Raw genomic sequence first — 486,120 nt, forward strand, 5'->3', positions numbered from 1 at the left:
CACTCAGCCCCCTGGGCATCGTGACTGCAGGTGGGTTGAGCCATCCAGGTTCTGGGAGGGTGCGAGGTCCCAGAAGTCGTCATGCCAGGCAAGGACAGCAGAGGACAGTGGGCCAGACAGTTGGGGTGACGACACCCACCCTGACGGACTCAGGCAGGTGCTGATGAAGCAAGGGATTCTGGCACCTTCGTTGAGATCCTCAGCAGTGACCTAACCCGGTCCTTCTGGCAACCTCCACCTGGTCAGCCCCAGCAGCAGGGGATGGCAGCCCTGGCCTGGAGGCAGGACACTGTTCTTGTCCAGCTGGGCCTTTCGCAAGGGCCTCTCTGCCAAGGGACCTACTCCCTTTGGCCTGGGCCTTCGCTGGGGAAGGTGAAAAATTTTACCATCGCAAACACTCACCCAGCAGCTCTCAGGCTTTCAGGTGTTGGCTAGCAGCCCCTAGCTGGGGTGGGCCCTTTGATGGAAACAGAAGAACACATCTGAATCAGTAATGCTCCAGCTGTCAACCCGACCCTGGAGACAGCACTTCCTGGTCATGTGCCCCAGAGCCTGTGGCATGGGAATGACAGAGACTTGGGAGGGACGTGGTGGCATGGCCACTCCTGACTTCAGGGCCTATGGGAGCCAGGTGACACACGTGGTGAGGTGTTGACTTATTTCTGCTGCTCCTAAGGATACCTCGAGGCCACTGGCACAGTCCCCAGTCACCCCAGCCTCGCTCCTGGGCAGCAGGTCACTGCTGTGGATGGAGATGGGGTATGCAGGACAGGAGTTGCTCCTCCTGGGGGGGGGGGGGGTCTGACCAGGTGGAAGACCCAAATGTGGAGGAACCAGGGCCTTGGGACAGAGGAACTTGCCATCTTAGAGCCCATTGTGGTCAGGACAGTTCTGGCTGGTGGGCATTCACCAAGGATTAGAGCCAGCCAGCATTCAAAAGAGAGAAGAGGGACTCCAGGGCCAGGGAGTATTACTGGGAAAAGAGGTTACCAAGGTGGGACATCACATTGTGTAGGAACTGATGAAGGAGAAAAGAGCCAAGGCCTCCACAGATCTGTGCTGTCTCCAGGTCTGGAGCATTGCTGCCGAGTGTCTCCTGTTGCCACTACAGGGCCCACCTGGCTAGGGCCTGTTCCATCTGCTGGGGTTTCCCCACAGCTGCACAAGGTCAGCGGTTTGCCTCAGGGCCTGCCCATCCTCCAAAACACCACACCCCCGAGTTGGATGTGCTCACGGCTGGCAGCTTGAGATGCTCTGAAGAGCACGTGTCCAAAGGGCACTGAGGGGCATCGCAGGGAGTGCCAAGGAGGCCGTGGACAGAGGAGCTGGGGCCTGCGGGAAAGTGACATGGGGCTTAGGACTCTTCCTGGAGCAAGGTAAGTACAGACAGAAAGGGCCCCTGCTTTAGGCCAATGGAATCAGGCCTACCACGTGCCCACTGCTGTCCTAGGAGCCTTTGGCCCACAGGCTTGTTTCATCCTCATTGTCCTCTGGAGGGACATCATCTGCTGTTCTGGGTGCTGGGTGGGCCCCGAATAAGGCCCCCGCACAGTGCCCCCCTCGCCTCTGCTAGGTGTAGGATGCACCAGCAGAGAAGCAACCACCTTACGAACTGGCGTGTGGGTGCTCAGTCTGCCCTGCACCGTGTTCTGTGTGTCAATGTCAGAGCAAGCTCTCCGTGGTTGGAGGCAGTCCCTGTGTTGCTTATCTTTCACCATTTCCTGAGTTTCTGGCATCACCACCTTATCTTCGACTCTGGTCATTTTAATTTGCAAACTCTCTTTTTGGTCATTGCTTATGATTTAGAGAGAGGGAGGGGAAGGCAGTGTTTGCTCATTTTTTCTTACTGGACGTGTTACATTTCAGTCAAGGCATCTCCAAACTAGCTGTCCGCTATCTTGAATTTAGAGTCCAAGGTCTTCAAAATTTAAATAGGTGAAACAAGTAGAATATACTGGAAATTTGGCAGTCCCAGACATGTGAAGGGACTGAAACTGTGTAGTCACTTTGGAAGGGTTGATCCTTCCAAGTCTTGGGCAAGCATATCCTGGGTACAGGTATTATAAGATAACCATTGGTCGCTGGTGGAAAAAATCTTGTCAACAGAAGAAAAGCTAAGACCCTCAGAGGCAGGCAAATGCTGTCCTTGAAGTCCGGTAAAATGGAAGTAGAGTGTGTTAGGAGGATTGGAAACACTGAGAAAGGAAAGTGAGGATCCCAGGTACCCACACGAGTTCACAGCCAGCCTCAGGTACTGTCTCAGAGGTGGTCAATTCCAGAAAACCAGATTCCCCCCGAATCAGGCGCCCCCTAAATCCCCTGCGTCCTCAGCCCTCTTCTCTTCTTGAACCATTGGGGCATGGGCCCCACTGCTATGTCCTCCCTGTAGGCTGTGCCCATCAGGTGTTCAGGCACAGGTCTCTTGGTCCCTCAGCCACCTTTGCCTGCTGGGGCTCCGGGGCTCAGCCCAGCACCAGTCTCTGCCCTGCTCGAGATCACGTCCCAGCTCCATAACACTGTGGGGACTTTGGATTCTCGGCAGCCCTCCGCTCCAGACTGGGGTCTCAACTGCTTGCACCTCTAGGTCCGTGTTCCTGCAGGTCTGGGTGGGTTGTCAGGGCCAAAGCTGTGGGGTGCCTGACAATGCAGATCCCTGGGCCATCCCGGCCGGAGGCAGGATCTGTGGGCATGGGTGGAGGCCTGGCATTCCATCATGTTCCAGAGGATTGTTACACACTGTGGTCTGTGGACTGCTTCCAGGACCCCTCTCAAACTTGTAGAAGAAAAACCTGGTACAACCATGACAGACTTTCCACACCACGCTCAGGAAAAAAAAAAAAAAAAACCAGAAACCCAGGCAGTTTATCCCCTGAGCTAAGCTGAAATGAACATGGCCATCCTGACGTGTCCGGGTTCCCGTAATAATACAATCCTGAGTTATTTCCTGCAAACCAATACTCCCTGCCGTAAAGCAGTTCAACCCCTAAATTTGCTGAGCTGCTGTACCAGAATAAGTCATCACTCTTAGGACTAGAATAAGTGAGAGGTGGCTGCTTTTCCATCAGAGACTGACCAGTAGGAACTGGACCACCTTGTACACTCTGTATTGTTTTTCTTTTTTTTTTTTTTTTTAAGATTTTTATTTATTTACTTGATAGAGATCACAAGTAGGCAGAGAGGCAGGCAGAGAGAGAGGGGGAAGCAGGCTCCCCACCGAGCAGAGAGCCCGACGTGGGGCTCGATCCCAGGACCCTGAGATCATGACCCGAGCCAAAGGCAGAGGCTTAAACCACTAAGCCACCCAGGCGCCCCTGTATTGTTTTTCTTAAGAATTTGTTAGGGTTTGTGTTTGTCAAGCTTCCTTGCCTTCTCTCTGGACCAGTCCTGCGTGTCCCCAGCTGCCTGCCCCATCCCTAGTTCTGGGAAGGCGACCCCGTTTGGAGTTGACCTTGACCCTGCCGCTTCTCTCAGGGCACCCACCCCCACATCCTTTCGATCCTGCCTGCACAGCCCCCGGAGCTCGCCTGGTCCAGGCAGCACCACCTCTCCCCGGATTTCTGCAACAGCCCTCGCCCCTCCTGCTCCCACCCCTTTTCCCAGCAGGAATTCCCTAGTCAGGGCGGCCAGGGAGCCGGACAACAGTGTGAGTTAGACCAGGGCTCTCCTCTGCTCAGAACATTTCACTGGCTCCCATGTCACTTGGACAAGAGCCCAGTGTTAGATTCTAAGGATCCTGGGATCCTCCCCTGCCCCCCAGGTCCATCACCCTGGGCCTCGCTCCCTCCCCTGCCCCACCAGGCTATACCACACCAGCCCCCAGCAAGGCAGGGCCCTCCCTTCCGCTCTTCCCTCCTCCTGGAAAGGTCTCCCCGGAGGGCCTCAGTCTCTCCCTTATCCCTAGGGCTTTTCCCGGCTAGCACCTTCCTGGTTTCGGTCTGAGCGTCCACTTCTAGTCCTCTCCTTCCCATGAGCACATGGGCGTGAGCCCCACACAGACTCATGGATATTGTCTGTCTGTCTGTCATTCTCAGTCAAGGGCCATGAAGGCAGGACACAGGCCTGTTCTGTGCTCGTTGGTCATTGCTACGTCCCCAGTATGGAGAAAAGGGCCCAGGCAGGGTGGTTGGTCACAGCCTGAGGGGACCGGGAGCAGCTGCGTGGTGAAGCGCAGTCTCTCTGGATTTGGTTTTTGTCTTGTTCAGCACATCCTGGAATCGTTGGAAATGCAGTCTGCTCTAGAGGAGCAAAACTAGGAGGGTTTGCTTACACGACAGTGCCTAAATTCAGTTTCTAAACGGCCTTGACAGCACTCTGCCAACACCCCCGGATGGACGTCCGCAAAGAGAAGTGCCTAGTCCTGAGTGCAGCTTCAGAAAAGAAAACACATGCCTACCCACCTCCGGCTGTTCTAGGCAACAAGTTCAGTGCGAGGCCAAGGTCCGAGGTGGCCAAGTGTAGTCGTGTGGGGTCGTAGCCCGGGGTTCACATGCACTTGCCAGCGTCATGCCATGTAGGGCCCCCAGCAAAAACGGTACTGAGAGCGAGAGAACAGCACAGCCCAGAAACCCCAAGGCAGAGGAGGCTGGTGCTCTCCGGTAAATTCAGGGTACACACGGGTTTGGCAAGAGTGGCTCGTGGGTCAAGCCACACAGCAACCCTGAGTCACTCCTGATACCCTCTCCACACACCCCTCTGGAGGCTGAGCCTGAGGCCCACCTCCCCTCCAGCTTTTCCAGGAGCTGGGGTAGGGGTGGCCTCAGGACCTTAGTTACAGGGAGATTTCTGGGTGTTCCTCAGAGTGGCCGCTGCCTCTCAGAAGGGAGCTCTGAGGACTAAGCTGTCCTGTGGGGGGACAAGGCAGGGAGAGGCTGGGCCCCAAGGCCCTTGGGTACTCGGCCCAGTGCTTGTTCCTCCACGCCACAGCAAGCCTGGCCCAGGGCCCCCGCTGATCTCGCCTGTCACAGCTTCTCCCAATTCACCGGAGGTGCCTGGCCCTGTGGATGGCGAAACCCCACAGCCTGGGGCAGGTCTTAGAGGGAACAACTGTTACAGAAGCTGGGACCGGGGCCCTGGGGGACGGAGATGTGGGTGAGGAGTGACCTGGAACATGGGGCTGGAAGCAGCCATGGGAGGACCAGCCGGCCCCCCCAACCCTGTCTTGGGCCACAAACCCTGGGGCTCATGTGACAGGACGTGAATATTTGGTGACGGATGGGTGGATGGAAGTAGTGACACTGGTGTTCCCAGGACATCCACAGAAACCCAAGCCCCAGAACCCAGATCCCCTCCCTAGAAGTCTCTCGGACTCTTGCCCATCTTTCCTCTGCTCAGAGTAGCACTAGCTGTTCTGTGCAGAGCTGGTGCCTCTCAGCTCTAGGTGTGACGGAGCCCCCTGCTCCTTGGAGGTGGCATTCCTCAGCTGTCCCAGCTGCAGGGACAGCTGAACAGAAGACAGTGGTGGAGGCAAGTGGAGGCCTTCTCCTCCTCCTCCCACGGCTCCTGGCTCAGGGCTATAAATACTCAGGATGCAAATGGTAAATGCTCGAGACACTTACCATAAATTATAGGTGGATGATTGTGAATCTTCAGGCCCCTTGGGTAATATTTCAGTTCTTTAAAAAAAAACAAAAACCAACTAACTAACCTGATGGGGTGGGCGGGCCCCTTTCACAATCTGGCTTTTGTCTGGGAGGGGCTGGGTCCGGGAAGGAGGACTGAGGGGCAGGGGGTAAGGGGGCACTACCACCCCTCGCAAGGAGTCGATCACAGAGGAAATGACCTGGCCCAGGTCAAGATGACTCAGAACCAGATGAGAATGAGGGCACCCTTGTCTCTCCTGCTAGGTTGGAATATTATCCCAAGAACATTACTACTTTACTATATTTTTTAACGAGTAATTTAAGAGACCGGGATATTCAAAGTGTGTGGGATGGGAAGCTGGTCTGTTCCACGCCACACCCCTGCGATGGAGGTAGGGCCCAGGCCGCATTCCAGCAGGAAGTCCTGTCTAAAGGGACCTGGGGGCGGGGGGGGGGGGGGGGGAGTCCCACGGAGGAGCTCGCAGTTGTCTGAACAGCTCCCACATCTGCAGAGGGAGGAGAAGCACGGCCCCCCAGCCAGTCTGATGGAAATCAGCAGAGTCACCATGTCCAGTTTCCTCCCCACGACACCGCACAGGGCTAGCCAGGGCTGAGGCAAATGGGAAGCGGGTCCATCCTCCAAGCAAACCCTTCTCACCACCCTGCCCACGCATTCGCTCATCCCGTTCGGTAATTAAGCTGGCTGGTCCACTCCGGGGAGGAGAAACAGCGCGTCCTAGTTGCCCTCCATGCCATCTAAACCGTTCCCTTCCCCTTTTCCAGAAAGTCCTGAGCAAACACCAGGCACCCAGACGACTTCTAATTTAATATTATCATAATAAAAACCGTAGTGGTACAGAACCATGAGCCGCATTTTAAATTCCTCAGGCCACTAATGAGCACTGAACTCCTGCTGGAGCCCGTGTCAGGACAAACACACGGAATCGATGGCTGGAGCAGCGGAAACAGGGAGCCTGGCCCTCGCCCGCTGCGCCGCACACCCCGTGGCCGCCCCGCCCGGCGCCTTCCGGCCTTCGGCCTCCCGAGGAGGGCACCTGCGCAGGAGGCGGGGTTGACACGGGCACACCTAAAAGCCAGTGCTAATGAGGAGAAGCTCCTGGAAGGAGACACATTTCATTTTCTTTCCGTCTTTTGACACCATTCTAACTTGTCTAAAGGAAGGTTCTTCATTGAAGCCCGCAATGGGGTTTGCTCCCTCTCTTTTTTCCCAAGTGACCCTCGGCACACAGGGTCTTTCTATTGCAGATTATACCTTCTTTTTCTTCTGAGTCTCTAGAAAGAATAAGTGATTACAATTTTGTTATCTTCTAAAAAAAAAAAGGTGAAGTTGACTGGGTTGGAGCCATTTGCACAGCAATTTGACAGTTGGGGTGACAGCATAACTACTGAGCAATTTCTGCACAATTCAAAAAAAATTTTTTTGGGGGCCAAGGAATCAGTCTAACAAACACATCCCATTCTTGCTGAAAATAATTTCTTTTCCTAACTCTTCTAGGAATAAAACAATTTTAATGTATTTGTCAGGAATCGACACTTCATTTAATAAGATTAAGAAGTGACGATTTAAAGAGCAGTTGAGAAGAGCCCCACGTCCATCACAGGCTCGTGGTTCTAACGAAAGTCGGAAGTGAAACAGGAAGAAGCACTGAGAATATGGGAAAACAAGTGTGTGCGTGTGAGCACGCCTGTCATACTATCACCCTGCTTCAGATCGGCGGTGCTGGATCTGACGAGCTGGCCGCCAGCCCCGTGGGCATATGGACAGTGGACGCAGGCCCCACCTGCGGTGCCCAGTGTCACCCCAGCCGGCCCTCCCAGCAGCAATCAGGAGGCAAAGGCTATCCCCCAAAGCCCCAGTGCAGTGGATTCTTACTCTCCCCAAAATCATGGCCTAAAGGAAAGGGCAGGGGGTCTGGTCATGTTCTGTTTCCCGACCTGGATGGTGGTTGCAAGGGTGGTGTTTCACAGTAACTGAGAAGCATCACAATAATGGGCCAGAGGCCACCAGCACCCAGCTATCGGTCCCCACGGAGGGCCAGGCTTCACCTGACCTCTCCTCAGACCACGCAGTCTGTACCTGCATAGGGCAAGGGCCCTCATGTGCCCCGGCCCTGCGTGACTCGGCTGTGACTCCTTCCTCACACTTCACAGGGGAACAGCCGGGTTGAGGACCCCGCAGGCATCCGGGACCCCTCCCGGCTGTGGGCCGGCCTGTCTTACCTGCACTCCCATTTAGCTCTGTTGGTCTTTTCAACTGTGGGGGCCATTTTGGTCTAGCTGGCAGCAGGGAGGAGTCCACAGCACCAGCCAGGGTTCTGGAGAGCTGTGTCTGTCTGGGGCCCCACAGTTTGACTGGGGTCTGCAGAAAGAGCCCTCCACCTCCCCTGCTTCCCAAATTAAAAGGCCCATCACGGAAGGCAGAGCCCACTGGCCTGGTAACAGGGTAGGCCAGAGCAGCCTCTCGGAGCTTCCTTGGCGAGCTTCCTCCATGCAAGCGAGGCCTCCCGCCAGGCCCAGGAGACGCAAGTGGGGGGACCTGATGGCCACAGCTGTGGGGTGGGAAGGAGGCCATGTCCCTGTCCTCCCTGCTGCTGCACCACCTCATCCTCCCCTTCCTTTCCTTATCTGACAAACTCCCATCCCCTGAGACAGCCCTCAGGGCAAGTATGTGCAAGGAGAGCGGAGGAAAGAGATCCGCAGGGGAGAGGAAGAGGCAGCCAGCTGCTGGCCGGGAGGCACCCACGTGTGGGTCGGGTGCAGAAGCTTCTCGGCCTGTGCCTCTTCGATGTGACACGGGGCTGCCAGACCTGGCCTGGTGGCGTGTGCGGTGGGCCCGTGGGACCAACGGTCTGGAGGTAGAGGACTCGAACTTTCCAGGTCCTCAACCAGCCCACTTACCTCTTCCCAGGTCAGCGGTGCCAGCCAAGCCCAGGGACTCATCTCTGGACAGGTGACCTCAAGGTTTAAAAAGAAACCCTTGAATGGAGACTTTCCAGGCGTCTGAACTCTGCACTCGCTGGCTTCTCGGCTCCTTCTGTTCCCTGCCGGGTAATGACCGTGCTGTGTAAGGAAGTGCTGAGTAGACAGGAATTCTTCCTCCTAATTGGTGACCACGTCCTGGATGCTGACAACGGCAGTGGCCAAGTCATACAGTGCGGCCACCCATGGCGAGCGAGCGGCACTGCCATCTGTCATGGGAGCCTCTCGTCTCCTGTGAGATGCCTGGCACCCCTCAGGGGTTCCAGTTGCTCCACACAGTGGGGAAGGGGTGAGATGAGTGAGCTGAGCTGATGGGCGGTGCTGTGGCTCCTCTCCCCGCACCTCCCTCCCCCACTATCTCCTTCTGCTCCTGTTCAAACAGAAGGCCCACCTTCCGGCTTAATCCTGTGGTTTGATGCCCCGCTGCTGTTGCCATAGTGAGAGATCACTCAAGACCAAGCTACACTGGGGAGAGCATTTACTTAGAAGGGTTCTGTGTCCACCTGCAACCAGTGAGCGTAAGACCCCAAAAGGAACCCCCTGTAAGCCCACCCTCCTCCAAGTGGAGGTCACAGGGTGTGCAGAGGACCTGGGCCTGCATCTGGGGGGCCAGGGGACCGCGGTGCTCAGCCTGGCCGGGCTCCGGAGGTGAGTGAACCCCAGACAGCAGGCTAAGCACGTTACAAAGGGTAGTTAGCGCCGGGCTGGAAAGCACTAAGGAAGGAGCGGGAGCGCAGCCCCGTCAGGCTGCGGCAGCCATCCGCTCAATGAGGAGGAGGAGAAAAGCTGCTTAGAACTACTTTTTCTTCTCAACCTTGGCCGAATAGTCAGGTCTGCGGATGAGACACAGCGAAGACCGAACTGCCATGACCACCCCGCAAAGCCCCAGGAGCGTGCTGCTGACACTCGCTGGCACAGGGGACTACCGTCCCCACGGGCCCAGCTAACCGGTGGTGATTCAGGGGTGGGCTGAGCCCTACCGGAAGCTGCTGTGGACTTACAGATACGTTTACAGACTCAGGAACAGGAAATTAGCAGGTGGCAAAAATAACCATTTCCTTGTCAGCCTCCCAAGCTTAAGGGCTGGGTATGTTTCAGGAATGACAGGTTAATAACTCAGGAATTCGAGTGATTATTAACTCCAGTATCCTCGGATTGATTTGCTCATTGTGTATTTTTTTGAACTTCCTCAGAGGATTTTCCTTGTCAGCCCCGGTGCCATGACGAGCTGCATCTGTGCCTCATTCAGGAGCTGTACACAGCTTTTCTCTGCTCCACCCCAGGCCTAACCGTTCAAAACTAAGGAAGGAAAATTACAGCGTCAAAAGGGAATACAACAAATGATTTGCTGTTTGAGCATTTCAAAAAGATCTGGAACACCTATGATTCAGCAAATGGACAATAACTAAAAGAAAGAAAAAATCATTTAGTTGCCAGGGCAATGTGTTCCAGAAAAGCAAACACTCTATGGAAACCCACTTCCGAAAGGGTGCCTGGAGGTAATAAAGGCCTGATGGGTTCTCCCGAGCTTGGTGCCGTCGCAGCATTCCGACACCGGCCCGTCCACCGCGGCCTCTTTGCCCGGGTTAGATTAGAGAGGTAGGGTGTTAATGGTGGACTTGATGAAGATTGAAGACCCATTTTCTCCCCCTGGAGACCAGCCTGATTTGAACAAATTGAGAGGAGAACAACGTGGCCCCTTTCTGTCCTTGGGAGAAAGCCTGTCCTGTGTCCATTTTGCCAGCGCCGTCTGCTCCTCCCAGGAGGGGAGAGGGGCTGGAGACGGAGATCCCTCCCGGGAGGATGCCAGTCCTGGCCCCTGCCCTCAGGGCCCACCGCATGCCTCCATGTCCGCGCCCCCTTTACTGGTGCTGTCGGTTGGGCGAGCGAGAGGCAGAGCCGGGGCTGGAAGGCAGGGAGCTGCCTCCTGGGGCCTGCAGGGCGTGGGGGTCGAGCTGCGGACCCGCCAGGCTGGGCTCCCCAGGCCCTGACTCCTCGCTGCTTTCCTCCTTCTGGCTGCTCTGCTGCTCCGGACACTCAAAGTGGACGCAGTGGAACACCTGGCAGGAGAGAGCAAAGGCCTCGTGAGCACGGCAGGTGTTGCACCCAGGAGGCGGCCACGGGGCAGGCGACCAGGTGGGACACTGCTCTCGGTCGGTTGGGACAGAAGTAAAGGGCTGATGGGCTATAGTCACAGGCAGTATGGCATGGCTTCCCGTACAGTGTCCTCGCTGCTGGGGTCCCCTGGGGGCTCAGTCAGTGAAGCATCTGACTTCGGCTCAGGTCACAATCCCAGAGTCCTGGGATCAAGCCACGCTCTGCCTGCCACTTTGCCTACTTGTGTGCTCTCTCTCTCTGTCAAGTAAATAAATAAAATCTTTCTTTTAAATGTTCTCACTGGATGATTCCATTCCGGGCTACTCTCGTCCCCCAAGCTCTTCCTTTTGAATGAGTGGATGAACCCTGCTTTTGGCAGTTGGGTTGACAGCCAACAGGGTGGCTGCGGGGCAGCGGCACAGCTCTGCTGAACCCCTGTGCCGCGCTCCCTGTGGGTGAGCGGCTCGGTACATGACTGATGGGTCAATAAAGCTGATATTAAAAAATAAGCAGCCAGTAGGGCGTCACCCCAGGGGAGGACCAGGCTTGTCTCCAAGGGTCCAGGTGGATCCCTCCCTCTCTGCCCCAGTGAGCCCTCGGGAAGGGAACTGTGCACCCTGACGTGGGCCGGGCGGGTCGGGGACGCACTGCTGGCGCGGGACAGCCAGCCGCCCTCAGGAGCGGAGAAGCACGGCCACAGCCGGGGAGTCTCTGGGCCGGCGCCTGGGCTCCTTGCTCAGGGCTGGGCCGGCGCCAGTGTGGATGGGGCACAGCTCAGCCGCGAGGGGAGGCACCATGTGAGTGTGTGTGGGTGTGAGCCTGAAATGCCTGGCGGTGTGCAGGTCTCCACTGGTGTCAAGGGACAGCCAGACGCTCGCCAGAGCTGGGCCTTTAAGGAAGTGGGCCTGCCCTCCCGGGCGGAAATTCCTTTCTCCACCAACACCCAGACCCTTCTGGGGTTGCAGCTCCCCAGGGCCTGCCCCGACCCTCCTCGGCAGTGGTGGTCTTTGGTGTGGCACTGGCCAAGCCACTTTCTGAGGAGCATGGTGGCAGTTTTAGGGGAATCCACTTCCAGATCCTCAGTGCCCGCACATGCTCAGACTGTCTGAGAACGTGACTGAATTCCCAACCGCCCTGCTACCCTCACTGGAGGGAAGCTGGGCCCTGAGCCGCCTCAGCATCGGGCCTGCGAGGGCGCAGCTCTGCCCAGGGAGATATTCTGAATTCAGAAGTGAGGTATACTCATGACTCATGTGATTTTTAAAACATAATTGAGAATTATTCCAGAATTAAAACATCTTCAAGATACGCTGGCTAAAACCCATGAGTGAAGGTTTTGCATGATGACTTTCGGATTTGGTGTGCCTTATTCAGTAAGTGGGTTAAAATCTATTTTAGTGAATCATGTCATCAAATATTTATTCCTAATAATTGGTTCCTCATCTTCCATCTTACAAAAATGTGTATTTTTTACCTCATATTTATAAAAATAATTGTATTTCAACATCATATTTTCTTTTCAACCTTAAATATTCAGTAGGTTACTTATACTTTTCTTCCCAAGTTCTTCCAGGGGAGAAGCAAACAAAATGTTTGAAGGCCACTGCTGCTGCCCCTGGGAGACTCTAAGCTCTCAAGGGAGTGCTTTTTAAAGTGAATAGGCATGGCTTGAAGGAAAAGAGGGGCATTTTGGGGTTAGAAGTGTTCTAGGCAAGGGGAATAACTCAGATGACTTTAGGAGGAAAGGGCCAGTGGTGTCCGAGGGAAAGATCCAACTCCATGGGGCTGGCGAGGTCTCTGCTGAAGAATATCCCAGAATCTGCTCATCACGTGAACACAGACTGGACACTTCCCATGGGGCTGGGCCTGTACGTCAGCTCCAATAACAAAGACTCTGGCCTCAAAAGTGCACATGCCGCTGACAGGTTGTGAGATGTGTGATTCACGCGGGCAGGGCCACCCGCAGGTGGAGGGCGGTGTGGTCAGCTCCAGGCCAACCGTACTGTCCTCAAGGATGGGGGAGAGCTTTGCGCAGGAGGTCACAGAGGCCAAGAGGAGGCGCTATAGTCCATGAGAAACACATATCAACCTTGACTTAGAGGTGAAGTTCAGCAAAGTGGGACAACTCTGGGATGAGCTGACTTAAGAGGCTGGAGCCCAGGCAGCTGGGGGGCAGTGAGGCTGGGGTGCAGGAAGGGCCGTACAGGCTCACGGGGGAAAGTGAGGGCTGTGAGGATGGGCCTGGCAGTGGTGGATCCCAGCAAGAGGCAGGGGCAGTGATCGGGAGGCTGGAAGCCTCAGCTGGAAGGGGGTTTAGGGGTGAGTTGCATTTCCCGAGGAGCCTGATGCTGCCAGAGAGTCTTAAAGGAACTGGTGTGCTGGGCTGCTGATGGGACAGTGGCGGGGGGACCGTCGGGGCAGAAACCCAGCGGCTGGACTACAGCCTCCTGGACGGACAGCTGATAGGGTGCTGGCTCTCTGACAGCTGATAGGGCACTACCTGTCCCAGGCTTTCTCCCTTTTGTCTCCAGGCTTCCGCTAAACAAGTGAGACGGGGAAAGTGGTAGCGCTCTCAGTGAACTTGGTGTGTAGTGGTATCTGCACTGGCTGGTGGGACCCTGGAGCCTGCGTGGACAGGCCATGTGGCCCAGGGGCATGGCACCTTCTGGCCTGTGAGGGTGGGACACACCGACTAAGGGTGCCCAGCACTTCCAGGAAAACAGCCATCCCCCTGCCTGGCTCCCTTTATTCTGCAGGCCTGCTGGCAGGACAGGAGCTGCTCAGCTTTGGATCTGCCAGCGTGTGGTGAGTCTGCTCCTGGATAAGGGCCTGTCTGTAGCGCTAAAGGCCCTGGTAGCCTGGGAGTGGGCAGAACGCAAAACAGGATTGGTGGGCACCTGCCCCTCTCCCTGCAGGAAGCGGCGCAGCTGGAGGAGGGGTTGGGGTGGGGGCCACAAAGAATTTCCCTCCTTCGTCCCAGGGGCTCTGTGGCCTCCATGGCTTGAGCATGTGCACCATGCCCCCCCCACACACATGTGCACACACACACAACCTTCTACTGTAGAATCAGGCTCACAGAGGAGAAGACACAGGTGATGGCAGCTGTGAGGTTGTAGTTAAAATACAAATTCTGTGCTCACCTTCCTGCATCACTATTCCCCCCCATTCCTACTTCAATTCATTTTTCTACCGCTGTTTCAAATGTCACATTTCAAACTCTAATATGAAGACTAACGGAGGCCATGCATCCTCGGGTATGTCCTGTGCATTTTGGCAGAGCCGGTTCTCTTAGAAGCAGCGGATTTCTCTCCTTGAAGCTTAGGCCGGCCCTGTTCTTGCCACGGTGCTTCCTGGCGTCCTCGAGGTGCCAAGTCACCCCCATCCTCCTTCCTTTTCCTTTCTTCCCCTCCTCTCTGTTGGAGCACCAGCTCCCGTTTGGGTCCGTCTGCAGGTGCTAACCCGGCAAGAGCCCGACAGGAGGGCCTTTTGTGATTCTGAACTGTCCAGGCCATCAGCTGTGACCTGTGCCATGAAGGCAAACCTGAACATCTTCTACGTGGCAGCTATTAACCTCTTCTTCTCCAATTTAACATTCTTTAAGCTTTTCAAGTGACAAGAGCATCCTTTGGCAGGTTAGTGATGGTCTGTTTGGCCTTAGGAGCACTCCTCTTTCTAAGTGTGGGTGGGGTGCTGAGGGCACACTGGGCCCCCCTCCAGAACACACCTCCGCTGCCTGGAATCCCACCCACACGTTCTCTCAAGCCTCTCCCTGGAGCTTCTCCTACGTAAGCCAACTGACATCCTGTTCTCTCTCAGTCCAGTCCGGTCACACCCTGTCCCCAGAGCCCGCGTCTCACCTACTGGAAGGGAACTGTGTGCACGCTGCACTTACTGCACCTTCCCCTTTTCTGACCCTGAGTCCTTAACCCTGCACCATCACGCCCTCTGACCTGTAGCCCATGCTCTTGGCCCAAAGCTCTCCGGAGGCTTTTCCGCAGGCCTGATGCTGACCCATGCACTGACTGACGACCTTTCCTCCACATGGAAGGGGTTTTCCCTCCCTGTGTGCCTGCGAGCTTTTCAGTGCCCTGAATTTCCAGGCAAGATCTTGCCTCACAGGCCCTGTGAGGCTTCAGGCCTCCCGCCCCACTCCTGTCTCTGTCCTTCCATCTCAGCAACCCTGGGGCTCAAGGACCAAGGCATGGTTGTCCTTTCTCCCACACAGGCCTTGCACGGGAATAAACACATCCGTGTTTCAACTCTAGATTGAAAAATAAACTTAGAAAGCCTCTCTCTGGGGCCACACACTATCGGCTGGCCATTTGGAGTATGCCTCTCATCTTAGAAAGTGTCCCATCAGTGTCCCTAGCCTGAGGGGCAGGGCCTCTGCTCCACATGGTGCTGGGAGAGCCCATGGGCACCTAAGAAATGCTCGCTGGCCTGCCTCCTGCTGCCCTCCTGCTGCTGCCATTCCCACTTCCAGCCCTCACATCTCTCTTCTCTAACTTGGGTGATGTGAACTGCACAACCATCTTTAGCCCATTTAACTAACCGGTTTTTTAAAGTAATAGTGCAAATGGCTGTTATCCCCCACATGCCTAGCAACAGTGACAGCAATCTCCATGGGCCATTTTCATGTTCTGCCATGGCTATTCCTTCTCCAGAGATCCTAGCCACTGCTCTCCTGCCACCAGTGGTTGGCCCTTCCAACCAAGTTAGGGCAGACAGGAGGGACAGGGCTACCTCCATGCTAAGCTTCAGTCTGGGACCCAAGGGTGTCTCTGAGGGACCAATGAACTTCAGTGTGGGTTCCCTAAGCAGCTCCGGAGAGCCAAGCAGGCTCTGCCAGATTCAAAGGCAACATACAGGAAACAGTTAATTTTAGTAAGTCACAAACTATGTGCTGATGGTTCTAAGAGAAAAAGGGTGTGTTACAAATGGGAAGACAGGTCGGGGCTGGAGTCAACTAAGAGGTCAAATGTGTAGTGGGAGTTACAATGAGCAGGCAGAGGGCAGGCAGAAGTGGGGATCAGAAGGGTGCCTCTGGGTACCAGGCATAGAGGGCAGAGCGGGTCCTACATGTATGGTAGGAATGGCTGAAGGAAGCAGGTGACTGGGGTGTGGAGGTCAGGAGGTCTGAGCACATTCATGCATTCACTCCACAACATGTACAAGGCGCCTCCTGCATGCCCACCACGTGACTCCTGGTTCCTCAGAGGGGCACTATCCGGTAGGGACAGCAGAGACATTATGGATGAGCAAGGGTCTCTGGGCCTACAGGGAGCCCTGAGGGCACAGAGGAGTGCCCAGCCAGCTGGGGGTTGGTAGTGGGGGTAGGGAATGGATGCTTCCTGGGGGAGGAGATGCCTGAGCTGAGTAGGGAAGCTTGAGGCGGCCAAGGAGGAAAGGCCAGAGGAGGGAGCCCTAGACGCAGCAGGAGAGCGGAGGCCCTTGGAGCTCTCCAGCAGAGGGTGATGAGGGAGAGCAGGAGGGTATGGGTGGGGGGCAGTGGAGGGCATGGCTTGGGGCAGCACTCTGAGGAGCTGGCCAGACCTGGGCAGGGGGCTAGAGGCTCCAGACAGAGGCGGCTCTTTAAAAATGACTCAATTAAAACTATTACAAAAGGAATACAAATAATAAAAACTGCTTAAAAGGGGGGAAAGTGTCTAAAGGAAGAAGATAGGGTTTTAAATCCTAAAACCCCCTGAGGTAGACTTCAGTGATTTGGGATAAACAGGAAAGAGTCATTTTTAAAGGGAAGAATGACCCAAATTAAGAAGAAACATGGTGAGACAGACACAGGAGAGAAAAGGGTCAGAGTGATTGGAAAGATTCTCTGGAAGGAGAGACGGCAGCTGGCCATGCTACAGAAGGGGGCAGCAGCGGGGTCTCGGGGGGCAGGGGGGAGCTCCAGGCTCAGCCAGCCTCCGAGGGCCTGTCCTTGCCGTCAGATCCTCTCCCTGTTTTTATTTTTTAAACTTTAAGCGCCCCAGGGACCACAAACACTGACCAGGTGCTGAGCAGGGGAGATGGGGCACAGGGCGCCCCTGCTGGTAGGAGTTTACTTCTCCGCAGAGGAGGCAAGGGCAGTGCACCCAAGGTCCCAGGAGTGAGTGGTGGGATTCAACCTCAAGGGCCGAGCTGCTCCTAAGCCTGCTCCCCTTTCTGGAGAACAGTGTGCTGGCCCTGAACCCAACACAGCACAAGGCCAATGGCCAGCCAGGCCCCAGGCCCGGGTGCCTCACCACCATCACCTTGCACAGGCCTGGGAACCTGGGCACCCAGAGAGGGGCCCGACTCTTCTTGGGAGCAGGGGTGGAGAGTGAGCCTGTTGTGGGGAAACTGGCTCCTTCCCTGATGCGGCCTCGCACCCTCTGCTGAAGTGCCCAAGGCAAGAGAGGCTGCAGGGCCTCTGCTCTGTTTGCGGGGAGACCGGGGGAGACCGGGGGAGACTGGGGGAGACTGGGGGTCCAGGCTGCCCTCCGGAGTGGACACCCTGCAGGCCGTGCCCTCAAGCTCCTCTGCCTCCCTCTAGAGGGAACAGCCAGGTCCTGGGTTTCTCTTTGCTCAGAAGCTCCTGTCATTCCATTGCTTTCCCACGAACCTTCCCAAGACTGCAATATCCATCGGAAAGGATGTGACCAAAAGCGAATGAGGCATACAGGGCAGAGTCACACTACTGATTTATGCAAAACCATTACCGCGGCCACCACATCATTTTCCCGGCCCCTTTTCGGCAATCATGTATCCCATTAGCCTGTTTGATTGCCGCTGCTCACAAAGGGGCACCTTCGCCGAACCAGCTTCAACGGCTGCTGGATCTATCCCCTGAGAGGAGCTGGCTAATTTGGAAGGTAGTCGTGTGTACGAGTCCGACCCAGCCTGAGTCACTATCCGGGCGTCCTTTTTTGTAGCTGCTGTTTATTATCACTTTGCCTTTCCTCTCTGGGAGCCATAATTCTCGACACGTTTGAGAGAGTCTGGGGCGTTCCTGTCTCCGGGAGCCACCTGGAAAGGATGCGCACAGACGCACGGGCCTCTGCTTGGGGCTCGGGCTAGTGGCTCAGCCAGCTGCAGGCCATGCCTTCTTTCATTACTGGGCCTCCCCAAGCACGGTGTGCACCACAGAGCTTCAAGGCTCTCAGATGCACAGAAGCCCCGTCTCGTTTTCCCAGGCTGTGCCAAGTCTGCCGTGAACTGTAGCAAAAATGGGGAAAATTTAATAAATGTTGATCCATGGCTCTACCTTGCTTTTCTGGTTTCTCCTGAGTATTTTTCCCCGACTGCTTTCATGCCAGCCGATACAAATGGCATTCCTGACCCAAGCTTTCGACTTAGATTTCCAAGGTGACATATCTTGGTAAAATAGATAACCGTCTCTCAGGGATATCTGCCCGCAAGTCAAGCACAAAGACGAGGCTTCTGGGCGATACCACTCTGGAGCCCGCCGCTTCCTGGTGTCTGTGGCGGCGGCACCTGCACCCATGCCACGGTCAGCAAGTGCTCATGGATCCCGATGCCGGTGACAATGAACATCTTTCTTACACCCATCACAGGAACACCGCATAGGCGTCTCTCTTGCAGGGACGTTTCACTTTTTGTTCCTTTGAAATTGAAGTCCAAGTTTCTCCAACAAAACACCCCTTTTTATAAGCAAAAGCCCTATGTTCATCTGAATAGCCCAAAACCTGGTTTTCGGTTAAGAAAACTTTTGTTAACGGGAGATATTTCCAGATTGTGAACAATACTTTTTCAGTATTGCTTAGGGGTGATACGATGCCCAAACTGTTTTGCACAACTATCTAATCCTAACAGGTACAGGAATATGATTCCTGGTGACATTGCTTAGGTATGGCAAGTTCTTAAAACTTTTCAATTCTACTTTCCCATATTCGCATAGGCCAGGGCTCCCACAGATCCCTGGAACTTAAATGCTTGGAAGGTTCTAGAAAAAGAGCCTTTCTAATACATTATCACTCCAGGTAGCCCTGCAATCTCTGGTTACCATATTTTTCTGTGTGCACACTCCAGAGCTCCAGGGAGTACAGTTAACTCTCCCATCATCATTACTCTGGCCCTGGAGTGTTAGAGGTATCTTTTTTATTTTGGGGGGGAAAAAAAAAAGACTAAGAAACAAAAAAGGGGAAATGTTCCAGTTCCCAGGTAGAACCTGGTAGGTGTGGCCTTGCCAAGGCCCTCTTCCCACTGGATGGGGCATCAAGAAGCCTGCCTGTGCCCCCTCAGGTTGGAAGGCCAGCACATGGAGCCCCAGATGCCCATGTCCTAGACTTGCCCATAGCTATGGGCCGGCCGTTCTTCAAGGTCATGGGGATTACAGCCTGGTGCAATCTTCTACTCTCCCGCATTCCTCAGATGCAAGTTGTCATAGGGGGTTCCCGATAGCTTATTTCTCTCAGAACCCTACACTAATGCTCTGGCCCTTGGTCTGATTTACAGAGGGGCTACGCTGTGGGGAATAGGGCTGGGTACAGGGACCCGAAGATACCAGGACACCATCTCCATCCTCAAGAAGTGCCGTGTAGTGAGGGACCCGGGCAATGGCTCCGCAAACTCACAGGTGGCAGCCAGGCTAACCTGTCCGTGCCAACGCCCTACTGTTCCTGTGCTTGTCTTGTGTCTGGCCCACATCCAATCCTGCCCTCTGCCTTGCATACACCCCACAGGGCATCTGGTGCCGTTGGAAGCCTGGTTTGCACTAGTAATTTCTCCTCCTGAGCACGTTTGATTTCGAAACCTCCCTTCCCCGTCACTGCTATGTGACATCCCCTGGAAGGCCAGGGTCCCCCTCCCTGGCAGAAGGGGCAGCCTGAGGTCAGGAGCTCTCTGAGGGAGAGGCTCACTGGTCCATTTGCTCTGTCATCTCTTGAGTCTCTGCATCAGGGATGTTTGCTTCAGGCCTCGTGCTGACTGCGCAGGAATTCAGGCCTGGAGAGCCAGCCTATGGCTGCGTTGGGGGCCCCCTGCCTTTGGGGGCTTAGAGCACAGCCTCTAGAGGATGCTACAAGGGGAAGACCTCAGGGCAGCCAGGGAGGGTGCGATCAGACTTGGTGGGGGTGTCTGGAAAATAATTACCACCAGGCCAGGAAGGAGTTTTTTTGTTTGTTTGTTTAAAACAACAACAACAAAAAGAGTCCCTTTCCTTGTTTTTGTGTTTTTTTCTTCACTTGAGCCACATGTTGCTATGGGAACAAGGATGGCACTGGGACCCACAGACACTCACTGGCCTGACAGATGCCTGTGAATAAATTCTGCCTCACTCTGGGCTCCGCGCTGAGTGGTCCTGGAGGGCAGCTCAAGCAGCCACTTGCAGACTCTCGGTCCTGCTGCTGCAGGCTTGTGCAGACCCTCCGGTGGCCACCCTCGCACCGCACGTCCCCTGCATGAGAGCAGAGGAGCCTGCCACCGCACCCCATCTCGTCCATGTCTCTCCAGTCCCAAGGGCCAGGCTCCTGTGGTCCATTTTATAGATGAGGAAGCCTCCTCCTCAGGCCCGGGCCCTGCATTGGTCTGCATCCGCTGGGCTGTTGGGCTCTAGTTTGGACGGCTTGCTCTTCACCTGGCTGACGGCCACCAGCTCTAAGCCGGGCCCTGCCTTCGTTTTTCTCCCAGATCTGGAGAGGGCTGGTGCCTTCAGTGTGCCCACAGGAGTCATGTGCTTACCACATCTGACTGTGCTGGGCAGAGCTGGACTCATTTCTAGGGCTCTACTATTACGGAGTGTGTCCTTTTGGGAGACAGTGCAGTCTGGATTTTCAGAGACCAACTGCCAGGATTCAAATCCTGACTGGCACTCACCAGCAGGGTGACCTTGGGCAAAATACTTAACATTGCTCAGCTCTAGCTTCCTCATCAAATTTTCCTTTTTGCTTAGGACATTTTTACTGGGGAAACCACGCCCTAAAGAATGCATAAAATGTAAATGAACAGCTTGCTGAATAATTGCAGGGTGACCGCCATGTAGACTCCACGGGGGGCAACAACCCAGGAACACTGCCGGGGTCCCTCTGTCCCTCCACGAGGACGGCCCTTCCGGACCCCAGCCTCCCCACCCCAAGGAAACCACAGTTCTGGTTTTAATAATAATTATTCCTTCGCCTTTTTTTTTTTTTTTAAAGAAAAGTTTCACAACCCGTGTCCACATCCTTGTATATGACAGCTTACTTTCGCCTGTTTTTGACGTTATATGAATATAATCCTACTCTCTGTACTCTTCTGTGCCTGGCTTCTTTGCTTTGACATGCTGTGATTGGATGACAGCGTGGATGACGGCCCAGCGATGCTTGGCTTTTCCATTCTCCCCGGACGGATGACTAGGAGGTGTCCTGCTTGGGTCTCGTAGGAACAGTGCTGCTAGGAGCGTCTTTACTCTTGTACCCGGAGCACGTGTGAGAGCTTCTTTAGAGAATACCCACGGGCGTCAGATGCTTCGTCTTAGGGTAGGCGCGCACATGTCCAACCTTAGATCTTACCAGACTCCTCTCTCCGGCAATGACCACAGTTTATACTCCCGCAGTGCTAGAGGCGAAGGGCTGTCCGTCATCCTTAAAAAGTGGGTGAGAGTAGATTCTCCTTCACATCTGCCGAGTGGACAGTTTAATTAGCTTCAGTACTGAGCACAGTAACTGCTCAATAAATAGAGCAATTGTTACTACGAGGGTCTTCAAATGGGACCTGCGGAGGCATGTGGCATATTTGCCCTTCCACTTACAAAAGTGTCTGCTTTCAGCAGCTCTTCAGGGTGGCTGCAGGATGTCTACCTCTGGAGTGACACAGGCTCTTGATGGGGAGAAGCAGGAGCACTAAGTCCTTGCCCTTGGTGGCTGAGGATGCACGAGGGAGGGATGGACGGACAGACCGAATGGTTCCTTCGCTCCCTCAGCTGACAGGCTCTCCATGCAAACGCGCACAGGGCCCACGCAAGGTGCCTGGACACACAGTTAATACGACACAGCCTCTGTCCTTAGCTACACACACCTGGTAAGTAGAAAGGAACCCTGAGAGCGACCGACAGGCAGCCCAGCCATTCCCTCCGCAGCTTCGCCTACTGACTTGGCAGAGGCTCTCACGTTCCACTGTCCCCGGTTCTTGAGAACGGGACCACAGTCCTAATTGCAGATAGCTCGTTTTTCCCATAATCCTTTTGTTCCCCCCAGGGGCTGTCTGTGTCCCTGAGCTCTGTGTACTGAAAATTCATTCCAGAACTTGCTCTCAAACCCATGCATCCAGGAAAGCCATTAAAAAAACAAACAAACAAACAAAAAAACCCAAAACAGGTGTAACTTCTGTTCCTTTAATCCATGGATTGCTTTTCAGAGGTCCCTCCCTGGACGGATCCTGTTTGGACCCATCTGATCTCCGGGGATGGCGGTGTGAGGCTCTGCTACGATCATTACTGGAATGAAAACAAAGGGGCCTGTTCGGGGTGCGCATCCCAGCCAGCACAGCTTGGCTGCAGTCACCAGAGTGGCAGCTTCGGGTTGGCCAAGACGCGTGGGGTGCTGTCCATGGGCCCCGGTTCTACCCTTTGTCAGACAAGAGAGGCTTGGACAGAGGAGCACCGTCTGCCTCCAGGGCACTCAGAGCTGCGGTGGGCCACCGCACTGGCACGAGCACGCCATCGCCGGCCAGGCACCGGGACCAGCGCAACGTGCCCGAGGAAGCAGCCAAGGAGGACCTTGCTGGCTGCCGGCCCCGGGGACAGTCCGACAATTGGAAGCAACCAAGGGGAGCAGGACGAGAGGGCGGCTGAGCTGAAAGACACGTGTCTGCCATCTAGTGCTAAGCGTGACAGGGGGACAAAGGAGACGCTGCGAGCACACAGAAGACATGCAAGAGAGGGGTCCGAGGGTAAAGGAGAGGAGCCCGAGCCGTGTGAGAGGCGTGCCCGGCACGGGGGAGACTGCAGAGCGGAGGATGACAAAGCACACGCTGTGGGGAATGAAAGGAAAATGAGCTCGGGAGCGAAGATAAACGGCAAGGGTGATGCCAAGTACACAAGGGCAGGAGGTCACTGAAGGAAGTGGAGGAGGCTGTGAGGTAAGCATTAGGGAAATTTATTGACAGGAGTTGTAGCTAAAAAATTAAATGAATTCCTCGCTGCGGCGCTCACAAAGGAAGATGAGAGACAGATGCCGGCAGCAGCAGACAGACACTTCCCAGAGGACAGGGATGAAATGCTGCAGGAAATCAGAAGTATGCCAAAACAGGTGATCAAGAAATCTGAAGCTCTATGGTGGCTGACGCTGCTGTCACCCAAGAGCCCCATGGCAGGGAGGCCTGGAGACCAGCACGTGGCTGACCGCAGGTGGGCCTTGCACACAGGAAGGCCTGGCCGCAGGGGCAGGACACACACGTCTACACTGGGCAAGGAATCCCAGGCTGGTTTAGCCTGGGGGGAGGGGGGTTCTGCTAGTCCAGCAGCAGGAGGGATGTGGATGTCGGGGTGGTTTCCAGCCCCACAGCAGCCGGAAGCCCCCGTCCCAGGGACACACTGCGTTGGCACTTCCCACGCTCTGCCAAAAGGGCCCAACCACCACCCCCTGGAATGCTCCTCAAGTCACAGGCACCTCTGAGCGACGCTCCCCCTGTCATCCCCTGCCTGACTTCCTCTCTGGAAGGGGCAGCAGCTGCATAAAATAATCTTCTGTGGGGCGGTGGGGCAAAGGTATTCACCCACATTTCTCTTTCCATTATCCACACATGCTAAAAACCAGTCCCAGCTGCACTTCTTGAAATTTCCAAAAGCCTCTGGTAACACTCAGTCTCTAAAGGTCTTGGCTCTGACTAAAGGGAGGCCATGGACATTACCTGGCAAACAAGCAGTGACAGGCTAAGGAACCCCTGCCTCTCCCTCTACCACCCTCACCTGTGAGAAAGCAGCACCCTGACTCTAATATTCTGATTGACAGCGGGGTTCTGGCTTCTATGGGACTAGGGATGGGGCTTGTCCAGACCCCCGGCCATTTCCATTTCCTGACTGTGCCCACAGCCTCCTTTCCCTGGCTGTCTGGGCCATCTGAGCTCTCCCCTGGGGCTGCCTTCCCCAGAAGTCCTGCTGGACCAACCTCAGTCACTCCTCTTCCCTTAGTGCAGCCTGGTCTCTCTCACGTCTGAATGTCACCACACTGATGTATACACATTCCCACTGTTCTCTAAGACAGATGATGCTGTCTTAAAATAATGCCCCAGAAAGTGGCACATTGGAGAAAAGAATGCTGTCTTTGAGAGTCCGCTGCATTCTTGATTCCCAGGGAGACTCAGCACTTTTGTGCCTTCTTATGTGCTCTGAGAAAGACAGTATGTGGGTCCTGCCTTTTGATCCCGCTCATTATTTATTTTATGACTTAAGAGGTTTCCCCAGTTGGCAATACCACACTGAGGATCGTGAGCCAAATGCAACAGAGCACCGATTAATTAGCAGCCTACTAGTCAACCCATTCAAACGGGCTGGTCAGTGGGGTTGGATCTCCCCACACAGACAGTTCAGGAAGCTCATCTGGTGAGAGGCGATCTTGTACTCTAACTTCAGGGTCTGTAATGGGAAACTGTTCTTTATAAGGTCACTGATGGAATAGGGTTGGGGTTAAACTCTGGGAGACACTCATCAGACTCACCCCACTCACTCCTTCGCCTTCTCTGACCTAGAATTCCTTCTGCTGGAATACCTAACTGCAGAATCCCACAGAGGAATTAAAGACAGAACTGCTTGGGTTTTTTGGATGTATTACATAAGAAATAAGTGACTGCAAATGAAAAATATTCAAATTTACGTTGATTCAGTACTATGGAAAGATCAATTGTTTTCTGATTTGGTACATAATAAACACGTAACTTAATGTAAGTTTAAGTGGTAAGAAAAATTGGGATTTCTAGGCAAAAATTTAAAAATATGCTGAGTAACGTATGGAATTGCTGAATCACTATATTGTGCCCCTAAAACTAACATAAAACTTTATGTTAACTAGATGGGAATTAAAACTTTTAAAAAAGAAAAAAATATTTTAAAATATGATGATACTTGGTTTGGGGCTCAAATATATATTAAAATACAGATTCAAATATACTTTTATTGTCTCATCAAAGAAAAGGGTGCTTTTTATGACCTAATGTTTAGAGTTCTTTAATTTTGTGCTTTAAGAAAAAATCTCAATTTGTTTACTTTTTTAATTTTCAGATTTGTGAAATGAAGAGGTAAGAGAGAAAGTTTCAGGCTTCTGTTTATCAGCTCTTCTCCGTAAGAAACACATTGTAGGCATCTATCATTTTTGTTCTAAACGAATAAAAAGGCAAAATAAATATAAATTGTCACAATATTTTCACTTTTTAAAATGCGTTCTTAAGTACCAGAAACACCTTGACGTGCTCTGGAGAATTTTGATTTGACAAACACAATGCACCAACCGGGCCAGCTATGTAATATGCAGGGCTCAGCACAAAATGAAAATGTAGAGCCTCTTATTCAAAAAGCAGGAAGAAAAGCTTTTTCTTTCCTCCCACAGTTTCTCTCCCGACCTGACACAGGCTTTTCCTTTGTTACTTCCTGTTGCAATCCCTCGGCCAGGGGAACTCCTGAAGCCAGGGCAGACCCTTCACAGGCGCCCGGGGCCCTATCCTGTGATGCAGGTGAAATTCATACTAGATGTGGACCCTCCCTGCAAATGTGCTAGGCCCCCACGGGGAGTGGAGGGTGGGTGCCTGAGAACCTGTCCTGGGACGGCCAGAGGGGCCTGTGTTCGAACTGAGGCTCCTAGCCCCAGGTGAATGAGCCATGGTCCCATGCAGCTGCCCTTACAAGAACACAGTGATAGGTCAAATTGTGAAGCACTCGAGATGGTACTGGTGAGCATTAAACCCGAAGCACAGAGCCCTTTTCTGGGTGTGGAGCTCCACGCAACTAGTCTGGTCACACGCCCAGGAAGCTAGCCCCGGACAGATCTGAGAAAGAGCAGCTTAAGGGGAAGCTGCAGAGCGGTTACCATTTTGTTGCCTTTCATTTCCCATTTCAGTCTTACGGTTCCTTATGATTCCAGTCTTTAACCAGCAGTCCTTCAGAGGTTCACACTAAACACGCACGAGCATAAAAAGCAAGGGCATGATCAGCAGATGAAGTCAACAGTGTGGCCATACACTAGACACCACCATCCAGCCACCAGTGCTCACTCAACACCCACTCAAAGGTAAGCAGTTCCTTACTGTGTTGACTGACACTGGCCTCACCTTAAACGGTGTGTGTGAATGCCCAGGTGCCTCCGTGAGCACACTGGGAAGCCACACTGTGGAGGGGAGAGCGGTCCAGGTGCGCCTGGTTCAATCCTGGTTTACACTGGCTGTCCCGGTATCATTAGTCATGGCAGCCTCCCTCACACTCAGGTGTCCTGGTTTCTCTATTCACCAAGGGCATGGTCTTCTCCTTTCTTTTTTCTCCAGTTATTTTATTTATTTATTTTTTTTAAGATTTATTTATTTATTTATTTATTTGACAGAGAGAGATTACAAGTAGGCAGAGAGGCAGGCAGAGAGAGAGGAGGAAGCAGGCTCCCTGCCGAGCAGAGAGCCTGATGCGGGCCTTGATCCCAGGACCCTGAGATCATGACCTGAGCAGAAGGCAGCGGCTTAACCCACTGAGCCACCCAGGTGCCCTCCAGTTATTTTTTATATTTTAAAAAGATTTTATTTATTTACCTATTAGAGAGAGAGCACGTGCAAGTGTAAGCAGGGAGACGGGCTGAGGGAGAGGGAGAGAGAGAATCTCAAGCAGGCTCTACGCCCAGTGTAGAGCCTGACATGGGGCTAAATCCTGACATCCTGACCAGAGCCGAAATCAAGAGTCCGACGCTTCCTCAACTGAGCCACCCAGGCAGCCCCTGTCCTCTGTTTTCTGGTCCAGAGGAACCCAGTGCATTTCTCTGGGGCATTTACATTCCAGAGAAAACAGCATGGCAATGTTTGTGGCTCAGGCCTTTAACCTGACTGCTGTCCTGATTGTGGGTGCTCAAAACGGGAGAAAAAACCACCCACTCTTCCCTCATGAAATCCCAAAGTGAAGGAACACCTACAAACAGCGTGGTCCCCTGGAACAATCTGGGCCTGAGTGCCAGGGGAAGAACAGGCCCATTCATAAGCATTTCTGTGCAGCCTGGCATAGGACAGAATAGACAGAAAACCAGCAACTGTCTGCCATGGTAGCCTCTGTGGGCCTGAGGTTCCTTAAACACCATCTTCAGAGGGCCAAGGGACCTCTGGAATAGCTGTCGTCTGGGAAAACGGATGACTCTGCGGACAGGGCATGTGACCTCTCAAGGTCTCTGTGGTGGCCGATTCCACAAGGAGGCTGGTGGGAGTAAGCAAAGCCACAGGAGTTGGCTTTCATTTCCCAGTGAAGAGCCATCTAAAAATGATAATGATATCCCCACTGTGCAAGAGCAGGACTTTCTTGTGTACCAGGCTCTCTGAACAACAGCCCATTAGCGGGGAGAACAAACAGTTCTTCTTAGCTCGGGATGTAGCATTTACCTTTATGTCAGGAAACAGCACAGCGTCGCTCATAACGGAGACCCTTACCTCATTTGCTGTGTTGTGTGTTCCCACGATTCGGATGAAGGAGGCGGGCTGTCTCTCAAAAGTTACAGACTGCCAGGACCTGTGAGAGGAAGCACAACCGTGTGCCTGGTTAGACGGTACTGTTAACCCAGCCAACACTGCCCATGGGGGGGTTAGATGCTGAGGGCTCCTGCCCTCCATCCTCAGGAGGCCTGCGACATAGGACAGTTGGGGGAATGGAACGGGGTGCCACCTGATGTGTGTCTGAGAGAGGCAGTCAGTACCTAGCATCCCCACTCAGAGCATTCCTACCTTCTGTGAAGGCAACTGGGATTCTAACAAAGCTCGCCATCAACAGGCACAGAGTATAGTCCAAGTCCACACTGAGACACGAGTGTGGCCAAAGAGAAGAGTGATCAAGGTCGGTGGGGTTCATCCAATACATTTCCTCATCTGTGAAATGCGCCCACCTCAGGGGTGAGGGGGCATGCCTCTAAGAGGTGTGGGGGCTTCTGGGAGGAGTTTTGAGCCAGGGCAGGAAAGGGGAGGGAGAAGTAGGGGTCACTCAGTGTCATGTGAAACCCAAGGCTCTTCTGTCCGAACACTGCCCCATGCAGATGATGGCACCTGGGGAAGAAGAGCCTGTTTCTCCACAGGCCTCCCCCACCTCCTCTTTCCTGCTTCCAAACGTACCCCCCCACCACCCCTCACCCCCGACCCAGGGCTTACTGTCAGCACCAGCCAGACTCTGGGTGGGCTCAAAACCCAGCTCATTAAAAGCCCAGCAAGCAGGCCCTCCAGAGCCCCGGAGAGGAGGAGCTCTGCTCTTGGTTTAATGCTCACAGCTCATCAGAATGCGCTGGAGGAGAGCACGGCACCCACGACTGTAAACTCCAATAATATTTTCTGTAATAAATGTGAGGAGTTCACAGTTGTTGCCATCCCTCCTCCGCTCACACAGTGGAAATGCCAGCTGCTGGGAAGCTGTTTCCTGTAATTGTCTAATTACCAAGTACCGCTACCAAAGAAAATATATGTATTTGTGGTTTGTTTTTTCCCCCTTTGGTTTCAGGTGTTCCATCTTCTCTCTCACGATGAGCCTCCCACTGAGATTGATTCACTGCTGCCTGGACACCCAGGCCCCTTAAGGTCATTAAAAAGTCATTACCGTCCTGTGTGCAAAGTCTGTGCCTCTGAAAGCAGTTTTCTGGAAACAGCACAAGAAAAATCACTCTCTCTGTAAAAATGCTATTATTCATACATGAAGGTGATGCCATCTGACCAGCCCCAGAGCCTGCACTCTTGGCCAGTTTTCTCGGTGGGGGATTGTCTTGCTCCCGGGCCCACACAGCTCCCTTGGGGCATCTGCAGGGTGGGATGCAGCCTGTGGGTGGGGCCAGGCCTACAAGGTGCTTCAGCCCTGGGCCTGCGCTCCCACAGGCCTGTCACTTCTGAGCCAAGCTGTGTGGCTGACAGATGGGCATCCTTCCTCTGGCAGGTCAAAGGAAGTGAGGGGTCCCCGCTGCGTAGGGCAGCAGACACCCATCCCAACTCCTATGGGAAGTGACGGCACACACCAGGGCTGGGCCACAGCCTGGTCTCAGACCAGTCCTCCAGGAAAGGGAGGCAGAGCCAGGACAAGTGACAGCAGCTACTGACGACAACTATCATGTTCAAGTCAGCTTCACAAAAAGGACTGGGGTGCAGAGGGGCTGGGCGCAGAAGAGGTAAAGACTGTGTTCTTAAGATTTCTAGCTGCATGCCTGTCCAGGAAATTTTCAACTGCTTCTGGATGTGGAGGTAGAACTCGGCACTTGGAAGCTCGTGATCCTCAACAACATGCTCCTGGCTCTGAGAGCACAGGCAGATCCAAATTACGCCCCCTGAGGTCCAGCCCCTGATGCCCCCACACCACGGCAGGGAACCCAAGGCAATGAAGGAAGAGAGGTCTGGCCAGGAGTGGCCTTAGGCAGAGCCAGGCTCCGGCTGTGGGGTTGGGGATCGAGCACCTCAGCCCCTCGCCTGGGCCCGGGGAAGGGGGCTGGCAGGGCAGCAGCCTGAGCAGGAGGGAGCGTTTGTGGAGTAATAGGATCAGAAGGCCTCAATTTAATACCGATCCTCCATTACACGGCATTAATATCTAATCACATTAGAGTTCATTTTCACTAACACAGCCTGAGAGTTGAAAGATGATTTCATTTTCAGCAAAACCGGATACCAACCCTAAAACAAAATATCAGTAGGAAGGGATGGTGGTTAGGATGAGGTAATGGGCGTCTCTCCCTCCCCAAATATCAGATCCCATTTGCCCTCAACTTCTTCCAAACAATTTTAAGTGCTGCTCAGCGGGGAAGTGGTAAGGCGGCACTGGAAGTCCACGTTGGGGCCACATACGCAATCACTGTGTGACTCGAAGATCTCGGGGCGCCAGGAAACCACTGCCACTGTTCAGTCCCTGCGAGGCTCCACTGGTATTTTTATTGAGTTTTCCTGAGAACTGTATCCCTCCTTGCCAAGTACCCTGAGTCTCTTCCTTGGTAGGTAACAGGCCCAGGAAGATGAAGGAGCCTCAAGGGTATGCACCTACCTGGCTCACAGCCAAGACTGGACGATGGGAGGAAGGAACAGGAGCAACGAGCAGCAACAATGCATGTGGCCTCTGCTTTGAGCACTTGGGACAAAAGAGAAAGCCCCATCCTGGACTGAAGTCCCAAGGCTGGCCCCGAAGGCTGGGCTCACCTCTCCTGAGCTCCAGTCTCTTCTGTTCAATGCTGGTCACCAAAGAGCAGCTCGAGGGAGGTCTCATGTGTGGGAGATTCTATATACGTATCTATCCACAGATGTGTTCAGAGAGGGTTATCTATAGGCATGTTTGCCAAGATATTGATCAAGACTTTAGCTTGGGATGAAAGAATTCTAGAGCTGTCTACTAGACTTTCGTATCTTTCTGTGTGGTCTGCATTTGGTAGAATGTACATGTAAGCATTTTTAAAAAGCACCTCTCTTGCCTACTGTTCAAGGTTTTAATATAGATCATGAACTCGAGGTGGTTTGGCACATTGGTTGACACCACAGGCTCTGGGTTAGAATCTCCACTTTGCCCCTTTCCCAGCTCTGTGACCTTAGGCAAGCTGTTTAACCTCTCTGGGCTTCAGTCTCCTCATCTGTACAATGAAGATAATAAAAATATCTAACTTTCTTTTGGTGACAATTAGATACATGAACAAATATAGAAAAAACATCCAAAAACAAGGTGCTAAGTGCTAAAGAAACACTGATGGTATTGTTATTACAAGTACCATTCAGCCAAATGAATCTGGAGAAGACACACTGCTTCCCGGGCCTCATCTGTGAGGCAAGTTTGCTAGTATGTGACTTACCGACTACAGCAGGGGTTCCCAGAGGTGCCCAAGACACTCCCATCAGCACCCATCTCTTAGAAACAGACAAGGGAGCTGGGCTTTGGAGGAATTAAGCAAGCATTTATTCAACATACTCCTGAGCCTGGCACGCTGGTGTTATGGGGAATCCATGTAGGACATAGGGCTTGCCCTTCAAGACTCACAGTCCCTCTGGGGAGAACAGCTATCCTTCCACGATCTGAGTACAGAACAGTGTCAACAGTACCTTGGTTGTGTTCCAAAGCTTCCCTGTGACTGGTTGGTTGAAGCTTGGAAGCAATTTTTCTGGAGAAAAAAAGTTATAAATTTTGATTGGGTTGACACTCATAAAACTCAATTTAACCCATAATGAGGCTGAAACACTACACACACACACACACACACACACACACACACACACACCATATATATATATATATACATATATATATATATATATATATATATATATAGTTTAAAAAAAAAGGAAACGATGTCGTTGCCAAAGTGGTAATTAAACAAGGCAGGAAAACAAGAGCTTACTTAGGAACAGTCTCTCTAAAGGGGCTGCTGCAGGAATGAGGATTAAGTACTGCCATGTGCAGAAAACCGGGGGCTTGTGCCTGGAATAGGGTAGGTGGTCTGTTAAGGAGTGAAAAAGTGGGCAGGGAGCCTTCCTCACAGTTTCTTCCATCTGCACACCACTGTGGGGCTTACAAAGTGCTTCCCAATCATGATCTATCAGGCTAGGTTCCCAGCAATCTGTCAGGTAGCTGGGCAGCCTGTTGGAATCCCATTTCTGAGGCGAGATACTGAGGCAGAAAGAGAAACTATCTGCCCACATTCCAGTGCCGCCCAGTGTCAAGATTTCGTGACTGTTGGTGTTCTTTGCACCTAAGAGCACAGGGGGGACTTTCCAATGGAGAGGTTGGGGCACCCAGCCTGGGTCCCAGGGTTTTACACCACCTCACTTCCATGCTGGCCTCATGAAACCGGGCAGGAGTGGCGCACGCGAGCGGATCACAAGCCGAACCCCTGGCACGCCAGCCCCTGCAGCCTCAGGTCCCTGTGTGCAAGGGGGTTGAAGTGGTTGTGGGGATTCAATGAGCAAACCATGCTTGCCGTGGGGTAACCTGCACACCGGCTACGGTTCTGTCTTTACAGTCACACGTAGGCCAAAGTGGAGAAGAGGCTCAGCAGGTGTTCCCTCTCTCCACACCGGCAGCTTAGAGAGATGGAAAACACAGAAGGTTGTATTAAAAAAGCAAATTAGGGGACGACATGTACAATGTGGAACCACACAACACACACACACACACACACACACACACACACACAGCCACACATTACTCATGAAAACACGCATGCTCACAAAATGTGTTTCAATATTCTGGAAGATGTGCTGAACTCATGACAGTGGTTGTCTCTGAGGAGAGGGTGAGGAATGGGTTTGCTGATGGAGAACAAAGGAGGCTTCAACATTAACTGGAATGTTTTATTTCTTTGATTAAAATAAAAAAGACGAAGTGTACGTGGAAAATATTAACTACAGTCAATTCTGGGGATGAGTATGTGAGTGAATGTTAGAACACATCTTATTCTTTCCTGCATTTTAAACAGTTCTTGACATAAATTAAAAAAGAGGGAGAAGAAAGGCATTAAAATGGTGTCTGTGTTTATGTGAGAAAGAAAGAATTTGGCAGGGGTGGAATTAACCAAAACCTCCCATGTGGAAGTTAGGGGCCCCCCGATGGACACGTGGATTTGCCAGGTGGCTCCGCCAGCTCAGGACCAATGCATCTCTGCAGAAGTGAGCAGAGGACAGGGGACCTGCTGGCTGGGGGAGGGGTGCAGCCACCCCTCTGCAGGGCTTATGTAGAGTGGCTCTGGTGACAAGGGGTCCCGAAGGAAGGCAGGCAGCGGGGCTCAGCTGAGATTGGCTTTCCATCCTAAGCCTCATCCTGCCTTCTCTGGGGATCCTGTAGATCCTATACCAATAGTGCCTTAAGCTTTTTGGTTCTGGAAAATCATGGGACTCGGCTGCTGATGCTATACAGAGAATGCCAGTGTCAGAATTCTTCTGGAGTAAACCTGGTTAACACTGGGGAGATGGCCAAAGCCAGACTGGCAGTTACATGGGGCAAACTGAACACATGGGTTAAATCTTTGCTCCCTCCACTAAAAGGAAATCTAATATATGCTTCATATCAAATATATGTGTTCTAATACACACACAGACACACACCCCAAGCAGATTCACACTACGTGACCCTCGAAAGGCTCATAGTCTTCAGTCACCAGTCACCTTTGAAGGTCGGGGTGTACAGGGGCTGAACTATGAGGACTGGTTGAAAACAGGTGAAAAGAGTAGATGGACCCCCTACATATCCCCTCTCTTTCTTCCAACACATTGGGAATAAGCCCTCTTCTGTCTCAACAGGAGACAGGGATTTCACTTGGGAATACTTGAACAGAGAGGGTCTACTCTGGGGGAACCAGGCACAGCAGAGGGTGGGAGCATGTTGGAGCTGAGAGCATAGAATTACAAAGAAGTGAGTATCACGGATGGTGAGATTTCCAGTTCCTAGCCCTCCTTTGGCTTTCAGACACTGTGATCCAGGCTTAAACCCCATGCAGAAGACTGGAGGATCCCTCTGAAGACTCTTGACCAGCCCACCAGGAAAGACCTAGAGATACTGATCCACCTTCTTGCTCTTTGTCCCTCCAGTCTGGGTTCCATAAATATTTATCCAGTGCTTACTATGGAGTGGGCCCTGTTTTAGGCTCTGCCCTCAAGAAGCTTACATTCTAGTGGGAGAGAGGAACAAAAAATATAGGGCTAAGTAGACAAATATGGCAGTGTAAGTAGATTAAGACAGGTACACTGCTTCCAGAGACCACATTTCAGGAGGTTCTCCCTCAACTGAGCTAAAATCGACATCGACGGAGGAAATGGCCATGCTGATCTAGAAGAATGTTCCAGGAGAAGAAACCGAAGGCAGCTAGTGTGCTGGGTCTTAATAAATAGGCAGAGGTCTCCCAGTTAAATGCCCAAATCCCAGTCTGAAACCCTGAAGGAAATCCATAAACCCACCCTCCTACACAAAGCTTCCTACCAGCTCTTTCTCAGTGCCTAACATTTGAAGGTGAACAGCCAGTCAAGGGGCACCAAGGACCCAGACATAAAAAATAGAGACCAAAAGCAAATAGAAAAGAAAAATAATTCAGAGGGTGGAGTTATAATTCAGCAGAAAGAATAAAACCTCAGGAAAAAAAAAAAAAAACCCTTATACTACTGTCAAAAAGATGAAAGAATTATTACACCCTTGAAATAAGAATAAAATGATATGAAAAAGGGATACTCAGAATAAGAAATTGCTCTTGTCAATTAAAACTATGAATTGAAATCAGTAATTCAACACAGCAGAAGCAGAAGTTGAGGAAATTTTGTAGAACATCAAACAAGATGGCAAAGGTAGAAAATACAAGAAAAAGGATAAGAAAATGAGAGGCCTGAACTAAGACATCCACTACCCAATTAGTCGATGTCCCAGGAAAAAAGAGCAGAGAAGATATGAGCTATAAAACTGTCAAAGTAAAAAGACACTTTCTCAGATATGAAGGACATAAGTTCCTAAATTATAGAGGCCACTGAGTGGCCACTATGGTAAGTAAGAAAACAAAACATATTATTGAGAAACTTTAGAAGATCTAAATGTTTCTGGATGGGGCAAAAGCAAGTCAACATAAAGACGAGGGAACCAAAACTGCTTGAGATTTTTCAAGAGTAATCCTGGGAGTTAGGAGATAATAGAGCCCTCCTTTCTAAATGCTGAGGGAAAAGTTGGTCGCAGCCAGACAACTATTCCCAGCCCAGTCGGTATTGGATAGAATAAAGAAACTTCAATTTAGGCACAGATCTGAAGAAATTTACCTTCAGTGCCTTCACTAGAAACTTCCAGAAAATATGCTCCACCAATAACAAAGAAATAAACTACTGCAAAGAAAGTTACAGGACCCAGAAAAGGGAGCATCTGACAGGAAGAGATGTGAGGGGCATTTCCAGGAGGGTGGGCAGGGAGAGTGGAGGACGGGAGCCAAGTGAAGCCCAGGACAACCAACCCTGCTCTGGAGAGAAGGCAAGGCTCCTAGGGGAAAAACAAAGGATTTACCAGAGGTCTTAGAGCCGCCTGAGGGGATTTCTGTGGGTCTGACAAAAATAGGTGATATGTGTCTAGGAAATTAATGAAAGATATATATGGAAAAGTAAGTAATGTTTAACTCCAGGGAAAAAAAATGATACTAAAAGGAATGGTGATCTTAGCAAACTACAGGCTTAGCTCTGAACAATAGTTACACAGTTATGCTAATGCTAATAATAAATGATAAAAACTGTGCTTGAACTGGAGGGTGGGGAGAGACGTACTCTCACTGGAGGGGGGAGCTAAATCCTTATCTTTCAAAGCTAAATCCTTATCTTTCAAAGGAGGGAGGAGATAATTTTCCCTAACAGAACTAAAAGACAACGTAATAAGCTATTATTTAGAAATCTGAAGGCATTGGCCAAAAGAAAGGTCTATAAGGCAGGAACGTTTGCCTTAAAACCTAAAAGTCTGATCATGTGTTATGTTGGACAGCGGGGAGACACAGACTTTCACACGCGGCTGGAAGAAGTGTAAACTGACTAGCCAACTACCAATAATTTAAGTGTACACACCCGGAGCCTAGAGCTAGCAATTCCTCTCACATCAGGGGAGCTCCTGACACGCTCACTGCAGGGACAAGCACCCTGTGAAGACCAAGAGAAGCCGGACAACCTAAGGGACTGGTTAAGTAAATTATGATCCATCTCGAGCCCTATGAGCAAGGACTATGCAGCTGGAGAGAGCTAGGGAGAGGGACAGAGAAGTTCTAGAGATCTCCCGGTATAGAGAAATCAGTGTTAAGAAAATGGGGAGAATCCACATACTCATTTCACGTATAAACTAATCTCCGGAGGAAGAGATGATGGGTGAGAGTCATTTGCCTGTCCTTAGTTTTTAAATTTTTTTTTGACAGACAGAGATCACAAGTAGACAGTGAAAGAGAGAGGAGGAAGCAGTCTCCCTGGTGAGCAGAGAGCCCGATGTGGGGCTCGATCCCAGGACGCTGGGATCAAGACCTGAGCCGAAGGCAGAGGCTTTAACCCACTGAGCCACCCAGGTGCCCTAGTTTTAAATTTTTAAACCATGTTAAACGTATTTCCTCCAAACATTCTAACTTGCAAATACTCCAAAATTGTTAAAGAGAAGGAAGGGAAGCAGTTGCCTCTGGGGAGTGGGCCTTGGGGGAGGGAAGAAAGAAGTAGGGAGTCCTGCTTTTTGTTAATGACCCCTGTGGTTCTACTTGGCTTTTTTTTTTCTTTTTTTTAAAGATTTTATTTATTTATTAAATAAATAAAAGAGATCACAAGTAGGCAGAGAGGCAGGCAGAGAGAGAGAGGAGGAAGCAGGCTCCCTGCTGAGCAGAGACCCCCGATGCGGGTCTTGATCCCAGGACCCTGAGATCATGACCTGAGCCGAAGGCAGAGGCTTAACCCACTGAGCCACCCAGGTGCCCCTGTACTTGGCTTTTAAAACAATGTTAATGTATAACTTTGATGACAACTGAAAAATTCAGAATGTGAAAATTAAAAGCAGAGCCGAGGAGGAGATAGGCCTCTGGTGACGAGGCATGGAAAGGCTATGTTGGGGGAGCAGATTTATTACAGCCTTGGGGAGCAGGGCTGGGAGGCAGGCGACAGGAGCCTTTGGAAAAGATTCTTGCAGAGGATGGGAACATTAAAGGCCGTCCCCTATCAACCGCACTCCTGTGGTGCCAGCGGCACCCTCTCACAGCTGAGTGGCGCGGAGACATGACAGGTACTGGAGGCCTGGAGTGAGCCTCCAGACTGGCCTGAAGATCCCTTTGACAATACTTTATGAGCGTGACCCCACAACAGCCCACCCACTGTCCCTCCAAGAGCGCTGTTCTGTCTGCCTCTCAGCTGTGCTGGGCCAAGGATCCCACCGTCACCTGTTTCATCTTAACACTTAGCCCCTGGTGGGCTGTGTGGGCCGGGGCATTGCCCAGGGCACTGGGTCAGGCGGGAATTCCAGAGTTGTAGTAGGCCCTAAATGGGGCTCTAAATGTCCTTCCCCAGCTGCTCCCAACCTGGCACACCCTGGGCCCACCTCCCTTGTCCCAGGGACAGAGTGTCCTATACAGCAGAGAGGCGGGGTCAGCCCAGATCCTAAGTCCTTCCCAAGAGCTCCCTGGTCCCCAGATCTCTGACCCCGTGCTGAAGGAAAGGCCCAGTGAGGGGGCAGGTCGAATCTGGCACACTGGGAGGAAGTTCTTTTGTCTTGCAGGACACTTAACTGGATTTTGTAGCTGTCTCGCTGCCCCAATTTACGGGAAATTCTGGGCTCGCTCCATTTATCCTCTCTCTCCAACAACTATTTACGGACAGCCCTCTGCATGCCAGGCTGAGGAAAAACACTGCCAAGTTAGTGGGACCTGACTGTGGGTCCTACTGAGGTGGCTGGAAAACAGACTGTGAGGAGCCCCTGGGAGTAGTGACCATTTAGTCACATGCTGCTCAGCCAAACGCTTCCTGAGATCAAAGGTCACACAGGGGAGGCTCAGAAGATATATTTTTGCTAGTTTACTGAGTAATTTTAAAAATTTGAGTTAGATCCCACTTAAAAAATTAGGAGATTTCACATGAAAAGAAAAACAGGTTTGTACAAATAGGTTTCTCTTAAAAACTTGAAGATCTGGGATCCTTGGGTCCTTTTCTATAAAGACAACACTGTCTACAGCTGAGGTGAATGAGACAGACCCAGGCCATCAAGCTCCTGGTGGTCTGCATCTCCCTGGAGCCTACCCTGGCCTGCTTTGCTTGCTCACACCACCCTCCTGACTCAAGAAGGCGGCCAGGTTTCTTTCCCAGCCTTAGGCAGTGCTAAATGGAACAAAGGAACTCGTGCACAGGAATCATACCACCTCAAAATTCTTTGGGAACCTAGAATAGGTCACACAAATATAGAAAATATAGAATTATGGGATATTTCTATAAAATATATATTAATATATAAATAACATATAATATACATTAACATATATAAAAATATAGAAAATACAGAAAAAATAGAATAGGATACACCAATTATGTTTCTTTAACAACAAACAACAAAAATCTCGGGTGCCTGGCTGGCTCAAATTGGTGGAGCTTGCAACTCCTAATCTTGGGGTTTGAGTTGGAGCCCCAAGCTTGGGTACAGAGATTACTTAGAAATAAAATCTCAAAAAAAAAAGTAATTTGCTTGCCCTCCCCTTGGCTACAGTTGGTAGAAGGTTATTCTGCGGAGCTTCTAAACATTTCCATTCCCAGGCCACACCCCAGGCCAATTAAACTCAGAATCTCTGGGGGGTGGGTCTTGCATGAGTCCCATTTAAACTCTACAAGGGATTTCAGTGTACAGCGGGGGTGGAGGGGGTGGGGGGCAAGCCCTTCCCCTGGCTCGGGGTGGTGGGGTGAGGTGGGGGTGCTGGGACAGAGGTCGTGTGTCATCTACAGTCCTAATTACATTTCAGGTCAACAGTCCCCCAGGTTCCTCCTGCCTCAGATTTCTGGACCTATGTGGGCATGTTCTGCTTTCCCGGCAGGTGCTGGTGCACGCACTTGCATTTGCTGCTTTAACATGAGCTGGTCTTGGTTCTACCTTCCTGCTCATAGCATAATTTTCCCCTTTAGAGGAGTTTCCTCTCAAAGGAAAGGTCAGGACCCTCCCACCAGCTCCTCATAAGAGCTGAGCTGAAAGCTTCCAACCCTGTGGCAGCCACAGGAAAGTTCGTTCCTGGGGACATTCTAGAGCGTTCAGATGAGTCTGTGCGGGAGCAGAGGGGAGAGGGCAGCTTTAATACCCTGAATCCTCACTCAGCTCCCCATCCCCAAGTCCCCCGCTCCCACTCTGGTGCCATCCACCCCCTGCCACCTAGCACTCCTTGATTCCCCTAAGGGGATGCAGTAATTGATGATTAGCATTCCAAAGCTTGGCTTACATCCTGCTAGCCCGTCATATTTAATTACATTTTAACTATATTCGTCTTCGATAATAGCACGAACATAATTTAGATAATTATCTCTCTCTCTCTCATTCTCTGACTCTGTCTGTCTCACTTAGAGCTCCTTGCAACAAAAATCGCTTTCTCGGCTCAAACACATAAACAGACTCTGGGGCCAAGTGCTTTTCTCTCTTGCAGCAGCTGTGCTAGAAACCCAATGAATTTGAGTATTATGCAGAAAAAAAAAAGAGAAAATTCATGTTTCTTCCTGCCTCTGTATTTATGTTTGTACACAACTGGTGGTGGGTGTTGGGGTATGTGTGTGTGTGTGCACGCACACACACATGCATCTGGGCAAGAGCTTTTGTGTGGTATAGCAACAGGGGAGGCCTGGTCAATCAAATTAGTGTCTACAGAGCACCCTCTTGGTCTGGCATTTCTTTCTTCCGAGGTTTAATGGTTTCCCTCGCAAATTTAAACTCGGCTGAAACAGTTCTAAATGTCTGGGAAGTCTTTGGAAGAGATGTGTTCTTTCTAATAGGGTTTCCGTCACACTTGGATCTTATAATTAACGACCTTTTACCCTTGCCCATTATCTGGCTCCTCCAAGAGCCCAACAGGTAGGAGAGGGAAATGTAGGCTCCTCCAGGGGAAAGTGTGTCTCAAGCCTACTGCAGCAGTGTCTGGGGTCCCTACACCCTACACCAGCTGGGTCACTTGCCATCTAAATCCTTGCCCCCAAAACTCTCCTCCCCTCCCCACTGGTAGCACAACAGATTCTTCAGGACCTTTGTTAGCTTTTCTTCATGAACCAGATATAGCTGAGCATTTTACGTAAGGAAGATTTTATGTTACAAAGTTCACACCACTAAGATTTCTGCACACAAGGAAATAAGAGATGGGTTCAGAAATAGCTACTATCCGAGATAATCCTGCTCAAAGTTGAGAGATCCAGAGCCTGCAAGAACTTCAACAAACCAATTCCCAAGACAGCATGGAGATGGGAAGTCCTTACTCACAAGCACTCCAGGTTCTGTCTATGTCCTTGGAATTCTCAAAGGCTCTGATAAATATAAGATTTTGTATAAGAAATTCACCTTGTTTGATATCGAAGGATTAGCCATTAGCTGAAGGTCAGTTATTCATCTTCTTCGGATAAATTCAGTATTCGTATGGCTCTAGGTCCACATCAGAGACAAAAATCCGTTTTTCCCCTTTGAAAAATAAATACCACCAAGTAGTCCCTGCACTGGTGAGGGACAGGCAGAAAGAGGCTGAAAAGAGGAGTGATTGTGTAGTTAACACATATAAGGACTCTTGCAGCCACCTGTTCGGGAGACCAAAATTCCTAGCTCACTCTGGAAGTAAAGACGCAGACCAGACTTCAAGAACCCGGCAGAGCAGTCTAGACCAACACTTCGCTATCACGGTGCTGAGTCCACCCAGTGACCCTTCCGATGTGACTGGGCCCATTACTGGTCCACGTGCAGAAGGGCTCTCAGCAACATGCTGATTCTGGCAACTGAGTAGTAACTCTTGGCCCTCTAGAGAAACCAGAAACATCGACGTGGTGACTCGGAGAGGCTGCGGGGTCCTGTGCTGGGCGGTGTTACAGAGGAGGATGGGAGTGGTCCTCCCGCAGAGGTGAGGAGGAGGGACGCGCTCTCCATCTGTGGCTTGGGCTCTGGGCCATTCACCTCTCTCGGTTACGGCAGCTGAGGAGAACGATCTGCCTGGGGCTGAGGTTTCCTGTGCTGTGAAGGTCCTGTCCAGAACAGACAGGACTACTTTAGGCCAAGCCTGCGGTGGGTGTAAAGGGACACACTTCTCCCTCACAGCCCTGTACAGGCTCCAAATACCCCGACAGGCTCCATATTGTTCAGTCTACTTGATTGCTTGGTGCCCAGCTCAGGTGCTGGGGGACTCTGCTGAAATGTGCCTGGAGCACAGTCACCCCCTGGTCTAGGCCTCCACTGGATGGCTGGAAGGGCGGGCAGCTCAGCCACGCCGGCAGCCAGCTCTAGAGGCTGGTGGGGGCCAGGACCATTTAGTTTGCTCCTCCCTAGAGGATTCCCTGTCCTCGGCAAGTACAATGTGCCACAGAATTATTGATTTAGGGACACGAGTGGCTCCTTTCAGCCTATAAGGAGAGCAGGCCTGCTCTGAAAAGGCCGTTGCCTCTGAGGAGAACGCTGCTCCTCCTTGGCGCTGCGTGACTCTCCGATGCCTGTCGCCTGTCTCTCCCCCTGGAGCACACTCCCTCTGAGACACGAGCTGGAAATGCGAGGACCGCGCCTGGGCAGGAGCCAATTTTCAAATGCTAAGAATTTGGCAATTTCATTTCCTAGTGTCTTAAATACTGAAAGGATTTAGAACACAATGAGGACAAAATGGCCCTGAATTCCAGGTTTTAAAAAAGGGCTTTTATGGAAATTCACACCAAATGCCCGTGCAGAATATAACCCCCGCCCCTACCTCAGAAACCCACCACAGTACACGCACCTAAGCAAGCCCGTGGCCCTCCGGAAGGGCTGCCAGACGTTCTCTGAATCAAATCTGACCAATTTCATAACTAAAAATTACACTAAGCTCCTGCGGGTATTCCAGATCTGATGACATGCCAAATTCGTTCAGCAACTAACACGGGGGAGATATTCGGTGAAAACTTAAAAATAGACTCTCCCTTTCCAGCCATTAAGGGCCTGATATTCGCAGCTGAACAGGTAAGAAATTGGGGGCACTGGGGAGAGCTTTAAGAATCTCCAGAGTAAGAAAAAATGTTTCTTTGTGATGAAAACGACTGTTCTTCGCATGGAGCTGCCCAAGATTAGCCTCGAGCCACTGAACACACAGGAATCTCTGATAGGAGTTCTACAATAAAAAGGTGACAAGTGTCTCTGGCAGGCCCCATAAAGGCCCCTTCTTGAATTTGCATAAATTGCCGCATTCAACACAATTAAAGCTGATGTAAGGCAGCGTGGTGCGCGTAACAATCTTTCTTCTGGGACATTTTCTGTTAATAGAAAACTATTAAAAACTTCAAAAAACCCAATTTCTCTGTCTTTTCAAACACTTTCTTGATAAAAAGTCACCACCTGCAACTTGGGGTCAATGAATTTCTGGGTGCATGCTCTGTTCCAGGCAGGCCCTTGGCTTTCCTGGTTCTAAGTCACTGTCTGACGGCATCACCGGGCTCGTGTCCACGTGCTGGCCAGCAAGAACTCCCCTGGGTGACCCTGCTCTGCTTGTCTCAGTGCCTGCAGCCCGGCCGCCAGCAGGCCACTCCCTCTGAGCTCACAAAGCATGGTGGTCAACCCAACAGGACAGCAGACACCAGGGCATGTGTTAAGTACATAAATTAGGTTAGATCATTTAGATAATATGTGACACAAAATTCAGATGCCACGATGGGTAGGGGGATTTAGCTGGGCAAACAGAGCACTTGGAGGTCTGGCAGGCCAGGAGGTCTGGTCAGATCATTTTAATTCGCTGCAGGAGTCAAGTCCGGATCAAAATGATGGGAGCAAAACGCATGGGAGGCATCTCGTTCCCTGTGATGAATCCAGATTCCCCTTAGGCCAGCAGCCTCGGAAACTCCCTCCCCGTGTTTTGTAAACCTAGGCTTCGCCTGTACACAGGTGTATGTGTGCATGTGTGCACCGGTACCCAAGATGTGAAGCAGTGCATTTCTTAACACCTGCTTTGAATTTTATTCATGCCCCAAGGCTAAGACATCAAACAATGACTTCTTTACTACTTCGTAGTAAACAAGAAGCCATGAGACATGCACAAAAATATGGCTTCCTTTCAGGTTGTGTTTCAATCTACCCCTAGTTACTCGCTGTGCTAGTCCCCTGCCCCGAGGGCTTTGCAGAGTTGAAGAAAGATGCCAAGAAGTCAGACTGCATTCAACAAGGTTAAAAGTTATCCTTGGCACATGGAAATCTCCTACAGTAAAATACTGTAAGACTGTTGCTAAAGCTAAATCAGCTTATATTTCTGTATTATTTCTTGGGGAGGAAGGTTGCTGGGTGAAGGGGATGGGTGAGAAAACTGACCAGTAACTCTTTCTGATTCCATTGTCAGCCTTTAAGATCAGATAGATCAGCTATTAATCTCAGAAAGTCAGCAGTGAATGTGTGCAATAAATTTGTCATCATTTTATGAATAAGCTCTCGGTCATGAGGGCTTACTGTCTGGCAATTCACCTTTTCCATGATATTTTCTATCAGCTGTATTTTGGAGCAGCTGAGAAAGAATATTATTTGTGTTCCTGGAGATCGGAACATAAAACACCCTGGGCGTGATGGAGATGTACAGGCGGGCTTCATGTCTGCCCCCGGGCTCACTAAGCAAACAGTTTACCAATGCTCGAGTGAACACCGCCAGGGGACAGGAATCACTCTTCCGGGTCCAGGAGAACACTCATCTCAACAGCCGTTAATGAAGGCCTTGTTAGCACGAGATGACGTTGCACGTGCCCACTGGCTTTCTGTCAACAACTGTCAAATAGAGCTGTTGGTAATCACAGCTGGCAAGTTGTTTAGTCAATATTTTTGAAAAGTTCAACCAAGTGTATGAAAGCACAAAGTAGATTTTCCTAAAGTTGTGAGATGCTTTACACATCTCCCTATGCCGTGATGGTTCTGCCCCATTTGGAATCACACTGTTGTCCTCTTGGGCAGTCCTGAAGGGCTGTGGGCTGGAAGGTGCAGAAATGGATGAAATTTCAGCTGTTCTGACATTCAGCTGTTTTTTTCCATCAAGTCAGCGCAACTCTAGACTCGGGACTTGGTACCGAGGAGACATTACGCTGGAGATGAACACGACAACAACAAAATCCTAACACTACGGCCACTAGGAATGATTCTAGCCCTAGCCTACAAAATGCCCCAGGGAGGAGGGCTCTCAACATCGGTTTTAAAGCTCTGGGGAGGATATCAGTATTTCTGCCTTCCCTCCTTATGAAGGATCGTTGCTCTATTCTCTGACTAAAGATGCAAGTGTCCTTTTGGAGCCATCTCTCCTGGATATGACAACACATCATGAAAGGGAACCACATGAAATTAAGAATGGAACTCCGACTGCCCTATGACCCAGCAATTGCACTACTGGGTATTTATCCTAAAGATACAAACGTAGTGATCCAAAGGCGCACGTGCATCCGAATGTTTATAGCAGCAATGTCCACAACAGCCAAACTATGGAAAGAACCTAGATGTCCATCAACAGATGAATGGATCAAGAAGATGTGGTATATATACACAATGGAATACTATGCAGCCATCAAAAGAAATGAAATCTTGCCATTTGCGACAACATGGATGGAACTAGAGCATATCATGCTTAGCGAAATAAGTCAAGCAGAGAAAGACAACTATCATATGATCTCCCTGATATGAGGAAGTGGTGATGCAACATGGGGGCTTAAGTGGGTACGAGAAGAATCAATGAAAGAAGATGGGATTGGGAGGGAGACAAACCATAAGTGACTCTTAATCTCATAAAACAAACTGAGGGTTGCTGGGGGAAAGGGGGTTGGGAGAAGGGGGGTGGGGTTATGGACATTGGGGAGGGTATGTGCTTTGGTAAGTGCTGTGAAGTGTGTAAACCTGGTAATTCACAGACCTGTACCCCTGGGGATAAAAATATATGTTTACAAAAAATAAAAAATTAAAAAAAAAAAAAAGAATGGAACTCCGACACCATGCGGTTTGAGGACTCAGAGCACATGACTGGACAATGGCTGAACCTCAGGGATATCTATCTTTATTTTTACGATTTTTATTTTCTTCATCTTTTATAATCTTTCTGGGAATGATCGTGACTTCCAGCTTTAAGTCAAAATGTCCTATTAGCAAGTAGATGGGGGGACCAGCACTCCGGTAGAACACTTCTGAGAGTTCTAGTCTTGGCCTTCTTTTTATGGCGACTGACTCCAGTTAGATGCCCTATAATGCATTCCACAGAAATGCAGCATTTGGGAAACAAAGATTTTCTCTGAATACCTTGGATGTTGACACTCCCAAGTTTGGGTTCCTGCATGTGTGGTAGCAGGCTCATGCCTCATCTTCCTCAACTTCTCGCCCCAGCACAGGGATGCTTAGCAGCTGGTGATAGCATCTGAAGAATTTGCTGTGGCAGTGAAATTCTCCCTGGTTCTCAGGACAGAACCAATATACAATAACCTGTATGATAGCCGTCACTAACAGCTTCAGTGTAGAACATGACATCTACCTTCTGGAGAGAACATGGAATGCTCTAGTGCAGGGCTTCCCACAGGGAGGGAGAAGGTATGGTCCATGAGTGATTCTGATGCACTGTTGCAAGGGGTCTCAGATTCAACAGCAGCCCCTGGAGGGTGTGTGGAACCAGAACGCCAGTCCCCACCCCTCGAGTTTCTGATTCAGTAGGTCTGGGATGGGGCCTGAGAATTTGCGTTTCTTAATGAGTTCCCTGGTGATGCTGATGGACTGGCACTCCCATTTTTGGAGCCACTGTTCTATTTTGCAATAAAGAGGACAAGGCTGTGTTACACCAAGTAGAAGGCAGCAAGCTGGAAAAAATCATAGGCAGTTCTAGAATAAGAGGACCAGGAAGACCTAAGAGGACAATTTTAGTGGTAGTGAGGATGGGTGTCTGATATGGAGGGGATGCTGTGGGCAGAAAAGTTTCAAATCCAGCTTTCCAAGCGCTCCACAGGTATCCTGGTCAGGTGAAGAGGTCTTCTGGACAAGGATCATTGTTCAGGGACAGGAGTTGTGTTGGAATAGGAAGTCCACCAGCCAGAAGTCACAATATCGAGGTTTAGGCCCAGGTTCTGCCACTCACTAGCTTTATGGCTTTGGGTAAATCATCGGATCTCTGGAGTCTTTGCTGTCATGCCTAGAAGATGCCTATCCTGCAGGTAGTGCCGGGAGAGTACTCTGTAAATTGTCACTATAAAGGTCAGAAGTCCCTCTTATGCCAGACTCCCTGTGCCCCTGAGGGATTTACTACTGGCCTTGGGACACACCTGACTCTCCCTTCCCTGCAGCCCCTCCCAGAGCCCAGCTCCATCCTACCCCCAGCCAGGGGGGATGCAGGAAATTACTCAGCAGTAAGGTGAGCCCTGCTCTTGATCCTCTTCTCAAGTACTTGGGTCCTGGGAACTGGCTCTCACCTCATTCCCTATCATTCAACAAGCACGTCAGACCCCGATTCCACCATTTATTCTGTACTTTAGTCCAGCCTATTCCCCAGGGTCAGCAAACTTCTACTCTAAATGGACAGACCCTAAGTATTTTAGGCCACAGAGCTCTTGTCATATATTCTTCTTTATTATTTTTTTAAACAATCCTTTAAAAATGTAAAAACCATTCTCAGTTTACAGGCTGTATAAAAACAGGCTATAAGGCCAAATAAGGCCCTGACCCTGACCCTGCTGAATTCCCTTCATTCCCTAAAGTCCTAAGGTCCTTCTGTAACCCTTCCAGCCCAACAGTCTACTTCTGAATCCCAACATCCAAGGCTGCGACACACCCAAAGTGCTTCTAGGCTATGCTATTTCTAGAACAAGCCCCTGGACCTGCCAGACTTCCCCTAGGGTTACTTATCCTGACTTTTACCCCTTTCTATTGCAGAGATGTTGCCAAATTTTCTCTTCTACCCCAGGAGGAGGTTGAACCCATGACCAGGTTCTGACTTTCCTGATCTGGAATGTCTACCACTGACTGCCTGGGTTTTAACCTGTAGACTGAGTGTGCATGGGGCACAGACAAAAACTTAGAAAGAGAACCACATGAAGTCATGACAGGGCCACCGCACAAAGGAAACACTGGTTGTCTTAATTTTCTTTAGTCTCCAATCCCAATGATAAACAGATTGTATATTTCTTGGGCAGAGAGATTGAATGACTAGTTATATATGATATTTAATTTCTATACATATGAAATTTAATTTCTAGCGATGCATGACATTTTATCTGATAGGGGAGAAAGAATCCAAACTCCAAACAATATATGGAGCATGTGACTTTCTAACCCTCTCTATCTAACCCTCTCTCCCATATGGGTTTTGTGAGTGCCCGCCCAGAGTGTGCGCCAGGCTCCTTAATACTAACAGCTCCTGATGACTGACCAGCTCTTTGTGGAGGGTTTAGTTTAGTTTAGCGCAAGCAATGCACACTCCAGTGCCGCTCAGTCTGTTCCTTTGGAAGGAGCGTGAGGAATTTATCACGTACTTCTTTAAACTAAATAGTCTCTCCTTACTAAATTAGGCACCCAAGTCCAGCTTCTCAGTATTCATCTTTCTGATTAATTCTCTGACTTGAAGAAATGGCTCCAGTTTTGTCCTTCCGTCTAGGAGAGTGTCCTGCATCTCCCACGCAGCCTGACTGTGGAACAACACAGCTGACAAGGCAGGCCAGGTGGTTGTGAAAAGGGTGTGTGTTCTTACAGTTAAACGAACTCAGCAGTCACTAGAAGATGAAAGAGCAGATAATGTCGGCCGGCTTTGCCGTATGAGCTACCAATGGACATTGGTTCCACTTCTCCACAGACACGGTGACCTAAAATATACACGCAAAGAATTTCAAACACTGCGGAAGCCATTTGGCCACTCCTGTCACCTCAGAGGGGTGACAATCAGACCCTCTTTGGAAATTTATCTTAATTATGGTTAATTGCTGGTATTTAATATGGTAGTATGGTGTATCAGATTGGTGATTCCTGAGCTGACCTGGCTGTGGTGAAAACACTCAACGTGGAATGTGTTTAACATCGTGGTAAAGGAAAAGCAGTCCACTTCTTCAGCTGCAGGGTTTGCCTGGCTGGGCTGCTGAAGGCAAAGGTGGGGGTGAGCGAGCGTGAGCCCAGAGTGGGTGGTGGGTGGTGCATGTGGTGAGGACAGTGCCCTCGCGTGAGCACATGCCGTCAGGGCAGGCCCCACGGGCCTCAGCGCTGCAGTTCTGGGTTACCTTTACTAGCCCCACTGAAGAGCAAGCTGTGTTCTCAGGGTGCCAAGCTGAGGAGAAAGATCCTTTGAATGGGAGTTTACTCTTGGCTTTCTTTGAATAAGCTTCTTTGGCAGTGAGAAAAGCTTCTTACCTCCCCAAAGTAGCTTGACTTGAAATATACTGCTTCTGAGAAAGGGGTGTAACCCTATCAGCGTTTTCACTGGGATTTGAAGCTATCCTTTCTGCACAGTTTGACAATATACACTTGTACTGGCCAACAAGGGATCTTTTACTCGACTCCCATAAAGTTTTACAGTGTATGATTCATTTCAGAAATGAGACCTGATAATGCAGATTTATCACAACGAGAAGCCTGCCCTTAAAATGTGATTTAATGATGCCTATACTTATTCACTGACATCTTTATAAAACTGTTAGCGTGGAAATATATTTGTCTTTTCGAAAATAAGTCTTCCTTTTACAAGTATCGTGCAATACGAGAGCCATACATTAAAAATGCAGCAGCAAGAGCAGCAGTGGTCTAATTTGCGAAGGCAACACTGTACTGAGCGCCACCTTCTCTCGATTCTGACTACACTAGCAGATATGGAGAGCATCTCCTTCCTTCCAGCAACCTCCACTCATGCATGCGAGTCCCTAGCTCAGGGCTGCTACTGTAACTAGAGGGCAGAGAGAGGCTCTCCAAGGTCACCCAGATGCAATAATGCTGTAAATAAACAAGCTACTGATTATGATTTAATGCTGCTTTTCTTCCTACCTTAACTTGGTTTATGAGCAGATCTTGATGATTTAACCTTTCAGCCAATTAGAACAGAAGGTTTGATTGACAGCAAATGAATAAATAACATTTTAGTGCAGGAGATAGAATCATCCTCCCCTATTAATCAGTCCCTCTGCTCGTATGCAGGTAACACGATATTTATCACGCCACGCTGTTACAGTCCCTTGGGGTGTCATTTCATGGCCTACCAGTAAAAACTTCACATTTACAGCAACTGCCCCTCTATTACTGTCGATAACATCTAATTGATATGTCAAACCTCCAAGGAGTGCAGTAAATTGAAACACTGCCTCCCCCAAAGAAAATAAACTGGCAAACAGGTAAATCAGCACCTGCCTTCTTATAATCACCCAGACACTTCCTGTTCAAAATCCACCCCCCACGAACCCACTGCTACCCTCTTCACTTCAGGCTTAGACAGCCAATACCCCACTGCAGCACAGACACACAGGCTAAGAGCCCACCACCAGATTTCTGCCCACTGAATGTCAGGGAACCCTGAGCACCGCCCACGACAAGCTACTGCATTCAAATCATTTTGCCAGTGGAAGCCCAGCTAGCCTGTGGGCACCACAAGCATTATGTGGTGTGCAGTTTGGAAGAGAGCAGTTACCAGCCCAATAACGATACTGCTGATTTCCCCTAAAGACTAGGCAAGGCTGTCGGAGATGTGATCTCATTTACCTACAGCATGGGGAGGAGCTGGAATAATTATTCCTTGTTCAGAAGAAATGAAACCCAGAGAAGTAAGAGACTGGTCTAACTGTTTATCATGAATTGGACACATTTGACACCAAAATAGAAGATTTATCTTAGGGCACCTGGGTGGGTCAGTTCGTTAAGTGTCTGCCTTTGGGTCAAGTAATGATCCCAGGGTCCTGGGATCAAGTCCCTGTTGGGCTTGCTGCTCTGCAAGGAGTCTGCTTCTCCCTCTGCCCCTCCTCCCACTCGTTCTCTCAATCTCTCTCTTTCAAACAAATAGATCTAAAAAAAAGATTTATCCTAAGAAACCGGGCTTGTTGTAGCCACTCAAATATAGCACTTAATTAATAAAAGTGCTTAAAAACACACTGATGAAGACAGAAAGGACTAACATGGCGTTGATAATTCAATCATTTTATTTACTTAACAAAAAAACCTTGATTTTAATAATGGACAAAATGAGATTCAGAATATGATCCCATGAAGGCACCATGAACTGTAAAGGTTCTAGCTGAGGAATATATAAAACTCATATCTGTCTCTCAAAAATAGGAACACCCACATATTTCAAAAGTAAATTATCACTCAGAGAAAGACAATTATCATGTAATCTCACTCATATGTGGAATTTAAGAAACAAAACAGAAGATTATAGGGGAAGAGAGGAAAAAATAAAATGAGATGAAATCAGAGAGTGAGACAAACCATAGGGACTCTTTTTTTTTTTTTTTTTAAGATTTTATTTGTTCATTTGAGAGAGAGAGCACAAGCAGGGGTAGAGGCAGAGGGAGAAGCAGACACCTCCCCTGAGCTGGGAGCCTCATGCGGGGCTCAATCCCTAGACCTGGGGATCATGACTGGAGCCAAAGACAGACATTCAATCATCTTAGGCACTCAGGCACCCCAGGGACTCTTTATCATAGGAAACAAACTGAGGGTTGTTGGAGGGGAGAGGGTGGGGGATGGGGTAACAGGGTGATGAGCATTAAGGAGGCACATGATGTAATGAGCACTGGGTATTATATACGGCTGATGAATCACTGACCTGTACCTCTGAAACCAATTTACATTACATGTTAATTAATTTAGTTTAAATTAAAATAACAAAAGTAAATTAGACATACATATAAAATATTGAATTATTACTAGATGTGTGACACACAGGTAAACAGGGGTGTGGCCACATATGCTGTTTCTGGCTTCCCATTTTAGCTCTTCCCACTGCTTTCTTTACGGATTCTGTATCTTCAAAAAAAATTTTTTTAAATAGATCTGATGTGAGGCAAACCAGCAGAAATGAAGTTATGATCCTGAGTTGGGGGAAAATTTGTAGATTATCACAATAAATAATTTAAAAAGAATTCTATTAAAAAGAATTCTAACAGCTGATCCTACTGAACTACTGTGCCAAATAGCCAGCCTTCTAAATACAGGAAGCTGTCCCTGAACAGGAATTTGGAATTTAGATATTTAGTTAGCTTTCTTCATACCCAGTTCCTCACCCACCTGCAGGTCTGCCCTGACCCTGTCCGCTGCTCCTGCCCAATGTGGTCATTAGTCAAACCTTTTATTTCCTTTGTTTTTGTTCTGTTCCTTTCTTTTCTTTTTTTAATGGGCTCTCCCCGCAACTACACCACCCCCAATCTTCCCCAAACGTTCCCAATTTCTCATCTTGCTTTGGAATCCCTGTCTTGGTCTTACTTCTTCCTATGGTCTTTCGGAGTGGCTGGGAATTCTTCATAATTCTGAAGTATGGATAATTCAGTAGTAGGATTTATTTGAGTCTTATGGCCTGAACAACCTCTTTTTCTATGTTGTCATTCCTCTTCTTGGATTTTTATGTCTGCCTGGCTCAGCTGGCAAGCCCCTGGCCTTCTGAGCAATATTCCTAATGTTAGATACAGTCTTGAGCATACTTCTGGATAAGGGCCATCTCATAATGATGAGGAAGAAAAGGATTGTCAAAATCCAGTGTCACTGCTTAGGGGAAGATGATCCTTGGGGCAAAACCAATGTTGGATGAAAAATACTCAAAAACCTTGCACAAACACTTCTAGAGATTACCAGCCAAAAAACACACAATGTACAAAGAGCAGAAATGGAGAGGCTCTGTCTACTGGAAGGGCTGAACATGGGTAAAGACGTGCCATGAGAGAAAGGTAAAAATGTAAGAAAAAAAGCTTGGGTAAGAACAAGATCTGCAGGAGAAAGAATGATCCATTATGAGTCAAACACTGGTATGCAGCTAATCCAAATAAAGAGTTTTCTTCCCATTTCTAATTTTCATGATTTATATGTTTAATCAGAGTTATCCAAATATCACCCATTATAAACTCCGCTTAATGTGGGTCTTGTTTCAAGAATGTTTGTCAGGTAGCACTCACACTGCTTATAAGACTTGGCCATTCAGAATGGAAGCATAATTTCAAGGTAATAATGAAGTGTAATGCAGCAATTCCATAATCTAATTTGGGTAAACCTATAAATGTGACTCAGAAAGGCATGTGTAGCTGAAGGTAAGTAACTTCAGATGGAATTCTTGCTGGTAGACGGTGAATGCATGTCTCAAGGAGCTCCCTGTGAGATGGGGACACAGTTACCATGGACAGGAAGAGATGAAAGAGTATGCTTTCCCCGTGGGTGCTCCCAGGGCAGCCTCTGCCTCTGTCTCTGCAAGCTTCATCCGAAGTCCACTTACCCACCTCTGTGCCTCTGGAGCCTCAAAGCCATCCATCCCTTCATTGCCTACAACACCGTGGACAAACAGCATAAATGGGTGAAGGAAGTTGTCTCCTCTTGCCCAATGATGTGCCCTAGAGGCTTTGAGATCCAATTGAATCAAGCCACTAGCAGTCAAATTCAGAGGTCATGGGAAGAGGCAGGATGCTCCAGGGTACATGAGGAAGCTAGTCCAGCAAAACTGGTAAAGGTCAAGGACCTCCCTAGATGGTGAGATCTAGGAGAACAGAGACATTCTCTGGCTCTGAAGTTGCTAATGTCCTTCTGGGAAACCCCTCCTTTAGTAACTCAAAAATTTCATATGTGCCAGGCATTACATGGGTATTGGGAATGTAGATATGAACAATGAAAGCAGACAGGGTCCTCACTTTCCTGGAAATTAAAATCTATTGCCATGACAGAAATTAGTAAGCAAATTACAAATAACATAAAATCATAAATCGTGACAGGTGTTTTCAAGGAGAAGAACACAGTACTATGGGAGAGAGGAGGCCAACTCCATTTTGGCTGGAAATGGTCATTTAACCAGCTTATGTCAATGGTCATTTGTGTAACCAGGCAAAGAGCAGAGATTAAGGACTACCTATGAAAATGCAAAGAAGTGTCAGAAGTAATCCTGGACTTTAAGGAAGTTATGACCTAACCGAAGAGATTTAGTGATATCTTCCTTTTGCATAGAGTTTTATCACTTAGAGATTACTTCCATGTACACTGAATCATTTGAGGCAGGTATGACACACACATCCAAAGAGACTAACGATACTTGTTCTCAATGAGTGAGCACAGTCCCTTTGCTAGGAAGGAACATAAGGCTCCAGGCCAGAGGCAGACTGGCTTCTTAGTCCCCAGGCATCCCAAATCCTAGAGCACACCAGCTTGCTTTGCCCAGAGATACTAACCTATCCCTGTCCCTGCCTGTTCTCTAACCTGCCATAACCTTCTCCACCCACGGGAATGTTAATTAGTCTCATTCAGGTTCCTAGAAATAGGTCACCTCAGGTTTTAGAGAGGGATGGGAGTGTGAAACCCTCTCTTTTGGAAAACCAGTAAGACATGGAACCCTACCAAGGCAAATGAATTGCATAACTCAAAGTGTAGTGATTTAGGGAAGCCACTGTCTCCCGGGTGAACGAGGCCATTGCAATGGGGGAAGGTGAGTGTTTGACCTCCTACAGACACCGGGGACAGAAAGTCAAAATGGAAGCTACCCTCCAAGAAGACGACAGGCACCCTAGAGACCCAACACCTGCCCCTCCTGCAACCACGAGTTTTGTGAGGAGAAAATAGACCATGTCCGCAACACCAGAGTCATCTTCTGTACCATGTGCCTAGAGAAGTCCCACACTGGTCCCGTACCTGTGCAAGCCGGTGAATGTGTACAGTGATTGGACAGACGCCCATGAGGGAGTCAATCAGTGACAAGGCAGAGGACTGACCCGCTGGGCAGTCCCACCAGCTATGGAGCCCACCGGCCCCCTTCCAGCCCTCTGTATGGAGTGGGTATGGGTGTGGTTGGGGTGTGTGTGGCCACGCAGGTGTGCTTGGGGGCATGGCATAGACTTGAGGTGGGGTTGCCGGGACCCCAAGGGCCCACACCACTTCACTTGGCTCTGAAAGCTTTGACCTGCTGGCCGCTTCGCCCTGGTGTCCTGTCATCCCGAGCAAGCGCTCTCCGGGACTCTCCAGGCTCCTCCTCATGGGACTCATCAGCACTCTGCCCACTAGAACTGGACTGCCTGCTCCCTCCTTTCCTGCCTTCAAAGGCGTGTGGCCTGAGATAAGAGCCACAGTCCCATGGGCCCCTTCGCTGGGCCCTAGCAGAAGAGCCCCTTTGCATATTAAGTCATGCTTTTGTAGAGGAGGAAGGGGCTGGGTGGGGGACAGCTGTCAGGCATGAGCCCTTAAATGAAACAGCAGGAAAACAGACAAAACACAGCAAGGGAGCAACAGACAGGCACTTGGAAGCTTCCACAGATTTGGGGAGGAGGAGCCCTTGCGATCGCTGCACCCCTGTGAAAGGAAAGTCCATAAATGGGGACCCAATGGCACAAGGCAGCCAGCAAGATGGGCAGAGTTCATAGCAGACGTGGGGGTGTGGGTGAGCCATGACCAGGATGAGCCTGGCTTGGCAGCTCCAACGGGCCCAAGAACCGCACATACAATAAGCGAGTCCGAGAGAAGAAAGGCTAAGATCTAGGGGTGATGCCAAGATTTCTGACCTTGGGAAAACAAGTATTAAAACTCTCAAAGCTGAGATGTGGGCCAAGAACACGTAAATCTCATGGTGCTTATTCAGGTGTGAGGCCACGTGTGTACACGTGCACGCATACACACACCAGTCACAGAGTTCCCTCCCCCGACATAAGGGGCTTCTGAAGCCATTTGTGGTACCACAGGGATCCAATTAACCACCGTCTCTCACAAACATTAAAACACTAGTTAGACATGAAAAACACTGCTGTGGCCCATCAAAGGCAAGCTACAGCTGACAGAACAGCCCTGAATAAAACAAAGACCTAAAGACGGCAGGGCTGCTCTGGAAGCAATCGACTCTATAACCACAATTTGACCCAGGATTTTACGGCTGAGATGAGCAGAGGTTTGGGCAGTGTGAGGCTGACTACTTAACAAGTGTGTCCTGGAGTGGCTTTTTTGTCCAGCGTGTACCTCAAGTGTCCCCTGTGCCAAGTCACTTAACAGGGAAACCAAACGCTCTACTGTAAGGAGATGCGGAACATGGCCCTGAGAGGGTGGTCAGGGAGTCCCTTTCTTCACGTTCTCAAAAAAGGCTGGCATTCTGATTTCTCTCCAAAGGAGACCTCTTTGGGGGTCTGTACTTTGAAGTCCTGGCTAGAGGCATAAGTGTCGTCGCTTACTGTTGTTTTAAGGGCACGTATCTATCACATAGTTCCCAGCTTCTGTTCTTCCACTCCTGGCTTCAAATTCCTCAGATTTCTAATCCAGAGGTTCTCCAAGGACTTAACAATGAGCCTCTCGAAAATGGGTGGAGAACAACGGGCCCTGTGGTATGCTCCAGAGCCCTAGACACACACGTCAGCGGCTGTCCTCGTCCCTGCCGCTGCTGGGGCAGCAGGAACGGAAGGGGATGGACGTCACGAGGTAGATGAGAGAGCGGGGCTGGCTGGCCACAGTGGCGGCCGGACTTAGCTGGCTGAGGAACCAGTTCAAGAGTGCTTCAGAAGAGACCAGAAAGTCCTCTGCCCAAGGTCACAAGTCCCTGTCTTGGGAGCAAACAGGGAACAGGGGACCACTTTCCTCCGTACCTGCAGCTCCTCCTGCTGACAGAGGAGAGCGTCCTCAGAGTGTCCTGCTCTGCGAGGGAGGGTGTGACACAGAGGGCTGGCAGGCTTTCCATGCCGAGAACCCAGGCAGGCACCTTGAGACTGATTAGTGGACAGACTTGAGAAAGTGATTCTGTTGCAATATGGCACTTCTGGAACCAGATGTATGTGGTACTTTGCTCAGAAGGAGCCCTTCTTCCTTGACTGTTGGGCCCATGGCTGTCCAGCTTGCTGCCCCAGGGCACTAGAGCACAGAGTTAGAGTTCCTCTTGCCCTCCCTAAAGCCCCCGGCTGCTCCCCCACCTTAGCTTCTCACCTGGAAAACGGCTATCACTCTAGGGTAGACTCTTGTTAACCCTCGTCTCTAACTGCTGCTTTTCTGGTCTCCAGTCTCTCTTACTGCTAATTCATGGTCTGTCTGTCCTAGGTACATTCTACCCAAAAGGCACACGCTTAGCAGCCCTCTCTTCTGCCTGAGAAGAGAATAAGGTTAAACTCCCCGGCATGGCGTCCAGGGTCTTCCACAATCTGGTCCCAGTTTGTCCCTCCAGCCTTCTTTCCAGCTCGTTCCTGTGGACATGTGATACTTCAGGGGCAGCCCAGGGCACACTATTGGACGAATCCTCCTCACTCCTGAAGCAAGAATGGGCAGTCCCGGGCCTCCCAGCCCACAACTCGGTTAGGCCAAACCAGGTCTAGTTATCTGAATGTGCCAAGCTGTGTCACATCTCGTGTATTTGCACATGCTGCTCCTTTTGCCTCGTGTGCCTCCCAGTGCCCTTGTCCACCCCAGACAATGCCCTGGCTGGCATCCGGTTACCTTTCAGGATTCAGTGTCAGTGGTATTTCCTCCAGGAGAACTTTCTCGACTGTTCTTACCGCACTTACTGATTTCTGTATCTGTCTCTGGACCAAAATGAGCACCGTACACTTAGGAACTTAAAGAAAAAAAAAAGTGGCACAGAGTAGATGCTCACTAAATGTGTATTAAAGGTATGAACAGAACATGTGAATACCAACCTCTGGGGTTCATAGAATTAGAGTCTCTTTTCCATAAGACAGCTTTGCATACATTTAAAGATCATCATCAGGGGCACCTGGCTGGCTGGCTCAGTTGGTAGAGGATGCGACTCTTGATCTGGGGATCATGAGTTCAAGGCCCATGTTGGGCACAGAGTTTACTTAAAAAAAAATTTAAATAAAGATCATTATCATCACCTCACAACTCTCTTGGTCTCGTCTTACCTGGGTCTTGTTTTATCCCTGGTTCCTTCAATGGACCACCCTCCACACCACCTTCCTGGGCTCTCATCACCCAGTCATTTGCAATGTCCTTCTTTAAGCACAAACACATGTGTCCTGCCCAACACAGAGCACAACAGGAAGGTCGCATGGGCATATGGACATGGGGCAGCCAGTGTAGACTAGGACTGCCCAAAGTTTAGAGCAGCCTCCTCCTAACTATTGGCTAGTATTGAGTTTGTGGCCAACTAAAACCACAGCTTTTTTTCCACATAAACATCTCTCAAGCTTGTCTGCCCCCCTATTGTACTTGTACAATTGATTTTCTGAACCTAAATGGAGGGCATCACATTTATTCCCATTAAATCCCATCCTGTTGGTTTGGTCCCACATTAGAGGCTGGAGAGGTCATTTTGAATGTCATGTCTGCCCTCTGTCTTCTGTCAAGGCATTGATTAAAACAGTGAAATGTATAAATGCCCAGGACTGAGGACAGAGTCAGAACGTATGTACCAAGAGCTCTTTCTCTCCTCTCCCCTGTCCCCACATGGGCTCCCAGTCCAGTCCATCAGCAGTCTGTTTTACACAGCAAACTCCCCACCAATCCCCCTGTCACCACTCTAGTCCAAGACCCTGTCTCTCTGGGTTATATCAACAGCTTCCTTATTTATCTCTCAGTTCCATATTTATCTCCCTCCAATTCATTTCCCACACAGCCACCAGAGTGATCTTTAAAAAGCAGAAATCAGCTCATAGCACTCTCTTGCCTAAGACCCTACATAACTCCCCTCTGCTCTTAGAATGAAACCTATACTCCTTATCAAGACCTGAGGGTCATATACAATCTGAGAGGCACTGGCCTCTCCATCCCACCTTGCACTGTCTGACTCCTTCCCCAGGCTTCAGCAACACACACACCAAGTTCATTTCTCCTTGATGGTCTTAAAGTTCCCTGATACTCTCTTTCCCCAAGCCTTTGTAAGGCTGTCTTACTATATCACTAAGCTCAAATGTCACTTTGTCAGAGTGGCCTTTATCTGAGCTCAAGTAGCTGCTTTTTGCCTACAAGAGTCCCATTACTATCTATTTATCCTCCTGTTTGACTTTCTTCATAGCATTTATCAGTAGTTGAAAGTTCCTTATTTATCTGGTATTGCCCATTTCCTCCTTGCGAAGATGTAACCTTGATGAAAGTAGGTATCTTGTCTGCCTTGTTCAGTGCCTGTCACTCAGTGGATGCTCAGTTTATTTGTTAAGTGGATGAATAATAGTCAGAATTATGAAATCAGGAGAAATGAAATATATTTGTTATATGTATTAATAAAAATCATGCTTGGCTCCATTCTTACCACTGTTATTATCAACTTTGGTTTGTTATCAATATTTTATGATGCCGTCAAAGAATCAAATAGAATTACCAGCACGGAGTTAGGCCAGACAATAATTGGTAATAAAAATGCATTATGTGGGATAACACAGACATGCTACTTTAAAACCATGCACTCTGAGAGACCTCTAAGATGCTGGTGCAGAATTATCATGTCACATGTAGTTCTGTGGTTACTGGATTAGATTGTTTTTATATCAAAAGGGCCATTTTTGAGGGCTATTGTTCAATCAGGTCAAATTCATGTAAATGCCTCTAATCCCTGCATTTATATATACTTATTCTAGTGTAATATTAGGGGCAAGGATCATTCTGATTTCAAAATCTGAGTCTTACTGACTTAGAATCCTATTCACAATGGTGGTATAAGACTCATACTGTTGACCCAGTCGTCAGCACGTCAAGTGGGCTATCAATGGGGCTGGAAGGGCTTACCAGGAGCCCAGCAGCTCACCCACCCCAGTGCCATTAAGCCAACCCTCCTGAAGGCTCCACCGGCTCCCAGGGGTAAGCTATGGCCCAGCCACATGCGAGGAAAATAGGACCATTCTTTTTATTACATCAGCAAGACCCTCCTCTCACCCCAAAGGCCCAGAACGAGATATCTGGATTCATACTCGTAAATTAAAAATGTATTAGGAGCGCCTGGGTGGTTCAGTCTGTTAAGCGTCCGACTCCTGATTTCGGCTCAGCTCAGGCTTGTTCCTCTAGCACTCTCCTCAGCCTGGACAGACGAGACTGCCTTCGCCTCTGGTGTTGAACTGGTGCTGATGGCTCTAAGACTGTTTTCTGAATGATTCTAGCTGAAGCTATTTATATACCACTAATCACTGGAAGGTATAAAAGGGGCTCCTCTCAACAAATATTTGAGCATGAGGGGATATGCGCTCCACATGGAGCAGGCCTCTTGCCTAAGCTGAATCCCTTTAAGCAGGAAAGGAGGGTAAAAACTAGAGAAGAATGGCCCAGACAAGTTTTTACCACATCCCCTAAGAAACCCAAGATAAATAAAGATTCTTAAACAGAAAGAGATAAACGATACAAGAGAGATGTAATGTAGCATAGAGCTCTTCCCAGAAGGTCCCCCTCCCCCCTCTGTCATTGGGCTTTGAGCTGCAGTTCATTTAAGGAGGCCTTTTTCAATGAGTCTCTCTGGATCACGGATTACTATCACAGAAAGAGGTCAGGCTTCCTCCTAACGCCCAGCCTAAATCCTGCCTACTCCAGCAGACTCTTCCCAGGGCATGGCTGGCTCACTCCAGGGAAGCATGAATCCACCCACTGAGGAGCCTGGCCAAAGGGGTTCTTAATTCAAAATCTAGGCAGGGTGGTCAGGAGACCTCTTCTCTCCAGACCTGTAGGAGGGCTCAAGTTTTTGGTCTTCAAGACAGCAAGAATTTGGTTTGGATTAGTTGAAATCTCATTTTCCACTCTTCCCTAGTGATAACCTGTATCTAATTCACTGTAAGTCTGAAAAATCCACAACACTGTTCCGTTCAAGAAAATTGCCCCCAAAATATAACCACTCATTCATTCATTCATAGGTTCATTCATTCATTTGCTCATGAATCATTTCTAGGCTTCTCCCACATGTCAGCCTCTGTGCTGAGTTTTGATGATTCAAAAATAGATAAGACACCGTCCCTGACCCTTGAGAGGTAATCGAACAGACCTGTAAATATATCATAGATGGTCTTTGGGGCAGAGAATTAATAGCTATAACCAAAGCCTCAACACCAGGAGTGGGGTATTCCGAGAAAAGCATGGAACCCCCTTAACCCCATTCTGTGACATCTGCTACAGGGCTATGCAGAGACCAAGGGCTCAATTAAGTGTCCTACAGTTTAAACACTGCTACTGCGCCATTCATGTGGCTTCACTGTGTCTGCCCTGTGCCTGCCAAAGCCTTTCAATTCTTACCTTTTGGCAGACAGAGCCTAACACGAAGCAACGGCCTAAATGACAGAAGAGCGCGCTTGGAGGGCAGATGACCTTTGTATTCACTTAAACAACTCAACCTTTCTCAACCAGAACAGTCACCAGCCTCCGCCTGCTTGCTGCTTGCGAACCTGAATTCGCCTGCCACATTTGCATGCATAATGTGCCGAAAAGCCTTCTTTATAATGTTTACTTCTATGTTTCTTCCCAATGAAATCACTGAAGGGCAAATTTGATTTTCAAATCAGTTTTAAAACATCTGCCTTTGAAAAAAAGTGAGAGTGAAGAGATAAGGCTTTTAGATTACAGGCAAGGGCTAATTATTTTAACTGATACCCCTGTGTCTGGGCTAAAAATACAAATGTTAAAATATTTTTAATGCATAGCCACCGTCTAATGGATGTTAATATTTCATTAGGGAAAGGCTTCCAGTCAGGAGGTGTGTACTCAGTGATTGCTGAAGGAAAAGCCTAACTTCCTGACCCTTCTTTCAACACGAACTCATCGAACCTTGTGCTTGAGCACTTCTGTTTGTTGTCTTGCATGAGTACGTTTCTTTCAAATATAACTTAACTATATATCTTATGACTTTCAAGATCTTCAGGAAGCTCAAGGTATTTAGTATACTTCAGGGTTCTTATGTATTTTTTTTTTCACTTCCGAACAAGAATATCTGAGCTTGCAAGCTTGATCTCTAGATAAGGAGCTCTTTACTGTTTGGGGCCAGGTAAGCGACAATTAATGATGCTTTCCAGGGGCCGGTATGTGACAATGACAGCTTCCAGGGGGCTGGGGAGATGAGAGAGAAGCAGCTGTGGGTTTGGTTCTACCTCCTATGGAAGAGTTTATTAAAGTGCCCACATGTATCTTATAGGTGTAACATGTATCTTATAGGTGTAACATGTATCTTATAGGTGTAACATATATGTCTGTCAGTGTCTGTGTCTGTGTCTGTGTCTGTCCAGCCGACACACAATCTTAGGACTTTAGAACTGTGGTATGCCAACTTCAGAAGGAGCCTTAGAGAGAAATCTATTGTATCTTATCTTTTACATAATAAGTACTTCACATTTTTGTTGGTAAGATAACAATACACTGGACTATTTTAATAACTAGAGCTCTCAGAGCCTATAAATAAGCCCTGTTTTAGGGATGGTGTTTTATAGATGTAGACACAGAGGTGCAGGCAGAGTAAGGACTTGGCCAAGGCTACTGGGTCCATCAGTGGCAGAGCTCGGGCTGAGAGTCAGACCTCCTCATTTCTACCAGCTCTTTTTATTTTGCATTTTCTTTCGTTCATGTGCAGTTAATGCTGCCATATTACCCACTTTTCTTTCTGGTGGTGAGGTCAGGGTGAATACTTCAAGAATAAAACCGCTAGTGTAAAGGCTGAGATTAAAGTAATTTTACATTAAACACAATTCCAACATAGATTTTCACTTTTATCCGTCTGCACGTTACTTCATCCCCTAGCCTGTACCTTCCTTGGGGGCCGGGCTCCGACCTCTCCCCCACCCCAGGGCCTGGGATGCAGCTGAAGAACAGGAAGCTGCTCCCCCAAAGGCTGCCTGCACTTTGTGCTCTTGGTCATCCTCTGGGGCAGCCAAAATGCAAGTATCAGCGCACTCCCTCAGGCCCCTGACTTTTGTGGTCAGGCAGATTCCTGCCTGGCATAGTTCCCACCTCCCAGTAGGCACTTCAGAAAAATGGGCTGCATGAGTGGATAAAGGTCTGCACGGGCTTCCTGTTCAAAACAAGCGAGTCCTGAAAGAGGGCAGGCAGGCCTGAAGGGTGAGAAGAATATTCCCTAATGTTTAGCCAAGGGCTGGCTACTCTTCCCCAGCCCTAATCTTTTGGGAAAAAACCTTCAGGCCTGATGCACAAATGCAGCTGCAAAGGCAGAGATGATTCTGAAATCTGAGCCTGGCGAGGAGGACTTGGCTTCCGTGTGAACTTCATTTGGTTCTCAGCACTCCTGGCTGAAGCCTAACAGTTGAGGTCACCGATCTCAAGGTTTAAGATTTTGCCCAGCAAATGGTGCCAGACCTAAGGTACGCGCCAGATGGAAAGGTCCCTGGAGAACAACTGGAGAGCAGGTAAAAAAATAACATGATAACCAAGATGTCTGTAACCAACACTTGCTATTTGTATGGAAATGTCTGCTTTCTCCAAAGGTTTTCATATGTGAGTATTCCTTTGACCCTCAGATCTCCCCCTTTTGTGCCATGGCTCTCTCTGGCAGTCCAGTGAGGCCTCTGAACCCCTTCCCAGAACGTTTTTGAATGCATAAAACCAAACATGCAGGGAAACCAATGGTACAGAAATACACAGACCCTTTGGGCAAGATGACATGGAAAGGCCCCTGGCTGGAGACAAAAAGGACTGTCTCCTCACTAGCCATAATTGTGTGACACAGCACAAGACTTCAGAACCTGGATGGAGGCTGAGACTCTAGATCTCCTTCTATCAGGATCCTCATTTCTCAAGAAAACCTAAGTTAGATGTTCTTACTGAAAGGAGAGGAATGTCTCATTTAAGAAATAATGATGACAGCAGGTTTTATATTGCTGCCCTATGTCCTTTCCCCCAGACCCCCTCTGGGATTTGCTTTTCCTCCTTAGCCCTCCTTTCTACACAGAATGGGTACCAGGGATTGGCAACACTGGTACAAATTTTAGGTCCTCTTTGAAAATACAACTCTGATTTGTCCATAGCTCCTCCCCTTTACTTTACAGTGTAGTAAAATTAACAAGTCATCTGACCTAGACATTTTTTAGAAGATTTTATTTGCTTATGAGAGAGAGAGAGAGCAAGAACATGAGCAGGGGGAAGGGCAGAGGGAGCAGGACAAGCAGACTCCCCCTGAGCAGGGAACCCGACGTGGGACTTGATCCCAGGACCCTGCGTGACCTGAGCCAAAGGCAGACACTTATCTGACTGAGTCACCCAGGTGTCCCTGACCTGTACATTTCTAAAGGAGAACACTGGTTTGTAACATCGTTTCGAACAACTTAGAAAGCCACCCTCAACGGGAAATCTAAATATCCATCATCCTAAAGGCAGCTAAGCAGTAACATTCAAGTCAAATGTAGGGCAAACCCGCTTCTGCTCTGAAGGAAAGACCTTCACTTCCATCACGTCTGCCAACATACGATGTCCCATCTGTAGTGCCGGGTCCCCATGCAGACTTCCTACGTAAGAGGATCACTAGAACTATAAATCCTAGTTTAATTAAATCAATCTTAGTCAACCCCCAAAACAACATGCTAGGCTAGAAATAAAATCCCAGTAAACAACTGGAAAATGGGCACCAAATAATATTAGGACTCCAGAGATTTTGGCAGAAAATGGGTTTTTCTATTGGTTCTTGATTAAAACTCTGCTTCCACCTGGGTCAGGGCATTTCATGGGCACACTCAATTCAGTTCCACATGGACAGTGTCAGTGGGAGGCCCTGTGGGAGGAAGCAAACAAAAGCAACAGTTCCCCAGACCCCAGAGCCACTGCGGTGAGTGTATCTGGATTCAGATCAGAGAAACAAAGAGCTACGCGAGTATGGTCCTGCGAAATGGATCAGAAGCACTTTCTCTGAACAACACAGTAAACACCAGGGGCTGCAGGAGGCCTGGTCTCTGCCCAAGCACACACTTCTCCCAACACCTCACTGATCAGCAGTCTAACTCTGTAAAAGTACGACTTGCTTGCTTTTTAGTGCTAATAAATTGTCTTCATAAGCCGCACGCTAGCTCTTCTGTGATTTGGATGAATTTTCAAGCAGAGAAGTAGACAGTCGTCTGACTTCAGGATGGGGCCGAGGGCACACTTGGAAAGAGTCAGCTGATAGGAGAGTCTCTTTTGACATGCATGTTGTTTTTGAGCCAGACGCCCGGCAAGGGGTCTATCTTCTTTCTTCTTCAACACCCCTCACGGTGCTCTGCGTACTGAGGATCAATCTTTCATTCTGATGAGAAAATGCAACCTTCTGTGCCAAAAGCCAATCATCTTTTAAATGGGAGGTCAGCTCAGGCAACTTCTGAATCTTAGTAGCCACGGTTTACCAACATCCTGGTGTTAGCAGGTCAGACGCACTGAAGTGCCAGGCAAGAAATCGAAGGCCAGCTCTGTGACAGATAAATGGCAGTGCCCAATGATCATGGAGGTACCAAGGAACCCATCAACATGATTCATAAGACTTCCCCGATAGCACAAAGTCAACAGCTGCTGGTCTTGCTTAAGCCATCTGATGGGGATAAGTGGTTACCAAGAGGCCTTGGTAGATGGACGAATGAATGCATTACATAAGCAGTACCTCAGAAGGGGAGAAGCCTGTCTAATGAAAATGCAATCTTAATTTATTATAGGAACACACTGAATTTTATGGTGTTCTAAGCATCTAGGGAAAGTCAGGAGATGACTTTCAATAGAGGTGGGGAGGACTTCATTGCAAAGCTCGAGTCCATGGCTCTTCTGAAAGTATTTCCCAGAGATTAAAACAAAAAATCATGGCTAGAATGCCATCCAATCTTGACAGCGTGTGACTCGAGAGAAAAGTACATGGCATAATAGCCCTTTTCCTCTCTCAGGGAGGAGCACCGAGTCATCTAGGGTGAATTCACTTTATACCTAAGATGTAATCTCTTATAGGAAATTTAAAACAATAACTTGAGACCTGGCAGTTTTATCATCCAAGCTATTGGGCTAAGCTTCAAGCTACTAATCCCCCGAGGAAAAGCATAGCCAGGAGACAGCTAAAATAAGCTTAAGAATGTATATAGTCATTTTATTACAAATGGCTACTTCAGAATCATTCTGTGTTTGATTTTGACTCGTTCAAGGCAAGATTAGCCAATACACATTTCGGACACACTTGGAAAACAACCTGTCAATCTACCTGTGAGAAGAGAGATGCCTCTGAAAATTTATCATATTGGTGAGGGGAGAAAAGGAAATCACCCACATTTTGGCTATTGCTAAAAGCCAAGCAGAACCTCCTGTTATCCAGGATAAGTGGTAAATTACTGCTTATTATAGGGTATTACACCGTTTACAGAAACTGCAAGTGCTCATTACAAACGACACATCACACTTATCGTCAGAGAGTGTGGCCAAAGCATGGGCACAGGCGTGCGACAAAACATGTGCCGCTTGCCAAGCCTCCCTGTGGCTGAGGTTATTGTTGCCAATACAAAGGTGACAAAGAAGTGGACTGGCTGAACGTACAGGCTGTCCTCCTGCCGCTTCCGGGAAGATGTGCTCAGAGGCTCACTTGAACTTCCCTCCGACAGGTTGAAGGAAGAAGGGGTGACCTTTATTTATCCACTGAGGCCAAGCCCACTCTCTTCCATGGAGAAGGTAGGTCCAGATTTGGCATGCAGCTTTGCTCCCACAAATGTTAGCCCTCCTGATTCACTCAGAGAAGATTTGGTCTAGCTGAGTGGGTCAGAGTCCACAAATGCTTCTGTTTACATTTGGATCAAGGCCTTTTGGGGACTATGATCCTGAGCTGATTGAAAAAGCTTAATTAACGAGCCCATGGGAGGAAGAAAGTGCCCACCCAGCGCCGTGCCTGACCTAGAGCAGTGGCTCAAAGTATGTCCACTAAGCGAATGCACGGATAAACAGCAAATGTGGAGTGAACACAGGCCCACGCCCCACCGACTGGGGGCTTTAGCAGGGCAGTGATTCAGCACTAGGGAAAGATAATCTTCGTTAAGGAAGTGACAAAAGGAGAAAATACTGTATCTGAGAGTATCAGTTGTTCCATCCACAAATATGAATGGTTTGGAAGACTGTGTGCCCTATATTCCCCCTTCTCATCTCCTCAGAAATTTAAAAGTTAATTAATATTAATGTACGAATATGATATTAATGCACTGTGAAGGTATAAATTGAAGAAAGACTAGAAATCCAAAAACAAATGTATCTGTAACTGTAGATGACAGCACATCCCATGTCTTCCTAAACACTTGATTACTACTTCATGTTACTGGGGGGTTCTCTGTCCCCGCAGGGCATGATAACCCCATCTCCGTGCATTGGAGGCCTTCCCTTGAAACAGGCCGAGGCTATGATAGGAGGGTTGCGACGGTGCTGTGAGAACACCAACTTTAAAATCGTATCCTCTTGTTAGTTTGAGCCTGTGATCCAGCATTACATTACAGTAGGTCTGGATTTTTATTTGAGTTAAGAAAAATGAGTCGAGAAGATTCGGAAATGCCAAACAAACAAACGAGCTTCCACGAGCCCCTCCTTCCCCCACCCCTAGCAGACCCCAGGGAAAAGACTATACATTTCAAAGCTCCAGCAGTCAGAATTTCTATTAAGCCTATATATCCACTGCCAAGTCCTATAGAGAATTCAGCGACTCCCTGGAGAATTAGGAAGGAAAAAAAGAACAACATAAACAAGTTATTTTCCTCTAATAGCAGTGGCACTAAAGCCAGCTGCCCTTCTTTGCTGGAGCATCACCCCCACGGAAAACACTTACACTAAAGGTTCTGAGAAGCACAGATAAGGAAGGAAGGGATATCATCTGGTTTTTTTTTATCGGAGGAAAATCACTACTTCTCTGATACAAGTTTAATGTGCAACAGCCTGGAGAGAGAAGGACCGACAAGATGATGACTTCCCTCACCCCTTCCAGGTCAAGCCCGCGAAGCTACGATACTAGGAGTGCAAACGCTCTGTTTCGCTTTACTACAAGCGCTGGGTACTGCTGTATAAATTCGGATAAAGAGGTGGAAAGTGTATGAGCAGGAAGCACTCAGTAACTCTCTCCAAAGCAGCTGGTAAATGTGTGCAATTCCAGATGATCACCACCCTGAAACTATACTTTAAAACTTTGTAAGAAATGTTTATTACTGATACTCAGTACGTAATTTACAGCACCGTGGTGAAATTCTCTTCCATTTCATTTCAAGGGCTTGTGAAAAGAAAACGTCAACTGTGGGGGAAATATGCTTTATGGATCTTGGCTTAAAACCGAGGAAAAACACACATGCGAGTCTCTTTTGGGAGAAGAAAATAGTCTAATAAATGGCCTAATGAACAGTGTAATGATTTTTTTTTTAAGTAGGCAATAGGAAGGAAAAGGGAAGAAAAACAGAAGCTAAAAGACTCCAAACCTAGATAACGAAGCCCTAGGTGATTTGATATGGAGACTATGCTTTAAAATCAGTTTTTAAAACATGAATTATGATATAGCTAATTGGCTGGATAAATTAATATTCAGTGGAAGAAGCTACAGTGAGAGCAAAATAGAAGATCATATGAAAATGTAAGTGGATTTATAATCTATAGTCTTCATCATGCCTTCTGAAAGGTGAATCGACTTCTGACTTGTACCTTTATGTGATTTTTAAGTCTAAGTTCATAGCTTCCTTTGGTCAGGAAGTCTCCAGTGTTTGCAGTCACAATGCAGGCCAGCAGTAAGTGACCAGGATCCTATGCATCTTTTCAGAAACACGTCCCTAATTTCATACTATATTCTGATCATGTCTACACTCTCATAGTCTTTACAGGACTGCTTCTTACTATGGTCTTATAGGCCATACAACATTCTGGAAACAAGGGATTCAGAATCAGGGTATCTGGATTGGAATCTGGATCTTTCCATTAGACGAGAACTTGAGGAGGCATCTGTACCCGCTACCTGTCTCAGAGTCTCATCCATAAAATGAGAGGCTTACACTATAACTTCCAAGGTACTTTCAGCTAAACCATTTTATGACTACAGGATCCTCTTTTGTATTTTATACTTTGTGTGTGTGTGTGTGTGTGTGTGTGTGTGTGTGTTGGTGGTGTCTGAATTTTCAGAAGTTGCAGACAACCTGTAAGTTTCTTTGGAGAACTATCTTTCTGTCTCCTAGTATTCTCTCTCACAATGCAGCCTTTACCTACTCAGGTCACTCAACAAATATAAGACTAAATCACAGAGGGCTGGGCTATGCATTTTATTAAAGACCTAGTAACTAGAGGCTACTCTGAGAAAATCTGGCCTCTACTTCTAAGGGGTATATCCCAGGGCACATTGAAAAATGGCCAGCTTTTTAAGAAGCAAACTTCCTCCCAGCCTAGTCCCTTATTTCCTCCCTCCTCTGAGACAGACCCAAGGAAAAGGGAATGCTGTCAGGCTGCATGGAAACAAAATATAGTGGGACATTCAGCAAATGGAGCAGTTGCCGGTATTTGGGAAGAGAAGGATCAAGAACTCACAGAGCATTTCTGGCTGGGTCTTGAAGGGAACAGGGATGGGTTAGAGATCTGAAGACCATCCTGTGGAAGTAAAGATAATTAGCTGATCTAAAGCATGGACTCATTTGACAACAGCAATTGGGCCAGACTGAAAGCGAAGAATGATACTGGTAAGGAGAGAGTTAAAGAAATAAAGGTAAGAAAGTTAGGTGAAAGTCAGTTAAGTATGGTAGTTATATATTTGAAATCTGAACGTGAAGTCTAACAGTAGGGCAGGCTATTTGAAAATGAGACGTTTGGCAAAAGCTGGTCGTGTAGACAAAGAAGGCAACTCGGGGAAAGATATGAGATTTTTCTCAGTCGGTCACTGAGGCACCTGTTCAGGGAAGCAAGGCCAGACCAATCCCATCTGGCAACACTATTCCAGATACCAAAACAGCAAAGATGCAGACAGAGTACAGATTGAGGGAAATCACTATAATAGTCTAACGGAGAGGCATGAAGGTCTCAGTTAAGATGGAGGCAACGGGAACAGAATAAAGGAACAAAGAGTATAAAAGACATGATTCCTGACTGATTGTGAAGGGACAGGGAAAAGGCAAGAGTCAAAGGGGTAAGATATGCCCAGGAGGAGGGGCTAAACACCAACACAAGCAGGACCTTCAAAGGAGAGGAGCTGCTTTATGGGGAAAGAGGACAATGAGCTTAGTTTTGGACAAGGTGAGTCTGTGAAACCATTGCAGAAGGGCCAACATTTAATGAAAAATATGAATGAAAGAGATAGCTGAAGCCAAGAGAATAAATCAGATAGTCAAAGACGAGTGCCCTTTTAGCTCTAAAAATTGGTTCTATGAAATCCTGGATCCCTGAATTCACAGGAACACTTTGTTTCTCTTTTTCCTTTTTTTTTTTAAATTTTTAAAATTAACATATAATGTATTACTTGCTTCAGGGGTACAGGTCTGTGAATCATCAGTCTTACACAATTCACAGCACTCACCATAGCACACACCTCCCCAATGTCCGTCACCCAGCCACCCTATCCCTCCCTCCCCATCCCCCAGCAACCCTCAGTTTTTTCCCCCGAGATTAAGAGACTCTTATGGTTTGTCTCCCTGTCTGGTCCCATCTTGTTTCATTTTTCCTTTTCCTTTTTTTAAAAAAGATTTTAATTAATTAATTAATTGACTGATTTAGATCATGAGTCGGGGGGCAGAGGGAGAAGGGAAGAAGAAGGAGAGTGAGTCCCAAAAAGATTCCATGCCAAGCTCACAGCCTGATGTGGATCTCAATCCCAGGACGCCAAGATCGTGACATGAGCCGAAATCAAGAATCAGATGCCTAACCGACTGAGCCACCCAGGGGCCCCTTTTTCTTTTTTTAACCCAGGAAAAAAAAATCTGAGACCCTTAGCACTCTGGGATAGAGGTGAGTCAGCATTAATCATGGTGAGATTACCAAGATGGCTCTCCTTACTTGCACCCAGAGACAAACTGATGCAGGCCACTTTAAGAAGATATGATCAAAACTATGTTGACTTTCCTTCCTGCTCCTGCTCTACTTTCCTTGTTTTGCAGATGGGCATGCTGACTATTCATTTTTATAAATGGATTTCTCTGATGACGGTCATTCCGGTGTCTATGTGTTGACTTGCCTGCCTTCATTTAGGGTTATGTGATTCTGACCTTAGGGGCCCATTAAGGGGCTGCCTGCATTGCTTTCTTGGCAATGCTTCTCCCAGGGAAGGGGTTAATCAAGGCTTGGTCATGGTAAGAGGTGCCTCTGAGGCATCACTCTGGACAGTGCTGGGACAGGACCCTCTGCAGCGGTCATGGTAAGAGGTGCCTCTGAGGCATCACTCTGGACAGTGCTGGGACAGGACCCTCTGCAGCCATCCGGAAACCAGAGGAGGAATCCAGAGCTTCAAGACTCCAGAGTTAGGTCTGTTCTGCTGGACAAACTCTACCCATCCTGCTGCGAGAGGTGCCTGCACTACCTGGGTAAGTGGTTTAGAGTTCCTCTCCTGAGAAGGAGGCCAGTTTTGTTCTATTTTGTTTTTTAACGTTTTACTCTAAAAATCCAGAGAAGCAACTGAAACATATTAATCTGACAAACTGGGGATTTTAAATCAAATCGATTACTGAAGTGAAAGGGGCACAGCTGGCAAACAGGTTTCAAGTACTTGGCCCCTCCATAAAGAAAAACTTCACTCTTTTGAAGAGTGGTTAAAAATAAAGGTAATGGACTTCCAGCCAGTAAGCAATCTCGAGTGATAAACTGTTACCAGGGGATCCAAGTCATTAACTTGAAGGGGCAAGGGTAGATGTGGAGCCCAGAGAAGATGGGGCCTCTGGCGATGACTGAAATTGTGGAGGAAGGCTGTGAATGAATCAGCGATGACAGATCAATAATGGATTAATATAGAGAAGTTGGGGAGACACATTTCTGGGCTATAAGGACTACATTATCAGGGTCAACGAGCAACTTTTATGCTCTCCCACAAACTCTTTCTTGCTCCACAGGATAGGCTCTGAACGGGGATGGACAGACTTCCTGAGTAAGCCCTGTGAAGATGACAGCTCTGGACAGCAGCAGGACTCATGGAACCGACATGTATCATGACTGGGGACAGAGTGGTAGCAGCGGCCCATCCATTCACTCAGACAATAGTACAAGAGCTAAGTCCTTGCTAGGGTACTATGGGTAAGAATAAAATGGCCAAATCCCTGCTCTGATGGAGCTTACCTTCTAACAGGGGAGAACAGCAGTAATCCAATACTATGCTAAGAAGTGGGCCATTGCAAAACGCACTATTAGCTGTGAAGGACAATATCTCAGTTCTGTGAGAGGGAATAACAAAGCACTCTCATTGAGACAAGTGATCAGGGCAGACTTCCCTGAGAATGTGGTCCTTCAGCTGAGGATCGTGGAAGTTAACCAGTCAAAGCACAGGGCGCGGGCTCCAGACAGAGGCCATGGCAGGTGCAAAGGCCCTTTGGGAAGGCAGAGCATGATGCAAGGTGGGTCATGAGAGGAACCAGGCTGACGTGAACACAGACAGCACAGAAAACGTCTGCAGAGGCAGGAGGGGGCCAGACTGTGCAGGCACTCTAGGCCATGTGAAGATTTGGGTCTTTATTGAGAGAGCAATAGGAAGCCAGCTGAGGGTTCAAGCAGGTATAAGGTCAGAAATGTCCTTAAAATGTGCCACTCTGGCTAGTTAGTAAACTTCAGGGAGGGTGCAGAGAGAACACAGTGGGGGCAATTAACAGAGCGGAGGAAACAAAAGGGATGATGATAGTCGGACTGGTGTGATCTTGATTGATTTTTATCATTTGGAATGTAATATTAGTATGAAAGTTATTCCATAATGAAAGAAAAATCTTTCTGACCATGCACATTTTAAGTGTGTTCACCCAGCTCACTGAGAAAGTTTTATTGTAAGTCTATTCATTTCTTTAATAACAGGCATGGAAAAAAATTATCTTCACAGAATAGGGAAAAGAGCTCTCAGCTTCTCCCTTCTGATCATTTGCTATCTGAGGGGGCTACATGTCCTTCCTGCTCCTTCACCTGTCAAATGTTGTGGGTGGGGAGAGTTGTCCCCACTGGTGGTCCACAAAACCTGTTGATAGCTCTAAATTTAGAACTTGATTCACCTACTTAGGATGAAAATATACTTCCCACAACATACGGGTAAAGTATTGCATAAAATTTTTCTATAGAACAAAAGATAAATGCCTTCTCTGGATGGGTAAGTATGAGTCACTGACTCCTTATTGATGTTTTCTACTCCAAAATATTCATCTATTTCTGGTACTTCATAACTGCATATTTGATTAACACGTGTCTCCAAGTCTTTTTTAACAGACAGAAGCCTTCTACAGGGCAGGCTCTGATATATCAGCCTCATTAGCCTGGGATCTGCTTAGTATCAGACCTGTCCTCCGTGTGTATATGCGTTTTATCTGAATTCTGTTAATTTTTCTTTTCTTACTTTTTTTTTTTTTGCCATTCCTCCTACAGGTACATGTTTCTTTATCATTCAAGTTCTAAAACTCGTGACAAAATTAACACCAATGGTTTTGCCCTTTAAGAAAAAAACACAGGAAAAGAACATGACTGGCTTTTTTCATTACTGTCAAAAGCTGTGTAGAAAAATGGAATTAAGTCTGAAAAGAGGAAAATAAAATCTCCAGAGAGCATTTTTACAGTGACAATAACACAACCAGAGCCCATTAATTGGCTCCCTCTTTCAGAAGGAGCAAGCAAGCACACTCCTCCAGCCTTGCAGGGACAGGCGTCTGGCGTGTAAGGGTAACTGGCTGTTAGCACAGCAGAGACTTGCAAGAAATAGTAATATTTCAATACAGGACCTCTGCCAGAGCCAAGAGCTGCAGTACCATCCTGGAGACTAAAACTTGACACTTTGTATGAACCTCTTCTGTCATTGACCTCAAAGGTGGAGACATTTCCTTCTCTAAAACCCACTTTTGTTCTATTGCATCACATTAACAGGGCAAGCCATCCATGCACAAACCCTAGGTCACCTGGTTAGCAGCGACCTCCCGGAACCAGCCCAAGATTTTTGTTTTGTTAAGCATCAGGCTAAGAAGAAAAGCTGGCAGTCTCAACTTTAGCACTGACAATGGCCCAGAAGATGCACAAAATTGCAGGCAAGTAAATGGTCCAGGTTCAAACATCTCATTTTTCAATCTCGCTATACTTGGGAAGAGTTTTCTGAGGCTGTAACTCTCCACCTTTAATTCATCCCGTTGTCCTCAACCACTGCAGCACTTAGAAAAAGAAACATGACTCCCTTTCTGAGATTCCTGGTGAATAAATAGCATCAGCTATAGAAACCGACCCCAGAACAGAAGGCTGCCCTTCCCCAGGACTAAACGGCAGTATATTCAGCAAGGGGGATACAGATATTCTGTGATAATAATATCAACACTGAAGACCTGGGAGGAGGCGAGCTGACCCCACAGAGGCCTTTCCAGGTGACACAGAAGCTGCCAAATGCTTTCAAAATGCTTCTCAGGGAAGGCACAGGGGAGAAACTTTCTCAAGTTAAGATGCTGTGGAAACGGCCTGACCCACAGGGGTGCTCCAAGGTCAAGAAGGCTGGGCCCCTCTGAGAGGGCAAACCCTGGGTGAAAATGTACTTTTGAAGTCTTGGGGAAAGGCAAAAGGAGGAAGCACTCTCACAGAATGGGGCCTTAAGAGGCCCAAGGGGAGAAGCAGCATAAGGAAAATATGGCTCAGGTGTCCTTTTCAGGGAAGCACAACTTGTGCTTAGAGTAAGTGGCTTCAAGGTTCTGAAAAGCTACTAGGATATTGCTATGGACAGCACTTACTTAATTTCTTTAATTTATTGCTGGCAGTGAATAAACCATGCCACTCTGCCAACATATGCTGCTCAAATAACAGCAAGGACAAACATCTAGAAAAACATTTATGACTGCAGCAAGAAAAAACAACTTTTCCAAATAAAGTCATCTTTTTGATTATAAAAGAAATATATGTAAATTGGTCAAAAGTACAGAAAACTAGAAATAATTTACATAATCCCAGTCCACAGAGGCAGCCATTAACAACATTTTGGCCTATTTCCGTCAGGCTTTCTTCTTCCATATTTTTTTTCCTACTTGTGATAATATTTCTACACTTCTGCATTCTGCTTTAAAAAAATCTTATTATATATATTTTTTCTTCAGTTATTAAAAACTCTTGACAACATTTTTAATGAACAATGAGGCTGGAGAAGAAAACTTATTTAGGAGGGAATCCAGATAGTATATCTGGCAGGTAGATAGCTTGTAAAAAAATTTGGCTAAAAACTAGAAATCCTAGGTAGTTCTAGATTATGGCTATAGAATTCTTCAGTGGAAAAAGAAAATTTTCAGTAGTATCAATGATCAATTCTTTATAGCTAGTAATTTATATTTGCCAAAATGTTTGCCAAGGGCATAGTCTTGGACAGATGATGGCTGAGATGAGTAGCACTTCTATGAACAAAATTATCAGTCAATGAGACCATGACAGCATGAGAACTGGTTAAAAAATGAACCTGAATGAAGTCAGTATGTTAAGGAATATCTGCTAACAGGAAACACGACAGCTATGCACAAGGAAGGAAAGAAAAAGGACTGTAGTCATTGGGAAGCATCAACAGCCCATGTAGTAGAGCTTTTAGGGATTCGGGTTGAAGATGGATGACACACACTGACCTTTCTCCCTTCCTGGAAATGAATGAGGTGACATCAAAGAAAACAAATGGAATGCACTCATAAAGGATTGCAAACTGGAGGGAAAGATATAAGCAAATCAAGATTCTTCTGAATTTCCAGAAAACAGCAGGTGGATGCAATATTATTTATACATCTGAGGGGAGCAAGGTAGGTTTCCATATTGAAGCAAAGTGAGCAGATAAATCAAAATGGTCCACATCCAGCCATATCACTGTGATATTTAACACTTCCAATAATGAGAAGATCCTAAGGCTTCTACAGGAGAAAATATATCACTACAAATAATAAGAATCAGATCCTATGAGATTTCTCATCAGTAACATTAGATGCTATTTGGCAATAAATCCAAGCTTTCAAAATTCTGAAGGAACTGACTTCTGTATCCAGTAAAACTAGGATTCGAGCATGCAAGAATTCTGAAAATTTGCCTTTCACATACCCTTTTTTCTGAAAACAATTCTGAATACATTTACTCTGTGCAATGCCTATGAGAGATCTTGAGTGAGACCCAACAAAGTCCTATTTGGCTTTGGATTCACCCAGGAGAGAGAACAGAGAACACTATGCCACTGGAGTAGCAGCAGGCATTTCTGCTTAGTGGGAGTCCCTGCAGTGGTCTATACCACTGAACAGGAGCTATTCCCGCTGGCATGCAACATGACAGCTCAGGTGAGAGTGGGCCGGTGTGGAGCCGCTCTAGTTCAGAAGCCTCATATTCCAGATTGAAACTATTATCTCTTGTAATAGCTCCATAAACAAAGATCCCAGAATTTTCACAAGGGACGTGCCTAGTCACAAAAGTCATCACACTCAGGAAACCCAAAGCTATGGTTTCCAACCAGATATTTACAGTCCTCCCAAGCCAGATGCAATTTACTAATCAGGGGCAATTTTCCTCATAAGCAATGTTGCCTAATAGCTGACACTCCACTTCCATCAGGTTTTTAGGGGAACAGATTGGAAGAGGTAACTGGGCCCAAGGTCAGTATCTCACTGCAAAGGAAACAGGGTTTTGTTAACCATTTACCCACATTCTACAAGAGGAAAAATAAATCCAAGAGTGAAACCAAACTAGATAGGAAAGAAAGAGAAATTTGAGTTACGTGGTAGGCTTAGAAAGCAGTCTGTTTAAAATTAACCAAAGAACAATCAGTATGTCTCAGAAACTTCTGTAAATAGGAAAAAGGCAATTAGAAGCTCCAAGAAAACAAAAAGCTAGCTAATATGAAGCTATTTATTTATCATATGGGAAAGAATTCTGAGTACTTGTAAGAAAATCAAATCCATTTGATCTGAACACAATACAATTCTTCTAAGAGGGACATAAGTTTAGTGACACAGAATAATACATCCAATAAATTATAGATCTGTAGTAAACAGTGTTTACATAATCATAATATCATAATGAGTTTTTAGTAGTTTTCCCTTTTTGAGACCAATTTACAGTTAACACATGGAAGGTTTAACTGTAAATCACAGAACAGAAAATAAGTGTCATAAATCTTTACAAGGCCAGTGTGGTGGGACAGTTAACAGAAGATGGGGGGAGATAAAGGGAAAGGTAGGGTGGTAATTTCTTCATACATAGTAGGGAGTCAAGGAATACTATCTACAAATGACGGCTCAAAATATAGAGGTATATTGTTTAATTTTAAAAGGTGAGTAGTTGGTGGAACTAAAAGGAAAAAGGTTACAAAAAATGAGAAATAGTTCAGTGAGCTAAATTTCTCATTTTTTATAGCAAGGAGTTAGTAAAGCTGATAAATTAATAAACACAGACATAAAAATATTATTTATAGTTGAGATGTGATAAAAACAAAAAAAATAGTCAAAAGCAGTTTCTTCTGAGGAATGGAGCACAAGATGGGGAGATAAAATTGTACTTTTCACATTTATCTTTCTGTATTGCTTAAATTACTTTTCCATGCATGTTTTACATTTATAATAAAAAGCTGATGTTGGTGTCTTATTGTATCAACACAGATTTAAAGTTCAATGATTTAGAAGACAGTAGAGAAAAGGAATCAAAGATTGGAAGGTGAAGTCTTTTGGAAGAAGGCTAAAGGGCATAGTATTAGCTGATGTGAAAAAAGAAGGGTAAAAAGTAAAATTTTATAAAATTTTATAAAATCAGTTAATACATTTGCAATAATGTGGATAAACATCGAGGACATTATGCTAAGTGAAAAAGTCACACAGAGAAAGACAAATAAGTGTATGGTCTTACTTAAATGTGTAATCTTAAAAAATGAACTTATGGAAACAAGAGAACAGATTGGTGGTTGCTAGTGGGTTGAGAGGAGGGTGGGTGAAGGGCGGATCAAAAGGCACCAACTTCCAGTTACAAGATCAGTGAGATCTGGGGATGGAATGTACAGCAATGGTGACTACAGTGAACATAGCTTTGTACGCTTGAAAGCTGCTAAGAGAGCAGATCTTAAAAGTTCTCATTGCAAGAAAAAAAACGTGAGGTTACTGAACTTGTGGCAGTCACTTTGCTCTACGTATCATTATACTGTATACCCTAAACTCGCACAATGTTATGTATCAATTATATCTGAGTAAGCCGGGGGACAAAAAAAAACCAAATCAAATACACGCTTATACAAAAACATGCTTATCTGTGATAGAAAATGGGCCTTTATCCTGAGAGTAAAACAAGTGAGCTCCATCCGTAGCAGAAAGGACTTAGGATAGCAATACAGGAAAATATCCTGCTCCAGGAGCAGAGTCTTACAAGGAGACACTGGGGAATCTCATTCCCTAGTTATTTTTCAGAGGACAGCAAAAATCTGTCCTTTGATTTCTTGACTAGGTAGAACGCTATCAAGAAGCACGGCTGTGATCTATAAAGATCCTATAGCATTTCATTTATAACATGATTCACATATTTCAAAAAAAGGAGGTTATAACTTTTGAAGCTAACAGAATCCTCTCTTGAGGACTGCTCTGGAGTATATTAGTAAAAAGGAAAGGCTTTCCTCTTTTATCATCTGCATGTCTTCTATTATATTTCTTAACATCTAACCCAAACATGAAAGGCACAATAGATTCAGGTTATGCCTCTAAACATAAAGTCATGACCTTCTGTTTCATTGATTCTTAGGGGGTTAAAAGGCATTTACCTTCTTGCTACTACTCTTGTTTTTACATCATTTATCTGTTAATCTATTAAAACACGTATTGCTGTAGCATGGAAGTGCTAACATGGAAGGTTAAAAAGATATAAATTATTTAGGGCGCCTGGGTGGCTCAGTGGGTTAAGCCGCTGCCTTCGGCTCAGGTCATGATCTCAGGGTCCTGGGATCGAGTCCTGCATCGGGCTCTCTGCTCAGCAGGGAGCCTGCTTCCGTCTCTCTCTCTCTGCCTGCCTCTCCGACTACTTGTGATTTCTCTCTGTCAAATAAATAAATAAAATCTTTAAAAAAAAAAAAAAGATATAAATTATTTAAATCCAACAACTAATGGAAACAAAATACCAAAAAAAGGGGGAAAAAAGACATTGATGACTTAATACAAAGCTACTGGTAGGAGGGGTTCCTGGGTGGCTCAGTCGGTTAAGTATCTGCCTTTGGCTCAGGTTAGGATCTGAGGGTCCTGGGATTGAGCCCTGTGTCAGGCCCCCTGCTTAGTGCGGAGTCCGCTCCTCCCTCTGCCTCTGCTCCTCCCCCTGCTTGAGCTCTCTCTCAAATAAATAGTTAAATCTTTAAAAAATAAAAAATAAAAAAAAATAATAAAAAAAAAAGCTACTGGGAGGGGTCTAATGAGTGAATGCATTTTTTTTTTAAAAGATTTTATTTATTTATTTGACAGAGAGAGATCACAAGTAGGCAGAGAGTCAGGCAGAGAGAGAGGGGGAAGCAGGCTCCCTGTTGAGCAGAGAGCCCAATGTGGGGTTTGATCCCAGGACCCTGGGATCATGACCTGAGCCTAAAGCAGAGACTTTAATCCACTGAGCCACCCAGGCGCCCCGAGTGAATGCATTTTTGAATCAAGAAAAAAACTATTTAAATAACTACAAAACCATTATGATATATACCTGAGTCAGCAGTCAGTCAACCAGTTATTGTCAAAACCCATACTGTAACACACCTTCACAGGGGAACATAAAGAGATGAAGCATCTAATTTATAACACATAAAACAACAGACAAGATGGGTGATGGTAACCAGTGAGATGTGGAAAAGATGGGGAAGCAGAGGGTCTGGCCCATGAGCTATATACTCAGGGAGCAATAGCTCTGAAAAGATAAATGGTCAGTTGTTCATGGGCCTGGAAGTCCTTCCTGTCGTATAAAAAGGGTTCCAGGCACTTGGAAACAAGTAAGTCTTTTTCATTTCCTTGTTTCTGTCATCTAGCTGGGCTTAGCCCTCTTTAGTAAGGCTTTGTGGTACAAAAGAAAGAGCCCTCCACTTTCTCTTTTATAAAATGAGAACAATATCCCACATGGTGTTTTATGTTCAGGACAAAGTGAGACAAAACACAGAAAAGTCATAGAATACTAGTTACTCAATAATTGTTAGTTTTCTTATCTGATGGCAGAGATGGCTATAAGATTGTGCTCTGCTGAGAAGTGGCTGCCCAGCAGGAACTATGGTTTCCAGCCCTACCAGCACCTAGTGTGGTAAATGACTACTTCTCCTCAATCGCACGCAAGTGGAAGGGATGGCCACTATGTCCAGGCCAAGGCTGTGCAGAAAGACCAGATATAGCTTCTCTCTGGTCTTTCCCCATTTGGCAGCTAGATGCAGGTGATGCTGATGATCCCCCAGATGATGGCAGTGCCACAAGAAGGAAGATGCCTGGGTTCCTCAGTCATCTGTGGAGAAGAGCCACCTGACAACCAGGACTGCCCATACTGCCTGCTACGTGACTGAGAAATAAACTATTGCATTAAGACTCCGGAATGTTGAAGCCACTTTCCATTATAGCAGCAAGTGTTACCTTAATCAATGGAAGCATTAAATGTGCTCTATGATAATTACGATCATTACGATGGTAAGGGTGTCAAACGTTGCATCAAATAAGCCATCATTAATGCTGTTATGAAATCTTGGCCAAGAAAGTACATGAAAGGATGTTCAACGTCATTCATCATGAGGAAAATGCAAACTGAAACCACCACTTCATTCCCACTAGGATGGCTGTGAACAAGGAGCTAGACAGTAGTAAGTATTGGCGAGAATGGGAAGAAATCAGAACCCTCCTCCATTGCTGGTGGGAATGCAAAATGCTGCAGCTGCTGTGGAGAAGTTTGGCAATTCCCCAAAAACTTAAACACAGAGTTACCATAAGACCCAGCAATTTTACGCCCAGGAATATACTCAAGAGGACTGAAAACATATGTTCATAAAAAGACTCACACAGGAAGGTTCACAGCAGAAATACTCATTTTAGCCAAAACGTGCAAACAATTCCAGTGTTCATCTGCTGATGAATGGAGAAACAAAATGTGACATGTATATTTCCATAGGATAGAATATTATCCAGCCATAAAAAGGAATTAAGTTTATAAAAAATAAAAAAATTAAAAAAAAAAAAAAAAAAGGAATTAAGTGCTGACACCTGCTGCAACATGAATGAAGACAGAAGTCTATGTCAAATGAAGAAAAGCCAGAAGAAAAGATCACATCTTATGATTCTGTGTATAGGAAATATCCAGAATATGCAAATCCACAAAGACAGAAGGGAGATATCTGGGGTTGAGGGGCTGTGGGAACTGGAAGGAAATGTAAAGACTGTTAATGGGTAGGAGGTTTCCTTTTGGGGGGGGTGATGAAAATGTTTGAAACATTAGATAGTAGGGATGGCTGCCCAACTCTGTGAATACACTAAAAATTCTAGACTGTACCTTTAAAAGGGTGAATTGTGTGGTACATGAATCATATTTCAATAGTAAAAAAGAGAAATCTTCACGCACCCAGGTGGCTAGTTGGATAAGCGTCTGCCTTCAGCTCAGGTCATGCAGGGTCTTGGGGTTGAGTCCTGCATCAGGCTCCCTGCTCAGTGGGAAGTCTGCTTCTCCCTCTCTCACGGTCTCTCTGCCACCCTCTGCCCTGCTTGTGCTCTCTCTCTCTCTCAAATAAATAAAATCTTAAAAAAAAAAAAAAAAAAAAAAAGGAAAGAAAGAAATCTCAGGTATTTTGCTTTACCTTGCCTCCCAGAGAATCTGGTTCTACCCCAAAAGGCACTGAGCTCTTTTTAGATAATGACTGGGAAAAGGTATGATTCTAGGATGCTGGGAATGTGCTAATTTTTATCTGAGTGAGTTATACAGGTATATAAACATGTTCAGACTCATTCCAGTCATGATCTCAGGCCAGTCAGGACCCACAGGATCCTTCCTCCTAGCTTCCCCCACAACAGTGTAAACGCAAACGGAGGCCCAAAGCCATATGCAGGAAATGACTAGAGATCTACAATACCAAACTTTGTTTCTGAGATGAGATAAATATTTAAAAGTAATGCTGGGAAATGATATGAAGATAGGGAATGGAGTCCCAGAATAAGTACTAAAGTGTGTATTGTACTGGCAAAATTCTGTAAGGAAGAAAAAAGTTCTAAAGGGGTAGTGTGTGGTATCAGGGGTGGGCACCCAAGAGAGGATTACATATTGAAATCCTTTTCCCTGTTAATGTACATGTCATTTCCAAGAGTCAAGTTCAAACCACCAAATAAGAAAAGCTTGTTTGATCACATAAAAAAATAACTTCTCGTCAAAGTACTTAATAGTCAAAACTGAAGAAAATGATGTTTTCAACCTGTAACTAAGAATAATTTGGTGATTCCATGAGTCTTCATGAGAACCTTCTGTACCCATAGGGAAGAAGGTCTTTTAAATTGTAATAAATTCTGTGAGAAGACATAACTTACTTGCAGGAGACTTTCGTTCTGTCGGCCACCATGGTCCACTGTTGCTGGTTGGTGGAGACCTCAACATAGTAGCTGTAGCTTCGATCATCACAGTCCCAAAGTAGTAACCTGAACAAAGGAAAATACATAAGAATGCTGTGAATCTTCTAACTGCCTGTGTCCTGCCAGCATAAGGAAATCCACACCTACTTTACTTCTCCTTCCTGCCTCCTTTGTCCCCTTACCCCTACTCCACCTCCAGGCCTGGAGAAAGGACATGAATCTCCAGCAAAAGTCTGGTGACAGGAGGCGGAGTCAGTCTGCAGTGAGAGCAAGGTCTCTTTAGGAATTTATCTCAGGCAGCCTTTGCTCCCTGACTGGCTATGCCCTTCGGATTGGCTTATCTATGAGAAGATGTCCCCAAATCCTCCTTCCTGATTCATCTCCACTTGGGTAGGCTGACCAAAGGTAACAACATCCTTGAGACTAGCGTTCATGGGGGAATCTGTGCTTTCTAACTGATAATAACTAGTACGCCCCAATGACCTCAATTATCATGTTTTAGATTCCCTCTCATTCTTAGCGGAATTTTGCACAGCTGTGGTACAATGATCTGATTTGGAGACACAAGCAAACATATATTTGTTAGTAAAACTTTCTTATTATTTAGAGATTATTTGGGTTCTATTCCTCATATCTCCTTTTTAGCTCAGATAAGAACCTGAGCATTGACTCTGTGATTCCATTTACATAAAGCTCAAAAGAGACAAAATTCATCGCTGGTGACAGGAAATCAGAACAGTGGTTACCTCTGGAAGAGGTAATGCTTGTGAAAGGGAATGCGGGAACCTTCTAGGATGCTGGAAGTGTGTTGATTCTGGCCGAGTGGTAGTTCATGGGTACACACACAATAAATACCCAGTTAAGTTATACATGAAAGATTTGTGCCCTGTATGTGTGGTTACTCCTCAATTAAAAAAAATAAGAGAAAAGAATCTAAGTATTGTAATACTTAGATTAGACAACAGTCTAGCATTTTGCTTTTGATGGTGCCACAGTGGCAAGAGATGAGACACCATTGTTTTCTGTGATTTTAACCTCAAAAAAAAAAAAAAAAGAAAAAAGAAAAAAGAATTATGATTTCAGCCTCAAAAGTCCTTCCCATACAAGATACCTATCTATTGTTTTACATTTGGTCATGCATATTTTCTTCCTCCAATGGCCAGAACAGAGAGTGAGCTCCCTGAAGACAGTGCTTATGTCTTACTGATCCTTCTATACCCAGGGACTCAGCATGGTGTCTCACTGAGCCTATGCTCAATGAATATTTATTTGTAACAACAGTGATAATGATGATTATTAATATCATACTGGCCAACATTTCTTTAATGCTTATACTGTGTACCAGGCCCTATGTTAAGTGCTCTATATAATTTATCTTATTAAATGGTTTCAAAATCCCCATAGCAAGCATTAGTATTTTCATCAAATTACAGATGGTGAAAGTAAGGTTTATCGCTGTTAAGTAACATGTCTATGCTCAAACAGTTAGTGTTGGCAGATAACAGGGTTCAAACCTGGTGTCCTGGCCAAAGCCCATTTTTATCATCCCTCTGTCAAGTGCTTCCTTTACTCCCACTTTATGAATCCTGGTCCCGATTTACAACCTACAACCTATCACTCTACAAAAGTAGTTCATATTATTTGTCCTTGATCTTGCAATGATAATCAATAAAAACTTTTTGCACAAGCTCGATTTAGTGCTGTCTATAACGCTATTATTGGGGATTAGAAACGACACTGTGTTCCCTTTACCTTTTATTTGTTTCCAAGTCTAATTTTGTTTGCTATTAATGACTAAACCCATACTACCTAATATTTTGGAATTCATCTTTTAAGTAAAGCGGAAACAGATTCCACCTTAATTCACTTGAGTATTCCCCTCAATTTGCCTGAGTATTTAATCTCTCCAAGTACTCTGAATGAATCAGACAGGATTCCACTCTATTGTTTTTGCGTCTAATAATTCTGCTCTCAGATTGTACCAGCTTGGCTAATAAGAAAGTGAGTCATTTCCCTCATTAGTCATTTCCTTGAATATTATTCTAGTTTCTTAGCACTTTAATGCAGTTTAGCCTGTTAATTTATGTTTACGTTGAGTAACCTTTAAAAATATAATTTTTTAAAATATTTTATTTATTTATTTGACAGACAGAGATCATAAGTAGGCAGAGAGGCAGGCAGAGGGAGAGGAGGAAGCAGGCTCCCCACTAAGCAGAGAGCCTGACGCAGGACTCAATCCCAGCACCCTAGGATCATGACCTGAGCCGAAGGCAAAGGCTTAACCCACTGAGCCAGCCAGGTGCCCCTCAAAGTATAATTTTTGTTTCTATGTTTGTCTGGCTCTTATAAAAATTATAGAAAGACTGTTGATCTTCTCATTAAAAAAAAATTCTACTTTAAACATGGATTCTGTTGAGAGTGTATGTTCCATACATGTTCTGGACTGAAATAGCTTATAACTCTGCCAGAGTAGATTAAAAACAAGAAAAAAAACTTCAGATTAATTACTCATTCTCTTTACTTAATAACTCTGATAACAAACAGGCTTTTTGGGAGACAGTGTTGAGGCTATTTCCTGAATGGGATTTTAGATTATTTGTGGAGACCCAGGTTCATCATAATCCCTATCCTTCTGAATAATCATGAATTAGTGTTTCTACTAGTGTATCCACTGAAAATAATCAGGCTCTTTTGGGATTGAATCTAACCAGATCTCAAAATATTCATGGAAAAAGACTGCCCTGAGGAGATGGGCTATGAAGAAGATAAAAAGAAAGACCAATTATAAGTATCACAAATGCTCTAGTAGAAATTCCTGGTGTGACAGGATATTAAAAGAATTTTTAAAGTAGTGTATATTTTGTCCCTTAGTAGTTTTTCCTATAAAGTCCTCTAACTTGTTTCGAGTTTTATTTTAAAAGGAAGATCACCTGTAATTCTAGGAATTTTGTAAACACATACACATGGTCCAAATTATTTGTAACTTGCTTCTTTCACTTAGTGGTTGATTACAAATACCTTTCTTTTGTAGTTATCAAATTTTCTTTTTCATTGTATGTACTGGCTTCACAGAATTCCACCTTATGGATGTCCCACAATTTATTTAATCAGTTTCTTATTACTGGACGGTTAGGTAGTTGGTAATATTACGTTGCTAGGAAAACTCTGTGATGAATATTCTTAAACTAAACCTACAATTCCTGCCCATGAAAGTTTCTGTAAGTGAAACGCCTGGGGCAGAATAGGTGAGGCCTTGATATGTATCACAAAAAGACTAGCACTTCCCTCCTTCCCCCAAACAAAAGTCAGTACTCGCTTTTACTCATATTACCAGCAGTGTATGACAAATGTCTGTTTCTCTGCATCATTGCCGATATTTTGTATTATGTTTAAAAATACTGCCGATTTGATAGATGAAATCTATGTCATTAACTTGCAGCTTTTTACTTACCACTGAACTTGAACACTTTACCCATTTTCTACTTATATTTATCCTTTTGTTAATAACTTACAAGATACCCTCTATATTTGAAGGATATTAATCTACTGCCTATCATAGTTTGCATGCTGAAGATATTAATTTTTATTAGCTCAGTCTATCGATCTTTACTTCAATAATTTCTCCTGGCCTAAATTCTTTTTTCTGAACAGCAGCCAAATGCACACACTGTTGAGACATCTCCTTTCTATTCCTCTACTAAGTGTCCCTGGGGGCTGGAAATGTGGGGTCATGGTGACTCCAGGGTGGAAAAGGGACACTGATGGACCCCACATTATCAAAATACCTACACACTGTAGTTTTTAAGAGAGATTCTAATTCATGTGCCTGGATGAATATCTGCTTGGAATTTAGGCTTAGCCAGGAATGAAACTGGGGGGGGGGAGCAAGTACAGTCTAAGGACACTAAAGGAAAATTGGCTCACTCTTCCCCCCCCTCCCCCAACGGAGAGGAATTCTGTTCTAAGGCACAACTGAAAAACCCACCAACTCCCTCCCTTCTTCCCTTGGCAGCAGTCTGCTCCCATGCCTGTGCACCTGCAACAACAGAGGTACTTCTGATTTGTAATCTGCAGAGGAATGTTTGCTCAGGGAGCTCGCCCAGGACAGACACACTCCCTCTGACCTTATCGGAGAGGTGCTCCTTAAACATATCCCCCTATATCTCACACACCTCCACCTGGACATCAGAAGCCATTTCCAGAGGGGCTAGATAAAGGAAGCCACTGTCCAGGATCTACTGATGCAGATCAGGTCTGTACTTAGCTGTTGCCACAATTCCCTCTCCCTAATGAGCACCGCCTGAAACGCCTGGTGATATTAAACCTTGTCTCCTCCATCTTCTTTCAGTCTCATTGCGGAGTTTCCCCTAAAAGCAGTGAAGTGCTGGGCTTTTTTTAATTGATTAGCAGATGTGATTTTGCTTACATCTTCCATAAATGCTCTGGCTGGCTGCATACCATTGATTACCGGGGTTCAGTTTACAGCAACTAATTGCTCTCCTTGCTGGTGTTTTGATACAAAATTCAATAGTGAATATGTTTTCAAAACTCTTGTCTTTGCGGCTTGAGTCAGAAGTGACTTGAGGCAAACCCAGTGGACTGAGTTTTCCCTTCTTTAAAATAATTGCTCTCTCATCAGTCTGTGAAGAAAGTTTCCAAATTGTAGCATTCTAATTGGGAAGTCTGCATTATGCATGCGATGACAAACTATGTTGTGCTGAATGGCATTTTTTTCATCCCTTTCTTAAGGGATTAATTCTGTGCCAGATTGGAAACAGTGCTGAGGTTTAAACAGTTGAGATCAACAGCTTCTCCGCTGAATTGGTGTCTTTTAGGTCAGCAGCAAGGATCTGTTCTGCCTGTTTCTAACTGTCCGTCCTGGGAGATGCCACTGGAAGGCCCGTGACTACGTTGGCTGCCGCTGCCATGTTCCTCACTTGCGCAAAAAACAGCAACGAAGAGGGGACAACTGCCGGGATATTAGTAACACACTAATTTGTTATCAAATCCATTTCTAATCTCTCAACCAAAACCAAAGATACTCTGACCTCAAAGGTTTGGAGTCTATTCTTTGTTCAAGATCTCCAGAAATTAAGTTCTTTAGAAATAATCTTCTTCCATTCAACAAATATTTACCGAGTATTGACTAAGTGACATTAGGCAAGTTACTTCACTTACTTGTACTTCAGCTTCATTCCTTGTGAAATTAAAGATCTAGGTTTGATGGTTTCTAAGGGCTTCTCCAGTTCTAACATTTTATAATTTCCTGCGACAGCAGTAGAGGTGTTGGGGGGGGGCGGCTAGAGATTTTTTCTTTGCATTTCTGTCCATTATACAGTGACTCTTCGCTGGGAGAACTGTTTCTTGCCTAACCCTGAGGTGGACATGGGTGGTTCCTGAGCTTGGTTTGTGGACCCGAGTGTATTCTGGGAAAATACATGACCCCTGATGCACCAACTGGATTTCGTTTCTCAAGAATTGAGAATTATGTGAGATTCGGGCTTATTTGGCCCTGTTCACTTAAAATGACGTGATGAAAACGTGGGCCTCCTGGGGTGACCCTCTTTCATCAGAGGCACAAAGAAGCAAAGAAAGTCATCTGCAATGAGAAGCAAAGAAAACAGATGATGTGGCCCACGGAGGGGTTATCTTGGTTCCTGGGAGGATTCTACTAGCTGATTTGGCTCCATGTAAGTCTCACCAGAGTTTCTGCCCTAGTATTCAATGAGAAATATCCCCATCATCTTAATAAACCTGCCATTTATCGCTTAAGCCATCTTTATGTGGTTTCTGCAGCTTGGAACCAAAAAGCCTAAGATAAGATCCTAGCACAGTGCCCAAGATGGAAAGGTCGCTCAATAAAGAGCAGAGGTCCAGATGAGACTGAGGGTGACAATGATGATGTGAGGGCTCCAGGACCAGAGAGACAGGAGGTGAGGAATAGGGATGGTGAGGAGGTTTGTTTGGATGGAGATCTTCATTCAGGTATGAAAGAAGATTCTTGGGGGTGTCTGAATCACTCAGTAGATTAAGCCTCCAACTCTTGATTTTTGCTTGGGTCATGATGGAGCCCCACATCGGGCTCCCCACTGTGCAGGGAGTCTGGGATTCTCTCTCTCAAATAAATAAATAAAATCTCTCTCTCTCTCTCTTTTAAATGAAGATTCTCAATGAAAGCTGAGAGTGGCAGGGTAGCACTGTGGGGTGGAAAGGCAACCGGACTTTGGAGTAGGTTCTGCAGGTCCACTGAGCTGCAGGGAGGGAGCCCAGCAGACAGGACATTCCAGGTAGTTGAGAACTCTCTTGAGCAGTGGCCTGGGGGAGCCAGAGAGAGGAAAGCAGGGCCACCAGGGACAAGGAAGATGCAGGGCAGGGTCAGGGAAGAAAAGGACCAGAGTATCAGCCAGTTCTAGGTTGCTGAGGGGTTAACTGGGGCCAAGTAGGGGGCTGACTAACTTTCAGAATCAAGAGTGACTAGAAGTCATGAAGCAAGAGATGAGATGTGGCAGACATGGAGGTGAGGGAGAAGAGGAAGGAACTGCGGTCACAGAGGGATTCTTCAGTGCTTTGGCACCTCATTCACAAGAGCCCAGTTCCCACTCTTCTGGATGAGGAGCAGGAAGAACATTACGTGAGGCTCCATTCTCATCTCTGCTACTGAGAGGCAGGTGGGGGGCGGGAGCCTGTAACAGCTGCCAGAAGGAATGATACAGCTTTGGAGGAACAACTTCCCAGGGCAGAAACTGGGATTTTCCCACAGATGAGAGGGGCCCTCACTGTCAACTGTCACAGGGTTCAGAGGTGCAGGCAGCTTCCTCCTCAGGTGGAGAGGAAGGTTAGGCTTAACTGAGCTGCTGGAGGACCACAAGCCTAAAATGAGAATCTCAGCAGGAGACCGGAGCCAAGTAACAGCGTTGTGATCGAAAGTGTGTGAGACAGAGCAGGTGTCTGCCCTGCAGATTCCAGACACAGGAACCCCCAAGGAGCGGCCGCCATGGGGGCCCTGCCTCTAAGTGGGCCACAACCTTTCAGGGCAGAGGGGACACCCGCCTTCTTCTGACAGCAGGAGGAGGGTGACACAGGCTGCTCGCCAGATGGGAGTGGGAGCTGGGGAGCTACGTTAGTCACAGGACATCACAGAGCCTACACACTGTCTGATCCTGTATAATCTCTCATGTCTTGGACACAGAGGGCGATTCCTCTAAGAGAGGGAGAAATAATGGCATTGGCTGACAATATTCTCTTGCAGCTGGCGAGAGAAAAGACAGGTGCGAGCGCTCGGTCGTCTGGCACATGTAGTTTCTGTGTTTAGTCACTGAAGCCCCGGGATGAAGAAAAAGTGAGGAGATGGGGCAAAGCATACACTTGGGCTTCACGGTGTAGGCTGGCTCACTGAAAAAGGAGGGAGGAAGAGGAGGCTTTCTCTCCTATCAAACCTTACATTCCATACAGTATAATCCAGGTAAATTCTAGGAAGGTAGAGAGATGCCAATAGAGAATATGCCTGCAGGATTGGGCAATAAGGACAGCTGGATGGGACAAGGCTTTCTGAAATTTTGATAGTACACAACTACAGACTTTTAATAGCTTATTGAGACCATCACGTCACGCCCTGGAAAGATTAAGTTTTTAATTTCAAGTTTTAGGTGATAACGTCAAGGGTAACACCATGCCGCCGAACAGCGTAACTGCCCGGGCGCTAGTCAGTGAACACTGGGTGTGGAACGAACAGTGAACAACTCATCATAATCCCACCTCACATTCACACAGACCTCGCTGGTTTCAAAATGTTTTTGCATACATTATCACATTTGGGGGAAAAAAAAGACAATTTATAATCAGCACATTTCCTGCTTTCAATGCAAATCTATTTTTCTAAGTTCCTTGGTTAATTTTCTTACGGGGGCTAACCACCACCCAAGCAATCTTCCACAGATTACACAATCATTTGGCAAACCCTTTATTAATAAATAAGTTTAGGCCTATGCTTATGATCTAGATTTCACACTATACAGTACAATTTGATGAAAATTCTTTCATTTTATGCTTTCAATGTGGACATATGAGAAAATTTTGTCCGGGCCAAACAGTGCTTGCAAAGAAAAGCAGTTTTCTTCTACTTTTCAAGGTGACTCTTTCCAAATACTGTCCCTACCTTAAGCAAGACGCCGCCTCAAAACTATTGGGAACCATTTCAAATGGTCTTGTTAGATTTTAAAAGGTGAAGTTTCATTATGTTACAGGCCTTTTCGGCTGTGACATGCTAAGCGGGCGTGCAGCTTTCACAGATCTTTCTCTGTGTTTAAATTTGGCATTGTCAATGTCCCTCTCGGCAGTGAAGCTGTCTTCCTTGATCTCAGCAGCTTCCTCATCAGGACGTGCGCGCAGGACGCACACACCACCAGTGACATCAGCCCAATTTGGCTCACCAGAAGGATCGCAGATGGACATGCAAGAGGTGGAAACAGAGAGGCCCTGCCTAGACCACGGGGCTTGGCATCCTAGGTGTCAGACCAGCTCACTCTCTGCCGCATTTGCTAGGAAGGCTCGTCAGGGCTATTGGGATTTCAAAAGGCCAGAACTGGTTAATGGCTGAGGGCAATACCCACTTGGGTGAGGGTTTCTGCTCCCTGTCCCCAGTTCTGTGAAATTATTTGCAGGGTGAGAGGAAGGCACAGGCATGTTTAAGAACTCAGAGCTCCCTGACCTATCAGCTATGTGTTAGGGATCTTACGCCCTGGATTTGTACTCACATTTATGATCGCTGTAAGATAAAATGACCCCAGTGTGAGCCTTCACCCAATAGGTAAGGAAGTAAAGTGCCACCTGGCTCCAGGTTTCTTGTGTAACACCATCCAAACGCTCCTCTTTCAGCTTCCAGGACCAAGCCTGCTCAAGAGGAACCCCCCGGACCATGCTTCTTGAGTACAGGGGCCATGCATGGCTAATACCTTAGTATTCCTCAGAGGCCCCAGCATGCCACACTACTGAACTCCGTATCTCCTTCGGAGTTACGGAGGAGGAGATACGGGGAATGAGGTAGGAGAGGATGATGGAAAGAGGAGAGGGAACTAGAGATAAATCACCCTCTCACAAAACCCAGATAGGTCCACCCTGGTACAGTATCTTTTAATGCTCTCTTACATTACCTTTCCATCTGAAACACCCCCCAGCCAGCCCTCCACCCCCACACTATTTTGGAGAGTCTCACTTAAGGAGGTAAGTTATGAAATATGTCGACACCGACTGCTATTTCATCTCCTGACCTTATTCTCCTGCCCCTCCTCTGACCACAAGCTAATACATGTCCACATGCGCCGCCTACAAAGCACCAAGAAGCAGAGCCAGAGAGAAATTTAATAAGCTCCACAGCTCCTTTCTATTCCCTTAGGTCAAGTTTTCATAGGAATCTGGCACTGTGGGAGAACTCACAATTTAACTACAGGTAGAGCTTTGTATTCTCTCAACCTGGTGATAAAGGGATAGAATGGACAGGCAAAACAATGGTGGGGAGGCTCAACTCTGAATATTACAGGTGAGAGAACATTCCAGCAGGGCTGAGCTACAAGGTAAAAAATCTTCCTATTCAGGTATATAATCTCTTTATTTTTGCTCTCACCAAATCTTTCCTCTGGTCTCTCTTAACACAGCCAGTACTATTTTCCCATCTCTCTCTTTCTTACCAGCCTAGACCTTCTCACCCAAATCTGATATGAGTTTCAACCTTTGCTCCAGCTTTGAATCATCTTCTTTTCCCCATAGGGCACAATCTATAAAGTCTATAAAGTCCTGAGCTCTTGCTGAAAATGATTTGAAAGCACTTACCCATCCAATCAGGGCCCTCATCCTCCTTCAACTGTACCACCTGTGCCTGCCATTGCTTGTTCCTTTTTCATGTCCTCTCTCTGCAAAGTTCCTGGCCCCCACCCTGCCCCCAGACGTGGTCCCAAATCTCCTAGACATTCTGCTAGGTCCTGCACAATGGATGCCCGTCTGCCCTCTTTCCCATTCTTGCCTGGTCTGCATTTCCTCCCTTTCAGTCCCTTTGCTAATGAACTTCCTCTATGCAATTGTTCTGTGAAGGCTTTCACCTGAAAACAACTACGTTCCAAAACAGGAAAATAAAACTGTAATAAGTTACAAGCTACAGAATTAAAACACTTAAAGTAGACTATTCCATTTGAAGTCTGAGGTGCCTGACAAATCATAATCCTCCGTGCCGTACAAGACTTGCCACTAAAATAAAGACCACATTAGTGAGACTAATAATAGTAACGCCTTAACCAATACATGAAAGTGAGAATTCTAACTATGATAAGTTCTTATAAACAAAAGATAATTAATCAATTTAATATGTAACTATGTGATAAGTCTTTTGAAGCATGGCAAGAAGCACGAAAAAGAAAGCAAGATTTTATGTAATTTTTTGTAACAGCTGGAGGGGAAAATGGCTAATTATGTTTTTCAGTGGAATTCTTTTGATCACTGGCCACTCGGTACAGTTTTCTTGATCCAGGTCTTCAAAGCTGGGATCATAAGTTTTAATTCAAACATTTTCAGCTGAACGTTAACAACTTGAACTTTTCTAGCTGCTAAACAGCTGTAATCAGATCAAACTCATGTAGGTTACAGGACCAAAGGCTAAACACTTTTGCCTTTTTTTGGGGGGGGGGGGTCCTGGAATCGCCTATCCTGTCTCGCCTAGAGCGGGAGGCCCCGGCAAAGGCTCTGAAGGCAGAGGGAGCATGGTTTTCCCCCCTGCTGCAGAAGATATAAGAATGCAGTTTTCTGTCTCATAAATACTCTCCACAATTACAGAGCAGCTTCCCCCTCCCTCCCACACTTGTTTGGTTGAAGGATCATCAGACAGGAAAAACACTCTCTCTTTAGAATGTATTCTGTAAGAGCTGCCTTTTTAGAAAAACCCTCCCAGGTGCTGACATGAATATTCACCACAGTGTACTGAGCATAGGGCCCGTCTCCACACCATGTACACTAATCCTTCAGAATATATCACGGGCAAGTTATGAGTGTAAACCCTGTACAGAAGCCGGGCTTTCTGGTGATGGATACTGGATGGCTGAAAGGAGAAAATCCGAGTGAAGGAGGCAGAGATGAATAAATCCCTCCTATCTATCCAAGGCCCAGCTGCAGCTAGACCTTGCCATTTTGACTCAAGCTCAGCATGAGGCTGTATTAGAATCCTGCACTCTGTGAGTTAAACGGTTTCTTTTTTGTTCATCCGGCTTATCCTTTCTCATCAAGAAGAACAAACATCTATCTCCCTTCTGCCCCATAACCCTATCTGCTGATGCCCTTTGTTACTTCCTACGTATTTTGGCTCATAGTGGGTGCATGGACATCTGGAGAATACAGTCCTGGTACCACGCAGGCATCCAAAGTGTGTATGCACGTGTATGGGTGTGTGAACACACACACACACACACACACACAACCCACACCACTCTATATCACTACCCTGACTTACATTCAGAAAGGTACAGACAGAAAAGATTAAGAACTCTCACAAGCCAAGGAAGGAATCACACCCAAGGTAGTGAGATCTGAAGATTTCCCAGGATCCTCCCACTCTGGCACCAGATCCTAAAAGTCAACATTGATATTCATGCCAGAGGCAGAAGGGGACCTGGCTGAGGCAGCCTGTCTGAGTCACACATGAGACTGCCGTAGCCAGGGCTGTACACATAACCAGTGTTCAGGTGTCAGAGGCTGGGAGACGTGCCCGTGGTAACCTCCAATTGCTGGTGCTAGAATTACTCCAGCTTTCGGCAGTTCTCCCCCTGATTAGCTAGGGCAATCGGGTGCTTGGGGGCTCCTGGTAGCTCAAAGGAAGAAGGAGCGTGTGAGCAGGGAAGAAGAAAACAGTGTGTCTTCAGGGACATTCTGGGTCAAATGATCTCCTCAGCCTAGTGGAGCACTAAAAGCTCCACTGACCCTCCCACAGCCTCTGATGGACATGAGGACATTGCTGGGCAATATGGCATATCTAGTAGTGGCAGCAGACAGGAGACATGAGTCTCAACTCTGCCTCTGTCTCAGAACCCTGTACTCTCAGATTTAAAATCTGTTTTGTGGGGTGCAGACAGGGGAAGAAAGGGAGATGAAGTTTAACGTAGGTGATTTGTGGTTCCTCTTATTTTAATGTTTTATTTTTTAAATTACAAAGTAATACATGACAAATCCTTTGGTACTTCTTATAAAGTCTCCACTCTAAAAAGGCATTATACTAAATGTTAAAAATGTAAACCAATATTTTCAATAATGTTCTTCAGTAGCAGAACCCCTTCACAAACATCTTAGAAGAACCTCAATCTCCCTAAGAGAGAAAAGTAGAAGTGCTCTACTAAGGTCAGGGATGAGGCTGAAGTCTCCTCTGCCAGGCTTCCTCCCAGCCTCTCCTTGGTCAGCCCCGAAGGCTCTCCTCCTACAAACACAGCAGGAAAAACCACCAGGTCATGGTGTGCATCTTGTCCCCAAATTAAACACTAATATTAATATTCTTACCTTTTAATAGTAGGCTTATAAGTATTATTACTAACATACTGTGACACTGTAAAAGGCAAATGGACTTCCCTAAATCTTTGCTTTCACCTATGGACCAGAGCTATTAGGAAAGGAGCTGGATAGATTAAGCATTAGTAAACTGTGCCTATTTTTGTAAATAAAGTTTTATCAGAACACATCCAGGCCCACTCAGCAGAGTTGAGCAATTATAACAGAAACTATGGGTTACAAAGTCTAAAATATCCACTCCCCAGCCCTTTTCAGAAAAAGCTTGCTGGTACCAGGAATAGACAGAAAACTAAAGCTGTTCCTTATTGAGCAGTACAGAGTTATGGCACCAAGGCAAGAAATAAAGGTATAGTTTAAACTAAGGCTGAGCTTAGCCTAGAAATGTCTAAAATCTTTCTTCTGTTGAAAGCACTTCCAAAGATTTTCATGTAGCAAATTCCATGTGGAATTTGGATTCTGCAATAGTCCTAATCCTATTTTTGTTACCATGACAACTGTCCTGACAATTTTGGCTTTCTTTTCACCCCAAATTTCTGGTATTTCTCCTAAGGGTAAAAGAACAAGAAGGGAATGAGACTGGGGAGAAAAAAAAAAAAAAAGCTCCAATTAAAAATAAAGCCCTGAAAACCATTCTCAAACCTTCTCTCCTCCCTGAACTGATGAAATGCCCAGGAGCCACATTCTCAAATTAAGGATGTGTGCACACAGGACAGTCAACAGAGGACAGTCACTGATAACCACCCTCCAGATGGCATAGGAATAGCACAATAGGATAAAGATGTTACAGGGACGTTTAAAGTCAATAAACGATACACACACACACACACACACGTTATATAGTCACTGATAAGGTAGTTAATATGACAGCAGTAAAATAATGTATCATTTATAGAGGAAGAAGACAGGATGGGCTAAACCACACTAATCAGGCAGAGAGTGTTGAGTTGTTTATTGGTCCTCAGGAGAAGACAGATTTGTATGGATCTATCTCCTCGTTACCTCTCCAGCTCTTTCTACTGTGAGTATAAAAAGCATCTTAAAAGATAGCTGACCAGGGCTGTCTATGACTACAGAACAATGAAAACCTTAAAGTGCTTGGCCTGTTAACAGAACTACTCATTTGGAATCTTTAAGGAAACCAATTTTTTTTTAATTAAATTAATTTATTTATTTTCAGAAAAACAGTATTCATTATTTTTTCACCACACCCAGTGCTAATGAAACCAATTTTAAATGGATGACTCTATTTAACATGTTCTTCCCAAATAGTCACAACTAATCTCTATGACTTTTCTACTTTTTCTTTGAGTCTAAAATATACAGGTGAAATCTCCCTATAGTGAACACAATCATGACAAAGCCATTTACTTGTTCTACCAAGAAGCCTGTTATCAAGATATTATTTATCTGGTTTACCACCAATTCTCAAACAATTCCCTATAGAAAATGCCTTATGTCTTTCTAATAGGGCTATAATAAGCTTCCTAATAAAGATACTGTTCGATTATAGATGTTATTTATTTATTTATTTATTTATTTAAAGTAAAAAGATATTGGCATGGAGTCCAATGCGGGGCTTGAACTCACAACCCCAAGACCTGAGATGATATCAAAAGTTGGATGCTTAACTGACGGAGTCACCCAGGTGTCCTATTTTATTATTATTTTTTAACCTCCAGGAAGAAAGGGATGCATTAGGCATGAGAGGACAATTAAATGGTATATACCTAAGGGACTTAGGAATAAAATCTATTACACTGGACCACAACTACAGTGTCCCACAAAGTTCTTGAGTTATGTATATGTTGGGAGAGTCCCAGCAAGTCAGAAGCAAAAGGACTTAATTGCTAGTAGAATTTTTGGCTCAAACCTCTTATGCAAAAGGTGTAAGACATGGAGCACTCCCTATTCCCAAGTTGGTTATGCCTCAACAGTTTCAATCAAAGCAAGCTTGGTGACCTGCCCTGTGTCTTCTTCAATACTCAAGACTTGTTCTTGGTTCTTACCACTGCAACTTAAGGAAGGATCAACCCAAATAGTACCACGGAAACAGTAGGAAGGAGATCACTGGCTCCTGCTGTCAGGCACTGGGCTGTGCCTGAATTGAGGTTGTAACCTTAACCCTGGCTGTGCTAAAAGATAAAAGAAGAAGTGGGGCACCTGGGTGGCTCAGAAGGCTAAGCCTCTGCCTTCAGCTCCGGCCATGATCTCAGGGTCCTGGAATCGAGCCCCACATCGGGCTCTCTGCTCAGCGGGGAGCCTGCTTTCTCCTCTCTCTCTGCCTGCCTGCTTGTGATCTTTCTCTGTCAAATAAATAAATAAAATCTTGGGGCGCCTGGGTAGCTCAGTGGGTTAAAGCCTCTGCCTTCGGCTCAGGTCATGATCTCAGGGTCCTGGGATGGAGCCCCACATTGGGCTCTCTGCTTAGTGGGGAGCCTGCTTCCTCCTCTCTCTCTGCCTGCCTCTCTGCCTACTTGTGATCTGTCTGTCAAAAAAAAAAAAAAAAAAAAATCTTTAAAAATAAATAAATAAATAAGTAAATAAAATCTTAAAAAAAAAAAAAGCAAGATAAAAGAGGAAGTAAGAGTGCCCAAAGGGGGGCATCTGGGTGGCTCAGTCAGTTAAGCACCCACCTTTGGTTCAGAGCATGATCTTGGGGTTCTGGGATCAAGTCCTGCATGTGGTGGAGGGGGTGGTGGTTCCCCACTCAGTCTGCTTCTTCCTCTCCTGTGTTCTCTTGCTCTCTCTCAAATAAATAAAATTTTTTTTTAAAAAGAAAAGAAACCCTCATATTTATTTAAAAAAAAGAGCGAGAGAGAAAACAAACACAGATGATCAGTAATTCTGCTTGTTTTGGATCAGAACTACCCAGTGAGCAGACACAGACTTTTATTTACAGAACATTTTTGAAGCTGAGAATAATATAAAATATAATTATTATATTTACTGTTTTGGATACATCTAGAAGCTATAAGCTTAAAGGGCATCTTTAAAAAATAAATGAAAAAAAAAAAAACACCCTGCTGAATTGTATACTTTAAATGGTGAATTGTATGATATATGACTTATATCTCAATAAGGCTGTTTAAAAACAAAACAAAACAAAACAGAGACCACATGAAATATGGGGATTTATACACCTTCCAAGGTAGATATGAAATGTCAAGCAGGAGGTAGGGTTGTATGGCAGAACTGCCCACTGGATGGGCCAACCCCTTACCGTGACCCTCAACTTCTCCAACCTTGCTAGGGCTGAGCGTATGACCCAGTTCCACCTCCTGACTCAGTGGAAGTCAACTAGGTGGACTTCCAAATAAAGCTTGGGCTTTTCTAGTAAAAAGGTACAGAAGTGGCTGGCAGGACTCTTTTTATTCTTTGCCCTCTCCCTCTTCCTGCCTAAATGCAGACGAGGCAGTTAAAGCCTTCGCAGAGGTCATTTTACTCTGAGGCAAAAATACACATGAAAAAGACCAAGAAAGACCGAAGGGCTTGCTGATTTGCGGAACTAATGCCAGCCATATCCACCTGCCGACATTTTGTTGTGTGAGACCCAAACAAACAAGTGAAAACAAAACAAACACACACATTTAAAAAGTCTGTCTTAATCTGGTTCTGTTATTTGTGGCTAAATGCTGCCCAAACGCAAGCTCCTTTGGAGCAAATGAAGGCTAGTAATAAAAACAAATGCTGTCAAGGCCTAGCCTCAACATTTAATGAAAGTGTCTATAATTTACACCCTTAGGAAAGAGGATGGGTTGAACCAGAAGGTGTGATGCCTTCTCTCGTTTTCTTTTTAAGGCCATAGGAGGCTCTGTAAAGATCATGCAACATGCTGGAATCTTCCCAGCTAGACTTTTAGTACCAGCTGCATGTCACGTTCATGGTGGAGAGAAAAAGAGAAAGGAACTCAATTATACTTTGGTTTCTTCACCTCTTACATGGAGACAATGAAGCAGCTAGAGCTTCACAGCTACTGTTAAGATATGGCAAGGAAAAGGACCATTAGCCATTTCTCAACACTAAACCGCATGGAAAATCTGAACAGTCTAGACTAGGGTATCATTTACAGTAAAAGAATAACGTGGCAAAGCTGGTAATGTTCTAATCATTGAGGGACACGGTTTTGGATATCATAAGGCAAAAGGAAGAAAGAGGATCCTACTGTTAGGTCTTAAGGGAGGGGAAGGAAAGAAAACCCAGGGAGAAGTAAAAGCATACTCTGCATTTATCTAGGTAACCAATACCCCTTCTACCGAATCTAATACATTGCTAAAAGAGGCAATGCAGCAGAAAGACAAAAAGGATGCCTCAGCTGGACCTCAGCCCCTGAGTGTCCAGGAAAGTTGCACAAAGGAGTCCCCAAGGGGCACCAAGCAGCCTGTCATCATAATCGTTTTTCCTTGGAGAAGGATGCAAAATGGAGGTGAACGGATGGGAGAGGAAAGAAGGGGACATGGAAGGATTTTTCTTGATCTCAATGCTTCTGTTGGTTCAGAATGTTTCGATCAAGTACCCTGGGGTGACCAGTTTACAAAGCGCTAAGCTTAAAAAAGAGAGAGAGATTGCATCAGGTGCTACCACGAGGCACCAAAAGCAACTTAACAAGGTGACAAAATTGAGTTCCTGGCCGGTGTGTGTGTGGGGGGGTGGTCTCTGATTTAAGGGCACCTGAGGAATGGAGGTTTTCAAAGGCAGACTGCTGCACTGGATTAATTCAAGGGCTAATCTTAAATTGCGGCGACCCTTCCCCAGTTTTCAGAAGAGCTTTATTCACCTCATACTCAAAAGATATACTTAAGCAATCTGATGTATTAAATGTGTAAAAATTTGGGGCAATTTGCTGAAAGCCCTATGCTTCTGTAAGCTCTCAGGAGAACAGCCACATTTCTGTGACCCTGTATGGGCTATGGGGATGGGGGACTGGGGAGCAGTGTAGAAAGCATCTGCTGGAGTGAAACCACAGAAAGGGTAGGTTGATGCTTTCCTTTTATTTGCTCTTCCAAAGTGAATGATCCTGGTGTTAAAAATGATTGTTTAGAGAACTATTGGTGAAGCATTATTTGTTTTAGAGGGTCTTTTTTTTTCAAGTTTTTATTTTAATTCCAGTTACTTAATAAACAATGGCATATTAGTTTCAGGTGTACGATATCATGATTCAACACATCCATGTGTCACTGCTCTGTGCTCATCATGATAAGTGTGCTCCTCAATCCCCATCCCCTATATCCCCCATCCCCCTGCCCCCTCCCTTCTGGTAACCATCAGTTTGTTCAGAGTCTGTTCCTTGGTTTGCTTCTCTCTCTCTCTTTTTCCCATTGCTTGTTTGTTTCTTGAAGTCCACATATGAGTGATTTCATATGGTATTTGTCTTTCTCGGACTTGTTTTGCTTAGCATTGTATTCTCTAGCTCCATCCATGTCCCTGCAAATGGCAAGATGAAGTTCTTTCATATTCCACTGTATATATACACATCTTCTTTATCCATTCATTAGTCGATGGTCACCGGGGCTGCATCCATATCTTGGCTATTGTAAATAGTGCTGCTATGAACATCAGGGTGCATGTATCCCTTTGATTTAGTGTTTTTGCATTCTTTGGGTAAACACCTAGTAGTACAACTGCTGGATCCTAGGGTAATTCCATTTTTAACTTTTTGAGGAACCACCATACTATTTTCCAGAGTGGCTGTGGCAGTTTGCATTCCCACCAACAGTGCACCAGTGTTCCTTTTTTTCCACATCCTCACCAACAGTTGTCGCTTGTGTTGTTGATTTTAGCCTTTCTGACAGATGGGAGGTGATATCTCATTGTAGTTTTGATTTGCATTTCCCTCATTTGCATGTCCCTCAAAGATGAACATCTTTTCATGTGTCTGTTGGCCATCTGTGTGTCTTCTTTGGAGAAATGTCTATTCAGGTATTCTGTCCATTTTTAACTGGTTTTTTTTTGGGGGGGGGGTTGAGTTTTATAACTCAGCACTGTATTTTTGCTTTTGTTTCCCTTGCTTCAGGAGACATATCTAGAAAAATGTTGCCATGGCCAATGTCCGAGAAATTACTGTTGCGCTCTCTTCTAGGATTTTTATAGTTTCAGGTCTCACAGTTAGGTCTTTGATCCATTTTGGATTTATTTTTGTGTATGATATAAGAAAGTGATTCAGTTTCTTTATTTTGCATGTTGCTCTCCACTCTTCTCAATATCATTTGAAGAGACTGTCCTTTTCCCATTGCATATTCTTTCCTGCTTTGCTGAAGATTAACTGGCCATATAATTGTGGGTTTATTATTAGGTTTTTCTATTCTGTTGTACTGATCTATGTTTCTATTTTTGTGCCAGTACCATACTGTTTTGATTACTACAGCTTTGTAATATAACTTGAAGTCCAGAACTGTGAAGCCTCCAGCTTTGCTTTGCTTTTTCAAGACTGCTTTGGCTATTCAGGATCATTTGCGGTTTCATATAAATTTCAGGATTGTTTGTTCTAGTTCTGTGAAAAATGATGTTGGTATTTTGTTAGGGACCACATTAAATAAATAGTTTTGGGTAGTATAGTCATTTTAAAAATATTTGCTCTTCCAAACTATGAGCATGGAACGTGTTTCCATTTCTTTGTGTCATCTTAAATTTCTCTCATCACTGTTTTATATTTTCCAGAGTACAGGTCTTTCACCTCTTTGGTTAGGTTTATTTTATTTCTAGGTATCCTACTATTTTGGGTGCAACTATAAATGGGACTGATTCCTGGGGTGCCTGGCTGGCTCAGTGGGTTAAAGCCTCTGCCTTCTGCTCAGGTCATGATCCAAGGGTCCTGGGATCAAGCCCTGCAACGGGCTCTCTGCTCAGCAGGGAGCCTGCTTTCTCCTCTCTCTCTGCCTGCCTCTCCACCTACTTGAGATCTCTGTCTGTCAAATAAATAAATAAAATCTTAAAAAAAAAAAAAAAGATTCTCCCTCCCTCTGTCTCTCCACAATCCCCCACCCCCACTCTCTCACTCTCTCGAAAATACATCATTAAAAAAAAATCATAAATAAAATTTTAAAATGGGACTGATTCCTTAATATCTCTTTCTGCTGCTTCATTACTGGTGTATAGAAATACAACAGATTTCTTTCTTTCTTTCTTTCTTTTTTAAGATTTTATTTTTTTTGACAGAGAGAGAGCACAAGTAGGCAGAGAGGCAAGCAGGGGTAGGGGTAAGCAGGCTCCCTGCTGAGCAGAGCGCCCAATGTGGGACTCGATCCCAGGACCCCAAGTCAAAGGCTGAGGCCCAACCCATTGAGCCACCTAGGCACCCCTAGAAATGCAACAGATTTCTATACATTGATTTTGTTTCCTGAGACTTTACTGAATTGGTTTATCATTTCTATTAGTTTTTTGGTGGAGTCTTTTGGGTTTTCTATATATAGTATCATGTCATCTGCAAATAATGATATTTTTACCTCTTCCTTAATGATCTGGATGCCTTTCCTTCCTTTTTGTTGTCTGACTGCTGTGGCTAGGACTTTCTAGTACTATGGTGAATAAAAGTGGTGAGAATGGACATCCTTGACTTATTCCTGACCTTATAGGAAAAGCTCTCAGTTTTTCCCTACTGAGGATGATTTAAGCTGTGGGTTTTTCATAGATGGCTTTTATTACGTTGAGATGTGTTCCTTCTAAACCTGCTTTGTTGAGGGATTTTATCATGAATGGATGTTGTACTTTGTCAAATGCTTTTTCTGAATCTAGTGAAATGATCATATGGTTCTTATCCTTTATCTTACTGATGTGATGTATCATGTTGATTGATTTGTGAATATTGAACCACTCCTGCAACCCAGGAATAAATCCCACTTGATTGTGGTGAATGATTTTTTAAATGAATCGTTGGGTTCAGTTTGCTAGTATTTTAATGAGGATTTTTGCATTTATGTTTATCAGACATACTGACCTGCAGTTCTCTCTCTTTTTTTTTTTCTTGTGGTGTCTTTATCCAGTATTGGTATTAGGATAATGCTGGTCTCATAGAAAGAATTTGGAAGTTTTCCTTCCTTTCTTTTTTTGGAATGGCTTGTGAAGAATAGGTATTGACCTTCCTTGAATGTTTGGTAACTTCGCCTCTCAAGCCATCTAGTCCTGGATTTTTGTCTCTTGGAAGTTTTTTGATCACTGATTCAATTTCTTTGCTGGTTATCAGTCTGTTCAAATTTCCTATTTCTTCCTGTTTCAGTTTTGGCAGTTTAGACATTTCTAGAAATTTGTCCATTTCTTCAAGGTTGTCTAATTTGTTGGCATATAATTTCTCAGAACATTCTTTTCTAACTGTCTTTCTGTGGTGTTATTTTTCCTCTCTCATTTGTGGTTTTATTTATTTGAGTCCTCTCTTTTTTTCCTGACACATCTACGGAGGTTTATCAATTTTATCAATATTTTCAAAGAACCAGTTCCTGGTTTCATTGATGAGTTCTGGGTTTGTTTGGTTTTTTTTTTTTTTTTTTAGTTTCTATGTCATTTATTTCTGCTCTAATCTTTATTATTTCCTTTCCTCTGATGGTTTTAAGCTTTGCTTTTTGTCCTTTTCCTAGCTCCTTTAGGTGTAAGGGTAAGTTGTTTATTTGAGATCTTTCTTGCTTCTTAAGGTAGGTCTGTTTCGCTATGAACTTCCCTCTTAGAACCGCTTTTGCTGCATCCAAATTGGACGGTCATGTTTCATTTTCATTTGCTTCCATGTTCTTTTAAATTTCCTGGTTGATTCATTCATTGTTTAGGAGCATATTATTTAACCTCCATGTATTTGTGGTCATTCCAGATATTTTCTTGTGGTTGAGTTCTAATTTCAAAGTGTTTTGGTTGGAAAAGATGTCTGTTATGTTTCGATCATTTTTAATTTGTTGAGACCTGATTTGTGACCTAGTATGTGATCTATTCTAGAGAATGTCCCACGTGTACCTGAAAAGAATGTGTATTCTGCTGTTTTAGAATGGAATGACCTGACTATATCTGTTAAATTTTTCTGGTCCCCTGGGTCATTCAGAGCCATTATTTACTTGTTGATTTTGTTTAGATGATCCGTCCATCGATATAAATGGTGTCTTAAAGTCTCCTACTATTACATTATCGATTAGTTCCTTCATGCTTGTTACTAACTGTATTATGTATTTCTGTGTTCCTATGTTGGGTACATAAATATCTACAATTGTTGTGTCTTCTTGTTGGGTTGTTTCCTTTATTATTATGTACTGTCCTTCTTCATCATTTTTTAGAGTCTTTGTTTTAAAATCTATTTTGTCTCATATAAGTAATTGCTAATCTGGTTTTCTTTTCACATCCATTTGCATGACAGATGTTTCTCCAAGACCTTACCTTTAATCTGTAGATGTCTTTAGGTCTAAAATGAGTCTTCTGTATGTATGTATAAATAAATAAACAAACAAAATGAGTATCTCGCAGGCAGCACATAAGTGGGTCTTGTTATTTAATCCATTCTGCCACCTATGTCTTTTGATTGTAGCATTTAGTCTATTTACATTCAAAGTAATTATTGATAGTTAGTTATTTATTGCCATTTTATTACTTGTCTTGTGATTGTTTCTGAAGATTTTTCTTATAAGTGTCTGATGTAAAAATTCTGGATAATTACTAAGCCTATATTTATTTGTGAAATATTGAGTCAAATAGGGCTGATATCCTGTATAAAAATGTCTTCTTGATGGGTTAATCTTTGAAAACTAGAAAAATTTTTCTTTTCATGTACACAGCTATATTTTATGATGACTAGTTGTCAAGTTCTCTAATCACTCAAGAGAGATAAATGGCTGACATGTGAGGTAAATCAAACACACACACATACAGGTTTTTTTGGCATTTAACCTTTCCTGCTTTTCCAAAGAATATCTGAATTCTGGTGCCCCTCCTGTATTTTTAACATGCAACTTAGTTGCCATAGCAATATTTTCTGGTCTCCAAATACCTCTAGGATGAAACTGACTGAGACATATTTACCAAGCCCCCAAACTCTGCTATCCATTTCCAGGCTCCAGGATTTCTGGTCCCCTAAGTATTCACCCAGCTCAGACTCCAGTGTCTACTGGGAACCATAGATACAATTTTTTATTCAACAATTTTTCTGGGAACCAGAGTTCTGAGGTCTGAGGGAGATAAGAGAAGACTTTAGTGCGAGGCAGACAGGCTGAGAGAGAAACAACACTTGGTAAATAAATCATGGATCAGGGAGACAAGGAAGAATTCTTTGGTTCAGGGCTGTGACAGACGATGCTCAACATGACTGATATGAAGCAAATTTTGTAAAATGTCTTTCCAATTTTGACTAGAATTATAGGCAATCTTAATCCAAGCCAGAGGAGTCATATATTTAGTGTTTGTTGTATTCTTTAAACTATAAAAAAGGAAATTTCTTACTCTCTAGGTTGCAAAGAGGGCTCTCGTGATGTAAATGGATGGACTGCTTGCCTGTGCAGCACTCAGACAGAATGAAATGGAAGCGGCGTGAAGTGCGTGAGGCGGGCACCCTTCCCTGTGCTAATGTGAGTGCTGAACTCCACAGCTTAATCTCAGTCATTTGCTGGAGATGCCAAATCGTTAGCAGTTTCCTCACATACACTTAGATCAGACACAGTGAGCAAATATGATGTCCAATTTAGTTGATAGATAGAACTCCCTTTAGTTGCACTAACATACTATGTTGTCAGTTCAGTCAATGAGTGTTTATTGAGTGCTCACGGCACACAGTACTGTCCTGGGCACCTGGAAATCGCCGCAAGGACCCACGTCCATCTCCATACTACAAAAGCACTGTCTTCAACCAGAGATTATCTGCGGTCCTGTGAGAGACTGAGGGCAGCACAGATACAGAGAATACTCAAACAATTACCAAACATCCTTTGTGTCATTAGCTTCGGTTCCTCTCCCCACTCTTATTGACCAAGCCTTCATTTGGAGCTATTAAATGGGGAACAAAATGGAATCGTTTGTGATTCCTCTCCTTCTTCTTTTCTGTGCTTATCCTTTGGGAGGGAAGTGGGTGAGCAATAGCCTGGCAGGGCGGTAAGCAGTGGGAAGAAGGAAAAATAGCAGTCCGAAAGACCTTCCCGTCATTTACAAACTGAGGAGATCATCTGGCGTTGGTTGTAGCCACGCAACAGTGAAAGGGCAGCTGAACCGGGCAAGGGCTTGACAGCTCCCTGAGAAAGAAAAATACCCTGGGATGAAAATGGACCATAGTGGCACACCTGCTTTTTTTTTTTTTTTTTTAAGATAAGCTAGCTATTGCTTCATTTTCCCTATGTTTATAAACTGCAAGACACAGGGGTGCTTGGGTGGCTCAGTGGGTTAATTAAAGCCTCTGCCTTCGGCTCCAGTCATGATCCCAGAGTTCTGGGATCAAGCTCTCTGCTCAGCGGGGAGCCCGCTTCCTCCTCTCTCTCTGCATGCTTGTGATCTCTCTCTCTCTCTGTCAAATAAATAAATAAAATCTTAAAAAAAAAAAAACTGCAAGACATAAACTGATTTGTGTTTCGGACATTCTGTGCCAGATTAACTTTTCTAAGTGATAAAACTGGTTTATTCCTACTGCAAAATAAAAAGGCTCAGCCCCATAGATTAAAGAGATTATGAAGGCCCACCAAGAACATACTTTGGGCTGAACCCATCCCATTTTGTCCTGACATATTATGTTCACGTAACACTTTTCAACTGAGGAACTCTGTTTTTGTGTCCATAACTCCTTAGTCCTCATAGCACCTGGAGAGACTGTGGGTTTATTTAATTTCATCTATGTGCGTGGTTTCATCTCCAGACAGCCTACTTACTTGCAATTAAGGTTTGTAGTTAAAGTAGTAGGGGAGTTTTACTTACAGTATTGTGCATATCAATTACAAAACAATCATTTTCAGGCTAATGTAAAAATTGTTAATTCAATTGACTATCCTATAATTAGGGTTTTCGCAAAGTGCTGTCACTGATTAGCTGAAAAGGCCTGGGTGACAGGCCTGCGTAACACACAGCATATGTGATTCTCATAACAGTCTGAAAACACTGAAAAAGATACCATGATTAGCAAGTAGAAAGATAATAAGTCTTAAATTAAGGTGACAGAGGGACTATAAACTAAGACATTAGGTAGATTGGTTAGTTATTATGACTTTACCTTGGTCTTTTTATGTGGTCAGGCCTCTGAAGATTTCTTGTTATTTAAATCTTAATGTTTTAAAGTGGCACAAAGGGGCACCTGGGTGGCTCAGTGGGTTAAAGCCTCTGCCTTCAGCTCAGGTTATGATCCCAAGGCCTGGAATGGAGCCCCACATCGGGCTCCCTGCTCAGCGGGGAGCCTGCTCCCCCCCCCCCCCCCCCGCTCCACTCCGGCTCTTTGCCTGCCTCTCTGGCTGCTTGTGATCTCCGTCTGTCAAATAAATAAATATAATCTTTAAAGTGAGCTGAACCTTCCATTTAAAAAAAAAAAAAGTGGCACAAAAATGATACAATTACAACTTAGTTACCCACTTGTTAAGTTATATTCCAGACTCTGTCTCTCTTTTTTTCCTCATATACAGTGAGTAACTTTCGCTGTGCCTGTAAACCTAGCAACAACAAAACCACTCTTCTTTATTTCCCAGTCACACAGCCTGCTCTAGCTCTTGGGAGAGAGAAAGAAAAGAAAGAACTGGGGAGCAAGTTTCCTGTTAAGCTGCAAGGACTGGACGCCTCTGCAGTTTCTCTTCCAGGAGCTGGCGGGATGGATAAACGCAGGTCAGGAGCAAAGAAGGCGTTTCTGAAGGCGTGGCGGCCTCCCCTGCCCTTCCCCTCTTCTCCTTAGCCAAGAAAACTGTCCTCTCGTGGTGCTAATGAAACACCAGGATGGATGTGTGGTGGTGGGCGGGATGATTCTGGAAGTTGGTGACTGAATACAGAAACAGCAACAAATCTCAGGGCTGTCAACTCTCCAAGTCACCTCCCCCTCGCCTTGCTTCTTGCTCTCTGCCCCTCACCCAGCTCTAGCCATAGTGGCCTCTCACTGCTCCTGCCACCTGCCAGACATGCTCGCCCTTGAGGCCTCAGTACTCTGCCTCTGATGCTTATCCCCTAGGTCTCCAGATGGTTTGCTCTTCCCCTCCTTCAGGCTCTACACAGGCCTTCCCTGACCACTGCCTCTAAAACTGCACTGTCTCTATGCCCTAGTCCCCCTCCTGGTTGGTACCACAGCCCTTTGAAGAATCTGACATGTTACAAACAGTGTTGTTTACTGTTTCTCTCCCCCTGATAAGAACATCAGCTCTGGGACAGCAAATGTTTGCTTTATTCAGTGCTCTATCCCTAGTGCTTAGAACAGTGCCTCTCACAGTAGAAGGCTCAAGAAATGTTTACTAATTGAATGAAAACAAATGAGGGGGGAGGAGGGATAGTCAGGGGTCATGTTTCAAGGTCAGCCCCTCCAGGACACCACAGGGGGACAGGTACTGGACACCCATGGCCTGTGGTTAGGCACAAGCATTGTCTTTCAAGGAAGAAGTTTCTGCTTGCCTACCCGGCTACAGGTAAAGGCTCAGGAAAGGAAGAAATGATTTCTTTGAATGAAAACAGACGCACAAAAGATATCTTTACCCACAAAATAATTATAACCTCCCTTAAGAAATTAGACTGCTGTGATCAAGACAATTCCCGCCCGAGTCCTTTGCCTTCGTAGTCACCATCTACAAAAAAATCTGAATTTTTAAAGCCAGTGTACATGTGATTGGGCTTTCCCAGAGGAAGAGTTTCCAGGATTGCCAGATCTCCTGCTTCTTAGATGGGGAAAGTGTTAGTCATTCAGCTCTGTAGCATTCTCCCTCTGGGTGTCAATTTAAAATCATTGAGCTTTTTCAGATACAGTGACTAGGAAAGCAAGTCAGTCATCACAAGCAATAGAAGCTGAGGGTCAAATGTCACCAACTAATCATCCTGTCATTGGTCAATTACCCATCCCCATGAAGAGGTGCCACTGATCTAGTTTCCTATCAATAAATGTCTGTCTGGGCACATCAGCAGCTGCTAACCATGGCCTGCCAGGGTATCCAACATCGTCCACAGGCACCGATGGTTAAGAAATCCCTCTCTGTTTCTTCTTAATAATGTCACAGAAGAGGCAAATGCAGATCCTGACAACATAATGTTAGTTTCACAGAGACGTGTCTCTTTCAGTGCTCAGCCAGTTACACAGGACTTCAATTGCATGGATTTTCTCACTGCAGAAACAATAGCTGGGCTTAAGGAAGTCTGGTGGCTGAGCTAGACAATTCTGCCTTTGCTGGTGCTCATGCTCATTACTGCCACTCCAAGTCCCGGAAAGAAAAAATAGTTTGGGGGAACCATTTTCATTCATAATTAAAGAAAGCCACATGGGCGCTGTTCTCTCTTGCTTTAAGCCTCAGTGACACCTGGAGTTAGATCGATCATCTCTGATTGTTTGGGTAGAACCAGAGGTCAAGGTGGCCTTGCCACACAAACAGCCTGTTTGTCCCACTTGGAGCTGTCACCCTGGCGGAGACCTCATGTGTTCCTGCTGAATCTAAAATTCTAGCTCTCCTACTGTACCTGCTATAATTTCCCCTCTATCCTTGACAGACTACCTCATCTACACATTTGATCTGTCAAGGGATGCTTATTCTGAGTTGCCACAGGCTTTATATGTCAGGGGGACTGGGAAGAGACAGCACGTAAACGATTATAATATGACAAATGCTCCAGTAGAACGTACATACAGAATGTATGGGGATTGTTGAAGAGGGAGGTCTGAATCAGCCCAGGAAATGATGGGAGGTTAGGGAAGCATTCCTGGAGGAACGGAGTCTTGAAGGGGGAGAAAGAGCCGGTAAAAAAGAGGTGATGGGGAATTTGTGAGAGACACCAGCCACGAGAACAGTACGTTCCGAGAGTTGAAGGCACAGAGGTGAGAGAGGGATGGCATGTGCAAAACTGCGAGTAGCTGGACAGGATGAGACGGGCACATATGGGGGTGAAGCAGGAGACAAGGCTGTGTCGACAGAAGCACGTCAGATTGTTCTTAAATGCCTTCGTCTGAATTTTCTCCTGAAGGGGCATAACCACGTCAGATCTGGGGCGGGGAGATGGTTACAGGTGGGGAAGGAAGGGCCAGATGGAAATCTGGCAGACCAGGGGGAGAAGAAAAACCACAAAGGTACAACTGTGGTAACAGTACTGGAGATGGAAAGAGCGGAAGACTTTGTGAGATTTTCAGGAGCCAGTACTGACAACTGGCTGAGGAGGGGAGGTGAGAGAGAGGAGTAAATTCGGGAAGTCTGTCATGTTTTGGGCTCAGTCTACAGACACATGGGTGGTGCCACTGAATGAGACGGGGGAAATCTCAAGGTGACTTGAGCGGACGAAGGGGGGATAATGGGATTCCATGTCCAACATGTTGGTGTGAGATGCACATGTAACATTGCTGGGGGTAGGGCTGGAGTACCAGGTAAGCAGACAGAATACAGGCAACATTGGAAGAGAGTGGGAAGAGCTACTAAGTAGCATGCTGGTTCACTTCTGTCTTCATTGACGAGAAGACTGGTCTTCAAATTAGAAATGGCAGAACAAACATAATAAAGAGAGAACTGAAGCCCCAAATAGGTGAAGTGAAAGAAAGAGAGTATCTAGTCAATTTAAATGATTCCAGATCTCCTGGCTCTGGTGAGTTACACCCCATGCCGGCTGAAAGAAATTGCAGATGTAATCTCAGAGACACGACTGGTAATCTTAAAGAAACTGTGAAGACTGTAAGGAGTGCCAGTGACAGGAGAAGGACAATGGCTCCCCAGATTTCGACAGTGAAGAGGGATAGACTATAATGGGAAATATTAGGTAAGTTTCCTACCATCAATGCCAAAAATTCTTACTTAAATTAGATTACTAAATAGATAGCCTAGGACTGCCTTAGTTAACGCACGCAGCTGAGATAAAAGGAAGGATGGAGTCTTGTTTGCCATCTGATGGAGGTTTATTTGCGCTGGTAGCTTATCCAGACTGACTGTGGCTTCTCCTTCCCCTTTCTTAAGCACCAAGAGGGTTTGTCTGGTCCACAGCATGAGGCCAAGGCTTCTCTATGTGTGTGATAGGTTGCCTGCGTTACTCAACCTGTATGTGGCCCTTTATGAAAAGGAGTTGACAATTTAAATGAAGAAATCCACAGTCTGAATTCTCCCACAAATCCAATATCATTCATCAGGGTGGCCCTGGGGACCAGCAGGTTGCAAAAACCTCTGTGGTCATTAGCCTAAACATCAATACACATTTGCTGGTTAAAATCCTACTACCTTACTTTTTGTGCTTTTTCTCTCTTTATACACAAAGACTTGAACATAAGAACAGGAAATAACAGAGCAAATGTGGTAGAACATGATGGTGGGGGTAGGCAGTCACACCCCACTGAGATCTCCACCCCTGGCAGGCTCAGATATCATGTAAAACACCTTATCTACTGTTAAACATAAATGTATATACATAAGTCTTTCAGAGACCTCCTTGGAACGTTCAGAAAAAAAGCAAGCAAAGGGCAGCCTATTCAATACATTCCACATGGCTCTCTTGAACTAAAAGTATATCCTCTGAGGGGTGTCAACAGTATCACATTTTAAAATTATATAATCCTATAAATCAAGCAATGTTGGGTTAAAGTTCCTTTCTGAAAACAAAATAAAACAAAATGAAAAAAAACCATCCAAAACCCAGATTTTCATTAAGAAGATTTTTTTTTTAAGTACCAGGCCTTATAGTCACATGTTTGGCTCAGATGTAAATTTATTGGTGTTGAAAATTAGTTTTGAATCTATACAACCTCTCCTGACATTATCCTCTAAATCCTTAGCCAACACAAACTGAGACTTAAGAAGGAGGTGGGCCGTACCCAGGAGAGGCCTCTAATCTACTCTCGCTGCAAGCCCAATCGGAGCTCCAAACAAGCCCCTGTTTCTCCATGTTACCCCGCTTCAATATTTAGAGCAAACAACAGGAATGTATCTGCACTGAAGTTATTAGGATCATCATTGTTCCGAAAAAGAATCTGCACACGTGTCTTCGGTTTTAAAAGTAATAAACGAAAAGGACCCTTCTTACCGTATGGACCCGATCATGTATGGCTGTGCCAGCTGAACCACAATCGCACCACTTCCTAGCTGGTGACACGTATAGCCAGAATCCCAGTCGTAATTCTTGGTGTCGCCATTCAGCAAGGCATTTCGGCTCCGACTGACTCCTTCAATCACACTGGCGCAATCTGCAATTGTTGCAACGTTCTCCATGGGAACTGTGAGCCCAACACAAGATTCAACATCAGGATAAGAGATGCTAAACATATCCTGGTAGGCTGCTGTGAACAAAATGAATTACCATCTCACATCAATAATAATGGGGAAATTAGAACTCCTCAGTTATCGCAAGACATGAGCACATTTTCCATGCCAAATTGCCTCAAGAAAAAAAGTTGAATCCAAGATTGGAACAAAGCAAACCTCATGTAGTAATTAACCCTGAAGCATTTTACTATGAGGAACGATGATACCCCATAAAACACAGAATGGATAAATACATTTCAAAATAAGACTACAATGGGAAACTGCACATTAATTGATCTTAGTGAACTAGGGTTATGTACAAATAGATAAGTTGAAAACCATATGTTCTTTTCCTAAAAAAAAAAAAAAAAAAAAAAAAAAAGAAAGAAAAAAAGAAAAAAAAAAAGCCTTGACTTCTAAAACACCAAAAACCAAAAGAACAAGAAAAACATAAAATGTTGAGTGAAAAAAGCAAGGCACAGAAAAACACAGATTATGAACGCATTTATACAAAGTTTTTAAAAAGACAAAACTAGAAACATACTTCATTTAGGGATACATACATAAATATAAAACTAAAAAGGAAATCTAGGGAATTATTATATTAAATTCTGGATAATGTGTCTGGGAAGAGGCGAATGAAATCTTGCAGGGACTCCCACCAATAGGTCCAAATATTAATTGATTTCATTTCCAAGATGAAATCTTAGGGGAGCTTCAGAAGTACTGGCTTTGTTCTGTTTCTAAGCGAGGTGGTGGGTATATAGACACTTGTTTTATTACTAGTCTCTAAACTGTATGTACTTGTTACGTTCAGTAAATACCAATTTGTTTAGAGAAATATGATATACACATAGATTCAGTGTTTTGGAATTCATAAAGCAGGAAGATGATCTAGGAAATGGTACCAATACCTTTTCAGAATACACTGTTGCCCTCAGCCATGACTTGTTTACCTTTTCTGTTTGTTTGTTTATTATTCTGGGCATTTCAACACATAATGTTCTTCTCTTTGTTCATGAACTGAGATATTCTGAAACACCAGCTCTGATTTGATTTTGAGTCTCTCTCTCTACTTCAAATCCACGTCAACCTGTTCATTTATAAAAGCCAAGGGCTTCCACAAAATGATAGCTATCTAAAAATGATATAGAATCTCTAACCATGGAGAAGAGAGCAATAAAAGGTAAGGGCCTTTTAAGTCCCCAAGTACCTTTTCTGTGCATTTTCTAGTGTTGGGGTTTTAATTTAATTTATTATTCAACCCAAACTACACTTAGGCCCAGCTACTTGCCTTCAAGATTTGCAACTTACTTTATATAATTTTAAAACAGGTTGAAAAAAAAAAAAAAGACAATTTCTCATTAGATATATATTGTAGTTTTCAGGGTAATATTATATACTCTCTGAAGAGAGAAAGAGTGAGCAGTACTACCGTCATGCCAAAACATTTCCACCTTGATAATGACGTGGAGTACGTAATCTTACATGTATCTTCTATACCATGATGTATTTACTTTCCAAAGCTGGGCATGCCTGACTTGAGCCCTCATCTTCTACTGCTTCACTGCTTTGCTCTCTGCGGATGAGGAAGTCATCCATAGATTTAAAAAAGGGGGGGGGGAGAAGAGGAAGGAGAAAGGAAGAGAGGATGGATTTCTGGTGATGAATCCCTTGACTGTCAAGCTTAACTCCAAACAACAAGCAAACACACTAGTGAAATAGCCTCAAAGGACAGTTTCCTGGCAGAGAAGGAAGGGGCTCAAAAAGAAGTTCCCCAGGACTTGGAAAGACAAGGAAGGACTATATTTGGAGGCCAAGTCATGATACCTCTATCTCATGGAAAAGGGAAAGTATTGGGTGATTTGGAAGGTGGAACTTAAGGAAGTGGCGCAAGGTGTATGGCAAATAGAACTGAGACATAAAATAATACTGTAGATAGAGCTTAGGCTGCAGGAACAGCCCCCATTCTCCCTTTCCACAGTGCACATTTACTTATGTATTTATATTTTGTGCACCCTATGTGTTCAGTGACGATTAGAAAAATGGTTTTACTCATTCTATCAGCCAAGGGCCCAAGTGACAGAGGCTTTGTAGCCATATGAATTTCCTCAGTTATAGCAGCAATGAGAAGAAAGCAAGCCAGGTCCTGATTCTTAAGACTCATCCCCCAAAGTAACACACATCACCTCTCTCACATTCCGGGGCTCGAGGCAAGTCCCAGAGCCTTGCCTAACTTCAAAAAGGGTTCAAGAGTGGGACCCTGCTGTGTGCCCAGAAGAAAGGGGAATGCTTGGTGAATAATATTAACATTTACCACAAACATTAAACCATGATGAAGGAACATTCAATAGAAAGATAAATCTAGTCCATTCATGTGAGGTCTATAAAATATTTCAATACATAAACATGTCAAAATTTATTTATCTAATCTCCTGCTAAGGGATGTTTTGATTGTTATCACTGTTTTCTTTGCGATTACAAACAAAAGAGTCTTGTGTACATGGTAAGGGTTTCTTAAAGGAATACATAAGATATTATACATGTATATATGCGTGAATTACACTCATGGCCATGAGTTACCTTCAATTTTCCTGGCTATTGCCAAATTATTCACCAAAGTGGTTGTAAAAATACATTCTCAACTCATTACTTCACATCCTTACCAACTCTTTGTAATGCCAGACAGATGAGTTTGTTATCTCAGTGTGGTTTCAGTTTTTCATTTTTCTGTTTGAAGACGTTGTAAAGCTCCCCCCCACCCAAGAATCATTCTCCATCTTTCTTCTGTAAACTACCTATCTTTATGTTTTGTCTATTTTTTTTTTTTTACTGTCTTTCTAATTGATTTGTAGGATGCCAATCTTTTGTTGGTTAATGTTTTGAGGTAAAACATTCATCTTTTAAGATTGGTGCCTTTCCCTTTTCTTGTTTATAAATTCTCTCCTACCCTCAATCCATAAAGATATTGTCCTGTATTTTATTCTAAAAGTTCTTAAACTTTGCCTTTCACATGTGGTTCTTTAATCTATTTAGGATTTATTTTTGGTATACCGTGCATGACAGAGAAAATCTACTTTCATCTTTTATTCTTTTTTTTTTTTTTTTTTTTTTTTTTTTTTAAGATTTTATTTATTTTATTTGACAGACAGAGATTACAAGTAGGCAGAGAGGCAGGCAGAGAGAGAGGAAGGGAAGCAGGCTCCCTGCTGAGCAGAGAGCCCGATGCGGGACTCGATCCCAGGACCCTGAGATCATGACCTGAGCCGAAGGCAGCGGCTTAACCCACTGTGCCACCCAGGCGCCCTTTCATCTTTTATTCTTAAGATGAGCCAATTTTGCCACCACCATTTAATGAACTTGCCCTCATTAACTTATGTTATTTCAGCCACACACAGTTTTCATAGATATTCGTGTCTCTTTTTAAAAATTGTTATGTTTCATTGATGTGCCTAGCCTTGTGCCTTTACCGTGCTGCTTTACTATAATTTTATAGTAATCTTAAAATCTGATAAAGTGAACACCTTTTTTCCCTCGCCTTCCCCTTCTTCTTTTCCTTTTTTCTTCCAAATTGTTTCTGATGCTCTTGGCCCTTCCAGGAAAAATTTTCATTTTATCTATCCTTTTAAATATACTGGCATAAAAATTTTCATAGTATGTCCTCTTTTTCATCCCAAATACTTGTAATTGTAGTTTTTATTTTTTCATCAGTCCTACATAGCTTGTCTCATTTATTAGTGTTTTCAAAGGACTAACTTTTGGCTTTGTTGATTTCTTTTTTTCCTACTTCACTAAATTCTGCTCTTATTTTTAATTTTTTTAAAAGATTTTATTTATTTATTTGACAGAGAGAGATCACAAGTAGGCAGAGAGGCAGGCAGAGAGAGAGGAGGAAGCAGGCTCCCTGCTGAGCAGATAGCCCGATGATGGATGATGATGATGATGATGATGATGATGATGCGGGGCTGGGTCCCAGGACTCTGTGATAATGACCTGAGCCGAAGGTAGCGGCTTAACCCACTGAGCCACCCAGGCGCCCCTTATTTTTATTTTTTAATTAATAATTTTTTGGGCGGGGAGGGGAGAGAGCATGTACATGTATGAGTGGAGGGGAGGGGCACAGGGAGAAGGAGAATAAACTCTGAAGCAGGTTTTACTGCCCAGCACGGAGCCAAACATTCGGCTGGATCCCAAGACCCTGGGATCAAGACCTGAGCCGAAATCAAGAGTCTGCCATTTAACCATTTAACTGACTGAGCCACCCAGGCATCCCTCCTCTTCTTTTTATTATTTCTTCCTTTAATTCCTTTTAAATTACTCTGTTTTGTTTTCTATTTTTTTTAATTAAAGATTTTATTTATTTATTTGACAGACAGAGATCACAAGCAGGCAGAGAGGCAGGCAAAGAGAGGGGGAAGCAGGCTCCCCGTTGAGCAGAGAGCCTAATGCGGGACTCGATCCCAGGACCCTGAGATCATGACCTGAGCCAAAGGCAGAGGCTTAACCCACTGAGCCACCCAGGTGCTCCTGTTTTCTAACTATTTAAAGTGAAACTCATTAACTCATTAATATTTCTTCTTTTTATACATCAAAACTTCTTTATTCACACTTAACCAATTTATTTTGGTTATAAAAAATATATTTGGTTATATAAAAACCATTACTGTTTTTTATATCCTCCTTTCTTCTTGGTTCAACTTCCTTCTTTCTAAGATACATCCATCAGTATTCAGCAAAGTCTCTGTTTGAAAGTGCATTTTGCCACCACTCTTGAAAAATAGGTTAACTGATATGGAACTCCTGGTTAAAAGCTGTTTTTCTTCAGCACTTTGATGATATTATTCCATAGTCTCCTGGTTCTACTGTTAAGTCTGCTAAAGTCTCCTATCCCTCTAACTTGTAATTGTTTTTTGCCTACAGTTAATTTTAAGGGTTTTTTTTCTTTGTTTTTCGTGGGTTTTGATGTTGTTGTTGTTTTGGTTTTGGTGTTTCTCAATTTTACTCAGTTGTACCTAGAACCAGACTGAATTTATCCTTCTCAGGACCGAATATGAGCATCTGTGACTCTTATCAAGTCTGGAAAATTCTGGTCATTATTTCTCTGAATACTGATTCTCCTTCCTTTTCTTTCCTTTTTTTTTTTTTTTTTTTCCTTCTAGAATTCCTACCGGACCTCTGTGGAACTTTTCATTCTGTCTTCCACATTTCTTAACCTTCTTTTCATTTTTCTCTCTGTACCTCTTTTTGAAGTATTCTAGTCAATTTCTTTTTTTTTTTAGATCATTTATTTACAAACAGAGATAGAAAACATATTTATATTAAGTGAATACAAAAATGATTTACTTGAGGTTCACATTTAATAGCCAAAAGTCTAAAACTATAAACCTTGTCTTACATGGTCAAACCAGTACCTGGCTCTAATAACACTTTGATTTGTATCATTATCTTCCATGATTTCATTTTCCACATTATGGTATGTTTGTTAGATGTGACTTTGAGTAGACTTTCCCTCAGACTCTATATTTTACTTTACTTTTTCAATGATAATTAAATTTACCTGGGCAATTTCTTAATTCAAATTATTATTTATGTTCAGTCCTCTTTAAGCATGTCTAATCTGTTCATACTGTCCACTGAGTCACTGAAATTTTACTATTAAACAAAAACTACACAGTATTGAAAGACAAATGAACTAGAGCTATGTGTGTCAACCAAGGTCGGTCCCACAAAGAAAACTGGTTAAGAAGAGAGGAAGTGAGGAGAAAACACAGAGTATGATTCCACTTCTGTCATTTAGTGATACATGCTTGTGTGGTGAGATCAGAAAGGAAACCTGGGGAATGGTGAACACTGAAAATCGGGGGGGGGGGGTGTCACTGTGGGAGGGGCGCACACAGATGTAGGTTTGGTAGTATTTTCTTCAGCAAAGCGGTCAGCATATACCAGTGCTCTTACTCCCCAAATTTCACATATATGTCCTTTATGTTCTTTTGCACGTATGGAATTTTGTGGGTTTTTTTTTTCAAGTTTCACACATTTTAACACTGTTTTTATGAAAATATAGAATGACAGAAAGCCTCCAAAAGGGTAAAACCTTTTATGATTATTTTGAACACTGATATCTTCTGTAGCATCTGCTAGGTTTTTATCAGTTGTCTTTGAGGAGTTTTCCTGATTTTGTCAATCTCCACCTATGCAACCTTACTGCCTCACAGTTTTATCCTAGATATCTGATTTTTGACTAGTGGTTGATTAGTGTAGCAGCATTGGAGATGATCACAAAATCATTACTAGTATGGTTTCAAGTTCTCTGGAAAACAAGGCTGGGATAAGTGCTAAGAATTCCTTTTCTAGAGACACATTTATAAATGGGTTTATTCAAGAAGATTCAGTCTCTAAAATTTTCTCTAAGTAAAACTATCCTAGAAATATTACCCTCTGATTCTCTGGAAACTGAGGTGGTCTAACACATATGCTACATTAAAGAATTGTGCCTTGTTAACAAAGAATCCTGTATCTGTGGGCTGGAGGATAAAATATCACTTTGATTTTGACATAATTATTCATTAGTGTTTATTAATCGAAGTCTGGATATACAAAGTGTGCCCAGCACAGACACACACATCTTAACATACACAGAGGGATGATTGTATCAGTAAAATCGACCCCAAGTCCCAAATTTCCTTTTGAGAAATAGTTTTGCTAGAACTCTACTGGCAACTTGATAAGCAACTGTATCTACCTAATAAGGTACAAAATCAGAAGATTATCACTTTCTTTAGTTCTCATTCCAATTTTCTGATAATGAGTCAAATTAATAGTATAATGACCAAGTCATACCAACTATTGCAAAAAAGAATGGGGACCTAGGCACAAACCCACTGGATAATGACCTCTTATAAACAACCAGGATGACCCCAACATTCCAGCACTGTGCCAATTCTTAATACCCAGACCAGTATGTCCATCTGACCTAACATGATCACTGGAGATTTAGAATGTGAGTTTCGTTAGGGCAGGAGTGTTCCTTTTTTTCACTGCTCTAGTCCCAACTGCCAAGAGACAGTGCTTAACATATAGTAGGTGTTAGCTAAATATCTGCTGAATGAATGAATCAGAGTGAGAAAAAAGGATGCTTATGTAGGCTGTGGCACTTTCGCCTTAACACAGTTCCTTCCCAGAAGCTAGAAAACCTAAAAATTACTGAATAAGGCAGGAAAAAGAAAATGCTTTCTCAGTGAAAGTTTTCTTAGAAAAGTAAAGTATGATCAATGTCTGGGTCTTGACCTAAACCTTAAAAAGGAAACAAATATGCCCAGTGCAGAAGAGCGGCTGTGTGAGCATCACATGTACCCTGGGCCCTCTCAGCTTCTCCTTCCCTAAAAGTGTATCACAAAGCTTGGTCACTCATGGTAGACAAAACATTTTCTGATGGAGAAACTGTTTTGGGGAGGGGAGGAATATCTGTAACAGTGTGGCTTTTAAAGAACAGAAAAGCTCTTTTTATGCCTGCGGGGAGAGCTCTCTGCCTTAGTTACACTACAGGAGTTCTTCCAGAAGAGGTTTGTCCTAAAAGTCACTGCTGAGCTTACTAACACATATAGACCATTTTTCCCATCTCAGCAGGAAAGAATTCTCTTATTAACTCTTCCTAGAAACGCAAACCTCAGCCTGCCTAGCTGAATCGTCTAATAATTACACAATGGTTTGAATAAGTTTTGTGGTTTCTTTTACTGGAAAAATTTAGGGAGTGATTGTGACTGCGAAGCACAGAAGGTGCCATTACTGTTTTTCTTCTTTGTAGGAGCCAAGCCACTCCCCAACTGAATGTTCATTACAGTCTTTCAAATGTGTCTGATAAATTTATTAAAAACGCCATCTGGAAGGGACTTGGCTTTGCGCTATATTTCCAGTCTTCCAGCTTCCTCTCTTGTCCCCATGGAATTTCTGCCCCAATTTGAGTCACTTTGTTTACAAAACCATACTGCCCAAATCCAGCATCTTGTGTCTGTCTCTTTCTGGTTTCCCTTTGCTGTCCTTCGACTACATACCTATTACAATAGCCTGTGCTATAAGCAAAAAGCAAAGGGGAACAGCCTGGGCAGAAATTACTTTCCCCCTCCGTGCACATAGCAATTCTGCTCAGACAAATTTAATTTGCTGCCTCTGAATGCAAAAGTTGCATGTTGACAAAGTGTCTATATTCTGCAAGTGTATGTGTGTTGGGATGATTCAGACTGTGGGGAACTGCAGAAAAAGTGATCTGAGAACAATTTTACTGTCCTCTGTTTGTACGTTGCACCAGGGTTGGCCAACAGCTTGCCAGTAAATTTAATTCGGGAGTAATAAATTTTTTAAAAGGCAGTATTACTTCACTAGGACATGACCTGAGGGCCACCTGTACCAGCTCTATTTAAAGATAAGACTGACATGTTATTCAACTGTCTCCAGAGATCACCTTTGAGAGGTGGGGGGGAGAGCCTACTTGAAGCAGATTTTTAAAAATGAAATAACACTTAGCACTTGCAGAGGACCATCATCTTCATAAATTGTACCGGTGTTAGGCTTCATTCACTGCTTCCCTGGCTGTTCCTTTTCTTAGAGTACACTGTTTCATGCAGACCAGTACTCAATGGCCTTGGTATAGATTCTTCTCTATGCCAAGATGTTCACAAACAACTTCTTTCAAAAAGCCTCTTAAGGCTGTTAAAGGCTATTAGCTTAAGATCACACCTAGATATTACATAATTATACCTTTTTTTTTTTTTTTAAAGAGAGAGTGCATGGAGCAAGTAGGGGGCAGGGAGGGGGGAGGGAGAGGAAGAGAGAGACTCCCACACAGGCTCCATGCCCTGAGTGAAACCTGAAGCCTGATCTCAGGATGCTGAGATCAGGACCTGAGCCACGCAGGCACCCATAAGCTATACTTTTTTTTTTTTTCTTTTTTTTTTTTTTTAAAAAGGGGACTCACCTTAGGCGCCTATCCCTAGGCCTATATAGGAACTTACTGCTGACCATGCAAACTTCCAACAGAACCACAATCCAACCTTCGGTCAAATTATTCAGGAAGAAAATACCCACAGCTGTTATGTCTTAACAGCTGTAAAAGAACAATAGCTAATTAGAGCACAAGCCCATCATTCTTGGAAGCTATCAGAAAGCTACCAAAATGTATTCTACAACACTGGAGCTAAGATACATTAATTCCTAGTTTTATCTATTGGGTTAAAAAAAATCACTTTTCAATCATATGTACATAACATTGCTGAAGAAAAACCATTGATTATGTAGGATGTGCAACTTGTAAACTCCTTCCCCAAATTTCCCCCAGTTCTCACCTCCATGAGGGCTGCTTCCTAATATAATTCCGAGGGATTCAGATGCAAGTACCTCTCTGCACCCACTTGGGAGCCTGGGAAGAAAGCCATTTGAATGCTGTTGTCCCCTCCCCGCTCCCCCCAACCCCCACTCCTCTCATCCCAACTCCTCTGTGCCTCTTTTCCTTTTCTCTTTGCTTTTCACTCTTATCTGTTTTAGGAAGTATGGATCTCCACGCTCTCTCTCGTCATTTCTGTTCTAGCTCCACTTCTGAGACTATCAAGGCCGCCCAAATCATGTGACTATATAGGCTTTGACAGTCCTGCTGGGCTCCATTTAGCCAGTGAAAGGAGGTGAAAGGAAGTTTTCCAAACTTCAAATGTGCCACCCCCCTGGCCCCTTCCCCAAACACATGCAAACTTTACAAGGCCAGTTGCAAACACTTTAGAGGGAACAGCAGCTTTCTGAAAGATGAAGGTGAGAAATCAGAGGTGGTTATCCCCAGGGCCAAGGTGAGGTGGGTGAGGCCAGTGGATCTCAAAGGCACAAGTTCACTAGGATCAGTGCATTCTCTCCTCACACTGGAGCCTTTTAAGGATAGCATGGTCCAGAACTAACTGTTTAAGAGGTTTACTCTCTTATGTGAGGCTCGAACGCTGGAGGTTTTTAGCTGTGAAAATCTTCAATTCCAAAAGACCTAAAAGAATCAAGCATCAGATGTTTAACAGCAGTAACCACTGCAGTGTATCAAAGAGGGATTCACTCTGTAGGTGAGGCCTTAAAATTTAGGACAAAGGCACTTCCAGGTATAAGAAAAAAGATATCCCAAAACATTCAACTATGTGTTTGAACTAATAGGCAATATCTCTTTGAGGTGATTTTTTTTTTCTTTTCTCTGGACATAATCTATCACAGAAAGAGACTACATCTGCCCCCTACATCAGGACAAGTTATTCAAGCTGATACGGGGGATGGGGAGATAAGGGATGGGGGTTTGAGGACGGATGGGTTGGTGGTGGGATTCCAAACATAAAAAAAGAGTCACTGAAACGAGTTTTGTGATTTTTGGAAACTCTCAAAAATTTTACAAAGTTATAACATAAAAGGCATTTTTTTTTGTTCCATGGGTAGTGTAAGTTTTACATGGATTTTTCCTCATATACTAAAAGATGCTGAAATCAACAGAATTATTTTTGTTCCATGCTACTGATTGAAAGTTTTATCAAGTCATGAGGAGTCTGTGACTCAAGAGGCGAGATGTTACCGCAGACTGGGGGAGTGTTCCTCATTCACGCTGGGCACAGAACAAAGGATATGCAAACAGTTGTTTTAAAGCCCCACAAAAGAAGGAGCAGTTTGCTCAATGCTTTTTTGTAAGAAAGTTTTTTTTTTTTTTTTAAACTATTCCTTTAATAAAGCAGTAGCTTTCCTTTTTATTATAAGCTGAAGAATGCATCTGGTTCAAACTTTAACAGTATACAGTCGGAGTGATTCTGGGATCATGCATAACTCTTGAGTCTTTAGATCTTGAATGATATTTCTTTAAAATGCATTAATAACTACACAATTTGAGTTTTTACTAAAAGTAGTGTTGGTAGTGAGGTGTCCCAAACTATATGTGGAGCCCTGTACATTGTATGGAAAATGTCCTGATCGGATCTGTGACAAGTATGCAATTCTGCTTTGGCAGAATTTTCCTGCTACACCTTTTGGAGGCAGAGAGAAAAAGATTGGAGAGAAGGCCAAATTCTCACTTGTTTTCGCTCCCACAAACCATTCTGGAATGAGTTGTGTGAGAAGAATCTGCAAGAATCTCAAGGGAGCAAGACTGGAATTTAGAAGAAACAGATGGGTAAAGGTGAGTCTCAACTTCTGAATACTGGGCTTTCAGAATCGGAGCCTCTGTAATCAAACTACACAGGATGCCTAAGGGGAAATCTTGCCTACTGGGCACTCTCCCAGTTTTAGCCTGAGGGATCAGCCCAGGGCTGTGAGGAGGCTGAACGGTCCCCATGGGGGGAGTGAAGGTGATGTCTTCTGAGGGCTGAAGTTGGGGTCTCTGAGAGAATCTGGCTACCCGGCTTCAAAGACTGACAATCAGAGTCTTCCAGGTGACCTGGGACAACTCTATTCATACCTCTAAGTAAAGTAGTTATCACACAAAAAAGCCTCAGCAAAATATACAATGTACACCACCTTCTGGAGGTCAAAGTTAATCTAGACTGAGGAAACAGAATCATGTTATATTTTCCAGTAGACTTACAATGTGTGATGAAAAAAATTCTTGTCTAAAATACAATAAAAGTAATTTAAGAAGAGGGTTTTGCTAGGATTTTCGATTATTCTTTTAATGGTTTATACTTAGTGCTTTGGGAAATGAAAAATGGGGGCAAGTATTTTAAAATAAACTTTATTAGGCATATTGTCAAACCTGTCTATTAAGCAGCATCTGACGTCTGAGTGCTAGCTCTCTTCAAACCATATCTACACACTTGAATTCTGAGTGGAATAATGGCTGCCCACCTCTGCCCACCTTCTGCTCTGGCATCCACAGGCCAGGCCCTGCACTGCAACACAGGCACCCAAAGAATTACCCCTCAGTTCTGTAAAAATGGCTTCTGAGGCCATCTCGCAGAGGGTCTGTAACTGCCCTGGGATGTGGTTGCTTTAGTTAGAACGAGAATAATCCCTTCTTCTCTCTACCTTATGGGTATTGACCGAATTAATCAGATGCTTACAAAAGCACCTTGAGATTTTTGGAGATACACAAGACCCAGGATTGGTACTTTCTTAACCATGAAAAAACCAGGTTTCTGCCCATGAGGAAGGGGTCAACGGGACCAGTGTTTTAGAACTCTGGGTATCACACAAGAGGGGAGACTTTTATTCCATGAGCCACTCTATAATTGTAAAAGAACAGGGGCCAAAGGAAGGAAGAACAATAGCAATCTACTGACCTACAAAAACTATTAGCACCTGCTAGTGTAATATGCAGCTGGCAGCTACAGAATAACCAAGAAAGCAGTTCCTTCCGGTCGATATCTGCTGGGGACAGCAATTTCTGACCTACTGAATCGGATCAAGATCATCTGAGTCATTAGACCAAAGAAGCCTCTGTGTGCTAAATGTACGGTGGCTAGGGGGTCTCTTGTCATTAAACGAAGGGGTCTGCCTACAGCCTGCCTTCTAGGAGGGTCACTGCTTTGAGGTTTCATGAGCTATCACAATAAAGTGAGCAAATCAAAACACATTAAAAATACCAAAGACACAAATGGGCTTATAATTTGTCAGTGAGGTGGATGGTGGTAAATGCCACGTGGCTGCCACACTCTTCTTGGGGGAAGGCAGGAGTATAACGAGGAGAGAGGGGAGGGAGAGGGAGAGGAAAGCTTCCCTATAGTATATAGATGGTCTTCAAATGTTCATAATTTCCTTAGGGTGTACTCGTTGCCAGGTTGACAGATGTTGCTGGAAAAACCTGCACTATTCTGAAGAAAGGCTAACCTTTCAAGAGTGGGAGCGGGGGAGGAAGGCAGCCCACGCCTTCGGTGAAGAGATGACATTAAACCGGACAGCGAGCTACCCTGAGCACGCTGGATCTTTGAAAGGCTGTGTGATAACACTGCCAAAGAGAACTGTCCTGGGAGAAATCTCATTTCACCATAGCTTTCCCTGCCATGAGTTTAAATTAGTTTTTAAAACTAAATATTAGAATGCCCTAGACAAGTAACTGATTATTAATTATTGCTTTTTTAAACTGCCATGACTCTGAGCCGTAACATTCCCCTAAGAGAAGTCATGGATCCGCCATCTTACACTGTCTCCTAAGCATCTGTCCACTTTCTTTTTCATTCTTTCTTCCTGGCTGTACTTTATGCATGAAGAGAAATGGGCTCTTCAAAGCAAACTGCCAATGATCTTAACACAGACTTCCCAATGGGTACAAACTTACATGCCCCTTCTGCTTGCTTGGCTCTTGACATTTCCTAAAGAGAGCCGCCCAACAGAAGATCAAGTCTGCTGAGCATCAATTTATGGGACAAAATGGTACTTTTGCAAAGCCCTAATCCTCGACCGCCAGATAAGAGGAAGAAAGCACGTGAAGGCTTGCCTGTTTAAGATCCTGAGCCCATCATTAAGCACAGTGGAATCAGCATCTGAAATGGGAAAAGCTAGGCCTGGGAAGGAGAGGGGAAAGCCCAGCGGAGTAAGACCTCCCTTTTCAACACACACTGCCTGTGTCCTCTTCCTGAGGAGGGCTGCAGCTCCTTTTTATCTCCAACATGGTTTTCTTGCATTCCCAACTCTGAACCTCCCTCTCAAAAATCCACATGCTCTTGCTCATTAATGTGGCCATTAGTCATTTCTTCCTGTGCCCTTGGCTACACCCAATGTTTTTTTCTCAGCTCTGATTAAGGAGCAAGTCACCTAATGTCTTCTCATGGAAGGCAGATTAACCAACCTATCCATTTAAAGATTAACAGTAATGTGCCATAAGGAAAATTATACCTCTAGCATGAAAATCTGCAATTGGGGAACCATTTTACAGGATCACATTCATTTATATCAATTATCTTGTTTATCAAAGACAATGAAAACCAAACTGGTAGTAAAAAGGTACAGAGTGCACAGTGAGGAATAATTAGGTCTTACCCTCCCGGAAGCCGATAGCCATTTACCACTTCACTTTGGGAGGTGATGTTTACAGTGTCTGTTTTATAACTCTCTTCACATTAACTTTCAAATGTCAAAAGCAGGCAGTTAATTGTTTATTATACAAAATGTCACAAATGTAAAATACTGGGGCATAAAATTATTATAACCGATCTACCACAAGAAATCCTGCCTTTTAGATTTTATAGCTTGTTTGTCAGTCTCTGGATCTCAATTTAACTGCTATTATATGGACTGCGTGTGCCGGGTAGCTGCTGTCTGACAAATAACGTTCTCTGCATGCCCTGTGTCCTCAGCCAAATGAGAAATAAAAATAGCATGATATGAGAATTACTCTTACAGTTGAAAATGATATGTGCTAGGAAGAATGGCGGATGTCGGAATGGTGAGGTCCCATGTTCTGACTTCATTCCGGCTGAGAACAAGATTCAGAGAATTGCGATACAGTTACAGAAGTGGCTTGAGCTCACAGGAGTGAGTGTGCAACTGCCCATATTCTCTAAAGCCACTGAGCCCAGACACCATTACTCTGTGTCTGCCCCAGAAGCTCTCCATCATGGAATATGCACCAGCATGAGAATTTCTTCTGTATCGCCTACTAAATTTGCAGAGACCAAAGCCCCTCCCTCTGCTACCCACAATTCTAATCTTGCCAAAGCCATTCCTTCTGGTAATCTCTTCATCTTTAGGCTCAAAGAACCCGTTTTTTTTCTCTAGAGTCGTAAGAATCAGACAGTTGGGAAGGAGAAGATGAAAGAAGGAAGGAAGAAGGAATAAAATAAAGCAGTGTATTTCTATGGAGAAGGAAAAGAGAGTCCAGTAAATGAGTTGGGATTTGGATGGAAGTGAGACCAATAGAGAATCTCCTTTATAGAGAATCTCCTTTATAATCTATTAGGTACAATTTATACAAAAAGATTTTTGTGGCTAAGATTTAGTAAAATGGGTGAATGTATGATAATAGTTACTAGCTGACCATGGAACTCCTGTTTATAGCCATCCATGCATATGATGGAAAAGAAACCACTTTGCTTCCATAGTAGATTAAACCTGTCTGGTATCACTGAGGTCGTGAATACCTATGAATTTGGCTAATCTACACAACCAGTGAAATACTGGTAAGAAACCCATAGCTCATCAAATCACCAAAGTTATACTTAGAAAAGAACCTTGAGAATCACTCAGTTCAAGGAATAAATAATTTATATCTTATTACATATTGATCCAGGAAACAGAAAAAGAGGCAAAGCTACTCAAGTCATTTTGATATAACTTTGGTTGTAAAATGACTTAGAGACGGGTCAAGGAAAGAAACCGATAGGCCCATTTTATTTAAAAAATTAGGTGTAGGGGCACCTGGCTCACTCAGTTGGAAGAGCATGTGACTCTTTATCTCAGGGTCAGGAGTCTGAGTCCTATGTTGGGTACAGAGATTAATAAACAAACCAACTAAAATTAAAAAAAAAAAAAGAAAAGGAAAAATAATTGTAAAGATTTTAAAATAAATATTAGTCAACACCAAATCCAATAATTAGTTAGAAGATACATCCTGTCCAAGCAGCAGTTATCTTAAGAATGCAGGTATGGGACATCATCAGAGCATCTACAATTTCAGTGGATTAAAGAAAAAAACCCTCTGAGGGATTCTGAGCAAAGGGGTGTTCCAAGAGGATTACTTTGGCTGAAGTGTGAGAGCAAAGAGAAGGACAAGAGAAGATGCTGGCAGAGCCACAAGCAGACAGATTACATAACAGTCAGGGAGATGGTAGTGGCTCACCAGGATTGAGAGAAATGCAAATTGAACAATAGGGGACTGCATCATGGCTATCAGAAGGGCAAAGAGTAGAAGAGCCACCTTACGCAGGAGTACAGGCATGGAGAGGCAAGTTGCTCTTATGCACTCCTGGTGGGAACGTGAACTGGCAGCAGTTGAGCAGGAAGGCAATCTGCACTATGAAGCAAAATGGATGTGTGCTTTAGTCCTCCAGGATCATATTTCTGAGGACAGGTCCCAGAGAAATCCTCATGCGGATGCAAAGGGGGATAGATACAAGAACATTCATCATGGCAGCACTGTTTTTGAGAGCAGGAATCTGGAGGCACCTATGTGAATGAAACAGGTGAGATAGTAGCGATACCTGCCTTACAAGACTGTGGTGACAGTTAGATGATTTTATAACGATTTAGAATAGCGTGTGGCAAGCAGTAAGGACTATGTAAATTGGTTAATATGTTTATAATTATGATGATGGAATACTAAGGCACACTGAGAAGCAATGATGTATAGGTTTCAAAAACATAATATTGCTTGAGAAAAGTATGAAAAAGAGTAAGATTTATAGCATAAAGGCATTTTTGAAAATTAAAACATACAAAACCTGCCGACATTACAGATTTTAAAAATATATGTGCATATTAAGGAAACTCACTATAACCAAACATATAACCAAACACACTAGAGATGATGTCGTGGAGGAGAACAGAAGCAGGGTTCAAAGCAAAGAGGAAACATACATAAAAAAGAAGGCCTTGCTTGGATCACTGAGGATGATGTATTAATGACCTGAGGTATATGATTAACACAATTACCTACACCCAAAGGATGCTTATTTAAAAACAAAACAAAGCAAAAAACAACAGATCATTAGTTTTTTTCATTTTATAGCTGAGAACTCTGAGCCTCAGAAAAATGGTGTCTTATTTATTAGATAGCAAATCAGCAGCAAAGTGGGAACCAGAATCTGGGCTAATCTTCTGGTCGTCAGAATGCAACATATCATTCTGTCCATCCATCCATTCAGTAAACAGTTACTGAGTATTGGGATTCCAGGTTCTAGGAACACAGCAGTGAACAAAACAGACACAGTGCCTTCTATCATCAAACGAAGTAAATAAAATGTATAGTTACAAATGAAACTATGAACTTTCAAAGGGGGAAAAAAATCCTGATCTATTAGCATCATAGAAAGAAACTTTACCTAAGCTGGGGGGTAGGGGTCTGACAAAATTTTTCTTCAGAAGTGACACTGAAGCTGAAATTTAAAGGATCAATAGGAGGTTACCTAGATAAAGGGGGTGGGCTATAATGGGGTGAGGGTAAGGGACATTCCAGAGAGAATGGTGTACAAGGTCCCTGGGTCAGAGAATGTACTGGGCCTCCTGGGAATGGGAAGAAGGCTTGTGGCCGAATAGCAGAAGATGAGATGGGAACTGGTACCAGGCCAAGAGGTACGCAGGCAGCAGATTACGCAGGCTTTTCCAAGCCATAGTAAAGACTGCGGACTTTCTCTTAAGAGCCATGGAAAGGGTCTGAGCGGTTCTGAGCAAAGGAGCATTCCACAGGAGTATGGAGAACAATGGGGAGGGCTGGAAAGGATGTGGGGCCCCGCTGAGCTGACAGGCAACCAACAGGGCAGGAGAGAAGCTGGGGGCTTGCACGAGGACAGCAGCAGCGGCAAGAAGGGAGTACATGTGACATGTGGAATCCAGTATCACTGTAAGTTATTTCTCTCATATAAAGATACCTCTGATGATATATATTTTAGTGTGCTTCCACAGCTCACTGAGGTTTTACTGGAGTGTGCTTCCAATTTTTTATAACCAGCAACTATGGAACATTCATCAAAGGATCACTGGAAACAAGGATGATAATGCTCCCGGGGCAACTGGCTCCTCGGTTTTGAACAAGGAAGGAAGGAAATGGGGCTGTAAGCCCTTTCCTGTTATTTGCCGCCAAAGACCATTTCTCTGTCATCCCGCTTCTGTGGCCAGGAGTAGGATGGCAGCCTCCGGGTCAGGATGGGGGGCACGGGGACCGTGTCCCACAGCCATGAAAGCTGCCTGCGATGCCCACGGTGCCCCACTCAGAACCCCATCAATTCATATTTAATATCTTACAGAATCATCTCCTGAAGACTCTAATTGGAACATCTAACACCTTCTGCACTTTCGCATCTCACTTGAGTCCCTCGCTTTTACACTCCAGTTTATTGCCATTTTAGTTGATTTCATCACAGCTTCATGGAAAACAACTTCACCAACGACCATTTCCTGTCATAAGGAGGGCAGAATTGAAGTAATCCCCTGTTTCAGTGCTAGGTGGTTTTTATGATAATTTTACCACAGATAAATGTTGTGATTTTAAGTACATTTCTCTCCTGTAGCACAGTACTAGTTCCTGACTTTAAAAAGGTAAGTACCATATGCAGCTATAAAAGAAACACACCCGTCTTCACAATATTAACGAGCCAATAAATTCAAAAAGATTGCTACGTCCTGGGCTGGCTCACCTACCAGGCACCCGCTATCATACAATCTCTTAATTTTACTCGAATCAGTGACACACCCAAGCCCTGTTACATTGAATTACGAGGCAGGAAAAAGGCCGTCAGGTTTAGAGGCCTCCCCGCAAAACGTCTTACACAGCCGCCTGCTCTTCAGCCTCCAGATCCCAATGATCTCATTTGATTCACAAAAGCACAGCCCTCGGGTGGCTATTTTAATGAATAAGGAATACTGTAGGGCCACAAAGGCTGTTGGAATCTTTCCTTCCAGTCCCCTCTTCTCATTTTCAGACATCTTCTTTGAGATAAAATTGACACACAATAAATTTCACATATTTGAAATGTATAATTTGATGAGTTGAACACATGTGAACACACACATGAAACTATTAGCATTATCGGGATAACAAACCTTTCCAACATCCTCAAAAATTTCCTCACGCCCTTCTGTAATTTCTCCTCTAGCCCCAAAGTACTGTGAATCTGCTTTCTGTTACTATGGGACTTTGTTTGATCCAGAATTTGTTTACAAACGGAATCACACAGTACACGCTTTTTTGTTTGGTGATCTTTCATCTCAAGGACTCTTGATTTACTCAACAGAACCATCAGGTGAATCCCTATACTTCACCATAAAATTCCCCTACCTAGCCCAGAAGTAAGATTTATTTTAATTTCGTGGGTTCTCTTTGGGAGTACGTAGGGTGCTGCAGTGCCTAGAAGGCACTGGTGCTGGCCCTGCCCACTCTGCCTTGTCTCTCCCTCAGGATAGGCAAAGTGGAAATAGCTTTCTTTGAAAAAAATAAAAAATAAAAAAAAAATAATTCTTCTGATTATAAAAGTAACACATATTCACTGAAGAAAATATGTAAATGCAGAAAATTTTAAAAATTTAAAATTACCTACAGTCTCACCATTCAGAAAACCTCTGTTAACATTCTAATGTTCTTCCTTACTTTTAATGAACTGTTAGAGACTGAATTGTGTGCCCCCATCTCCATGTTCATATGTCGAAGTGGCAATCCCCAACAACTTAGAATGCGACTGAATTTGGAGATAGGGCCTTTAAAGAGATAATTAAGTTTAAATGAGATCATAAGGATAGGGACCTTAATCCAATAGGATCGATGTCCTTATAGGAAGGGGAGGAGACACCCGGGATGCCAATGCATTCTGAAAAAGCAGCTTGAGAACACAAGGAGAAGACAGCTACCTGCAGGCCAAGAAGAGAGGCCTCAGGGGAAACCTAACCTGCTAGACACCCTATCTTGGACTTCTAACCTCTACAACTGTGAGAAAATAAATTTCTGTTGTCTAAGATTCTCACTCTGTTTTTTTTTTTTTTATGGCAGCCCTAGAAAATTAATACATACACATATAAAAATACATATATATCTTTAATCTTAAAATGCTGGCATCAATCTAGCTATAAAAATGGTATCCTATTTCTATTTTACATTATATTATGAGCATTTCTCTATGTTATAAATGGTTACATAGAAATGCTGATTTGTGAATGTGCCAGAATTTATTTCACTATGCCCCTATTGTTGGACTTTCATAGTCCTTCCCCTTTTTTGGTTATCATAAATAACACTGCATTGTACATACACGTAAAAGAAATGCTCTACCTGAATATTTCCTTAGGATAAATTACTGAAAATAGAAGTATTAGATCAAAGGGTATTTTTAAGATACGTCATTTATTGCCAAATTGCCTTCTAGAAAACTTACACATTTCTCAGCAATATGTGACACTGCCCATTTTGTGACAGCCTCACCCATACTAAGTATTTTCATTTAAAACATCTTTGCCAATAGGAATTTAAAATGAAACTTGACAAGCTGATTTTCAAGTTCACTGGAAAAGAAAATCTGAAAGAATAGCCTAGAAAATTTAGAAAAAGAAAAGCTGTGAATGCAGATTTGCAATAGTAGGCAGCAAAATAGATTATAAAGTTGTAGTTCCTTAAATGATGTGTCATAGAATCTGGAATAGATAAGGAGATCCATGGTATCTGCTATTTTAATATCAATGAGGGAAAGGATGAAATAATCAATAAAGGATTTTACAACAATTGGTGACGTATTTTAGAAATAAAGTATGTGGTCCCTCAGACCAAATAGGATAAAATTTAAGTGGATTAAAGAGCTAAATACTAAAAAAACACACACAAAAGTAAGAAAACAACAACCAACCACTGACAACTACAGAGAGGCATATTTTTATATTTTGGACTGAGGAAGAAGTTTTGAAGCAAGTTATGAAATCTAGAAGAAAGAAAAGAAGTGACTGAAAGGTATGACTAAATCAAAATAAGGGGCGCCTGGGTGGCTCAGGAGCCTTTGGCTCAGGTCATGATCTCAGGGTCCTGGGACCCAGCCCCACATTGGGCACCCTGCACTTCAGGGACTGTACTTCTCCCTCTCCCTCTGCCTGCCCCTCCCCCTGCTTGTGTTCTCTCTGTCGAACAAGTAAACAAAATCTTTTAAAAAAATAAATCAAAATAAAAACCTGCAGAAGAACATCATAAAGTTATAATGTAACAGGGTGGGAGAAGAAATTTGCAACATGTATACAAGACAAAGGATGAATATCTATAATCTACAAATTAATAATAAAAAACCACAAGCAATCAAAAAAGCTAAAAAAGAATATGAAGATGTAATTCACAAAATAAGTAGAAATGGCCAATAAACACAGAAAGATACTCAAGTTTAGAAATAACTAGGCTAATGCATGTTTAAAATGGAAATATTTTATTTCACCATGTATTTCTGTTTGTTTTTTGCTGAGAAATGATTGTTGTATTGCTCATGTAAATGAAAAATTTTAAATAAAAACTATCTGCCAATAAAAGAGGCCAAAAAATGGTATCTTGTTTTAATTTGCATTTCTTTGATTATTAGTAAGGCTTTACTCTTTCAAGTTTATTGACAACTATGTTTTTTTCCTTCCTTTTTTAATAAATTGCTGTTCGTGCACATTACCTGTTGGGAATTCATGTTTTTTCTTACTTAATGAAAGCACTTCCTACAATATTAGAGACAATTACTCATCGTCATGAATGTTGCAATTATTTTTTCCCAGTTTGTCAAACACCTTTGAACTCTATTTATGGTTTCTGCCTTTGCTTTTACCCTGAGGAAGGAGCTCCTCACCTTGAGCTCAAATGAATACTTATTAACAGCTCTCTACGGTTCTTTTGGAGTAATATTGTAAAATCTAACTCTGACGAGGAAACTATTTTGGTATACAGTATGCGGAAAAAATCTCAGGTAAGTGTTTCCAATTGCCAACTGTTGCAGCATTTCCTGTATTACCTTCTTTCTCAGCTGATGGGAAATGGCATTTTTATTCTGCACAACAGTCTTACACACACTAAGATCTAATTCAGTTTGCTTAATTTATCTACCAGTTTACTCTTATATTTTTTTTAAAGATTTTTATTTCTTTATTTGATAGACAGAGATCACAAGTAGGCAGAGGCAGGCAGAGAGAAAGGGGGAAGCAGGCTCCCCACTGATCAGAGAGCCCGAGGTGGGGCTCCATCCCAGGACCCTGAGATCATGACCTGAGCTGAAGGCAGAGGCTTAAACCACTGAGCCACCCAGGTGCCCCCAGTTTACTCTTATATTTAATGCCATGCTACTTCAATAGGTAGTAGTTGTCGGTGCCCGAGCGGCTTGTAGCGCATGCGCGGTGATGCTTCTGGGCTCCGCTGGCCCGCTCGTTGCCTGGGCCGCCGCTGCCTCAAGCCCTCGCCGCCGCCCGGTGGCGACAGTGCGGAGCTGCTCCGGCTGGGCCCGCAGGGGGGCCCCAGGCGCTGCAGGACTTTTTCGGTGCCCGAAAGTAAACATGCCATTAAGATGGCGGCTGGAATCGAGCCAGTAGGCGGAACTTAGGATTTTGTATCTATGTGGCTGCGAGTGATTGGTTGTGCAACCTTGGTATATATAGACATGCACAGGCGGGGGAGAGGGAGATCCCAACAGCTACGCAGAAATAAAGCTTGCTTCGCTGAGGTCTCCTGGTCGTTCTTGCTGGCGAGAGCGACAAGTGGTGCCGAAACCCGGGAAACCCGAAACCTACACCGAGGAGTTCTCAGTGAAGGCAACGATCCGGTAAGTGTGCACAAAATTTCAGATAAGAAATTTCCTAAGTATAGGACGAGAAGTGAGAAAGTTCCTAAGTATAGGATGAGAAGTGAGAAAGTTCCTAAGTATAGGACGAGAAGTAAAAGGGTTCCTAGGCATAGGACAAGAAGTAATGGGATCAAAGTTTACTAAGATGGGAGGATTGCTGACGGAGGTGCTTAAGGCTGATGGCACTCCGCTAGACTCTAACCATGAAACGGTTAAAAATGTTATCGAGGAGCAGGTCAGAGAAGCCTCTAAGGCAGGATCTAGCAGAGGGGGAGAAAATTCAGAGGAGAGCTCCTCTGAAGATGAGCTTGGGGAAGCCATGACACACTTAAAATTAAAAGAGGAAGTCCCTAACGAACCTTTAAAGGGAAAGACATACAAAGAAGCTGGGAAAAAATATGACTCCCTAGCGCCCTCTGTCAGAGAGCTACTAGTAGTGCTCCTAGTGCTCCAAAGATTTTCAGACACTCCCCTAAATATTATTTCTGATAGTCAATACGTGGTAAATGCAACAAAAAATATTGAAACAGCCATCCTCTCCTTAAGTGATTCACCTATTCCATGGATCTTAAGGCAACTACAAGAGGTTGTGCAACTGCGCACTGCACCATTTTTTATAGATCACATCAGAGCCCATATGAGCCTACCAGGACTATTATCCGAGGGCAATGCTCTAGCAGACCACAATAGTCGTTTCCAACTTATTTGCCCTACCTTAGAACAGGTGAAGCTTTTCCATAGCAAATGGCATGTGAATTCTAATACCTTAAGATATAGATTCCATATCACCAAAGAACAGGCAAGAGATATAGTAAGGACCTGTGGGAATTGTGCCACATTACTCCCTCAGCCTTCCTTAGGGGTAAATCCCAAAGGCCTTCAAGCTAATCACCTATGGCAAATGGATGTCACACATGTACCTGAATTCGGGCAACAAAAGTACGTATATATATATCAGTGGACACTTATTCGGGTATCATAATGGCTACTCCCCTCACAGGGGAGAATTCAAAACAAGTCATCACACACTGCCTACGATGCTTCACAGATTGGGGTATCCCAAAACAAAGACAGACAATGGACCTGCATATACATCAAAATCTATCCATCAATTCCTAAGTCAATTTGGTATAGTCCATACTACAGGTATACCTTACAATCCACAAGGTCAAGGAATAATTGAACGCGCCAATGGCACCTTCAAACGATGCTTACAAAAAATAAGAAAAGGGGGAATAGGGGATGACTACAAGTCACCCCGTGATCTTACATCTCTCACTCTTTACATTTTAAATTTTTTGTCCTTGGACCATAATGGTACATCTGCAGCGGAATGGCATGCGGCAGTTACCGAACGCACTCTAGCCCAGGCAAAGTGGAAGGATATACTCACGGGCCAATGGAGAGGCCCTGACCCGGTCCTAAGATGGCACCGAGGTTCTGTTTGTCTTTTTCCACAGGATGCCCAAGTGCCTATCTGGGTCCCAGAGCGACTGATTAGAAGAATCGATCAACATGGCCCGCCCCGTCCTGATGCTCAGCCTGATAGCGATCCTGGCGACACCAGCATCCCTTCAACAGATGCACCAATGGGCAATAGTGAAAGCCTGGCCGTTTCCCATGCCACTCACGAATGAGTCTGCCATCCTCCCTCCTGTATACCTACTTTCATTCCCATGCCCGTTTCTGTAAATCCTAACAATTCACCTGTATTGCTCTCAAGACATAAAAGAGACTTTGGGATCACTGCAGCCATTATTGCGGCTGTAGCAGCCTCCGCAGCTGCAGCAACTGCAGCGGCTGTAGCTCTCACCACATCTGTAACAAGTGGACATTCTCCAGAAACTATTGACGACCGGGTGCATCCAATCACTTTCTGGACTTTGCACAACCTCTGTGGCCTATAATGACCTTTCTATTGCTGCTAATCTGTCGAAAGAGTTAAGCAGATAAGATTGACATAGCTCCATTACGGGATTGGGTATCTGTTGTAAATCCTTATGTTCCGCCATTTTGCATCATTACGTAAACAACAATGTAGGCAACAGTTGGCACTAGTACAAGCTTGCATGGCACTGGAAGCTGGTACATTTCCCCAAATCTGGCTGGCAGCACTAGATCGGTAGTCAATGACGGGTAAGATTGGCTGCATGCACATAGCAAACCTAAACCAGGAGTTCTCCAACCAGGGGGAATTATCCGATGATGGGTAAGCATGTTCATGGCAGCTGACAACCTAAGACAGGTACGGATCTCCTGCCTTGCATGCCTAATATAAAAGAAAAGGGGGAGATGTCGGTGCCCGAGCGGCTTGTAGCGCATGCGCGGTGATGCTTCTGGGCTCCGCCGTGCCCGCTCGTTGCCTCGGCCGCCACTGCCTTAAGCTGTCGCCGCCGCCGGGTGGCGACAATGCGGAGCTGCTCCGGCTGGGCCTGCGGGGGGGCCCCCGGGCGCCGCACGACTTTTTTGGTGCCCGAAAGTAAACATGCCATTAAGATGGCGGCTGGATGCGAGCCAGTAGGCGGAACTTAGGATTTTGTATCTATGTGGCTGCGAGTGATTGGTTGTGCAACCTTGGTATATATAGACATGCACAGGCGGGGGAGAGGGAGATCCCAACAGCTACGCAGAAATAAAGCTTGCTTCGCTGAGGTCTCCTGGTCGTTCTTGCTGGCGAGAGCGACAAGTACTAACTTTAATACCCAGTAATACTAGACTTCTCATTCTATTCCCCCCCCCCCCCATCTTTGGCAGGGCGGAAGGGATTTCCATTTATTCATTCTCTTGGAATTTTTTTTTTTTAACTCAAAGTTGTCTTTTTAAAGCACAACTGGATTCTGAGTAGTCCTGCATTCAACTGATAGATTAAGATGGAAAGGACTAACATCTTTACTACATTAAAGTTTTCCACCCAGAAATAATGTCTTTTCAGTGTCTCTTAAAAATTGATAGTTTCTTTAATTAGAGGTTGTGTATTTATTAACTTTATTCCATGGTAGGTATTTGTTGTTTCTGAGGAGGGAAAAAAAGTTTTAAATTCTGGCAGATCTCCCTGGCATGCTCACCTTATAATCCACACTACTTGTGAGTCTCTTTGTGCCTCCCACCTTTGTTCCTGAGCCTTATCCCATCTCTAATGGCATAAGAAGGGGTCAGAGATGGGTGATCCTTGGTCAAATGGCTAGGGATGGACTGACGTAAAGGAGAAGCGTGGCTCATGGACTGTTACTCAGGTGTTTGGCAGTTTTTACAATTATGAATGGAATTTCCCTCCATTATACTTTCTAACTGGTTATTGGGATTTTTGAGAACACTTGATTTGTATCTATTACTATATCTGACTACATTCCTCATAGCTATTACTTCTAGTAATTTTTTAGTTCACTTCCTTGGGTATCTTATATCATATCTGCAAAAAATATTTGGTTCCTTTTCCTCAATATTTTTCACACCTATTTCTTGTCCACTCTGCCCCTCACCAGAGCTTCCAAAGCAATGCAACATAGCAGTGGTAATCAGGAGGATTTCCTTCATGGGAATGCAACCTTTGCTTTCAGGCAGGTCCTAAACTCAGAAGAGACTCACGCTTAGTTTAAATGTTCCACTGCCTCAGTCTTAAAATTCTTAAAAATCTTATCTCTGAACTTATTTTTTTTAACTTTAAAAAATATATTTATTTATTTTAGAGGGAGAGTGAGTGAGAGGGAGAGCACGAGTGGGAAGGAGGGCAGAGGGAGAGGGAGAAGCAGACTCTCCACTGAACAGGGAGCCTGACATGGGGCTTGATCCCAGGACCCTGCGGCCGTGATCTGAGCCTAAGGCAGGCACTTAACTGGCTGAGCCACCCACACACCCCTAAACTTATGTACCTCCTCCAAACGCAGGAGATATGCAGTGAGTGTGTCCAAAATTCCCTGCTACCCCATTCCATTTCGTGTGGAATTCCAGGGGACCCACATGGATAGTTGCTGAAAAAGACTCAAAGCAAGGACAAGGCAAAGGTGCCACGAATTTAACGGAGTCAGCAAGGCTGCTGACAGCCCACAGAGGCCACATTTCCCCTTCTAGCCAGAATTTGCCTCCAATGTAGAAAGAAGGTAAGAGTCTTCCAAGAAGTACTAATGACTAAGGAACTCTAATGTATGTTTTTTTCACTCTTATTTCCTTATTATAGCCAGGCATTCATGCTGACAATAATAACATAAAAAGAAAGGCAAAGATCAGGCAATCTGTAGCTCCTTTCCACCTCAGTCCTTCCTTATTGAGGAACCTTACAGAGTAAGCCAAGGGTAGAGAGTTTTTGTGGATTAAGTTTTTGTGTGAATTAAGAAGCGAAATAAAAATATCTTAGTTTTGTGCAGAATTTCCACTGTTCTGGTAAGAACTAAATCCATATACACGTATGAGCTACCACATGTGAACTGTGTAATTTTGGTGATTTTATATATAAGTTAAGTGCTCTTATATCTGCATTTAAAACCACCATTATTCAGCATAAAACTTAATGATAAAATTCATGCTACTAATTTAAAAGTTTATTTTTCTTTATTTAAAATAACATTAAACAGCAAATAAAAACACCATGCGATCTTAGATGCATCATGGCTTAGGTAGCCATGGTGGCCCCCCTCTGGGTGGGAGCGACACAGCCCCTTCCCCAGGAGACTGCTGTGGTCAGCTTCCCCCTGCTCCTCGGTCACCCTGGGCCATGGAAAGGCTATGATCCTGAAAGGCCTTAGTCCCAAGTGTGTTGGATAGATGCAACAGGACTCAGCGGAGATTGTGACTCGGGCACTGGAGAAATTTAACATAGAGAATGTCACTGAGGCCCATGTGAAAAAGGAGTGTGAGAAGTACAACCCCGGGCACAGTCAGCTGGGCAAGAGACTCTTGGTTTTGGCTCAGGTCATGATCTCAGGGCCTGGGATCAGTAGGGCTCTGTGCTTGGTGTGAAATCTGCTTGGGATTCTCTCTCTCTCTCTCTTGCCACCTCTGTGCCCCCTCCCCTACCCCACTCATGCTCCCTCTCTCCCAAATAAACATATAAAATCTAAAAAAAAAAAAAAAAAAAAAAAGAAGAAGTACTACCCCACCAGGCACTGCATGGCGGGGAGGAACCTGCCTAGTTCTGTGACACAGGAAACCAAACGGTTCAGCTATTCCTGCTCAGCCACAAAAAGAATGAGATCTTGCCATATGCAACAACACGGATGGACCTAGAGGATATAAGGCTAATCAAATAAGATGGAGGAAGACCAATACCATATGATTTCACTCATATGTGGAATTTAAGAAACAAAACAAATGAACCAAAGAACAAAAGGGAGACAGTAAATAGACATATACAGAGAACTAGTAGTTGCCGGAGGGGAGGAGGATAGAGGCATGAATGAAATAAGTAAAGGAGATTAAGAGTACACTTAATATGATGAACAATGAGTAATGTATAGAAAGAGAAAAGGAAAAAAAGTACCTTTAATGGCATTCTGCCAGTTCTTTGAACAAGGGGCTCCATGTTTTCATTTTGCATTCTGCCCTGCAAATTATATAGCTGGCTCTGGGAATTATAGTCGGTATTTTTTGTTTTTTGTTTGTTTTAGGCTCTATTGGAATCACCTTTGATTAAATCTCACTATGTATATGCGGGTCATTACAGAATTGTTACTGATAGTAAAAAACTGGAAACACCTAATGTCCGTCAAAGGGCACTGTTTAAATAAATTACAGCACCTTTATTCAATGGGATACTGCACAAATGTAAAAATAAAAAGCATGAGAAAGCTCTATGTGTACTGGTAAGGGAAGATCACTCAGAAACACTAATTGAAAAAAATGTGTGAATATGTGCTATGATTTTTAATAAAAAGGGTGGAAATAAGAATATATATATGTATTTTCTTTTTTTTTTTTTCCTAGGCAAAGAACTTTATTAATCTTGTTTCAAACTTTATTCCCAGGCTTCTTCAGCTTAATAAGCTGCAAAGAATGAATTGTGTATAAGCAAAAACTAAAAAGAGCTGCAGTGTCCAAGGGGCTTGGGCTTAAAACCACCTTCTTCTTCTTCTTCTATGAACCACGTTCTTCTTTCGGCGAGCAGTTCCTTTCCCACCAATGCACACTTGTGCTTGCAGTTTGGCGAGTTTCTCCTGGTTCATGATAGTTTCTTTCATCTTGTTGGAGCGGAAATGGGACCGCGCGGGGGACTAGGGTTGGCGCTCAGGGGGTCTCAGGCGGACCAGCCTATATTTCTATTTTCTATTTAAAATACTAAAATAAAAAAATCACCTACCAGGTTTTGGTGCGGAGGCTTGGGGTACTAAGCTAGGGACTAGAGAAACAAAAATAGACTTTATATCCCCTTAACCACTAGGACATCCTTCATAGTCAGTGCCAGAGAAACATCTTGCCTGCTTACAACGTGGCTATTCATAATGCCAGTCTGAGGCAGAACCATGGTTTGTTAGATATTGTTGTGCAATACTAGATATATGCTCCATGATGTCCTATTTAAAAACAAGTTGTTGTGCAAATTTCCATCTACTTGGACCCCCCCCCACACACAAACCCACTACATCACTGTTATAACAAAGGGATATATAAGTAGGATCCAAAAAAAAAAAAAACATCAATCCTGTAAAATGTAGAAGTGAATTCTGTAAAATTGGAGCAATAAAATATTTTAGGGTGTTTTTATTCTCAAACAAAACAACCAGAACAGAAATAACACCAGCAGAAACAAAACAAAACAAAACAAACAAACAAACAAAAAAAAACAAAAAACCCCAAACAAACGGGTATAAAGGAAAATGAAGCGTAAATGTACAAAAAAGACCACATACTAGACTGAGAATCCTAAATCATGATGAGCAGGTTGCTTGCTCATGATCCCTGCATTGCTTCTCGGCCTTTTGGCTAAGATCAAGTCTAATCATCCTGCCCCCAACATAAGAACTGGAGCCCTTTCCTGTCAGTGAACACAGGCCCCCTAGGGTAGGAGGTAAACAAACTAATAGTCTGTGTTACTGTGGGGCATTTACTTTATCTGAATTTTTTTAAAACTCTCAAGATTCTCTAAGAAGATAGGGCCTAACCTTCTCCTCAGGAAGAGGGAGAGACCACAGCTAACTTCACTCTTACTCCAATCCCCCTTACCCGCCTCACCAGATGCAAGGTAGTCCACTGGAATGGGCACTGTTTTTCTGGAGTAGGTCAGAGATAAACAGGCCTTTGCACATGCTGCCCATTTGCTATGATTCTCCCCTGACCCTCCACCTTCTGCCTTTGCTCAAGGACTGGCCCATTCATCGCCTCCACTGGGGGTCTTTCCTGACACCATACTGAACTCAGTTTAGGTGCCTCCGTTCCAGTGTTCCTACAGCATCTGCTCCAATCTCCCAACAGATGACCTATTTTACTGTGTTGTCACCTTCTATTTAAGTGTCTTTCTCCTCCATTAGCTCATATGGGCTCCAAGGCAGAAACTACACCTATGTATCTTTCAATCCCTAGTGCCTAAGATACACTTGGCAGCCTCTTAATAAATGTCTGCTTAATGCCAAGTAATTTACAGTAGATAAAGAAGTTAAGCTTCACTGACAATTAGAACCAGCCTTAATATCCGGTTAGAGAAAAAGGCTGGGAAAAGCATAGCCTCTTGGTCTAGACTAGTCCAGACTCAATAGTGTCATTTTAAGAAACCATCTGTATTAAGGTCTTTAGGGCTCCTCTGCCACTCCAGCAAGTTTATTTCTCCGCCACTTTCTAACACCTTCATCCCCTACTGAACCGCCCCTCCCACCCCCAAATCTCTGTTTTTGCTCCAGAGGACACTTATTTTTTAAACACAGCTGCAAAGCACAGAAGTCATATCCTTAGTTCAGGGGATGCCAAAAGCCCTTCACAGCACAGATTTCTGTTTATTTCCCCGGGAACTTTACCGAATTCTAAACACACTGCTACAAATTCAAAAAACTTGTAGAAATGACAGTAGCAACTACAGACCACCAATTTCCATTTCCTGCTTCCAGCTCTTCTGAGGGGACGAAGTATCAGCCATTTTTGTTGCCATGTAAACTGGCACTTTTGTAATGCTCTGTATAGTTTACTGAATTCTTCAAGGCCCAGCTCAAAATATCATTCTTCACGAAGCCTCATCTGACTAGGCAAGAAACATGCTCACTCCATCTAAGCCCAACTAAATATTTCACCTTTCTCCACTCTGTTGTGCCTTTGTTCTGCTGTTCTCCACTCCATGTATTTCTGTCTGGCCAGTGTGCTTCCTCAGCGACTCTGAGCCAGAGGGTAAGTTCCCTACTGTCTGAAGCCCCTTTTGTAACTTTCTGTCTTTGCATCAGTCTGTGTGTTTGCTTTCAGCTCTGTTCCCTCCTTCGTTCTGCACTGTATCTCTGACGCTAAAGTTCCCAACACCTCAGCTCCCAAGCTTGCCAGCTTAGTTTTTGGTGAAGATCTACCAGTAGAAGAAAGTCATGAGAGACTGGAAGATGGGAAGAAGAAAGGAAACACTTCTTTTCTATCTGCTTCTGGTGGCAGATGAACCCAGGCTCTGGCCTTTCCTTCAGACAGCACAATTCCATGGGGGCGGTTGTCGTGAGTGTTCCCAGAGCATTGGCAGCAGAATTCCTATGCTCATGCTGCCTATTTTGGTTGCCCTGCATCAATTACTAACAAGAAACTAGTCCAAAAAAGCCACAAGTCTTTGTGGATCCTACTGGGCAGACATAGAGGTAACCCTTAAAGGCATAAAGCTGCTAATGGAAGCTTCTCAGTTTTTAAAAGGGTTAAGGAGTCTTGAATTTTGAGCCTAGAGCTCCATGCTCTAGCTTACTATCTCTTAAGCTGCAGTAGAGTCAAGAACAAGGATGGAGAGGGGCTTATGAGAGCTTATGTTTTCCGGAAGAACCAGGAGACCTTAAGAAGGGAAGCCAGACTCATGTAATGCTAAATACCACACTCTAATATCAATGTAAAGTGTTTACTGCTCCCCCAAGTCTTACTAAAAGCATCTTCTCTATTCATCTACAAGACTCATAAGAAGAGAAGAACTATTTAAAAAAGAAAAAAACGGAAATGGTCCTTAAGCATATGAAAAGATGCTCAATTTCTCTCCTAAGAGAAATGCAGTTAAAACTGCACTGAAATACGATTTCTCACCTATCAAACTAGCAAAAATCCAGAAGTTTGACAATATGCTCCCCTGGCAAGGCTGTGGGGAAAGTCATTACCCTATATTGCCAGTGAGAATTTCAAAATGGTATAATCCCTGCGAAGGTGAATTTGGCAACATCTTGCAAAATCGCACACGCATTTACCTTCTGACCATGTAATCCCCTTTCTAAGAGTCTATCCCAAAGAGATAGTAGGAAAAATAGATTTGTACAATACAATTTGTAGGAGCAGGAGACCAAAAACAACCCAAATGGTCCATCAAGAGAGAAGTGGTTGAGTAAATAAACTATAGTACATCTATTCTAATGAGTACCATGCATCTAGAAAAAGGAAAGCACAATATCTTTCTAGATAGCTAGCTTTAGGAGAAGTGTTAAGTACTAAAAGGCAAGGTGAAGAAAGAAAGTATGTATAAGCATATAGTATGCTACCAATTATTCAAGAATATTGAGGAGGTTACAAAATAGAAGTTATATATAACATAACATAACATAACATAACACAGTATGTATTTACTTATTTTTCATTATTTAAAATAGAAGGCTAATCCAAAAAACTAAAGGGGAAAGAGATCACCTATAGGAGTAGAAGGGAGAGGAAGAGAGGTGGATTTCTCTAAATAAAGCTCTTCTGTAGATTTGATTTTGGAATCATGTCTATATTTTACATAGTTGTAAAACAAAAAAATCTGTAAAGGTAATCTCCAAACACTGAAAGCAAAATGGAGTAAATGAATCCAACTATATACTGACATACTGGCATGACCATACACAGAAATTATTTTAGATGACTTTAGAACACAGTAATTTTAACATATGTCTCTAGCAGGGTATGTCCTAAGGGCCCCCAAAATAACTGCAGAAATCTTAAACTATTTTCAGTAACCATATGGTAGCACTGACACTGTAATTCTGAGACTATATTGTATGTACTGGGGACAAAGCAAATGAATTATTGTGTTGTATCACTGGTCACCAAGATTTTTAGCATAGGAAAAAGGACCTGCCTGATCAAAGGCTAAACCAAAACTCTGTGTACTGAATTTTATTTAGAAGTATCAGCATGTACTCATTATATATTTTACCTGTTAAATATATGATAAGTAAATAAATACATAAATGTGCACATATTTCTTAGTTTCGTCTGCCGGAAAGGCCCAAAAATAGTGACCAACCCAGTAGCAAGTGCTTCCACTGAGGTTTCCAAATGTCATTTCCCACTGAAAGGAACCAGGGCTTTTTGAAGAAATGGCTGATCACAGATTGGGGCAGGAAAAGTACAAAATGAACCTGGAATGTTGTGTCATGTTAGAAATCAAGAGTGTTAATGACTATGTAGGTCATGTCAGAAGGACTCAAGAACCAGTATGAAGAGGGGGACAATTTGAATGTCAATAATAATAACTGCAAGTGATCAAAACGTGTCCAATTTGTCTAGACCCATAAACTGAAAGTGATAAATGTTCCTCTTCCTTTTTCTCCAAACAGTCCCCGCAAATAAAATCTCACTGGTCACCTGCAGAGGATGCTGGGTAACCACTCTTTATTTGAAGATGGTATATATCCTTCTATTCCCTGGCAAACTGTACCTCAGGATTATCAAGTGAGTGTTGAGGAGATTTTCAAGCTACTAAGTAAAGAATGATACAATTTGAAAATAATGATTTTGCCATTTCAAATTATGAAATAATGAATCTAGGAAATAATCTGAATGAATAGGAATAGCCAAAAGAGAAAGATAACAAAAGATTTTCTGTGTTTCTTAATAAATATATGTACTACCACCTATGGAGCATTTTCACAAAAAACAAAAATGAAACAAAACAAAACAAAAACCCAGAACTTGAATCAGATTCAATCAGAATCCATCTACCAAGTTACAAAAAACTACAACAGAGAAACATGTTAAATGTTATCACGGGGATTTAATCTCCCACATTTAGACTGTAAGAAACTCTACAGGACAAAGACCAAATAGTTTCTTCAACAAATAATAGAGAGAAGGAAAAAAAAAGAGAAAGAGACAGAGATAGACACGGGGAAGGGAACCTACAGATTTAAAGAGATTTAAGAGCCATAATGACTGTTTATCAACAATACAGACCTTATCTGAATTCTGGTTTTAAGCAACATGTAGAAACACATAAACTGGGGTGCCTGGGTGGCTCAAATGGTTGGGCTTCTGCCCTCAGGTTATGATCTCAGGGTCCTGGGATGGAGCCCCACATCGGGCTCCCAGCTCAGTGGGGAGCCTGCTTCTCCCTCTCCCTCTGCCTCTCCCTCTGCTTGTGTGCTCTAAGGAATAAATAAAATCTTAAAAAAAAATACACAAACACATAAACTCACTCCAGACTTTGATCCAATTAGGGACATCTGAACACTGACTGGATATTTAATTTATTTAATATTTAATTTTAATTTATTTATTTGACAGAGCGAAAGAGAGAGAGAGAGAGAGAGAAGGTTTGTGTGAGAGAGCACAAACAGCAGGGAGAGGCAGAGGGAGAAGCAGGTTCCCCACTGAGCAGGGAGCCCAAGGCAGGGCTCAATCCCAGGACCCTGAGATAATGACCTGAGATGAAGGCAGATGCTTAAAGGACTGAGCCACTCAGGCGCCCCTGACTGGATATTTAATATCCATAAAAAATTATAGTTCAATTTTGGGGTATTATAATGATATTGTCATTATGGTTATAAAAGGGAATCTTCCTTTTAGAGATACATACTGAAACATTTATGGATAAGATGATAAAATTATCATCAGGGATTGGTGTCAAAATAACCTGATAGGAAAGAAGTAGGTAGCATAGAGATAAAACAGGTAGTCTGTGAGTTAACAATTCTTTAAGTTGAGTGGTGGGTAGTATTCCGTCCACCTGAATAATAGGGTGTTCAAAGAAGTGAATTTAAATACAAGATTACATGAAGGAAAGATTGTCAATTATTTTGAAAAACTGCAAGGACCTGGCAAATGTCATGTGTATATCACAAGTGGGGGTGTCAAGGCAAAGCAAATGAGTTTTGTGGGAGATTGAAAGTTTATAAAACGTGGTCATATCTATTCTAAGTACTCCTTCCATGCCCACTGGTAAGGCAGGTTAGGGACTCCTATAAATGCCTCCCAACAACGAGGAGACGGTCAGCACAGGCTGGCTCTCCCAGGTGAGAACACAGCCCAACATGACCTACAAGCAGCCGCCCAATGAGAAGGGGCTGTTGGCAGCAGCAGATGAGGTGAGAGAAGCACTGTGGGGAGAACTTTACACCCAGATCTGGTCAGTGTGGTCACAGGTTGGGGGTGGGGAGCCTATCCCCAGGGGTAGATGAGCCCACAGGGTTCCAAGGCTCCCCCATGAACCTGTACAAGTGAAGATGTGTGAAGAATGACATGCTGTCGACAGAAGTGGGAAAGAAACCCTTTGGTGGGAAACAAGACTAAAATCTTACAAAGCCTATTTTTTCCTGGCATCATTATATGTTGTCAGTAATAACATACCTGTTATTTTAAATAACATTTAAAATCTCATTAAAAACAAAAACAAAAACAAACCAGGGCGGCTGTGTGGCTCAATTGGTTAAGCAACTGCCTTCAGCTCAGGTCATGATCCCGGGGTCCTGGGATCGAGTCCACATCCGACTCCCAGCTCCACTGGGAGTCTGCTTCTCTCTCTGACCTTCTCTTCTCTCGTATTCTCTGTCTCTCTCTCTCTCAAATAAATAAATAAAATATTTTTAAAAAGAACAAACCAAGGCAAATATTTTTAAAGTAATTTTGAGGCCTTTAAGAAGAGTACTGCTCTAATGAGAGTAGCCTGATCTCTGAACAAAGAGTGGGAGCTGTGAAAGAGAGATGTTCTGAATCTTAAAATGTAAAAGTTGGGTTGATACCTTACTAGTTACTCATGATGACATTATTTTACTTTTTGTCCCCCTGAAGACCTGGAGTGTCTATCAATGCTTCTCAAGGAAGGAGTGCATATTTTACAAGATGCAGGAAGGAGTTAAGTACTCCAATTTAAAGGTGACTCCAGGTGATTCTGATGTACACGGTGCCCCCAATTAGAGGGCCATTCCCTTCTTGGAGGTCCCTGTAGGGTGGCTGGCTGAGGCCTGTGTGCAGCCAAAATGCATCTGAGACCATCAATATGGAAAGCTGGCCACTCCTATTTCAAATACCCCTTGAAAATAAGCAGAGCTGCCATGTCAGACAGAGGATAATGAAATCCCCTTGTGTTCCTCCATGACTCACGCCACCTCCCTGTCTGCCCAGAGTGGGGACAGCTTTGAGCTGCGAAGATGGAAGGAGGAGGGCCCAAGGGGATCCCACTGCAGGCCATCTACCAACAAGTGCACGTACATGCCTGCCGGCCTGCCCCACTGCTACCATTCAGTTGAGGGACGATGACAGGCAGATGACTGCAGCGCTCTTTGCAGTCAAACCTGGGAGCATCCTAGAACAGGGCTCGAAGAAAAGTGTTTGACCAGAAAACGAACACGCTTCCTGCAGCGCTGCAATCTTCTTTCATCCCCTGACGTGCCTGAGACCATTATGGGTTCTGATAATGCTGACGAGTTCACTTTGGACAAAAAATGCAGACCAGTAACAGCATCCCTCACTATGACGATCCTGAGTTTCACCCTGTAATGGCTTCTCAAGCCAAACATACCCATTTCTTGGATAATTACAGTGTCCACAAATCTGGAGACACTGACTGAAGTAGATGGTGCCCGCCGTGCGGCAGCTTCCAGAACAGAGTGCACTGGGCTGACGTGAGTCGCTGAACAGCACCCGGGCTGTGACTGAGGGTGGCTGGGCTCCTAAGAACCTCCTCAGTAAGGACGCCCCTAACTACACAATCACATACGCTGTGGGGTCACAGTCTATAACAGAGCACAGGTGGCTGGTGAAAGGATGTATCCTTCCCACAACCATCTATGGCCACAATTCCTCACAGCCCATGGAATTAAAAGCCTTGATAATATCAGGTAATGCTTCAGTAGTGCTAACTTTCAAATTACTTTGAAGTCACAACAATGAGTAACATTTATATTTGATGGTAAAAGTTATATCTACAACAAAGGTAAAACCCAATTATTTATTTTAGCTGAGCTCTAACATTTCTCTATATGTTAGAATAACGGCTACTCCTGCCGGTTGACTAACACTCCTCTTCCAAATTTCCCTAAGTAAAGGATTACATTTAGGACACAGCAGGTCTTAGGGACATTTAGACTTATGACCGTCCCAAGAATTAGTAAACATCTGCAAGTTATACTCATCTTTCCCATTCTAGTCATCACCGTGTTTTAAGGACATGTGTCAACATGTTAGGTGTCCCAGCAAGAAGGGGGCCTTGGAAGGAGAGGAGATGCAGAGCCCTTTGTAAAGGCAAAGAATTGTCTTAGGTACCAGGGCAGGGGCACCTGAACATGCAGAATCCCTTTCCAAAGAAGCTGCAGTAAAGACAGATTCGAGGATCTAGTCAGTCAAACTAGGATCTTTGCAAGAGGTATAAAAACCGTGGGCACAGCTGGGTGGGAAAAGCCACTCACACTACCTAGAATGTCAAGACCTAGGCTGGACTGCACACATTGCCAGACTAAATATTACCTAAAAGAAGAACATAACACAACAGAAAACAACCAAATAAGAACCAAGCCAAAATTAAAAATACTCTTTTGAAAGATCAGACATTATTTCCCACAAGGTAACTTGACTTTCACAATGACAATTCGTTATTCTGGTCTTGTTTAAATTACAGACAGGCATTTTCTTGAGACGAACTTGACTCAACAGTGCAAATATGGACGGTATCCATGAAAAGGAGACAATCTCATGGAGAGCACACCATTCATATCCAATTAAAGGCCAAAATACCTCCGTAGCCTTGGAAAGCATGACCATTGGATCAATATTCTACAGACTTCTTCCCTGATCTTACCTACCATTAAATATAGAAAAGCCTTTGGTATAAAAGGCTTTGCTGGACTATCATAAGCATTCCACATCCACATATGGCAAATCTGAATGTATCACTAGGACATTTTCAATTCTTAACTCCTAGTGTAATATTTATAGTCTTCTCTTTTATGTTTACTAGAATTATTATTTTGGCTACTTCTAAAAATAGAAGACTTCCCCTATGTCACTCAGCCATAAAGCATTCAAATCAACCAGTTCTTAGTCAAAGCTGATTAAGAGGTGGGTTAAGATAAGTTAATGAGCTAGCAAAATTTATGAAGACAAAATATCTTAGCACATATAAAAATATATAATTGCAATACTCACCTATCAGCCCCTTCTCAAGAGTGAAGGTTTTGTTTGTAAACATGCATTCAAAAGCCACAATGTGAAAAATCTTGTTCACTGTGTTGTGAGTTCCAACTATTCGAATATACCTGGGGGTAAAAAGAAAATTTGTTGAAGAAAACGAGGTTCCATCACAACCAATCCAAAGACAACAGAATGAGATACATGGTGCAAGTATAGTGTTCCAGGGCATGGACTAAAGAAGACTTTGAACTTGACTTCAGATCCTCTAGTCGCTCCTTAGGGCTAGCTAGCTCCAACTGAGCTTAGAAGCAGGATGGCAAAATTAGGGAGATACCACTTTCTGGAGAATTAAGCAGAACTTAGATTTGATTTACCTAGAAAATCAAACCAGGTACAGTGGAAGCTCAAGCCCTGAATGTCAGTATAATTATATGTCCATGAGACATTCACACTGGAGAAGCACGGCTTCTGTCTGCTCCTTGTGGTTAGGAATGGTACATGGACACTCGCCAAATCAGATGTTCTCCAACTCAAGGAAAGATTTCACCCATTGGAGACAAATGCATAAAATCAATATTGCTATCCTGTTAAACAGAAAAATCCACAGAAACTACTAAAAACCACTCACAGTTTTGTCTGTTTCAACGCTGCTCCTAAATCCTTGCAGAAAGTGCTTGCTATATACGTACACCAGCCCCCCGCCTCCCCTCCCCGCTTCAACCTTACTGCTGGGAGGCCTTCTCCTGACCAGAGGAAGTGATCTGCAGAGGTGACCCAGCCAGCTCTGCAGCACCCCTCCCGGCCACACGGCTCTGGCGTCTGCATACAGTGCAGAGTTTCACCGGGCAGGTCTTGAGCAGCCCAGCCTGTTCACCCTGTGTGTCTCCCTAGAGGCTTCACCTCTGACAAACAAGCATTAACCTTGGAGTGACTTGTTCCTTTCCCTCTCCAGAGGGACCTGACAGTTCACAGGTTAATGAACAGACAAACTCATTCTTCTGAGTGTCACACAAATCGCTGGAGAATGTGCCGCACACTGTCTTACTGGGATTCAAAGGAAGAACTGGGGAAAATAACTAGATTAAGTGATAACACTCTCCCAAATTATGAGCTATGCGCTCTGAAGGATGGGGCATATTAAATGAACACATTTCAATTAGGAGATGACAGACCAGGCAAGGTTTTAGTAATATCCTTCCTCTGCTGTGTAAAACAACCTTCGACTTCAATGATACAATTTTACTTCTGAGTTAATCGCTGTTCACTAATTCGGTAATTCCCTTACATTTCTCATCACTCCAAGTTAACTGTGTAATGTAAATGCCAATCTAAAAAAAATTTCACATTAAGGAGACTATATTTGGGGTTTTTATGTCATGAGCTATTTCCCTCCTGTTCCTTCAAGCATGAATCTCACGGCATTCCCGGTACACCTCATTTAGCCATCTGCTCCTTGACACGAGCCGGTCACTCATCTTCATAACCAATCGAAATGCTGTCTCCTGGGCTGGCTGTTCAGTGTGCCCATGCCCCCTGCAGGGAGACACCATTCTTCCTGTATGGAGAGTCAAGGCGACAGCTGTGCTCATCAGAGTCCTCTGGTTAAGCAGGAGGTTGGCCCTGAGCTGTCCTCTCAAGTCCTCAAGGCAGACAGAAGGTACTGATGCTACTGCCTTTAGATGGGTAGGTGGGGTTCGAGAAAAATGAGTTCTAAATGGTCTGTGTGGAATGGGAATTGTGCTGTTCTTTACCATTGGCGGTGACAGTCTCTACAGACTTTCTGGAAAGGAAGGGGTGTGTTAAGCCTGGTACACTGGCCTGAATCTAATTTTGTCCATTTCCTTAAACCCACAGGAACGCAACCAGCATTGCATTTTCAACTGCTCATGGTAGTGACAGTGAGTACTGCTGTCTGTAACCTTGGAGGGAATTGAGGGATTGTGGTTTAGGGAATTTGATCAGATCATTCTCCTGTTCCCTAGGTTGTGTCTCCACCAAAGGAGAGGCAGCTCTCCCAATACTGTTCAAGGTAGAGGGGCCAGGAAGTGACTGATAGGGCTCTTCCCCATTGACAGTTCTTAAAGTTAACAGTCCAGGATGACTTAAGGGGATGCAGTCATGTCCTCTCCTTCCCTTTCTTCCTTTTTATAAAAAACATCTTATGGAACCAGGTTCTCCAACTTTAGATAATAATCATTTCCCAAATTTAACTGTGGTGCACGTATCAAAAATAGGAAAAAATATGCTACCTTTCCCTCCTTCATCCCCCAATTATAAGAAACTGAAAACAGAAAATTATACAGGAATACACTTTACAGCCTTAATGATAGTGCTTGTGATAACAAACAAGATAATATATATAGTTGGAAAGACACTGAGAGATGCCTCCAGATTAAAAGTTCTCTATAAACGAAGATAACGTTATCTCTGCTGCATAATCCTGAGGTCAAATTAGCAATTCACCACTGTACATCACACTTCTTGATTAGCCCGTTACACGTAAATGCTCATAACAAGTTTAATTATTCTGGTTCTACAATACTTTCTAAGTCTCCACAAAATTGTTGCATAATTTACAAAAATGGCATGAAGTCCTTATTCAAATACACATTCTAAAAAAATGGTAACAGGATCACAAGAAAGACACCATGCTCCTCTTTCCCAGTGAGGAGTGGTTTGACATGGGACTCTGTCCTTCACTAAGATCTAGCCTTCAAGTAGAAAATAGGCTGCCACGAATCCCCCAACTTCAGTGACCAGAAGGGGAACCTGCAACTCTACACCGAGAACGCAGAGGCCCGGACCTGGGAGAAGTGGCTAGAGGAGGGGGGCGAGCACGGACTCCAGCCCTGATGAAGAGCTGGGTTCCGTCAGAGAGCTCGTGATGGAGCATCCCTGAGGCAGAAGAGCAGTTTTTATTACCCGAGCTACTGATAATCCAAGATGATGAGGATGGCGATTGGGGGAGGGTCCTCCCTTTCTTTTTCACTTGTTTTTTTTTGTGTGTGAAAAACAAAGCCAAACTCGCTTCTGGGTCGTAACACCTAAACAGGAGTAGATTTCACATTTTCTGTGCCACCAAAGATTTTGAATAAGGGGGAGAGTTTGAGATGAAATTTTTTCCTTTCTCCGTTCAGCATCATCTCTCCAAAGCACAGTCAGACTCTGATTTAACCTGATAATAAGGGCAGTGGCAGCTAGTGACTTCATCAGTGTGCAGAGAGGGGCACTGCTGAAGAGAGAGCAGCTATCCTTTGTTCTCTCTGATCCTCAACAGCAGCTCCGACAGTTGGAAGATAATTAAAACTTAAACAGCGCTGAGGAAGGCAGCTACGCAACAGATTGGCCATTTCTGAGGAGGATGAATGCTGTCCACATGAGCCCTTACGGAACCGTCTGTTCCTAATATTCTCCTCCCTTCCCTGTGTTGCTTGTCTTCTTGTCACTGACGGAAACCGGATCCCGCACACAGTTCACAACAGGACGTTTCAAGGCAGAAGTTTCCAGGAGCTGTAATATTGTGGGTGAAAAGAGATTCTGTCTTCTTTAATGATATGAAACCTAAAACCTCTAAGGATAGCACTCTCAAATTGAAAGGCACGACGGAGTTTTGCAGAGTGTGCTTTAGGGGCTAAGGCGTTAACAGAACCAGGTTTGTCGCCCAGCCCTGTCACTTAATTAGCTCTGCCACTTTGGACCAAAGGAAAAAAAAAAAAAAAAAAGCCTTAAACCTTTTGAACCTGAGTTTTCTTCTTTACAAAATGAGGTCAATAACACAAACCTTATGAGATATTTAGATGAGATAAGAATTTAAAGTGTTTAATACAGGGCTTGGCAGAGGACAATATGATTAAACAGAAATTTAAGGAGTAGGTCACGGATACAAAATTTCTTGGGTCAGACTTTGAGAATGCTAGTTGTCTCTGGAAGAGTATTCCTAACTATAGATGTTAACAAGGTGCCTCCAAGAGGAGGCAACCCCCCACCCCCACCACCACAGGGCAGAATTCAAGAACACAGGCAGGGGCCTGTCCTTCCTCTTCAGGCACCACAGTAGTGTCCCTATGCCCACAGAAGGAGACTCCATTCTAACTGCCTATTTATCCCGCTCTCTGGTATTATTTCCTTCTTTAAGCTTCTAGTCTCTTGAAAAGTCTATTTTAAATGTTCTCGACCTGACTCCCCTATACATGAAGCAGCAAGAAACGAATCTTTTGCCCATGTTTGGTCTAGATACCCACACTCAAACAAGAGTTTCTTTTCTGTGCAAACCCTAGTGTGTAGTTTTAATTCCTTAAGAAAAATACATTAGCATTTCCTAAAAGAGAGACATCAAAATACTGTGACTTAGAGGAATTTTGCTTTGAAGATGTCATTAGCATTCCCCACCTGTTCTGGGAAAAGTACAGATTCCTATTCTTAACCTATCTTTCTGTCATTTCTTGTCAGGACGCTACCAGATTTGATTTCTAAGTCACATACGATACATTCTTAACATACTAAGGGAAGTACAGAAAAAGGAGAAAGTACAGAGAAATAGCAACATGTGTGTTCCTGCTTTAAATCCTTCTGTATTCTCTAGTCTTCAGTTCTGGTGGACCACAACCTACTTGAGGTTAGAGTTAACCCTTAACCTTTGCCTCTAGTTACAGGTTCACCCATGTCTGTACTGAGTGGGTTCTACTCCAAGATAAAATTGAATTCAGTAAGAAATATTTAAATGAGCTCTCAAAGGATCAACTGAAGTCTAAATCCATCAGAATTCTATTCTTTGGTAAACAAAGTTTTATTCTCTAAGTGGACTTCATATTCTTGGGTTAAAGAGAGACTTTTGAGGAAGCTAGCTTTAGCCTGAGACTGTGTGCAGAAGGGCTCCTTAAAATTTTGGCTCTTTCTCTGAGGTAGCCAGAGAACTCTGCTATGGCCAGATGTGGTCCTCTAGCGATAACCTTAGCTCCAGGATTTGTTAGGGACTTGGTGACTGTGTAACATCTGGATTTGCTTCCAAGACTTCCTTTTCGACTCTTGCTTTCAACAAGATGCTAAGAAGGTACATAAATAATTCTCTGATCCAGAAGCAGGTAATGTCTGCAGGTCTTGCCAGTATGGTATTTTCTTCCAGTTCTATGTACAGTGTTAGTGCTCTTATAATCAAACCGCAGACTGGAGGGGAAAGTGACTTCAGGTCTTGTTGCTAAGGCAGCAAGTGGAAAACAGTTTACTGCCAGAATGACAAAAAGCTTCTAGAAAAAGCAGGTTGCAACAGAAAAGATTTGTTACTCTTAGAAAACCTTCCCTCTGGCTGATCTGTGGAGCTATAGATTCTCCTCTACTGACTTCTGCAAAGGGCCCCAGCAGCATTTGCTTATTTGGGAGAGGAAGAATTATTGAAAGGTTACACAGTCCGTGTCCAGAGTTAGCCTAAGCAGAGGCTACTGCCTTGGAGAGCAACCCGGATGCTGTCTGATGGTTAGCCCAACAGAGGGAGCAGTTGTGTTCCAGCATCTCTGCTATTCAAGGGCAAATGAAACAAGTCATCTTGGTTTTCAGAAAAAATTGATGCTCTAGCGAATCAAGTATGCAGAGGGGATAAGATGAGTAAATAATTACTAACACATCATAACCCAGTGCTACCAAAATAGCACTTTCCAACATTAGAGATAAATATTTAAGAGTTGCTTTTTATTTGGAGGAATTGTGAATTTTTGAAAGAGTAGGCCTTTTTCCCATCTTCAAATATGTAGAACCTATCCTGCCATTCTTACATGCCTTCAGCTTATGGAATTATATCTGGAATTAATATTGCAAAAAGAACTTAATTATAATATTTACATAAATCATATGAAAATGATATAATCCGTAACATTTAATTTCCTAATTGCATATTTCATTTATGTGTCAATAGCCCTTGCAGGTATACTGGGTAAATCTGCTATTAATCAAGATTTAATAAACAACGACCAGGTGCCAGAAATTGTGCTAAGCACTGTGAAGAATGCACCCAAAAGACAGAATATACACATGCATCTAAAGAAGGTTCTAGTACAGTTTAGAAGGCAAAACTAAAACATATTAGCAGTAGTGGTGAAGAGAAAAACGTAACAGCTTCTTATCTATTCACACATGGTGAAGAGGTTAGCCTACTCTTAAAACACTGAATTCTGCAATATGAACTTTAAAAGTCCTCCTTGTGAATTATTTTTGCTTCAAAGACCAAAACAAAACAAACATGGCTAATAATCCTCAATCCCTCTCTCTCTCATGCACAGAGACACGCACACACACATGCCCACATACACACAAATATTAACTCAGTATTTATGTGTGCTAGCTACTGCTGCTTGGTGCTGAGACATGGGGTTGAATAACACATCAAATCTCTTCCCCATGGAATTTATATTTCGGGTCGGGGACAGATAACAAATTAAAAAATCAAATATATCAAGTAATTATTCACTGGTTGGTAGGTTGATCTATTTAATACTGAACTTTATAGACAAACTTGCTAAAGTGGAAGGATAGACAGTTACAAAACCTCTCCCTGCGGGAATAAAAGGGTCCAACAGGAAGGGGAAACACTCAGCCTGAGGACACAGAGACAGCGTGAATGAGTCTGAGGTGTAGACACAGTTCACCTATCACAGCTATTTAGCAGGATATAGGCAAAAATCTAATTAAGTAGGCTTTTTAGGATCTGGAAAGAGGAACTGATTTGATTTTCATGGGAAGAAATATCTTATTTATTTCATGGTTTAGTTTTCTTTTTATCTTTGCTTTTTTTTCAGATTGTAATTTCAAGAGATTATAAAGAGACAAAACGGGAAGTAGAGGGTATAAAATGAAAAATAAGAGAGGGAGGGGGAGAGAAAAGAGGGATAAAGGGAGGGATGGAGGAAGGGGGGAGGGGGAGAGCATGAATATGAATAAACCAATCCCTTCTTCTGTCTCTGTTATGTGCTAATGTGAACAAATCCCCATGTGGAATACTGTTAACCAATTTTATTACTCAATAAAACATTGAAAGCAACACAAAGTATATTTTAAGAAATAGAACTAAATTACCAAAAGTTCAACATTTGCATTTTTTCATTAACTCTTCTCCTAGCCCAAGATGCTGGGGGTGGGGGAGAGGATTTCACTACTTTTATCTTTTAAATGGCTGCATTATCTTTTTCAGTTTAGCCAATAGGCTGTGCATTCCCACGAATGTAGACAAATGAAACTAATGGAATTGTGCACTAGAGAAAAAGCAGGAGAAAATTAAATTTGTTAGTTTCCCTATGAATCTGTAAAAACTCATTTGGTGACTATGACCTGTAGCAAGCCTGTTTTAGGATCATGGTGGGTAAGGAAAGGTTCTCTTTTTAAACCTAAGACTATGGTGGGTATATGCAATTTATAATAACTTAAAATTTTAAGAGCTGGAGGAACTCCCCCTCTCCCTTGTCTTTTAGAGTAAAAGATTAAGTAGAGAAGGATGGGAGGTAAACAGAAGGAAAAGGAATTTGCCTCTCGCCAAAGAAAAATTTAAACATCCTTCTAAGAATGTAAATACCTGACATACTGAGAAATAAGACAGGAACTGCTCAAGATGTTCAAAATAACAGAAATGAAAACTGAGTCAAAGTCAAGAGAATAATAAAGAGACCATAGGGGTATAAGGAAATCACAGATCTTTACTCTAGACCCTTGAGAAACTAGCACTGGAATTAAATTAAAAGCCACCAACTTCTGAACACATCCCATGTGATACCCTTTGCATGCATTTTTTCCTTTAATGGGAAACCCATACCCCACACACTCATACAACCAGGCTAGAGATTTCAAAGCTTGACACAACATACGTCCCTCAAAGCCTCTGAATTCTTTACAAGCTATGCAAAGAAACCTATTTCATACAAAATAGCTCCTCAGAGAACTAAGTGAAATGTATGTGAGGAAAACAAACCCAACCCATAAAAGTCCGACACTTGCCACATACCACCCACAGCTGTTTCAATGCTCACAGATAATTTTAGGGACCCTCCTCTGCCCTTTGAGAAATTCTGGATCTTTACCTAGAGACTATAAATTAGGGGATAGGGGAAAGGGGTGGGGGAGGGGAGGGAAGAAAGGACCGGAGATTTCCTTAGCACATTCATTTGAGCATCAGTAGAACTATGTATAAACCTACCACCTAGGCACAGAGTAATCAAATCAAATAAAAGTAATACTAAAGAAAACTTGGGAAGAATGCTCGCTACCAACAATACATATGCAAATGATAACAGAAGAGAGAAAAAGAAAAGCAAGTATTTTTGTCCTGGGTGCAAAAGCCAGTATGGATATGTATAATGTACTATCTCAGGGGTTGTTAACTGGGAGTGTATGACTGATTACACTGTACTCCAGGTTCCAAACAGCATGAAGAATTACTAATTTCAGCACTTACTGGTATAAGAGATTTTGCAGCTAAAATCTGTCAGTGTGGTAGAACTATACCACAAGCAGCACAGAAAACGGCAAGAGACTCCACCTGGCACTATTTGGTGGTCTACACGATCTGCAGCTTCTAGCAGTAGCTGAGAAGGCATGGACCAGGTCCAAATTAACAGTCTGCCCAGTCATTTTAAGACATTTCCCCATGCACCTTTTGTGTTAAGAACCCTATGCACTGTTAAGGTTCAATTTTGAAGCCTGTCCCCAATCTATATTTCTGCTGGATTAGCAAACAGGTTGGGAGGTGGAGTAGTTTGGCAAGGATGTTTTCCCCCTCCCCAAAGCTTCTTGAGAGTTCAACCATTCGTGACTTAGACTTTACTGGTACAGCATTAGTGCTAAGCCAGTGATCAGGAAGAAAATGTCAATCCTTACACTTGTTTCAGAAATTCAAGGAAAGAAAAACCCAGGAGAGGAACTTACACAAAGTAAAAGGCTTACTTGTTAAGAGAGAAATTTTTTAATAAACAAGAAGATTCTATTATATTACTAAGAGTCACGTTACTGCTGTGGTGTTTAGACTACTCATTAAAATAAAACAAAACAAAACTGACTTATTTCTTTTTCTTTGTTCACATTTTTAAAATAAAGTTTTGGGGTTTTTTTGTTTTATTTTGTTTTGTTTTGTTTTTTAAAGATACTATTTTTAGGTAATCTCCACACTAAACATGGGGCCCAAACTCACAACTCCAAGATCAAGAGTCATAAACTCAACCTACTGAGGCAGCCAAATGCCCCTAAAATAAAGCTTTAAACATACATAGTTTAGGGGCGCCCAGGTGGCTCAGTTGGTTAAAGCCTCTGCCTTCGGCTCAGGTCATGATCCCAGGCTCCTGGGATCGAGCCCAGCATCATCAGGCTCTCTGCTCAGCAGGGAGCCTGCTTCCCCTTCTCTCTCTGCCTGTCTCTCTGCCTACTTGTGACCTCTATCTGTCAAATAAATAAATAAAATCTTAAAAAAAAATAAATAAAATAAACATACATAGTTTAAAACATCAAAGAGCCTATAAGTTTAGCATTTCCTCCCCTCTCAGGAGACAACTGTTTTTTTACCCATTTTAGTGGATTACTTTATGATTTATCTCACAATCATAATTATCGTGCTTTAAAAATATACTTTTTAATTTATTTGTTTATTTGAGAGATAGAGAGAAATAGAAAGAGCAAGCACAGGAGCAGGGGAAGGGGCAGAGAGAGAAGGAGAGGCAGAGAATCTCAAGCCAGACTCCACACCCAGGGTGAAGCTGTATATGGAGCTCGATCCTATCACCTTGAAATCATGACCTCAGCTGATACCCAGTGGGACACTTAACTAATTGAGCCATCCAGGCGCCTTTATAATTATCATGCTTTGGATGCTACCTCTTGATTTTTTTTTTTTAAGATTTTATTTATTTATTTGACAGAGAGAAAGATCACAAGTAGGCAGAGAGAGAGAGGGAAGCAGGCTCCCTGGTGAGCAGAGAGCCCGATGCGGGGCTTGATCCCAGGACCCTGAGATCATGACCCGAGTCGAAGGCAGAGGCTTAACCCACTGAGCCACCTAGGTGCCCCTACTTCTTGATTTTTTGGTTTTAGGCTTTTATCTACCAATCTCCATCTATAGAGGACGATTATCTAGCTCTCCCCTCTCTACATGCATCATTTCCCAACACCCCAGTTTAGATTTTATTATAATTTTGGTTGAATCAATATTCAGTGTTTATATTATGAGTATGTAAACATTCATCACAACTAATATATGGAAGTGCTTTCCTTTCCTGCATGTTTTTTTTCCCTACCAAAGTAAAAATAAGTCTTGATTTTTGTTTTGCTTAGTTTTGTATGGGCTCAACACTAACTCACCTCCACTCTCCCAATTGTCCCTTACTTGAACTAAAGTTCCTCTCAAAACATCCCAACATATCAAGTATTTCTAGTAATTTCTTTTTCTTGAAGAAGTTTGCCCAGGCCTTCTGGCTACTTTCAGTCAAGTCTGGGTGCCCTCTGATCTGATGCAAGCTGTTATCCTGAGATCTGTCTTCCCCATCATTCCAGGGACTCCTTTCATCTCTTTCTTGTGCTGAACTGTCCCTGTCGTGTATATTATGCTTTTGGTCTACTCTCTCATTTTGGTGGAGAGCATCTCCCAGTATCCAGAGGGTAAAAAAAAAAAACACTTTTTTTTTTTTTTTGAGAGAGAACGCACTCCTGCATGCGCGCGCGCACACACACACACACACACACACACAAACAAGGGCACGCATGTGGGGGAGGGGCAGAGGGAGAATGAGAGAGAGAATTTTTTTTTTTTTTAAGATTTTATTTATTTGAGAGACAGAGACCACAAGTAGGCAGAGAGGCAGGCAGAGAGACAGGAGGAAGCAGGCCCGCTGCTGAGCAGGGAACCCGATGCAGGGCTCTATTCCAAGACCCTGGGATCATGACCCAAGCAGAAGACAGAGGCTTTAACCCCCTGAGCCACCCAGGCACCCCGAGAAAGAAAGAATCTTAAGCAGGCACCGTACCCAGCATGAGGCCCAATGCAGGGCTCCATCTCACAACCCCCAGCCGAAATCAAGAGTCGGATGCTCACCTGACTAAGCTCCCCAGGCGCCCCTGGAAGCTAAAAATTTTAAGCCTTTGTTTGTCTGAACATAATATCTGATTGGTAGTTTGCGCATAGAATTTTAAGTTCGAAGCAGTTTTCCTTCAGAACTTTGAGTGTATTATTCTACTGCCTGTCAAACTTAGTTTTGCCATTGAGAAGTCATGATGATACCCGACCTTGTTTCTCTTATTCTTCTTTAGAGAAACTATGTCCTGCTCTGGAAGCATGTAGATTTTCTCTATCTCCTTAGTATTCTGAAATTTCATTATCATGTGCCTTGGTGTGGGTCTAATTTCTTCCACTGGTTTGAGCACTCAGAAGGCCCCTGCTATCTGGAAACCCATGTATTTCAGTTTTGGTAAATTTTCTTGAATTATTGGTATCAACATCTTCCTCTGAATTATTAAAAATCTTACTTTATGAAACTTTGTTTTGGACAGTAGAGTACCTTATCTTCTCCTGCACTTCTGTACTTTATTTGCCATCTTGGTCATTTTGTTCTACTCTCTGAAATAGTTCTTCAGCTTTATCATCTGTGCTATCTACCAAGTTTTTCATTTCTGCTTTAATATTTTAAATTTCCAACTGTTCTTATTATTCTCCAAATGTTCCTTTTTTTATGGTATCTTCTTGGCATAAGATTGCGGTATTTACTCAATCTCTCTGAAGAAAGCAGTGATTTAAAAAAAATTTTTTTTTAAGTCTTTACCTCCCTGTATAGTTTTTTTCTCTGTTTGTTTCAGTCTTTATGTTTCATATTAGTTTCCTCAGATGTCTGGTTGTCCAGAAGGTTGTTAGAAACAAATGCCCACAGGAAATTCTGAGAACACAGTTCTCAGAATGGGTCAACTGTTAGGAAAACCCCACTTTCAGATTCTTTAGCTCTTCCCTCTTAGGCTGGTCAAATTATGCAGGAAGATGTTTCTAATCCTCTGCATGGACGATATGGGCCTGGCTGCCAGAGTTCTAGAAACTATGTGTTGAAAGAGGGCATAGGGTATTTGTCCATGTATATGTGTGTGGGGGTGGGTATTATTGAGAGATGGGGTCTCTCAGGCACATGACCACTTAATCTTCCTACAGCAAGGCCTTCCTCAACTGTGCATGGTATCTTTCCTGGTTTAGAGACACTGTTTTTCTTGTTCGTTTTTACCACCATCAAAGAATATATTTCCAAAGTCAGAAAGAGAAAGGTAAATACTACATGATCTCACATGTGGAATCTAAAAAAGCCTACCTTGGGGTGTCTGGGTGGCTTGGTTGGTTAAGCGGCCAGCTCTTGATTTTGGCTCAGGTCTTGAACTCATGGGTTGTAGGATCGAGCCCAGTCTCAGGCCCCGCACTTGACACAGTCTGCTTGAGATTCTCTGTCTCTTCCCCACCCCCTGCTCGTGTGTGAGCATGCACATGCTCTCTCTCAAATAAATAAAATCTTAAAAAAAAAAAAAAGCCCTAACTCAGAGAAACAGAGTGGAATGATGGTTGTCAGGGGGAGTGGATGGGGCAGGAGACAAATGGAAAGATACTAGTCCATGGGTACAAACTTTCAGTTATAAGATGAATAAACTCTGGAGATCTAATGTACAGCATGGTGGTTATAGTCAACAAACTGTATTATATACTTGAAATTTTGTTGTTGTTTTTTTTTAAAGATTTTATTTATTTGACAGACAGAGATCACAAGTAGGCAGAGAAGCAGGCAGAGAGAGAAGGAAGCAGGCTCCCTGCTGAGCAGAAAGCCGGATGCAGGGCTTGATTCCAGGACTCTGGGATCAAGACCTGAGCCTAAGGCAGAGGCTTTAACCCACTGAACCACCCAGGCACCCCTATACCTGAAATTTTCTAAGAGAGTAGATTTTAAATGTTCTCACCACAAAAGAAAAGGTATTACTATGAGGAAATGAACGTGTTAGCTAACCCTACTGTGGTCATCATTTCATAATGTACAACTGTATCAAATGATCAAGTTAAAGTTATACAATGTTAGATATCAACTGTATCTCCATTAAGCTAGAAAAAGAAAAGAATAAATTTCTACTTTCCCAACAGATGGGGGAGAAGCAAAGTTCTGTGAAGTGGGGAAGACACTCCAGAGCTCTTAATTGTCTTAACTGCTCTCAATCAATCCTTATTTTAGCCCTTTCCTACCTGCCTTAGGCCTTAGTCATAGTGGCTTCAAAGGTGCCTGGTTCCTCTAATTCCTAAGCCTTTGAGAATTCAGCGGTCTAGGAATGAGTTCTCATGAGCCTATGGAATCATTTACCACTTGTTTGTCTGCTTTACAGCTCCCTCTTGTTTCATGTTTTTACCTCCTCTTCCCATTTTCCTTATCCTTGTAGGTTAATACCTTAAAAAAAAAAAAAAAATCCCTTTACCATTACTTCAGTGGGGTTTTATTCTGAAGGGCGTGCTAACTGATGTGTGTTCCATCTGCCATCATTACCTGAAACCTTAACTATTTCTCAGAGTATGTCTGTGCCTGTGGTTATTAAGGAGACAAGTTCAATCAAGGATCTCTGCTGGACTTACTAAGTCTGAGACCTTGGGTCTTCCAAGTTGCTATGGCCACAGGGTACAACCTCTAAAACTGCCTGGCAGTTAGGACAATAATACAAGAGATAATAACCATTCTTCCTCATTTCCTATCCTGTCCTCGGCCCGAGGGCCACAGCTCCGTTCCTTCTTGTCTTGAAATAACATTTTCATCTCGATGCTGCTCTTTCACCTCCTTTCCTTGCCCCCAGTCCTTCCGCCAGGTCTTCACATGGTCGTCTCAGATTATTTAGCTATTTTATTTATTGGACTGTTTTTTCACTAATTAAATGTCCAAACAGGGATATGTCCAGACAGTCCCCCAAATTATCACCATTCTGCAGAAAGATTCAAATCACTGAGTGATTTTGTTAGTCACAGACTCCCTGTCTCTAAAAGAAAGTCGGGGGGGGGGGGAGGTGTTAATTCCCACGGAGTAAAAATAAAATAATTCCGTTCATCCTCACACTCAAACAGCTGCACAGACAGCACTGGCTGCTCTGTTTATCTTGATAACTGTGGAAAAACACCATCTCCTCCCCTTCCCACTCTCTCCAGAACAATCACCATGCTCCACATGCAGACGGGGTGATTGAGACTCTCTGGGGCTGAGACAGGCTTGTCTGGGGTTCTTCCTGCACATTCGCACAGTACCATTCCTTTGCTGCCGTCGGCAAGACCCAGTTGGTTCAGATAACAGCTGCTGCAGGGGACTTGTCGGGTTCAGCTGTGGGTCGCCTGGAGGCTTCCTAATGCCCCAGCTCAGCCAGCTGCATCTAAGCAGAGCCATGGGAAGCCAGTGCCAAAGTAGGGGAAAGTACATACTGTACTTCCTCTTTAATCCTTGGAGTTACTGCAGCAGCAGCAAAAGGAGAGGAGGAGGAAGAACAAAGAAATACCTCGGATGCGTGGGGAGCAGGGCGGCCAAGGGTTCTAAATCAGGCAAGGGGAAAGCAAGATACAGGTGGAGTGGGGAGAAAGCTGTCGACAAGGGTCCATGTTACTGGTGACGCCAGGGTGTCCAAAGAAATTCTCAAGCTTTTTGTTTGTTCTCATTCAATCACTCCAGGCAGGATTTAAAGACAATAGGAAATGATTTCCAACTGATTGTGAATTTTTCTTTAAGGTAAGGACAGAACTTGAGTACACAAGGCAAAGACCAACCATGCACATTTGCCTGGGAATGGGCTGGTCTTGGTCCTGAAAGTCTCTGGGCCCAGGAAACCACTCAGTCTCTGGCAAAGCAGGATAAATGTTTACCCTATGCCACCAACAGCTAGTTCGCCTTCTGGGGCTCAGGCGAAGCTGGCTACATTCATATTCCACTCAGCACCTTCCTTATCTTCTAGGGCCACTCCTGCCACACACACACGCTTCTCAGCTTGTATCATGCACAGTCTAACCGACAAGGGCATTAAAAGGCCACCCTGTGCTTGCCTCTCAGTGGAAAAGGGAACTGTGTCATTCAGAGCTCTCCTTCCTTTCTGGAGTCCCTGTCAGAAGCATAAGCCTTGCAGGCCCCACAGCTGAATCAAACTGATGGTGGCACAGACCGAAAACGTGGTTTGGCTCAGGACCTGGAAACAACGCGTCCCGTAAGAACTTTAAAATGCTGAACTCTGAAAAGATGGAAGCCAAAGAAAACACAATTATGCAGAGGCTGATAATTCAGTGTGGGGATTATTCAGGCTTCTTCTCTGCTCTCCCCTCCCTCCGGCACCCAGCTCAAGAGGCCATTTCACTGCTCATTAACAGGGAGGAGGAGGAAGCCAAGGAGGGGCAAGTAGAACTGGCAAATTTTCCTTTTTATGAGGTTTCCTAAAGAGGGCCTTGTTGAAACGATTGGCTCCAGCGGTTCTTCCATGGGGAGAGAGGACTGGGAATGGTCGGGGTGGGGTGGGAGGCTGTGTTTGTGACACCACCTGTCGATTTTAATCATTTGGTTTCTCTTAATTCCCTAATAGGATGAATTGCTGGTCTTCTATTTTCATGGAAGGGCTAGCAAAAGTATAAAGTTAGACAAAAAATACAAAAAACTACTAGTTAAACCTCAATCTTTTTAAAAAGGTCATTTGACAGACTGGTAATGCTGCCAATTGACAAATAAATATAATTGGAGGATTACAGATTTTGCTTTAAAAATGTACAGCCTAGATTAGAGAAGTTCTGGTCAGCTCAGATTAAATGGGAAATAGTAATGTGAGAAATTTCCCAAAAAGAGCAATTCGGTTCTGGTTTATCACTTAACTTCTCAAAGCCTCAGTTTCCTCATCTGTAAAGAGAAAGATAACAGTGCCTAACTTGGAGGTAGAATAATACAGGTGTTAAGATTAAAAATACATGTGCCTAAAATAAATACATATTTACATACATACATGTGCCTAGCAGTCAGTACCTGACCAGGCACAAAACAAGTAACTGGTAGCTAGCAAGAAGGAAGAAGTCAAGAATGTTAAAGGAGAGGGCCAGTCTGGCTCAGACAGTAGAGCATGTGACTCTTGATCTCAGTGTCATGAATTCAAGCCCAGCATTAGAGGTAGAACTTACTTAAAAAATTAAAAAAAAAAAAAAATATATATATATATATATATGGAAGTTTTTTTTTTAAAAAAGCTAAATGAATATATTTAACATAATTCAGCATTTTTTTAATTGAAGAAAACTACTCTATACTCAGCACTGTTATGCCCAAGATATAAAAACAAATATGAGTAAGTCAATTTCCTCAAAAGTCCACTGTTTTAATGTAAACAGGTACTTACAATGAGTACTAATGAATGTTATTATACAAATTCTCCACAAAATAGCATGGTGGCACCAAGGATTGGCACCTAATCCAGACTGGGAAGATCAGAGGTCACTTTTCTGATTTGATTGCTGAATACTGAAAGATGAGTGGGTAAAACCGGGGGAAAAAGATGCACGGGTAAGGACAATCCAGGGAGAAGAGCAGAGTGTGCGAAGTCTAGGAATGTGGTACCTGGAAGGCTGGCAAGACCAGGCAGTGTAATGGAACTGGAGTCCAGACTGGACTGGACCAGAGCAGAAATAGAATGGGAAGCACAGGGCATGGCTATAAAGGGAAGAGCAGGATGATGGCTAGAGGGAGAGCGTAGAGTCAGGAGAGGAGTCTGTTTTGCTAGGTAGTAATGTAGAAGTGATCTCAGAAGGTTAAAATGCTGCGGGGGAAAGAGATGTGAGCAGAGAGGCAGAGGTTGCTGTTTCCCAGCCAACTACGCGGGGAGTGGGTTCTGACTCAAGGTTACCCTTTCTAGCTCTAATGAATTAGAGACCCGTGGGGTGCCTCCACAAACCTCTTCAAGTGTCGAGGGGTCTGGGTCAGTGGTTCTCCACTCTGAATGGCCATCAGAATCACTGGCAGGGCGGAGGGGGGGGGTTGCTTTAAAATATACGGATGCCACCCTTAGACATTCTAATTTAATTGGAATGAGGTAGATAGAGATTGTAATGTACAGCTAGGGGTGGGAACCATTAGTCTAAATCCTAATAAACACCTACAGTCATACATAAATAAAGACACACGTTTCAAAAGCAAAGACTGATTACTTTGGGATTAATGCTTCCCTCGATCACTGGGCTGTGGCTTCACTTTTTCAGTGGACCTCCACTTATTTTTCTGTTCCATTACTAGCTCCCTCCATCATATGCCTTCTGTTTGAATCACGGAGCATTTCTCAAGGGCTTCAAGTGTCTGTGCCTTCTTTGTGTGGTTTGTTTCTGGGTGTAACCTTCCCTCCGTACTTCCTTCCAGGAACCCTTACACCTCCTGGAGGGCCCAGCTCACACTGTACGTAGTCTCCCATGATACTGATTTATCCCAAGAAGCATAATTTTTCCCTGATTAGTGCTCACCTAACTTCTTTTAGAGCATGTCTCACATTGTATGAGTAGGTGTCCACTTTTCAGCCTCCCGCCATGGGACTCTGATCTTTCTGAAAACACAGAACTTTTCTTGCTCACCTTCCTTTTTCAAAGCACCCAGAGAGTAGCCAGTGGAGTGCAATGAATGTCCTCAAATGTTTGCTAAATGAATGAATCAATGTGGATAAACAAAAGGTCATCATTATAAGAATTGCATTTAAGGATGTAAGAATTTTTAAAGATTATTAAAATTCATCAAAGCAAATAATATTTATGTGAAAATACTTCTTAAGAGGAGTATAAATTATTCCTAAAGAGCAACAAACAAAGAATTTTCCAGAGGCGTTACACAGAGTATGGTAGTAGATGCTTATGCCTTGGTATATATATGTCTCAATTAGACAGTATTTCTTTTTCCAAAACCTCTCTTTTTATAAAGTAGCTGTATTCTGATGGGACAGTGCACAGTTGCAAGAATGAGGTGGCAGGATTTGATGAGAATAGCAGAAGAAAGGAAAAACACCAGTAAGGATTCTAAATGACAACCGTCAGCAGGTTAGAGAATTGCTTATAAATACAATAGAATTAAATAACCATGGTATGATAGCAGAGTTGCTCAAATATCATCACAGAGAAGAGATAAAAATTCCTCTCTAGAAAGAGGATGATATTGAAATCCGGCTTTCACTCATGGGAGTGTCAGTAATAGGAAAGAGTGGCCCGGAAATGACAGAACTAAATGATTTAGGAGAAGATGATAAAGGTAAAAGTAAAAACAAAAACAAAAACAAAACCCCCTCAAAACTACCCTGATTATTGCTCTGGGAAGGTGCATGTTGCCTACTTCTATGGGATTCATCAACATCTACTTTTTAAGATGTTAACTCTAACTCTGAAAAGCCTGCAGGCAATGCCCTCCAAGTCTAGTGGCAGGATTATGCCCTACCATGATTACTCTGGGCATACGTAACTGGGAGAAACAGAAAGGGAGGAGATAAAATTATTTATGTCATCAGAGAAGTACAAAGAGAATATAAAATGACTTGAGAGGTATATTACTAGGAGTAATGGGAAGAAATTAAGAAAATGGTGAAATTAGGTTGCATATCAGACATTCTCTCAGCATGATTTTTACTGCAGTGTGAAAGCATCTTCTGGAATAATAATGCTAATTTTAAATGCCCTCTTAATAAAATGCTCAGGTTGCTATAGCCTATTAGGCAGCAATTAAAACCTGTGAGCTCTGCCACCCTGTTCTTGGGCCTGCTGCAGCCCGGCTGTCACGGGCAAAAAGGCCTGGTGAATCCTGGGCACTGCAGGGTTACGCTGGCCAGGTAAAAGATGGAAGGCCCATCACTCAAGTCATTTAAAATTGGACACAACATTAGAGAAAATGCAATGGAGCTGAGTGGGATGAACTAGAGAACCTAATGTAGCATTAAAAAAAAAAATCACATTCATTGGTGCCAAGGGACATTTGGAGGACACTGTGTTTAAATTTTGGACTCATTCTGCAAGAATAAGTAACAACAGTCCTTGATCTTGCAGCTGACTCTTCACACAGGCGCTCCCTCCTAAAAGTATTAAGCAAAGCACTGACGACCTGATAGGGAACAGTTTAAATCTTCAGCTCATGAAATAATTTCCTTTTCTCCCTTGTTTGGTTCAGTGATGATGATGTCAGCATGCATCTGTGGTTTGTTATTTTTATATGAACACAAAAGCAGACAGAAAATACATTAAAGTGATGTGTAATTTTCCATGCAAATGGTTTCAGACTAACAAGAGTTGTGCTTTATGATTAAGTGGAAATTGGTTATTTGCTTTAAATATTTATGATAAAATGTTCAGAATTAACATTTAAGTGATTCAATCCATGAGATCTAAAACTTTGCAATATTCCTTGGCTGACCTTGGCAATGAATGTGACATGGCACATATGTTAACTTGGCTGTGTAAAGATTTCATGTTAATTAACCACCTTCCATAAACAGCAGTCAAAATGGTCCTGGGCCTAGTTCTGCTACCAAACCCAGGCAATCTAGAGCAAAGCCTCTCACCTTATTCTCTTTCAGCTCTTCTAACAGGACATGATGAAAATACTGATATATCAGAGACTGGAGAAAAACTAAGCCAAATCCGTTGATGAGTGAGGCAAGGTCCTGTGGCTCTTGAGGACTGATGTATTCTTTTAGCTCCAAGACCTATCCCAGAGATGCCTCAGAAGCAATGAGCAAGGTACCAGCATCATGTAAATGTATCAAGCCCTAGGAACGTTGAATCCTATGACAACAGGAATTCCAAAGCATTTGAGGGAGGCCAAACAATCCAGCCTCCTAAGGCTGTTTTCAGGATGGTGCTAAACTGTAACACTTACAACATCAAGGCTAATGTCAAATGGTTCTGAATGCTAACAGCATAAGCATTAGGACAATGAAAACAAAACAAAACACGAGGCCCTGAATCTACGCCAGGCACTCACTATATTATTAAGTATCTGAAGCATGTTATCTCATCAAATCCTCAAAATTCATGAGGTAGGCATGGCTACTATCCCCATTTTAAAGATTGGTAAATTGAGGCACAATCCTACATAGTGTTTAATGAACTTCCTCAAGCTCACAAGCTGAGAAGTGAAGAGCTATGCTTTGAGCCAGGCTGTACATCAAAGCTATGTTTTAGTTCATTACAACCACCTGGGCAGCATACAACAGCTACAGGTCCCTTTTTAAAGAAAACTTAAAATTGTCTCTGTCCATAAGTCCAAGGCCATGAATCTGGGGGCTAACCTCCCAAGCTAAATCAGGAAGTAAAAATCTGACACACTAACAATTAGTAAGGGTAACAAGCTACTAGAGCTGGTGATACAATCACCGTAAGTCCAAGTCAACCCCTAAGTAACACTTCTGTGTGTCCTTAATAATTTGGAGATAAATTATTTAAAAAAGAATTTCTGCTTTTATAAAAAAATGGAAGGGAGGGCTGCTCACAAATTAGACAACCTCTGGTTTCCAGAAACAAGGTGCAGGAGAAATAACAGAAAACAGAGACTTCCGTTTCCATGTTAACTGGATACCTTTCACGTGAAAGGAGCAGATTACACGGATCTCATCTCTGCTTCCTTATCTGGCTCTTCAGTGCTTATGGGTGAGAAAATGCCAGCTGTACTTCTTCAGAATCAGAAGGAGAATATGACCTGCTTTGTAAGTGGATAGGCTTGATTTACCAAAATGTAGAGAATTTAGAAATTAAATATTTTTTAAAACCCACCGAATCTGATTTTCACTTCTCAAGCAAAGAGGCTCATGGTTTTAATTTGCAAAGTAAGCATCCCCTTTCCTTGCCTCCATCGTGACAATTAAATGCACCCTTAGAATGATGTGCGGGCATTGCTCGACAGTTTCCTCCAGCTTCTTTTCAAGGAAAATCTTTTCCCGTCTACAGATTAATTCTGACAGCTATCTGGAGTCACCAAGGAACCACTCCATTTCCCTAGCTCTGCGGGTGCCAGTCAGCTGACACAAAAGCAGAGTCTGAAAAGGAAAGCTGTCCCCAAAGCATGTCATACAAAGCATGTAGATACTGGAGACTTCATTACAGGGCACAACCAAAGAGTATATGGAAAACAGAGGGCTGGTCTTCTCTTAACAAAACAGTGTTACTGGCTTCAGAATTAAAATCAAAAGATGTATTTAGAATCAAATATTTTGCAAGTTGCTACACATCGAAATGCTCCTAAATAGTTTTGGGCACACAACTGTGATTGATCCCATAAAAGAAAGTGGAAAAGAATGATAAATGTAATGGTGATCTATCTTATGGGGCCTTTTGGAAGAATTAAAAAAAAAAAAAAAAAAGGCTTTCAGCTTTATGACCATTCACTAGCAATGGAAAGAAGAATGATCCTTCTAATGATACATGTTCGGTCTCTTCTAGCATTTCCAATTTGTTGCTATTGCATTTGGTCCTTGGGTAGGGAAGGTGAGCACATACGGTGTGCTCTGAACGTCCTGAATGGGGAGACCTGAAAATAGCTCTATTTTCAGTAATAAGGCTTCAAGAGGAGTACAGGTTAAAAGGGCCGAGCTGTTTTCTTGAAGTGCAGTTACCCTATGAAACCCTCACCCACGTATGTTTAAAAATGTGAACGCTTTAGAACAAGAGTTAATGCAGATAAATGATTTCTGGCTTAATGAACCAGTGGTCAGAAACCTGCTGATATTGCTTTCTCCCCTCCCAAAACTTGCTGCTCTCAGCTTTGGCCCCGAGGGTGACCAATAATTTACATCAAAATAAAAGAATAGAAAGATTAGTGAAATCTGGTTACTTTGAGCACCTCTTTTCATAAGCAACCACTAAAAGAATTAAGATTAGAAATGTACGTAATACATTACATGGAGAAGGGGCAGCCTCTTGATGCTTTGAAGGGACTTAGAGAACAAGGGACTCAGAGCCTGATCTTTGACCCTGCAGCATGGTCTGCCTCTGGAAAGAACTGCTGCTTTTACTTCTGAGGGCAAGAGAGGCTTCTCAAAGAGCTTACTGGGTCCTCTTTGAATTCTGTGAAGCTACTCAACATTTAGATCTGGTGTCATGTGCAGTGAGGGCTCAACAGATACTCAGCAGAGGAAGTTATTAGCTACAAAAGAGAAGGTAGAGAAAAGGCCCAAGGGAGTACAATTCTTGGAAGCTTCTAGCAAGCTCAGACCACAAATGGTGCTTTCTTTCTCACTTAGCAGACAGGGTAAGTAGACATCTCTATTAATGGGGAAGATTGGTTTTAAAATGTGCTCCTAACTCTAGATATTCATAACAGTTATTATAGGCATCATCTTGAAAGAGTGTTGTACCAGAAATGGTGAAAACAAAACAAAACAAAAATGCATCCTGGAAAATGCAATGTTTATTCCTTGTATTCTTGGTAAATGCAGCTGACTACACTACAACTTTTCAGAAGGTATATATTGGATATGTGTGTCGCGGTGGTGACATTGATGGGGTAACAGACGGGAGGAAGAAGTGGGCTGCCAGCTATAAACCCAACCACAGATTCTTTTTGTTCTTGGCTTTTAGACACGAGAGTAAAACAGAAGAGAGCCCACTGCTCCTCTTACTCCATACCAATGTCTTGCACCCTCTCTCCTCATTATCACTCCACTAAGGAGCCTTTTAAGACGTTTTCTTCTTAATCGCTCCAATGACATTTTAATACCACAGATACACTGCATATCTATTTATGTGCTCTATGCATATCTGCACTTTATACAACAGAAAGAATAAGTGTTTTGAGTTTTTTGCTCCTAAGAACAACTTCTGTCCCCTTTCCCAGAGCTCCATAACAATTTTCTGACTAACGGACCATTTTGAGAATTTGATAAAAGCTATAGGCCCTTTTCTCACTGCCCTAACCTCGCTCCTAACACATCTGTACAAAATTTTACACATAGAGCATTTATTAGAACCTCTCGTGCCTTGGGGTGCCTGGGTGGCTCAGTTGGTTAAGCATCTGACTCAATTTGGCTTAGGTCATGATCTTGGGGTCATGGGATTAAGCCCAGCAGTGGGGAGTCTGCTTGAGATCATCCCCTCCCTCTCCCTCTGCCTCTCCCACTTGCATACTCTCTCACTAATCAATCAATCAATCTTAAAAAACAAAAAACAAAAAAAAAAAAAAAAAGAACTTCTGGGGCCTTTCCATGGGCCCTAGGCTAAGGTCTGCTCTGCACACTCTCATGGGGTGATCATATTGTCATCCTTCTAACCACTAGTTGAGCACTCTGGAATCCCAATTCATATCTTGAGCCCTGATCCCCATGTTTTAGATTCAGATGCTTAGGCTGATAGGAATACCTACTAGATGTCCCACAGATACTTCAAATTCACTTGTCCAAAGTGAGCTCACTGTCTTCTACTCAAAGTTACTTCTGGATTCCAACTCAGTTCCAACCACCCTATCTCCCAGTTTGAAATTTGGATTAACTGATTCCTTTCTCCTCACTTCACAGCCATTCCATCAGCACATCTTCTCATTGAGCTTCCTTCATATTTCTCAAATTCGTCCCCCCCTTCCAGTGCTCTGCTAGCACAGGCCTCTATCTCCCACCCAAGACTCTCAAATGACATCTCTGCTTCTACTCTTGCTCTTCGTCAGCCAATCCGTTCTTCAAACATCTGCCTAAGTAACCTTCTGAGCACAATCTGTCAGTTTCTACTTAAAATCCTTCAGTGACTACCTCTCTAGAGGAAAAAATACCCAGATAAACCAATACACACTTCCAGATGAAGTCCAGAAGCCTAGCAAAGCTTCCACGTCACTTGCTCCGTTCTCATTTTCATGCCATTCCCACCCAGTACTGCGTGCTTGGCGGTTACCAACTGCATGTGGTTCACTCCTCAGCACATTATGGAGTTTCCCATTCCTGCTGTTTCCTCTGCCCAAAACTTCTTCAGTAGCTTTTTCCCGCTTCCATGCCTTGTGAAGTAATTGCTCTAAAAATGTCTGTAATGCTCACAGAAGAAGACAGGTAGGAAAGGGAGAAGGACTGACAGCAAGTATCTTAGGCAAAAACTGGAGCTTTGGCCCTCGTGTCCATCTGGTGCTGGACTACCCTGTCCTCTTGGACATAGCTCTTTGGCTACCTGACCACACTGGGCCAATTATTTTCTATTCAAGGTATCTGGAATTAGGAATCAGGGTTAGCTGGCTGGCTGGCATTTCTTGAATCGAAAAATAATATACATCTGAAATGAAGGCAACCGTGGTTGGCCCCATAGTCTCACTGAAGAAGAACATCTGTCTGCCCGTGGAAGCAGTGGGGAGAGCCGGGAGCTGGTATAGCCCAAGAAGGCCAACAGAAGTAACACCAGCTCATGACTACTTTCTAATCCCTATTCTGGTCCCCACTGAGGCTTGACTGCATCTCCTTCCTGGTTCCATCAGCTATTTCTGTATCCTAACTGTGAATTCCCAGTTGGTTTCAGGCAGTCTGAGTAGATTTCTGTTCCCCGCAATATGAGGGACTTGATTATGTCAGCGTCAGTCCAGAGCGACATCCAGTGTGGGATCCAGATCGCCTTCTTTTGTTTCACAGCCAGTGCTACTCACTCATTCTGCCTCTTTGAACATAATATATTACCTTCTGTGTAAATGGGAGGGCAATCATATTAAAAGTCATAAATGTACCTCATTTAAATAAACTATCCAAGCTTCGATGCTCCAAAAAACATAAAACAGAATTGAAAACAAATGAATCTTTGCTTTGGGCTTTAAGGCTTATGAATTAAATCAGCTATTAATCAGACTTGGAAAAACACTGGCTTCTTTCCCATAGTCATTACTATAGAATTATTTTAAAGAATCGATAGAACTCACTAACCTACATGACTTTCTGATACTTTCACTCTCTAGTTTACTCCAGACCTTATTGCTAATTACTGTAGGTCTAAGAGAATACACACACAAGTGACAAAAGATATAAATTATTTACAGAGCTATTCATCTGCAATGGACATCCCATCAGATTCAACCTTGTAAGTGTCATAGGACCAGTTATTTTTAAATCAGATTGTATTTTATAGGAAATAATAAAGATGCTATAGCAGCACAATAAATTCACACTAACAGCAAATCTGCATTTCATTGCAACAAATGTCTCTACTCTATTAAGCAAGTACTGAAATTTGCCCTTAGCATGCCATAGATTCCAGGGTTCCCCTCGAGTTCCCCCTTCTGCAGACTTGCAGGTGTCTGAGGCTCAGGGCCCAGTGTGGCACATTTTAAAAACGCCCCCCACCCCTGTACCCCTACCCAGTTTCCATATGGGAAATGAGACTGTCTTGGATGTGAAGGGACTTGCTCTAATCTAAAAGGACCTTGCTCCTGGCATTTATTTTTCTCATCTGAAACATTTTTCGTTCTCTGCTGTGATCCATTTTGTCTCTGCAACAGAAGCATGTTTATCATCCAGGACTTATCACACTGCTCTTGCTGACTGACGGAGTGGTCAGCAAAAAAAACAAGTTGATGAGTCTAGGATGTGAGTACTTGGCAGCCCCCCACTGCTTTAATGGATCTCAGCAGTATCAGTTTACTGAAAGGCGATCCAGTCCGCCTGGGACAATTTACCATTCCGTGTATTGTGCACAGATGAGACCTTTTATTTTGCTAGAGTTTAACTTTGGCTTTCTCTCCAAAAGACAGAAAAATTTAAACTCTGAAAGCGTTCCAATAATCAAGCAGCAATGAATAAAATCAGCCCAGTGTGACTGTGATGGATACAAAGGCCACTCAGGATTACCAGATGATCCCTGGGCAGGGCGACTTGGGGAAGACCACAGGCTCTCCTCCTCAGGATCTCATCCAGCACACGACAGACAGGCCCGTGCTGCCCGGGGGTGTTTGTGAGACACAGACTGGTGCAGAAGCATGGGGTGAATGAGATGGATGACTTCTCAAGGTCACTCCCATCACCATGATTCATTAATGTCGAACAGGCTGCTGCTCTGGGCTGTGTGTTTTCCTAAAGCAATAGACTCTACTGTCCACCTTCTGTAAATAATAAATCTCTCAGGTTCCCAATCTTTCTGTAATCTGCACACCAGCACATTGAAAATAATGTAAACAAGGTTAGCTCACAAAATAAGGCATGCGCCACAGTGAATCCAGTAAGCATGATATGGTTGATGACCTTTCATTTCTCTGAACTGTATCTAACCTGTGTTTACAAGTACGAAAATTAACAAAAATTTTAAATTACTGCACCTTTTATGGCCTCACTGTCTGTATCAAATTTTTATAAAATCGAAGGAAAGATCAGTATATAGTTTTAGACAACTCAAATAAAACAAAAGAAGACAATTTTATCCACAGGCTGACACCTCAACGTAACAACAAATCACAACACCTCAATGTAAAACAAGTAGGTTCCATTAGCTGCCCCCTTGCCCCCCACCGCCCTGAGAATCCCATGGGAAAATGCAGTACACACAATCTGCCATCTCCTGGGCCACCAGTCACACATGTCAATGAGGAGACATGCATCTCTGGGCCTTCAGCGACAGAATCTTAACCATGTATTGGCTCACATATAACCCAAAATCTAAAGTGATTAAAATTTAAATATCACCCAGATCCCTGAGAAATTGTGTCTTTGTAAAAACTGCCAGTTTATTCTCTTCTCACATGGAGTCACACTCATTATTAAAAGATGCTAAGCCTAATCACGGTATGATGAGGTACACTAATTTGTCACTTCCTCAGGCTATTTCTGCAGTGGTGAGCTGGGATTTTAGTGAGCTGGTATGGACTGACATAACCCATTTTCTAAAAATCAAACACAGGGCTACAGTAGCTCGAAGAAAATCCTGCTCCATCAATCTACAGAACCTTCAAGAAAAAAAAAAAAAAAAAGAACACTTTAAAGTATGAAGCAGAACAGGATAAAACCCTTTTCATCCATATTTTCAGGAAAAACAAATTTATCATTTTCTGTGTTATTTTCCCTTTTAAGGGAAAATATATCCCCTTTTCAGGGGATATATTCTAGGCACTTTCAGCTGTTCAGACTCCCTGGCTTTTCCCCCGGTACCCTCTACTCAGACCACATGAGACTCTTTTCAGTCTTCCTTCCAACAGCTTCCCCAAACCTGACATGATTTCTACCACTTTCTATCTATGATACGTCCAAATGCCTTCCCTTCTAGCCCAAAGCATCTCACGTTTACTATAAAAAAAGCATAGCAAAGGTCTATCAGATTCTGTGAGAACTCTAAGCTGGACTGCTTTTTCCACCAGTGTCTTTTTCCACACCTTTCTCTACTATCCCCCCTCCTTCAGGTTTTTCCGTATGCCTTGCATGTGTCTAGGTGCATACTTCTTTATCTTTCAGGGAGGGGTTAGAATTAGGTCCTCCCATTAGCTTCTTGTAGTGTAAGGGCTGCTGGCTATCTGTGTGATGACCAGAACCAAAAATTTAAAAACCACATTTGACAAAAACCATGGTGTTGAACCTTGCTGGCCACCATCCTCAGAGGGCTACATGGCCTTAAGGGATCAAGAGTAAAATGTGTCATTCTGCAGTTTCCCAAGATTCCCTAGACACCACTGAAAATAATCTAGAATTCAGAAAAATCCCTGATTAAGATTTGGACCTTCCTTAATAGGTTTTAAGTTGACTGAATATAAGAATCATGATTAAGTAATCTTTATATTTCCTATGTTTTTAGTACATTACTTAAATACCCAATTTAAGTATTTAAATGTGTTCAAGTGTTGAAGGAAACTTACTGTGATAGTTTCTCTTTTAATGAGACCATAAAATATGCACTTTAAGGAAGCATACTGCTATACTTATTGTTGGGAGGTATATACAAACTTGTTAATACTAGTTAAACACTTAGGCTTAAAAGTATCAAAAATCAAATCTGGAAAAGGAATATCAAGGTCAAGATTTAACTCTGCTTTAATGCCTAGCATCCTTCTGAAATATAAGCTTTTAAAATGGGAACACTCGACTACATACTGGCCAGAAGAGATAGCACAGAGATTATAGCCTGTACTTCAGAGCTAAATTTATGAAATGTCTGTATTATTACAAATAGCATTATTTGAAAATTTTAATTATTTTAACTTATTGTATCCTAATAAAAGAACTATCTGAGACTTCTCATTTTCAGCATAATCACCAGCATGAACAAACTAACTCATGAAATGTTTCTATTTAAAACAAATTATAGTGAAAAAAAATGTACACATGCATGCATACTACCCCCCAACACACACACCACACACACACACACACACACACACACAGGTCCTACAGAGAGAACTAACCCTGCATAGAAATCAGCAGGAAATCAATACCTTTTATGTGGCCTTGAAAGCATTGATAGACCTATGGATACACCTACTGTGTCTTAGAAAAGTATCAGTGGCTTTTTTCCCTGGCTCTAGTAACAAGGAAAGGGATTCAGAGTCAGCAGCGACATTTGAGTGATCTTTGGAACACAATGTCCAAAAAACACAAGGCACTGTCCAGCAGCAGCTGAGATGCGATAGCCATCACTCTGGAGACTTGAGGAAGGAAAAAGAGGCTTACAGTTGTCTTTCAGATGTTCTTGCCTTTAAGGCAGGACTACAGTCTGAATCACTCTCAATATTCCTTCCATCTATGGAATTTGAAGTCCCTTGATAAAACCAGCATTGAAGGAGAAGTCAGAAGGCGAGATGTGCTAGGACTATGTAAGTACCAAGAAAGTCAGGAGAAGCAATGCTGCTGAACTGTCCATATGAGCTCTGTATCTGAATGCAAAGTGACTGACAATCAATATAATAATGAAACATAAATTTGGTTAAAATCACATTCAACAGGAACTGTGGAAAGGTTTATTTGGACAACTGAATTGCTTGTATTCTGCTTTTTATTAGCATCAAATATTTACTGAGCAATCATAAGATGCACAGTACTGTGCTAGCAGTTGGCATTAAGGAGTTTTCGTGTAAGTTAGAAAGTCTGTGCTCCGAAAGTGCTTACTGTCTTCAAGGCAAGTTCAAGCAGTACCAAACACTAATCACCACATCCAGTAACTACAGAGGATGGGAAGTCAGCAGGCATCTAAACTCAGAGAGCCAAGGCAGGGAACAATGTCCTCCAGATTGTTGTCTAGCACTGCTAACCACAGCATGAAGGGTTACCAGATATTTGAACTCTGGCAACAATATCAGACCTTTTCTTGCTCAGAGGAATTTAACCATTTGAATTATTGAACAACGTTCTTCAAGAAGACAAGGTCTGTGGGAAAGGGCAAGCTGGAAAATTCAGCCATGCTTGAGTCGCCAGGGATGGACACACATACACACACACACACACACACACACACGCACACACACACACACACTGTACGCTGAACAATTCTAGGTCTTTTAAGATAGTGACAGTATGTTTTGAACATCAGTTTATTACTCAATTAAAAATGGGAATCTGGACTTAGTGAAAACTTACCTAAAGCAATTAATCTTGAGCCAACTAAAAAAATCATGTAGGGATCACAACAATAACAAAAAATAAAGCCATGTCTGCATCTCATATGTCTCATCCAATATAACCCGAAAGCATACCCAAGATCTGCAGACAAAAAAGCAAACTCCAAATTATCCCTTGCTGCTTAAGGAGCACGGGAAGCCACAAAGGAAAAGTTCCTTTAAAAAAAAAAAAAGAGTTAAGATGTTATACAAAGTGAAGAAACTTTTTTTTTTTTTAAAGATTTTATTTATTTATCAGAGAGAGAGGGAGCGAGAGCGAGCACAGGCAGACAGAATGGCAGGCAGAGGCAGAGGGAGAAGCAGGCTTCCTGCTGAGCTAGGAGCCCGATGTGGGACTCGATCCCAGGATGCTGGGATCATGACCTGAGCCGAAGGCAGCTGCTTAACCAACTGAGCCACCCAGGCGTCCCCAAAGTGAAGAAACTTTAAGGAAAGCAATGCATGTGAAAAAAGGGATGGGGGTACTTGGGTGACTCAGTTGGTTAAGTATCCAATTCTTGATTTTGGCTCAGGGTTGACATCGAGCCCTGTGTAGGGCTCAGCTCTGAGCATGGAGCCTGCTTGGGATTCTTTATCCCTTACCCTTCTTATACTCTCTTTCTCAAAAAAAAAAAAAAAAAAAAAGGCCAATCAAGCAGGAAGACTGTAAGAGATAACACATACCATTTAGCTTGGGGCTGACTAAGTAATATTGGAGAGTAGTCCAAGGATGAAGAATTTTGGGTAATATTTGTTAGTGTGCTAGGAAACAACGAATTGAGGAGAAACAGGAATGAAATTAAGGGAAATAAAAGTTATTCTCAATTCCAGAACTTTCCCACAATCTATGTAATATAAACACCATGTATGGAGGTTAATGTATAAAATACACACATCTCAAATCATGCAGGTGTGCACGCAGATAGACATTTAAGTTAAACAGAATGAAGGCTGTAACAAAATTATTCTAAACCCAGAAACAAGAGCTGTGTTAACTCTGATAAAAGGGAAATCATTATGTAAATCATTAACTACTAAGAAACCTCCTAACACTCTGCAATGTACATCAAATTTTATTGCAATTGTGTACAAAGGAAATTGGAGACAAGCTGATGTATTCTAATATCATTCATTTTACCTAGCCTATGCAGTCTGGGTACTCAATAGCTCTGTATGCTTATTACCTTATATTTGTCCTTCTTGGAGTGGTTATAATCATAAAAAGCTCCAGTACCTTGAATGGACTGGATAATTAGAATTACAATGACTGCCATCTGAATATACTGTGTGTCATAATTTCCTTTAAGTGCCTTATTCTGCTTATGACACCTACCCTCCCAGCCTGCCTTGTACTAAAGGCTGCTTTCCAAGGCACAGAGATAAGTTTCTTGAGCAAAGTTGGGCTTATCTGAACTACTTTCTTGAGTTGATAGATGAGTTCTCTAATATTTCATCAGGTTCACTTACTTAAACCTACTATATTTCTTTATAACCATCTCGTTTTGTTCAGAAAGTACATAAATTTTTGGTTGAACTTGTTATAAGTGTATTTTGATATATAGATAAATGAAAAGTAAACACTCTACATGATGATTTCTTACTTCTTTGTAGAAGATGCATTTCAGTACGTAACTATATGCTGCTACCTAATATATTTTTCTCAGAAGAAACCATGTCAGGCACAGCAAGGAAGCTACTCTGGGGCTAGGACTAGTATTTCCATTGGAAACAATTACTCATAACAGAATGAAATCATCTTCTCTATTTAGGGGCGAAGGGACAGACATTATGTATTATGGCACCTTTTAAGAATATTAGAAACCAATGAGAGTATAAAACTGTTACAGCTGAGGCCAAAGCAATGCTACCATCTAAAGATGAGGAATAAGATTTAACCTCTACTTTGGATTTTTGCTTCTCAATTTACTATGTATTTCATTCTTGGATTCATAAAGACTGAAAACGTGCACATGTACACACACACACACACTTCTTTTAGATTTACCTCTCACTTTAATAATTCTGGACTCTCCTGGGAATTTCCAGTTAAAATCTTTGAGAATGTTAATTGTTAAGATGGTCCTTTCTCGCTCCCTCTTTTTTTTTTCAATAATCATGTTTACCTAAAACTTTTATTTTCCATGTAGTACTTTTTTCATTGTTAGAATTAATAATTTTTCTAACCTGGGAAATGTTGTATAACCAACAGAGAGGTATAGGGAAAAAACATAGTATGGTCTTTCTAAGAAAGAAGTCTTTAGACTCCTTCTTAGGAAATATCTTCTAAAAGACATAGGTAGGGCTTCCATTTCCAGCAACACAACTGACTATATGTGCAGAGAAACCCCTCCTCAAGAAGAATATCTAAAACTAATGGATAAAACATATTTTTAAAAACTGTTTTAAACATATGGTAAAGTTGGTAGTAAAGCACAGGAAATACTAGAGGCAAGAATCTTTGAAAAAGGACCTTGACAGGAATGAGCAAGTCTTAGAGCTGGTGTTTGCCCCGTGGTAGGGTGGCCATATAATTTATTGCGCAAACCAGGGTATTTCTGAGTACAAGTAATTAAACTGTAATAAACTCATACTTTTCCAGGCATACCAAGATATATGGCCACCCTACCTTGAAGTCTTTTGCTGATCTTTGGTAGCAGTCTGGATCTGAACAGACAGCATGTATTCAGGGGTAAGGTGACAAAGCCTGGGGTCTGAACAGGGTGGAGATGCCCAAAGACCCCTGAAAAAAGCCCTGACTTACAAAGTATGACACTTTCAGTGGTTTCATCTTAAGAAAAGAACGAAAGAAAGAAATGTGTCTTGCAAAAGAAGACAGCCATATTTAACTGGAACTTGACTAGTTTTCAAATATATGAAAAGAAAAAAAAAATCAAAAGAATTCCCTTGAAAATTCCTAATCAAAAATTCACTCTCATTTAGGCTTCAGGCCAGAATCCATACTAAGGCCTTCACTCTCTAGCATAAAAAACCTGAAATTAAAGATTAACTTTCAACCAAATAATCTTTGTTTGTTAGTCTGCCTTTAGGGGCCAGAGAGAAGCTAACCAAGTCATCCATGGAGGGACACATTTACATGCAGATCTCAAATAATTCCCATATAAAAATTCCAAGGAATATGAACGAATAATAAAACAATCACTAAAAAGATGTGGAAAGAAGCCTCAATGAATTAAGAGTCAACAGAAATAATAAATGTCATAATCAGACTGCTATAAACTACAGATACTAGAATTATCAGCTACAGAATATAAATGAACATGCTTAATATATTTAAAGAGGTGACAAAGTATGATAATGCAACACAAGATTATCAAAGCTGACAAAGCATATATAAGGAAAACCACACAGTACTTAGAGAAATTTTAAAATATGTAATTTAAATTGATATCTAATGAATAAGTTAACCAGGAAATCAAAGACAGTTGGAGGAAATAAAATACAGGATACAACTAAAGGGATTACACATAATGCTGTATAGAGACAAAAAGAAATGGAAGAATATAGAAGGAAGATTAAGAAATATGAAGGATAGAGTGAGGAAGCCAACTATACATCTAGTTTAATCAAAATTCTAGAAAGAGTATGAATACTAAGAGAGAGATAATATTCAATGAAGTATTGGATGAGCATTTTGTACTGAAAAATATTAATACTCACATAAAGAAATCCCCCAAAACCCCAAACTGGATAAAGAGAAATCTATACCTAAACACTAGTGAAACTGAAGAACATTAAAACTAAAATGTAGTTTTCTGGCTGAAAAACAGCCAGAAAAAAAAAATAAGACAGAGAGAGAGAGAGAGATTATGTGTATAGGCTTATTAGACCATGAGACTAACATCTGACTCTGAACAGCAAAAATGGAAGAGAATGTAATAACATCAAAGCATTATGGAGAAAGTAAGCATTGACCAAAAGTTCAATCCTAAAATCCCTTAAACCTTCAATAAAAAGATTTTTTAAAAAGTCAAAGCCAAAGGACAGGAAGAAAAGGAGAAAAGATAAGAACAAAATTGTGGATGCTGGGAACTAGCTTAGCAGGCCAGTTCTCAGTTGATTCCTAGTTAGTAGTAGGGGAAGATAACAATCAGTCTGTGTTATGTTATAGAATCCTGGAAAGTCTCAGAAACCTGCAGTCCTTGATATTTCTGGAACTAGGAAGGACAGGTGAGAATGGGGGTGAAAGCTATTAACCATAAAAGAGTTAAGTGTCTAGAGACCCCTCACCATTTCCATGCCAATTGGTAAGCCCTTCTCCTAACAAAAGAATTGTTGGTTTATCCTTCAGAAGGTAAAAGGGTCTTTGGACTAGAAGTTGGCCTACAAAGTGGAACACATAGGTATTTCACTGAAATTAGGTGACTAAGTGACAAGTCACCTATTGACTGAGTTATGACTGAGTTATTGACTGAGTTACGCTGAGAAAACCAACCTTCTTCTCCTGCTCGGCAACTTGAACAATGTCAGCTGGGCCTTCGCTCTAAGCAGATGTTTCTTCTCTGAGGAATCTGACTAGCATATGGAGTGGGAGGGGGATCCTAAAATACCAGAACGTGGTATTCCATAACAAATGGCTTACCAATGGCTCTCAAAATTGGTTGCTTATTGGCATCATCTTGGAAGTGTTGAAAAAATAGAGTCACCTGGGTTCCACTCTCAAGAGTGTCTGACTTAACCAGTCTTGGGAAAGGGAAGAGATGGGTAGATGGCTAAGAGTAGAGATTTTTAAAAAGTCTCCCTAGGGGGCGCCTGGGTGGCTCAGTGGGTTGACCCTCTGCCTTCAGCTCGGTCATTGTCTCAGGGCCCTGGGATCAAGCCCCACATGGGGCTCTCTGCTCCACGAGGAGCCTGCTTTCTCCTCTCTCTCTGCCTGCCTCTCTGCCTACTTGTGATCTCTGTCAAATAAATAAATAAAATCTTAAAAAAAAAAAAAAAAAAAAAAGCCTCCCTAGGTGATTCTAAGGTTCAGCCATGGTTAAGAACCACTACCCTATAATGAAGTTCAAAGACCTATTCAGAGCTTCCAATCAGTGTTTTAGTCTTCTACTATTAGTAATAAGAGAGAAATCAAGGGTTACTAAGAGGACATATGAGAAAACTCTCTAAAACAGAAGACAGAGGCAAATACAATGGGGGAAAACAATTTGGAGGAAATGGAAACTCTAAAAAAAAAAAACCTCAATTATGTAAGAACAAAACTGAGCTTTTGAAAATTAAAAACAGGAGAGCAGAAATTTAAAAAATCAAAATAAGAGTCAGAAAAGATGTGGAAATATCTCAGAATATGCAATTGAAAAACAAAACTGAAAACAAACTAAAAAAAAAAAGGTGAACAGGAGAAAAAAAGGGAAGAAAATTGGAAGAATAATCCAGGGAGGCCAACCCTCAAATAATGGAAGTTTCAGAAAGAGACATCAAAAAAAAAATGGACAGGAGAAAATCAAGGATGTAGGCTTTCATATTTAAAGGGCTAAGAACAATGATCAAAATAAGCTTGCCTAAGCACATCCCTGAAACTTTGGAACATTAGACATAGAAAAAGGCTTAGAAACTTCCAGAGAGAGAAAAACAAACAAAAAATTAGGTCTCATATAGAGGATCAAGTATTAGAACAGCTTCAAATTTCTCAAGAACACCGAAGCTAGAAAGCAATAGGAAAATGGCTTTAAATTTCTGAAGGAAAGGGGCACCTGGGGGGCTCAGTCTGTTAAGCAACTGCCTTCAGCTTAGGTCATGGTCCCAGGGTCCTGAGATCAAGCCCTGTATTGGCTCCCTGCTCAGTGGAGAGCCTGCTTCTCCCTTTCCCTCTGCTGGTCCCCCTGCTTGTGGGCTCTCTCTCTCTCTGTCAAATAAATAAAAAGTCTTTAAAAAAAAAAAAATTCTGAAGGAAAATAATGTCCAACTAAGAGTAATAGGGAAGAAGAGCTACCAAAAAAAAAATCGAAGAGAATCTCCAGGATGAAGGGGAAAGGAGATGACCACTGTGCCCCAGTCACAGAAAGCAACCAATCTGAATGATGGGAGCAGTGTCACTCAAAAGGCAGAACACTGCAGGCTCTTATCACCACATCTGTGTCCACTGAGCACTTTGCAATCTGACGAAACTTCTAGAGTATGTGCTTTACTAAAGTAAGGCAGTGAATGAGAAATGAAAGGAAATCAGAGAAATAGAGAATCCAACTCAGGAGAAAGGCAGAGAATTCCAAGGACAACAGCAAGGGGAGATCCCTGGAATCATAGCTGTGTAGAAGGCTGAGACAGCAATCAGAGGAGAACACGGGTCTCCAGGAAGGATGTCTATAAGGGACAAAAATGGAATTGGTAGAGTGCTCAAAGAAAATTTTACCTAGAGGCTATTAGGATGTGCAAAAAAAAAATCACCAGTAGCTGCTAAAAACTAACTTTAGGGAAAAAAATAAGAAGGGAAACAATATTATATGTGCTCTAGCATGAATAATATTTGCAGCACAACAGCAAAAAATGCTTTAATTACAAACTGTACTACAACCACACTGGGAGGATGTGGAATGAAAGCACAGGAGACGGCAGTGTGAGGGAGCCAAATGTTCATCTATAATCATAATAGGAAGTTAGTAGAAAATGACTACAATTGATTTATCAGAATTACACATCACATAAAAAAAATCACAGGTATGTGTAAATGCCTTTGGGAAAAGCTGGAGTCATTACTTCTAGAGACGGGGTCTGTACTGAATAAGCAGGGCTGAGTGTGGGGGCAGTTGCATTCGTTATATATGCGTTTTAGTGCTATTTGACTTTTTAATCCACGTGTATGCATTACTTTGATTAAAAGAAAAAAAACTGCATACATTTACCAAATCAACATATTTTCAAGAATAAGGGTGAAAGAAAGGCAGGATTTTTCAGAATTTCAAAACGAAGAATTTTCAGACAAAGGAAAAATGACAAGAATTAATTATGAACAGGTTCTTACTTAAATTTTTAATAATATATTTCAGAAAGAAGGAAAATGATCCTGGAGGGAAGATTTGAGATGCAAGAATCGTGAGCCAAGAATGTGAAATATTTGTGGATAATGCTAAAAACATATAAACCAGGTAAAACAATAACAATATGTCATATCTGTGACAAGGTATACACAAAATTCTGGGGAAAAATGTGGTCAGATAAGGGATGATGGGAGATAAAAGTTTTCTTAAGTCCTTACAGAATCTAAACAGAGGGTACAAACATAGATTTATTTTCTAATATCTAGTATAACCAATAAATTGAAAAAAGAATATGTACCTTCAAAACTATTAGAAGGGGGAAAAAAACAAAATGAAGAAAAATAATAATAACAAAAAAAAACTAACAGAAAAGAAGGTAAGAAAGGATAAAGAAGATTTTTTAAGAAGATTATATGAGAGAGGGTGGGAGGGAGAAGCAGAGAGAGAGGGAGAAAGAGAATCTCCAGGAGACATCCTGCTGAGCACAGAGTCTACCATGGTCACGAGATCATGACCTGAGCTGAAATCTAGAGTTGGACACTTAATCAACTGAGCCACCCAGGCACCACAGATAAAATAAATCTTTTTTTTTTTTAAATAAAATAAATTAGAGAAAAATAGTAAAATATGATATAGCAGAAACAGACTGAAAATACAGTTGACCCTTAAATAATGTGGAGATTAGGGGCACTGATCCTTCCCCTTCATGCATTCAGAAATTGCATATAACTTTTGATTCCCCAAAAACTTAATTAATAATAGTATACTGTTGACCAGAAGCTTTACAGATAACATAGTCAGTTAACACATATGTTGTGTGTTCTATGTCTTCTATACTGTATTCTTACAATAGGTTAAGCTAGAGAAAAGAAAATATTATTACGAAAATCATAAAGAAGGAGGAGCAAGATGGCAGAGGCGTAGGAGACCTAAATATCATTATCAAATAATTATCAAACCAAATATAATTATCAAACCATTCTGAACATTTACAAACTCAACAGGAGATCAAGTAGAGAAGAGCAACAATTCTAGGAACAGAAAAGCAACCACTTTCTGGAATGTAGGATGTGCGGAGAAGTGAATCTGAGGCGACATAAGGGAAGAAAGACCATGGAGGGAAGGATCAGCTCCCAGCAAGCGGTAGAGCAGCAGAGCACAAAATCAGAACTTTTAGAAGTCTGCTCCACTGACGGACATGGCTCCAGAGTCTAAGTGCGGGGTGGAGCGCTCGTGGGGACGGTGTGGTCTCAGGACCTGTGGGATCACAGAAAGACCAGAGGTATCTGAGGGTGGCAGAGCTCCTAGGTATTGGAGTGGGGAAGCAGGCTACTCAGAGAAGGGGCTCTCAGCTCTGGATTACCTTAAACCATGATCTGAGGCACATTCGTGCCACTGCTCTTTGGTCAGGGGCCTTACAAGTGACCAATCTGGGAAGACTCACCTTCCTCCTCCAGGGGAGTGGCACAGGAGTGCGCTCTGGAATCAGCTATGTTTGAAGACTCCAAACAGGGTGGAGCACCAGAAATAGAAATGTTCACTCAAAGGCCAGGTGAGCTCAGAGTGTGGCCAGAGACCAGGGAGATGGGAGGGATGGGCTACTTTTCTCTGAAGAAACACTGAGGAGTGGGGCCCCGAGTTCTCAGCTCCCATGGGGCTGGAGATTGGGAGGCCGCCATCTTCATTCCCATCCTCCAAAGCTCTATGGAAAGTGCTCAGGGAACAAAAGTTCCTAGAGCGAACTGGAGCAGATTGCTTAGCCTGGCCCCTGGCAAGGGTGGTGCAATTCTGTCTCATGCAAAGACATTCGTGAATCACGGCAACAGGCACCTGATCAGCAAGAATACCCAGCCAAGACCAAGTTCTACAATCAATGAGAACTGCAGAACTGCAAAGCTAGGAGAATGCAACATACAGAATTCATGGCTCTTTTCCCATGATTCTATGCCCCTATCCAAGTTAATTTCTTATATTTTATTTTTTCTTATTCTATCCTTAAAACTTTTCCTCTTTCCTATTTTAACCTTTTCTAACTACTTTATCTTCTCAACACCTTCTTAAAAAATCTTTTTAAATTTTCATTATTATAAGTCATATTCTATCCCTTCATTTTATTTAACCTGATTTTTTGTATACATATAGGTTTTTCGTTCTTTGAAATTTTGAGATATAGTTTCTTCTAACAGATCAAAATATAACCTAAATCTAGTACATGGCTTTGTTATAGTCTCCAGCCTAATCACATTCTTTCCTCTTTTTTTTTTCAACCAACTTCTGATCTTACCAATACCTTCATTAAAATCTTTTTAATTTTCACATTTACAGTCATATTCCAATCCTTCATCATGTTTAACCTTATTTTTGTATATATATGTTTTTCTTTCTTTAAAATTTTGGGAGGCAGTTTCTTCTAACAGACCAAACTACACCCAAAATCAAGTGTGTGGCTCTGTTCTATTCACCAGTCTAACGTGTATTTATGTGTGTCTGTGTTTGTGTATTTTTCCCCCTTCCTTTCTTCTTCCCCTGGTTTCAGGACTACTCTGACTTGGTTAGTGTATATTTTTCTGGGGTCATTGCTACCCTTTAGTATTTTGTTCTCTCATTCATCTATTTTTTTTTTTAAGATTTAATTAATTTGTTTGACAGACAGAGATTACAAGTAGGCAGAAAGGCAGGCAGAGAGAGAGAAGAGGAAGCAGGTTCCTTGCTGAGTAGAGAGCCCGATGTGGGGCTCGATCCCAGGACCCTGGGATCATGACCTGAGCTGAAGGCAGAGGCTTTAACCCAATGAGCCACCCAGACGCCCCTCATTCATCTATTCTTATCTGGATAAAATGACAAGGCAAAAAAACTCACCTCAAAAAAAAGAACAAAAGGAAGTACCAAAAGGGGCCTAAACAGTACAGGCATTAGTAAGATGTCAGAACTAGAGTTCAGAATGACAATTATCAAGGTGTTAGCTGGGCTCAAAAAAGCATGGAAGATACTAGACAATCCCTGTCTGAAGAAATAAAAATATCTTTCTGGAGAAATAAAAGAACTAAAGTCTAACCAAGTTGAAATAAAAAAGGCTATTAATGAGGTGCATTAAAAAATGGAGGCTCTTACTGCTAGGATAAATGAGGCAGAAGAGAGAATTACTGATATAGAAGACCAAATGATGGAGAATAAAGAAGCTGAGAAAAAGAGAGATAAACTACTGGACCATAAGGGGGAGAATTCCAGAGATAAGTGATACCATAAGATTAAACAGAAGTAGAATAATTGGGATCCCAGAAGAAGAAAGAGAGAGAGGGGCAGACACACTGGAGCAAGTTATAGCAGAGAATTTCCTTAATTTGGTGACGGGAACAAGCATCAAAATCCAGGCGGCACAGAGAACCCTGCTCAAAAATCAATAAAATCAATAAAAATAAGTCCACACCCCATTATCTTAAAACTTAGTCTCAGTGACAAAGAGAAAATCCTGAAAGCAACTCAGGACAAGAGGTCTGTGACATACAATGGTAGAAATATTAGATTGGCAGCACACCCATCCACAGAGACACAGCAGACCATAAAGGACTGGCATGATATATTCAGAGCACTAAATGAGAAAAACATGCAGCCAAGAGTACTATATCCAGGTAGGCTGTCACTGAAAATAGGAGAGATAAAAAGCTTCCAGGACAAAAAAATTAAAAGAATTTGCAAACACAAAACCACCCCTACAGGAAATACTGAAAGGGGTCCTCTAAGCAAAGAGAGAGCCTAAAAGTAACAGACCAGAAAGGAACAAAGACAATATACAGTAACAGTCACCTTACAGGCAATACAATGGCACTAAATTCATATCTTTCAATAGTTACCCTGAATGTAAATGGGCTAAATGCCCCAATCGAAAGACACAGGGTATCAGAATGGATTAAAAAACAAGACCCATTGGGCACCTGGGTAGCTCAGTGGGTTAAGCCTCTGCCTTTGGCTCAGGTCATGATCGCAGGGTTCTGGGATTGAGTCCTGCACTGGGCTCTCTGCTCAGCAGGGGGCCTGCTTCCCTCTCTCTCTCTCTCTCTCTGCCTGCCTCTCTGCCTGCTTGTGATCTCTCTCTGTCAAATAAATAAATAAAATCATTAAAAAAAAAAGACCCATCAAGATGCTATCTACAAGAAATTCATTTTAGACCCAAAGACACCTCCAGATTTAAAGTAAGGGGGTAGAAAACAACTTACCATGCCAATGGACATCAAAAGAAAGCTGGGGTGGCAATCCTTCTATCAGATAAATTAGATTTTAAGCCAAAAACTATAAGAAGACATAAGGAAGGACACTATGTCATACTTAAAAAGTTTGTCAAACAAGAAGATCTAAAAATTTTAAATATCTATGCCCCTAACATGGGAGCAAAATTATATAAAACAATTAATAACAAAATCAAAAAAATACATCAACAATAATATGATAACAGTAGGGAAATTTAACACCCCCTTCAATGAAATGGACAGATCATCCAACCAAAAGACCAACAAGGAAATAAAGGCTTTAAATGACACACTGGGCCTGATGGACCTCACAGATATATTCAGAACATTCCATCCCAAAGCAACAGAATACACATTCTTCTTTATTCTAGAACATTCTACCACAATGCTTTGAAACTAGAACTCAGCCACAAGAGGAAAGTTGGAAAGAACACAAATGAACATGAAGGCTAAAGAGCATCCTACTAAAGAATGAATGGGTCAACCAGGAAATTAAAGAAGAATTAAAAAATTCATGGAAACAAATAAAAATGAAAACACAACTGTCCAAAATCTTTGTGCCACGGCAAAGGCGGTCCTAAGAAGAAAGTATATAGCAATACAAGCCTTTCTCAAGGAACAAGAAAGGTTGTGTATTTCTCAAATATACAATCTAACCCTACACGTAAAGGAGCTGGAGAAAGAACAACAAATAAAGCCTAAACCCAGCAGGAGAAGAGAAATAATAAAGATCAGAGCAGAAATCAATGAAATAGAAATCAAAAGAACAGTAGAACAGATTGAAAAAACTAGGAGCTGGTTGTTTAAAAGAGTTAGTAAGGTTGATAAACCCCTGGCCAGACTTACCAAATAAAAAGAGAAAGGACACAAAGTAATAAAATCATGAATGAAAGAGGAGAGATCACAACCAACACCAATACAAACAATTATAAGAACATAATATGAGCAACTATATGCCAGCAAATTTGACACACTGGAGGAAATGGATGCATTCCTAGAGACCTATAAACTACCAAAAGTGAACAAGAAAGAAATAGAAAACCTGAACAGACCCATAACCAGCAAGGAGACAAAAAATCTCCTGACAAACAAAAGCCTAAAACTACCAAAAGTGAACCAGGAAGAAATAGAAAACCTGAACATACCCATAACCAGCAGTTATCAAAAATCTCCTGACAAACAAAAGCCAGGGCCTTCCCAAGGGAATTCTACCAAACATTTAAAGAAGAATTAATACCTACTCTCCCGAAACTGTTCCAAAAAACAGAAATGGAAGGAAAACTTCCAAACTCATGAGGACAGCATTACCTTGATCCCCAAACCAGACAAAGACCTCATCAAAAAGGAGAATTACAGACCAATATCCTTGATGAACACAGATACAAAAATTCTCACCAATATACTAGCCAATAGGATCCAATAGTACATTAAAAGGATTATTCACCATGACCAAGTGGGATTTTTCCCTGTGCTGCAAAGCTGGTTCAACACCCACAAATTAATCAATGTGATATAATACATTAATAAAAGAACAAGAACCATATGATACTCTCAATAGATGCTGAAAAAAGCATTTAACAAAGTACAGCTACAGCATCCTTTCTTGATCAGAATTCTTCACAATGTAGGGATAGAGGGTACATACCTCAATATCATAAAAGCCATCTGTGAAAAACCCACAGCAAATATCATTTTGAAAGGGGAAAAATTGAGAGCTTTCCCCCTAAGATCAGGAAGACAGGAGGGATGTCCACTATCACCACTGCTATTCAACATAGTACTATCTGTTTTAGCCTCAGCAATCAGACAACAAAAAGAAATAAAAGGTGGAACGCCTAGGTGGCTCAATCAGTTGGGTGTCTGCCTTTGGCTTGGGTCGTGGTCCCGGGGTCCTGGGATCGAGTCCTACATCAGGCTCCCTACTCGGCAGGGAGCCTGCTTCTCCCTCTGCCTGCTGCTCCCATGCTTGTGCTCGCTCACTATCACTCTCTTACGAAAGAAAGAAAGAAAGAAAGAAAGGAAGGGCATCTGAATTGAAGTCAAACTCTCACTCTTTGCAGATGATATGATACTTTATGTGGACTCCAGTCCAAAACTGCTAGAACTCATACAGAAATTCAGTAAAGTGTCAGGATATAAAATCGATGCACAGAAATCAGTTGCATATACCAACAGCAAGACAGAAGAAAGAGAAGTTAAGGAGCTGATCCCATTTACAATTGCACCCAGAACCATAACATATCTAGGAATAAACCTAACCAAAGAGGCAAAGAATCTGTACTCAGAAAACTATAAAACTATAAACTATAAAACTCATAAAAGAAACTGAGGAAGACACAAAGAAATGGAAAAGTGTTCCATGCTCATGGATTGGAAGAACAAATATTGTTAAAATGTCTACGCTACCTAGAGCAATCTACACATTTAATGCAATCCCTATCAAAATACTATCAACTTTTTTCAAAGAAATGGAACAAATGATCCTAAAATTCATATGAAACCAGAAAAGACCCCAAATAGCCAGAGGAATATTGAAAAATAAAATCAAAGTTGGCGGCATTACAATTCTAGACTTCAAGCTCTATTATAAAGCTGTAATCATCAAGACTGTATGGTACTGGCACAAAAATAGAAACACAGATCAATGCAACGAATAGAGAGCCCAGAAATGGACCTCAACTCTATGGTTAACTAATCTTCGACAAAGCAGGAAAGAATGTCCAATGGAAAAAAGACAGTCTCTTCAACAAATGGTGTTGGGATAATTGGACAGCCACATGTAGAAGAATGAAACTGGACCATTTCCTACACCACATGGAAAAATAGACTCAAAATGGATGAAGGACCTCAATGTGAGAAAGGAATCATCAAAATCCTTAAAGAGAACACAGGCACCAATCTCTTCGACCTCAGCCGCAGCAACTTCTTCCTTCCTTCCTTCTTCCTAGAAACATTGCCAAAGGCAAGGGAGGCAAGGGCAAAAGTGAACTATTGGGACTTCATCAAGATCAAAAGCTTTTGCACAGCAAAGGAAATAGTCAACAAAACCAAAAGACAATGGACAGAATGGGAGAAGATATTTGCAAATGACATATCAGATAAAGGGCTAGTAGCCTAAATCTATAAAGGACTTACCAAACTCAATATCCAAAGAACAAATAATCCAATCAAGAAATGGGCAGAAGACATGAACAGACATTTCTGCAAAGACGACATCCAAATGGCCAATAGATACATGAAATCACTCAGTATCAGGGAAATACAAATCAAAACCATGTGAGATACCTCCTCACATCAGTCAGAATGACTACAATTAACCCGTCAGGAAAAAACAGATACTGGAGAGGATGCAGAAAAAGGGGAACCTTCCTACATGGTTGGCGGGAATGAATGCTGGTGCAGCTACTCTGGAAAACAGTATGGAGGTTTCTCAAAAAGTTGAAACTAGAGCTACCCTACAACCCGGCAATCGCACTACTGGGTTTTTACCCTAGAGATACAAATGTAGAGATTCAAATGGGCACATGCACCTGAATATTTATAGTAGCAATATCCACAATAGCTGAACTATGGAAAGAACCTAGATGTCCATCAACAGATGAATGGTTAAAGAAGATGTGGTGTTTATATTTATAATGGAATACTATGCAGCCATCAAAGAACACAAAATCTTGCCATCTGCAATGACATGGATGGAACTAGAGTGTATTGTGCTAAGCAAAATAAGTCAATCAGAGAGAGAATTATCATATGATCTCTCTGATATGAAGAACATGAGAGGCAGGGCAGGGATTGTGGGGGGTAGGGAAGGAAAAAATGAAACAAGATGAAACTAGAGAGGGAGACAAACCCTTAATCTCAGGAAACAAACTGAAGGTTGCTGGTGGGTGGGAGGGGGAAGGATAGGATGGCTGGGTTATGGAAACTGGGGAGGGTATGCACCATGGTCAGTGCTATGAATTGTGTAAGACTGATGAGTCACAGACCTGTACCCCTGTCGCAAATAATACATTATATGTTAATAAAAAATTTAAAAAGAAAAAAAAAGAAAATCATAATGAAGAAAAAATACATTGTATTATACTGTATTTATTTTTAAAAATCCATGTATAAATTCCAAAAAATCCGTGTATAGTTCAAACCCATGTTGTTCAAGGATTGCCTGTATTAGGAATCAAAATCACCTGTACTAAATTCTGTAGTTTGAAAGACAAGATAGTCAAACTCAAGGAAAAAATCCAATGATACACTGTTTACAAGAAATAGAAAACAAAGGAAGCCTGAAATTAAAGGTATGGAAAAAGATATAGCAGGCAAAAGGTAAAATAAATGTTCAAAGTTAAAAATTTTAAAAGTTAAAAATGTTCAAAGGAAATATTAAGTGAAAAACATTATTAAAGAGAATAATTACACCCTGATAAATGTTGCATTTCACAAGGAATATGTAACAGTTCTGATTGTGTATATATCTAGTAACTTAGCTTTAAAATATATGAAGCAAAAGGTGACAAACTTATGAGAAACTGACAAACCCACTATCATTGGAAGATTTTAACATGTTTCTTTCAGCATTTGATAGACTGACTAGACAATAAGACAGAAAAGATATAGATTATTTCAGCAATACAATTAAAATAACATGGGCATAAAGACAGTAGTGGTCCCAATAATGGGAACACTCATGTTCTTCTCAGCACTCAAAAGACATTTATGTAAATAAATGAAAAATATGTTGATTAAAAAAATTAAAGACTACATTTGTCTATAAATTTTAAAGGCTCATGATCACATAGATCATGTTCTCTGACCACAGTCAATTAACTGAAAAATTAGCACACAAAGACACACTTAAAAATAACTTTAAAGTTATTTTTAAAGTTATTTTTAAAGGGGCACCTAGTTGGCTCCATGGGTTAAAGTCTCTGCCTTCAGCTCAGGTCATGCTCCCGGGGTCCTGGGATCGAGCCCCACATCAGGCTCTCTACCCAGTGGGGAGCCTGCTTCCTCCTCTCTCTCTCTCTCTCTCTCTCTGCCTGCCCCTCTGCCTACTTGTGATTTCTGTCAAATAAATAAATAAAATATTAAAAAAAAAACTTTAAAGAAACCATATGTCTATAAGCTCAATATATTTGTGAATAACGCATGGGTCAGAGAAGAAATCAGTAATGGAAATGAGAAGATACTTAGATATGAACAATAGTGAAAACACCGCTTACTAAAACTTGTGGGGTAGTGTCACTGAAAATGGTGGCATAAGAAACTGCAGGGCTCCAGTGCCTTAAAGATCAACCCACAGGCTGGCAGAAACTGTCAGAAGCACCTGCAGGACTCTGGCATCTAGTCAAGAACTTCGAACAACCAGAGGAAGGCTAGGTGAAGAAAAGTAGCTGTTAGCCGGAGGAAGAGTGCTGTGACAATGAACCTGCCCTCAAGCTGTCCCTTGCACCTCACCCCTCGTGGCAGTGATTGTAAAGACAGCAGCCTGTACACCCTGTGCAGGTCTCCAGTGCTGGGGGAACAACAGGGACCTTATTTCCAAAGAACTGTGGCTGCGGATTTCAGTCTCTCTGGTCATGCCCTTAACAACTGTTGCAGGTTACCTTTCTTTTGTCTAAGGGGTAATATTCCCAGGGCTCAGCTGCCTTCCTGAGTGGCTGTTTATCAAAAGCATTTAAAGGCACAGCTCTTGGCTGAGCAGCCTGGGGCAACAGACAATACCTGGGACAAAGGATAGACTGAGAAGCCTGAGAAAGAAGAGTTAGGAAAAAGACACAAGTAGGGGATTTAAATGCTCCTGCATGTACGAGGGAACAGAGAAGTCCACAGGCATTCAAAGGGTCTAGTGCATGCTCAGAAAGGCCTGTGAAGCCCTTAAGCTTTCACCTCTGGCTTTGTGCAAGCAGGAAGTCAAGGCTAACGCAGAGTTGTAAACAGCTTGGTTAAGTGTTGAAGCAGTTCCTCAACACAGAACCAATCTGGGAGAGGGTGGGTTTCTTTTCTTTTTTTTTTGGCTCCAAGTGTTTAAGGAAACTGTCAAAACACTAGATGACCACTAATCAAATAGAACATAGACTTCAATGGCACATATTGCAAAAAATGCAATTTTTTAAAAGTAGTTGTAAAAAGTCATTAACCAGCAAATAGCCGCAACCCAGAACAAGCAGCAACAGCAAACCCTGGGAAGGGAGGAGAAAATGGTTTTCAGAGCTGTTACATCATTATAATATTCAGAATGTTCAATTTTCAGGAAAAAAACTTACAAGGCATGCCAAAAAACAGTAAAGTATGGCCTATTCACAGGAAAGAACGAAGTTAATAGGAACTGTCCAAGAAGAAGCCATGAAGAAGGTACTAGACTTACTAGACAAAGACTTCAAAACCTGTAGGCTATAGATAATGTAGACCATGGTGGAAAATCTAGAGTTTAAAATGTTTATGTTACAAAATAGTAAAGACTGAAAATTGGGGCACCTGGGTGGTTCAGTTGGTTTAATTTCCAACTTTTGATTTAGGCTCAGGTCATGATCCCAGGGTCCTGGGATAGAGTCCTGCACTGGGCAACTTGCTCAGTAGGGAGCCTGCTTCTCTTGTCTGTCTCTGCCTGCCGCTCTGCTGGCTTATGCACTCTCTCTCTATCTGACAAATAAACAAATAAATAAAATCTTAAAACAACAAACAAACACAAAACCCTATTAGCAAATGTGTTTTTCAATGGTAAAATACAAGCATTTTCTTTAAAATTTACAAAAAACAAAAAATAAAATTTAAAAACAAATATGAGAAAGATGACTACCATTGCATTTTCTGTTCAATATCATTGTGACTGCCCACAATCAGAGTAAAAGAAATAAAGGGAAAATAAAAACAAAAACCAAATGAAATTATTATCCATGTAAAAAACCCCAAAGAGTCTATAAATAATTATGATAAATAACGGTTTAGCAAGGTGGCCAGATCCAAGCTCAAAATCCAAAGTTAGCTGCATTTTGTAATAAAAGTGTAGATATATTAACGATACTATATATAAGCAACAAAAATGTTACAACTAGGAATAATCTAACAAAAGATATGCAAGATCTAGAGAAAATTATAAAATTTTATTGAAAGACAGTAAAAGACCAAAATAAATGGAGACACACATCACATTCATGGATAGGAAGACCCAACATTGTAAAGATACCAAAAGTACTGGTAATATTTGATCTCTTAAACTTAGTGATGAGTAACGGGTCTGCACTTTCTTATAACTCACTATTTAAACTGTACCTAAACATTATATGCCTTCTTTTGTATGTATGGTCTACTTCAAAAAATTTTATGGTCCAAGTAATAACGTTTTAAGAAAATTTTAAAGGGATAGGCTTATTTTAAAGAAGTTAAAAAAATTCCTGAAAAAATCAGTAAGTGCATCAAATTTTTAAAAAATATTTTATTTATTTATTTGAGAGAGAAAGACAAAGAAAGACATAGTGAGAGAGAGCATGAGCGAGGAGGAAGGGGAGAAGCAGGCTCCCAACTGAGCAGTGAGCCTGATGAGGGGCTCGATCCTAGGACTCTGGGATCATGACCTGAGCAGAAGGCAGACATTTAACCTACTGAGCCACCCAGGCACCCCAGTGTCTCAAATGTTAAGCCAAGAAAAAAAAATTCAAACACACGCATATATGTACACGCAACACTCAATGATAGAAGGGACTGGAATCAAATCAGAAGGAACGACGGAGACAGTAACAAATATATTGGTGTCTGACTTCTGAAAGCCTGGGTTGATCATTGAGAAGAGGGCACGGACTTTGGGTGGAACTTTGCCCAAATCCCAGGATGACCGAGTAGGCTGTAGCAGAGAGAGAGCCTTTTGTATTAAACAACTGGCGAGCTGCACGGAACAGGGACTCCTCCTCAATCATACAACAGTCCCCTTCCGCAGGCTGATATTCTAGGGCTCAGGGATGTGGAGGGAACCTTAAGTCTAATTTTTGTGGCAACACATAAAGCGCAGTAATTCTGACTCAGTTGCACCATAAGTATAAAATTAGAGTACATTCTATCCTTTCATCTCACCTAAAAAGTTTCCTTTTTCTTTTAAGCTTGCAATTGATTCTGTCTGTAAAGTACCTTGTGATACTGTGAATTAGGCTATATAAAAATAAACCACACTGCATTATATAAAGTTTTACTGCTTCTCTGCTATAACATCAAATGTGCTTGATTCTCCAGCCTAATTTGTATATCTTTAGACTCACTGAGTAGTTTTCACCTTATGAAGAATTCAATAAAATGGTATTAAAAGAGACAAAGATTGCTGTCAGATATAAATTCCTTTTTATCTTTCCTTTGAGCCTAGGCCTTTAGCAAATGGCTCTTTTGGATTTGCAAAATGCATCTCACCAGCAAAGGTCTGCTTAGTTCATACAGAAGCTAGATCAGTTAGCATTCACAAACTAGAATAATCCATCTCTAAAAGATACATACTTAGTAGAAGGTCTTCCCAACTAGTGTTTCCTAATAGTCGCATAATTGATAAGGAAAATCACAGTGTTTTCAGGCCCCAGGAGACTGGAAAACAGTTTGGCTGGGGTATATTTGATAAATTGTAAATGACTTCAAATGTGGTAAGAAGACAATGCTTGAATATGGTGGCCATTTCAATAGAAAGAAAAAAAAAAAAAGGATAAAAGGCCTCCAGGCTTCATGGGGCATTTTCTCTCATCTTGCTTCGAATATACTGACAAAAATACACTTGCTCCATATCAAACTGAAATGTTCAGGATTCTTTTAGTTTTTGACCTCCGTTATCCACTGTTTGGTTTTAACCTTAGCCTTAGGAAGGGTGTCAAAAGCCCATAGTCTAGTGCAGTTTCATTTCTAGCATCTGAACATAATGACCATATAATATGCAGGTTCCTATAAAATCTAATTAACATAACAACCCAAGTAATATGAACAAGGTGTGCCATTTGGACTTAGAGTTAGTATTTATTCATTCACTTTCAAATACAGTTAAGCATGCTAGATGCAACCTGGCATGAAAAACTCTTCCTGTAGTTTTGATATTGAAATCTTAATCCGTTGAAGTTTGAATCTGTGTTTGTTACTGTGGGATTAAATTGCTATAGTAATTATCATATGAAAATTACAAAATTATTAATATGTATAAAATTATAAAAATAAGAATGGTCACAGAAGTAGAGAGATAGATTAATATTGCAAATATTAAGAAACAGATTGCTAGTTATCTTTGGGAAGAACATCATACACTTTTTGAATCAAAATATAACTATAAAATTTAAAAAATACATGAGGCCAACTATTAGAGATTAATACCATAATTCTAATCTTTATAATATTATTTGGTAAACTATTATTCATAACTATAAGCAAAACCCCTTTAATTATTTAAATTTATTTTGTTCTATATAGGATATGAGTTTCAGGAAACAATTAGGCATGCCTGGGTGGCTCAGTCAGTTAAGCATTGGACTCTTGCTTTTGGCTCTGGTCATGATCTCAGGGTAGTGAGACACAACCCCACATCAGGATCCATGCTCAGCAGGGAGCCTGCTGGAGATTTTCTCTTTCCCTCTTCCTCTGCCCCTCCCTCCACTTCTTGTGCTCGACCCCACCCCCACCTCGCATGTTCTCCAAAAAAAGAAAGAAAGGGGAGAAAAGAGAAGAGAAGAGAAGAAACAATCTTATTTCAGAAATCATCATGCCATGTAAGGATAAAGTTAAGGTAGATGTCAACTTTGCTACCTCAAAATTTCATAAGAGAAAAGACGTTGAGCAAACATAATAACATCTATGATAATTACTTTCAATTTAAAAAAAAATAAATTTCAACAGAAGAAAACCACAAATACAGAAAAAAAAGTTGCCCCCAAATATATTGCTCTTCATCAGATTTCAGTTCCAAGTGTCTATTAACATGCAATAGAGTGTTCATAAGATCAGTTTAACCGGTGATACTGATGAAGTCCCAGAACCTAAGTCAGGTTCGGTGGGGTGAGGAGGTTCGGAGCCGACAACTAAAGAAAGAATTCTTAAGACGTCATTGGTGCAAAATGGTGGTTTATTAAAGCACGGGGACAGGACCCGTGGGCAGGAAGAGCTGCTGCGCTGGGTTGTGAAGGTGGGCATGTTATATACCCCACGGTTGGGGGGAGGTGGTGAAGGAATGGGAGGTTTCAACAGAGTTCTCACATGTTAGGGAGGGCCTACAAGGTGCTGGGGGGAGTCTTTGCCCTTATGGCCTGATCAATGTCGTCTTTAGGTCAGGCATTAACATCAAGATAATTGGGAGATTCTTGGTGAGGCATTATGATCTGGCTATCATTTACATTCCCTTCTACCCCAGTCTCCTCCAGTTTATGGTGGGAGGGGGACATTAGGGCTTCAGGAACCAAGAGTTATTTGCCTCTGGAAATTTGTGCTATTGATAAGGTAACCTCCCTGTTTAGGTCTCTAGGACATCTTGTAGGGCAAGGGAGATTCCTGTTCTGCAGGATTGCGATCCCTGCAAGTTAACTATTTATCGTTTTATGGCAGTCAGGGGTGCCTGAGGAATGCCACACATATGGAGGGGAGCGGGTGAAGAGGGGGTGCAAGGCGCCAGCTTTTGCTTTGTCCTCAGCCAGCCTCCTGCTCCCTCATCAATACTGTGAAGGATGCTGGTTCCTACAATAGTGGGTCACATTTAAAAATTCTGATTACTGAAAATATAATGACTTTGTAATGATTTTTATATTTGGGATACATTTGCAGATTTATTCCTTGCCAGAAGTCCCCTCTACCTTAGTGATATTTTTGGTCTCGATTTTACATTTTGCCCAACTATGTATCTGTACCTCTCAAGTGGCATTCTATATTGTGTTGCAAGAAAGAGTAACGTAAGGTAGAATGAACCATGAAATATTTAAGAATTTCTTCGTGGACATTCACCTTATTAGGAACTTCAAGGTAATAACCAAGGCACATTTCTTTCTCAACTACTTTTGTTCTGAATGAAAATCTTTACGTATTTGTTTGCTGTTGGGAGATGCTATACTAAATCTAGAACTTCAGATAAAAAACATATGAAGGGATCATCTATCTAATGAGCTTTATTCAGTGGTTGCTGTCTGGTCAGGGTGGCAGAGATCATGGGTGATGGCTGCTAGACTGGCCATCCCGATTCGTGAGACACCTTTTAAACCTGTATTAATTCACTTTGTTCCATCTGTGCCCAGAGGAGAAATCAGCCAAATAGATAAGCTACTTCTACTAAATTCTTGAGGAATGAACTTGCCCAGATGCCAAATACATTTATGCGGAATCATAAAGGGAAAGAGCGAATTCACAGTGTGTCAGCTGTTTGTGGCGAAGACGCCTGAAAACCAAGAGAGAAAAATAATGGGCATCATTAGCATTCCCTGTTCTCGGAACTAGGTAACGTCACTTTGATTTAAAATGCATGTGCTCCCCTCACACTGATAGGATGGACCAATTCTATTCACAGGCCACAGGGCTATCGTCTAAAGTGAAATGGAATCTCCATGTGAAAAATATAAAACGATGGCAAAAAGTATTTTCCTCACTCAAGTGAAATCTGGTTTTACGGTGCTCTTGCTCAAGAGACATCTGTTAGCGTATCTGGATTTAAATGTTCAGATGTGTACTCTGTGCCAAGAAAATGCTTCCAGTAAGACTGCCCCGACAAAAAGTCTGCATTAGTCAGACAGCTTTAAGGTTCATAGTTTAATTGGCTGGAGCCAGACCGAGTTGTTGTAACCAGGGCCCCTCCCAGTTGACTTGCACAATGACAGCGGCTTCAGCTCTGCAACATTAAGGCAACATCAGGTAGGGGCCCTTCCCCTCTGCTTTGTAAGAGAAGAAAAGGAAGTTGGCATAACTTAGCACCTACATTAGCTGTTAGGATCACAGTCTCCTTAGGCTTTTGTAATGATTTGTTTTACAGATTCCTGTTTTTCACCGAGGAAAAGGGAACCAAGATGCTCTGGAATAGAAAGCTATTTGTGTATTTTCTGCACAGGGGGCATTAGCTTTCTCCTATCTCCTCACTGTATTACCAGAGTTCTTACTGACTGAAAGTGAATATACCAGCTGAATTTAGTGTGTTTAGAGATTTGATATGGTCCTTTTCAAATGAAGTGTGTTGAAAATGGCAGTCCCACCAATTCCTCGGCCAGCAGTTTTTTTGTATACCTATGCTGTTCCTAAACTTTAACCTTGAAATGACCCTGTCTCTAACAAATACTAATACCCCAAATCCGAGAATCATATAAGCTGGAACTTAAAGTTAAACCTTCATGACTTCTGAAATATTAAAATGTCATCATAAAAAGTACATTTAAAGGGGCTGAATAAATTGTACTTTATGATGCATAGTCTTATTCTTTCTCAAGAATGAAATCTGAGTTGTGTTAGACCACAGGTTTCATACTAGCAAAAAAGATTTTTAAACAAAAGGGGAAAAATGACAATAGTACAATAATAATTTATTTTTAGGACTATGTAATATACCAAACTCTCCACTTGATCTTTTAACTGTCATTAACTGGCAGGAAATCTGTGATAATTTATAGTATAGAGATTAATTAATAGAGGTGAGGATTTAATAAAGAATCTTTCTAACTTATTTTCACCACATTTTAAAGACATATATTATATCTAGAGCCAAATTTCTTTCTGCTTATCCTTTCTGGGAAAGTTTCATTTCCTTTAACTCAATACATAAAACCTGTACCTTTGTCTCCCAGAGAAATATGCTCAAGACGTGGTCTGCTTCATGGCTTGATACACCACAATAAATTGTTAATGATACATTACTGCACCAAAAAACAAGCAAATGCAATACCATGTTCCTTGTACATTTCAAACACAACCAGGAAATTTGAAAATACTCTCCTTTTAACCCTTCAACATCAATATCACTGCCAATAAATATGTATTAAACACTTGCACTACATTTACAGACCCATGCTAAATGCTGCTGAGTGTTCAGTCGTTCACAACTGATTGTGCTTTAGAGTGACTAAAGACAAAGGTTTCATGAAAAATATGCAATTATTCACCATCTTTCTCATGAACCCATCAATCAACTACAGAAATATCCAAACTGATTATTATTGGCTGATATAATAAGGAAATTACACAAAGGATCAAAAAGACTAGCTCACCTGAAAAAATAAAATATAGAATAAAAAAATTAGATGCCTTAATTTAGTATATGATAGCTTTAAAATCCAGGGTACTATGAGTATTAAAATATAGCAGAATGGCACATTTTGCAGGTTATATTTTTCTCTTTGGCTTCTGGTGCCTCAAGCTTCATGTTGGTGATTTATGATTTATATTGTCAGTCAAAGCTCTTAATAAAAATACAGCTTTATGTCATTCAGTTGGGAATAGGATTTCTTCCTTCTCTCTTTGTGGAGTCCCACATACATATTGAATATATTCTAGTAGTAATTATAAAATATAAGGTTATAAGGGCCATCCTTGATTGTTATCATATGTCACTCAAACTTCTTTCTGACGGCACAGTGAAATGATTGGAAATACCTTTTTGCTCATGCCATCACACAGAGGCCAGGCTCTACGTGTGCTAGGCTGTAAGAACTGAGCAGACTCCTTGGACTTGGAAGACCTAGCCTTCCTTTACAGGCTTGTCTCATATACATTCATCTCTAACATGTGGTCAAAAAGAGTGCTTTTCAAAGTGGGGAGCATGCACTCTAGGGGCTTATAAAATTCCAATTCATTAGTTACAAAAAGAAAACACTAGAATTTATATTACCACCACCTTTATTGTACGCTTTTAAAATGTCTATGTTTTTGTATTGTATAATGTACATAATGGTACAAGAATACATACATGAATATTTATAAATGAATAAATATAATTATATTGGGGTATCTACTTGAAAATCTTTTTTGTAAAAGCTTCAGTAACAAAAATTCACATACTTTATAATTCACCTACTTAAAGTAGACAGTTCAGTGGTTACAGTATATTCACAGAGGTGTATCAACCATCGCCAAATCTATTTTTAGCACATTTCATCACCTCAGAAAAGAACCCTGTCTCTTTTCAGTTATCAACCTTTCTACTTCCCCATTTCCCCAGCCTTAAGCAACCACTAATCTACTTTCTGCCTTTGTAGATTTGCCTATTCTAGACATTTCCTATAAATGGAGTCACAAAATGTGTGGTCTTTTATGACTGGCTTCTTTCATTTAGCATTTTATTTTCAAGGTTCATCTATGTTGTAGCATGTGTTGGTTAACTTACCCCTTCTAATGGCTGAATAATAATCCACTGCACAATTATAACACATTTTCTGTATCCATTCATCAGCTGAGGACACTTGGGTATTATCCACATGTGGCTACTGTGAATAATGCTGCTCTAAACATTCATGTCCAAGTTTTCATGTGGCTCCATATTTTCATTTCTCCTGGGTATATACCTAGTAACTGGAATTGCTAGCTTAAATGGTAACTCTGTATGTTACTTTTTGGGGAACTGTCAGACTGCTTTCTGAAGGGACTGTGAGGGTTCCAAGTTTCTACATCCTTGCAAACACTTGCTGGTATCAGGGATTTTTTTAACACCACGTTTTTCCCTTTTACTTGGGTATAGTTGACACACAATATTGCATGAGTTTCCGGTGTATGGCTTGGTGATTTGACAAGTTTCTACATGCTGCTGTGTTCACCAAAGTATCGATAGCTACCATCTGTCCCATTACATTGTTATTGCAGTATCATTGACTTATATTCCTTATGCTGTGCCTTTTATTCTTGTGACGTATTCATTCCATAGCTGGAAACCTTTATCTCCCGCTCCCCTTCATCCCTTTTGCCTAACTGTCCCCCCATCCTCTCTGGCAACCAGCAGTTTGATTCTAGCTATCCCACTGGCCATGAAGTGGTGTTTCACCGTAGTTTTGATCTACATTTCCTTGATGACTCATAATGTTGATTATCTTCTTCATGTGCAAATATATATTTTTTTAAACTAATGGTGTGCATGATCAAAAAAGTTATGAGACCACCAGTATACCGTTCTCTGGCAATTTCAGGGCAGTTATCCAATGAAAACTCCAAAGAACATCCTGAAGCAAAGACAGTAAGACATTCATCTCTTCTTGGAGAAGAGAAAAGACACTTCCATAGATGACATATAAATTAAGCCAAAAAGCTTGGGAAACCAGTGGGGAAATCAAAGACCCACCAGATGTAGACGTCTAGATACTACCTTCAAATCAAGCACAGTATACCAGGGATGCCTGGGTGGCTCAGTTCGTTAAGTGGCTGACTTTGGCTCATGTCGTGACCCCAGGGTCCTGGGATGGGAGTCCCACATCCGGCTCCTGGCTCAGCAGGGAGCCTGCTTCTTCCTCCCACTCTGCCTGCTGCTCTCCCTCCTTGTACTCTCCCTCTCTGTTAAATGAATAAATAAAATCTTTAAAAAAAAAAAAAAAAAGGACAGTATAGGAATATGCAGGCCATCACCTTGACCATCACTGCTGCTTTAACTGATGTGTGGCTCCACTCTAATTGCAAAGAGGTGTTGGCAGCCATCTTTAGTTACTTCCTGGGCACAGCATCAGGCAGCTCATGAAAGGCAACCTGGTGACAACTTTGAGGGAGGTACTCTACAAGGACCAAGATGTTAGAGGCCACTGCCCATGTCTGTGTAAACAGCTCTCCTTAGTATAGAACAGAAAGAAACTATAGAGACTTTTAAAGATATAGCAAAATATGAGCAATTTAAGCAACCGCCCTTTTGTAGCCAAAATTATATCCATTCTATATTTTGATATTATGGGACAAGACAGCCAGTCATCATTTCCACTTAGCAAAATTACTTTTGGAAATTACACAGGCTGCTGAAATCTCAGTCTGAGAATTCCTGCTTTACTAGATGCTTTCCATTCTAAAAAGGACCTACGGTCTCCCTAACCTACTCTACCCATTCTTGTTTTTATGTGCTTGTTCCTGCTCTTTCCTTAACTCTGGAACAACACATTTTCAAATTCTACCCATTTTTAAAGCCCCAACCTCTTATTCATTCCATCAGTCAATTTGTCTGTGAGTTTACTCAAATATTTACTGAGCATCTAAATGGAAGGCACCATGCTTGGCTGGAAGAATTAGAAGGCGGACTGGGTGTGTGCCAAGATGATTAGCTCACGAACCCTGTTCTCAGGGGTTTTTATATGCTGTGTTCTCCAGCAAGTCTTCAGTGATAGACTGATTAACAATTTCTGAATCACATCATCTGTTAACAGAATGATGAGGGGCCAGACTATTTAAATTGGAGCTGCTTTGGAAAATCTAACACATATAGGTCACAGCACCTACTACCTGATGCAGTCTTAAAGAAGAGGCTTTTTGGATGAATCACAGCTTTATATAGGAACGAGAGTGATAATAAAGGCCTGTACCTTAAGTCAGATCAGCGAAGTGAGCTTCCTATCTCCCTAAATCTAAGAACTAATGTCAACAAATCTTCTGATTATTTTACCAAGAAAGAGAATGCTCTAATGATTAATTCTTTTTAAACTAATCCTTTTTATACCTCTAACACCAGAGTGGTTGTTTCTGAATAAAAAGCCTCTTGTTTCTCTTTTTTCACAGCCTTCCTCTCTCTAATCCTCACCCTGCTGAATTTAATTGCCTTGGCAATGCCAAAACAATGTCTGATCCTAATAGGTCAGCATTGATCGCTCTAAACCAATTGGTTCCTTCATTAGCAAGAAAATGAAGTAAAGAGAAAAGGCAGGTGGCTCCCTGAACAGGCAGCTGGGCTTCTGCTCCTCTTATAGTGCCTCTCTCTCATTAAACAGTAGCTGATCGATTGGCAACTTGCTCAAAATCCACAAAAACTATCCATCACTTTTGACACGAACCTGTTTTAACAGGCCACTCAACTCCTAGATCTGGATACCCAGACAGCTTGTGGGGCCCATCGCATTGTTCCCAGACAGATCTCTCTGAAGATCATACGGGCGGAAAAGGAGGACACATTACCCAAACAACCACTTCCTGGCAGGGTACCAAGCAAACCCCAGCTATGAGTGGTAGGAGCAAAGGCTTCCCAGGAGGTGAGTCTTGGTTCTGTGTCATGGCAAAGGTGGTGGGGGTGGGGGTGGCAGGAAGAACTAGTCTTAGAGATACCACAAAATGGAAGGAAGCAGGGATCTAAAAATAGCAGTCATCATCAAAGGGAAGGAGAAGAAAACAAGGTCAAAGAGGGAAAGGGAATGCAAAAAAGGAGAGAAAAGAAAACAGACACAGGAAGAGCACAAATACTCTCTGATTGCCCCACTTTGGTTGGTTGGAAAATAAACCAAGGAAGAGAGCAGACTAGGAGTTTAGTCAGATGGTCTAGTGAACCACCTCTCTGCTGGAATAAATGTGTCACTTATTCCTGGGGACATGGGACTCAGAATACCATGACAGCCTGTTAAGCACTGCTTCGAGCTAGGCAGAACAGCCTAAGGAAGGGGTATTATCCAATCTTGACTGAGCATCTACATGTACTGAACACCACACTAGGCACTTCACAGATGATACCTTATTGAGCCTGATGACGATCTTACACGTCATTTCTATCCTCATCTTACACGCTAAGAAAATAAGATACAGAGATATAAAGTAACAGTCCAGTGAGTCAAAGCCAGAAAGAAGTAGCAGTCAAAATTTGAATACAGTTCTGTTCAGTTCCAAAGCCCATCACCTTTTAATGACCTGCTAGTAGGGAATTTGAAAATGCAAATGCAAAAAAACCAAATATGGAATTAACTTATAAAACATAAAAATAAATAAAAACATTAAAAAAGACAATAATTTTTAAAGGTTTATTTACTTGAGAGCGTGTGCACATGTACGAGTGGGAGAGGGAGGAGAGGAGGGAGGGAGAGAGAGAATTTCAAGCCAACTCCCCCCTGAACACCGAGCCTGACAACCAGAGCTTCACCTCATGACCCTGAGATCATGACCTAAGCCGAAACCAAGAGTCGGATGTTTAACTGACTGAGCCACCCAGGCGCCTCAAAATAAGACAAGAATTTTTAAAGAAAATGAAAAGAGTAAAAGGACACAGAGGCACATTTTATTTCCCAGGTTATTGCTTTCATTCTGCTGGGTTCTTGGTAATTGACCCCTGGTTCTGTACAGTCTGAGGGAGGAGGCAGGGCTGGCATTGCTGATAGTAAGTCTCCCTTTCACTGGCTGCCCTTACGTAGCTAGTGGGGTAGCTGAAGAGAACTGGCCTTAAAAACAATCAAATGCCACAGTAGTAGGTCAATTTTCTTCTAAATTTCAAATCCAGAAGCAAAACCAATTTGCTTCAACTTACATGTCAGTAATTCCTTGTGTTAACAGAATCAAGATCGAAGAACTGTTCATACAAACTAAAGCTTCACCAGTCACTCGGTAAAAAGCACTTATCAATATGTTGGGTTTATTCACCACTCGCAAAACAGCTTTCATGTTCAAGGTATCCACTTAAGCTTGAATAAACACTGCTACAGTTATTAAACACAAATACAAATTATCTGAAATCTTATTACAGTGTTCACTTACAGGGGAATATCTGTAATAATTGAAATAAGAAATCATCAAGAGGTGAATTTTTATAAATAATCAGATTTGCCACTAATGACAGATCCATAGAGATGCTGAGGGTATCGAAATCTTTATCCCATCAAGAAGAATAGGGGGGTGAAGAGAAAAAGAGAAAGGGATATTTACTAAGTATTTGTTATCTGCTGGGCTCTATGTTATATCCCAGAAAATAGAAATGAAAACACCAGGGCACTGTTCAGAGCCTAGTAGAAAAGACTGGTAAATCATTCGTCCATATATTCATACAACCTTTTCTTCATCTTTCCAACCAAACTGCAGTGTGTTGCCAAGTGTTGTGCTGGGCACTGGGGGTACAACAATGAACCAGAAAGAAACGGTCTCTACCCTTGTGAACTCAGAGTCTAATGGGGGAAACATGCCAGGAAACAGGCAACTGTGACAAAACGTGAGAAGAAACATGATAGGAAAAAGGCAGTGTACTCAGACAGCACGGAATAAAGAAGCCATCCGTGAAGGATAAACAGGAAATAGAGAGGCAAACAAGGAGAAGAGAAACGAGAGAACTCTTTTGTGATAAGCAAGAACAATATGTGGAAGTGCTCAGAGATAAATCAGGTTGCTTTAGAAGGACCTGAAGAAATTCTGTAGATGCGTCATCCAGTAGTAGCCAGTCTCCCAAATGGTCCCCTTCTGTTATCTGTGCCCCTACAAAAGGCGGACCTTTGTAAGCAACAGGATATCATGGAAATGGCCACGTGTGACTGACCTGTGACTTCCAAGGCTAGGTAAAACAAAACAAAACAAAACAAAAAATCAAAAGCACTGTAACTTCTGCTTCTCTCTCTTAGATTACTTCCTTTCTCTGGGGGAAAGCAGCCACTATGCTGTGAGCATTCTCCAAAAGCCCCCTAGCGGAGAGGAACGAAGGCCTGCAGAGAACTGGCTACCTTTCAAAGTAAACCCCTCAAGCCTAGTCAAACCTTTAAATGAGCACAGTCCTGGCTGACGACCTGACCATAGTCCCATAACAGACCAGGCGGGAGCTGGAACCACACAGCTAAGCTGGTCTCAAACTCTTAACCCATAGAAAGTAGGAGATAATAAAGGTTCATTGTAGTTTTAAATCATTGTGTTTGGGGTAATTTGTTACCCAGAAATTGGTAAGCTATACACACAGCATTTAAGATGAGCGGGAGGTAGTTGAGCCCAGAAGCTAGAAATGTAGGCAGAGCCAGACCACGTTAAAACTCTGAACAAAACGTGTGTTGGGGAGTCATTAGAGTTTTGAAGCCGGGAAATGATAGAGCCAGGTTTACAGAGTCAAAAGCCTCAGTCACTGTACTGGATGCAAAGCTCATGTGGACTGTGGTTCTCTCAGCCTTCCCCAACATTCTCTTGAACCCATGCTGAGGCACCCTTCCATGTGTGGCTGCAGATAAAATATCGTACTGCTTTCAGAACAGTTGTCAAGGGGTTGGAGGAGGTACAGAGAAGTTAGCTTCCCATGAGGTGAACCTTGATCAATGGGTAACAGAAGATGAGAGAGAATTACGTCCATTGAACAACCTGCTCTGTGTCTTTGCCGTAGTTGTGAGGTGGTGACCACCGTGGTAATTCCCTGCATCACATTTTTCCTTATCTGACCTCTACCCTCACCACTCTGGGCTGGGACCTTCCAAAAGACAATGTGAAGCACTTTAATCCTTGCTCCAGTTCACTACAGTTGCCTGTTCAGAGGCAGAAATGCGACTAATCCAAATTGATAAGTGTTGTAAATGTAAATACACATTGATTTTTGAAGACTTAGTATTAAAAAAAGAGAATTTAAAATATCTCATTAATAATTTTTTATATTGGGGATGCATGGGGGGGCTCAGTCAGTTAAGTGCCTGCCTTCAGCTCTGGTCATGATTTTAGGATCCTGGGATCAAGTCCCAAGTCAGGCTCCACACTCAGTGGGGAGTATGCTTCTCCCTCTCTCCCAAATAAATACATAAATAAAAATAAATTTTTCTATTGGAAAATATGGCATAAATATGGGAATATTATTCAGCCTTTTCTTTTTCTTTCTTTCTTTCTTTTTTTTTTTTTTTTAAAGATTTTATTTATTTGACAGAGAAAGATCACAAGTAGGCAGAGAGGCAGGCAGAGGGAGAGAGAAGTAGGCTCCCCGCTGAGCAAAGAGACCCTTGCGGGGCTCAATCCCAGGACCCTGAGATCATGACCCATGTGGAAGGCAGTGGCTTAACCCACTGAGCCACCCAGGTGCCCCTACCCCTATTTAGCCTTTAAAAAGGAAGAAAACCGGGGTGCCTGGGTGGCTCAGTTGTTAAGTGCCTGCTTTCAGCTCAGGTCATGATCCCAGAGTCCTGGGATTGAGCCTCACATCGGTCTCCCTGCTTGGTGGGAAGCCTCTTCTCCCTCTCCTACTTACTTGCTTGTGTTTCCTCTCTCGCTGTGTCTCTCTCTCTGTCAAAGAAATAAATACAATCCTTAAGGGGGGGGCAGAAAACCTGCCACTTGGTGACAACATGGTTGAACCTAGGGAGGTAAGAATCTTATGAAATCAACCAGACACAAAAGGACAAATGCTACATAACATCACTCATGTGAGGCATCTAAAATAGTCAAATTCATACAAGTAAAGAGTAGAATGGTAGTTGCCAGGGGCCGGGAGGCAGGTACCAGTCAAGGGTACAAAGTCTCAGTTATGCAAGATAAGATCTATTGCACAGCGTATGCCTATCATTAACAATAATGTCTTTGTTTCTTTAGAGAGAGCGAGCACATGTACAAGCAGAGGGAGAGGTACGAGCAGAGAGAGAAGGAGAAAATCTCAAGTAGGCTCCATGCTCAGCACAGAGCCCAATGTAGGGTTCCTTGAGATCATGACCTGAGCCCAAATCAAGAGTCAGATGCTTAACCAACTGAGCCACCCAGGATTCCCAATAATAAATTGTTACACTTAAATATTTGTTATGGAGGTAAGACATATGTTAAGTATTCTTATCATCATCATCATATATAAAAGAGGGCAGCAGGAAACTTTAGGAGGTGAAGGAAATATTATTGATGGCATACATTGGTTTAACGGGTATACACTTACCTCCAAATACATCAAGCTGTATACATTAAGTGTGTGTAGTTTGTTATATCATACCTAAATAAAGTGGTTCAAAATATATAATAAATAATTTTAAATACTGATTACATGTTGAACTGATTATATTTTGGATATATTGGTTTAAATAAAATAATTATTGAAGTTAATGTCACTTGTTTCTTCTTACCTTTTTATTTTTATTTTTTTAAAAGATTTTATTTATTTATTTGACAGACAGAGATCACAAGTAGGCAGAGAAGCAGGCAGAGAGAGAGGAAGGGAAGCAGGCTCCCCACCAAGCAGAGAGCCCAATGCGGGGCTCAATCTGATGACCCTGGGATCATGACCTGAGCCGAAGGCAGAGGCTTTAACCCACTGAGCTACCCAGGCGCCCCTCTTTTTACCTTTTTAATGTAAAAGTTTATAATAACATGTACTTCTGTTGGACAGCAATGTTCTAGAGGACCTGGAATAATACAGTAAGTAATTCAGGCAAGAAAAGAGCAGCTAGTTGTTGCAATGCAGATGTAGAAAAGAGGATGAATGGGAAGGAATTTGAGGAGAAAATTTGAGAAGAAAGGTTCACGAAGACTGCTAAGACAGGCTGTAGAAGGAGGAAGAAAGGAAGAACAAAAGATGATGGCCAGCTCTCTGGCTGGGGCAAGGTGGTATCTTTCACTGAGATGAGAACACAGGAAGACGAATGTATGGGAGTGCGAACAAGTTAGGTGGAGTCATTCGGTTGAGAATTTGAAGTGATATATATTCACTCTAAGGAAGTGACAGCACAGGGGAGAGATCTAGGAAGGAGATGAAGATCTTTACTGACTGGTGCCACATGAGCCCATGAGATTCCTTGGGGAGAGTATGAAGAGTGAGAAGAGTAGAGAACACAAATACATGAAGGATATTCCGGATTGCGGTGGGTGTTATACCAGAAATAGAGCAGGATTAAAGGACAGTGAGTAATAGGATAAGGCTGGGTGGCTCTTTAAGTCTGGTAGTAAGCAAGATGGGAGCACGGAAGAATGCTGCAGAGAAGGAAGGAGCAGTCTAGGTAGAAGAAACACCAAGTGCTAATGCAGAGTTGTGAAATGGGCAGGCAGGTTCAGGAAACCACAGGAATCCGGTCCTACTGGAATATAAAGTGTAAACCATGGAACGGGAGAAAGCACAAGGGCACAGAAGGAGCAGAGAAAGAAAGGCTTTGTGCTTTAAGCTAAGAACCTTCGATTTCATTCTGCAGGCAAAGAGGAGTCATGGGAATTTTAGGTAGAGGAGTGACACAACCACCTTTGATCTTTATACCATTCTTTAAGGTACATGTTTCCTAACCACAAGGAGCCCCCATCTACTTGGCCCTGACATACCCTGGGTTCCACGAACACCAATCACTGGGCTAGATGACTTCCCAAGGCCTTAACATCGACAGAGTCTATGGTTCAAGGCTTGTGAGAAGAATATAAAATTGTGCTTATGCCTGTTTCACACGTCTCTCCTTCTCCCCTTCTCCATCCTCCCTCCTACAATCACGCTTAGGGAATAATATGTGGTATGAGCCTGAAAGTTGGGAGTATGAGGGCACACCAACGAACAATGTTCACTTTCAAGTGACATAGCACGTAATCAGGCAAAATACCCAGGACAAAGGAAGTTAATACCCTCTCGAGGGCTGTCACTGAACAACTTGAACTAAAAAGAGACAATGGAAGTCCAGGCTATTTATCCAGCAGGGACCTCATCCAGGCCCGTTCACCATCCTCCACCCATGTGCTCTTTGGTTCTTAATGACTTCATTGCACACTTACCCCTCCCACCCCAATAAGCAAACAGGTCAGGAAAACAAGGAAACCTCCAAATAAATTAATTACGACAATGACGGGGAAGTAAGCTAGTAGCTGAAAGACAGTTTAACATTATCTGTTTACCGCAAATGTGTAAGTCTAAGCACTTAACATTTTCTCCCTGGTTTCTCATACCCATTTTTTAAAAGTAAAATTACTCTATTTTATGGCTAGGAGAAGGGACTTGCCCAGAATCACACACTCCCTGTTCCTCAGTTCAGAGCCTTTGTAATCACACCACTTTTCATTCCATTGTGGGTTTTCTATGATGAAATACATTTCACAACACTAAGATAGAGAAACATTTGTTTTCACAAAGAAAAGGTTTGTTTTAAAATAAATGGTATTCAGGAATAGCCTTCACCAGTGTTCCTTATGATATAATAGCAAGTCCTATAGTGGGAAGAATTTGCAAACATTTTTCAAAACACTGAGAAATGACTGTGTCTCAAAAGCCAAATGAGTTTCTGAACAAAAAGTAAATTAAATCTATTATAAAAAGCTTTTCAATGGACCACATCTAAATCCCACTGACTTCTTAATCTCTCTAGACTTTAATATAATGCATATAATACTACCTAGATTCAAAATATTTAGATATCTGGAAGAAAAGCTCTGAATCTTAAAATTGTCAATTAAACTACAAATTCTATATGCATATAATCACATGAAAACCAGCAGTACAATAGAAAGGATGTTGGATCTGGGAGTATGAAGACCTCAATTTCTGCTATGTTCCCCATTCATCATGTGAACTGTGGTCACTTAACCTTCCTAAGCATCAATTTACTTGTCAGTAAAATGAAGTGATTGATGAGCTAGTAAATAATTTTAATTCTCTACACATGCTTACCAACTAGCCTAGATGGGTCTGGTTATCTATGGCAGAGATGTGAACTGCCTGCCCCAGAGTTTATTCTCCTCCTCTTCTTTAAACAACCTCAAATTTTTATTTATTTTATTTTAAAGTGGAGCACATAGCTGCCTGAAATAAATCTACATTCCCCAAATTTCCTTTCAGCTAGCTATGAGTAGCCATTTAGCTATATTCTGACCAAGGAGATATAAGTAGGAAAGTTGTGCAAAACACCTTAAAAAGTTCATTAAAGTGCTCAACTGGAAATGCACTCTTCTGCACTTCCTTGAGCTATCTCTTATTCTGTCTTGATAGCTGGGGTTCTGCAACCATTTTGGATGAGGCAGTCTTGAGAAAAGAAGCTAGTACTCATTATGGCAGAACAGAGAGATAAAAGGAATCTGGTTCTTTACATTCTCATGGAATCATCATGTCAGTCCCAGAATGCCCACATTCAACCTTTTTTTTTTTACATGAAGATGTACTCTTGTGTGCTTAAGTTATCGTTATTTTGGGTTTTTGGTTACATGCAACTGAACCTAATACTAATTGATATAGTACTCTGCCTATGTGGTCTCATAAAACCATATATTTCCCTCATTTTAATACTAAACACACTAGCAGTGTAATTACTTGTTTACCTGCATGCATCTCCAACTAGGCTTTGATTTCAATGAGGGCAGCACTGTGTCTATTTAATTTGTTTTTTAATCCACAGTGCTTGGCATACAGTAGATAATAAATATATGTACAACAACTGACTACTTTCTCTGTAAGAAAAAAGAGAAACAGGGGCACCTGGGTGGCTCAGTCGGCTAAGCGTCGGACTCTTGATTTTGGCTCAGGGTCCTGGGATCCAGTCCTGTGTCAGGCTCTGCACTGGCATGGAGCCTGCTTAGGATTCTCTCTCTCCCTCTCAAGCTTTCTCTCTCCCTCTCAAGCTTCCTCCTCTCAAGCTCACACATATTCTCTCAGTCCCTCTTTAAAAAGAGAGAGAGAAAGAAGGAAAGACAAATAAAGAAAGGTGTGACGATCAGTATATCTAGGCATCTTTTTCATAGGGTTACCAGGGGTCAGAATAAGACAGCATGTGTAAAAGCATTATGTAAATTATAAAGTATATATTATATAAATGTGTATTAATACCATGTTAGTGAGAAAAAACACATCATACCTCCCAGTTATACCAAATTTTGCAAGGCCAACAGAATTCAGCAATTCCTTTTTCCTGTAGGCCTCTCGTTCTTATTGAGACCATTATACCACTTCCCCTCTCTCCCAGACCACTCTCCCGACCTTTGCCCCCTGTTTCATGGAGAAAATGGAGGCCATCCATATGGTGTCTTTCAACTCTCCATCTTTTCACTATTTTCCCCCTTTTCAGTTGACCTTCTTTTCTAACACACACTTCTCCACTGTGTTCCTACCCTGCAATATCCTGCCTCCTTTGTCAATTCCTTCCTCTGTCTGCCCATCAGTATCTTCCATAGCTCGCTCTCCACCAGCCACTTCTTCTCAGACCAGATCCTTAAATGACACACCTGTCTGCATCCTATTTATCCTATGAAATCCCCTTTCTTATCACACTGCTTGAACTCAGTTACTTCATACGCAACACTCTTTTAATTTCCGCAGCTCTGACTTAGCTTCTCAGTCTACCTTCTGTTTTCCTTGCTCTACTGAAAATGATCTTACAGATCAACCAGTGTCCACTTAAAGGCCGACCTCAAGACTTCTTTGCAGTCTCGGTCCTACCTGACAGTCTTCAGAGCATCTAGCATGGTTACTCATCCCTTCTTCTCTGAGTCTTCCCTCCCTCCACCTTTTGTGACACTCTCCCTATTTCCTCTTTCCTATCTCACTTTTTCTTTTCAGGCTCTTCTGCACCTACATCTTCATTGATTTACCCCAGTGGTCAATCCCTAAGATACCATCCCAGATCTTCTCTGGTTTCACCAAATACACTCTCCACAACTAATTCAGTCTCTCCCAGAGCTTCAGTGATTTTTAAACAAAGTTTACCTGGCTTTCTGATTACAAAAGTATTCATACTAACTGTAACCACCTTAAAAAATGGGTATTTGTTTATTTATTTATTTATCTGACAGAGAAAGCATAAGCTGGGGAAGGCAGAGGGAGAGGGAAAAGCAGGCTCCTTGCTGAGCAGGGGGCCTGATGTGGGACTCAATCCCAGGACCGTGGGATCATGACCTGAGGTGAAGGCAGACACTTTACAGTCTGAGCCACCCAGGCACCCAAATGAGGTTTTGTTTGTTTGTTTGTTTTTGTTTTAAAGCATATACTTTGTGTCAGGCTTGGGCAGTCTTCATGTACATTATTTATTTAATCCTCACCAGAATATTGTTAGATAGATACCTATGATTCCTTTTGCCTAGAAGGCTTCTTTCCCACTCTAAGCCAAGCTAATTCCTACCATACTTCAGGGAGCTCACGCCTCTAGTCTAGAATTACTTCCTTCCCTTACCCCCTTTCTAAATCAGGACCTCCTATTACTCTCTCACAGCATCTTGTTCCTTTTCTCCAGGGTATGTATCATAATTGTTCTTTATGTATTTGTGTTTTACTATGTCTGACTCATTTCATAAACTCTAAGTCCTGTGAAGATAGGGACCATGCCTGTTTTATTTACCAATACACAGCAACATATTTGTTAAACAACGAATTAAATCATGTGTAGTTAAGTGATGAACTAGAATATGAACCAGGCCATCTTTCTACTCTACTATACTCTAAGATTACAACCTTTACACCACCAACTTCCCTCTACTGGACCAATGAACCCTCATCATCTCCTTTCTAACTAACCCACTTTCCAACCAATGCCATCATCATTTATTTGCTCACTGAAACTCACAGTCCCAGTCACCTTTCATTCCTTTCTCTTTTTCACTCCCATATGTAATTGGCTTCTTATTCTACTTTCAAAATGTCTCTCAAAGGCATAACCTTATCTCATGTTTTCTACTGCTACTTAATCAACTCCCGCCTGTTTAGAGACCCTCTTGCCTCCAAGCTCTATAGCGGTTCAAATGTTCTTGCTACAGTATGTCTCTGTTTTGTTTTGTTTTGTTTTTTTTAAGATTTTAAGAGATCACAAGTAGGCAGAGAGGCAGGCAGACAGAGAGAGGAGGAAGCAGGTTCCCTGCTGAGCAGAGAGCCCGATGCGGGACTCAATCGCAGGACCCCGAGATCATGACCTGAGCCGAAGGCAGCAGCTTAACCCACTGAGCCACCCAGGTGCCCCAGTATGTTTCTGTTATTAAAATCTCTTCAAAGAGAGAGAGAATTGCCATTGTATAAAAAGAAAATTATCAACTCTGATAAGAAGCAAAAATTAGAGGATGGGAAAATATTTCCATGTTACTTAATCTACTGCCTGCCTTTCAGGGTAGAACTACTATGCATTTTCCAATAAGACGGTATGGCCAAGTAGTTAAGAAGCTAGGTTTGTAGTGAGAGATCTGAGTTCAAGTCTCAGCTCTCCTACTAGGATTATGGGCAAGGATTTCTCACTGTAAGGTAGAGATAGAGGTAAGCATTAGGTGAAAATAATTCAATATAACATACTAACTTAGGACATGACACATTAGAGCTTAATAAATGTTACCTATACATATTCTCATCTTAAAAGAACTGCAAAAGAAGACTATCACTGGCTTTATCTACCAGTTCCAATATATTTAGAATTATAATAGTATCTATTATATAATATTATTATATATTATATATTATATTATTATATATTTTATATATATTATTATATAATGTTATTACATAATATTAGTATCTATTCTTTAAAGTAGTGAATATAATCAATAAAAATCAGTTGCATTTCTATACACGAAAAACATGAACATGAAATTAAGAACACAATTCCACTTAAATGGCATCAAAAGAATAAAATTGTTATGTATAAATTTAACACAAGTGAAAGATATATACACTGAAAACTACAAAAATATGTTTAAAGGAATAAAAGAAGCCTGAAATAGATGGGAAGACATTTTGTGTTCATGGATTGGAAGATTTAATATTGTTAAGATGGCAATATTCCCCTAAAGCAATCTACAGATTTCATGTAATCCTTTTCAAAATCCCAGATGGCTTTTTTATTTTATTTTTTTTTTAAGATTTTATTTATTTATCAGACAGAGATCACAAGCAGGCAGAAAGGCAGGCAGAGAGAGAGAGAGGGAAACAGGCTCCCCGCTGAGCAGAGAGCCCGACGCGGGGCTCAATCCCAAGACTCCAGGACCATGACCCGAGCTGAAGGCAGAGGCTTTAACCCACTGAGCCACCCAGGCGCCCCTTTATTTTTTTTTTAAAGATTTTATTTATTTATTTCACAGAGATCACAGGTAGGCAGAGAGAAGAGGAGGAAGCAGGCTCCCCGCTGAGCAGAGAGCCCAATGTGGGGCTCGATCCCAGGACCCTGAGATCATGACCTGAGCTGAAGGCAGAGGCTTTAACCCACTGAGCCACCCAGGTGCCCCTCTTTTTTAAAACTGACTACCCAATCCTAAAATTCATATGGAAAGAACACAAAATGGCCAAAACAATCTTGGAGGGGGAAAAAATAGGAAGATTCACATTTCCTGTTTTCAAAAACTTACTACCAAACCAAAGTAATCAAGATAGCATGGTACTAGGGCACCTGAGTGGCTCAGTCAGTTAAGCATCTGCTGTTGGCTCAGGTCATGATTCCAGGATTCTGGGATCAAATTCGACATCAGGCTCCTGGCTCAGTGGGGAGCCTGCTTCTTCTTCTGTCTACAGCTCCCCCTGCTTGTGCTCTGTCAAATGAATTAAAAAAAAAAAAAAAAAAAAAAAGGCTTGGGCGTAATGACAGACATATGTAATAAACAATTAGAATTGAGAGTCCAGAAATAAATCTGTTCATCTATGGTCAATTGATTGTTGACAAGGGTGACAAGCCAATTCAATGGGGGAAAGAAGAATCTTTGAGCAGATGGTGCTAAGACAACTGGATATCCACATGCAAAAGAATGAATTTATACTCTTGGCATATACCATTTATAAAAGCTCACTCAAAATGGATCTAAGACCCAAGCATAGGAGCTGTGACTATAAAACTCTTAGAAGAAAACATGGGTATATCTTCATGACCTTGGATTAGGCAAAATAGTTTCTTAGATATGAAACCTAAGGCACAAGCAATCAAAGAAAAGATAAATTGGATTTCATCAAAATTAAAACTTTTTGTACTTTAAAGGACATTATCAAGAAACTAAAAAAGCAACCCACAGTCTAGAAGAAAAATATTCCCAGAACATATACCTGATAAGGATCTATAATACAGAATATATAAAGAACTCTTAAAACTCAGTAAGAAAAAGACAACCCAATTAAATAATGGATAAATAAAGAATAACTCAATTAAAAAGTGGGCAAAAGTTCTGAGTAAGATATTTCTCCAGAGAAGATATACAAATACCCAATAAGAACATGAAACAGAGGCTCAACATCATTCCTGGTCAGGTAAATGCAAACCGAACCACAATATGGTATTATTTTATATCCACGAGGATGTCTCTGAACAAAAACTTTAATAATACAAGTATTGGTCAGGATGTTGAAAATTAAGACCCATCACACACTTAGGGTGGGAATATATAATGTGCAACCATCAAAAATAGTCTTAAAGTTCTTGAAAAAGTTACACAGAGTTGCCATATGACCCAGCAGTTCTACTAAGTATATACTCAAGAGAACTGAAAACGTTGTCTACACAAAGAGTTGTATATGAATGTTCATAGCAGCATTATTTATAATAGCTAAAAGATGAAAGCAACCCAAATATCTAAAAACTGATGAGTGGATAAATAAAATATTATATATCCATATAATGGGACATTATCCTACCATAAAGAAGAATGAAGTATTGACTGACACGACCACACAGATGAGTCCTGAAACCATTATGGTAAATAAAAGTAGGCATATACAAAAGGCCACAATATTGTATGATTCCATTTATAGGAAATATCCAGAAGGGATAAATTCATTAGAGACAGTGTAGATTAGTGGTTGCCAAGGGTTGGGAGGGGGAAGGCTAATGGGGAGTGACTGTTAATGGGTATGGGGTTTGTTTTGGGGGTGATAGAAACGTGACATTAGGCAGTGACGATGGTGGCACAACCTTCTGAATGTACTAAAACCCACTTAACTGTACACTGCAAAAGGGTCACTTTTATGACATAATAATTAAATCTCAATAAAAAGATAAATTTCAAAAGAAGTAGTTAATACAGTTCCATTCCTTTAGAGCACTAGCCTATTTTCTCCCCTCAGGAGACTCAGAGACTCTTAGCACAGAACAGTTGTGAGTCTTGAATATTTTAAAAAAAAATTTGTTTAAAGATTTTATTTATTTATTTGACAGAGAGAGAGCAGGAGAGCACAGGCAGGGGGAGTGAAGAAGGGAGAAACAGGCCCCCTACTGAGCAGAGAACCCAACGTGGGGCTTGATTCCAGGACTCTGAGATCATGACCTGAGCCGAAGGCAGCGCTTAACTGACAGAAACACGCAGGTGCCCCTAACAAAAGTTTTTTATTTATTTATTTATTTATTTATTTATTTATTTATTTGATGGAGACGGAGTGAGAGAGGGAGATGCAGGCCTCCTGCCAAGCTGGGAATTCGAGGCAGGGGCTCCATCCCAGGACCCTGGGATCATGACCTGAGCCGAAGGCAGATGCTTAAACTGACTGAGCGACCTAGGTGCCCATAAAAATCTTTTTAAAAATAAACTCTACCCCTAATGTGGGACTGGAACTCACAACCCTGAGATCAAGAGCCACACATGCTCTACTGACTGAGCCAGCCAGGCACCGCTGTCTGGAGTATTTTAAAACAGCATTAAGTCCTGTTGGGTAAACTCACTAGGTAAAGAAACAGGAGAGACAAATTTGCATCTTACCCAGCACAATTCCAAGACAGAGGATGCATTTATTTCTAATGGCACAGCTAGGACAAAGGGAGAAGAGTCAGACATTCAAAAACTGAAAGCTTCAGCCCAAAGCAGGTCAATAATAAAAGAAAACAACCCCCCACCCCACATTACTAAATACATATCCCTGGGTCCGCCTGGCATGCACTGGATATGATTCTGCCAAAAACCAAATTCAGAACAAATACCAAGATTCCAGGGAGGGCAAAGCTCAAACAAGCAAAAGCATTTCTAGTTGTTATGAGCAGATAAGGGAAAATAAACAGATGCGTTTCATTCTGGGCTTGTTATTATCAAATTGGCCTGGCAGCAAGGCAGGGGATGAAAGTCGGGCTGTTTCAACACAGGGGAAAAGCGAGGGCTCGGCTCTGAGTGGCCCTCACCTGACACACATTCTACCTCAATTAATTCTCTCGGGAAAGAGGCAAATTCAGAATTCTCTTCCGAGTACAGCCCTGGCCCTTTCTTTTCAGTATTTTACAATTCATACTGGGAAGCAGCTGAGGCAGGAAATATTAGTATTACCACTGAAGCTTTTAATGCATAATTATTGCCAATTGTTACAAAGCGATCCCTGTCAGAGTCACACCTCTAAACAATCAGAAGGAATCAAAGTCCCAAGGTGCGAGCCTCAGGAACAAATACAAAATTGCCTGATGGTTGTGGTTTTGGCTTGGCGCAATTTTAGGAATGCACTGTGGTCGCTGGCTTCTGTCCAGAGCACTAAATAGAAAGTCTTTGTCTGAGGAAGGGCCTGTCCCCTCACAACTGACCTGAGCAGGGCTGTCAGTACGTGTGTATCACTCGCTTTGAACCTTTTTAAGAAAACAGATGCCCTCTAACTGAAGATAATTTGGAAATTGGCACAATAGTTAAAAAAAATAAATCCAATTGGACAGTTGTTGTAGGGCTCCTGCCAACTTCTAGTTTCTTGCCATAGAGAGTAATGATTCCTGTCAGTCACTTAGAAAAAGAATAGCTTCTAGAAAAGCCAAATCACTATGACCTAAAAACAGCAACCCTGCATCAGCACATAAAAACTTACAGGAAGTTGGAAGTCTGAAAAATCAGATTCAAATTCAGAAACTTAATCTCTGCTCCAATATTGAAGCTGTGATGAGAAACAAGCCCCGCAAAAATACAAATTAAGCACTTTATTGGTTTTGTTGTAAAAAGGAAGGAAGGAAGGAAAGAAGGGAGGAGGGAGGGTAAGGGGGGGCTAATGTTGCTTTCCCAGTGCAAATGATAGGTTGTTCTGCGACTGCACCTTCAAATTGTTTTATTCAGATTTGTTCCCTGATTTCTAAAAACCAAGTATCTTCAAATAAGTAGAAATCAGGGCAATCAGGAAAAGGAGCCATACAGCCTACTTGAATTTCTATACTAATCACAAATATTTTAGCATTACTATAATAAACAATTCAGTATTTAGACTAATCTATAAGTCATTTGTGTGCAACAGTTACCAATTAAATTGTTGAAAAGCCTCTGGAGGATTAGTTGGTGAAGCTTGGAGATGCTGGGGAATAGTGGTGAAAGAGGGATGCTTCAGAGCTCAGTACAGTGGTTAAGAATGTCAAAGGGCAATGAGGCCAGCAGAGAGATGTATTAGTAAGCTACCCTTCAAGTGGGCTAAATTTTATGCCTCAACCCAGAATCTGAGCTTATATCCAACAGGCATTCATAGGTCCTTAGGTAAAGGACAGAGGAAGATAAGGAACAAAAATTCTCTGCAGTTCTGTGGGAGCAGGACCTAGCACCTTCTTACAAATCTTTGGCACCAACACAGCTCTAACATTTCAGAGTCCCAAAAAAAGAGACTATAAAGAGTATCAACATAGGCCAAAGGCAAAATTCTTTGCCAAGTTGTAAGTACTGTTGAAATGTTGATCAACAGTCTGAGAATTGATTTAAAAAAAAAAAAACAAAAAACCACACCTCCAAATTCTACTATCAGCAAGTTTAAACAAGTCCTACATCGCACCGTATAGGAATATACATACATTACCATCCCATTAAACTTCTTATCAGAATTGGTACTTGGAAAGGAATCTTAGATTAGGAAATTAAATTTTATTATAGTAAGGATTTGGCATTCCCAATTCCGGAGAGTTCAGTAGTAGCAGAAAAGACTGGGAAAGTCGTTTTCTGATACCCTTGCCCTCAAAGACGGCGTCAAAAGATGAAAGGACTGATCCCGGGTGTGTGATCTCATTAAGAGGAATGACACTGGGGTAAATTAAAGTTTCTTAATGCATCACATCATCTGAAGTCAGTAACTGCCCTGCTGAGGGAGGTGGGACTGGTCCTTCCATCTTGCTCAAGAAACCTCAGCGACCAGTCTCAGAAGGTGTCACACAGCTAGGAAGTGGCACAGCGAGGTCCAGAATTGAAGTTGTCAGAGTCCAAATTCCTTGGTTTGTTCCTCCTACCTGACAGTCTTTCATAAATAAACACACAACCATAACCAGGGGCACAGAGATGGGAGTGAGCAAGAACAGAACAGTATAAAAATCTGTGTTACACCTGAGAGTACTTCTCAAACAGATCTTAATTTTATTTTCCTCCAAGTCTGGAAAATTATTTGATGGCCACACTTGAACTGTTTAAACTTTTATTTTCATTTTGAATCCGAATTACAACACATCTGTTGATCACATAAAGAAACAAAATTGTCAGAGATTAAGCAATGAATTGTTTTCAGCAAATTTCAACATTTGTTCCCAGTCCAATTCAAATGGTAGCTTTCAGAATGAGCCCAACCTGAAAGATCATTTCTGAGCGATAAGGAAGCTCTTTTGATGGGAGATCAATTTTGAAGCCCGGTTCTCTGAAATTTTATGTTTAAGACCATTTATTTACCAGGTACATTTACCCTTTCTCATGTCTGTGCACAAGCCTGGCTGTGTGAATGCAGACAAGGAGCTGATCATCTACAGTCATTCTGCCTGCAATCTGCAGTACCCCCTTGAGTCGTCTGGTGGGGGGTTTTGAAGAATTCCAGTCATGCATTTAAAGTCATTTTCTCAATGTGCTAGACTTCAGTTCTAGTTTAGAAAAGGGAGATAGGTTGGGTTGGTCAACGTCAGTAAGTATGCAGGATAAAATCAGTTACGGGATTGTTTTCTGTAAAAAGCAATATAATATCTAATTTTTCCACAGGATTTTCACAATGTTTTCCTACGGTCATGGCTACAAGGATAATCAATAGGAAACCTTGAAAGAACTACGCAAATGATGATCAAAACTGGATTCAATTAGAAGACGAACAAAATCCATGATGCTTGCCTACCCGTCCAGATCAATTCAAGAATCCTTGCATTCAAGGACCTGAATGGGCCCACTCTGATGGATGATCAGACGTATGATCCAAGGAAAGCTGCTTTCTGCTTTCTTTTTGGAGATAGCTGATTTTCTTTATTCTCCAGAAAAGGAGTTTGATGAAACAGTTAATATATAACCTAAAAATCAGTTTTTTTACTTATTCATACCCGAAGGCCAAGATTTAAAATCACGGTGTCTAAGTAGTTAGTGAACATGATTCTCTGCGGTGGCCCTGTAGACAGGAGTAGTAGCCACCTGTGGTCACCGACACCTGTGAATGTCTGAAAAGGCTGCCCCTGCCATGCACTGTTTCACTCAGGTCATAATGTATGAGCCAAAGTGCAACATCCTATCCATTTTCCAACTTTCTAAAAGATGCTCTCATATCTCTTATTCTGTCTGCTCACTTATTCCAAAGCCCAAAGGTTAAATGCATTGAAGATTTAATAATTCAAAGCTTTGTAGTGCAGATAGGGAGATAAGCCCACCAAAGTATGCTTTTCTTCTGCTTGGGTTGAAACAATTTTTTTTTTTTATTTTTTTTAAGTAGGCTCCAGCCCAGTACAGGGCTTGGACTCAGGACACTAAGACCAAGACCTGAGCTGAGATCAAGAGTTGGCCGCTTAACCGAGTAAGACACCCAAGCACCCCTGGGGTTGAAACAATTCCAGATTAATACATTCAAACCTTAGCCCTACTTCAAGAGACACAGTCCAAGGGCCATTATGTCTGCATATTAGCTTAATAAGAAAAATTGCTGAAAAACCATTTAACATACAAATTAGAAATACTCCAAAGAAAACAGTTTTCAAGTATCCATAAAGAAAAGAGAGGTCTATACAAATAAAAGGCAACAGTTTTTACTACTTCCTAAGTCTTACTGCCAACAGGACTTCCAAATTACTTTTGTCTGTACCTCTCTTTCTCTGCAGCTAAGGCTAAAGGTAGGCATTTCTTCCATTTTGCCTTCAGTCCATTATCAGCACACACAAAGCTCAAAGCAAGTATCAAGAGAGAAAATGATAGGAAATTCAATTGCTTTAGGTACTAATGCAGGTACCAGTGCTAAGGAAAAATAGATACCTAGACAACTGTCCATAAGAAAATAGCTGGTGGCCTATAATGCAAAGTGAATCACCTTAATTCCTTAAGCAAATTTAATTTACAACACAATGGAATTCCTTTCCTAAGACCTTCTATACAGGTTTAATAGGTATTAATTAGTTTTGAAATGAAAGATAATGCATAAGATAGAGAGAAGCCAGCAGCTGTCTTTTTTTTATTTTTTAAAGATTTTATTTATTTATTTGACAGAGATCACAAGTAGGCAGAGAGGCAGGGAGAGAGAGAGAGAGTGAGGAGGAAGTAGGCACCCTGCTGAGCAGAGAGCCCAATGTGGGGCTCCATCCCAGGACCCTGAGATCATGACCTGAGCTGAAGGCAGAGATTTAACCCACTGAGCCACCCAGGCGCCCCCAGCAGCTGTCTTTTTAATTTTTATTTTTAAACTATAAAAATATTTCTAAAATACAGAAAAACAGATGCTCATGACTCTGGCTTAAGTTTCTCCTTCAGAATTTCTTTAAAAGGCTATCTCTAAACTGTGTGTGCATGTGTGTGTGTCTGTGTGATTTTCTGAGTATAAAATTAAAGGAATGCATAACTCAAACTAATTCACCTAGTCATCTCCTTATAGTGAACCCAACCCCATAATTACTACATTTTGAAGCTAAACTATTACATTTTCTGGGCTACAGCACATCACTGAGTTTTTATTTTAAAACATTGTCATTTTCTTTGCTCTAGGAAATTGATGACTTAAAAACTACTGATAGTTTTTATTTGAATATTTCTGTATAGCTGATAATGACTAAAACATCTATCTTTCTATCTCAGAATTAGAAAGAAATTTAGTCAATGAAACAGTCTCAAAAACTTAACTTTTTAAAAATTTCGCAAAATTGAAAAACCATGCTATATGGGATTTGAAAACAGTTTTAAGACATTCCTGTCATTGACAAGAAGATAGAAAAGTGCTACCTGGTCCTGTACTGACTATAAAATAAATGTCTTCAATGAGGTATATCTTTAGAAAATGTTATTGAGTAACTAACCTAAAGATGCAACCATATGCAACAGGGAAAATATCATTTCATGAAATCATACATGATGAATCAAAGTGGTCTCTGACATACATTTCCAGCTCCACCTCTTTCTCTTGAGACTGCCTACCTACATTCTAACTGTTGGCTGACTAAGTTCTTCAATTGTGGCCTGGTCCAAACTGGCGGGGAGGGGGGCAGGGAGAGGGAGACACATGTATATGTAAGAACATGGGGTAAAAGTAGACCTGAACAGATGTTAAGGCAGATGTTAAGACAGATGTTAAGACAGATGTTAAGACAGATGTTAAGACATCCTATGTCCTTGGAGAGGAAATCTCAAAATCACAGGATATTCTTATTCCTTAATTCTTAACTTATAACTTATATATCCCACAAAACTACCATCAGTCTCCCTACTCCTGGAATTTGACAAGTTAATTAAAAGGCTAATTTGGAAGAGCAATCAAGCAAGAACAGCCAGGAAAAAACCTTGAAAAAGAAGAGTGGATATTACAACATAATGTAAATAAAATATGAGGTATTGGCATATGAATAAACAGTTCAGTTGAATGGAGTAGAAACCCAAGATACAAAACCAAAATGTATGTGAAGATATATGCATATCATACAATGGAGTTAACATCTCAGATCAGGGTTTGGAAAAGACTGACATTTTGGGTGAACATTCTTCGCATGATACATGAGGATAAATTCCTAATAAATGAGATTTAAATGTAAAAAATGAAAAAAACATTAAGTACTTAAAGTAAAAGGTGGGGGGAGTTAAATCCCTCCACATTCTTGGAGTGGAGAAATATTTCCCAAGTGACTCAAAGTCCAGAAGCAGAAAGAAAGATTAGTGAATTTGACTATATAAAAACAAGCAAAATCTTACAGAGTAAAAAAACAAAAAGCACAAAACTTCCATAAACAAAACAATAAGTACAAACAACAAATTGAGAAAAAAATCTGTAATTCATATCACATACAAAGGTTAATATTCCCAATATATAAAGAACTCCTAAAATTAAAGAAGGACTAGAAGAACTTGTGTAGAAAACTGGGAGAGAGGGGCACCTAGGTAGCTCAGTTGGCTGCGTGACTGACTCCTGGTTTCGGCTCAGGTCATGATCTCAGGATAGTGAGCTGGAGCTCCCTATCATGCTCTGCCCTCAGCAGGAGTCTGCTGAAGATTCACTTCCTCCCTCTCCCATTGCTCCCCACTCCCCAGCTCATAGGCATGTACTCTCGTGCTCTCTCTCTCTCTCCAAAATAAATAAATACATCTTTAAAAAAAAGAAGAGTGAACTGAGCAGAGTTCCCAGAAAGAACTGCTAAGCACCCCCCAAACATGAAATTATGCTCAACTTCCCTCCTGACAAGAGAAATGTAGATCTCTCATCAACTAGATTTCCAAAAGTTTGAAAAACATACTCTGTTGGCAGCATTGTGGGGAAATAGGCCTCTCATACACTGTAGGTAGGATCTTCACTGGAGGGGACATTTGAGGAGGGGATGACATCCTGCTACTGTGTGACAGAGTACTATGGAATTTGGATTAAGTAAAAAAATCTACAGCTGGCAATTTTGTAACTGCCTTAGAAATTTTCCATCTAGCCTACTGCAATATAGCTGCACGTGATGGGTGTGTACGACACCAAAGGCTGACTTTCCTATGGGTTATATAAAGTGGTGCCCACTGGAGTTCCACGGAGTCCTGCTACCAACTGCCTAACCCTTATGAAATCACTGCTTCCACTGATTCAAATTAAGTTTCTTCCTTTCCTCCTCATCCTCCCTTCCCTCTCCTTCCTTCATTCTTTTCTTTTTGTAATAACTCCATCAAGGAGGGAAATAACATCCCTCTTTTAAAAGCATTCTTTAGGGCGCCTGGATGCCTCAGTTGGTTAGGCGACTGCCTTCAGGTCAGGTCATGATCTCAGGGTCATGAGATTCAGCCCCGTGTGGGGCTCTGTGCTCAGCACGGAGTCAGCTTGCGATTCTCTCTTCCTTTCCCTCTGCCCTTTCTGCTTGTGCTGGCTCTCTCTCAAAATTAAATAAATAAAATCTTTTTTTAAAAAAGCATTCTTTGTCAAAGTTAGACTCCTCCCTGACCACATGGTTTAAACGAGGAACGGCAAACTGTAATGTCCTTGTGGGTGGCAGGGGTGCAAGGCAAGGCCACACTGGAAAATATAACACTTACATTCAGTGTAGCCAAGAGGGATTATGAATCTGGTGTTGACAATGCTATTTTTCAAGAGCAGCTAGTGATCTGCATTTGTTATGGGAAATTCCTCAATTTTTAAGAGCTAACATCCAATTCAGATTTCTTTACACTGTTCAGGTCAAGCAAAAATGCCACTGTTTATACCTCCAGTTTGTAAGCTCTATTTTAGATCTTTTTCCAGGGGGCTTATTATTTAGCCAATTTATCATCTGGGTTGCTCTTCTCTAGACCAGCCAGTTAGTCATCACTTGTCTAAATACAGAGATCAGAAAGGGACGTAATTTTCTACAAGTGTGATATGATTGGTGCACAGTGTGGCATCTTTAGTTTTACATGTCATTTTCCTGTATAAGCATTCTAGGATTCTCATTCTTTAAAAATAAGAAGTATTGCACCATCCTATATTGGGACTTGTTTTCTAAAAATCAGAGTTTGGATTAGAACCCAGCTCCTTTGATGCCTGATGCAGCCCTTCTGTCTCACTGCCTTACCGGGTGACTTTTGAGAAGATCCCAAACCTTGAAATGGGAATAACAAAGTATCTACTTGAGAGGGCTGTTGTGAAGAAGGAATGACTTGATGTGTGTCAAGTATTCTGCACGGTGTCTGGCACCTAGATAAACTTATCAGACAGAGGGACTAGTAGTGTCTTTGTAGCTACTATGTCAACTCTGTGCACATTTAATAATTATACAAGAATTTCCCCATAAGTTTCACCAAAGTTCAGGTGTTACATTTATTATCTTTTTGTTTGTGGCCCGTCTATCCCTGAAGGAGACTTAACAACTAACAAAATTTGCCATTTGCAAAAACATAGTCATTGCTATTCAGTGCCTAGTGTTTGTCAAGGTGCTTATTTTAAGTGGATTGTTTGATGATACGTTGTAATAACTTCCTTGCTATCTGGAATAAGAAGACATCTGTAATTACCAGGTCATCCAGAAGCTATTCTCCAGTTTTTTACAGCTGTCTTTTGTGCTCCATGGCATCTCAAAAATAGTAGCTAATAGTGGCTCTACCAATACATTTTACTAATTCCTTGAATAACAGAGGACGCAAGGTACAGGGCCTGATATCATGAATTCACCATTTCCCCCCAACCATTTATTATTAAAAAAAAAAAAAAAAAAACACACAACAAAACTTTTCTCAGACCTGTATCCTCCCTCTAGCTACCACCCTTTCTCTCGTCCTCGCTTGCCATCAATCTCTGCTTCCCCCCCTCTTCCCATTCATTCCTCAGTGTGCTGCCACTGCCCGCCTGCCCCCACCATTCCACTGCACCTGTTCCAAAGGCAGGCAGTGTGCTGACTGCTGTGCATTCTTCCGGACACCATTCCTTGTATTCTTCCTGCCTCTTCCTACATTCTCAGTCAGTAGCTTGCTCTTTTCCTTTACTTGGCCCCTTAAATACAAGAGTGTTATCTAAGGTCTCACCTGAATTTCTCTTGTTTTTACTCTGTATACCTATCCTAGCCAATCTCATCCACACACCCAAATTAATCAATTCTACACTCCAGACCCACACTTACAACTGTCTACTGGATATTTCCCCTGGAAGGCTCCATGGGGGACTTTAGCCCCCAAATATCTAAGACAGAAATCTTCAACTCAGTGCTCCCACAACACAAACTTTTTCCTTTTTCAACACAGCAATGGCACCACTACCTACATAAGCATTTATGGTAGGCACAACAGATAGTTAGCCCTCTTCCCAAAGATGTCCATGTCCTAATCCCCAAAACCTGTGAACGAATAGTCTACTGGCAAAGAGGAATTAAGGTCACTAATCAACTAACCTTGAGATGGGGATGTTTCTCTGCATTATCCGGGTGGGACACATATAATCATCAAGGTCTTCAAATGTGGAAGAGAAAGGCAGAGATGCAAAGTCAGGGGGATGTGATATGAGAATCAACCAGCTGTTTCCACCTTTGAAGATGGAAGGAGACCATGAATCAAGGAATGTGGGTGGACAGGTCAGTCTTAAGAATCTGGAAACACACACACAAGGCTTCTTCCCTAGAGGCTACAGAAGGAAACAGCACTGGTAACACCATCATTTTACCCCAGTGAGATCCATTTCAGTTCTGACTTCCAGAACTGTAAGACAATAAATCTGTGCTGTTTTTGAGCTACTAAGTTTGTGGTATTTTGTTGTAGCAACAACAGGACACTAATCCAGCACCCAAGGCAGAAGCTGGAGAGTTACCCTCTATTTCCAGTCAATTATTCTCTAAGTACTATTATCATCTAAATTCCCTTCAGATCCAATTCCTCTTCTTCATCTCCATTACCACAATCTCATCCAATTTTGTCAGATTATAATCATAATTTCCTACTGCTTTTCTTTTTTTAGTTTGGTACCCTTACCCCAATTCATTCCAATCCAGTGATACTTGCTGCCTGCTAAAGGAGTTCTCAAAAAAATAAGCATCCCTTTCTTGATCATATTTCTTTCTTTTTTTTTTTTTAAGAATTTATTTATTTATTTGACAGACAGAGATCACAAGTAGGCAGAGAGGCAGGCAGAGAGAGAGAGGAGGAAGCAGGCTCCCCGCTGAGCAGAGAGCCCGATGCAGGACTCGATCCCAGGACTCTGGGATCATGACCTGAGCCGAAGGCAGTGGCTTAACCCACTGAGCCACCCAAGGCGCCCGATCATATTTCTTCAATGACTTCAGGACCAAGTTCAAATATCCCAGCAGAGCCTATGAAGCCCTATCAGAACAGAGACTGGCTATATGCATTATAGCATTAAAACACTGGTGAGGGCTAAACATTGCTAGAACCATAAAGACATGGAGGAAAATGACACATAACAGAATTCCCAAGTACCCAGCACTGTTTGAGGTTGGAAGAGAACATTGGGATGTGGGGAGAGTGGGGACGGGTGAAAGGCCCCTGGGATGTTCTTCAGTGGCACAAAGAGATGTGGAATTGCCATCTGGGAAGGACCCACCCCTTTAACTACTAATGGAAAGGTTCTGCAATCTGAGACCTAGTCACCACAAGGCTTGCTCAAACCTCTTCCTCTACAGCCCTCAGTATCTCTAAAGTACTATTAAACAATACTTCCAGAAATGGCATAACACAACTCCTCTGCCCCAGACTTGGGAGCTATGTTCTCTCATCCCCTGTGGCTCTGTCTGTGACACCCAGATTCTGCTCAGGCATCTCATCTATCTGTAAGGGCAGCTCCTAGGAAGTAGAGCTTGAGTTAACCCCACCTGCCTGAGTTAGGTGCCCCGTAAGCTCCTACACCGCCTGGGACAATCTCTACGGTAGCATGTCTCTTGCTGAGATGTAAGGGTTGACTGCTTTCCATCCATTTCCTCTGACTAGACTGTAACCTCTTTGTGGGTGAGACTTTGTCTTCACCTGTGTGTCCAATACCTAATAAACTATTGACAAATAACCAGTATTCAAAGATTAGTTGAATAAACAAATAAGTATATGAATATTAGTGACTTAATAAAATGATTTTTCCATTCTCCCACAGTATGAGTAACATTTGTTTTTGGTGACTGAACATCACAGCTTACTTTTTTTCCCAAAGGGGAAGGTGGAAAAAAACGTGGAAAACCTTTTAAAAGTCATTTATTAGCTTTCTACCATGGGGAAAGAAAGCAGCTGATCAATGTACCCTAGAACTCTTGCCTGCTATAATTGAAGAATGTTTTTTTCTATTATCATTTATGTCTTTGCTTATGGCCCATAAAGAGTCAGATTTAACTGCATTGAAATTTTAAGGGAAAAATATAAAGGATCTTGATGAAACAAAAGTGTTGGTATGAGATGAGCCTTCCAAGGGAAATAAATTATCAAAAATCACTCTTTCTGACTCTAAGTGTAGTGAGAAATATGTTTAGGGTTGCACAACTATCATGTAAATGTGTTATAGTCCAGATGCAGAAATTGGCCTAATTGTATATAAGACTGTCCATTTACAGATCGGTCTTGACTTATCTACCCAAGTGTATTCTGGTCCTTTTCCCCTCTCCAGCTCTACCATTTCCAACATCTCCTATCCCACCCCTAAAATGAGGCAGGGGATAGGGGCAGAGTGAGGTGGGAGGAAAAGAGAGTATATGTGTTTATGAGTGCAGTAAGTGAGCTAAGGTTTCATGGCTGCTACATGAAATGCTCAGGAAAATCCCCAAATGAAGGCTGAAATTTCCCAGGTGCCTCTAGAATAATGATTTTCTTCCTTATGGCAGTATTTCTAATGATGTATTTCATTATCATCCTTCCTAAGGAGCTTTTTTAGATTTTTTCTTTTCTAATTACTCTCACTCCCAATGAAATTTTAGTAGCATAACTATCTATTTATTTATGTACTCTGTATGTGTGTATGTATGTGTGTGTGTGTGTGTGTGTGTGTGTGTGTGTGTCTGTGCTTTATACATAAAGAAATAAGATCTTTTTGACCCTGAGAGCCAATTTTCACTTCTGTGGGCAATATCCCCTCTTGATGAGAATACGTGGACTGGAGGATATGAACATGGTAAGTAAGTACTGTTCTTAAGCAAGGTTGGCCAAGGATCATAAACTCATTCTTATAAAGTAGCTATGTGTAACCTGAGGAAAATTAGTGAGCTGAATTTCAAGCATGTTGTTTACATTTGGGAATACTGCTAGTTTACCCTTAGTATACGTTTCATAATCTTCTTAGGAGGCAATCCTATCTCTTTACTTAATACCTGGCTGAGTTCCAATGTGTTAGAGCCCCATGTTCTCTCCTCTCCCTCCCACCATCCTGATGGCCCATAGCAGAATTCTGGTTATGGGACCTTAGGAGTAGATTAAATTTTTGCTTACAATTTCTACTCCCAAGAAGATCTAGAGAAAAGGGTCAGGACATCCTCTTCATTTGCTGATAATTCTTTTTTTTTTTTTTTTTTTTTTTTTGGAGGTTGGTTATGGACAAACTTCCCTTATCCATTCCTATACCAAGTAAGCCCCGTTAGTTCTAGGATCGGGGATTTCAAGTTCTTAAAGAATCCGACTTTCCAATGATGAATGTCTAAACAACATGTGGCACATGTATCTTTTAGTCATAAAAACATATGAAGTACTTATCAGTACACATATCATGCTACAACATGGATGAACCTTGAACACTTCAGGCTAGGTGAAAAAAGTCACAAAATACCACCTATTTTATGACTCCATTTACATGAACTATTCAGAGTAGCAAATCCACAGAGACAGAAAGATTAGTGATTGCCTGAGGCTGGGGTGAGGTAGGGGTGGGAGGGGGAAAAGGGAGAGTGACATCTACAGGGCATGGAGTTCCTTTTGAGGGCAATGAAAATATTAAAATTGAGTTGTAGTGATAGTTGCACATCTCTGTAAATATACTTAAAACACAGAATTGTTGGGGTGCCTGGGAGGCTCTGTGGGTTAAAGCCTCTGCCTTTGGCTCAGGTCATCATCTCAGGGTCCTGGGATGGATGGAGCCCTGCATTGGGTTCTTTGTTCTGCAGGAAGCCTGCTCCCCCCACCCACCCCCGCCCCCCACACACATTCTCTGCCTGCCTCTCTGCCTACTTGTGATCTCTGTCTGTCAAATAAATAAATAAATCTTAAAAACAAAACAAAACAAAACAAAACACAGAATTGTTCACTTTATTCTTTTTTTTTTTTGGAATTGTTCACTTTAAATGGTGAAGTGAATGGTATGTGAATTATATCTCAATAAAGCTGTTAACCAAAAAGAGGTATTGCTTGTACTTTAGAAATGCTTGGACATGATATTGATGAGACTCTCTAATCAGTCCCTTTTTTCCTCACCTGAAATTTCAAATTCATGGTAATCAAGAGAATCAGTCTGATCTAGTCCAGAAAAAAGAGAAAATGCTCATTTTGGAAGACTCTAAAAGACTGGTTTAGAAGTACTAAGCACTTCTTACGGTGCTCAAAGCGATCCTTCTGGCTCTACAAACTAGAAGTCCAACAATGGACTAGAAATAAATTGCACTAAACCTGAAATAGTCAAAACTGACTTAGCCTAAGGTCCTTCTTAATCTACCAATTCTGCAAAACTCTTGACAGCACCTCTCTTCCCTGACAAATAAGTAAAACTGAAAAAAAAAATGTTTAACCCTTTTAAGCTTTTAATTATTCTATGAATAGATGACTAGAACTTTTTATAAGACAATAGGTTGTAACATTAAATCAACACTATTCTGCATCATCACTATGGTGTCAGTATCCAAGAACTTTTATGAGGCTGCGAGGGTATTCTTCTTTAATCACTCTTTAAGAGTTACCACACACACAAGGACCAGGAGAAAACAACACAGAGGTACCAGAGCCCTCTGCCGGGCAGGGGACTCTGCTCACTCACTATGTGAGAAACTCATCTGCCACCTGAGAGACAACTGACCAGCAGTGAACCAAACTCGTGCTTCAGTAAAATCCCTGGTTTGGGTTGGGGTGGTGGTGGGGACCTTTGTGATTGCTTCTGATCACCAAGATGCCTACGGTCGGGTTTTATCAAAAAGATAAAATCCCACAGAACCATTAAAATTGGTACCTGTGATGGCTACACGCAAAATGTTTAAAAGATAATGTTAGAAAAGCACAAAATTTTTTACAAAGATCTTTTAACTGTTGAATATGGGAAAAAAGTGAAAATGTTACATTGACAGGACTGGATGAAATTTTTAAGATTCTTAGTCCCTTTTATGATGTCTTAAAGTATATTTAATAATAGAAGAGTTTTAGAAAACATTTATAGTTTTAGAGGGCAAGATTATTTAGTTGACAAGATTCTTTTCTTTGTTTCTGAACATGTTCTGGTTTAAAAATTTGGTCTTATCTTTTAACAATTTCCTTTGTATTTATACATGTCCTAGGCTGCCTTATAGATGGGACAGTTCAGAGATGTTCTGCTTCTGTATGTCAGCCTCAAGATTAGGCACCTAGAGCAAAGGATTTAAGTGGTTCATGGTAACAATGGCCAGCTTTAAGAATGCTGTATGTTTAACATTTGCAACCATGACCAGATAAATGCATGAGAAATAGATTCCACTGAATTTCAAGATGACACCAAATAGAGCCATTAGCCAGACACAAGAAGTTTTGACTAAAGCTAAATTGTCAGTGGAATAAATAATTAAGTTCATAATGACAAGTACAGGGTACATTAATAAAGCAAAAGAAAACAAAGGAGGAAGGAATGGAAATAGGGACCACAAATATTCAAATACAGAAAGCTTGACCCAAAACACGCATGTCTGCCTCCAAGAATAATGATCCCTTGCTCTCAGTTTCCACTAAGGATCAGAATGCAGCATAAGGTAAGACTTAGAATAATTAAGAGACAATTCTTTAACTGGTTAAATAAAAAACAAGTGCCACCAAATATAATTGTAAAACCACCTTATCAAGTTAATTTTCTCAATCAGAGGTTTTCCGTGGGGGTGGTGTCATTCTAGGAGGCGTTCTGGAAATCTGTGGGAGCATTTTTACCTTCCGGTAGAATCCCTTCCTTTCATTTCTTTATGCCACAGATGTAGCATAATATTGATTTATTCAAATCTCCTTTTCATTGTAATATAACCAATACATAGAAAAACGGATAAAGTATAAAAGTATAACTTAGCAAACAGTTGTAGGATAAACCCCTACCAGTCCCTCAGAAGCCCCACATGTGCCCCTTCTTGGTAAGTCTTGATAGGTAGGTAGTAAAGCTAGTCTTCCCACCCTGTTCTTCTCCTTCATAGGCGATATGCTTACTTTTGACCCTTTATACATCTTTATACATTTTAGAATCAGTCATTAAATTCCACTAAAAAAACACAGTTGGGGTTATGTTGATTTTTTAAAACATTTACTTTTGTGGGTAGGCTACATATTCTAAAATTTTATTTCAGGATGGTAAGGGCCATTACATATTTTTTTGTAAAAAAGGGAAACCTAGGCCTCACAGAGATAAGAACCGATGTTCTAAACAAAATAAGGATGTGGTACTCTTCCCTATTGAACAGGGATTTAATATTTGAGGACTAGATCTTTGAAAAATAAAATTTACTCAAGATGATAATTGAGAATATCCCCATTTGAAAACCCCATTTCTCAGATGTCATGACTTGCCCATTTAATTATTTTATCCAGCATTTTCCAGGCTTAAGTATGCCTGATATCCTTTAAGAGTTTAAGTGGTTTTATCAAAATCCATTAACTCCTTAATAAATTATCTTAAGAGGACAAGAGGACAAATGCACCAACGCCAAACAGGTCATTATAAATAAGCTCCTTATTTTTTATTTGGGCAATTAAAGTCAAAGTGGTTAACAAAACTGGAAATCCATCAGTCAAAGGATAAAAGTTAGTACTGGGATTCTGTAGTTAAATCATATAATCAAAAGAATGATAAATCAGATAAAAAAATGGGTTAAAGAAATGTTTTTGGAATCTCAAAAACTTAAACCAGACCTATTAGCTATTCATCCAAGATGAATAAATGATTATATTTTTAACTAGTTCAGAACAGGGGCCATGCCATGTTCAGTACTTTCACTTACTGGTTGCAGAAACTTGGACAAGTTAATTGAATGTTCAGAAATTTGGGCTTCCTTATCTGTAAAATGGAAATAATACTGACATTCAATTTTTTTGTATGATTTATTGGAGATGAGTATGCAAAGCATCCAGGAGCTAGGTACCTGAGAGGAACTAAATAAGTGATGGCCATTAGTATTATTTTTATACATTACTGATTGATTTGTGAATGAGTGAATGAGTTTCAATGGGTTATGTCTCCGAGGCATTTGCATCTTAAGGCTTTTACTTCTAATTGTGGAATGAAAATCTTTTTCTCCTTTAAAGGAACTTCAGGCATCAGCAAGCAGATGGCATTGTACATTCAAAATTCATCCCACAAGGTCATACTGTCCATTCGGTTTATAAGGAAGAAATTCTGAAGCAGTTGAGAAATTCTCTGTGATACAGAAAAAAGTAATATTGTCCAACAATTGGCTCAATGACAATGCTCCAGTTCATTGTAAATTTTCTGTCAATTATGGACCACAAATATTAGGTAAATTTCCCATCCTACTAGGCTTGAATCTGAATGAGTTACAAAAGTTTCCAAAAGTTAATCTATCTTCAAAATATAGAGACATTTTCTACTGGAAATATTCAGGAGAATATAGTAGAGGTCAGTATGATGTACAGAAAAGGCAATGAACTTGTGGCCAAGAGAACTGGGTTTTCATTTTAGTTTTAATACTTACAACATTAGTGTGACATTAGGCAGTAAATTTAATTTCTATAGGTTTCAATGTCTCATCTAAAAATGAGAAGGATGACTTCTCATCCTTCAAGCTCTGAGATTCTAACTAAAAGTTATATGCAAGGCAGGAATGGGAGAGGGAGTTCCAGGAGGCCCCTTGCAATCACACTGTATTTAACGGCAAACCCAGTCATATTGGGGTCTTTATAAAAAGGAGGATTAGGATGGACCTCCAAGAGGAGACGTGGAGCTGTCTAGAGTTGCTACCAGCCTATTCCTAGGGGTTCCAAGAAATAGTGAAGAATGTCTGACATGGTACAATGTGTAGCCTAGGACGCAGAGCCATCCAGCCTTCAACACTCCCTTAAGTCCCTGAAATGAAGCTTCAATTCCTGGTCTCCTCAGATTCCCAAGTGAAGTCTCTCTATGCTCTGCACCTTACAATCCAGCCTGGCATGTCCTCTCTGCTCTCTGCAGTGGCACCATGATGCTTCACCGACCCTCCTGGGACACCCCAAGAAACCACTGTACCTCCATCCTTTTCAGTGTAATGAATGCTTGGCCCTAGTTGCATATTAAAATTATCTGAGGTGCTTAAAAAAATACTGATGGTGGACCTAACCCAGACCAACTGAGTCAAACTCTCAGTGAAGGGGGATCTAGGCATTGCGGTTTTATAAGAACTCCCCGAATGATTCCAGTGTACAGCTGGTGTTGAGAAAAGCCAACTAGGGGAGGAAGAGCAGCCATTATTACTGCATGAGTTAACCCAAGCACAGAAAAGACACCTCCCTAGAAGGGAGAAGAGGGAATCCTAGCAGCTAGAAGGACTAGAGTTTTATTTTTCTAACCCGTGTGTCAGTGTATTTGTGTATGTGTTTATGAGTTCACAAAAATGATTAGATTATACTGGTCTCAAGAAAAACTGTCATCAGCAAAGATAATTATAGGTAACAGAGAACTAACAAAAGGAAGAGAAAACAGCACATAGATCTATTTTCATGTATAAAAGAAATGCTAATTGTATTCTCCTAGGTCAACCACTCTCTACTTGACTAATTACAATGCAGCACAATAACGATAAGGTACATTATTACGTGTTTTGCGTTAACTAGAGTAAGTTTTATTTGATTACAAGATTAAACTGTTCCTGTACACTTAACCTTCATAGTTTGTTACTCCAGAACAGTGTAATGTTTGAGGGAACATTGCTCCTGGGCACTAGGAAGTGTTAATGTTCAACATTTGCATAAGTGAAGGTACTTTTCTGTATTTGCATAAAAAGAGGTAAGTAGGTCCTTTCAAAGGTATGGGGAACAAAGACCAGCTACTCTCAAGGTTACAGGTTTGGGGAGGAGTGCTTTATCAAGGCTGGTGGGAGTGAGGGTGGGGAACAGGAGATTGGGCCCCCAAAGATTAATGAGAAACATCCCTGACATTTAAACATCAAGAGGTACTGCAGAGAAAACTTTTGCAAAAGGTGCAGGGAGCCTGAAGTGGTGACTCTTGGGCAGAGGTTGGGCACTTCAAGAAAAAGCATCTCAGCATGGAGTACCACCCAGCTGAACTGACCACTCCCCTCCTGACACCCTAAAAGACCTTTGTATCCTCCTCTAGGTTGAAAACTGCTCTATTAATGCATTCTTTTAGCATACTATATGGCCCTTGAAGGCAAGGACCATGACTCATTGCTCTTTGTTTTCCCCCATATTGCCAACACCAAGAATGGTATTTGATACAAAGATCTCAATAAATACCAATAAATGAACTAATGAATGGCTCCTGAATGACTGTTAAATAACACAGCTTCTCCAGTCATTGAGATGATTTATTCATTTGGCTATGTCATTTACTGCCTTAGTTCTCTCCATATGCCCATTATATTTTCATCTAGATTTCTGAAGACCACTGGTTAAGACAGAGCCAGGAACAGAATCTTGTGATACCCCACTACGGGGGTGGCGGATTTAAGAACTAACATTCTATATACCTTCACCATCCTACCAAGTGCTTGCACATATAGATATTTAAATGTTAACTTGTCCTTATTTTTAAAAATGTCATGGGAAACCACATCAAACACTTTGCTAACATCAAGATACACTGTGTCTATAGCATTGCCCTGATTTTCCAATAAAATTCTAAAAGAAAAGTCCATTTATTTGGGAATGACTTCTTTTTAGACCACTCGAATTGATTACCAGAACTAAGCATTTTTTCCTTAAAAGCCTATGAATCATCAGGCTAATCACTAGTTCTAAAATTTTACCAAGGATTAAAAAAAAAAAATCAGGCCTATTGCTATTTGTATGTAGAATCTCTCTTTTTGGGTGAAAAATCACCTGTCCTATTAGTCTCCTGTCTAGAAATCGTGGTGAATGAAAAATCCAAAATCAGATCTGAAGTTCTTGCAGTCTCCTGGGATGTAATTTAGCAAAGTCTAAAGACTAGAACAATCCAAATCTGCAGATACTCCTTTACTCTTCCTTTGACTCTCCTACCCACACTGGACTTCAATTTCTTCTTAACCCTTTCCTTTGTGAAGGCCAAACTCCCTACTGAAGAAAATGGAAGTAACTAATGAGTTTAATAATCCTGTTTTATATGAGGGGTAATACATGTTAACAGATCACCTTTGTTAGATGAGGACTATCCCTTCTTTATTATTTCCTATTATTCAGAATGTAGCTTTGAATTTTGTTTTTAAACGAATTTTTTGGGGCACCTGGGTGGCTCAGTCCTTAAGTGCCTACCTTCAGCTCAGTTCAAGATCCCAGCATCCTGGGATCTAGCCCCATATTGGGCTCTCTGCTTCTTCCTCTCTAGCTCCCCTGTGCTTGTGTTCCCTCTCTCTCGCTATCTCTGTCATAAGTAAAACCTTAAAAAAATAAACAAACACAATTTTTGTTGCCTATAGCATCTGTCCAGATCCTCAACTCATTGTGAATACTTCAAGGTATTTTCCTCCTTTTTTACTAACTACTTCACCTTATACTTCATTTTGAATGGTATGCAATGAAACAAAAATGACCACCATTCCCTCCTCAAATCCACCACCTTACCTGTGGCTACGTCCATATTCTGCCTCGCCTCCATTTACAATGGAAGAATTATCTGTTTCCCTTCAATGTCTCTCTTGGATCATATCCTTTCTTTGTGTACTCAAGGACTTTGTTCTTCACAATTATTCCTTTTCCATCTTTAATATTAAATTTCCTTTCTCTGCTGAATCATTCCAGGTAACAGACAAATGCAAGACATTTTCCTACCTCTATCCCTTTCTAGTTACTGCCCCATTTCTGACCTCCCCAGTCTCTCCGGCCCCTCTAGTAGAGATTAAATTCCCACCACTCCACTGAAATGGCTCTTGTCAAGGTTGCCATCAGTTTACCCTTTGACAAATCCAAGGATCAAGTAAGTCCTCCTTTTTACTCTTACTTTATTTTTAGCATCATTTGATATAGTCAACTTTTGCCCTTTAAAGCTTCCTCTATTTTGCTTCCATGGTGCCATCCATTCCCTTTGGGTTTCTCTCATGTCTCCTGACAGCATCTTCTTAGTTCTTTGCTGACTCTGCCACCTCTCCTGACCTCTAAATGCTGGCAGGCCCCCATTCCCTAGTCCTCACCCACAGACAATCTCATCTACTCTCGTGATTTTAAATATATCTACCTATGTACTGATAACTATCGAAGTTCATTTCCAGTCGTTATTCCTGTCCTGAGCTCCAGACTTACATATCCTATTGCCTAATGAACATCTCCCTTGAATATATTCCATTTCAATCATAATAATATGAACAACAGTAACAGCAGCAACAGTTAACATTTACTGAGAACTTAAGGTGTGTCCACTGCTGGTTTAAGTGTTTAATTCATTTAATTTTCACATCAGCCATATAGGATATATACAATTACTAATCCCCCTTTTTAAAGAATAGGGCACTGGAACAATTTGCTCACTATCCACAGCCAGTACATGTCAGAAGCATGTGTATGTAAAGATTAACAGGAGCAGAATGAAAGTCTTGATTTCTGTCTCTTATACCTATTCTTCCCATGGTCTCACCATTCTGCATCTACTTGCTTAAACCAAAAACTTTTCTCCTCCCCAGACTCTATTTACCCCAATTCTGGAAATATCCTGAATCTGATCATAGCTCTCTTTTTCCACCAGTAGCACCTAAAGCTCAGATCCCATCACTTCTCCTCGGGGCCACTTTAACTTCTTACTGGTCCCTCTGCTTGTGTTTTTCTCTGCCTATATCACCACTGTAACAAGAGTAAAAATTCTTTTAAAAGTTATTTAACAATTGCTTAAAATGGCATCCCATCTCACTTGGAATGAAACAAACTCCCTGATAGAGCCTACAGGTGCCTGCCTGATCAGGATTCTAGTCACAGCTCTAGTTTCACACACTACTACCATCCCTCTGGCCACACGGGCCTTCTTCCTGGTTCTCTTACATGCATAGCTCATTCTGTCCTCATCCTGGCAGCTTTGCCAGAGTCTTCCTGCCTGGAATGCATCTCCCTGAGGTTTTAACTTACTCGATTCCTTCCTGCCATTTAAGCTGCAGGTCAAATCTTATCTTCTCTGACCGTGCCATTTGAACCCTCCTAATCCCTAAACCATGTTTTATTTTCTTCTAGCATTCATCACATCTGCAACTGTACATGTATTTCTTTCTTCCAACATAAAATATAAGCCTCACAACAAGAGGGACCATGTCTGTTGGGCTCACTGTTCTATCCTCAGTGAACACAACAGTGAGTACCTGGCACTCAACCAATATTTATTCAGTGACTTTTCTCTTTTGCTCTCTCTCTAGTACTAGTCCACATTCAAAAAGCCTGTGATCACACATTAAATTTCCTTTTAGTTGTTTCATGTATGTATGTGTATATAGAAATACATACAGTAGAGGTCTACATGTAGATATGTATAGAATGCTTACTTAACATCTACAAATAAGTATGTCTACATAGACATATAGATAAGGGTATTGGAAAGATTATCTGTATCTTTTCATGCCAAAACTTTTAGAGAATAGAAAAATATGCTGTTGTTTCTACCTCATCCCCAAAGTTCTAGAACATACAAAATGCTTACTACAGGTTTGACTTGTTTTACCACAGTTAAGGATTTATGTTCTTTGGTTCACTGTTAGCCCGGAGAAATGCTACTACTTCACGTTGTGTTTTCCACCTAGCCTTTCACAAACTATGAGAACAGAAAACTATTGCGTTTGACCATAGAGAAACAATAATTTAAAATTTGCTCAAAAAATAAATAATCTAGAACATACTAAAAAACAAAACATCCAAACTTTAGAATAGAAGTACCCCGTAGATCTCTCTTTTTCTAATAATACATTAAGGCATGAGAATATTCTGGTATAACCACAGATCTAAGAGAATGTTCAATATTAACAGTCTGAATATAAAGTTAACAATTTGGAGCAAAATTACTAAATGTCATAAATCTCTTAAGTATCTTGAACTTGATTATACAAAATCTCTGCCTTGTACTAATAAGCAGATAAATAGGAAGCACCATTTTCTTAAAGGTAAAAAACAAAATCAGACTAAGAGTTACAGATTCCTGTCCCCAACTAATAAAAGGGAGGAATATTCAAAAAGACACATTCTAATTTCTCTCTTAAATTCTAATCTCCCACTCACACCCACCCCCATACTTTATTGTCTGACACTCAAGGAAAGGCTACAGAATCTTCTATAAATGAAATTAATGACGCACCAGCCACCCAAATTCTAATCTGGATAGATGTATGTTAACATCAGCATTCTCATTCATGAACGTTTTCATTTTAAAAAAGGGAGCAGGACAGGTTTGGATGCCTCACTCCCTAGCTCAGTGCTTTTCCCTTAGCAAGAATCAGAATCTCTGTCTGAGTCTGCTGTTGGCATTATTCGAGTCACACGGTGGAGGCCTCACAGTATCTGTAAACAGGAAGTGCTATAAATTACAAGTATGATGATGATAGTTGTAGCGATAGGAATATGTATGGATGCCCCCTCTTTGAGTGACTAGCTTTCCCTCTGGCTTCCCGTGATACATAAAGCAAGCTAGTTTCTCCTATCCTCCTAAAGATGCAGAATCAAACATGGCATCATGAAAAGCTGGATTGAGAATAATGTATACCACACAGATGTATTAATTAATACAAATTAATTATACAAATAAAAATTAAAAATACCAATAAATCCAGGGCTTAAGGAGTATGAATACATAAATGGAGAGTCAACTAGGATGAGCTGTGTTTTCGGACTGAGTGGTCAACATGACACAAAGATGGAGGGAGACCAGGGACATTAATGACAAAGCACCCCTGGGTACATGCTCCTCCCCTAGGGTCGACATGGAAGGGTGACAGCAACTAGGAACTCCTTACAAGAGGGAAGAAGGTCTATTCGGTATCTTGCCCCTAGCCCCATGGCTCTGACGTTTGCCAGCTCAGCTTGCAACAGCTTGAGGACGAAGAGATAGAGGAAGATATAAATACCTCATTTAGATTCACGGTCTTTTCCCATTATTATTAATTTTTACTTCTAGTCACTAAAAAGAAGAAGTATGAAAATGATATATGTCTTTTTCTGGGACTCTTGTTATTTCTCTGAAAAAGAATGGCATCTGGAGAGGGACTATGAGAGCGGTAATACCCTTTCCACATGTTTTCTGATGCAGTTATCTTTAATCTTTTATCCAAGACACATCTGTCTTACTTTGCAATGCTTGTAAGGTACAGATTCTAGGGTCTCTCAGTACACAGTCATGTAGGGAACGTGGCTTCATTAATAACAATTAAGGGGAAAGATCATACTGAAATGTGCAAGATTATCTCAGAATATAATTTTAAAGCATGGGACAATGTTCACATGGAAATCTCTGTAGTTAAGGTTTGAAAACCCAGCAAACAATCTCTTCTCTGGGTAGAGGACAGGAAGAGAAAAGCGATAAGGGAGCAGAAAAGGCAAAGGGAAGCAACCTGTACTGATGGGTGATATTTTAGATCCAGTCTCAGATTTTAAGAAATCTTTTCAAGGTCACAGAGCAGGTAGTCAGAGCTGCAATTCTAATCAAAACAAAACCCATGAGCTCCAAAGCCCCCATAATCTCGGGGGACAGAGGACACTTTCACCTAGATGGAGAGCACAGACTTTGAAGTTCTGAAACATCTGGAGCAGAGATTGGCTTTGGATTGCTACTATTGTCTTATTGCTCTACGGCCATGTGAGACATCAAAGATCGCTTTCACATACCCTGAACTCTCAATATAAGCTTGGGTAACAGATAAACTGGCAAAGTGGGGAGATGAGAATCACTATGTGAGATACAGACCAGGAGCTAACAGTCTTTCAAGACTAAGATGGCAAGTGGGTAACTCCAATTCTTTTGGCAAGGCTATAGGAGTGATGGTTGGGACACGAGTTCAGAGGGAATAAGTAAACAGAACTACTCAAACATCTCCCATGTACTACCAATAAGGCCGTGTTTTTAAATACAAACAACAGGTAATAAATTTTTGGTCATTCAGGCCTCAATTAAATGAACAGGTTTCTCTGAAAACTACCAAGGAAGAGCATGAGTTCATTCTTCCCATCTTTCAAGTATGTTTATCGAGCACCTACTATGTGTCATGTACAGCTCTAGAACCTGGGGGATCTAGGAGGACTTTTAGTGGGGAAGAGACAGATAGTAAACGAATTAAATAAGATGAAATAAATTAGCAAAATACCTATGGGTATGTGGTGATCAATGCCTTGGAGAAAAATAAAACAGTAATAGACATTTGGCAATTTTCAAAGTAGGGTAGTTGGGAAAGGTCTTACTGAGAAAATGACATCCACCTGAAGACGTAAAGGAGGTTAGGCAATGAGTCTCAATGAGTTAGGCAATGAGTCCCCCCCTCTGGGGGGAAAAGCTTCCAGTTGAGGGGACTGCAAATTCAAAGGTCCTGAGGCAAGGGTATGCCTTGTTATGTTGAAGGAGCAGCAAGGAGGTCATTGTGGTTGGAGTGGAGGAAATCAGGCAAAAGCAGTAAAAAAGAAAGTTTATGTGGTAACGTGGTACCAGATAATGTGGGGTTTTGTAGGCTCCTGTAAACAGTAAGACTTTTAATTAGGGTGGGATGGGAAATCACTGTAGATGAAAAGATGGAAGCTAGGAGTGTTACAAGCCTCAAAAGGATCAGTTTGGCTGCAGGGTTGAGATAAGACACTGAGGGAGCAAGGGTCCAAGCAGGAGATAGGGGGCAGGTGCTGAATAGGGGTAGGGGCAGTTGAGATAGTGAAAAAAGATCATGTTCTAGAAATATCCTTAAGGTAGAAGTAACAAAACTTACTGACAGAGTAGAGGGTGCCAAGGTTTTTGGCCTGAGCCAAACGATGGAGTTGCTATTTGCCAAAGTATGGAAGACCACAGGAGGAGGGGGATTTTAGGAGTTAGTTCAGGAGTATGACTCTGTTTATGTTATATTTCAGATGTCTATTAGCCATTCGAGTAAAGATGTCAGGTAAGCAGCGGAATTTACGAGCCTGGAGCTCAAGGGAGAAGTCTGGGCTGGAGATATAAATTTGGGAGTCTTCAGCCTAGAAATGGTTTAAAGCCCTGGAGCCCAGATGAGATCACCAGGAGTCCAAGCATGAGTATAAAGACAGAAGTGAGGGCCATGGCCTGAGCCCAGGGAACTTCAATTTTAGAGGTCAGGGAGATGAGGAGACAGCAGGGACAAACAGAATAGGAGCAGCCAGTGAGGCAGGAGGAAGACCAGGGAGAGTGGGGTCCTGGAGTCATATAAGTGAAGTGTTTCAGGAGCAGGGTGGGATCTACCTGATCAAATGCTGCTGGTAGGTCAAAGAGGCACAGAACCCCACAGACCGCTGGGCTTAGCACTGTGGAAATAATGGTGACCACGCAGAGGGCAGGGTGAGGGTGCGTACAGCGTCTCTAGGCCTCTTCTACTATCCGTAAAACGAGCATCAGACTAGATCACTGGTAAATCCTCTGCCACCCTAAAATCATATGACTTCTAGCAACTTTAAGGGCTTAAAGATGTCTCACTTGATACATCTTTGCTTTTCTAATTTCGTATTGGCCCTATCTAGAATGTGTTTGACACTGAGTTCTAAGTTAAAGAAGTAATTTACACTTGTGTTTTTCCTATAGAAGATAACTATAACTTATTAGAAACAGCCTGTGGAGGGGTAGAGAAGCAGGGTGACTGCCTATGAAGGCAATAAAGGGAGTTACAACTCTGAGGGTAAAAAACCCACTGCTTTACAGAACTGAGAGCTAATGCACTAAGGTAAAAGAGAAAGCTCCCGAGGAGCAAGGAATGCTGGCTGGCCCACTCCCCGCCTGTGTGGTACTGCTAATAGCTCAAAAGGGACCAGTTTTGAGGCTGGTTTTCTTTTCTCTTAGGTGCTAGTGGTTCCTTTGGATATACTGACCCCCACTCCACTTCTTTACTCTCTCCCACAACTTTTTAGAGGGAAAAGAAGAAGTTGGTTGCAGGAGGTTTCTTAATACAGAATCCTCTCTCAGAAGCTACAGAGTGTCAGAGAGAGGAAAAACCTATCACTTCCAACTGAGGAGGCAGGGGGTGGGGGTTAGGGAATAGGGAATAGGGAAGGCAACCATAGCTAGCATGTATTGAGCTTTTACTATGTACCAGATCCTATTCTAAATGCTTTACATATGGTACGTCATTATTCCTGACAACAATCTATGAAGTAGATGTCACCACCAGTCCCATTTTATCTATGGTACAAATGAAGTCATACAGTCCTACTGCCCGGAGTTACACAGAGCCAGGAGATAACCTAGACATTCTGGTTCCAGTCACTCACTCAAGCACGAAGCTTCCTCCCCAGGATCTCTGAGAGACAGAGCAAAAGGTCCTACTCCAAGGGCCCATGCAACACCATGGCAAGACAGAATGGCTCCCTGTACCAGAATGTACAGAATAACACAACATCACCACACTACCTTTGTTATCGCAGGTGTAGGGGGAGCAGGGTTTTTGTTTGATTCACCTATTATTTTGCAGGGACAAGATTTAGTTGGTAATAAGCCTGAATTCAGATAATAACAGAATCTTGCTGTAGCTCTGTATAATAATAAAAAAAAAGTAATGAGTATCTACAGAGTAAGAAGACGCCCATGCTAGTAACGACGCCACCAGAAATTCTGTGCTATCTGCTCTGGTCAGCTTCAGATGCCCTGCTCCTACAAGGAAGGAAAGCTGAAGAGAGTAATGTAGGAAAGTCTTCCTAGTGCTACTGAATGCAGAAGTAGCAAGATTAAAACAAAACAAAAAAAACATCGTAAGGAGCTGAAATGGGACAGAATCATCTATCATCTAGATTTCTGCTTCTGTATGTCCAGCAAATATTTACCTAGCACGCAAATGGACTTTGGTGATAGGACCTTGTGACACAAAGGGCCAGGCAAACAATTTCCCAAACAAGAATGCATAATACTTCTACCTGACTTAATCAAAGAAAACCAGATTTCAACCTCTGTGAGATACTAACAGACAGAATCCTGATACTAACCGAAGTCCTCTCTGAACAGAAAAGAAAACCTATTCAGATTAGTCAAGATTGGTCCTGAGTCCATATGAAGAAAGGCAAATGTGCCTTTCCCTGGTGGAATCGTCCTTTGCCTCAATACCTAGAGATGTGCCACAGCCTAGCTGTTCACTTTTGTTCCTGGCATGTTGTTTTCATGTTCATTTCATGATGCATTCCCCATCCCTGTCTTACTCTCGCCTTATGTTGGCATTTTTACTCCTATTTCCCATTACATGAGTACACAATGCTACCTCCTCATGTCTTCCCCTTCAAAGGCTTTTCCCCCATTTTCTCTTTCCTTACAGGGAACAGAAAGCACTCAGCTTTCAAGCCAGAAATCAGGAAACTGGCCTTAATCTCTCTCTCCTTTCCCTCCCTCTCTTTTTCTCTCTCCTCTCATTCTCACTTGCTCTGTCTCTTTCTCCTCCTACCCCCCTTTCTTTTTTTTTCCCAAAGTATATCTTTTTGTTGTTAAGATTTTATTTATTTATTTGACAGAGAGAAACACAGTGAGGGGGAACACAAGCAGGGGGAGTGGGAGAGGGAGAAGCAGGCTTCCTGCTGAACAGAGAGCCTGACGGGGAGCTCGATCCCAGTGGGAGCTCGATCCTAGGACCCTGGGATCAGGACCTGAGTCCAAGGCAGATGCTTAACGACTGAGCCACCCAGGTGCCCCCACCCCCACTTTTTGCTCCCTCCCTCTCATACCACTTCTAACTCCCATACACACACATCCGGTTAATCAGCCCAGCTAAAGACACAGCACATTCAGTCAATGTAAACCACCACAAGGGACAGACCACAGAAAAGCAGCCTCTTTAAATAGACCCTGTATTTCACCTGTGCTGCGTAAGGTAATAAAAATTAAACAACTAGAGGCACACCTCAGAGATATTGTGAGTTTGGTTCCAGACCACTAGAATAAAGCAAAATCACAATAAAGCAAATCAAATAAATTTTTTGGTTTCCTAGTGCATATAAAAGTTATGTTTACACTATACTATACTGCAATAACAGCACTGTATCTAAAAATTACCGTACATAACTGAATTAAAAACTACATTATTGTTAAAATATGCTAACCATCACCTGGGCTTTCAGTGAATTGTAATCTTTTTGCTGGGGGAGAGTTCCTGCCTTCATATTGAAGGCTACTAACTGATCAGGGTGGTGGTTGCTGAAGGCTGGGGTGGCTGTGGCAATTTCTTAAACAACAAGGGGGCGCCTGGGGGGCTCAGTCGGTTAAGCGTCCAACTCTTGATTGCAGCTCAGGTCATGATCTTGGTGTGAAATCGAGCCCTTCTCTGGACTCTGTTTAAGATTCTCTCTCACCCCCACTTGCATGCACTCCATCTCTCCCCCCCCCAAAATATACACACACACACACACATACAAATATATATACATACACACACATATATATATTTATGGTTGCCCTATTGACTCTTCCTTTCCTGAACAATTTTTTCTGCGTAGCATATGATGCAATGTGATAGCATTTTATCTACAGAACTTCTTTCAAAAGTGGAGTCAATCCTCTCAAACCCTGCTGCTGTCTTATCAGCTATGTTTATGGAATATTCTAAATCCTCTGGTGTCATTTCAACAAACTTCACAGAATCTTCACCAGGGGTAGATTCCATTTCTTGAATGGAATTCCATTTCTTTGCTCATCCCTAAGAAGCAACTCCTCATCAGTTCAAGTTGGATCATGAGACAGCAGCAACTTGGTCCCATCTTCAGGCTCCACTTCTGATTCTAGTTCTCTAGCTTATTTCTACCACATCTGCTGGTACTTCCTCCACTCAAGTCTTGAACCCCCTCAAAGTCCTCTGCAAGAGCTGGAATCCACTCCTTCAGAACTCCTGTCAATATTGTTGATATTCTGACTTCTTACTATTCATCAAAAATGTTTTTAATGGCATCTAGAATGGTGAATTCTTTTCAGAAGGTTTTCAATTTACTTTGTCCAGATCTATCAGAGGAACTGCTATCAATGGCAGCAATAGCCTTAAGAAATGTATTTCTTAAATACATTTTGAAAGTTGAAATGACTCTTTGACCCATGAAATGGATGCAGAATGGATATTGTGTGAATAGGTATGAAAACAACATTAATCTTGTTGTCCATATCCATCATAGCTCTTGGATGACCAGGTGCATCGTCAAAGAGTAGTAATATTTTGAAAGGAATATATATATATATATATATATATATATATATATATATATATATTTTCCCCCTGAGCAATAGATCTCAACAGTGGGTTTAAAATATTCAGTAAACCATGTTGTAAACAGATGTGCTGTCATCCAGACTTTGTTGTTCCATTTATAGAGCACAGGTAGAGTAGAGTTAGCGTAATTCTTTAGGGCCCTAGGATTTTCAGAACGCTAAATGAGCATTCGCTGCATTACGGCCTAATAAGAGAGTTAGACTGTCTTTTGAAGCTTTGAAGCCAGACACTGACTTTTTTTCTCTAGATTAGAGAGTCCTATGTAGCATCTTCTTCTGATAGAAGGCTGTTTTGTCTACACTGAAAATCTGCAGCCCCTGTCATGTATGTTCTGAGCTAGATCTCCTGGAGAACTTGCCCAGCTTTTCCACCAGCACCTGCTGCTTCCCTTTGCAATTTTGTGTTATTGAGATGGCTTCTTTCCTTAACTCTTGTGAACCCACCTCTGCTAGCTTCAGACTTTTCTCCTGCAGCTTTCCTACCTCTTTCAGCCTTCACAGAATTGAAAAGAGTTAGGGCCTTGCTCTGGATCAGGTTTTGACTCAAGAGAATGGTACAGTCGACTTCTAACTAGACCACTGAAATCTCCCTATCAGCAATAAGGCTGTTTCAGTTTCTTGTCATTCATGTGTTCACTGGAGTAGAACTTTTAATTGCCTTCAAAAGCTTTGCCTTTACATTCACAATTTGGCTAACTGTTTGGCACAAGATTTCTACCTTTTGGCCTCTCTTGGCTTTTGATCTGTCTTCCTCACTAAGCTTAAGCATTTCCAGCTTATGATTTAGAGCGAGAGACACGCGACTCAATTCTTCCTTCCACTTGAACACTTAGAGGCCATTGTCGGGTAATTAACTGGCTTAATTTCAATGTAGTGTCTTAAGGAATGGGGAGGCCCAAGTAGAGGGAGAGAGACAAGAGAATGGCTGGTTGGTGGAGTGCTCAGAACACATACCGCATTTATTAAGTGTGCTGTCCTATGTGGGTGTGGTTCATGGCACCCCCAAAACAATTGCAGCTGTAACATCAAACATCACTGATTACATATCACCACAACAAATACAATAATAATGAAAAATTTGAAATATTATGAGAATTATCAAAATGTGACACATGAAACAAGACATGAAACAAGCGAATGCTGTTGGGAAAATGGCGCTGATAGACTTGGTCCACACAGGGGTGACACAAACCTTCAGGTTACAAAAATTGCAATGATGTCCAAAGTGCAATAAAGCAAAGCACAATAAAACAAGATATGCTTGTACTCTCATAAGAATTTGTTCACTGTCTATCTCCACCTGCGGACGGTGAGGTGGACCCTGTTCATGGACCATTCTTGTTCACCACCAATACCTGCCATTTACTTAGTGTTAACTCTATGTCAGGCACTGAGTGCAGCTCTGCATTTATGATGTCATTGGATTCTATGAGGCAGGATCTGGTATTAGCCATATTTGATAGATAAGGAAATTGAGGCTTAGGTGAGTAGCTTACCCAAGGTCATGCAGTTGGACTTGAATCCAGGTCTGATATCAAAGCAAATTCTTACTGTGCTACACTAAATGACTAGGCAATGTGGAACCTATTTTTCTTTTCTTTCGTTTTTTGGTTTGGTTTTTTTTGGTAAAGATTTTATTTATGTGAGATAGATCAAGAGAGAGAGCAACCATGAGCTGGGGTGGGAGAGGGCAGAGACAGAAGGAGAAGCAGACTCTGCTGAGCAGGGAGCCTGATGCAAGGCTTGATCCCAGGACCCTGGATCATGACCTGAGCTGAAGGCAGACGCTTAACCCTGAACTACCCAGGCACCCTTGGAATCAATTTTTTAACACATAATGCAAAGTCCTAAGTCAAATCGTGCACACAAATCTAGACAAATTAAATCAGAGTAGGCAAAATTCCTGTGCATTTGGCTAATTAGAAAGCTTAAAATTATCCTTAAAAAAAATGTCAACAATAACTCTTCCCCATGTAATTCATATTTTTCTTCTTTATTGGTGGCAATTTTACAACTCATCAGAATAACTGTCACTGGTCGGATTTGTTAAGAGTATTTAACTGCAGTTACTTTTTTAAGTAAATAAAAATATAGCAAGCTCTATAAAAGCTCACTACTACTGAGACAAAATGCTGAAGTAGAGTGGAGATTGAGAAAAATCCTCCTGCTTTGTTACACTCATGGAAGTATGGACGAACCATCAATTAGAGATAGAGAATTTGGGTCAGTGTATATAGCAATTTGTTACAATTCAGCTGTCAATTTTGGGATCAGAAAGAGGGAGAGACGCAAGGGACTTTTCAATCACCTGGTATAACAAGCAAGAGACAAAAGATGTTGCAAATAATTCAGCAAAGTCAAAAAGAACCTAAAATGATAGTAATATTTGGAAACTGTGATTGAGTTCATGTATAGCCCACTGGCATCCTTATTCGAGAATAAAAATATCAGCAGGAGAAGAAATAAAAGCTCCAACAGTCATCAACCAATTTAGTATGTTGCTGAAGGGCAAGAAAGTGGAAAATTTCAAGGATGCTAGAGTACAGACTTTGTCCAGTCATACTGAACTAACGCAGAAGAGCTAATTAATAGACATCTTTTCTTAATAATTAAGATTACAAAACAGGACAAATTATTATAGGGCTTCCTCAAGAAAAGGAAAAAACACTGTATCTCTCCCTCCACTTTTTCCCTCCCTAATCAGCATCCTTATTAGAAGGCTGTATGAAATAGTTTACCATATTGGAAAAACATGCCATCTTGAAAAAACTGATATTTAAGCTTTTTTGAGGGAAAAGTCAAAGACATTGCAGTGATGCAAAAACAGGAGTTAAAACTGCACCCATAGGAGAATGAAGTCTATAGGAAGATACACAAACATTCTTTGGTCTTGGTTCAAAAGCTGTAAAACAGATCTAGAAGCGTACATTTACGTAACCCTCCAAAATTTACTTTGCCCTCCAAAAGGCAATTTATGCTTTGGATTCAGCTTGTTGAGCTGCAGCTCTGGCTAGCTTAACCCTGAGCCCTAGCCTAAGCTCTTCCTATAGCCATCAGGGTATGTGAAGTGCCACCCAGGAGGAAGAAGGGGCTGGACATGGATCTGAAAGCCCTCTTATGCCACCCAAATTCTCCATTTGCCCTACTTGAAGGTACCTACCTCCAATAAGATGAAAGTTCAGATGATCTCTCTAACCTGACACATGCAAAATTCTTAACACATAAGGAAAGGAGAAAAAGGCAGGGAAGGGGAGAGAACAAGGTGTTAAGAATACCACATGATTTCACCCATGGGTGGAATTTAAGAAACAAAACAAATGAACAAAGAAAAAAAGAGAGAAACCCCAAAACAGACTTGTAACTATAGAGAACAAACTGGTGGTAACCAGAAGGGAGGGGGGATGGGAGAAACAGGTGAAGGGGATTAAGAGGATCTTGAGGAGCTGATCCTCACTGATCTTGAGGAGCACTGAATCATGTATAGAACTGGTAAAGTCACTATATCATACACCTGAAACTAATATAACATGATATGTTAACTGTATGGTAATCAAAATTTTAAAAATTTTTAATTAAAAAAATTAATAACGAAAGAGTTACAGTGGAAGGGAGTAAGAGATGCATATTTTTGTAAGTCACACTTAGAGTAAAATTAACCACAGGGAAAAAGGAGGCAAGAATAGTGTTCTTTCTCATTCTATTATATTCCAAAATCTCGAAGCTGACAACAACCAAGCACACAAGCTGGTTTGAGTCTCTTTCTTTTTCTCAGTGGCATAAAATCTCTTAATAAAGGTTATTCCAATCAACCCTTTGTCCCCATGTTTCCATTACAATATTTATGAGGACCATATGAGGAAATAATTGATAAAACCACATGGCCCATCTGGGTACCATTCACTCACAACTCAGAGACCACGCAGTAATAATGTTTGGTTCTGGGTGCTACCCTTTACAAAGGTCACAGAAAAACTGGAACACATTCAGAGGCAAGCATCCAGGACAGGGAAAGGACTCAAAACTAAACCAGTGAGGCTCTGGATGTGTTCAGCCTACAAAAGAGAGGCCTTCTAATACTTGAAGGGCTCTCGCATGGGAAAAGGCCTCTTATTGTTTTCTGTGGCCTCAAGGTGGGAGAGTGAAAATCAACACATAGAGCACACAGAGAAATTTCAGCTCAATAAAAGGAGAAACTTTCTTAGCAGGACTATTCAAAGACAGAATAGGCTGCCTCAGAAGACAGGGTCCCAGTTCATGCAAAGGGTAGACAACCACTTAGAGTCTTAGAAAGGGGTTAAGCACTGGTTGAAAGTTTGGGACCACGCCAGCATTTCTGTAGGTGTAAAACAAGGGCAAACTGAATTGGAACCACCAATGTGCTTATTGAACAGAAAATAATAGGAATTCGGAAAATAATGCAAGCTCCGGGACCTCTCTCTAGGTGTCATGATTCAGAACAGGGGAGTGCCTGGGACTGTGCATTTTCACAAGCCCTCGAGGTGATTCTTACGTAAGCTCAAGAATGAGAACCAGGCTAGGTGACCTCTGAAGCATTCTCTATCACTTATCTTCTACTGTCACCCGGGCTGTCTACATAGTTTCCCTGTTCTGATCATTTATTTTTGTTGTGACCTCTGTCAGGAAACATCCTTACTCAAGTTTCATTAACTCCTTCTCTTTATTGAAAGCCTACCCACCCCTTCAGTATCCAGTGTGGACAAATGATGAATGATTTCTTTACTGATTTTCTAACCACATGCGACCTCTGATTATAGCAAACCACAAGCACTCTTTAGTGCTGCACCAACGGAACCTGTCACTACGCAGTGGTGTCAACAGCACACACTCTGAGGAAAAGGTCTGGGTCTCATACCCATTCCATCCTCATTAGTTGCACAGAGTTTGGGACACACTGTGTTACAGACATAAATTTAACATGTCTGTGCTGAAGGGATAGCTTCCTGGGTATTTTGTGCTTCCTTCAGTGTAAGCTCTGAGTGCTTACACTCGGGGTGTGTGTGTGTGTGTGTGTGTGTGCGCTCATCCTTAGTCCCTGGGGTCCTCGCACGGTGCTGAAGTAGACCAGAAAGTATCCTAACTTTGAATCAAACTAACTGATGAGTAACAGCCTTTTTTGCCCCCTGGGTTTTAGGTCAGAAGACATTTTTACAAAACACAATCATCTCATCTAGTGTCTGCCCCTGGCCTTAAATACATACTTCAGACATGTCTACAAATGATCAAGCATTGCAGAAGAGAGGCAAAGGAGAAGCAGTCTCCATTCCTTCGGTGGTACAAGGATGGCGAGCCCTTGCTTCCACACTTAGGCTCGACCCTGGTTCCTTTCTGTCTTCTAAATGTTTTACGTCACCTATGTCATAAGCCTCCCCCTACCCCTGCTGCCTTAGCACCACAGCTAAGCCCTATTTTGTTCCTTCTTTTCTCCCTGAACCTACTGGATAAAAGGTTTACCACTCTCTGTCTCTGCTTTTCTACCACAATTTACTCCTGGGATGTTTTGTGAAGTCCTCTTGATTCAATTTGGAGAATTTCTCTTAGGTCTGTCCCTCTCTCTCATTCCCATCTGGCACCTATTGTCCTATAGGAAGCTATAATGCAGAATATAGGCATTAATTTCCTAATTGAAACCAGGGGCCTTTGATCCATGGGTTTGCAAAGAAGTCTTGATGTTTCTGAAAAATCACATCGCCGTAGTCTATTTAAGGAGAGGAAACCTAGATATACAAAAAATGCAAACACTGAAAGAGGAACAAATGTTTTACTGTCTTCATTCTTTCAGAAGCAACTGCCTATATAGAAGAGCTCTTTTCCCTATGCTTCCTAATCTCAGTTTCCTTCCTCCATTTTGTCCTAAAGATAATGTAATAGCAACGATATTCTACTGACAAGAACTAATAGTAATTGAGCCCGCTAAGTGAGGTACTTGACATATTGTTATTACTCCCTCTAACAGCTATGATATTTTTCTATTTTCAGCTGAAGATCTTGAGGCCCCAAAGGGTCATGTAACTCAGTGCCTAAGGTCATGCCATTACTAAGGGATTAATCTGAGATTCCAACCCATGTCTATTTGGCTCCAAAGCCAATATACCATATACCAGTCAGTCCCTTCATACACTAATAGCTTCCATTGCTTTTGCAATCACTTCCAAACTTTCAAATTGGTGAGGGTAAGAAAACCCATGTTTTAGTGAGATAAATCTAGTGGTAATATGCAGGATGGATCGGAAGGGAATTAACTTGAGGTTGGGAAACCAATTAAAGATGTAATAATTTAGGCATGAGTCCATAATGGCCTGCACTAAGATGCTGGCAATGCGAATGGAAAAAAGAGACGGATATGAGAGAAATTATGAAAGATGAATCAAAAGAACTTGGCGGCTGCTGAAACATACGAAGTGAGAGAAAAAGAATCAAAACTGACTTAACTTACAGTCTGTGTGACCACGAGACGTGACTGAAGCAGGAAAGGCAAGGATAAGATCAGGCTTTGTGGGAGAGGAAACGATAAATTCCTTGCTTTAATTATGAAAAGTAAAACAGTGATGTGATCAAGATATAGGAAGATACACCTATGTTTAGAGCAAATATGCCTTTCTGCTTTTCCTTAGTGTGACCCCAAAAGTAATGAAAAGGACTTCAAGTCACATACTCACAGAACAACACTGACCTCTGACTGGAGTAAATACCTTTGTGTCCCTTGCATGCAATCTCTTTCTTTTCCAAGCTTGTAAAAAGTGCCATGCCTGCAAATTCCAACACCATTCATTCAAAGGAGATGGTTAATAGGTCTCATCTGTTTAGCTGGAAAGCATATAACAGGTCCTTCATAAGAAGACCAAAGACAATCGTTTGAGTGAAAATTTATGCAAAGTAACAGATTAGTAATAGTTTTACACCAGCAGGGCTTCATGTCTCATTATTTTATACTGACTACTAATAGAGTTTAGTATTAGAATTTGAAAAGGAACAGAAAATGGAATGCTCTCCCCGCAGAATTTATTGTACTCTTTCAGCTATTATGGGTTTCATTACAGATTTCTACTCCAAGGCGTTATTCTTTGTTTTATTTTCAAAATGGGGCTCATACTTTAAAAATGGCTTTCTGGGAAACCTCTACATTTGCATGCATTCAAATGAAACTCTGTTCTCTGTCTGCTGTCATCATTCTGTTCAGCAGCTTGTTACATATTTTATAGGGTTAGGACGTGATTAACAATGGACTCCTCCGTAGCATTCCATAAAACAACAAAACCGACAGTAAGGCTCAGCAAAGTAAACATCCCGAGTACTTTTAAATATTTGGTTTTATAGTTTTGAAATGACAAGTTTTAAAAGAAGTGCTATGATGTAAGCTGGGAATGCAGCTCTGGTACCACCCTGTGATTGAGGACAGCCTGGTAACAGGGTAGGTTCTGTATGAAGAATGCTCCCTCCTTAGCTGTTCAGCATTCTCTTAGGCTAGCCACTGGAACAGCAAATGTCCCCCTACATTGCAGATCAACCCAAATGGAGAGATAAGATGATAGAGGCAACTGAAATGCTAAAACAGCAGTAACTGTTGCATAAACAAATCAAGCTGCTTTTTGGAAAGAGGAGACATCAGAACGTGGGATAACTTTCTCATGGTGCAGGAATGTTGAGGGCGCATTCCAAACCCAACCCTGTATTTGACAGACTCATGAAACAGAGCTATACAGACCAGGTCATGCATCAGCAGCTCAAAAAGTGGTTTCCTTTTATTGAGGGAGAGAATAGAAAAATAAATGCTGGGAAATCTTTCAAAGGAGATCAAAAGGTGCAATGAATAATGACTCTGATGTACTTCAAAATGGAAATTCTTCAGGCAAGTAGGTCTGGGTTTCAAGTAATTAACCTAACATTTACACAATGGATTGCGACAAAATATAATGAAGTTAGCATACAAAACACTGTCTGATAAGTGTTAACTCAATGTTCATATCCTCATAGTTAGACACAACTGCTTTACTGGAGATGAGCACAAAGTATTAAAAATTGGGGGAAACACTGTATTATGCACCTTTCTAAGTTTAATTATTTTTGAGGTTGAAGTTCTCATATGGAACGTTGGGTCATAAAGCACTGCAAATCATCCCATTCTTAGGAAAATGCGAGTTCAAAAAATATCTTTCCACAAGTCGTTTTAAAAAGCAACATTACTATAAAATTAAATACTGGAAATAATAATGCAAGTTCATGATAAGAACTACAAACCTCATTCATTTAACAAAAGCTAATAAAAAATGGGGGAAGAATCAATACAGTATTATCAGCTTAAAGAATGTCACTGTCGTGTGGGCTGCTGAGAGAAACCAGTACTTCCTGCAACTAGATACTTCTTTTCACGAAAGAAGATAAAAACTGAATTTTGCTAGCCTGGCGGTGCAACAACCAGCATAGCATAATAAAACAAAGAAACAAAGTCAAGGTTTACAGAACAATACCCATGATCATTTTGTTTTAATTTCAAGTTTAAATGAAACTAACAGTTAAAATTATTCTCTTTGGTGTACTATTCTGTGTATTTTAAAAAACCACCATGGCTATCATGAGAGAACAATTTTATCAACCCAAAATACGCCCCTGTATTCTCTGCAGGGAAACCTCCCCTGGCCCCTACCCATAGCAACCCCTTGCCATAGTCTTGCTTTTTAAAGAATGACATATGATGGATGTAGTATCTTGCTTCTTTCACTTAGCAGAATACATGAGATTCACCCATGCTCCTGTGTCTCTGAGTAACCTGCTCCCTTTTCACTGATGAGTAGTAGTCCATAATACAGATATGCCACAAATTGCCTACTCATTCACCAACTGAAGAGGTATTTGTGTTATATTCAGCTTTTACAAATTATTAACAATGTTATTATATTATTACATAATAAATAAAATGTAATAAAACACTTTTATTCAAGTTTTTGTGTAGAATGGATGGGTGAGATGTAGGTGTATGTTTAACTTTCCAAGGAATTATTGAACTGTTTTCCAGAATGTCTCTACCATTTTTCATTCCTACCAGTAACAAGTGAGAATTTCAGATGCTCTCCATCCTTGCCAGGACTTGGCACTGTTTTTTTTTTTTGTTTGTTTGTTTTTTAGGGGGGGATGGTTATTTTTAAAAAGTAATCATAAGAGGCATATAGTGGTTTCTTATTGTGGTTTTTATTATCTCACTGTGGTTTTAATTTGCATTTTATTAATGATTAATGGCATTGAGCATCTTTTCATGGGCTTATTTGTCATCAAGATATCTTCTTTGATGAAGTACCTGTTACAATCTTTTGTCTTTTAAAAAAATTATGTTGTCTGTTTTCTTACTGTTGAATTTTGAGAGTTCCTTACGTATTCTGGATACAAGTCCTGTGCCATATGTGAAATTGCAAATACTTTCTCCCCCTCGTAGTCTTCTTAACGTATCTTCTCAAATATCATCTGTTTTATTTATCATTCCCTGGCTCCGTTTGTCAGACTTTCACTGAATTATCTGGCATGGCATTATAATAATCACTTTGAAATAAAATGATACGATGAAGAAGGGTTATTAGAAAAGACTCTCTGAGAAGGTCGTACTTGAGCCAAGATCCATGCCAAAGAGAAGAACATAAAGGCAGAGAGAAGAGCAAGGCTAACACGCTTTGGTGGGAAGAGTTTGGCAAGTTCGAAGAAGACAAGTAGGTCATCATGGCCAGAGCTCCCCGAGGGAAGCAGAATGAGGCATGAGATGAAGAAGCAGTAGAGGCAGGGAAAGTCTTAGAGGCCTTCACAGAGTTTGAAGGTGAGAAACCGCTGAAGGGTTTCAAGCAAAGAAAGTCATACAATCTTCCTTAACTTCAAAGATTTGTCCGGCTACATAAAGAATTGGAGGGGCAAGCAAGGAAACCAGTTAGGAGACCACTACATGTAGTGCAGGTAAGAAATGATGCTGGAATCAGATGGAGAGAGAGCAGTGCAAAATGACTGCAGTGGATGGGTCTGAGATTTATTTTAGAGTTAAAACCAACAGGACTCTCCAGTGGGTTAAAATGTGAAGAATAAGAAAAATGGAGGACTCGAGGATGGCTCCTAGGTTTACAGACCAAGAAAATGGGGTGGATAATAATGACATTCACTGGGATAGAGAACTGCCTGAGGAGTGAAAATCAAAGGTCCGTTTGGGATATGATAAGTTCGAGATGTCTAAGGGACACCCAAGTAATGCTGGAACACAGTAGAGAAGCTTGGACCAGAGGGATAAATCTGAGAGCCAGAAGCACAAACATGTGTAAGAGAGGAGCATATAGGTAGAGAAAAGAAAATAGTTTAGGATAAAGCCCTCAGCACTAAACATTAGGTTAAAATATGTTCACATGTTTCTCTCCCCTAACTGGCTTTTTTGTTCTTCAAGTACACAGATAATCTCTTTTTCATATACATTTAACAAATCTTGGTGCCTGATACTCAAAAAGTGCTTACAAGTAGTTGTGAAACTCTCACAAGCGTAATACATGAGGAATGAGAACATCAGGATGTCCAAAGTGGAATGAAGTGGTAAAAAGGAACAGCTCCAGGAGAGACTGGAGTCCCAGAATGGAAACTTCAAGTGCCAGATTTTGCAGTGCCCATAATGGGCAATTAGTGTCTCAAGCAAAAGGGGGCTCTTCAAAACAGCAGTTAATGTATCTGTCTGCAAATAAAAGAAGTTGGTTTTCAACTGGAACTTTTGTGAGGAATCCCTTTTCCCCTACTTTTTGGTTTCCAACCTGCAAAATTGCAGGGACTCAAAATTGCAGAGCCTGTGCAGGGACACAGGCTCCCCCACAACTCTGCTACTTTAGGTGGAGCCATATTACTGGTTTTGGCCAATGGACTGTGAGTGAAAGAACATGTCACTTTCATGCTGAAAAAGGCTGATGAATGCCTCTCCAACTCTTCCAACTCTTCCCCTACCGCAGTGACCTAGGAGGCCGCATGTTCCATAAGGCACATCTATGAGACAGTAGAGCTTCCATCAGCCTCAGTCCCTTCAAAAAATTCTTTCCCTTCATTAGCATTTACAAGTTAATAGCTCAAATGACTGGGTGAAATTGGGACTGAGTATCTGTGGATTTGATGGTCTGAATATAAGTAATTTCCTTGGTGCTCTTAAGAATGCAAAGGGACTCTACTTGCACTGCCATTGCTATCCTAGATTCATGTCACATATTTCTCCATAAAGACTTAGGAAAGAGCCTAAATAAAACCTCAAGATAATGCTTTCATGATAGAAGATGCTTCTCCTCAATGGCTTGACTTTATTGGAAGGAAAAGCAACATAGTAACTCAGTAAAAACTGGGATTAAAAGATTCCTAGTAGGGGAAACTCCCAAGTAAACATGCTTAAAACCACTCAAGCTGTTTTCAAACTCTATTTTGAATTTTCATTGTAGCCACATATTTTTTTTTAAGACTTATTGACTTATTTGAGAGGGGGTGGAGGGGAAGAGAGAGAGAAAGACTCCTCAGACTCCCCACTGATGATGGACCCCAACTCAGAGGTTGATCCCAGGACCCTGAGATCATGCCCTGAGCTGAAATCCAGAGTTGGCTGCTCAACCATCCAAGCCACCCAGGCACCCATGTAGCCACATTTCTACACACACACATAACCTCAATTTGTGGTTGAAGGTTGTTTTGATTATTTGGAAGATAGAAACTGGCAATATATTATTTACATGAATAATAGTAAACTGAAGAATATATTGTCTTCTCCTCTTCCCCTCCTTATTATCAAATGAGAATACAGAAAAAAAGTTAAGTATGACATAAAAAGGCCATTTTATAAGCATCTTTAGCAGTCGGTCACTTTAATTATTTAACATTAAACTTTCTATTAAAGATATTATTTTAAAGACGCCAGGCAAAGTAGAATTCATGTTATGTAATAATCTGCCCATGCTTCTTTGGCAGAGACATTTACTTATCACTGAACATGCACAGGCTCCCCCACAACTCTGTTACTTTAGGTGGAGCCATATTACTGGTTTTGGCCAATGGACTGTGAGTGAAAGAACATGTCACTTTCATGCTGAAAAAGGCTGATGAATGCCTCTCCAGCTCTTCCAACTCTTCCTCTACTGCAGTGACCAAGGAGGCCGCATGTTCCATAAGGTACATCTATGAGACCATAGAGCTTCCATCAGCCTCAGTCCCTGAGAGACTCTGTGGAATGGAATCTCTAACCTATGGGGATGTGTACTGTCAACAAGAAGCAGCAGACTTTTGTTATGCTACATTACTGAGATTGATTCTGCTGTTGTTGCTATTCACTTAGTCTATCCTTATTAATACACCTTCCCAGTTGAAAGTCATATTTATAACTATGGATAATCCAAGAGAGATTACTTCGGAGACTAACTGTGGTCAAAGAACCCATCTCAAATGCATGGATGTATATTTTATTTGCAAGTATAATTACCTGCAGAGACTAATTCTTTTAAAGTGGAGGCCAGCATGTTATCCTTGATTTTGTTTCCTGTTGTTGCCTCCTGAATTGATCTATCATGGTTTGCCACATTCCATGGACAAAATCAGGTCTATGCTGTCACATTTGTTTCATCACCTATAGGGGATCACCTCCAGCTATCTTATGAGAGAGGTATCAACTAAAAATCCCACACAAATAGCCTATTTAATAGTGTTGGGGTCTATCATTACTTCAGAGATAATCACTGCTTACACATTAACTCATAAGTTAACAGAAGTCTTTTTACAATACTAAACTTCCAAGGGTCTGCAATCTAAATTTTATACAGTAAAAATATATATATATGCAAATGATCTTACTTCCACATGAGTTTCTCTATGTATTTAAGTTTTGTGGGTTTTTTTTTTCCCTTTCCAACTTAGTAATATCACAGCAATCATCAAACAGTTGGATCTGAGAAATGATAAAACCAGTCTGCCCCTTATGTCATTTCTACCCGGGAAGCTGACAACACATTGCTATTTGTTTTTTGGTTGGTAACAACATTAGTCTGAACATCATTATGCATACTGCAGTTGTGTATTTATTTCTCCTTCCAAGAGAGAAGAAAAAAAGAATTTACTAGTGTAATATAAGAACAATGGGACACTTTAAACTAATAGCTGGTGAATTTATAATAAACAAAAGGAAATGTTTCTTCATATACCACACAGACACTCAGCCAACCCTTGGAATTTGTTACTAATTATTTCACAGTCAGGGCTTTCTTTTTTTTTTTAAAGCTGGATAGCTTAATAATTGATGAAATCTTTAATTTTTGTCACCTAACTATAGAAGTAATTAAATTTTGTGCTTTAGGAAATCACCTCCCTAATCCTGACTAGGACTTTCATTCTCTGTTTGTCCTCCCGGGTAAAGAGAACGACATAGTAAATTTACAGCCACATACCTCCACGTTTCCATTAGGAATACCTTGGGCAAGCTGGACCCATTCAAGTCCTAAAAAGTCTCTTCCAGGTTGGCAAAAACTCTGAGCTTCATAATTTCATCCCGCTCTTAAAACAAAGTGGCTTCATCTGCCTTGTCTGATTTACTGAGATTTAATGGAATGAAACAAATGGCATATATTTGAAGTGTACAAGTTGATCATTTTTGACATGTGAAACCATTACTATAATCAAGATAATGAACATATACATCACCCCCAAAGTTTCCTTGGGTCCCTCTCTCTCTCCCCACTCTCAACCCCTGTTCACAGTCTGTAGTGCTTTCTGGTACTAGAGATAATGGCATTTTCTATTATTTTCTATAAATGGGATCATACAGTATCTACTCTTTTTTAGTTTGGCTTATTTCTCTTGATTAAGTAATCAAACAAGGAAGTCATTAGACTGAGGTGGCTCTAAAGTCTTGGTAGCCTATGTAAGCAAAATGAAATCGAAGCCACAATTAATTCCTATAAATGCCTCAAGGATAAAAAGAACAACCAATTACAAATAGCCAACAAGACTTTTGCAAATAGGGCAACCACTTAAGCTATAGCCAATCAAAGAATTTCCTTGCTTTGCTTCTACTTCTCCTCCACAAAATTCCAATCCTCAACGTAACTATTTTCAGGTTCACTCATGTTGTTGCATGAATTAATACTTCACCCTTTTTTATTGCTGAGGAGTATTCCCTTGCAGGGACGCATCACAATTTCTCTTTCCACTTATCAAAGGGACATTCTGGCTGTCTCCAGTCTTCATGTTATAAATGAAGCTGCTGTGAACATTCCTGTGTTAAGTCTTTGTGTGGCTATATGCTTTCATTCTTCTTGGGTAAAAATCCAGTTGTGGAATGGCTGAATCATAAGGAAGATAAACTCTCAACATTGAGGAACTTGCCAACGTAAGCACCGCCAAACTATTTTCCAGGGTGGCTATGCCCTTTTACATTTTCACCAGCAGAGAGCAGAGGATGAAAGTTCCCAGCTCCTTGACATCTTCACCAACACTTGGTATGGCTGGTCTTTTTAATTTGAGCCAATCTGGTAGGGGCATCTCATTTAGTTTTGCATTTCCCTAATGCCTAAGAAGAGTGAGCATTTTTTCATGTGCTTATTTCCCATTCATGTATCCTCTCAGATGAACTATCTGTTGAAACCCTTTGCCCTTTTATTCTTGGGTTTTTAGGGTTTTTTTAATTACTGAGTTATAAGCATACTTCATATATTCTGAATCCAAGTTCTTTATCAGATACATGATTTGCAAATATTTCCCCCTAACTGGTGGCTCAACTTTTCATTGTCTTAACAGTATCTTTAGAGGAGCTAAAGCTTCTGTATTTGATATAGTCTAATTCATCAATCTCATTTTTTTTTAATGATCATGTTTTTGATGCTGTATCTTAAAAACCTTTGCTTAAGCCAAGGTCACAAAGGTTTTCTCTTACACACATACAGCATCCAGTAAACTTCAGTCAATAAATCAGGGAACACTTACATTAGAATATGCTAATGAGAGAGCTGATTAAACCAAAATGCAAATGACAGCTTTTCCTCTTTGTGATCTTGAATTTAAGGAAAGAAAAAAAGGACTACAGAATTAGAAAAAGGTAATAATACTGTTTCCCAAACCCACAGAGAGAGGCATCTATGGAAAAGGATCTCATCCTTTCTTTGTCCTTTTCAGCTTTGGTTTCCAGAACCTTCCAGAACCTATCAGGCCCTTCATTTTCCTCAACGTTTCTCCCCCTAGACCTAGGGAAGAGGTGCCTGTTGTTTTCACAAGAACAAACATAAAGCTATTTTTCTGTTTCTGAACTCATGCAGCTCTAATTAGTACCAGTACAGACAAATACCTCAGTTATAAATCCAGAACAGAAATCATGTCCCCGCCACTAACAGAATAGCAGACCATAGTGCCAACTTAGATATTAATCAGGAGTATTAGGAATAACTTTACTTAGGTATCAGAAAATCAGGCTTAGAAGAACGTGATAGACAATTTCTTCCATCTACATCCAGAGCTTCAATTCATGCAGAGTCAACTGAAAACCTGACCTACCTCCATGAAAACTCACTCCACATTTCTACCTGCCTGCTGGACAAAGCCACTTCCATAGCCTGGTGGCACTTCAGCTTCCCCACGTCCAGAAGAATCATCAGCTCATCAAAAACTCATCTCCTCCCTCCTCTTCACCTCTCCGTTCTGGCTGCACAACCTTCCTAGACTACCCAAGCTTATGGTCTGACCCTCTCTGACTCCTATGTCTTGACTCCCTATATTCTTGCATTTAAAGAGTTACGGGGGCAGGGTGGGATATGAGAACATATTTAGGAAAGGGCGAGTACATTGCAGGGATAATCAGGGAAGGCTTCCTAAAAAATATTTATATTAGGTCTTCAAAGATGGCCCACATTCTTCAGACATTAGGGCCTCCTATAAATATTTTTAGGAAGCTTCTCCTGATTATCTCTGCATATACTGGTTTCCTTCCACTAGACTCCTAGAGCATTTTGTACTTCTTTATCTCACTTAACACATACTACTTTTATTAGAGTTCTTATACAACTATCAAATTGTAAGCCATTTAAAGGCAGGGATCATGTTTTATATTCCTCTAGAACTCTCTAGGTTCCCTAAAATAGTATTTTAAAATTCGAATCAAAACAGATTGAAACTTCTATGATGTTACTATGAGCAGTATACCTTAGAGTTCCAGAGAAGATCCTCGAACATGAACAGAACAACTAATGAATGAATACCACAGTCTCAGTATGTAAAACTTTAGTAAAAGAACATTTAAAGGTAGAAATGCAGTTTCTATATTCCGCCTCAAAGGCTTACTTCTTCTTTCTGAGCAAAACTTCTAGCCTTCTTTCCCTAATAATCATCCAAAAATACTGAACCGAGTGCAACTATGTAGGAAATCCCAAGGATGGATTTGGGACTCAGAAGATTATCAAAGCACTAAAAATAATAAAAACAAAAAGAATAACAATATAAAGAAAAAGTAATTCCATTACTTAATAAGGAAATAAAATATCAATTTTTCAGGCCTGTTATTCTCATTTGTATGTTTGTAGAAATCTGAAGTTGCATTAAAAAGGAAAAAAAAAAAGCCTATTCAGAAATGCTGGATGAGTGGACAACAAGTAAATATCCTGAAGGAGGCAAAAGCAGCGGATGGCCCAGCTCAGCATATTCCACGGGGATTCCCTGGTACTTCCAGGTTCCTCACCCCCAAATAAAGTTTCTGACACCTGCCCAGCCATCTCTCCCGAAGAGTATGGAAAAGGGGGATCAGGAGTGATCGCAAGGCCTACTTCTGAAGCACCCTGCCTTGTTGGTGGCACTGTAACCTCTTCATCTTTTAAGTCAGGCTTTGATAAAAGACCATTACACAGGCAACGTGATCATTTCACCTGGGTGATTTTAATTTGGATTCCACAAACGATCACTCCATGTTCACCTTGAAATATATCACCTGTATTCCATAGCCACATCTTTGGCCTTTCAATAAACTCTCCCATCCACCTACATTCATTACATGGAATGTACTCTCTCAGATTTCAGACATTTGCAAGTCGTAGAGAGTAATTTAATGTTTAATTCAAAACTGCCCATGTATGCCAGAATATAGAATTACCTAAAAATTTTATTATTGGCAGAAAACACTATAAAGTATTTCCTCAGAAATCAAAAGACATTAATGTAATATCCTGTAGACCAAATTGTTTCACCCAACACCAAGGATTTCCAGAGAGAAAGAACAGAGAGGGAAAATTTATCTAGTGAGTGGTAAATTTCAAATACTTATTAAAGACATAAATATATTTTGTTGCCAGTAATCTTTAAGGCCTCTGAAGACTGTGTGCTTTGCAGTTGTTAAATGGGCTTTGTTTTCCTTTTTTATAAGAACAGAAGAAATAACCAGGGGAGGAGAGAAAATGACAAAGTGAAGAGCCTGGCCACGAAACGCCATCCAATTTTCACATTTATCATCCTGCCCAGCACTGGCATAAGCTTGTGGGGGAGGCCAAGTTTAGAGGGGAGGGCGACCATGGTCCTGCCCAGAGAGTCTCCACGTAGCTGCAGTGTGTCTTGGTCTTGAAAATGAAAGCACAGGCCGAAGATAGGGTGGAGGACAGCTCTGGAACTTGCTGGAAATGCCTTGTCTGTGGATACAAATGTTGGTTGGGGAACATTCACTTTATTATAAACTCAGGGAAAAACGCCTTTTTTGGAAAACCTTTATGACTCAGATTCTATTCCACTTTTTCTTAATAATCTGGTGGTCAAGCTTTTGGAGAATGCTTTATCATTTTACTGTGAATGTTTCTGAAGTTTCTCAGTAAAACAGAATAGACGAGAGGAGAGCTGGTTGAGTCAGGCAGAGGCAGAATGAGGTGAGGGTAGCAGAAGCCATCTGAAGGCACCCTGGGCGATGAGCGCACTGCCCAGAAAGCACCCTTCACTCAGGCTCTGCCTGCAGACGAGATCAGCTCCGCTCCGGAAGACCTCCTGCCTCAGGGCAACAAACCAAGCAAAACGCCAGTGGGGATCAATCAGAAAGTGCCACCTCAAAGGCCTTAAAAAATCACATTTAATTATGGGATTCACCGCTTCATCCAATAAAGTAGTAAAATAAAAAGACAGCAGTTTTCCAAGATTCATTTGCTACATGAAAACTCTTTGGGAGTTGTTTGTGAAAAATCTTCATCACAGATGATGGCTTCTAGCGCTCTGGGGAACCATGTAAACACAGGATGATAAACTTCTTACCACAGCATCACTGTTTAGGGCAGAACCAATGGCCTTAATTTTCTGCAAATGTATTTTAAATAAGTTCTAAGATTTTCCATTTAAGAACCTGCCTATCAAATCTCAACGTGCCTTTAAAATGTGATAAAAGCGCAGTGCTGGTGGTTTAATTGGCCACTTAAATCAGTCTGTTTTTGAGACAAAACATCTTTGCACCTAGTCACCAAGTACCTACCAGCTTTGCATTCACCAGATGATGCCCAGTAGCTATGGGCCTGAGGATGGTGTGGTCAGCCCCGGGGTCATCTCACTCAGGGAATCAGACCCATAACAATGTCAGGAAGGAAATAAACTCTGTAACTGGGATTTCATCATAATTAATTGGCTTTCTTTCCCTCGTTTTTTTTTTTTTTTACTAGCAAAGGATAGGACGAGAGCTCAGAATGGAATACTTTCAGTTAACCAGTCTAAATAACCTGTGGTACCTGAAGGTTATTCAAAATGATCCAAAGAAACTCTTCTGAAGCCTTAAACCTTCCTCCATTCTCTGAATCATGTGTTCCAGCTCAAGGGCACTTACAGAAAGAAAACAGACTGGCATTCCCTGAAATCGTGTCTCTTCACTACTAGAAAGGAGCTACAACTTACATTATCTCTGGTCTGTTTAATAAATGTGTTTTAAACATAAAAACACGGTCATTACAGCAACAATGACTGCCTCTTTTAAGGTGAACAGATTTGTAGTTTCAATCCTCTATAAACCACTTAGAAAGATGGAGAATACATGAAATAACAGACCTTCCCAGAACATTCTGCGAGATTCTACTTTGTCTTTGAAGAAAAAAATGTAGATACTGTATGTAGATTTTCTGCAAAGCATACTGAAAATTCCATAAATCGCATCCTGCAGGGATTTCACTTTTCTGTAGACTTTCCACCCTACTTGAGTTCCTAGCCCCTCTAAATATATGCTGCAATACGACATTTCCATAGACAAAGCACTGCACACTAATAAAACACGACACTGTTTACATACAGTGCAAATATATAACATATTTTTAGCGTAGGTTATGAGCAATATTTTTAGATGGATGGAGCCTACAGTGATATTAGTAACAAACTTCTACTGTAAATTAGTGGCCTAAATAGAAATTTATGTTCCATAAAACCCAGCATGAAACAATAAGTTAGAAATATTTAAATAACATTTTACAGAGCGTTAAGCAGCAAGTACAACTATGTCAGGCTGAGGCGGTTACTGAGAAAGAGAGCTGGGCACTGTCACAGCAAGGTGCCCAAGCAGCAAAAGACAAGGCCTTGGACTTTTAAGTAACTTTTAAAAAATTTTGTATGACCTACGGATTTGTGCCTGACTAGTATCTCAAAGGCAGTCTCCATCTTGCAAACAAGTGAAAGAGAACCAACCAGTTAGGGATATATTTTAGAACTTCGAGAGACACAAGGCCAAAGGCATCTATGTGAGATGGGATTTTGGTTTATATTTTCATTCATTTTTTAAAATATGCTCGTCTATAATGTGAACAGATGAGCTCCTATCTAGGTTTGGCTTTCTAAGATCCATAATCCTGCTCAAGTCATAATCAAGTCCATTCTTGCATTACTCACATTTCACAGAGCAAAGAATATTTCTATTACTTCTTGGAGAAAATCAGCTTCCGATTTAAATTTATGTTTGCAGTTCTGCAAAATATCAGACTTTAAACACTACATTCAAAATTTAACATTATAAGCCTGATACTATGATTAGATCCCAGTAAGGATATGAAAACACTATGGAAGCTCCCCACATTTGTAATTTAGATATTTTTTCCGAAACAATTGAAGTAGGAGTTGATGGTGGTGGCTGGGGTATGGAAGGAGGACAAAAGTTCCAACTTGTTTTTCTCCTCCACACAGAATAGGAAGGTGTCAGGGCTTCTGTAATTGAGATGGCAGAATGCCATGTCTTCAAGGGAGACGAAAATGATGGCTTTATTCTTTCTATTTCTTCACCTGCCATTTAGAAGGATAAATGTAATATTCTTAACAAAAAAAAAAAAAAAAAAGAAAAGAAAAGAAAAAAGAAAAAATAGAAAAGTAAGCTGTAGGGCTTCAATTGGAAAAAAAAAAAAAAAAAGTTCTCTGATTCATGTATAACATTCCCAAATAAGAAATGAACAAAAAGTCTGGGCTGACATTTTGGTTCATTAAGGCAAGAGATTGGTATTGAAATGCTAGATTTTTCCAATGGATTATCCCACTTATCCCATTTTAATCCTTAAATTTGATGTGTCAAAAATTAGATTCAGGGGCGCCTGGGTGGCTCAGTGGGTTAAAGCCTCTGCCTTCAGCTCAGGTCATGATCCTGGGGTCCTGGGATCGAGCCATGCATCAGGCTCTCTGCTCAGCGGGGAGCCTACTTCCTCCTCTCTCTGCCTGCCTCTCTGTCTACTTGTGATCTTTGTCTGTCAAATAAATAAATAAAATCTTTTTTAAAAAATTAGATTCATCATCCCTCTCCTAATTTGACTTAGCCTAACCATCTCTCCATTTCTGTCAGTGACATCTGTATCTTACCAACCATCTAAATCCTAGTCCTCATTCATCATTTCTGATTCCTCCTCTTCTCTTACTTTCAGAGACAATACTGAAGCTCAATAAGATTATAAACTCTAAGAAGAGTGGGCCTGTGTCTGTTCTATTCACCCTTCATCTAGGCTTTCACCTCTAATGTGTGACAAGGACAGGGATGGATGCTGGGCAAAAGCAAGCACGACAGTCATGGTCTCTGCCCTCATGGAGCTTAAGGGCTAGCACAGGAGTCACACATTAAATACATAAAGGCATCAACTACAAATTGTGATAAGTGCTTTAAAGAAAAAGACCTGAGTTCTAGAAGACTTAGTTAGGATAAAGGTGGAGGTAGTCAACAAGTTTCTCTCAGTTAGTGAAAACTGAGCTAAGACTAAAGGGTAAGCAATGAGGTAGTCAGATGAAGATCGGCGGAAGAGTATTCTAGGAAGAGAGGCAACATGCACAAGACCTTCGGGTAGGAAAGAGCCTAGCACATTTTAGAAAATGCGGGAAAAGGCCAGTAAGGCCGGAGGTAGTAAGTGGGTAATACAGTGGCCACACTTAAGGTACTGGGTTTTAACCTGGGTAAAATGGGAAGTCAAAAGGGTTTTAGGCATGACTTAGGTCTTAAGAAGCACACTGAAGCTTCTAGGCAAAAAATGGAGTGAAGCAAGTGTGTACAGGGAAATTAGTTAAGAGACGACTACAGAAGTTCAAGAGTGAGCTGACAGTGATGTGAACAAATCCAAGCCATCCTCATTGCCAGGGTCTGACACAGTTCCTGGTTCACATAAATGAATGAGTCTATAAACAGACGCCAGCATCGTTTCTTAGAGTCTTCTTTCATGATACTCCTGCCTGGCCCAGGATAGAGACATCCTCCAGCCTCTTTCAGAGATACAATTACATTTATTTTCTAGAGTCAAATTTGTAGTCAAGATCATGATTTAAAAAAAAAATTTAGATTGTATCTAATGTCTACAGTTTAAAGTTTGAACTCCTCAAATGTCACATTAAATTCTATATAAAAGTATAACTTTTTGAAATCTCAAATCATGGAATTCATATATAAGATAAGCAAAACTTGGGGCGCCTGGGTGGCTCAGTGGGTTAAAGCCTCTGCCTTCAGCTCAGGTCGTGATCCCGGGGTCCTGGCATCAAGCCCTGCGTCAGGCTCTCTGCTTGGCATTGAGCCTGCTTCCTCCTCTCTCTCTCTGCCTGCCTCTCTGCCTACTTGTGATCCCTCTCTCTGTCAAATAAATAAATAAAATATTTTTTAAAAGATAAGCAAAAAGTTACATATAACAATATCAATCACAGCATTATTTACAATATCAAAACAAATTATATGTGCTTCAATATAGGAAAAATCAAATTATGATACCTCTACATAATGAAATAATATACGGTCCTGAAAAAGTTTTCAAGGAGTATTTAATAATGTGGGGAAAGTAATAAAACATTAAGTAAAGAAAAAAAGGACATAAAACATGATTTGAAGTTCATTTGTAAAATACACATACAGATATGTGACCAAAGAGAAATAAATCAAAGATTAAAATTGTGATCTACAGATGATGTGGTTATAAGTGATCTTTACTTCCTTACCATTTTTTTTTAGTATCCAAATTTTCTGTAAGAGTAATACCTTTATTCTCAGAAAGATCTCTCAGTAATGGTTACATGTAAAACACTTCAGCCTAACTCCCAGGCTGTCCTCCCAGTCTGCCCAAAAGTCTGTGATCCTGTTTGCCATGTACGTGCTTCTACCCTTGCCTGCATAGGGCCTGCTCCCACTCCAAAACCTTAAGTCTCTGAGGGATCCCCTAGGATCTCAATTCCTGCTCATAACCTTTACTAGATGCACAGCACTTTGCCTTGACTCATGAATTTCTTTTCTGTGCTTTTAGCTCTCATGTCTCAGTCCAATCGATTATGTTTTTGCTCCCTCATCCTGCCCCACAGCAGCACCAAGCACAGCCCCTTCTATGAAAGCTTTTAGTATCTGTTGCTTGCTCAGAAGTTACCCGCCTGCCCCACCAAGGGCAGTGTCTGGCTCTTGGAGGTCTAGCCAGGCCATCATACCCTGGGTTCCCTTGCTGCTTCTTGCCCCAAAGCTGCTGACATCCTCAATGCTTTAAATCAGTGCAGGGCAGCGAAGAGGCCTGAGATAGGATCTGGTTCAACCACTGAAATTAGTGACAGAGAAAAGTACAGAGAGACTCAGGTCGGGTCCTTGGGAAAGCCGGAGGCAGAGCCAGGACTAGAAACACAATGGCTCAAATTCCGAGGTCTTATCCCCAGTCCATCCCAGGGCAGGAATTCCAGCAGCCTCTCTCTCTAGCTCTTCAGAGAATGTAAAATGGCAAGCAAGTTTGGAAGCATCCATTCCATAACCCAAATGTCCATTTGAGAGGCTGCAGAAAATTAATTGGGGATTGCCATTGTGTTTTTTACTCTCTTTAATCTAACTGTTTGAATATCAGAGACTCGCTAAAAGTTAATGAAACTAGTTTTTAAGCTTAACCATTAAGGCAGTTCAGAAATTGTTTTTGAGACAGCACAGTACAAAGGCCAGAATAATCTGATCACAAATTCCTCCCAGGAATATAAAATGAAAAGCATAATTCAGTGTACCCATGAGGCTGTACCTTCCCTCCTTCTATCCCTACAGTACATGAACATGGGCTTGAAGAAAGCCAGGGCGTGAGATATGTGCTTACCAATCAGCATGGAAAGGATACTTTTAGCCCCTCCAGGAAGATACATTGAAGTCATTGATGAATAATTATTCTGATAAAGCACCAAGATCCTATGAGGTTAGGCTATGATTTGAGTTGATAGCTTTGCCTATAAACACTGGTTCTAAAAATAACCAATTAATGCCTCATTTGAATCCTGCTCTGCTCTGATACTGTCCAAATCCTGGCATTTCATGTCATGCCATCATCTTTTACCATATAAACTTCAGTTTTATCAAGGCAAAGAGAGTAAAATATACTTTCAAGTGAAAATAATACAAATAACAAAGGATCTATTTTACTGTTGGGAACTCTGACAATTTCCTCTTTGCATTAAAAAAGATAATAAGTGTCAAACCAGTTATTACAACACATGACAGCTTCAGAATAGAGACAGCATATCCAGCTCTATATTATTCAATATGGACACATGGGAAAAGAGCAAACAGTTTTTCTAACAGATTTCACTGACTCAATGCCAATATGGCAAATAATCATATGAAAATGTTATTACTCTACCTAATTTTCCCTTGGAGTTTTTAAATAGAAACTTTTGTTAACTGATTTTTAAATACACACAGGGAGGGGACAGCAGCCCTGGGAAGAATCCTACCAATGCCTTGCAGGTGTAAATTAGATGACACCTGGGATGGGTGGGGTTTGAAGATAATTCATAAGGGCTAGGGTTGGGGAGGTTGGGGGGGGGGGGATATATGACAAAGACAGATGTCTTTCCTAACCTAAAATGGAAATGAGGCAGAAGTTGGAGAACGGAGAAGAGAAACCTTTATCTGTGCTTTCTTTCTTTAATCACTGGGGATGGCAGTCAAAATGAGAGAAGAGTATAGCCATTCAGAAGTAAAAGGAAGAGAAGCAAGTTGATGTCCTGGAAAGACAGCAACATTTTATTAGAGACTGATTTCTGATTCATTTCAGCTAGCCAGTCTTAGCTCCCCAGTTGTAAAAAATACCTTAGACTGGGTAGCTTTAATAAAAGATGTTTATTTCTCATAGTCCTGGTGGCCAGAGAGCCCAAGATCAAGGTGCTGGCTGATCTGGTTCCTGGTAAGAGCTCTCCTCCTGATTGCCAAGGGCCACCTTCTTGCTGGTGAGAGAGAGATCGATCTCTGGTCTCTCGTTCCTTCTCTCCTTCTTTCCCCCTTTCTCTCTCTCTCTTTCTTTTCTTTTCTTTCTCCTTCCGTCCTTCCTTCCTTCCTCCAATAAGAACATTCATCCCATTATAGGGGCCTCACCCCGTGACCTCATCTAAACCTAATTACCTCCAAAGGTCCTACCTCCAAATACCATCACATTTGGGGTTATGACTTCAATGTATGAATTTCAGGAAGATGAACATTCAGTCCTTTCCCTAGTCCAACCTTTCCCTAGTACCAACTATATGCTAGATCCAAAGTCTGAATGAAACTGAATACACAGGGCTTCTTTTATAAGTACTAGCACTCATCTACAGGACATGCCAGGGGCAGAAACAAGCTTATAACAAGGTGCTCAGAAGCAAGACTGTATTTTCTTTACACTTAAAAAAAAACCTTGTTTAGCAAACAAAGTTATCTTTATGTGAAATGCTTTTAAAGCCTGTGCTTTGTATTTACGTTCTTACTTTTAGATAAGACCTGCTTTAACTGTTGCCAATTCTTACCTTTTACTGATCTACCAGGCAGTATCTGTATTTGCTGATTTTATTTTCTGTCACCCTAATGTTATCATAACTTAATGCTATCAGGGAATAAGAAAGAATCAATGCTGATTATAGTTAAGAAAGTGAGGATGAAAGCAATACGAACTGGGGATATTTGTTTTTTATAAAGCCTCCACAGGAGGTCCTCTTATCCTGGAGTCATTTAAGAATCACTCCCTTAAAAAAAAAAAAAAAAAAAAAAAAAAAAAAAAAAAAAAAAAGAATCACTCCCTTGACTCAAAGGGAAGAGCAAAGATGTTACAAAGACATAGGTTGTCTGAAGACGCCTGTTTTCTGGTGAGGCAGCATGCATGGTGTACTAGAAAAAGAATTCATTTGAGGTCACTGAGTCAGGCAGACCTGGTTTTGAAATCTAGTGTCATTTTTTTTTTCCTTTTCAAAAAATGGTTTGACTTCTCTGAGCTCCAGTTTCTTCCTTGGTAAACACAGCAGAAGCCCTGTGCCGTACGGGGATGCTGGGCAGCGTGAGAGGAGACAAAAGTACGCACAGGTGCCTTGGAGCCCACAGTCCGCAGTCAGTATGCCGCTTCCTCTCTGCCCCCTCCAATGCCTTCTACCAAGAAGGGAGCAGAAGCTCAAAATGCCTACGGTCAGTCTCTTTTTGGGTGTGCACGAACTCAGGAGAGGGGGCTGTGCACAGAGGAAGGTCATGCATTTGTGAGTACTGTGCTTCCATGAGCCTTACCGTCCTTGAAATATTTTGTTTTCGTTTTATTGATTGGAGTACCATATTAATTTACCCATATGTATCATCTGACACTTCCATTTACTGGTCTTTCTGGCACCCCTGGACATGTGGATATTGATAAATGGTCTATTAGTATGATTTGACTGTCTATATCCTGTCTCCCTTTTTTTTTTTTTTTTTTTTAAAGAGAATTATATGTCTGGCAGTGAGGATGGGGCTAAATCTTACCATTCCTGTCCAACCACTCTCTCCCCTTTCTCCATCATTGACTGACTCTGTCATCACGGAGAGGAAAGGTGGCTAGGACAAAGCAGAAGACTAACAAAGGGAAGAAACGGGGGTTCTTGGTTCCTGGATGGGCCAGGACTTCATGTACTTCACTCACCTTCAAACTCTGTGTGAATCTATTACAGCCCTTGTAGGGAAGGGCTGAGGAATTCTGGTTTCCTTGAAGAAGGAAATGAACAATCACTAGACCAAATACCCGAGGAGACTTTGGAAATTACAAGAGAGGCTGCTTCTGGATAATGACTAACTTGCCTTAGTATGTCTTGTGGGCTCAAATTCCATTTCGTTTTCATCATACACACAACCAGAATTACAGCTCCAGGAAGAGCTACAAGTTGCATTCCCTTTGGTCTATCTAAACATCCCAAATAAACATTCTACCTGAAGTTGTGCCCCTGAAATAGACTGACAAAGCTTCAATTATCTTGGCTGCAGGTGAAGACAAAATAAGAGTCTCAGGAATTCTCAGAAAGCTCCAAAAGTTCTCTCAAAACTACATTGTTATCAGATGGAAACCACAAGAACACAATCAAAACTGCAAGAGTAGAGATTTCCCTGAGCATTGGTCTGCCTGAGATAGTTTCCAAATATGCCATGAAGGGTAAGTAGAAAACAAGAGGGCTCCAATGTGGAACATACATCAAAGTGACCGGAGTTAAGACACACAACCCATTCAGTACCTATCCCATTCCACCCAGTGTCCTATTCACTGAGTTCCTTAAACTCTGGGTAACCCGGTATTGACCTTCCTATTTAGGTTTATCTGATAACCCACAGTGTAGAGGGGGAAAGCAGAAAGAGAAAGGAGAAAGCACAAAAAGAATACTGTCCTTTGCCCTTCGTGTTAGTGAAAACACAAATTGGCTATGCAACAAATTCAAGGCAGTGATTAAGTTAACAGCACCATGGCAAAGTTCTTCTTTGGAGGGGAAAAAGAAATCTCATTTCTGGGGCACCTGGGTGGCTCAGTGGGTTAAAGCCTCTGCCTTCGGCTCCGGTTATGATCTCAGGGTCCTGGGATCAAGCCCCGAGTCGAGTCGGGCTCTCTGCTCAGCAGGGAGCCTGCTTCCTCCCCTCTCTCTTTCTCTCTCTCTCTGCCTGCCTGCATACCTGTGATTTCTGTCTGTCAAATAAATAAATAAAAATCTTTAAAACATTTTTTAAAAAATAAAACATTATTAAAAAAAAAAAAGAAATCTCATTTCTTCAAAATCTTCCAACATTTAGAAATCCAGATCCAGGCTTGAATCCCTCCTGTACAAGGCAACACTCCCTCTCTGGACCACAGCTGTGTGACTGGGGCCACCCATGAGGCCAGAACAAGCATCTTGATTTCCAAATCCAAGCTTACTCCAAATCCTCCTCGGGAAGTAAGCTAATACCTGGCACCTTCAGCAGAGTCAAAATTATCTTCTTTTATGGCAGTAGCCCTATGCTTAGAAAATGCCTTCCCACTTGCATCAACTTCTCTCAGGTAAAAAGGGAATGAAAGACAGAAGCCATGGGCCCCTTGAGTAAAATCCCATTGTGTGGGGAGAGCGAAACAGGAAGATTTAGCTCTAACTTGAGGGGACCCCACGATGATGTGAAAGGCAAAGATGAAAAAAGAGGAACAGCACGTAATCTGAAAGATTCGAGTACATTCACAGATACTTTCCCAAGGTGTGCAAGAATCTAGCTTTCTTTAAGGAGACAACCACAGCCTCATGTAATGCAAATTAATTCCTTTCTGGCTGAGAGCTGAGTAACAAAGACAGAGCCGGCAAGATGGCACAGCGCAGAGAGGGCAGAATTGTATTCCCAACTGAAACCTGGTGAGATGTTAGGTTGTCAGTTTAACGTAAAATAAAACGAGGCTGCACATTGGAAAGTGTTTTGAAAAGTAAAAATCTAGGGGAAAGATGGAGATGGCATTTTCATTAGTTTGGAGGAAATGAGCTCTGTGGGGTGGGCAGCTCTGACTGTGACCTTTCTTCAGCGGGTGCCCCACAGGCCTCTGGGAAGGGGAGAGACGTGATGGGGAGGCCAGCGTCTGCATCTTTCGGCCACAATGGGGATGGCAGCACCATTTGCTGGCATCTGGCAGCCAAAAAAGAGAAAGAAAGCCTGGTGTGGAGACCTCCTACCCATTAAAGGCAAGAGAGTGAAAAGTGGGAGAGGAAGCTCCCAGTATCAACAGCAGTGACCTGGGGTCACGCAGTAAGGAGTTATAAAGGCATGAAAGCTTCTTTATTCAGATGGTTCCTTTCAGGGCAACTCATTTCATGATACTTAATGCAGCTGGTTTAGAGAACAGCTGGGTTGTATATAACTTACAGTACATCACACAAATCTGGAGCGCCCATGGAACATTAATTTCAGGGCACGCATTGGATTATGCTCTTACAACCAGCGTCTTTGCCAGGGGCAGCTTGTAACTCAGAAAGTCATGTTTCATCCAGGATGTGTTGTATAATGTTGAAGGGGAAAGTTAACTATTTTGTTTTGTTGTGGTTTTTTCTCCCCATCCAAGCAGAAAATATTCGGGAAAGAGTTTTGCCTGCTAACCTGAAACTTACTTTTATTTATTTTTTTTTTTTTGGAAGATTTTATTTATTTACTTGAGAGAGGGAGAGAGAGCACGCACGCAAGCGAGCAGAGGGAGCCACAGAGGCAGAGGGAGAAGAAGCAAGCTCCCCGCTCAGTGGGGAACTCACCACGGGACTCAATTCCAGGGCCCTGGGATCACAACCTGAACCAAAAGCAAATGCTTAACCAACTGACTCACCCAGGAGCCCCAAACTGAAACCAGTTTCTATAAAGTTGTTCTCGTTCATTTCGGCACAAATCTGCTTGGACCATTTCTCTCTTAACATTTAATGTTGTTCTTAACACACAACCTCCCTGCTCCTCCGAGATCCCCTTAAACAACTGACCATACTTGGATTTGCTTCTCCCCATATACGTCTGCGTCTCACTTTCTCCTGAACCTACGTTTTCCACCAGTGTTTTCCAATATAGCATACCAGACACTAACTCATCCCTACCCAGAGAGGCTATTAAAATTCCACCTCTTCCCAGGCTATAATGAGGTATTTCCTTTTTTGACCCTTAGCTACTCCCCAATTCTGGTAATCAGTGACAATTCATTCAACTTAAGAAAAAGATCTATTAATTCTTCCAGGTAATATAAACACTGAATTTTATTCATACTCTTGAATTACTTTCCTTTCTACTGCATGTTTGTGTAGTTGCTACATGAGGCCTTTGTACTGATGTAGCTGTCATTCCTTCAACTGAGTTCTTGCCAAACAGTAAGCTGTGTCTGGAGATACAAAGATAACCACTCTTGTTGAAGACATGCCAGTTTAGTGGGAGAAACAGACATGGAAACAGATCTGTATGTAAGATACATGGCCTGCAGAAGGAGAAAAAATATATTGCGCAAATAAATCAGCATAACAGCACCAAAAAAAAAAAAAAAAAAAAAAAAACCCTAGAGGGCCATAACATACCACAAAGGCCCAGCAAAACACAAGGATTGTGAAAATGAAGGAAATTCTTCCATTTTTGCCACTTTCAATCTAGCCTTGTATATCTATTCTACACGTATTCTGTCTCTCCTTCTGTTACAAGGGAGGACAGAACCTTGTCCCCTCCATTTGAGTGTGAGGTCCCAGCCCTTCTCTGACTTGGCCCCTACGAAGATCCACTCTCTTGCATTAGCAAGTCCTCCTTTCCTGCAGAATCATTCTGATAAACATAGAAATACTTTAATACCATCTTCCCTGGCCCTTGAGTCTCCCTCCAGCCTCTTTGCCACTTCTCTGCTTCTCTTCCCAGGGGTACCTAATGCTTTCATCTTCTGGGCGTATGGCTATCCCTATAAACCCTGCCCCCTTCTCTCCTCCCATGACTAGCAAGGTCACCAATGAACTCCATTTTGCTAGATCCATTCAGTCACTTTTCTGTTCTTACCTGTCCAGTGTAGCATCTACTGCCCACTCCCATGTGTCCTTACTGAAGACTGTCTTCTTCAGGCCTCCATGAACATTTTCTCCTTTTTTTCTTTATGCCTTACCAGCAGCTCCTTCCCAGTTCTCACTGTTTGCTTTTTCTTGCCTGTCCCCTTCATAGTCCATTCTCACTGTAGCTAGTGATCTTTCAAAAATATATACCAAGTGACATTGGGGAGGGTATGTGCTATGGTGAGTGCTGTGAAGTGTGTAAACCTGACAATTCATAGACCTATACCTCTGGGGTAAATAATACATTATATGTTAATAAAAATAATTAATTTTAAAAAAGAAAACAAAAAATATATATATACAATATATATTACATGTAATATATTATATATAATATAGTTTTTTTGTGAAGTGAAATAACTTGATATATATGTATACATATTGTGAAATAAATGAAATAACTTGATATATATATGAAGTTATTTCATTCTCTGGCTGAAACCCTGCAATGGTTTTTTAGAATAAATTCCATACTACCAAGGCCTGTGTTTTCCAGCTCCTGCCTTCCTCTCTGCCCTCATTTCTAGCCATACCTTCTCCTAACACCCTGTAGACTATCACCAGATTTCAGACATACATGGCTTTTTTTTCCTGCTCCTCAAACACCTCAACCTGTTCCCACTTCATGACCTTTACCATAGCTATTCCCTAGCCTGGAACACTCTTCTTTCAGCTTTCTGCATGGCCAATTTCTGATCATCCAAGTATCAGCTCAAATGACTTCAATAGAAGGGCCTTCCCTGATCATCCCACTCAAGTGTCCCTTCCCTGGACTCAGTCACCTGCTAGATCATTACCCCCTTCCAATTTCTTCAAAACATGACCAGCAAGTGTCATACTTACTCCTCGACATCTCATTTGTCTACCTCTCCTACTTGAAGGTCAGGTGCACCTGGCAGAGACTTGGTCTTATTCACTGCTATATGGCCAGCTCGAGGCATAGGGTTCAGTGCATGGCAAGCATTCTGTAAATATTTACTGAATGGATGAATGAAATGATGACAAAATCCTTGTTTAGGATACTATGTCCAGCTCTTTGCTCTCCAACTGCAGAAGGGCACAGGAAGGGTAAAGATGAAACAGAAGTAACTAGTACATAAGGGAAATCAGACTTAGGGCAAAGGTTAACAGAACTAGAATTAATGAGGATGTATTTTTATTTTCATTCTTCAGAAGGTCATTACTAGCTGTTTTCACTTTTTTTTTTTTTTTTTTTAATGCCTAGTGAGGACTAAATAGAAAGAAATGGATGGCAGTTTCAGTAGACTAGGACTACGAGTTCTGGAGTGGATGAGATGTGGGTTAGAATCATAGAAATACTTCCTGGGATTGACTGCTCTTTGAAATTGTAATTAGTTCTGGAGGTATAACACTGAACATCCTTCTAAAACAAAAAGGGAATATTGATACCCAAAATATAAAAACAACTTACACAATACAACCCCCCAAAATGAATAATCTAAGTAAAAATGGCAGAGGACATGAAGAGACATTTTTCTAAAGAAGACATATAGTTGGCCAAGAGACACATGAAAAGATACTCAACATCACTCAGCATCAGAGAAGTGCAAATCAAAACCACAATGAGATATCACCTCGCACCTTTCAGAATGGCTAGTCAGAATGTAAGAAACCGCAAGTGTTGGCAAGGATGCAGAGAAAAAGGAACCCCAGTGCACTGTTCGTGGGAATTCAAACCGGTACAGGCGCTGTGTAAAGCACTGTGAGGGAAGTTTCCTCAAAAAATTTTTAAAAATATAGTTACTATATGATCTACTGGGTATTTACCCAAAGAATACAAAAACACTAATTGGAAAAGATATATTCACTCCTAGGTTTACTGCAACATTATTTACGACAGCTAAATTATGGAAGCATCCTAAGTATCCATTGATAGATGAATGGATAAAGAAGATGTGGTGTATATACAATGGACTATTATTCAGCCATAAAAAGAATGAAATCTTGACAATTTCAACAACATGGATGGACCTAGGAAGTACAATGCTAAGTCAAAGAAAGATAGATACCATGATTTCACTCATATGTGGAATTTAATGAACAAAACAAATGCACAACAATATAAAGAGACAAACCAAAAGAGACTCAACTACAGAGAATTAAACTGATGGTTACCAGAGATGGTGAAACAGATGAAAGGGATTAGAGTATACTTCTCATGATGAGCACTGAGTAATGCACAGAATTGTTGAATCACTATATGTCATACACCTGAAACTAATACAACACTGTTAATTATACTGGAATTTACAAAATAATTTAAAAATTTAAAAACAAAGGGATAATAATAATCCCATACCAACTGAGGAACCCCTGAGAGTGCCAAGAGGTGAACCAAGACTGCCTTATAAGCCTGATTTCCTTAGGCACTTGCAGATTATCACTCTCATTCTAGAGATGAGGAGGCTGAGGCTGAGGCTCAGCATGGCTAACTAACCAGAAAGACCACAGGGGATGAATGATCAAGTTGGGATCACACCCTTGTCTGTTGATTATAAAACCTGTGCTCTTAACTACTATATTTAGAAGGGAGAGTTTGGAAGCACTGAATGTAGCCTGGCTGAAAGCATAGGGTCAGCTTTTTGAGTCTTCACCCAAATCTAGAATTTTAAGGTATTTTCAGGTAGGATAAAGTACATACTATAAAAAACTTAAAACAGTTCTCTAATGCAAATTCCATCTCTGAGCTTTTGGTTAAATAGACATTCGATGAACTGGACAAAATAGTGTGCTTTCGGTTACCCATAATATAAATTCCCTTCTGTCATCCTGAAGGATTACTTTATTGATAGTCTGACAACCTGTCTTAGAAATGTGGGAAAAGTGAAACAAGTTTGCAAGCAGCACCAGGGACAAGAAAAGAATTTCTTCTTCCTCTACAGTAATGAACACAGGTCAGCAAATTATGGCCTACTCAGGGGCTCCAAGCTAAGAATGCATTTTACAACTTTTAAAAGCATTGTTTAGGAAAAGAAAGACAAACGCGTCACAGAGGCTTCTGTGTGGCCCACAAAGCCTCACATATTTACTATAGGCCCTTTATCAGAAAGTTTGCTGACCCTTAAGTTGGTCTAGAACTTAAAAACAGGCCCAAAAATATAAAATAGCTGTAACAGACAACAAAATACTGCTTAGCAAAAGCAACTGCTGGAAGGTTTTAGGAAGTATCTCTGGAGGTCTTGGTTTTTTGTTTTTTTTTTTAGAATACCACGGACTACAAAACTTTCCAGAGTCAGATTTTAAGGTGATCAATGAGATGATATAGGGGGACATAAAAAGGAAAGGAGATTGCTGAAGAGCTTGGGGAAAATCAGGATGATCCAATTTTAGAGCCATAAGGGGCCTTACAGACTGGGAAACAAGCCTTCACTTTGTAAATGAAGATACCGCTGAGGTAGGGGCAATGAGTTTTTCAGGCCAAATGTGCACACACAGCCCTGTGGTCCATCCCAGCTCCTCAACGGGGTCTATTCCCACTCTGCCGGGTAGCCTTTACCTTACTACAGAGCCACGCTCTGCAAACCCAAGAGCGGGAGGCAGCTTTTAAAAAAGGTCAGACAAGAATCAGCAGATCTGCAGAGAATGTGTGATCCAAAGGTGAGGTCTCAACTCCTCTTACAAAAAAATCTCTCATTTGTTTCTTTCTTTAATTTCAAAAGTAGTACACATTCATCGCAGAAAATGTGAAAAAATTAAAGGGGAGAGAGAGTAATCATTCATAATGCCTCCATTCAATGATAAATACTTAACATTTGGTGTATTTCCTGACAAGTTTTTAAAAAGTACATATACACATATGTCATTTAAAAAATTAGAATACTGCTTCTTTTAGTATCTTTTCCCCTCCACTTGTTACAAGTCAACTCATAAACATTCCTGTGTCATATAAAATTCTCCTAAGATGGGATGTCCCTTGCGCTGCCGCTGCCTTTGGCTCAGATGATGATCCCAGGGTCCTGGGATCAGGTCCCACATCAGGATCCTTGCTCAGTGGGGAGCCTGCTTCTCTCTCTGCCTCTACCTGCCACTCTGCCTGCTTGTGCTCTCTGTTTCCTTTTGACAAATAAATAAATTTAAAAAAAATTCTCATAAGACTGTTGTAATGGTCGGACAATTCCCTTGTATTTATGTATCATAATCCCTTCAGCTAATCCTTTCGGGAGAGTTATGTACAGCAGAATGTTTGACCCCACCCATCAGCAGAACTATAAACATAATTCAGAATATTTTCCCATTTGATAGGCACAAAATGGTTTCTCTTTGCTTCACAAGGAGGCTGGTCTTTTCTTCAAGTGAACATTTATTTACACACTTTTTTTGTGAACCGTCTACTACCAGTGTCACATGTCCTGTTCCAATTTTTCTTCTGGATTGTTCATCTTACTGTTTTTAGGGAGCCAAACAGTAAAGATTTTAACCTTTTTTTTTTGGTCAGAAATTTTGTATTTTTCCTACTTTGCCATTTACCTCTTAAATCTGCCTCTTTAATTTGTTGTTTTTTCATTTCAGAAATGTAGCAATCAGATAAATCCTCTGCCTCTGTTCTGTATGATTTTGATAGAGGTCGGGATAGCCCAATGTCGATGTGTGGCCATACCTACTGGAGCTTACTAACGATCTATAGGAGTTTAGTTCCCCAAATCTGCACAGCCCATACAAGGTCTGCTCAGCTGTGGCCGGATGGCAGGAATGTGTAGAGAACGCACGACTGGATGGCTCCAGAGCCAGAGGGTTAGAATGCTAGTCCTGGGTTTGCTGCTCACTTGTTGCATGTCCTCGGGCAAATCCCACATTCTCTCTGAGCACTATATGCCTCCCCTATATAATGAGAGGCATGGACACTACAATCTCAAAAGACATGTCCAGTTCCAAGGCTCATTCTTATTGACACATTAAGGAAGGGAGCTCAGTACTAGATGCAGCAGGGTAGTTAGAATCCAAGACCTGTCAATGAGAAGAGTGGGGAAGGTGAGAGACGGCAAAAGGGAGTCTGACAGGAGAGACCTTAAGAGTCCTTTCGACATGTAGGTTACATAAATTCATTTCAAGCTAGTCAGCATGATCTGCAGGGTCAAGGCAGACAGAACGAAAGCCGGGAAAGGGCTTAACACTATGAGCAGATTTTTCCAGAGAAGGCACCAGGGAACCTCACTGTGGTTTCCTCTGAGTCAGGTGGGGAACTGTAAATGTTGGTTATTAGCATACGAGCCAGAATAACAAAGCCCCCAAAGGGATCTGGAAGATAAATGGTGGTGAATGTTTTGAGGTGAAAGGGAAAAGGTGTCATGAGGTGTGAGGGTAGTGTTGAGAGGAGGGTCTTCAAGGGTAGGCCTGAGTTAGATCGGAGGCATGAAGCATAGAGAAGAGATGGTCTCAAGAAGAGGTTGGCAGAATTGTGACAGAAACAGAAGTGACGTCTCTGGTCCCTGTGAAGTAACCGCAAAATACTGTCCTGTGATGAAACAATTCGTGCTCTCCAGCACCGTGGCACCGGCAAGGCAAGCAAGACATTGGTGAATGGAGAGTCACATGTGCAGTGGGTGCCAGCAACGAAGTCCCGTGTCCAGGTAACACAAGGTCACAGAAATCACATCAGTGAGCTAAAGCCCTTCTTACCTTTATTTGGTAACTAACTAGTATTTAGTTACATGTATTTAACAATAATTATTTTTTCTTACATAATATTAAGTGGTAACACTGGTTCGTTTTCTTCACTGCTACTGTAGCAGTTATTTATCTTTTTCATCTTAGCACTGATTAAAACATAAAATGTCTTTAGGAAATGTTATGTCTTAATTTATGGTTTAATTTAATCTTCACAGTCAAACACCGATAACATTGCATCTATTAAAGAAATCAGCCTATCTATTATCACACACCAATAAATACTTTAAAAGGGGGGGGGGCTTATTTTCAAGTGAGAGGAAAATACAAAGCTAAGAAGCAATGAAGGAAGAAAAGCAAATCCTGAGTCCTCCACCTGGCCCAATGAGGTTTATTAGGAATAATTAGAGTAACTCCCTTGCATTTCAGTGATGGGAGAATGCCTTACCCATCTGTTTAGTTCCAGGACTCTCCTTTTCAAGCTTGTTTATTATCTTTCATGTAAAGATGAAAAGAGCCACTTGCCCCTTCCAAAAACATAGGAGGTAAAAGAAAAAAAAAAAAAAAACTACATCGTAAGCAGATTTTTACCCTCGGGCTCAAAATTCTTAATAAATCACCACTCCATTATTATTTATAATGTCTTGGATAAAACTGGAAAAAGACTAACTAAATCCCATTTTAGAGATGAGAAAACAGACACACAAAAGCAGCCTAAGCAAGTCTAGAACACACAGGGAAACAAAGGCTAGACTTCCCCCCTTCTGGGATCTCGGTTCACAGCTCGATTCAGGGTCCACAGCAGCCTTTGTTGGAGGGGACAGGGTGGTGGAGAAAAGAGCAGGAAGCGGAGACCAGCCCCAGCTTTATGCCACAGTACTGCTGGGATCCTAGGACAGTAACGTTAAACAACATTCTGATAGCTCCATGTCCTTGACTACAAAATGGAGCTAATACTTACATGGGCTCCCTCGTCTAGTGTTTATAAAGATCAAATGGAAGGAAGGCCTCTTTATAAAGCACTGGGCATTCTTATCATTTATGGACTTGAGAGAGAAGAACGCTACAACTAAAATAATGACTTTCAAAATTGTATCACTCTGTCATTCACGGATTTCATAAACATATCTCCTGAAAGAGCCATCTGGCAGATATTTAAGAATAAGTATAATTTTTTGTTTCAACTATTTTGTTTTACCCAACTGAGACATCTACTATGTACATGTAAATTGTTAAAAAAGAGACAACATGCCCCTAATGGTGGACTCACCTCTGCTAGGCCCCACATTACCAAACCAAACCTTATTACCTAACCTCACGACAGTTTCAACCTCCCCCAGGAATGTAATCTTGACAAGTCGGGCTAGAATTCCCTGGTCAGCAGTAGTGAGGTGATCCATGTCATAGAACCCTTTCATTGCCCAAAGAAAGCTGCTTTTCCCTTGTCCCTGTCCCCTTCTGCCAACAAAACTCTTCCATTTTGTACAGCTCCTCTGAGCACTTTCTATTTGCTAGATGAGAAGCTGCTAGATGAGATGCTGCTAGATTCATCGATTGTTGAATAAAGCCTATTAGATCTTCAAATTGACTCAGCTGAATTTTGTTTTTTTAAAAACAGATTTGGCGGCAGCAGTGGGACCTTAAGCAAAATCCTGTTGATATCTGGGGACAACAAGAAACCCAGGCATGGTATACTGTGAACCACTGTAGGCATATACAGGTTCTGAGCTCTGGTCTCCTTGTGTCATGCTACTAATCTAACTGGCTGCAATTTTCCTTTTGTTGGGGAACCCAGTCTAGTCTCCAGTTCTCATCTGGGGGTCTGCTGGGTTCATACCCTTCCCCTGTCCCTGCTGCACACAGGCTCTTCTCTTGGCCAGTTTACAGAAACATCTCTTGGTTACTGCTGATGTGTTAAGGTACATGTATTTGTCTCATTTTGCATAGACAAAGGCTATTGTTAATAGGGATTTCTAAAACCAAAAAGCTATAAAAATTGGTGGGCCCAAGCCAAACATTTAAAAACTGTTAGAATGTTCACCACCAAACTCAAAGACTCTCATATTAGGATAAGTTAGTCAGCAAATGGGTTAGATTGATACCAGATCACCCACCAACCCCAAGAAAATTTCTGCGCAATGCACACTATAAACCACCACCACACAATCCCCAAACCCTCAGTACCTCACTTTTGGGTATTGATTTTGCTCTGAGACCCCAAAGCTTAGATAAATAGGTAAATAAATAAAAAGACAGATAGGATCCTTTAATTTTAACATGCCACCTTCTGGCCCACCTGTTTACTCTATGTCTAAGAACTACAGTCTCAGAAGCTATAGGCATATACAAAATCAGCACAATCTTACAGTGTCCTGAGAGCTTGACCCCCAACCATTATGTTGGGGGCCTCAAAATATGGCAGAGAGAAATACGGGTTATACCCCATCTGCAGCTAGATCCGGCTAGACAGAAAACGGGTTAAACTCCATCTGTGGCTACCAAACTGCTACTGGCTCTGTAGGGAATTACGGGAAAGAACTAGAGTGGCCATTATGAGAAATGCTCCAATTAGGGAAGATCAGTGAAGAAGTGCATTGAAAAGCAAGGGCCTGCAAATTAAACAGAGTGTGATGCCTATTTTAACTGGTATGAGAAGCTTCCAAAAGGCTTCAAAATTCCAAAACAGCTTCAATGAAAAATTTGTTGCAAAAGGCTTAAAAAAAAAAATTAAAGATATAAGAGGAACATAAAACAAAAGACAGCAAGACTGACTTAACTCTTACTGCCTTTGACCTCCTTTATTGGTACTCATTCTAGTGATCCTCTGAACTGCCTTTTGGCTCTGAAGAGACTATTAAACAGTTACCTTTTAAAATAAGACCACCCAAGGCTATAGGGATCCTCTTCAGGTATCTCATTCCTAGGTCAAAGGCTGATCTAAAGCCATAGTCAAAGAATTTCCCAAACCCAGGGAGGATCCTCAAAAGTTTTTAAAATGGGTTACCTCCTGAGATTAGTGGATTGGTAAAAAGGCAGAAAATAGAATGGAAGGCAATTGTTGTGACTGAACTCCCGACTGTAGCTGAGCACCTTGAAAGGGCTTTGAAACAAGACTGTAAAGAAAAGCCCGTCAAGTTAGTGGCCTTACAGATGCTCTCATATCTATTTCCAAAGAAGGGCCCCAGATGGGCTCCCTGTGGGGCTGATGAGATTCCGAGAGGTTTTCTAGTATACTGATGTTATTCCCTTAAACAGCTAAAGGAAACTAAAATTTAATGAAAAAAATTGCCAAATTCTGGGAGACATTAGAGCTACCTTTCAAAACCCCTCTCTGAGCCTGCAGAGGGGATCCTGGGCAGAAGCCAGCTAAGGGGGAGAGCTCTTAGCAAAGTCATCTCCCCCAGATTTCTATCTGAAGTCTGCACACACACACAAACCTCCTCCCTATAGTCAGAGGAAAAGAAAATTTCTTTTGTACCCTCTCTGGGCACCTCTCTTACATCTTAGGGGGCTTACTTAATACTGTCAGAAATGCTTGCTGTTTGTTCTGGTGGAAAACTGACTATATAATTAAACGAATTTTCAAGTTTCTCTCTGGTTAGAGGTTCAGAATCTGGTAAGAACTTTTCTTTCAGGCCTCATCCCTTAAGCTAAAGGTACCCAGAGGCAAAGAAAAACCTAAAGCCCCTGTAAAGGATTTATGGGTGGATCAGCTTATGGTAGCATTTAAATTGCAATCCCACTTTCCTCTAAGAATTAAAATCAACTGTCCTTATCTTACAGATCTTTAGAAAAGCAGAAAAACAACTTAGATCCAACTTCCTTTATAACCAGAGAACTTTGTACCTGACTCATGGCAGTAATTTTAAAAACACAAACTGTAAGGTCTCTGTTGAGGGTGTCTATAAGTAGGTGTGCTGTGAATTTACGGCATTTTCCTACCTCTGGGTGATATGGCCACGGATAATTTGTGAGAGAGCCCCATTTTATTGGCATTAAGAAAATGAAGGGTTTACATAAAGGAAGCTCTCAGAAATATAACAGGAGCTAACCCAAATGAATTTCAGGTTCACATGATCTAGGAAAATACTTGGTATTGAAACTAATTTAAAGTTTGTTGGTTTAATTAACATAGACATGTCTTCAGTTACCCAAATTAAAAATAATGCAGACATACAACTTTTATTCTCCCTCTGCTTACTAAAGGTCAAAAGAGTTCATGTTATCTCTTACAAAATGTGTCAGCAAGAAAAATTGCTTGGGATGATGGCTGACTTTGTCCAATGTCTCAAGAAGTTTTTGTAGGTAATCTAAACATAATTATCAAAGCATCCCCTGCTCTACTGACTAACAACTGGAATTTTTAAGTCTTCTGTCATTTACACGCAGTTATTGTTTCACCCTGATGCTTTCTTTGCAAAAATATTCTTATAAAGGTACTTCACCTTCAAGGAAATTCAAGAAAAGGACTTCTGACAAGTACAGGTTTCTGACAACTTTAAGATCATAAAACTGAACTAGAAAAGAATTTAAGAAGTTCGGCAAGTAAGAAGTTTGGCAGCGAAACTTCAGGGACTTGAAACTGGAATATACATCTTACTGTTGAAAAAGGCTCCACCTGGCATCTGGTTCTATGCCAACGCTGGAGACCTCCAATCAAAGTGATTAGGAAGAGAAGTAGCTGACATTGAGGTGGACTGTCTCTCCCCCAAGATGCCAGATCAAGGCTTCATACTTAAACTAAACTTCCTTGACTCTGGCATTGGCCTACATCCCCAGTTCTCAAGCCACTGCTAACAGGGATCATCTTTCAGAGTGCTGTACTGTCAAGAACTCCAGTCCCTCCATGACGCTGGTGACACCCTGGTCTACTTCCCTGTCTCTGGTTAACAAGCGGAAACACTGGGAAATGTGTGACCAGGTTCGACGCAAAGAGAGGGACACAAGGGACAACCAGAATATAACCACCTGTGTAGTTTACAGACCCTTAAAATTTTCCTGACCTCCATGGCTGTCACCTTTCTAGTCTTGAGTAACAGATTCAAATGGGAATTACCAGGAAACATTCATGACTCAGGATTTGCTTCCTTTGGCAGGGCTCTACTTCCCCAGTTAGGAGTGAGTACAAATGAGGCTCCGGTCAGGAACTTTTCTTAACTCTTGAAAGTACTACAGAATCTGCTGCTAACACAACAGCTGCCCAGTGAACATCCTTGGACTCTGGCCAAAGCTGTCCCTGATGAGAGGAGAGCCCTTGATGAACTTTTTGCTGAGCAAGGAGGTGTCTGGGGAAGTTTAAACGCAATTACGTAGGATCACTGTACAAACCACTTGGTTTTTAAAAGGTGACTCCATTAGTGGGGTCTTTCTTTGACTTATTTGATTTTGACTGGCTGGAGTCTTAGGGAAGACAGTTCCAGAGTGCACTCCAGACATTGGGAATTATCCTGCTTATAATAATCATAGTACTCTCCCACGTGTGCCATATTCTCTCAAAAGCCTTAAACGGATGTTCATAGTCGTTAGCTACCAAGCAAATGTTCTCCTTCAGACAGGAATATTAGAAAAGGAACGGGGAGAATGACTGATTCAAGAATCATGAACCCGAAGCTGGGACCTGTGAGTACCACAGACATTAATCAAGAAATGGCATGGCCTGAGTGGCAGCCACAAGTGGCACTTAAATTTTGGTCACATCTCTCAGTTAAGCTGAGAGTCTGCTCAAAAGGGGGTAAAAGAAGAAACAAGAGGCCCAACACGGAGCCACTTATTTTAGGCTCACATCCCCAAACCAAAACTTAATACAAACCTAACCGCAATTTCAAGCACCCCAGGATTGGAATCTTAATGGGCTGGTCTGGAATTCCCTGGTCAGCGGTAGAGGTAATCTGCCTGATATATCCCTTCCATCTCCCAAACAAAAATGAGACGGTCCTCTTTTTCCTTGTCCCTGCCCCCTTCTGCTGACAAAAGCCTTCCATTTCGTACAGCTCCTCTGAGCTCCTTTCTGTTTGCTAGATGGGATGTTGCTTGATTCATGAATCACTGAATAAAGCCTATTAGATCTTCAAATTGATTCGGCTGAATTTTGTTTTCTAACAGTATACACACACACAAAATGTTGAAAAATTTTCTTAATATATGTATATTTATAAACTATACAGATATAATGTTTAAAATTATGATAAAGAAAATTATGTTGTGACACAAATGTCATATAATTTCTTTAAAAAAAATTGTTGGTAAACAAATAAACTAGAGCCAATGTGCACTTTGCTTATTAAATTAAACTAGATTGCCTTTTGCTCATGAAATTAAGTTTAAATTCTCAACTGAAGATTCTATTCACAAAATAAAACAGTGCCACTGCATATAAAGGATTACATGATGATATAAAATACTGTTCATGAGTTGACAAATTTCATTTACAGGTATTCTTTAAACTAAGACAATTCTAATCTAAAATTTAATCTAAAAATGAGATACTTCTGCACTTTTAACCCTTAAAAATTTGTCCAGTTTGTAGATAAAACTTCTAGAGTTTAAAATAACAAAACATGCTATGACCTAACCATTATTAAGAATAAAGGGTATTTATCAACAATTCCAATGAGTGAAATGTTCCTTTCTCTGGCACACGGGAAGAGCCATGTTTAAGGAGGAAGAATTATTTATGCCTACAAACAGAGAACTGTAATGGGCCGTTCTAATATAACACATCTCAGCTGTATAAGCAAGCTGCCAGAAAGGTGTTATCTGGTTTTGACTTATTCTCCTCTGACTTCCAAGACCATACCAAAGCTCTGAAAACAGCAGGGGCTTTTGGTTTTGTTTTTCATTATTATTGAGAGTCAATGGCAACAAGAGCAGTGTTCATGGGGGTCTTCTGGTGGGAATACTGAAGTTCTAGCTTTGTCTGCCGAAAATGAGTTTGCACCGACTGCCAAGACTAGTGATGTTAACAAGTACGTCCATCTTTTCTCCCTCCTTTTACATGCTTATAGTAATTCAGTGATTTCAATCATTACTACGTTTATTTTGGAATAACAAAATAATGTTAGGAAGCTCCTGTCATAATCCATTGCAAAGACCAGCTTTCAGAGGGGAAACGATCTACAGTTAATCAGTTTTGCTACCAACCATAGCTGTCAGTATACTGAAATCAAATTAACTACAGAAATAGCAGGGAGAGGGTGAAGTGTGTGGAGGGCAGAGAGCAGGGTTGAGGGAAAATGAGCTCTGAACCAAGACCAGCACCGGCCGGAGGGAAACCTCTTTGCAGTCTGATCATGCAACATAACATGGAAATTGGTTTTAGTGTTTTTAACTTCAATTAGTCGCATTAATTAATGCTAAAAACAATGTTAACAGTATATTATTTTCATCTAGTTAAATAAAGGATTATACACATTTGAGTAAATTACACAGCATTAAACATTTAAATAACTTGAAATGAAGCCATTACTGTCATTCAAACAAGTTTCTACAGCTAAAGGCTGAATGTTAAGTATGAACTGATTTGGCATTACAAGAATATAAATCCTTTATCTTTTTAGTGAGAAGAACAAATGAAGAGATTTGAGGACTTCTGCCTTGAATGAGTGGTTTGCAGTAGAACAGCGCCCTCCAGTGGTCAGAGGCTCAAAATGTAATTTCCAAGGGCCTAGGTTCAGTAGCAAATCTTTCTATCTTGAATGGTGATAATAAAACGCTTTGCTCCTTTTATTATTATTTTTTAATACAATGACTTATTTCAGCACATATTTCAATATCATACCATCTTTCCACTGCCGATTTCCCTCACCAAATTTAAAGTTTTTTACTCAAATCTAAATTGCTCCAAAGAAATGTTCTGGAGACGGGTGCTTGGGGGGCTCAGTTGGCTGACCATCCAATTCTTGATTTCAGCTCAGGTCATGATCTCAGGGTCATGGGATCCAGCCCTGTGTGGAGCTCCGTGCGCAGTGGGGACTCTGCTTGAGATTCTCCCTCTCCCTCACCCCCAACTCCCTGCCCCACTAACGTGCACTCTCTCTCTAAAATTAAATAAATCTTAAGGAAGGAAGGAAGGGAGGGAGGAAGAGATGGTCTGGAGAGAAAAAAAAAATCTAAGTAAAATAAAACCAAACCTGATACAGACAGACACACTTGTGACAATGAGTGAATTATTTTCTTTAAGCCTAGCAAAACAGCTGGGATATCAAATACTAGAGTGGGATTTATTATTTTTTATGTGTTAAAATCAAAACTAGAGTGAAATTATAAAAGTCATGGAACTCTTCTATAATACAGTGCATACAAAGAGAACTTTAAAATTATAGAAATGTCTTTAACTCATTTTTTCTACATATAAATACTTGTTTTTAAATAACAATATAAAAGATGCATTGTATGTACATTATTTTTTCATTATCACAACTCCTGCTAAAATGGATCCAAAGTTAGAGCTCCAAATATTATTCTGAAGAAGTGGGGAAAGATATTTACCCTTAAAGGTTATCCAAAAAAGCCCCCTTAGGCCAACATATAATACTTCTATTCTTGAAAATATACTAATTCCTCATATAAAAAGGGATAATTCTAATTAAAGTAACAAGTGAAAATAGAGTTAAGTCATTTTAATATTCTTGGTGTTCTACTCTACAAACTGTAAGGTAGGAAAAGATTTGCCTCGGACCCTACAGCAAATAGTTACTAGGCAGAGTAAAGTAATTATTTTCCAAAGAATAATAATGATCTGATTACTTTTGTCTTTTTCTTCCTACCCCAAACCCAGAAAAGTTTAAACATGTTTTTGAAAGGATCACTGAAACCAACAAAGCAACTCTGTAGTGTAAAGAGAAATGCCTCTGAGTTTGGATTTTGACTCCATCACTGCAGAGCAACTTAGGCAAATAACATCTCTGTGCCTCAGTTTCCTCATCTGTGAAATGGAGATAATTATTCTCATTTCACAGGAACATTGTGAGGATTCTATATACTGATACAAGTAAAATACTCGGCCCAGTGCCTGCACTCACACAGGAGATCCTCAAATAATGCTGATTTCCTTATAACCATCCTTACCACTGAAAGAATGCAAAAGACCTATTCACCCCCCAAGGAGGAGGGGAACCAGAGTAAGAAGAAATGGAGGCACATGGATAAATCTATAAAACTCACTTAGAACGGCATCCATGAAAATTCTGTCTTCTTCTGCTGTCACCCATGAGAAGACCTGAAGATGATTCTGGAAACAAAAGCACTGAATTCTGGGAGGGGATGGGAGGGGGTAGGAGGGGGGAGAGAACAGAGGAACAGAGCGACCGTGTGTTCTGTCTGTCACATGCTATCATTGCACCAAGTGTTTCTGTATGTTGTCTTCCATTTAAGGCACCATGAGTGCCTATCCAGTGATGGGACTCAGTGGTGCTGGGTGACTTTTGTTCAAGTAAGACTGCAGGGCTGCGCCCAACTGCCTGGCAGCTAGAGCTGGGGGTGGCAGGGACAGCAAAGAGGAGGGGCAATAACAGAGACCCGCGGGGATGGTGGCTGAGAGACAGGGATGTGCTCATGAATAAGAATGCCTTACTTATCCCATCTTAATTACTTTCATCTGTTTTGCTCTTTATAGTTAAGTATTTAAAGCAGTGAGGTGGTGGGAAATGGCATGGGAGTCATATCAAAATCTTTTCTTGGGAAGATGGGCACATATGTAGTCTGGACGTGCACTTGCGGAATTATAATAACATAGACTATATTTGCAAAGCAGGCTCTCCGCCCTGGGTGACCATGAAAACAAAGCAGTCGCACAGGTTGATGTGAAAGGTATCTATGCTGTGCTCTGTCACTAGCAAGAGGAAAAATGCTTGAGGCAAGCAAGCAGACCCCACTTTCACACTAATCTCACATGGCTGAAGTAAAAAAAAGGCATCGTTCTAAGACTGTCATTGCCTTGGTTCTTTTGTTGCAATTCTTATATATATATTTTTTTTAAAGATTTTATTTATTTATTTGACAGAGAGAGAACACAAGCTAGGGGAGCGGCAGGTAAAGAAAGGGAGAAGCAGGCTCCCTGCTGAGCAGAGAGCCCGATGCGGGACTTGATCCCAGGATCGTGAGATCATAACCTGAGCCCAAGGCAGATGCTTAACTGACTGAGCCACCCAGGTGCTCTGCAATTCTTACTTTTTAATGGATATTTTAAATAACATCAAAGGGAGTGTAAGATTTCTGGGGTGCCTGGGTGGCGCGGTCGGTTGGGCCTCCGACTCTTGATTTCGGCTCAGGTCATGATCTCAGGGTTGTGACACCGAGCCCCACAACGGGCTCCATCAGGCTCTGCACTCAGCATGGAGTCTGCTTAAGCTTCTCTCTCCCTCTGCCTACCTACCCCCTCATCCTGTACTTTCTCTCAAAAATAAATAAATAAATCTTTTAAAAAATTAAGGAGGTGTAAGATTTCTATACTTATCAAAAAGGGTATGAGTTTTAAAATGTGGAGAAACTTTTTTTTTTTTTTTTTTAAGAAGATGCTAATCAGCTTCAGGAAAATGAGAGGGTACAAGGGAGAAAGGGCTCAAGGGACAACTTCCAAAACTCAGGCTTACGGCTAATGGTCGCCCAATTAAAATGCAAACAGTAAGGTTTCTAGCTTTTACTGGCTTGCCAAGTACCCTGATGACTTACTAGCAGCAAAGACCATTATGCTTCTTTTGCTGTGTCCACGTGCTACACAAGACCCTAAAAGCGAGAGAGAGCTGACGCTAGATCCCAAAGACACACACACACACACACAACAAACACAAACCAAGATCCACCTTGAGGGCTGAAACTTTCCACCAGGGCAGCAAAGGTACCACATCCCCCAATTCCCATCCACATGGGAAATACCTTTTTATCAAAAGGGAAAGCTCAGAATGCAGAGCTAGGACCATCTAGTGAGCACATGACAGATGGGTCTGGATGCATAAGGTAAAGGATGGAATTGGTTTTGGTAACTCTCTGAATATTCATGGAATCTATAAAAGCCCAATCCTTTTAAGATGCAGTCTGTTAGAAATGAATATGCAACTATACCAAATAAAAACACTGTACTTCTCAAAACGTACACATGGAGAGAGCTTCTCCCAACTTCCCATTGCTGTCACATATAATTTCTGGAGGAAGAAGTATTATCTGAACCTTATATTGATCTGCGATTTATATTCTCTAATGTATGTCCAAGAATATGCTTTCCTTTTTTTTTGTTCTTCAAATTACATTCCCTCTTTTATCATTTCACTCATCACCAAAGATGCCATATTCAGTAAGATGTCTCCTAAGTATAGCGTCATAACTGGCTAGCTCTTCCAAATAAGCAGGATTCCTGGACCCCACATATGGCAGCAGAGTGGGGTCCCATTCTTCAAGTTTCCCAGTTCATTATATGGGAAGAAAGAGGGAGAGAAGGCGGCAGTGGGGGGGCGGGGCGGGGAGAGGAGAGGAGAGCCAAAGAACCAAGTATTCAGTAAGGAAGAACTTTCACTGGAACAGATGACTACTCCTTACAACTAGACCTCTTACAATGAAAATCATCATGTACTTGAGGATTTCTAAACCTTGTTGCTACAAAACTCCAGCCAACGAGCTGAGCAGCCATTACAGCAAGCAAAGGCTTCAGGTCTGCCTATTCTTTCAAAGCCCAGGCAGGGCTAAAGGTATTTTTTTCAAGTCTTAATTAAACAAGCTTGGCCAAAGCCAAACTGCAAGCAAACAACCACGGTGGCAACAGCCAGTTTTATAGAAAGAGGCATTCAATGAGAATCACGTGGGTCGGGTGTGCTGAAAACAAGTGGATCTAAGGCTGAAGCATCCCCTGGTCTTAATACTATTATGACTGAGTTTTGTTAGCTTTACAGAAACACTTAACTTTCATATTAATAAATCTTTAGTGAGCTCAACATTTGAGTGATTCCCAGCAAAGCATCAGAGACGGAAATCTGATTATTGATAAAAGTGGTGTGCTGAATGGATTTGGCTGCCTAAGGCACCTGTCTATGATATCTAAAACCAGATTCCACCTATCCCCGTGTTTTCCACGGTGAGGGTTTTCCAGGGCTCATACGTGGTATCAAGGACCACACTCACCATACCAGAACTAGTCTGTCCTCCACATTCCATATTCATGGAGAAGAGAATGCTATTATGCAGGCTCCTAAACAGCAGACTGTGCTAAATAGATATATGTTAACATAAGCCTCATTATTTAGAGGTGCACATATATTTCAAAATGTGTATGGTTCTATTTTGTTCTGTGATCTCATAATGAAAAAAAAAAAAAAAAAAATACCCAGAGCCGAAAAGTAAATCTGAAAGGGTTGGAAGAGGCATTCTGGCTTTTAAACACTTTGGCTGTGACGTGCCGTACATCCCTTCTGCCCGGAGCCCACTGGCCTGGGCTAGTCACACAGCCCGAGCCTGACTGTGACTGAAGCCAGGTCACATAAAGGACATGGGAAAGAGCTGATGGGCACTATGGCTTCTGCGTGCCACCCAGCTTTTAAATTATTTGATTCGAAAAATCAAGAGTCTCCCCCACCCCGCCCCAATTCCTCTTGCAAGCTTTACTCGCCATAAGAAGGATCCGTGTGCATAAGAAGGATCAGTGTGCATAAGAAGGATCCGTGTGCATAATTTCCTTTGGTAATTTCCCCCCATTATTGATATTGGGCCAGTCCTCGGTTCCATGTTGATTTTCTCACAAAATTACATCAGAAATGGATGGGGCCCTAAGGATGTAAATTCCACACAACAAGAACCTGTACAATCAAGTTAAATTCCCACACGTTTCTCTCCATCCCAATTATGTACCATATTTTTAAGAAAAAAAAATGCAGAAAACACATTAATGAATGATCCAGCGCGTTTGGAATCTTAAACAATGCCTGTCAGCAACGGCTAGAGGTTCAGCTTCTATGCTTGGCCTTCTGCCGAGCCTGTTTTCTGCCGGCTTTCTTATTTTCTTTTTAATTTTGCTAAGTGAATGCTATTTTGACAAGGGGTTAAGCAATACACAAAAAGCAGAGAAAAAATATTAACCAATGAAGCCCTTTGGTTTCATCCTCCTTGGAACACTGTGCCAAGTCCTGCCCAAGCCCCACCTCATGCTCCGAGAGCGTTCCCCCCCGGGGACCGCCCGCTCTGTGCGCAGCCCACAAATCACTTTGACTGTGATCACACGCATTTATCTTTATTTTTAAAACCTCCTCATTGTTGCCAATGGCACTTGAACATTATTATTACTAATCCAGCTACTCCTAATAATAGTGTTTAAGTAACTTGTCATCTTGGGAACTTTATAGACAATAGCTAATTAATTGTCAAGCATTTAATATAACAGGATTCTAATCTCCAACCTCTGAAGCAGGGTATTTATTTGTGATAATGGTAAAACTTTTGTTTGAATTGCTTATTTATGCAATATATATTCTCTATCACCTCAATTCTAATTTTTATACCCACTTTGTAAGTAAAATAAAGAATCACATGCTGCAAGACAGAGACAGTACACTTCACAAACAGTAATGAATCTCTTGTGACTTCTTTTATTCATACTACAATAGATTCTATATTACCATGCAGAGAAAAACAAAACAAAACACCATAGATTATTTCCCTTGTTTGCAAGATAGGCTCACAGTATTCCGCTATGAACAAGAACTTGAAGGTGCAGCACGCTATGTCTTAGGAGTATGAGTAAATACAATATTCTGTTGACATCTTGTTCCTGCTTTCAAGCCAGGTATGTTACATATGAACTGTCGGGAACAGCTAAATAAGAAGTTTCCTGTCTAAATGTGCCCACATTCTTCCCAGAGACCTCATCTTAAGCTGAGGCTCCCTATCTTAGCTGAACACTGGCAACCATTTCTTAACTTGCAATAGTCATTTCAGATCAGTTTTTTAAAGGTATAAATACCACCACCTTTATCTGGTAACCTTCCCCTCGCACATACCATACATACTTTCCATGTGACAATGCAAATGGTCTGAATCCTGCAAAAAAACAGAAAGGTGTCAAAGAAAGAGAGATAGAATCCCTTTCTCGGGCCCTTAATGAGGTCTCCAGAGCCAAAGGCAAACCAATAACAAATTGTACTTTCCACATATTGGAAAAAGAAAAAAAGGAAAAAGGCAAAGGGGGGGGGTGGGCTTGTCATCTGAAATTAATTGAACTTAGCCATGCCAAGAAAACACTGGTAATAAACCCTCCCCATCTAAATTAAGGGTTTTATACCATGAAAAAAAAATAAAAATTTATGGCAGTAATTTCATCTGGGTTTTTCAAGAAGTGCTTGCTGATTTTCTTGTACTCAGTAGAAAAATCCCCAAGGAGCAATGCAGACTGCAATAAGGCAGACTTCTAAAAAGATACCATTTAATTTCTCACTCCTCCCCTTGCACTATTACCACACTTCTACTTTTCTCTAACTCAATATTAACTCTCTCCATACAATTTTCTTCCACAAGCTCTCAGAGATATCTCATAGGACAAGGGAGCCACGCTCACTCTGCTCATGCCCATCTACTGCTCTAGGTAAGGGAAGTGCAAGTGAAGGGAACTGGCGGCCCCACAACCACACATGTCTTCGGCTTGCCTTTATGACAGCCAGCCATCTTCAGGGAAGGCACAAAAGTCATAATGGCTCCCAAACAATGCCAGAACAACTCTATCACTCAACACCTTTAACGCTGGTGACAAGTGATGAATGACTTCTGGGCGGGGGTGGGGGAGATGGAGGGAGAGAGAACTGCGCACTGAGCCACGGTTCTCAGCCTGTTATCCTGGATAACAGGGCCAGAGGCAGGCGCAGTTGTGCACAACGGCTTGGCAAATCTCTGTGGACCCCAAGCACTGCCTGTAAACCAACTGTATCGTGTATAAAGACAGAGACACGGCATTCGTTTTCTCATGTCCACAGACACTGCTGGGATGCTTACGATAGAAATTTATTTACAAAACACAACTACGGGGGCGCCCGGGTGGCTCAGTCATTAGGTGTCTGCCTTCGGTTCTGGTCATGATCCCAGGGTCCTGGAATGGAGCCCTGCATCGGGTTCCCTGCTCAGCAGGAAGCCTGCTTCTCCCTCTCCCACTCCCCCTGCTTGTGTTCCTTCTCTTACTGTGTCCCTCTCTCTGTCAAATAAATTTAAAAATCTTCTTAAAAAATTATTAAAAATAAAAATAAATAAAAATAAAACATAACTACATTCATAGTACCTTTTTGTCATTTTCTCAATGAATGGATGCTGTAGGTAAAATAGCTCATTTACAATCCTAAAATATTTTTCCCATCGATGAGGACAGGGAATGGACAATGTAAGTGTTCGAATTTTCAGAGCTTTACATTCAGGCACATGGTGGGCATTCAATATTTGTTCACTGCAGGTGTGAGCACATGGCCCATCTCCCCTCTTGTGTCTTTGTTTCCTCTGGTTCCGGCACCCGACCATCCACTTCATCAATCATTCCATCTGCTGGTGTTTGCCTGACAGTACCAGTCTGCAAGTTATGGTTTGGCGACTTCCACAGGTGTCAGAACCTTTGAAGAGGCCTGTGAGGTCAAACCTTCTTAATCCTAAGAAGTGATCTGCCTACCCCAGTATGGACAGTTGAGCTTTCCACAGGTTACATGATCTGTGAAATCATGACAGACTGAATGAGAAACAGCTATGACGATCCAGAGGTCTTCTACTTATTTTAACAGATATGAAGGAGGTTTGCAAGGCCACTCTCCTCACTAAATTTATTTTGTTTTGGAAAATATATAGTTATTTTTCATAAAAAATATTATTTATGTTGACATATAATCAGTTTATTATCACTGCATTTTAAAAATAACTAATAAATATTGATAGATATACCCCCACATAACGAAAGCTCTCTGAGGTCCTTAATAATTTAATAATTTTGAAGAGTACGAGCAGCGTTCCAGTGGCAGCACAGAGCATGGTTCCTGTTCTCAGGCAAGCTGCTGATCCTTAGAGATACACAAGCAGATGCTGGGCACCCACCTGAGGGCATGCTGAAGAGGGGATTCAGGTGTTGCACTGGAGGACTGGGCCAGCTGCTCTCTCCATGGTCCCTTCTCCTAGGACCTTCTAGAATTCTAAATCTTAGAGGGAACCTAAGGAAGCTTCCTTCCAATGTCACGGCTACTGACATGGAATATGAATAATACTTAATGTACCTTCATTTTCCTACCCACAAAACAATATGAGCATGTTAATGGGCAAATTAATATTTTTCCATGGTTGTATGGTCTTCATGTCAGTACAATATTTCCAACGTTTTGGAAGCAAGGTGAATTTTTTATTTTGCTTATTGAGTTCTTTTTATATGAAAGCCTCTCTCTTCCATGTTCAGCCTCCCACAGCTTTCAAATCGCACAGCACACTACCACTCATTCAGAAGAATATGGACATTCACTACATTCCAAAAAATGTCCTTATGGTCAGAGTAAGGTCAACAGCAAGGCAAACAAAGATTCTGTTGACAGAAATACTGCAGACAAATAAATTCATGCCAAGCCTGCGGAGCCGAGTGGGATACCCTCATCTTCTACACTGGTCTTGCTCTTGCATGGCAGGAACATAGGAATGCTCACCCTTAATGACCACACTGTGGCCACAGCAACCAGGAAGTTGTTTAGAATATATGCTGTCAGATCAATGAAGGAAAAAAACTGTTAGAAAATAAGATGACTATACTTGTGTAATTCAATTCGATTCCATAAATACTAACTGAGCGCCTGCTATGTTCCGTCATTATTCTAGGTGATCATGGAGAGAAGATAAATGAGACATAAGCTCCACTATTGAGGAGCTCACACAGGAAAAGGGAAAACAGGTAAATCACTGTAACACAATGTGATGAGTGATATAAAAGTAGGCGTTTAACACTATGGAAACACAGATGAGAAGGCAATTCGTACAGTCTGGTGGGAATGGAGTAAAATAGACATTACATATGTAAAGGGAAGGGCGAGAGGGAGAAGTTTATGCCTAACTCATATCTCCAACCTCAGCGGAGCACTCATCATCTCCTGATGATGCTTCCAAGTCTCACTTCCATTCCTCCATTCAGCTGCCATTTCAAACCTCCCCCATTCCTCTCAATCTCCTATGCAATCCCCTACAGGCCTACCCTCAGCCTGCTCTTGCCACCTTCTGCAGAGATGAGAGAGAGACATCAGCTTCTGGCTACCCAAGCCACACCCACGCATGCTGCCCCTTTACAAGGAAGCCAAGGCCAATCTCTTCCCGAACACTACAGCTCAGCTAATCTCCCTTCTCAGGAGCCTCTGCTCTCTACCCTGTCCCTCCACATCCTCCCCTCACTGCTGATGCCTTATCACCAGCATAGAAACATGCTTTCCCTGCAGCCCTCACAAGAGATGACTCTTTGTTTCTTTCAATGGCCCATGAGTCCCAGGGCCAGGAGGGAGGGGACATAACTATTCCTGTTCCCCATCGCTCTCCTATACCCTCCTATTCCCCTTCTGCCTGCAAATCTCCCTGCTCTGTCAAAGCTCAAGGCTACCCCCCACCCCGCTCCAGGCTGCTACAGTTATCTGCCATGCTCATACTCACGCCACCAAATGGCCCCTCCATTTCCACTCCTATCATCACCTGTCAACAGAATGGACACTGTGCAAATGGCATCTCAGCCCATCATGTCCTTAGTATCCTCCTTTAGGGATCCCTCTTCTGCTATTCCTCAGTGACCCCAATTCACGGGCAACTCCTTGACTTTATCAACAGAAATCGTACCTGGGCCAAAATTCTAAATCCAAACACCTCGTGTTCCAATACCTCTTCCCATCCTTCCTGTTCACAGGCTTTAGCAACTTCACTGCTAAAAATTCTCTCTAATGCACGGACACTGTCACAATCTCACAACCCCTTTGTGCCCCCTTCTGTTCCCTTCCTTGTTGAGTTGAGACCGTACGATCTAGGAGTAATGGTTCCCTTGCAGCATGCCCCTACTTCCCTCGTCCCTCTGCCTTCACCAGACTGGCCTGACAAACTCCAGCACTAGAAGACCCCGAATATCCACTTCCTCTGAGCACAAACCCAAGTGACAGTACACAGCTAGAGAGAAAACACACGGTCAGACTTCCTTTTAATTCGACATAGCCCAGCAATCTTACTACATTCTCAACTTTCTAGTAACAGTTTCGTATTTTGAGCCTTCCAGGTTCCTCCTTTTCAATGATGATTCCGTATCTTATTTCACTGAGATTACAAAACTTTCTCATGGTACTACCACCAAAACTGTACAACTATGGACAACTCAAACCTTCCTTCTCCCCATTACAATGGACAAGGTATCCTTTTCCTACCAAAGCCCAGTCCCTTCACACATGCTTAACATCTCCTCTTACCTATTCAAGAACTCTGCTCCTTGACGTTAGCTCTCCTTTCCCCTGTATCATCAAGTACTTATAAACTGCTGGTGAAATGTGAATTTGTCCAGCTTTTTAGGAGTAATGAACCATACCAGCTAAAATTACATAAAGTGCATATATATCCTTCAACCCAGTAATCCCTTCCCTAGAATCTATTCAAATAAATTCACCAGTGTTTAAGGATACACACACACACACACACACACACACACACACACACACTTGGCAAGAGGCAAGGTGGGTGGAGGGAAGAATGTCTATGATAGCCTTATTTTCAATTGCAAAAATGAAAATAAAGCAAATGCTTGCTGATAATAAAAGGCTGAATAAGTTACAGTAGAACCACACTAAGACCATCATAAAGTCCTTGAAAGAATGATTAGATCCTAGCAGATGTAGTGTGATTGGTGTAACTCTACTTCCTTACTTGCTTTCTTTCACTCATCTTTTGTCCCCACCATATGACGGAATACGCTTTTGCCATGGTAACCATTCATCTACGCGAGGCCAAATGCATTGTCCCTTTTCTGACCATATTAGAACCATTCAAGAGTCGCGTATTCCCTTCATTCCTGAAACACCCCTCTCTCAGCTTCCACTGCACCATGGAGTTTCCTCCTACTGCATTAGCTGCTTTCTCAATTGTCTTTGCAAGCTCTGTCTCCTCTGATTTCTGAATGCTAGCATTCCTCAGAGCTTGGTCCTGCATCCTCTTCTCAAGTGATCCTGTCCATTCTCATGGCTTGAAACACATTTATGTGTCAACAAACTTTTAAATCTCTAGCCATAGACCAAACCTCTCCTCTAATCTCCACATATCTACATTTGAATGCTGAGCTAAAGTCTCTTATGTAATTGAATTTTAGCATGTATAAAATAGGAACTCTTAATTCTGCATGTTCTCCCAGCCCCAACCCACACTGAAAATCTGGACCCCTCTCAGCTCCTTCCCCCTCAGTAAACAGTGTCACCATTTATACAGCCATGAACCGGACACTTCCCTGACCCTTAACCCCTCAGACAATCATCAGCTAAATTTTGCCAATTCTATCTTCATAACATATTTCGCTAGCCATCCTCTTTCCTCTATCTCCACGTTAATGCAACTAACCACACTAAGTGATCTCCCTGCTTCTATTCTTGCCCTACCTCCATTTGTAAGACATTCTCCACACAACAGCCATTGTGACTTTTTTAGAACTTAAATCAGATTGTGTCATTCTAGTTCTTCCAATGGCTTCCCACTGCTTTGGAATAAAACATAAATTAATATATGCATACATGACCTAACTCACACTACTCTCCCCAGCTCACCTCACTGTGGCCATGGAAACCTTCTGCTTCTGCTGGTTTCTAGAATACACCAAGCTCCTTCCCAACCTTGGACAAATGTACTTAACACTCTCCCTGAATGAAAAACTCGTGCCTAGGTTCCTTACACCCGTCTCCTTTGTATCCTTAGATTTCAGTTCAAAGGGACACTTCCCCTAACAGGCCTTTCCTGATCACACTGTCTTAAGTAGTTCTTCTCATTCTTAGCCATGGCATCCTTCAGAGTGCTTGTGACTATTTTTGTTATTCAATTACCAAGAAATTATTTTACTAGAATTAAGATCCACAAGAACCAGGATCTCTTCTCAGCATAGAACACAGATTCTGATTCACAGAGGGTCTTCAATAATCCATCACCCCAGGGGACTAGAGGGTGGGAACCAACAGAATGATCAAATTTCTCCTATCTCGACAATTCTCCTTCAACCCTTCTATCTCCAGTTATTACCATCCATCCTATCTCTGCTGTCCCAAACCTCTTGAAACAATGGTCTCCTCATGCTTATTTTCCCAATTTTATTGAGATATAATTGACATGCAACACTGTCTTATTTTATTTTTTTTTTTTAAAGATTTTACTTATTTGACAGACAGAGATCACAAGTAGGCAGAGAGGCAGGCAGAGAGAGAGAGGAGGAAGCAGGCTTCCTGCTGAGCAGAGAGCCCAATGTGGGACTCGATCCCAGGACCCTGAGATCATGACCTGAGCCGAAGGCAGAGGATTAACCCACTGAGCCACCCAGGCGCCCCAAACACTGTCTTATTTACATGATGGGTTTGATATTACTCATGATTATTTTACCTTAGACCATTCAACCCACTTCTCTCTATGCTATACAACTGCTCTTCCTTCTGACAGAACATTCCTCTTGTTAAAGCAAATGGGATTTTTTTCTTTCTTTTTTTTAACTAACGTTTTTATGACATTTAACCCTGTTGGCCATGCCTTCATTCTTAAAAAGTTTTCTTGCCTTGCATGACAACTCACCCTCTTGATGTTCCTCTTACCTTTACCACTCCTTCTCAGTATCTTTTTCTAAGGCTCCCCCTTTTCTCCTCCTTTCCTAAAATGTTGGTGTTCCTATGCGTTTTAAACTATGAGAACTCTCTCTATATATATACCCTGAATCAATCATATCATGTACCCCTGTAGCTTCAGTTCCTACTGACATGCAAATGTCTCCCAAATCTTTATCTTTAGCTCAGATCCTATTTCCATGCTTCAGATCACTTGCCTAAATACCCAGTTGGCACCTCTACTTAGATGTCCAACTGGCATCTCAAATTCAGTATGTTTAAACTAAACACACCACTTCGGTTCGCCAGATCTGATCCTTCTCTTGTGTTCTTTATCTTAGTGAATGGCATCCATCCATGAGCCCAAGCCAAGATCCTAGTCTTTGATACACTGATATCTCTCACTCCCACCTCCAACAACCCATTTAAAATTAACCAAGGGGGGCGCTCAGGTGCTTCAGTGGGTTAAGCCTCTGCCTTCAGCTCAGGTCATGATCTCAGGGTCCTGGGATCGAGTCCCACATCAGGCTCTCTGCTTGGCAGGAAGCCTGCTTCCTCCTCTCTCTCTACCTGCCTCTCTGCCTACTTGTGATCTCTCCCTGTCAAATAAATAAATAAAATCTTTAAAAAATTAAAAAAATTAAATTAAATTAAATTAACCAAGGTCCATATATTCTATTAACTACTTTTTTTTGTAGGTGATTTACTTTTTTTTTTTTAAACAAATATTTCTTTAAATTGTCCACTGCTCTACATTTCCACTATTTAAGTTCAAACCACTGCCATTTCTTGCCTAAATATCTGCAAATATCTGCCAATTTTTTTCCAGTCTCCCTCTCTTTTTCAACTGTCTTCAGGACAAAAGTCAAACTTCTTATCCTGGCTGACAAAGCCCTGAATTACCTGGACCCTGTTTGCTTCTTCAGTCTCATCTCTCACTACTCCTTGCCTCCTCCTCTTTTCTGCTCCAGCCACAATAAACTACCCATTTCCCATGCCCGCTCTTCTTGCAGTCCCCACATGTTATTCCCGAAAGCCCAAGAAAGGCTTTTTTCCCTTCTATCCTGCACCCCTACACCAACCCCAACCTTCCAAGACCAGGCTAGGTGATCCTCCTTTGAACTCACTAACTATCCTGCAGCCCCACTTCAGAGAACTGCAATTGCCTATTAAGTCATCAGTGATCTCACCTACCCACCTCCGAGCCACTGAATTAGAATCTCCAGGGTAGGGACCCCAGCATCTGTGCTTTTTAGAAGCTCATGTGTACAGATAACACACAGCCAGGGTTGAGAGTAACTGCTGTACCCTCCCGGAGGCCAAGGAGCATGATGGCTATGGTTGTAACCCAACACCAGCAGAGAGCTGCCGCCTTCAAGGTACTGCATAAATATGTGGCAAAGGAAAGAAGGGAACAGGCAGAGGGTGGATGAGAGGGAAGGGAAGGGTGGGAAAGGGAAGGGAGGGAAAGAGGAAGGTAGGAAAGGGAAAGGAGGGGTAGGGAACGATGAATTTAATATAATCCTCAAGAAGAGGCTCAAATGTTCTCTCACACATGCATAATAGGACATATGACCAGAAATCCAATCTTTAAGAATAAAGCTTCTCTTCTGCTTTCAGTGTTATTCCGTTTTTCCTTGCTACGGCTAAGCCATATTCTCTCTTTGCATCAACTGTAAGTAAAGAATGGCAGCTAAGATATGTTAGGCCTAAAAGGTTCAGTACAAATCAGCTTTCACATCTATAATCCTCCATGCTCCGCCTTCCTGACCTTATAAATGCTGGCTAGAAAGGCACAATACACAGAAAAAATGCCAGCCATTTGAGCCCCTGTACTCTCCTCAAAATGCAAAGTGAGAACTCCTGAAATAAAGCAGTGGAGTGGGTTAAATGATTCTGAACCTTTCTGAGAGAGCAATAATATACAGTGCTTTAGTAGCAAGCATGCATAAAACATAATAAAATGGCACAGAATTAACACTTCTCAAAAGAAAATCTAATAAAACCCTGTGTTTGGGGAGAGGCATTGCACAAACAGGGCAGGAACATCTTTATATCTCCCTTGTTGGTTGCTCTGAGCGCCGCAGCCTCAGTGTATATTTGTTGAATGAACGCCTGATGAATGATGAATGAATATGGTTCTTAAAGGATTACTCATATTTTCCTCCCCCTGATCAAAGAGCCAGGCTACTCTTAGCCTCACGTTTTATTTAAAAAAATAATAATAATAAAAATTAAAATTATCAAGTGCCTAAAACAGCTGGTAACATGCCAGTATACAGCATTCTAAAGAACCGCATGCGCTTGGCTTTTGCATTTCAGGGCTGATCATACAAATCTTGTTAGTGCCATTGTCTCCCAGCACCAGCCCCTCCAGCTGAACGTGCACGGCATGCAGTCCAGTGCGGCCCCCAGAAGGCCATGTTCTTTCAGGATGCCGTAACTTTTTGTAGATGCTCCTCCCTCTGCCCAAAATCACCTGCCCACCTGGGAAACTCCAACTCTTTCTTGAAGACCTAGATAAGCATTATTTTCTTTATGACACATTTCCTGAACTCCCCAGAAACAATCACTTCCGCTTCTGTGTTCTTCATCCACAGTATTTTGTAAATACCTTCAGTGTATTGGAATCCCATTTGAATTATGGTGATTAGCTACATATTCATTATGCACAATTCAAAGCATGAAGGGAAGCCATCAACTTTTTTCACATAGATCTGGAAAATTTTTACATGGAAGAGTAAGATTTGCCTAAATAGATGACTGGAAGGACACTGGCACAATTCTGGGAAAGACTAAACCTCAGATATGTGCAAGTAGAGGAAAAGCAAATGAAATGGTGTGAGGCTCTCTTCAAAGCTCAGAGTGGGGATACTGAGCTCTATCCACAGAGCAATGAAACTATCATTAAGTTTAAACTCAAGGAAAGGGATGGTATGGTTCACATCACCCGCCTAATCACGCAGCGCCCGTGGAATGTGTGCACACCAAACACCATATGGTGACTATCAGTTAGGTGCCATCAACTGAGATGACCCACATAAAACTCGCTCTTCCAGTAAACCGTGAGCTGCTTAAGAATAGGGATGTGAGTTCACTGTCTCTGTCTCTCCAGTGCCAAGCAAAAGGTGGGAGTTCTCCTACTGAACTGAAATGAATTCTTCTTTAGCAACTTTACATAACACGCTCTGCAAAATTGTTACCAGCTTCTGTAATAGAGCAGATGTGTTGCTGGGATGTAAACTATTTAGCCTGACCCTTTCATAAAAAAACAAAACAAAACAAAACAATCCTTTTAGAGGCAGTAATCAACAGTTCAATAAATTTCAGGAAATATCTTCATTACCCTTAAGAAGTGAGCTTTTAACTACGAAGGGGTTGATTTTAAAAATGAACCCAGTTCATTATAAACTATTCTTCTTTTAAAATTAACATATAATGTTTTATTTGTTTCAAGCGTACAGGTCTGTGATTCATCAGTCTTACACAATTCACAGCACTCACCACAGCACATACCCTCCCCAATGTCCATCACCAGCCACCCCTTGCCTCTCATACCTCTCCCCTCCAGCAACCTTCAGTCTAATTATTCTTTATATAAATATATTTAACTACTATACTGATAGAATTTAAACTGACCACTATACTAAATACACATATTTAACTATTACAGTGATATACTGTATCAGTTGAGACTTAAGTATTTCCATGTAGCCTAATGCTAAAGTTTATGATACATGTAATGTGAAGATAACAAGGTTCTAAAATATGTCTAATCTAAAAACACCAGAATGGACAAAGATCAAACAAGGACCCAGTCAAAAAGCAGTGTTTTGTTTTGTGTTGTTGTTGTTGTTGTTGTTTTTACTGGGTTGGGCCATACACTCCAAGCATAAATCCCAAGGAATTCATGAAGCCCTACCCTTAACCCAATGCCTAACTCTGAACTTCATAAAGCCCAGGGAACTTTGGGGTTTATCTGGCTTATACAATTTTTCTTATGAGTTTGATTTAATAAAAACATGTTTTAAGAAGTGCTCCCATTAAAAAAAAAAAAGTGCTCCCATTGTGCTTTAAAAGTCTCATGATGCTTTCAACTACCCTGATGTAAATGAAAGAGAAAAAATGTTCCGTGGGCTGATATTAAAATCAAATTAAGAATACTGCTCACGAAAACGAACCAAAGGAACGATTCTGCTCAAAGAGGAGAGACTTATAGGAAGATACACACACACCCCCATGTCTGTTCACGGCCATTCTCACAGATGACTATTGACTATGAAACTGTTGGGAGAGGTGGGGTAGATAAGCAGAAGTATCCTGCCACGGACGAGACGTAGTCAGGTAGCAGCTTTGGTTTTGTGGGGAGGAGGCAGGGGGAGGGTTGTCTGCACCTCCACATCAGGGACAGTGTTCATTCAGATGATACTTTTATTTCTGAGGGCTTAGTAACATATCCCAGGTTCTGAAAAGTAGTATATGAGCCTTGACTGTAGAAACAAACTGTCAGCTGTCTCATAAAGGACACCTCATTTAGAAGAAGGCAAATGCCAGCACTGAACAAAAGTAAATAAAGATGGCTACATATGCTCTAGTTTCCAAGCTGGAAAGTGACAGTGGTGAGAGAGGCAGAAGAGGGAAACAATTAAATACCAGGAAGAACGGCTGCACCAAGAAAAGGCCTATCAGACCATTCAAGCAGTTTAGCAATACAAGGCGGCAATCTTGCGCTTGAAATCGCTGGTGTAAGGATTTAGATCCAGAGATTTTAAGGCTAAAGAAACCATGGGATCCAACCCCTTCACACTCTGCTGCCTATCACACAAGGCCACACAAAACTCTGCAAACTGAGGTGCCCTAGAAAAGCGCATGGTAGCGCTCTTGCTCCTGCTACGGATCTATTCTCCTTTTTGTTGTAAATCAATCAACAGTCCCACTTCTGCAATTTTTCATCTCTGATACACAGAGTTGTAGCTGTTAATATGATTACCATTCTATATTTTATTTCCTTGAGAACCTTCAAAGGGCATGTGCTCCCCAAACGGACTCTCCTGCAGGTATTAAGCATGAATGGAATACATAGTTTCTATGAACATGAAGCATGAACATGATCAAGGACACCTAATTCTCCAATGTCATGTATACCTAACCAAAGTCTCACATGTCCTGGGAGCCCCCATATCTTCACAGAACCAACCACTCATTAAAGGCTAGGGCAGAGAGGGGAAAGGGAATGGCTGCGCCTTTCGTGACAAAGAAGGAGGGCTCCGTGATGTGCTTTCAGTGAGTGGAATAAAAGAGAAAGGCTTAAAAGGGTCAAAGGGAGAGCATAAAGAGAAGCTTAAATGTCTGATTTCACCACCCCACCTTAAAAAGACTACTTCATCCAACTAAACTAAAATAGACCACCACTAGTTATTAGAGAACCACCTAACAAAGAAAGACCTTCTACAAGTGACCTCTGGTTACCCTTCAAAACCACAGCCATTCCCAACAAACTGGCACCAGAGCAAACGTAGCCAAGAGGAACCTAACATTTATATTTTATGATTTTATTTCAATTTTTTTGCATAATTTTTAGTAGATCTACTTATGTGGATGTAATTTAATTCTAAAGTATTTGGGAAATACATTTAGTCCAGTTGTGCCTGAAAAAAGGAAAGAAAAAGTAATTTTCTAGTTTTACAGATGCTTCCAGAATTCCGTCTAAAGATGGATTAATCTACAGTTACTCAGCTGCAGAATATTACTTCTATTCCACAGACTTTGTATATGAACTATTAAATCCATTAGATCGATAGCAATTCCTCCCACCTACTCTTAAAGAGCTGATTTAATGAGAACATCATTTTCTTACTCAAGGGTTTCTTTCTTAAGGGAACACAGTCCTATGTGAACAGAGTCAACACTTCCTCTTACATCATGACAACTTCATATAAACAGAGCCTGTGGCAGGGCAATGAGGCAAAAATGTTGGCTGGTAAATAAGTGAATTTGTTTACAAGACACCATTATGGAATCTGAGCTTAAAACTGGACTTAACTTCCAAAGATTAAGATACAAGGACATCAACATTAACTATTTTCTTTCTCAAAAACCTCTCAAATGACACAGCACTAAGTGGCATCACAACACAGAAAAAGGAAGTGTTATTTTCATACTACTAAGCGTAGAACTGTTTACCACTAGGTGTTTCAATATTCTCTCTCCATTCCATTTCTACAACTAAAAGATACGAGTGGAAAGAAATTTACCTTTTTGTTCTCTCTGGACCTGCATATTAATAGAGATGACAGGGATATTATGTCCGTTGTTCTTGGTTTGGATAATATAAGCAGTGGGGACCTCAAGATATAGTCATCAGCTGCTAAGCTCTCTCTCCCCTTTCAGCCTTTATACATGAAAAGCATAGAATAAATCATAAAGTACTACTTAATGCACCAAAAATTAAAAATGGAGACAGAGGGTGGATCAATGTGCATTGTCTCACAAATATAGTTTCAAAGATAATTGGTAATGTTCTCTTTTTCCAAAGAAGTGAGGGTTAAATATAGTCACTCTGCACAGAGACTGATGATCTTCAGGATGTGTAAATTATACATTACAGTTACATAACAGACTAAATCACAGTCATCAACAAAAGAACATTTGGCACAATTCTTGAATTTTTATGATTCTAGCTCATAAGTAGAGCCTCAAAAAGGAGAAAATATCTCACCTAAAATCAGCCCTTCAAGTAGCCTCATGCTTCATGGCTGGTAACAAGTGTCCAAGGTGAACAGAACAGAAAGGCAAACATCTTTACTGGACTAGAAAACAGAGCGAGGGGGGCACTTTTTATTTTCAAGATTATCTTAAATCAAGTAAGTAATAGTCATTCCATGAATTTTTTAAAATAGGAAGAGGGTCCGCTCTCCAGATACACATAAAACTGTGTTTTTACACTAATACACCCAATGTGACTTAATATCCCTAGGGTAAGTCTAGACATAAAGGCTGGTGAAAACAACACAAATCCTTTCAGAACACTTTCCAAAATCTGGATAGCACAGACCAAAGGCTGGCAAACGATTCTCACACTTTCAATGCAGCGTCCAATGCGGCCTCCCAGTGTCCTGCCAGGGCCACCACCCACTGTAGGCAATTCAGAAGGGGTCAAGAGGACTCGGCTAGAGACATGCTGTGAATGTCCAACTGCACTGCCTTAGTTCCTATGACGACACAGAAGCAGGAAGTCTCCTCAGGCTTATTAGATGTACCCAATTAACATTCATCTGTGACAAGCCCATCCTTTAATCTCCTACACAAAAACAGCTACCATTACTCTGTAATACCTATTAAGCAGACACAGTGATCTGAGTAAAGTACACTAATGAGAAAAAAAAAAAAAAGAGAGATCTTTGCCCAAGAAAATGAAGAAACATACAAAAAATGCAAAAACCAAACCAACTCAGAAAAGACGTTCCTTCCTTTATGGCATCAGTTTGTGCCTCTTCTGTCACCAATTCAATACAATTTCTCTCTGCTCTCTGAATAAAAAGTAAAAATTGTTCTCTGAAAAGAAGGTGGCCTTGTAAGAACTTTCAGAATTCAAAGCCAATACTTAGAGGATTTCCAAGTGTCTAGAGTTCCAAAGAGCCCATCAATCTTGATAAACTTGGAAAGACTAGACAATCTCAGGGTGCCCAGAGTCACTCTGTTCAGTCTCAGTCATATTTTAGGATGACTATGAAGAAGTTGATGTTGACCTAGATCCACAACAACCAACATGATTTGTGAGCTCTGGAACACTGCCAACACTTCTTAAAGAAATTCCCAGACCAGAGACAAGTAAAACATTTCATAAGGTAATTATCTTAAACTTTATAGCCTGGGATAGCAAAAGCACTTTCTGGCTCACTTTCTGAAACTACTGTGTTTCCAAGTAATTAAAAACAAAAGTACAGTAGTTCCCCCTTATGTGTGGGAGATACAGTCCAAGACCCCAGTGGATGCCACAAACAACAGACAGAAATGGACCCTATATATTGTTTTTTTCTATATATACATACATGTGATATTTATAATAAAGTTTTTTTTAAATTTCTTTTCAGTGTAACAGTATTCATTGTATAATAAAGTTTAATTTATAAATTAGGCATAGTAAGAGATTAACAACAATAGCTAATCACAACATAGAACAATTATAACAATATACTATTATGGAAGTTATGTGAATGTGGTCCCTCTCTCTCAAAACGTCTTATTGTACTATACCCACCACTCTTCATGTGAAGATGTAGGATGATAAAATGTCTATGTGATAAGACGAAGTGAGAGGAATGACATGAGCATTGTGACATAGCTTTAGACTACTACTGGCCTTCTGATGATAGTATGTCAGAGGATGATCTGCTTCCAGGCTGCTGCTGACCACAGGTAACTGAAACCATGGAAAGTGAAGGGTTGCTGCTGTAATGTTCTGGCAAGTTAAGTTCAACTTCAATCTTCTGAGGAATATTGGGACACAAATCTGCATATCTTCTCAGATACCTGCAACCACCACCCTCTCCCTCCGGCTACCTGCCCACTCAGCTGGGGTCTCCTCCACATCATTTTTAGACCTGGACCACACCGCAGGGCATGGGATCTATCGACCTGAGTTGCCACAAAGGGCCTGGATGATACAACTTGGGAGTGCAAAGGAGTCAGCTGCCCAATGGATAAACCTCCCAACAGCTAGGAACAGGAGACAGGAAGAAACCAGAGAAGTAAATTTCCCCCTTTGTCTTTTCCAAGGACTACTCCATGTATAATTCTGCCTTGCCACCCTTTCAGAGAAATCCTGTTGGCAAGTGAACATGGCTGCTCAGTGACCTGCTGTGTGTCTTCACTGCTTCTTGTGAAGCAAGAGCTAGCCTGACAATATATCAAATCCATTTCTTTGCATCTTTCCTTGCTTCTCTTCCTTTTGCTCTTACACTTGTAAACCTGGATCTACACCTCTCAAAAAAAAAAAAAAAAGCATCAACACTTTAATCCTCGCCTCAGGCTCTGTTTTCCTAACACCCAGGCTTAGACATTAAGCTTACAGGATTTAATTTCAGGTGAAATTAAGAAGAAACAATCAAAATGCATTATTTCCAAGACATAAAAAAAGTCAAACACTGATAAATCCTAGGGAAAAAAAATATTAAGCACCTAAAACCTAAAAGGCCAAGGCCAATACAGTATCAAACGTCCCTAAGAAAGTATTCAGATAGCAGTAAGAGTCAAATACAGAATTCCGTCCATGTGCTTCCCCACCAACAACTTCAGAGGACAAGATCAGACATTTTCATTAAGGAATAATGCCGTCAAATTGCACTATATTTGTTGTCTGTTCAACACTCTTTCCTTCCTTCTTTCTAGCAGAGTCCTGACCATATCAGTGTCCATGCCCCCCTCAGGTGAAATGGGGCAGGATGCCCTATCCAGGGGTATATCTTGATCAGCTATCACCCTGTTTCCATTATCTTCACCAGTGACTGATCTGGGGTTGATGTTTTCAACGAGTTCTACCCAATGACATGTGAAGGTCTGTTAGTGGGCTTCTGGAAAAGGTTTTCTTCGCTCTTTTGAGGAACAAGAAGAAAGAGATACTATTGCACCTGGATGTGATGCCTGGACTGTTAAAAGCCATCTTATAACCATGAAAGGCTACCATCTGAGGACAAAGCTGACACAGCAAAGATGGCCTAAAGCAATGAGAGCCGAAAGGAGGAAAATCTTAGGTCCCTGACAACATTAAGTCACAAATCAGCCATTCTGAAGCTGGCCGATCTCTGTACTTTTGTATGAGGAAGTGTACTTCCTTGTTTTTTAATCCTCTTTGGATCAGGGTTTCCTATTGCATGCAGTTAAAAGCATCTTCACTAATGCATAAAGGATCTGGCTGGTTGGAGAAGAATCTAAGTACTTACCATCACATGCCATTATACAAAGGGTGAGGTTAGATTTGAAAAATAACTGGTCTCTGCCCTCAAGAGCTCATGATCTATTTTTTAAGACATATTAAAAACATGCTGTATCAATTGAAGAAAATGATGAAGCACAGACACACAGTGAAGAAATAAAGAAATCATTACTCTGGGGCATTAGAGGGAGCTTTCTATAGGAAAAGAAAGCAATATACATGCTTTTACATAGTATGAAGGCATGCTGTCTAAATTCGATTCATGTAATTCAACTTCTAGAAAATTCTCTCCTGCAGATATCTATAGTCCTATCTGTTCGGCATCCTTTGCATGTGGGAAATGCTGCCTCCTTCATTCTATGTGAGTTCAGGAAGGGGTGCCAGACCCAAAATAGGCTAGTTTGAGCAATTCCTTGGGACTTTTTAATCTTAAGATCATAAAAAGTGAGCACAATAAGGGTGTGAGTTACACAGGTGTACTGATTTGTCAAAAGACAGCAAATTTAATTTAAAATCTGTGTATTTCTTTATACTCAAGTTTTACATCAGAAGAAAAAATATATAGGGCCACCTGGGTGGCTCAGTCGGTTAAGTGTCTGCCTTCATCTTGGGTCATGATCCCAGAGTCCTGGGATCGAGACCCACGTTAGGCTCCCTGCTCAGCAGGGAGTCTGCTTCTCCCTCTTCCGCTCCCCCTGCTTGTGTTCCCTCTCTCACTGTGTCTCTGTCAAATAAATAAAATCGTTTAAAAAAAGAAAGAAAGAGAGAAAAGGGGTGCCTGGGTGGCTCAGTGGGTTAAGCCTCTGCCTTCGGCTCAGGTCATAATCTCAGGGTCCTGGGATTGAGCCCTACATCGGGCTCTCTGCTCAGCAGGGAGCCTGCTTCTCCCCCTCTCTCTGCCTGCCTCTCTGCCTACTTGTGACTTCTCTCTGTCAAATAAATAAATAACATTAAAATATATATATATATATATATATATATATATATATATATATATATAAATATTGAACTCAAAGTTAATGATAGGATCTTGTAGTACTTAGAAGGAAGCATACTGATGTCTATAACTGACTTTGAAATGTATTTTGAAAAGATGTATTCCTGGATAATGGGATTGATAGATTCGTGATAAAGCAAATATAGAAACATACTTGTACAGTAAATCTTTTCATTTGAAAAATTTTGTAATACAATTATTTGGGGGAAAGCAAGCTGTGGTCCCACTCAGTGGCCAATGCTGTGAGCTATGGCCCAAGGAGCTATCTGTGGTCTTGTTTCCTAAGGTATGGAGGGGAAATTGTTTCAGAAAGCAAACATGTGGAGAGAACCAGGAACGAACAGAGAGAGCTTTGAGGAGTCTTGAGTTGCCCCTGGCTCCAGCTACCCCTGGGGCCCAGCTGCATCCCTGATAGTTCAGCAATTATATCCAAGCCGAAAATTTGGTTTCCACCTAAGCTAGTTCAAGTTGGCTTCCTATAACCTACAAACCAAGCAGTCCTAACTAACACGCTAGTCTAAAGGTAATAATAAGAACTGTAGACAAAGAAAGATGGTCACTGTAATATTATTTATACAAAAAAAAATACAGCAATGACCCAACATTTCAACAAAAGAAAAATGGTGAAATGTTGATGGTATATTTGATGAGATGAAATAATATTCCTGATAAAATTTTAAATGAAAACCCCACAAAACTATATGCATACATATATAATTGCATATATACAAATTTTGTATATATAATTTTATAAGAAAAAATTTAATTTGGGACACCTGGGTGGCTCAGTGGGTTAAAGCCTCTGCTCAGGTCATGATCTCGGGGTCCTGGGATCAAGCCCCACATCAGGCTCTCTGCTCAGCAGGGAGCCTGCTTCTCCTCTGTCTCTGCCTGCTGCTCTGCCTACTTGTGATTTCTCTCTGTGTGTCAAATAAATAAAATCTTTAAAAATATATATGTATAATTTTATATATCATTTAATTTTACAATTTTTATAAGAAGTTTTAGAAGAAAAAAATATATAATTTTATAAGAAGAAAAAATAAACTTAGAAAAAAGATTCACAAAAATATATAAAATTGTCATCATACGTTATCTGTGGGTTTAGGATTATTTGTCTTAACTGTCTCCTTTTCTTTATTTTCTTAATTTCTTTTTTCTTTTTTTAAAGATTGTATTTATTTATTTGAGAGAGAGAGAGCATGAGAGGGGAGAAGGTTAGAGAGAGAAGCAGACTCCCCATGGAGCTGGGAGCCTGATGTGGGACTCGATCCTGGGACTCCAGGATCATGACCTGAGCCGAAGGCAGTCGCTTAACCAACTGAGCCACCCAGGCGCCCCATTTTCTTAATTTCTAACTTCTAACAGAAATTTCTAAATTTCTAAATTTTCTTCAATAAGCACATACTACTTTTAGAATAACCAAAAAAAAAAAGTTATTTTTAAAAAATCCTCTGCTGGGACAACTGGGTCAGTTGGTTAAGTGTCTGCCTTTGGCTCAGGTCATGATCCCAGGGTCCTGGGATCAAGTCCCACATCAGGCTCCCTGCTCAGCAGGAAGTCTGCTTCACTCTTTCCCTGTCGCTCCCCCTGCTTGGGCTCTCTGCCAAATAAATAAATAAAATATTTAAAATAAATAAATTAATATTCACTGCTATTAAAGATTGTAAAAAATATATCTTGCAGTTTGCTTCCTAGCCACCACTCCCACCAAAAATGTTCACAAATATTCCAAATTAGTTACCATGCAGTTCTGAGAAATAAATGAGATAGCATATGTAAAACACTTAGAATGGTGCTCTACACAGAGTAGATGCTAACCGTCACTGTTAACATCCTCATGAATATCTTGTCTGATGATCTTGTTTCTTACCTTAATAACAGAATTTATTATATCAGGTATTTTTTTTTAAGATTTTATTTATTTATTTGATAGAGATCACAAGCAAGCAGAAAGGCAAGCAGAGAAAGAGAGGGCTAAGCAGGCTTCTTGCTGAGCAGAGCCTGATGCGGGACTCATCCCAGGACCTTGAGATCATGACCTGAGCTGAAGGCAAAGGCTTAACCCACTGAGCCACCCAGGCACCCTGATATCAGGCATTATTAACTCACTTGTTTTCACCTCCTCTCTATTTTAGAATAGCTGTTTTTACAAAGAGCCTGCCTTCTTCCTTTTATATGCTGTTTCCAAATGCCTCTGGGTGTTCGGAGGCCCAAGATCCCCTGCTACTGCCTAAGAGCGTGGGCCTCCTCCTCTGTGGGGCTAAGCCCATAAGGCTCCACTCTGCCCTTCCCATCTACTCCAGCTCCTTGCTGGTTTACTGCCTTCCTCCAAATCTTTAACCTCTCCTTTTCCAGTGGCTTCTCTCTCTCTGCCTGAAAATAGACACATCTACAGTCTTTTGAAAAAAGAATCTTAACTTGAACCTACCGGAACCACCTTCTATTTCATCTTCCTTTCACACCCACACTTCTCAGACAAAAGTCCCCAAATCTGGCTTCTTGTACTCTCCCGAAACTTCACTCAGCAGGATTACAAACGGTCTCCGTATTGCCGGATTCAGTAACAACTTGGGTCTCATCCTGTTTGTTCTGTAGCCTCTGACTGTGCACTCTGCAAACTCGTCTTTCATGTCAATCCTTCACACCATTTTGGTTTTCTCTCAAGTCTTTGGCTGCTTTGTCCCATTCCCTTAAACCAGATGTTCCTCAAGGAGTTGACCTAGCTTTTCCTGTTTTCTCTCTCGAAGACCTTGATGCTTCCTGTGGCTTTAAATATTAGTCTCAGGGAGATGACTGCCATATTTCTACCTCCACCCTTGACTTCCCTCCTGAGTTTTAGTCCTTCATTTCCAACTGCCTGTCAGACACTTCCAACTTTCAATCTAGGCATGTCCAAAAAAATCTGATATTCCCTTCCACAGACTGCTTCTTATTCTGACTTTCCCTCTGTAGTTAAAAATACCAAGTGAGGGGAGAAAACACATACCAGGTAGGAGGAAACTGCTCAAAAACTAAAGGCAGGCGAAGCCTTTCAATTGTCCATGATGATGCCTCTTGCAGACATCTCTTCCTCTCCATTTCTGCTGAGCCCACTCCAGACCAAGTCTGTGCAATGGTTATAATGTCAATGAGAACCACGCTCTCCTCCTGTCTCCACCAATCCAGCACAGTGCTTCATCTCAAAATTAAAATAGGCCTGTACACTACCCACTACGAGGGTTAAATCCAAATTCCTGACGATATACTGCAAGTTTCAGAGTTGGCTGTAAGTCTGCCTTTCCGCCTGGGACTCAATACTCATGCTGCAGACAACTCAACTCCAACCCAACTAAACCAGTCCAACCAGTGCCCTCTCCACATGGAGCCGTCATCCTGCCTTGCTGGCAAAGGGCTTGCCCCTCTAAGATTAACTGAATTCTGTCTGACCTTCAAATCTTTAGCTTAATCCTCCACAAAATCTTCCAAAAGCAATTTGGCCTAGAATGTTTTTTACTCCTGTTATTATTACTACACATTATGCTTAATGTTTATCAGGCATGGTCTTAACACTTTCTATATATATATTTCTACTGAGAGTAGAAAAATGGACAGTTATTAGAACGGTGAACATACAGCAAGATTTAAATCAATGTTCATTTAATAAATGGATGAGCTACCTTGACCACAAAGTTATCTAAGTTGTTTCCTGTAGAGTATAATTTTTATGCAGACTGCATTCCAGGGAGGCCTGGGTGTCTCACTCAGTTAAGCATCTGCCTTCTGCTTCTAGGGTCCTGGGGTCCTAGGATCAAGTCCCATATCGGGATCCCTGCTCAGCAGGGAGCCCATTTATCCCTCTGCCTGCTGCTCCCCTGCTTGTGCTTTGACTCTCTCTCACTCTTTGGCAAATAAATAAATAAAATCTTTAAAAAAAAAATTGCATTCCAGTAAGCCCAACATTATGATTGAGTCTTCTGAAAAATGTACACACTGACTATATAATATGGGGTTACACAGTTCTATCCATTCAGAAATTAGTTCTAGTTTTGGCTCCGTGGATACTCATTTTGGTGGCATTTAGACAAAAAACTCGGTTCCTTCTTAAAGCCACTCTTACTTGATCAACATTATATAATAAGACCACAAAGGTAGTCTCTGTCCTCCAGCTAAATTTCTCACAAGTCACAAAGATGATGTGAGTTAACAAAGATCAGAGTAAGTCATTTCCTCCTTGGGGAGGATGGTGGTATCAAACAAGGGAAAGCCAGCTCAATCTGGCTATCTTGTCAGTATCTGGGTGATGAAGCCCTTAGAAATGGACTCACCGTTAGTAAAATTCACTTAAGACTGAAGTAGGCACTAGAATGATTTATCCATTTACAATAAAAAACACCTTGTAACGTGAGTGAAAGAATACTTTCTGGCATGATCAGCACTGCACTGGCATGACATTCCATTCCTGTAGTTACACCACTTCGATATTAGTCAAAATGATAACCAGAGACTAATTTCTGGGAGAAGGAGGAAATAGATTGCTATGATTTCCAACCACTTCTTTTTGATCATGAGAAATCACTACCCTAGAAATCAGAAACATTTATGGATTGCACGATCGATGTACTTTCTCTGTGTAGAGAGAATGGCATGGGGATGAGGAAGGTGCTTGAGGAAGTCTGTACTACTCCTGAAAAGTAAGTTAGGATTCAAATGAACAAAGGCATCAGACCAGCAGCCTTACTTTTGGGACAAGAAACAATTACTCCCCTATAAAGTGCTTGGATATACTCTCTTGCAACTTACCTCAATGAACTTCCTTTTCCTATGCTTTCACAAGTGGCCAGCAGTCATTCTGGCTAACTTTTTTTTTTTTTTTCCGGATATGTAAATACACATAGATTATCAAAGACTCCTACAGGGCCAAGAGCACTTCCATCCATTTCTGCTGATCTTGCAGATCTAATGTATCAGATAAATCTTCCATTTTAATACAAGGGCGAGCATATCTCTTACATTTTTATTTCTTTTTGAGATGTGGAGATGAGGGAGAGTTAGGGAAAGTGCGTCACTTTAACTTCCATGTACTGACAATATGACACTGAATTTTATGTCATGAACAACGAAAATATAAGATATAAGATGGAGTGGCAGGCCTTTAAAACTTGTTCTCATGCTTAGCAAATTTTAGCAGGCACCTGGCTAACCAGCTGAGACTCCATTTCCCAGTTTTCTTTGCCAACAGGTGTGGCCAGTAACACCAACAGAATGTGAGTGGAAATGATGACTAACATTTCCAAGCCTTGGTCTTGATACACTGGGCATGCACACTCCGGCTATCATGAATCCACCAGAGGAACCATGGAAGTCACATTTAAAGAAGACAGAGCCACCTTGGCAGCCTGAGTTCCCCTGAGGTTATGAGAGAGAGCCTGTCTATCGGCCCTAGACTGTTAAATGAAAAAAAAAAAAGTTGACTTTCTATTTTTATCAGTTATTGAGTCTCTTTGACAGAACACATTAATTGTACCCTTACTGATATAGATATTGGTACAATTAAACTTCAGAATTGCCTGTTAGAACCCAACCAGTCTTCCCAAATTCGTAGTAATAAAGTACCAATTTGGCAGGAAAAGTCACCTAGAGTGAATCTATTCCTACACTCGATACCTAAGAATTCATTGGTTTCTTAAGATAAAAAGGTAATGGTTGAGTCCACGGTATTAAACCCAAAAGATGAGAAAATTACACATTACTTTGGGGAAATTAACGGGTTCCTTAGGAGCACATGCATTGTCAACACTGACAATAAGAAGCAAATGGGAGTGGGAGGAGTGGGAGAAATGGTAAAAGTATTCATTCTGATTTTAACGCTGAAATCTGAATGCATTTTAGGAGTGACAGGTGTTATCTCCACAACATTTTTTTAAGCAAGAGTAATTTCAATACCCCCAAATTATTATCTACATCAGTTTTTTCATCAAAATTAGTTACTAAGTCTACAGCCCTTTGTTTACCAAATTTTTAATTACTTGCACCACATCTAACTAATATCAATAGTATCAATAACTAATGTAACATTAGCTTTTTGTAATTCAGTTCAAACAAATATTACCAGGTTCAGCCTTATTTAAATATTTACTCCTCTAATCAGGATTAAAACTCATTTCTAAGATGGGTAGAAGTGAAGAAAAGAATCTGAGACTCGGGTGTCTGAATTCCTTTAGGACAGATGGCCAGTTCTGAAAGTATTTATTACCAGATGACCACTGCTCTGTTCAAAAATTACACTGTGCCACGGCCAACTTTTGATTATTTATGTTAACTGAAGGCAGAAGCACAGATGATCAAAACCAATCTGCAAATCACTTCTGGTTGGCTTTGAAATGTCTATTAATTTTTAAAAGAGATTTATTTGATTATCTTTTTCTTGGTATAATATGAAAAATGACTGGGCTTCCTGGGTATGAGCCAAATGATGGGAGTATAACTGAAAGCTGGACCAATTCAACGTGAGCATAACAATTCACCACAAATAAAATGGAAAGCATTGTAATTCTAACAGATAAATGAGATTTGACTATATGTATTAAAAATAAAATATTTTAAAGCACAATTCGGTATTAAGTGCTACATGGAATTAGACTCCTAGAGATGCTACTAAAGAAAACTTCTGTGCTATATTAGAGTACACAAGCTAAGAGAAATAAATATATCTAGAGACCCCTTGGTGGCTGCATTGCCAGTCTTAAAGGTTTCTTCCAGACTAAAGGGATGTAGAGGGTATTAGTGCTTTTTCCTCTTAAAAGTTAAGGTTCTTGGGGCGCCTGGGTGGCTCAGTGGGTTAAGCCACTGCCTTCGGCTCAGGTCATGATCTCAGGGTCCTGGGATCGAGTCCCACATCGGGCTCTCTGCTCAGCAGGGAGCCTGCTTCCTCCTCTCTCTTTCTGCCTGCCTCTCTGCCTACTTGTGATCTCTGTCTGTCAAATAAATAAATATAATCTTTAAAAAAAATAAAAAAATAAAAGTTAAGGTTCTTTATTAATACCTATGATGAACAGGGCACATGAATCATAAGCAGATTTTAAATGGGATTGAAACTGTTTAGGAATCAATAGTATGGTAGGGCATGGGTATCAAAATAGGAGGACCGAAGACAAGCAGACCTCCCCTTCCTCTACCTTGCTCCTGCGTGATTGTGCCAAAGAGGTTTTTGTACAATGCTAAGTGCTAAGTAATAATACTACACATACTGGAGATATAATAAATTAATATGGAATGCTCCACAGTGGGGCCCATTTTGTGGATTAGGCTAGTAGTCCATTACCATATTTTTGATAAATTGGTTTGTATTACAATAAACCTTATTGTATTACAACAGACTCACTGACCTACAGCACAGTACACACTTACAAACCCCAAAAGTATAAGGCATTTATTTTTTATTTAAGATTTATAAACTCATGTTCATCTTAAGACGCCTCTGGGTGTTCACATAGTGTAAAAGCAGACACAAAATTATAACGAAAAGAAAAGCCAGGCTCTGTTCAGAATCACCTTTTGTTCTCCTTTTTTTTTTTTTTTTTTTTTTTTAAGCACTAAACAAAAGCAGTATGTCTTATATCTGAAGGTCAGCCTAAAGGGCCAACTTTATAGAAATTTATAAAATAAAAAGTCTAACCCAAGAAAACACTGCTATCTCTGAACACCAAAGCTTGGGCCAATGAGCAGGACAGCTCTGGGGTGCTTCACTGGAAGTGAATGTTGAGATATCCAAAGGTTTAAGCATAAATTTTTAAAAAATAAAATTATTACTCTGAATTTAACTCCAAAGCCGAACAGAGCTGTGATCTCTTTCTCCTGCTGTGTTCTAAGCTGCCTAACATTCAAGTGGCACTACTCTGCACACAGCATCACCCTCATATGGTCTGTACTGAGCGCGGCCCTTTTCTTTCACATACATTCACAGCTTGATGAGAAGGACAGCAAGCCAGGAAAACACAATAGCTGTCTTAATGTGCACACAGGTGAAATGGTAAATTATAGAAACTTAATGACTAGGTTTCTGGTAGTCTCAAGCGAAAGACTCTAGAAGTGAAATGTGTATCATTCCTATGTATTCTGATTTTTATTTTTAGGCCTCCCACGCTACCCCCTCCCATATAAAAAGCATGAAAATTTTTTAAAAAATGAGTGTCGGCGTATTGCATGGAGCACTGGGTGTGGTGTGTAAATAATGAATCTTGGAACACTGGAAAAAATAAAATAAAGATGTTCAAAAAATGAGTGTCAGGATAATAGAATATTTAAACATATATTATTACTGATAACAGATAACAAGCTTCATCTTTTCCTTTGTTTTTTGTTTCAGCTATTACAGTACGTATCTTATATAATGCTTTGGATGTAGTAGGTGCTCAAATGTTTGAGGAAGGTGGGAGGAAGGACAGGACGGAGGGAAGAATTCAAACAGGATGGAATCTTATAAACTGAAGCATGAACACAGAGGGCAACTATAAAGTTTTCATTCTGGGATTGGCACGCACCCTGAAATCTCTACTGAAGTTAGTAAAGATGCTGCTTTTTCTCTCTGCTTCTAGAAAGTTTAATATAAAACCAGCCATTTCTTCTCCTTGTATAAGAGTAACTCTTCCTTGTGAATTTGAATTCCTAAGGTTCCTAGGATCACTGTTACACGTACTAAAAAGATAAAAGCAATATTTATTTTCTTAGGTAGTAAATATATAAATTTAAATACGTGTTTAACCCATAAGTTTATATGGAGAAGGGTACAGAAAGCAGAGATCATTATCAAAGTAACAGCTATGACTCTCAAGCTAGACAAACTCTCTACTCTCAACCCTTCCCCTTAGCTGAGCTCATCTATTCCCATAGATTCAACTCAACTATATGTCAGTAACTCCCAATTTGTACCTTCAATGAAGATCTGTTTTCCATGTGCCAGTCCTTTACATCCAACTCTCTCTGGAAATCTCCATTTGGATGACTCACTGGCATCTCAAACCTGAAAGCTTTCAATACCAAACGTCCACCGTGGTGTTCCCGCACTCACAATGTGCCTTTCTCCAGGTAGCCTGATCTCAGTAAATGAATCACTATCATCCAACTGTTCATGCCAGAAATCCAGTGTCAAGGGTGAGGCTTCCCTTTCCCCTTCTTCCCCTGTATCTTCATATCCACTATATCACCATGTTTGTCATACCACTTTCAAAGTATATCTCAAACCATCTGTTTCTCTACATCTCCACTGTTATCACCCTAATCCAGAGATTGAAAACCATGATTTTGGGAACCTTTTCCTACCTACAAGGCTGCTCTGTTTTGCCCACAGTATTTTTTTTTTTTTAAGATTTTATTTATTTATTTGAGAGAGAGACAGTGAGAGAGAGCATGAGCGAGGAGAAGGCCAGAGGGAGAAGCAGACTCCCCGTGGAGCTGGGAGCCCGATGCGGGACTCCATCCCTGGACTCCGGGATCATGACCTGAGCTGAAGACAGTCGTCCAACCAACTGAGCCACCCAGGCGTCCCGCCCACAGTATTTTTAAAAACTACTTACATTAGTTGCTAATACTTACAAACTGAAAAGTTCAACAAAATAATTTGGATTTCTGGCTTCTCTTCGAAAATTAAAATATCTTGCAACACTGCCATATAATTCCACTTGGCTTAAACTTGGTGGGGCTCAGAAGAGACTATGTCTGTTGATATAGGACCTAGGCCCTCCTGGTTTGTTTGCCAGCCACCTCTCCATTGTCTCCTAACACTTAGGCCAAAGGAAAATTGCCATCTATCAATGCAGTTTGCAACATCATTTTGTTTACATAAGTTGGCTACATTCTTTTACACTCCATGACCAATGAAAGCAAATGAGTAAGTGAATCCATTCCACTGCAAGTTCGCATTTAAACTGTGAATCAGATCATATCACTTCCATGAGCAGAAAGAGAAATTAAGGAAACAATTCCATTTAGAATTGTACCAGTAAAGAATGAAATACCTACAAATAAGTTTAACTAAGGAGGTGAAAGACCTGTTCCCTGAAGACTATAAAACACTGATTAAAAAACCCTGAAGATGACACAAACAAATGGAAAGATATTCCATATTCATGGACTGGAAAAATTAATATTGCTAAAGTGTCCACACTACCCAAAGGATTCTACAGATCCAGTATAATCCCTATGCCAACAGCTTCTGTCACAGAATTAGAACAAATGACACCCAAAATTCACACGGAACCGCGAAGACCCCAAATAGCCAAAACAATCCTGAGCAAGAAAAACAAAGCTGGAGATATCACAATTCCAGATTTCAAGATATATTACAAAGCTGTAGTAATCAAAACAATATTGTACTGGCACAACAACAGGCACAGAGATCAATGAAGCAGAATAGAGAGCCCAGAAATAAACCCATGATTACATGGTCAATCAATCTATGACAAAGGAGGTAAGAATGAACAATGGGGAAAAGGCAGTCTTCTCAATAAACGATGCTGGGAAAACTGGACAGCTACACGCAAAAGAATGAAACTGGACAACTCTCTAATACCACACACAAAAATAAATTCAAAATGAATTAAAGACCTCAATGTGAGACCTGAAACCATAAAGACTGTAGAACAGAACATAAGCAGTAATTTCTTTGACATTGGCTGTAGCAACATTTTTCTACATATGTCTGTTAAGGCCAGGGAAATATAAGCAAAAATAAACTGCTTGGACTAAGTCAAAATAAAAGGCTTTTGCACAACAAAGAAAACCATCAACAACACAAAAAGGCAACCTACCGAATGAGAGGAGATATTTACAAACAATATATCTGATAGGGGATTAATATCCAAAATAAAGAACTTATATAAGTCAATACCAAAAAAACAATCCGACTAAAAAAATAGGCAGGGGACCTGAATAGACATTTTTCCTGAATAGATATTTTTCTAAGAAGACATACTCTGGATACATGAAAGGATGTTCAACATAACTAATCCTAAGAGAAATGCAAATCAAAACCATAATGAGATATGACCTCATACCTGTCAGAATGGCTAGATTCAAAAGATAAGAAACAAGAAGTGCTGAAGAAGATGTGGAGAAAAAGGAACCTTCAAACCCTACTGGTGGAAATATAAATTGGTACAGCTACTGTGGGAAATAGTACGAAGATCTTCAAAAAATTAAAAATGGAAATATCATACAACCCAATAATTCCTCTACAGGATATCTACACAGTGAAGACACTAGGTCAAAAAAAAAAGATATATGTATCCTTATGGGATGGCTCAGTGGGTTAAAGCCTCTGCCTTCAGCTCAGGTCATGATCCCGGGGTCCTGGGACTGAGCCCCCCATCAGGCTCTCTGCTCAGGGTTGGCCTGCTTCCTCCTCTCTCTCTGCCTGTCTCTCTGACTACTTGTGATCTCTGTCAAATAATAAATAAAAGATCTTTAAAAAAAAAAAAAAAGAAAGAAAAAGAAACCAGAGAGAGAGAGAGAGAGAGAGAGAGGAATATTATGCAACCATAAAAAAGGATGGCATCTTGTCATTTGCAACATGGATGGACCTAGCAGGTATTATGCTGAGTGAAATAAGTCAGACTAAAAAAGACAAATACTTGGGGCGCCTGGGTGGCTCAGTGGGTTAAGCCACTGCCTTCGGCTCAGGTCATGATCTCAGGGTCCTGGGATCGAGTCCCGCATCAGGCTCTCTGCTCAGCAGGGAGCCTGCTTCCTCCTCTCTCTTTCTGCCTGCCTCTCTGCCTACTTGTGATCTCCCTCTGTCAAATAAATAAATAAAATCTTTAAAAAAATAAAAAATTTTAAAAATTTTTAAAAAAGACAAATACGGGACGCCTGGGTGGCTCAGTTGGTTGGACGACTGCCTTCGGCTCAGGTCATGATCCTGGAGTCCCGGGATCGAGTCCCGCATCGGACTCCCAGCTCCATGCGGAGTCTGCTTCTCCCTCTGACCTTCTCCTCGTTCATGCTCTCTCTCCCTATCTCTCTCTCAAGTAAATAAATAAAAAAAAATCTTTAAAAAAAAAAAAAAAAAAAAAAAGACAAATACCATGTGATTTCACTTACATATGGAATCTGAAAAACAAAAACAAATGAATAAAAAAAAAAAAAGCAGAACCAGACCTATAAATACTGAGAAGTGATGGTTTCCAGAAAAAAAGGGGGTCGGGGGATGGCCAAAATCAGTGAAAGGGAGTGGGAGATACAGGCTTCCAGTTATAGTATGAATAAGTCACAGAAATAAAAGGCACAGCAAAGGGAATATAGTCAATGATACTGCAATAGTGTTGTATGGTAACAGATGGTGGCTACACTTGTAGTGAGCACAGCATAAGGTAGAAAGAAGTTGAATCACTGTGTTGTACACGTGAAACTAATGTAACATTGCGTGTAAACTATATTCAAATAAAAAAATTTAACAAAAAAAAATATATCCACACACACACAAAATCTTGTGCATGAATGTTTATGGCAGCATTATTCACAGTAGACAGAAAATAGGGACAACCGAAATGACCATTAACAAAAACAATATATATACATACTCTTACCATGGCTTAAAAGACCCTGCAATGACGTAACCTGTCCAGTTTCATCTCCTGCAACTCTCCTTACTCACTATGCTTTATCTGTACCATCGTCCTTTCTCTTTCTTGTTACCAAGTTTGGAAGCCTTCTCTCACAGATATCCACATGGCTGGTTCCTCCTTGTCATACAGGTTTTACCTTCAGTGTCACCTTTTAGAAAGGTATTCTCTGATCATAGACAATAAAGCAGTGTTCCTTCATTTTCTATTGATTTATTTTCTTCTTTTTTTTTTAAAAAGATTTTATTTATTTATTTGACAGAGAGAGATCACAAGTAGGCAGAGAGGCAGGCAGAGAGAGAGAGAGGAGGAAGCAGGCTCCCTGCCGAGCAGAGAGCCCGATGCGGGACTCGATCCCAGGACCCTGAGATCATGACCTGAGCCGAAGGCAGCGGCTTAACCCACTGAGCCACCCAGGCGCCCTGCCTTATTTTCTTAATAGTAATCACTGCCACTTAACATAGCTTCCTTATTCATCTGTTATATATCTATATCTATATCTATATCTATATATATATATATATATCTAGATATAGATATAGATATAGATATAATCACCCTTCTAGAATGTAAACTCCACTCCAGCAGAACCACAAATGTCTTATTTGCCTTTATATTTTGACTACTTAGCACTTAGTAATACATATTTGTCAAATAAATAATGTACTACCATAACAGCTCTTGCAGCTCTAAGTGGCCTCAGTCAATGCCCATTCCCATCCCCTTTTCTCATTTCTACTAATCTAGAAGCTAGCCTCTGTTACCCATTGGAGTGCCATATAACACATATCAGTCACTCGACAAATACATATTACAATTAATTGCTCAAGATGCTGGGATCAAACAGTCAAACAACCTTGCCCTTGGGAGTTTATCATTTAGTAGGGAGGGACAGACAATAAACAACCTAAGTTGGTAATTTATACATGTATGGGAAGGTGACGAAGACTAAAGAGAAAATACAGAAGAAGAATGACAAATACGTGTTGGAGAGCGTGAGTGTGCGTGTGGCTGTGTGTATGTGGGTGTGTGTACATGGAAGGGGCTGCAATTTTAAAATGGGCAGTCAGGAAAGGGCCTATTGAAAGGGTGACATCAGGAAAAACTGCAAGGTGGTAAGGGAGGAGGCATTCCAGGCAGAGGGAAGAGCAGGTCCTGAAGGAGGAGAATGTCTGGCATGGAACGGCAAGCCTGTGCCATTGAAGCAGTGATGAGGGGAGACTGACGGAGATGAGGGCTGGGAGGTGAGGGGCAGCCAGATGACTCAGGCTTTGCAGACAGCTCAAGAACCATGCTTTCATCCCGAATGACATGAGGCGTTCCTGGAAGGCTTTAAGATTTTGACTTATGTTTAAAAAAGAACACCCTCTGGGCTTCTATTGTGGTAATGATTGCACAACCCTATGAAAAGACTAAAATCACTGAGTTGTACAGTTCTAAAAGGGCGAATTTTATGGTATGTGAATTATGTCTTAATAAAAAAAAAAAAAAGCCCAGAGATTGAGAATGGACTATAGGCACGCCAGAGTGGGAGCAGGGAGAGGAAACATTGGCCATTATAATAACCTAGGAGACACCAGTGGCTTAGACCAGCATAGCTGAAGCACACACGGTGAAAAATGGTCCCACTTCTGGATGTATTTTGAAAGTAGGGGCAACAGGATTTGCTGCTGAAATGGGTGCAGTATATGAGAAGAAAAAAGAAATGCAGAATAACACAAAGATTCTAGACAATGAGCTTTTTCTTTCCAGACACAGGTGCTGCTCCTTCTTGCTAGTTCTCCTTCTTTTTCTTAGCTGGAATACTGATAAGGACTTGGAGGTGGGCCTGGAGGTAGAACAGGTATTTGGTAACCTACAGAGACAAGCATGAGGACAATAACATACTAAGGATTTCCGAATGGAAAGGCAGAAATAGCCTCCTGGCTCCTGAAGGTGTTGTTGAACTGCATACCAGACAGCCGACCTCCAGTCTTCTTACAGAAGAAAAATAAGCACCCTATTTATTTAAGCCAAGATTAAGAGCGTTTCTTGTGATTTGTACTAAAATACATTCCTAACTGATATGCATGGTAGTATTTTTAAAAACATGCTGTGTTTGATTTTGTTTTAACAAAACATTTTAACAATTTTTTAAGTATACAACTCAGCGGCATTAAGTATATTCACCATGTCATACAACTGTCACCACTAACCATTTCCGGAACTTCCTCATTATCCCAGATAGAAATCTACCGATTAAATAATGACTTTCCATGCACTACCACCTCGAGGCCCTGGTAAGCTCTATCCTGCTTTCTGCCTCCATTCATATGCCTATTCTAAATACCTCATTTAAGTAGAAGAGTACAATACTTTCCTGTTGTGTCTGGTTCATTTCACCTACCATGTTTTCAAAAGCTTAGCCATATGGTAGCATGTATCAGAATCACATTCCTTTTTAAGTTTTACGTTAAGTTCCATCGTATGGGTAGACCACATTTTGGTCATCCATTCACTAGCTGATGGATGCTTGGGTTGCTTCCACCTCTTAGCAACTGTGAATAATGCTGCTGTGAATGTCAGTATCCAAGTGTCTAAGTCTCTGTTTTTTCTTTTCTCTCTTTTCTTTTTTAAAGATTTATTTATTTGAGAGACAGAGAGAGAGAGAGAGAAAGAGAGCACAAACAGAGGGAGGGGCAGAGGCCAAGAGAGGGGGTAAGCAGACTTCCCACTGAGCGCGGAGCCTGACGCCTGGCTCGTGGCTCAATCAAACGACCCTGAGATCATGACCTGAGTGGAAACCAAGAGTCAGACACTTCACCGACTGAGCCACCCAGGTGCCCCTCAAATCTCTTCTGTGTATACTTAGGGATAGATTTGCTGGATGGATCATAGCATTAACATTTTATTATTTATATGTTTAACTCTTTATACATATTTTGTAATGACAGTTTTTAAATAAAAAGTTTTACAAGGACTGCCGAGCTGTTTCCCACGGCAGCAACCTCTTTTCCATTCCCACCAGCAATGCACCAGGGTTCCAATTTCTCTACATCCTTGTCAACACTCACTCTTCTCCATCTCTGTTTGTTCTTGGTAACAGCCATCCTAGTGGTTGTGAAGTGTTATCTCACTGTAGTTTTGATTTGCATTTCCCTAACAGCTAATGAAGTTGAGCATCTCTACATGTATTTATTGGCCATTTGCATATATTCTTTGGAAAGATGTCTACTCGGGTCCTTTGCCCAAGACGATCTTCTAAAAATGCAAACCTGCTAAAAATACTTTAAGAGCTTCTCCTTACTCTAGGAATAAGGTTCAAAATCCACAACATGACCTCTAAGGCACTATCAAACCTGTCCGAAGCTTACGACTCTAGCTTCATTTTGTGCCTCTCCACCCTCCTTCAGTTGATCCATCCACACTGCCTGGCTCTGCTTCTCTCAGTTCTTTGAACTCCTTGCCCCTGCTGATTACTTTTTAGTTACCTCCTCACCATTCCTCAGGTCTCAGCTTACACATCATTGCCTCATGGAGGGCCTCTTTTCCTTCACAGCCTTTACGGTGTGATAAGTGAAATGATACATTATCTACGTGGTTGTTTATTATCTGTCTCCTCCTCTAGAATATAAGCTCCTTAATGGCAGGAGCCAGCCAAATTTGTTCCCTGTTTTATTAATAATATAACCTAGCACACAGTAGGCTTTCAAAAATATTTGTTAAATAAATACATACAGGAAATTTCTTTCCCATTGTGAAAAGTTTGTTACATTCTAAAGAGTTTTTTAAAAAATCGTTCCTAGTCACCAAATATTTCAAATTTTTAAATCTTACAGTGTAAATTATATAACAAACTATTATACCCTTATTTTTGATACTTATTTAGTTACATCCCATTCCATATTATGCATCCTGTAGCAAATCTTCAAGTACAGTATTCTCTAGAAACATACCACAACATTCACATGTTTTATTTTCAGTAAGGAATGATAGAATTATTTCAATTTCATTCATTTTTCACTCCACCAAAATGGTACAGATTTGCCAGGCTGAAACAATTCATTTCCCTTCATTTACACACTTATCTGTGAAGGCAGCATGAAGTATGCCATAGGAATCATCTCTCTTTGAAGCCTATTACATATGCTTTGTAATTTACTGGAAATTGAAATCATCGGTAATCATTTCTTCCTGTTCCCTTGTCAGGCTAGAGTCCTTTTTTTAGAGCTTTCTTTTCAGGTTTTGCCAACACATTTTTAAAAGTCATTTTCCCTCTTCTTTTAAAATGAAAATGTGCCTACAAAGTTCAAAATTTTAAAATAGTATGTTCCTAGAGCTCACCTGAAAAAAAAAAAAAAAAAAGAATGGCGCAATTTCAAAGCAAAACTTCTTTTTTGTCCCATCCAGGCATTTATCTTTCCCTAGAGAAAGGTAAACGATTAAAGAGGCAAGGTCCATACATAAAAAGAAAACAGTATACTAAGACATTTGTCAGAAAATCACCCTATAATTCAAATATTAAGGGTCATTGTCAACATGTTTAGGCCAGGAACACAATCTACCTTTAAATTGTTGGAACCTGATGGAAGGGATGAAAGTTTGGCATAGTACTCCTCTAAAGAGAGCTGTGTAAAAAGATGAGCAATAAATCCATAAGGAAGTACATACAGCCAGGCAGACATTATAGAAAAGGCACCAGGAAAAATCAATAACTGCAGAAAGGGACAACACAACCCTGGGGTCAAAGGGACTTGTAAATCCTAAGGATTTAAGATCTTTTGGAAGATTTTCATTGAACTGGGGTGTTTTTCCCCAAATCCAGCTTCTCAGTTTGAAAAAAAAAAAAAAAAGGTTATCTTCTTAACCAGAAGTTCATAATATTTTTAAAAAGCAACCCACAGTGTAACTCCTTTTAATGCCTCCATGCCCAGTTCCATAAATGTGCCTGGCAATTCAAAGTCATTCATAAAACATCCATAGGCATTCCAATGAGCTATCAAAGTTTGTAAGATAAAATACAATGCTAAGAGGGTTGTCACAAATCCCGGCTATTTACCTGTAAGCTCTTTTTTATGAAGCTCTATCACCCCAAGTAGCTATTATGGTTAAATGGATAATGATGGAAAACACCTAGAATGTGCTGGCATAGAAGAAGCACTCAGTAAATATTAGCTCTCCTTTATGCGCACAGCATTGTCCCAAGTCTTAGAAATGCCATGTCTTCAAACTGACACTCCTGTTAAACTGATCGGGAGAACAGTCTCTTTGTTCCCAAGCAGGGGCTTGCTCAGTATCTTTGTGTCCTGATTGAGGATCAGAAAGCAAGCAAGATCGCGGCAGGTCCTAACTTAGGCATTGTCAAAGTAAAGGAAAGAAGGAACCTGAAATGACAGCTTTCAGGAGAGGGGAAAAATCTTAATGGTAATAACTAGGTTTCTGCAAAAATAACTTCTCCCAGACAACGGACTGCAGAAGTGACTATGTAAGCTAAGCTTCCACAAAGTAGGAAACCACTGCCCTACTTCTTTCCTTTCTTTCATAGTTAAGCTTCTCAAAAACGTGATCTCATCCATGTGGTTTCTAGTCCCCTCTTCTCTTCTGAACCCACTCCAATCAGGCTTCCATCCCACCACTCACCTAAAACTAATCCACAAGGTCACAGGACCTGTGTTGCCAAAGGCAGTCACCAAGTGTCAGTCTTCTTACGTGACCTCCCAGCAGCATAACACAGTTGGTCACTCCATCCTTCGCCTTCCAAGGCTCCGTTCTCACCTGACTCTGCTCTGGTGGGCTGGATCCTTCTTCTGTCCTCAACCTCATAACACTGATCCAGTCTTGCAGATGTAGGACACATCTTATGCTGATAACTCCTAAGTTTATAGATCTAGCCCTCATTCCCTTGGACTTCAGATATAATTCAAGTACCTCTACAACATCTCCACCTGGACATTTAAAAGGCATCTTAAATCTAAAATGCTCAGACTGAGTTACTCTAAAATCAATGCTTCACAGTCCCCTTTATCCCAATCGACCGCAATTCCATCCTTCCAGTTGTTCAGACCAAAAGCTTGGTGTCACCCAGATTCTTTTCTCTTTCTTTCTTATCCCAAAATTCTACTGGCCAATGTCATTTGCTCCACCTTCAAAATATACTATAACCTAAAGTATTTTTCTCTACCTCTACTGCTTCTATCCACATTCAAGTTACCGCCATCTTTTGGCGAAATGATTCTTGCTCCTTCTGCCCCTCTCCAGCCTATCACCCAACAGTTAGAATGATCAGATCACATGATTCATCTGCTCAATACCCTCCACTGCCTCTCCATCTCACTCAGCTAAGCCCCATAAATCTGGCCCCTTTCCTCTCGACACCATCTTGTGCTACTTTCCCTTCTGCTCCAGCTCTTGTGGCCTCCTAACTGTTCAGAGAGAACAGCGGTCTTACTCCCAGGTGAAGGTCAGGGGCTGTTCCTTCAGCCTGGAACACTCATCACCCACATTGGCTCGTTCCCTAATCTTCTTGGAGTCATTACTCAGATGTCACCTTTACAATGAGGCCTTGCCTATTTGAAGTTGCTAACCCTCCCCCACCCCCACCATAAACATCCTAGCCCCTCTTCCCTGCTTTACTTATTTTATTTATTTCTCTCCCCATTAGAACATAATCTCCACAAAGACAGGCATTTTTGTGCACTTTGTACTTCGCTGAATCCTCAATGCCTACAGTATTCAGGTTGTTCGGATTAGCCCAGGATAGTTTCACAGGGAAGGCAACGCTCAGTCGTCAGGTGGGATGAGTTCATTCTAGGCAAAGGCAGATCATGTTTAAGGATACAGAATACTGAACTAGTATAGTGTATATCTGGAATCCATTAACAGTTTGGTTTGGTTGGCTAAAGGTTTCAACAGGACTTGAGGCTAGAAAACAGCAGAGAGGTCTAATAATTATTGAGCATGTACCATGTGCCAGGCATTGCTTTAATTCCTTTATAATGTTTGTAAGCATTTCAACCAATAGAGCAATCCTTCTCGTACAAAGAGGCCACTACTGTTCCCTGCATTTTCAGGTGTACAAACTGAGGACAAAGAAATGAACTGGCTGGCCAAAGCCACTCAGCTAATAACTGAAAGGCAAGCTTAAAGCCAGTTAGAGATATTCTAGAATTATACTCCTAACCATCACACTGTATTGCCTCTGTGCTGAGGATCTTGGATTTCATGGTATAGACGAGGGAAAATGACTGAAAGGTTTTACACTGGGGAATAGCAAGATTAGTTTGTACTATAGGAAGATGACTGATTACAAGTTGGAGAATGGATTAGAGAAGGTCGAAGAGAATGGTTGTGAGCTAGGAATGTCTAAGCTAAAGATGGGAAGGAGAGAGAAGGGAGGGCAGGTTTTGGAAATACCCAGAATGAAGAAATTATTAGGAGTTTTGATAGCATTATGGCTGAGGACACAGGAATTCCTGCTCTGCCATTCACCATTCTCTCTGTATATATTGACATTAAAAAAAATCAAAAGCTAAAAGAAAAAGTATTACTCTACATTAGTTAGTTCAACATTCAAGTACTACAAAGGGGGGGATCTAGTGAGGCTGGATTAGAGCATTTGGCTTAGGATCAAGATGCAACGAAGGGCCTCTGCATTTCCATAAGTCTAATTCTGTATCTTGGGATCTTCCCATCTTTAGGCCAACCACAAGTGCAAGAACCTGAGGCGGTTTCCATCATACTCAGACTTAATGTGCAGAGGGAATGAGAAAGAGACAATCATGGGATGAATGTCCACTTACTTAAAGCGCTTTGGTTCAACTTACTACACATTGATGATAGGAAAGGAGGAAGTTTAAAAGTAGTCTGGAAAGAGAATCACCTCATGGAGGCACAAACGTGAATGGCAAAGCCATCCCAACCACAGAGATTAGGGAAATGAAAGGCAGAAGACTGGGGTTCATTTCCAGGAAACTTACCACTAGTTAATACAGCCAATGTTCTGGACTCTGACCCCTCAATTAGCATATTGTTAATACACTAGAAGGGGGGGGGGGGAGCCACCAGACACTAAGTGTGATGAAAATGAAGGGGGCAAAAGACAAACAGGGTTACCACACCATAGGTCTGTCAATCTCAAAGTAAAATTAATTCCAAGACAGTGGGCAGGTGGGGGGGGGGACTATAATTTCCATTCAATATTGAATAGAATGGAGGGAGCAGGCTGGTCACTGAAAGGGATCCAAGAAAAAAGTTGCTGCCTCTGCCAGCATTAGCTCAATTCTAGCAGCTTTAGGACTAACATTTTGAGGATTGGAAAAGAAAAAAACTGGATAGACCTTACACCTCAGTTCCTAATTTTTTTTTTTTTTTAAAGATTTTATTTATTTATTTGACAGAGATCACAAGCAGGCAGAGAGGCAAGCAGAGAGAGAGAGAGGAGGAAGCAGGCTCCCCGCTGAGCAGAGAGCCTGATGCGGGGCTCGATCCCAGGACTCTGAGATCATGACCTGAGCCGAAGGCAGCGGCTTAACCCACTGAGCCACCCAGGCGCCCCCTCAGTTCCTAATATTAATGGAGGAGTGGGACACATGGCCTCTCCAGAAGATCACGAACAAAGTCTTTTTTTAAGTTGTTTTTTTTTTTTAAATATATTTATTTGACAGACAGAGATCACAAGTAGGCAGAGAGGCAGGCAGAGAGAGAGGGGGGAAGCAGGCTCCCCGCTGAGCAGAGAGACCGACCGAGATCATGACCTGAGCTAAACACAGAGGCTTTAACCCACTGAGCCACCCAGGCACCCCACGAACAAAAAGTCTTTTAAAAAGATTTTAGGTAATATAGGATTCTGTCTAATTTAAGAACAAAGAGATAATAATCCTTCTATCCCTGAAAAAACAGAGATGATGGCAAGACTTCCCATTAGTAATCTTGCCGAAAGATCCAACACAAAAGGATCTAAAACTGATTACTAAGCTAAGGGAAGAGGAAGTTCTGCATCCAGTAGTTTTCTAGACTGCTCTTAATACTGGGTACATGGAAAACATTCAACAAAATATAATGTTTACTGGTTTAGTCTTCTAAGTGTCAATTTTTCTGCTATAGGGGTTTACCCCTCCCCACCACTTATACCAAATGCCCCCTAGGAAAGTTCATTAGGCTTACCAAAGAAGTATGCCTTTCAGTTAAAGGAAGTTAATAATTTTAATACAGCCTACCTGTCTTTAAAAAATATATAATACCAAGCAAAATGAGAATTTACTAACGTATATACTCACAGAAAACAGGAATATAAAAAACTCTCCCAATTATTCAAAAATCTTCCACATGCCTTACATTATTTCCTTTAGGACTCAGTTGGGCAAAAATGATGGAACTACAACAGGCAAGTCTACTTTAAAATAATTACATTTGTACATAAATAAATTTTAAAAGATTTACATCGTACTTAATTTGGTGATTTGATAGTATGAAAGATTAAGACATATACAACTTTCAAAATTATACATTTTATTTTAGGTTGAAAGGCACAGCTTTTCAGTTTCATTCTGATATATCCCTGATATGGATAAGTAACTGCTTCATATGTCACAAAAGAGTATTTTTGCTTCTCTTAAGCCCAACTGTCTTGTAAGGAGGTTTACCTGAATGCTCCCTGCACTGGACTGTGACCTCCCTGAGGGTCATATCTCTGGCTCCTCGAAGGCAAACTGCAGAGAACAAGTGTGCAATAAATACTGGTTGACTAAGTGAATGAAAAAAAATGAATGAATGATGTTGCCAATGTGTGTGAAACAATTCCCTTGATCTAGGGGTGAAACCTTGGCAGGGACATGGAGTGTTTTATAAAAAGAGACCTGAACACAGCAGAACTGCTCTAAAGAGAGAGAAGACCTTGGAAGTTCTGAAGGAAAATCCTGGAGGAGAAGGCAGCCAACAAGATTGGGCACTGAGAGACAGAAGCACCCAAGGAGAAAATGCAGGTAATAGGATGTGAGAAAGAGACTCCATTCCTCCATCCCCATGCCCTCCTTGGCCAGGTAATTCCTTAACTCTCCACTCACCCCATCTCCACTAAATGTCCTCAAGTACTGTGTCCTTCTTTTGCACTGCACTTACCACTGTTAGAATTTTACATTCATCTATGTGCCTGCTTGGTGACCAAGCTCTCTTGCTGGTCTAGAAGCTCCATGAAAGTAGGGACCTGCCTACTTGTAGTACATCCCTGACTACGAAGTGCCCAGCACAGTGCCTCAGTCATTACATACTTCTCAATGAGTAAATGAAAACTAATGTCTAATTTGGATTTTTTAAGGCACTAATAATGGGATGGATGATGTTAAACCTTTCCTTATCTCTCCCAGAGAAAGCCTCAGAACAGTCTACATGGGTCATAAATGCTTCTGTTGGAAAGGGCTTTTCTGGAAGAACTGGAAACTGCTGAGTTTCACATCTGAGCCACTTGATACAGCACAAATTTAGCACATAAGGAGAAAGGAGACCAAGGCAGAGAAGCTGTAAAGATGTTAAGTCCTGGGATTTTTCAGATATCTTAGGGGAAAGTTTTGGATTGTCCAAGACCAAGGAGTTGGGGGCGTAGGGCACTCTTACCCAGACTGCATGGAGGCAAAGACATTAAGTGACTCCTGGGTTACACATTTATTAAACTGGACCCTTAAAAGCTCATTTAAAAACATGGAGATCTAAGCAGCAAGAATATTACCTATCAGCTTCAATGGAAATAATGACAACAAAAAAACTCAAAACTCGATAGAGGTTTAGATAGTAAATATAAGAAAAAAAGTAATTGGGGCGCCTGGGTGGCTCAGTGGTTAAGCCGCTGCCTTCGGCTCGGGTCATGATCTCGGGGTCCTGGGATCGAGTCCCGCATCGGGCTCTCTGCTCAGCAGGGAGCCTGCTTCCTCCTCTCTCTCTCTCTGCCTGCCTCTCTGCCTACTTGTGATTTCTCTCTGTCGAATAAATAAATAAAATCTTTAAAAAAAAAAAAAAAAAAAAAGAAAAAAAGTAATTATGTTTTTGAGACTATTTCATACTCATAAATACTGCAAACTTATTACAAAGGGAATTTTATTAGTAAATTCTGTTCTTACAAGATTATTAAAACACAGTATCATAATAAAAGTTATACGACTCTTCTTAAACCTCATCTAGTCGTCAGACTAAATTACCCCAAGAATCTATCAATAAATCAATTAATTTATTAGCTAAGTCAAGAAGCAGTCATTGAATGCCAACTATGGGCCAAGCACTGCATCAGTAACAAGAAACCATCAGTTCTTCAGTCAGCCAAATGTAATTCCAACCTGCTAACACATTTCTGTAGTTTTATAATATAACAGAAAATAACATAGTTATAGATCACTTCACTACAATTTCTAAAATTTTACTATGTACGTAACATAATGCAAGGCGTATGTGGGACAAAAAGATGGCTGAAACCTTCTCTGAAGAAGCTTTCCCTTCAATACATACCTTTTTAAATTTTCTAAAATAGTTTCTAAATAATCTAAGAGATTTCTACTGATTAGCTAATTGGATGGAGGTTAAAAGGAAAAAAATGAAGTAGACATATCATTTTTTTTTACCTGTATTTACCTGTATTCTTTACCTGTATTTATTTACCTGTATTCTTCTTAAAACAAACAGATGGTATACTTTGATGAAAATACATTCTTAATCACACTAATAAAAAGAAACCATATGGTATTGAACCTTTTCAGCTCTAAGGTGAATCTCAGAGTAAAATCCTTGGACAAATATAAATTAAGATTTATGGTTAACATGATATATGAGCTACATGATTTGCCATAAAATGGAAGAGAAGGAGCCAATCACACATGTCATACTTTTCAGTGAAAAGCAATCTCACAACTATTAAGAGATTCATGACATGTCCCTCACATAGGTACCATAGACAATTCCACAAATCCTGCAAATGTTCTGTCCCCAGATCAAGGGACTTATCTAAACCACACAATGACTAATTCAACCCCTCTCAAAGGGATGAACTTTTCCAATAAAGAAAAATAAATTGAAATGCCAGCTACTTTAAATCAAGCACTTAACTAACGTGTTGCTACTTAAATTGCACAGATAAATATTCAAAGGAAGCATGAATGTAAATGGGGGTCATTATGAATGAGCTCCACTCGGAGAATGGCTTTAAGGTACACATTACTTTGCAGGACTCAAAAAAAATCTTCTGGTTTTGCTTAGAACAGGGCTTGTATGTTGTTGGAAGTTACTGGAAAATCAACTACGCAGTCTACTTTCAACTGATACATGTTCTTTGCACATAATTCAAAACCCAGAAAATACTGAATTCACTGCCATGGCCACCACCTTGGGGTATTCCACAGCCTCCAAGACTTAAAAAAAAAAAAAATCCTAAAAGGAACGTTATTTCCAGAAATAATGGGCAGCCAGAGCCTTGGCTGTAGTGAAAGCAGCCAGCAGGGTCCATTCAGCTCCATTCTTGCCATTTCCTCGGAGCCTGCCAAGTCTATCAATGGGCCAAATTAAGGCTGGTAAAGTTATAGACACGTTTTTCTTTTCAAATGGATTAGGAAGTTCCAAGATGTATTCATGTCCACATCCGAGTAACATTAAAGCTATGAGCGATGTTACTGGAGAAAAACAAAGACTTAAAAACAATACTAAGGATTCCCCTCAACCACCCCCACACTGGAAATCTTTATTTAGGTAATGCCTTTTGATTTAATGAGCAACCTAAAGCCCTTTCTCCAGCACAGAAGTGGAATCTGTTGGTTAGCCATTCTTGTAGAAGAGACTGCTGCTCCTCAGGCTTCTGTTTCTTTGCCTCACTGGTTACAAGACAATGTGACTCATGATGAATCACCCCCATCTCTAACTCGCTACACCAGTGTTTGTTGTGGCTGCTCATTACCAGCATTACTGGAGAGGAAGAGCATACAGAAACATAAAGATAAGTATGTAACTCATTATGGGAGCTTCTCATGATTTGAGGTCAACAGTTACACGAAAAAGGACATTTAAAGTCAATTCACTTAAAACAGGGACCAAAATTTCACAGTTGGAGGGGATAAAGGGGTTTCATTAAGTTAAAAATATGTGAGATCAAATATAAGCATATTTTATCTTCTATTTAAGAAAATTTAAATAATAAATGCAACTCTGTGCTGACCCAAATAGTAGTAGTAATAAACAGTTATTTAATACCATTAGGTACAGTTCTTCTAACATTTCCTCACTAACTCTCCCAGCACAATTATAATGACAGATTCTTCAAAAAATAAAGACATCACCAAATCTCTTTTAATTTTTTTGTAGTCAGATCCTTCTCTTAAAATGCCTACCATATCAGTATTTTGGATTTTTCTCTTCATCGGTAACTCGCTGGTCTAACACTGCCAGATACCATTTGCCAATGCCTTTGCATGCAAATCTGGTGGCTCTTCAACATTATTTTTCTTAATTTCATTAAATCTTTATTTCTTGAATTTTTGCAAAATCTGCCATTTGACTCGGCAATTGAGGACAATGGTTTTACATCTTCCCAACAATCAGTGAAACACTGTAACTAACAGGGTGGGCAGGGATAGTATTCATCAGCGATGAATGTTTGAATGGGAATTAATTTTACACGTGGACAGTTCATCAGTGCACATTTTTATATTATGATGACTTCTGTTTCCCTATGCAACCTTTGTGACTGCAAGGCATGGGATAATGTATTCAGATAACAAGGGGAGCCATATATAAAAGGCCACAGTCAGCATAGAAATGCTTTTGTCTTTGGGAACTAGAAAACTTTTTCAGAAGACTACAAGTAAATCCGAGAAACATCCCCTCACATTTTACATTTTTTTTAAGTTTTTTTTTTTTTTAAAGATTTTATTTATTTATTTGACAGACAGAGATCACAAGTAGGCAGAGAGGCAGGCAGAGAGAGACTGAGAGAGGGAAGCAGGCTCCCTGCTGAGCAGAGAGCCCGATGTGGGACTTGATCCCAGGACCCTGAGATCATGACCTGAGCCAAAGGCAGCGGCTTAACCCACTGAGCCACCCAGGCGCCCTCACATTTTACATTTTAATACTACCTGTCTGCATGCCCTATCATCATTGTATAAATAGACTGAATAAAATGATACCTAGTATGCATCCTACTCTTGGATAACGGAAATGGTTTTATTCTGGCATCGTTCACTAATCACAGCAGCAAAATTAAAATCTTGACTTATTAATTTAAGCATCCAAATGTATATCTGGCAGCTGTAAGAATCTGGATCTACTGAGGCTACTAAGTGCTTTAAAAAGATTAAAAAATATGTAGCATATGGATATTATCCGTATTCTATAGAGTGAGTGTGTGAGTGTGTGTGTGTGTGTGTGTGTGTGTGTGTGCGCCCTGCAGGAAAAGCTATTACTTCAGAATCCTGAAGTCCAAAATTAAACAAAAATTTTTTATCTTTGATGCCTCATAAGAAAAGAAAGACAATCCCACAAGATGATAAACAGAGATGGGAAACAGAGATGGGAAAGACAGCACTGTGTGTTAAAAAAGACCTTGAGAGTCAAACAGACCTGGTCCTCAATCCCAGATGTTGTATTCCAGCTGTGTGATGGCGAACTCATTGTGATCTCCAAGTCCCACTTCTCCCATGTGTGAAATGCAAGGGTTGCTCAGCTCCCAGCCAAGACCAAATGAAATACTTAAAAGTGTCTAGAAAATTGTGGGCAGTACCTGTGTTATAAGCCATGGCTTAGCTGGATAAATACCTCCTTCTTCTAGGCATATGGCAACATATAAACCTCCAGAAGTCTCTGATGAGGCTCTACCTATATATAAAAACAAGGTGCTCTGCTATCACTATGTGGAATTTGTCAGAACTCCTTGATAAAGCCAGTCTTATAAAATAAAGCTCCTCCCTCCCAAAAATGAGGTGCCAGACCCAAGCACATATCTGCTAAGCCTTACAAATAAGAACTTATTTAGATAAGTGAGCGGATTCTCTCTCAGTGATACTGTACAACACCTCACTTAGATCTTTCTGGCTGTGAGACCCTAGGCAAGGCTGAGCCTTTCCGAGGGTTTCTTTTTTTTTTTTTTCTTTAAGATTTTATTTATTTATTTGACAGAGAGAGATCACAAGTAGGCAGAGAGGCAGGCAGAAAGAGAGAGGAGGAAGCAGGCTCCCTGCTGAGCAGAGAGCCTGATGCGGGACTCGATCCCAGGACCCTGGGATCATGACCTGAGCCGAAGGCAGCGGCTTAACCCACTGAGCCACCCAGGCGCCCCCTCTGAGGGTTTCTAAAGTGAAAATAACCAAATCTATCTTCAAGAATTATTTTAAGAATTGAAAAAGTAATTTATATAAAAGCACAGAGTACTCAGAAGGCATCCATCCTTATTAACACACCAAATATAATGTCATTTTTAAAATAAGATATCAATAATTTATATTAAAAAACACACACACACACACACAAAACAAACCCCAAACCTCTAGAGATCAATATGTGAGTCAGAGTCCTTCGCACCCACATTCCATAAGGTATATTTTAAAATACATCATGACAGCAATAAAATCCATTGCAAAGGTCTGTTCCAAAGATGTCATATCTATTGGTCATGTCTTCTCTAAGATGACAACATAAATAAGAAACTGATAAAACCAGGGGCTAATGGTCAAATAATGAGTACTGTTCAAAGACAATGTTCACAATAATCTCTCAGTTGACCAAGCAATGGAAAAGTTTGCAAACACTGCCGTGCCCTTCTAGGTATGACACAGGCCATGGTGACAAGTACCATCAAGGCCGTATTTTCAGTTTCAATTAAACCTACACTTTTTCTTAGTTTGTTTTCTTTCCAGAATTGGATTGCACACATAAGTTTACCTAAGTTTTATATTTGAAGATAAGCTCCAGGATCTGTTTTAAAGAGCTCTAAGAAAGCCAGGAAACAAGCTAACATCTTCACAGTTAACAGGTCAAAAAAGAGTGGTTCTCTACAAGCACTGAAAAATGACAGCACTGGTCAAGGCGGGGTAGGGGAGCACATAAAACAAAAATGAAGTAGAAAAAATACCTGAAAGTGAGCAATTATCATCCCTCTTCCAGCAGCAATAACCTCTAGACTTTTCTTCTTGAGTCTCTGTAAATCCCCGCTCCTTTTGTGCTCCACCACCAGATATCAGACTGGACTAGCGAACACCCCACCCATGCCTCAACCACCTATTTTTCTGAACATGAACCTGACCAACAGTATGTCACCAAAGACAACCAGATAAGGCAGGTGCAATCATTACCGACAGATCTTACAGTCACTACGTACCAGTCTCAAAGAAACAGTCAAATAGACTCTAACAGAGTCAGTCACCCAGGGTCTGCAACAACTATACATATTCTGCCTTTCTCCACTCTACTTGAACCTCCAACGCCCCTTTCACGCCACAGCTGGTGTGGATTCCCAAAGGAACAGAACCCATCACACTGGTACTTACAGCCAGGGACTAGATTTGTCCTCTCTTTCCTTCTTCCTGTCATGCAAAATGAAGGTATCTCTCAATGCACTGGCTTTCTCTCTCCCTCCTCAATCTCTCTCTCCTGGATCCTTTCATTCAGCATTTAACATGCCTTTGTACCTCTCATCCTTAAAGCACATCCATCTCTACCTTCCATCCTGTCTCTTTATAAACCTTCAGAGCCAAGTTTCTCAAAAGAATCATCCATTCTTTCTTTCTCCATTTGCCCACATCCCAGAGCTTTTTAAGTACAAATCTTTTTAATTTAAAAAATGATGTTACCGCAAGCGTAACAGAAAGTAAATAAAAATTGAACACTATCTACTTTCCTTACCCCATCTTTATTTTCCTTAAGTAATCAATATTGAAGTTCAATGTGTACCTTCCACACCATTCTCTATGTTCCTATAAATCCATACAGACATTTATATACACATTTAAGGTAGTTTGCTTGTTGATAACAGAAGAATCATAATTAACACAGGATCTGCATCATGCGCTTTTCATCTAACAATTTTTATGGAAATCCTTCTAGGTAAATTCATGTAGATACAATTAATTCTTTTTAATTTACATGAATTCCCTTCTTGATGGGTATTTTGGCAGTTTATGGTTTTTTTTTTAATTTTTTATTTTTTATAAACATATATTTTTATCCCCAGGGGTACAGGTCTGTGAATCACCAGGTTTACACACTTCACAGCACTCACCAAAGCACATACCCTCCCCAATGTCCATAATCCCACCCCCTTCTCCCAAACCCCCTCCCCCCAGCAACCCTCAGTTTGTTTTGTGAGATTAAGAGTCACTTATGGTTTGTCTCCCTCCCAATCCCATCTTGTTTCATTGATTCTTCTCCTACCCACTTAAGCCCCCATGTTGCATCACCACTTCCTCATATCAGGGAGATCATATGATAGTTGTCTTTCTCTGCTTGACTTATTTCACTAAGCATGATACGCTCTAGTTCCATCCATGTTGTCGCAAATGGCAAGATTTCATTTCTTTTGATGGCTGCATAGTATTCCATTGTGTATATATACCACCTCTTCTTGATCCATTCATCTGTTGATGGACATCTAGGTTCTTTCCATAGTTTGGCTATTGTGGACATTGCTGCTATAAACATTCGGGTGCATGTGCCCCTTTGGATCACTACGTTTGTATCTTTAGGGTAAATACCCAATAGTGCAATTGCTGGGTCATAGGGCAGTTCTATTTTCAACATTTTGAGGAACCTCCATGCTGTTTTCCAGAGTGGCTGCACCAGCTTGCATTCCCACCAACAGTGTAGGAGGGTTCCCCTTTCTCCGCATCCTCGCCAGCATCTGTCATTTCCTGAATTGTTGATTTTAGCCACTCTGACTGGTGTGAGGTGATACCTCATTGTGGTTTTGATTTGTATTTCCCTGGTGCCGAGTGATACGGAGCACTTTTTCATGTGTCTGTTGGCCATCTGGATGTCTTCTTTGCAGAAATGTCTGTTCATGTCCTCTGCCCATTTCTTGATTGGATTATTTGTTCTTTGGGTGTTGAGTTGGCTAAGTTCTTTATAGATTCTGGACACTAGTCCTTTATCTGATATGTCGTTTGCAAATATCTTCTCCCATTCTGTCAGTTGTCTTTTGATTTTGTTAACTGTTTTCTTTGCTGTGCTAAAGCTTTTGATCTTGATGAAATCCCAATAGTTCATTTTTGTCCTTGCTTCCCTTGCCTTTGGCGTTGTTCCTAGGAAGATGTTGCTGCGGCTGAGGTCGAAGAGGTTGCTGCCTGTGTTCTCCTCAAGGATTTTGATGGATTCCTTTCGCACATTGAGGTCCTTCATCCATTTTGAGTCTATTTTCATGTGTGGTGTAAGGAAATGCTCCAATTTCATTTTTCTGCATGTGGCTGTCCAATTTTCCCAGCACCATTTATTGAAGAGGATGTCTTTTTTCCATTGGACATTCTTTCCTGCTTTGTCGAAGATTAGTTGACTGTAGAGTTGAGGGTCTATTTCTGGGCTCTCTATTCTGTTCCACTGATCTATGTGTCTGTTTTTGTGCCAGTACCATGCTGTCTTGATGATGACAGCTTTGTAATAGAGCTTGAAGTCCGGAATTGTGATGCCACCAACGTTGGCTTTCTTTTTCAATATCCCTTTGGCCATTCGAGGTCTTTTCTGGTTCCATATAAATTTTAGAATTATTTGTTCCATTTCTTTGAAAAAGATGGATGGTACTTTGATAGGAATTGCATTAAATGTGTAGATTGCTTTAGGTAGCAGAGACATTTTCACAATATTTATTCTTCCAATCCAGGAGCATGGAACATTTTTCCATTTCTTTGTGTCTTCCTCAATTTCTTTCATGAATACTTTATAGTTTTCTGAGTATAGATTCTGTGCCTCTTTGGTTAGGTTTATTCCTAGGTATCTTATGGTTTGGGGTGCAATTGTAAATGGGATGGACTCCTTAATTTCTCTTTCTTCTGTCTTGCTGTTGGTGTAGAGAAATGCAACTGATTTCTGTGCATTGATTTTATATCCTGACACTTTACTGAATTCCTGTATAAATTCTAGCAGTTTTGGAGTGGAGTCTTTTGGGTTTTCCACATATAGTATCATATCATCTGCGAAGAGTGATAATTTGACTTCTTCTTTGCCAATTTGGATTCCTTTAATTTCCTTTTGTTGTCTGATTGCTGAGGCTAGGACCTCTAGTACTATGTTGAATAGCAGTGGCGATAATGGATATCCCTGCTGTGTTCCTGACCTCAGCGGAAAAGCTTTCAGTTTTTCTCCATTGAGAATGATATTTGCGGTGGGTTTTTCATAGATGGCTTTGATGATATTGAGGTATGTGCCCTCTATCCCTACACTTTGAAGAGTTTTGATCAGGAAGGGATGCTGTACTTTGTCAAATGCTTTTTCAGCATCTATTGAGAGTATCATATGGTTCTTGTTCTTTCTTTTATTGATGTGTTGTATCACATTGACTGATTTGCGGATGTTTAACCAACCTTGCAGCCCTGGAATAAATCCCACTTGGTTGTGGTGAATAATCCTTTTAATGTACTGTTGAATCCTATTGGCTAGTATTTTGGTAAGAATTTTCACATCTGTGTTCATCAAGGATATTGGTCTATAGCTCTCTTTTTTGATGGGATCCTTGTCTGGTTTTGGTATCAAGGTGATGCTGGCCTCATAAAATGAGTTTGGAAGTTTTCCTTCCATTTCTATTTTTTGGAACAGTTTCAGGAGAATAGGAATTAGTTCTTCTTTAAATGTTTGGTAGAATTCCCCCGGGAAGCCGTCTGGCCCTGGGCTTTTGTTTGTTTGGAGATTTTTTTTTTTTTTAAGATTTTATTTATTTATTTGACAGAGAGAGATCACAAGCAGGCAGAGAGGCAGGCAGAGAGAGAGAGAAGGAAGCAGGCTCCCGGCTAAGCAGAAAGCCCAATGCGGGGCTCGATCCCAAGACCCTGAGATCATGACCTGAGCCGAAGGCAGCGGCTTAACCCACTGAGCCACCCAGGCGCCCCTGTTTGGAGATTTTTAATGACTGTTTCAATCTCCTTACTGGTTATGGGTCTGTTCAGGCTTTCTATTTCTTCCTGGTTCAGTTGTGGTAGTTTATATGTATCTAGGAATGCATCCATTTCTTCCAGATTGTCAAATTTATTGGCGTAGAGTTGCTCATAGTATGTTCTTATAATAGTTTGTATTTCTTTGGTGTTAGTTGTGATCTCTCCTCTTTCATTCATGATTTTATTTATTTAGGTCCTTTCTCTTTTCTTTTTGATAAGTCGGGCCAGGGGTTTATCAATTTTATTAATTCTTTCAAAGAACCAGCTCCTAGTTTCATTGATTTGTTCTATTGTTTTTTTGGTTTCTATTTCATTGATTTCTGCTCTGATCTTTATGATTTCTCTTCTCCTGCTGGGCTTAGGGTTTCTTTCTTGTTCTTTCTGCAGCTCCTTTAGGTGTAGGGTTAGGTTGTGTACCTGAGACCTTTCTTGTTTCTTGAGAAAGGCTTGTACCACTATATATTTTCCTCTCAGGACTGCCTTTGTTGTGTCCCACAGATTTTGAACCGTTGTATTTTCATTATCATTTGTTTCCATGATTTTTTTCAATTCTTCTTTAATTTCCTGGTTGACCCATTCATTCTTTAGAAGGATGCTGTTTAGTCTCCATGTATTTGGGTTCTTTTCAAACTTCCTCTTGTGGTTGAGTTCTAGCGTTAGAGCATTGTGGTCTGAAAATATGCAGGGAATGATCCCAATCTTTTGATACCGGTTGAGTCCTGATTTAGGACCGAGGATGTGATCTATTCTGGAGAATGTTCCATGTGCACTAGAGAAGAATGTGTATTCTGTTGCTTTGGGATGAAATGTTCTGAATATATCTGTGATGTCCATCTGGTCCAGTGTGTCGTTTAAGGCCTTTATTTCCTTGCTGATCTTTTGCTTGGATGATCTGTCCATTTCAGTGAGGGGAGTGTTAAAGTCCCCTACTATTATTGTATTATTGTTGATGTGTTTCTTTGATTTTGTTATTAATTGGTTTATATAGTTGGCTGCTCCCACGTTGGGGGCATAGACATTTAAAATTGTTAAATCTTCTTGTAGTTTATGGTTTTTTGATGCCTACAAAGAGTGCTGCAATCAGCATCCTCACATACACATTTTCTTTGAATGGGTTTCACCAAGAGGAGAGCCTGCCCCCTCAATGAGTATATGCACTTTACATCTCATGATCCATTATAAATTTCTTTAACCAGCTCTAACCTGGCTTCCACACCCACCACGTCAGCTATGTGGTACGGGATGGTAAGGGGTGTACGGTATACTCCATGTTGTTAAGGCCGAGGGATCCTCTTCCTTCCTCATCTACTTGATCTCTCAGGGACATCTGGCATCTTGACCTGTCCCTCCTTCCTGAAGCCACACTTTCCTGCTTGTACTTCTCCTGTTGGCTACTCCTTCCCCATTTCCTTTGTTGGCATCTTCTTTCCCATTTGATCAGGTTCTGGAGCACTCGGACTCAGTTCTAGGTCCTCTTTTCACCTCCTGCACTCGAGTACATTCTGTCTCTTCTGAAGCTAATAAATTCCCATGGCTTCAAATACCATGCTCTAACACAACAACTCTTAAATTTCTTACTTCCAACCTGGACCTCCTTTTTCAGCTCCTACCCTGTATATGGAACAACACTTATTGGAAGTCTCACAATCTAAAGAACACATCTCAAATCCATCCACTTCTTCCTACCTTCCCTGCCACCTTCCTTACATAAGCAACCACCACACCTCTCCTAAACTATAGCAAAGGCCTCCCAACTCATCTCCCACCAAGTCAACCTACTTCCCACAAAGCAGGTCTTCAAAAAATTTCAAAAAACAGATCACGTCACATCCTTGCTTAATCCCCTCCCCTGGGACTACACATTGGCTAGACCACAAACTCCTTTATATGGCTCTGCCAGTCCCAAACAACCTGGCCACCACCTACCTCTTCCTCTCTACCTCACCACTACTCTCCAGCCACAATGACTTATTTTCATGCCCTTAAACAGGCCATCTCTTCTCCCTCAAAGCTTTCCTGTCTTTGCTCCAAACTCTTTCCCAATTCCCTGGCTTTTGCTTTGCCTACTTTACTGCTAATCATCAGGAAGGTCCCTACTTAAATAGCACTTTCCTTAAAGGACCTCCCCTGACTCACCCAGCTGAAACTGTGTTCCTCTGCTATACTTCCAATGCTCACTTATGTCTTCCTTCTTTGCCTTTATCACAGCTCCCTTTACTTGTAATTATTTTGTTTAATATCTGACTCTCCTGCTAAGCTGTAAACTCCACAAGGGCAGGGATGTGTGTTTAAGGCTCTCCACTGGAGCTCTACTATCTAGCACGGTGCCTGTCATATAGCAGGCACTTAATAACTATCTGTTGAATAAATGAGGAAAACATACTTTTATTTCATTTGGGGAGATTAGGGAAGATTTCCTAGAGGAAATGGCACTTCAGCTTACTACATAAATGGACCAGATTTCAGTTGCTAGAGATGAAAGAAGAACATTTCCAAAAGAGGAAATTGCTTGAGATCAAATGTTTGATACCAGTTAGAGATTTTGTAATCCAAAAGCCAACATAATCCTGGCACCACACATAAAATAAAAAACTCACTATATAAAAGCAGAGCAGATGAAATAGCAAGAGTGTCACCATTTGTTTCCTAACTACTAATTCTACAACTAGCTCACACTGGCTCCCTCATAACTTCTGTCCACCAATGTCCACCTCCTGGCCACCTAGGTTCCAAACTTTGAAGTTCTCTTTGCCTCAACTTTTTGTCATTATTATTCCATATTCAACTAGTCGTTAGCTTTGACTGGTTTTTCCTTTGAATGTCTTTCACAGCTATGCTCTTTCTCCATTTAAACAAAGACATCTTATTCAAGCCCCCTTCACGTGTGGAATTATCACAATCTTTTCAAATCAGGGCTTCTCATCCTTGGCACTGTTGACATTTTGAGTTGGATAATGCTTTGTCATAGAAGGCTGTGCTGTACACTGCAGGATATTTAGAAGCACCCCTCTTACCCCTAGATGCCAGTAGCACCCTGCCCCTCAACTGTGGCTACCAAAGATGTCCCTGGACGTTGCCAAATGTCCCTTGGGGCGGGGGGGACGGGACAAAATTGCCCCGAGTTGAGGATCACTTTCCTAGATGACATCACAGAAAAAGCCCTCTAAGACTACCCAATCAAAACTCAATTCATTCTTTTAGGCTGACTCAAATTTCATCTTTTCGATGAAAATACGGGTGATTATCAACAAACAGATGCACAATTGTTTAATTTAGCAAATGATAAAGAATCTGTACAATAAAACAAATGAGAGACCAGTTTGCTTATCAGCTTGACAAAAGATTAGAAACAATGATAATGCTCATTGTTGATAAGGACAGGGAGAAACAGGTACTATCACAGACTCCTGGTAGTAATAAACTGGTATAATGCTTTTGGATAGCATTTACCAATAGTTTAGCATTTTATGATCATATCCTTTAACTCTGCCCAGGTGAAGAGATAATCACATAAGTATGCAAAGACTGTAGTGTTCTGTAATAGTAAAATTAAAAACATCCTAAATCCCTCAGTAGGGCACTATTAGGTAAACAACAGCACATTCAGAATATTGTGCTATTCAAAAGGATAAAGCAAATGTTTACAGACTGACATGGAACAATAGTCACAGAGAATATAAACATATATGTGCAAGGTTTCAAAATAGTATATACTCCATAATACCACTTTTATAAATAAAACACTTATGTATGATTAAACATGGAAGAAAGACTAAATGTATATTTGTCAAAATATTAACAAATTGTCTATCCTCAAATCATATTTTAAATGTATTAGAGGAACTATTAGATTTCCCTTAAAAATCTCTTGGAAAAGTCTAGTTTAGGGAATCTGTGCTTTAAATTTTTTAGTTTACTTAAAGCAGGCTTACACATTTATTTACCACCTTTATTTCAGGCAAATAACCCGAGTTGGAATATTCTGTTCTGAGTGACATTTTTGCCCTAGAGAAATCAATGGTAAAAAGGAAGTTTACAGAGAAAAATATATTTTTGTGCATGACAGCTTACCGGTGTGATGCATCCATGAATCATATTGAAAATACGTCCCTTGAAATCAAAGAAAACAATATGTTTATACAAAGAATGTGCCCCAAAGTTCCCCAATAAAGGAAAGTGTTTAATCAAAATATCTGTTGACAGCTGGTTAGTGCTGATTCTAAAGTAGAAAAGAAAATCAGTGTCATTGTAGTCTTTTGTTTTGTGTACAAGAGCCGAATATGCAAATTAGCCCAAAATGGAGACTCATTATCTGTTTTACACTTTAAGTGTGATTTTAAGCACTGTAGGTATATATACACACACACATATCCAGAATACACATATATCTCAACAAACCATGCACATCATCTGTTCAGAACTGAGAAACGCATGCATGCTTCTACAACATTAAATGGAAGGCAGATGGCAGGCACTGATCAACAGAAATAAAATAAAATCCTTCTAAATCCTACTCCCTCTCACATTCCTTCTAATTTTTTTCCTTAGAAAATATCAAGCAGTTCTTCATTACTGTTGATTTGCAACTTCAAAATTACAATAGGCAATGCAAAAGAGGATTTCAAAGAGGGAAAATGTCTTTTGGCACAGATTCTCTTTCATAGTCTTAGGCAAGAGATAACGCTAACTTTGAAACTCATAGCATACTGTAGTTTTATCAGTATCTAATGTGTAAATTAGCTCTTTCTGTAACTGGAGCTTTAGCTTTCAAAATACATAATTACTGATCATTTTAGCCTGCATCACATTTCTTTTGCAGGGTGAAAGAAGTAAAACAGCTGTTACATCCTAATAGCTTCATAATGTGCAGAGAATTTCTAGGACTATTAGAAATTAAACCTACAGCTTCCTATCAGGCAGAACATATTCATGTGTATATATGACCCACATTATTTGGAAGAACAATTATGAACTTACGAAATTGTAATTTGAGGCATAATGAAGTAAGACTGCTAAAGAAAATATTACAGCTCTTAAATGGGGTCAAAGCTACCAGGCCACCCCGATCGGTTCCACCTTTCCTCACATACATCAAGTCCTCTGGGCTGAAGGAAGTCCAAGTGTTCATGCTACCACCATTCCTTGCAGGGATCGAGCCCTCCATTTTCATATTGGGAGATGAATTTTTAGAAGGTGAACCAAGTTTGGCATGCTGCCCAGAATTTCTGGCAGCAGACAAGCAATCTGGTTTCACTTCTGGTCCATTCTCCCCTGAGCCAACCTTGTATCCACAGAAAGCACCCAGATCTAGGGAACTTGTATCGTTTATTAGGATCACTGAGAAAGCTCTGATGGTTTTATTAACCATGGGACTTGTACATCCAGTCCTCTATGAGCATATTTTCCATGGAAAGAAATATTACAAAATCTTATTTCCTAGTGTCTCCTTCTAATGCTGGAGGAAAAAAATAGCACTGTTAAAAGGATTTTTCCAGAAAAACAATTATTCAGGCACCTTCACATAGGAATGTTAGAGGGCTAGAGGGATTCAACAACATATCTGATGAGCAACTACTACCAAAGGAATATACAGTAAGGTCTAGGGATGACAAAATAATTAGAGAGGCACACAAGATTTATTATATAATTAATGGCTAAACTAGGTGATTTAAGTATAAATGCTAAAAAGTCAGAGCAATCACTGCTAGGCCGTGTGGGGTGAAATGTTAATATACACAGACCTAACTCTCTATGGAGACAATTATTAACTACTTCACCAATATCTTCTTTAGATTACCATTTCCAAAGTAAACAGGATCAGAAATGACTACGTATTTCACAAATAAATCTGTGTCTAACTTCTTTTTTCTGACCTCCAAGATCTGAGGTCTAACTGTCTTTCCCTCTTCTTGATCTTTCAAAAAGCAAAGTTGGGGCACCTGGGTGGCTCAGTGGGTTAAAGCCTCTGCCTTCGGCTCAGGTCATGATTCCAGGGTCCTGGGATCAAGCCCCGCATTGGGATCTCTGCTCAGCAGAGAGGGAGCCTGCTTCTTCCTCTCTCTCTCTCTCTCTCTCTCTCTCTCTGCCTGCTTCTCTGCCTACTTGTGGTTTCTGTCTGTCAAATAAATAAATAAAATCTTTAAAAAAAAAAAAAAGTCAACGAAGATTTACTCCACTGATAGCATTTTCTGATTCACTCTGGAAGCTGTGTAGGAAGTCCTGGAAACTCTGTCCCACCATTTCCAGTCGCAATTCCATAGCTCACCTATGCTGGAGGCCCCTCACTCATATTAAGGAGCCCAGAGTCCCAGATGGCTCTGTATTCTATTCCTCCCTTGTTTTCTACTTGACAGACCCACAGTCCCATGCTCAGTAGTGCAAACTCTGGCTGCCTGGTTCAGGATTTCCTAAGTTCCTAAGTAAATGTTGGGAGAACTGCAGTACAAAAACAGGTTCCAAAAGGAGATCTCAAATAGGAAAACTGATACACTAAGGTCAATTTCCTTACCGGTGGCATGTACTCAATGATGAAGTACCTATGGAAATGCATTATTTTTCTAAGTAAAAGATACATTGACTCAAATCCTGCCTCCAAAACAGGAACTTCTTCTCTGCTTCTTACAAATTTTTACTATTCTCTGAATATTATTTGTGAAAACTAACCTAATTTACAGTTCTCCCCATGGAGTCTTCTAATCTTGTTGAAAGAAGTTAAAAAAAAAAAAAAAAAAAAAAAACTTTAAATAAAACCAAGTCCCAGATACCTGAAACAGTTCTACAAGGTCATATAAAGAAGAGGATTGTCATTCATGTACATGTCTCAGAGCTTCGGGAGGTATGGGAAGGTAAGTGGTAAATGGCCGATTTCAACTGGTGAGACAAAATAAGGCATTTTTAATAAGAACCAAAGATGAAGTTAGGGAAGAAGAAGGAACCAATGATGGGAGAGTTTTGAGAAAATAGCTCAGGTCTGGCCAAGTCCAGTGCAGATTCTGCCCTGGGCAGGTGTCCTGCATACACAGGACATCCTTTCTCCTTTTGTTTGCCTGCTTAATCCCTTGGTCCTTTATTACTCACTTCAAATCCTCTCTTCTGTAGGAACCCCCACAGCCATACTCCTGCATTACCTATGTATTCCTTTATTATTGCACCAATGTGGGATGCCTGGGTGGCTCAGTTGGTTAAGCAGCTGCCTTCAGCTCAGGTCATGATCCCAGCGTCCTGGGATCGAGTCCCACATCCGGCTCCTTTCCCTCCGCAGGGAGCCTGCTTCTCCCTCTGACTCTGCCTTCCACTCTGTCTGCCTATGCTAGCTCTCGCTCACTCTCTCTGACAAATAAATAAATAAAATCTTTATTATTGCACCAATGATATCTTACTTTATCAATCCCTAGAAGGGGAGCAGAGGGTGTCTTGTTCATCCTTTTACGCCTGACACCTAACCTAAGTGCCTGCAATATAGCAGGTGTTCAGTCCATGTTTGTTTGTTGAATCAATGTCCACAGGACAAAATGTTGTAAATAACAGAGTAGCACTGAGGAGAGTGAAAGCATAAGAAAAAGGATTCTGATGCTCACCCAGAGAGGTGCTGTCTGAACTTGATCCTGGACCTAACTGCTTGGGAAGCAACTATTAGCAGCACCAAATATAGTGCTTGCCCTTCCAGAATGAAAAACAGACAACGGCTGTTTGTGGCAATAATAACAGGTCATTAGTGTTATTAACATCATCTCATACAATAGGCTTATTAAAAGACACTAATTTATATTCTAAAATTATAAAATAAAATGCAAAGGAAAAGGACAACCCTGTTCTGTTTTCTCATATTCCAACTCCTCCACTGCACACACAAAAGTTCAACGTGTTATTACCCTTTAAACAAAATGAAACAAAAAAGCCTGGATGCAATTGAATAACTTAAGCACAAACAGCCGAGTCTCAAAGGTCTTACTGAATATAAAACACAGCGGGCTTTTTGTTTTTTTGTTTTTTTTTTTTTTGGCCTAATAAGAGGATTGTAGGTGAAATAATAAATAGAAAATTTCTAAACTTAAAAAAAGAAAAACAGCAATTCAGGATGTGAAGAGAGCTCATGAAGAGAAACTTCATAACATATAAAGTATGTTTCTAAATACAGTGGAAGCAAAACAAATCAGGACTTAAGAACATCAGGCTCACTATGTAATAATAAAGTCCAAAATGATCTTATTAGGAACTAAAGGGCCGGAAAATTCAAAGCTCTATTGACAAACTGACAAAACACAACTAGATAAAGGATTGCTATACTCCCTCTGGAGCATTTTAAAAGTACAAACTTCCCAATTGCTCCTCGTCCTCACCCTCCCCATCCACATGGCCAGCAGCCTGGTAGTTGGGGCAGCTGCAGCTGTGCCCAGCGCCAGCATAGCAGGCTGTGGCCACTCTGCTTGGGGTATCTCTGCCAGGATTCTGGGAAACTGCTGCAGCCCAAGAGGCAGCAAGAGCTCCTTCAGGGATGCAAGTCTCCTCCGGCACCACCCCAGAGCTGATGCTTTACCTCACATCCTGCAGAAGCAATGCAGGATTGGGATGCTAACTGTGCGCTCTGAGGGACCTGCACGTTTAGCTTCTCTAAGGCTTAATTTCCTTGTTTGTAAAATTAGGTGGTTAGTGGCATTTCCCTCACGGAGCTATTGTGAGGATCACACAAGGTAATGATGTGTCTGGTGGGAGACAATGCTCAATCAATGTTAGACCGTCCCCTTCCTGTTTCTCCTGAGCTCCTGTAATCCTATCTTTTCCTCGTCTGCCTTTCTTCTGTTCCTGATTCCTTATAAATACTTAGTGGCTCATCCCCTTTGAGTTCCTCTTCCATTTGGTCTGAAATTCCAAAGGAAGATTTAAATTAAAAAGGAAAAAACCCTTATTTGTATGAACCTGCCTAATTGTATTACAGAGGCCCATATATGTGCTACACTTTGTAGATGAGGAGTCAGGAGCCAGCTAGTACCTGCATGTACACCTCCGGGCTTCGGACATAATTAATGCTTCCCGGGAGCTGAAAGGCGTAAATGGTACAAATAGTTTCACGTGTTATTTCACAAATCACAGACTTCAGAACAATTGATATATAAATATGGTTTGATTTAAAAAAAAAAAAAAAAAAGGCAACTTCAACCTCTCTTTGGCCTCAAATAAAATTGTTATGATTTAGTGACACCATGTGGCTACATTTTGCTTTGCATTCTTGGAAGAAAATGTTCCTCCGAATGCAGGGTTGCTCTATGCTAGTTCAATCATGACATCAAAGTTGTAGGCAGAGGTACAATTCAAACTAAGTATGAACGAAAATGATTACTTTTTTAACGTGAAACTATTCCTTTTTCCTTTACATCTGAATAAGGCACTTCTTGAATTCTGAAGACGCCAATCACATAAAGAAAGTAAAGGCTCAGCATAATTCTAGCTACAATTCTAAAGCATCCTGGTGAGCCAATGAATAATGTAGAAGCACCTTCCTTTAAAAGTAAATAAATATATCAATGCCCGGTTATGGGGGCAGGGAAGAACAAGAGAGAAAAGAAAGGAGACACATAGCTATTGTACAATGTGAATAAGGTTGGCAAAGAATGCTTTCATAAACAGCAATGTTTATTTTCTCATCTGTTTTATGTCCTGTAGATCTACAGCACTGTGTAAGTACTATAATCCAATGAAGATGGGTAAAAAATAAATAAATAAATAAATAAAATTATACTGCTCTAATGATGGCAGGGATGAGGAGGGACCTGGAATGTATGGTAGCAATAAAAGAGATTAAAGTGCCCTATACCAAAACACAGTAGAGTTTTAGTAGTCATCTAATGAGGCCTCCTACAGGAGAGCCATTACTCTTGAATAATAGTCAATGTACACCAAAGAAAGGCTAAATATCTAAAACAATGACCAGGAAATAGCACTTCTTTCACTCAGTCAAAAACACCCTCTCCCCTCTCTTGCCTTCCCAGACCACTTACTGAAAATATCCACCATCGCAGGACCCACGCATGGTCCCCCATCAGTCCCTATCATAGCACCATCTTCACACTTGAAAGGACTTGATGCATTCTTCTTACTTGTTGAGACTGACTCCTCCCAGATTCTATGACAGCAGAAGCCGTGTTAATCTTCTTCAGGTGTTGTGGCCTAGGTATCAAGTACAATGTATAGCACAGAGTAGGAGCTTATTTTGGATGAGTGAGTGATGAATGAATGAACAACAGATGAATACATGAAGAAAAATCTATTTCCTTAGCTGGTGAAGCATGCCTAAATTTCTTGTCGTACGTGAGACTAGAACCACGCTAGTGAGATGTTTATCATCATTTATGGCCTCTAATGTGACCACTGAGACCAGAAGACAGGCTGGCAGATGCTTTATAACACCCTTTCTTTTCTCCATGATGCATTTGGCACATTATAATATCTCATTCTAAGAAAAGAAAAAAAAAAGGAGGGAAGGGAAACTACAATAATTAAAACACTTCCAGCTATAGGCAGAGAAATCAGTGAAACAGAGTATATGCGAGAATTTAGCATATGATAAATATGATTGTTCACATTTGTGTGGTAAGGAACATTACTAAATAAATAGTCTTCATCAACTGACTATCCTTACCTGAAAACACACACACAAAATGTTCTTGCTGAGTTACACATCTAGATATAAAGACAAAAATAACAAACAGTAGAAAAAACTTATAACATGCTGGAGTGCGAAATACCTTTCTAAACATGATTGCAAACAACCAGAGATTTAAAAAAAAAAAAAAAAAAAGATGAAGAGATTGGACTACATTTTTTAAAAAGTAAAATTCCATATGGCAAAATGTACCAGTAAAACACTAAAAACTAAAAACAAATTACACAACACATGACAGGCAAAACGATGGCATATCTATATCTGTATCTATCTCAGTGAGTATATATCAATATATCAAAATAAAGTTCTGATAAGATAGAAAAAGATAATTGCCTCAGGAGAAAAATATGCAGAAGACTGAAATAGGCTTTTCATAAATGAGAAAGAACAAATGGTCATTATTAAACAATACTATACTTCATTGATGATAAATCTAAATTAAAATAAGGGTTTTTTGTGTGTGTATGTGTGTTTGTTTGTTTGTTTGTTTAACAAATCATAGCTCACACTGGCAGTGTTGACAAGCCTGCATTGGTTAGCAGCTCAGAGAAAGAGTGTTTTCATGTGTTATTGGTAGGAACTGGATACAACCTTACCAGAGAACAAGCTTTACCAAGATTTTAAAATGTCTCACATTCTAATTTGATAATAAAAATGTCAAGAACAAGACATTTCCATTTGTTTAGTTAAAAACAAAAGGAAAGGCAGAAATCTAGTCTTGTGTGAACAGTGGCCATCCCTCCCGTCCCCTGTCTTCAGTGACTGCTCTGCTGTCTCTGCCCAGCCCCTGCAGCAAAGGTGTCTGCTATCTACTCTTTTCTTCCTCTCTCAACAGGCACACCCTGAGTGCTGCACTTTCAGGTGGGATTCCTTTCCTCAACTCCGGGGTTTTGCTCCACAATTACTTTTCTGATTCCAGCTACCGGCCACCTGCAGGCTCAAAAATCCACCTCCACCCCTCACACCCCTGTTTTCAAGTCTCCTATTTCGGTAACATTATATGGCTGCCAAATTACCAGCACTCTGTTGAGAAGCAGCCAGACAATGTTTTAAAACACCCCCAGGGCACTCCATATTTGCCAATCCCTATTAGTATTTTTTTGTTCAGCCTTGGGCTCCAGCATCCAGGAAAGCCGTGGAAGGCAGCGGAAGGTCTTGAAGAGAGCTTCCTAGATACACAAGACAATGTAAAAGTGAAGCTGAAATGGCCTTTTCCTAAGAAAGAGAAAGCTGCTAAGACATAACATGATTCTGAGTGCTTAAGAAAGATTATACTAACACGGACAAGTCCATTTTCTTCATCCCCAGGAGGGGACTGAGCGGGGTGTGTTACTAGTCTAGGCTTTTGGCTACATAGAGCAGTCCCCAATTAAACTCCAATGCATTCCTAAACCGGACCCAGGAAGACAGAGCAGATCATTTCTGCTCATTGACCATTACAGCTGGAGCAATCACTCTGGCTTTGAAGCCTGGCGTGTTATCCTATCTATTGCCACTGGATAACGTCCACTACCTTAATGAGGTGAAGTGCAAACTGAATTACATTCTACAGATATATAAAAAGCCAATTGCACGCCATGTATATTTTGCTACAATAAAAAAAAATGCTCTAACAAATTACAACTGTTGGGAACACATCACTACCAGGTTATGAAGATGGAGTGTACAGTTTAAGGCATGTTTCAGACTGCTGTGTATTGACTGGCAATCTGGAAACGTGTCGGGGAGACTAGGCTCCTGAGCTCAGTAACAGTTTCCTCACAATGAGCGCCACCATGGCCAAAGACGATGGCAAGAATGACTCTTTCTCTGGAGGTCAAATGTCAGTGGAGAGTCTCAAAATTTAGAAAAAAATAAAAAATAATAATACCAACAATTTTAAAATAATAAAAACAAAAAACAATAAAAATAAAAACCACTAGTGACTGAGCCTCTACTTTGGGCCAGGCACTGTACTCAACATTTGTACACACGCTCTGTCATCTAAAACCTCCATGGCAGACTTCTAAACGGTGTTATTTCTGTTTTTCCTGGTGTAGAAACAAGGGCTTGGAGAGGCACAATTTCACTAAGATCACCAGGCCAGGATTCAATGAAACCAGAGAGTGAGAAGAGCTCTAACTCCACAGACCATGGGGTTTTCTTTTGTTTGTTTTTTTTGTTTTTTCACAACACAGTGCTAATGTACATGCAATCCAGCCAAGACTCAAGAGAGAGCTAGGTAATCTCACACTCCCCAACTCACAGTGTCACTCTTCTCTTGTGAATACATTTGATGTAATCTTTCCTCGATACATGATATATCTTTCAGGATTAATCTCAAAATTCGGCTTCCTCATGAAAATATAGGAAATTACCTTTGTAAACGAGGTACCTGAGACCTTTCTAGCACGGATACACATTTTAACAAATACATCGATCAAAAGTACCAATGAATATATATACATATTAATGCTGAATCAATCTCTTCTCATTATACAGTCAGTGCCTTGACCCCAGGAAGCCTGTGCTAACATTTATAGAGCACCTACTACATACTAGATCATAGCCTGAGTACCACCCAAGAATACTAAAAGATCACAATCTCTACTCCTTATTTCCAAGAAGTTGTAATTTTAGTATCAGAGGCAAGACAAATACTCAAAGGATACTGAAAAACAAAAGTGACATACAAATGTACAAATTAACTAAATAAGGCAAAGAGAAAGAATGTATATGTGCCCAGTGAAGTCCCTGGAAAATGTGTATTTAGAACATTGTTTAGACAGACAATAAATGATTGCGAAGATAAAAAACACCAAGCATAGGGGAGCCTGGGTGGTTCAGGGGGGCAACCAACGCTTGGTTTTGGCTCAAGTCATGATCTCAGGGTCATGAGATCGAGCTCTGTGTTGGGGTTTACACTCAGCATGGAGTCTGCCTGAGACTCTCTCTCCCTCCCCCTTTGCCCCTTCCCCCTGCTCACGCTCTCTCTCTAATAAATACATAAATAAATAAATAATCTTTTTAAAAAAAGAAAAGAAACACCAAGTATAGGACATCCTTGGAAAATCAACTGAGACTCTTAGGTTCATTTTAAATACTACCAAAATCCCAACCGTTTACAAAAGGCAGAGTTTATAAAGGAAGGTAGTAATATATGTTAAAGTGGTTATAAATCTCTTTAATTTTATTTCTTAATATGGCTATCAAGACTCTTTCCTTTTCTTGTTGTTGCTATCTCTAACATCACCTTTGCTCTAATTTTCTCCACCAGGGTTGGGAACTGGCTGTACCAAAACCAAAATGAGCATTTTCAATACACCGACCTCTATAAGACATAAAAGTTACATCAACAAAAGCAAGGCCACATGGTAGAGACAAAATAACAAAAGGGAAGTATAAATGCTGCCCATTAATAAATAAGGGGATGTATAGTTTGTAAAAGCCAGAGATCATGATGGAGGGCACACATCCCCCTCCATATGGTAGGGGTTTTTGAGTGGGTAAAGCTCACAGATTCTGTCATGGCTAGTCTTATATTCATGGTGATTTGTTCTCGGAGCCACGTTCCTCTTGTTTCAAATTGAAAACACAGTCCTTCAGTCCACATTAGATGCTTTGGTTGCTATGTTGCTTATTTTCTAATCCATTACAATCATAGTAATGTGAGTCAATGCAGGCTCAATCTCCTCCTCCAAGATGGGGCCCCTGTGTTACTCTCAAAATATCCCTAGACAGGGTGCCTGGGTGGCTCAGTGGGTTATGCCACTGCCTTCAGCTTAGGTCATGATCTCAGGGTCCTGGATCGAGTCCCACATCGGGCTCTCTGCTCAGCAGGGAGCCTGCTTCCCTTCCTTTCTCTCTGCCTGCCTCTCTGCCTACTTGTGATCTCTCTGTGTCAAATAAATAAATAAAATCTTAAAAAAAAATCCCTAGGCAGCTCTGAGATACAAAATCTTCACTCAATTTCTTGTTCCTCTCATTTTAATCCATTCAAAACTCCTCTGATAAAAGAGCCACTGCCAGACCTGCAATACTTTAGTCTTACTTTGGGGAAATGAAATTGATTTTCTTCATTTTCACACACGAGGATCCCTGGGTAACAATACTGTGTCCAGCCATACCCATAATTAAAAAAAAAAATGTCGGCGACATTCTTTACTGTACCAGAACGCTGAAAGGTTTTGTGGAGTTCCTTGATGGAGGTAAGAATTCAGCCTGATGCTGTTAGAGTGTAAGTTTACTAAGTACAATATAAGGGTGTCTTCTGACCAAGAGACTAAGTGCCGTGGGACAACCCCATCTGCCCAAATCAGCCACAGTGGGAGGTCAGCTGGGGTCATAGATGAGGGTGGGAACAGGAGGGGGTAAAGAGGCCAGACCCACACTGTCCCTGGTTTACACCCACCATACACCTTTTCTTCTCCTCTTGCCACACTGGTCTAGATGAACCAATCATTCTGTGCCTTTGCTCTTTTGACTTTAAGATAAATACCCGAGGGCAATTTCCAAGGGGAAAATTACAACAGGAAAAACAAAACAAAACCAAAAAAAGAAAACAGCAAAATTCCAGGCCCCTCTAACTATCTTTCCCCTCCCAAATTCATTAATTGTATAGGTTTTATAGAATTTCAGAAAGTTTAAAAGATGGTTTAAACCTTCTGAAATTCTATAAAACCTATATAATTATAGGTGTATATATATATATATATATATATATATATATATATGTGTGTGTGTGTGTATATATATATATGCACACAGAACAGGAGCTCACCAACAATTTTTAAGAACAACCTTCCATGGGGCCACAATGCATAACAACAATGAAAGCTCCCTCTGTTTGAAGGGAGGCTGCGAGCCTGGAGCCCCAGCAGCTCAACCTCCCCTGCCCCAAAACCAACCCACTAGATACACTTGTTCTGTCAAGCTCTGCTGATAAGCACTGACCTAGAAAAAGAACACAGATATTCAGAATGTGCACACTAACATCCAAGAATCTCCTCCTGGCCCTGAGGACTACCAGGGAAGTCTCCAGAAATACCTCCCACAGCTTTTGTGGGAAGAACACAGCCCCTAACAATCACTCTGCTTTCAGTGTCTAGCATGGAGCTTAAAGAGCATCTCCACTTCTCCTGTGCTCTCTATCCCTACTTGTTCATGGCAGGTCTCCGGCATACGTATGGCACAAAACACTGGATAAACAGTTTCACATTATACTCTAGAATTAAGATGCTTTGTTTTCATATTTTCCCTAAGTTTTTTAGTTGGGATGCATTTGGTAGCTGATAACCAAAAAAGTCGTCTTCTTTAAGACAAAAAAAATATATAGCCCATTTCTCAAGGTTCACATTTCCTTAAATAAAACATCACAATCATTAATTAGCCATGAGAACTAACCTGCAGACACGGGCTGGAAAATACAACTTTTGCCAAGAACGACATAGATACTGCGAATGGTCAATCACTCTAATCCAATCAAGTTCATCCATTGACACTTCAATGAAGTATGAGTAAGACCTGTGAATCAAAAGGAAAAACGCAGAAAAAAGTACCATATTAAAATAACAAAACCAAGTCATACTTTAATAAAATGTTAAAAGATACCAAAAAATACACAGTTTACTAGTTGCATTTTCTGCATAACAATCAAATTATTATCAGAACTTCCTGTATAACAGTCAAATCCTGATAATAATAAAATCTATGTAGACCCACTATCATAGCATGCACCACAATGCACTGAACTTCTCTCTCTGCACGTTTGTATGCCTTATTGGATTGCAAGCTGCTTAAGAAGAAAGAGCATGACATATTTATCTTCATCTGTTCAGGACCTAGCACCCTGTTTGCCACATATCCAGCATGCAAGATAATTGTTCCTTTCCAAACAGAGCCAAGATGCCTTGCTCCTGCTGTATTAGCAGATTAATAAAGCCATGACAGAGAGAGGACACAAAATCGAGGAGTCGGAGGTGTGCCTTCTCCTTCTACCTTTCCTAGTCTGGGTGTCCAGCCCTATTCCCTCAGGATAGCCAACTCAGAACGGTCCCCCAGGAAGGCCAGCTTATCTCCTGCTCCCTCTCAGTCTCCCACCATCCCACACAAATATGTGGCCTGAAGAAAAATAAATGACATGGTGTAGAGATAATATGTGTTTCTTTTGGGTACAACATGGAATTTGGCAGCTAATAATATGGCAGTAATGAAAATAGCCTATCATCCTCCTTTAAGTCCGCTATGCTGGACCATTAGATGCTGGTCCCATAGTGCACAAATCTATATTCCCCTGTCATAAGCCAAATTTAAATTTGAGATGCAGTTATTACTTGTACTGTAATATCAACAGGAACAATCTCAGAAGATTTAGGTGACCATAAATGTCAGCCTGCAACCAACAGTTGTGACCAGAAAAGGTCAGCTTATTTTGTGTCATCCCCTCATTTTCTGCTGTCCCCTCACTCCCATTCATTTTATCGCTCAGTCTCAAACTGGTTATAACCTTTTATTGAACCTCTCTGGGTTATCAGTAAGGCAGGATATAATTTTACAACACATGTCAGAATCTTTTGGGCTTAAGATTCTGAATTTTTCACCTTTGCTTAGAATGATAACAACTTCTGTGAAGAAAGAACTGTTACGAGGTTAAGTCCCCTGTGAATGTAATGCACGCTTTAAAACAAAGTGGCCTATAAATATTTAACATCATGGAAACGATAACTACTTTCAGTCTGAAACATACTAACCTTTTCTTTTGTTATCGTTATACTAATTTCACTATTAATTAAATGAGTGAATATATGTAAAACTTTGAGAACAGTACCTACACCACATAAAAGTAATGAAAGTGCTATATAATTATTGTTATACCATTATTATTAACCCAGAGACTCTTGGAAATGATATGTGAATTAGCTCCATTTTTCCAATTAAACATTATATTATATCCAATAAGATACATATCAGAAGGGCGCCTGGGTGGCTCAGTGGGTTAAGCCACTGCCTTCAGCTCAGGTCATGATCTCAGGGTCCTGGGATCGAGTCCCACATCGGGCTCTCTGCTCGGCAGGGAGCCTGCTTCCCTCTCTCTCTCTCTCTGCCTGCCTCTCCATCTACTCGTAATTTCTCTCTGTCAAATAAATAAATAAAATCTTTAAAAAAAAAAAAGATACATATCAGAAAATATATATATATTTTTTTTTAAGATTTTATTTATTTATTTGAGAGACGGACAGAGATAGAGAGCATGAGAGGGGAGAAGATCAGAGAGAGAAGCAGACTCCCCATGGAGCTGGGAGCCCAAGGCAGGACTCGATCCCAGAACTCTGGGACCAAGACCCAAACCGAAGGCGGTTGCTTAACCAACTGAGCCACCCAGGCGCCCATCAGGAAATATATTCTTAATAAAGAGAAACAGATAAAGACAACCTGGGGACCTTGAACACCTGTGCCTCTGAGAAATGCTGACTCTCACTTCATGAAGATTCCCTTGTATTTGGTTCAAAGGGCCTAAAAGGCCCAAGTGGTGGCCAGCGGTGCTAACAGAAATGAATTACCATGCAAGGGTATCATCACCATTACTACTAAGTCCTCCATGCCCAGACTCAAAGAGGCATGAGTAGGGCCTAAAAGACTATACCAGTTTCGGGGCGCCTGGGTGGCTCGGTGGGTTAAAGCCTCTGCCTTCAACTCAGGTCATGATCCCAGGGTCCTGGGATCGAGCCCTGCATCGGGCTCTCTGCTCAGCAGGGAGCCTGCTTCCTCCTCTCTCTCTGCCTGCTTCTCTGCCTACTTGTGATCTCTGTCTGTCAAATAAATAAATAAAAATCTTTAAAAAAAAAAAAAAAAAAGACTATACCAGTTTCTGGGTATGTAGAGTTTAGGTTAACGATGGGCAGTGATGAGAGAAACAGTTCTTGGTCATCCAACTGCTCTGGTACTTCTTAGTATCACAGATGAGCCCTAGAAACTACGGTGGGTGAAAAGTGTCAGAGGTGCCCCAAGAAAGGCAGAATCTTGAAGGCACTACAAAGTGGATGGGTTCCGAGGCTGGAGCCCACCAAATATTTTTCACAAACTTCCTTTATTTTGAGGATGATTATTTATCCACCCACTAAAAAACAATTTTTTTTTCTTCATCCATAGGATAAAATGCATTTAAAAAGTCATAATATTCAAAAAAAAGAATCAAGTAAATAAAAAATGCTAACCCAGAAGGCAGAATATCAAACAACCATAAACAATAGTAGAGCAATATTTTATTTAGAGAATTTTTGTGTTTTTTTTTTAGATTTTTACTTATTTACTTGAGAGAGAGAGAGAGAGAGCACTTGTGCACGCGTGCACGAGATTGGGGAGGGTCAGAGGGAGATGGAGACTCCCTGCTGAGCAGGGAGCCTGAAATGGGACTGGATCCTGGGACTCCAGGATCACGACCTGAGCAGAAAACAGTCACTAGCCACACCAAGGCGTCACACCAAGGCATCCCTAGAGGAATATTTAAAGAGCAAAATGTTCACAATGTATGAATTACAAAGTGAGGTTAGCCTTTACACATTTCATCTTCATTTTGTAAAACTATGTGTTTTCTGTTTTGTGTATGTGTATGTGTGGGTAACTAGTCAAATAAATACAAAGTTAGATAGATAAATACTAGTTAGACATGTACTTGTTAGATATATACAAAGATTACTAATGGCCAGTGAGATTACTAACAATTTCTATTTTCTCCTTTGTGCTTTTCTATATTTTCTACATTTTCCATGATAAACACTATTCATTACTTTTATAAGCAGAAAAAAAGTAAAAAACATTTTTTTAAAAGGAATATAGCCTTTAACTCTTCCCTCAGAACTAAACTTTAAGAGAAATAGCAAAACGATCCAAAGGAAATAAACCACCAAATCTGTAAAAGCAAAATTAGGTCAAGTCAATCAAACATAATGTCACTTTCTGTCCATGTCATACTAATCACTCACCGGCTATCTCGGTCCCACAGGAGTATCCGTATGTGATTGATGATAGATGGTTGACCTAGCTTAATCTCAATGCCAGAACGGCAGTCATCATCAATTGGGTGCCTAGAAAATCCATGATCCAAATCGTAGTTTTGAGTATCGCCGTCTAATAAGGCAGACTTCAGCTCCCCTTTTACAACCTGGGCTCCATACTTCATGGTTGCAATATTTTCTTCTGGGACTACAGTTAAAAACAGAAAAAGCAAGGTCAATGGTTACTTGGTAAATTATTCTATACTGTGAGAAAAAGGACAAAATTCCAGCATTCTAGTTGATTCTACTATATGTATTTCATTTAAAAATGTCTCTGATAGAGGATGTGGAATGTCTGTGAGGATTAAGATACCATCCACAGTTTAAATTTAATGACACCACCAAAGCCACAGAGTGCCTGAGAGTAATGTTACTGAGAAAAAGCTGGTAATACTAGGGGGAAAAAAAAGCCATGTACTAGGACAAACAAACCAGCTCTGAGTTCACTCTATTAGCAGCTTTATTTTTTTTTTTAAAGATTTTATTTATTTGACAGAGAGAAAGAGAGAGCACAAGTAAGCAGAGAGGCAGACAGAGGGAGAGAAAGAAGCAGGCTCTCCACTGAGCAAGGAGCCTGATGTGGGGCTCGATCCCAGGACTTGGGAGTCATGAGCCGAGTGAAAGGCAGCTGCTTAACCGACTAAGCCACCGAGGCGCCCCGATTAGTAGCTTTAATTTAATATCTACTAGACAAAACTGGCATATAAGATGACCTGTACCCGCCATCTGGACTGACCGCAACATATAAAAACAAAACAGACAGACCAGATATCTGATTAAACATTCCAATATAGCAGAGCTGCTGGACATGGACTATACACGGACATGCTAAAGTAATTAATCTAGCGAAAAAACAATAATATATGTAAAAGAAGGTGTATATTTACTTCACTTGAGCATTTTAAAAATGAAAATTCAGGGCACCTAGGTGGCTCAGTCGTTAAGTGTCTGCCTTTGGCCCAGGTCATGATCCCAGAGTCCTGGAATTGAGCCCCACATCGGGCTCCCTGCTCAGCGGGAAGCCTGCTTCTCCCTCTCCCATTCTCCCTGCTTGTGTTCCCTCTCTCGCTCTCTCTCTGTCAAATAAATAAATAAAATCTTTAAAAAAAAAAAAAAAGAAAAGAAAATTCAGCCAGTCATCAAAATTAGTATTACATAATTAATATATATACAATATAATTAAAATAAATAACAATCATTATATATAAATATAACTATATATAAGTAAAATATAATACAATATTATTTATAATATATACTTATTATAAATATTATAATATATAAACATTTAATATATTATATAATTATGTATTTGTTATAAATATTTTATTTATATATTATAATATTTATAATACATAATAATTATATATTATACAAAAATAATAATTAACAATATATGATATACTTATATAAATAATAAATAAATAATAAAAATAAATAAATAATAATTAACATATATATACAATATAATAATTATATAATTAATCCCTTCCCCTCTTCCACACTGTAAGTGTCAGTTGTTTCTGGAACTCTGAAGTTCTCTATGCAAAGCTTGCCTCACAGATCTACAGCCTGCCTTCTAGGTTCCAACGTTCTAAGTGACACTCTACATGAGAGACAGGAGGCAGCAAAAACAAGCAGTCAAGAGCTTGGGCTTCAGATCAGAGTTCAAACAGTGATCATGCCTCTAACCAGGCCAACCACTTTGGGGAAGTTATCCTCTCTGAACCTCAGTCTCTTAAGAGGGCAATACCTAGTCCGGGGTGTTTTTGTTTATTTGTTGGAAGGATTAAATGAGATGCACACAGTAAACTCTCAAAAAGTTATCAGAATTATTATGAAGCATATACTAAACAACACACAATAAGAGAACTAAGCAAGTTTACAGACTATAAATAAATGCTGAATTCTCACAGCACATACACATCTTGGCTATGTGATTTAAATAGGGGAAGTGTGAGCTATAATTAGGCTCTTAGGAAAAGGGAGTAAATAATTCATCACTGCATATTTCTTCAAAAATGTGGGTGTTTGGGTTTTTTTTTTTTTTAATGTGGGTTTTAATAAAAAAATTTTCAGGGATGCCTGAGTGGCTCAGTTGTTAAGTGTCTGACTCCAGCTTTTAGCTCAGGTCATGATCTCAGGGTTGTGAGATTGAGCCCCACGTCAGGCTCCTCGCTGGGCATGGAGCCTGCTTAGGATTCTCTCTCACTCTCTCCCCCTTCCGCCCCCCTGATCACACACACTCTCTGTCTCTTACAAAAGAAAAAATTAATTGAAAACATTTTTTGGATGCAGCCAGGTAAAGAGAATGATTCCAAAAGATGACAATAAATGCAGCTGACAAATGGGGGCTAGGGTAGGTCTATTTAACTCACAAAAGGGTAAGGCAAGTCAGGAAAAAAAAAATGAAACCTAGTCATGTTCAACCTCTTTTGTGCTTATGTGATACAGGTTTATAACTTCCTGAGTTCTATTAGTTCATGGTACTCATACATATTCTTCATTATGCATTTCTCATTTATTTAACAAACAGTATTAATTCATTTGACTCACTCCTCACAACCCTTTGAGTGAAATACTATTACATGTCCATTTCACAGATGGGGAAGTAGGTGCAGAGAAAGGACGGATGGACCTTGGTGCCTAAGGTCACATAGCCAGTCAGTAACAGAGCTGTGATTAGAACCCAGCAGTCCGCCTCCAGGAGCCCTGTCTGGCACCTCCATCATAAGGGTTTTGGAAGAGAAGACCATATTTACTCCTCTCCCTCTAATCCCCTCCCTAAAAGGTCTCCTGAGACTCAGAGGGAAAAAATGGAGTCTGATACAGTGTAAAAACAGAGTTGGATTTAAAGTGAGAAGACCTAAGTCTGAGACCCTGGCTTTACCGCACACTGCCTCTGCCTGAGGCCACTCAGTCTCTGAATCTGCATCTGTTTTCTCATCTGCAAATAATACTGTATCCAACCCACCCTCTGTGTTACTGTAAAGATCAGACTACAGAAAATACATGCTACAATGTCCTGGAAATATAAAACATTCAGTTAAAAAACACTTATGGAAGATTCAATCTGTATCAGGTACTGCGGGAATACCTCAGAGAATGAGACAGATGGACCCTGCCCTCCTGATGTCTCCAATCTAGAGATGAAGCACTTCATAAAGCAAGCAAACAGGAACTCCCAACTGACACTTTATAGTGTCAGTAATATGCAACCCTTGGTAAAAAGAGATCTCTGTTCCCTTGCTGCTCGGTATAAAATGTGAGGGTCTAAAGTCTGTCACTGCTGACCACTGGAACCACCTCCACCAGTTCTGACACCACTAGTCAAGACCACACCAAAAAAGGGGGAACTCAAGCTTTCAGACTTATAAAGTGCTGCTAACCTTTGATTTTCTCTAAACATAAGCAGGCTTGGAAGAACACACAGGCACAGGGATTTCAAGTGAGTGTAACTGAAAGTCTAAAATGGAAATGAAATTGCTACCCCAAGCCTAAAGTCTTCTTTTGAAGTTTATCTCAAGAGCACTTGAGAACTTTCCTAACTATTCTTGATACAGATTCCCCCAAAAGTATCTTTTACTTTAAAATGGGAAACACTCACACAAGTGGAAATTCTCTCATAGTGACTATAATCTGAGTATCTCGTGGGATAAAAATACAACTCCAAGTATTTGTGCGTATGTGTGTAGCGCACACACATGCATGTACAAAACCTATAGTTAAATTTAAGAAGAATTTAAGGAAAAAAAGTGATCATGAGAAAACTCAAGTCATAATAAAATAACTCAAACCATAAATATTCTTACTGCCTGTATTGGGGCTCAGAGAAAAAGAGCTCAGAAAAAAAGAGCTCTCAAAAAATACAGGGTGTTAGGGATTAAGCAACCAAGCAGATAACCATACTTTTCTTTGCATTTGTAATTTTGGATGAATTTTACAAATATGAAAAAAAATTAAGCTCTAAAGTTCCATAGTTGGGCAGAAACAAGCCATTATTCGAAAGAAAAGCTACAGAGAAATGGAGTAGGACCGGCCGTTAGCAACACAGTGCCAAAATCTGATGCCAGGTTAGTTACCTTGTGTTTTCCTTTGATTGCGTTATGTTTTTAATCATCCTATGTTGAACTTTCTATTACATCGAGGCTGAGACAGTTGTCCACTTCTGATGGGTCATTTGGAGCCACACCTGGTTATCTGCCCACTGCCATCTCTTTACCTACTTCTGCACCCCAAATCACCTTGTACTCCTCAATCTGACTTCCCTGGAAGATGTGTGGCTGGGCCCATCCAACAAGTGTAGCATTACAAAGGGCTTTCTTGACAACCCCTGTCTTCCCTAACTCTTCCCATTATCTCCATTCTCTGCAGGCCTCCTTTCCACATTTGACAGTACTCGTGCTCAAACATGCCAAACACAAAACACCAACAGAAAATAACCCAGGCAGGAGACTCTGTTGGAGAGCACTGGCCTTGTGAGTCACATCAGCACTTTGGTTCCAGCTCAGGCTTCGATTCCACTCAGTAACTTTAGGCGAGTTACTTATAAAGATCACAGAATAAAAGCTTCTAAGAGCTGAATGGTACTTCATCCTATATATTTAAAGAAAAAAAAATTTTCTAAGCTGCCTTCTGTGTGCCGGACTATGCTGGACTCACCCTCCAGCAGCTCATCATCTCATACAGACAAGTGTGTATCAAACATAAAACGCCTCCACAGAGGAATGCTCACGAGGGATTCTTTGTGAACCCCCTAGTTTACTGACAAAGATACTATCAACTATAGCTGGGAGGAGAAATAACATATATGTCAAAGAGTTTTAAAAATATTAAAGTTTCAGGGGTGCCTGCATGCTTCAATGGGTTGAGCAGCTGACTCTTGGTTTTGGGTCAGGTCAGCCTCACATCAGGCTCCATGCTCAGCGGGGAGTCTGCTTGAGACTCTCTCTCTCTCCCTCTGCTTCTCCCCCTGCTTGTACTCTCTGTGTGTGTGTCTCTCTCTCAAACAAATAAATAACATCTTAAAAAAAAGAAACCTTGAGAATGGAAGCTGTGATATGCTCCCTGCTATAAACATGAAGAAAAAATATTGTCCTCTTTCCCAGAGTCTAAAATCTGAGACACACAAAACAAAGTATAACTCAGCCTGAACAGAAAAAGCACTAACTTTCAAGGCAGAAATACCTCCATAGTTAAGATAAAACTAAGCATTAAGGGACCAGCAAGTTGTTCAAATACCTACGGAAAAAAAATAATTTCATTAAAGTTAATTCCTTCCCCCATGTGTGTGTACAAAACTACTCAAAACCACCTTCCCAGAAAGACTAACCATCACTGGTGAGTTAAAACATCCTTTGGATCCTTTTTTTTTTTTTAAAGGGGGGAAAAATTGTAATTTGGTTAAAATCCTCAGGATATGCAGCTCTAAGAGTTGAACCTTCCAGTAACCAATAATAATAAACTCAAAGAAAAAGCATTAATATCTGTGGTGTCTCTAATCCAGAATAGAACCTCTCCACAGTTCATGAAAAGTCCCAAAGACACAGAAGCTACACACAAGGGATAACAAAGAAATAAAACAAATTTGGTCAACAGTTTCAAAATAAGCAAAACTACCTCTCCCGGAACAATCCAGGAAGACTTCTGAAATTTCAGACGAAGTATTCCTAACAGAGAAGAAATGTGATAAAAGAAATTAATGGTATATCTGGATAACATTTACTTAGAGAATAACTAATGTATCTTTTTAGGAGCTGACAGGAAAGTACTCTGCATCCTTAATTGATATTATGGATTTTACTACCCACATAGTTAAAAAGTCAGAAAACCAGCCTACTATTTAATCATTTCTCAAGTTCAGAAGTGAGATAAAAGATTCTCAGACATTTATATAATCTCTTCCTTGAGATCCCACTGGATTATGCCAAGATGAATAATTTAACATTTATGAGTAATAATTACAGTGAATATGTCATTCCAGAACTAAATGTGCCTCAGCTGGTTGAGTACTCCCTTTCATGGTAATCTCCTGGCTTTATTATAACCCAGGTCTGACACCTCCAGTGACCAGCTGGTCAATTCTAAGCTACCATTAACTAAATGAAGTTTCCAAAGCACCTCCTCACTCCTGAAAAAATGTCCCAAGCTTATTCCTACAATGAATCCAGTTGTAGGGCCCTATCAACACCTCAAATCAAAGATAGGGCAGGAATGGAGAAAAGGAAACTTATATGAGCAGATCTGACAATGAGGATTCAGAAATTCCAAAATTCTATTACTCATCTTGTTTCCTCCCCCACTTCCATCCTCCCACCTAGGACCACTCTTTAGCACCTCCAATCTCTTCCCAGACCTCTCTTGAGCTATTCCCTCTAGCTGCCATACTATTTCTCTACTGCCTTTCACCCCAGTTCACACTGGATGGTCAACATATTGTATTCACTGTCGTTTCAAACCCATGCCTAATTCCCCATTTAGCCAAGCTTCTGCTCAGACTACTCACCAACCGACTACAACTTACATCCCAAAGTTTTCTCTCAATCCTCATTCTTCTGACTTCCCAGCACCATTAAATAGCAGTGACTATCCTCTCTACATAAAAGTTCTCTTCTCTGCTGGCTTCTATAACCCTACCCCGTTTTTTCTCTACCTCTCTAATTCTTCTTTCTCTAGCCTCAGGCCCCTGTCTACAGGTTTTCTCCAAATCTCAGACTCTGAGCTTTTTTTCCTTCTCTATACTCTAGTCCAGGACTCAACTCTTTATTCACCAGCTCTGACTGCTTCCTAAATGCCAGTAACATGCTTCCACTGCTACTCCTATGTGTTTATTCATCAAATGTTTGCTATATGCTATATGCCATCTTAAATGTTGAGGATACAAAGATCAACAAACCTTACAAAGATCATCTCTGCCTTCAAGGATCAACGATAAGTTAACAAAAATGTTGAAAACAACATAATCAATGTGGTAATTCCTACACAGACATACAGCGAGGAGGAAGAACACAAATAATGGTAATATAACAATGGTTTCCTAGATTGAATTTCCAGACATAATTTGCACAAATTATTTCAACTAATTCTCATAACAGTACTAGGAAATACAGGACTAAGAGTAAAACTCCTATGTAACTTAATGCCAGGTCATACATTTAATAAGTAATTCATTCGGGATTTGAAGTTAAACTTTTCTGGCTCCAAAACCAATACTTTCTCTTCTGGCCCCAATGAAAAGAAATCTAAATCTGATGAGTCAGGAGAGAAATCCAGACTAAAGCACCTATTTAAGATGAATCAGTATTGAAGACAATGTAAGAACATGGCCAAGGAAAAGATCACTCAGAGAAATGACTAACATGGGACAGAACTTGGTACTTAGATGTTCCAGAAACCCCCAAATTCGATAAGTCTAAAATCAAGCTCAGCATCTTCAAAGAACTACTAAATTTCTTTAGTTCTAAGACACATATTTTTTCAAATTTTAACATTCCTGAAATTGGGATATAGATATTACAGTGTGTCATGGTTTAACTGGCAGTACTCTTTTATTTCTTAGTGGCACACAAAACAATGGCACCTTAGAACTTCTGGTTTCTTAGATTTGATAAAATAAGGTAACTTCCTCCTAAACTTAATCCTCAAATTAATATCCCTTAAGCTACCAAGATCAAATTTTTTAGAATAATATCTCCTTTATACATACTTACGTTCCCTCTTTCCTACAGCCACTTCAGTTTACAGTTGTATCAACCTCGTGCAGGTCAAATACCCTCCTTGCTGGTCTCCCTGAACCAATTCTCTATTCTAGATGAGCAAGTACAGTACCTAGGATCAAACTTTTTTTTTTTTTTTTTTTTAAGATTTTATTTATTTATTTTACAGACAGAGATCACAAGTAGGCAGAGAGGCAGGCAGAGAGAGAGAGAGAGGAGTTAGAAGGCTCCCCGCAGAGCAGAGAGCCCCATGCGGGGCTCGATCCCAGGACCCTGGGATCATGACCCGAGCCGAAGGCAGAGGCTTTAACCCACTGAGCCACCCAGGCGCCCCAGGATCAAACTTTTTAAAACCATCATCATACTCATGCATCTCTCCCTCTCGCTGCTCGTTGGGCATAAGCAAAAATCCCAAGCTAGTTTGACAGACTTCCATGATTTTGGCAGAGCTGACCTTTACAGACATTGTTGTTAATCGATGTGAGCCTTCTGCTCTAGTCCACCTCTTCTATTCCCGGTCTCTCAAATGCTCTACTTTGTCTGTCAAACGTAACCACTCCTCCCCTCGGAAAACAATCCACCCTGATGCCAGTCATAATATCCAAGGTCAGGATTCACCTCAGGCTTCAAAATCTCCATGAAATCTCCTTTAATCCTTCTAAGCCATATCCTCTTCCAACATTCACAACATGTACTCACTTTCAACATGGCCTTAACTTTTCATGGGAGTGTATGTCTTATATCCACAAAGATATTAAAAGGATCAAAGGTGGAGATTATATTTTGCAGTTACACAGCATAACGTAGCAGTTCATTACACAGCCTAACTACACAGGTCTGCCTCTCCACTCTGCATCTGTCTGTGTGACATTGGGCAAGTTACTTAACCTCTCTGTACAATGGAGACAATAATAGTACCTACTTCAAAAGGCTGTTGTAAGAATTAAATGACCATGTAGAACTGTTACTGATAAGAAAAGCACTTCATAAGCACTTCAGAATTGCTATTATTTTTCTTAAAAAGAACAATCACGTAAGTGTTGAAAATAGCTATTACGACTATTTAGAATCTCTATGTTCACAGTACCTCAAATAATAATACGTACAGAGCACATACTCAGTGCTGATTTGAGGGAGGAAGGCAGGAAAGGTCTTAGCAAAAGAAGACACTTTTCAGGAAAGTGTCTATTTCTGATATTCTAGGGAACAGCTAAAGAAATTTGTCCAGGAATGGCAAGAAATACCTATTTTGGAATCTACAAAGGCTCCACAATCTCTGGGGGAATTAAGAGGAGAACAAGAGAAAGCAAAACTATATGTTCTTAGACCCACACTTACCACGTACACCTGCAACTACAGTTTTGTAACTCATTTTATAGCTGAGACTGTCAGACAAGGGAGAAAACATCTGCAGGAGATGAGATAAACAGATACTCACTGAGCATGCCTCTGTAATTGAGGTCCATATCCCGGCTCTCTGATCGAACTTTAATAGCATCCAGAATGGCATCGGGAGACAACAGTCCTGAAGGCCTCACAACGTTCAGAAGTTCAGTGAGGCTCATCAGAGGCAAACGCACAGCCTGCATGATTTCAGCATGATTCTCCTTTGAATTGTGCTTACACCAATTTAACAAGGCTAGGAAAATATCTTTCTCGGGAGCTGCAAATGAATCTCTTAATACGATGTTTAAAAGTGCTGTCTGAAAAGGATAAAAAAAAATTCCAGTCATTATGGAGTTCAGCCCTATGTATGATCAATCAGCAAAACCTCACAGAACTGCAAGGATCACTTCTATCTCAACAACTCTCTTCGACCATCTTCTTTCTTTAATCTTTGTGCCATGTGCTCTCTTGCCCATCACGACTCCGTGAGCAGCCATGGGCATCCTGTACCACTACATCAAATGTTTAGCCTTTCCCACACATCTGCACCTATCTTCAATAAAACAAGAAGAAAAATGGCAACATGAGGAGCTGTCATTCCATGCAGGCTCTCCAGGAGAGCTCACATTTATAGGCCAGTAAGATAGATCTGACATTTAAAATTCGAAATCTTGTGTTCTACAGTATTACTGCACTCTTATAGTTCTAGTTTTCAGATTTCCAGACTGACCTCCAGCAACACTTGGGCAACCCTCAAAGACCCTTGCCTCCAAAAAATTAAGTAGGATAGTAAAAAACATATGGGCCAAAATACATAGCTTTTCAAATATGTACCATTTGAAATATTCAGGTCCTTGGAGGAACATAAAAAGGGAAAGGAGAGACCAGGGTTCAGAGACAGATTTGAGCAAAACAGTCTATTTTTTTGAACCAGTAAAAAAACACAAAAAACAAAAAACAGTGGACTTAAAACATCCAAGGACACCTCAGATCTCCTTTATGAATTTTCCCTCTCACAATAAGGAATTATCAGTTGTACCTCTCTTTTGGAGAGATACAAAACCAAAAATAGTAGGCAATACCACAAAGGAACCTATCTGACAGGCATCACTTGGAAAACACCCACCCTGCATAGAACCTACCAGAAGAATCTTAAAAAAAGGAAAAACAGGAATTTGCCTCTCTCTTATATGATCTACAGAGAGTCTCAGTAGCCGGAGGCGGGCGGCTAGACAGACGACCTCTTCCAGACCGACAGTTCCTAATCTTTTATTCTTAGTCTATGGCTCTCTTCCGGCTGCACAGATCTAAATAACACGATGCATGCCTGCAGAGTACTTGTAGACGATGACACACCTTAGAAAGGGAGAGGAAGCCTTCACTGGAGAGCACCTCCTGAGCATTTCTGTCCATAAACATGCAGCACATGCAAGTTAACTTGGGAAGTGAGTAGAGGCTGGCAACATCAAAAGTCATGCAGACATTCTGAATGTTAAGTATGGTACAGAGATACTCAGAGGTAGAATCCTCCAGCTCTGGAAATCCATATTTATGAGCCAGGCTCAGAAAGTCCAGCAACACCTCCTCCTTCTCATCTGTCAGTGTTGCCCGCCCAGTGTAGATGTATTTAAGCAGCATGGTGAATGCTTCTGCGGTGGTGTCTTGGAGAGGGATTTCTGCTTCGGGCTGAGATTCTCGCATCCCACCATACAGTAATGCTCTGCATGTCAGAGAACAATACATAAGGAAGACCTCAGATAAGATTTGCTACAATATTATGAAATCACGGTTATCAGCATTATGCAAACATAAATTTGTTTAATGACTCAAAGATTCAGGTAAAGAAATGCATAGTAATCATTTTAAATAGTTCTCTAAAGGAAGAGAAATGATTTATAAACTATTTTGGATTAATTCTATAAACAATTGGACTAATGAAATATCCTGAGACCTCAAATATGTAATAAACATTCATTAAGTAGAAAGATGAAAGCGCTCTTTTGAAAGGAACAGCGAAATCCATATAAACAGATTAAAGGTCAATAAGCTCTTTAAGAAGTAAAACTCTGTAGGAAAAGATATAATCAGATAAAAACAATTATACCCAATCAGGTGCCATTCTCCCCTGTTAGACTGGCAGAAATTAAAAATCCTGTTAACTATGCAGTACTACAAAAGCAAAGGAATAACGGGTTTTCTCATGCACTGCTCTGAGCCTATAAATAGGCACTCGTTTGTGGAAAGTAATTTAAGTAATTCCTATTCAAATCTAAAATGGGCATACCCTTCAACTCAGTAATCTGTTAGGACTCAATTCTAGAGAAAATAATACAGCAAAGTAAAGATACATGTATAAGAATATATAGTAAAACAATGGAGGGATGCCTGGGTGGCTCAGTGGGTTAAGCGTCTGCCTTTGGCTCATGTCATGATCCCAGGGTGCTGGGACTCAGTCCCAGCTGAGCTCTTTGCTCAGCAGGGAGCCTGTTTCTCCCTCTGCCTTCCACCCCCCCTGCTTGTCCACATGTTCTCTGACAAGTAAATAAAATCTTAAAAAAAAAAAAAAAGAAAAGAAAAGAAACAATGGAAACGCTGAAAAAAAATCTTAAATGTCTATCAACAGAAACAGAATTTTAAAAACTGGTACATACTTCTGTGCAGCTATTACAGAGATAAACGAGATTGATGTATACAGTCTTCAAAAGATATTCAGGATATAGTATGTAAGTCAAGTTGCATACCCAGATGTGTTGATGGGAAAAAGTATATACCACATATTTATGTGTGTATGCACATAGATATATAGATGTATCTAATTACATTGAGAAAAATTGGGGGAAATTCATCTTACACTGTTAACAGAGGGTGTCTCTGGGGAATGGGATTAGATGGCTGGGAGGGAACGACTTCCATTTGTTAGTTCATAAATTAAAAATAAAATTGGGAATGGGATTATGGGGTGATTTGACTTCTTTTTTCCTGTCTTTCAGTATTTTTCAGATTAAAAAAAATTCTATTATTGCTTATCTGCTCATCTAAAAACTGAAAACCAGATAGCCCAGTCGGGTAATGAATTTGAATTTCTATCTCTACTACTGTAGGAGAAATAATATGAACCAATTAAACCTCTAATCCATCAGGAAAGAAAGGAGGAGGACAAAGGAGGAGTACAGAAAAAGAAGAGTTGGGGCGCCTGGGTGGCTCAGTGGGTTAAGCCGCTGCCTTCGGCTCAGGTCATGATCTCAGGGTCCTGGGATCGAGCCCCGCATCGGGCTCTCTGCTCAGCAGGGAGCCTGCTTCCTCCTCTCTCTCTGCCTGCCTCTCTGCCTACTTGTGATCTCTCTCTGTCAAATAAATAAATAAAATCTTTAAAAAAAATTAAAAAAAAAAAGAAAAAGAAGAGTTGAAGTGAGAAAGAAAATATGCAAAAGTGAAAACAAGAGGAAAAGGAGGCAAAAAGAGGCTCCCCTTGCTCCTAAAATTCTCAGAGTAAGACTAGCATTTCAAGGGTTCCCTCCATGTCTGTTGGAATTCCTCCCACCCTCCTCCAGGTTTTGGCATTCTTGATGGCCTCAGGGAAATAGTTGAAACTCCAGGCAAAGATTTACAAATATTCTGAGCATATTTCTTTACTGGGTTATTACTATGCCTAAAAACACCCTTGAAGGTTTTCATTAATCCAGAGAGTATCCCACCACGACCTTAAAATTATTGGACTAAAGAATACTTTCCTAGGGAGATCTCACCAAGGCTTACTCCCACTGCAGTATGAGCCATGGTATTCGCCTAAATTCTCAATGTTTTAAAAGTGGTTTTGATGAGGCTTCCTTGGAACACTAAATATGAACTCTCAACCTGTGAAAAATTCCCTCATGGACAGTTAGTCTGTCCTCATCTGCGAATTGATAGGCTCTATGACAACAATTAGGGAGGCTTCTCCTAATGTTCCTTTGTATATGAACGTGTCAGCAATGAGAATATAAAATATCATTACCAATGACTCTGAGTTGAGCCTAGTGAGCCATGATATACTATAAATGTTCAATATCCACAAAGAGACACCAAGAACAAGTTCAGTAAGGGAGTATATTCCATTCACTCAATATGATCTTTAAATTTCTAAAAGCATGTAAGTTTCTTTTGAGAATATATTGATCGTCTAAAAAATATCCACACACATTGTCTTGAATTCTTATGGAAGAGGGAAGATATATAATGTTAACAAATATTAAACATAAAGCCAAAAAGTTCTGACTAAAACACTTTAACAATAAAGAGTGGACCAGTAAGAAAAGAGAAACACAAAAGGAAAAGTGTGCAGAGGACAAAGACCGGTTACTAATATTACCAGACCAAGGCAGGCTGTCTGGATGGAGCTAACCACTAGCAGGAGTGTAGGAGAGGGTCAGCGAGAACTCTCAAAAGATGCTCCTGGCTTCACCTACTGTGGCATTTTATATGTGCAAGATGGGAGGTTCTAAAAATGTTTAAAATGTACTCAAAGAGTTCGAATTGTACATATTTCCAAGAGCCTCACCTCAATACAATGTGTGTGACTCCAGATACTGTTTTGTTGACTTAATTCTGGTTGTGAAAATCTGACTGTAGTTTTCACTAGAAGGTAAGTGTAATTTTCTCTAAGCCACTGGCATCTCAGGTTTTAGGCATGAGTCTCCCAAGTCAATCCATGATTTTTAGATAAGGACTCTATGGATTTACCAAAGATAATTTATCACTCAGTCAATAATTCAGTAATGATTTCCTTTTAACAAATATCAGGTAAAACGTAGAGTAATTAGAGCTTAGCTTAACATTCATAACTCTTGAACAGTTAGAAGTCTGAGTGACAAACAAGGGCAGGATTTTTTTTTTTTTTTTACATTAGCACATAAAGACTGCTTAGTTTTAGTTATATTTGCTTAGTTTTAAAACTAAATTTCAATAAATAAATAAATAAAACTGAATCTCAGTAAATATTTAAATTCCCTTTAATTTCGGGTTGCCATCACTCCTCGGCCTTTTGGCTAAGATCAAGAGTAATCCAGGGTTGCCAAACTGCCTATTTCAGAGATAGATGTGTTGGGTTACCTACAGGTCCTGGGCCTCAGTGGTCTGAAACTAAGAGGTATACATGTTCGTTAGCAAGTCCAGAGGTCGGTCCATTTATACAGTAAGAAGCCGAATTGCCAATCAGCTTAAGTTCCATTAGTCATGAGCTGTGAGGAAAGGTGAGGGCCGCAAAGACTCAGCCTGAGAAATATTCCTGACACCCTGAAAACAATGGTTGATGTGGAACATTCAAGCGTGGGAAGGCTTCTCACCCTCTAATTCTCAGGTGGCTCCTGAAGGAAAAGGTGATTTAAACAACAACAACAAAAATGTAACAAAAAAGTCTGTAAAGAGGGAATTCCTGTAGAGGTTGAACTCGAAGATTTAAATTGTTATGCTTTGTTACATTATTTTTCATAGAGGAGAAAAATACCAGTGTTTTCCACAAGTGACTTGAATCTTCAAAAAATAATATACACTTACCGAAAATATTGGCACCTCGCTGCTAAAATTACCCTGTGGGCAGGAAAACGTTTCTTTTCCACAACGAATGTGACGTCGCCATATTCCTCCCCAATCAGCAAGGCACCAATATGTTCAGACAAAATGTGCACATGATCAATTTCCCCCACTGCAGTAAAGGGGCGAAGAGGGTGGCTGTTACTCATTTTGTAGAACAGGTGATAGTCGTTGATCTAGGATATAAAGAAGGGGTAAGAATTAGTGGAAGGAGGGAAGTACACTTAGAAAATCACATACCATAAACAGAGCTAAGTAGGAATTTGAAGGACTTTAAAACAAATAGCATGAGAGAGATTGCATCAGGACTCCCATCTTTATCAACCAATTTATTCTCAGAAGTAATTCAGCCTGACTCATGAACTCCAATCCCTTCAGTGTCTTATCATAATAGGCAAACAAAAATCCCAGCTCTTCTAACACAAACAACACTTGGAGCCATTATATTCTAGAAAACCGTGCCAGTTACAGGTCCCGTATTTCTTGGTACCTCAAGAAAAGAAAAACCAACAACTGGAACTCCTCTGTAGCTACAGATCTACTTAATGAGGTTGGGTATAACTATACTCAGGAGGAGAGTCATCTGGGCATAGATCTAGACCTAAGTCATAAGCAGAATAAACTAAGTCATCAGATTCCAAATACCTTCAGAGGCTTTCATCTGAAAATACCTTAAATATTTTCTAAAAAATAATCTTCTAGAGTCACAAAAATAGCCTGACATTTATTAATGAAATCTTTACCCCCCTGAAAATAAAGAATAACCCCGATATTTTTCTTTAAACTGTAACTTATAATTCAAACTCACAGCTCTGCTTGTGTTTACCACTACATCATTGCATTTAATCTCATTTACAGGCATTTATTTGCTTTTGTATGCAATGCTTTTCTACAGATGTAACTAAAAATCGAAACATGATTAACAGCCTTATATGTTAGAAAGGGGAGCTATGTCCCTTGAAAGCTAAAAGTGTTTATATTCTTCAATCTCTCCAGTATTTACAGGTTCTGTTTTTTCAGGGGTAAGTAACCCAGCAAGCAGGTAAGAGTCTTCACAGGCATTCAAGTGCCCCAGGTAAAGACATAGCTGACCGCTCAGAGGGGTGCCAGCTACCCCTCTACTGCTAACCATCTACTGCACCAGAGACCAGGGGAAATGAGACAGATGTGCCTTCTTCACTAGACCTCCACACCTTCTTCAACTGTCCACTTGGACCAGGATTAAAGGTTAAACCACTCTTACTCTGTAAATGTCCATATCTAGATCCATTATTAGCAAGGTGCACAAAACATTTCTCTATCCCCAGAAACTGCAGTAAAAATCCTTGTGGTACAGGTTCCCCAAATCCTTGCTATTCCATGTCCACCCTCAACAGAGAGCAACAGCAAGGACTGTGACACAGAGGGAGATGGAGCATGAGTTAGGCAAGAAGACACCCACTCCAGGTAAGTGGACAAGCTCCCGGCCCCCTAGATTAGGAGCATCAAAGGGATAGCAGCATACTCCCTTAACGGCCAAGATAAATCCCTCTTCAACTACAATTTTCACTTGAAAGCCTTAAAAAACACAAATCATCTCCAGTCACCTATAAATGAAAGATCAAACTCAGCTTAAGAGGATCTATTTAGGAGTGTCAGCAAATAATGCATGATTAAATTATTTGATGCGTGATACAAGAGTCTAATAAAGAAGTTGGCAAACTTTCTGCAAAGGGTCAGATAAATATTTTAGGCTTTACAGACTATATGGTCTCTGTTTAGACCAGTGGAGCCAAAACCAGCCATTGACATTAAGTAAATGAATGAGCATGGCTATTTTCCAATAAAACTATTTGCTGAAAAGGGATGGATTTAACCCTCAAGATTATAGTTTGCCAAACCCCACTCTAACATATGATCACAGATTGGCTATACTCTAAAGGATCAGACTGTTTCCGGTTTTTGTTTTTGTTTCTGGATGGATTACCCAACTGATGTCCAAAATAATATGGTCATTTCCTGTGTCAGCCATGAAATTCTGAAATCTACTGGTGCCTGACTTCAAAACCTCATTACTCTTCAATGAACTGTCACGTCACTATCCCATATTTCAGTGATGGTGCATGGCTCTAAACAAAACAGAATCTTTCCCTGCCTGAACAAATGCATTGCACATACCCAGCGAATATATTCTCTGGCATAATAATCACTTATACTTTTACCCAGGTCATAAGTGAGATGAAACGACTCTTGATGAGAAAAGATTGATTTCTGGTTAATGAGCTTAAAGATAAATTTATGATTCTTCAAATGATACATAATAAACATCAATAGTATATATACACAAATATCTACCTTAATAGGTTCTCCAGATCTGTATTTCTTAATACACACAACTTCATTTCACTAAATTTACATTTTAATCACGCTTTTCCAACTGAAGATATAAAGTGAATATTGCCAGGTATAGAAAACAGCCACTTACTATGGAATAAATATAATTTTATTGGCATATAGTAATAATTTTAATTAGAGCAGTGACACTCAATGAGCTACACACATTGGAATCACATGGGGAGCTTTAAAAATGGGGCAGAAAAAGATGCTTGCACCACACATCAGAAATTGTGACTTAGTTGTCCTATAATATGGAATCACTCTTCTGAAGTGATTCTAACAAACACGCTAAAAAGGAGCCACTGATTTAGACTGCTATTGTAGTCACATACCTTACTCAGATACACAAATATAAACACAAAAAAATCCACTGAGAAAATTCATTGAGGATTTGATTCCATTTTGAATCTCATTGCAAAGAGGCAACTGGTGCCCACAAAATTACTAAGGCCACAGATCATAAGCAGAAAATATTTGAAAATATTTTTGTCCGATGCCATAGCTTCACTACAAATAGTTTGGGTACACCCACCTGTATTTTAAAAAGCGTGTTTTAATTCAATTTTAAAACAAAATTAAATTAAGATGTTTAAAGGAAAAATTAAAAGCATGTTTCAGAAACATATCCATAAAGTTAATTTTTTAAAGCTCTAACTTTAATTTGATAAATAAAATTGGAAAAAATTTTAAAGTTCATAGTGTACAACTGTTTATTGACTTGTTTCTTAAGCTTTATAACTCATTCTACCACTGTCAACATATGTGATCTCTGACAAATTTTCTAACTTCCATGAGATTGTTTCCATACCTGTAAGGACACAGTTATTGACTTTTTAAAAATTTATATAACTCTGCCACTGCCTTCTAATATCACTGTTTTGGCCTGACCTATGAAATGAACTCTCGTGACTCAGCATATGATTGTGACTGCGATTTATTACAGCCAAAGAATACAAAACAAAATTAGTAAAGGTTTTGAAAAAACACATGGGGCAAAATCTGAGAACCTGACATAAGACGCCAAGGGTCCTCCCCCAGTGGAATTACAAGTGATGTGCTTCATTCCTCCATCAACAACCTGTGACAAAACATGTTAAATGTTACCAAGCAAGAAGCTTGTTGGAGACTCAAAGCCTTGGCTATTTATAATGGAGGCTGTTCCAATAGGTAGCCCCTATCTGACATGTATCCAAATTCCAGACTCCCAAAAGGAAAGTTGTGTTCAACATAAACCACAGTGTTTGCACAAACTGCTTAAGTGAGCCGCTCTTATCAGCTGATGGCAGGAACCCTTCTAAACTCTAAGTCTCCACCTAGACACCAGTCAAGGGCCAACCTTGAAAGCAGAGCTTCCTAGAGATAGCAGTTCAGTCCTGCTATGTTAGCCATTTTCTGGATGGTTCCAGAAACAATCAGAGGCCTAACAATGTCAGCAAAAGCACTGCAAATAAGGAGTCTAAAAGCCTATCTGATGTACTTATTTAATCTCTGGTTTGGAATGCAGAGAGGTATACTAAGAAAATGCCTACTCTACCCATCCAAAAGTATTCATGATCCCTAACCTCCCATTATGCCCAATCCAAATAGTTTTAGGGACGGGTTTCTTCAAAATTTCAACGATAGATAATTCCAATGTTATTTAAACAATCCCTGTGCATATGGGAAGTAGTTTTCTGCTACTTCTTATAAAGCCAATTTAACCCGACAGGAAGATGCCCATACCCACACACTAAAAAACAAGCATAAATAACAAAAATCCTAAGTAAAATATTGGAAAACAGAATTAAGCAGAAGGATTTATGGCAAAGTGGGTCAATTCCAAGAAGAACAGATGAATATTAGGAAAAATAAGTCATTGAATTAAAACATCAAAGTGGAACAAATCATAAAATCATAATATAATTAGCCCAATAAAAGCTAAAATATCCTTTTTTTCATTTTTTTTTAAAGATTTTATTTATTTATCTGAGAGAGAGAATGTGTGTGTAAGATACAGCATGAGCACGGCTCTGAGAGGAGAGGGCAGAGGGAGAAAGAAGCAGACTCCCCACTGAGCAGGGAGCCGGAAGCAGGGCTTGATCCCATATGAAGAAAATGCCAGGATCCTGGCAGCACCACGTGAGCAAAGGCAGTTGCTTAACCAACTGAGCCACCCAGGCACTACGCTAAAATATCTTTTTAAACAATCACTACTAAGTTTATTTTTTAAAAAAGTTCTGACTGAATAGGAATAAAAGGAGACTGACTTTTATTAGGATACTAATACTTCCTTAACTTGATACATACATATACATATATACATAGCCTAACTGTAACAGATATAAGCATTTGGTTAATAATAAAACACTAGAAACAGTCCCAGAAAAGTTCAGAAATAAGACAAGGAGGTCTACTCTTATCACTATTAGCATTTCTCAGAAACAAAAGACAATGCGGTTAACTGAACCAAGTTCAAAGTAAATGGATTAGAAAACGAAGAGGCAAAATAATTATTTGCAGATAATCTGATTGTCCATATGCAAAATCCATGAGAATCAACTGAAAAAATTCAGAGAGAAAATAAAGGAAGTTCAGCAAGGTGGTCTCACAAAATTATTATATGAAAATATACAGTATCCTTCCATGCCAAAAACCAAAAGCTGGAAAATATGAAGAAAATGACCTGCAATTTATAATTGCAAAACACATCTAATACTTAGGAATAAACTCATAAACTCATGGAACCCATGGAATAAAACCAAAGTCCACTGAAGAATTTAAAAGAAATATATTAAGAGACATACATTGCTTGGACACAGAAAAATCCACTGTTTAAAGAGATTAGCCATCCCTCAATCACCATATAAAAAAAGCGTATTCAATATTTTATTGTACTTTAAATGTTCTGAAGCTTCAAAGTTCAAGAAAATATTCTTGATAGGGATAACAGTTAAAAAATAATAATTTGACAAATGGGCACACATAAAAAAACTGAGAATGAGAGGTGAGATTTTTATATTTATCAAGAGGTGATTTAAGTTGAGAAACACAGTTCTAATTAATATGAGAATTGAAAGTAATCCTGATCACAATCACAACAGAGTTTTTAAATTAAATTGGGATAAGACAGACATCTGGAAGAATAGATATATAATTTGGTATATATTCTGGAAAAAAAAAAAAGAACAATGGGGGACCACTGAGTGGATGAGAAAGCAATTCACAAATTAGAGCAATTAGAACAATGTAATATTAGAGAGACAGATCGTTGGAACTTATTAGTCCAGAAAAAAAAACCCAAGTACTATACACAGGAATTCACTACACACACACACACACACACACACGCATAAAAATACAGTATTTCAATTCACTGAGGGGAATACAGAATTTTTTTCAATAAAAGAAGTTGTTAGCTAGTCATTTTTTAAAAAGTGGATAGTCACACAAGAACACAGAATTAAATACATAAGGATGGCAAGCTCAGCACTTTCTATAACAATGAAAAATTGGAAAAAAACAAATGCCCCTTTAAAGGTAACTGCATAAGGGGTGCCTGGGTGGCTCAGTGGGTTAAGCCTCTGCCTTCAGCTCAGGTCATGATTTCAGGATCCTGGGATCGAGCCCCACATCGGGCTATCTGCTTAGCGGGGAGCCTGCTTCCTCCTCTCTCTCTGCCTGTCTCTCTGCCTACTTGTGATCTGTTTGTCAAATAAATAAATTTTTTAAAAAATTTAAAAAAAAATGAAGGTAACTGGATAAACAAATAATGGTAAATCTATATAGTAGAATAATATACAATTTTAAAGGAATAAACTTAGATTACTATTAACATTGAAAAAATCTAAAATATATGTATTTACATGGAAAAAAGGTATTACATGGAAAAACTGCAAAACTGTATTATACTAAAATGTTATCTTGTTAAATAAATTTTTAAAAAGCAAACATCAAATTGTTAACAAGGGTTAACCCAAAGGATCAGGGTTGTGGGAAAATTTAATGTAGTGCACTACATAATTTTATGTTTAAATTTTTATAAGCATGATTTATTTATAATAAAACTTTATACAAATATTTTAATAACTTTGGCCACTAAAATTACAAAATAAATTAGTTTGTGTATGAGACAGCAAGTGTTTTAATTTGCCATAACCGGTAGTACCTGATTTGGTGACTAAGAACAGTAAGCAGAGGGACTGTATATTATCTCCACAAATGAAAATTAATTAACAACTTGAAGACAAGGACAAAAGGTTCATTACACGAAGACAGACATTACACGAAGGTAGGAATGAATACCAGCTACTTGAGTAGCATGGCCTACTAGGACACCCTATTTGATGCATCCTGACTAAAGATCTTCACCTTCGAAATTTTCAGTAGGACATTTTCTAGACTTAAGGCGCATTTTTTTTTTTTTCAGATGCAAACACAGCGCTCTGAGATTTGCTCCTGTTGACAACCCAAGTCTAAATTTGCTGACGTTCCCGGGATAGGGCAAGGGTAATCTATTCACTCAAGCTGTTCCTTCAAGGTGGGAAGAAGGAGAACAGGAAAGCAGAGGGAACAAGGACCTACTGGGATACAGTGCAGGAACACCACGACCAGGAAATGGTGCCATTCATGATAGCATATGGTATCATTAGCTGAGGGTTCTGGGACTTCATATGGATTTATTTACCAGGGATGGTGGTATAGAAACTATACTCTTTCATGGTTGGGTAACTTTCATGGGTTCAAATGCATTAAAAAAAAAAGACTAAAGCAGCCATACTAAGATTCTCAGGGTTATTGACTATTTCCTATGCAATAAGAAACCGACACCCATTTGTTCTAACCAAAATAATGAACAATGTCCATAAATAAAGTGAAAGCACCATATGTACTTTATACTGCTGTAATGTTATAATTACTTCTTAAGGAGTCTGAAAAAACCAAGTCAACCTAAATACCAATTTCTTTACTTAAAGCTGGCAGTACTGTTTACAAACTTTTCTTTTAGAAAGGGCTCTCCACAATTTTTAAAGTTTATTCTCCAGAGTGTAATCAGGAAACAGACAAAGAGCAAAGCTCCACCCGGTGGAGATGCCAATGAGTCAACCTAAATACCAATTTCTTTACTTAAAGCTCACTTCTGGCAGTACTGTTTACAAACTTTTCTTTTAGAAAGGGCTCTCCACAATTTTTAAAGTTTATTCTCCAGAGTGTAATCAGGAAACAGACAAAGAGCAAAGCTCCACCCGGTGGAGATGCCAATGAGTCCTTGAAAGCTTTATAAATCTCCCCTGGGAAGCCCTCTCTGCCCCGCCTATTTCCTGACTGAAAAGCCTTTATGGGTAAAAAGACCTTCTGCTCTTTAATTGCAAAATATAAATGATCTTTCTCTTGAGGAAAGCGATGGCATTTACAAGCATATGGTTTAGCAATTTCTTCCTGCTCTTGGTACCCATGTGATGTGTAATTTGAAGTAGTATTCCTTAAACTTTAAATTAATATCACCTGGGGAGATAAAGGATATCCTGTCTGCATCTTAAGCACTCTCAAAAAATCACATTCTACTTTCTCATGGGAAGGATACCTCACTTCTTTTGATATATACTCTACCCTTGTCATCCAAAAGTCTGAATAAACAGGTGTACACTGACCATACTGGTTGGTGTAACCTTGATTCTGATACTCTGCAAGAAAAGCTACTTCTAAACCTTGCAGAGGACTCCTGTCACAGGGGCAGTAAGGGGCCCCAAGTGAGAAACATGACTGTGGTTTACAGGCATTCTCTGGTTTCAGGATCTCCCAAATATCTTTCCCTGGGAAAGATGAAATGATTTCTAACATCCAGTACTACTCCAAATTCTTGTCACTCTCATGATTTTATATGTTTGTGAATAAATGTTTATAGATATGCAAAGCTTGGAACACTTTTAAAGAACTGTAATCATAACAAAACATTTGACAAGATTATTATATTGAGAGTGTATATAACTCCATTTACCAATTACCACATTGATTCTCCACTTCTTTGTCAAGGGACAAAATAGTTTCTGAATCTGTAGGTAATTCATCCAATAAAAGACTTATTGAGGGAAAAGAAAAGGATTTATTGAGCTCTCTTCTCTGATGCAGGCCCAGTGCTTGGTGATAGAAACTCAAGGATTAATAAAAGATAAAGTTGCCAACTCTGAAGAACTCACTGTCTCCTGAAAAAGGTAGGCCTAGATGACAAATAATGCCAATTCTAGAGTTAGCAAGCCATAATTTTATGATCAAGCCATAATTTTATGATTTTCAGAAAGTAAAATAAGTTATCTTCTGTAAGTACCACACTAAAACAACTACAACTATGTTGAACAGATTACTAAATGAACAGGAACTCAGAAAATTATGTTATATTCTTTTATCAAAATAAAATATTCAAACAATTGACTACTTGTTCTCCAAAATGGGGTTGTTTACATCCCAAAGTGAGTACGATACAAGCCACAGGAATTTGGTAAGAAAACCTTAACACTTCTAGTGACATATATATATATATTTTTAATTTTATTTATTTATTTGACAGAGAGAGAAAGAAAGAGCACAAGCAGGGGGAGCAGCAGGCAGAGAAAGAGGGAGAAGCAGGGCCCCACAAAGCAAGGAGCCTAATAAGGGGTTCAATCCCAGAATGCTGGGATCATGACCTAAGCCGAAGGCAGACACTGAGCCAACTGAGCCACCCAGGCATCCCAATATGAATTCCTAACCTAGAAAAAGAAAAAATTAAGCTTCAGCAATATTTAATATGTAGGTGTCCCTAGCCTCCTCTCATGATCTGCATGTCAAAAACAGTCACTTGTCTCATAAGACAGATAAGTGTCTAGGGAATTCCACAAATGCAGGACTCAAGGAAGTGTTCTCATTTGCTCAAGGACATATTAGGTTTACCTGCACCTGCTTATGTGAATTTTCCAAATGTTATCTGGCTTTAATTAAATTATTGCTCACAAGATGACAAGTGGACTAAAAAAGTTCCTGCAAGGAAACCACTGATTGCAGATAATATAATACTGCCAAAATAAGAAAACAAGTAAATGGCCATTTATGATAACTCTACCCCTAGTAATCAGATTTTATAAGGAGGTGACCCCGGCCAATAAATCCTAGAGACTTAATGCCTACCTACAGTGAATATAGACAAAAATATTGTATTATAATCATCAAACCTGCTAAAACATTATAATTAAATTATTGCAACAACTAAAAACAAGTGCTAATGGTTAACATGATAAAGGTTGTAATTATGGCCACAACAGCAATCATATCTTAATAGATAAATGTATTAAATTAACATGTTATATACACTTTATTATTTTTAAAGATTTTATTTATTTATTTATTTATTTATTTGAGAGACACAGAGAGAGAGGAAAGTGAGTGAGAGAACATGAGGGAGGAGGCAGAAGAAGAGGGAGAAGCTGGCTCCCTACTCAGCAGGGAGCCAGATGTGGGGCTCCATCCCAGTACCCTGGGATCATGACCTGAGCCAGAGGCAGATGATTAACTGACTGAGCCACCCAGGGTCCCCACATGTTACACACTTTAAATCTACTTGGTTTTTGTTTTTTGGGTTTTTTTAAGATTTTATTTATTTATTTATTTGACTGAAAGAGAACACAAGCAGGCTAAGAGGCAGGCAGAGAGAGAGAGGAGTAAGCAGGCTCCCCACTGAGCACATAGCCCGATACGGGACTGGATCCCAGAACCCCGAGATCATAACCTGAGCCAAAGCCAGAGGCCCAACCCACTGAGCCACCCAGGGGCCCTAAAGCTATTTATTATATGTCAAATATATTTAAGTTAAAAAAGACCCCCAAATTTGAAATAAGATTTGAAATATATACTATTATTAACAATGAACCTCCATATAAAAGGCATTAAAAGATAGGCTGAATAAATCAATACTGGTTGAATGTTTTAACCCAAAAAGCAGCTTAAGACAAAATTACAACCTAGTAGCAAATTAACCATTTTACAGGATACAAAGTACCTTTCACCTAATAATAATGGCTACTATCTACAGAGGACTTATTATTGCCAGGCAGAGTCCTAAGCATTTTATACACACCATCTTATCTAATATTCAAAGAACTGGCTTGGGAAGGTACTGTTTTTTATTCTACTTTACAGATAGGAAATTGAGACAGAGACAAGAGTAGGCAATTGTTCAAGGACACAGACAATAAATAGCAGATTCAATCCAAGGTCTATCAAAATCCTGAACTTAGAAGAGCTATGTCACAGTGACACAGGAGAAATAAGAAATGATTCTTACAGACTCCTGCCAACTAGCTCCTCTGACCAGCAGTTCACAAACATTTTTAAGACGCCCTATTCAGACTAGGTAAAATATGCCATGGGTGGTAAGAATGACATGTCCTTTTTCAAGTCTACTTTTGGAGATTACATATGAATCAGCTTTACTAATAAAGAGAGAATAACTCAGACTCAGCTGCAATGTAGTTAAATTCTAGTTATTGAAAAATTACAGACCAAGAATACCATTAAAACAAATATCTATCCATATACACTACAGGGTTAAGTGAAAAACCTATAAAAAACTAAACTGATAATGACACAACTGAACAGTAATCTATAATTTTAAAAAACAAGAATGGAAACAACTGTGAAAAGAGTAACCAACTCAGCTGATAATATATATCTTTCTTAAAATGTAAAATAATTCTAACTTACACATATTCATATATGGAACAGGAGCTTCGCAATGTTGCTACAGACTACATAGTAGCCAGAATTATTAGAACACCAAATTATACAACTGAAAATAATAAAACACTGTTTTTTAATTATACTTGAATTAAAAAAAATAAATTTTTTAGGGGCACCTGGGTGGCTCAGTCAGTTAAACATCAGACTTCAGCTCAGGACATGATCTCAGGGTGCTGGGACTGAGCATTGTGTTGGGCTCCCTGCTCAGCCAGGAGACTGCTTGTCCCTCTGCCCCACCCCTCATGCACTCTCTCTCTCTAATCAATAAAATACTTTAAAAATGATAAATATATTTTTTAAAGGTAGTAACAGCAACTACATGTCATTTAACCAGGTACATATTAAAATTGTGTTAATTTGTTTTTTTTTTTTAAATGAGAATCCTTTATAAACTCTAGTTATACTACTGTGGATTTGTGAATGCCACATTTTGCATACCCTTAATGCTTCATTTGATTGGTTTTTAATAAGTTGCTGAAGGATATATATAAATGAAAGATTATGAGATCAACTGACACTTGCCAGTGTTTTTTGATCAGGGCTAACCAGTGGCCTTGGGCCATCTTTTGAGAAGTGTTCTCCTAGACTAGGCAATGTTCCTGGCTAAGTTTGGCAATGATATTTAATTTTGTGGTGGTTGGGAGAAGCTATTTTATTATTCAATCACAAAATATCTTAAACTCCCAAGGCAAAGCAGCCCAATATATAATTTGCAATATTAATTTTATTTTCTATTCAATTCAAGCTGTCTTCAGTTTCCCTGGATCCAATCTCCAAAACAATCTTTCCCAAATACCTGCAAATGAACAAAAGCACTTAAATCAGGTATCTTAGAAGAACAACAACAAAAAAAGTATCAAATGACCCAAGTGGGGTTCATCCTGTTATGTTTTAAAGTTTCCCCAAATACTGAAGCTTGCTTCTTCTTTCTTCCCTACAAAAGACCTTCTTGAGCTTATACTTCAGAAACGCATTAAGGTGCAGAAACATCAGATTTTACTAACCTAAATTCTGATTGTTTGCCCAAAGACCTGCATTATCCAGTTACAAAATTTCCCTAAGTCTCTTAGCTCTTGTTTGTTCCATTATTTAGCTCCCTATAAGGCAACCTCTACACAATGGGTTGACTTTTGGGAATGACAAGTCACAGACTGCAATTCTAAGAAGTAACTATCACTTACAGTTCTCAGAGCTTATATAACTATTCTTTTTCAGGTTCTCAGCCTTATTGGTCCCAAGTCCATTGAAAACTGCATGAACTGTATGCTGGGAGCCAAAAAAAATATATGCACCCAGAGCCAAAAAGCAATGAAAAAGTCATGATGAGTGCAGAAGTTATTAGTTGTAATAATACTTGAAAATACAGGACAAGCCATTTCTGTTTAATTTCTTCAGTGGCGACTTATGGGTCTGTAATATTCTTGCCCAGGCTTAAATTATATGATACTTTCCTAATTAATAAGCATCATTATAGCATGAGCTCCCATTAAAGCAGTGGAATAATCAATTGCAACAATTTAATTTCTTTGTAGCAAAGCTACTGTGAACATCTGCATTATTGTCTGTGTAAAGGAAATTGGCTTTTCATTTGTAGATGTTATAAAAATGTTCTACTGTGCACACTTTGATGCACTTTGTTAAACCCCAATATCCAGGTTATTTTCTGTGAATTGTGAATTTTTAAAAAAGATCAAGTCTGAGAAGTTAGCTCACCTAAAATCTTGGATTTATAAGCTTATTTGTTGCCATTCTAGAACATAATCTAAGGTAATATTCATGAATTATACTAATCTTCCTTTTGTTTTTTTCCCCTTCTTTCCTTTAGTTTTATTGGCATTGTCTTTATTCCTTCAACATAACATTCTCTACTGCAATGAAAAAAAAAAGGAATAAAAATCAGAAATAATTATCATCATGTAGACTAGGAGTTACTGTCCAAAACAAGAGCCACTGATCTAAATTTGTAACCAAAGTCAAATCTACAGCCAAATCCAAAGCTATAATGTGTATGTAAGAATAGGGAATGGACAGCACATGTCAAGCCAACTATCTTTCATCTTAGCAACAGAAAACCTTAAGAATTAAGTTCAAGAAGTCCATGCCTCATTAAGATTAGTAAAATGGACTTTTCCTTTAAAACTCTCACTCTGTCATGTTCCAAACTTAATCTTACCCGAATCTTCTACAAATCCCTGTGGATAAGCAAATATGTGGCCTGCCTTTCACCCTCTTCTGGTGCATGTATAAACCTCACTTTCACTGTGGGAGAATAAAATCCATAAAATGAAAGAATTATGTATATTTTTTTCATTCTGTTTTAGAACAAAAACTCTAAAGGGTAGTGTATGAGTCTTCTACATTCTGTGCACTAATGCCCCCAAGATGCTACTGAATAATTGATGAGTTTATGATTAGACTGCTATCCTTGGTTTTGAACAACATTCATGGGCCAAATTTCATTCACATCTAATATTGAATTCTATCTCTTTTATCGTGATCGAAATATGCATCAAGGTTGATCTCTGTTCCTTAGAATTTCATCAGCTGATTCTTTACCTAAAGTCATAATCTTGATAAGTGACCAGCTCAGTTCCAGCACCAACTTGGGATGTCACTGACACAAATTCTTATAGCCCATCAAGAAAAGACACTAGGACCATGCCTTTTGTAAGAGAAACAAGCCTACAGTGCAGGCATCTTAGGAATAAATATATTGACACAAGATGAGGAGAATCTATTTATACTTTGTAAGCAGAATATTTCTAAAGGTCATTTTTCAGAGAAAAAATAAATTGTGATTAATAAAGTTTTTAATATTAAGTTGGATTTCATTTAATTGAAACGGCATTACATTTTCTGACAAACATAAAATGATTGAATGTAGCAGAATTGGTGTAAGTTTATAAAGAAAAAAAGCAGCTTATGTTTTATTTGACCAACTGGTTGGGGTTTAGCCACTGATAAGGAAACAAGATTCTTAAAACACTATGCTATTCTATGAGTATATCTAGAGTAACCCATACGCTCTGTAGATAAGGCGGGTTTTAAATAATGGAAAAAGATAGCTTTTTAAGGATTTATTAAGTAAAAGAAGATGTTCCATACAGACAAGATGGCAAGGGCAGGAGTCCTAGGGCAGTATCTGAAAATGTGGGACTGAAAAGTATGTTTTGAGTAACAACGGAGAAGAGATAGAAAGAGATACAAAATATGGTAGAACCTTACAAAATAAAACCTGTCTAAAACTAAGATGCCTCCAAGGGAACAAAGAGCTGAGACTTGGAAGTATTCCTAAGTTCTGCTGGGTAAGATCTAGACAAATCATTTCAAGTCCTGAGATTCAGTTTCTACCTTGGAAAAGGGGTGGGGGGTAGGCAACATTCTGTGGTAACTTCAAGTTGTTAAACTCTATTGCTAATCATATGTGTAGGAAACAATGTTCTTATATACTGGTAGAAGAAAAATCGGCTTCAGCTTTTTGGAGGTCAACCTGCAGAATTCACAAAATTCCTAAATATCCATTTCCTATAACCCCACAACTGTACTTCCAAGAGTAAATAAGGTTATAATTAAGCATTGCTTCTAACAGCAAAAAGCTGGGGTACTAAACATCCGTCAGTACCACAAGCAGAAAATAACAGCAACAATCTTCGGGGAGGAAAGTGAGTTTGAGAAGCCTCATAAGGGGATGAGTGGGAAGTATTACATTTAAACTCAATGTACTTCTGAAGTGTTTCCTTCCTTTAAAGGGGCACCTGGGTGGCTCAATTAAATGTCTGCCTTCCACTTAGGTCTTGATCCCAGAATCCTGGGATCCAGTTCCGCATCAGACTCCTTGTTCAGCACAAAGTCTGTTTCTCCCTCTCCCCGCCACTCCCCCTGCTTGTACTCTGTGCCAAATAAATAAATAAAATCTTTAAAACACACACAAACACACATACAAGAACTGATTTATCTTTTACATAAATGGCATTTCAAGGAACTTTAGAAAGTGTTAACTTAAAAAAGGTGATGAGATATTTATGTTTATCAAAAGGAAGCTTTTTTTTTCCTTTAAAGAAAAGGATGAAAACCCCAGATCTGATTTGTTCCACTTTACTGAGAAGCAATTATGAGGAGAAATGACCAAATGCTGATGCAGAGAGAAATTTAGTAAATAATAGAATTTTAAGAGTTAGCTGAAAATGAGTCAGACACAAAATTCTCGAGAACAGGGCCTAGGCATTGCTCCCTGGTGTCCCACAAGGACAACAGTCTATCAATAAATATTACACTGGGGGCGCCTGGGTGGCTCAGTGGGTTGAGCCGCTGCCTTCGGCTCAGGTCATGATCTCAGGGTCCTGGGATCGAGTCCCGCATCGGGCTCTCTGCTCAGCGGGGAGCCTGCTTCCCTCACTAACTCTGCTTGCCTCTCTTACTACTTGTGATTTCTCTCTGTCAAATAAATAAAATCTTTAAAAAAATAAATAAATAAAAATAAATAAATAAATAAATATTACACTGAAACAATCCAAGCATAGGCTATAGACACAAATGTGCAACTCTCTGTCATTCTCAGGAATTGATTATAAAGATATTTGTGCTCATCTTAAAAACACCTCTCAACTACTTATAATCAATTGTTTTCATTAACAAGTTTTCCCTCCCCCAAATATTCAGCAGGTATTTGATTTCTTAATTTCCACTTTACTAACCAAGGTTATATTTCTGTATCACACTTTGCATAATGTTTATCTTATTTCTCCATTTCTTCAAATATTTTTAAACTTATACAACCACTTCATTACACAGCACCTTTCTTGGTGTTCTTGAAGTCTCTAGTGATGTGCGGTTTTTTCAACTGTAAATTCTATAAGTACTTCAATGGAGCATAAACAAACATTAACAACTGTCTAATCCTGAGATGAACATTCCCTTAGGATCTCTGAAATAGGGCCTGGGCAGCTCAGTAGGTTAAGTGTCTGCCTTGGGCTCAGGTCATGATCCCAGAGCCCTGGGATCGAGCCCTGCAGAGGGCTCCCTGCTTATTAGCTGGGAGCCTGCTTCTCCCCCTCCCTCTGTCTGCTGCTCCCCCTGCTTGTACTCTCTCTGTCGCATAAATAATTAGAATCTTTAAAAAACACAAAAACCTCTGAAGTAGCACTATTCTATTTTTCCATTCACAAAAACATAAAACTCCTGTTGATGTGCTTTTAGACAATGCACAGCTTTACATTTTCAGAACAAAGGAAGCCCATTCTTTCTACACTTTTGTTACCTAGTTAGTTAGGATAAGCCTGTGTAGCTTAATTATAAGGAGTAGGACCTGCCAGAACCAAGTGTCAAGGAATGGAAGTCTGTGAAGGAAATGATTCAAATAGTTCTGGAGATACTTGCTTCTCAGCTGACATTCAATTCAACAATTGGTGAAGGCTTACTATGAAGGCTTACCAGGTACAGCGGGAAGGAATAACCGGTGATGAACATTACCCATAAGAAGGAACTAAGAAAGCTCATTACTCTCTGCACTGTAATAACTGTAACTTAAAGATCAGAAAGCAAATGATCACTATAATTTCTTCTGCAACCTTACCCACTCCACAATTTACAAAAGATGACATTCCAAAAACAAGTTATTTAGAAGCCTTAGAATGCTTAAGTCTTTTCCACAGAAACAACATTGCAATATCCGATGGCCAGCCACAAATGCCTGTTGATTCCCAAAGTACCTTAAGGAATGGACCACTAGGAAAGTGAACCACAATGAGTAACAATATGGAAAATGCTGAGTCGCAATTTAGAAAGAAAAAAATATGCCTTACTAGTTTCAGGAGAAAAAAGAGAGGAAATTCTTCTCCACTTGGTCCTGCTCACAGAGTCAGACCCAGGAATTACTACTTTGCCTTCTTTTGGTTCCCTCTTGTGCTAATTTTCAGCATTTTTTTTCTCTCTCTGGCTTACTAAGCAGTAGAAGGGTCTCAGAACTTTCACCCAGCTCTGGAGCTGCATTAGCCAAAATAGTTATCACCGGCCACCATATGTGGCTACCAACCGCTTGAAATGTTGGCTAGTCCAAATTGAGACATACTGTAAGTATAAAATACACACTGTATTTCAGAGACTTAGTAAAATATTTCATTTACTTTTTCATGTTGAGTGGATATTGAAATGATAATATTTTAGATATATCAGGCTTAATAAAATATTTTTAAATTAATTTTACCTGTTTTTTTTTCTTCAGCATGGCTACAAGAAAATTTTGAATCACAAATGTGGTTTGCATTTGTAGTTTACATTATATTTCTATTAGACAGCACTACTAAACAGATAATCATAAATAAGACAGTAAACAGTATCCCAAGTCACACCACTTGAGTTCAAATCTTGGCACCACAATTTACTACTGTGTAATCTTCGAGACACTACTGAGCCTCTTTCTAAGCTTCTGTTTTCTTTTCTGTAAAATGTGGTAATAATAAAATGCTATTTCAGGGGCCTGTTGGTAGAATTAAATGAGGTAAAGAAAAACAAATACTATGATATCTATCACATAATAAATGTTCAGTAAGTATTTACCACTCCTATCATTACCACAACAACTACTACTATTATCATTATTCACTACCAGTACATGATGAAGAAAAGGACAAAGATACAAGTGGGTAGAAAGAGAGATAGAGAGAGGGTACAAATACAGACTGTTCAGAGAGAATTCTCTGTTCAAATTTAAAGAGAGAAACCCACTTAGGAACAGATCCGCTTTATCTCTGTACAGATAAAGAACTGTAGGCTGCCATTAGCTCCCAAGGGCACAGCCCACATGGAGACCTGCATCACTTAATGGCAGGCAGTATCTGGGTATTTCCAGGATGTTCTCTTACCATATAAATATGTCAGAGAGGGGCATCCGGGTGGCACAGCTGGCTAAGCATCTGACTCTTGGTTTTGGCTTAGGTCATGATCTCACCGTCCTGAGACAGAGCCCCACCCTGGGCTTTGTGCTAAGGGCTAATTCTGTTTGCGATTCTCTCTCCCTCTTCCCTGCTCCTCCCCCTTGTGCGCTCTCTCACTCTCTCTCAAACAAGTAAGTAAAATCTTTAAAATAAAATGTCAGAGAGAATGTGGGAATACGGAAAGAGCACTGCTGCTCTTGGAGCAGTGCAAGGAACCTTAGCGTCAACACTGGGAGCCATGGACTTGCAGACAAGTCCTCTAGCTACTGGCTCATTTGTAAATGAGAAGAAAGGGCTAAAAATTCTCTGAAGTCCCTTCCAGTTATGACTGTTCTTCCCTTCTTTCCAAAAGGACTGCAGAGCAAGAATAACTCCCTAAGAGTTCACCACCACCACAAAAACATCCAACCCAAGTGCAGAACTTGTCTTCCACTTGTTCAGCCTCTAGTGAAAGCCAGGGATTTCGACTTTTTTGACTTTTCTGAGATGCCACTGTCTCCTCTCATAGGACCAGGTTACTACTGGTACTTCTTATATTCCCCTTGCCTGGCTAATTCTGTTTCTTCTTCCAAGGCTCAGAACAGGTTTCATGCCTTTCAGCAAGAGCCTTCACTGATGTTGCCAACCTAGGTCTGGTGCCCCTTTTACATGCTCTGTTTCCCTCTTTCACTGCCCCCATAAGCCGCACTGGGATTTTGTTATCGACTTGCCTAGATGGTAAGTCAGCTCACAGAGGGTAATAACCATGACACAGTGCCTATTGGTACTCAACAAATACTGAATGAATATCTTACTCCTCTTTACCTCCCCAGAATCTAATACAGTGCCAGGCATATTTAAGTCCTCAAAATTAACAGAAAAGGCCACAGAGATATTAACAGACCTCTTCTCTGCACTCCAGCCCCCTATTTACTACGGCCTACTTTACATCTTGACTTGGTTACCTCAAAGGTCCTTCAAAACTCTCTTCATACTCTCTATGCTCTCTCTCCCAGAAAAAAACTGTCCCCATCCAGTGTTCCCAGCACAGCAAACCCAGTAATAGAAATCAGAATGACACCTCCCTCAACCTCACTTCCCGTATCTAAGCCAGCAGGAAGTCTTTTGGTTTTCCCTCCTAAATGAGCTCCAAAATTGATTTACTTCTTGACAAATTCTATACTACCATTCTAGTCCACACCATGCTTGGCTCTCACTTGGACCGTCCCTTAGCTCCTAACTGAGCTCCCTGCTTCCATTCCAAACCGTGTTCCACACAACACCCAAACTGGAATCGGTCAAATTACAAAGCTGCTTATGAACTGTGTCCCTCAGCTCCTCCCTTCATGATACCCACTCCCGCTTAAAACTCTTCAGCGGCTTCCCAACGCATTGACATGAAAGAACAAGAGGAAAACATTTAATGAGGCCTTCAAAGCTTGTGGAATCTGACTCCTAACTCCACCGTCCTGTCTCCTCACTTGCCAAGCTCCCTAATGCCACAAAGCCTTGGCACACATCAGCTGTTCCTTCTCTGGGACTTCCCTTCCTTTTTCACCTTCCAAACCCCAGGTGTGACTTACAGGCCATTTCCTCAGGCAGCTTTCCTTGACTTCAGTCCAGCCAGGATCCCTTGTCATCACTCATGTATTGTAATCATTTCCTTTGTAGAATTCATCTCTTCGTATTTATACAACAGCCTTCCCCTGAGAGGCCATTTCCCAACAAATCTTTTGCAAATCAGATTGGTCATTCCATTGCTTACAACTCTTCCATGCCTTCCTATCTCACTTTGAAAAAAAAATCATTCCCTTTACCAAGGCCTATCACAGCCTTGATAGGCCTTTACCTTTTACCTTTACCTTTACCTTTTACCTTTACCTTTTACCTTTACCTTTACCCTTTACCCTTTACCTGTCAGCATGTGCTGACACCCAGGCACCTCCCCAAACTTCTGCCCTCCCCCTCTCCTCGCACACTCTATTCCGCCACTCTGGCCTTGCTGTTCCTTAAACACAGACCAGCTCACCGCTGAACTCAGGGTCCTTATAAATTACCTTCCCTCTGCCAGAATGTTTTGTTCTCTGGGTCCACACTACTGGCTACTCACCAATCAGATGTCGGTTCCCTGACTGCCTTCCCTAAGAGAACACCGACCCTCACCCCATTTCTAGCCCTCTATTCCATCTTACTCTCTTCACTGCACGTACCACTAGAAGATAATCTCCATGGCGGCAAAGACTCTGCCCTGTTCATCCCAGTGCCTAGAAAAGTATCTGTTGCACAATAGAGACTCAACACCTATACTAATGCTTAAAGTAGCTTGTGGGTCCCCTTTCAAATAACTGAACCCCACTGACATAGGTAAGAGATAGAGGTATCGGGTGCCAGGGTGGCTCAGTCAGTTAAGTATCTGCCTTTAGCTTGGGTCATGGTCCGAGGGTCCTGGGATCAAGTCCCACGTTGGGCTCCCTGCTCAGCAGGAAGTCTGCTTCTCTCTGTACCCCTCTCCCCTGCTTGTGATCTTGCTCTCAAATAAATAAATAAAACCTTTAAATTAGAAAAAATTTTTTTAAATTTTGAAAGGAGAGTTACCAAGAGTTGATACTAATTAAATTAGTAGGTTAAATTCTAAGATAGCCCCCCATGATTTCCACCCCCTGGTATACACATCCTGTATAAATCAATCCCCTTCCCTTGAGTTTGGCCAGTACCAGTATGGGATAGTTGTCCATATAATTAGGCTGCCTTGTATATAGGGGTGTGTGTGAGTGTGTGTACACATACACGACTCTTTTATAGCAGACTGGAAGGATTCTCCTGCTGGGTCTGAAGAATTTGCCAGGCTGTGAGCAGGTCAAATGTTTAGGGGCTGAGAGTGACCCCCCAGGTTACAGCCAGCAAGAAAATAAGGACCCTCAGTTACGTAAGCACAAAGAATTGAGTTCTGTCTACCACCACTGAGCCAGGGTCGAGGAATCTTAGTCTCAGATGAGATCATAGCCTCTGCAGACACTGTGACTTCTGCCTGGGGAGACTGTGAGCAAACAATACAGCTGTACTATGCTGGGACTTCTGACCTACAAAAACTGTGAGCTAAAAAATGGCTGGTGCTTTAAGCTGGAACTTTGTGGTACCTGTTATGCATCAACAGAAAACGAATGCAATGGCCATCAAGCCCACCAGACCCAAAGCTTACTTTTTATAACAAATATAAATATTTTATAACAAATACCTTGTTAACACACACCCCCAAAACACACTGAGATTTAGAACCTACTAAGCACTTAAAAAAAAAAAAATACACTGGTTAAAATAGAAGGGAAAAATCAAAATCAAAATAAAATAATATGTATCTCAACCATATTATAAAACAAAAACGTCCTAAGACGCCTGAGTGGCTCAGTTGGTTAAGTGTCTGTCATCGGCTCAGGTCATGATCCTGGGGTCCTGGGATTGAGCCCCACTGGACTCCCTGCTGGAGGAGAGGAGCTGGCTTTCCCTCTCCGTCTACCACTCCCCCAGCTTGTGCTCTCTGTCAAAATAAACAAAATCTTAAAAAAAAAAAAAAAAAAGTCCCTATAAATTTTCAAGATGACTTCCGAGGGGAGATTCTATATCCACTGAAAACCTCTGCTTGCCAGGATCAGGGTATCTGAAACACACTGGCTTCAAACAGAGAATATTTACTCTCAAAATGCCTAGTATTTGTTAATTTTGCTTCTTCTGTATTACTTTTGTAGAACATGTCTTTGAAAATCACATTAGCATTATATTTTTATCCTAACCTTTTTCCAAAATGGACTTAAGAAGGTTCGAAAGCCTCACAGTTCCCTTTTTTCCCTCCTCCTCCTCAATTATTAAGCACTCACTGAGAACAAGATACTGTTCCTTGAAATTAATTTTCACAATTAAATAGCCCTTTAAAGCCTCTAATTCATTTCCCAACTCTCATCTTTCAGATGTGAACAGAGAATCACCATCATCTAGTGGCTCATTATACATGCTATAAAATATTTCACCCCAGCTGTGAAGCTGGCCATAGTAAATATGTTTTGTTGCCTTAATCAAGATTTATGATAATATAAAAATGTAATTTTTAAAGGCCACATGCCAAAGTACTTCCTAAATTAATAAAAATACTTAGCACTTAACCTCTAACACACTTTCAAATCATCACACAGTCTTGCAGGTAGCTATTTGCCCATGTGCCCAGGGCTAGTTACAATTGACGGAGAGCCTGTCACCAAGCCTATTTACTTGATTTATTTTACAGTGGCCTTCTAAGGCCACATACATAATGGGTACTCACTTTGTGATGGGAAAATAAATTATTTAGTCTGAACAATATGACAGTGTTACTATTAAGTTATTAATTCACTGAAAGGGGGAAATTCCTGAAGTCTTTTTTTTTTTTTTCATGTCCAAATAGCAACACTATTAATAAATATTCAGATTCCAAGATATGTGCTATGGTGAGTGCTGTGAAGTATGTAAACCTGGTGATTCACAGACCTGTACCCCTGGGGCTAATAATACATTATATGTTAATAAAAATTACAAAATTAAAAAAAAATAAATATTCAGATTCCTAGAACCCTAGAGCTGGAAAGGACTTCAGGACCAAAACCTACAACTTTTTATAGATGAGGAAACTGAGAAACTTCTCCAAGGTCACAACCATCAGTGGCAGAACCTGGTATAAGATAAGGAGAGACAGGGCTACAGGATCTCAATTCCTCACAGTGAGAAAAATGGGGATAACCCCACCCCCAATATGGTGGCTATGAGGATGCAATAAAATAAAATAAAACACATGAAGGACATAGTATAATGGTCAACACATTTTCCTTTCCAGGATTTTCCCCACTAACCTCTCCCATCACTTTATTTTATTTTTTTGCCAAACTATCATTTAGAATGAAGCACGTTGGTGATGACTTTGTGACATTCATACTGCATTGACAACAAATTGGAGCAAACTGTAGTCCATTCGAGAATAGAAGGACTACTAGGAGGCTACAAAGGAAGCAGCTGACCCCAACTATCAAGATTTGAGTCTACACTCACCAAAGGCTTCAAGAACTTTCAACTTGCTGGACTGATGAGCCCAAACCAGCTTCCCCAAGGTTGGGAGCATGAAGACTTTAGAGCTAGTTGTTCAGCCTTGCACTTCACACATACTTGATCATCTCTTTTTCAGTTTTATTCAAACTTTTTCAGTTGTATCCACACCTGTAGCCTCCTCTTTCTAACCTCTAATTCACTCCTGAATCCACTAAAGCCTCACTATTACCCCACCCCACTGAATCCACTCTTACCACAGACATCGGTAACTTCCTAGTTGGCATATCCAAAATTCGCTTTTCTATTCTTACCTTTCTGGATCTCTCTGCAGCATATGACACTCTTGAAAATACTCTTTTTGTAACCCTACTCTGTTAGCCTCTGTGACACTCTCTTCTCCTGGTTCTCCTTTTACCTCTGTGTCTCTTCTTTCACTACCAAGTCCTTAAGAGTTATATTCCCCAAGGCTTCCTGGTGAGTTTATCATTCCTTCTGGTTTCAACTACTACCTGTTAACTTCCAAATCTTGATCTCTAGGCCAGACATATCTGAATTTCAGATTCGTATGTACAGATTCATATGCCTACAATGTTATTCCACCACATGTCCCCACTGGCACTTCAAATCAGCATACTCAATACCAAATTAATCTTCTCTTAATGCATGTCTTCCTCCAGTGTCCTTTATCTTAATAGGGGGCATACCACGCAAGTAACCTATGCTAAAAACCTGTACTTTTCCCTTGAGTTCTTCCTTTCCCTGGCCCCACCTTGTCTAATCCATTAATTAGATTTTTTTTTAAGATTTACTTATTTGAGAGAAAAAGAGAGAGTGTGTGAGTAGGGGAAAGGGCAGAGAGAGAGAGGGAGAGAGAATCTCAAGAAGACTATACAATGAGCATGGATCCCAATGTGGGGTTTGATCCCACATCCGTGAGATCATGATGTGAGCCGAAACCAAGAGTCAGACGCTTAACAAACTGAACCACCCAGGAGCCCCAAGATCTTCTAATTTTACCTCCTAAATATTACTCCTCTAATTCATCCTCCTATGTCTGTCTAACTTCTACCCCAGTTCAGGTTTCAATCATCTCTTACCTGCACTACTCTGACAGCTTCCAAACTATCTCTCCACCTTCCACTTTGTCCCCCTCAATTTCACCTCTACTGGGTTTGCACAATAACCAATCTAAAATTAAGATATAATCAAGCTAGTCCCTGGTTTAACACTTTTTAAATTCTCCAATTAAAAGGCTCTGCAGTCAAACCTCTATACTTTGGAATTCCCTCTCTGAACTCTTTGCAAGGTCAAGACATGAACTTGAACTTGTTACTCAACTTCTCTGCCCCTCCATATTTTCACTTATGAATGTCCCAGAGGATTAAACATGATAATTATTTTTTTAATATGATTACTTAATAAGATCTGATAGAGTTCAAACAAATGTCAAGAATCTTTTTTTTGTTTGAATGCCATATTATTTTTGTATATATTTTAGTATCACTTGTTTTTTTTTCTTTTTTTAAAAAATTTTTTTCTTTATATTAACATATAATGTATTATTAGCCCCAGGGGTACAGGTCTGTGAATCGCCAGGTTTACACACTTCACAGCTAAATGTGATAATTATAAAACACTTACTATAGTTCCTGGCATATAGTAAGTGCTTAACAAGTGGTAGTTATTAGTGATTATATTATTAATACAATTATAATAATCAGATTATGGTCATTGGAATGGTATACAAACTCGCAGACAGGGCATCCATGGCCCTTCTCCGAAATGACCCTTGCTTACCACTCTAGCCTCCATTCTGCCTTTCACTTTATGTTTTAGCAACACCACTTACCCTGACACACTCTGCCATCTCTCTGACAAAAATATGTTTCCTTGACCCCCTGCATAAGTAGGGCCTTATTCTTTAGGCTCAATTAAGTGTCACCATCACCAGGAAGCCTTCTCTGAATATCAATGCTTATTAAGATGTCTTAATTAAGATGTTTCCTCAAAAGTACGGATAGACTAAGTATTCATAGCATATAAATTCTAAGCTAATAGTCTGGATATCTTGTTCTCACAGCACCTACCACTTTATATCACAAACATCTACCTTTAAATTTACCACCCCCACTAGATTACAAGTTCTTTGTGGTCAGGAAACATAAATTACTCTCTTTTGTATCCAGAGTACTTAATATAACCTAGCGGGAGGTCAACAAATGTCTGCATGGATGAGAGGGAAGCTGCCTGGGAATCTCCTCTCTACTTCTACCTGAATTAGGTCAATTCTTACCATGAAGGCATCACATCATACTCAAATTTAACTTATGTGAATTCAATTATTTATATAGAAGGAGTCCTCAAAATAGAGGGAGCTGGGGCACCTGGATGGCTCAGTGGGTTAAGCCTCTGCCTTTGGCTCAGGTCATGATCTCAGGGTCCCGGGATCAAGCCCCTCAGTGGGGAGCCTGCTTCCCTCTCTCTCTCTGCCTGTCTCTCTGCCTACTTGTGATCTCTGACTGTCAAATAAATAAATAAACTCTTAAAAAAAAAAAAATAGAGGGAGCTACCCATCACTCAACGACTCCACTCAATGTTCCTTGTTATACCCAAGCCTGAAACAAGGTCTGAGGGATTTTAGAAGCTTCTCAATCACTGACAAGTAAGTGGAAGCAGCAAAAAATTAATGGAAGGCCCAAGAGAAACTGACAACAAAGAGGAAGAGAGGTGGGAGAACAGTTATCCTGCCTTAGGAAAATTAACCCTTCCTTAAAAAACTTTGAGAGGGTGATTTCTTCACCTCTAAAGAATTTAATAGAGTTTACTGAAATTAATGGTACACAATTCTTCAGTAGTTACATATGTAAATGTCTGGGTAATTAAACCTGTAATGGAGGGGTGACAACAGTAGGGAGAGCAAGGAAATCAATGAAAACAATGCAACTGCACCCAAGATTACTACTAACAGAGTAAGAAATTTAAGGATCTGAGAGAACTTTTATCAAGCACCAGGTACAGAACTGCAAAGACAATTTCATAGTGGTGCTTTAGAGGCACGCCAGGAAATGGTGAGTAATAGTGAGGTGCTGATAAGCCAAATTAGGGGTGTCAAACAAAACTTCTAGTAAACTTAAATTCTCATAATTCAAATTAGCTTATTTTAGGACATTCCTGTATTAAAAGAACCATGATATGGTATTTTGGAGGCATTAAAGGGTCTTCCAAAGAAAATTTTCACACTACCTGATTTTTACATTTTGTCCTGACTTTAGAATATAACCACTAACCCACTCCCACCCAACCATGCGACAACTCCCCTATATTCTCTTGCTAATACCATCATCTATGGGAACAAACAAACCACTATGCTGGTAACTAGAGCCCTGGGCCTCCACTTGAGTCCCCAAGACTTGACTAGTTCCATAGCCAGCATAAAAACAAATACCCTGGCAGCTGGCACTGCAAAGAGGGAGATGGCCAGTTCCATCTCAGCAAACACAGACGAGGGGCCTGTGAGAATAAGCATGCTGGGAGGAAAGCAAGACCATGCAGTTCTTCCCCACCCTTAGGGGAACCTCATCTTAGCTATCTCTTGGTAGACTACCCAATATCCATGCTACGCTTCATCTGATATCATTCTTACTCCTCCTCCACTACACTACAAACTTCTTGAGGGCAGGGACTAGATCATAATGCTTGAGGGAAGAATTACCAGACCGCTCACACCCATTAATCTCCTTGTCAAAGCATCATGAAATATTGCTTCATGATAGCACAGATTTTCCTACTCATTACAACCATCTAAAACTGGTATGAACTACTTTATAAAGAAATGAAACGTCCATCAAAAAGGGAGTTATGATATATCTGTTAAAAGATAATTTAAAAGGTAAAATCACAACACGTATAAATCATGATATAGATAGAAAACATATCAAAAATTTTATTTAAATCACTAATTAATGAAGCATTCAGTAAGATATTATAAAGAGTTCAAAATAGAAGTCAAAGAACGCACACACAGACGCACACACACAGGTACGCATGCTATCTGGAATGCTAACACTGCTTTACAAATAGATGCATAGCCAGTCAATATCCCCAGGGCAACATTCAATTGCCTTCCACTGGACAAAATCCACTTGTGTTTCTATGAACAAGAATCATCCGCATTACTGTCAGTTTTCCACTATTTATAGTTAAAAAATAGCTCAAAGACAATGAAAGGCACAGATAGCCCAGAAGACTGCACTAGATAGGACAGTCAGTGATTTATTTTTTAATGCCCATTTCAGTCTTCCACAATTCTTTTTTTTCCTGACAACAACCATACAATGAATGGAACATTGTAAGGGCTGCTAAAGAGATTGAGGCAAGCTTTTCATATACTGACATGGAACAGCCTCCAAGATACAATGAGGAAAAAGCAAGATGCAGTAATGTAGTATGTGACATTTATGTTTAAGAATAAACATAAGAATGTGCCATTTACAAACAGATTATTTCTGAAAAGGTATATAGGAATCTTTACTACTTTTATTCACCCCCAATGGAATAAGAGCAGATCTTTGCCTGCTTTGTTCATCCCTCTATCTCCAAAGCTAGAACAATTTCTGGTATTTACGTGGCACTTGATAAAAATTTGTTGACCAAACCAGTATATCAGTGGTAGTAGTGGCTGCTTCCAGAAGGAAGAACTGGATGTCTATTGCGTAAGGATGAAGGGATGACCTACTTTCTGTTGTATACCCCTTTGCATTTTTAATTTTATACCATGCCCATATATTACCTCCTTAAAAATTTTTTTTTTTTTTTAAAAAGATAAGGAGTTGATTTGTTACAAAGGGGATTTCCTCATTAAGCTACCTTCTCCATCTCTAGGACTTCAGGAAGGTACTGAAAACTACAGAGTGAGTATTAGCTGACTTGATATAAGTGAGCCTCATACTGAAAATACAAAGCTCAAAAATAAATAGAAATATTTAAATGGTTTAACCACTTTAGAAAAGTATGCTTTTATCTATTGATATTGAAGATCTGCATACATTATAACACAGTAATACTACTCTATTATATGCTAAGGTAAGATATGTTCATGAGCATGTATAAGAATATCCTAGCTAAAACAGGAAAGGCCCTAGAAACAACCAAAATGTCCATCAAAAATGGAAAGGATAAATTGTAGAGTCCTGAAATAGAATACTATGCAGCAGTGAAAATGAAAAATCAGCTGTATGCAATAAGATGAATAAATCTCAAAATGTAGTATTAAACAATCCCAACATAAAGAATACATACATATGATTTTATATAAGGTTCCAAAATAGGATAAGTAACCTCTAACTGTTTAATGGGTATACTTAGGGGATAAAACATTGAAAAAAAAAAAAGAGTAAGGAAGTAAGATAACAGTCAGGACAGTGTTTACTTTTAGGAGAGGGGCTGAGATTGGGAAGGGGCCTAGGGACCCGCAGAGTTTTATTTCTTAACCAAGTGGAAATATACCGGTTGTTACTTTAAAATAATTTATTAAGTTCAGCATATATGTTCCATGTACTTTTCTGTATGTGTATAGTTGGACACCAGAAACAAAAGTTTTAAAAGATACAGACATTTTCTATGCAAGCTGGAACTCAGGCAAGGAAAGCACCAGTGTGAGTTCTAGAATCTCGGGCTATGTGTCCTATGGGACAAAAAGGAAAGCGAGGGGGGAGACAAACAAGTTTTCTTTTTCTTTTTTTTGGAGGTTCCTTGTGCCTTGGTCAGCTCAGTTCAAGTGTTTCCATTTTTCACAGCTTGTTCACTTCTTTCTCCATTTTTGGTATCTACTAATGTCTTTAAAAGCTCCTTATATGGGGCACCTGGGTAGCTCAGTTGGCTAAACATCTGCCTTGGACTCAGGTCATGATCCCGAATCCTGGGATCAAGCCCCACATCAGGCTCCCTGCTCAGTGGAGAATCTGCTTCTCCCTCTCTCTCTGCTCCTCCCCCATCTAATGCTCTCTCTCTTTGCTCACTCACTCTCTCTCAAATAAATAAATAATCTTTTTTTTTTTTAATTATTTGACAGAGATCACAAGTAGGCAGAGAGGCAGGCAGAGAGAGGAGGAAGCAGGCTCCCCGCTGAGCAGAGAGCCCAGTGCGGGGCTCGATCCCAGGACCCGGGATCATGACCCGAGCTGAAGGCAGAGGCTTCAACACACTGAGCCACTCAGGTACCCCAATAATCTTTTTTTTTTTTTAATCTCCTGCAATTTTGCTAACACTCTGTCCATGGTCCCCAAAGTTTAGTTCTATCAGAACCACCTAAAGGTAATGGTAAAACACAGACTGCCAAGTCCCATCCCCAGAGTTTCTGGTTCAGAAGGTCTAAAGTGAGGTCCTCAAATTTCCATTTTGAACAAACTACCAGGTGACTTTAATGCTGTCCTTGAACCACTGCTCTATAGCTAAGGATTCTAATGCAATAATATAGGCAAGAAATGAAGGACTTCCATGAAGGTAAAAGCAGTAAGAATGGAAGGAGAAAATGGGTGTGAGGGATTATGAACAAGACAGAATATGAGGGTACAAGAGAGAAGGAGTTCAGAACACTCAGGTTTTCAGCTTAGATGAATAATGTAGCATTCATCAGGACAAGGAATTGAGGGGGAAGAAAAGCAAGTTCAATCTGGTAAGAAATTAATCTATGGCTAGGAAGCATGACTAAGGAAGCCTAAGAAAGGCACCTAACTTAAATGGAAAGGTAGAGGGAAGCATGAATGGAATGAGGCAACAAAAGGAAAGCACTCTAAAAGTACTTGGTAAATATGAGAAACCCCATAGAAGTAAGCAGATGACCCTCTCACAAAGGAATTTTATGCAATTGTAAAAAAGAACAAGAAAGGTTCTAGGAACTTACATGGAGTGGTTTCCAGGATACAATGTTAAGTGTAAAAAGTAAAATGCAAAAGAATGTCTACAGCACCTTTTGTGTAAGAAAAAAAAATGGGGGAATAAGAAAATACACATGTGTCTGGTCATTTGTGCAAAAGGAAGCGCAGTAAAAATAGACAGAGAAAATGAACAGATTGTAGACGGTGGTTAGAAAGAGGGTGGAAAGGACAGAAGAAATGGGGATGCCACTTTTCTGAGAGTGCCTTCTTGACTTTTGCACCCAAGTTCATGTTTCACATGCTGAAAAAGGACAGTAAATGAAGTCAACAAAGATGGGGAGGCAAGAGGGTGACCTAAAATACAGAGAATCAAATGAACCAAACTCTATTTCAAATGAGTAACATATTCACACTAAAGGAGCTACTTAACTATGTAACTTTTGAAAGTGGTTGTACAATATGCCTTCAGGCTAAAGGTTAAAAAAAAAAACACTAGGTTAGCAATTCTGAACCTACTTTCTAGGTACATGAATGTACAGATAAGTAAATATAGGGTCAAAAACGGGGGGGGGGGCAGGTTTTCACTGTAGGAGAAGGTAACAAACATGAAAAGAGGAACAGTTAGAAGAAAGCCTGCAAGAAATCCTGTGGTATAGGACGGGAATTGGAAGGGTCAGTGTGAACTTCTGGATTTAATACAGGTAGTCTACGGCCATACCACCCTGAACGCGCCCGATCTCGTCTGATCTCGGAAGCTAAGCAGGGTCGGGCCTGGTTAGTACTTGGATGGATTTAATACAGGTAGAAGATACACAAAACTAGATAAAGAGGTGTGTGGGTGCACACACCCACACACACAGCCCTGAGAGAGTTTAGAAGCAATGACATTCCGACAGATGCGAGCACACCTAGCACTGGGATTTTTAATTTTCATTCCACTGTACTTAACATACAGTTGTATCAGTTCCAGGTGTACAGTTTAATGATTCAACAGTTCCATATATTTATTATTCAGTGCTCATCAAGGTAAGTTTATCTTAATCCCCTTTACCTGTTTCACCCGTCTCTCCCCCGGCCCTCCCCCCAACCCCGTAACTATCAGTTTGTTCTCCGTAATGAAGAGTCTGGTATTTTGTCTCTCTTTTTTTTTTTTCATTTCTTTTGTTCTTTTTGTTACTTCTTTTGTTTCGTAAATTCCATATGTGAGTGAAATCACATGGTATTTGTCTTCCTCTGATTGATTTTTTTCATCTAGCACTGTATCTTCTAGATCCCTCCATGTTGACACAAATGGCAAGATTTCATTCTTTTTATGGCTGAAGAATATTCCATTGAATATATACCACATCTTTATCCATTCACCTATTGATGGGCACCTGGGCTGCCTCCATAGTTTAGCTATTGGAAATAAGGCTCTGCAGCTTACTCTTGAACAGTGTGTGTGTGTGTGTGTGTGTGTGTGTGTGTGTGTGTGTATGAGAGAGAGAGAGAGAGAAGGGATAAAACAGATATGGTAAAACATTAACATTTGGGGGAATGTAGTAAAGGTTATAAGAGAATTCTTTTCTGTCTAAAATTGGGTCAAAATAAAAAGAAAAAAGTAAGGTAGTTGATACCTATTAGGGTAGGGACAGTAAAATCTAGATCTTGTTAACATCTAAAGAAACAGGGGTGCCTGGGTGGCTCAGGGGTAAGCCTCTGACCCTTGGTTTTGGCTCAGGTCGTGATCTCAGGGTTGTGAGACTGAGCCACAAGTCAGGCTCCATGCTCGGTGCAGAGTCTGCTTGACATTCTCTCTCTCTCTCCCTCTCTCTCTGCCCCATCCCTGCTCATGCTCTCTCTCTTAATCTCTCTCTAAAATAAATAAAAATCTTTAAAGAAATAAAGTTCCAAAATATGACCTAACTGTGATGTTTCAAAAAGACTCTCTGCCTAAACCAACTATATTCTATATACACTTTCGAAAGAATGAGATTTGGAATCTAATGGAGCTACTTAAGAACCCTACTCAAGAAGAATTTCTCAAATACCCAAAGGACTTGAACAAAGTTAAAAGCCTCATCCAAGCCATGAAACCCAAAGTCACTGTGCCTTGTGGAAGCTGAAATGTCTGCCTTCCATCACAGGTTAAGCAAGCATTTTTCTTCTAAAAGTTTGGAAGGTATGGGTGGCTCAGTGGGTTAAGCTCTGCCTTCAGCTCAGGTCATGATCTCAGGGTCCTGGAATCGAGCCCCACATCAGGCTCTCTGCTCGGCTGGGGGCCTGCTTCTCCCTCTCTCTCTGCCTGCCTCTCTGCCCACTTGTGATCTCTCTGTCTCTCTCTGTGTTTCAAATAAATAAATAAATAAATAAATAAATAAATAAAATATTTTAAAAGTTTGGAAGGTAAATCAATTTGCCTTAAAATGTTTGATTCTGAAGATTAATCATGAAAATCATTAAATAGTGTAAATGAAATGATAGAAAAATAAATGTAATAAAATAGAATAAAAATGAAAGCTTTCCAGAAGTATTGGAACTGCAGCTAATGAAATACATACAAAACTTCAAGAAATCACAACAAATCTATAATCTGTGAAGACCGGCTTTAGATTTTAAAAAACACTACCTTGACTTCAGAACATTTCCAGAACATACTGTTAATACACAAGTCAGAAAAATTACTACATTACCACACGGTGACAATAGAGACAATCAGGGGCACCTGGGTAGCTCAATCAGTAAAGCATCTGCCTTTGTCTCAGGTCATGGTATCAGAGTACTGGGTTGGAGCCCCACATTGGAGGGGGGGGGGGTGGTACCTGCTCAGCAGGGAGTCTGCTTCTCCCTCTCCTTCTGCCCCTCACTCCACTCTTGCACACTCTCTTGCTGTCAAATAAATAAATAAGTAAAATCTTTTAAAAAAACAGACAATTTCAGCTGAGGAAATAGCTTCATAAGACAAAGGATCTATGGTGTTTTAAAATAAACCTACAAATTCTTTACCCACCCACCCCCCCAAAAAAAAGTGAAGCCTAATTGCCTTCCTTTGAGTGTGTGCTGGTTTTAATGACTTGTTTGTAAAAAATGGAACAGAGCAGAAGGGGCAGTGTGGGTTTTCAAAACAGGCCATATAAGGCATGTGGTATCTTCCTTCCTCTTGCATCAATTGCTCTGGGTGAAGCCAGCTGACATGTTGTGAGGATACTCAAACAGTCCAATAAAAGATCTAAGGCTTACGCCAACAGCCATGTGAGGCAGCCATCTTGGAAACAGACCCCACAGGCCCAACAAGCCTATGGACAACTACAGCAGTCCTGGTCAACAGGGGAGGGCAATTCATCAGAGACTCTGAGCCAAAACCATCCAAATAAGCTGCAGATGAATTCCCAACCCACAGAAATCATTAGATAAGAAATTTTGGGGGGCTCCTGGGTGGCTCAGTCAGTTGGGCCTCCAACTCTTGATTTCAGTTCAGGTCATGATCTCAGGGTTGTGAAATAGAGCTCCCCATCAGGCTTTGAGCTGGGTACAGACCTGCTTAAGATTCTCTCGCTCCCTCTGTCCCTTCCCTCTCCACCTCTCTCTCTGTTTCCCTTTCTTCTAAAAAAAAAAGTTTGCTGTTTTAGGCTGCTAATTTGGGGGGGGGGGGTAATTTGTTACATGGCAATAGATAATACTGGGTTTAATATTTATCCATTTGTGTATTAATTGGGGAAATTAGACAGAATTCAGTCTGCTTTACAAAGATGCTTACAGTTGTAATTTCAGGACTATTAAAAGCTAGGACCCAAAAGGGTCAAATAAAATATACAGATAACTATTTAACTTGTAAATAGATTAAAAAACGAACACGTGGGTGGGTAGAAGGAATAAGTGGTGTAGAGAGAAGGGAGAGAAGTATACACTGTTTAGGATGACGAGCAAGATATTTTTCATTAAGTGACAAAAAAGGAGTTCTGAATTTACTTTAAATGTCATTAGCTTGGAAAAGTACAGTTCCTCCTATTGAAGACTTTTGCACCTATATATAGAAAAGTAGAAAATCTGATGTTTATGTAAAATCTCTTGTCAGTCAACTAAAAAATAAATAAATGGTCAAATAAAACCATGTCTTCACAAAAGACATCATTAGGTCTTTTAAATGTCTACCTCCTTTTTCCCTCTAACCCAAAAATATTATTAAATTGTCTTCAATTATTGAGGCAATTATTAAAATTCTAACTTCCTCCAATAAAGTTCCCCAAGTCAGCAAAAACAAGATGGGATTTCTCCATATGGACATTTGCATGCTAGGGCCCCATGCTGACACCAGTAGGTGACATGAAGAGCATTGGCTCTGGAGTCCAGGCCTGGGGCTGAAGCCTTGTCCCATGACACTAGCCACAAATGGCGGGCAAACTTTTCTCCCCATTTTGTGTCTCAGTTGCTTTATTAGTAAAATGGAGATAACACTCAACTTACAAACCTGTTATTATAAGGATTAAATGACATATAGAAAGAACCTAGCATAATACGGTGACTTGACAAACAATAGCTAGTTGTTAATAATGTTTCTGCTTACGTGTATTATAAGTACACTTCCCAAACTAAGAAAACAAGGACATAGACTGGTCGATATTTTTTGGTATCCTATAAAGATGTAAAAGGCAGTCCAAGAAATTAATATGGATTTGTGACATTATAATTTCTGGAATATTCATGCATGAACTGATATCAAAACTTAACATTCAAGCACTCAACAAGCACTGGAGAACCTACTCTGTGACCAATCTTTATACAGCATTTATCATATTCTATATAGTACTGTAAATACATTTTTTCTCCTCTACCAAGTATATATTCTTTGATTGCTTAAAACTTCTTGTTTATTGGGGTGCCTGGGCAGCACAGTTGGTTAACATCCCACTCTTGGTTTTGGCTCAGGTCATGATCTCAGGGTCCTGGGATAGGACGCCATTGCCAGGCTCCATGCTCGGTAGTCTGCTTGAGTTTCTCCCTTTCTTTCTCTCTCTTTCTTTTTCGCTCTCTCTCTCCTTCTGGCCCTCCTGCTCATGCTCTCTTTTGCTCAAATAAATAAATCTTCAAAAATTTTTATTTATTTTTATATTTTTTTCATGGCTCCTTGCATACATAAGGCTGAATGAATTTAACTTCAAGTCCTTGAGGTCTGCTCATATCAATATATTCTTAACATTATAAAATGCAGGTATCATATCTTCCCCTGACAACATGTATGCACACTGATTCACACTCATTTACACAACTAAAGCCAGGGTTAGATAGATGCTCAGAGCAATTAGTTCTCTATGGCCAGCACTTGACACAGTTTCTGGCACATGGTAATTACTTAACAAATGTTGACTATTATAAATGAGAGAGACCAAGAGCCCAGAAAGCATGGTGAATAGCTAACTAGTTCATCATTAAACTACAACTTACCTCCTGAAATCTCTTTACTATGTGCTTGTACTATTTACACAACTAGTGTTTAATTTCCTTATACCATGGAACTCTCTTACGAATTACTGTCAGGGACGAGAATTAACACTTGCTCCATATGCCAAAATGTGAGACACGTAAGACCCAAAGTATATCAGCAAACAAGATATGAGTCTTCATATTCAGTTTCCTCTTGATCCACATTTCTGTGATCATATCTCCTCCTGCTTCTTTCTTTTGACCAACCTATCATAAACTTCCAAGGTACAGGGAGTATATTATTTGCTTATCATATAAACCTGCAAAGTGCCTCATACAAGACACTGAGTGTAATCCTGACACTTGTTACTGACAAGTATTCTGCAAACTAGATTGTGACATTAAAAATGACAGGGGTGGGGTTAGGACATCTAACACGAAATCACAGCACATAGCTAATGCATCAGTTATTTGAAAGAAATTTTCTGTAGTTATTTCATGTGTGTGTGTGTGTGTGTGTAAAATTAGAAACGGTATCTTCTCTATGACTCAGCATAGATATAAGAGGATGAATGAAATCTGTGTGTGAAGTATGTGCACTCATAAATATGGACAGTATTAAGGGGCTTCCAAGGTTCATTCAAGCAATGCTATGTGCCAAGCATTATGCCAAATTCTGGGGAAGACAGAAATAGGAATGTGATGAGGCCTATGGACCTGGAAAGAACACTGGTGGATCTACAGAGTCTTCAGACTGCTACCTCCCTAACCTTCTCTGAACTCTCTCCTAGTTCTCCATTCACCTCAATCTCTTTGTTAGTCTCAGTGCTGGTTTCTCTCCTTTCACCCAGTCTTCAAGTCAGTAGTTCTCAAAGTGCGGTCATGGGAATACCAGCATCAGGATCACCTGAGAACGTGTTAAAAATACAAATTCTCCACCCCACTAAGATCTACTCAATCAGGAACTATGGGCGTGGGGTCCAGTAATCTGCATTTTATCAAGGCCTCCTGTATTTCTCCTGAAGTCTGAGGACCAGTCAAAGTTTGATCTAAGTGTTGATGTCCAGAAGTTCCACTCCTTGTAATTTCAGTTCTCATTCTCTAATATTGGGGTAGTTGTATCTTCTTCTACTACCTCTACAATGCTAACTATAACTACCACTACTAATAGCAACACCTATCATTTATTAAGCATTTATAAGATAGGTACTGTGCCAATCATTGTGCATATACTATCTTATTTAATCTCCACAATGATTCTTTTTTTTTTTTTTTAAAGATTTTATTTATTTATTTGACAGAAATCACAAGTAGATGGAGAGGCAGGCAGAGAGAGAGAGAGAGGGAAGCAGGCCCCCCGCTGAGCAGAGAGCCCGACGCGGGACTCGATCCCAGGACCCCGAGATCATGACCTGAGCCGAAGGCAGCAGCTTAACCCACTGAGCCACCCAGGCGCCCCTCCACAATGATTCTTTAAGGTATTATTGATCCCACTTTTTGGAAGAAATTAAGGCTTAGAAATGTTAAATAACTTGCCCCTAGTTGCCCAATCCAACCAATAAGTGAAACAGATCTGACCTCAGGTTTTCTGAACTCCAAAGTCCACAGAGTTAACTACTATACTCACTCCTAGAAAAGTACTATTTCCTTAGCCTTGGAGATTGTCACAATTATTCCTAAACTGTCTCATCAACTCTGGAGTAGAAATCCCAATCACTATTGGCTCTCTAAACTCCACACAGGGACCTGCTAATTAACATGCCATCATTTCCTCTCTCCATTGCATATCTGTTCTTCCTCCTGTGTTATCTAATCTAATGTCCTCATAAATCACCAGCTATTCAAGCCATACACACCTTTGACGTCTCACTCCCTCACCTCTAGCTGGTCATAACATTTAAAGATTTTAACATGTGGTGCGCCTGGGTGGCTCAGTGGGTTAAAGCCTCTGTCTTCGGCTCAGGTCATGATCTCAGGGTCCTGGGATCGAGACCCGCATGGGGCTCAGCGGGGAGCCTTCTACCTCCAATCTTTCTCTCTGCCTGCCTCTCCGCCTACTTGCGATCTCTGTCTGTCAAATAAATAAATAAATAAATCTTTAAAAAAAAAAATTTTTTTAACATCTAGGTGCGCTTGGGTGGCTCAGTTCATTAAAGCTTCTGCCTTCAGCTCAGGTCTTGATCTCAGAGTCCTGGAATCGAGCCCCATATCGGGCTCTCTGCTCAGTGGCGAGCCTGCTTCCTCCTCTCTCCCTCTCTGCCTGCCTTTCTGCCCACTTGTGATCTGTCAAATAAATAAATAAAATCTTAAAAAAAAGAAAAAGATTTTAACATCTAAAATACCTCTACAGTCCACCCATTCCCACTCTCCCTTTTCATGCTCCCAGCATCTTTTTTTTTTTTTAAAGATTTTATTTATTTATTTGATAGAGATCACAAGTAGACAGAGAGGCAGGAAGAGGAGAGGAGAAAGCAAGAAAGCAAGCTCCCTGCTGAGCAGAGAGCCAGATGCGGGGCTCGATTCCAGGACCCTGAGATCATGACCTGCTGAAGGCAGAGGTTCAACCCACTGAGCCACCCAGGTTCCCCTGCTCCCAGCATCTTTTATCTACATTCTAACTGGTCTCCTTGGCTCTCCACACTAACGCAATTCTGCACAGGAACTGTGAGTTAACTTTGTGATCTGATTAGTCCACTTTCTAAGGCCCTCCATCACCAACATGGGGGTGACACTGGAGGGAAGAAAGTCTAGGCTTTTTAGAATGGAATGGAAACCCCCTTCATAATCTGGCTCCAAATATACCTTTCTTGTCTCATCAAGAAACAACTCAAGGTTTTCTGAAAATCCTATTATTTTTAATCTTTGGCAACCTTGCTTATGCTCTCCCCTCTGCTTGGAATGCCTGTTTTCCCTTTTACGTGTGCAAAATTCTACTTAACTTGCAGGGCTAATAAGTTCTATCCTCTTCTCTTTAAAGCTTTCCCTGACTCTATCAATTTTTCCCCAGCGAAAGTCGTCAATGGCCTCAGCATTTTACTTATTCCAAAGTGATTAACTCTTATAACACACCACATTTAGGGGTTAATCTAGTCTGACGAACACTTAGTATCTCGGAGGGTAGACTGTGTCTTGTTGTTTGTGTTCCCCGCACCCACCACAGTACTAGCCATAGCCAGCACCCAATAAATATTTGCTGAGTTGTTAAATAATGCAACATTTGGTGTTGCAACTTTACACAGGGTAGGTTAGCAATTCAACTTCAGGTTTATGCACCACTCAAAAGAATTTCCACATAACAACAAAAGGTATTATAAAGACTAAAGGTTCAATACTCAACGGCAACATTTTTAATTTTCTCAAATCTTTCTGTCAATATTTTTTAGCATCCTTCTTCAAACAGACTCCTTTCCCAGCAAACATTCTTTGTATATATTACAGGATCAGCAGTAACTACAATCCTCACAGACCACTGTTAAGAGATAATCCCAAGCAAATCTGTGTCACCGAGAGTGGCTGGATAATTGTTTTGGGTACATCATTTCAGATTTCCAATGGAGAGGCCCAAGCACATCAGGCAAATTTTAGAAATGGGGACATGCACTGCTGGCTAAATACATAAGATACATTCACATTAGCGAGGCATTTATTCAAATTACTAACTGAAATCAGAAGTATAGGGGCGCCTACATGGCTCAGTGGGTTAAAGCCTCTGCCTTCGGCTCCGGTCATGATCCCAGTGTCCTGGGATCAAGCCCCGCATCGGGCTCTCTGCTCAGCGGGGAGCCTGCTTCCTCCTCTCTCTCTGCCTGCCTCTCTGCCTACTTGTGCTCTCTGTCTGTCAAATAAATAAATAAAATCTTAAAAAAAAAAAAAAAAAAGAAGTATACAACAACCTGATCCTGGTTCAACCATAATATTCCCTAAGTTTAAGTAAGGATAACACGTATTCTTGTCTAAGACTATTTTAACACAACTCTCATGCCATCCAAAAAGCTGGCCTTATCCTGGTTATCAGTGGGATCCTGATAAGCCTGCCTTCGTCTTAACACTTTCCCTTCCCAACCTACTAAACCTTCTCTCTCCAGTATCTCCCTATCAGAGGTTTCCTACTCCATTCACTGGACAGGCCCTGAAGGTCTGTCTCCTCTATATATACCCCATCAAAAACACTCACACGATCTTCTCAACACAACACGTGATTTCTTTTCTCTCATTCAAATTTTATAGCTCTTTCAAAGACCGGATCAAATCTTACCTCTTCCAAAGAGTTCGCTAACTCAGCCCACCACAAGCCTTAACTTTTCTAAATTTCTCCTGCACTTAAGTACAGCTCCTCCCACAGCACTTGGATACATACTGCCTCATTTGGTTTCATGATTTGACATACATATGCTCTTAAAAACAAAACAAAACAAAACAAAAAACAGGTCTTCTACATCATTTGTATCTACAACCCTCCTCCCACATGTTACATGGTATAGGTTAGGGGGGCACATGTATTAGCTACTTGATGAACTAAATTAAATGTTTGCTGTACATTAATAAACACTCACAATGCAATATATTAAAAAATACCTATTGTGTGCCTACTCTGCAGCAAACTTCTGTAGATGCTTAAGAGATAGCCATGAATAAAAATGACATAATACCTGTCCTAAAAACGGGTACTGTCCAGAGAACAAGAGACACTAAATTTTCAGTACTCTATGTGCTACAGAGCAGGATTATTGGTTCCAACATGTAAGCACCTCAGGCAGCACACTTTACAGATCCTCTGTTAGGAAACTGAACCACAAAATTTTAGAGCTGAACCAAAACTCACAAATTAATTTCTTTAATTTTCTTGCACAGATCACGATTAAATTTCAGGATAGTCTCTGTACCAGTTCTAGGCATTGCCTTAATCAAAAGTCGGGAAATAAGGGCGCCTGAGTGGCTCAGTGGGTTAAGCCGCTGCCTTCGGCTCAGGTCATGATCCCAGCGTCCTGGGATCGAGTCCCACATCGGGCTCCTTGCTCCATGGGGAGCCTGCTTCTCCCTCTGACTCTGCCTTCCACTCTGTCTGCCTGTGCTCGCTTTCGCTCGCGCTCTATCTCTGACAAATAAATAAATAAAAAAAAAAAAATAAAAAAAAAAAAAAAAAAAAAAAAAAGTCGGGAAATAATAACTTCTTCTGTACCTCCAATGCTCTTTTTCCCAAGGATAGTAACTACAGCCGCCACACACTGACTCACAAGGGGATCCATTGCACAGAGTGTACTTGTCCCCGTTGATTTGCTGCACCTTACCCTCAGGCTTGCTCTACCACCACCATTTTCTAGCCCGCACGTTAAACAGAATCTGTATTTTCTACCTAGTAACTAGCAAGTCTGTACTACTTTTAAGGAAGACAAAAAAACTGTGCCTCCCTGCTTCCTTGGCCTTCACGATGACAAAAAAACAACAGGGGTCTGAGAAATGAAACAGCTGATTTGAGTCTGCGAGGAAGTGAGAACTTAGGATGGATATCCGTCCCCGGCCTCAAAATCCTTAGCAACAATGTGACAGAATGCCTAGGGCAAAGTTGTATGCGTGCCTTAGGCACGTGCACATACAGGCGAAGTTGGAAACTCGAGGCAACAGGTTGGCCGCCCCCTATCAGTCCTGACAGATCGCCTTCCCCGGGTCGTGGGTGTGTCTGACGCCGCTTGCCGGCACTGATTCACAACTCTCTCCATAACAACCGGCTTCTCCTCGGAGCCCAGCCAGGGCAGGGGCGAGGAAGGCCCCAGCATGCCAAACTTTCCGAACCCCAACCCCGCGTCCCAGTTCCGCCTCCTCTCGGTCGCTGGGTCAACCCTGTCTCAGGCAGGCTTCGAGACTGCTCTGCGAACCTGGGCTTCTCCAGATTCCGACTCCTCTGTTTGGGAGCCTGGCAAAGCCACCCAGACACCTACTTTCCACTACACCTTCCGGGACTACACTGTCTTCACCCGTCCCTCGCGGCCGCTCCCGGACCGCCCGCGCCCAGAAACTGACCCTCGCCAGCCCCCGTCCCCGCTCCTTCCCCGCCCCCGGAAAAAGCGGCACAGGGGCGTGGAGTGGCGCGCGCGGGTACAGTGGGGGCGCGCGTTCCCGCGCCCCGGGCCCGCGCAGCAGGTGCGGCCAGGCCCCACCTCCCCTCCGAGGCCCCGGCTACTCACCCCAACGATGATCCTCTGCGACCTAGCCGCCCGTACGGACGCCTCTTCCGCCTGCTCCGCACGCCCCTCGTAGCCACCGCCCCCTCGGCCGCCGCCGTCGCCGCCGTCCTCGCCGCCGCCGCCGCCGCCGCCGCGGCGCGCGTCCGCTCTCACGCACACGGCCGTGGCCGCGCACGCGCCTCTGCGCGCTGGCGTCACTTAGCAACCGGTCGGCGGCGGGGAGGCGGGATCTGAGGGTTTAGGGTCGGAGGTGCCCCCTGGCGGGTTTTGCGGCGTTTCCCCACCCGCCCGACCCGTCGCCCTCCTTAGCTGGGGGCTCCAGGGTGTGGCTGCCCTGCCGGCACCTGGCTCCGGGTAAGTCACGTCACCATACGTCAATGTATGGCGTCACCGATCGCGTCACTGCAGATGGGAAGGTCCCCGCCACGAGTTGCCAGTGCTCCTGTGGTTGCGAGAGCAGTGGCCTCTTCCAGACCCGCGCGGATCCCGTGCGGGAAGGTTGTACAGGGAGTGGAACCAGAAGGAGCTGAGGGCGCGGTTGACGGAAGACGGCTGAGTGACCCTCGTTAACCGAGCAGCAGGGTGTGATGGACCAATCCTTGAATTCCCGTTAACTTAGTTTATAAATGGGGCTAACAGTACCCATCCTGCCTGCCGGCAGAATCGTGAGGCTAAGAGGAAATACTGTATACAAACTTACTTTGTAGGGTATAAAGCCCATTAGACTTTAAAATACTTTTATTATAGGAGAAGGCGGCCAAGCAAGAGCAGAAGAAAGCAGGGACTTTGGAGTCAGAGAAACCTAGGTTCAAGTCTGATCCTGGCTGATGCTGGATAGGCAATTTTGCTTGACGTTTGTACCAGGGTGTGGGGGGGGTTGAGACTATCTAAAAAGGACATAATTCTAGGTGAAGGATGTTTCATGAGCAAGGTATGGAAGTGAAAATGAACAGGAAGAATAAGACTTGAGACCAGGAGACAGGTGATTGCTACACTCCAGTTAAGAAGTGATAAGAGCCTAGGGTGCCTGGGTGGTTCAGTGGGTTAAGCCGCTGCCTTTGGCTCAGGTCATGATCTCAGGGTCCTGGGATCGAGCCCCGCATCGGGCTCTCTGCTCAGCAGGGAGCCTGCTTCCCTCTCTCTCTCTCTGCCTGCCTCTCCATCTACTTGTGATTTCTCTCTGTCAAATAAATAAATAATAAATAAAATCTTTAAAAAAAAAAAAAAAGAAGTGATAAGAGCCTTAACAAAGGTATTGGCAATGGAAATGTAGAAGAAAGAATAAATATGAGCGCTGTTAAGGTGGTAGATTTGACGGGACTGAGAGGGGGATAAGTGAGAAGGACAAGTTTCTAGTATGGATGCTGAAATAGATGGTGGAGCCATTTAGCAAGATGGGAAGAAAGATGAGTCTGGGCTATCCACCAGTTTCTGTACTAAATTACAAGATAGTGGTGGTGGGAGTCTTGGAGGATGATCAGATTTGTGGAATGAGATGGTGATGAGTTCAAATATAAATCTGCTTATTGGGAAAACAATCTCCACTGGGACACTTGCAGGGAGAGGCCAGGAGTATTATATTAATGGCTGTCACTCCAAATGGAATCTGGAGTCCATTTGGACTCTGCTCATGATGTTTCTTTCCATTTGGAGTGATAGCCATTAATATAATAATCATGGCCTCTCACTGCACCTGCCCCAGCTCACTACTCCCTGAAGCAGTGACTTCCTGATTGGTGAATTTAAAAGGAGAAACTGGACATATATAGCCCACCCCATTCTTTTCTCTTAAAAGAAAATTGCCTTCAAGAAGTTGCCTTGGTGGTACTCTCTCCTTCTCCAGAAACAGGGTGCCTGGTCTAGGACCACAAAGTTAGTAAACGAATTTAATTTCATAATTTGGTATTAGGAAGCACTCTGCCCACAGGTAACATCCACACAGAATAATGGTCCCCCAAGGATGTCCATGGCCTAATCTACAGAATCTCATGAATGTGTTCCCTCTCTTACATGGCAAAAGAGACTTTGCAGATGGGATTAAAATGAAGAGATTATTTTAGGTTATTTGGCTGGCCTTGGAAGTAGAAAGGTCTGAATCAGGGAAAACAAAAGTGAGGGAGAAAGAGAGATTTGAAGAATCTGCACTGCTGGCCTTGAAAATGGAACAGAGGAATGCAGACTCCTGGAAGCTGGAAAAGGCAAGGAAATGGAGTCTTCCTTAAAGCCTCCAGAGATAATGCAGCTCTGCCAATATCTTGATTTTAGGATTTCTAGTCTCCAGGACTGCGAGGTAATAAATTTGTGTTGTTTACTAAGTTTGTGATATTTGTTACAATAGCAATAGGAAACATACAGTCAATAGTAAAGATGATAGCTGGTCTTCTGCCACATTCTCCTTTATTTGAAAGAGAAGCATGCAGGTAGGTTCTCAGGCTCTCTCAAAGACTGAGCATTGTGACTGTGACTTGGTGGAGGGAACCTCCACATCCAGAGGGAAATATCTAACAAGCAGTTGAATTACACAGATCTATGAATGAGAAGTTGAGTCAAAATAAAATAGTTTTAGAGGACATTAACTTTTAATTAGTAATTTAAGTACTAGGTATGGATGAGTTCAATCAGGGAGAAAATATAGAAGAAATAATAAAGAAGACCAAGGATAGAGTCCCAGGAAGCCCTAGCTCTAAAAAGCAGTGGCAGATGAACAGAAGCCCACAAAAAAGTCTGAGGAACTTGCATAATACCTCAAGGCCATAATGCCTCAAAAGCCAAGGTTGGAAAGAATTCTAAGATGGAGACAGGGTTCAGCAGAGTCAGAGATCGCAAGTAGGTCAAGTATATCGAGGACTGAAAAGCAATGACTGGATTTAAGAACACAAAAGTGGTTGGTGATCAATAATAATGGTTTAAGTGAGGTAGTGGATATAGACATCAAATTAGTGGGGTCTGAAAGGCAGGTCAATATAGTGGATTGGATTCTGGTATGGTTGATGGAATTTTGAAACTCTAGTCTTGGTTCTGGCAATTAACTAGCTAGGTAACTTTGGGAAAATCACTTTAAGTCTTCCAGGCTTTGGTTTTTCTCATGTACCCAAGGAGAGATCAGGCTGAGTCTATGATTTGCACATAAATTCCTAGGTAATCCCAACTTTCTTTTAGGCCCATTTGCTTATAACAGCACACTTAAAATCCTACTCAGGTTATTTCACCAAACATTGAGAGTTAGTTAGTATATTATATGCCAGCTTCTATCCACATACTGTGGATCTGACACATTTATCTGAGAAGCTTAAAATTTAGGAAGGGAGATAAACACATAAGCGTGTAACTCATTGCCATAGTTCTTTTTTAAGCAAAGCAAGGTACAAATTGAATGAACTATTAACTGTAACATAGTATACTACATGCTATAGTAGAAATTTGTATGAAGTGAAATAAGGGATGTATAAAGTGACACGGGAGCAAACAACTTTGTCCAATGGAAACCAAGATATTTACCTACTCTCTCAGGTAGGCATAATGTGCTTCAAAAATGGACATAACTGTACCAATGACATTTCCCCTGATAATTTAAAAAATGAGAGTTGTACTAAGTGCCAATCATTTAACATTCCTTCTAGATAGTTTTGTTGTGATCTGGAAGATTATTTATGTAGATCTACTTCTAAACTGTTGAACTGGGGAAAATGGGCATATGTACCAGTTGCATGCAAGAGGAATTTATTTATTCCACCAGCTCCAAGAGGAAACATCTATTTGTTATACATACCACACTCTATTACATTGGCTCATCTGATTCTCAGATATTATCTCATTTAATTTTGAAGACATCAGCTTTTTGTATTAACAGCTGGCATTTTATCTCTGTTTTAGCAGGTGAGAACACAGAGTTGAAGTAATCTGGTCAAGGTCATACTGACAACAGTTAAGTAATAGACTTAAGATTTGGACCCAGCTCAGGCATCCTCCTTTCCTTAGTTTAAGTGCCTTTGCTCTGTAGTATTATATCATGTGCACACCTTCATTTTAACATTTACTATAATAATGATGATGCTTACTATGTGCCAGGTCCTGTTTTAGGTACATAATAGGCAGTAACTCATCTAAGCCTCATAACAACTCTTTGAGGTATGTGGTTTAATCACAATACTTTTATAAATCAGGCATAGAAATTTTAAGCACTTTATCCAAGGTCACACAGTAACTGCTGGGGCCAGGGTTCAACCATACCAGGCACCTTCTGCTAACATTGAGGGATTCTAGACGACCATGGTTTCCAGAACTTATCAGTGCACTTACAGTAGGGCTGTTGTGTGTGATACTGCTTCATAGTCCTTATTAAATGAACACAAGAGAATTTTTTCTCAGACCAAATGTCATGAAACACTTGGCTACTGTTGAGTAACTGATATGTTTTCTCCTTATAGGCAATGTGAATTATATAACAGGTGTTTTTTTCCTTTCACTTTGACTGCCAAGGAGCTCCAAGTAAAATGTGGCTCAGAATTGGTAACTGGCAGCACCCTTGGCCTGCATATCTGTATTTTGTTGGTTTGAAATTTTTCAAAATAAAAAGTTGGGGGAAAAATAATCTAAATTCTTCTTTGTTTTCTAAATTTTGACAGGATACATTTACAATTAGAAAAAGCAAATAAAAGAATGTTTGCAGCTTCCAGTGATTTCTCAGGCTTTACTCTGTGGATAAGAACTAGTTTCCAATTAAATTCTATGAGTTCAATATGGATTCCTAGTTCTTAGAAAACCAGGACTTCTGCATTTTTTGAAAGCCTGGATCACTAGAATTTGTGTCCAGACAGATCAGAATGTATTTCAAGTAGCATAAAAGAAGCAAGTTGTGGCCCTCTTTGTTTTTAATCTGTATCTAAATTATTTGAAACCACTTTTGGATTATTTTGACATATGCTAGCTTGCTTTAGAGATAGAAAGTCGATAATCTTTAATGCTGATATTTTATTATGATGAAATTTAATGTGCAGTTGTTTCTGTGTTTTATCATTGGCTGAAAGAGTGGATAAAGATCACCTGTTCTAAAATTAAAATAATTATTTCTTTCTCAAGTTTAATTGGCTTAAATTCAATAACTAAATACCAGATTCATTTCTTTATTTAAAGGTATGTTTGGGTAGCTGGGTAGCTCAGCGGTTAAGCATCTGCCTTCAGCTCAGGTCAGGATCCCAAAGTCCTGGGTCAAGCGCGGCATCAGGCTCCCTGCTCAGTGAGAAGCCTGCTTCTTCCTCTGCCACTCCCCCTGCTTGTATTCCCTCTCCCACTGTTTCTCTCTCTGTCGAAAAAATAAATAAAATCTTTTTTAAAAAATTAAGGTTTGTTTTGCAAGTAATTCTTTCAGGCAGATTTACTGGCCAGTCACTTTACTAAAAGCCATACATTTCATGGGAGCGTTATGCAGACTTTTTCTATAGCCAAAGTGAACAACTGATAATTTCTTCTTTGAAAACTTTTTAGTGAACAGCTGACATTTCTTCTTTGGAAATTTTTTAGTTCAAATCTCCATTTTCCAACAGGGCATTCAAACACCTAAATGCTCTACACTCATCCCAACAGATTGTTGCCAAGGGGTGGGACCAGCATCCAGGGTTGTCAGATTTGAAATCTATTATCTCTATATATTGGTAACTAACATGTTAGTTAATGTATTAGTTACCTAGTTAACTTTGTAAAAATAAAACAAAGAAAACACACAAAAAACAGACTTGTATGTGAGTTTGCAGACTTTCTGCTCTGTCAGATAGAACTTTATGGACTTGAACACTTACTCATTTTCTTATTTTTTTAAAATTTATTTCTTTGAGAGAGAGAGAGCAAGGAGGAGCAGAGAGATAGGGACCAGCAGAGTCCCTGCTGAGTGAGGAGCCCCATGAATGGCTCAATCTCACGACCCTGAGATTATGGCCTGACCTGAAATCAAGAGTGAGAACTTAACTGACTAAGCCACACAGGTGCCCCTAATTTTTCTTATTTTTGAAGAGTTGTTTTTATTTTTTTCCTTTTTTAAAAAAGATATTATTTATTTATTTGACAGACAAAGATCACAAGTAGGCAGAGAAGCAGGCAGAGAGAGAGGAGGAAGCAGGCTCCCTGCTGAGCAGAGAGCCCGATGCAGGGCTCCATCCTAGGACCCTGAGATCATGACCTGAGCCGAAGGTAAAGGTTTTAACCCACTGAGCCACCCAGGTGCCCCTGAAGAGTTGTTTTTAAAGGAAAATCCTGGATTCCCACCAGGTTCTCCCTCTGTTCACCACCATGTAGAGAGAAATGTTCCTATCTAGGTGAGAATCTCTATGGGATGACTCATTCTTCACAAAAGACTCAACCACCTACCATCTGCTAATTGGATTACTGAATTCTAAACAATATGAATTTGCCATTACTCAACCACAGAATATTACCTGGTGCCTCAGAAAACTACATACCTGATCATATTATCCTGAGCTCATACACACACAGCCCTTTCTTACCCTCTTCCAGGAGAAGTTTACTGACTTGTCTTTTGAATATTGTGTCTTTGGCACACATTAAGGGATTCTAGAAGAGACTGCTCCACAGAGCCCACTAGTGCATTTATTGTAGAGCTACTGTACATTTGGTCATTTTATGTCTCCCATGGAAAATCCCATGAGAGAATTTTCTTTTCAAGCCAAGTGTCATGAAATGCTTAGCTACCCTTGAATAACTGAAAATGTCTTCCATACAGACAAGCAGATTATGTAACTGAATGTGTTTCCCTTTACACTTTGGCCATCAATCAGGAAGCTATGATTCAAGCTTAGGTCAGTTTTAGTGCCTGAATAGGAACCTGTGGTCTGCATATTTACATTCTAATTTGTTCCCTGATCCTAACCTACTTAAATCTGGGTTTTTCTCTTGCTTGGACTTACTTAGAATTTTCTGCATTCTGTGTTCAATTGCACTGGCCAATTGTGCAAAAAGTTGATTGTGGAAAAAGCTAGGGAAATGAATGATAACCATGTAATGATGACTACCTTATGTGTAGCCACTTGCCCTTACTTCAAGCAGGAGTTGAAATTTCAACATTTCTTCCATGCTGATAAGAAGGTGTTGTTGGGAATCCAAGTTGGTGCAGCCACTTTGGAAAACGGTGTGGAGATTCCTTAAATTAAAAATAGAGCTACCCTATGACGCTGCAATTGCACTACTGGGTATTACCCCAAAGATACAGATGTAGTGGAAAGAAGGGCTTTATGCACCCCAGTGTTCACAGCAGCAATGCTCACAATGGTCAAACTGTGGAAAGAGCCAGGATGCCCTTCAACAGACGAATGGATAAAGAAGATATGGTTCATATATACAATGGGATATTACGCCTCCATCAGAAAGGATGAATACCCAACTTTTGTATCAACATGGACGGGACTGAAGGAGATTATGCTGAGTGAAATAAGTCAAGCAGAGAAGGTCAATTATATAGTTTCATTTACTTGTGGAGCATAAGGAATAACATGGAGGACATTAGGAGAAGGGAAGGAAAAGTGAATTGGGGGAAATCAGAGGGGAAGACAAACCATAAGAGACTGTGGACTCTGAGAAACAAACTGAGGGTTTTGGAGGGGAGGTGAGTGGGGGGAAGGGTGAGCCTGGTGGTGGGTGTTAAGGTAGGCACGTATTGCATGGAGCAGTGAGTGTGAAGCATAAACAATGCATCTTGGAACACTGAAAAAATAAAAAAAAATTTTAAAAAGAATCTCTTGTTTTGTAAGGTCTCCAATCTCTTCAGTTTAGCTAAATAAAGCTAGAAAAATGAATTATCTTCAAAGAAGTTTTAATGGTATTGCAAATCTACACAATGTCATTCTTTTAATTTTGATTTTTTTCCTTCTGATGGAGGTAGATAGGTAAGGTAATGATTGGCAAGCATTAATGGGAAACTGGAAGTCCCTAATTCTCACATCAAACAATTTTTCACCACTTCTCTCAGTATTTTCTGTTAGTAGGCCAGAATTTGAAGAATTGCCTTTTCTATTATCTAATCTAAGTAATATTATTTGCTTTAAATTCCTTTCTACCATATATTAGTGTTCTGGTTTGTATTCACTGGTGTATATATTTGCACATACATGCTTTATCTGAAGGTACATGGAAAATATTAAAGTAGGATTCATCATTGTCTTAATACATCTTTTATATGTGCTAAGTTAAAGGTAGAAAGGCAATTGAATGCCCCCTAACAATTAGGCCTTCTTATCAGACAAGAATGTGTCTATGATATAATAATCTTGTAATTATCTGGAGAATAGACAATAAAGGTATTTTGAAAGTGTAAGGTAAGAAATAACAAATACTGGCAAGGATGTGGAGAAAAGAGAGCCCTTGTGCACTGTTGGTGGGAATGTAAATTGGTGCAGCCACTGTGGAAAACAGTATGGAGCTTCCTCAAAAGATTAAAAATAGAACTACCATATCCTCCAGCAATTCCACTTCTAGGTATTTATTGAAACACTAATTTAAGAAGATATCTTCACTCCCATGTTCATTAAAGCATTATTTACAATAGCCAAGATAGGGAAACAAACTAAGTGTTCATGGATGAATAAAGAGAATGTGGTATATATAAACAATAGATACTATTCAGCCATAAAAAAGAGTGGGATCTTGCTATTTGCAACAACTTGGATGGATCTTGAGGGCCTTATGCTAAGTGAAATAGACAGAAGAATACAATATGATCTTACTCAAATGTGGAATCTAAAACAGTAACAAAATCAAAACCAAGCTCCAACATACAGAGAACAGATTGGTGGTCACAAGAGGCAGAGGCTGGAGAGTGGGCGAAATGGGTGAAGAAGGTATAAATTTCTAGTTAGAAAATAAATGATAGGGTTGGAATGTACAGGAGGATGGCTACAATTAATAAAACTTCATTGCATATTTAAAAGTTGCTACGAGAGTAGATCTTAAAATCTCATCACCAGAAAAAAAAGTGTAAGGTAAACAGCTAAAATATAACACAAATTCTGCAATCCTGTTTTGTCATTTCTTAATATACTAGGAACCTCAAAAAATGGAAATAGTGCAGACCTGTTCCCTATTTCAGCTTTTTTTTTTTTAATTTTTTATTTTTTATAAACATATTTTTATCCCCAGGGGTACAGGTCTGTGAATTACCAGGTTTACACACTTCACAGCACTCACCAAAGCACATACCCTCCCCAATGTCCGTAATCCCACCCCGTTCTCCCAAACCCCCTCCCCCCAGCAACCCTCAGTTTGTTTTGTGAGATTAAGAGTCACTTATGGTTTGTCTCCCTCCCAATCCCATCTTGTTTCATTGATTCTTCTCCTACCCACTTAAGCCCCCATGTTGCATCACCACTTCCTCATATCAGGGAGATCATATGATAGTTGTCTTTCTCTGCTTGACTTATTTCGCTAAGCATGATACGCTCTAGTTCCATCCATGTTGTCGCAAATGGCAAGATTTCATTTCGTTTGATGGCTGCATAGTATTCCATTGTGTATATATACCACATCTTCTTGATCCATTCATCTGTTGATGGACATCTAGGTTCTTTCCATAGTTTGGCTATTGTGGACATTGCTGCTATAAACATTCGGGTGCATGTGTCCCTTTGGATCACTACGTTTGTATCTTTAGGGTAAATACCCAATAGTGCAATTGCTGGGTCATAGGGCAGTTCTATTTTCAACATTTTGAGGAACCTCCATGCTGTTTTCCAGAGTGGCTGCACCAGCTTGCATTCCCACCAACAGTGTAGGAGGGTTCCCCTTTCTCCGCATCCTCGCCAGCATCTGTCATTTCCTGACTTGTTGATTTTAGCCATTCTGATTGGTGTGAGGTGATATCTCATTGTGGTTTTGATTTGTATTTCCCTGATGCCGAGTGATATGGAGCACTTTTTCATGTGTCTGTTGGCCATCTGGATGTCTGGATGTCTTCTTTGCAGAAATGTCTGTTCATGTCCTCTGCCCATTTCTTGATTGGATTATTTGTTCTTTGGGTGTTGAGTTTACTAAGTTCTTTATAGATTCTGGACACTAGTCCTTTATCTGATATGTCGTTTGCAAATATCTTCTCCCATTCTGTCAGTTGTCTTTTGATTTTGTTAACTGTTTCCTTTGCTGTGCAAAAGCTTTTGATCTTGATGAAATCCCAATAGTTCATTTTTTCCCTTGCTTCCCTTGCCTTTTGCGTTGTTCCTAGGAAGATGTTGCTGCGGCAGAGGTCGAAGAGGTTGCTGCCCGTGTTCTCCTCAAGGATTTTGATGGATTCCTTTCGCACATTGAGGTCCTTCATCCATTTTGAGTCTATTTTTGTGTGTGGTGTAAGGAAATGCTCCAATTTCATTTTTCTGCATGTGGCTGTCCAATTTTCCCAGCACCATTTATTGAAGAGGCTGTCTTTTTTCCATTGGACATTCTTTCCTGCTTTGTCGAAGATTAGTTGACCATAGATTTGAGGGTCTATTTCTGGGCTCTCTATTCTGTTCCATTGATCTATGTGTCTGTTTTTGTGCCAGTACTATGCTGTCTTGATGATGACAGCTTTGTAATAGAGCTTGAAGTCCGGAATTGTGATGCCACCAACGTTGGCTTTCTTTTTCAATATCCCTTTGGCTATTCGAGGTCTTTTCTGGTTCCATATAAATTTTAGCATTATTTGTTCCATTTCTTTGAAAAAGATGGATGGTACTTTGATAGGAATTGCATTAAATGTGTAGATTGCTTTAGGTAGCATAGACATTTTCACAATATTTATTCTTCCAATCCAGGAGCATGGAACATTTTTCCATTTCTTTGTGTCTTCCTCAATTTCTTTCATGAGTACTTTATAGTTTTCTGAGTATAGATTCTGTGTCTCTTTGGTTAGGTTTATTCCTAGGTATCTTATGGTTTTGGATGCAATTGTAAATGGGATTGACTCCTTAATATCTCTTTCTTCTGTCTTGCTGTTGGTGTAGAGAAATGCAACTGATTTCTGTGCATTGATTTTATATCCTGACACTTTACTGAATTCCTGTATAAGTTCTAGCAGTTTTGGAGTGGAGTCTTTTGGGTTTTCCACATATAGTATCATATCATCTGCGAAGAGTGATAATTTGACTTCTTCTTTGCCGATTTGGATGCTTTTAATTTCCTTTTGTTGTCTGATTGCTGAGGCTAGGACCTCTAGTACTATGTTGAATAGCAGTGGTGATAATGGACATCCCTGCCGTGTTCCTGACCTTAGCAGAAAAGCTTTCAGTTTTTCTCCATTGAGAATGATATTTGCGGTGGGTTTTTCATAGATGGCTTTGATGATATTGAGGTATGTGCCCTCTATCCCTACACTTTGAAGAGTTTTGATCAGGAAGGGATGCTGTACTTTGTCAAATGCTTTTTCAGCATCTATTGAGAGTATCATATGGTTCTTGTTCTTTCTTTTATTGATGTGTTGTATCACATTGACTGATTTGCGGATGTTGAACCAACCTTGCAGCCCTGGAATAAATCCCACTTGGTCGTGGTGAATAATCTTTTTAATGTACTGTTGAATCCTATTGGCTAGTATTTTGTTGAGTATTTTCGCATCTGTGTTCATCAAGGATATCGGTCTATAGCTCTCTTTTTTGGTGGGATCCTTGTCTGGTTTTGGGATCAAGGTGATGCTGGCCTCATAAAATGAGTTTGGAAGTTTTCCTTCCATTTCTATTTTTTGGAACAGTTTCAGGAGAATAGGAATTAGTTCTTCTTTAAATGTTTGGTAGAATTCCCCCGGAAAGCCATCTGGCCCTGGGCTTTTGTTTGTTTGGAGATTTTTAATGACTGTTTCAATCTCCTTACTGGTTATGGGTCTGTTCAGGCTTTCTATTTCTTCCTGGTTCAGTTGTGGTAGTTTATATGTTTCTAGGAATGCATCCATTTCTTCCAGATTGTCAAATTTATTGCCGTAGAGTTGCTCATAGTATGTTCTTATAATAGTTTGTATTTCTTTGGTGTTAGTTGTGATCTCTCCTCTTTCATTCATGATTTTATTTATTTGGGTCCTTTCTCTTTTCTTTTTGATAAGTCGGGCAAGGGGTTTATCAATTTTATTAATTCTTTCAAAGAACCAGCTCCTAGTTTCGTTGATTTGTTCTATTGTTTTTTTGGTTTCTATTTCACTGATTTCTGCTCTGATCTTTATGATTTCTCTTCTCCTGCTGGGCTTAGGGTTTCTTTCTTGTTCTTTCTCCAGCTCCTTTAGGTGTAGGGTTAGGTTGTGTACCTGAGACTTTTCTTGTTTCTTGAGAAAGGCTTGTACCGCTATATATTTTCCTCTCAGGACTGCCTTTGTTGTGTCCCACAGATTTTGAACCGTTGTATTTTCATTATCATTTGTTTCCATGATTTTTTTCAATTCTTCTTTAATTTCCCGGTTGACCCATTCATTCTTTAGAAGGATACTGTTTAGTCTCCATGTATTTGGGTTCTTTCCAAACTTCCTTTTGTGGTTGAGTTCTAGCTTTAGAGCATTGTGGTCTGAAAATGTGCAGGGAATGATCCCAATCTTTTGATACCGGTTGAGTCCTGATTTAGGACCGAGGATGTGATCTATTCTGGAGAATGTTCCATGTGCACTAGAGAAGAATGTGTATTCTGTTGCTTTGGGATGAAATATTCTGAATATATCTGTGATGTCCATCTGGTCCAGTGTGTCGTTTAAGGCCTTTATTTCCTTGCTGATCTTTTGCTTGGATGACCTGTCCATTTCAGTGAGGGGAGTGTTAAAGTCCCCTACTATTATTGTATTATTGTTGATGTGTTTCTTTGATTTTGTTATTAATTGGTTTATATAGTTGGCTGCTCCCACGTTGGGGGCATAGATATTGAAAATTGTTAGATCTTCTTGTTGGACAGACCCTTTGAGTATGATATAGTGTCCTTCCTCATCTCTTATTATAGTCTTTGGCTTAAAATCTAATTGATCTGATATAAGGATTGCCACTCCTGCTTTCTTCTGATGTCCATTAGCATGGTAAATTCTTTTCCACCCCCTCACTTTAAATCTGGAGGTGTCTTCGGGCTTAAAATGAGTTTCTTGGAGGCAACATATAGATGGGTTTTGTTTTTTTATCCATTCTGATACCCTGTGTCTTTTGACAGGGGCATTTAGCCCATTCACATTCAGGGTAACTATTGAGAGATATGAATTTAGTGCCATTGTATTGCCTGTAAGGTGACTGTTACTGTATATGGTCTCTGTTCCTTTCTGATCTACCACTTGTAGGCTCTCTCTTTGCTTAGAGGACCCCTTTCAATATTTCCTGTAGAGCTGGTTTGGTATTTGCAAATTCTTTCAGTTTTTGTTTGTCCTGGAAGCTTTTAATCTCTCCTTCTATTTTCAATGATAGCCTAGCTGGATATAGTATTCTTGGCTGCATGTTTTTCTCGTTTAGTGCTCTGAAAATATCATGCCAGCTCTTTCTGGCCTGCCAGGTCTCTGTGGATAAGTCAGCTGCCAATCTAATATTTTTACCATTGTATGTTACAGACTTCTTTTCCCGGGCTGCTTTCAGGATTTTCTCTTTGTCACTGAGACTTGTAAATTTTACTATTAGGTGACGGGGTGTCGGCCTATTCTTATTGATTTTGAGGGGCGTTCTCTGAACCTCCTGAATTTTGATGCTCATTCCCTTTGCCATATTGGGGAAATTCTCCCCAATAATTCTCTCCAGTATACCTTCTGCTCCCCTCTCTCTTTCTTCTTCTTCTGGAATCCCAATTATTCTAATGTTGTTTCGTCTTATGGTGTCACTTATCTCTCGAATTCTCCCCTCGTGGTCCAGTAGCTGTTTGTCCCTCTTTTGCTCAGCTTCTTTATTTTCTGTCATTTGGTCTTCTATATCACTAATTCTTTCTTCTGCCTCATTTATCCTAGCAGTGAGAGCCTCCATTTTTGATTGCACCTCATTCATAGCTTTTTTGATTTCAACTTGGTTAGATTTTAGTTCTTTTATCTCTCCAGAAAGGGCTTTTATATCTCTCGAGAGGGTTTCTCTAATATCTTCCATGCCTTTTTTGAGCCCGGCTAGAACCTTGAGAATTGTCATTCTGAACTCTAGATCTGACATATTACCAATGTCTGTATTGATTAGGTCCCTAGCCTTCGGTTCTGCCTCTTGTTCTTTTTTTTGTGTTGAATTTTTACGTCTTGTCATTTTGTCCAGATAAGAGTAAATGAAGGGGCGAGTAAAATACTAAAAGGGTGGCAACAACCCCAGGAAAATATGCTTTAACCAAATTAGAAGAGATCCAAAATCGTGAGTGGGGAGAAAGGGGATAAAAAGAGGTTCAAAAAGGAAGAAAGAAAAAAAAAAAAGAAAAAAGAAAAAAAAAAAGAAAAGAAAAAAATTTTTTAAAAAAGAAAACACCTTTCAGAAAGTGGTTGTTTTTCTGTTTCCAGAATTGCTGTTCTTCTTCTCTTCGATCTGCCGATGGATTTTCAGGTGTTTGCAATCTTTAGATAAGCTATCTAGCTGATCTCCGGCTAGCTGAAGCAGTCTCAGCTTGCTACTTCGCCATCTTGACTCCCCCCCACCACTCTCAGCTTTTTTTTTTTTTTTAAGATTTTATTTATTTGACAGAGAGAGAGATCACAAGTAGTCAGAGCTGCAGGCAGAGAGAGGGAAGCAGGCTCCCTACTGAGCAGAGAGCCCTATGTGGGGCCTGATCCCAGGACCCTGAGATCATGACCTAAGCCGAAGGCAGAGGCTTAAACTCACTGAGCCACCCAGGTGCCCCCTATTTCAGTTTTTGTGTGCAGGTTACCATGTGCCAGGCACAGAGGGATACAGAGATTGAAGATCCAGTTTTTGCTCTCAGGTACTAACCGTCTAGAACTGTGCTGTCAAATATGCTCCTGTGACTATTTAAATTCAATTAAATTAGAAATTCCGTTCTTCAATCACACAAATCACATTTTAAAAGCTCAATAACCACATGTGGCCCGTGACTACATAGTACATGTGTAAAACACTTCTATCATCGTAGAAAATTGTATCAGAGAATGTTGGTCTAGCAGTCATGTGCAAATTTCAGACTAAGAAGTGTTAAGTGTGCACAAGAATGCACTGGGGCATGCTGAACCCCTCTTCCAGAGATTCTGATTGATGGATACCATCAGTCAGATGGGAGTCTATTTTTCACAATAACTCCAGATAACTGTGATACAGAAGGTACACATACTTCATCAAAGAAAATCAATTTAGGATCAGTGGGAATAGCCCAAGAGAGTGATTCTGAATTTCCGACCTAAATGGCATCTGGGTGTTTGAGCCAACTCAAATTTGATTTGGAGAGATAGGAGTGTTGGCACCATATTTGTACCTTGAGACTTAGAGAGCACTATTTACCCATTGTGTGTCTAAAGATATATCAGAGAGCATTATAAATATCTTTAATTTTCCTGTTCTCTCCAGAGTCATTAGAGAAGAATCTATTCCTTGTCTTTACCAGCTTCTGGTGGCTGCCAGTATTCCTTGGCTTGTGGCCACATCCCTTCAGTCTCTACTGGCATTTTCAGGTTGCCTTTTCCTCTTCTGTGTCAGATGTCCCTCCATCTCCTTCTTACAGGGACACTTAAGATTGTATTTGGGACCCACCCAGTTAATCCAGGATAACCTCTTCATCTCAAAATCCCCAACATAACCACCTGTACAAGGACTATTTTTCCACAGAAGGTAACATTCACTGGCTTCAGAAATTAGGACCTGGATATTTTGGGAGCCAATATTCAGCCTACCATAACACACTAATACTTACTTATGAACTTAGAGAATGGTGTTGAAGGGTAGGTATACACCACATTTTTAACGTAAATTTCTTCAAACTAGCTGTTATTGGAGAGAGGGAAACTATTCACTATTTTTTATGAACTTTGATTGACTAGCTTAAGATAATAAGGTAGAGGGCACCTGGGTGGCTCAGTTGATTTAGCGACTGTCTTTGGCTCAGGTCATGATCCTGGAGTCCCAGGATTGAGTCCCACATCAGGTTCCCAGCTCCATGGGGAGTCTGCTTCTCCCTCTGACCTACCTTCTCATGCTCTCTCTCTCTCTCTCTCTCAAATAAATAAATAAATAAGATAATAAGGTAGAAAAAATTATTTTTTAAAATTTTATTTATTTATTTATTTGAGAGAGGGAGAGAACTGAGGGAGAGTGAGTGGGAGCAGCAGACTTCCCGCGGAGCAGAGAACCTGATGTGGGACTCAGGACTCAATCCTAGGATCCTGAGATCATAATCTGAGCCAAAGGCAGATGCTTAACCAACTGAGCTACCCAAACACCCCCAAGCAGAAAAAATTTTAAAGGAGAAGGAAGACGAGCAAAAATTTCAACTAGATGCAAGCAAAATGAAAGCAGAGGTGGCAATATCAATTTCATGTATAATGGAATTTAAGATCAAAAACATTATACACAGAAAAAGAAAGGGTATTCTGTATGATAAAAGCCCAAGAAATGAAGATCTGTTTTAAACCTTTATGTATCAAGGGACGCCTGGGTGGCTCAGTTGGTTAAGCAGCTGCCTTCGGCTCAGGTCATGATCCCAGCGTCCTGGGATCGAGTCCAGCATCGGGCTCCTTGCTCGGCGGGGAACCTGCTTCTCCCTCTTCCTCTGCCTGCCATTCTGTCTGCCTGTGCTCGCTCTCTCCCTCTCTCTCTCTGACAAGTAAATAAATAAATAAATAAATATCTCTACACCTTTATGTATCAAACACTATAGTAGCTATGGAAGTAGCTACTATAGTAATAGCTACTATACTAGTATAGTAGTATAGTAATATACTAGTATTACTAGTATAGTAATAGCTACTACTACTATAGTAGCTACTATAAGTAAACTATGGAAGGCGAAAACTTTTCAAAAATGAAGAGATTTTTTTAAAACTACAATTTTCTTAAGAAATCTTAATAAATGTTTCTTAGAATTCAATGTACCCACTAGACAAACAAAAAGAGGAAGAGGGTGAAGGGGGAAAAGAAAAAGAGGAAGGAGAAGAGGGAGGGGGAGGGGACAGCACTGGTTGTGGAGGATTTTCATTAAATTCTCAGCCTGACCTAGAGGTTGTAAATAGAACTTAGTAAATACCGTAACAGATGATACGTACTGTTTTTGTCCAAGGAACAGCAGCAAAGATCAAGCCTATGCTTGTTCACAAAGAAAATTATAGTAAATTTCCAAAGGATGAAGTGATACAGTTCTCATTCACTAGCCACAATGCAGTAAACTACAATTAGCATCAAAAGGATAGCAAAATAAGATTGATCTTCTAGAGTTAAAGAGGAAATCAAAATTGAAATTTCAAAATATATATATATAAGAATAACAGTGAGTACATACATAGTAAAAGCTGTGCTATGTGACTAAAACAGTTCTGAGGAAACGCTAGTATTTTTATTTTTTAAATTTATTTTTCATTTTAACTTAATTACCTCTTTATTTTTATTTAATTCCAGTTTAGTTAACATATGGTATTATATTAGCTTCATGTGTGCAATACAGTGATTGAACACCTCTGTACATTACTCAGTGCTCATGTAAGTGTACTCTAATCCCCTTCATCTGTTTCACCCATCTCCCCTCTGGTAACCATCTGTTTATTCTCTATGGTTAAGAGTTTGTTTTCTGGTTTTTTCTTCTTTGATCATTTGCTTTTTAAATTCCACATATGAGTGAAATGTAAGGTATTTGTCTTTCTCTGACTAATTTCACTTAGCATTATACCCTCTAGCTCCATCCATGTTGTTGCAAATGGCAAGATTTCATTCTTTTTTTAGTTTGCATTGTATATACATACCATATCTTCTTTATATGTTCATCTATCAGTGGACACTTGGGCTGCTTCCGTAATTTGGCTATTGTAAATAATGCTGCAGTAAACATCGGGGTGCTTACATCTTTTCAAATTAGTGTTTTCATATACTTTTGGTAAATACCCAGTAGTGCAATTACTGGGCCATAAAGTAATTCTATTTTTAACTTTTTGAGGAACCTCCATACTGTCTTCCACAATGGATGCACCAGTTTGCATTGCCACCAACAGTGCAAGAGGGTTCCCCTTTCTCCGCATCTTCACTAACACCTGTTGTTTGTGTTGTTGATTTTAACCATTCTGACAGGTGTGAGGTGATATCTTTTTTTTGTTTTGTTTTGTTTTTATTATTATTATTTTTTTATTTGACAGAGATCACAAGTAAGCAGAGAAACTGGCAGAGAGAGAGGAGGAAGCAGGCTCCCTGCTGAGCAGAGTGCCTGATGTGGGGCTTGATCCCAAGACCCTGGGATCATGACCTGAGCCAAAGGCAGAGGCTTTAACCCACTCAGCCACTCAGATGCCCCGTGAGGTGATATTTAATTGTGGTTTTGATTTGCATTTCCCTGATGATTAGTGGTGCTGAGCATCTTTTTATGTGGTTGTTGGCCACCTGTATGTCTTTGGAAAAACGTCCATTCATGTCTTCTACCCATTTTTAAATTGGATTATTTGGTTTTATGTGTATTGAGTTGTATCCGTAGTTGTATTCTTTATATATTTTGGATACTAACCCTTTATCAGATATGTCATTTACAAGTATCTTCTCTTATACAGTGGGTTTTTTATTTTTGTTGACTGTTTCCTTTGCTGTGCAGAAGCTTTTTTTTAAAAATTTTTTATTATTTATAAACATATATTTTTATCCCCAGGGGTACAGGTCTGTGAATCGCCAGGTTTACACACTTCACAGCACTCACCAAAGCATATACCCTCCCCAATGTCCATAACCCCACCCCCCTTCTCCCAACCCCTCTCCCCCCAGCAACCCTCAGTGAAGCTTTTTATTTTGATGTAGTTCCAGTAGTTTATTTTTGCTTTTGTTTCCCTTGCTTCAGGAGACTATCTAGAAAAATATTGCTATGGCCAATATTAAATTACTGCCTGTGCTTTCTTCTATGATGTTTATGGTTTCAGGTCTCATGTTTAGGTCCTTAATTCATTTTGGGTTTATTTTTGTGTATGGTGTAAGAAAGTGGTACATTTTCATTCTTTTACATTTAGCCTTCCAGTTTCCCCAACACCTTTATTATTTTTTATTTTTTTTCCCAGCACCTTTATTGAAGAGACTTTTTCCCACTGCATATTCTTGCCTCCTTTGTCACGGATTAATTGACCATATAATCATGGGTTTATTTCTGGATTCTTTATTCTCTTCTATAGGTCTATGTGTCTGTTGTTGTACCAGTACCACACGTGCTGTATCTTGAAATCTGGGATTATAATACCTTAAGTTTTGTCCTTTTTCAAGATTGCTTTGGCTATTTGGAGTCTTTTGTGGTTCCATACACATTTTAGGATTATTTGTTCCAGTTCTGGGTAAAATCTGTTGGTGTTTTGATAGAGATTCCATTAAATCTACAAATTGTTTTGGGTAGCATGGATATTTTAACAATATTTGTTTATCTAATCCATGAACATGGAATATCTTTCCATTTGTTTGTATCGTCAGGAAAACCTAATTTTTTAAATGCAAATAATAAGTAATTATTCCACTTAAGAAGTTAGAAAAAAAAAGAACAAGATAAACTAAGAAATTTTAAAGGTAAAGCTATAAATGTAAAGAGGTAAAGATATAAATGTGTGCCAATCAGTTATTGCCACAAAAATGCTACATCACAAACAGCCATAAAATCTCAGTAACCTACAATAAGCACTGATTTCTTGCTCATGCAGATCAGCTAAGGTCACTCTGTTTCAGGCTTTGAGAGACCTGGGATGCCCTGCTCCATGTGTCGCATGATTGGATCTAGGCTAGAAGGGCAATGGCTGCCTGGAGCATGTTTTTCTCATGGTGGTGGCAGCTGAAGGGTCTATTTTACAGCAAAGGAGGTGTGGTAGTGGCCACAGGACAGGGAACCTGCTAGACCTGTCACATGTTGCACCACCAAGAGAGTGATGTTGAACTTCCTACATAAATGGCATGTGAGTGCTTGAGCCAGTTTAAATTTGATATGGAGAGATGAGAAGTGTGGGAGTGTGATGAGATGCTCTTCTGAAGGGGTAGGTGAGGTGTCAGCTTGGAGATATAACCCTGTAATGACATGCTGCCATCTGCCAGGGCACATACCTAAATCAAGCATCATGGGTTTAGGAACCAAGGGGTGGAAATGTGAGCAGCTCCTGCCTACCACCATTGCTGAGTTATTCACATGGGGGCATCTTTGCCTCCTATCCCCACAACTCTAGTCCTGGCTTGTCTAGAGGTCCTTGTTCCCAAAAGGGAAACACTGATTTAAAGGTGTTATAACTTGCCACTAAAAGCCCCACGTAGAGTACTTATTATTGCCTTTAAGCCCATTTAACTCTTGATATTTTGCTTTGCTGTTGTGCTGTTGTTTTGTGCAGTTTGTCTCCACAAATTATAATATTCTGAGTACAGGATCCCTGTCTCATACTTCCAGCCTTCTGGTTCAATGGGAACACTTAATATCATTGTGTGCCCTCAGTCATATTGAGCATAATACAATAATATAATAATGGGATAGAAATCCTTACAGGATTTATAAATCCTATATACAGACTTGAAGGACATACATCCTATTATTCATGTGGTATGATATTTTAAAATATTAACTTTTCTCCCTACATTTCTGTGACCCATGGCCCTTCTCTATTCAGGCATCTAGAACACAGGCCTTAGAGATGTTATAAAAGAAAAGGGCCTTTGAGTTTCAAAAATCTAATACCTTTGTGCTTTGAGTTGTAAGGAGGGAGAGCTCTGAGACCTGGTGAATCCCCATGAAGAGGCCCAACCTTCTGAATGGAAAAGGGCCCTGTATTTGGTTTCCCAGGTAGAAACCCTGAAGTCAGGAAGATCCCCGAAGAAATGACTGCGATGGATGTCTAATAGGTGGGACCATATATAAACCTCAGGACTTAGTTTCCCATGGTCTCATGTGATGTAAGAGCTACAGAATGATCAGTGTTCCCTGGGTAAACATTATAGAGGAGAACTCATAGGCCCAAAGAGTTCCTTGACATAACATGAAATAGCAGAATGGAAACAGCTGACATGGCATGGAAATAGCAGAATGAAGTAGCAAGGGAGGTGACAGACCAGAATGAAGGATGGTCTAACAGCAAGCCCATAGATCTGTAACAAAGGACCAAATAGGAGACCTGGCATTTCAGCAAAGGCCAATAGAATGGTTCCTGTGGAAGATCAGATGCTCACATTCCTCCAACCTTCTAGACATTTCAGGAACTTAATATTTTACCTCAGAGAAAAGCAGTAGGAGAGATCCTGAATTTATTGAGATTTAGTTTCTACCTACCCCCTCAGAAAATGGGGCTTTTAAATTACATGCAGTTAGAATAAAAACTCCATTTCTTATACCTCTGAGTTTGTAAATCAGATACACATTCCTTACATTCATTGCTACAAATAATGAATGTTTTACTGTATTTATAGTAGTGGGAGAAAATAATTCATATTTTGGGGAATATAATTCTCTGATGTTAGTGACTTTAGAAAGGAGTCTGTATAATAGTGCTTCTCATACATTCTATATGCTAATTGCTTGGAGATCCTTTGAAAATAAGGCTTCTTATTCAGGTCTCAGGTGAAGCCTGAAGATCTTAATTTTTAACTAGCTGTCCAGTGATGCTGATGCTTCAGGTCCCAGGGACCACCCTTGGGAGAAGTGAGGCTGTTCAGTATACTGGTGAGATGATTACACTATGTTGGTTTTCCATAATGTATTGACTAGCACTTTCTCAAATAAACACAGGGTGGTGCTGGTGCTCCCATGTACCATAGATTTGTAGTCCAATTTTGGACTTCAATTTAAAGTACAGGGGCATCCGAGTGGCTCAGTAGGTTAGGCGACTGACTCTTGATTTCAGCTCAGGTCATTTCTGGGATCAAGCCCCACATGCGGCTCTGCACTCAGCACAGAGTCTGCTTGAGATTCTTTGTCTTCCTCTCTGCCCCTCCCCCTTCTCACATATGCTCTCTGAAATAAATTAATTTAAAATATATTTTTATTACTTATTTTTATTTTATTATTAAATAAATTAAAATAATTTTAAATAAAATAATTAATTTTAAATAAAATACAAAATGAATGTAAGCAACAAAGTTTATGTAAAAGGAAAGTTAAATGTTCTAAAGAACTCTCAAAGACAAATAGCTAAAATAAATTGCACCTGAATTAGAGGCCAAAAAAAACCCACATGTAAATAAGGAGGAAACCATGAAACTGGGTTCTGAATTTAGATTCCTTTGCAAATGCTTTAAGTTCACACTCCACTTTAAAGAAACTAGGATTTGAGATCTTAGACCAGTGGTTCTCCATAGGGCATTACTGACCCCTAGGGGTAGTTTTGGAAACTCTTGGGGGCATTTTTGGCTGGGCTTCACAACTGGTCCTTAGTGGACCAGAGACAGGGTTTTAAGACATCCTGTCCGGGCCTGCACAACTTTGGAAAGTCTAAGTATTCATATAGGTAAAAGCTTGCTTTTCCCCTCAAGAAGGTGAGCTTCATAGAACGGACTTCCTCTCAGAGCACAGTATGGAAAGGGGGTGGGTGGAGATTAACTTCATAATAGGTGGGACCATATATAAACCTCAGGACTTAGTTTCCCATGGTCTCATGTGATGTAAGAGATGCAGAATGATCAGTGTTCATTAGTGGAGAAAAAACAAAAGTCACCTCAGCCAAGTAATCAAGATTTCCATCATCAGTGATACATCGTGTTGGTAACGTGCACTTTGATCAGATGTGATGAGAAGGTCACTTTACCTCTATAGGCTTTCTCCTAAAAAACCATAATCCCAGTTTCATCATGATAAAAAAATTCATATTAATAAAATCCCAACTGAGAAACACTGACTAGTCAGCACTCCTCAAAACAACCAAAGAACAAGGAAAATAAGGAAAGTCTACAAAAGATCACATTCTAAAGGAGTCTAAGAACTGACAACTAAATAGAATGTGGTATCCCAGATGGGATCCTGTAACAGACAAAGTAAAGTAGCTTAAAACTAAGAAAATCTGAATAAAGTGTAGACTTCGATTAATAATAATGCATCAATGTAGTTCCATTAGTGGTAACAAATACAGCATACTAATGTAAGATTTTAAAAATAAAGGAAACTGGGTCTGAGCTATATGGAAACTTAGCATCATTTCTATAAACCTAAAACTATTTAAAATTTTTAAAAATGTAAACTACAATTTTCAACTAGTAGGTAAGTTCTGGATATCTAATGCACAGGATAGTGACTACAGGCAACAATATTGTATTATAAACTTCAGTCACTAAGAGACTAGATCTTAATTGTTCCCACAAAAAAAAAATGTTTTTAGGATTATTAGAGCGAGAGAGAGAGAATTTGTACACATGCAAGTCGGGGAAGGCGGAGGGAGAGGAAGATCATCTCAAGCAGACTCCTGCTGAACATAGAGCAGGAAACAGGGCTCGATCTCACCCTGAGCTCACAACCCAAGCTGAAACCAAGTCAAATGCTTAGCCAACTGAGCCACCCAGGTACCCCCAAAGAAATGGTATTTATGAGACAGGATAGAGGTGTTAGCTAACTCTAGTAATCCTATTTCAATATATAAATGTATCAAATGTACACATTAAACTTCTACAATGTCAATATTACTTCAATAAAATTATAAAGCCACCTTTTTATTATCTGAGCCTAGAACACGTATTTTGTTACTTATATAATTTTAATATTCACTACGGACAAACTCTCCTGCTAACAGAAGGAATACTGTTCTTTTCTTCAAAATGTCAGCAAGAATTTGATCGCCATTTTGGAAAAGGACTTTTTTTTTTTTTTTAAGATTTTATTTATTCATTTGACAGAGATCACAAGTAGGCAGAGAGGCAGCAGAGAGAGGAGGAAGCAGGCTCCCTGCTGAGCAGAGAGCCTGATGTGGGGCTCCATCCCAGGACCTTGAGATCATGACCTGAGCTGAAGGCAGAGGCTTTAACCCACTGAGCCACCCAGGCACCCCAGAAAAGGACATTTTTTCTTTTTTCTTTTTTTTAAAGATTTTATTTATTTATTTGACAGAAATCACAAGTAGGCGAAGAGGCAGGCAGAGAGAGAGAGCAAGCGAGCGAGTGAGCAGGAAGCAGGCTCCCCGCTGAGCAGAGAGCCCGATGCGGGGCTCGATCCCAGAACTCTGGGATCATGACCTGAGCCGAAGGCAGAGGCTTTAACCCGCTGAGCCACCCAGGCGCCCCGAAAAGGACATTTTCAACAGTAAATGCTATTCATGTGTTTTGAGTGGCCAGTAAAACATACTTGTTACCAGTACGCACTATATGTAATCTTATAGCTCCTCAGGAAACATGAATTCAGTCTTTAAAATATCCAGCGGCATTAACAGTACTTGACTGAGCAGTTTTACTTCTGGATTTAAGAGCAAGCACCTACTTCATTGTTTTCTAGTGTAGTAGTATCTGGGCATTTATATATTGAAATGCATGTTTATTACAAATTGATTTCATTCTACTCTAAAGGCACTGGACTGACCCTTTCTGAAACTGTGTATATAGGTGAGGTATGTATGAATTTCATTTTAGGATAGTGGGTATGATCAAGGTTACGAGTATTCCCATCTTGTAGTAAAAAGGGTCTGCTAAGCCTGATTTAGGTTGAGAACCCCAATATTTGACCAAGCTCTTCAAGGGCAGAAAATGTCTGGTTTCTTACAGGTTCTCAACATTTCATTTCACCTTGTTGCAATCTGTTTATGCCTGCTCAGAAGCCCTTGTTTGCTCCTCCATTTTGACAGTCTCAGTTCTGATCCAGTGCCCACCCTCAGGCAGGCAACTAGAGTAAATATGACGTTTTTTTTTTTTTTTTTTAAAGATTTTATTTATTTATCAGAGGGGGGGGGGGAGAGAGCGAGCACAGGCAGACAGAATGGCAGGCAGAGGCAGAGGGAGAAGCAGGCTCCCTGCCAAGCAAGGAGCCCGATGTGGGACTTGATCCCAAGACGCTGGGATCATGACCCGAGCCGAAGGCAGCTGCTTAACCAACTGAGCCACCCAGGCATCCCTAAATATGACCTCTTTAAGCCAGAGTGGTCTCATTCCCTGTGCCAGTGATTAGACATGGGCAAGTGAACCAATGTTGTCAAGATACAAGGGGAATTCCGCTGAGGAGCTTTAGGAAAGCTTTTATAGTCCCTAAAAGCACAGGAGGAAGAAATGTTCTTTTCTTTCACTGGACATTGTTGGGATTATTCATGACACCGGGAAGTCATGGTCGGCATCTCTGATCATAAGCATTATTAGCCCAGAAAGAAAGTGCTGAGAATGACAGGGCAGGAAGGAAGGAAACCAAGGTTCTTGAGATCTCTGAACCCTCTATGAACCCGTAGAATTGGGTCTTTTCTCATGACCAGCAGCAAGCGTCCTAATATAACCCTTTTCACAAGCAGTTGTGTTGCTGAGTATGTGTACACACTGTATGCAGTTCTGCTCAGACTGCGATGTAAGGAAGCCACAGTAATTCTCTCAGCCATTAGTGCCTCATTCAAACCACCGTATTGTAACGAAGTCCCAGGCTTAGCTGTGAAGGGCCCACGGGAGACTGATTTTACGTTGACAGTAAGCTCCCCAGTCTTGTGGTCCAGTCGTGGAAAACGAGAAAACCTTGTGCTCTCCTGCACTCTTTCATATGACTACTTCTGGATAAGTTAATTGGGAAATAAGTCATTTGTCCCAGTCCCGCACCTGGTGATAGAATATACATCCTTTCAATGCACACAGAGATGAATTTAAGGAATAAGCAAGGCCTGTCTTTTGACACATTTTTCCTTAGCAAGTAGAGAAAGCTTTTTTCCCACAGAAATAAGGTTTAGAAGATTTATGAATCTAATTACCTTCCCATTTGAGAATTCCAGTACCTAGCATGTGAAACTGGTCTTCCCTGGTTCCCACAACTCACCCTTTGATATTTGGACTTTCTTCTTTATATCTTTTCTATCATATTCCTTTATCCTTATTTATTCTTCCCACCTTTTCCACACTTACTTATCCATAGAAACTATCTGCTTTGCAGGACAGACAGAATTACAGTTTCCCAGCTGAGATGAACCTGCAAGCCCTTTCAAATCATTGCAGGCTTTTTTTCTTTTTCTTTCTCAAGATTTATGTATGAGAGAGAGAGAGAAAGAGTGGGGCATATGAAAGTAGGGGGAGGGGCAGAGGAAAAGAATCTTCAAGCAGACGCCCCACTGAGTGTGGAGGTTACTTGGGGCTCAATCCTAGGGCCCATGAGCTCAGGACCTGAGCTGAAACCAAGAGTCGATGCCCAACCAACTAAGCCACCCAGGTGCCCCACTGCCGGCCTTTTTATAAAGAATATGCTGGTCAGTTCACAAATTAAACACAGTCTTATCTGAAAATTTATTTTCTTTTAGTCTGTAAGTACTGCTCTTTGTTTGAATTGCTCACATAATCCATTCCACCCAAAAAGGAAATGTTAAGTGCTTCTAGCAGTGGAAACAGCAGTCAGCACAGCCTATCCAAAGGTCTTCCGCTAGAGTCTACAGAAAATCTAAATGTTAGGTAAACCACCAACCAGATGTTTTTGTTTCTCTGGGCCATGAGATTGTCAAAATCAGTTTGATTTTTTAAAACCCATCAAATATCAATCATGGCAAGAAAGACCACTGAGCTGATTCCTGATAACTAAGTAATGTTTTTGCTGAACATCATTTATCCTAAATGATTACTGGCAACAGAAAGACCTTGGGGTAGGGGCTCTTTGAGTAATGAAGTAACACAGGCATGGCTTGCCCAGGGATAAGCAGGTGTCCCCAGAACCGCCATGTACTACAGACTTCCTCCGCCGCTCCTTCCCTCATCCTGGTGCTCGGGCCCCAGTGCTGAGAGGACAACATTCAAACTCACTGACAGTTTTCACAGCAGAGGTGAGTGGAGGAGGTCTTGTGAGGTACTAATTTTTGAAGTACAATCTTAATACTAAAAATGAGAATCAGGTCTCAAGTACTTGAGCCTATTTATAATACTGCCTTAATTCATTAAAGTTATTTTCCATGTCTAGCCTGCCTTCTTTCTCACAGGATAGAGGAGAGCTGGGAGGATTAAATGAGATACAGTAACAGCCTAGCCCAGTCTCTGCACACCAGTAAATATTCTTCCCATCTACCGCCCCATCCCCAAATAAAGAGGTTAGTCCTTGAGCTTAGAAAGTACTTTGTAAGTAAGAAGAAATTAGCTTTTCTATCAACATCCTTGTCAGTCTGATTCTGACTTGCTCCCAAGACTACCTTCTCTTTTGTGAAATAAACACTTTATACTATTTGAAGTATACATGAAGTTTCATTTTTGTTCAGTGTTCTTTACTTTTCGTTGTGAAAAGGTATTTCTGAGGAATTGAAACCCCAGAAGGTAACCACAACAAAAACTTGTTAATTTTTTTTTTTTTTTTGAGAATGATGATTCAAAGGCAGACTTGTTGAGAAATCACATATAGGAGAAAAAAGGCAAATGCAGCCTCTGAAAGGAACTGTTCTAATTATTACATAAAAAAGTAAAGTTATTTAACTACATTCAAGGACATAAGACAAAGCACTACTTTAAAACCACAGTGACTGAATTATTAGGTGAAAAACATAGGCTGAAATAGAAAAGGGGAATGGACTTCAGAATAATCTGAATTGGGACAATGATTCTTTAGTCCTAGATGTTTCTGTTGTCTATCTTGAATTACACCATTTCCTTTTTTACCTCCCACAAGGTCTTCACTAAAATCACAAAGCAGTATTCTCACAGAACTAAATGATAGTTGTCATTTTGTTAGGATTCAAAATTTCAATCCAGTAGCCATCGGGATCTTGAATAAATGCCAGGCCTTTCATTTTACCTGTAAGATGAAATGAATTTAATTATAAAAGAGACTTTTAAAAAATTTAAAATTAAGAACATTTTTTATTTTTATTTTTATTTTTTTTTAAAGATTTTATTTATTTATTTGACAGAGAGAAATCACAAGTAGTCGGAGAGGCAGGCAGAGAGAGAGAGAGGGAAGCAGGCTCCCCGCTGAGCAGAGAGCCCGATGCGGGACTCGATCCCAGGACCCTGAGATCATGACCTGAGCCGAAGGCAGCGGCCTAACCCACTGAGCCACCCAGGCGCCCCAAGAACATTTTTTATTAATCCAAATTTTAATTTGCATTTTAAAAAGTACATTATTTTGCTTATAGTTTTAATTTTAAACAATTCTATTGTCAGTGTTGCCCAAATGCATGCGTTTCAGAATGACTAACATAGTTACCTTCCACACACAGCTGGGAACCAACTCTCCTGAAATAAAATCTGTAACTGGCTGCAGTTTTAGGCACCTTATTTTTATTTCACCTTCATGATACAGCTCATGCTACCCGTTGAGTAGTTACAGAGATTGTCTTATTTTATTAAGATTTTATTTATTATTTGAGGGGCACTTGGGTGGCTCAGTTGGTTAAGCAACTGCCTTTGACTCAGGTCATGATCCCAGGGTGCTGGGATCAAGCCTTGTGTCAGGGTCCTTACTCAGCAGGAAGCCTGCTTCTGCCTCTCCCTCTGCCTGCTACTCTGCCTGCTTGTGCTCTCTCTCTGTCAAATATGTAAATTAAATAAAATAAAAGATTTTTTTTATTTGAGAGAGAGTGTGTAAGCAGGGGAGGGGCAGTGGGAGAGGGAGATCTTAAGCAGACTCCATGCTGAGCACAGAGCCCAATGTAGGGCTCAATCCTGGGACTCTGAGATCATGACCTAAGCCCAAACCAAGAGTCAGAAGCTTAACTGAATGAGCCACCCAGCACCCCAAGATTGTTTTACTTTAAAGAGGAAAAGAAAACAGGTGTTTGAGCAGGTAACATGGCATACCCACACAGCAGAAAGACCCAGAGGCTTGGGTCATAATGACTTCTTTAAACACTATTCTAGGTCCCTCAGCTCTGTCAGTCTTTCTCCTAGGAATTCATAACTGGGATTGAGAGGCTAGTTGGCCTAATAGTAGAGTTGTTTGCTTAAATGGAAAAATGTGACCTCAGCAACTATTTTGGGACCAAGATGCTAAAAGAGTCTGACCCCTATCTCTCTCTGGCTCTTTTTCCCAAGATCAACCCCAGAGGAACATATCTGGAAAATGGGAGGAAAAAAAAGTGAGAACTAGGGTGGTGACTGGGGAGAGGAAGAAGTGGGTTGGGGTAACAGTTTTAACCTGGTCCATTTGGAAATGGATAGTTTTGGCCTGGACCAGAAAGCAGTCCATTATGGCTGTGGGAGAATAAACAGAAGGGGTTTTATTAGTTTGGCTCTTGTTCCTCCTCCTAGTGTCTTAGGCATCAGCTCCTGCCCCCACATTAGGGGAGGTTCAAACGACAGGTTCAGATGCCCTCAGGAGTAAATAAGGGTAGTACGGAAGTCTTATGCCCTTGAGAAACTGACAGAAATAGGTGAAAACCAACTGATCTCCCCAGCCTTCACTTTCTACACAATCACAGTTAGGGAATAACCACCTCAGAAGAAGGGTCTCCTGCCTCCTCTCTGAGGGACAGAGGGGAAGAAGCTGTGACTGAAGAGCTGTTGTGCAGAATGCAAGGTGTTTAACTCTTGTCAGGTGCCTAGGGATCTCTGCGGGGCCCATCTTCCTGAGAGCATGGGGGCTGTTAAAGACTGGGGTCTAGCTTCTCCCCATTCACACTGCCTGATGCACCAGAATAATAATAGTTGCAATGACAAGAACTCCTCAGGTATCAAAGTGACAAGAATTTGAGGAACATAACCATAAAACAAACAGTGGATGACAGATTCAAATAGAAGAACAAATATTAAACCAACGGCCCAAGAGCTATTAAAACATGTAAAAGTGATGAATGGTATGAGCTATTACCAATATGAAACAAGAACAAGAAAATGTTTAAGGAACTGAGCAAAAACTAGGGATCAAAATCATTATAGCTGCAATTCAGAATACAATAGATGAGAACATAAAAGATGACTCTCAGAACGGATAGGAAAAAGAGGAAAGATTAGCTAACTGGTATGCTAGTGTGAGGAAATCTCCTAGAATAAGAAAAAAGAAATAACAAATATAACAAAAGCAACCAGAGCGAAACAGAAGACAACCTGAATCAGCCAATTTTTCAATAGCAACACTGGATAGAAAAATAAGACCATGGAGTTATATTTTCAAGATCAAAAGAAAATAAACCTAAGATTTTATGTTCAATAAAACTGTCATTCAGATACAAAGATATGGGTCTGAGGCTTACAAAGCTTCAAAAGTTTTGCCTCACAAAAAACCCTCTGAAAACAGTTTTGGTTGAGATACTTAATAAAGGGACAGAAAAACCCAAAAGATGCTGCAAGAGCTACACAGAGAAAAGGACTTTGATATATATATTAAAGAAAAAAAAAAAAAAAAAAAGCCAAGGCCAGGGGGTACCTGGCTGGCTCAGCTGGTAGAGCATGCAACTCTTGATCTCAGGATTTTAAGACTGAGCCCCAGGCTGGGTGCAAAGATAACTTAAAAATGCAAAATAAATAAATAAAAGCCAAGGCCAAAGAAAAAGGAAAAATAAATCAGTAATATCCTGGTCTGGGAAGGTATCTGGATATCAAATCTCTCTTTTTTTTTTTTTTTTTAGATTTTATCTATTTATTTGACAGAGAGAGACACAGCAAGAGAGGAAATACCAGCAGGGGGAATGGGAGAGGGAGAAGCAGGCATTCCGCTGAGCAGGGAGCCTGATGCGGGGCTCAATCCCCGCACCCTGGGATCACGTCCCGAGCCGGAGGCAGAAGCTTAATGACTGAGCAACCCAGGTGCCCCTGGATATCAAATCTCTTAATTGAAAAAAAAAAGGATTAAAATGAAATGTGAAATGTTTCAAATAAAAATTGAATTAATATGCTGGCAGAAACAGATCTAAGAAGAATAGTTACAATATATATAAATCCAACAAAATCTAGATACGTACACTACTATTTCTAAATAGATACCTAAACATAAGGACATACAATGGTTATAGAAGAATAAAAATGAAAGACCAGCCATTTACTAAGGAGATGTGGTGTATTTATATTAAAATCAGATTAACATTAGCCTTAAGGAACTTATTTTGGGGTGGCTAGGTACACTCTGAAATAGTGAGAATCAGTGGCCAGTGAGAATATGGTAAGGTCAAAGGGTGGGGAGAGAGCCCAGGTTTCTGTCAGCTCTCCAGACTGCATCTAGTCCCCTGTGAAGCCACCCTACTTGCTGCTTTAGTTCCCTAAGATACCCAGGTATTTTTCCAAGAATTCTATTATTTTCCTTAAGCTGGCTGAAGCAGACTTCCTCAAAGTTACTTGCAAGCAGAAGGATCTACTACAACAGTACTCTCTGTGGTTACTTCATGTACATTAGTTAATTGAGGAGAGGCCGGGAGAAAGCAAGCAGCAGACTTACCATCGTCAGGTCTCTTCACAAATTTGACTCCCAGTTCTTCAAATCTTTTACACGCACCATGTACGTCAGGAACAGCAATTCCAATGTGACCTTTGGTGGCCACCCCCAAACAAGGTGGACAGAAGAAAGAAATAATTACTGCAGGGTATCCAAGGGCCACAACTAGCCTCCAAAACGAGTTTGTTTCAAAACATAAGGCACCTGAAAACTGACTGAACCAAATAAAGTTCAAAACTTGTATTAAAAAACAAGACTCTAAGTCTAACTGGCTGCGTATAATAAGCTAATTAGTAGCTCGGACTTATACATTATCTCAAGTAAGCCCAATACTGGGCTCATGTATAGTTCAATCTGTTAAGAATAACTATGGAGAAAGAGTAGTCATTTACTCATATTTAATAGGTTTGCTGGGGCCACTGACTATATAGCAGCCAATTTAAGTCTTCAATCCTGTTATCTTGACTGAGAGATTCTAGATCAGGGCAGAAGTGTATGCTAACAGAAAGGGGGATTATTAGCAACCTTGGTTTTAGTTTTTTAAATTAAAAAGTCTACTGGAAATATACTCCTGAGACTGAGAAGTGAAATCATTGTGAGAGTAAATGTAGGGTTTAGATGGAGACTATGAAATTAACTCCTAAATAAAATTCTTATGGAAAAATAAAACAGCCATACTCCTAAGAAGTTGATTATTCTTTTTTCCAAAAACACATATGTACCCTTATGTTTACTGCAAAATTACTTACAACAGCCAAATTTTGGAAATAACCCAACTGTCCATCAATATTAATACATATACATACAATGGAAAAGTGAAATTCTGCCATTTGCAACAACATGGACAAAGATCTATAAGCATAATGCCATGCGAAACAAGTCAGTCACAGAAAGACAATACCACACGAAGAAGCTGATTATTCTTATTAAGTGCCCAACGCACAAATCACACAAATCCATGTATACAGCACAGGAACAGGCCAACGTACCGAATCCTCGAGGGTCTGAGTTGCCACTGTGGTAACTCTGGGTCTCATCATCTTCTGTGCCCCAATTGCTACAAAAGGAAGGAAAACAGAATTACAAGTGACCTGTAGAACAGATATTCTGCTGCAATAATCTCTTTGAAATCTTAGCATGTATGTATGCAACTTCATATGCTTGGTTTCATCTTTGCTACTGTAAATATTTAGGTTTCAACTATAGAAAAGGCAAATGGGAAAATATGATTTTAATTAGACTAAGGAGACAATAAAACCAGGCATCTGGATAACAATAACGATAACAGTAGCAACTGTCATTTATTATACTTTATAGAGGCTATTTATTTGATTTCATCTATTTGATCAAATAGATCTATTGTATCTATTTGATCTATTTATTTCTTTGATCTCATTAAAATATCTTCCAAACAGCTCCATGGGCTAAGAGTTGAGTCTCCATTTCATGAATGAGACTGCCACCAAAGGAGGAGACAACGTGTTCAGGGTCACAGAGCTGTCTCATCAGAGCCAACACTCATGTCTAGGTCTGTCTGATTCCAGAGCTGTTTTGAATCAGTGGCACACTAAATAAAAAATCCTGAAATAAATGCTCTTTCATTAGTTATTCCAAAGGACACAGAAACAACATAAAGAATAAAACAACATTCCTAAAATGCCGGAATTACGAAGACCTTAAAGACTCAAGCTGTTACAAATGCAAAGTGATTAGGCGGACCTGGTTTAATTAAGCTTGTAAGTAAGGAAAGAAGGTTTATAAAAATGCAAACTATACAGAAAGATAAAAATTGATACTCACTGTGTCAGTTCAAGTGTAGCTTTCCTGGAGAATACCCATGCTATTTTTTCATCTTTATCTTTTGGGATGTCATTCTTTTCCTCATAAGCCAAGAAATAGAGTGAGAATTTCATAGTGGGAAAATCTAATTTTTGGAGTAGCCTGAAATTAAACAACAAGCCAAAATCAATTAACAACAGGAAAGGCTGACTCATATTAAAATCAACATGACAATATTCAAGTTTTACTAAGAATAATATGAACCCATTTAATAGGAAGAGCAGTGGGAAATCAATGAAAATATCTCATTTTAAAAATTCATTTGTAAATATCAGTGAAATAAAAAAGTTTTCACAAAACAAACTTTTATAATTCTTCAAACATAATGAAATTTAGCTGGAATTACGGTACTTGTTTATGTGGCAAAGGTATCTTCAAAGAAAATTTTGTCCATTTTTGATAAAAAAATATGATGCATTTCCTTATTGTTCTTTCAGATATATGACATTCAGTTAAGTCAAATATCTTACTATGCCAAAACTCCTAGGAAAAGGAACTGAGGATAGGTGGTAAGAGAGAAGGAAGGACAGATGAATGTCACAAAAGACGTGAATGTCAACGATATAGTGGTTAAACATAGGAAATACTGCAGAAAGGTCATACAATATTGAGACTGTAAACAGGTGACTAAACATGGAGAGGTCCTGAGGGCAGTTTCAGGAGAGGGGCAGAAGAAGCCAGATGGCCCTGATGGGAGACAAGGGGAAGTAAGAAAGCACAGTTGACCTATACAGATGATGGGTGATGATGGGAAAGAGCAGAAGGAAAGAATTATGCTAGAACAAAGATTTCAGCTTGTTCGTCGATTGAGGGAAAAGGGCCAGTGGAAAGGAAGAGACTGAGAAGAGACAAAGAGTGAATGAACTACCATCCTGAAGTTTTCAAAAAGATGGGTGAAGGGTGCCTGGGTGGCTCAGTGAGTTAAGCCTCTGCCTTCGGCTCAGGTCATGATCTCCCAGTTCTGTGATGGAGTCCTGCTCTGGGCTCACTGCTCGGTAGGGAGCCTGCTTTCTCCTCTCTCAGCCTGCCTCTCTGCCTACTTGTGATCTCTGTCTGTCAAATAAATAAATAAATTCTTATATATATAAAAAAAAAGATGGTTGAAGAGGTGCCTGGGTAGCTCAGTCAGTTAAGCGTTTTTGACTCTTGATTTCAACTCAGGTCATGATCTCAGGATCAGAAGATGGAACCCTGCATTGGGCTCCACACTGGGCATGGAGCCTGCTTAAGACTGTCCCTCTCTCTTCTTCACCCTCAGCCCCTCCCCTTGCCAAAAAGATAGTTCGAGTCATGGCCTATAAATAAATTTAAAAAGTATACCATTATTCTGCAAGGAGTAGAGTAGAATGAGGATGGACACAATACAATTTCATTTAGATTATTGAGAACTAAATGCTCAGAGATAACTTTATTTATAATCAATAAGAGAGAATGGTTGAAGCGTACCTAGCAAATGGAAGGTTTCTAAGCTCTTTTAATTATCACTGCTATGTAATACACCTTGGCCCACTGAGACCCAGCGCTGACTTCCCACAAGTAAGATTTACTCGAACATGTTTATAATAAGGTCATGAAAACTATCTCTGCACCTACTAAAGCAGACTGCACAAGCCTTGCACACCAATCAGGTGGGAACTGGAGCAAATGAACCTGTTGTAACCCACTTTTCTCAGCAAGCATATCTTACAGTATAATGTCAAGTTGCACCCCATTTGGGGGCTCTTGAAAAACAAGGTCAACACTGAAGTCAATCAGATCTATATTTGAATTCCCCCTCCGCCATGTGTGCCCATTGTGGCATTTGGGGCCAGTAACTTAATGTCTTTAAACTCTGGCTTCTTCCTTCATCTGTAAAATGGGGAATATAAACAGTTTTGTGAGCTACTGTGTAGACTGAATGAAAAACATGTAAAATGTCTGGCAAATGCTGAGTGTTCAATGTATTTGTTTTACTCTTTTACATATGCTGTAAACATTTGCTGAACTACTTTTTCTGGAAAGAACTATAACAAACTGCTAACAGCAGTTATTGTTGAGGACAAGGACTGGGAAAGGGAGGCGACTGCTTTTTATTTTGTATTTTTCTGAACCGGTCAGATTTTCTAAACAAACATATACTGTATTATTTGAATTTTTCTCTCAATGTCAACGGAGGCTATCCAGGCAGTCAATTCAAAATCATTTCATTCTTTATGTATCTATATTGTCAGAAACAAAGAAAAACCCCTCATGTTATTCAGGGAAACAAATCAAGAAAAATAAACAAATATGCTTTGAGAACCACAAGATCAGTGGATACTACCTATTCAGGAAAAGAGAATACATCCCATAAAAATGAGACAGGTGACCAATTTTAAGCTAACTCATTCATTTTATAAGTAATGCATTTTTATAACTCTATCTTTTCCAAAGTAAATAAGAGGCTGTAACATTAAAAGGATCTGAACACATTAAGGATCAAACAACTCTCAGAGAGAAAGGAGGGTGAGAACACCCAAGTACTCGGCCAGTGAGCCCAGTCCAGACACCTGGCCAAAAGGACTTCTGTGATTTCTGAAGAAAAGCGTAAGCCATTTTTTAAATGGATCTGGAAACAATTCCAGTATTTGCAAAGTTATGCATTTAAACATTACAGGCACCAGTAAATAGTTTACTTACGTCATTCCAAGAATTCTAGTATAAAAATCCAATGACTTCTTAGGATCCTTAATTCGTAGCATGGTCTGCTGCAACAGAAAATCCTAAGGAAAAAGAGCACGTATCAAACAGGTGTGATATCTGGCACTTGTCACCAACGTTAATCAAGCTTTCCACTGGAGGATACAGTCTGCCTCTGTAACACAATGTTTCAGAAGAAAACAACTTTGTCCCCTCAGCCTTGCCTGGTCCCCACACCTACCACTTACACTGCCTACAGCTCTCTGCCCAAGGATGCTTCTGGTCACGAGAGTAGGCCCCTGTGTGGGGCAGGCCCAAAGGGCCAGGGAGGTGGTTCACACCCTCCAAATAACCGACAGTGGATAAAAAACCTGGCTCCCCTGGCCCTTAGTGGGACAATTCTACAGTCATGCAGAGACATCCCTGCAGGATGACAGCCCAGTCGCCCTCAAGGGTAACACACTTCCACATACTTTTTATTGCATTCTCTGACTGCCTGCCAAATAAACTACTTACAATCAAATAGTCCAGTCTGCTTTTGGACAACCCAAAATGAGATACTGATGTTACAAATAAAGAATTTAATTACTGTAAAATGTGCTAAATGAATGCATAAAATGCCTTTCCAAAACTATTGGTAACCATAGCAAAAAGTTACTCACAAGATCCTAGATTACTAAAATAACTGAAAGCTTAAAAAGTTACTGTCTCGGGACACCGGGGTGGCTCAGTTGTTAAGTGTCTGCCTTCAGCTCAGGTCATGATCTCAGAGTTCTGGGATCCAGCCCCGCATCAGGCTCCCTGCTCGGCAAGAAACCTGCTTCTCCTCTCCCACTCCCCTGTTTGTTTTCCCTCTCTCGTTGTCTCACTCTGTCAAATAAATAAAATCTTAAATAAAAAAAAGTTACTGTCTCTAACTCCACTGTGAAACTGTCCAATTTACAAATCAGGAAACAAAAGGCTTGACATCATGAGAAGAAGGTATTTTAATTCATGGAATTAAGATTATTAATGGCATTAATAATACTTTCCATCATTTGGAAACTATGCAGCATTACTATTTATAAGTATTAATATCCCCATTTTACAGATGAGAAATACACCTGAGGTGATCAAATTGTCTACTAAGTTCAGGTCTCTTTCTACCATAGATGCCTTCCAAACTATGAGTCCGTTCACTACATTTGTGCTTCCTAACAGATTTTTTCCTCTTATACCCACAGCTTGACAAACAGGCCCCAAAATTCTGAACTCTCCCTTTGCAGACATATAGACATCTCTCCCGTGGAACTCACATCATATAAACACAAATGTATTTTATTCATTCAGCATCATTAGAAAGTATTTTTCTATCTTGTTAAATTATTTTTTAAAGATTTTATCTATTTATTTGACACAGAGAGAAAGATCACAAGTAGGCAGAGAGGCAGGCAGAGAGAGAGGAGGAAGCAGGCTCCCTGCTGAGCAGAGAGCCCTATGTGGGACTCGATCCCAGGACCCTGAGACCTTGACTCGAGCCAAAGGCAGAGGCTTAACCCTCTGAGCCACCTAGGCACCCCTCTATTTTGTTAAATTTTTAAGTAACCAAAATGTACTCTTATTTTAAGCATTAAAATTCTCAATTAAAACAAAACTAGCCTAAATACTACTTTATCTTAATAAGCAGATCTCAATGAATATAATAATTTCATTCTTCATTCACAGCTTATTATTACATATAAGGCAATCTGGCATAGAGTAGATTCCCAATAAATATTTGTACTCCTGAAAGTCTTAGTTTCAGCAAGAACTAAAAAAAGGAAAAGCAGCTCTTGACATCCAGGTCACAATGAGGTCTTGGTTTTCCCCACTGAACAAAATCACAAAAGCACCCCCTAAGTCATGCTGTAACTGCAATGAAGGGAGATCAAAATACAGCAAATACAATTCAACTTCATATTCTTGGTTAGTGCAGATTAAAACAAGGCACCGTTTGAACTTTGGTAAGTGGGATCTATACACAAGTGGCTAAAACTACCCGAAAAATATTAGTTACTATTGCATACACAAAACCTATCTAGTTATTTGCTTTAAAAATGTGTGGAACTTCCTTATTTTCATGATTCAGGGACATTTCTATAAACATGAATTGTTGTCTTACAATGTAATATAGGAGCTCCTGGTACATTTACCGCTACTTTTCCTATATTGAGATGGTCCCTGGAACTCCTGTCTTTATTTTACTCTTTTAATGAGTTTTTTGTCCCCTCACATACCATTAAGCTATTAGTTGTCAATTCTATCAGCAAAACTGTCCTTTCATGGACATAAAGCTAATGCTCGCTTAGGCAGCACATACTAAAATTGGACATAAAGCTAATTTCCCTAAATTCTTTGATTCTACACTTCTCACTCTCCGTTAGCACCCTGATCCCATCAACCCCTCCTCCCACCCAGACTTGCTGGTACTTTTCTCTCTCACCTTGTCCCCTAAAACCTATTCTTGAGGAAGTCTTTTTTTTTTTTTTAAAGATTTTATTTATTTTTTTGTCAGAGAGAGAGAGAGAGAGAGCAAGAGCGAGCACAGGCAGAGAGGCAGGCAGAGTCAGAGGGAGAAGCAGGCTCCCTGCGGAGCAAGGAGGCCGATGTGGGACTCGATCCGAGGACGCTGGGATCATGACCTGAGCTGAAGGCAGCTGCTTAACCAACTGAGCCACCCAGGCGTCCCTTGAGGAAGTTTTAAAAGTTAATCCAGTTCACTCTTCCACTCAAAAACTCTGAGAAGGCTCCCCATTTCACTCAGTTAAAGCCAAAGTCCCTATGAGGGCCCTCGATGGTTGGCCCTGGTTGCCTCACTCACCCCTTCTCCTGCCCAGTCACTCAACTTCACTGTTGTCTTCAGCAGGTCACCTAGACCTTTGCTGGAAGGCTCTTTGCCTGGAGCCACTCCTCTTCTCTGTTTTTTAAAAATCTTTATTCATGGGCGCCTGGGTGGCTCAGTGGTTAAGCCGCTGCCTTCGGCTCGGGTCATGATCTCAGGGTCCTGGGATCGAGTCCCGCATCGGGCTCTCTGCTCAGCAGGGAGCCTGCTTCCTCCTCTCTCTCTCTCTCTGCCTGCCTCTCTACCTACTTGTGATTTCTCTCTGTCAAATGAATAAATAAAGTCTTTAGAAAAAAAAAAAAAATCTTTATTCATAAGTAGGCTCCACACCCAATGTGAGGCTTGAACTCCTGACCCTGAGATCAGGAGTTCCAAGCTCTACCAACTGAGCCAGCCAGGTGCCCCTCCCCAGAGCCACTTCTAATCTTTTTAACTCTGCTCAAATGTCATCTTCCCAATGAGGCCTTCAACTGACTACTCTAACTCTCCACTTACCCCTTTTTTTCATTTTCTTTTTCCATAGTACTTGTCACCATGCAATATGCTATTTACTATGTTTATCTTTTATTGTTTTTCTTTCCCTATTAGAATATAAACTCCATAAAAATAAGAGCGTTTGTTTTGTTTACTGATTCACCTCAAAACGGAATCTGGCATAGAGTAGATTCCCAATAAATATTTGTTGAATGAGTAAATGAACTTTCACTATAATGTTTCTTTACAATCAAGCTGCATCCGACATTACCGAAAAAAAAGAGAAAAAAACCATTACACTCAACATAGTACCTGCGTGCCAGACACTGTTCTTTTTTTTTTAAATTTTTTATTTTTTATAAACATGTATTTTTATCCCCAGGGGTACAGGTCTGTGAATCACCAGGTTTACACACTTCACAGCACTCACCAAAGCACATACCCTCCCCAATGTCCATAATCCCACCCCCTTCTCCCAACCTCCCTCCCCCCAGCAACCCTCAGTTTGTTTTGTGAGATTAAGAGTCACTTATAGTTTGTCTCCCTCCCAATTCCATCTTGTTTCATTGATTCTTCTTCTACCCACTTAAGCCCCCATGTTGCATCACCACTTCCTCATATCAGGGAGATCATATGATAGTTGTCTTTCTCCGCTTGACTTATTTCGCTAAGCATGATATGCTCTAGTTCCATCCATGTTGTCGCAAATGGCAAGATTTCATTTCTTTTGATGGCTGCATAGTATTCCATTGTGTATATATACCACATCTTCTTTATCCATTCATCTGTTAATGGACATCTAGGTTCTTTCCATAGTTTGGCTATTGTGGACATGCCAGACACTGTTCTAAGTGATTTACAGAAATCAACTCATAATCTTCACAACAACCCTATGAAATATGTATTATTACCATGCCCACTCTCTCTGCTGAGAGAGTAAGTGTCAGAGAAAAAGCAGTCTGGTTCCAAAGACCTTGCTTTCAACAACCTTGGCTAAACTGCCTCTAACAACCAAGAAATTAGACAAATAATGACACAGCATAACAGAATATTGTGAATACATTTAAAATGCTGCTCTAGGGCACCTGGGTGGCTCAGTGGGTTAAAGCCTCTGCTTTCGGCTCAGGTCATGATCCCAGGGTCCTGGGATCGAGCCCCACATCCGGCTCTCTGCTCAGCAGGGAGCCTGCTTCCTCCTCTCTCTCTGCCTCTCTGCCTACTTGTGATCTCTGTCAAGTAAATAAATAAAATCTTTAAAAAAAAAAAAAAGCACAGATACAAACTTTAAAAAAAAATGCTGCTCTAGAGGTGTATTAAATGGCAGGGAGCATTCACATGTATATTAAGTTTAAAAAGATATATACTTGTATGGTTTATTTAATAGGATATTCAGATTAATTATATCTTAAAAGTAATATTAAGTCTCTAATTTTATTAAACATAAATTCTATTAACATGGCTATGTACTAAAACTATCTAAATACACACATATAAATGAATATTAAAATGAACTTTTAAAAGTCTATACATCATGGGGCTCCTGGATGGCTCAGGTGGTTAAACATCTGACTTCAGCTCAGGTGATGATCCCAGGGTTCTGGGATCGAGTCCCGCATCATGCTCCCTGCTCAGTGGGGAGTCTGTTCCTCTCCCTCTGCTGCTACCCCTGCTTGTGCTCTCTCTCTGTCAAATAAATAACATCTTAAAAAAAAAGTCTATACATAGTTAACAATACTGTATTGTATGTATACTTGAGAGTTGTAGGAGAGCAGATCATAAAAGCTGTCAGCACATACACATAAAAAAAGTAACTATGTGAGATGATCACATTAACTAACCTTATTGTGGTAGTTGTTTTGCAGTGTATGTATATCAAATCAACACATTGTACACCCTAAACTTATACATTATTATATATTGATTATATATCAATAAAGCTGAAAAAATAGTTTTCAAAAAAGAGAGAAAATGGAAAAATACAGCATTGTGCCATCTGAGAAGAATCATATAATAAAATTATTTCCAAGTAAATGTGTAGATGAAATACACACTCTAGGGGCGCCTGGGTGGCTTAGTCGGTGAAATGTCTCCCTTCAGCTCAGGTCATGATCCCAGGGTCCTGAGATCGAGGCTCCCATAGCTCCCCCTCTGCCGCACCCCCTGCTTCTGCACGCTTGCGTGCACACTCTTTCTCTCTCTGTGCCAAATACACAGAATCTTTAAAAATATATATATACACTCTAATGCCATTTTCAACCTTAAAAGAAGTCTATACATGGCAAAAAAATTAAATGTATATTCAATATTAGTGGAATTATTCATGAAAAACAGGCTTATGAATCCTTTGCTACAAAAATGTTATTTGGAGGATATAAAAAACAAGCAGAGCTTGCTTTTTATAAAAGGCTCAAGTTATTCTATGCTAATAGTTTGCTTTTTATCACCAGCATATTCTGTCAGCTCTGTACCTTGGTAAACACCTAAATGATCCTTCCTCAAAAAGTCCCTAAAAATGGGGGCACCTGGGTGGCTCATTTTTTCTTGTTTTTTAACCTATGAGATGTTCAATTGCTCCAGCACAATTTGCTGAAAAGCCTATCCTTTCTCCCTGAACTGCGTTCACACCTTCACTGGAAATCTGTAGGGTGTATTAGTGTGGGTCTATTTCTGTGGGTTAAAGCCTCTGCTTTTGGCTTAGGTCATGATCCCAGGGTTCTGGGATCGAGCCCCGTCAGGCTCTCTGCTCAGCAGGGAGCCTGCTTTCCTTCCTCTCTCTCTCTGCCTGACTCTCTGCCTACTTGTGATCTCTGTCTGTCAAGTAAATTAAGAAAAAAAAAAAAAAGTCCCTAAAAATAAGTGCTTGTTGCTATGGTTCTAAAACATTATTTAAAATAAACAAAATAAAATAAAATAAAATATTTTGTGTTTAAAAAAGTAGGACTTACATTCATGTCCTGTCTCATCAGACAACTCTTAATTTTGTCTTTTCTTTTCATGCTCTAAATTTGGACAATGAAAGTCGCCTTTTATATCTAAACTATCTTTGGGTTTTCTGGGATGGGTACTAGGTGATAACAAAGATTTGCTCATTTGCCTTATAAATAATCAGGCTTTGGGAGAGCATTGTCCAAATTTAATTAGCTCAAAGCTACTTTGAAAAAAATTAACAGTAAAATCAAGGATGTTTCTAGTGCACATCTCATGTGTCTGCCCTGTCATCCTGACAAAATTGTAAAGGCGCAACACGAATGTGAAACTTGGGTAAATTTTCATTTTTTCTTGTTTTTTAACCTATGAGATGTTCAATTGCTCCAGCACAATTTGCTGAAAAGCCTATCCTTTCTCCCTGAACTGCGTTCACACCTTCACTGGAAATCTGTAGGGTTGTATTAGTGTGGGTCTATTTCTGTGTTCTCTATTCTGTCCCACTAATTTGTGTCTTCCCTGCCAATATCACTAAGTAGTTATTACTGTAGCTACACAGAAAAGTCTCAAAATCAGACAGACTGATTCCTTCCATTCATTCTTTTAAAATTTAGTTATTCTAGCTTATGTGCCTTTCACAGAAGTTTTAGAATAATCTTACCTACAAAAAAAAAAGTTTGTGTTAAATATGTGTATCAATCTGTAGAGGATTGACATCTTTACTATGCTGAGTCTTTCAACGATAAACACAGTATGTTTCTCCACTTATTTAATCTTTATCAGTACTGTGTAATTTTCATCATGTAAGTCTGGTACAGGGTGGATCTATACCTAAGAAATTTTTTTGAGTAATTATATTTTTAATCTTGGTGGTCATGTGTTTTCTGCTAATATGCAGAAATAAAATTGGTTTTTATATGTTTATCTTCTTCCTGTTCTGTGACGTCAATGAACTCACTTGTTAGTCCTGGAAGAGTTTTTTATAGATTCCTTAGGATTTCCTATGTATAATTATGTCCAAATAGGGGCAGTTTCATTTCTTCCTTCCAATCTGTATGACTGTTACTTCCTTTTCTTACCTTACTGCACTGGCTACAACTTCTAGCAGTAGACTGAATAAGTATGGTAAGAACAAACATCCTTGTCATGTTCCCCTAAATTAGGGGAAAAGCACCACCATTAAGTACAGTGTGTATTTTTCATAGATGATCTTTATCAAGTTGAGTAAGTAAGTTCCCCTCCATTCCTATTTTTTTCTGAAAAAAAAAAAAAAAATTTTTTTTAACATGGATGGTGTTGAATTTTATCAAATCTATTTTTTTCTTCTTTAGCCTCTAATATAATGATTACTTTGATCGATTTTTGAATACTGAACTGGATACTGGAATAAACCCCACTTGGTCATGGTAATTTTTAAAAATTTATTGCTAGATTATATTTGCTAATATTTCTTTTTTGGGGGAAGATTTTATTTATTTATTTGACAGAGAGAGAGAGATCATAAGTAGGCAGAGAGGCAGGCAGAGAGAGAAGGGGAAGCAGGCTCCCCACTGAGCAGAGAGCCCAATGTGGGGTTCGATCTCAGGACCCTGGGATCATGACCTGAGCCAAAAGCAGAGGCTTCACCCACTGAGCTACCCAGGCGTCCTATTTACTAATATTTCATCAAGGATTTTTACCTCTACAGTCACAAGGAGTATTAGTAATTTTCTTTTTTTGTACTGTCTTCATCTGGTTTTTGGTATCAGAGTAATACTAGCTTTATAAAATGAACCAGGTAGAAAACAGAGTTGATGGAAGGAGGTGTGTGGGCAAATGGGCTAAATGGGAGACTGGTATTAAGGAGGGCACTTGTGATGATGAGCACTGGGTATTGTATGCAAGTGATGAATCATTAAATTCCTGAAAACAGTATTACACTATGTTAACTAACTAGAATTTAAGTAAAAATTTGAAAAAGTACAAACATTTAAAAAAAAAAAAAACAAGAAGAGTTCCTCTTCTTCAATTTTTAAAGGGATTGTATAGAATTGATGTTTGTTTTTCTTTAATGTTTGGGAGAATTCTCCAGTGAAATCATCTGAGCTTTGAGATATCTTGTTTGGAAAATTCTTAATAACGAATTCAATTCCCTTGTGTTATAGAGATATTCACATTATTTATTTCACACTGGTAACTTACAGTGGTTTGTGTTTTTCAAGGAATTGGCCCACTTCATGTAAATTGCCAAATTTACACGACACAGTTGTTTTTAAAATTCCCTTATTATCTTTCTGATGTCTGCGGTCTGTAGTGGTATCCCCTATTTCATTCCCAATACTGGTGATTTGTGTCTTCTCTTTTGTCAGTGTTGCTGCAAGTTTATCAATTCTATTTTTTTTTCTTCAAAGAACCAGCTTTGTTTCACTGATTTTCTCTATTTTCTGTTTTTAATTTCAATGATTTCTGCTTTTTATTATTTCCTTCCTTTTGCTTCCTTTGGGTTATTTTGCTCTTCTTCCAGGTTCTTGAGGAGGGAACTCCAATTACTGATTTGAGACTTCTCTTTCTTTTTTCTTTTTTTTTTTTTTTAAAGGTTTTATTTATTTATTTGACAGAGAGACATCACAAGTAGGCAGAGAGGCAGGCAGAGAGAGAGAGAGGAGGAAGCAGGCTCCCTGCTGAGCAGAGAGCCCGATGCGGGACTCGATCCCAGGACCCTGAGATCATGACCTGAGCCGAAGGCAGTGGCTTAACCCACTGAGCCACCCAGGCGCCCTGAGACTTCTCTTTCTTAATGTACGCATTTAGTAATATAAATTTCCCTCTTAGCACTGTCTTAGCTAAGATTCCTTTCTCGTTTTCATTCCATCTATTTTTTTTTTTTAATTTCCCTTGAGACCTCCTCTTGATCCACGAATTTAGAAAAATGTTATTTAGCTTCCAAGTGTTGGGAGCTTTTCCTGTTATGCTTCTGCTGCTGATTTCTAATTTGATTCTGTTGTGGTCGAAGAATATACTCTGTCTTATTTCAGTAATATTAAAGTGTTGAAGTTGGTTTTGGGGGCCCATGACGTGATATGTCTTGATATACATTCTAACGGGCACTTGAAAACAAAAGTGTATTCTGTTGCTTTGGGGTGGTGTGCTTTAAAGGTTGATCACTTGTTTACTGATGGTGTTGTAGAGTTTGTCTACATTCTTGCTAATTTTCTGTCTAGTACTATCAGTTGTTAAGAGAAGAGTTTTGAAATCTTCAACTACAAATGGGAACTTTTTTCTGTTTCTTCTTTCCATTAAATCAGTTTTTGTTTCTTATTTTCTTGCAGCTGTTTTTGTGTGCATTTAGGACCGCTACATCTTCTTGATCAACTGATCCTTTTATCATTATATAAATATACTTCTCTAACTATGATAACTTTCTTTGCTCTGGAGTCTACTTTATTTGGTATGAAGACAGTCATTCCTGCTTTCTTTGGATTAGTGTTTCCATAATAATCTTATTCCATCCTTTTAACTTGCCTCTTATTATATTTGAAGTGAGTTTCATGCAGACAGCATATATTTGAGGCATGTTTTCATTTTCTTTTATTTCAGTTATATTGAGATACTACAGACATATAGCACTGTGTAAGTTTAAAGTATAGAGCCTAATGACTTGACTCATGTATGCTGTAAGAGGATCACCACAATAAATTTAGATAATTATCTCATACAGAGGTAAGTTAGGGCATGTTTTAAAATCCACTCTGCTAATCTCTAATTGGTGTATTTATACCTTATGTAATTACTGAAATACTAGGGCTTAAGTGGTTATTTTATTTACTTTTGCTTTCTGTCAATTTTTTCTTTGCCTTCCTGTAAGTTATTAGACATTTTTTATAATTTAGTTTTGACTTTTCTGTAGTGTTTCCTCATGTACTCTTTGTGTAGCTTTCTCTAGGCAGAAGTACAGAAACCTTACCTCTCTTTACCTCCCTTTACTCTCTCCCATTTATAATTATCTTAAAGTATTTCCATTGCTGGGGTGGGGCAGAATTTCAGGTTCCCCCTGTTTCTCCATTAATAAATCCAGTGGCGAAAGCTTATTATTGTCTGATGAGACTAAAGTCATGGCCTCCTATTCAACTTTCTCTAATCCCACCCTGGCAGGGGGAGAATGGACACCTCATTGAAACCTGTTCGGTGAAGACTAGGCTCCCCACCCAGCCTTTGCTGGCACAGGCAGGGATGAAGCCGCAGTTTTTTCTGTGGTGTTTGGTTGTAGCCATTATTGTCTAAAAGTTTTCTGCCTTATCAGGAACTACCTATTTCCTGGTCCTGTGAATGGAAAGCAGATTTTCATGGGGTTTGGTTTGGTTTTGTTTGCATCCACTGACATTTCTATAGCTCCAAGTTTGGGCTAAATGAGGCAAAAATAAAACTTGGGGAAGCCGGCCACCACGTTGCTCCTAGGGTCTCAAGGCAACTAGCTAGTCTGCCTTCTTCTCTCCACCTTTCGTTGTTTTCCTATGTTTATGTTATATAAAATGCCTAGAGTGTGTAGCTGTACCTAACAGGAGGAACAGGGTAAAGTATGTGTACTCCATGTTCCCAGAAAAGTGTCCAGATTGATTTTATACAATTGCCCCAACAATGAGGTATGTTTGGTCACCATATGCCTCTTTCTAATGATGAAGACATTCATCTCTCCAGAACTGTTGCCAAGGGGCTCTGTACGATATTCCATCTTATTCAAAATCAAGATCAGGATCTCCATTGCCTTCACCACCTCCAGTCTTCAGACAAGAAAAGTTTCAAATTTGCATTATCTATTTTCAGAAATAGTAAGATTTCTTTGGCTTAAAGTGTGTGTTTTGGCCTTAGTAACAGTGAGGCCAACTCCCTTTGCAGCCCATCACTCTCTTTCCCAATGAGTTTTCAAAAGCACTGCATTACCCTGAGCAGAGTCTTTAACTCAACATTCAGACTTACAGGACAACCACAGGCTAAAAGGGTTTTGGTCAGAAAAACACAGCTTGCAACACAGCAGGGCTAGCTGTCCCCCTGAATGTGGTGGCTCTTAAAACTGTCCCTTGTGGAGATTCTGTTCAGCTTAGGGGCAGGGAGTAAATCTGCATTGGGTAGGAGAAGCAATCACCCTGGTATAGAACCCTATGACCACAGGAACCAGTACCTCTAGTAGCAACTCCACCAGCGCAGCTTCCAGAATCTCCACAAGGGACAGTTTTAAGAGCCACTACATTCAGGCAAGCCCAAAGCTATGACTTCCTATTGGGTATTGATAATTCTCCCTTTCCAGATGCAGTGTACCTATCAAGTTATTTTTTTATCATAAGCAATATTGCTAAGCAACAAACACCATTTCTGTTTCTTGGGAAACAGCTAGAGTTAACCAAATTGTCAAATTCTCATCAAAAGGTTCAGGGCTTAACTCTTCACCCCTAGGTATCCCATCTCCTGTAAAACAAAAAATGGATCAAGTTTTGTTTTTTCCTGACTTTTTAAGGTCACAAGTGCCTTTTTGGAAAGACCCTTTTGAAAATACAAGCATATCTGAGGGGAACAAAACTGTTTTCTATGCAACAGCTGGAGCACATGGTTGATGTACAAGATGGTTTGATATGCTTTTTTCTTCACTATCTTCCTCTTTCCAGTGTTATTTGCCTGACTCAACCTATGCCAGAATGTGATAAATTGTTCCTGAAAATAATTCAGCCACTCCCTTTACATTTATTCTATCTTATCTAAATTGGTTTCATGTGGTTCTTTCCTTCCCACTCTATAACTCAACAGCCAAAGCTGTACTTCAAGTATACTCACCCTACAGATAAGGGAGGCAGAAACAGCCAGGAGACACAAAAGAAATTTTTTTAAAATTTTAAAATTACCTGTGATATTAGGAAACATAACTGCCAGACTGCTCTTAAAACAGATAACAAAAACAGGAAAATCCTAGAAGCCCTCAGGATCACAAGGCCTTTGAAAATCTTGTGCAAAGGGAGGAAAAACACACGAGTGTAAGAGAAATAATTGTTCAGAAGCAATATGGTTCAAATATTGGTTCTACCACCATTACCTTAAGTAAATCATTACTTTTCTTGAACCTTAGTTTTCATATCTTTAGAATAGAGCTAATTATAGTTCTCAGCTTGTAGGGTTGAATTGCAAAGTATACAGGATAATGCATGAAAGTACTTAGCATAGTGTCACTAGAATCCTTTCTCAGCCCAAGTCAGAAACCTGGAGTCTTCCTAGATTTCTCCCTCCCCACTTCTCTCTAATCCAGGCCAAGTGTCCTACCAACTTGACTCCTTAAATTCCTTTAGGCTCTTTGCTTGGTGTCTTTCTAATGAGCACTATCTTCCTCAAGTGCTCTTGAGCTACTACTTCCTCCCTGGATGACTGTCCTAGTCTCCCTGGTCTCTGCTTCTTGCAGGCTGACCTAGATGCAGTCCACTGACCTCCCCATAAAGTACCACAGTCATCTTCCTATAGTGAAACCCAACTGTGTCATTTCTGGATTAAAAATCATTACTTCGGGCACCTGGGTGGCTCAGTGGGTTAAGCCGCTGCCTTCGGCTCAGGTCATGATCTCAGGGTCCTGGGATCGAGTCCCGCATCAGGCTCTCTGCTCAGCAGGGAGCCTGCTTCCTTCTCTCTCTTTCTCTGCCTGCCTCTCAGTGTACTTGTGATTTCTCTCTGTCAAATAAACAAATAAAATCTTAAAATAAATAAATAAATAAATAAATTTAAAAAAAAATCATTACTTCAAACAAAAATCATTACTTCAGGGGTACCCAGGTACCTGGGTAGGTTAAGCATCCAACTCTTGGTTTTGGCTCAGGTCAAGATCTTAGGGTTGTGAGACTGAGCCCTGCATTGGACTCCATGCTCAGGGTTATTCTGCTTGGGATTCTCTCCCTCTCCTGTCCCCCGGCCCCTCCTCCCCCGACACCCTGCGTACTCTCTTTCTCTCTCTCAAATAAATAAAATAAAAACCATTCCTTTAGTGGTACTTCACAGCTTTTAAAGGAAAGTCCCAAAGGCAAGCACATGTGGTTACAGCATACTTCTCTAAATTCATCACTTGTTAGCATTTCCCTAAACTGTTCATTTTGAATGTTTTTGGTACACTTTTATCAGTTCAAAAAAAGAGAGTGTACCTCCTATAAATATGTATTTATTTTAATTATATACACAAACATACTAATAAAACATATATATTATAAAATATATTTACCAAATAGAAATCTTTGCAGGGTGAGAAAAACAAGCATAATGGGGGGGGGATGCTCATATTTTCTTTGAGCATCCCGATGATTGTCTTCCCCTCAACTTCCACTGCTTACAACTTCAGTCTTGTGTCATCTGTAGATTCCTGCATCAGTTCTCTGAGGTCTTGTACTTTTTATATTTACTATGATTCTCTCTGCCTAGAACAGTCATTCATCCATCTGGCCATTCCCCTTCCTTCCTCCTTTCCATCTCTCTTCCACCTACCCCTGCACCCAATTCTACCTAGATACTTCCTCTATATTTGGTAAAACTCAGCTTACGTGTCACGAAAACTCAAAGTTTTCCCTGACCCTATCACCTACCACTCAGATGGGATAAGACTTCAAATTATTCCATTAAAGGACACTGATAAAGACTATAAAAAAAATTTTTTTTAGGAGATTACCACTTGGGAAAAGAAGTATTTGGCCTCATGAAGACAGCTGGCCAATAAGACTACCCAGGAAGTGGTATGACTGTACATTCCTTGGCCATACCTTGGCCTGTCCTTGGCCAAGGAATGTCCTTCATGACAAAGATGCAGACAATAGGAAAGTTGATGTTCTACCACCAGTACCCTCTCCTTTCCAAACCAGGCCCTCACCACTTATTTCATCTTCTGGAAGAACCTTTCAGGTTGCCTCATCACCTCCAGGCCTGGATTCCTCCAAAGTACTCTATAAAATGCTTTCAAACCCTGAATGATTCCCTACTACTTATTTAAATCCAGCTTCCTTAGATGTGACATTCAGAGCTCTCTCACTGAAAGGGAGGCTCCAACCTCCCATTCTAGCCTCTTCTACCACAGCTCCACTGTTTAGACAACCTAAACTTCAGAAACATGTAACTCGCCTCTCCAAAACACGCCTGCACTGCATCTTTCTGTATCTCACTGTATTTGCTCAGGTCTTTCTTCCACCTACAATGTCCCCTCCCATGTAACTCAGTCTCCTAGATGATTCTGGAACCCTACTCATCTTTCAAGACCTAGGCCCACCCCCACCTTCTGGCTGATGTACTCCCTGATCCCGAGTTGAACTGTATCACTTTTCATAGTTTAGAGAAAAATAACACACTTAATCCTCCTTGCAGCTCTCTTTATATTGCTTTTACAAACTCAGCCCCAGTGCCCTGCTAAGATCACTACAGCCAATGGCAGATCTGGGGATTTGAATGTAGGTCTTCAAACATCAAATATCCCAGGTATATAACATACCACAGAGGCTACCTTCCAAAATTTCTTGCACTCCCAGGGTACTTTATAATTTAACAGCACATTAATCCCAGCTCCGTCTTACGTTAGAGTTGGTGTCCTTTTGGTGAAGGGACCTTATCTTGTTCATCCCAGTACCCCACAAACCCCCCATCAGGCTGAATTTAATTCACTTAGGTCTTTTACTTTACTTTGTGTCAAGTTCCAAAATTGCTGAAGTCAGTACTTCAGAAGCAGAATAAGGTGGAAGCTGAGAGTGCAGGTGCCTCTCTGGACAAGTTACTCGATGTTTCTATGCTGGAGTCTCCTTATTTGTAAACTTCTTCATAGGGTTGTCCTAGGACTCCATTAAGTAATGTACTTCAAACAACAATGCAGGACCTGGCACACTCGAGGTATACCAGCTGCTACTACATATCAATTTTATGTCCCCCACATGGTATTTCAAGACAAAAAATTGTTAATTTCAAGAAGTAATTACTCCATATAGCCAAGAGAAATTTCAATGATGTGTAGTTTAAGTTAAGAATGCAGAAAATGTATTTAACAAATTTTCTAAAGGTATCTCTGAAATCTTTTTAAATAGCCCCATACACAAAATCCCAGTTATCTAGGACACTAATTTATACTGAATGGCTCAGTTTATATTATGTGAAATAACTAGGTACTTATATTCCATAATAATAATACATTAGACGGTATACAAGGGAAATGAGTGTAGGAGGAAATGTATTTCGTTCTTTCTTTCTTCCCCCTGAACTTTGCAGTGACTACTATTTCTCCTAAGTTCCAGGTGCCAGTCAAAGGTTTTAGCAATCAGAGGTGTCTGACTCTTCACCCCGAAGACAAAGAGCAAGCAGGGGGCAAACTCATCGACACATATTCAATCCTTAAGGAATTCAGAAATTCCCCCATCGAATGAAAAAAAGTACAAAGGCGTCTACTGACACGGACACTGCAATAAACCCCCCAAGCGGCTGCTGTGTCAAATCTTGCCAGCGTGGAGGCACACCTGAGTGAGTTACCCTGACTCAGTGCACACATGTTAAGCAAGCCGGAGGGATGCAACAGGTCATTCCTCTTACTGGGTCTCTGCTTCGATGAGAGGGTCGGTGAAGGAATCGCCAAGATTCCCCTTGGATCTAAGCTTCACGATTACAGTCACTTCTCCTGGGGCCACCAAGCACAGGGAGGACAGAAGTGTGGCCGTGAGCAACCATAAAAAACAAGCAAAGGCGAACTCTGGGGCGCGGTTAAACTCGGCGGGATCCATGATTAGTTTGCAGGAGTCAAGCCCGAAGCCAGAATAGGCTGGGAGGGGCCAGCATGGATTAGAGACCTTCGAACCTGGACTGCGAGTTCTGAAGCTGCTCTCACCCGCCATAGCTACTGACCCGAGGAACACGCACACCAGAGTCAAGGGATCTGATTCGGGGCTGGCCGTGGCTTCTAGTTACCGTCCCAAAATAAACAAGTTAATGCAAGCAGGGTCGCACTCTCTGGGGGAAATGAATCCTCTCACGATCTCCTACTGGACACCCCTAGCCCTAGCTCTTCACCCGACCTATTCTGGTCCGCCCCAAGCTGCGGGAGCTGCAGCCACGGCCGGATGGCGTTGGAACCCAGCCGGAGCCGGGCCTAGCTGAGCCGGAGGATGAGCTTCCCACGCCTCCCCCCACACCCCGCTCCGCTCCGCCCCGCCCCGCCCCGGGGCCAATACTCAGGAGAAGTAGGTTCTGCGCCCACCTTGGTGCTGGGATCCGGATCAGAGCAGCAACCGAGGGCAGCCTCGTCGGTGAGGCCGCTGGATGCAGGCTGCGGTTCTGCCATGGCCGCAGTGCTGTTTCACCGACTACGGTCCCTAAAACAAGACAGCCACCCACACTCCTCCCCGCCCGGTGCTGCCTTTAACTCGCGACGCCGGGAAGGCGCCGCGGAGAGGGCGGTCGCTGATTTCCAGCCAATCGCTGCGCGGAGAGCAAGTTGGCTTTCTGTTGATTGGGTCCCAGTGAATCAGCCCCTCCGGCCACAGGACTCTGCCCCAAGACTACAAGTCCCAAGGTGCCTTGCTCTTGACGGGGTCGGGGAGATACCAAAAAAATCTTGCCGAGTGGAAAGCGTGATTTCTCAGTATTGCTCGTTGATCTTGTTGGCGTTTAATTGTTAAAGTTCAGGAAACACCCATACCTCCCTGTTGCAACTTGGTAGGAAATTGGAACCTGATGGAGAGAGAACTGGGAGCTATCCTTTTTAAAGTGTAAGGATTCAAAAGTACTTTCTCAGTTTAAGCCGTACAGGATAATTAAAACAACTCTGATTTGGTCGAAAATCCAGGTTCGAGTTTTGGTTCCACTATTTATATGCTGTAGAAGCATGGAGTAATGACTGGCCCCTCTCTGAGCTTCCTTGCAGGATTTTGGTCGGGTTCAAATGAGATTTAAGTCACGGTTTCACTACTTACGATCTACATTAATTTTTCTAAGGCATATATTTTGTGTTCCTTGGAAGACTTAGTTATCACTGTTCTTTGATGACTGACATATAGCACATGGTCCATATTTCCTGTTTTTAGAAGACGAAACGATCATAATTAGTATAAACATAATTTAGAAAAGGGCTTTATGTTAATAAATCAATGTAGAATGAGATTTGACAAAGGGTTTTTAAGTGAATGGTAACGTCTATGTAAATTAGCAAGAAAATAGATGCATGTCAGGAATTTTGGTTGCAAGAAGTTGGGCAAAGTGCAAGTTTATCTGGCTCGCCTAATCAAACCGAAGCAGGACAGGGATGCTTCTGGGGCCAAACATCTAGCACCCGGCACTTGGCCAACACCAAGATGTCTTTGCATATCTCATCTCAGCTTCTTTCTTCATCTCAACTTCATTTTGTCACACTTATTTATTTCTCCAGTCTAGAAACTTAGAGCTCTCAGCCTCTCAGCCTTTTACCGGAGAGAGGGGGACCACCTCCTTGAATTCGAGTTTGATAAAGTCCAAGGAGGAGCTATGATTGGCCTCCACTAGGACCTGTGCTTATTCTTTTACTCAGGGTACTGTGATTGGCAGCGAGGGTTAGAACCACCTGGTGGAAGTGGGAGAAGCAGCAGCTCCCCAAAAGGAGCTGTTCATATAAGAAGAGTGTAGGCAGTGTACTGGACCCACAGAACTTCAACATGGAAATAGACCTTAAAACCTGCTAACCGAGGAACTGAGGCAACACAAACCCTCCATACACTGTGTGTTACCACTGAATTTTTCCATAGGGAGCCCAGACAGAAGAAATTTGTCTGAGATATTTTACTGAAAAGACATCTTACACTGTTTTTTTTTCTTCTAACCCTCTCATGAACTTCCCACAACATATGAGAAATATAAGTGGATGGGAAGACTACAGATCATAAAATATTGATTTGCAAATGAATCTATTAATGTGATACAATTAAAAAAATGTTGATGGCTTTTTCATTGAACTGAATAAACTGGTTCTAGATTCTATGTTTATTTATTTATTTTTTTAAAGGTTTTATTTATTTATCTGAAAGAGAGAGCACACACAAGCAGGGGATAGAGGCAGAGGGAGAAGCAGGCTCCCCACTGAGCAGGGAGCCTGATGCAGGGCTTGATCCCAGGACCCCCAGGATTATGACCTGAGCTGAAGGAAGATGCTTAACTGACTGAGCCTCCCAGGCATCCCTAGATTCTATTTTTAGATCCCCAACTCGGCAAGACACATTTGAGGAATCAATAAGTAGGGGAACCTACCCTTCTAGATAATAAGTTATTATAAAGCTGCAATAAGTGTGATAATGACACAGGTAGGTATAAGCCAATAAAAATGGAAACTGTGGTAGGCAGCTCTAGATGACACCAATAATCCCCAGCTCCAGGCATTCCCAATCTTATGTTATCCCCTCCCCCTGAGTATGGATTTAGTGACTCACTTCTAAAGAACAGAATGTGGCAGAAGTGATGGGATACCACTTCTGAGATTAGATTATATAGGGAGTCTTGTCTTGGGAGCACTTTCTCACTTTCTTTTTCTCCAGTCTCTCACTCAGAGGGTAAGCAAGCTGCCACATTGTAAGCAACACTGTAGAGAGACTCGTGGCAAGGAACTGTTTGAGGTCTCTTGTCAACAGCCAGTGAGGACCTGAAGCTGACCAACAGCCACATGTGTAAGTTTAGAAGCAGGTCCTGTCCCAGTACAGCCTTGAGGTAACTACTGTCCTGGATAACCCCTTAATTTTGACCTTGTGAGAGTCCTTGAGCCAGAACAATCCATCTAGATCATTCCCAGATTCCTAACCCATAGAAACGATCAGATAACAAATTTTTGTTGTTTTTAGCTGCAAAGTTTTGGGGTAATGCTGTGTGGCAGTACACAACTAAAATACATACACGTACAAAAACTTGACATAGATCAGAGCTGGTATTGCAGATCAGTGAGGGAAAGATCACTTTCTCAACGAATGGTGCTAGAACACCATAGTTTATATGAAAAAAAAAATGAAAATAATTCTTTATTTCATGCCATAAAGTAAAACAGAAGTCCAAGTCTATTAAAAATATAAATATGAAAAAGCAAAACTTAAAAACATAAAAAACAAAATATCAGAGAACATGAATTTGTGCATCAGACTGTGCTCAGCAAAGAGTCTTCTTGAGGATTCTCCCTTTCCCTCCCCCTATGTCCCTCCCACCCCTCTCTAAAATAAATAAATATTTTTAAAAAATAACGAGGTTTCTTTCGTGCCTTTCAAATTGACAAAAATTTAAAAACTAAAAGTGCGTGGATGTGAATATAGGGCAAATTAAAAATTCATACACATTTGCTGGTGTAAACCTAAGTTATTATAAACACTTTAAAATAGTATGACAGTATCTAGTGAAGTTGCAGATAATACATCCTAGGATCCATGAATAAGCATATATCCTAGAGGATGATTGTGCCTACATTCTAAGTATAAGATACATGGTGTGGGGTCACCTGGGTGGCTCCGTGGGTTGAGGCCTCTGCCTTTGGCTCAGGTCATGGTCTCGGGGTCCTGGGATTGAGCCCTGCAATGGGATCTCTGCTTGGTGGGGAGCCTGCTCCCCCTCCCCCCACCTGCTTCTCTGCCTACTTGTGATCTCTCTCTCTCTCTGTGTTAGATAAATAAATAAAATCTTCAAAAAAAAAAAAAAGAGACATGGTTTGAATAGAAAAAATTCATAAAACCTAAAAGTATCCCAAACCAAGAAAATGACTTTATTTTCATGCAGCAGAATGGTATACATAATTTATGTATGTATATACATACATAAAATGAAAGAATCAGAGGAACATAGTCCAACATGTATAAATCTCACAAACAAATGAAATAATTGAAAGTTGCTGAAGAATCCATATGACACAACACCATTTTTGCAAAGTTTTAAATTGTGCAATAATATAATGCATTGGTTGGGGCTAAACACACTTCTAGTAAGGGGATCAGGGGGTGCCTGGGAATAAACCCACATTCAGGAACATGATTTCCCCTAAGAGATGATGGAGAAGAGGGGAGGGATATACTGAGGATTCAAATATTTTGACATTGTTTCATAACTATAGCCAACTTTGGATAAAAGGATAGTTGTATTATTCTTTATGTTTCTCTGTATATCTTAAATATTGTATAACATACTTCCAAAAACTGAAAGGGAATAAGCACCACATATAGAAATAAAAGGAAAGACAGCAATAATGGGGAAGGAGTAGGGTAGGATGGTCACTATTTGAGAAGACACAATTCCAAATAGAGTTTAGCAGTATTTCCTTTTTTGGTAAAGGGTTGTTAGTTTCCTACAGTTGACATAACACATTATCAAAACCGCGGTGGCTTAAATCAACAGAAATTCAGGGGCACGTGGCTGGCTTAACTGGTAGTGCATGTAAATCTTGATCTTGGAGTCATGAGTTCAAGCCCCGCATTGGGTGTAGAGTTTACTTAAAATAAATAAATAAGTAGGGGCGCCTGGGTGGCTCAGAAGGTTAAAGACTCTGCCTTCAGCTCAGGTCATGGTCTCAGGGTCCCGGGATGGGGCCCGACATCGGGCTCTCTGCTCAGCTGGGAGCCTGCTTCCCGCCCCCCCCCCCCCCCGCCTACTTGTGATCTCTGTCAAATAAATAAATAAAATCTTTAAAAATAAATAAATAGATAAATAAATAGGTAAAATTAAAAACAAAAACAAAACCAGAAATGTATCCTCTCACTAGAGGCTAGAAGTGTGAGATGAAGGTGTCAGCCTAGCTATACCTGCTACAAAGTTTCTGGGAGAGAATCCTTTGGATCTTTCAGCTTTTGGTGGCTCCCAGTGTTTCTTGATTTATGGCAGCATAACTCCAGTCTCTGACTGTGTCTTAATGTGGCCTTTCCCTGAGTCTGAAATCTCTCTCCCCTTTCTCTTCTAAGGACACCAGTCATAGGATTAAGGATCTCTAACAGCAGCCCTACTGGCCTTAAGTGTTAACTTGCTTCAAATGTACACACTCCTTGCTTACTGACCTAAGTCTTTTGATTTACAGTATAACTAACTTACTTTCCTTGCAATTTGCAGACCACTGGCCTTGAGGAGTGAAAGACCCAACTTTCCCAGAAGATAAGACCTGACCACACTCAGAAACAGTAGCTACTGATGCCAATAAGTCTGTAAGGGTCATGTAGGCAAAAAACTAACGGTCTGAGCACCTGCTTCTTCTGCACATAACCCCCTCCTTTTTCTGTTCCTCTCTCTCGAAAACCCTCCAGCTTCCCCTGGATGAAGAACATGATCTTTGAGACGTTAATCCACCCTATACCCAGGTTACCACCTTCCTGAATAAAGCAACTATTCTTTCCCCACAATCACTTGTCTCTTGGGTATTGATTTTCAAGGACTGAGCAGCGAAACCTGAGTTGGGAACCCGTTCTCAGTCCTATAACAATATCGCTATTAGTGTATGGAGTAAAGAAAAAAAATACTGAACTGGTGATCAGAAGCTCTGAATTTTAGTCCTGGAACTGTGCTGGCTAATAACTCAACACATTAATTCTGAAATTCAGATTGTGAAACTGGTCTAGTCCTGGGTGTCCTTATTTGTAAAATGAAATTCAGGAAATAAGATGATCTCTAAGTTCCCTCCCTGTTCCAAAAATCTATAACTTCACAATGAGTCTGGTTTTCAAGCCTCATTGACTGGTGGAAAGATCACACTGTATTGACAGAAATAAAAATATTGAGACAATCAACTGAAAATGTCTGATACTGTGGAGAATATACAATTACAGTACATGGATTATCAATATTTGTTATGTTATAATTGCCTAAACATGGCCACAATTCAAGTAGCCAACCATTCAAATAAAATACATATAAATATTGAATAACTATCCACAGTTCATCCTTTCGAGCTTATCCTTCCAGGATTATTGGCATATGGTTAAAACAACACATTTATACCTTGTTTAGTTGTCTACTCTATTTGGTGAAAAAAAAAAAGAAAGAAAAAAAGAAAAGAAAAAAGACTGTCAATGCAGAAATCTAAAACACAAAAGGCAATAGGAACCTAGGCAACTAATAAAATAATGTTCATTAGGGAAAATTAACCATAAAAAATATTTTAAACACACTCTGAATAGATTTTCTAATCTTAATTTTAAATAACAAAAAGAAAAAATATGTACAGGCCTTTTGCAGTGAAATGAATTTTGTGTCCCCCTAAAAATATGTCCAAGTTTTAACTCCTGGTACCTGTGAATATGACTTTATTTGGAAATAGGGTCTTTGCAGATGTAGTTAAGGATCTCAAGGTGAGATCTTCGTGATCTACAGGGGATCTATTTCCAGACAAAGAGCTAGTTCCTTCATTATATTTTCAGGGTCTTGGGCAGTCTAAACATTTACTGTTTTGTATATGTTACATAGTGTTTTCTTTCTATTAAGACTCAGGAAAACTCTCTAGATGGTGTGCTTTTCCCATATCTCAGGCATCCTCAGGAGTGTCATCATTTGGTAGTGTTCCATGAGCCTAGTTTTCTGCCAGAGGTAATGACATTATTACATGGATCATGGTGTTACAAACCAAATACTGCAAAGCACATCTTTATTTATTTTTTTTAAAGATTTTTATTTATTTATTTATTTATTTATTTATTTATTTGAGAGACAGTGAGAGAGAGCACGAGAGGCGAGAAGATCAGAGGGAGAAGCAGACTCCCCATGGAGCTGGAAGCCTGATTCGGGACTCCATCCCAGGACTCCGGGACCGTGACCCAAGCCAAAGGCAGTTTCCCAACCAACTGAGCCACCCAGGCGCCCAGCACATCTTTATTTTAAAAAAATTTTTAGATTTATTTATTTTAGAGAGAGAGAACACCATCCTCCGTGTGAGCTGAGAGAGGGGCAGAGGGAGAGGGTGAGAGAGAATCCTCAAGCAGACTCTCTGCTGAGCCTGGAGCCTGATGCAGGGCTCGATCCCAGCACCCTGAGATCTTTTCCTGA

General features: G+C 41.2%; 2 protein-coding genes, 1 long non-coding RNA gene and 1 pseudogene across 3 annotated transcripts; 2 read left to right on the forward strand and 2 right to left on the reverse strand.

The window, feature by feature from the left end:
- Window positions 1-9,734: 9,734 nt before the first annotated feature.
- Window positions 9,735-427,037, reverse strand: BTBD9 (BTB domain containing 9). Its single transcript, XM_059177843.1, has 11 exons — window positions 426,882-427,037; window positions 385,290-385,501; window positions 381,114-381,477; window positions 379,810-380,074; window positions 370,585-370,804; window positions 367,007-367,126; window positions 148,858-148,967; window positions 110,745-110,934; window positions 81,072-81,179; window positions 27,258-27,336; window positions 9,735-10,639 (listed from the first exon to the last, which is right to left on the reverse strand). The coding sequence occupies exons 2-11, from the start codon at window positions 385,472-385,474 to the stop codon at window positions 10,442-10,444; spliced, it is 1,839 nt and encodes a 612-aa protein (XP_059033826.1). The 5' UTR covers window positions 385,475-385,501; window positions 426,882-427,037; the 3' UTR covers window positions 9,735-10,441.
- On the forward strand, window positions 16,106-28,408 carry LOC131833916 (uncharacterized). Its single transcript, XR_009354688.1, has 2 exons — window positions 16,106-25,873; window positions 28,309-28,408. It is a non-coding gene; the product is annotated as an uncharacterized LOC131833916 (long non-coding RNA).
- On the forward strand, window positions 52,587-53,301 carry LOC131833274 (transcription elongation factor 1 homolog; annotated as a pseudogene).
- Window positions 427,038-454,454: 27,417 nt separating the features above from the next.
- On the reverse strand, window positions 454,455-479,548 carry GLO1 (glyoxalase I). The gene is made up of 6 exons (XM_059177845.1): window positions 479,363-479,548; window positions 462,888-462,970; window positions 460,191-460,331; window positions 459,380-459,447; window positions 458,394-458,483; window positions 454,455-454,820 (listed from the first exon to the last, which is right to left on the reverse strand). Exons 1-6 carry the CDS (start codon window positions 479,444-479,446, stop codon window positions 454,732-454,734), a joined length of 555 nt encoding a protein of 184 aa, XP_059033828.1. The 5' UTR covers window positions 479,447-479,548; the 3' UTR covers window positions 454,455-454,731.
- Window positions 479,549-486,120: the final 6,572 nt, after the last annotated feature.

This window comes from Mustela lutreola, chromosome 6 (genome assembly GCF_030435805.1).
Source record: "Mustela lutreola isolate mMusLut2 chromosome 6, mMusLut2.pri, whole genome shotgun sequence".
In the NCBI taxonomy this organism is placed as follows: domain Eukaryota; kingdom Metazoa; phylum Chordata; class Mammalia; order Carnivora; family Mustelidae; genus Mustela; species Mustela lutreola.

Excerpts from the sequence above, each read along its gene's own strand:
- BTBD9 (XM_059177843.1), bottom strand. The coding sequence starts at position 385,474 with ATGAGTAACAGCCACCCTCTTCGCCCCTTTACTGCAGTGGGGGAAATT. Across the intron at positions 367,127-370,584 it reads CTGTGGGACCGAGATAGCCG|GTCTTACTCATACTTCATTG; the intron begins GTGAGTGATTAG and ends TTTGATTCACAG. Across the intron at positions 148,968-367,006 it reads TTTCCAGCCCGTGTCTGCAG|GTATATTCGAATAGTTGGAA; the intron begins GTTAGTTCTCAT and ends TTTTACCCCCAG.
- GLO1 (XM_059177845.1), bottom strand. The coding sequence starts at position 479,446 with ATGGCAGAACCGCAGCCTGCATCCAGCGGCCTCACCGACGAGGCTGCC. Across the intron at positions 458,484-459,379 it reads CTCAGACCCTCGAGGATTCG|GTCACATTGGAATTGCTGTT; the intron begins GTACGTTGGCCT and ends TGGCCACCAAAG. Across the intron at positions 454,821-458,393 it reads TGTGAAGAGACCTGACGATG|GTAAAATGAAAGGCCTGGCA; the intron begins GTAAGTCTGCTG and ends TTCATCTTACAG.